The sequence below is a fragment of the Ursus arctos genome, unplaced genomic scaffold (assembly GCF_023065955.2).
Source record: "Ursus arctos isolate Adak ecotype North America unplaced genomic scaffold, UrsArc2.0 scaffold_10, whole genome shotgun sequence".
Taxonomy (NCBI): domain Eukaryota; kingdom Metazoa; phylum Chordata; class Mammalia; order Carnivora; family Ursidae; genus Ursus; species Ursus arctos.
Genome location: NW_026622764.1, coordinates 63,354,517 through 63,812,703, shown reverse-complemented (window position 1 = coordinate 63,812,703; position 458,187 = coordinate 63,354,517). Strand labels below are relative to the sequence as shown.

Below are 458,187 nucleotides of genomic sequence, written 5' to 3'. Positions count from 1 at the left end.
CACTCCAATCTCTGCCTCCGTCTTCACATGGATTTATTTCTTAAGTTTTTCTCTGTCTTCTTCTCTCTCTCTTATAAGGATGTTCTCTTTAGATTTGGGGGTTACCCTAATCTGGGATGATCTCATCTTGATCCTTGCCTTAATTATATCTGCAAAGACCCTTTTTCCAAATAAAGTCACATTTGGAGTTTCCATGTGGACATAAATTCTGGGAGGCAGAGGGGGGCATTATTCCACTCACTATAGGAACCTAGGCACTTCTATTTCTGACAGCTCCCCCTGATTGCTCCATGCAGTGTGGGCTAAGGAAACCATCACTTACCTTACTGAATTCTCAACAGCCTTGCCAGGGGGGGATTATTATCTCCTTTTTACCAAAGAGGAATCTGAAATTGAGGATTTAAGCAATTTGCCCAAGTTCTTGCAGCTGGTAAGTAAGTAGCAGATCTTGGCCTTGAACTCAGGTCTATGTGACTGTAAAGTCCCTACTCTTATGACTTACACTCGACCCTACCTCATGTCTTCTAGGTCTGTGGTTTCTTATTAACTATCCTGCTTAAAAGTCCTTTGTAAAAACGTCTCCTCAGGCACCTGGGTGGCTCAGTCAGTTAAGCATCTGCCTTTGACTTAGGTCATGATCCCAGGGTCCTGGGATCGAGTCCCACGTCAGGCTCCCTGCTCAGTGGGGGGTCTGCTTCTCCCTCTACCCCTCCCCCCTGTTTGTGATCTCTCTCTCTCTCTCTCTCAAATAAATAAATAAAATCTTAAAAAAAGGAAAAAAATGTGTCCTCAATTTCTAGTCTTTGAGTCAGTGACTTTATATCATTGTGCACTTTTCATATTTGGTCAGAATGATTAATTCTGTATAAGAAGCATTTTTACCTTTGTGTAAAGATGTTAACATTGTTGTAAAACAGGGCTAAGAAAAGGACTTGTTTTCTTTCTAAAGTTGAGGAGACCATGGGGAAAGGAGAGACTGAATTCAGTCATGCATTTGGCATTCCATTGTTTGAAAATCATCCTCAGATCTGGGAGTAACATTCCGATTTGTGTCCAGAGGTGGAAACAGCTCCTGGGACAGGGCTGTGAGGAAATGTTTGTGACACGGATCCAGTATTCTGAGGAAGTTGCTCAGGGTTACTCCACTGAAGGGAGCATTTGTTGATCCTTCCCTCCAAATGTGTGCTTAGTATTTAAGACACAGAGACTCACAGGACAACTAGGAAGGCAATTCCAGATAGTTCTAGTGTGGTAGGGTGACCTGGCAAAAAGCATTCAGCTGGGAGATGGGGTTACTCTGTTTCTTTTTTCACATACATGTGAGCATAAACATAGCTCTCTTCATCATTTCCTGTTATTTATTACCAGATTTTTATTTGCCAAAATAAGTAGAACCACCCAAGCTTTGCACAATGGCGCTGGGAGCCCCCACCACAATAGTGAGGGTTAGATGAGCCGGGCAAGGTCAGGTCAGGATTGTCTTTCCATCAGCCAGAAGCCTGCTGCCAGCTCTCTGCCTGAGGGCCAAGCGCAATGGCATTCCAATGTCCATTGTCTCTGGCCCCCACCCCAGGGCTGACCAGTGGGGCCCGGGTGTCACTGGCCTGGAGGAACAGAAGTCCCCTTACTCATATCAGCAGCCGCACTCAGCAGGACAAGGAACATCTGTCTCACTGTGACATTTCCAAGCCTGGGCTTGGTGTCTACACTTCAGCATTTGGCTTCAAATTTGGTGGAAGGGGCCTTGAAAGGATATGGATTCTGTGCCTCTGCCTTATCGGGATAGAAGGCCATGGGCTCATTGAATGCATGTGTGCTGCGATAAACACTAAGGCAAAAGCAAAGAAAACCAAACTAAAACCCAAGGGTAGACAAAACCCATTGTGTTGAGCTACCCCTTGGGGTAAATTGAAACTGCACGACTGTGCTACGCTGGGAAATATTCTTTCTGTAGTCTAAAATGTGGATTCTTGTTTGCTTTTTAAAAGACCATCTATTCTGATGAGCTGCATGTTCTGTGTCATGGACCAAAGGAACATTCTCGTCCCCCCAGCCCCAGTTCCTATGTTGGAACCCTAACTCCCAGTATGGCTGCATTTGGAGATGGGCTTCTAAGGAAGTAATCAGGTGACATAAAGTCATAGACTGGGGCCTGATCACATGGGATTAGTGCCCTTGTGAGAAGCGACACAGGCAGCTAGCACTCTCTTCTCCTCTCCCCTCTCCCCTACTCCAGGAGCACGCATAGAGAAAAGGCCCAGTGAGCCCACAACTGTCACCCAAGAAGAGAGCTCTCACCACACATGAACCTACTAGCAACTTGAATTTGGACTTTCCAGGAAGTCCAAGAATAACATTTTCCGAAAAATTAACTTATTTATTTTTATTTCGAGAAAATAAATTTCTGTTGTTAGCAACCCGGTCTGTGGTATTACCACAGGGACAAACACGGACAGGCAGGAGGGCTGGGCGCAGAGTGCCCTTACACTCTTGCTCAGTCCTGCGTCCTTCACCTGACTTGATCTCGGTTTTGTCATGGGTGACATAGCATTTGCGGGGCTGCTGATTATAACCCCCCAGTCAAGTGAGATGCTTGCAGGTGGGGACATTTTCTTGCTTGGGGATTGCACTCAGCAACCTGAATTCCTCTTCCTCTTCCTCTCCGTTCAGTGGGGAGGGAGATGTGGGTTTTGATTTGCCAGGTGAGTTCTGCTGAACATGGGCAGATGGAGTGTGCTCTCCAGCTCGCAGAACTTTATTTCTCTCTAGACTCACATGTAAATTAGGGGCATAAAATGTTCTCTCTTGTCCTACCCAGATCTAAAACCACTTTTTCCTGGGTAGTAGTTCTTCCTACTCATCTCTGTAAGAGACATCATTTTCTAAGGGGGAAAAAAAAAATCTCCGAACCCAAAAACAAAACCAACCACATGAGAGTAGAGTTTTGCTGAAATGTTGAGGACGTGCAGTATACACAGGTGTGTGGGTGTGAATCCACCACTCAGCATGAACACTGCTGTGCTGGCTACTAGGGACACAGAGACAAGGAAGATGGTCCCTACTTTCAGGGGTTTAGAATACGCTAGAATACATTCCAATGATTGGTCTCCCTTTTTATTTTGAGCTTAAAAAAAGAAAGAATGAACTATAGCGATGTTTTGTTCTACCTTTCCTTCCCTCATTGATAAGGCATGTCTCAACTTTAAGCCTCTTGAAAATAACAGCAACAAATGAACAAATGCCGAGTGTGTTTTCGCAGAGCTAAGTGCCCGGCTCCCACTCTAAGTGCAGACGTTGTTCACCTGGACTAAGTTAACACACATTCGTATATGAACATATCACACGCACATCACGCACACGGCGAGGGCTCCCGACCGCGATCAAACTCAGTGAAACCTAGCTGCCATTCCGGGGCTGGAGAGGGGTGGTGTTTGTACAACACTGTGAATGGACTAAATGCCACCGAACTGTACACTTTAAGGTAGTTAATTTTGTGTGATGTCAATGTCACTTCAATTTAAAAAAAACAGCAACAGCGAATTGCCACTTGGGCCCTCAGCTGGGCTAAGACGACTGAAACACCTGAGAGTCAAGACTGCACGTTACCACCAGAAAGGAAGAAGGAACTCACAAGGTCAAGGCTCGAAGGCAGCCGTGTATCAGCGCGGGAGGGCCTCTTGTCCAGGGCGAGCAGAGGCGGGAGGAGCTTGCGTCCACACCGGTCGGGTCTGCGAACAGCGTCAGCTGGAGCCGGTTCCCCGCCAGTGTGGCCGGCACCTGACCATGCAGCCCGCAGCGTCTGATGGGGCAGAGCGGGCTTTCTGATCGCTCCCGCCTCGCTCAGAGTTACTCTTAACGTTTCCCGCACAACAGCGCATTTCTCTCTCGTCTCATCACTGCTTTTGCCCGACCTGCACCTTTTTATAGGTGTGAAATGCCTGACGAGGTGCAAGGTAATATTGCTCTTCTCAGATCGTTGGTACGATTTGCCCTTTGGCCTTCTGAAACTGCCTTGACTTTAAGGGTAATGCTCTATTTTCACGCATACCGACCGGCCTCCTTCTTCCTCTTGGATTCCTTCGGCTGGGGGCTTAGGCCTTGGCAATTTAATCACCGAACCTCATTGGCCTAGTGTCTGTGGCCTGAGTAACACCATCATTTCCTCTCACGGCATGATGTGTATTTTCTGGCCAACCGTTCTGCGTCTTCTCTTCTATACGATTGTGGAGGACAATGGAACTAACATGTCTTCAAGCTCTTGTTTCTTTTCTTTAAGGGAATGTTTAGGCTTTCTTCTTAGCTCCCTGAACTGCTCGTTTCTTTCTGGTTCAACAGCACTTCCTTGCCCGTGCTCACAAGATGAGCCTTTTCTCCTGTCTTGACCTTCTCCTTAGCATTCACACTCTGATGTTTTGTGTGTTGCTGTGTCCCCAGCCCGCCCCGCACCAGGGTGTTCTGTGACTCTCAGGGGATCCAAGTGCATTTCGGTTTGTGGCTGCCCTTCAGTGATTCATACCCTGATGTTGTCACTTACAGGCCTTTTAATTCTGGGCTCATTTCTTAATAGCTATTTACACAGTTGTGAGAATTCGGTAAGGTTATGCCTGGGCAGGCAGAGAAAATACATCTGGGAGATAGTAGGTGTTCCCATAAATGTTTGTTGGGTTTAGAGTAAAATTATTTTTATCTCATGAAGTATTTTCTCTGATCTGAATCTCTGAATTGAAAAATGCACATGAGTGCAAGACAACAGTCACTCATTGTGGTGGGAACACAAACTGGTACTTTTCTGCAGAGAAATGTTACCATGTATACCAAACATATTAAAAGTAAGTAAACTCTCCCCACCAGCAATTCCAAGTTGAGAAATTTATACTGAGAAAATGGTTGATCTGCACAAAGATTTTGCTGTGAGGATATTCACTGAAGCCTTGTTTGTATTCATAAAATATTAGAAACACCTAAATGTTTATCAATAAGGGGTAATCATAAATAATCATGATATATCCATATGAGGAATAATGCAATCATTTAAAAATATGTTATAAAAGAATACTGAATGACAAGCATGATTATGACAACATTTTAATTGAGAAAAGAAGGTTAAAATGCACTTGGATATTTAATAGACAAAAATTAATCTTGACTGGGATGCCTGGGTGGCTCAGTTGATTAAGCGTCTGCCTTTGGCTCAGGTCATGTTCCCAGGGTCCAGGGATGGAGTCTCCTTGCTCAGTGTGGAGTCTGCTTTTCCCTCTGCCTGCTGCTCCCTCTGCTTGTGCTTTCTCTCTCTCTCTCTCTCTCTGACAAATAAATAAAATCCTTAAAAAAATTAATCTTGACTATTTAAAAAATATGAAGTCCTAATGTCCATCCATTTGCCAAATATGCTTTACCTATAGCCACTACCGCGGCGAATGGCAACCCCCTCCTTCCAATTGCTTGGGACAAAATTTGGAGTCATCCTTGATCACGCACCTTGCCTCCCCCACTACCCCCAATCACCTTTCCCACTTCTATATTTTCCCCATAGACTTATGACTTTCTAATTGGCATTTTTCATTGATTTATGATGTATTATGATTTCTATAAACATTTCTGATACTGAGATACAGCTGACAATCACTTCCAACTAACTGGTAGCTTTTCTCTTTTATTTTTTAATTTTCTTGAGTAATCTCTACACCCTATGTGGGGCTCAAACTCATGACCCCGAGATCAAGAGTCACATGCTCCATTTACTGAGCCAGCCCAGTGCCCCACTTTTCTCTTTTAGAGTCGTGCATAGGATGCTGGTGCATGTTACAATTGACGTGTGATGGATTGTTTGCAGACATGGTTGTGATTATTTCCTTCTTTGTATCCCCCCCCCACCTTTTAGTTTGTGGTTCCTCTATTTCCCTACTTGCCTACGATGGTAGCTTCCTTTGATAGATACACTGTGGCAGGAGTGAGGGGCCAGTTCTGAGCCTGGTCCTCAAGAAGCCTTATGTATGTCTGATCTCTCTCGGAATTCCGCTTCTGCCACATGAACAACCCCAAGCTAGCCTGCTGGATGATGACGGATGAATGGCCCAGGTGCCTCTACTGTCCCAGTCGGCAGGCAGAAAATGCTGAAAGCAGAGCTGGCCAGCTCCTAGGGAGCTGATTTGTGGATTAGAGAAGTCCTCTCAGAAGAAATCACAGCAACCACACAGCTGAGCTCAGACAAAACCAACCCACAGAATAATGACTTAAATAATGTGTTTTGCTTTGATGTCTTTTATTAGGCAATAATAACTGATACCAATGGTGTCTGAAATTCAATGAGATACACAAATAATTTTCTTACTATGTTTATAGTATACTTCCCTCCAAGTAAAACATAAGCTTCAAGAGGGAGAGATTTTTGTCTCTTGTTTTACTGATGTGTGCATCCCTTTCACCTAGAAGACTCAATAAATATTAGTTAAATGTCTCAAATATATGTAAATATGGGATAACCTTATTTTTTTTAAAAGATCGGAAGCATACAGGCTGACGTCTTTATAGTACTTATCTCCCAGTGGTAGAATTACAGATTCTTTTCCCCTTTCTTTTTGTTTACCCGTAATGTTGAATTGTCAACAATGAACAAGCATTTCTTTTGTCAAAAAACCACTTGGGTGCTTGAACCTTGCAACAAGAGAACTCTAACTATCAAGCCGCTATGCTTAGGGAGCTATACCTACCCACTGCCACACTGTGGGCTCGAGTATTTTTATGTTTGTGGCATCTGGGAGTTCTAGGGTTAATGACACAATTATTTTAACTGCTGAGAGGAAAGCACCAACTCTGAACCACGTCCTACTTGAGGGCATGGGTCAGTGGAAATTGTTGTTACCCAAAAACTTTTCCTGATCTCCTATTTCAGTTCCACATATGCTAAAATTTAGTTCACACCTCTCCGTGGTGTTAGCTGATCCCTCCACTTCTTATTTGCAGCTATTAGCACATCAAAATGGTGTCCGTTGGTTGGAGAATCAAGATCTTGCCTGTATTTACTTTTCTTGTACTCAGGGTTAGCGTGTCTTTCTCGATCATCCTTTCTGCATAACCATTAAAAACCAGATTTAGACTAACGAGATAAACAACCCTCAGGTTCCTGTGCCTACACACCGGTGAACATTCATCAATAGTGTCTATAGAATGTTCACCGGTGTGTAGACACATGAATTGTTCTTTCTTTAGGTGTTTTTAATGTAAAAGCTAGAGTACGTTTTCTTACTTGAAGTAGAGTTGACACCAGCGTTAAATTCCTTTCAGGTGTGCGGCATAGTGATTCGACAAGGCTGTCCATGCTGCTGTGCTCACCACAAGTGGAGCTCCCATCTGTCACCAGACAAGCTGTTACAATACCACTGGCTATATTTTCTATGCCGTGAGTTATTCATTCCATAGCCGGAATCCTGTATCTACCTCTCCCCTTCACCCATTTTGTCCAACCTCCCACCCTCCCCCAGCAACCATCAATTTACTTTCTGTATTTATGGGTCTGTTTCTGCTTTCTGTTTGTTTGTTTGTTCATTCATTTGTTTGGGGTTTTTTTAGATTCTACATATAAGTGAAATCATATGATAATTGTCTTTGTCTGTCTGACTTATTTCACTTAGGGGCTACAAGACTTTTTAACATCTGAGAGCTTTGTCTCCTTCACGGACAGTCCAATTGCTTATTAAGACATTCTTCTTCCTTCCATCCCTCCATCCTTTTGCCCCCAAACATTTGGTAAGCACCTTGTCTTTTTAGGTGCAGTGCTAAGAGTTACAGAGAAAAACGTGGGTGAGACAAGGTGGGAGAACTGGCTTTCCAATAAGCTGAGACAGGCATGCCAACACATACCTGCCCTGTAGCAGGGTGCGTTTTAATGGTAAATAGTGTGAAATCATCCAGTGGTGTGCAAAGCACAAACGACCCAGTTTACTTACTGGGGGTGAGGGTGGGAGTGGTGGACCAAGACTTCACCAAATGGAAATGCACTAGTGGGTCTTGCAGGATGACTAGAACTTGACTGGGTGGAGGATGGGGTGTTGGGGGAAGGGAGGGGCACAGGCATCAGATGGGGCAAGAGAGAGAGAGAACAGGGACATAGAAAGTCTTAATTTTGAAAAATAACAGAATATAATGGTTTTAGCTGAGTGCAGTGGCATTTCCATTGTCCATTGTCGCTGGCCCCTCCTGGGGCTGACCAGTGGGGCCCCAGTGTCACGGAGCTGGAGCAATAGTTGTGCAGAAGTTCCTTCACTCACATCGGCAGCGGCCCGAGGAAGCTCAGTCTCACTTCGCATCTTGTAGAAGTCGCCCTGTTAGAGTGTGCAATTCAGGAGTTCTTAGTGTATTCCTAGAGTGGGGCAACTTTTACCACGGTATCATTTTAGAAGGTCTTCACCATTTCCAAAAGAAACCCCATCCCTGCTAGCAGTCACTCCCTACTACCAGCTCCCCCTCATCCCTGGATTTGCCTATTCTGGATATTTCATATGAATTGACTCATACAATATGGAGCCTTCGGTAAGCAGCTTTTTTCGTTCGACATCATGTTTTCAAGGCTCATTCGCGTTGTAGCGAAAATCAGTACTTCATCCCCCATTACGGCAGAATACTACTGATTGTATGGATAGACCATATTTTGTTTCTCTGTTCATCAATCACATTGGAAATCTGTCCACTCTCTGGCTATTATGAATAATGCTGCTGTGAATATTTGTGTATAGGTTTTTGTGTGAACGTATGTTTTCAATTCTCCTGGGCATACACGTAGGAAGATAGTTGCTAGGTTCTGTAGTAACTCTATCTTCCACATTTTGAGGAACTGCCAAACTATTTTTCAAAGTGGATGCTCCATTTTCAAATCCCACAGGCAATGTATAAGGGGTTTAATCTCTTCATATCCTCTCCAACACTTGTTAGTGTCTGCCTTCTTTATTTCAGCCATCCCACTGGGTGTGAAGTGGCATCTCATTGATACTTTGATTTGCATTGCCCTAAGGAGTAATGATATTGAGACTCCCTGGGCTTTTACAGTCCTTTCCTTTCTCTCAATGTATCCGCCTGCTTAGCTCTTTAATACATACATGCTTCGCTGGATTTTAAAAAAGATAACACAATTAACTCATTCCCTTTTAGCCACATTTTTTTTTTTTAATCTCTGGCTTTCTAGTCTCAGCCACAGCTCTCTGAAGAGTCAGGTGTATTCGTCTGGCTTTATTTCCTTATCCCATACTCACCCCTCCACGGGCCACCATTTGCACAACTCCGGAATACAAGGAGATCGGTGCTCTGTAGGGTGGTACAAGGGTGGTGGCCCTGCTCCCCACTCCCCACCCCCTTTGCAATCTGGCTTCTAGGATCCATCACTTTTTGGAAACTGCACTTCCCTGTAAGGCACAGCTTCTCAGGTGTGGCTGAAACCAAATGGAGGAATATAGGTTTTCTCTGGAGAAGGGGAATTTCACACTCTTGCCCTCAGAAGTTCTCATGTGCTGCACAGAATGAGTCCCTGCTTATACTTACAAATGTGGCCCTTTCCCTCCCGTGACCCCATCACCAGACAAGGGGCATGGCGGGCTCCCTCTGCTCTCCCGAGACACGGCGAGCGTTCCCAGCAGGCATGCTAGTGTCAGCCAAACCAACAGGAAGAAAGAAAGTCAATATCGAGGGCAACTGGCAGATTGTTAAAGCTGGGCCTCGAGTGGGAGAAAGATAATGGTCTGGCGATTTCACATGTAAACATTTTTAAGATGCCAATAGCCAGCAGGCAGCCTTTCACATCAGATCTCTGGGAAGAGCCTCAGCACAGGGGGAAGGCAGGCAGGGAGACGGGAACTCTCCCCTGGCCGGAGATACAGTCACTTGCCGTGAGCAGAGGCGCGACTCCTTGTCCACGAGCCGGATGGTGCCTTTCTGCTCTGCGGCAAGGCTCTTGAGGCTGGCTACGCAGATCCGAAGTTACTGCCGCCGCCTCCCGCGCTTGTGGCAAACGATGAAGGGGAAGACAGCGTAGGAGAGGAAACAGAGCTCGAGGGGGCCGGCCCGGCCAGGACCTGGGTCCCATGTTCCCGCAGATATGAGGACTGACACTGCGGGAGAGCGCGGGTCGTCTCTGTGGGGGATACTTTAGATCGCGAAGCTGTCTTAACGATCTAGCAGGAAGCGTACTGCACTGCAGGATGTGGACTCTACGGTGTTTCATCACCATGCCCCCCTCCATGCACACACACAGCATGCACACACACTGCACACACGTACACATGCCACACCCGCACGCACACATGGATACACACATGCCACATGCACACGCGTGTGTGCACACATATAAACCACACACATGCAGAGGTACACACACTATACACACACATATATACACCACATGTACCACGCACATATACACACACCACGCACATCTGCACACACACATACATACCACACACGTGCAATCATATACATATATATACCACATTTACCACACACGTATACATACATAGACACCACACACGCAGATACATATATGTATATCCTGCATGCCACACGCATATACACACAACACATACACATGCACACATACACACACGCCACATACATGTGCAATCATATACATATATACCACATACCACACACGTATACATACATAGACACCATACACGCAGATACATATATGTATACCCTGCATGCCACACGCATATACACACACCACATACACACATATATACACGCCACACACATATGTAATCACATACATATATATACCACATTTACCACACACGTATACATACATAGACACCACACACACAGATACATATATGTATATCCTGCATGCCACACACATATACACACAACACATACACATGCACACATACACACACGCCACATACATGTGCAATCATATACATATATACCACATATACCACACACGTATACATACATAGACACCATACACGCAGATACATATATGTATACCCTGCATGCCACACGCATATACACACACCACATACACACATATATACACGCCACACACATATGTAATCACATACATATATATATACCACATTTACCACACACGTATACATACATAGACACCACACACACAGATACATATATGTATACCTCACATACCACATGCATTTATACATACCACATACACATGCACACACACGTACATATATACCACACACATATACACCCATATATGTATTTACACCACCTACCCCACACACGTACATACACACCACACACTCATGTGCATTCCCATATATATACATTACATACCCACACACATACACGCATACAGGCATACATGGACACCACACACATATGCACGCATACACACATACACCCCATACACCTCCCCCCACACACATACACAGTGCGAGAAGAACTAGTTCACGGCACCGCCGGGAGCTCTAGCAACGGCACCCGCGCCCCTGGGGCCGCCGAGCGGGGAAAGGAGCTTGCTCACCCGCAGCAGCTCAGAGTCGCAGTGGTGCGGTTCTGAGTTCTAAAGCGGGATTCTGGTGCAACAGACTTCAGAGTGGGAAAGCTCACGTGGGGTTCGTGATGAGTGGCTGCATTTGGGACATTTCTCAGGACATATTCTTGCCCCGCAGGGCAGGAAACAGCAAACAGCCTACCCACCAGCTGTGCGACTACCTGGAAATGGTACCTGTTTCTCTAATCGGGGCACACGGCCTCTCTCGTGGAAGCTAACCTTCTTAGAAATGATTCCCAAGTCTCCAGACTGTCAGAGGCACGGTGGAGCCAAGGCCAGAGTTGCCCAGAGGCCAGCCTGGATTTAGGACCACATTAAGGAGAAGCGAAACCGTGTGCATTTATGGGAGGGGAACCACACGGATTTCGGCGGCAGATGGGCCCCTGGGGAGGAGAGCAGGCTGAAGCCCGGGACTGAGCAGGTGGAAGCCATGTATCGGGGTTTATGTGGCTGGTTTTGCTCAAACAATGACTAGGGAGCCAGGCGCTGGGAGAGGGCCAAGCCTGTGGCAGGCGGGAGGCCTCGCTTGGCCCCACGAAGCCTGGCCTTCCTCCTATCCATGAAAGCAAGCCTTGCGGACAGGCTGGGGCTAGAGCTGAGGAGGATAATTCTGAGCGTGCCTCATAGGAGTGAGCCCTTCGCCCAAGGGCATCCTCTGCTCCCGTAAGCACCGTCGTTGCCCGCTGGGCTCCGGTTAGAGCGGGTCCCAGAGGCTCTGCTCAGCTGATGCTGAAGGGATCCGAGGCTCAGCAGCAAACATCCTCCGGCAGCTCCGGCACCCGGGCCACGGACCTTGACTTTCTCCACTTTTACGAATGCAACTCTGGGCGTTCTAGAGACTCGGGCCGCCTCCGTGACATCTGCCTCCTTCCTGTTCTCCACCGTGGTGTGTTTTCATCAGGTATTTCAGCGCAAGCATGTTGAGAGAGGGCGGGTCCGTGGTGAGAAGCAGCAGTATGAAGGCGCGCATAACCTGTCAACCTTTTTGCAGAAAAGCACACCCAGGTATGGACAAGTCAGGAGAAGCCACAAACCCGTGAGGAAGGAGAAGTTCCTTGAGCAAGTCAGGGGATACAAGTGTGCAAATGAGTCTCCCCTCCCCACCCGAGCAGGAAATTTCGGTTTTCCAATTTAAGAAGCCAGTGTGACCCGTTAACCCTTCTCTACAAGGAAAGCAGAAACAAGAGAAACTATCGATGAAGCAAAAATGGTTTACTCGGCAGGAGAGCAGAGGATTTGGAAAATGTTATTTAAAAACGGAAAATCCACAATGGTGAGAACAATGGGGACCATGTCGAGAGAGGAAATTGAAAACGTCTGGGCTGTTTGGGGCCCTGATTTACCTGTTGAAAATGAAAGAGTATTTCACATTCTGAGCAACGTGCCAGCAGTGACAAGTTCACTACTTAATCAGAAAAATCCAGCAAATTAATGGGTAATTCTGATGGAACAACGAAACCTCTCTTGGGTGGAACGTTAATTATCACCCTGCTGTAGGGAGAGGTGACAATGTGGATTTGTCCAAGGAGAAGGAGAGAGAGTGCTATTTTCAGGGTCAGTGAATTTCTCTTTTCTCTCTCTTTTTTCTTTTTCTTCAGAAGTGAGGAACATAGGAGAAAAAATGATTTTTGCCTGTGAGCAGTGTGCTGAGAAACTGTGTGAGGTGGAAAGTCTACTCTTTACAGGAAAGGATTCATGTGTGACCAGCTCTTCTGGTGCCCTCTGCTATGGCTGTGAGGGGGGGATTAGGATCCATATTATTTATGAAAGTGTCCTTAACGCCCCCTTGAGAGCCGTCTGCCCTGTCCTACTTCTTCCTTAGCCAAGTCCTGGGGACCCGCATCTGGAGAGGTTTCATTTTTCAGTTTACCTACCACGCACAATGAGGAGACGTGCCAGTCCCCATACCTGTCCTCTGACGTAACAGCTGCAGGTCCGGAGACCTAGATCCCTGGGCTGTCCCCCGGCGTCACTGGGCAGACTCTGGGCCTCTGTCTTACCAATGCTGAGCTCCTCTGTGTTGTCTTAGTGTGTTCACAGGGCTTGGAGTATCTCCCAAGTATCTTCCGAGGAGTCATGGCTGACTCCTACGTACGCTTCAGGCCCTCACTCGGGGGCATCCTCTCCAGGAAGCCTCCCCTGAATCCACCCATCAAGATGAACTGAAAAGTGTTCCCAGAGCATCCCAAGCTTTTCTCTGTCACAGCCCTGATCATTCTGGATGATACCTCTCTGTTTATTATTTCCTAACAGGACGTCGCACGTGGCAGAAACAGTAGTGAGGTGTTGTACCTTGTGATTTAGGGTCCGACAGAGGGGTTGACCTGACAGGAACTTGCCGGAGATGGGAGATGACCTGTCCTCCATGGCAGATGGGGGAGGGGGTCCCTCAGGCTGAAATTTCCATTAGTAATGGAGGTTCAGGGAATGCTCTTCCAGGTGGGGAGGAATGGGTCCTCCAAGGGGATCTTGAAAGTCAAGGAGAGAATGGACAGCGCAGGATGGGAATTAGAACATTCCTGGGAAATGCCCCACCTCCTGCTTCCTACAGAAATGCAGCGATGGTGCCATTGATGAAATCTTACTATTATTCACCCTGTCACAGGGGACCGTTCACTTGGCTAAAGAATGTGGAAGAGACAAAAGCCGTGTTGTATCCACAGCAAGGTATGTTCTCTGAGTCCCACAGAGCACCCCCGAGACTGGTTTTGAGGAGCATGCTGTGAGCCATTAATACTTTTTTTTCCTCTTAGCCTCTCCAGATAAAACACCAGATCGTAAGACTGAGGCACCTTTGATCTCAGCAGCCTTCACATCCTCCTTCCTTCCCTCCCTGGTTCCCTCTCTTCTCCTTCCCCCTCCCCTTCCTTTTTGCCCTCCTTCTAAGGGTGACATATGAATCGTTGTAATAGGAGGGTCACGAATGTATTTGCATGTGACTGACGGTTGGCTTGCAGACAGCCGCAGCCTACACCTGCTGAGAGGGCCAGTCGCGGGCCGGTAGGGAGGCTGCGGCCCTGACAAACTGGTGTCCCGCCATCTGTGAGTGATAAATCAGTCTCCCCAACCCGGGGACATCCAAAGTAGAAGATTTCTCACTAGATCGGAGAGTTTGAAGAACAGGAACTGTGATTTACACGTCTTAGCCCCCACAACATATCACTCGCAGTCGGTCCTCGGCAATGCTTGTTGAATAAATGGCCACAGCTCAGCATTAGCGTCGGACGGGGTTTAAAATCACATGCTAATTACAGATGGCAGAGAGGACTCTGGGAGGCCTTCTACCTCAGAGGCCAGGAGCAGAGCCAAGAGTTCCACGGGGTGTGTGCACCACCGAACGGGCAGATGGCAAACATACATCTTCAAGTGAGAAAATCCACGTTGCCATGAGCACAAGGTCTCGCTGGACGTGGGTGGGTGCATCCGTCTACGTTATCCGACCTCTGGACCTGGAGCTCAGAATGAATGGCCACCCTTCCAGCTAGAGAGATTTCCTCGCCTTGAAAGTCTTGTGATCTGTAGTGAAAATACAAATGGACAGCAGAGCTTCCCTTTTCTTTACTAAGCTTAAACGAAGTGCCTTCCGTGTCCTTGGCACTTACTCAAGACACATTTGAATGAATGATTTGGATGTGCAGGCAAGCTGGCAGGGACATCTGTCACAGCGCTGATGGCCAGCGTGGACTTGGCTGGTCCAGCTGGCTGGGCGGGGTTCCTCGTCTTCCCTCCGTGCTCCTCCTGGAGCTGGGGGAATGGGCTACCTTCTAGATACAGCAAAGCTTTTCTTCTGTGTCAGGAGAGGTTAGGAGACATGTCCCAGGAGGCTTCTTCCCTGTTTCTTGTTACCCCTTTATTTTTTTATTTTTTTTATAATAATATTTTTTTATTATATTATGTTAGTCACCATACAGTACATCCCTGGTTTTTGATGTAAAGTTCGAGGATTCATTAGTTGCGTATAACACCCAGTGCACCATGCAATACGTGCCCTCCTTACTACCCATCACCGGTCTATCCCATTCCCCCACCCCCTCCCCTCTGAAGCCCTCAGTTTGTTTCTCAGAGTCCATAGTCTCTCATGCTTCATTCCCCGTTCTGATTACCCCCCTTTCTTTATCCCTTTCTTCTCCTACCGATCTTCCTAGTTCTTATGTTCCATAGATGAGAGAAATCATATGATAATTGTCTTTCTCTGCTTGACTTATTTCACTTAGCATTATCTCCTCCAGTGCCGTCCATGTTGCAGCAAATGTTGCGAACTCGTTCTTTCTGATAGCTGAGTAATATTCCATTGTATATATGGACCACATCTTCTTAATCCAGTCATCTATTGAAGGGCATCTCGGCTCCTTCCACGATTTAGCTATTGTGGACATTGCTGCTATGAACATTGGGGTGCATATGGCCCGTCTCTTCACTACGTCTGTATCTTTGGGGTAGATACCCAGTAGTGCAATGGCTGGATCATAGGGTACCTTGTTACCCCTTTATCTCCATTCGCATGAATGTCCTTATCTGAACAGAAGCCCCGCCTCCCCAACTACCAACCCCTTGTGGTGTCGTGGGAGGCCTCTCTTTCCCAGTTTCCTCCTGTGGCAGTTTTATCCCCTTTAGTCCCAGTGCTGCTGCTGTTTGAGGCTTCCGCACCGGGGGCGCATTTTCCTGATAGGTTTTCGGCGGGGCGAGCCTTGTAAAACAAGATACCGGTCCTGAGGAAGCGATCGCTTTAGCTGTCCTTTCACCGCAGTGTCCAAAGAGCCCAGAAGGGAGCCAGCGATGCCTCCGCAGAGGAGCAAAGGGGAAAACAGTAGCCACGTCACCTCGGCAGCCTAGGGACAGCACGGAAGGTGACTGCTAAGGGTACAAGCGCTCGGAGATGTCCGGGCGCCGTCTCAGGACACCGGGGAACGTGCAGGCCCTGTTGCCCGCCGACTTTTCAATCTCCTAGCATTGAAAACCCAACACAGGAGAGAACTTGATTCCATTGTACGGCTTTGCAATTTTCTCGAAGGTCAATATTGCACATGGAATGCCTAATGGGGAATTGCTATCAAAATGGCAGCTAATTACAGGTTAGTGGATAAAACAACACTCTTCTCTGGAGAGCTCGTGCACATAGGTTGAAGGATAAAAGAGGGCTGACTGGTATTTGATTTCTTTGTGTTTATCCAAGTCACTGGCCCAGGCAGGAAGGTAATATATGAAAAGGGACATTTTTGAAATAGTTGTTTTTGAATTATGCCCATGAAATATACACTCTGCTGTGGGGGACATGTGGGAAAGCTACACTCTGACCGCATGACTAATTTTTAAAGCCTTGCATAGAGAGAATTCCCCCCAAGAACACAGCTGGGTTATTCCTTTGTGGACTGAATGTGTCAATTATGAATTGAACTAAAATGAAATTTTATTCCGTTGCGGCAAAGGGAACCGAGAAGTGGACGCTGCAGCTAGGGTATTACATAGTAGTTCATACACCAAGTACTATTATTTTATTAACTTTAAGAACATGTTTTACATAAAAACAGGCAACATGAAAAAAGCTCAGTTGATAAATAAACATAATATATCACAGATGATTCATTCCACATTAACCTACATTTATTAGCTTAAACTGAGAGATTAGGGGAAGAATTGGATCTCATTCCAGCTTTAATCGTGGATACAAATCATTTGAAAGTTATTTCATTAAGATTCTGAAAATCAAAGATTAACCTATGCCATCTGATCCATGCAGCCATTGACAAATTCAGTATTTTCAAAGGAAACATTGAATTTTTTTTTCTTGCACCAAATTGAAACCTTTCAGAAACTTGTTTAAACACATCAAGTACCTAGCCCACCTTTTTAGTATGCATGAGCAAAATACTATTTAATTTCACACTCAACTAATCCTTTAATAATTTTCTTTCAGCCAGAATGAAAAAGGCTATTATTAATTTCCTAATAAAATTAAAAAAAATAGTTATCGAGGATATGACTCTAACCTTGGACCAGTTTCAATTTCTTTTTATTTTTTCTGAGCATACATCGAAGATTAATGTCAATGGCAAGTGAGAAATTGTCCCTAGAGAACTATTCAAGGTCTTTTTCTTACCACATTCGATTGGACTGGAATGAATTGACATTATAGCATCTTTATCATCACTTTTTAAATCCTACTTTCTCTTAATACCGACAGTGAAGGCTTTTAGAACTATTATTTACTTTAAATTAATAAAGTATATCACAGACAAAAATATACAATTTTACATTAAAGCAACATTAAGGGTCTCATTTGAGTTGACCAAGAAAGAGTGTTGAGGAAATTTACAAGTATGGTTTAATTATAGAGATCGCTCTTCCTTTAGGGAAAAAGAATCAAACTAGGTTTCTCACTTGTCTCCAAGGGCAAGATACTGCAAACCTCATGATCAAAACACCTGCCAGTTAGAAGCTCGATCCCTGAAAAATGATCACGGCAGCTTGGGTGTTGAAACCCATCAGCAACAACAAAACCCAAGGGGGAAAAACCCCACCCTAACCAGAAGCATTCTAAGCCTCCACATTGAACTTCCTGTTTCCCACCAGTTTACGACCCTTAATGTTACTGGATGGATGGTTGCATATTCGAGATGATTAAAAAATAAAAGACTGGCTTAAAAGCACCCCCTCCTCAAGTATGTAATTACATACAAATTAAAGATTCCTTCTGACAGTCCTAGGAACCCCATTTGTTACTGTTTTATGAATAAGCACCATTGAGCCAATTTTAAAGCACATTTGCAGCAATCAAATGTTTAGCGTCTTCAAGTTTTGTTGATTTATTTGCCTTTAAACATAAAAAAAGTGTAAAGTGTGTTAATTTATGCTCTTATCACATCTGAATCGACAAAATGTTAGTTTTGGAAGTGCTTTTAATCACTATTTTTCCCAACAGACAAGAATGGCTTCCTGAAATCTGATGATTAAATAAAGAAATCCGCATCTCCGAAAGAAACGTTTATCTGACCCTCTATCACTACATGCAAAGTAAGGGTCGGTCTGAGAGGATTTTTCCCCAACTCCTAGTGGAAATGGCAGACAACACGCAGGAAAGGCTAACCTTTGAACTGACCAACTTCAAGTTTCTTAAAGATCTTTGGACAAAAATAAAATAAAATAAAAATCATGTAGCAGTTTTAAAAATTAACGATTTACACATTATAGAAAAGATACGTTATCTACAGTATATGCCAGGTGACTCAGTCATGTTTTTTCAAACCCACATCTGAACGGATCATTACACTGTAACTACCACCTTGGGTCTTGGTGCTTTCCACAGTTGCGCAATTACAGTGAAGAAGGGGACATACCAAACTTGTTGTGGCTGCCGCCCTTTTCTTGGGAGAATTGGGCAGAAAAGGAAGTGAACCTTCACCCTCTTTGGTACAGGCCCTATATAGCGAACTTCAGCCCGGGGCACCTTTTTATGGTCAAATTAAAAACCTTTGAAAACAGAAGTTTATCATAGAAATGCTGACAGGTCCTCACCCTGAGAAGGGCTAGCAGGCAACGCAATAACATCAGGGAAGCTGTCCCTCAAGCACGATCACGCTTCAGAGCGAGGTACAGGGTTGTCTAATGGGCGCCGTCGGCCAGCAAACAACTGTGATTTAATGTGCGCGAGCCTTGGTCATACGGTAGCTCGTGACCCTCTAAGCTAAACCAATTTTTCTTTTCTTTTCTTTCCTTTTTTTTTTTTTTCCAACTGAAATATGCCTCAAAGGGTAAAGGATTGCAATTTTAGCCTTCATTCATGGATATACTGCTTTCTTTCAACAATATCTGACGGGCCTGTTAACCGCCACCCATGGGGGTGCTGAGCATTGCAGGAAGGGCTCACTGAATACAAAACACCAAGTGTTTTCAGCAGTTTATTTGTATTTTGTTTTCTCTGCTTATTTTAGTGTGCACCACGTGTAAGTTAGATGAGGGCTACGGTAAAAACATTTTCAATGACTGAAATCTTACTCTTCCTTCTAATGATGTGGAGCAAATCACATATTCGTTGATTATGACGAAGAAAATGATTTCTGCTACAATGTCGAGAAAAAAATGTGTTCATCAATAGGAACAGTTCTCATCCACAGAGGTGATTTCCACGATGCAAGTCATGAAGGAGTTCTCCTTTAGTCTACTACCCAGCTGAAAGGATGCATCTAAAAATTCCCTTGAAAATACCATCTGGTTGGTCATGTATCGACAAAGGAAAGACGGTCCCCATCACCAGGCCACCACCGTAAGAGCTATATTAAATACTTAGAAAAAAAAAATATGGAAACACTGTGGCAATGATGAAAGCGATAATTACAGAGGTACACTGCCATCATGGTACATATTTATTCTATGATAAAGTGAAATAAAAAATAAGATCAATTTGGTTATAGAAATTCCTTAAAGAACACCACCACTTAATAATTTCAAACTTGAACTATCCCAAGAATGCTGTGAAAAAAATTAGAAAGCACTGGCTAAAAGCAAAGCCGTCTGGATACACCAATGTAATCAGCATGCCTTGTGCTTGTCTGTTAACCCTCTGAGTACATCTCTGACATTCAGAATCTCGATAGCTTAATGCTGAAGATTGCATTCCATCTGATTACTCAATATTTCTACTTGACAGGTCACATTCCATTGTTTATTCGGCATAGATCACTCAAATTCTACAGCGATGTGCTGGGATCCCGATGCTAAATGGGCCCTGCATTCCTCCAAGCTGCTGGGAAACACTCCCCAGCTTTACGGGTCCACGGCCCCCCTAGACTAGGATGGAAAAAGGCCTGAGCCATGCACTGGAAGTTCTGTACATAGATGCTGTGGCAATGTATGTAATGCCCACAGGAAAGACAGTAATTCGGAGAAAGAAACGAAAGTGACAGTCTACTGCAGGTAGGTCTCTGCCCATAGGATTCTTCCTATTCACCCACTGAAAGTTGAGGCCAAGCTATAAAGCTACTCCTTAGTCGTAGAACAGTGCTTTGCTTTATTGTTCTAGAGAAAGCAGTAATTTCTGACCGGTTCAAGGTATTTTACTAATATGGAATCTACCTACACACCAACACCCTTCCTGGTGTTCCGCCCTCCCCCTCCCCCCAAAAAACCCAACTGATTTGTGCTACTTTGTGATGTGTGCTATCATTTCAGAACTCTCTAAAAGCGGGGGAAACTCTCAATAAATGATGTACTGCGTACACGTCAGGACAACGCAGACCAAAGAGAGAAACCAAAAGGCAGAAGAGCAAAAAAACTGGGGAAACTATTGCAAAAGCCACGAGATGTTGGGATTTTTAAAATGTGTATTAATATAGACCATAGTTTATGAGTTGAAGAGTGAAAAGCAGAGACTGAAGACCAACATGTTTTCGAAAATAAAGAACTGACTATACAAATTTCAAGACTTTCAGGTACTGAAGTATATTCAAAACAGAGACAGTAAGTGCTGTTCAGCCATCCCGTTGCAAATTTCACAAGACATCACTCACTGGTTGTCTCCTGGGTCAGAGAGCTGAGCAAACCTTAGCAGGACATTTGAGTGGGACCCCTGCCTCCAAGATGCCATGGCCAGCCTCTTCTCTAAGCACTGCAGTGACACACTGGAGGCCACAGACCCCCGTTCTGAAATGGGACACATTCCATAAGAAATCCACTGGGGATACAGGGCAAGGCAGAAAGGTTTGGAAACAGGAATGGAAACACAGGTCTCAGACAGGACTTGGCCCAAAGGGAGAAAAACAACATGTCTCTCTGGACAGCTAAAGACAGTGGGAATGGACGTTTTATTCTCAGGGGTATCTTCTAGGTCTTCCATCCTGTTCCTCCTGGGAGACTGTACATAGGTAACCTAAAGGTGCACATGGAATTCTCTTACCAATGGTTTATTTTCTTAAAACCCATTTTTAGAACATTCTGGAGTGTGCCTTCCCTTGTGCTTTCTCCTCGGCCACCTTGCAAAGCACTTGCCTCTAGTCCCCTGTGCCCCAGCACTCCTCTGTATGGATTGCATACTCTATGTGGATTTCACGCTGAAGCCTGCAGTGCTCGAAAAGCAGGTGAGAAAAAGAACAGGATCTTGTTTCCTCTTTCTGTTGGAAATCCCAGCCCTAGAGAGCACCTGGCAATTTATTGCTCTTTTCTACCAGTTGTTTTGTTTTGTTTCCTATAGATGACTCATACTGAGCAGGCAGGCCCTCACTCACCACGCCCACGGCAAGGGATGGTGACTTCTGAGGGTCTGCGCTGGCACAAGCAGCAGCTGACGTAGAAGCAGCATTTCTGGGGCGTCGTCAGCCCATCTTCTCGTGGAGGCGATGTGGGGGAGGGGGCGCGCCAGCTCTGTCCTGGGTCAGGCTGTTTGCCACAGACCCAATCGCCTCCACTCGGGATGCAGGACTCATGGCAGCTGACAGTCACACCTCTAGTGAAAAAAGTCCCTTTCAAAATGGGATTGTGAAGAAGAAAGAGAGGTCTTATGTCTACGTTATAAGCCTGCTATTTTCTAAACCCACCAAAAAATGACAAGCAAGATAGCGTTCTAGATGTCCTTCTTGTCTGGACATCGCAGCATCTAATAACATCCCTTGGTCTGCAGCAAAATCAAGAAACATGTGTGTTTACATCCAAAGGCCTGAGAAATTCCCCAGGGGTTCTCCATAAACTCCCATGCACTCAGAGGGTTAACGCGCTATATTACAATACTGCAGATCCTAGTTTGACTGATGAACACATTCATTGCTTCTATGTTTAAAAAAGTTGCAAATTAGCCTTAACCCTTTGAGGACCCTATTAGCAGCAAGTTGCCATCTTCGCAAACAACATGTGGTCATCGCATTCGGCAAAGAGAAATCGCTACAAGGATACCAGAAAACACACTTTCTGTTCTGCCATTCAAGCATTGAGTGCTAGATAGATCAGATGAAACTGTTTTACAGAAATTTGGAAAAAAATCTCAGAGTCTCAAAGGGTTAAGCTAGGACTTCGAGTAAAAGGGTCTTATTAAAAGGGCGAGTTTGGGGAGCGAACAGTCTCGGATGAGCTTGGGGAGTAGTCTTCCGATTCCGAGTTGAGTTCAGGTGGAGCTGGCTGGGCCTTGTACCGGCTCCTCACATCCTGGTTGCGTCTTCGTCGGAAAACCTGCCTCTCCTTATCAAGAGCGGTGGTCTAGCAGGGGCATAAAATGAGAAAGAGGACAATTAGGCTGAAGGAAATGGCGAAAGAAACACTTTCGGGAACTTTCTGAGGTCCGAAAAATATGCTGGCCAACTTAACTGTCCATAATGGCTCGCTCGTGTGGACAACAGTCACCACCGTCGGGGAGTTCCCTGCTCCCTCCCAACGCGGCTCTTAAGAGCACCTGGTGGGGACATCAGGAGGCACAGGCAGGATGGATGATGTGGTGGGTGCGACCTCTCCCCAGCCCTCCCCAGCCTTCCCCAAGCTCCACATCTATTCCCCTTGCTTGCTCCCAGGCGAGCTAGAGAGCCCCTGGTAAATGGGAGCCCCAGGCCCGTGTGTCTGACACGTGAGGACGCCAGGCGTGCCTCATTCATCAACATTCAGCTCCAGGCGGCTGTATATTAAAGATGAAAGGCGATGACGTTGTCAGACATGGAAACAGAGCCACAAGCTCCTCCCGTTATTTTAGCACCTCCTCATTCGAAATTATCTTATTATCTGTTGATGAGGGAGTGTGGCTGAATCTCTGGGAAGGACTGGTTTAACTTGAATGAAACCAGTGCCCTGAAACTGAAAACTGCTTTGACTGCAATTAAACCAAATGGAAACCCTCCCCTGGATTTCACTTTACAAAGTTCATTTGCATGGTAGTATGTGGTAATTTATGAAACAGAGATTCCATTTTGTAGGTATTCCAACTCTGGGTCTCTCTGCCTCATTCTCCTGATGAAACCTCAGATGATCTCCAGGGTGTGCTACCCAGCCGAGGTTCTGGAAGCTATTATGACATCAGAATTGGGAACGGCATGACTTCATTACAGATTTAATGGGTGTGGGGAGGAACGGGGTCATTACAGAGAAACCTTACACAGAGAGAAGAGTAGGTACAAAGCCTGAAGAAAAATATAGAACACATATAAAAGTTGAAGGCGTCCTTGTTTGAAAGTCTCTCTTTAAAAGGATGTAGCCTGGAGGTTATTCTGCTTTTAAGAGATTACTTTTCCTCTGTAGGGATATATACCGCCATTTTTCCTCTTGAAAATTTACTGTTAGCTTCTTCAAAGAACAGAGATAAATTTATAGCCAGCCTGGTTCCGAGAACAAAGTGAAAACTAAGCCCCTCATACAATTGCCAGCAGCAATTGTATTGAGTGACAGCATTAGAGCAATCTCAGATCTAAAAGAGGGCAATCAAAGTTCCAAAATGAAGTAATAAAGAGAAAGAGAGTGCCAGTGTGTAGGACCAGTACGGTAAATGGCTTTGTTAGGCTGAACTGCTCTGCTTTAAAAACCATCCACAGACTGGGGAACTGTGTTACAAATCAATGAGGAAGATAAACTTTAATAATTCGCTTCTCGTTTCACTAGATTGTTAATACAATGATTCAATAACTGGTTCGTTGAAATGTCTACCTTCGATGATTCTACTCGCAGAATTTTTTAAGGACGCACACACACATACATATATAGTTCTTGGTCGTCTACCCTCTGATTTTATGATATTTTCAGCATCATAAACCCAAATTCCTAACTTTATTTAAAACATTGTAAAGTTACGATACATGGTATTTTGCTTTCAAAGCAAACTGAAAATGTTCTGTTTGTATAGAGTTGAATGTTTGTAAAAAAACAGATGTCTATTTAGTCTGACTTACATAAAAACCATTCTGTAGTTAATCCGAGAGTAATATAAACTCTCCTCTTGGTCATAAAAAATATTTCTATTTCTACCTTCTTGAGAAAGAAAATGTCATTGGCATCGGACTAAATACTGAGTGGTGGACCAAGGCTTTCTGGTGGGGGGAAGAAAAGCACACCCAGAGTGTAGTCAGGAATTGTGACTCTGCTCTGTCCAAAGCTGGCTGTGGGAACTATTTACTCAGTTCTCAGTTAAATAAGGAACAGGAATCATCCCCTTCTGCTGTCCTAGAGTTGCTGCAGGTAAAAATGGATGTGCAAATGCTTTTTAAATGGCTGAGAGGCTCAGAAATGGAAGGTGTTTGTGGTTGGTTGGTTGGTTGTTTTTCATTCCCAACTGGATGTAAGAGCCGGTTTTAAAGTTAAGTAACTGCAGGTCAGAGGAAAACATGCAAAACAAAGCTCACATCAGAACTTAGAGCACCCTCCCTCCCTCCTTCCTCTCGTTGGCACCTTCTCCCTATTTACTGTGTCTCCCCATCATCTACTCAATTACTGCAAGTCATGCTCTTGGCTGCAGCCACTGAAATGGGCCACTTCTCCCTAAATGCTGCAAACACTTTGTGCAGGGGCTGGTGGCACTCAATGCTGAGCCCACGCTTGGATGGTTCCAGTCCCCTGAGTTTCACTTTCATTTCTCCAGGTCCTTGTAAGGGCGGCCACATTCTCTCCCTTACTCGTCCTTCTGCCCGGACAACACTTGCCCTGACCCCTATGACCGGTCAGGTCTCACCACTCCTGCCACATTCTCTAGTTAGCAGCTTTCTAAATGTTCGCCGCCTCAGTGGGTGAACCCTGGTGCTCCAGGGCTCCCCTGCTCTCAGTCATGCCACTAACCAGTAACTTCAGAGCACTTGGTTTGGGAAATAGATCATGTCATGATCACATGTCATGGAATAAGGGTGTGAAGGTTGTTTCTGTTGGATTTAGAGACTCATAGAATTGTAAGAGAATTTATAAAGCATTCTTTGTCCAATGCTCTGCCTTTACAAGCAGGGAAACTGAGGCCCAGGCACGTGGAGAGCCTTGCCTGAATCGCATTGCTAACCAGGAAGAGAACTCAATTCTCCACCTGCAGAAGGCCTGAGAAATTTTTTTCCCCATTTACTCTGAAGTCTACTGAAACAGAATAAAATGGAGCCAGCCTATGCCAATAGCTCTCCCCTTTGCTGCAGTCCAGAGCGAGCTGGGGAGAAGACACTGACCATGGGCAGCGTCAAATGCCCAAAGAGCAGGGCTTTCTCGTGCCGATGGCCTGAGAACCCCTCTCTTTCAGGGACAGCAAGCCAGGGTCCACTGCATGTACAACCCATTCTGGGTCTGTTAACTCCAAGGGAGGCCTAAGTCTGATGACAGGCAGTTTCCTACCCACCTATGTCCCCCTAATATTCGCAAAAGCTACACAACTAATGATTGGGGCTCCCAACCAACTTTCTCTCAAAGACACTCCAGAGGGGGTCCCTGTCTATAGGACTCTCTTCCCTGGGTTCCTGCTCACTCTGCTTCAGCTCCATGACTGTGGCTCATTTTAAGAATGTCCTCCTTCTCTATGTTCCATGAAACCGAGTATTGCTATCCCTGTGCACCCTGCCTACACCACAATGGCCCCTAATTCACTGTCTTCTCTGCCACATGGTAGACTCTTGGGAGGGCAAGATCAAGTCTTGGGCATCCCCTCTGTGTTCTCCATAGTTCACAGCACACAATGGATACTCTGCAAACACTGCAGCTTTTGAAATATGGGCAAGTACCGCAGAGGTCACATTATTTCCCTCCTGAGCACCCGCCCCCCCAGTCCATCCTGCACACAGCTGACAGGTCAATTATCCCCAGGTCCAATTTATTTACAATTCCTCATAAAGCCCAACTCCTTGTCCTAACATTCACAATGTGCCTACAGGAATAACTTCCAGTGTCTCGTTCCTGTAATTATTCAACATGACCTGCAGACTTATTCTCCATTGGCAGACACTTGATTTTCTCACACAGCATCCATTTACCCTGCTTACAGTTCACCACACCTCAGTTTCCCTTTGGACATGCCCTGTTCCTGTACTGTGTGGTTCCAGTGAAGTTGACCGTATGCTCATCTTTGAGAGAGGGGCAAGGATGGGATGGGCTTGTGACCCAGGAGCAGCATGAGTGTACTGCGTTCCCCAATACCCGCGACTGGTTCGGGATGGGCATCCAACCCAGTTAATAGGACACAAGGAGATTTTCACTGGGCCTTCGCTTTTATAATGAATCCCCATTTTAGAAGGATGGCAGGCTTGGAGTTGCTTCCCACGTCCTGATACCATGGAAAGCTCCAGACTAAAGCCAACATAGGGAGGCAGAGTGGAGAGATGGAAAGAAACCAGGCCCTGACTGAGTGCTGAATCCATCCATCCATGAAGCCAGACTCAACCTTGGAACCTTCCAGATAAGATGAAATAATAAATTTCCTTTTTGCCTTAGCCAGTGTGGTTTGTGTGTCTGTTGCCTACAATCAAAAAAGTCCTAACTGATGTGTCTCTGAGTACACTTCAATCCCTCTCACCCTACATCTTGGTTCAAGGTGCTCACCTATCTGAAATTACTTCTCTTCCTTCCCGTCCACTCAAATTTATCCATGTTCCAAGATTTGATCAAATTCAATTCCTGCATCACACTTTCTCTTTCTAAATTCCTTAGGCAAGTATTGTCTTGACCAAACTTTTGGCACTTTTTGCACATTTGCCTCCTATTTAACTTTCTGTGCATATGTCCTGAATACCGTGCAAGCTCCTCGATGGTAGAATCTGAAACTTCTTTGCATTTTCCAGAATGCCTAGCAGACTGTGGCACACATATTAGAGACATATTAAATATTTCTTAATTAATACAGGATTAAACTATTTCAGATGTACTTTCTCAATAACAACAAAAAAAAAACCCCAGAAACCAAAGCAACTGTATAATACAAAAAAAAGTAAGAACTTAAAGGTATCACAAGTCAATATTTAAGGATATGAAGTATGTGACCAAATGGTTACATCACATAAAGTTAATATTCTCTTATACTCATCTATTTATCTATTCAACAACCATTTATTGTGAAATTCTCAGCACACTAAGCACTGTCATATGCATTATTTTTAGAACTTTAACTGTGGTTATAAAATGAACTTGCCTCTAAAGTGTATGTACAGTTCCAATTTTACACTTGAATTCTGTAGTCCCCATTTGTCGTTCAGGACAGATGAATTCAGCAAGGAAATAGAACAATGCGCTAGTCCATAATTTTAAAAAGGTATTGCTATAAAAAATATATATAATCCAACTGAAAATTTATCCCCCCTCTCAAAAAAAGCATTCCAGCATCATTTTTCCTCTGAAGTGCTGTATTACAAATTTAAATTCGGGGCCCTTTCAACCATTTCTGAAAGTCTGCTTTCCTCTTTATCAATTACCAAAATTCCCAGTATCAAGAAAATAGGGTCTTTTCTTCCTACTGCCTATCTCTTAAGGGAAGGTTGTCCTCAGGTAGAGCCACCATGTTCCATGAAAACTGAAGACTTCCTAACAGATTAATTATTCTATTAGTTATTTTGCTCACGGTCTGTAGGTTTGTTAGAACCAACATGAATGGACTTGCAATCGAATTCCCAAGTGTTTCCTCAGTAAGTTATCACTTCGTTAAGAACTCGCAAGAGAATCTGGAGTCTGCATTAGCACATTTTGGTGCTAATGACCACAGGTTAGCGGTGAGCGAGCAATCTCTTGAGATTCTGGAGTTGACCAGTAGTAACCAAATATGAAGCTCTAATCTAGTTACTTAAAATAAGTACCCAACAATGACGGTTATCCTCTGTACTGAGTTACAGCTAAATAATATGGGGGATCCTGGTAAACGGGACCAATAGTTGACCAAATGAAATGATAAGGAGAAACTGATATAAACCTGTCCTACGCAGAAGAAACTGTATATCCCTACCTCAGACTGTAAGCCCTTGGTTCTCACAGGGTCCTTAGGAGCTGCGAGCTCAAGTGTGAAAACCGAGGAAGGGTAAAATAGCGCCAGTTACTCCGGCAACTCAGGTGGCTGCACGCGCTGCAGCTGGAAATCTTAGAGAAATTAACCTCCGCCAGGTTTTGGTGCCTGCCGTGATTGCAGGCACGCACGAATGGAAGACACCCCCTCGCCCAACACGGAGGAAATACATTCCAACAATACAGACATCTAATGAATTCGGTCAGTGGCCTCTTGTATGACAATGAAACAATACTGTCCTCCACAGAGCACTCAGATATTTTAAATCTTTATCTCTGACTTTACGTTTGGAAATCAGCATAACTATGGAGGACATATCCATCTAGCATATCTATGCGATGTTGAAGGGAAAACAGAGCATGCGGGAGGAAAGTCAGGAAGGAATCAAGAGTATGAACTAGAACATTAGCTTTGTTTCTGCCAGTCGGCCTCACCCACATGTCTGCGATGTTTGTCTTGCTCTGGCTTAATCCCCTTGGAAGCAGCAGTAGGGTAAGTCAGGAGAACTAGCTTTTTGTCCTAGCTCGGCTGCTTATGTGTCCTCGGACATGTTTCTTAAGCACATTGAGCCCCAGTTCCCTGGTCCACAGACAGAAGGGGAGGTACAGTGCCTGATCCCTAGGGAAACCTTCACCCACGAAACACTATGAATATGCTTAATATCACCATCAATCTACACTAATGGGTTATGTTTTTCTCTTAGCAAACAATAGGCCTTGCAGTCTACGGATCAAAAATAATCCTGTTCTGCAATATACGTGCAGGGCTTGCAAGAGATGCTCCTCATTTAAGTTGTGAGGCAACGTTTCCTGTCCTGGCAGTAATTATTGCATTTACGTAACTGCATTTTTCAGAGGCGAACGTTGACTGCTTTTCCGTGTTTGCTTTTCTAAATTTATTGCTAGCCATCACAAGTAGTCTTCATTTCATTAATAAAAGAACATTATTGTGCATTTTGCCTTTTAGCCCATCCATTATTCATACCACCAAGGAGACTGAACCGAGGATGCAGCTGTTGGGGCATTAATCTCGGGAACCCTTCCCCTTGCGCGCCCTCACTCTGTAGGGACTGAGTTACGATTTGCTTGCCACTCTCGAAATGTTTTGCCTGCTAGTAAAATTAAACTGGCAAATCGATTGAGATATCCACCCTCCTCATTTTATTTGGCTTACTGTCATGCCTGCTACGATGCTGTTTTGTTTCGCTTTAATATCCTTTTGGGGTTGTGCCAGGAACTGCGCCGTATCTGGGTGTATGACATGGTATTTCCCTGAAGTGAAGACTGTTAAAATGGCAAAAGGATGTCTTGTGGAATGAAACCTAGTAGACTTTGAAGCTACTTTCTAGGTGTGACTCTCTTAAATGTTATTCCTTACTTCCCAGGACAGAACTGGCCCCAGGCTTCTCCACCATCTTCTTAAACACAGGCTCCTCTGCTGCTCTGTTCTTAATGGAATCCCAAATTGTCCCTGCTCTCTACAATGGGTTTCTGATGGCCTTCCACCAGAGGGGTAAAATTATAGCCACTTGCTGAGCTCAGGCTTCTAGAGGAAAAAATTCATGTGCTTCCTCTGCCCTACAGACCCTGATTTTCTCATAATAGAAGCTAAACTGAGCCGCCATCTTGGTTTTCCTTCAACATCCTAGTAAACTAAAGGACAAGAACAGCCATAAATAATCTGATGAAAATCTGTGAAAATTCAGAATTTACTAAGCAGGTAAGTTATGGGCAATTCCTTTTTTACAAAAACAACTTTTTAGCTTTACTGAAAGACTTATCTCAGGTTGCTGTAAATTGAATGCTATCCTAGAACACCTTACATGTAATTTGATCGTCCAAACTTTAATTTACTCCAAATCCTTCAAAAACACGTTTATCCTCAAAATTAAGGTTCCTCTATATTAATGGTCCTCTGATTACACAGTTCAATCATTTATTCATTAATTTAACAAAATTTATTGAGGGCCTCTTATGTGCCAGGCATTCCAGTAAATGGTAGAGATATAGAGTTTAACAAGCCCACCAGATGGTACCTTTTAATTTAGAAACATTTTCCCCCTAGAATAGGAATCGAAAAACTTCTTCTGGGAAGGTCAAGTAGTTAATATTTTAGCCTTTGCAGGCCGTACAATTCTTTGACCCAACTACTCAACTCTGTCTGTCACTGTCTGGCAAAAACAGCCATAAGCAATTTATAAATGAATGAGTGCAGCTGCGTCCCATTAAGGTTTCTTCACAAAAATAGGCAGTGGGCTAGACTTGGCCCATTGACTGTAGTTTGCCAATCTCTGCCCTATAGGATAACATTTAAAACTTACACTCCACTAGGATTTTTGGCACTAGACTACCTTAAGTGAAGTTTCTTACCACAAATACTCATGAATCCTATAAGTTACTTAGCAGTTCTTCCCAATCAGAGCATCAGAAAAGTTCATGTTCAACTTTAATCACAAATGCTTTGACCTGCAGCAAGATCCGCCTTCTCAGGAAAATCTGTCTGCTATGCTATTCCACTGTTTTCTCGTGGAAGTGAGGGAGACCCTGTGAGGGAAGCCATCTTTTCTGAGCTCCTCCTTTGGGCTGGGGCCTGTGAAGGCACTTTGGCACAGGCAGCTCATTTACTCCTCACCACAGATTTGGGAAGTTGGTAATACTCTTCTTATGTGTATAGATGGGGAAATGGAGAATCAGAGAGAAGCATGTAACTTGCCTAAGGTCACACGGCGGGAAGTACCACCGGCTGGATCCCCAACCCGGGCTTCCCGACAGCAAAGTTACCAACTCTCCACACGCTTGCTGCCAATCCTGAGCCAAAGTCATTTCATCTCACTTTTCAAGACTTTCTGGTTTCTAAAAGAGTCATGTGGCTGACATGGATTCGAGAATCGTCTGACTTCAGCAGATCGACATTTGCACTCTTTCTGAATAGAATAAGAGTGTGTCGATACTTAAGTTCTTCATGACTATCCTTTCCTACGTGCTCACACCTAATAAAATCTATGGCATATCAGCGACCATCACTGGGGAACGTTTAGAGTCAAAGTATGGCAGGAATAAATACGTAGACAATTGTAGATTTTTTTTTTAATTCAAAAAGAGGGAAAGAGATCCCTAAGCAAGGTCGAAAATAAATAGGATACCACCAAATTTTTGATCAATACCGAATCACTGAGGATGTCAGGAGTAGTATAAAATCTCACTTCAGTTTACAGGCAATCAGTAAGTCTTGGAATGCCATGGCCACTTCTCATTTCAATAACAAGAACATTCTATTTCTAAAAGACAGAGAGATACGCTTGGCATCCTCTCTTAAGGGGCCTCTGAAAAGAAAAAGAAAATCTCCAACAGTGAGCAACCTGTTTGACTTGGGGAAATAACACAGACATCTCGCTCTTTCCGTGCTTCTCTCTGTACCATTCGTGGAACTACAGTGCAAGGCATTGCCCATCTTTTGAGCCTCTTGGCTTCTCTTTTTCACCTCAAGGCTGCAAACCCAAACCACCTACTTGCCTGATCCTTTTGTCTGTAATCACAGTTTGGGTGGGTTTTCGAAGTTTAAATCTCTGTCTTCTCTACGCGTTAAACTGTCTCTTACAGAGGGAGTCTCGGGGCTGGCGTGGATGGGGTGGTTAATCCCTTGCTGGGACAGAGGCATCTGCTCATCCTTCTGGCAGTGCTCTGACACTCATCGGGGAGCGCCTTCTCAACGGCAGAGCAAGGCCAAGGCGACGTGCAGTGAAACAACCCGCCACGCCTGCAACTTGCCGTGGGCGCTTGGCTGCCGCCTGAGCCTGGCCTAGGAGCCCTCCTGACACCGCGCTGGGGTTCCTCCCTGGCTTTCGTGGGAACTCTTCTTTCAACCCCGCACCAAGCAAGATGCATTTAACTGACCCCATTCCTTTTAACAGGCGAGCATGACAGCATTTAATAGCCTTGCAAAGACGGCACGCGGCTGCTACCGCTCTGCCTCATTACTCACTGTTTCAGGACGGTGCTTGAATCCAATATGCACATTTTAGTCACGTCATGCCTGGGAACTCAACCACCCTTTTGTCCTAGCTCACCTCTGCCTTTTATCTGATTTAGCATTTTTAGCTTCTGCCTTGTTTTGATATTTGTTTTATTTAATTGGGTTACCCCGTTCTGGCCGTTGCAGAACACGCAGGATTCTTCTCCATGTGCTGCTGGCCATAGCACCTGCCGCAGTGACAGCTTCACTTGAGAGAGGCAAAGAATATGTGTGACCACATCCCCTTTGGATGAGGACACATCTTCAGGACGGTGGGGGGCGGGTGCGGGAAATGTAATGAGATGTAAATGTTTTCCAGCGGCTTGCAGTAAGGCCATGAAGGAGTGGAATGGCCCGGGCAGCTCATTCCTGGGGAGGTGTCCCCTCTGGACTCAAGGTGACAGGAGCAAGATCTCCGGGAAAAATGGGCCAAGCAGGGTGCTGCTCCCTGGACTACAGCTTGGAAGCAGCTCTCTGTGAAGAGGCAAGAGAACGAAGGAGAAAGGAGAAAATGGACCCCCACCATTTCTCCAGCATCACCAAAAAAGCCTATCAAGAGGGACATGACAATTCTGGGCACCCCGAAGAGATGTTTTTTTCAGACTATGCCCTGATGCGAGCTGCTTTACAAAAGGCAACCCGACTCCCAAGTGTTCTGCTCAGAGGAGTGAAAACACCCATGAGCACTTGTAAACACAACAGTCGGGAGCGGGGATGTTTGCCTGTAATGATTGTTTATGTCGGAAGTTGGCTGCTACCGCAGTTAGACAAATGCTCCCACTTCCGTGGAGATAAAAGGCAAGCATTTGCAATCAGTGAGGAGAGTGTGTTCGTTCTGAGGCTAAACGGCATTATAAAACTTCCTAATTAAGCATATATGCCGATGAGTTTTTAGCATCATTTCTCCAATTTAACTTTACATACTGGGTGTGCTGTTTACTACAGCATTAACTATAAACATTGTTGTTACTGCCCCCAGCTGGAAAACAGAGCAGTTTATGTGTGGAAGAAAAAAGAGATTATCTCCCATCTGCTCCTGCCCATTGTTCAGGGATGTGTCATTTTGTCTGCTGATGGGAACCATCACTAGGATTTTAGTCAAATGGCCTTTTTATACTTGGCTACATTTATTAATTATTGTGTTTACTTTGCATTTTGCTCCCACCCTTACTCCCACAAATTTAGCAACGTAATTTTCTAGAGTTTTCTTTTTGAAGTCAGATGAATGTGGATGTGCCATTTTTGTTAAACATGCACAACTGTAACTAGACATATTTGATTTCCTATTTTTCATTGTAGATCAGCTTTACTCATATGTATTTGGCTACTCTGCCTGAGGTTAGGAGGCATACAATTTAAAAAAAAAGGGTAGACCATGGTGTGATTCGATTTATATAAAGTACAAAACCAGGCAAAGCTAATTAATGTGGAGAGAGTCCCGGTCAGTGTTTACCCTTGGGGCTATGTGAGCCTCCTGGAAGGCCCCTGAGGTGTGTGTGTGTGTGGGGGGGATCTCGGGAGGGGCTAGAAATGTTCTCCGCCAGAGCTGGGTCCTGCTTACAGGGGCGTGTTCCATTTGTGAGAATTCACTGAGACGTGCATTCGTGATATCTGCACCCTTCTGAATGCAGATTATCTTTCAGTAAAAAATAAAAGACGGATGGACCATTTTCTACATTAAAACGTCAAAAAGAAGAGTCTGCATAAAGGTAAATCATGATTAACCCCCCAAAAAAGGTTAAAAATAAAACAAAGTTCTTGCTATACCTATCGAGTTATTTTCCTGAAGTAAATAAAAGGGTTGTGTTGCAACTCCTGCGTGCCCATCGGTCTGGAAGATACAAACAGGCTTCTGCGTAAAACTGATGGTAAAACATTTCTTTTAAGTTTAGGTGTTTTCTTGCTTTAAACACACTTGGAAATTATCATGATTTTAGTATATTGGATAGTTTGTCAAAGTGTGCCTGTGACCACTTCCTTACCTCCTTTATTTTGAGTGTAGAAATAAAAATTAGGATTAATTATTTGGGGGTTAAAATTGTATATTATATATACATATGTGTGTGTGTATACACACACACACACACGTATAAACACACATATACATTTCTCTTTGTGTAAAATGTAGTAGTCTAATCCATGAGAAAACATCAGGTGGCCAGTACATTACTGCAGATAGGTTCCATCATTTGGGGGAAACAAATACAAAACCATTGGAATTTTCCTTAGCAAACACAAAGATGTGGAGCTTTACCAGGAGATCATTTCAGAAACATTAAGATGGAGGAGAGAAGTTCCCTGGGACTCCTCAGAGTAAATTTTTCAAATCAGCAAAACCCATCCTGCCTGTGGATAACTTAAAGAGACACAAACAATGCCCCTTGATGGAAATGCCAGGGCAGTTGACTAGAATAGAAAATGATTGGATGGAATTCTTAACCCAGTTAAAAAAAAAAAATCGATACCTCCCATACACAGTCCCTTTTGCTTCTGCAGATAAGCCAGCTAAGTAGTCTGACAGTTACCAAATATTGAAAAATAAATTCATGCAATAGCTAGTACATAAAGGGATTTCCAGGGGGAGAGAGGTAACAGTAAAACGAAAACAAAACGAAACAAAAAGGTGGAGAGTTCGAAAACACAAGCTTACCAACACACACAATGCATTCTATAGCTCATTGTACTTCGAGGAGCTTCTACTGCTAACGTGTAAATGCATTGTTTCATCCATCTAGTAAGGTCAAGGTTGGGCTTGATGACTTTAAAATGACAGTATATACTTCTATAGAACGTACACTAAGGCACTATTGTTCTTCCATTTGTTACAGGACAGAAGAGCACCGGAAATCATTGTTTTAATTAGCAACATCAGGAAAAGGCTTTGGCATTAAGGCTAAATATACTGTCCTTTTAACTGTAAGGAAAATTGATACTGAGCATGTGCAATGGAAAGAAAGCTGGCAAATGTCAGTGTGAATAATGGGTGAAAAAAAGGAATGAGGGGGTGTGGCATCTCAATCAAGATTAAAATGAAACTGATAAAGCAGCATATGGACTGGATAACAAATCAAAAGCATGTTTATCCACTGAAGGAACTGGTTAATGGAGACTGCCAGCACGTTGCCATGGAAACACTGACTGTTGAGCTGCACCATCTCATACCTTATCCAATACATTCCTGGTTGTTGGTAGTAGTCCAAAGACCCTGATCTCTTGATGGTAAACCCGTGGTCCAGCTGAGCAGAGAGAAATGGGGGCAACTCAGTGGATCGACATTGTGCTAGAGAGTTACGACTCCAGACCAAGCTGTTCTTCATTGGCTACATACTGAGAGATAGTCACGATGCCTCTTCTGCAGGGTGACTAGCTAAGATCCTAAATCTGCACATTGAAAATAAAAAGGCAAGAAAAGACACTAATCCCTCATGAATATCTCGGAGGCCAATTTGTTAGACTAGATCTAATTTGTCAGACAAGGTTTCGAATGCACATTTAATAACGTCCTCTCAATTTCAAAAGATATAAACACCTCTTCATATGCCATAGAACGGAAAATGCGTTACAATTAAATAAAGCGCTGAAATCCGTTTTAGCCACCTAAGAGAAAGCAGATTGGACTCCCTCCTCCCCATCTTACCCCATCAGGCTTAAATTTGAGGGCTTCATACATATGAAATAAAAGATGAAAAGAGCCCTCACAAGTCACAGCAGTTTGGATTTCTTTCTTTAAGAGTTAATCTTCAAAAGCAGAGCTACTCTTAAAGGTGAATCTTAATTACATTTCTGAACTAAAAAGATATAATATAAAACAGTCAGTAAGTTTTCGCTCTGAAAATATAGAAAAGAAAAGGAAAAAGACTTTTCACTGTATATTAAAAATGCATATGTACACTTAAGTGCTTACGGTTAACAAAAGGGTATAATAAATAGAAGACAGGGTAAGTCCTCAAAGTTGTTCATCCTGGAATAAGACATCAGCCTTTGGCTACCTCGGAAGGAAAGATTCAGTCCCCAAACTGGAAAACAGTTATCATGCTGTATGCCCACTCCCCCATTCCGCCCATGAGAGGAGGCAACCTGCACGCTTTTCTTTAGAGAGACGCTCATGAGTGCTTTCAAGTGTGGTACCGGTGCCCTGCTGACAGTTTCTACTTCGGAATTCACAAAGGCATTGCAAAAACATGCTGGGGCACCAGGCATTCAAACTAAAAACTGCTTGGAGGGTTTGGGGTTCTGATTATAAACTAGGCTATCCCAGTGTTCACAGAACAGCAATGTGAGATTTTAATCCTAAAAAAAAAAAAATTGCATTTCGTTTCATTTAGAAAAAAAAGAAATCCAAGTCCCCTTGCGGTTAGGGAGTCATGAAGTCCCGCGCTTCTGTTTCAGTTCACGGACTTGGCTACTTAGTAACTAGTCCTCTGTTGCCATCTACAGGCCAAGTGTCCCATAACAGGACACACGGGAATGCGCCAGGGCCACGGGCTCTCCGTGTACAACTCAGCTTCCCAGCATCACAATTATTTGCACACTGATTAGTATGGATTTGTTCAATTAGATGGAAATGCTCCATTTGCATGAGCAAAATGCAAAAGAAGAACTTTAAAGCATTAGGAAAATTATCGGTTAAAATAATAAACAGAATTAAATGAGAAAAAATAAATTGGAACTGACATCTTAGTCATCGGTTCTTCATCAAGCTGAGCAAATCTAATAATGCCTCCTCCCTCCCTCAGCTCCCAAGAAGTCCACCGTTAAAATGTCATCTCTAATTCCATTTCATGTCTATAAATTGCATTTTAATAACCTTTTGTTTCCCTTTCTCCGTTCTGTTTTGTGTGTGTGAGGGGGCGCGCGCGTGTGTGTTTTAATTCCCAACTACTGGGAAAGGTAGTAAAGGGACAAAGGAGTCTTTCTGAGAGGCAGAGTGTTGCAGTTATGAGGACGGCAATGGGTTTCCATAATCACGTTGCCTGACCTCAATGTCAGAACAGCCTTTCTCCTTTTAGAAGGGCCGGAGGATCCCGGCGAGCCTCCAGCTGGTAATTACTCTCCTGGCCAACTTGAGGACCTCTTGCAACCTTACTATAAAGTTATCATTTGTCCTTTCTTTGGTCTTAATGATGGAGGGGGTGGAAAGCAGAGAAGAAAAAAATGACAACAGGAACAAAAAACACTGAGGTTCGGAACCATGAGCGCTTGCTAAACTACGCTCACGTCATAAATTACATCTGTGACTAGATCCTGTCTGGTATGACAGCATGCTCGCTCTTTTCCCTTTGTCACTCTAGGAAAGAAAAAGTGCCCCGATTCCTTTATAAGCATTGCTGACCTCCGGTGAGGAGTTACATTTCTAACTAAGGAAGGAGAAGTGCCAGTTAAAGACTAATGATTTAATTGTTGATTTCCTGAAAATACAAGCTGATGGACACAACATTCTAAATAGAATTTTTCATTTTAAAGGGTGTATATAATTTCCAAACGATCAGTTCCGTAGAGGCAGGTTAAAGTAAAATACATTATTTTATAGCCTCTGGGGAGAGCATACATGCCTGTGGGGAAAAAATTGTGTCTGAATGAAATTTATGCTGCAATCAGTTTTTTTTTCTATATCTATCAATAAGAGCCATTACAAAATTATATTAATTATAGGAATTTTTCATGTAGGTGAATTAATAATTTTATTGCATTATTAAATTGCCAAATGGTGATGACAGAGAGCACCATTTATGAAAGATATTCCTCCTATCTACCGCTTATATTCTGCCTCACAGCAGAATATCATTCTTTTGCAGATAAACCTTAGTTTGAATTGGAATACAGTTGACTCTTGAACAATGAGAGGGTTAGGGATGCTGACCCCCAGCACAGTCGGAAATCCATGTATGAATTTTGGCTCCCCCCAAACTTAACTACTATGCCTACTGCTAACCAGAGGAAGCCTACTGATAACATAAACAGTCAATTAACACATATTTTGGGTATGTATTACATACTGTATAAATAAAGTAAGCTGGAGAAAAGAACATGTCATTCATAAATCATAAGAGAAAATACACTTACAGTCCTGCATTTATTTATTTTAAAAAATCCATGTCTACGTGGACCTGTGCAGTTCAAACCCGTGTTGTTCAAGGGTCAACTGTATTATTTAATGCCAGGGCTCCTTTCTCTTGTGATGGTCCCCTGAGACTTAGTCTTTGCCCTATAAGAATGGGAAAACTGCTGTGGAGTATAAATTGACTTATCCAATGCTATTCTGAAAGTTAATCACGAAGGCAGCCAAACTGGCCAACTTCTGATCCCCACCCCTCCCTGCCGCTGGTGACCTCTCCCAGGTTCTAATGGAGGGTGTGGACATCTATGAGAGAAAAGCATTCTGGAGAGGGCGCATGGCAGGCCAGATTCTCCCGAAACGACCCCTGAAATGTACAGTCGTGCTCTCTTTCATGCTTGAAATACTAGCGATTCTAATTAACATGTGAATCGGGCTTTAGAGTGGACAAGGCACTTTTCCAGATATTTCTCCAAATAGTTAATTATTTTGAGTCTGAGTTAAGTTGATAATGTTTTTTACATTTGTAGTGAATAAAGAAGCTTCAATAAGCACACAACTAAGGCGTAACTCGGCCCTACACCGTCCATTTTACAATTTAGGAGTATATTGCTAGTTTGTACAGTTTCCATGGAAACATGTTAGTGATGAACCGAGAAACTGATATGGAATGGCGTTCAAAATGGTCCAATCACGATCGTTAAGGGGAACAAAATCCGTAGACCTCGATCTTCAAATACTAGTTGGAGTTTTTTTGACACCTACTTAGATAAAGTTTTAATAAACTCAGATGGATTCGGTTTCAGAACTTATCCCGGTTTGATTCAAGCAGGATTTCTCCTCAAATCTGTGTTGTCTATCCATTGGAAAATTGCCCTGAAGTTCCTGTCCTTAGTCATTATAAGACTTCCAGAATACTGTGAACAAACCATTATTGAGCAACCAAGGCAAACTTAACTGAAGACTAATTAAAATAAAAGACCAAGAAAAACGAAAACAAAAACAAAATGACGAAGGTGGAAAAGCCCCCTTTCTAGCAGCTGTGAAGCCCTCAGCGGGAGCAGGAAAGCAGTCCTTTTCATGGACAAGCGTGCTGGCAGTCCATTCCAAAAGAAAACTGTGGAATCGAACGTTTTGGAATAGACTTGTATCTTGAATGAATGATGAAAACAGAGTATAGAAGGTCTGGTTTAGTTGAGAATCGCCATGAGATTGTTACTTCCCCCAATTACTGACTGAACATTAGCTGATAACAAAGAACACTGACATCTAACAGACATGAAGGACGATGTACTTCTACACTGATTTTCCTTAGAACAAACTAGAGAGGGGGCAAGAAGAACCACCTGCAATTGTAAACCCTCGGCAGCACTGAGGAGCATCCAAAAGAGTCTGCGTTCGACTTAACGCCGTGAGTGGGCTCATGAGCCAGTTACTCACTCGGAACTCACTGTGGAAGGGGTTCAATCCAAAAACATGGAATGCAAACAGTACAAGAAAGTGTATGCATACATTTGTGCCACCTGCAAATTCTGGAAGCTCCTATCAAATACTTAGTAACCCAGATCTGGGATGGATCGTATCGAATATGTCACTTATTTATCTTTAGTTTATCGGGAGCTCTAGTACAACGGAAAAAGAAAAAGAGAAAGGGAATACAGCACCCGAAGAAGTGGTAAAACATTCAGCATTGCTCAGGAGCATAAGGTACTGTTTCGTAGCGAATACGCTTTTTAAAAATTCGACACTGCAGTGTCTGAGTTTTTTGTTGAGAAAAGGAAAACAGCTCCAGTGATTTCATATGGAATATGCTGTTAACATTTACATACTCTGAAAAAAAGGGAAATTATTAAAAACTCAAGTAATCTGGGACTTGAATATGTTTACTCTAGAATATGACACCAGGAAGTATGAGGTTTCGTTATTTCTCTGCCCAATTTAATCTTTGCCTAGAGCTGCTATCAAATTGCATATAGTATATGTCTGCATGTATAGAACAGGAAAAAAAATTCTTTGTGCAGCCACATCAATAAAATGGTAAATGGTAAAAGACTTTCAACTTTAGAAACAGAAATTTCTAAGGAGCAAGACACCATTATTTCTTCGGGTGTTCAGAGCAGCTCAGTTTTACTGCGCAAGCCTTCTAAGCCTTCTGCTATGTCTTGGCTTTCATTTGGGGCTCGTACAAAGATCTATGGTGTTCCGCTCCCTCTCTGCCGTGTTGTCTCTCTCAGCTTCCCTCTCCCTCCAGGTTCTGGCAAAAGGACACTAGGAACTCTTTTTCTCAGAGCCCCAAAGTTTGCATTGGCACAGAGTCCACTGTGGGGGAGGTTTTCTGCTTTAAAAAAATAAATCATGAAATTAATATACACAGCAAGACACCCTGGAGGTGTTGGATAATGATGTGACTCCTAGGGAAATGTTCAGCAAAAACACATCATATATATAAGCCCCCAACCTCCCCCAGTGCATTAAATGGTCGAGCTGTCTAAAGAAATGACCCATTCTGCTGTCTCTGGGTGGAATCTCCTGAGTAATGCCTGTCTCCTAGGTGGATTGCTTTTAAAAAGTTATAGGTGGATATTTCAGATGCTTACTGCTATGACAGAAACTCCAGCTGCTGTGCTGTTCGGCTTGGGGCCTGTGTTGAAATGCTTCTTTATCTTTCCAGCTACTGACAGCTGATGTTCATTTTCTGGGAGGCCGTCATCCTGGGGAAAAAAAAAAAGAAAGAAAGAAAGAAATAAAAAAAGGAGAAAAAGAAAACAAAAATGAGATAAACGGAAAATGTGGCCACGATCTTCCAGTAACAAGCGGGGATCTTAGAATTCCTAAAATTTCGGAAATCAAGTAACCCATGTCTTTTCAGTACACGTCGTTGTTGGAAGTAGGGCCCTGAAGTCTCGTTCATTTCTACATCCACTCCGAAATTAATTTGCTGCGTCATCTGACCCCCAGAGTTCTGTCCCTAAATGAAAAGTTGTTATTTCTGTTTTTGGTTTCTAATAAAATTGATTTCAGCCAGGGCTCTAAGGACATACACCAAAGGGCAAGCTAAATCTGAAAAACAAAAACAAAAAATCAATGTAAACATCTTCTTTTTTCCCCTGAATCAAGAGTTTTATCCTCTTAGCCCATCATTCAGACCTCAACACGAGGAAACTGACAGTCCTGGGCTCATGCAAGGGCCGGTAAATAAACTCAGGCCGGTTCCACAGCTCCTCAATCGACCATTCTATAATCCCAGACAACCTTCCAGGCAAAAAGTTCTTCCTTAAGTTTTCAATCCTCCTTGCTGCCTTCAAATCATCTGTTATTTTGACGTACTTTGCATTGAGGCTCATTTTAACGAAGGCTTCTGCTCTCCACTGGAGCTGTCTATGATGGAAGCTAGACAGATTGCTCCCCTTTGCTAAATACTGTTAGGATAACAATAACCAGAGCCGCAAGTATGTGCCACCGCTTACTAGCTCATGTCGAAAAGGCTGCCCAATCCTTGAAGACGGAGACTGTGTTCTGCTCATTACAGAGCCCTCGGGTCTCAGCATAGTGCTTTGGCACTATGCTAGATGTTTAAGACATATTTGTGGAATAAATGAATGAAGGGATAATAAAGTGTTTGTTACTATCTGTTAAAACCAAAATTCCTGGCAAGACTTCAATGCCATTCATCATTTTCCTGCTCTCTTTCTTTTCCATCATGTTGCATGTTATTTCTTGGCTCCACCCAGGAAAATAAATGGCTGCTTCCCTAGCATAACATGCTCGCGCTTCCAAGTAACCTAGTCTTCCCTTCTCTCAGGATTTGGCTATTCATGCATTCAGCCACTATGAAGGGCGTGTCTACAGGGGACCAGGCACTGCAGTTAGTTGTGGGGAAAGATGGTGAGCAAAAAGAGGCGTGGGCTTTGCTCTAATGGACCCTGTGGCCTCTCTTTTCCTTCAAAACATGGGCCCAAATCACCTGTTCCAAAACATTTTTCTACGAAGCATAATTCATTAAAATGATTCTTCTGTAAACTTCTAATGTTTTTTCATTATGTATATTTGTACTCTTTACACTCTTTTTGGTGTTTGGTGATTTCATATATATATATAACTTATATATGCAAAAGTATATAGAGAGTTCAGGGTTTTATATATATATATATATATATATATACACACATATATATATGATATATCATCAATTCTGAACTCTTGCCTTTTTGTATCACATCTCCCACATTTTCTGTGATCTTTAATATGAGCCCTTAGTTCACCACCCTGCTTGCAGTGGATACTCAATTTGTGTTACTCTTGGACTGATTTATTAATGGCTAGAAGAAGGAGCCATTATTATGCTTATTAAGTCACATCTGAAATCAAATCTGGAGGAAGGATGCTTTCCAGTGATTGCAGAGTGAATTCAAAAATTTTTTAAAAATCCGTATCATGAAAAGAGTCAGAAATAGAGTGAAGGTCAATGAGGGTAACAGTGGGATAATACTTGGGAGGGAACAGAAACAGGGACATACGAAGTACTTACCCTGTCCCAGGCTATGACAGGGAAGGCAGGGGGCGGGAGAAAAATGGTCTCTGCCCACCAGAACCTTGCGGGCTAACTGAGAGACAAAGTACGCACACATAATGTCAAATAATAAAGCAGATGGACAAGATACGAAAGAGCTGTCATATGGCATGGAGCCTCATGGCTTAGCAAGAAACACGGAAGGAGTTCAGAGGAGAGAGGACGTATTTTCAGTTGTGAATGGAGAGAACTTCACGAGGAATATGGGATCCAGCCTGGTCCTCAATGAGGAGGAGCAACTGACCCTTAGTGACGAGAGAACCGATGTTTTGGTGTACAGATGGGAGTAGGTGGGAAACCTCAAGGCCTGTTTGCCCAAGAATGAGTTAACCAGTTTATCTCTAGTTAAGAGTATGTGGGAGGATAATGATGGAGAAAGCTGAAAAAAAAAAAAAACAAAAAAACGAACAGGAAAAGACTGGCCTCAAAGGACTACCAGAAAGATCCAGAGATAGAAGCCTTAGTCTCCATTATGAATAAAAACAATGCTTTTTATTAAGAGCGGTGTACGGGTCGGGAGTGTGGAGGACTAACTGCTGTTCACTCACAAAGAATTAGAATTATGCAATCTAGAGCTTTAAACACAAGAGTGAAATGCTTTTTTAATGGTGGATGAAACAGCAGGCCTCTGGAATTTGGGGAGTATTTAAACATTTGACAAGGGATGAAATGATGTGCCTTTCCTGACAGTCTTCCAAGTATTAGTGTCATGTATCTGGCATAGTTTGGGGCTCTGCCTGAGGAAAAGGGGGCAGCCTGATACAGGGGTTCCCCGTTGGGCCTCACCCCCAAGATTATACTTGTATGTGGAATCATCTCTTAATAGAGTTCCAGGCTGGCTCAGGCAAAGTGATTTGTATGAGTTTTAGATTATCAACAAATGTGAAGAACATAATTGGAAAGTGAGTTGAAGGAAGGTTTTTCTCTTTAGGACAACACCACTTTGAGCATGTTTGCTGTCTAAGGATCGGAAGCTTCCGGAAAGGAAGAGATGGAAGACACGAGACAGGGTCCAATCAGAGTGAGGGGCAGAGATGCAAGGGAAAGGAAGCTGTTTGCCCTGGGGAGGTGCAGGTTTACCTGAGGCATGATGAAGTAAGGAGAGAAAGGGTGAGGCCCGAGTTTGAAGGTAGAGGGGAGCAAAGATAAAAGAGAAAGGCAGGGAGAGGAAGGTGACACAGATGTAAACTGCTATGTGGCCCTGGGCAAGTGATTTACACAGACCACATACGAGCCCCTTAGTCTCAGATTATCCTCTATGATGATATGCATTATTAGGACCATTCCGAAGATAAGCAGACTGAGGCTCAGCAAGGTTAAGTAATTTGCTCAAGGTCACACAGCTAGAAAGCGGTTGAGTCAGGACTGAACCAGGTCTGAAAGTATTCTTTCTTTCCGTAACACCACATTGCATCCATACTGAGCATTCATTAGCATGGCATTGGTTATAAAGGGGCTCCCTAAAAGTTAAATGGTAGGATTTGAGGAGTCCTCTTTCCCATGATGAAAGTAGCACGATGGTAAGGAGAAAGAAGGATTAAATGAGAGACTGGAAAAACCAGAGACAATCCGGACAGGCCTCAGTGGAGCCTGGGAAGCATTTGCATGGAGGGCAGTAAAAGGGATGCTGAGCACGTCAGGGGGCCCAGTGGAAGGCAGTTGACTTTTACGTCAAGGAGAGACTGGATGTCCACTAATCTGGGATGCGGCAATGTGACCTGCTCCCGCCCGGCTCTCAAATCCTCTGTGGAACCAGCAGCAGCAGAAGGCCTGGCTGACACAGGATGATATGAAGTTGCACTGGGTCACAGCGTGGTCCTGGGATCCACACAGACTGTTTGAACAGGCTCGGTGCAAACAGAGAGAGAACAAATAGGATTCCATAGGAGCAGCCCCTTCCTGACTTACTGAGGGCGATTCATCCCGGGCTGCACCACCATCTCCTCACTTCCCCACCAGGGGCGCCATCTTACCCAGAACTGTCCTTTACCTGGCCCCCTGCCAGTTCCTGAGCTAAGAGTTCGCTTTCTCACCACCCTCAGAATGGACTTTGTTATTATTTCCCAGCTCTGTCCTGGTTCTGATCTCCTGTCAAGACTCTTAGCAACTCTTTTAGATGTTGGGTCCTGAGGGTTCAGACCTCCAGCTTTAAATTCTAGTGAAGGTTTCGGCTTCCCTTGGGTTATTAGTTCATGTTGAAGCACTGAAAGTCCTGCAACAACCCTCACAAGTTGTCAGAGATGCTTCTGACTTCATAAATCTTAAAACGTTTCAGGGTTTTGTTTTGTTTTGTTTTTCCCCCAATGAAATAAGGTATCTCAGAGAAGGTAGACAGGGTGTGCGTGCCCGCACACGCATGCGCACACACAGGCGCACCTCACGGCATCTAGAAGTCTGCGGAGTTTCTGTATCAGTTTGGAAGGCTTTGAGCATAATTGGATTAAAAGACATAAACAACTGGTTTTGCAGGGATCTAATCTGTACCTGAGGCATACAGATTGATGATGGAGATTTAGCTAACTTACTGTCTTGCATCAATAAAATAAATAGGGCCGTTAAAAACATACATTTTTACGTATACATCTTTATCACCATTATTCTGAATAGATTGTGTGCCAAAAATGTGCTACGAATTTTCCAAACGTGACAAACCTGGCAGTACGTTACAAATAGTTACAGTATTATTACCATACGCTCTGGTATGTAGTTTCTGGGAGTAGTTTCTGAAGTTTGACACGGGCTGGTTGTGGTTTGAGGTTAGTGGTTTTTGATTTAGAAATTCCCATCCACCACTTGGCAGAGCATTGCAACTGACAAGAACAAAATTAGTTTGCAAAATGGAAAATGAACTCTCACAGCTGTCTGAAGGAGACCTAGCCTCCTGGTCTCCATTTCTCCAGCGGATGTCGGGGAGCAGCTGTGGGGAGGAGGTGTGGGGGCCTGGATGTGAAGTCACTCCATGGAGTGAATTCCCCTCTTTCCTCAGGGAAACCGTTCCAGGGGTCATGCTTGAGAAAACCCTCCTCCCTCATGGATTTTTGTTTTCGAGTCATGGGTCTGATCTGCAGTCAATTCGTTACCAGACTCTATTATTAATAATATCTGTGAATTTATGAGAAGTACAGCAGTCTTGAGAAGTTTACTACCAGAATATCCTGATTTCATTTTACATAATCTCTCAAGGACATTAGAATACTCTTCAATAGCAGCTCCATTTCGCATCGCAGGGTTTGGCCTCTTGACTCTTGCTAACTGTCTCCAGCTGTTTGGCGCCCAGGACCTTTGACTCTGTTCAGCTTGGGCCGCTGAATCCTCCGTGTCTACACCTCACACTGCACCGGGGGAGCAAATGTGAAGTAAATTAAGATCTAGCTCGGAGAAGGGAGAGGGTAAGATGCCCAAATGGAAAGTGGAATTCCATGTCATCGTTTCTAATTTATGAATAGCAATAGGTGGTTTTATTTATTATTACAGTATCAGTGGGGGTTCTCTTAATGTCTAACAAATTCTGCCAGCACAAGATGAATGCATATACATTTTTGTGTGGGGAGAGCTGCTTTTAGTTAGCGCGGGATACCTCGGTAGATTATTCCGGCTCTTATTTTTTTATTTTTTTCTTCTTCCTCTCTTTATTCTTTCCAAATATCTTGGCTTAGTAATATTTTATTTATTTATTTATTTATTTATTTATTTATTTATTTATTTATTTATACTATCTTTTTAAAAAGAGTTGATAGGTGAGATAAATGAAGTAAAATAAAATTTTAAGGCCAGGGAGGTGATAGGAAGTCTTGAATTGGCTAAATACCTACACTTGACTTATTTAAACCCATTCTTTCCACCAGGACAGAGGTTCTCAAACTTGGTTTCACAGTATAATCCCCTGGGAGCTCTTAAAATTCCTGATGCTGGCCCAGATGCCAGCGCAGACCAATTCATTCAGAATCTCTGGAGGCAAAATCCAGGCATCAGACCTGGTGCTAGAAACTCCACTAAGCTTTATGCTAGATACTTCTCTGAGGCTTGGTTTCCTCATCAGTAAAATCAGGAAAATAATTGGAGGTAAAACATAAACTCATAGAACTGTAGCATTGAGATGGACCTTTACCCTAGTATCGGGAGAATAACATGGGATAAAGTAGGTCAACACTTTGAAAATAAAAATGCAATAATAGTAAGACATCTGGAATATTACAATGGTGATAATTTAATCCTATTTACAAATAAGAATTTGGGGGGGGACATGTCAGTTACGTTTATGAACTTATCACTAACCTACATTTCTATCAATTAAGTGTCCTTTTGGGGAAAGTGACCCAACCTTCTCCCCAGTCCCTGGAATAATCAAGATGCATTAATGCCTATTTCAGTCTCCTCATGCCTAAATCCTGTAGTTCTCCACCAGATAAGCACTAAGGTAGATAAACTTCAGCCAGGACAATCCCTGTCGGTACTCTGTAGTCACAGTAAAGGGAACAGCTGTGATATTACAGAAGAAAACGGAGCGGATAATGCACACATTATCTCTGTGGAGCTGGGGGTACACCAATGGAATTTGGAGGGGGGAGGACGAGAAGGTTCTCCTTAATCAAATTTCTCATACACCAACATCCATCACAATTTACATTCCCCAAATATGTATCAAGTATCTACACAGTACTAGTGTTTAAAGACTGTCCTCTCAGACCCTTCAAATACATATTCCTTTCTCCATCCTCATAACAACTCAAGGGGCTGATTCTATTATCTTCAGCTCACAGACACAAGAAGAGGTTCAAAGAAGTGAAATGACTGTCCCAAGGTTACAACAGGAGGGTGAGCTGGTGCTCCTTCCGGAAGCTCACATTCCTCTCCTAGACACCTGGCTGCACATCGATGTTGCCTTTGCCCATCGGGTTTGCTAGAATAATCCACCAAGAGGCCTCGCTCATGATTCTTTCGATAACAGAGCAGAGGCCCAGAATGCCAAGGAGCACAGTGGGATTCCCACCCGGAGTGAATGAAAAAATAAGCCTAGATTAAGGTTAAAACAAGTGACTTTGGCTGACTAGATTTTCCGATTCTATTGCTCTACGCTCTGTTTCATAAGAGACTGCCTTTTCAATTCCAAGGGCACCAAGTGAAAAGGTCACTGTATAAGCAACAGAGAAAATTAGGACAAATGAGAGTACAGGAAATGCTTTCTGACGACTTCCTCAGGGCTCAGATAATTATTATTACCTCTTTCCCCCTGAGGTAGAGTTTTCTGCCGTGATCAGATATAATTTGATCACCAAATGCAAAATGTCTTGTTAAATGGACTTCCGTTTAAATGTCTAATTTATTTTTTTTTGATTTCTTGGTTGTTCATTTGTTGCACTTGGAGATCTCGACAAACACTAAATGCTGGTTGTGAAAGCTTATATATGGTTTTTCATTTACGTTTTTGGGACAAAAATCCCTTTTCTGATTTAGTTACTACATAAATACAATTTCAAAAGTTAAGCAATCATTTCATACATTTCGGGGTTTTTTAGGTTTTTTTTTTTTAAGTTTCTGCTAACATCAATATTTTTTTCCCTCAGAATCTAAGGTCTGTTAGAAGGATAGAAAGGGTACTTTTTAAAATCTCCTAGTTAATTCCTTAGATGTTATCCTTGCTTTTAGGAAATCTCAGAGGGAAAACTAAAATGACAGCAGAAGTCCACGTTTTAGAGGGAGTGGGGGAGCCTAATTATCAGCAAAGTGGGACCATGTGTAAAAATGTGTACAAAGCAGGTTGAGGAAGCAGAAGGTTACCACTGAGACATGTCCATGCTGCTTTAGGAAAAGGAGCAACCTCGTTTTTCAAAGGTAACAGCCAAAAGTCTTCCTAACTTTGTTTCTTTATCCCATGGAGTTGGGATCTATATGGATATAGGGTCATTTGGTTTGGAATCAGGGTAAGGCTGTTTCCAATTGCATTCTAGCCCCCTCGAATATATAGACAAATTTGCTCACATCCACAAAGTTACCTTACAGCAAATTTGCGTATCCGGGAGAGCCGCCCCTGCGGGCATCCCCTTCCCAGCCTCCTCCAGGCTGCAGCTCCGGCTCCTCCTTCTAGGACATCCTTTACAGCACCGCTCTACCCACCCAGAGGCTGGCTGGCGCCGCCGCCCCCCCTCCCCGGGTCTATGACTGTCTGGTTGTATCAGAACTTCCAGAGGGCGGGCCTGGCAGGCAGCGGCCCTCAGAGGAAAATGTATTTAAAAACCTAAAATGGCTATTTGCAGCCTATGAAATCTCTTTCCTCTATGGCTCTTTGTGAGCCTTCAAAGGCCACATTTCAAATTCTGATTTTCTGGCTTATTCTACGTGGTCATAGTCCCACTGTTTCTAGTGCTATCATGCAATTTGACAATTTGTTGATCATGGGCTTCTAATTAGCACATAGATCAATCAGAACCAACGGCTGCCACCAAGAAAGGCTGCAGCTGGCCCGTGCCTCTCCCCCCTGAACAGCTAAGGGAAAGGTGCCATGACCTAGATAAGTTTCTTCGAAGTTGTTGCTAACTTGTATGAACAATCATTATAACGATATGATGTACGCATGCATTCTTTTGCGACAGTCACGGTGCTGTCATGTATAACAAAGGATGGGTAGATAGATTGTGGTGCATAGGACTTTCAAGCAAATGGGCTTGGAGTGAGGAGACCTGGCTGCAAATTCTGGCTCAGTCATAAACTTTGCTACTGCAGGCAAGTCACTTACCGTAGCCTGTCTCCTCATCTGTAAAATGGGTACAAGAATACCCACTTTGCCTATCTCACTGGTTTATTATTAGGCTTACCCAAGATGCTTCCTAACTTTTCCCACTTCATAGGAAAGGAGAACTTTTGTTTAGCACCCTGGGGTAAAAGCAAAGGTTTTGAGGCTGGAGGTGATTACGTCTAGACTCTAGCTGCCCTGCCTGACTATGCCAAGGGCTGAGATGATTGATATCTTTATACACTTGTACACCAATTGGGAAGCTCTGCTCTATGAAAATACTTAAAACAAACCTTAGCCGTATATCTATACACACATTCACCATTCATAAATATTCTCCTGTTTTACATCTCTACACATAAAGTGCTAGAATAGAGCTACCCTACGACCCAGCAATCGCACTACTGGGTATTTACCCCATAGATAGAAATGTAGTGATCTGAAGGGGCACCTGCACCCCAATATTTATAACAGCAATGTCCACAATAGCCAAACTATGGAAAGAGCCCAGATGTCCATCGACAGATGAGTGGATAAAGAAGATGTGGTATATATACACAATGGAATATTACTCAGCCAAAAACGAAATCTTGCCATTTGCAACGATGTGGATGAAACTAGAGGGTATTATGCTGAGAGAAATAAGTCAATCAGAGAAAGACAACTATCACAGGATCTCACTGATACGTGGAATTTGAGAAACAAGGCAGAGGATCAAAGCGGAAGAGAGGAAAAAATAAAACAAGATGAAATCAGAGTGGGAGACAATCCATAAGAGACTCTTAATCTCAGGAAACAAAACTGAGGGTTGCGGGAGGGGAGGGGGGTGGAGGGATGGGGTGGCTGGGTGATGGACATCGGGGAGGGTATGTGTTGTGGTGAGCGCTGGGTGTTGTGTAAGACTGATGAATCAAAGACCTGTATCCCTGAAACAAATAATACATGATATGTTAATAATAATTTAAAAAAAAGAAAAAAAACCCAAAAATAAAATAAAGTGGTAGAACTCAGCCTATGGCCATCACGTAGCAGAGCATGAACCAGACCCCAAGCTCTTGTCCCCTCGGATGTAGTCTGTCTCAACACTGTGCTTTCAATCATACCTTACCCTTATAATTAGTGATTTGGGGGGAAAAATACTTGACTCATCGCTATGGTGGTAATTTAGAGAAGTGGGACATTTTGTTGCCTTCAACTCACAGCCAGACCACTCGAAGCAGTAGAAAGGTTGGCAAAACTTCTATCAATGCGCTAACCATGTTATTCTTGTTCTGTTTGTGCTCATGTCCATCTCTACATGCAAATGTCTGTCTTCTACTCTGGAGGGAAGAACATTAAACCAAGGTACAGAGCTTCTATGTGTCCATGAGGGTTATGGTAGTATCTAGATTATACAGTGGTTGGGAAGAACAGGATCGGTTCATGTATATGTGAGGTGCTTAAAAGAGTCCTGGGCGGACTTTGTAAGTGAAGCACTCCATGCATATTTATTACATAAGATTCAAAACAAACCTTGTCAATCTGTTGTAGAGAGATATAGGGACAAACTATAACAACTGTGCTCTGGAGAATTCTTTCATAAAGATGTATCATTAGACTCTAGTACTCAAATAGCAGCAGCAGCATCTGGGAGCTTTTAGAAATTCAGAGCCTCACATCTACGACATTAGAATCTGCATTTTAACAAGATCCCCAGGTGACTCGTGAGCGCATTCAAGATTGAGAAGTGCTGCAACTTCAAGGCTTATGTGGAGACCCTTGGGTCAATTGTATTTTTGGTGGGAATCATGCAAAAGCAGGACTGACTCAGAAAATCGGCTCTTATTGATGTATTCAGAATGTAGGTTGGGGCGGGGGCTGGCGACCACGTGCGTGCACCTCCCCAGTCAGAAGGCAGCCCCATGTGAATCGAATGAAAGGCTCTGTGCAAGGGAGCATGAGAGCACACGTCAGCACGGATGCATCAGAGGAGCAAGTCTGAGATCCCGTCACTGTTCCGGCATGTTTGCGGGGGAGGGACAAATCCGAACACGACACTTTACAAAGGAGGCGATATCATTAGGAAATCTGCAGTTTTAGAAAGAACGTTCGGAGTACGTGTAGGGAAAGGAGAAAGTCACTTACCTTCACCCAGGGGTGCTCCAGGACCTGCACAGCTGAAAATCGCTGATCAACATCGACCAACAGCATCATGGTGATGAGCTCCTGCGGAAGGGAACGTTTGAGTCCATTTGTCTCATTTTTATGGCAAAACTCTGAGCATTTTCATATGCGGAAGTTCTCTTTTAGTTTGGAAAAGCTCTAAATTTTAAATATATCAACTCAACTTATGCAGAGCCATCTAACACCTTTAGAAGTTAAAGGTGAATACCTAGAATTACAAATATATGGCTTATGGTTGAGAGAAAAAAAATGAAATGAAGATTAGAATACATTTCATTAAAGAGCATTTAGTAGAGAAGAAATTATACAAGTTAAAGAATTAATATTCCTTTGTCTAGAATTTCGCGCTTTAATGGCAGATTTCTAAGTTAGTTTAATATAGAAATCTGTTAACATCGCTTCAAAAATTTCCACATCAATCAATACCAATAAAATGGAACTATTAAGAGGCAAATGATTTAATGGTTCTGAAATTAATGAGACTTCCTCATGAGTTCAAAATGATCTGGGCCAGGAAAGCACAGCTTGGGTTTTAATGATGAGTCTGTCACACATTTTGTCCACTCGGATTAGAAGTTCCCATGTAACAAAATGGTTAGATATGTGTTATCCCATTCCTTACATTCATGGGGTCTGAGGGCCGTTCTGTGATGGGGATGATTTATTTCCACTGATGTAGAGATTCTACCTTAAAGTTCTCATTATGTTCTTTTCCTGCTTCAGGCTCCTTTGTGCAAGAAGGCCTTCATTCACTTTCCAACATGGGCCAGGACTTATTAAAGCAACTATTTGGTGTGACACCCTTTGCCAGGTGGCATGGGGGTGCGGGAGAAGGTCCTATCTGTCAATGACTTTGAGCTCTCTTGTTATGAGTGACAGCACTGAGAGGTAGATAGGGTCCTGAAGAGAATTGCTCATAGGCAAAAATACCTCTACCCCCACAGAAAAATTCAGGTTTTAAATTGAAATCGTACTCAGGACACAGAAAAAGGAAAGGCATATACACTGAATAATCAAAAGTCAATTATTTCTCAACATCAGTTTTTCAAAAATTTAAGTCAATGCTTGGAGACATAAGTTTAAGGAATCAGTTAAAAAGTTTTCTTTTTTATCTCAAGTTCTACCAGTGTCTCCATGTAACATTTTTATAGTTTTCTTGGAGGTTGATCTTATTCATTCATTTTAATACATGTTAAGCTCTAGTTATATACTGGTCACTACATAGGCACTGATGATACAGCAATAAACAAAATACACAAAAATCCTTGTCTTGATGAAATTTGTGTTCTAGTGGGGGAAAATTAGAAAACAAATGACATAAGTAAGATATATCCACCTATCTAGAAAGGTAGACAGACAGAGAAAGGTAGTTAGACGGTATACCAGAAGGACATGTGGGTGTAAGTGCTACAGAGAAAAATAAAGCAGATGAGGAAGATAAGGTGAGCTAGGTAGATTAAAGCTGCAATTGAAAACAGGGTGTCCTGGGAAAGCTTCCCTGAGAGGATGAAAGTGAGTCGAGACCCAAAAGAGGTAAAGTCATAAGCTATGCTGAAATCTAAGGTGGCCTAGTGTGGGTCTGGTGTAGAAGAGGCTATAGCAATGTAACTGGAGTGACAACAGGGAGCGATGAAGCCAGGGAAACAGAGACACTTGATAAGTTGGGATGGCTACAAACAGTTGACTTGACGACCATGAACTCTTGGAAAACCTGGTAATTATAACCACAATGGACAGAAATTGTATTTACAACATCATTAGGTCTCTTTGCACAAAATGAGTCAAAATCAATAATTGCATTAAGACACACAGACTCTCAGGAAAAGGAAAGGCACTGGAAACCCACCTTTGCAGAATCAGAAACGTTATCCCAGTATGGAGAGGGGAAGTCCACTTGCCCCATCAAAATCTGATCGAAAAGCACTTCCTGGTCATCACCGCTTCTGTTTAGATGAACCACAACAAGGAAAAAACACAGCACTAAAATGGCAACCCGGGATATGTCTCTTCACTTTTATGCATTTGAGCCCTTCCTTTCCCCATACGTGTTTAAAATGTGGGTTTTTAAGCCATTTAAAATGTCAGTATGGAACTGTTTTGGACAATTAGGAAAGAACGAGTCTTTAAATTATATGAGGAAGATTTATGAAAGGCATGTAAATGAGTATGTACAACACAGGAAAAATAACAGGCACTGAAAGTGAAGTTCTTATGTTCCTTTCCTGCTTCGGGCTCCTTGTGCAAGAAGGCAGAATGGATAACTCGGAGAACACAGAAATGCTTTGTCGGAGCTGAATAAAAGATGGCCGCCCTTACCCGCGGAAGGGAGGGAAGCCGCACAGCAGGATGTACGTGATTACACCAGCCGCCCAGATGTCCACCTTGAGGCCATATCTGCAAAAGTAAGCGACATTAGAGTTAGCAAAAGTCAGGCCAGGACAAATGACGGGCCATTGGCAAAATAGAGTACTCTACTATTCTAAACCAAAAACCAAACTAAACAAAATTAAAAAACCCAACAACAAACACTAAACTAAAACCCTCCAGCCAAACGGAATTCAAGGAAAAGATAATAAGAGAGAGAGAGAGAGAAAGACATATGAATAAAAATCGAAGTAAAACATGCCTAGGATCATATCCAAGTATCAGTAAGTGAGAGGTTTCATCAAAAAGGTTTATTGTAGTCATATCAATTTTAAGATAGGGATGGACCCTTGAAACTATCTAAGTCCCCCATATTAGAAAAAATAATTACATATAGGACATTTTCCAATTTGTAAAGCGCTGACCTACGTTATCTTATGCTGTTTTTCCAAACACTCTACATTACACAGGATATTATTGCCTGTTTTATAGAGGAGAAAACCGAGGATCAGAGGGGTAAATAGTTTTGCTCAAGATCACACAGTCAGTGGCAGCACAGCTGGGTTCCAACCAGGGTCTCCAGGAGCCCAACTCAATCCTCTTTCTCCTCCCCGGGCCCCTCCCTCCTGGCAGGCTGTCAGAGTACTCACGGTAGAAAACTAGAAACCGTAGCTATACCTGAGGCAGCATGCTCTGAGGGAAGTCAGGCAAGGTCACAGATGTGGGCTCCCAGCTCACTCAAATTTGGTGAATAAAAAAGGCTTCATTACCCCACATCCCACCTTAGGGATTTCCCGATTGGCATTCCCTTCTCATCTATTCTGTTCCTCTGCCTTTTTGGTCAATGGTCAAGCAGTAAAACTATCTCTGACGGCTCACAGGGGAGGATACAACTTAGACCCTTAGGTGTGGGTGGGTACCCCTCATTGAGGGGGAAAAGTAGGGCCGTCTCCCCTTGCTGCACCACCCTTCCCCAATCCTTTTGTATGAGGCTAGTGCTTCAGAACTTCGCCTATGATCCCGGTAAGATTCACACAGCCCTGAGTTCAAATGCTGACTCAACCACCATCTAGTCATGAGCTTCCATGATACCCAACCATCGCAGTGAGATCATTCATGTGCAAAATGGGATTCACACCATCTACTGGAGGAGTTAAGAACAAAATAAAGGAGCTTAAGGCCTGGCAGAGAGTAGGTCCTTAGTAAATGTTAGGCCACCCACCTTCTTCCCCCATTCTAGAGATTTTCGTTCATCTGATACTGCTGCACACAGAAACCAGAAAATTCCCAGTGGCTCTCTGATGCCTAAGGGTGTTTGTGCCGCACAGATAATCAATGGACCGCCAAGAGAGCCCAAATGAGACTGGGACGGGAGAATAAGGACAGCTGAGAGAAATACCCACAGGAGACTGTAATCATGGCACACAGCAGCGTCTGTTTCTTTTATCCAAAAGCGAGTTAATTACCATCGCTATATGTTTCTCTGTTAGTCCGAACATTTTTTACTCTGGGGTTAATAGCTGCTGTTCTACCTTTAACAAAGGCCACATGGAAGCCTTGAACAAGATTGCCGTAATTGGCAACTTGATTGGGGAAACAGAGAAAATGGCTCTCACTTTAAAGTTAAAAAAAAAAAAAAAAAGAGTTGAAAGAAATCTGATCGCTAAATCTGTCTGGATGGGACAGAGCTGTTTTCTCCTTTTCTTGAAGCAGACTAGCTCTTTGGCAATCACAACACTCCAATAAACCACGGGAAGCATTTACCCAGTTTCCGCGATGATTTCCGGAGCCACGTATGTCGGGGTGCCACAGACTGTGTACAGGGGGCCGTCTACAATGGTGGCCAGCCCAAAGTCACCCAGCTTCAGCGATTTGCTGCCATCTTGGTGTTCGTACACCTAAAGTAAAAGAAAAGAGTGAAATCACCTTACAACCAAAAGCTCGAAAGCTCTTTCTTGAAGGAACGAGGGGCACTGCCGTTTAAATTTAAGGCATTTATCATAAAGGGAAAAAACAGGCAATTATGCGACGATATACACACAAGAATATCTTTTTTTAAATTACTGCAGAATTGGAAACAGGGTGAACAGCCAGCATACGGAAATTCAATAATGAATGACAGAATGTTGATACAGTGGGATGCTACATGACCATTAACGTGGTGATGTGGGTTTCTGGCTATTGAAATAAATTATTTGGGAGAAGTAAGGACAGATTTCAGACTGGTTTGCATAAACTGAAAAAAATACGTGCAAAGAACAATGTCTGAAAGAACACAGTGTTAGTATGTCTGTCTCCGGGTGGTAGGATTATGGGAGATTTTCTTTTTCTTTGCTTATCTGTATTTAATGTTTTCTACAATTAAAACTGATTTGTGTAATATAATGAAATAGAGAAAGTCTCTAGTGCAGTACCTCCAATTTATGAAAATAATTACCTCTCTGTGAATATGTAAGAAGCTTTAAAAATACAGTTCTTTAGTAATTGAAAAAAAAATCTACACATATATTACAATAGTTTATTTTCAGTGGCCCACATTTCCAACAAAATCTATTTACATTTTTTTTATTAATAATTGAAAGGGATATTAACATTTCATTTCACCTGTGGCAATTTGGAAAGATTTATCAGGTGCAGAGTCAGCATTCCGTCCAGGTTTCCTTATTAAGGCAGTAAAAGTCTCTAGTCTTTCACCCAACAAATCAAGAAAAGGATGCATGTGACCATAGGCAAGTATTTATACCGCTTTAATTCCAGCCCATGATCAAACCGAACGGGTCTGCTCTTAGGAGTATCCCGAACAACTTCTACTGTTTCAAAGGAAAGATCAAAGGGCATTCAGCATTCTAATTCAGGGCCCTCCGTTGGAATCAATAAGATAAAGAAAACCACAGTAAAAAGCTAGTATTCCCAGCAAAGGCGGGAGATGCCTTGAGGAAATGGTGAAGTTTTCCATGCACATCAGAATAATGCCCCCAGCACGTTGAAGCCCGCGTGGTCTGTTGCGGCCCTGTGATCTTCTGTAGTTGAGACAGCAGTCTGAACCTCTTGCCCAGCAAGACACATCTCCACACATCAGGAGCGCCACTACCGCCCACACACCACGTCTCCCTTTCTTTGGAGAAGGCAGATTAACTTCTCATTTCCCCGTAGCCTAAAGTGCAGAAGTTGGACCAGCTAAGCGGCAGCACCAGCATCGGTCGTTTGGACCTGTTTTGGCAGAGCCGGGGAGTCCGATCTCCCCTTCTGGAGAGACTGTGTCTTTTCTGGGCAGAAAATATTTGTTTACATTTTCTCCACACTCAGAACATGGAGTCTTCCCCTTAAGGGCTTGACCACCATCTAGTTTGGGTCCTTGGGCAGGTGCCCAGAGGCTTGCGGGGTCACCTGGACGTAGGCTGTCAGGGCAAAGACCGCGGTGTGTCCCTCGTAGATGTGGCTTTGCCCGGTTGTCATCGAGGATGGACACTGACCTCCCTCCTTTAACAAAGCAGCTCTCCAGCCCATCAGCAGGAGCAAGTTTGAGTTGGGGACTCTGAGGCATTAGAGCTGCGAAACACAGTGTCATCCCAGCCTACACGTTCTCGGGCAAAAGAAATCCATAGTCTTAGCACCTCAGCCATTCCGGTCATTCAAGTGACAAGCAAATGTTTTTCATGAACAGAAAGCTGAGATGGAAACATCTAGAAGGTCATCTAGTTTACTACCCAGAGCAGAATTGTTTACTTCCTTAATTCCATTTTGTTAGCAAGAACCTTCCTAAAATGCAAAATAATCTCTGGCTTCGATGTTCTGTTAGGTCCATACATCCAGCGAGCGTGTTTTGGGAGGCTGCGCACATGTCAAATTACACAACTCCATTTACGCAGGAATTTTACGATTCTCCTCTAAACATACTGTCTGTAATCACCTAACTTGATTCAAAAGTTGGGCGAAAGGAGATGTTGGCAGATCCAGTCCTAGGTCACATTTTGGTTCTGAATATGACCACGTACTTCTCCTTCATGTAGCAAAGGTTTTCTTTTTGAGCGTCTAGGTTTAAATAGGAATCCCACCTCACATACAGCCATATGCCAGTTATATTTAATATACTGAACCATAAAGTTCAAAGTTTCAACTCCGAAGAGGAAAAAAACACCAAAAAAAATCTTACCTAAAACAAAGAAAATTAAGATTCCATAAAAGTAATCGTTCTTTTAAATAAACCAACAGCATTTAAATAAAACACACAGAATCCATCATTTTCATGTTCTTTTTATCTCTATCACTTCCACAATGTCCCCTTCCTCTGCTTTGAAAAAGCCTATAGCATTTTCATGAACATAAAGACGTTAACGTGACGCTTATGACAGACAATAAGAACGAGAGACAAAGGCCTAATCCATGTAATTGAAAACATTTCTAGACACAACTACATTAGCAATGCTTCGGCAAAATGTTTTTGCAGGTGAATAAATGTCCAGGCCTCTCGTTTGGAATTCTGTTTAACTTACTTACTGTCAGGCAGGGCAGGAAACAAGGTTGCTTTGGGTTTTTCTCTGTCAACACTTTGGGAGAAGAATACAGAAGAATATATTCCAGCGTTTCCTCTCCTCCAATGGGAGAGCACCTTTCCTAGGCTGTATAATGAGCCCACCTCACAACTGGGGTTCCCCATTAGCACTTGCTGCAACCCGAGCTGGGCTCACCCTTATCTCTTACCAAGCCACTTACAGAGGGGCCCGAGTGAGGCCATTTAAAAATGTAATGAAAACTCTGTTAAAATCACAGATTGCTAAATACATCTGTTTCAGACACACACGCGTGCGTGCGCGCGCGCGCACACACACACACACACACACTCACAAAACCAACTCCCCAAAGTATTTTCCCAAATGGCAGCTATAAATGTACTTTGAACTAAGTTTTTAATTAAAAGTTAGGAGTTGGAAAAGCCTCTAACAAATTCACATTTCCAATGTGGAGTCCTTGGCTTATACCGCTCCCTGAATCGATTCTGACTTTGTTGCTCTGCATGTCTCCTGGTCCTGACCATCTTCCAGGAGGGACATTAACAGGCTGCAAGCACAGGCCTGGGCAGCCCGATCCAGCAAGTGGGGTTCTGGTGTAAAAAAAAAAGAACTCTTTGCTGTAACTGTATTTTAAAGCCTCCATAAAACATGACCCACAAGTGAGGCGGGAGTACATTGATTGTCAATCAATGAGTATTCACAACATGAGATATGATTTAATGTTCATCCCAAGCCCTTTAAATACTATAGATGTTCCCCCACATTTTAAACACTGAGGGGCTATTAAAGAGACGGGGATTAGTGCAAATTACCAGTATGTAGTGCTTTCACTGTTTTAACTAAGCAATAAAACGGTGTAATTGTACAACACTAATTGAATGCAGCTACACATAATTGTGGGCTGCCATATGTATCCTATTATCATAAAGACTGTCAGTATTTTGTAAGCTACTCTTGTGCTCATTGCAGATGGCTACAGTCAGAGAAGTTGTTCTCTAGGGTTTATTATATGGCTATAAAGACATCCCATGATTTGACAGACTAAATGTGTTAAATGGCAACAATTATGAAAAAGGTTCCAATTAAAAGCTGAAGGCATGTCCCACCAAGAATAGATACAGGGAAAGGTCAGGTATTAGGTTTTTGGCACACTGGCATTTTACACAGGGTTGTTCCTTTTTTGAAGGAGAGTTTTCTTTTTGTTTCTTTTTCATTTATTTGGGGTTTGCAGTAGCTGGGACTTGCTGAACAGTAGATGTTTGGGCATAGGCCTGATTTCCTTTGGATTAGAAACTGAGACCATTTGGAAAAGTTATTTGAAAAAATAAAAGATTTAATATATAGTCATAAAATGCAGCTGGCGACCATAAAATAATATGAAAATTCACAGATAACCTGAGCCCAGGCAAGTGGTTTCTGAGATTCCCATAATAGAGAACTAAAAGCTGACTAACATAGCAGATGTGTTGGAACAAACATAATTCTCAATGTTGCTGTGAATTCAAGGATAACCCTGTTGAAATGCTGGCTAATGAATCATTAATAGCCACGGAAATATTTTTCACAGAGGAGCTCAATAGGTACTAAAAAATAATTTCACCAAATAGAACTGAACAAAAGTGGCATGAAATTGACAAAGCCATGAAAAAAAGTCGATTTACTTTTTCACAACTACGGTATCCCTTAAAAAAAGACACTGGTTTTCCTCTGGCCAGGGAATATGGCCTTTACAGTCCCTTCTAAGGAAAATGAATTAAATCTAAATCTTTAATCTTGAAGAAGTGAAGTAAAACAACATTAATGCAGAAAATTATTTCACAAAATGTACTTTAGGGTCCACAGGCTTTAAAATTAAACCTCCCGGGAAAAAAAAATTCTTAAAAAAACCAAACCCACTTTATACCTATGTGTAAAATCTTTGTGAAATCAAACATTAAATGAAATAAGAAGAGTCAACATTGTGTAGAAGTCAGAAGAGAGGTAACAATATCAGAAGCAGAAATAAAATAGCTTTCAGAGTATTACTCTAAAGATATCTGGGAAGATGACGGATGAGTGGGGACGCCAGGAAACCCAATTCTCATCCTCACTTTAAAATAGTCATGAAACTATCCGAAAGTTCGCTGCAGCTGCCGTGAGACCCAGGCAACAGGCACATTCTGGATTCTGGGAGCTATTGCACATACTAGCCATTTGCGAAGACTGTGGGAACTCAGTGTCATTGCCATTTTTAAAACTCGTGTTACATTTTTGTCACACAAGTAATACCCAACATGTCATTGTAGGAAAATTAGAAAAGACAGATAATTATGGAGGGAAAGGAATTAAGCTCACCCGTGATCTTGACACCTAGAAATAACCATCGTTAACATTTTGGGTTATGAACTTCCAGCCCTTTCTTTATCTCTCTCTCCTGCTTTACTTTTTCCACTGGACAATATACCCTGAGTGAATAAGCTTGTATCTCCATCACGATTTTCAGTGGCTACTGGATTTTCCATTGTATGGACGCACCGTAATAATAACCCCAACAACGACTACCGCTATTTACCGAGCACACAGGATATGTCAGGCATCGTGTTGAGGAGTTCACACTCGTAATCCTATTGGATCTTCACAACAACCTAGTAAGTCACCTTACTGTATTGTGCAGATGAGAAAATCGAGTCTCAGAGATGTTGCCCTGTTGTTCAACATTGCACAGCTGGTAAGTGGCAGAGACAGAACTTAACGCTTAAGTACGTCCAAGTCCAAGATTTTAACCACGATGTCCTCCTCCCCGCTCATCGTGCCATTATTTAACTAATTAGTGCCCTGGCATAAGTAGTTTTATATTTTTTCATACTAAAAAACACTGAGATGAACATCCTTCTATATGTATACAGCTCTGATTTTTTTCTCTTTAGGTTACATTTCCAGAAGTAGAATTATTTGGTCATAGGATACTCCTACTATTGAAGGTTTCAGTTCTTTATTACCAAAGTACCTCTCAGAAACCTTCTATGAACTCACTCTTACACCAAGACATAGGAGATGACTGGTAGTCTAATAACTTTTCCAAGACTATATGCTATTATTTATCAATCTTTGTTAGTCCAATAAGACCATGTGGACCATGTCATTTTAAATGAGATGAGTGATATTATTTCAGTCCTTAATGACAGAAGGGATGAGTAGCCCAGCAGACAGAGCCAGGCCAACCGAGGTAACACACTACACTTTCCTGTCTTCTCCCATGTGCAATCACAGGTCCTCGGAAGAGGGCCCTCGGCAAAGGTGCTGGTAAAGTAACTGGTATATTATTGTACTAAATAATGTTTTGGGAAAATGTTGTTTTTCTTCTATTTTTCCCTTAACTTTTATCCAAATTTGGAAAGCAGAGGTTTTTTTCCCTAAACACCTATAGAAAATGATCATTCAGTTTCTGCTTGGACATTTTCAATAACCATAAGCTATGTGTAATAAAAGCCATTTAACTTGCAAACAGGTGCAACTGTTAAAAAGTTTTTTCTTATATCACTTTGAATCTCACACCCGGGAATGTCTGCTCTTTGAGTTCAATACAGCACAGAAAAGGCTTCCCATCTTCCATCTGGCAGTGTTTCATACATTTGACCAGGGCCACCATGCTCCACTTTCTCCTTCTGCAGGCTAAACTCCAGGCCCCTGACGTGACGTGCTCACATTCCTCACCATAGGGGTAACTGGCATGAGCAAGGCAGAGAACCCTCTTGATGGCAGCACTCTTTCAGTGAAAGGAATCGAGGGGCACTTTTTAGCAGCCATATCCCACCGAGGCTCACACTGAACTTATGGCCAACTAATACCCTTTGACACGGTCTGGCCAACTTTCCCATTACTGCTTTTTTGCAAAGATCATTAAAACGACGACACCAAAACCACTTAGTCCGTTCGGATTTATGTTTCTCTCTTGTCAAATTTCCTCTTACTGATGTTGGACCCTCACAGAGCCAAAGACACTTTTGGATCTCAGTCTGTCACTTGCTATAATACATCTTCATTTCACATCACTAATAAGGCTGATTAGGGCAGGGCTAGGGACAGAGTCCTGAGAGGCCCCTGGCTCCCTTCTTCGGGGTCCCCCAACTGTTAATCAACACTCTGCTGGCTCAAGATCCTACGACAGTGGACTGACCACAGATCTACTCAACTGTGCTTTTGCTATGGCTTCTAGATGCAGTCTCTCTGTGGCACTTGCTTGTGTACCACTGCAGTTAGCTATCTTATCACAAAATGGGCTTATTTGGAGATTAAGGGTCATGGGATTAAGGCTGGAGGAAATCTGCCATCTCATGGGCTTGGGGATGGCTTGAACTGGAAACCAAGAGGAGCTGGAGCACATCATCACTAGGTCACACATGGTCATCACGTGGAGAGAACACGATGCCTTACTGCTATGTATAACCCGTTTAGTGAAAATGACAGTCACGTCCTAGGCGTGCCACTTTGATGGGCAGCCAGGAGCAGGAATAAACACCTGAAAGAAAGTTTAGAAAGTTTCTAAAAGAAAATTTCTGACTAAGACAGGCAGATTCTCTGAGAAACTGCTTTCTTCCAGAGAGTATCAGGGAGTTTAGAAAGAAAAAGTTTTTTGAGCATAAACTTTTATATTTCAAGAAAATCACTGTTTATTTCTGGGATCTAATAAAAACTAGTGATGCAAGTTATAGCTTTGCCAGTAAATAATTTTCCTAAGGAGGTGGCATCTGCATATACATTTTAAAAGACCCTCCCAGTTCCTTAGTAAAGAAACTCGGGCTGCTACAGAGAGTTTTTCCTGCCAAGGGTGCAAGCTTGCCATCTAGTGGTGACTCCTGCAAACTGAAGGCAGTTGATCCCAGTAGGACGGTTTTGGTGGTTTTGTTCTTTAAAAAGCAAAAAGTCTGTTTTAGCTATACACTATCATCACACACACACACACACACACACACACACACACACACACACACACACACTGGTCCTGTGCATAACGTACAGCTGGGGAAACACTGCACTTCCCCCACTCAGTGGCATTTAGACTGAGGCCCATGTGAGCCCACAGTGTAATGAATGAGTTGAAGGATAGCTTGGACCTGTCATGCTGGGTCTGTCCTCTAGTCTGTGAAGAAGTGTCACTCATTCACTCACTCTTTCATCTCATCCACCCTCTCATCCCACTGGTCACTCCTCCTTATTATCATTAAGCTCCAGGCCTGACGGAGCAAAAAGAACCATGTAAAGATCATTGGCCTGATTAACTTGTGACAACAAAAACAAAAGAAAACAAACAAGACAAAAACTTGGAAATGATACAATAATAAAATTATAGGGGGAATTTGTATTGGGTCAATTCCCAGTTTTCACCCCAAATGTGGCTGGAAACATCACTGTAAATCAAATCATGTTTTCTCATTAAGAGACCTTGACCTGACAAATACCTAGACTTAAATAGATCAATATAGATCCTTGAGGCCAAGCTACAACATTTTTGTATAGTTCTATAAGAATAAAAAATAAACAATAAAAAATTCTGGAAGTTCTATATATGATACCATATAAAATGAAATCTATAGCTGAATTAGACACTTAAAAATTATACTTTGCTAGTTATAACATTCAACATTTAACTGACAAAAATCTTGTTAGCAACCCAACAATTTAGGCTTTTTCATGGTCCCTTAATAAAACAGTAATGCAAAGTGTGTAGTGAGGCCTTTTTACTTATTTGGTAAGTTTATTTATTTGGTAGTAAGAAAATGGACTGGAAATCTTTACATGAAATTTATCATAGCATTTTTCAAAAACAGTCTCCAGCTCTACATTTTGTGAGGAGATGGCAAATCCATGCACGGCTCAATGGTAAAATTTTAAAAGCAATGTCAAAAAAGATGCAAGATGATTTTTACAATATACAATTTGCTGTGAAACAGTTTTATTTTTAGGAATAATTTAATTTTTATTACAAATAAAAGGGGAATAAAAAGGAAGGAAGCTAGTAGTTCCATGTTATCTCTTTATCTTCATAAAATCCCCATAAAGGAGGCTCAAAGGAGTTAAGAAACTTGTTCAAGGTCGTAAGAGCAGCCACTGGAAGAGTGAAGCACTTGGTATTGAACTTTGGTCCATCTGACTATAAATCCTTGGGATGTGAATGTGCTTCCCATGACGATTCTCTCTTATTTCCACATAAAGGTCAATAGAATGTGAAATTAACAGAAGTCTCAAGTTCAATTAGTGATGTGGTCCTAATTCTAGTCTACTTCTATTCTTCTACCTATTTTATGCTATAATAGATTTATCCCTGTAAAGTTCACCAACCCTTATTACTTCCCAAGAGTAAGAAATTACTATACTGGAGAAGCAGTATTACTTCAGTTCATATATATATTTTAAACCTATTACAAATGACTTCAATAGTGTATGTGTATTTCAGATTCTCACATTAGAAGAGAAAGGAAAAAAAGAGTGAACCTTTTTCTTCTTGGGTAATTTGAAAAGTAAAATATGGTAGAACGAGCACAATATTTTCAAAGTGTCCCACAATTTGTAATTTTAGAAAAAGTACCCTGCTAAGTAATCACGTATGGCATTTACAGAAATAGATAACGCTCTGGTGAGAAGCCAGTGGACGATGTCACGCAAAACCAAACTGCCAAGGTTGCGGGGGAGGGGGGGACGAAACTTTAATTTTCAATCACTGAATTTCGGGGTTTAGGGAAGTTTTGAAACAAAGGCCAATTGTGAGTCTGCTCCCACGAGACGCTCCTACATAATTCAGGACACAGGAATAATGAATGCAGACAAGAGAAAATTGCTTCAGGTTACGGCGGCAACTATGCAGAAGAGAATGTTCGGGCTACTGCGGAGATGTGGAATTTGAGGGGCAATTAAGTCAGAGCTCCATCGCTTGACCTCAGCTGCCTCCATTAGCCAGTAGCTGCAAGTTTACGAACATAATTACAGTGAACTAACAGCTTGCGTATTTATTTCTTGAATGCTGCCTATTTTTCCTACTTGAATGTCAACTCCATGAAGGCATCTGTCTCTCTCTGTTCCCTGGCACAACCTGGCACAGAGCCAGCACATAATAAATCCCCCTGATGCACAGCTTCGTGTTGTCTAGTGCTTAAAATCTTGGGCTCCGGAGGACAGAGCGAGGTTGAGATCTTAGCTCTTCCACATGTGGGTTATAATGGCTTTGCGCAGGTCTTTGAACTTCGAGGCGCTCAGTTTCCTTACCTGTGAAATGGGACAGTCATAGATCCTACCCCCCATGGCGTCTGTGAGGATCACATGAGATCAGGAGCGTAAAGCGCAGGGCAAGCGCGTCGGTGGGTCGCCATCTTAGACCTCATCAGCCCTTACTGTGCCCTAGGAGTTGGGCTGCTCAGCAGCTTCTAGACTTGGATGTTCAAATGGGTCATGTGGGGGAGCTTGTTTCAAGGAAGATCTGTACCCTGTCACCCGTCACCAGATTCTAATTTGCTAGGACTGCAGGGAGGCTCAGAAATTTGCATTTTTAACAGGCATCTGGGAGTAGTTCAGATGTAGGGAGTCTGTGGACCACCCTTGGAGAAACACTGCTTTTGAAAGAAAATCCTCAATTCCCGGATTTCTGAAGAGATGGACAAACTAACAGTAATATATAATGCGTGACTCTCGGGCCTGGGTAATGAAAGTAAAAGAAGAACTAGTGTCTTGGGGGGGGAGGGTGGAGAAAATGAGTAGATTTCATTAAAATGCCAGCCTGGATAGCCAGCAAAATTTATGTTACTCCCATATTCACCAGTGACAGCTCCTCATGCCCAGTCTCTGTCTCCTCAGTTCTTTCCAATACTGTCCCCTTCACAACTGGACTAAGAAAGGAGCCTCGTTTGTTTGCGTAAAGAACCCTCAGTGTTTCCCCCAGGGACACGGAGTTCATGAAAAGCAAAACAAATAGTCATAAAGGGGGACAGGGATGTCTCTGATTTTTAAAATCAGTCTTCATTATAATTATTTTTATGCTGAAGGGCTGGTGTCTTTAAAACTCATGCCTTATTGTCTTAGCTTTTAGATCATATTACTGAAAAGTAAATTTGGGAGACTAAGGGCTTCCTTTTACTCCCCCCCACACACCGAAGTAAAAACTTTTAACATTTAAGTGCTGTAGATAAATAAACATACATGTAAATACTCCTCATGACTATTTTGGTCTAGCCCAAGGTGTTAACCGCAGCCCTAGATTTCCCAAGCTCTAGTCCCCCAACCCTGTCTCAGGTTTTTCTTTGCTAATAATTAGTCAAGTACTCCTGATGGCACATTAACCCTTATCGATACGCTTCAAAGTTTCGTTTCCAGCTAGTTACTCAAGTCCAGCTGGAAACTAGCCTTTAAAGCATATTTCTTATCAAAAAAAAAAGAAAGAAAAGATAATAGGAAGGAAAAAAAAGAAAAGAAACATCGATAATTCACTCATGAGGGCTCGGAACTCAAGACGCCTGCAGTTCGCGCTGCTCTTACCAGGAGGTTCTCCGGCTTGATGTCCCGGTGGACGATGTTCAGGCTGTGCAGGTATTTGATGGCGCTGGCCAGGTTGTACAACATCCCACTGGCGTCTCGCTCCGTGTATTTGTTGGTTGAAGTAATGGCATCGAAGAGGTCTCCTCCCTGAGAAGACAACGGCAGGTGGAGCAGCAATTAGCGCACGGTCCAATGCGGCTGCCTGGAGAGGCGACTGACACACGCTCAAGGGGACGCAGAAGCACGCAGGATCTCCGGGCTCTTAGGGCTTCCCTGCCATTTCCCTCCTCCCAAAGGCCCAGAGACTTCATCTGGTGACTTGGCTCCCCGCTGTGAAAGCCAGGGGCATTTCCTCCATGGCTCCAAGGAGTGGGGTGGGGATTCCCTGCCACCGGACAGGCAGTCATCTGCACCGCCCCAGCCAGGGAGCAGAGGCAGAGCCAGGTCTCCAGGGCAGAGGTCTGGTGACCTCCGGGTGCCCTGGTGGCATGTGTGACATGCCTCATACCAACGGCCAGCAGAAGTTCAAAGTCATAACCCCAAACCTCCCAAAAGGAGGAACAGGTAATCCTGCAGACCACACCCTTAACAAAATGTGCGGCTGCCTTATGAAGTGTCCCCCCCACCCCCGCAACACACACACACTCAGTTCCCTTCATTCTCTAGATTGCGCTCTCTCGGAGTGGGTGTAGCGTTTTCTTTTTCAATAATGTGCTTCTTTGTAAGGAGCAGAGAAAAGGACCAGAAACTGTCATTCCAAAGATGAGAGAGAAAAGAGAGGAGGAGGGAGGAGGGTGGAGAAATTTCAAAGAAAGTTTTCTAGGACCATTATTCATCTGAACTTTTGTTTCCCTTGTTCCTTGCTAACTTATTGTTATTTGGAGAAACAGAACGATTTTAGGCTCCAATTTTAGTTCTCTTTGTTGGAAGCCCTTTCAGAAACTTGGGTCTGATTTACTCACAACGTTTGCATCATTCTTGCACACAAAGCACCAAATAGCTGAGCATGGGAGCCAACTGTGTTCGTCTGTTGCCTAACGTGGTGAGGGATTTCATTTTTGTTTCTTAAATAGCAGAAGCAAAATATAGGCCTCGGGGGCTGACGGTTTTCGAATCTCAGTAGCTGGCCTGTCCTCCGTTGCCCTGCACCACCTCCGCTCGGGAGGCTCCTCCCGCGGCCCGTTCAGCCTCGGCAGTTCCCAGCCTAAACCCCTACGTGAGCGTCAAAACGAACACTCTCGCAGCGTTCCGTGTCTCTCCGAGGCAGGGCTGCCGGAGGCGGGTTTACAGGTGGTTTCCGAGCCTCTCCAGGAGGCAGCATTTGCACTGTGGTCCACAAGAACTGCACGCCGCTGCAGTGGGACGGGGGTGCGGCTGTGGATGGTGACCCCGCGATGACGTCACAGTTGTCCTAGCTGTCTCGGTAGGCTCCAGACACCCCGTGACCTCGCGCCTTCTGCAGCGCCAACACGCAGTGAGCCAGTCCTACCCGGGAGGCGTGCCCCCCGCACAGCCCGTGGGCTCCCTCTGCTGGGTAGAAGGTTCTGTGGCGCTCTCCGCGGGCGCTTCTCACGGGGCCGCACAGCCTACACTGCTTCCGGCCTCTCGACTCACAGCATCCAGCGAACGGACCCTTACCTTTCCGTGTGGGATGGTGGCCTTTTCCTTCTCCCTCAAGAAGTGGGCGTTCCTTTCCCATGGCTCCTCACGTCCGGTGCCCCCCTTCATTCCAACCTGTCTCACTGCACCCCTGCCACTAGCTAGACCCATGAGTCGCCTTTATGCTCCAGGAAGGAGATTCTTCCCCCACCACGAAAACACGCCCAAATCACCCTGCGTTCCAAACCTGTCCTCCTGAGGGCCCCTTCCTGGAAGGTCCCTTCGAGTGCCTTTGTCTTTCTAGCTCCTGCTATCAGTCAGGGTCTGGTCACAGGGCCGCCTCCTCCACGAGGCCTGCGTTCCTCTGAACACATATGCAGAGTGTATGTGCACACATCTGCAGGCAGAAGTCTACAGGCCTGTTCCTACTAATTATGACATTTCACTCATGATTGCTGTTACTTCACTGCTTTCCAGAATACAGGCCTTGTTTATCCCACAGCTGCAGGCGCTCACTGGCACACCATCGGACTCCTGAGAAGCGTGGCCCTCGCTACATTTCTCAGGGGGAAATGTTATGGGAGCCTTTCAAGTCAAGCCTGGGGTTGGCCTTCACTTCTTGGGATGCCTCCAGACCTGGCCTCACAGCAGCTCTGGGGCAGCCTAAATTGAAGGGTATGATCTGGTAGTACAATGAAGGAGTCCCGATGCTGGACCTGCACACGCTTTCTGGTCTTGTTAGGCTCTCTTGGTCACCCAGAGGGAATTTGCAAAAGGCTGCTGAGTGAAGCGAGGACCTCCCAGTGGTAACTTAGCTATTGTCACCTAAGCACATGAGTGACAGACTAGGCTTTCCCACCACAATGTGTTCCGAATTCTAAGCCTTTGCCTCTTTCATTTCCCAGCTTTAAATTTAAGTTAGTCTTAACTCTTCAAAAATCAGCCAATAAAAGGGGGCTAATCAATTTTTAACAGCACACAGAAGGGCAACAGGAATGGTTTGAATTTGTTGCTCTCAAAATTAAAGTCATTGTAAAAATATTATCGTGGGTGCTAGAGAAAGTATATTTTACAATATTGGTAATTACCAAACTTTATTTGGCCACAGAGCACCCATATGAAAATCTTCCGAATAACTGAAATCAACCTTTCTTTGTCGAAATAACAGTTTTCTATTTTTATTGCCCTCGGCCTCAAACGTGACAATACCCTTGTGTCCTACACACAAACAAGTCCCACCCCTCCGAAAGAAAAAAATTCTAACACGAACTAGGACAAAGTAGGCTTCATCTGTAAATATAAATAACCACTACAAAAAAAAAAAAAAAAAAAAGCCCACAGATCTAAAGTCAAGCAACTCTGAATAATAAAAGCTTAAAGGACCTTCGAATGAACATTTTTCTATATAGTAACAGATTAGTTTATTACATGCTGTCTTTGTCTTAAATCTTTACAGAAGGAAATGCCACATTCCACAGTGCTGATTCCTGCCACCAGCTGGGGCGTGTGATTCCAAACATGGTTCCCGGAGCCCCAGGCTCTCACTGCCGGGCGCACACAGTTGATGCCGAGGGTGGTGTGACTAATTTACGACACTTTACAACTAAAGTAGAAATTAGTTACACCTTCAGTTAGACTAACATAATGGAAAAAAGGCTTAAGAGAAAATAGCACTGCATGAATCCTAAGGATTAAATTTGTAAAAACTTTTAGTTCCTGAAAATTTTAAATATGGCAGTAGAGGGAACAGGCAAGTCACCTTTCCCTTAGATTCAACCATTTATCAGCATACGGCCGCGTCTATATTCTATGCTCTAATAAAATACAGATGTAATTTTATGCGACAGGATGAGGTTGTGACGTCTACTGAAAGGCAGCAGAATATTTTCTAGTGCTATTTTCCTATTACATCTGTGACTAAAAGTTTAAAGCTTTTTTTTTTTTTTTTGATAAGAGTGGTTGATACCTTTGGATGTAGTTCACGAAAAAGTGCACAGTTTCTATAGCAATGATAACAACGATGATCGTATTGGTACCTAATACTTCTGTGTATTAGAAAGAAAGCACCTTAGTGGGGGCCCCTGGGTGGCTCAGTCAGTTAAGCGTCTGACTCTTGATTTTGGCTCGGATCATGATCTCGGGGCCATGAGATCGAGCCCCACATTGGGCACCGTGCTCAGCAGGGAATCTGCTTCTCTTCCTCTCCCTTTCTCTCTGCTCCTCCCCTCTCCTTAAAAAAAAAGTACATAGTGGGAGTCATCCCTCTTATCTTCACGGTAACACTCCTGGTAGGTACTATTATTCTTCTCATTTTACATTTGAGGAAACCGAGGTACAGAGAAGTACACCCAGGATCAGAAAGCTACATAGATCAAGGCTGGGACTTGATTTACTGCAGTATAAGTCTAGTGTTAATACTCTTAACCGTTACGCGACTACACAGAAATGACAGACTAAAATTGGTGGAAGGAAATGAAGGAGGCAGCTCTATCAGATAGGAACGTGTGATGCCTTATGTGGGTTTATTCTTTTTCCAAGATACACACCTTCACTAATTCCATGACAAGATACAGTTCCGTTGGCACATCCATCTCTTCGATCAGAAGAACAATATTGGGATGCTTCACTCTTCTTAAAATAGACACCTCGTTCTGGATCATATGCTCCTGTTCAAGGGAAAAGTCGCCTTTGTCAATATGCACATCAAAACATACGAGACGCTAACGCCAATGAGTGAAAGGATACTGAGGATCAAAGGAGAGACTGTTTTGGTAAAATATAATGAGTGTATCTTAGATTCTGATACTCAGATAGCCTAGAACTGCCAAAAGATGTTGAAGGTCCTCAGATGATGCTTGCAACCTATCAGGATAACTATAATCGCAGAGAGAAGAATGGAATGAAAATTAGATCACAAAAGTAAATGAAAGTAAACAAGCAAACAATGATAAGGAACAGAAATAACACACAATCATTCCAATTAACTTTTCTTCCAAGAACATTTATGAAGTTATATTCCAATAAATATATAACATTCTATTCCACCAAAATGCAACTCCGGGGGTGAACTTATGTTTATTTGGGAAATGATCTATGTGTTTCTACCTCCCCCACCCCCACAACACTGTATTTTCATAACAATAAGCCTTATACATACTTTGCCTCGACATTTGCTTTTCTTGATAATTTTCAGAGCGTACTCCCTAGCGGTTGACCTGCAAAGAGAAAGTTATTTGTAAAAAATAAACTTAATTTCAAATCTGTTGAGTCATTTTGTTAAGGATTAATTTCTTACCCCCTAGACCTTGTATCAAACTGGTGTAAATATTTTGTAAAAGACTTTTTCCTTTCTTCAAAGAAATATGTAGACTTATTTAAGGGGCTGACCAAGTGTAAAGACAACAACTATGCTAGCATAGAAACCTCTTGAGCTGTTTTTTTTTAAAGATTTTCGTTATTTATTTGTGAGAGAGAGAGGGTGCACAAGCAGGGGGAGTGGCAGAGAGAGAAGCAGACTCCCCGCTGAGCAAGGAGCCTGATAGGGACTCAATCCCAGGACCCTGGGATCATGACCTGAGCCAAAGGCAGACGCGGAACCGCCTGAGCCACCCAGGTGTCCCATCCTGAGCTGTTTAATGTTACCATACTTGTAATAAAGCCACCACTACTGGGGCGCCTGGGTGGCTCAGCCCATTAAGCGTTCTAACTCTAAAAAAAAAAAAAGAAAAAAAGAAATAAAGAAAAGCATTCTGATTCTTGATTTTGGCTCAGGTCATGATCTCAGGGTCCTGGGATGGAACCTCATGTCAGGCTCCGCTCAGTGGGGAGTCTGCTTCGGGATTCTCTCTCTCCTTCTCCCTCTGGCCCTCCCCACCGCACGCGCTCTCTCTCTCTCTCTCTCTCTCTCTCTCAAATAAATCAATCTTTAAAAAAACTCCAAAAAACAGGACTCTTGAGTTCTTGAGGACTGCTGCATACATGGCCCAGCCAACATTGCCCTTCCTCTGTGACGGGTGTGGGAGGGAGGATTTAGTCATACAGTTACCTTTAAATAGCTTCCTAACTTGTGTTAACATTTCTAAGATACTGTAGTGCCAAAAAGGACAGCTCGATTGTGGAAGGATGAATACTTAATAATCATAAGAAACCCGCTATTTTACAAGCATCTCCATTTCATTTCCAGTAGGAAACCAAAACAGCTTAGCTTTTTAGCCATCGATAAAAATCAACTTTAGGGATATGAATGAATACAGTGGGAGTGGGGTTAAGAACAAAAGTTTAAAACAGTGTTTTAAAATCTTCAGTATGGAGAATCAAAGGGGGGATTTCCTAGCTACGTGTTTAGAGCAAGAGTGATTTGCCCATAAATTAAGAGGCCAGATATTAGCAGTGTGTCTCAAAGGCATTTTAAACACCCTTCACGTCATTTGCTAAAACTGCTTCTCCCGCTAGACTTCCAGGCCCCTGCGTGGCTAAATGGGAGAGTGAAGTTAGGCACATGCAAGGGGATTCCTCCCAACATAGAAGGACCACAGGGTCCCTTTAAGTAGTGTCTTCTTAAGAGGCTTCTAAAGAGTTTGTTTGAAAATTTGAAAACCCTTAATCAAGAGGAAAACTAAACACTGAAGAATTTCTGGATTCTGCTTTTCACGAATCACTAAAAAACTAAAATAAAACAAATTTGAGATTCCAATCTGTAACCCCTTTCCTATCTGGTTTAAAACGTTTCATGTGATGACAGAGAAAACTTGGCTATTGGCCTGAGTGCTGTGACAAAAGTTAGTGATCCCAGGAGGGCCCAAGGAGCTGGGATAGAGGTGACACTCCAATCTGTGTCTCCACAAAGGGGACGGATGACGGGACAGTGTTGGTGAGAAGAGAGGAGATTTCTTCGATTTGTCATTCTCCATGTTGCCATTTGATCCTCTTGTTTCCCTGGAATAAGTAACATTGTGGGGCTCAAAGCAAAGGGCTGGTGTGGGATCGTGAAGACGGAGTCCCCCCGAGACCCAGAGGGGCAAGGAGCAGACTCTCCAAGGAGCAAGTGGGTGTGTTGGCTGCCAGGACCCCAGGCAAACTAGGTTGTGTCCTGAGCCTCTGGCTGAAGGGAAAATTCGAGCAAGCCTGGCTGCAGTGGCCTCAGGGCTTACTAGGAAAAGGGACTTCATGGGTTCTATACCCAGAACCTTACATAATAGGACTCAACACTCAGATTGACCCGTGTTTTATCTCAGACAGTGAGCCTTGTAGAAGACCACCAAAATTAATGCTGCAAGTTTTCTTTCTTGATTCCTTGAGGGCAGAACTATAAAGGCATAATATAATCCTTAATTACTGGAAGTATATGTTTATAGGAACGCAGCTGAGTCTGGAAAATAAGCCTGAGAACAGGTGTTAGTACTACATGTACACCATAAGAATAAGAATTGAACTTCCTGCTTTAAGTTGGTCAGTGGAAACACTTGGCAAGAAATAAAACCTTAAGCAAAACATTTGCCTTCCTGCATACCTTAATTCCGAGGATCGCTGTGCCCATGTAATTATTCAGCGAGAGGTTACGAGCTTGGTTCTTTGGTGGCTACAGAGGTGAGTAAAAGCCGGGCATTTTAGACACAGGTAAGCAAAACCTGGTCCTTGTCCCCATGGAGTCTACTGCTTGTTGTGGTGAGAACACTTAATACAGGGATTGATGGTGAAACTATAGGCCATTTGCTTGTTTGTTCCTGAAATGACATTCTTGACCTTGCACAGAATCTCGGAGCCTTGAATACCTGGCAAAGGCAGCAGCAGCAGGACAAATTTTGTTTGCTTTTTTCCCTCCTATATGGGAATTCAATTTGTAAGGTCCCCTTCCTATTAAGGTTGACCCAAGGTTAGAGGCTGAACTATTAAGAAAGAAATTCCCAAATCTTACAAATTTGAACTAAATCCAATTTATAATGTTTGTGCTAAAAAAAAAAAAAAAAAAAAAAGCAATGGTTTGGAGAAAGCTGTCTTGTTTAAACTTAGGGATTCTCAGCCCAGGGCCAACCTGCTCCCCACTCTCCTTCCTCTCCCTGGGATGGGGGCAGCAGAACACATCCATTGGGACGCTCTGGACTAACGTGCTTTTTGTTGATGCTGTTATGGGGGGTTTGCTAGGTTTTCAAGGTACTAAAAAAATCTATGTGGAAAAGGAAAAACAGCTTCCCAGGCATTGCCATTGGAGCATTTGATGAATTTCACGGCAATCCTTCCACACTGGGTTAGGTTCTCACGCAGAGGGACTCGTCCCTCTCTGTAGCCCGGGATGAGTCCAGGGTAGGCCTGAACTCGCAGGGGCTCCAAGCACTTGGCTGAGCTGTGGAGGTGCTGGAGGACCCCCTGGGCCCCAACAAAGGAGGGTTAGTAAACACCACCCTTTGTTTGCTACGTAATAATAATACAGCCCATTCCAGCCTCCTCCTAAGCGGGTAATTGTGCAGAGCAGAGAACTGAGGCATCCCAGACTGTCTCCTCAGACATCTCTGGAATAGAGTTTGATTTTGAATTTGAGCGCAAGCCGGGTGCCAGGGCATCCTCAGGAAGACAAGGAGGACGAGCCCTGCCAGCCAGTGGAGAAACAGCTCAGCTTTACCCTGACTCATCCTCCAAACAGCACATCGGAAGGAAATGCCTTCAAACTACAGGTACAAGGTTCTGGAGGTTCTTGAAAACTCTGAAGGCTTTCTAGGTAGATGCAACCCGGGTTTGTGGCCCTGAAGTCTCAGCCCGTTCGGATGTTCGGATGGGTTTGAGCCCATCTACACTCACTGCTCAAGCCAGCGGTTTCCTTGAGCAGTTCCTCGGGTTTATAGGGGAGGGAGGGAGAGAGGGAATCAGGAGCAGCTAGAATTTTAATACAGTTCTGCTGCATGCATTGCTAAAAAATGCAGTGCTGAAAAACTGTGCAGGTGGAGAGGAGGGCCAAGAGCCAGAGGAGACACTGTCACTGCTCCCGAGGGCGCCGCTGGTACCCTTGGCTTGTATGCTAATTAGTCCCTAAAAGCCAGGAAAGCAAAGAAGAAAGGCGCCTCACTGCGAACCCTCTACTCATGCTCTGACCCTTCGCTAGTGCTCTTCAGCCCTCTGAGTTTTCTTTGGGGCTCCAAGTAGTCTATAGAACAGCTTCGGAATAGAACAAGTCTCAGTTCACCCTCTTCCTTTACATGTCCAAGGGGCTCCTGAGGCCGCCGGAGAAATTGCTACTGGGGAACAGGCAGAAATCGAAATGGGCCCAGCGGCCATTACCAAAGAATATGCTAGGACGGGACCATGGAAGGAAAGGCCTACACAACCCTATTATTGCGTCCATTGTAGTAGGAAGACCTTCCCTGGGACGGCATCTTCTTAAGAGAGGAGGGACAGTCTTGCTCTTGTTAAGACATATGCATCCTTCGAAATATGGCACAATGTACCCGCAAGCAGCGTGTGCCATTCACGGCATGCTTAGCTCGCTTTTATTTTCTTGGACCTCTGGAAAATATTAAAAGAATGTTTCGTGATGCCTCCAGGGAGCGAGGACACATGCCATATGTCCTCATTCAGCAGGAGCGGAATACTAAAACTTTGTGGAGCGATCTGGTGTGTAGACTCGCAAAGTTCACACTGATGAAACCCAACATGGGAACTCATGCAAAATGAACACAGTCCAAACTGGAAAGAAAGACACGAATTCTGGATGGAGACATGAGACATTTCCATTGTGGGAAGAAGACCAGTGACTGTTGGACCTACGCCGCCCTCGTGATCCCTGTGCTAGCGAGGAGAAACAGCACGTGGCGGCCACGCCAGACTCCACAGTGACGCACACTGCAGATCGCCAGATACCCCACGTAGGAAGGGCATGGTGATCTGCTAAAAATGGGATTTTCTGCTACAGTGGAAAAAAAACTTAAGAAGAGTTGAATTTACTATCAGTAAAAGTCTAAATGAAATATAAAATTATATAAACACATACACACACATTTCCATCCATTGCCTTAAGAGTGGCTTTCCTGATTTAATTTCTGTCTTTTTTTTTTTTTTTGTACAGGGACAGATGCGGTGTGTGTGTGTGTGTGTGTGTGTGTGACTTTAGATCAACTAAGTTACATTCTCCTGAGAGGCTCTTTGTTGGAGGCAACAGAATGGTCAGAAGTGTGAGTTTTGGACCCAGGCCTTCCTAAGTACCAGCTGGGCCACCCTGGGCATCTAACTTCTTAAGGTGATCTTTGTCTGCTATAAATGGAGACGATACTGATATTATGGGCTCATTATGACAATTACGTGGACTATCCTAAGGGCCTCGTGTATAGTTGATGCTCAATAAACAGCAGCTGTTCCTGTTTGGGGAGGTGTGAGGCCTAGGAAAGTAAAGGAGAACTTTCTGCATTTGGCAATGAGGTCACAAATGGTCAAACTCTGGTGGCAGTGGGGTGACCGAGGGACAGAGAGGAGAAAGGGTGGCCTCACGGTAACTCCTAAGGGGTTTTTCACACTACTGTTGCCATGCCCGTCGCTCACAAAGACTGGCTGTTGTGGTGGCTTGCTGGCACTGGTGGGACTATCCTGGCCCAGCTACAATGCTGGAGGGAGCAGAGTTTGAGATTTACCGCCCGAGGGTATCTTCACGAAGGCTCTGAGACCTCAGTCAAGGAGGCATCTTCCTAAGAGTGGCAAAGGGGGCAGGGGTGCAAATCAGTGGACACCGGCCAAACTCAGGACCCTGGTGATGCCCGAGGCCCTGTCGGCTTCCAGCTCTAACGTGGCATAAATCTGTGCTTCCAAATCAAAGCTCTTGGAGAAGAACAAGTTCTGGATCTTGTGAGGCTAAAGCTTCTAGTCTGAGGCGTCCTCTCTGAGTGGTAGAGCAGAGCAAAGGAACATGATTCCCACACAGTGCCGACTGGGAGGCGCCCAGCCTCCCCGGGGGGCAGAGAAAAGTGGCAGGGGAGCCAGCAGTGAAATCTTCCTCGAGGAACGAAGTGGGTTCCCCCTGACTTTTCAGCGCTCTGCTCACCAGCTCTGAGCAGGAGCTGCTGGCCGACCAGGTCCCTGTCGAGCAAGAAGCTGCTCCAGAGAGCACTGGGCTGAGGGTTTGAGGCCACCTTAATCTGGGCTGTGACTTTATTAGTTGTCACTTCATCTAGTAGCCACCGGCCACTGTCCTTGATTAGGTATCAAGATCCCAGGGATAAACCTTTTGCTCCAAGCCTCTTGGCTTGGGCCCCCAAGAGTACCAAGCTCATTCATTTTAAAACACTTTAATGTATTAAACACCATTTTTGTTGGAATCAGTACCTACGCATTTTAAACTTTTCAAGGTTATTATATTTAATTTGAGGATAGTTGGTACGTTAGAATACACTGCATACAAGAATGTTCTGACCTCTACAAAATGTCTCAGAAGAGCGTCGAAAAAAACCGTTCAATATGGTTTTTTTTAACACAATAAAAGGGCTCACCTGAAAGATCTGGCAAAGTTTTGCTGAGTACATTAAAAAGGAAAAATCAAAGTCCCTAATTTATAGATTGTCTCAGGAATCACTACATTTTTCAAATCTGTTGTTAGACGGGCTTTTCTTTCTTTAAAATTTTTTTTTTCTTTTTACATCTGGAGTGGAGACGTTAACCTATTCCATATGTGCCACAGACGGCAAATAAAGACACGATCTTGGAAAACATAATGCCAAATGTTTCCTTTAAAGTGCGATGCAAATGATATCCTTCTCACCTTTCTACACATTCCTTGACAACAGCAAAATTTCCATCCCCTATTGTCCTTCCGACTTTATATCGTTCTGTTATTGTGGCTGGGATCTGGAAGCCTTCCTCCGACACTTCTGAAAGAATCATTAGTACATTTTTATTGGTAGACAAGGGAACGCAGATGTGGCACCAGAGAGACATTTAGGAGGATCATCTAATAGAAGGGAACTGATTCAGAATCGATATGGCACTTTCCGTACAGGGAGGCAAGCCCTCCCCTCCCCCCGCTGACACTGTATACACTCAACAGTTTTTACCAAGACGAATGATAAACTGAAAGGAAACGTAAGACGTATGGGGTCCACTTCCACCGATGGGAGGGCCACCGACACTTTCTGTGGCCGTGGGGACTCCAGGGAGGAAGTTTCACTCTTCGTGTTTCATGCCAATTTGATCCATAGTGTTTACGGAATACCCACTGTCTATAGACAAATGACATTCCTACGTATGGCTCAGGAGCAACAATGGAGCTTATAGGGGACTCTGGGCTGCTTGACATTGTACAAGCAGGAAGCATGCCTGCTGTTTGGACATTTAGCTTTACTGCATCCTGAAATGGAGATCTCCGTAAAATTCCCTACGAACTAAGCCCTGATGCCCCCCCCCCCCCCGTATCAATGAGCAGATTTTAGACAAATGTTCTCACCAGCAACCTGCATAACAGATGTCGAGTTAAAATTGCAATATTTATTATGTCTGTGAACAGAACAGTTTTGTAGTTTCAATTATGTTAGTGCCACTAACACAACACATTTTCCCCCTTAAAATGCATTTTGAAATATTTTACAAATGCCTAATAATGCTTTAAATATCTAAGGCCATAAAACTAAATAAGCCACACTTAGGTCACATAAATATACTGGATAACCTTTAACATCTTTGGGGTGTAAAAAGCCTTTTATAGCTGGGCTCTAAAATTTACATGCTTTAAAGTTATAAATCCTCACTCTGCCTCAGGCAACCTGAATACAAAATGTGATGGAAATCTAGTGTGCTTTCTAAATGTGCTCCCATTCTGACCTTTAATCATAAACTGAGACTAAACATTTCTTCTCAAAATAAAATTAAAACCTTAGGTGGTGCCTAGGCTTTCTTGGCGATTTCTGTGTTCTCCATTAGCCTGCAACGCTGGGGAACGACAAATGGAAATTCACAATTATCACACATCTGCTTTAGGACCCTTATGCTGTGATCACGCTTAAGCCGCACCACTCTGGAGTCTAGGGTGGATGGAATTTCTGGAAAGGGTTGTACAAGCGCAGGACATTTGCTGCTGCTACTTTTACCCTTGGCATCTGTGTGGCCTCTTTACCTCCTTATAGGTGACATTTTAGTCTTAACCCACTAGAAGCTATCACAGTGGTCTCCGGAATAAAGGGAGAGCTTCAGCCAATTAACACGCCCTCCCTAATCCCCACCATCTCACACCCGAAGAAGCCAATAATTTCGCCTCCGTTTGAAAGTCTTAGCTGGGGGATTTTTGTCTACTCCATGGGAATTAGAGGAGATCGTTGGAGAAGTTTCAAATCTACTGCAAAGCACCCGAATTTATAAAACATCTCTCAGATGACACAGTCTTAAGGCTCTTTACTACACGGATAATAAAAATAACCACGCTTGGCTGTCAGAAGCAAGGCTGACTCCAGAAGGGAAATGGAAGGAGGCACTTCATCCTTCCTTCCGCTGGGAGCATCACTGAGGCACTCATCTGGAGCACACGCTTGGGATTTTTTTGTTTTGTATTTTTTCCTATTGATAAAATGTATCCTTTAGGCTTTTGGCTAAGAAGGCTGTGCCGAAGTCTTAGCCAAGGACCATTTCGTTTCATTAGGTAAATACAACACAGCAGAACCAAAGGGACTTCTAGATGGCTGAATTTCATACTTCTGGAAATACAAAAAAAAAAAAAAATCTGATACTGCACGGTAGTCAGGAAATAATTCATGAGCAAATCACTTATCTCACTTGACATAATAAAAGGTACTTTTTTGCAAAATTAAATCCTATCACTTCAAACAAATAAAGGATGCTGATTCTGTAACAGTGGCTTGACCATATCAGTCTTATACTTTTCTAAATACTTTCTCATAATTGATTTGAGCCTGAAAATGACCCCCAGGGAGGAAACAGGTAAATATTACAATCTTATACAATTTTATAGAAGAGGAACTAAGAATTAGAGAGCTGAAGAGGCTTATCCAAAACAGACCAGTGAGGGGTGCCTGGTGGCTCAGTCGGTTAAGTATCCAACTCTTGATTTCAGCTCAGGTCATGATCTCAGGGTCCCGAGGTCGAACCCTGTGTCAGGCTCCATACTGGGGGTAGAACCTGCTTAAGATTCCCTCCCCCTTCTCCCCCTCAACACCACCCTCCCCCTCAAAAAAAATTTGAAAAAAAAAAACCAACAATATAAAACCAAAAACAAAACAATCCAGTGAGTAAGTGAAAAAGTCAATTCCAGAATCCAGGTCATTTGACCACCTCACAGAGAAATTCTAAAATGAACTAGTTTAAGATACAAAGAATATTTTTGCAATTGCCATCAAGCAATTCTTTTCGTAAAGCTGTATTTTCATATAGTGAGTTCACTTTCGTGAACGTACCTCTGTAGGGCTGTTAACAGTCAGTCAAGAGAGTAAGTTATCTTTAATGTACTGAAAATGAACAGAATTTGGAAAAAACAAAGGCAGCAATTACTTTCTTTTGTTTTCAAAGTAGGCAATAGCTGGCCTTCTCAGCCTCCTGATGCCCTCCAAGGATGTGACATATCTCCACATGAGGCTAATTCCCTCTTCCTGTTCCCAGAGAGTAGATATGATCCCCGGGGGAAACCATATGCAATCTTATTCCTACGAGCTGCTTTAGGTTTCTATGTCATAATGCTTGAGAAGTTACAGTTTCCTGAAGTAAATTTAGCCAAACCATCCCCTGTCCCCTGGAAGCCTTCTCCTCAGACACCACGTCCCAAGCTCACCACCTTCTCCAGGTCCATCGTTCTCATCCATTGAGCTGCAGACTTTGGTGGATGCGAGGGAAGTAGAGGAGCCTCCGTGCTGGGAGCTCTGGAAGGGAACAGAAACAGGGAATAAAGCCCTCGGTGAGAGCGCCCGTCTGCAGGGGCTATGCCCAGCCCAGAATCTTGGGGGGGTAACTGCACCCATCACCAGGGAGGGTTTGGTCTTAACCCTCCAAAGAGGAGGTTCTTAGTCTATTCAATTAGATTCCCTCTCTTTCCCGCCCTATTAACCAATACTAGATGGTTTAGCTGTCAGGGTAGTCATTCTAAATTTGGATGTTCCACGACTGTTTAGTCCTTCTTCTCAAAATCAGCATCCCTTAGCTCACTGTTTAGGTTTGTCAGATGTTAAGCACCTCACCTCACTTTTCCACAGTCTATCTGCAAACAGGCCTCAAATATGGTGCCACTCTGATCTCATCCCAAATTTTTTCTATTCTTACCACGGGAAAAAAAAAATTCTCTTCAGTTTGTTTTATGGACTATCCTAAAAGAAAAACATTAAGGCTTACCACATTCTTGGAGAAGGGTTAAAGAGTGGGTTAATTCCACTTGAGCTCAAGACATAAGCACTAAGCAGGTTACCAATATGTTAAATATTACAAAATAAGTCTGAGGCAAGGACAGGAATTAAAGCCTAAGCCTGGTGATTCCCTTGTATTTTTGGTGTGTTTTGACCCAAGACCAATGAGAGCAGACAGGATAAGGACTAGATGACAAAGTCCAGAGGATGAAACAATACCAAATATTTAGTACTGTGATTAGCTATGGGGCAGTACTTTAACAATGAACCTTTCCATCTCTGCTTCTATTCCTTGAGAACACAATTTGCATATTTCAATGCTATTTCTAAACAGTGAACACAGCTTGTCCTAAAAGATCTTCCTTCTGTTTCCCTGGGTTTATCCACTTGGTTGGCCTGATGGGAGCAGGAGGCGGTGAGGGGGCAGCATTGGCTCATGGTGCTGGCTGTCTGTGGAGCAGAGAGAAGGGAAAGAGCATCTGTAGTTGAATTAATAATGAAGAGGTGGCGAGAAGCAAAGTTGACCTAGTTTTCCTCTGCTTACCTGTTTCCCTTCAACCTCCTCCCCATTCCATCCAGCCTTAACTGTACACAACGTAGGAAGAGAAAGTTTTGTATAATTTCTTTACTCCCAACAGTCTCTTGCACAGAAAAAAGCAAATATTTTTAGTTTTCACCAAAAAGATGAATATCATTCGGAAAATGTTACTTAAATCATTGCAGGGCCATTTGAATCCACTGCCTGTCTTCCTGGGTGTGTCTAAGATACGTGTGTTGCATGAGTTCATCTAAGCTGACTGTGACATTGGGGTGAAAGTTAAATTCACAGCAGGGACGCATCTGCTTCCTTACAGGACATCCTACGAGTTTTGTGGTTACTCTAGTCCACCCCTGAATGCCACCCAGTTTGTGTGCTGTGTCCTTTATTTTCCCATATCGTAAGAATCCGCCACCAATCAGTCTGGTGACTTGAGTGGTTTTTTTCATCCTTTCTCACCCTGCCTCCCTTTGTGATGAGCACCACGCATTTACCCTCTCTCAGGCTAGAAAGAGGGATTCCAATTATGACCTTGAGACAGTTTTCTCTTGGAGTGACACTGACTATGCGGTCATAACCAACTCTGTCAAAGGTACTGTAAATGTAGGAGCTTCTAAGTCATGCTCTGCTGACTTTTATGAATGTCTGTTTGTGAAAACCTTGTGTTTGTAATATTGGAACACAAGGCTTAGACAAGGCAGATTGATGATGTCGATGTCTGGAGAAAATAAACATTAACATTACCACATTTGAGGGAAAGGTGTGTGTTTTCCAGAAAGTGAGATCTTTCATCCCCTGTGTGATTGCTTTTGCTGTAGACATAATATTGTTCCAAGCAGAAAAGCAGTAAGTAAATGTCTAAAATGTAGACCTTCTCTTCTTCTGGGCTTTCTGATCCTTGAATTTCTTCCAGCAGCATCACAAGTGGTGTTTAATAATGTAGACACATTGTGGTTTGGGGTGGCAGGTGCTGTCTTGTCATATGGTGTTTTAAATTTTAGAATACAGAGACACCCTCTTTCATCAAGCACTTGAATTGATAGACTAGTAGCGTGTTTCCTAGCAAAGATGTCCACAGTAAAGTACTCAATTCCAAAAGCTTGTTCTTTTAGTAAGAACATCAGATACTCAGACTAGAACTCTGACCCAAAGTATATGAAAACATCTTTTAAATTCTAATATTCAATCAACTTACTGGATATTATTCACTAAAGTGCCTTATCAACTAACAAATTGCATTTTCAACAATTTCAACAATTGCCGCCAAGCGTCTGGTGCCCTGAATGCTTGCCACAATACCAGCTGTGTTTTGTCTGCCTTATGGACAAAAACCCCTCAAGGTTTTTAGACTCTGGTTTAAAAAAAAAAAAAAAAGTAGAATTAACACAAGTTTGCTCATGGTTAGAATTGCTTATTTTCAACTTTAGGTTTGAAAATGTACCCCCGACTAATTTCAAATATCATGCGGACAGTTACAGACCATTTTAAGAGAAACAATTATTTCCTTACAAATAGAGAACACAGAGTGGGAAGTTGTCATTTTGTTTATTATGCTCAGATAGAGTAAAACAAATGTATTAGATTCCTAATGGTGTTATCTCTTCTTTTTCCCAAAGAGGTAAGAGAGTTTACATTATACACTTTCCCAAGACAATGATTATTCATGGATTCAAAGATTTCAGGGATTAGAGTAGACTTCAAATATTACCTTTCCACCTTACTTCCATCCGGAGGCCAAATTCCCACTACAGAAACCTCAGCCATTTAGTCAAATGGCCTCTGTCCGACCACCTCCACTACTGGACACATCATTTCCTGAGGCGGCCCCTTAATTGTTCATATGAGATAAAGAAAGTTTTTCCTTATGTTGAAATGATGTCCTACATTCTCCACGTATTGGTCTTAGTCTCACCTCTGGAGCTACCCAGTTCTCGTCTAATCCATTTTTCGTATGACAGTGCTGCAGGAATTTGAAATAGCTACTGGACCTCTTCAGTATCTTCTCTTTTTCAATTTGGACATTCCCAGTTTTTTCTTTTTTTTTTTTATTGTTCATCATATAATAGGGCTCCATGACCCTTTCACCATCCCGTGGATACACTTCAGTTCTCAATATCTCTTGTAATGCTAGGGCTCAAAAGAAATGTAATATCGTAGGTGTACCCTGACCGGCACGGAGCAGAGGACAGAGCTTCTCCTTTGTGAATGTAATACTAATGCACTTTAAGATCACATGGGCCTAGTGACAGATAGTACCGTAACTTTGGAGCCTAACACTGAGCTCATTGTTATGTCAGGTCTCCCTAGTTTGTATTTGGGAGTTTGGTGTTTTGGATCAAGTCTAAGACTTCCTATTTATTCATGTTAAATGTCATATTTATTACATTGATATCCTTGCAGACTGTTATTTTTTTCAATTCTGATTTTGTCATCTAACATTTTGTCCTCTCTCCCCGTTGAGGTGATCCAGTAATCAACATGGCTCTTTGTGTATGCTAGTTACTAATCCTAACTATACTCATTTAGATAGTGCTGGAACACTCTGATTACTGTCCATAAGTCTGATTGAAGGACTTGGAAAACAGTAAAGGGAAAATGTGTAAATTCTTGCTCTTTAAAAATTAACCCAAAGAAATTAATCAGCCTTTATTTATGACCAACAGAAGCTGCACAGCCCGCTTGTATTTTTTGCATGCTTACAAGTGAAATCGGTTTGCTTATTTGGTTTTTCTGAACAGATAAACCATTTTATAATATACACAATGATAAGATTTTGTGTTTGCTTCAGTTTGCTAATTCTAAGGCATCTGGGTGTGTATAGTACAGAACATAGAGTTATTTTAGAATTTAATGCAACTAGTTGCTCTAAGAGACATTGTGACATTTGAAATGTTATCACCTCTAAGCAGATTTAATGGGAACCAGGTGGGCAGGTTGCTGGCACCTGGATGCTTTTATGACACACCTTCATAAAAGTACTGCCCTAAGTAAGAACACATCCTAAGTGTAGCTATTTAGCTTGGGATCATATAACAGATGGAGAACGTACCACACTTTTTGAAGTAAGTGAGAAAGCTGACATAACAGCTCTAACCACATTTTACCAAGATGTATCTGGTGACTATGTAGTTAAAAACAGTTCATTTTAAATATAATGGTACTAGTTACCCCTGCCATTTGTATTAACGGTGTCACTCAACTGAGGACTACACTGACCCAAGTTTTCAAAAACATCCAATTAACCCAACTGATATACTCGAGGTAGACAAATCTCACCAGATAACTTAAGCTGTGACTGGGTAATCATATCGCTCCCACTTCACATTCTGCCCTGGCACACAATTATCACTTTGCTAATAGAGATTTGAAAAATTGTAAAAAAAAAAAAAAAAAAAGAACTTAAAAATCAAGTGGATCAACTGCAGAAAAGAAACACAACCAGTAAATATTTAACAGACTCAAACTACTGTCTCGGTGATCTTGACTTGAGGTCTACAGAATCTCTAAAGATGACCTCCTTAAATAAAAAAAATTAAATCATACTCTTGGTGCTGAAAGCTTGAAACCTGAGGATTCTGTGTGTGTAAAAAAAACCCCCAAACCACACATTCATTTGCTTTCCAAGTGTGTATAGAACAATCATAAGCTGGTGACATCAATCTGTAAGAACTAATAAGGTTCTATTATGTGAAATCAAGCGAAGGGAATTCCTTTTTCCAAATTCTTCTGTCTGCATTCTTCATAGCACGTTCAGCCCAAATAGACTTTGTGGTACAGGTAGTCATGTGCATAACAAGAATCAATATCGAAAAATGAACATTTGTCATAAAGATTTGGTCAAAGTTTTTAAAGGACCGGAGAACAGTTATTCATGAAATTGGTTTACTCAGAGGAGGGAAAAATGACAATGGGAATACTGGCATTAAATCGATGTTAGTGAAGCCACCCACTGGAGCCAAGATTTCAAAAATTAATGTATTTAGTTACAACTTTGTTTTGTCAGGCAGCCCTCTTGCGTCTTGAATCCAGTCTCTATACTCACTTAGGCCAAGATCTATAAATTCAAAATCTGAACCATTTGTCCTGAAAAGACTGTTGTGTCGGGCGGAGAGGGGGGCAGATAGGGACACAATGTCTCCTCTTAGGAGTTACTCTTTATGAAATCATAGTTTGGAAGGGGACCAGAAAGTCATCTAGTTTATCACCTCTTGATAAAATAATTCCCTCTATGATTTACTCCTCCAATGAGACTCCTAGTTTGTGATGAAGGGAACTCATGACTCTTCCAGGCACCTGCTATACTTTATTTTTAAACTCTATTATATTAAGAAAGCATAAACACAATTTGGAATTTTAAAAATTTGTAAACATTCCTTCCGATTGTACCATTCTTGCTTTGGGCACTGGTTACATTTAGGCTATCATGGAAATAATAAAGAGAACCAACTAAAGTAAACTGTAATTTTAAGGTTAAAATGAACCTACCAAAAATGTTAGGTTTGAAACTAGAATTTTGGACTTCTATAATAATTTTAATATGAACCATTTTTCTAACAAAGCCAGGAGAATTTTCTATATTCCCTTAAGCCACATTATGAATGAAATAAAGTATGGAGTTTTGTTCTAGATTGAAGTTGGGTAATTAAATATTTTATTATCATCACTATTTATTTTATTATATATTTATTTTATATATTTATTCAGTGGTTTTAAAATAACTTGTATACACACCCATGTATATGTATCTACATGATCATTCCCTCTACCTTACAATTAGATGACCTTAAGAAACATACCTTCAACCCCAGGAGACAGTTAGTATGTCTAAAAAATGCATGTCGATTTTTTTTTTCAATCAGTTGACCATTTGTCTGACAAATTCACCCTTAAGACAACCCTGAGAGGAAAAGCGTATTAATGATTTTAATATAAGCAGCTGAAACAGAATTCTTCATCAGATAGTCTTACTTTGTTGTATTGCCAGTATTTTATACTTTAGATGGCATGGGATGGCATTCGGCAGTATCTCAAGTATCAATTCGCTGACGCGGATTACATCACAAGCAGGTCATAACCCTCGTTACAAAAGCAACCGGAAGTAACCGTTAGCCCTCACAGTCATTTCAGTGTCCATGTCTACTTAGAAGTTTTCTGAAAGAAACTCACTGAACAACATAGGTGGTTTTTCCTGTTTATTACATAGTTATTCTAAGGTGGTAAGTGTCACAAAGTTAACTTTGAGGGAAATAACATGGTCCAGTGGGAAATACAAGCTATAACATTTTACAATGAAACCACAACACAAAGTGATGGAACTTTCAAAACTGGGTAGTTCACTGAAACATCTCATCATTTAGCTCTATAAAACTCTGCGGATGGCCTCAGTCGATGGATTTTTAAAATATAGTGTTGTTTAAAACATTTTAACACCAAACGCTCTTTTTAAGAGAATACATCCAAGCAACTCAAACTGTATGCAGAAAGCATGTCGACCTCTTTGTAAAAATTTCATCCAAATTTACAACATCCATAGTGTATTTGGAAGGAAAAAGTCCTTAAAACAAATAACTCAATTCCTTGCTTGTTGATGAATAGAAACGAAAAAATACACATCGCAAGAAAATTAACTTTCATAGGTCTTTGCCTGTGACCTTTCAGATGCCTACTCTCCTGGCTTCAAAACTTTTTTGTGGCCATATATAATACAAACAGCCATGTATTACATGCACCATGTATACTATCTTGGAATTTACCCATCATCCTTACTAAAATGAACCACATTTTAAAGACACTATATATCATGCACTCTTGAAAATTACAGCTAGGGCCTCAGATTTCCTATCTTTTCCACATGCGTTACAGGCACAAAATTACAAATATTTTTCAGCTGACAGTATAACAAACTGCATCAGGCGATTGGTATATTGAATTCAATATATCTCTAATTTTTACACTACACTCTTGTGGGGATATCGCAAACAAATACAGTTCTCACTCACATGCACAATTAAAGATGCTAGCAAGGCTAATGCAAATATGTATAAATGGGCAAATGTATGCATATAAATTCATTCAACTAACATTTTCAAGTGTGTATATATTTATGTAGATATATACACACATATAGCAAGTATAGGAAGGTTACTACTGAAAATATGTCAACAGTTAGAATAGTGTTTTGAAAGAACATACACAATTGCCTTACAGGTTATCTGGCCTTGTGACCAACTTACTTCAAATCAAACACAGTTTAGATTCTTTTATATTTATGTTTCAGTACAACACTCAACTACTCACAACCCTATAAATCGATATTTCATTTTTTAGTGAATATTGATTGACAATCGATATATGTCATCAATACATACATGTGAGAGAAAACATCAGTGATAGGATTCACCCATTTTGATACCTGAAGGTCAAGACATAATCATATAAACATCAATGTGTGCTTATATTTAATAATTAACACAATACTGGATTTGTTTGAATTTCACATTTTTTGTGTATCTGGATTCCAATTTTTTTGTTTGTTAAATCAGTACGTCTGTTTGGAGCCATTTTGCCTTTACTAGTTTAGCATACTGCTTTTGAACTTAAAAACGCCCCAACTAATACATCACATTTAACAATTTATGACATGAAGGTTTTACATACAATTCCACAAGAGCCAGTAACTCATAAGGCTGTGTCACAAACACCATATTTTACTGTTTACGGTCTATGAACATACACAAATACTTAACGTAAGCACACCCATATACACACTGAGCCCTGAAAATTTACATAGACATCCACACGCCTGTATAGATATATGGCCACATATGAAAAATTGAGCAGTCCAATAGCTCAAATATATGGGATTATTTTTCAAGAATATCTTTCTCTATTTTCATTAAGAAATAAGCTTCCAGGCTTCATTGTTTTTAAATGGGGAACGATAAAACAAAAACAAAAAGCGAGCCCAATCATGTATAGATTTGCAGTGGGTACAACGAAATAGCCCTGTTGGATAACATAGGGAACACGTATCATACATAAATGTTTTTAGAAAGTAATACTTGATTTTTTAATATTTAGATGAGCCAATATAAGAACACAGGGATGTGTACAGATGGGTGGACCTGAAATGTCTTAAAAGCTTCTGATGGTGTAGAACCATTGTGGATTTCCCCCCCGACTTGACTGATCAAGCAAGACAAAGAAGAATAAAGCACGAGGCTTTCGGAACCAGTCCTCTGAGTGCACACCGAGCTTCACACTTGATACGTCATTGGTTTGCATTTCTAAAATGCTGAAAGCAGGGAAATACTTATCCTATCTTTGTCTATGATGTCTAAGAAAAAAAAAAGTGAGTGCAAATGAAGAAGTATCAAACTTTTAACTAGAGCACAATGTCTTCATAGCACATTTAAGGTTTACTGTAAGGACAAAAATGCATGGTTTTTGCTGGACCTCTCTCCTGCTCTGTAGAACAATTTTAAAGTTTAGGGCCCAATTTTTTAAAAAGAATTCTGTACGTAACTAAATCTTAAGTGCCTATAAATCATCAATTTGATTCCACCAATGAACTGAAAACGTCTGGTTTGTTGCTAAGAGGTTTTTTTCTTTTCTTTTTTAATTTCTGTTTTAGTATAATGGAATTACACTCTGTATAGAAAGAGATCTCAAAGTCTATAAATGGTGTGTTGTTTCAATCTCCGAGGGACTTCAGTTTCAAAAAGTAAATGATATATATTGCCTCTGAACAGTCCTTTAATAAAAGTCATATGTTCAAAAGATTAAATGCTGTGCAACAGCATTTCCTTTGGAACTGCCTGAATGGAAAGCTGGCCATGATACCTATCGGCAATTAGTACAAGCACAGTTTCTTGTCGCTTGTACTAGCCATGGGCTTCGTATCAAAGCCATGGGCTTCGTATCAGTTGGCAATACCTGCCACTTCTCTAGAACAAATAGCATTTATTGGACCTTTCTAAGCGGTACTTGTCCCTAAGATTGACAGTGCAGGGAAGTGAACATTTTTGGAATTTATTTTTGTTCTGAACCATCTGACCCCACCAGATTTCAGTTCACTGTTCCACTGCTTTCTTTGCATTTTTGACAGTTCAGTCAAATACATACTAATCTTTTATGGACTCAACTGTATTAAGTAATGCATTTTACGAAGACATAACTAGAACAGACACCAGCATAGGCAACTGCACAGATGTTTACTGTTTCGGCTAAAACAAAGCAGTCTTTTGATCTCAGCAGGAGTCTCTGTTCGTGTCTATTGGAAACAGTTTTTAAACCTGAAGTCTGGAACAGGTATTATTATGAACTGTTCTTTCAAGATGGAATGATTCAGTTTGCGGTTCGAATAACCTGCCAGAGAAATGTCTTTTTCTCCAACAGACAGGATAATGAGGCACTAATTATTATAAGGCTAAGTTTTCAGATGCTGTTAGATTGCCTGGACTCTTTTCTTTCTTTCTTTCTTTCTTTTTTTTTTTTTTTTCTTCTTTTGGTTGAAATGTTTTATTCACTTGGAAAGTGAGATGGTAACATATGTAACAATAAACCAGATGGTAAAATTTGATAGTTGAGCAATTTATCAAGGAGATAAATTGATACCATTTAAAACAGTATATGACAACTGAATTTCTCTCCATCTTGAATCAAACATTTTGTTTTTAAATTGTTTTCAAGTAAAATTTGAAAAAAAAAAAACTCAAGGAAAGGCCTCCAAATGGCATCATACATTTTTAATTTATCACCTACTGAGATATGTCAAGCCTGTGGAATATCAAAACCATGCTTCACAAGTCTTAAATTGTTAGTGTTTGAACTAGTAAAACTAAATGACCACTAGGGTATGGCTTACATACAATAGACCATACACATTAAATTAATTTTTAACATTCAGATTTTAAAATAATTATTTTATGTTTAAGCAAAGCTGACTATGATTTTTAAAACAGAGGACGAGAAGAGCAGAATTAGTAGGTTAATGTTAAACAGTGGATTATAATCATAGACTTACTTGGTTTAACACAAAAGGAGTTTTGCATACGAAAATTTCTAAAACATCAGGACTTCTCTGAATGGAGATTTGGATATTGAGGGCCTGATTTACATAGCACCATTTAAGAGACTTTTGCTTTTAAATGGATTCTTCTTAGAAGAAATCCAGACACAATTTTTTTAGGTCTGTGTGTTTAAAAAAAAAAAAAAGTTTTCTAGTTTCAGCCTTTTCACATTTGAAAAATCACATATATGGTTGTAGGGAGGAGTTATGTAATTTATAGCAATACCACTGAACAAGTTCTTCATGTTGGTATGTCGTTTAAGCTATATTTATGCTGCTTCCAATGAAAAGGTAAGTTTAAGAAAATTTACTTGATGAAAAAAACAAGTTTCTAACGCCTAATGTTAGAGTCTTCATGAGATGTGTCCTTGACATGAGTGTTTTCCCTCAGATATATTAACCCACGAAATGGTAAGTAGCTTTGTCTACTATCCAGGAAGAAAAAAAAAATCGACTTGAGTATTTTTATTATTTTGCAATAGAAGTATCTTTAAAAAAATCAACAATCCAAATTTTCAAAAGAATATAACTTTAAGAAAAAAAAATGTCTGCTGGTGCCATTATAATTCACTTGACCAAAAGTATAGGAAAATTGTATCTATATGTCTACTTATGATTGAATGGAAACCCCATCTGCAGAAATTATGACCCTATATTGCTATATCATTAGGTTGTTCTTATACTCAAGGAAATTCATTTAAAGCCAGGCCTTGCAAAAAAAAAGACAAAAAAACAAAACAAAAAAAACAAAACCCAGAAATCGAGTTCCCCCAATCAAATCAATGTAGGAAATATACATATAAAAAAAAAACCTTCAAGGATTAACATCATGAATATAAAATGCCTGTATATTTACTTTTACATGGTCTGAGTTCATAATTTCAAGGTATGCAAAACTCTTTTGTGTATTTTGCTGTTAGACTTTTCTTAGGAAATGCGAAACACCTTCACCCAATCACAAACCATATACATTGCTCCATTGTCTCTTTTACACTGAGTCTCCTACTGAATCCAAATCATCCGAAGAGAGGGGGCGATACAGGTCCTGTAAGATGAAGGGCGGTATAGATTTGTTTACTTGGCTTTCTTGGGTGCCCTGTGGCTCTCTCAGGAGTGGAGCAAAAATGCATAAGCATCCCCGGTTTCAAAGGTCATCAGACCTTTTAGAGTCTCCAAATTTGGAGGAAAGGTAATAACTGAGAAACCATTTAAGCCGACATAAATGGTGCTTATTTTGCCTTATTGGCTTGAATTGCTTCGGAGCTATTGCCTTCTGTGTCCTGTTGAGTCTTATAACCCCTGAGGGCTGTCCATGCCAACTCCACTACTAGGTGTCAAGGCAATTCTTCCTTGAACATCTCCTTCCCATTGTGGGGGGAAGAGGAATGTGCTTACCTCACAAAATAATTTGTCAGGAACCCCAGAGGGCATTCAGCAAATTCTGGTCACAGAGCAGTAACCCAAGCATTGCGTTTGCATATCGCATTAACCCGATAAAAACTGTCTTTTTAAAATTTTATATTTGGAAGACAGAAAAAATGCAAGCTTCACCTCCCCTTCCCTTCCCAATGTTCTTCCGGTTCTCCAAGCCCTCACCAATCACCTCCCTTTTCCCTCCCTCCCCCCCCCCTTCTGCTAGGAGATCTCTCAGTTGGTAGCCAGGCAACCAGCTCAGATCTGCAGACGGTCTAGGATCCTGGCTTCTTTTCTATTTTGTACCACCCACTCCTCACATCATCTGACTGATCAGATAATCTACACAAGTCAGCCATGTGGGAGTATAATGGGGAGCTTCATTCAACCTACACACCACAACACGTTTCCTCCTGATGGACTAAGAAATAAGACCCAAAAAAGTTCATGGATGGAAAAGATCCTCTAAGATCTGCTTCTGTGACCAGTTAAATGCTTCTAGACAGCAATTTAAATAATAGTGTTTTGGAAAAATAGGGAGGTTGTTTGGTACATTGCCACCAATGCTTTTATGAAGAAAAATATCTGGTCTGCAGACTCTTATTGTATATGACTATTCTAAAATACCAAAAGCTGTAACATAAAAATATGATTTTAAAGGAAGGAAAAAAGCTGATTAAATCATCATAATTAACATAAATAAAAATATAGATTTTTCTTAATTGTGAAGAAAGTGGTGAAATGTCTTGCTATTCCTTTACAAATTAAAAAAAATATGTTCTCATTTTAAAAAAAAGAGGTAGGCAGTGTAAATGTGTGTGTGTGTGTGTGTGTGTGTGTGTTGGGGGGCACAGCCAACTCATTTTCCTGGCTATGTTGCTAGGCAACACAGAAGGAAAAATAGAACTAGCTACTGTTTTCCAATTTGCAATAAAAAGAGTTAATTTATTCTTTGAAGTCTCTTCTTTTAGCACTTGCCATCTTTCACTTATTTCAGTATTTCCTGCATAGGAGTATAGCCAACCATTTGAGAAGAACATTAACCAAATTTGAAACAGGATCAGTTTTTAGGGATATTCTAGGCCCATCTTAACCGGGAGGGGCTATTTGATGCAGTTGCCTCCACACCAAGATGAAAGCTTCTCTCGCTAAAGCAGCTGGGACTGTCTCTGCGCACTGACATGGTACATGGACAGAGGATGTTCATTTACGGGCTAAATTTAAAAGCCTGGAAACTGAACCATCTCTGAATTATCCAGGGCTCTGCTCACAACATGTGCTTAATAAATGTTTTCAGATGACGATAAACCCTTTGTCTCCCTGAAACAAATGCGATTATTTTCCCCTCTCAAGTAGATGCTTGCATTGGTAGTTTAAATGACACGGTGAAGAATCTACAAGAGAACCACCCCTGATAATCATTCCCCAAGTGCTGGCAATGGTAACTATAGAAGCCATTGGCCACACAGCTGCTAGTCACTGGATAGACACTTTCTGCCTCATTTGGACAAAATCATAGTGACGCCAAGAGTACAGAGGGCAGAAGAAGCAAACTCGAGCCTCCTTCTGCCAACCCAGGGACAGTTGGGCCAAGCACTTTATATCCCCACGACAGAGGTCTCGCCAATAAGCAAGCAGGGAGGGAAGCTCAGACCTATGGCAAGGACTCTCAGTCACCATGATTTAGTCTCAGCAACCGAGCATGAGCTTAATCCTGATTCTGAGTTTAATTTGCGCAAAGGATGGAGAGGGATTACTACGCCAGGTATACTAAAGCATATACTTCAAAAGAGAGAATATTCTCAGGAAGAGCACTATCTGTGCTACATATGGCTGACCCTATAGAAGGGGGCCTTGCTGGGTAACGTTTCCTAGAAAAGAATCACCCCCCTCCCCCTTCCTCTGCTCAAGGATAGACACTTAGGGGACTCCATGAATTCGGCAATTCTTTTAGTAGTTCACTAAGGATTCTTGTACTTCAAAACGCCAAATTAGACTGTGGCCAACAAGAAACCCACACTGAAAACACTCAGATGGAATGGAATTATTGGGTTTTCTATCTGGAAAGAGCCTCTTTCCCGCTTTGTTTTTCCAACTGAGACGCAGAGAGGAAAACAGACTTATCGAAGATAACACAGCCATTTAGTGGAGGAGCCGGTGCCCAGGCTCAGGCCTCACCAAATTGTCTGAACACTCTACACCCGATGCCAGGAGGCTCCGTGGAGAAAGACCACACACCCCGACACTTGGGGGGCCAGGCGCCGAAGGGACCCGGGCCCCCGCTTTTAGATGGCAGCATGTGGATACAACCTCGCAGGGGGTTCGAAGAGAAGAGCTTTCAACTTGGATGCAGTTTAAAGTTCGGGCACTTAGAAGTTTCATTTTAAAGCACATAATAAAAGAAACCAAACAAAGAATCCAGTCTCTGAGTTCAGAAGCCTCCAAGGAGCCCTTTCTTATTAAAATGTTCGGTGAGCACCATCATAAAACCTCCCAAGAGCACATATTCCTCTCCACCTCGCTTGTGAAATCAGGACAGTAAAAGGCCCTCCCTTCCCTCCTCTGCGCCTTTCTCTCCTCCCCTTCCCGTCCCTTTTATTCCTGCTGTGGTGTTACTGGAAAAGACAGACGGTACAGGTTGCGAGGGGATAAGAACAGTAGTTCTTCCCCACCCCTGAGCAAGGAGAAACTAACACTCTTTCCAGTAACTTTTTGACTTGGGTCTCCAAGCTCAGTCAACTTCTCTAGTATTACACAAAAAGCTAAAAAAAAAAAAAAAAAAAAAAAAAAAAAAAAAGTGCAAGTAATGATGAAAGAGAAGGCATTCAATGTAGGTTTCATTCACAAAAACACATGTCATCTGTACCCATTCTCTGTGCCAAGGACACTAAGCCGCTCCAGACCACCATTCTGTGCCAGAAAGCAATTCCCCACCATAGCCTCTGAAATGGCACTGTGTGTACCTTTCCTTCCTAAGGAAGGCTGATGGGCAGTGATGAGGTCTAATGAAACTCCTCACAACTAGGGAAGCTTACAAACCAGTGTCAATAAAGTCTTTTTGCCCCTTCAGGACAAAAAGAGGTGGGGTATTTAAAAGTCAGGCTGCAACTTTGATTCTTCTCAGAGCTAAGCTTCAGACGCATTGAGAGAAAACAAAAGCCCTGACTTCTAGCTAAGGGAAGCCACAGTCACAGTAAGTGGCCTGCCATGTCGCTGCCTGCCCTCACCTGGTTGTTACTTAGAGACAGGCAGTGCTCCTGGGAGCTGCACCTGTGTCATTCTGCACGGAAGCTCAGGCAGGTCTGAAACAAGGAGATCACTTAGTGCCTTACCCTCTGCTTCCGCAGGCTTCCCGGGCTGGTGGGTGATGGGCTTGGCGACTTGCCCGAGCGTGGAGTAGACAGCTGACTACCAGGGGTTCCATTAACTAGAAGCAACGAATCACAGAGAGAAAAAAACGGCTTGTTAAAAATTTTTCATGACAAATTGTCTTTTCCAAGAAACAAGCAATTATAGAGGGACATTTGCTAAAATTCCAGACACCTTTCTCTCTGTCGTCCTGAAAAACAGCTTCCGGGAATAATCTTCAGAAATTCACGGTTTTGCTAGTCTTATGCTAAATATGGCATCAGGCTACATTAAAATGCTTAAAAATGTACTTTGGACAACTTTCCTGATGAATTTATTCACAGTGCCTTGAACTGTGCCAATAGATTTTAGCCATGTGGTTAAGGTCCTGAGACATTTTCAATGGGATTCGTCCTTAATTCTGGAGTTTAGCTTCCCAGCACCACCCAGTAAGAGTAAATATTAGCACAGCTCACAAGTGATATTCCCAGTGCCTTGTTAGAAAAGACCCCTATCTTTTTACAGTTAAGAACTCACTTCTAGAAGCTCCTGTATCCACTTGTGCCCTAATATCCCTCCGGTCTAACTCTGAAGGACCTGCCTGCAACAGGACAAACTCATTGGCACAGACACCCAGAAACTCCTTACGGTCTGTCTTCCTTGCTACTGAAAATAAAAGCTGCTTTCTGATAGGTTTAAATCACTAGAATTCTCCCGGACTCTCAAGAGTTTTATACAACATTATCACTAAATGCAATCAACTCCACGGAACTCAAGTAAGCAATTTTTTTCTCTGAGTCGCATCACCTCTAGGAACTGATAACACACTCTGGAGACATGACTTTATAAAGATATAGAAAGGCTGCCACTCTATCACCCATAAACAGGACAACGTTTTCACATGTTTTATATCCACAGTCAGAGAAGGAGAATTAGCCACGAGATACACACACATTCTTGAGGGCGCACGAGAAACATTTTCCATGAAGGAGAGAGCAATAATGCATTGAACTTACCTTCTATGAGTTCTAACATGGACACAGTCTTAGTGTTTAACCTGGCAAGAGCAAGAGGCGGTATCCCTTCTCAGCACTGAGCCGAGCCCGGCGGAACTGGGAAACAGTTGGATTAGTTAGGGATGGCTAAGGCTGCTCCCAGAGCAGGCGGAATGAGATGCAGGATTCATCAGCAGATGCCTTCTCTGCGTAAGGCTGACGTCTTCCAAGCAGCAGTGGGAGGTGCGGGTTCTGTCTTAGGCTACATCAAAGGTGTCAATTAAGCCTCATGCCAAAGCAGAACCGCGGCAGCCCCCACCCCCGACACCTCTAACTCCCGGAAGCTGAGCCCTCTCGTACTTTGCTCTGAATCATAATGAAGTGCCTGGGGGGCAAGAGGCCCAATGACTCATCCAAAAATCAAAATGACAATAACTTCTAAAACCTGGTGACTACCTGGGTAATAAGTACACCCTCACAAAATTCAGTGCCTTGGTACAATGTTTATTGGGTTTTCACAAACACGGTTGGCACAAAAACTTAGTGCCCAAGGGAGTGGGAAGCTCCTTGTTTTGTCATCTTCTTTAAAGACCTTGCAAAAATGTCACATAACCCATGCTGCTCTAATGGGTCGTTTTGCCTTTGAAATGTATTTAGCGGCGCCTTTGAAACAACAACAAACTACAATGGGGGCAGCAGGTTAAAGTAGGAAGCACCGAGAGGGCTTTAATTTGCTTGCATTCTGCAGTCCTTTCTTTGTGGAAAGAACACGCTGCTCAGGCCTCTTCATACTGGACTTCCAGCCTTTGGCCTCTGTGGGGGCCGGGCTTGGACACAGGCAAGAACTGAGAACTGGGGGCAGAGGCAGAAGCTAGAACTAACCAGACGAGATCCCTCCGAGTTGACAAAGACAGGTTTTATGAAAGTCACATTTTCTTTGTCCACTTCCCCACTTTACATCTCTACATCACACCTAGGGGTTCCCAGACCGGGGGGGGGGGGCGGGGGAAGAGCAAATAGGGAAGCAGGCAGAGTATTAACATTTTTTACTTTTGATTCACTAATTTTATAAAGCTTATGGAAAAGGAAGAAAAAGAGAGAGTGGACTCCAGGATGACAGCCTTAGCCTTTTCCAAAAGCAAAACAAAAGTGCAATATGTTTGCATTTGGTAAGTACCCATTCTGTGTGCAGCTCAGTTTATCAAAAACTTCTTTTCTATGCATCAGTTAATGCACTTAATTTAGCCTTTTACACGTGTACTTATAAGCATATATGTATACAGTAGCTCATTTAACACAATAACTATGAGGCGGGCAGTGTTCTTTTACAGAAGAGGAAACTGAGGCATAAAATGATAAGCAAGGTGACCAGCAAACACGGGGACAGAGCCCCAAACCTAACCAAGCAACCCAGAATCTGCACTCTTCACCACTACATCCCCAAGGCGCCAGCCTGCTAGTCTGCAGGAAATCAGGTAACTAAGCTAGTAAATCACAATGAAGTATTTTGAGGAGGGAGGTTTCAAGTGTTGCCTCTGAAATCCTAACAGACTATGGGGTCAAAGTCACCCTACACCATACAGAGAGGGTAAGGAAACCCCACGGAAGTATTAGTAGGATTTTGCAGGTGAAAGAGGGCAAGGCACAACGAAGGAAAAGTGTTCCAAGGCCAGGGGACCACCTGTTTTGTGGCTGGGCCTGGGGTTGGGAGAAGTGTGGTGCATTGAAAAGACCTGAAGAAGCTGGCCTAGCAGGTAAATGGAGCTGGAGGGAAAGAACCTAAAACTGAAGGTGGAGGAGTTGGTAGGGGTCCCATAATGCAGGGCTTTAAAATTCCTATTAAAGAGTTTGATTTTTATCCAAAGGGCAATGACACGCTCTTGAATGATTTTAAGCAAGAGCTAGGCGATCAGGCTTGTATTTTTAAAAGCTCTCAAGAGCTCTTGCTTGTCAAGAATGGATTAGGGGAGAATGATAATGGGCTTGGGGATAGCCCGAGGAGAATGTCTAGGCAGGAGGGAGTATGGCACATTTAAGTGTCCTGTGGTCAGAGGGATGGTGTGGCTGGGTAGAGGGTGGTGCCGTTGGGGTAGACGTAAACGGAAACATTCAGGAGAGATTTTAGGGTTGAAAACTATAGGACGTAGTACCCGGCTGGTTGAAGAGGCTTGAGGCAAGGAGGGAGGGAATAAGTTTGGAAGGACACAGAGAATTTGGACATGTCAGACTAAAACAACTTAGGGACGCCTGGGGGGCTCAGTTGGTTTAGTGTCTGCCTTCAGCTCAAGTCATGATGCCAGGGTCCTGGGATCGAGTCCCGCATGGGTCTCCCTGCTCTGCAGGGAGCCTGCTTCTCCCTCTGCCTGCTGCTCCCCCTGCTTGTGCTCTTTCTCTCTCTCTCTCTCTCTCTGGGATCGAGTCCCGCATGGGTCTCCCTGCTCTGCAGGGAGCCTGCTTCTCCCTCTGCCTGCTGCTCCCCCTGCTTGTGCTCTTTCTCTCTCTCTCTCTCTCTCTGACAAATAAATAAATAAAATCTTAAAAAAAAAAAAGAGTGAAGCAACGTATGTGACACCAATTGTGCAGTGTAGGTTGGTATAACCTTTCCTGCTTTCGATGAAGTCATTTGCCCAAAGATGAACAGCTGGAAAGATCTCATGTATGTCTTTTCAAAAAACTGCACACTTTCCCCATGAGTGGACTGTCCTGACACGTCAGGACATGTCTAGAACTTTTGTCCCCCCATCTTCAGGGCTAAGGACCTCTGGGCTTCCCTCTCTATCACTGGGGCGCCTCTTTCATGTAAAACCCCTGGACTCAGGGCTTCTCTTCTGTTGCCGTCTCTCCAGAGAGACGGAGCTCAAGTGCCAAACAAGCCATTTACGATCAAACAGTTTTGGAACACAACGTGCTTCAAAGTTGGGAACGGCTTGTATTCTTAGGGTCAGAGTTTCTATTCAGACTCTTGCTCTTGGCCACCTAAAAAAGCATTAGCAACTCTTAAAACGGTTCTTGACATCCAGACAATACCGCACACCTTATTGTTGACTCACTGCTGGAATACATAATTTTCTTTCATAAGGCTGATGCATGTATTGAGTGCAGTTGTTTTTTATCCTGTACAACCCGAAGTCTCTGAATGCCAGTAGAGACGGCTTTGTCACCTATTTAGTAGAACTTGTTAAAATTCAAGTAACAAATGGCATTACTTTGCAGAATAAAGTATTCCTCTACTAAAGCATTCTGTATTTCCGGGGAGGGGGGATGTTCAACTCAGTATGGTTGTTTTTAAGTGGACAAGCAGGTCTAACAATTCCTTATTTCCATCTGGACGTCACTACATCTGCCTGACTGAAGTACTCATCAGATCCACTGCCTTGTAACGTTAGGGTTCCCTTTATTCAGATCTATCTGGGTTCGTTTTCCTTCATTCCTGCATCCCTTGCTCTTCTTGTTACCTCTGAATGAGAAGTGCTACTCTTGAGGCTGGATTATTCAGAGACCCCATGATTATCAGTCACGTCACTGGCCACCAAAGAGCTGTGCGCGAAGTCCGTGGAGCTGACTTTCCCCAAGCCCATCAGGGACACAACAGCATGAACTGGTCACGGGATGTTCCTCCTCAGGATCCAGCCTCACCTTTCCCTTTATCATTTCAGAGAGATGACCCCCCTCTATTTTACTCACTGAAGCCATAATCCAGGGCTCTGGAATCAATCAGTCAGCACACACAGTGCACACACCACACTTACTACGTGTCTGTCTCTGTTTATTGGCCCCTTTCTATTGGCCCCAAAACTTATAATTGAATATGAAAGTTACTAAAAAAACCCTCTAGAATTCGGAATATTTTACTAATTCATTGCTCCTTTTAAATGACTAGACACACGTGTGTATTAATTTAGTAATGCCTTTGTGAACTTAAAGGGTTTCTTCTCTTTACAGTTTCGTTCCTAAAAGTCTCAGACCACATGTGGAAGCTAAATGTTTAAATGTCTCAAACTGGTCCTGAAATCAGACCCATCTCCAAGCAAGATTATCTAACCACAAGGTAACTTTTTAGACATGAACATCCACCTTGTCCTTTCCCTAGCTCCCTTCTGCACACAGGTGGCTGGTGTATTTATGCTGCTGCATTGCAGCCTATGCGGTCCGGCTGTGGATTTAGGGGGCAGTGATTCAGGCGTGTTGTTGAGGAGATCTGACTGCTCGCCTTAGACATTCACTCATTCCCTGATCATGGAGGAGGCCATAGATACTCTAAACTTTCTTTTCCTAGCCTTGGTCCATTGTGGGCCACATTATTGCGAAGAAGAAGGAGAAAAAGAAGCAAAAAGCAGATGGAGTCAAAGGAGGCCAAGAGAAAACAGAAAACTATCTAATGGGCTGGGGGGTCAGGGGACTTGAGGAAAGATGCTTTTTCCTAATTCTATCTTCATAGATGCTCAACTCATAGTGAGGTGGATCTCTGAATTTCTCTGTTTATCTATATTTCCTTTTTTTTTTTTAGATTTATTTATTTTTTTGTGGGAGAAGGGCAGAGGGAGAGGGAGAGGGAGAGAGAGTCTCTTTTTATTTTTTTAAAAGATTTTATTTATTTTTTTTGATAGAGAGAGGCAGCGAGAGAGGGAACACAAGCAAGGGGAGTGTGAGAGGGAGAAGCAGGCTTCCCACCGAGCAGGGAGCCCGATGCAGGGCTCGATCCCAGAACGCTGGGATCATGACAAGAGCCAAAGGTAGACACTTAACGGCTGAGCCACCCAGGCGCCCCAGGGAGAGAGAGTCTTAGCAGAACTCGATCTCAGGGCTCAAGATCACAACCTGAGCTGAAACCAAGAGTCCCTCACTTAACTGACTGCACCACCCAAGTGCCCCTACATTTCCTTCTTAAACTGACACAATGGGTCCAATTCAAATGGACGGTCTACTGAGAATAATGGGAACTGGGGAGTCCACAGAAACTGTGGGGATACAAGAAGTGACTTGGCTCCATGAATTAATTCTTTAAATAAATATTAACAAAAAGACCCTTGAATACCAGGAAACCTAGGCAACCTGAACAGATCCTAGTATTTCTCAATTCACTCATCTAGTCAATTTACCTAGTGCTTACTTTAAACTTGGAAACACTAAAGAGTATAGAATGTGTAAAGAACTCCTGTTCTCAGAAACCTTACAACCTAGGAAGGTGATATGATATGTCACCTAGAGACCAGGAGCCAAATCAATTGTCATAGGATTGTAGGGGAGAGAAGACCCTAAACAGTGAGGTGATCAGGGGACGTTTCACAGAGGTCATCTGGGCCAACTGGGTATGTGCGTTTTTGACAGCTGAAGGGGCAGAAGAAGGCTCCTTGGACTCCGAAAGGTGCCAAGTGGACAAGCCCAAGGGGTATCTGGAAGCAATTTAAATTAGTTCACAGGATAAAGCGTAAGTCCAGAGGGAAAGTGGGAGATGCAGCTGGAAAGGAAGACTGTGGCCAAATCAAGATAGTTCTTCCTATGAGAATAAGGAGTTTGGACTTTTTTGGACAGACAAGAAGTCATGGCCACAAGTCTGACATCAGTATGCAGAGCAGATGTAAGGGGTAGAGGACAAAAGCAGGGATGAGGCCACCTAGCAAGCAGTTTCTGTAGCCTGTGAGAAATTGGAGCCCTAGAACAGCACTGCAAAGGGGGAGCCAGGAAGACTAGTGACAAGTGAATATAGAAGAGGAGGGGGGAAAAGGAGTCAAAGATGATTTCAGGGGAAAAGGGGGAACAATTTAATTCAACAATAAAATAGGGTCACCGGGAGACCTTTGATTTAAAATTATGAAAATGCGGGGCATCTGGATGGCTCAGTAGGTTGAGCGTCTGGGTTGTGATTTCGGCTCAGGTCATGATCTCAGGGTCATGGAACGGAGACCTGTGGCGGGCTTTGCGCTCAGTGGGGAGTCTGCTTCTGTCTCTCTTTCTCTCTCCCTCTGCCCCTCTCCCAGCTCACGTGCTCTCTCTCTAAAATAAATAAATGAATCTTTTAAAATTATGAAAATTATGTGTCAGCTGGGATCCCAGAACAGGCTGTGGTTATTTTGACGGAACTGGGTGTGTAAGGGCACCTTAGATCAGGGTGGGTGAGTGTCCCGGGACCAAAGAGCTCTCAGCTCCTCTGGTCCCCATGCAGATGCCTTGCCCCGCACCCTACTGGGTATTGCAGGACGGCCAGCCCTTACAGCTGAGCCCGGGAGTCAGCCTCAGTGCAGTTCTACCAGTGGTGTCCTCGCTGCCAAGTCCTATGACCTCCTCACTGTTCTCACGCTACTAGACTTCACATCAGACATTTCTGGCCTCTCCCTTCATCTCGAAACTTTCTGCCCTGTGACTTCTTCACTGCTCTGTCAAGCTTCTCCTGCCTCTTCTGATGTGCTCTTCTAACCGCAGACAGTCACCATGCTTCCGTGCCCACCCTTACTCTGCACACCTTTCATTGGGGCGGAGGGAGAGGCATCCTGCATTTCTAGTATTTAAATCACTGCTATATGCCAGGATCTCCCCAATACCTATCATTGGTTCAAATCTGACTTAAACACAGTTCCTTATTCCTAACTGCCTACTGATGTTTCCAAAGCAACTCACACTCCACACGTCTGAAATGTACTCACCTACCACTCCTCCTCCATGCTCAAAGCTGCTCCTCATCTCTGATTCCTCTCTCCTTTTCTGGCCTCATATCCTTTAAATTCCCGGTTCATTTCCTTTTCAAAGTCTACCCCATCCCCAACATTGCTGTTTAAATTCTACCCTGACAATTTCTTTCCAGGATGACTGCAGGGGCCTCATGGAGCCTTCCATGGCCCTTGGCCCCCTGTGTAGCCACCCTCTCTACCACTGCACTATTGTTTCTAAAATTCAAATAAAAATCAAATCATGGTCTTACCTTAAATTCTCATTCATCCCCTAATACCTACAACAAAAACACGCCTTCATGAGCCCGTGCAATGACCACAACCAGCGTGGGTACCACCATCTTCTCCAACCTCTTCCTCCAACCTATCATGTGTTTTTATTGGACAAACAACAGTTCCTTAAATATGCCCATGTACTTTCATGCTTTTGCGCCTTACCTCACATTGCTTCTTCAAGTGCCGATACCATGCTGGCAGGATCCTTCAACTTGTTAAGTCCTTGTCTCTTGGAAGTTCGTCCTGACCCCATGAATGAGATCTAACCCTTTCCTCCTCTGGGCTGTCATGGCACTTTCTACACTATTACAGTATGTGATATATAGATATAGATATAGATATAGATATAGATATAGATATAGATAGATATAGATAGATATGTGATAGATAGATAGATAGATAGATAGATAGATAGATAGATAGATATAGATAGATATACAGATATATGCTTATCTCCCAACTTGAAGACAAGAACTGTGGTTTAATCATCTTTGTGTCCTTGGGACCTAATACATGCCTGGAACACAGTGGATGTTCAGGAAATATGCATTTAATTAATACGGGGGCATTTCCAGTGAGGAGTTCATAAAGGCAGCTGATGTAGGGTGCTGCCTGCCCCCTACAGAGAGTGGGTCAAGATAATGGTTCAAAGCTTTGAAAAGTATCTTTGGAGACACTCGCCTACTGAGGGTGAGCGCTAACAGGAATTGATAAGTGCAGGGAAAGAGAAATGGGAGGAGGACTGAGTGTTATATGCAGGAGAAAATTCTAAAAACACAAGAGATGAAGCATGAACCCCCTTGATCTCCTTGGTGCATTTTGTTTTCAAGATTTCCCTCGGAACCCAAAAGCAGCAAAGATCCTCCATAGAATATATAAGGCTGAAATCTACATTATAGGAAAAGACTGAGCTAAAAAAAATAATAGCTAGCAATCTGCCTTTGAAGGTGTTTGATATAAATCAAAAAAAGTTGACATATTGGACTAAAAAGCTGATTAAAATTCTCTTTGCTTCCCCAACTTTGATTCCTGTCTTATCTGCATATGTTGCATAAAATATTTTTATATAACTGTAAAAAAGGAAAATTTGAATAGCATAAATAAGAAAACTGCAGGATTTCCAGAGTCACATACAAATGTGAAGTCTGGGGAAGACAGAATGGTGCTTCAGTCATGGTAGAAGGTCATTAACTAAGTCACCCAGCTTTTCCCTACGTCAAATGCTTACCCTTGCATCTCCAGCACCCAGCAATGCTGGTCAATGGTGCAATCTCAATGCATATTGGATGAATGAATGGTTGTTGCCAGGAGGGTTCCTACCTTAGACTATAAACTTGTAAAGGGCAAGAAAGTCCATCAGCTCGTGCTTGAGTTGATGGCACCCACTGGGGCTCCATTATGTTTGCCACTGGCTGCTACAGAGAGAGTTTAAATAGGTGCTATTTTACGATAAAAAGTTGACCATCTGTTTAAATGGGAATAAAAACTCTAAAGCAAACAAAAAACCCCAAAGTTCTTCTAAGTGTTCCATGAAGAGGTCAAAATTTTGAAATATGTAAGTTCTAAGGAGGACTGCAGTCATGAAAATTCAAGGTAGGTAAATGTGGTTTTCTTACACTTTGAATATTAAGAAAACAATATAAAGCAAAACTAAACATTATCCATTTTTACTGAAATTAAATTAGAACATAGTATACTTTTATTTTGGAGATATTTTGTTATAACTTCCTTGTGCAGATAAAGGAATTTGTTTAAAAGAATTTCACTTTCAAATTACACATTTTATGGGACGTCTGTGTTCCAAAGATAAACACACATGAATAAAGATTCAACCCATATTAAACACTCTTTATGATACTCTTATATATTCTTGTTTCTTTAAGAAGCAACTAAAACCCACTTTTCCCATTTTTAGTGATAACCACATTCAAAGTCTCGGCGCGCAATTGTCTGGTGGCTCATTATTCTTCGTGTGTGTTATTAAGACTCCTGGTTTCTCTATTTTTTCTAGTTCCAGTTACCTTTTCGGACTCACTCTGCTAAGGAGATTAACAATAATTCAACAGATATGTGAATTATGTTATCTACCAATTATTTACGGGGCTTGACCTGTGTGCTTCTTGAGAATAGAGTCTGTTTCTTTCATCTCCGCATTATTAGTGCCTAGCAAATGCCTGCCATCTAGCAGACCTGCACTTGGTATTTCTGAATGTGCAAATGAACACCTTACATTAATAAATCACCGCTAGCTTCTTTCAGTTCCAAGAAGAAGAATGAGTAAGGGACAAAGAGAAGATTTATAGAGGATTCTCATTTCTGTTCTACCACTGACTTACAAAGGAAAGTTTCTACCACTGACTATACATCATGAAGTGGGAGTGAATCATTTCACTTCCTGGAATGCTGGTCCTGGGACGAATACTTAGGCTTCTATTGCAAAGTGTTATGTTGTTGTAAATTGCAATGTTAAACTAGGTACTGCATTAGTGATTTCCTGGAGATGAAATCTCTCATAAACAGAGGTGAAGAAACAGATATCGAGGATGGGCCAGCCTGCCTTGTCTAGAGCATTGGCAGCCCCAAGTGCCAGCCCTGAGCTGCCACGATTAACTCTGTCACTCTGGGCCAAGCAGTTCCCCCAGCCCTCACTGCTTCCTCATGTCTAAAAACAAGCTATATTACTATATAACGAATAATACTATCATGTCTTGATTGTAGTTGGAAGATGGTTAGGAGATAAAAAAGATCAGAGACAGAAAAATCCTATGTAAACTCTGACGTCATTTAAATATAAGTTAACAGTATTATCATGAACAGCAGCATGGCATGAAAACTGAGCAAATCTTAACTTTATACTGTGCTCTAATCTCTGTATAACATAAGAAGATGAATACTGGAAGTGGAAATCATTTCAAACTTTGAGTTGATACTTTAGGGGGAGAAACAAAGATTCTTTAAGGTTAGAAAGTCAGGCTCATGATGGTAATTGGGGTTGGGGCAACGTCAGTGCTTAAGAGGTTTGAAAGTAAAATTATTCGCATTCTATCTAGTCTTTATGATTTCTGAAAAACAGTGAACAGGCCATTTTAAGAAAATGGTGATGCAATTAACGTAGAGATAATTCAGTGTTCTTTTCCACTGGGTTTAAGAACCATACTTGAGTGGAGCCGGCAGTCTTAAGCTAGCACAGTGGAGAGGACTGAGGCAGGCATTTCCCTGACACCTAGCAGCTGTGTTTGCCCCAGAAAAGAAATGGAAATACCACTGGACTTCCTAAACTCTAGGCCCAGGGAAAGAGAGTGGTCTTGGGAACATTGACATAATCCACAAATTTGTGACTGGGTACTGCTGCTCTGTAAACCCTCTCTAAATTAGAATCATCCAGAGGAAGGTGATAAGATGTGGTAGCAAGTCGGAATCAAGGGACGGTCATTGCATATAACACTATAAGCTGTTATACAACCAAGAAATGGTTGCATGGCGTACTTTCTTGATCAAAATGCAAAATGTTATATGCATAAAGGTCTCATGTTAAACAAAATGCGATCTGTGCCACTTAATTAATTTTGACCTAGAAGTTAAAAATACCTTGAGTGAAGTTTAATTTTAGAATGGATTCGGATTCCACTCTCTTAATGGAAACAATACTACCCGGCATGGCACACGTATCATGAATTCCAAGTTGGTGCTGGTCAAATCAATCAGATTTTAACTAGAGTTGAAAGGGCTCAGGGAAACAAAAGAGAAATGCTTGTTCGAAAAAATCTATTGATTTCGACGTTAATGCATTCTACCCACTTTAAACTTCTAAAAAGAATAGTTAAAATGTTGGCAGTGATGACTATAAATACATTCATTACATTTGCCTGTCTGCTTTTTAGAGTTTCTGAAACTACTTTTGGTAAATGATACATTCATCTATATTTATAAGATTATAATTAGATATATTAGATATATTGTATTTATAAGGTTTATATAATCTTCGAGATGCTGAGTAGTGATTATGTTACCAGTTAATTCTAAAGTGAAATAATTTCCTGTATTCATAATTATCTTTTTAAAATTAGATTCATGATTCTTTTTTGTAAACTCAAATTTTAGATCCGTTTTTGGAGTAAAACAGGTTTCTCACTATTTGCAAGGTTATTTCTGAGTAGCAAAAATTCTCTCTCCATGTTTTTCTCTTGTATTCCCTCATTCCACTTCAGCTGCTACAATCAGACAGAGAGCGTGAGGACGCTTATTTCGCATCTGTAGTAGAAAACGTAGCATCAGACTGTAGCCACTCCAGATCTCATGATTCCGTTCTGCGACACGTGCACAATAATCTGACTTTACCCCCTTCCTTGACTTATGAGGACAAAAGAAAAAAAGAAAAAAATATTTCTGCCCAAACCTAGGAGCACTTCACTGTCTGCCTACAGGTCTTAAAAATAAAACCTGTTAAATGAATACACAAACAAAGAAAAAGCAGAGCTAGGCCCATAAATACAGAGAACAGACTGATGGTTGTTAGAGGGAGGGAGTTGGGGGATGGGTAATACGGGTGAAGGGGAGTGGGAGATACGGGCTTCCGGTTATGGAAGGAATAAGTCACGGGGATAAAAGGCACAGCCTAGGGAATCTAGTCAATGGCATTATACCAGCTTGTCTGGTGACAGATGGGAGCTACACTTGTGGGGAGCACAGCAGAATGCACAGACTTGTCAAATCACTACGCCTTACACCTGAGACGGATGCAACATTGTGTGTCGACTCGACTTCGATTAAAAAAATAAAACTAAATCAACATTTTAAAAACTGTTAAAAACAATAACAACAAAAAGTCAACAGCTATAGCGCTTAAATAACGCATATTGACTCTGTTGAAATAGCTATACTGAAAAAGACATAAGACTTCGGCTAATCACCCGTTATTAGATGTTTCCCCCACTACACCAGGTATATGCTAAGAAAGAAGAGACAAAAGATTAAAAATTTGTCAGGTCAGACTCATTTTGGATTGTGGACTAATTTTGCTTTTTAACATTGTTGTTTTTAATAGTATTGCTAATGTTTCAGGTAATGTGGGGCTTCTTTCTCTTTTATAACTTTCCATGATTATACTAAATAGCCACGATTTTACAGGGAACAGGCAGGGTAGGCCCATGACCTCTTTCTTCCTTACTGCTCCATGGGAGTTCATTCGATAGCCCAGGTTTGCTCGGAGAAAATGAGCAATGTTCTTTGGTCCAGACTGAACATGCTCCAAAAAGCTCAGTTTTAAGCTGTTTGCTGGTTAATGAACAAGCTTCATCAACAAGGTTCATTTGGGGACCTCTACCAATGCGGTCTATGTGTGGGTGGTATCTCTCTTGAAGGGACTTCCCTCATATCTGTATCCAGGGAAGGGATAGTCTTCAGACAGAAATTCTCCCTGAAGGTTAGTCATTATAACCTGGGTGTACACGTCATGGTGTCTAGAGCTTAGGTTGCAAGGGTTAAGGATGGACACTGACACTCGGAAGCAAGCAGAGGCGTAAAAGGAAATCATCTGTCATGCCATGTATTCCACCGGATTATGCGGTCAAATGACTCCCTGTGTTTATTTCCCTTTTGTTATCTGTAATTCATGAGTTCTCAAACTTGGGTGAGCGTCGGAATCACCTGGAGGGCTTGTGGAAACCCAGACTGCCGGGACCTCGTTCCAGGGTTTCTGATTCAGTGGGTCTGCAGAAGGGCTTGTCGAGACTGTATTTCTAACACGTGCTCAGGTGATGGTGATACTGCGGGTCCAGGGAACCCCATTTGGGGAACCACTTCCTTAACTCACTGCTTCTCATCATATGGTGCAAAGACCATCTGATTAAAATCACCTAGAATACTTGGTAAAACATAGGTTTATGGCCTTAGTCAGAATCTGAGGGGTGGGGGTGGCAGTCAGAATGACAAACTTTATCGAGTTCCCAAGTGACATTCATGCACTCTAAACTTTGAGTCTCAATACCTTACCCGTTAGCAAAGTCTCATTTCAAGGTTCCATCCAATCTGGGGGCGTTGTGTCATTAAGGAAGGAGTTCTCAGCCCACCCTTAAATTAGGAGGAGCAAGCAAGCTGCATCTCAAGTGCCAACCATGATCTGAGACTCATTTCCTGACTGGTTATGATGTAGGGCGTGCTGTGAGAAGAGGGTAGGGGCCGCCCATGATGGCCACCCTTAGGGGGAGTGTCAAAGGAGCAGATCTTTGGAGACCTGTCTAGGGAACAGCTACAATCAGTAAAAGCCCAGGGAGAAGGTAACTCAGAGAACCGAGCAGAGCTGGGCACTCCAGCTATCCAGCTTCCTGAGAGCTCCTTTTTCCAAGACTCACTTAGAGGTTATGGCTTTATTTTTTATTAGGAAAAACAGATCATAGCACCTCTATTTTTAAGAATGGAGGTTATAACTTACACTGTAGTTTAACACCTGGTGAGGGATGCCAGAAGCAGGCCTTGGAGCCCCAGCTTAGAGATCTTTGCACATGCCTCTGGGCCCACACTGGAGAAAACAGGAAGGCCTCCGTGTAGGCCTCAAAGGTCTCTGTCTCTATTTGTAAGAGCTTCTCTGTCTTCATGAAATTAGGGACAATCACCTTGATGTATATATCATTTAATAATTCCCATTTAATAGGGAATGTTGTTATATATATCATTTAATAATTCCCATTTAAATATTTATAATATTTAATTTAATAAACAATTCCATTCAATAGTGAAATAGATCTTACTCCTGAAATCAAAAAGAAAAAACCAAACCAAACCAAACACACACATTCTAACTGACGCATGTCATTTTTAAGACCAAAGAAGGAAGACGCAGGGCTGAGATGGTCATCTTGTGAGTACACGTCCTGTTCTAGCACCAGCACTAGAGCCCCTGAGAGGCAGGACACAGACCCAGAGTCACTGCAGCTTTCCCTGCCCCGGGCTCTCACTCCCACTGCTTTTAGCTCCAGAGCCACGCTGGGGTCCAAAGAAAAATGGGTGTTATGCGGGGAAGTTCAGCAAAGACAAATTGGAAACTCCTCGTAAGCCGGTCCCAAGCAGAATAAACGCTTCAAGAGAGACCTCTGGAGTTAGGGACTCTTAGTCTGAAAAATGGATTTTTGTAGTAGAAATGAAGCAAGTCGGTGGTGTACTTCTATTTGCGGGCAAGTCTGGGTGTCCTGAGTCTTTGCTAAGTAAGTTTTCCCAAGCTCGGTGCTTTTTCTTAAAGCTAACATGCTAGACTCTGGCAAATCTGTTCCACCACTCCAACTTGTTCTAAAATTGCAAACCGGAATCTACTCTATCTTAAAAACCTCACGCTCTGGGCTTCACACACCCTCGGCTCATCACGCGTCAGAAACAAGACAGTTCCTTCATCTCTGTTGATGCTTTACCTGAGCTGGTCGAGGCAGGGGATTTGCTGCGCCTGGAAGGTCCTGGGCTCTTGGTGGTGCTCCTGCGGGATGAGGAAGCTATTTTGGTGTAAGAAGTGGACTTCACCACTCGACATTCTGGGGGAAAGAACAACAACAACAAGTCATTGTAGGACCGCGGCACAAACCATTCAAAATGCACAGTAGAACTGGAGACAGTCATGTATGGCCCCCCTCAGTCATATCTACTTCCCGCCAGCCCAGTGTTTATCTAGAACAAAAGAACCAAGAGAACAATGAGAAAAGGGCACAGTGGGCGTCTTAGACGTCGAGGTAAATAATACTCTAAGCCTCCTAGTTTACCTTGTTTACAATAATATTTTGGAGATATTGGGGGTAATAGCTTGGTAAAAGGGTGCTTTTGTTGGTTTCTCTCTACCCACCTCTTGTGTTATTTGTGTATATGTGTTTCTTTCAGGATAGATTTATTTTCCTGAAGAAAATGTTAGACAGAAGGTCAATCTCATAAACCAAGATATGTAGAGATGGAGGATTCCACCCAGCATTCCACCCAATTTACTGCTCTTGGGAATCCTTGAAGTGGTAGCAATGGTTTTTTACCATATGGGAGAAATGACAGTATTCACTCAAAAGAGGCAAACTCGGCGAAGAGATGACCTCACCCTGCTACAAGGACATTGTGTGAGTGTGCGCCATCACACAACCATGTTTATAGGACGGTTCTTGGCCTGAGAATGTAAAACAACTTCACTTTTATTAGATTTAAATCCTTGGTGTTCGTGTTCATGAAATTTAACACTAAACATCTTAAATTGCAAAGAGTCTTGTATTTCCTTCTAAGTGAGCTGCATTGACCAATTATGATGTTGTATAAATCTATCCATCATGTTCTGAAGAAACCACTTTTAATAATTAAAAAAAATATTTGTATGCTTGTAATGATAACCAATGTTTACCATGGGTAGAAAAGTATAGAGAATATTAAAAAAAAAAAACCACCTATCAAGTGATACTTTTTTTTGGGAGGGTGGTACACAAACTAGAATTTTCTAGAACTTTTTTCTTCTCATTTTCTATTTAAACAACTTTGGGACTATTCTGTATAGGTCAATCTGCTACCAGCTCTTTTCACACCCTGATATATTGGGAGCATTTTCACCCTATCTTTAATGGAACATTTTACTACATGGATGTACCATAATTCGCTTAACCAAATTCCTACTGTTGGATATTTAACTTGTGTTCAACATTTCACTATCATAAATAATTACACAAAAAACACCCTTTTAAATGACTGTGATTATTTCTTTAGGTTAGAGTTAGCCCCTGGCACTTGAAATTTAGTTTCTAGTTACTGGAAACCAGGGGGCACATTTTGGATGCTTAAAAAATTCTGCTGAGGGAAGTGGGATGGTGAGTCTAAAGAGAAGCACTTTTGAAAAGCTTTTGACCAACTGCCCTCCAGACAAGCCGACTCAAACTGTACTCTTGTCAGAGTATGAGAGTAGTCATTAGCCTAACCCCTCACCGAGGTTAAGTTCTATCTTCTCAAAAATCTTTAATCTTGGACTTCGTTGCCTTAATTCTGAATTGGTTTGATTACCAATGAAGTTGTATATTTTCCCCATATACTTGTTAGCCATTTGTATTCTTTTGCTATTACTTGCTCATGTCTTTTGGCCATTTGCAATTGGGATGTTCTTTTTTCTTATTGGTTTGTAAGAATGCACTCTGTATTAATGTTCTTTCACTTTGTCTATCACGTTATAAATATTTATCTGTGTAAGTAGTTGTTGAAGTATGTTAGCTTTAAATGTGGTATTCTTTTTGAGTATAGTAGTTTAAAATTGAAGTCTAATTGATCAGCTTTCCCCTTATGCATTTTTAATCATTTTATATGTCAATAACAAAGAAATCATAATAATTCCAGATCTAATGTTGATGCTTGACTTTGAAATTTTCTTCCCTACTCATGCAATTTCTAATTTTCTAAGCTCAAAACGTTTTTTTTCCTTTATATATTCTGAATGGCTTTATGCAAACATCTTTTTCTCTTTTTCCCAATCCAACAAAGTAGTTCATATTGTTTAGCAAGGAAGGAATGTAAGTATATAAAATATAAATTCTGCAAGCCTACAAATAAGAGATAATGGAAAGCCTCTCCTGGAGAGCCTTATGCATTGAACTGTGGGGGGGGGTGCAAAAAGAAGGATTTCAGTTAGAAAAAGAAGAGGAAAGAAATTCTACCTTGAGGTATTAGTAGTTGTGGTCTCATAGTCAAAAGCAGAGAGAAAATGATTCAGGGCATTACTGAGCGTGCTCAGGCTTCCCTGATAGTTACTTGGGCCACTGTTGGCTGCTCTAGCCTGGCCAGATGGTCCTGAAATATTCTATTTCTTAAAAAAAAAGGAGAGAAAAAGAGAGAGAGGGAGAGAGAGAAATCTATCCATATGGATATATCAACAAAAATTAAAAGACAGAAGTAAGCAAGACATATAACAGAATAACATCGAAGATATGACCAGAGCCGCAAAAACTGTTCTCATAGGGTGACAATGTTCACAGGTGTGTCTACAGAGGTTCTAATTCACAAAACAGATCTTTGTAACATGTCAAGAGGACATCCAATTAGCTCAAGGCTCCGTCCACACAACTGACACTGAACGCTGGAGCTTGTCCTAGCCTTGGATACCAGCCTGGCCTTTTGGAAATCTATTAGCAACCAAATGGGGTGGCTGCGATGTCGCTGGTCTGTGGGCTTGCTTCAGGTGTCCACCGTGTGCCAAGTGCTGGGCACAGCAGGCATGATAAAGAACACCCAAAGTATGGGACTCGAAACACTTGCCACCTGGTAGTGCAGTACGGAGTCTTTCAGCCAGCAGTCATTTTGAACAAAATCATCTTTGAAACTGAGGGTTCTCTTTTGCTAATTTTTATTTCATGGAACTGGTGCTTGAAAAACATTGGTTTGGGAAACCAACTGTTTCAAGTAATAATACATTGCTCATTGGAACTCAAAATCAGGACCACAATGAGGGCAGGGTGACCAGGACTTTCTGTCCCAGGTCATGAATGTTTAGAGGTCACTACATTTAAAATAATAATTCAAAGAGCACTGTATCTAGTGAGCAACAATGAAAAGTTAAAATAGAAAGCTACCAGATGGTGCACATTGGTAATAACACCCATCTGTGAGCCGCAACATGAATTAAAAAGTTGATTTCAGGGTTTGTCGCACGCTGTTTGCTCCAGGTGCCAGAATTGCTAGTTATGGCTCCAACTACCAACCAGGCTCGGGATCGGCATAATGGAACCAATCTTACCACACTCCGTTGACATTTTCCAGCTACCACAAAGAAACTAGGCATTTTAGTTAGGCAGCTCAGCCTTCACAGAGCCAACGTAGGCGTTTTGTTTGATTTTCGAAGCATTGAAAAGAGCTCGTGGGCTCATGCCATGCTTCAGAGCTTAACTAAGTTCAAGAGAAGCAAGAGCTCACCATATTATTAATCTATCAAAAGAAGTCATTTATTAGTCTGCCCCCCCCCCCCACCTCCTACTCCATTTGGTACTAACTAGTCCTGGCTTTGGAAAAAGCATGTAAAGTTCCTCCGTAAATATTGGACCAAATTGCTACTGATCCTGTTACCACTTGTTTGAACTCTTAACTATTCACTGACCTCATCCAACTTCTCATTTTACAGAGGAGGGAACTGGGTCTCAGGGAGGCTAAACGGCTTGTATCCGAACCCTAGTCTCAGACTGGGAGTGTCCTCACGACCCCAGGATCTGACGTTGCCTCTTCTGCAAGCTCTTTCACTGTGAATAAAGGCTGACAAATTTCTATCAGTGCCCATGGTTGGGGCAGACAGCCGAGTGATGGTGGATAGCGGGAAGCTTGGCAAACAACCAGTTTCCATTTCAATTAAAAATTGAAGATACTGAAGCTACAACTCTATCAAGATGCCCATTGCATCAGAAAACAAAACAAAACAGGGAACTCTCTTTCGGAAGTGGAGTTATAGTGAAGTAGTAGGTTGGGGGGGGGGGTCGTGGAGTCTGAAAGATAATTACAGATATTACAAATCTCGTACCTCTTGCCTTCAGAATAAGAGTGAAGCTTCATGAGTCATATAAGGAATTAGAATAATTCTGGAAGGCTAGGGTGGAATATAACAGAAAACAGAAACAAAACAATGACAGCAACTGCTTTTCTTCCTAGGGTCAAAATAAAACCAATTGAAGAAAATTGCAGCTCCAAGCCATAAATTAGAAAAAAAAAAAAATACAAAAGACTCCAACCATCTTTCCCATTAAAGTTTAGATTTTAAGTATTTTAGTTTAAATGGAAATGGTGTTTTGTAATGGAGAAAAATGCAGTGAAGAAGGACAAAAGCTTCATTACTTTAGAAAGAATGCCAAAATCTTTGTCAGCTTAAAACCACAACTTAGAAACATCATGAATAACATGATCTAAATGGCCAGTAAAACAGAAACCCTTATTTGTTCTCACAAAAGACATTTTCATAGCCTCTGGCAAGGAAGAAAACAGCACCCTCCATTTTCCCTCTCTTGTGGGGTCATTTGTTTTGGGGAGTAATCACTTCATTCTGATATTTTTGGCACCCTTGTATTATGAGGGATGCATTTCCTTTGGCAGTGGAGATAATGGGCAGCACAGATACTCCTTAAGAAAGACCATACTGGGGACGCCTGGGTGGCACAGTTGGTTAAGCGTCAGACTCTTGGTTTTAGCTCAGGTCGTGATCTCAGGGTCATGAGGTCCAGCCCTGCCTCGGGCTCCGTGCTCAGCAAGGAGTCTGCTTGAGATTCTCTCTCCCTCTCCCTCTGCCCCTCATGCTTGCTCGGGCTCTTTCTCTAAAATAAATAAATAAATCTTAAAAAAAAAAAAGAAAGAAAAGACGATATTGAAGGACTGTAGGTAAGCCACTTGAAGGAAACTTCGGGATAGGAATTTCTCTTGCTATTAAAGGTTGAAGCCTAGAAAATCAGATCAAACATATTAAATAGGTTTCTGGTGGCTGAACTTGTCACAGCAAGCCAGCCAGATTGAGTTAAATCCCTGCTTTGGAAAGTCCCTATAGTCACAGTTCTGTGAGAGGGAAAAGTATCATGCTCCATATGGTCTATACTAGTGTTTGCCTTACAGATGTCCTCAAGATTCAGTAAGATAGAAGTTAAAACATTTCCCACCTTCACCCTGGACCCCAATTTAAGAAACGAGCCTCCTGGAAGGGACAGATTTAGAAAGACAAGCCAGATGCAGATGTATAGGGAAGAGACCAGAAAAGGAATAAATCTTTGGCCATATTCCCAGTGGCATGAGAACCACCACTTATGCAGATTCTCCCCCCACTCGGAAACAGTTGGTAGGTAGGCTGTAGTGTTGTGGAAAGTGCTAAAGAAGAGAAATGGTGACAGAATGCCACCACAGGCACCAACACCTCACCTGAGCTCGCATAGCAAGGACATTCGTGTGTTCAAAGGGGCTCACTTGTGCCTTCTGGAGAATCTTGAAGAGCAGAGGGGAAGCTCCCATGTGTCTAGACAGCCTTAGTGACATGCTGCATGCCGGCTAGGGAATATTCTTTAAACAAGGTATGTTTTTACTCTTCTACTCTCTTGTCAAAACCAGCCAGAATAAAAGCCTTGTCAGGCAGAGGCCTCTCAACTGATACGTGCTCTAAATTCAGCTGTTCAGAACTGTTAAGGAGTTGGGCAAGTTCATCTGGAAGAATCCATCATGAGCAGTAGACGCTTTGTGCTCTCCTCCCCATCCTGATTACAAAGACAAGCTTCCTCTCAACTTGGCAAAGGCACAAAGCCTCCAAATGGAATAACATCCCTCTCTTTGGTTATATGCAAAAGACAGTCAGGAAGCACATTCAGTTCTAGAGACTTTTTATAAAAATGGCACAAGCTCAATGAGCGAGAGAGAACCTGGGATTCTGTCTCTAACGCTCCAACAAGTTGCTCTTACATGTTCACAGGCTTGGAGATGGAAGGAGCCCTCTGAGAATCCCAAGGTTATCAGTGGTTACCAAATCAACTCTCTCCTCAACTCATGAATATCCTCTCCTAGCTCTCGAAGTGGTTGTCCAGCTCTCTCTGGAGCACCTCTGGTGCCTGGGGGATTCGCCATGTCTGTCTCATGGTTTTGAAGCCTTCATCATCCTGCTCGTCAGCACAGGTGAACTGAACAGCGCATTCCTGGTTATCTCCAACAACGAAGGTTTACTTCTGTAGAAACAGGATTTTTGCACTTCACGGCAGCTTTATGGGACATCCAGATGCAGGCTCCTTGCAGGAAGGGTCAGTCTGCCTCTCCCCAGCAAGGACAGGAGCCCATTCTCTCATTTCTGTGCCACCTGGATTCTGAGTCAATCCTGACGCTACAGTGAAATTCCCATCCCTACTGGCTGTGGGGTTTGGAACCAGTGTTACTTCCCTCAGCTCCATATGCAGCATGTCTGGAATAAAAGCAGTCAAGATTGAAACACTCTAAAACATAGTTTTTAAAAAACAAAGTATGTAGCAGACTGAGCTGAAAGCGAAGGCATTGGTTGGAGTCGCTTAGCTGGAGAGTAAAGTCCCAGAAATTGAGATTTTTAAAGTACCTTCTAAAAATACTGCGACGCGTGTCTAAACCCAGCACCTAGACGAGCCCAGCACAACTTTTCAGAACACCCAACTAAGCTCTCCAGATGGCGTACACGTGTTCCCACAGCCGGGACGCTTGCTGTGAGACTGACACGAACCAGCCCTGGAAGCACTTGCTGGCTGAGGCTCCTTTACGTAACCCCTGCAGAAGGCTTGATGGTGCTGGGATCTTCTGCACGAACAACCCAAGGGCCAGCACTCAGAATGACTCTCTCCTCCAAATACTTTCCTTCTTCCTAATAGTCAAATAAGAGTGAACTCTCCCTACATAACAACCAAGAGTTATATGGGGGCCCTGGATGAGGGGGCAGTTCTAGGAGATTCGTCTGGTTACCCAGGTTCCTGCTATCTCATTTCTGTCACCCATGAGTGTTCTCATCCACATGGTCCCATCCAGCTTGTCGTGCAGTCTCTGAGGTTCGGCCCTGGGAAAAAGGAGAAAAAGAGGGAGACCCCCAGACGCTAGGCAAGAAAAGCTGCTCTGCGTCTTGTTCCACCAAGTCTTCATTTCCAGAAAGTGATTTTGTTCTTTCCTTTGTCTCTCATGCCAACTGTACTGCTTAGTGCTCCGTGTCTCTACATACTAGATGCCCCTAGCACCTCTTTATAGTTGTGATGACTGAAGATGTCTCCACGCATTGCCAAATGTCCACTGGGGTCATACTGCGCCTGGTTGAGAACCATTCCTGGGTCTCTTCATTAGACCATGTTTCCCATAGTCTTCCATCAATTCTTAAATTCTTCCTTGAGGGTGTTAATGAAGCCATCACTAACCACCGGCCTGGGTCCCTGAAACAATGCATACTGCACGTTCTTTCTATAGCTCTGGCCAACACAAATGGATAGTTTCAGGCTTCTACGCATCCACTATGGTGTAGCTGATACAACTGAAGTTCTTCCAACTGTCCGCTAAAATTGGATCAGCATCCATTGCTTTACCCATTTCTGAGAACATGGAGACATGGGGCTTTGAAACCTGGGGGTTTCTTATGTGACAGTTTGGCTAACGGAGGAGGTCACTGGGGCACGGGGTTGAGAAAAAAGCCCCCAGTCTGTGTTGTACAAATCCCAGTGTTGGAGAAGGGCCAGGAACATTGCCAATAATCAGCTGCTCTCCAAGTCATCATTTCCCTTCCAGGGACCACTTACACTTGCAATGAGACTTTTGGAACCCATCCCCAAGGAATGCTACCCGAGCCATTTTAGTTGAGTGCAACAGATATCTATTGTTACCGACTGAGACTGGGAAGGTGCAGCCCTATTCATTAAGCCAGGCAGAAATACCTCAAAACGACACAATCACATACCCTTTTGCTGATATGACGTCAGGATCTTGTCTTTCTGGAAGTCTAAAATATAAGTGTAGTTGGTAAGCTTCCTTTCCCCGTAAAAGCCTGACCTCATTGGCATGAAAACTTGTCCCTGAGGGCAGCCTTTTTTTTTTTTTCTGTGACAGTCCTCAGCTGTTTGCCCAAGATCTGCTGCCTCTTCATTAGCCCATGCAACCTGACCGACAATCTTCACCTTTTTAAAAGTAGAGCAGTTACCAAAATTGAGACATGCCCCTTGGCTGGCTTACAGCGTCTCATCAGAAACCCATGGGCCTTTGGTGGGAGGTTTGAACAAATCACAGATGCTGAGGGCCTTTCTCCCAATGTATTCCTGTTGATAGGTGCATCCACGTCGTCCCGCTCAAGAGGGATGCCTTCTCAGTCTTCGCTGATGTCTGACAGCACTGAGTGACCGAGTATACAAGCGGACAGTGGCTGGACTACAGTACAACAGCACTCTGACCCACTACTGGCAGCACGCTGCCCAGGAAGACAAAGCCTTCTCAATGCTAACCAGCCAGGAAGCCAGCCTGCTGTAAGTCAGACCAGCCACAAGCTGGGTTGCGTTACCTCGTAACGACCCAGGAAGCTAACCAGTAACTCCTACAACAGTCGGCCCCAAATGGCCAAGACTTGATTAATACCTGACAGCTTCCCCTAATTTTTGTCCCTGTTTCCAACTTAGAACCGAGAAAGCTAATATGCACCGCAGCCAATCACATAGCGAGCCCACCCACAGCTTCCCCACACCAACAGGCAGCCCACACCTGAAGCCTTCCCTCTTCGCCATTTATAAAGCTCTCCCACTCCTCTGCCTGCTTTCTGTCCCTACCAAAATGCAAATGATGGCGGCTGACTCCTTTGCTCTAGCAAACTCGCAATAAATAGCCCTAGCGGGATCTTGTTTGGTTGGTCTTTGTTTCTACAACACGCATGGCGTTCCCTCCTAGCATAAGATGAAGGAGCTGGCTTGAGTCAAGCAGCACGTTGTATGAAACGGGCTTACCTTCATCCATTAGAGTCATGAGAACCTCCACAAGGGAAAAAGGCTGACTGAAGAAACAGCAGATGAACGAGCAGCACAGTCTCACACTCCGGGCCTACACTGATGGGGTGGGTTCCCATGCGTGACAGTGCACATCATCTGAATTTCTATTTCTATTTCTCTTTTTTGCGAAGTGCGTGTGTTAATTTCCGAGGGCGGCTGTAACAAATTACCGCAAACGTGGTGCCTCCAAGTGACTGAAATTTATTCACCCGTGGTGTTAGAGACCAGAAGACCAAAATCAAGGTGTTGCAGGGCCGCCGTCCCTCCGAAGGCTCCAGGTAAGAATTCATTTCTTGCCTCATCCAGTTTCTGGTGGCTCCAAGCATTCCTTGACTCATGGCCTATCGCTGACCTCTCGGCTTCCAACTTCACACGAGCATCTGCTCTGCGTGCCTGTTTTACCCCCTTTTGCCTGGCTCATGTGAGGACATTCGTGTTAGGGCCCACCTGAATAATCCAAAGTAATCTCCTCATCTCCAGATCCTTAACCTAATTGTATCGGCAGAGACACTTTTTCCAAATAAGGTAACATTTCCGAGCTGAAATCTTTGGGTGGCCATTATTCAATCTGCTATATCACATGTGACACAACTTTAGGACAAGCCTTTCTTGAGAAGTTTTGTCAGGAAATCTGTTGTTATTCCCCTGCCAAAAACCTTTCCATGACTCCTTGTTGCTTTTTGAGAACATCCTTACATATTCTGTAAGACTCCTGTCTACCTCAGCCTGTCTCTTCTTTCCTTTGGACACATTATTTCAGTTTCTTACATGCCCTAAATATCCTCCTCCCTCTGGGCATTAAAACCTTAATTTCCCTGCACAAGAATCAAGTTGCCCCTCCTACCACCTCACCTGGCTAACCTCTGCTCATACTTCCTGCTCAGTTTAAATTCATTCATTTTGAAAATATTCGCCAAGTCTCTGCTGTTTAGGTGCCAGGATACAGTAGTCAGTCGGGAGGCAGAGCACCCACCCTCAAAATTTATCCTCTACTAGAGGAAATGGACCTTTAAAAACAAAAACAAGAAGTGCTGGTTTTAAAAACACTTTGCCAAGAATTGAAAGGATGATGTGATAGTGAATGACTGAGTGAGTGCTTTCTCTCTATTGGAGGTCAGAGAAGGTGTCTGGGAATAGAGGACATTGAAGGTGAGTTCTGAACGCAAGACAGAGACAGCCACATGTAGATTAGAGGAAAGAAAGGGAGGCAGGGGACAGATCGAGTCAGGATTGGGAAGACCAAGGGAAAGGTTTGGATTGTACATTATGCAAGATGGGGAGCTATAGAAGGGTTTTAGGCTAAGGCACTAATCTATGAGTCTGACAGGTCACCCTGGCTGCTGTGTGGAGGAAGGGTTTCAGAGGGGCTAATCTAGGTGAGAAAGGATGGTGGCCCAGGAACCATGGTGGAGGTAATGGAAATGGGCAGAAGAGAAGAACTTGGGGTATGATGTGAAGATCGAGTCCACAAAACTCAAGGATGGACCAGATGGCGTGTGGGTGGACAAGATAAACTCAGCCTACACCATCTTTGGCGGGTGTACTGCTGAGTCCTACTGGGGGGTCTGCACGTGCAGTGGCATCGTGTGTCAAAGGGCAGCAGTGAGTGAGAGCTTACCAAGGCCTATGGTCTTCAGCAGGATAAAGGACAGATTTTCCAGCTCTTTACAAATCCTTGTCCTTCCCTTGACCTACTCAATTGGAATCACTGGAAGCGAGACCCGGGGCATTAAAAAAATCCCCTGACGATCCCCATGGTGTGGGTCCATAGACCAGAAAGCTTTTGCTATTCTCTGGTATACAGATAAGAAAATTACCGAAGGAAATCCAGAGGCTCAGAGTTTGAAGTAATTGTGCAATGTGGCATTTGGAAAGAAGGATTAAACTAACAGAATGAGATGAATTAGCAAGACAAATCAGTCTTGAAAAAGCAACAAATATCTGTCCCACTTTAGATTTGGTCCCAACTCAAATGTTCAAAAACAATAAACTATCATCCTGAGACCTAGCTGAAAGCAGACTTTGGAAGGAGAATAAGAGTTCATATTTATTAGCAACCCATGACCAGCTGTTTTTCATTAGTTACAAAACAGAAAGGATCTGAAAGATAGATAAGAAATAAGAAACAGATAAATTACTCAAGAACTGAATACTAGAAAATGGGTATGAACTCCTCCTAGAGAAAAGGAAATAAAAGAAGCAAAAAAAAAAAAAAGAAAAAAAAGAAAAGAAAAAGCATAGAAGTATCAACTGAAATTACATTTGATAGCTCTCTCCTTGGGTAAGGCTCTTTCATGCCAGACTTTATCTCAGCCATGCAAAAACAAGGATAAATGTACATCTTTGGTCCAGTGGTCTAGCACACGTCCGAGTGGTTCAAGGTCAGGAGGTCTGGAAGGGGGCTCTCTGGAAAAGGTGAAGGTGTGGAGCTGGTGGGCAACACAAAGTAATGACAGTTGAGAAAGACAGGTGCGTCATTCACAAAGGATAAGGTGTTATTCTGAACTGTCCTGTGCCCCCTTAATGAGATTAGGACTAGTACAGTTTGGATGACAATGGGGTCTACTCTTCTCTCATTAAAACAAAGTCACAGGCTCTTTGCTGTCCAATAGTGTGGGCCATTTTGTTTAGGAAAGTTCTCTTGTACCGTGTGCTGATGTGGTCCATGTACCAGCGGCCTCAGCATCACCTGCGAGCTTGCAGAAGCTTAAGCTCTACCCCAGACCTACTGAATCAGAATATGCATTTTACTAATGTTCCCGGTGATTCGTATTCCCGTTAAAGCTAAAACTGTGGCGGAGCCCCCTTGAATCAGTGACTCTGATCTGAGGGAGCACGTGAAAAATGATGGGTTCCTGGGCCCAGGTCCCCAGAGATTCCAATCCCATAGGCCAGGCCTCTGGATCTTGAGCAAGCACCTTAGCTGATTGTGATTCTAACACGCAAGGTTAATTTAAGAAACAGGATCATAGATGGTAATACATGGGAGTTAGTAGCTCTAAAAATGATGAAATAAGAGATATAGCCCGACACCTTATTGAGAGAGCAATATTGAATGGTAGTGTTTCTTGACTTCCCTAATGATAACAATCACTTGAGGGTTATTGGTAAACATTCAACTTCCCAAATCCCTTCCCCAGATGTTTTGAAGCAATGGCTCTGGAAATTTGTATTTTTAATAGGTATCCTAGATGGTTTTTTATAACTAGAGAGGCTTAGAATTGCTTTACTAAAAGGCACACAGCTCAAGAAAAATATGTATGGTACAGATAAGAAGGGCACTGTGCAAGGCGGGCCTGTGCTATCCAGCTTATCACCTGGTCATTTAAAGCAGAAGGACCAAGTTCTTGGTGGGGGGAGGGGCTTATATACAAAGGAAGTTTCCAGAAAGTCACCTTCCTTCATCTAGATGTTCTGTGAAGTGGACATCCAGCCTGATTGGGAACAGAGATTGTCCACCAGAAAGGGGTACCTGCATTTGAAGAGAAATCATGGGAGCCTCATCCTGAGAAAGGACATCCAAACCTGGTTTCACATTGAGTGAATGAGATTTGGGAGTCATTGTTTTTGTGTCTGGTGGTAAAGACAAGACTTGAGAAGGTAATTCTCCAACCAAAATCATCTTTGAGCCTGCACTGTCATCTCAAGGAGGAAAAAATAAAAATTCAATAGGGAAGCCAAGGGGAAGAAAAACCCCTGACTGTAGGACTAGGGATAAATATTCCAACCCTGGTGTAGAAGAAAGTAATCAGACTGTCATGACAAATGACAAGCTGAACTTACACGGTTATAAAGGGACCGAAAGAGCTATTCTGGTACTCAAGATGAGTGATGCAAATCTACTTCTGAGCAAAGTCTCACCGGGATAGAATTTAATTTAGAGGTTTTGCCTTCAAGGAATAGGGACAATCACAGGGGTTGATAAAACTCAGCTACTTCAGGGAAGAAACAGGTAACACAAATGTGTACATTGGTCAGAGCACAAAAAAATCAGGAATTGAATTAGGCATACCCTACCTAAACCCTTCAAATTCATTTTTTAATATGTAATTCTGCTACTGGTTTGTGACTCCATAATCAAAATTAAAATAATCAGAGCCTTAGAATGCAAAAGTAATCATAAAGTAATGATTGTGTAGTCTGAAGAAATACAACTTTGCAAACATTTTCCATCATAAACAATTATTACGGAGATAGCATAAAGGTGTTCTGTACCTAAAATAATATACCACCTAAAGAAGGGAATTAAAATGGTAGCAGAAGTTCCCTAGACAGGGACACCTGGGTGGTTCAGTCAGTTAAGCGTCTGCCTTTGGCTCAGGTCATGATCTCAGGGTTCTGGGGTGGAGCCTGCTGCCGGCCTCCCCCTGACTGCCTGCTTGTGTTCTCTCTCCCGTCTGAAATAAATAAAAAATATAAAAAAAAAAAAAATAAAAGAAGTTCCCTAGACATATTATCTAAAGGCTGAATAGGTTCTTAGGAAAGCTTTCATTTCCTTCCAAGGAAATACATAAAAGTATGGCAGCCAATTATGTTTTTCTGCAACGGTTTAACTATTGTTCTAACTATGAGAAGGTTCTAGAATCAGTGACTCCTTGGCGTATTACGGAAGTGCCTATCCTGAAGAAAAAAAGATCTTAGTAAGAGTCCCACATTGGTACCACACAAGCGGTACTTCTTTTCTAAAAGTCTCTGAGGAGTGCCACCAGGGAGAGCCACTGGAAAAATTAAATTAAGTGCTGCATATAAATTAGTTTTCTGTGAATCAGTTACGCCTATGGGTTTCTAGGATACTCTTTGAAGATAGCGGCATGAAGAACCCAGGGAACAGGGATGAAATAAATTCTTTCCTTTTTAAAATAACTCAGTACATGAACCAGACAACACCCACGTTAGGAGCACTTTTCTAGTCTTAGTTTTCCTATTTCACTGCTCCAGGGAAAACAGCAAGTCAGTTTATTTCTTTTAAAGATTACATAGGATAAAAAAAATCTTGAAAACCCAAAGACAAAGTTTCACAGGTTTAATATAAGTCAGAGATAAATTTCCAGGTACTGTGCTTCCTAGGATCAATAATAAATTCTAAACTTCTCCCCCACCCCCACCCTTCAGCCCTACTACCATCTATGCTGAGAAAGCAACTGTGTTTTCACCTGGGAGGTGACTCCCCGAACATTACCTTGCAATACAATTGAAAGAAGAAATGTTTCTGAATTGCTTCTACTTTTGACAGAGTGAGAGTTCGCTTCGGTAGATAAATCCTGCTATTCTACAGTAGGCAATCTCTCTGGTGACACACTTGTCACACACAACTAATGATGTGACACGTTAAAGTCTTGGGGGAAAATCACAGATTGTCCAAGGGCTGTTCGAATGGACAAGGCAGGGAAGTGAACCCCTGAAAATGGCTGAACCAATGTGAAATGGGCATTCCTGGTGAATTCCCAAGCTATTGCCAGACCTGCACTTCTAGCAGCTCGAACGGGTCTTTGAATGTTGGATGTAACAGTTAAAGGAGTGTGCAAGCAGACAAGATATTTGCCATCATTGTTGTGACCGTTATGCTGATCGCTGGCATTTTGGCTCCATGATATGGGCTGCTCACAGATCACAAAGGATGCTATGTGTAGGGAAGAATAAGAAAATGGGAATTTGGGGAGAGTGGCCATTAATATCATCTTTAAAACAAAATTCCCGGTTTTTTATTCTGTGAAAACCTGAGGAAGACCATTATCTAGGAACTGACCTCACGAGCATAATTTAATCACTTACATCTTACAGCTAGGTTTTTGGTTAAAGACAGGGTTATATCAGATACAAACAGAAACCTCTGTGGGGAAGCATGCCCGTGCATATCTAGGGCATGTAAAGTTATGAATGACAAAGGTTTCCTGGACCAGACAAACTTCTAACCAATGTCTTCTTTCCAGATTCTTCCACAGTCATGCAACGTGAGAGGGACATTTTAAGGGTGAGTTAATTCTTACGGCTAATTCTCCATCTCCTACTCTGAAAACTTAAAATTTCCTTTCCTCACTTTTGCCAAAAAGTGTAATATTTATTATCATGTTTCTCGTGTTTCCTTGTTACTTGACTTTCTTTTTAATAAGAAGTATCCTCCCCATCAGCGGCCTAATAAAATCCTTGGTTGTATAGTTTATTTTTAAATACTCTCTTCATGAGCCATTTATCTATTTTCCCTTCTATTCCAAATGACAGACATTAAATTACATCTCTGGGTAGATGTGATTAATCTTCTGTTTCAAAGTGAAGAAAAGAAGAAAAAGGTTAGGAATATTTAAAGCCTCTTTTCTTTTTTTATTAGGAGAAAGCAGACTATGGGTTGAAAATTTGATTTATTTCCCTTAAACCTATTTGAAGATCACCTTTAAAACAAAGGGTCAAATGTGGCTTGAAATGAATTCCCTGTGCAGTACTTATGTAAGTCCCTGGGTTATAGTATTTCAAGGCTAATAAATATTGTACTCATAGGAAGACAGCCATCTGATAGGATGGTATATAGGATTTTGGAGGGATTGTGGTCTTTCAGTGGAAAGGGTCTGGTTAGAAGGGAGATAATACTGTTGACTTGCAGAGAAGCTGTCTGAAATCAGATGATAGTCTATTTGCTCTTGGCCCTCAGCCATCAAACAAATGAGTCATTACTGCAATGTTATCTCTGGTAGAGTAATTCACTGAATGACTTCAGTAGATAACTTCTTTTTGTGGCTAGACTTATCATCTTTAAATATTTACCCAATAAATGGAAATGTTGAGCTAAGGTAAACTTGTATTTTTATGGTAAATTTGGCCCTTTATTTCCAAAACAAAGAAAATGTGTCAAGCCATATTTAAAGACAATCAATTTCACGTAGAGAGGATTTTTTTTTCCCTTCTGAAAATACTAGCTGAAATGTATTTCAATAATTGCTAAAAACCTGTTCTCTTTAGAAAACAGAAAAGTCATCTCGTTCTCCTCAGTCTTCCTGGCACATCACATACCCGATAAAAATTAAAGAGACCTAAACATCATTTAGGCTAACAGCGACGATACCAAACATGATGGTCTCTTAGCAACCACACGATTCTACGTGAGGTCTACTGGGCCCTACTCAGGGAGGAAAGCATGTTCATACATGCCAAATATAAACAGTTAATGTGTAATTTTCCTCTTGTTCTTAGAAAATAATCTATCAAAATGTTTTAAATGGATTTATTGTTTTTAGAGAGATGATACATACCCATTATAAAAATCCAAACTACAAAAAAGTTAAAAGAAAGCAATAAATCTTCTCAAATTAGGAGTTAGGAGCTAAGGCATGCTGGGCCACACTAGAATTTTCCATGTCCTTCCTTGGCAACCACTTTTTAAAGTAGACTTGTTCTTCTTTCTTTGTTTGGATACGGCTGAAGATTTATTGATCTTTTTCATTTTTCTTTTAATTATTTAAATTACTTTTTGTTAATTTTGTTAGGAATATAGTAAGACATCTTGTGATTCTGGTTCATTTTGTCATCTTCTCCCCACTTCCCCAAAGATTTGGTGATACATGTTACTTTTTTAAGAAGGAATTTGGCTTTTGATTCTCAGAGTCATTGTTCAATCCTCATCTGTAACATTTTTATTTTTACAAACCTCTTCCCACCTTGATTACTGTTTTCTCCCAAATCTTTTTCTTTCTACTTATGAAGGGAAATTAAGAGAAAATGCACAAACAGGCTATCACAGCCATACAATTAATAAGGACACATTTATTTAAAATGTACTATAAAATAGTATTTCATGACATAGAATGTTTATAAGTGAAAAACGTGGATTATAAAACAAGAGTATAGTGTGCATGTGTATGCAAATAAATGTTTCAAAAGGATATTTCTGAACAGGTTTTAACAGTGTTTTTCCCCCCTAGGTCAAAGGATTACACTTTTTAAAAAAATATTTTTCTGATTTTCAATTTTCTGTAATATATGAGCATTGATTTTTAAATGTAAAAATGCTCTTAAATCTTACAAAAGTTAGATTTCTTAGAATGAATCCAAATGGTAAAAAGGCATAAAGTAAAAATGTCTCTCCCCCACTTCCCCTCTTAGTTCATTACCCAGAAGGTAATCACTGATAATTTCTTGGGAGTCTGTCATAAAATGTCAGTGCATATAAAAGCATGCACAAAGATCCATATGTGAACATATAAATTTATATGTGTTCTTTGTATTCAAATGGAATAGAATATATAATATTGGTATTTTGATTTTTTTCCCCCACCTAACAATACATATTGAGCAACTTTACATATTGGCCCATTTAGGGTGACTTAATTTTTATTAGTGACAATGTAGTATTACATTAAATGGATGTATCTTCATTTATTTAGCCAGACCTCTGTTAATAGCTTTTGCTTTTTTCTCTAGATTTTTGTGGTTATAGGCAAACTACAATAACTTTATACATAAACTTCTGTACACAAAATTTCTAGAGACATAGTTGCTGGATCAATGATCAAAGACAGATGTGCCTTTAAAATTTTTTATAAATTTGGGGCGCCTGGGTTGTTCAGTTATTAAGTGTCTGCCCTCGGCTCAGGTCATGATTCCAGGGTCCGGGGACAGAGCCCCACATGGGGCTCCCTGCTCAGCGGGGAGCCTGCTTCTCCTTCTCCAACTCCCCTGGGCTTGTGTTTCCTCTCTCGCTGTCTCTTTCTCTCTCAGATAAATAAATAAAATCTTTAAAAAAAAATTAGTGCTTGGCACTATCCACATTCTCATCAACTTTGTATGAGAATGTATTTCTTCTCGCTTTCACAACACGTTTTGCTACTACTTCTTGAATTGAAATTTTTTTCCCGTATATTTAGTCATTTGGACTTTCTCTTGTATGAACTGACTGTTCATATCCATCCATTTTTCTTTTTTTTAAAAGATTTTATTTATCCATTTGAGAGAGACAGCGCAAGCAGGCAGAGGGGCAGAAGGAGGAGAAGAAGACTCCCCGCTGAGCAGGGAGCCTGACGTGGGGCTTGACGTGGGGCTTGACCCCAGGACCCTGAGATCATGACCTGAGCCGAAGGCAGACGCTTAACCAACTGAGCCATCCAGGTGCTCCTCCATCCATTTTTCTATTTGTCCTTTTCTTTACTGATTGGCACATACTCTTTGTGTTACAAAATGTAGTCCCTTCTGAGACGCATGTTTTACACACAATATTTTTTGTCTCCTAACTTAAAATTTGTATAATGTTTTGCAATACAGAATTTTTTTTAAAGATTTTATTTATTTGAGAGAGAGAGAGAAAACACACGAGATGGGGGAGGGCCAGGGGAAGGGCAGGGGAAGTGATAGCAGGGATTGGAGAGGGAGAGGGAAGGGGTCTCAAGCAGATTCCACACTGAGCGTGGAGCCGACACAGGGTTCGAACCCACAACCCTGAGATCGTGACCTGAGCTGAAACCAAGAGTCAGACGCTCAACTGACTAAGCCATCCAGGTGCCCCTGCCATACAGAATTAATTGTTTTGCATTCTGATTGGCCAAACGGGTATTCTACAGGTTTTGGGAATTAATTATTATAAGAAACGTATTCAATATGATATTTAAACAAAAGTTCACAAAGTGTTTCCAAAGAATATTCTCATTAGATGGGTGATACAATAGGTTCTGGAAATGACCAATAGTGACCCAGGTAGATTACACAGTTCTGTCTCAAGGAAACAGTATAAAATGTTGACTTTTACAAAAATTTTAAAAAATCATAAAAATGTTTACAAAAAACCTCAACTGGATTATCTACATAATTTTCAAGTTACCATTTCTTGCTTTATCCCCAATTATAACAGTATTTTGTAAGACAAAATGACTATGTTATAAACCCAGGTTTATAAATATAGGCTTTTTCTCCTTCCATTTGAATAAAAATGAACTGAGGGACTGCTAATGGGTATGGGGTTTATTTCTGGGGTGATGAAAATCTTCTAAACTTGATCATGGTGATGGTTGCACAATGCTATGAATATACTAAAAACCAGTGAATTGAACACTTTAAGTAGGTGAGTTGTACGGTGTGTGAATTGTATCTCAATAAAGCTGCTCTAAAGAAATAAATTGTGGTGCGTTTTGAGTACAGCTGTGTGCCTAATAAATCACTGTCGTTTGTCACCACACTGCCCATAGCACCTTCTGGACCCACTAGGAAACAGCCTCGTTAGAAAGCAGCCTTCAGGGGGCTCGGCTTTGGAGACTCCCGTCTCTCTTCGTCTATCTTCATCTACCCTGTTTCCCTTTTCAGTTTCTCTTGATTGCGGTAAGGGGCAAGGCAGATGGAGGGGACTTTCTAACCTTCTCTTCCATGTTTTTGTTATTCTTCTGATTCCTGGGATTTTACCATTTTACCTCAATGTAGACGCTCTATGACCCTACAGTGTCGGTTTTAACAGAAGGTGAACAGCCTTGGAGGATTCAAGGACTCTTACCTTGGTTAGTACCAGCTGGGACGCATCAGAAGGGACTTTTATGTTCTAATGTGCCCTCATCTTACTGAAGGGAGTGTGACATAACACGTTACACAATCACTATTTCGTGGGGAATCTCACCTCTCATTTTAAATACCTGCACTGATTATTCAGTGGTAGACTTTTTTGCTTTTTATATATTTTTCATTAGGATCTTTCATTAAAATGCAATACAAAGAATAAAACTATAGGCATTATTACATTATTTCCAACAGCTTTCGATGACTCTTACCCTAATCATTATATTCTTAACCCCCAGAGTATGAGTCAAAATCAAGGTAAATTGCCTCTCTTTCTTTGCACAAATCTGAAGTGAGTCAGCGATGAGCAAAAATTTCTAAAACTAATTTAATTCAGTGGACTCATCCTTAATATACATAATTGGGCAACACTGTCAAGTTTTTGGGTCCCATTTACTAATATATTTGTGAGGCCTTATACTTAGGAAAATGTTAGCCAGATGTCTGTTAGTATCCAATGGAAAGTGATCCAACAATACTATTTTTATCAAGTATTCTGGAAGATCCCACAGAGTCCAGGATACAGTTTGTGGCCTCAAGGGACTCATTGTCCATGGAGAGCTTTAGTCTACCCTTACCACGTAAAGGTGCTTTCCTATGAGAAAGGGACAGTCAACTATCTCACTAACATGGGCAGCTTCCGCCTTGACCACCTCTCATTTCCCTGTTCCACACAAGTGACACTGTCCAGTAGCCCTTCCTGCTAAACATTTCAGGATCTTTATCTGTTTGTTTGGAGATTTAGGCATAAGGTGAGTAGCCATGGAGGATTCAAGGACATTTTTCTTGGCTGGAAAGGTAAATGGGAAGCCCCTGATACCTCAGAGGGAGACAGGCATAACTGAAACATGCTAAAACATGGTGGTGCCTGGACTCGGCTATGTGTATAACAACACACAAGCCCACATGGATTCCTTTTCAGCAGTATAAACGTGAAACTGTGCTTTCGGATGTAAAGTTGTGCCTGAGCACAAAGGAGAAGGTCAACGGTATTTGTTTAATAGACACTCAATGAATAAATGAGACTCAAAGCAAGGACATCTTGCTAGTTCCTCTCAAGGGGTCCAAACTACCAGGGGGCCACAGAAACTCCAGCAGATGAAGGGATGAGAGGTGAGGGGGGAAGGCAGCTCTTCCAGAAAGATATGAAATCGTCTCGCTGTTCATTCACAACCACCAATCCAAACTTATTAATTCATCCACTTGGTAAACATTTCTCAAGTGACAGACATGGTAGATATTTAAAAAAGAATAAAATTCTGTTTCTATCCTTAAAGAAGGGTGTATCCATTATAAACTTTGACAATGTCATTAATAGTTTCCATTCACTGAGCGCTTCCTATGTGCCAGGCACGACGCTAATTCCTTTACATACGTGATTTCATTCGACACTATGATGTAGTGTTGAATTAAGTATGACTTGGTTATATAGAGATGGAATTAAGGCTTTGCCTGGCAAAGGACCTGGGGCCTCACGGCCACACACATCTGAGCCAGCACTTGAGGTGCACTCTGATGGGAGAGCCCCAGAGTGTCCTGCACTGGAAAGGGCTCTCCTACCAGAGAGGGGAGGGGCTCCTCCAGCCTGGGAGCAAGGAGAGAAGAGAGCTAGTATGCACAGAGCACTGCCTCTGCCGGGCATTCTGATCTCTGAGCTGGGCCTAGAAGTAGAAGGAAGCTCTTCCTTAAGATAAAGAGGAAGCAGCACAAGGAAAGGGACAGAGGCACCAAAATGCACAGGAAAGTGGTGGAAAGTTCAAAGTGGCTGCACTGGAGAGTGCTCAGGGGTCCTGCTGCTGCATTCTAACTTTGTGATTCTTCCTGGACCCTAAGCTTGCCACTGACAACGGGCACTCAAGAGGAACACAGAGGACAAGGGAGACAAGATGGCCAAGAGCTCAGATTTCAGCAATGCTTCATCTCCAAACTCTATTAAACAAATGACCTTCATTTTCAAATATTTAGATGCTGCAAGGATGATTAACAGGAAGAGAAGCTCCAAACTGGAGCATGACTAAAAAGGCAGTCATGCGCAGGTATTCCTGAATGCGTATTTTTCTTACGGGAAAGAAAATGACTTCAGATGAAAATTCTTTGGGAGGAATTTTGAATATGTTTTTGATCATTCAGAATTAGCTTTAATATACGTTTATAAATATAACAATAGAAGAAATTATGGCTAGATGTTTCATGGTTTGTGGAGACAGATTTAGTTTTAGATCGGCCTCCCCCTTAAGTTATCACATGGACGTATTTTTCTAAGCTGTATCTATTTTAAAGTACAGCAGGTCCTCTATATAATCAAGGTACACACTACTCTTATTCCCATTTCCTTTGGGTAGGCTTTCCTCTTTAAGTGATATCAGACATGGTTAGTCACGTCTTCACATTTATAGCATGTGGTTTGCTATTTCTATGAATTATTTTATGTCAAGATTTTAGAGAGAAACATAAGAAATCATCTGTTTTATGAGAAAAGTAACTATTTTACAGTGGTCTTTATCACTTGATATCCATATAATACACCAAAAAAATCAGGGATTGCCGACATTGCATACACTTGAAAATAAACCCACTTTTAGCATAATATATATATACTTTTAGTGGAAGTAAAAGAGATCAATCTTACTGAGAAAAAAATGGACTATTACATCTGTTACTACCAACACACATTTTAAAAAAATTCTAGGGGCATCTGGGTGGCTCAGTCAGTTAAGCATCTGCCTGTGGCTCAGGTCATGACTCTGGGGTCCTGGGAAGGAACCCCATGTTGGGCTTCCTGTTCAGCGGGGGAGTCTACTTCTCCCTCTTCCTCTGCCCCTCCCCCCCCGCTTGTGCTCTCTCTCTCACTCTCAAATGAATAAATAAAAACTCTTTTAAAAAAATTATACAAATACCACGAAAACACTTAATTCCAAAGCACTACCAAGATTATAGATTACTGTCAGTGGCTGCTTGACCTTCTCATGAATTTTTTTTCCTAGTTCACAAAAACCTAAAGCTCTCTTAACAAAAGTGCTCTTTTTCTCCTCCATAACTTAATTAACCACACACATTCCATTACTTCCAAACATTCTTAGAAGAATACAGCTACAGTATACTACTCTGACATCATCATTCAGAAACACTTCAGAGATGAGATGTTAAACATATATATTCCCCCGAGGGAAAGAAATACTTTAAATATCTGCTTTGAAACAGGGTAGAAAATTGATGAAATCTTCTTCTAGAATACACGGGTCTCTGAGAGACTTTGGTTAAACTGTATGTGGCAACAATAAAGAAAAGTAAAAGTAAGTGAAATTTTAATATGCTATTAGAACTTAAAAAAACAAATGAAGATGATCTATTTTCTTTGAAAGCATATAGAAAACAGGGGCACCTGGATGGCTCAGTCGGTTAAGTGTCCGACTCTTGATTTTGGCTGAGGTCATGATCTGAGAGTCATGAGGTGGAGACCCGCATCTGGCTCTGAGCTCAGTGGGGACTCTGTTTGAATTACTCTTCCTCTCCCTCTCCCCACCCCCCACAACTCACATGCTCTCTCAATAAATAAATCTTAAAAAAGAAAAGAAAAGTATACAGAAAACAGCAAAATTCTTCTTATCAAGGAATGTAGTCAAACTCCACAGAGAAATTTTCTTCTATCTCTTATGAGTTTGACACCAGCATGCCAAGATAAAAAGGGTATGGTACTCAACTTAGGGGAACTTTTCAACTAGAAGGAAAGACAAATGCACACACAGATCATTTCCACATGAGGTGGTAAGAGTCAAGGACAAAAGACAGAGGTGTGTCTAGGAGCTCAGATGCTCGGAAGAGGGGCACAGTCCCTCTGGGTGTGGGTTGAAGGCTCAGAGAAGAAGTCCAGCTTGAGGTCAAATGTGAAGAATCTGTAGAGATAAACTAGGTGAAGCGAGGATAATGTATTCCTGGCTGTAGAACACAAAGTCAAGGGCAGGGAGGTTTAAGGGCGCGCAGAGTGAAGAACTAAAGCCATTCGTTACTGAGCCTTTCAGTAGAACAGTGGAATGAAGGAAGAGGGATGTGGAGAGGCAGGTAGAGGCCAGATGATGTAGGTTTCTGGGACCACTTACGGGAACACAGACTTTATCCTTAGAGGATGGGAAAAGAGTAGTAAGGAGGGTCCCTGATCTATTAAAGTACTGCCTTTTGAAGAATGAGAGTGACTTGATCAGGTTTGCAGTTTAGAGAGAACATCAGAGGCAATGTGAAGGAAAGTTGTGAAAAGTGCAAGGCTGGAAAGCAAGGAAACCAGCCAAGGTTCTGGCCCCAATGCCATGAAAAATGAGGACTGCCTTGACTCAGCCTTTGTAGAGGAATGGAGGGAGGGACCAAGTGTGAGTAAAACTAGCTGGACTGGATAGTAGGCGAGAAAAAGTCCATATGACTTTTCAGGAGCTCAGTGAATCCCAAAGGGATGAATGAACTGGTGTGTACGATGAATACTTTGACAATACTGCTGGGACTATGGCACGCAGAGTCACAAGAATGCACATTCTAGGAGAACTTTTTTTTTTTTCTATCAAAAGCTATTAAACCATAGGGGGAAAATGAGAAATAAACACATTTTAAAGTACTTTTATAATTAGTCAGTCGGGGATTTAATTGGTGGAGGACTAAGTCTTCCTCTCCCATGTAAGTGAAACAAAACTGAGAACAACAATGAACTTGATTCAGAAAACACTACAAAAAACATACACATCTGATAAAGGAGCATATAATTGATAAAACTGTATTTGACATGTAAGTACTTAGATGACTGGGTTAGTATATCTTAAACATTTTAATTTTTCTTAATTTTTGTTTATAATAACTACATTTCATTCAGAATTAAAAGAACATCTCCATGAGCAACAGGTGAGATAATTTTTTTAAAGATTATTTATTTATTTATTTGGGGGGGGGAGGGAGCTGAGGGAGGGGCACAGGAAGAGGGAGAGAGAATGCAAAAGTAGACTTCCCACTGAGTGTGGATGGAGCCCAACAGGGACACAGGGCTGATCCCAGGACTCTGAGATCATGACCTGAGCTGAAACCAAAGGTCGGCTACTCAACCAACTGAGCCGCCCCAAGATTATTAATATTGTAGAGGTCTTCAAATATATATGAAAACATTAAATGTCCTGGATCTAACATATATGATCCAAATAGCACAAGGCACCAAAGTGAGGCAGATATGCCTGGTAAGGTTAACCCTGTTTATTTAATTTGGTTTTCTTTGATTCCCTTCCATTATTGCTTCCAAAGATTACCTTTGAACTCACACTTAAAGTCTGGGGAAGCCTAAATAAGTTACAATTATAGGTACAAGATTATTTCCTGGAACTGCAAAATGCTTATAAATGTCTTATCCTAGGAAACTAGGCCACAATGGACAGTCTCTTCAATTGTCAGCTAAATCGTGGTCCCTGCCTAGTTTTCCAGGAAAAGCTTTGCAAAAGAAATGAAACATATTTCTCATTACCCCAAGTCCTTGAGAAGATATTTAATTAAGTCTTGCACGTGTAAATAGAAAGGTCTGAAAACTTGTTCTTACGAATGAGTGAGAGGACACAGTAGCAGTAAATATTTCCTATACTACCAAAATTTTGTTTGTGAATAATGAGAATCAAAATTGGCTGTAGTTTCACCATTTTAGCGTATTTGCAACAGCAGTGAAGAAAGTAATTTAACATAGTCTGGTTGGTTTAAAAGGAATTGTTAAGTACAATTTTAAAACTTCCTGTCCAGGTGAGAGAGGAAGACTGAAGGGATCCTACGAAGGACTGCTCTTCCTGCTGCCTCTATTCTTGCTAGGACCTGCACCCCCGCCTTCCCCATGTCTTATGGTACAGACAATGAATGTCCTCCTTGGAAAAGGCAAGGAGTTAATGATTCTTGGGAGTCTTCCAGCACAAAGATAACATATAAGAGTAACTGGGTGGGGTCGTCATATATATTTTCCAGACCAATGACTCACCAAGACCCTCGGCTCCAGGGCATAAGTGACTTAGGGAGGACACCAGGGCATTCATCTTTGTTCTAACCAGTTCCCGGATGCCTGAGAGGACACATACACCAGAACACCATTCTCAGTAAAAACCCTAGACCCCAAGCAAAAACAAGACTCCATCTCCTTTCCTTTTCTGAGTCTTCCAGACATCCTGTACCTGCACCTCTCTCTCTCTATTCAATAAACTCTGCTCTCACTTCCTCTCAGCTCACATTTGATTTCCATTCTGTGCAAAGCCAAGAACGCTCCTGGCTGGTCCTGTGGGACTCCCTCTGGATCCCTGGACCCAGCCTACATTACAAACATGAATAAATAAAATAAGCACAAGACAGTTCTTGGTTGGTACGTATGACCAATGGTGCCATTTTGTTTGTGTGCCACAGTCTGGTTACAGCTTTGAGTTTTTGTGCTTTTACAACATGATGTTTTACTTCCTTAAGTTATAGGCAGAAAATGATGCCCTGCTTCTGGGGAGACACACGTAAGCAATCACTGGCCCCGAGGTCTACCTCAGGTTCTAGTTCATGCCCTTTTTCCTCTCTCTTTTATGCCTTCTTTTTTCTTAAACAAAAATGATGAATTCATCCATATTATCAGAAATTATGATTAACAGGGGCGCCTGGGTGGCACAGCGGTTAAGCGTCTGCCTTCGGCTCAGGGCGTGATCCCAGCGTTATGGGATCGAGCCCCACATCAGGCTCCTCCGCTATGAGCCTGCTTCTTCCTCTCCCGCTCCCCCTGCCTGTGTTCCCTCTCTCGCTGGCTGTCTCTATCTCTGTCGAATAAATAAATAAAATCTTTAAAAAAAATTATGATTAACAGAGAAGTGACTAGTGTCATCTCCCAAACATTTCCTTATTCCTAACATTCCCAAGCCCCAGGATAATAATACAAGAGAGGAGCAGCTTGAACATGCTAGTCTTCCATGTAAGTATGTCTGAGTGAGAAAAAGAAGTGTGTGTGTGTGTGTGTGTGTGTGTGTGTGTAAGTGAAAGGAGACAATTAAAGTGCACAGAAAGTATACACAGTTCCACAGTTTCATATGAGGGAGAATGTCAACACTGACATTGATTACAGACACTGGAGACATAACTAAGCAAGCGGCGGGGGGGGGGGGGACTTACAAAAATGTAGTTTGGCCATGTGGAAGGAATACTAATTACAGTAATTTCTCTGAACTGCTTACCACATGCCTAATTGTCAGGCAACACTGTGATGAATATGTAAATCGTTAACTATATGTCGGCTTAACTTGTGCACATTTTAACTACAACACTGAACTCTGCTAACGTATAGTCAGTCTTCATAATTTAGCACCCCTCTAGTATGCTCATTGGCCCATAACTTAAAATCTTGGAAGCTTATAAGAAATGACAAGGTGAGGAAGGAATCAAATGAATATTTTAAGTAATAATTTTAGAAAAATGGCATCTATAAATAAGGACAAGAAGGAGATTATTGGTAAAAGATATGCTGGCTGTTTTATATCACAGGTTGTTTATATATGAAATAAACCTTACATGTATTGAGAGGGGAAAAATGGACACACTGGAGTACATATCTAGTAAGTTTTGTAATCCAATTCCTAAAGAACATTTAACAGTTTTTTTAAAAATATAAATGAAGAGACCATCAAAAATACCCTCACCTCTCTCTAAAACCATACCTATTCTATAATAAATAGTACTAAATACATTGACTAAATATCTTTTTTCTTCATGAATTAGAATACGACATTGTGGAAAAACATATCACAAAGATTGGAAGAAGAAATCACCAAATACCAGCAATGGAAAAATCTTGGTAACTTGAGTAATACAATATATGGCTAAAGAAATGTGGATGCAGGGAAAGTAAAAGTTGATTCCTTTAGCTTTAAGAAATTTTAGATTCAACTAAATAAACATTTTATAGAAATTATTCACCAAGTTTTCAGTATGAGCACCACATAGGCTGACCCTAATTTATAATACGGTTTGTCAATCTTGACACAGTGGGTAGTTTGGGCCAAATAATTCTTTATTGTGGGGGCTGCCCTGTGTATTGTAGGACGGTTAGCGGCATCCCTACCGTCTACCAGCAAATGCCAGGAGCATTCCCTCCCACCTCTAGTAATGACAAGCAAAAATGTCTCCGTATATTGCCCAATGTCCCCTAGGAGACAAAACTGTTCCTTGTTGAAAGCTACTGCTTTACAGAATGTGGGAAGATGTACACAAATAAAAAATTCTGTTAATATAGTCATAATTTAAATACACTAGTTGAATTCGCTATTTTAGACAAGAATAGGGAACTTTTTCTTTGATGAAAATTATCAAGCCACAGGAAAAAATTAAACTCAGCAAAAGGAAAAACTCAACAAAGCGTGTTTTTTTGTGTGTGTTTTTTTTTTTAGGGTAGGTGTTGAGAGAGTGAGAAAGAAACCAGAAGTTAGGAAATGTTCTCTCTTGCTTGTAAAATTAAGAACAGAGGACATAAAATTAATTCAGTAAACATAGCAGATTATAAAAATACACTCGAGTTCCATATTATACTTTAAATAGGCAGATGAAAACTGAAAGATAAAACAGAGAAGACATAAGTAGGAGAAGACAGAATAGATAAGATGGCGGAGGTGGGGTGGCGGTGGAGGTGGAAATGGGGCAGAACTTTAGAAGAGAGACCGGTGGATTGGTAGTTAAAAGTGGAGCTTCTCTTGGCTCCCCACGCTACTTTCTCTCAGCCTTCTCCTTTTAGACCCTGAGCCCAGCCCCTCAACCCAGGCTGCCAACATCCTTCTCCTCAGACTCCACCAGCTGCTCACTGTGTCCATGAAGGAGGATGTGTGGATAAGAGACGAGAAAACAAGGGAGAATCACTGCCAGGAAAGAAACAATGACTGCTACAGAAGGCTTGGGAATTGGGGGGTGGCATGATCAATGCCTCGCTTTATCATACAGAACACTTTTTTTTTTTTTTTTTTGAGGAAGTATTTGTGTGGAGAGTAGTGAGGAAGCTAACTGTTCAATAGAAAGGTAATGAGAGCCTAAGTTAGGGCGCCGGCAGAAGACATTGAAAACAACAGAACCATTGACATTTCGTATAATACTCTGGAGGGTAATAGCTGTTATTTGTTAATCGTTAATCTATGATCTCTATTTAACATAAGGAAACTAAATGACTTGTCATGATCACATGGTTGGTAAGTTTTGCCGCCCAGGTCTCCTTAATTCCAAAATCCAGGGCTTTATTCACTACATTAGTTGCGACAAACTTGTGGTGTATCTGCTGATCTATTTCTTTACCACTGCAAACAAACTGATTTTCTACCAAAAGCTTGGATATGGCCTCTGAATCCTTTTGAACAATATGGCTCCAGAGAGCTTCCCTGAACCAACTTCTCTATATCCTGCAGTTCACCAGGCTACCTGTCCAACAGGAAGGAGAGACGATACAGTAGAGAAGCTTTGCTGGCAAGACCATTATCACCTGATAGCTATGGGGATCGACTCAAAAGCCAAAAAAGGATGCACCTCAGGAATGACTAAAATGTTAAACCTGGTGACAAAGGGGACCATGGCACTATTACGAGAAGTAATGGAGCGGGTGTCTGTAATATCACATGTGATTTTGATGTATCCAATCCATAGTAAGGGAAAAACTGTCAATCACACCAAAGGAGTCTGTGGGAAAGGAGAAAAAGGCAGGGCCTCTGAGTGATCTCAGCTCCACAAAAAATGGAAATTGTGGATCCCAAAGGGATATGTCCAAAAGATACTGGCCGAACAATTTTTAGGAGAGACGAAATAAGGACTATCCAAAGTCTTGATTTTTTTAAAAAGATCTATTTATTTATTTGAGAGAGAGAGAGGGAGGGTGCACATGAGGGGGGGGTGGGGGGGGTGGGAGGGAGAGGGGGAAGGGGCAGTGGGAGAAGCAGAGAAAACCTCCAGCAGACTCCCCACTGAGCACAGAGCTGGAGGCAGGGTGATCCCACAACCCTGAGATCATGACCTGAATCAAAATCAAGAGCTGGTCGCCCAACCAACTGAGCCACCCAGGCACCCCTCTGAAGTCTTGATTTTAAAAACACTGCTGTGAATCATTTTGTAAGGTGAGAAAATTCTCTTACATTTTAAATAATCATGAAACAATAAAAATTTGAATTCCTCTGTACCACGTTCCATTTAAATGGGAGGAGGGGGGCAGTGAAAAGAAAATTTCTCTTTGGCACCTTATAATTCTCAATGAGAATTATAAACAATTCCTGTAAGACTCTGCAAACTAAATTAAGTATTAAACCTTAAATGCTTAATCACAAGATGTTTTTATGTGAAGTAAGTTTTGATGAGTTGCTTCTATCAGTCGTCCTTCAGCATAAGATTAAAAATGCAAGGCCTTCTACCAGCCCCATGATGTTACTTAACTTCATTATGTCACACACACTTGGCAAATCAAAGAGAATGCCATGGAAAATGTCTGGTTATAACTCAGAGGCAGGAATACTGCTTATGGAAACCTCAATACAACTTGTTGAAAAATTTTCTAACTTTAAAACAAATGTGTTTTCTATTATTTAGCATTTAATATGTTTCATCTTGGTCTTTTTTTTTTTTCTTTATCTTTAGCTTGTTTATTCCCATTTCATTGCCATCCACTTTATGAATGCTTTGGTCAAGTTACAAAATCAAGTTATAATGATCCTATGTGGCACCATATGGCTAATGCCAGACAAAGAGCTTTTAATATTTTCTAAGAAACAAGATATTGTAGTTAGTGCCATCAGAGCTACTTTCAATCTAAAAAATGTTGAAGGCTATACTCACACACAAATGTTTTAGAATGGAGACTGTCTACCCCCTCCAAAACCCAAGATTTGATACAAGGCCTAAGAAAATACCAACGATTGAAATATGGTCTTGGAACCAACTACTAAACCACAGACAATATAATTTCCATACAAAAGCATAAAATCACTAGTGATCCATTTGCCAAAAATAAAAACAACAAAACTCTCCTCCAGTTTATTGTTGAGCCTACCAATATCAATTCTTCTCTGTACTTTCATGAATTATACATATATAAAGAATATTTTGATCTGAAGAATTTTGCATATGGTTCGTTTCATTTCCAGTGAAGCAAAGATCAAACAGGGTCTTATATATTTACTGTTAGATATAAATCCAAGAAAGACTTCTCTTTTACATATATTTTTGAAAAGCTTAAAGCTGTGTGTCTACGTGCTGAGGGTACAAATAACATCACAGAGCTACGGATATTCTAAAACAAATACTATGGAAATAGCATTTCAAGCAGCTCAAAGCATCATGTGACATTTCCAGGAGTGAGGAAATGTCAGTAAGTAGGATTTCTAGTAGTGAACTCTTCTAAAGGGCCTGTTCAACAGGCGTCTCTATTGAACATTGCACTTGGGGGCTGCTCTAATAGGAGGGGGATGGGGAAGTGGCGGGATACTGGCTGGTGCGGGCTATGGTTTCAGCCTCTCTTCCACATTTACCTCCTTCCCTTCTGCATTTCAGAAAGAAAGGCTGGACCAAGAAGGACAGACACTTGGAGAGCCAGGAAGGCTGATCTGGGTTAGCAGGAACTGTGAAGACCCAGCTGACTTGGGGGATGCTGCATTTGTGACTTTCCAGATTGATCTGGACACCTCTGCTCAGGCGCTGACAGCCTCCACAGGACAGCAAGCCAGCCAATGCCCTCAGCAAAACTGCAAGCAGGCAAAGTTTGGTTTTTTGCCCTCTTCTTCTTTCTGAAATCTAATCATCTTTCCTAAAGTCCCTCACTCCCATCTCTGTAAGGCATTCTGTCATTTCCTTCACAGCACGAGTTACAATCTGAAATTCTCTTGTTCACTTAATTTGTTTCCTTTTCCAACAGATTGTAAATTCTGTGAGAGGCAGGAACCTCGTATGCGTTGTTCACCTCACACCTCTGGCACCTAGACGAATGCCTGGCACAGAGCAGCGTAGAGGTTGCTAAAAGATAAATGAGCCCCTTGCTTACTCCCCGCCTCGTCCTGGTCTGGTTGGGGAACTCACAGGTACAATGACTTCATGCTGCCCTTAGGCTAGTCAAAGTCTCCCCATCAGTCCTGGCCTCCAAGCCAGCCTCGGGTGGACAGACACTGCGCTTGCCGCATCAGTATCTGTGTTGTTTGGGCAGGATCAAGCTCCAGAGGCGGGCTTGATTAGCCAAAGCCAATCGCTGTTTTCTCCCTGCACGCTGTGGAGGTAGACATGTAAGATAATTTAGTGCGATCAGAGCGAAGCTCAGGGATTATGTTCAATAGCTGGGGAAAGAAGCTTCCCTCCTTCCCCTTCCTCCACAGGAGCTGGGAACATACAAGAGCCCTGGAAGCTCTTGGTGGCCATCTTACTCCCATGAGGTCAAAGATGGCACACACAGGACAACAAAGTCAAGAGCTCTTCAAAGAAATGAAGCCACAATGCTGAGACTTCATTAACCTCTGGCTCAAATCCACCCTGAGGGCCACTTCTGGATTTTCCATTTTGGTGAGCTCATTCATTCTCTTGCTTCTACACCTGTCAATGGTGAGATTACCTAGCTGATTCCTATATCCCAGTCAGAAGTCCCATTTCCCATTACAAATTCCAGCAAGGTATCATTCGACTAACTGAATAAAGCACAATGTAAATGAGGTTTAACTCTCCCAGGGACTACTTTTACCTAAAAATCGAAACAAATATACACAAATGTGTTTCACTGTTCTTCTCTTCTTTAACCACCATCATTGCTAGTTTCCAGGACCACTCCACTCACCCCAATGAGCTAATGGTCCAGAGAGGAGAACAGAATCAGCATTGCAACCACACAGCATGAATTCCTGTCTTCACCTTTGTAAGTGGATTCATGAAAGACAAAGTCCCTGGAGTGAAATTAGGAAGTAGATGTTTTCTAATTTTCACTTTATTAGTGGGTCAAATAACCCACTTTTAAAAAATCAAGGAATAACACAATTACAGCAAAGTCTTGCTCCATTTGTTGAATAAATATAAAAAATTGAATGCAAGTGATACATAAGAAATATATTTAAAGTGTTAAGAGATTTCTGAGGACAGAATGATTACTTCTGACCTGAAGGTTTGGAAAGACTTCACAGATGCTGCATTTGTGCTATATTTTGAAGGACAGAAAAGAGCCACAGGCAGAATTGAAGGAAAATAATGAAACCCTGAATTATACCTGGCAAACTGAGGTGGCCCTGTTGGAGACAAACACAGAACATGCGCTAGTTGGGTAGAGGAAACTATTGAGAAAGTCTAGAAATGTGGGTTGAGAGCAGAATGTGCAGGACTCCGAAGTCCTGGGAACTCATTGGAGGTTTTTTTTAGCAAGACGGTGACATAACCCGGTCTGGGTTGTAGGATAAGTTGATTGGGCAGTGGCCTGAAGAATGATCAAAGGGAGAAGTCACAGAAGCCTCAACTAGGGTGCACGGGGTGTTTTTGTGGACACCAAAGACTTCTGCCCCACACCCTGCCCCCTGCCCCTAGCAGGCTACAGCTCGGAGGAAACCAAGACCCAGGCTCAGGGTAGGTCAAACAGCCTTTTGTGAACTAGCACGAAACCTTTATCATCACCTTTAATGTTGTTTCTACAGAAAAACAAATTTTTAAAAAGTTTTAAAAGAATAGCCAAAAACAAAATTTTAGAGATTACCTGTTTACAGGTAGGAGTTACTGGATTTAATGATTAATATTATTATTTAAGTTATCTTTTGTTTAAAAATAACATTTCTGGGGCACCTGGGTGGCACATTGGTTAAGCATCTGCCTTCGGCTCAGGGCGTGATCCCGGCGTTGTGGGATCGAGCCCCACATCAGGCTCTTCCGCTATGAGCCTGCTTCCTCCTCTTCCACTCCCCCTGCTTGTGTTCCCTCTCTCGCTGGCTGTCTCTATCTCTGTCAAATAAATAAATAAAATCTTAAAAAAAAAAAAAAAGAATGTTGCCTTCTTTTAAAAAAAAATAAATAAAAATAACATTTCTAAGAAATGTTAAACATTAGATTTTTTCCTCTACATTCTAGGGCTGCTTTGAGATTGTAGTCTAGACATATTCACACCCTTAAAAGTGAGCTTTTGAGCTTAGAATCTTAAAATAGAACTGTGCTGACATTCTAATACAACTCAAGAAGGAATAATGGTTAGCATAAGCTTTGTTTCTCTTTTCCTGATGAGGTTTGAGTTAGTAGGAGATGGATAATACAGAACAGATAAATTATGGAAGGAAATAAAATGTGTTATAGGTATTAGTATGAAAGATCTAAGACACTTTGAATAAGGCATAGAAATTAGGAAATCTCAGCCAATACTATCTATCATTTCTCAGTAGAAGATAAGAAATTTCTTATCATCCAAACAGGACAGGCCATTTTATTATTCAAATCAGGCAGGAGAAAATGTTGGGTGAAGGACAAAGAAAATGAACATGGATTATGCTAATTCTAAACTAGGTTAGACAATAGGCTTCTCAATTTGCCTATTGCCACAATTTCTTGTGGTCCTATAATTTGTGGGGGCATGATGTAAGTAATCAACTCCTATTGTTGAGTTAGCAAAGAAAGGGCTTTTTTTTCCTTACAATTGTGTGCTGAGAGATACTTAGACGCACAGAACAAGGAACCCTAAAGCTTCTGCAGTAAAAAATGCATGATCTCTTCAAAGTACTAGGAAAAAGAAACCTGTTTACAGAAGTTTGCATATATAACTCAGCAAGCAGAGACCGGGGCACCTGAGTTGTCATGAGCACTCTTAATACAAATGTTCTATTGTGTCAGGACTAGACAGCACATTTTCAATATCATACAGTAGCGTCTATTTTATGCTGCAGGAAAGGAAAAGAGGTCAAGGGATGGACAACATGGCTGCCGGCGTCTCCTGGGTCTGACCGTGTGTAAGTAGCTGTCTTGCCAAGACTGGCCCCGTGGAGGGGGGCTGGATCATTTACTCATGAATGTCAGTGCTCCTAGTTGAACACCTACAACTTCTTGTTAAAAAGAAAACCATAGGCTCAAAATGGTGTCAATTAGCCCAAGTCACCAAACCGGGGCTTCATACCTAACCTAATAGCACTTCCAACCTCCCCCCCAGAAATGTTGTCTTAACTGTCAGTCAGGAATTTTCTGATTAGCTTTAGTGTGGTAATCCGACAGACAGACCCTCTCCGGGCCCCAAAAGAAGGGGAGGTAATCTGCAGGATAAGACCCTCTGCTCTTCCTCCTGAGGAAAAGTGACCTGGCCTGAAACAATCCTTTCTTTTCTTTTACTAATAACTCCTTGCCCACTCTCGTTCCCATAAAAACTTTCCATTTTGTATAATGCCTCAGAGCTCCCCTCTCCTTGCTAGATGGGATGATGCCCAATTTGTGAACTGATTAATAATCAGAACTTCAAGTTTACTCCGTTGCATTTTTTTAATACTCTATACTTCATCTCTCTCCAAAGAAGGGTTCGAAATGAATATTTGCACATGTAACTGAAGACGCAGTGGAAGCCACACCCCTCCCCCACCCTCCCCGCAGGTTAAAAGCATGAGCCCTGGAGCCAGGCAGGCCTGCTGGGAATCCTGGCTCTCCGCTGTGTGACCTCAAGCAACTTACCAGGCCTCTCTAAGATTTCCTCATCTGCAACGCCGGAAAATACCAACATGTAGCATTTGGGGTGGGTTTGATGAGCTCATGTGTATAATGAAGCAATGCCTGGCACACTATAAACCCTCAATTAACTCCAGCTATTAATTGTTATTTTTATTTTTTTTCCCTACAAAGGGAAAGGATGCCAAAGGCTTTATAGAAAGGCATCTGGCAGGGATTTTAAAATCCAGGGTGAGGAAGGAGCAGAGTAGTGACAGATTCAGAGGGCAAGGCGGCATTTTGGGTGAAGCGAGTCTGCTCCCTAACTTCAAGGAAGGGTGAAATGACATTCATAAACCACCCCAGACTTCATTACTCCTTAAAAGAAAACAAAATCTCCTCCGGGAATGAGGCTTAGCCACTCCCTCCAGAAACAAGCTTGCACCTACAGCTCCACAAGGAGAAGATTCCAGCCACCAGCGCCTTCCTCCCTGGGCTCCCACTGCTGCCCTGTCCCACCTGTCATTTTGCTTCCTCTACCTCGGTAAAAACACCCTCACCCATAGGCTTCTCCATTGTCTTCTCCGGATGCTGTTTTCAGAGTTCACAGCAGAGCTACTGACCCCAGTGCATGGTCCCAGCTCCTCTCACAGAGTTTGGTTTACTATGATGACAAAACTGGACAGGTGGTCTGCAACTTCCTTACCTGTGTGTAACCTACAAATGACACGCTATAGAAACCAGCAGTAATAAACGGAAAGGCACTAATCGCACAAGAGTGATAAAATCACTCTGCAGAGGTCGAGACATTGTTACATCTCTGAAAATCAATCTGCGATCTGCTCTTTACAGATGAATAAAAGAGCACAGAAGACAAAAGAATTTGGTAAAAACAAAGGTATCACTCAGTCTGAGTATACACAATGTTTTTACCCAGTCAGTAGTCAGATGAAAAGGAACTACTGATTTTGTGTCTAATAGAAATGGCAGAGTAGCCTCAAACCAATCTGAATATTTCTTTCCTTTTTTCCCTTCCATACTGGAAATAGGAAAGGTTGATAACCCTTTCCTTAAAACAGACCATTTCTTGAAGGACCTAATCCAGTTCCAATCCCTGAGATCGCTCTTGGACAGATCTGCAGAGAAAACTAGCACGGTGGGGGCCTTCTGGGGGGGCCACTGTGGCAGTATCCTCCTGGCACAGAAGGTGCAGTGAAGGCCCTAATGTGGCAATAAGCTGACCTCTGACCTCTAGGGAATAGGCCACAGATTGCTGATGGGGGCCCGGTGGGGGTAGGGGAGGTGGTGAAAAGAAGTGTATAGGTCACACAAAAACGCTATCTCTGTCCTTTGTGCTATTAATCACTTTTTTTTTTTAGAAATTAACAAAAGACACTGATTCATAATCTGCCAATAGGATGGAAGCACTGATGAAATTTTTCACATTTAACTTTTTGAAAAACCACCAGTGCTTTCAAATTTTAGAACACAGATCTACGGAGACTGCTAGGTTTTGTCGGCAGTGGCTCCCTTGCCTGAGATAAACTCCTGTATGGAAGAGAAAGGAAAGAGGCTCCACGCAATGGTCCCACCTCTCCAGGCCCTCAGGAGACCCCCACGGCAGATCTGCTCTTTGAGAGAAGACGGTGGGTATCTATGAGGTTCCCCGAGGGCCCAAGCATCAGACACGGGAGTATCAGACACGTGGGGTCACATCCTGCTGGTAGACTCTAGAATGGCCCTGCTGTTGCGCTATTTGTGCCGGAAGGAGGGGGCTGCGGGGTGGTCTCTGGGACTGGTTCCTCTGCCACACAGAAAATTAATTTCTCCATTTCAGCTGCCCTGTGTGTTCTGAAGTAGAGCTGCTACCCGGATACAGATCGGATCTGAGCGGTTTCTTGCATCGACGTTAGCCAGACGGGAAACGTCTTAGGGCCACACAGATCAACCATCTCAGAGTTCAGACCACCTTCACTAACAAGGGGGTCCAGTGACCTGACAGGGTAAACCAGTGTCTAGCCCCTGGAGAGGGCTGACAGTTTTATTGTCAGGAGAGCAGGATGGTATGACACAGCCATGGCATCTTCGGACAGACCCCTCGCCTTGCCAACCACGCTCCCACGTGAGCAAAGGAGGATCGTGGTTCCTGCCTCCAGGTGGCTGTGGGAATGCAATGAAATACATTTCTCTCGGTGTCTGTACCACAGTGAAACCTACTCCGTATGGACCCTTATTTCCTGAAGCCTCCTGGGTGTCTTGGCATCCTCGTCACAGTCCTCAGCGTGGATAGAGCTGGGCAACAGGGGTTTCTCAGGAAATGCTGGGCTGACTGTGCTGAGCTGGGAAGGTGTGTGACTTATACCAGGAAGTACTCGGGACCACGCAGGGAGATGTCAAAATGTCCTGACCACGGCCTTTACTAACGTCTGCCTAAAAGGCCTGGTGTTACGTCAGACTCAGCTGAAAAATATAACCCAAGTGGATCCCTAAAACATCCTCAAAGCAAGGTTTCCAGATATTTTCCCAGATACTTAGAGGGAAAAGAAGGAGAAGACTTTATATTCTTTCACCAAGGCCCATGTAAAAAGTATTGTCCTTATACAGTATTCATATGTTAAATTATTTCCCCTTGGGGCACCTGGGTGGCTCAGTCAGTGAAGCATCTGCCTTAGGCTCAGGTCCTGATTTCAGGGTCCTGGGATTGAGCCCCCCACCCCCAGCTCAGCAGGGAGTCTGCTTCTCTCCCCACCCCCATGCTCTTTCTCTCTCTCTCTCAAACAAATAAATTCTTTAAAAAAATTATTTCCCCTTGACATCACATCTGAATAAATACTCTTCGGATATCATGTCCAACCATGAATGCTCTAACACCTTATCACCTGGCACTGCCATTAACACCTTCATTTCATAAGAATTTTAAAATATTTTTTCATTTTTTTTCTTTTTCTTCCTAACCATCTTCTCAAAAAATTATTTTTAAGGGAGATACAGAGAAAAAGTTTATATGCATATCCCCTTGGCTATCATAGTTCTAATTTGCCCACTCAATCACTTTTTTTTTTTCTTATCTTAAAACTCTGGCAGCCCAGACTCTTCTCACAATGTGAAGCAAAAACAAGATAAATATAATTCTTGTTATAAATTGTTGCTAAGTGGTTTTACCCAGCAAAAACTGATACTGGGTGTGTGAGAATTTCAGAAACGTTGAAAAGTTAAATCTCATGTTTCTAGGAAAAAAAGGTTCCAGAAATATGGCACGATAGAAGAATCTGTTGGGTAGAAATCTGTAGCTTAGAACAACACTTGTGATTGGCAGGTGACCAGTGCATTCAGCGGATCATGGCACTGACCAGAGAAAGGAATTGATTTTCCTTTGATTCTAGCCTGGATTATTTTTATTCCAAGTTATGGTAATGTCAATTTAGAAAAGAAGAAGGGATTTTTACGGAAGAAAAAGATACGGTAGCAAAATGATTGTTAATGAAAATATTAACCTACTATTTTCTGAGGATGCCAAATTCAGAGTTGATTATGAATTATCTCATAAACAAACAACAAAAAAGACCACAGGAATTCTTTGAGGGCAAGGACCATATTTTTTTGTTGTTGCTGTTTTTTTTTTTTTTTTTTTTTTTTTTTAGAGAGAGAGAGAGAGCCAGCAGAGGGGTGGGGAGGGGCAGAGGGAGAGGGATAGAGAATCCTTAAGCAGGCTCCAGGCTCAGTACAGAGCCCAAAGCAGAACTTGGATCTCAGGATGACTTGAGCCAAAATCAAGAGTCAGACGCTTAGCCGACTGAGTCACCTAGGCACCCCTAATAGCTTATTCATTATTATATCCCCAGCATCCAGGTTAGTCCCTGGAAAATAGCAACATCTCATAATTTAATCAAATATAAATAGGAAAGCGATTCCTTGAAAGGCGAAGATAATTGGAGAGAGCCAGTGATTTTAGGAATTGTGTTATAAGGCACTAAGTAGCAAATAAATACTGAAAAGAAACATTTATGGTTGCATTATGCTCTGCAATCTCTACTAATTGCACCCAAAATTTCCCATAAGGAATCTAAATGTTCTATTCACCGAATGAGAAAACATAATAATAAGTTAAGCCTAAGTATAATAGTATCATATTAAGAATTTAAAGCAATTAATTCATTAATCCCTAGAACATATCACAACTTTGCAGACTGAAGAAAAGGAAAGATCTTTTTCTTTTTTCTTTTTTTAAAGTCACAGAAATGCAATAGCTCTAGGTCAACAATAAAAACTACGCTGAAGGAAATAAGAAGTGTTTTAAACAAAAAAGCAAGCAGATTGAGGGAATTTGATTTTAAGGATGAGAGTCAGGGGGTTATGGGTCAGTGCACTCCTTACTCAAATCTAAATTTCCAGCTCTGGGGGATGAGGTGCCTATAGGGGCTTTGGGTCCCAGTTGGTAAGTCAACTGACCACCTCAGGGAAGGCTACATCAAGCTTCCAGAACACCAAGAAGCAAAACCCTGAGAATCCCAAAGGCAAAAGGAAAAACAAAACATAAAGAACACACACCATAAATAACTTTTGCATTTGAAATCCAGCATCACGAAATCCAGGTACTCAGCTACCCAGAGCGGGACACGCAGTAGATATGAAGAGTGGATTATACCACTTGGAACTTCCAGAAACTACTGGTTCCTCCAGGCAGCTTCTTCCCTGCTCAAGCTCTTCCCTGCCTCCCACTGGCTAAGCTCATCTCCCCATCCCTGAGTCTTGGGAGTCCTTCCCTCTCTAAGGTGCCCAGCTTGCCTAAATTTAGCAAGGGGCATAGAGTAGATGCTCAATAAATTTTAGCTTCGTCATCAATCCCACCCTTCTCCTTTTTCCTTTTATCTCTTTCACCTCTTCTTCAGTTATGCTTTCCTCCTTCTCTCCCTCGACAACTCTCTAGTTGTCTTTCCTTAATAGGCCAAAGTCTAAAACTAAAACCAAATTTTGTGTGTGTATGAATGATGGTGCCTATCCATTCATCCCTACTTTTAGAAAAGTGATCCTTGGATTGCCTATAACTAAAACAGCTACTCTGCATATTGAGGCAGGGTTTTTGTTTGGTTTTCTTTGTTGTGGTTGTGGCCCTCAGATCACCCTGCTCCTGTGGTCAGTGGTGCTTCACAGGGGCCCTCATGCGAAAGCTTCCCAACAATCCTCACCTGCCTTTAAAACAGAATACCAGTGGGAATTCAAGAGGTAGAGGGCAAACCTGCCAGGAGGAGGAAAGGCAAAAGAGCAAGGAAGCCAAGCCTGGTGTGATGGTTTTCTCATTGTGTTTCAAATTAAGCACAAACTGAAAACAACAAGAAAATGAAAGCTTATAACCTGGAGACTTAATTTGAATCCCAACTGCATGACCCCCCACCCATATGTTTCGAGTGCCATGGCAACGTGGCATTTTTAAAGTAATTAGTTATCCTGAGAATATTTTCAGCAGAGATTAGCATAGCATTTCCTAGGGGGAGTCGCCAGTTGAGAGGTGTTCTCTGGATGGCTGGAGACTGCCCAACTGGCCTGACATACATTTCAGAATTTGAGGAGATTTCCAGAGGGTGAGGTAGTGTAGCCAGCTCATGGCCTGCCAGCTCACGCTCCTTAAAGCCAGACAGCCGAGAAAACAAACAGAGACCATGTCCAAATCCTGCCATGGATCTTTATTCTCTTCTCCAAACATTCTTACAGTCGAATGCTATGCTTATTCTTAACAGGCATACTAAAATGCAATAATTTCAAGTGACTAGCAAAAAGAACGAATCCATTCTACATCCTCATAGAACTCATATATGACATTTTAATTTTTCCTTCTAAAAATGCATTGAATAGATTTGTAATAAGTAGACTCTTTCCTCCAAATCAAGAAAATTTGCTCTATAAATTGCATCAAGGTTTATAATTAGAGGAGCATTTCATTGTTCTAGGTGGCGGCTGTAAGAGCTAATCCCTGGCAGACACATGGTCTATGAGATTCTACAGATTTCCACCTGAAATGCAGAAGAGTGAGGAAGTATATGGGGCAGATTCATCAAGCTCATGTGACAGAAGAGAGCATTCTTGTTGTTGTTTTTTGTTTAAATTTTATTTATTTATTTGAGAGAGAGAGAAAGAGGAAGAGGAGAAGGAGGAGGAGGAGCAGAGGGAGAGGGACAAGCAGACTCCACGCTGAGCACAGAGCCCAACATGGGGCTCAATCCCATGACCTAAGAACACGACCTGAACCAAAATCAAGAGTTGAACAGTTAAGCGATGAGCCACCCAGACGCCCTCAGAAGAGGGCATCCTAACATTAAATTGATAGATGAAACATGAAAAGTTAATTGACTTCCACTGTTGTATTTATACTCACTTGCAGTGGTGACTTCCCATAGACTGGACTCTTGCCGTACTTCAGGCAGAGTGGGATCATAAGACTAGCCTCAAATTTTATTTCTTTTGTTTTTGTTTTTTAGAGAGAGAGACAGAGAGAGAGAGAGAGAGTGGGAGGGAGCAGTGGGGAGGGGCAAAGGGAGGAGAGAGAGAATCTTAAGCAGGCTCCAAGCCCAGCATGGAGCCTGACATGGGGCTGGATCCCATGACCCTGAGATCATGACCTGAGCTGAAATCAAGAGCTGGACGCTTAACAGGTGCCCCAAGCCTCAATTTTAAAGGGCTTGGATTCCAACTCTATCACTTACTATCTGTGTTCCATCATTCGATTGGTTCAACAAACACTTGTTGGGCAATGACTGTGTGCGAGGCACGGGAATTAGAGGAGTGAATGAAATAGGTAGCAACTTTGAGCAAATTGCCTTGCCTTTCTGTGTCTATTATTGGCTGGGCAAAACGGGTTGACTAATGGCTGACCTTACCTACTTCGCAGGTAGTTGTAAGACTCAAATACATAAATTCATGAAAGCATTCTGAAAATGGTAAAGGTTGATGTCATGCAAGTTCTCCTCTTTAATTAGTTACCTTATAATTTGTCAAAAGAGCCAAAAAGAAAATTTTTCTCCCAAGAGTTTCAAAAACAAGTAAATAACTTCTGTTGCTGATTTAAGTTTTAAAAAAATGCCTTATTTTCACATTTAGAGCTAGTGGATTCACATTTAGAGCTTTGGGAATAATAAATATCCCTTCCTTCCATTCAGGAAGGCTTCTCTAGGCTTGTAGCATCTTAGACAGTGCCTGGGACCAGTTCTCTAGCTCCCTCAACAAGCCAAACAACTGAAATTCTAATTTCAAACTTTTTTCTTTTAAGCAAGGGAGCCTTTCTTCAAATCCTGCTTCAATCCCCAATGTTAAGACAGATGCTGGGGGGGGAGGGGCTGCTGTAGCTGCAGAGGAGGGCTCCTCTTCACTGCAGGCTCTGGGCTCTTCCTGGAACCCTAGGGATCGATCCCAGAATCAGTTTCAAAATCACTCTCCAACCCTAGCACGCACCCAGACTCCTCTCTTTTTCCTCTTCTTCCAGAAGACACTATAGTGTAGTAGTTAAGAGAGGTGGCTCTTGAGTTAGGCAGCCTAGTTTTGCATCTTGGTCCCACCAATGAATAGTTTACCTTCTCTAACCTTGCACTCCTCCTCTGTAAAATGGGGGTGATGATAGTACCACTCTCATAGGATGGTTCATCCACGTGCAATGCTCAGCACAGAGCCTGGCAGATAAAATGAACTCATTAATCACTAGCAATTGTTTTCCCCTTCAAACCTACCCATATGGCAGAGCCAGATTAATTTTTATAAATTACTGCATTCCATGTGTCATCTCCCTGTTTCAAACTTCGTAATGTTTTCTCTGCTATTATACACGGAATAAATGATTAACCCCTTATCCTTGTATGTCTGTGTCCATGTGTATAGCTATATATCAGTCTGTATCTATAACTATGTCCACATCTATATGTCTATCGACGCTCTCTTCCCTCATCTTTCACTCTGCAGACCTGCCTTCATATGTCCATGCCCTTTCTTATTTGGAGCATAACTATGCATAGAGCACTGTGAAAGGAGCTGGGCATGAGGTATATTACAACATCTGATTTGGATTTCCTAAGTAAATAACAAAGACAGAATACATAAAAGGAGAAAAATCGCAGGAATGTTGGGTAGAGTGTTCCAAAATGAAAGGAAGAACTAAAGCTTAAAGTAAATAGGTTGGGAGAGCTGGAAGGAGTATTCCTGAGGAGACTGAATTAGGAATTGGAAGGAATATGAGCAACGTCCAGGATACTGCATGGGATACACCACAGCCTGGCCCCAAACTCATTTCCTGCCACTTTTTCTCTTCCTCCCTCCATTCCAGCCATTCTGGATTTCTTTCCATTCCTCAATTCTGGTATTGAAACATGCTTTCTCTCCTGCTGAAAGCATTCAGTGTTACTCCCCACCCCCAGCCCCCCAGCACCATACCACACCCACACACTCACTGACTCATCCCCCTTGGTGGCCCGGCTGACACCTACTTCAGGTTTCAGCTTACCTTCCACATCCTCAGAGAAGCCTTTCCTAAACCCAGACCTTAGCTCCACACTGCATGGTCTCACAGCCCTTGTATTTCCTTTATCAGAGTACACACTGTTTCCACAGTTATTCATTTAAGGTCTGTCCCTCACACTAGACTTGAAGTTCCCTCAGGCAAAGACCAGGTCTGTTTTATGTAATATGGTAGCAGCACCTAGAACAGTGCCTGGCTCAAATGAGTGCTCAACGGATACTTGGTGAATGACTGAAGAGAGGAATAAAGATCACTTAAGTGGCTCCTGCAGTGACTCAGAGAATGAAAGAAGAATTTAAAGACATTTGAGAAGATACAGGGCAGGGGCTGGTGACTGTGGGAAGGAGCTGATGAAGCAGAGGGAAGGCCACATGACAGGGCAGGGATAAAGTTGCCACTTCTAGAACTGGGAGAAAATGGTATTCATGACAGCACCAGATTTCTGGACTAGAAACTGATTTTTGGAATTGAATATGTTGGGTCGGAGGTAGAAATGAATAGAGGAATATTGCGTCCAACACCCTGACTGTTTCATATGACCTCATTAATGAAGATGAATCCATCCACCAACAAAATTTATCAAGGCTAGAAACCCTGCTCTGCCCTGAAACACACAGCTGGAGGTTTTGTTTGTTTCTTCCAGTCATGAGCTGAGCTGAATCAAGCCTCACGTTCCAACTCTGTTTCTCTTAAGATCCGTATGAAAAAAGTGTCTGAAGAAAGGAGTCATATTTTCAAAAGTAAGTACTATGTACTGTAATTTCACAGCCTTGCACACATAAACGTTTCTTGGGGTGATGGCAGCGTGTTTTCGTATCTTCTGCCTGTCATCTTCCCCGCCCGTATCACACACAATCTCCTGGGGGAGAGGGACCATGTCCTCCAGCCCCTCTGCACAGCACCACACTCAGAGTTGAACATATAGCAGATTATCAATAAATACTCATCAGTTGGCTGTTAGACACAGAACAGAGCACTGACCCGAAGTCAGAACTGGGTTCCGAATCTATTTCTTCAGCTCTCCAATGTAACTAAAACCCTCCGTCTCTACTCGAGGAAATGTGAGGACCGTGGGAAATAACACACATAAAAGCACTTCCCCAGTTCTAAAGAACATAAAACTGCGTGCCTTCCATTGTTACTAATACAGAATGGAACTTTAACACTGGAAGAGAATGGAAGGAGATGGAAGGAAATTGACACTCGTGAGGCATTGATCCAGGTCAAGGACTATGCCAAATGCCTGGTGTGTGTTACCTTTTTTAATCCTCATAAAAATCCTATGAAGAAACGGGGTCTGAGCTGTTAGATACCTTCCCCATGTCACACAGCCTCAAGAGGCCCGCCCAAGTGACCTCAAAGCCCGTGGTCATCCTTGGGCACCTCATGGCTTGTCTCAGCGCACCAGCTGCTTCAGACCTGACGAAGCGGCTGCCTCGTGGACCGACACACAGGAGTGGAGCTCCAACACCAGTTTTCAGAAATGGAAAGCCCGGTCATCTCCCCTTTGTTCCTGAAAATGACGGGGGCTTCTACACTGGCTCCTCAAAGGAGTGGAGTAATTGCTATGAATCGGGGACTTAAGAGAAGTGAATAGGCTGATGGGCTGGTAAATTAACCCGTGAAAGTCTGGAAAAGACTGCAGGAAGGGAAGGCAGCTTAGAAGATCTCCCGAAGCTCTGCACTAAGATCAAAAAGAAATGTGAACAGGTGAGGACAGCCAGGAAGGACCTTAGACAACGGGTCAAGGGAAGTCACTGCGTGAAGTCACACTCTATTCTGGTTCAGAAAAGAAGCCAGACTCCTAACCCAGCTCCAGAGCCGAGTCCAAGACGCCCCCAGCCTGACTACTTCATGACCTTTCCCCTGAGCTGTTTAAAGGGCATGTGAGTCACCAGGAAGACAGCCAGGACCTGGTGGGCTGTCCTGGGCCTGAGAAACATTATGGAGGAGGAGACAATCGATTCTGTGGGTGTCGGGACGCTTACGAGAGAGCAGTGGGGGGCAGAGAGGCTAGAAGACAAATGATAAAGCTGGTGGCACTACACATAAAGGACAAGGGCTGGCTCAGCCCCTGATTCACCGGTGAGTCATCGTCTGCGAGCAGGAAGCACAGCCTTGGATTGTGTTCTGGAAAAGGACAGTGAGGTATATTTTAGGTCTCTGTGTTCTCTTCGATCATCAGAAGCAAAAAGAACAATAATTTAACAGAAGCTACACTTTTATATTAATTAAAAGGCACACAATCAATGTCTTGGCCAATTTTTAAATCCCTGAGAGCTAGAAGTGATCCCAGTAAGAGATGGTGTCAAGGCAAAGACAATGTGTTATGGGGTGGGGGCAGGCAGATCTGGGTTCATATTCCAGTCCTGCCATGTACTAACTGTGTTCTTGGGGAGGTTTTGTTTCTCCGACCCTCAAATTCCTCATTGCTATTCTTCTTGAGAAAACCAGAGATACCATAGATAGATGACCACATACTGCCTAGCCCAAACTCAGTCAGTAAAGGGCAACAGCTACGTCATTACTAGCAATGGGGGTAAGAACGGTGTTCCAATGCTACATATTTCTATATGTGGCAATTGCTGAATTACAAGGGCATCGATCTGGTAGACAGAAGTCTCCTATACCTATCCCAGAAGGGTGCCAGTTCTGTGAAGAACGCCCTCGAAAGGCAGAAGAGACCCCCAGGGGTCTACCAATCCTTCATGTTCCTAAAGGTTTGTTTGTCTAGGGTTCAACTCCTTGTAGATTAAGTAGCCAAGTGGTTACAGCTGGAGTGTTCTATCAGCCTACGCTCTGTCTACTGTGTTTGCTATTATAGTGGTCTGCTAAGAAGCAGAACTCTAGAGGCACCAAATGCAAGTTTACATAGCATTAATACTAATAAACATGTATTGAGTGTTCCTTTGACTTGGCACTCTTCTTTATATGGTCTATTTATTTAAGTCTCACAAAAAGCCTATTAGGTACAGACTACTGTTGGCCGTAACTTACAGAGGGGGAAACCAATGCACAGAGCTGTTGAGCTAGTACCGGTTGGAGCTGGGATTGAAACCAGTTAATCCAGAGCCCATGCACTTACCACTGTGCTTATCTACCACTAGCCTCTGACCTGGGGGGAAGCTTGTAGTATGAAGATACACACTCAAGTTTTTCTGTTTGTAAACTGACACTAGGGTTTTGCATCCATCCAATCCTAGTGGTAGTCAGGTAATGCTGATGTTAGAACATCACTTGAGCTGGTCCTGGGTTCAGTCCCTTTGAAGTCAAGTAGATTCAAGTAGGGAGACCTCCCCCACAGCCAACCCTGGTAGTCATCCTAGCAGTCATGCCAGTGCGTGGGCCACCTGCCACAGATAGTGAACAGATCACCACCCCATGGCCATCACTTCCGGAAAATTGATTCCCAAATCTCACCTCCTGGCTCCTTCAAGAAGCTGTATCACTTTAGTTTACAGAGGCATCACCAGGTGGCCAGGACACGGGAGCCCTTGTGTGGGGAGTGTCCACAGAGAAAAGGGCAGATACTGCCCCAGGGATGCTTATTCATCAGGATAGCACAGCCTCACTTGCATGTTACTTGGTCCAACACATTTCTCTTTATAATTACCACTAAGTCAAAAAAAGAGAAATGTTGATGGGATGGTCTTAGAAAATACTTAAAAATTAATATACTTGAAACATCAATTTCCTTCTCTTTTAAAGTAATTTCCTATTTCCCTTCGTCCTATCTTGTAGTTACTCTCAACCAGTAAGTACCCGCTTACTGAGCACCCATTTGTCTGTCCAGCAATTTACTCTTAGGACAGTGGGTGCCTGGGCTGTGTTACTGTTCGTGGGCTTGTAAGTAGACCAACAAGGGTGCAAACAATTACAATCCACTTTGAAGCATCAAGTGCCATAGTAACACAAGAGACAGCCATGAGTGCCATGTTGAGGTTGGGAAGGTTCCAGGAGATTCTTCAGAGGTGGTCACACTGCCCTGGCTCTTAAAGGATGACCAAGAATTCACCAGGTAGTGTGGGAGGGGGGAGCCAAGTGAACAGCAGGAACAAGCATACAGCGGCCACATGCAGAACAAGTGTCTGGTATGTCTGAGAAGTTGGGTGTAGAGGGGAGACTGGGGAAAGGGAGGTGAGGCACAAAGATAATAGTGTTGGGAACTGGGGAGCTAAAAGAGAGTATCAAATACTAGCCCCCTGGGGTACCTGATTGGCTCAGAAGAGCATGCGACTCTTAATCTCGGGGTTGTGAGTTCGAGTCCCACGTTGGGGAACTAAAAACAAACAAACAAATAAACAAACACAAAAACCAAAAAAACTTAAAAAAAATACTAGCCCCTCGCCTTCAAGAATATCACAATAAATTCAGGGCATCTTGACACGAGCACTCGTAAGACAATAAGAGAAAAAGAAAAAGCAGAACAAATGTAGATGTTAGACCAGCCCCTGTTCTAACAAAAGGAGAGAACAACGTGGGCCAGGACGGTGCAAGAGGGGTCATAAGGAGGTGGGTATTGCAGCCGTGTCGGGAATTACAGGCCCACACCCAGGCCCTGCACTCCACTTCAGCGTCACGAGTTGGCTGCCTCTGACTCCCGTCCCTTCCCAAGTATACCTCCCTATCCTTCCAACGTGTCCGGGGCTTTTCCCTTCAAAGCCCTTGGAGTCTGCCACTGCTCCTTCTAGTGCAGCGCTTCTGTGTTTATATGGACAAGCTGAAGAGTCTGATTAAAGTCTAGAGTTTCTGATGTGATGTAGAAGCAAAACCAGTTTTCTTTTTGTTTAAGGAGTGGCTGTCCCAGAGTAGCCAGCAGGTCACTACAAAAACTTTCCATCAGGAAAACACCACCTAGGTCAAGAGTTCTTGACCTGGATCCACAGATAAGTTTGGGGGATACATAACTTCTTGAAATGGAAGGTTTACAGGTGTGAATTGTGCGTGCGTGTGTGTATACCCGACATGAGACGTTTATTTTTCTAGGTTCGGGTCCATACCCCTCATTAAGTTCTCATGAAGGAGCATATTCCCCAGAAGACTAAACATCAACGATTTTATTGATCATGGGTTCAGCGAACTACAGCCTGCAAGCCCAATCCAGCCCACAGTCTATTCTTCTAAAATTTTCTTAGAATACAGCCACACTCACGTGTTTACGTGGCTGTTTTTCAAACCACAACAGTAGAGCCTAATAGCTGCAACAAAAAACATATGGTTTGTTAAGCCTCAAATATTTATGGTATGGCTTTTTACAGACAAAGATGCCGCCCCCCAATTTAGACAATATTTTTTAGAACCATCCACTACAATCGAGTGGTTGCTTGCTAATAATCCACCATCAAAAACTAAAAATGAGCAAAGAATTTTAGAATCAAAGTTTCCCTTGCCCTAATTGGCAACCTTATAGATTCGTTAATGTGCTAGAGGCTGGCCCTCCTTCCGTCCTTCTTGGAAGTCTGCTAGACAGAGGAGGGGCTAGGATTCTTTCAAAGTGTCCCTGCCACAGGCACCGTGGGCCCAGGTTCCTTTGCAAACTGCTAGAGAAGAGACAGTAAAGCAAGAGAATTCACATCACTCTAAATAATTCAAACAGAGTCCTGCTGCTGGCTTTCAAACCAAAGATGAGAAATTATATAATTAGCTGCAGCAGATTTAAAAGACTATATAAAATATGCTAATGCTCTCACCATGTTAAGGCAGAGCTGCAGAAATGATGCCATCTATTAACTAGGCTATAGGATCCGTCCAAAGAAACAGAAACATCCTAAGGGTATTGTAGAAATCATATCTCTCGGTTTGATAGAATACTTTTCCTGGGCTGCGAAATAGCCTAAGAAAAAGTTTAACTCCATTTTAAAATGTATTTTAAGTTGCACGTAGCCACGTTCAATGCATTTTTTGATTAAAATTATGTTAATTTTTTATCATTAAGTCAAAAATAATGTTTTGTGTGTTTTTGGCTGTTGATGTTGTTTGGATAGCTGTCATCACTCTGTTATAGTTGCTGGCAGATCAGTTTACGTGCATGGGCTTTAACTGTGTGTGGAGAACAAAGCAAGCAGATACCACAGCCAATGTGACTATACGTGACCCTCAAGCTACGCAGCCCTATTCTGTGCTAGTGTCTTCCACGCCGGAAACCTAAAGAATGGTATGCTTGACCTAAACTTGCAGGTTCTTTATGTAGCTCGGTATCGGGAGCTAGGAGAGAGAGCTGTACAATGTTAACAGTCTCTTAGCCAGAAGGGAAGGACTGTTTGCAAATCTAATCTTGATGTCAGGGAACCTCAAGAGTCCTATTCTATTCAAAAGTGCATCACCGCATGCTTAAAGTCTGAGCCTTCCTCTTTGGGTTGCTACACAGACCTCATACATTTTCTAATCCGATTTTATTAAGTGCTGCTGCCACCTGTGGAGGGCCTCTGTCCGTGAGTTAGTTGCTGGGGGGGAAATTTTTTATCGTAAATCGGCATCTCCCATATTCACTAACATAGTGTTCAGATAAATATTTTTAAATAGTTCAAATAAAGATCTAAAATCTGTTCCACTTTAACCAAGAGAAGAGGGTTTCTAAGCACCCAAATAATAATGATAATGCCACATCGTAATATTTGCCCATTACGTTACAGCTCTGCAATGAGATTTTCACCCACATCATCTCATTAAATCCTCGTGGCAACTCGTTCTGACTGTACTACTTTTGTCTCCATGTTTCCAGTGGAGGCTGACTCCGAGAGGGAGGTACTCTGTTCAGGATCACCCAGGTGATAAGGGCAGGACCCTCCTTCTCCAAGACTGGTGCTCTTTTGAAGATGTATTTTAGGTCGAGGTCGATGCACTGACGGACTAACTGAAGCAAGCCCACAAACGGAACAAACCCGAGACTGGACTTCAGCAACCTGGCTCCGAGCCTCGCTGAGCTCGAACACTGGCAAGCTGGTGGACTCAGGCCAGTCAACTTAATTCCCCTCCACTTCCTTACATAGGAAATGGAAGAACTGAACAACCCCCCCCCCCCCCGCCCCGAAGGTTCCTTCAACTCTAACCATGAGGAATTTTACTGAGCAAAAGTGACCCAGTTTCCAAATGATCTGTCTGAAGGGAATGTACAGAGCGTGAAATACAAAGCACACTCAACAAGAAGATGGAAAGGATTTTTGCATTATGCACATCTTTAGATGATTCATGGCACAGGTCCCTCTCAATTAGCACGTTTCACCAAGAGCAGACTGTCCACACAGTTATTAAAACATTTCTACGACTCTTATACAGAAATCAACCTTGGAGATGGAAGCGTCCCAGGAGAGGAGTCAGTCTGCCCTTCTGGGCTGAGAGCTAGTCATTTTGCCTGTCTCTGTTTGCAAAGATCCAAAGTCTTTGATAAGTTCATTGTTTTTGTTACTCTCTGCTTGTTTTCTCCTCATTATAAGTGGTTGGTATGGTTATCATTACATAATCAGCATGGATGTTTTCTGAGATCTTGACTCCGTGTTGTATAAGGAAATGTGTCTGGGATTGAGTCCTGAGTCAGGATCCCTGCTCAGTGGGGAATCTGCTTCTCCCTCTCCCTCTGCCCCTCCTACCGTGTATGCACTCTCAAATAAATAAATAAAATCTTTAAAAAAAAAATTTAAAAAAACGTGTCTGGTTTTTCCTGGGTTCCTGGGTTCCTGGGAGGGAGCTTCTAAACCCTTGGAATTTCCCAAGTGATAGGAATGTCCATATCATTCATGGCAGGTCCCTCAAAGCACATCTAAGTTTAAGCTAATGAAGATGACCCAAGATGGGGGTCATACCAAATGGTCATACCAAACTAACCATGTGATGGGGGGTGGGGTGCGCTTTGAGCCATGGCATAGCCACATGACCTCCTCCCAGTGGGAGAGCTGCAGACTGAGTTCAGTCATGTGGCCAGTGAGTCAATCAACCAGGCTTACGGTAATGAATCCCCCGTAAAGCCTGTACAAACTCAGTGGAGCTTCCTGGTTGGTGAACACATCAGTGTGCCAGGGGGGTGACGCGTCCTGATTCCTCAGGGAGAGAGCATGGAAGCTCTCCCTCTGGGACCCTTCCAGATCTCGCCCTGTATGTCTCTTCATTTGGCTGGTCCTTGTTACATCCTTCATAATGAAGCTATAATCACAACTACAGCATAGCGCTTTCCTGAGATCTGTGAGTTGCTCTACCACACTAATAAACCTGAGCGGACTGCGGGGGCCGCTGAATTTCTAGCCAGTTGGTCAGAAGTGTGGGTGGCCTGGGGAGCCCCGAACTGGCAGGTAGCATCTGAAATTAGGATGGTCTTGCTGGGGACCATGCCCTTCACCTGTGAAGTCTGTGCTAACTCTGGCTCGTTAGTGTCAGAATCCCAGTGCAGTCCTACAGACCGCCTGCAACCATAGAGCTCTAGCCAGCTGTACATCGGGCACATGCCCATTCAGGCTCCTTGCACTGTTAACCTTAGCCTGCAACACTCTTCCTCTGGGATCTTCATGGATGCTTCCATCACCTCCTTCAAGCCTTTGCTCAAATGCCACCTTCTAACTGAAGTCTTCTCCAACTACGTTACTTACAAGTCCACCCCACCCCCACCCTCCCACATCCCACCCCCCCCTACTCCCCTTCTTCCCTACTTCATTCTCCTTCCTCCCACTTAGCTTCTGACACACTATGTAATTTGCTTATGATTTTGCTTATTAAATATCTTCCCCTCCTAATAAGCTCCACGTGGGCAAGAATTTTCGTCTCTTTAGTTCACTGTTAAATGCCTCATGCTCAGAACAGTGCCTGGCACATGGTAGGTATTCACCAAATATTAGCCAAATTGGGTGGAATCTATACCTATATGCACACGTGTGTGCAGACACACACACACACACACCTACTATAAGTGATACGGTAAATTGAATTCATGTTAATTTTCGATTAACTCTGCTACTTAGTATATGAAGCTACCCTGATTTTCATATTTAGAAAACCCACTGCAATTGGGAAGATTTTTTATCTCACTTAAGGAAGAAGAAGGTATTCAATTTTCCATAGGTTTTAACAACTAATCATAGTGCAAACTCATCTTCTGACTTCTAATGGTATTCTTAGAGTAATTCTGTTGAAAGGCTATCAAGTATGAAATGAACACAGAAAAAGGGCTTAAGATACAAGTTACCTAAACCGACACAAAGGTTGAGAGGCAAGCCTGTAAAAGAAGAAATTTTGTGTTCTCCAGAGCTAATCGACTCAAAGGCTTTATAACCTCAGTTCTCAACAGTTGGGCAAGGAGCTCTGTGGTCATATCAGTGAGATGTCCCAGCTGCCATATCGGTGGGACGCCCCACAAGTGAGCAAAACGCACTCACGGAATCCGTTGGCCCTCGTGTATCTTAAGAGCCAAACTAAACGGCGAGCTTGAATTTGTCTTTGATTAGAGCGATGCCAGTTTTCACCCTGACCTCCTGACAATGGTTCGCCTTTACTTGCCCCTCTCCCCTGAGCTTACAGGTGTGGTATCTTTCAATTCCACGGCTGGCACTTCTGGACAAGGCTGCTGCTTTTCTTTGGCTTTGTTCTGATTATTTGATTAAGATTCATATGAATTTAGACAAATCCTTACTCAGATCGGTTTTAGGTCTCCAAGAAAAGTTGGACTCCTGAGTTCACAGTGATCTGCCTATGGAAACATGAAGATAAGTCACACTCGCGATCATTATTTTTACTAAAAGCTTTATCCATTTGTTTGTTTTCCAGAGCTGTCGTGAAAGAAAATCTAGCTTTAGGCAGCAGAGGGTCATACAACATCAGTATCTTATTATAGTCCAGCTACTCAGAACAGTTACAATAATGAAAATCTAGAGGGACAACCTGTATCTACACTCATATCGGTTATTACTCAGGTTACTAGATTTTAGAATTACCTTCACATCAAGTCCTTTTCCATAATAATGTTCACTTCATCTGCTTTCCCTAAGTAGATATTTAACTTTCCAGAACTTCTTTGTTTAAAGCCCAAGAATGCCTGACACACAGTGGGCGCTTCACATATGCTTGGTATGGGGAATTGAATTGGCAGATTTCAAACAGGCACAAAAACCTCGGTGCATAGGGCCCATGGACACACGTTAGGAGGAAAGTCCTATCTGTACCCTCCTGCGCTCGGAGGGCATGGGCAGGTCAGTGCAGGGGACAAAAGAACCTGTTGTCCTTTACGGGACTGCTACCTGCTGCAGGAAGAGAATGGCCCAGCCAAAGGAGGCCATTGGGCCTGAGGCTGCCTGCACTGCCGTCCCTGGGGACACAAAGAAAGGTTATTATAGCTTTTCATTTCTCTTCTTGCCTGAGAGCTTTCAGGCAGCTGTGCTACTGGTCCTTAGCTAGAGAGGTCCCTAGCAGCATAACTTCGTTGGGAAGAGCAAGGGCCTGGCAATCAGAGAGACCTTATTTCAACACTGTCCTCTGCTGTTATTTGTCTTCAGGCAGAATTTGGATGCTTAAGGCTTTTAAATGGCCAGAATTAATGACTAAAATTAATAAGGTGCTCTCTGGCATGAATACAATTAAAGTACCGGATGGAGGTGCAGCTGTGCATTTAAACAAGTAGAACCTGGCTTGACATGGCATCAGAAAGCCCCAGAGAGTTCAGCTGACCGCAAGGTAACCATGAGCCCACACTGCTTGGCTGGCGCTTACAGAAAGCATAATCACATTTCGGCTGCATTTGAACAAGTTTGATGCCTCTATTAAATAAGTTTGTATTCTCTATGCTATTGGAAGCCTTCAAGGAGTACTGCATTCAGTTCTGGGTTTATTTTGCGAAGGATATTGCTGACGGAAAAGCATCCAGAGAAAAGTAATCAGGAGAGTAGGGTGGTCTTAAGAGCAACAGTTGAAGGAACTTTCCTAAGAAATCTGGAAAAACCGGCTCTGGGGAAGTGTCGAGCCTCAGTCCTCTAGTGTCTGCAAGGTTGACAGGTGGAGTCGATCCCTTTGGCATCCACTGACTCAGCTAACATTTCTTGGGCTTTTACTAGATTCAAAGCGCTGTGATAGGTGCTGTGGGATACAGAGATCAGTGATACAGAGGACCAGCCCCAAGGCACTAACAATTAAGTAAGACGAAAGCAAAGAGTCTGGGATCTCCAGTTTTCATCCAAACCCTGTTACCCACTGGGTGTGTGACTTTAAGCAGTTTCTTAACTCATTGTAACTAGGCCTTCTTTATTTGTAAAGCAACACCATAGAGTTTTTCTGAGGATTAAATGGGATAAATATCTGTAAAAAGAATGAGAAATCAGTAATTGACAGAAACCAACAAGATGGGGGAAGGCAACTTCCCTGAACTGAATTTCAAAAGGCAAAAGGGAGTTTGCTGGGTGGTGATGGGGAAAAGGAAGAAGAGCATTCCAGGTGGGTGGGGCAGGATGAGCAGAGACGGAGATACTGAAAATAAATGGCTTTTGGGAGACCAGCAAATAATACTGCGGCTGGAGTGCAGAAGAGGAATAAAGCAATGAGAAGGCTGGAAAGATACAACAACGCTGAATTACTACTGTCCTAGAATGACATGCCAAAGAGTGTCTGGGCAGGGGATGGTTATTGAAGTGAATATAGGAGAATCAACCTGTGTACAAACGTGTGGGACAATTAAAGACTGAAGCCAGGAAAGCAAGTTAAAGCATCATTGTAAGAGTCTAAGCAAGAGATATGAGGAACTGACCTAAAATAATGGTGGTGGCATTGAAAGCAGGTGACAAAATACGGTATATGAGGAGTAAAGGTGAGGGGAAGTAAAAGACACCTCCATGTGTTTTAACGTTGGTGTTAAAGAGAACGCTGATGCCACGAACAGGAAACACAGAGGGAGGGATAAAATTGACTCAGAAGATGATGAGTTCAGTTGTGGGATATGCTGAATCCCAAGTGGCTGTGGAATAACCCATAAGGAAATTCACACTAGCAAGTTGGAAAGATGGTTCTGGAACCCAGGAGAGAAGGCAGAGTTAGAGATGGAGATTTGAGAGGAGGTGTACTTAGAGAGTAAGAGTGTATTGTCAAACATAAACTTGGGTTTGAACTCTGCCTTCAACACTAACTAGCTGTGTGGCCTTGGACAAATTATTTATCATCAAAGCTTTAATTTCCTTAATTGTAAAATTGGGAAAATTATACATACTTCAAAGACTTTGCTTATTGCATACCATCTGGTTGCCATTTGTCACCGTCACTGTCTACCATAACCATCATTGCTGAAACCATTAAGGTAGATGAACTTGGCTAGGAATTGAAAGTAATTAAGTAGAAAAAAAGGGTTGAGGAATGAATCTTCGGGAACAATTATTAAGGGATACATGGCAAAACAAATCTGAAAGGAGCTCAGGAGCAGTCAAGAAGAGAGGCAGAAGACCAGAACAGCAAAACCCCATGAAGGACAAGAGAGGATAATTTCAAGGAGGGAATCCTCAAAAGTGTCAAATGCCACAAAGAAGTTGGGGAGGACAAAGGAAAAAAGGGCATCGGATATAGCGATTTGAAGGTTATCCTTGTTTATGGAACTATTACCTATGTGGTAGGACTGGAAGGCAGTCACAAATGTCACAGGATTCAAAATGGAACTTTCGCCTAGACTGCAAGGAGATGTGTATCAGACATCAAAGTAAATTGCGAGGTAGATCACCTTCTAGAAATTTCAAAGTAGATATGAACAAATTACATGCCTAATTTTTCTTACCCATTTCAAAGGTATAAAAGGCATAACATTATCAAGGAAAGGGGATTTGTGAGAAGGACTTCTTCAAAGAGAGCTGTGCTATGAATTCCCTCATTCCAAAAGAGGGAGACACTTCTCTTCATCTCAGTTAGGGCTTCACTGGGAGATCTGAAGAGACTGGTCAGTGTCATCTGCAGATGGAGGGAAGTAACATACTGGTGGTTGAGTGTTTGGCTTTCACTGGAGAACCATTGGCAGCAGAGTAAAGGAGGCTTGGTTGCATCGGGTGGCCTGTTGTCAGGGGGAAAGAACAAGTGAATGTGTTGATGGATCTGAGGCTGTGAGTTGGCATGGAGCTAACTTAAATTCTTCCCAAGAGGATCATCTGAGGCCAACAGGGAGAGCTTTGGAAAACAAGGGCTAAGGCAGAAACACCCCAAACTGGAAGAATCTGAACTGACCACATCAAAGAAGAGTGGAATGTTCCCAGTGAGAGTCCCTGAAGAACCCATAAAAAAACCCATAAGAGAAGTTGGCTTAATATAACATCTGCGGGCCCAGACAGCCTGAAGCCATCTAACAACTGTGCTGTCATGTAAGAACTCCCCACCTCCCCTTTCTCATCACCCTGCTCTTCTCCACCCTTCTCTAGTCCGACCCTGAAAGGATCAAAAACAACAGGGAGGAGGTACGTGAAAAAGGGAACCCTACCTTTTTCCTTCAGAGAAGGGACTCACTACATTGGGCCCTGGGTGCGTATGGAAAAAGAATTCCAATCTTGAATGACTATTGCATGGGACTAGATATTTTCATTTCTGGATTGAGATGGTGATTTGTAGCTTGAAGAGTCCATAATACTTTTTACTATCTTAGGAGGGAAGAGAAAAGTCTTGAGATTTGTGCCTAAGCGTCATACAGTGGGAAAAGAAGAACTTCTACCACTGCATAACTTTAAAAACCTAGTGGAAAACAATTTTTTAAGGAAAAAAGACTCCCCATAATTCTCATGTTTTCAACGTACTATTTACTCAAAGGTATACAAAGTAAGTCAGGATGAGGACATGGGGACCTCAAGGAGAGTAATTTTGCTGCTCTTTCTTTTTCTTTCTTTTTTTAAATTTTTTTAAATTTTTTATTTTTTAAATATTTTATTTATCTATTTGACAGAGAGAGACAGCCAGCGAGAGAGGGAACACAGGCAGGGGGAGTGGGAGAGGACGAAGCAGGCTCCCAGTGGAGGAGCCTGATGTGGGGCTCGATCCCAGAACACCGGGATCATACCCTGAGCTGAAGGCAGACGCTTAACGACTGAGCCACCCAGGTGCCTCTTCTTTTTTTTTTTTTTTAAGCAATTTTGCCGTTTAAAGCTGTTTGGCAGAGAAAGGGCACTATGGTTTGGTAAGATGATAGAGATGACTGAAGGTCCTTTGAGAAAAGGAGAAATTTAGTCGTGGCTGCAGGCTGAGGAGAAAGAGACAGTGAAGATAGGGTAAAAGAACAAATTTCCAAGAAGAATAGGAAAGGAACACTGATAAGGCAAGGTCATAAAGAAGAGAGAAAACAAAATCAAGAACACTGCATTTGCCTTTAGAAAGAACGAGAGGTTCTTCTTCCTTTGAAACATGAGAGAAGGAGGGGGAAAGATACAGAGACATTTTGGTTTAGGAGGAAAGGCAAATAAAACAGTTTACAGGGAATGACTTTGATCATCCCGGTGGTCTATGACTCCAGCTCATCTTCTGCGAGTGAAGGCAGTGGGTGGTATTTATTCCCCCAAAAGGCAGAATCAGAACCTCTGTGTACAAGCTAGAGAGAGAGTCATTGGGGCCCCAAATAAGAAAGAACTTAAAAAAAAAAAAATCAGCAGTGTTGGACAATGGGATTGGCCTTCTTACATAGTTGTAGGCTGCAAGACAGAGGGTTCTAGCTGGGGAAGAACGAGCAGCTGTCGCAATGCCGTGTGGGGGATTTCTGCACTGGGCAAGGCGGTGGGCTGATGGCCTCCAAGACTCCTACCGTGCGGCAGTCGTTGCCAGCGTTATATGTGTAGGCTATTTCCGCGTCAACAGTTCAGGTGTCACTGTGACTGAGTACAATGAAAAGAAGCCTGTGCAGACCAGAAGAGAAAGTGTAAAGGAAAGACTGCGTGTGTTATACAACGTCTTGATTTCCTAAGTAGAAAATCATCTATTCGTAGCAAAGGAACTAGCTTGTGCTGGAGTTAGAGCTTGTCTCCGAAGTATAATACTCTATATGTCTCCGTAGCTTGGCAGCTATGAAATTTGGAAATATCACTATGTTCTGGGGAACTTTATATTTATGCATGAGCTGAAGTGTAGCTATGGTGGAGAAAGTCTCAGAACTGCTCTAGGTTTACCATTGCTAAGAGGTGAATGGGAACTTGATGACAAGAGCAAAGCACATTACCAATGTGCTCTCTGGAACTCAAGACAAACAAACAAAAACCTTAAAACCCTCTACTTCAAGCATCAGGCTGCATTCTATAAATCAACGAAGTCAAGATTATACCAGATTTTCTGCATGACTATGAAATGTCACAGAAACTTGGCAATTATTCAACAAGACAGCTATTGGGTTTTTTTTTTTAAATAAGAACTATACATTCCTAGAATTAACATTTATGGAAACAATAAAATATTCCAGCATGAAGTACTACGCATCTCAAAGAAATGTGCCCACAAATTCAATTTAAACTGGTCATATAATCTAATTAAAATTTAAATCTATAAAGAGAAGTCAGTCTGTTGTGACCCCATTAGTCATTTCCCACAATATTTCTCCAAAGGAATAAAATACACTACAGCAATGAGCAGCAAGTAATATTTTGAGTGAAAGTTCAGTACCAGAGATCCTTTGACATCTTTAGACATAAGCAATATTAAAAGTTGCACGATGGGTCCTATTTCATGTAAGTGTCAAGGGTGATAGTTATTTGTGCTTACCGTATTCCCTGGCACCTGCTAAGTTAGGTAAGCCTATTGAATAAATGAATCGATGCGTGCAAGAATGAAAGAATTTTGTTAGCAGTAGCTCAAAACCCACTGTGTGAGGAGGTCTGGTCTCTATCCAGACTCTGAGCATTTTCCTGCTGTTCACAACGACCTCGTGGTTTCCCCAGCATCACCAGCCCTGGGGCAGGGTGGTGGGCCATCAAAAATTCCTTTGACCCAAATCCATGTGGACATACAGGCTGGGACCCCTGAACGTTGTGCATTTGAAAAGTCTGACTGGTTCTAAATGTGGTTTGGTTTAATCTTCCAGAGATTCCCTCCAGAGAAGAGTGGATATTTTCAAAGGTCCCTCAATTCCCTCTTACCTCCACCACAGGACTAAAAGTTGAGAGTGGGAAGAAAGCAATAGATAATTGCTTTTTGGTTCTAAAGAGCACTCAAACCAACTCTTGGTGACATCTGCCTCCAATTAAGGCCTGCAAATGAACCTACGTGGCTGAGTCCAGCTGCAGTCCACTAGGAGGGATATTTCAGCTGAGGTGTCACTCACTAACATCATTCACTAAGTAATAAGGAACACAGTTTCGAACGTGCTTTGACATTTATTATCTCATTTGAGGTCCATTACGACCCAGAAAAAAAGGTGTTTCACAGAATAGGAAGCAGGCTCGGAGATACAAAGACCACACAACAAGTAGGACATGGAGCTTAACTCCACCTGCCTTCTAATCCTACTCCATACTGTTCCTACTCTTCTTGGTTCTAACCCCATTTTCTTACTACCCAGAGTTGGGAAAACCACTCAGGGATCATTGCTTGGTGAATGGTACCTAAAGCAACTCCTGTCTCATCTCATTCAGGATATGGGTCCTGGAATGTAGTCATGATAGAGCATTTCTAGAAATGTTTACCAAGTGGATTCTGGGCACCCAACACCAGGGGGTACATAAGAGAAGCCCAGGAAATGTTCCTACTAGAATCCCATACCCAGGAAGAACACTGCACTCCAGACAGGTGTGTCTGGTGCAGGGAGAAGCTGGACTGGCATTCCCCAGAAATAGGACGTTATGCACACACGTGCATGCACACACATGGACACACACTCACGGTATCCCACAAGTCTTCGTGCACTTTTAAACTCTCATAACTTCGAAAGTATGAATGCTACCAACTTACAAAAATCATGTGAAAGCCCAATTATTTAATTTTGTCTATTCTTCTGCACTATACTTACTAGACTTCTACAGTAGTTTTGTGAATTTTGAAGAACATTTTTCATTTTAACTTTTTTCTTCAGTCAACATTTGCCATGTTCAATCAGAGGGTCTGAAAGGTTTTATCACATATGACATGCCTACAGTCCAGACAGCAAATGAGCCGCATCTCACAAGAAGCCTGCAGTCAACTAAAATGTTCACATGTTCTATCGTTAAAACGACATTACTCCTGACTAAGCTGGTAAAACTGGCTTTCTTTTTAATATAAAAATACCTAAAGCACAACTTTTTGTTAATACCAATTCAATTTTATCTTCTTGGAAACAATCCATTCTGCTAAAAATCCTTGTGGATCCTTGTTTTCCTACCGGATAATTTCAGCCACACACCATCCGCATTCTCAAATGGGCATTTTTAGTCACACTCAACTCTACAGAATCCAAGGAAGAACCTTATTGGCATGACTCAGCGCAGAAACCGTCCCTCCCTTCAGGGACCTCACGGGCCAAGTCTAATAGCAATCTCCTCCAACACGATCTATACATCAGTACCTCTTGGACAGGACAGTTCTATCAATTAAAAACACAACCATCTATGTCCTTCAGACCATATATTTTATCTTATTCAAAGGATTTCAAGACAGGTTCTGTCAAATGCACTGCTCACCAATGCATTGCTCAAATTATCTCAGGGCATTGTTCTGACCCACCAGGTGAGTGACCCTACCTATGAAAGGCCAGAAGAGGGGCAGTCTTGTCACAGCTCTCTTGTCTATGGATTCTACTAATTAATCTATAGCTATAGCTGCACAAACTGAAAGACAGGTCAAAACAAACCAATAACAATGAGTTTACTTGTAACTCAAGTTCAAATAAAATCCAGACAACCTCAAACATCTTTTTATGGGTTGAGTTGTGTCCCACAAAAGATATACCAAACTCCTAACCCTGGTACCTGTGAATGTGACCTTATTTGGAAATCGGGTCTTTGCAGATGTAACCACATTAAAATAAAGTCATACTGGGTTAGGATGGACCTTAATCCAATAGCTGGTGTCCTTATAAGAAGAGGGAAATTTGGACACACAGAGAACAAGGCCTCATGAGGTTGGACACAGAGACTAGAGTAATAGGACAGTACTAGCCAAGGGATTGCCAACAACTACCAGGAACTAGGATTATAGCTTAGAAGGATTCTAAGAGCCTTAGAAGGATTCCCCAGAGCCTTTGGAGGAGCACAGATTTTCCTATACCTTCAGTTTGGACTTTTGGCCTCCAGAGCTGTTGGAGAATCGATTTCTGTTGTTGGAAGGCACCCAATTCCTGATGCTTAGTAATAGCAGCCTTTGGAAACTCATACAACATCTATGCAGAAATTTATAAGTTTGAAGTAATGCCTATTAACATCAGAATCAAGAGCACTCAGGAACTGGTAGAGAGAGAGAGAGAGAGAGAGAGAGATACTTAGATTACTGAGCAGGTGGCAAGCCCAGCAGGGGTGAGGTAAACGGGTGAATAAACTGGCCAAGCAAGTTCGGGGGTGTTGGTTTGAGGCTGGGGGGCAGACAGAAGGTGATATCCTGTGACAGGCTCATCACCAAGAAGTTAACTGCCCCCCTGGGTGTGAGGTGGGCATTTCTCAACGAAATCCTTTCACTTTTTAATGGCAACAAAAATCACAAATTCGCCAGTTTATCATCAATATATAAGCAAAACTATGTTAAGCTTCCTGTCTCCAATTTGGCATTTTCCTTGTCTATGCTTCATCGTTCTAAATGAGACAGCAGCCCATGCAGGGGAAGGAGCTGTTGGCCTGTCTGTCTCTATATATAGTGCTGTAGCCACCATTTTTCGAAGGTGCTAAGACTCCGCTGATTGATGACGATATTGCTAAAATGAGTTACATTTTAAGATGGAAAAAGGAAGGCTTTTTTTTTTTTTTTTTTTTGGTTTTTCTTTCCATGTGAAAATTTAGAGGAGGAAGGATGCTCCCTAACAGTTTCTAATATTGATCTGGCTCCAGTGGAGCCCATGAAATATAAGTCTATAATGGCAGAACTCCTCATTGGAGAGACCTTATGAGCGTCTCCTGGAGCTTTCCCAGCAGTCATTAAGGGGATGGATTATTGCTAATCCTGGGCACTTTGGGAGCTGGGCTAATTTTGAAAGATAAAATCAAAGTGCTGCATTGTGGCAGAAGGTCACTTCTTGATGGCATTAGATCAAGCACAGCCCTGCCTGAGTATTAATTCTGAAGATGTCTGTACCCCCCGCTGACACTCCTTTTAGGACGCTACTATGGAACAGGCCAAATGAAGCCTCAATGTGCAAATACCATTTAGCAAGTACAGATAAGCTGGGATAAATCATCTCAGAGCACTTAAAAAAAGATTCAAATTTTAATACATTAGCACTAGAACACGCCGTGCAGGCAACAGGGAAATTGCAGTTGTCAATGTGTGAATTTAGTCTCAGAGTAAGTTCATCCAAGGAAGTAAAATCTCAATTTAGATTCTTTTTCTACCCCTTCCCCCAATCCACGTGTTTCTCTCAGGATGGGGGAGGACACTGTTACTCAGCAAATGGATTTCACACCAAGAAACGGTTAGGGTATATTCGTCAGGGGTAAGAACGTGAAATTCTCACTTTCCCACTGAAATAGTTTGAAGTGGACTTTCCAAGTGCCAAACCATTCATGTGGGCAAGGTGTTCTGATGCATGTGTACGCACGTGCTCCATGGTGCACGCATGTAGACCTCAATCTGTCTGTCTGTCTGCCTGCATTCTTTTTAATGAGAAAGGATTCTCACGGGAAATCACAATGGATTTTTTGGTATTTTTTTCTGTTGTACTTTCCAGAAAGTCTGTCTGCCTGCTGTCGCCGGGGAATAGGACAGGCTGCCGTGTCTGGTGCGAGAGCACAGTGTAGGGAAGGGAAAGCCCAGCCCAGAGGCCTCACGTGGGGGCGGGGAGCGCTAGGTTGAGGAGAGGCCCCAAGTCTACCTGGAGGCTGGATCAGAGGCCTTGGCAGCACTGTATTCCAGCTGGAATCTGACAGGTTGTTTTCCATCAAAGCCACAAATGAAACTTCCATTTCAGAACGCATCTGTTCTTTCAGACTATTCTATCAGAAGTAGCTATTTTCTTTAAATTGAAAGTCAAGGTGGTATATTTTTCTCAAAACCGTGCTGTGGGTTCCCGCCTGACTCCTAACATTCTCTTGTTTGACACAACGGCAAGGCTGTTTCATCCTGTAGAAGGAAGGGGTGGGGTGGGGAGAGCCCTCACTGAGGGTTCCCTGTGCCTGGTGTATTTACATAAATCTTTGCCCCCAAAGGGTACATCAACCAGAGATAAAGGTGGAATGTACTTAGAGAAAACTTATTTAGAGAGAAAGAGATATCTTCCAGTTAGGTTCTATGAACCAAAATAACTTAAATCTCTTCAAATGACACCTCCATCATATTATCTGTCTATCTATCTAACATATTATATCATATACGTACCTTCATCTGGCATTTGAAGTTTTCACAACACAGGGGCAATAGCTCTTATTCCTATCCTTCCCCCCCACACTAAGTCATTTTTAAACGATGAAATAATTGTTTAAATGTAGATAGATGATATGCATATATATGTATTAATACAGACACTCTATGTAAACGTGCATCAGCAGTGGGAGAGTGGGACCCCTACATCACATCACTTATCCTATCCTGTCAGTGCTCAAGTATTTCCCATCCCCTTCGTCAAAAGCTCACTAATTTGTTTCTGCATGCATTTAAGCAGAAAATTCATTACCACTTCAAAAAGCATTTCCAACTATCTAGTGTCTGAATTGTCCATAAATATGTGACATTCCCCTAATTAAATCAGAAGTAATATGATTAAGGAGAGGTCTCTTCTGTCAGTGCAATAATCTTTCCTGTGATGCTGGTAAGATTCTAAAATGACTAATAGCATCAGAAAAAAATCTTTAAGTCACAACCTTTCATAATCATTTCCTGAGACATGTCTTTCCCTCTTCATCAACTGTCTCTTCTTCATCTGCTACAAACAATCACATTTCAATTTGAATCGAAGCACGCTACCCTCCTCCTTTTTGGTCCCTCACAGACGCTAATGACATACAAATTCTGTAGTAGTTAAAGGAAAGGAGCCGCCAGGCCAGTCTCCCTCCCAGTTAGGAACCAGGGGAGGCTAGTGAAAGCTCCACCTACAAACACACTCAATAATTTTATGATTACAAATCTCTCAACTACACATGTTGGCAAAAATAGAGAATTAAAAATGTAGAAACCTGCATCATGGTTTTCTATAAAACATCAATTTAGTTATTAAGTGGTTATAAATTAGCCATTGGTAATTTACTCTTCTGAATGATTTAACCTTTCCAATTATCATTTCATCTGTTTTCTATATAAAAAAAATCAAAGAAATTCGAGATATGGAAAAGACATGCTGGGTGAGGATCTGAAACTGATTTGGTAGCTTTGGGGTTGACATAATCTTGGCCTGGTGCGCTCATTTTGGAAAGCTGCCTCAAATTTCCCCTGGTTTTGAACTTTTTTTTTCCTTACCACTTTCATCTAGCAAGAAATCATCCTGGTAACGGAACTTCTCCGGTCCACATGCAATAAAAATGTCATCGTCACCAAAAAAGTCCTGAAGGCACATCACCTACAAGAGAAAAGCATGGCACTCAGCAAGGGGTCAGCAGAACAGTGATTACAACATTGCATCCCTGCAAGTAGACATCTGCATAAAGCCACTTCCCACGTCTAATGGAATCAACAGGACAGCTTCTCCAGAGGAATTTCAAAAGAAGGTTTCCAGCATCTGTTACTAGTAAGAAACATGTTACATTTCAGTTATGCAGGAAGACGGGATAAGGAAAATAGAACCAGTAACTGTCACGTTTATTACTTGACATATCAATAGGCTATGAGGTAAGAGCCCTCTACTTTCATAATAGAGTGGATGCAGGGACATGTGGGGAAAGAACACCCCTTTAATCATTTGAACGTAATATTCCTCGATAGCAATAAAAGCCAGCGTATGATTTTAGCAACAAACATAATATACTCACAGTGATCACTGTTTGGGGTAACTCCTGGAGGAAATGATCTGTATCATAATACAAATATAATGATCTCCTTTAGACCCATTCTACCTCTAGTTGAAACAGAAGTAGAAGGCCTCGTAAAAGGAGTAATAGAATAGGTATTTCTGAGATTCAGATACAGAGACCGGGTATGCCCACCACTCAAGTTATGGTAACCTTGAAAACTCCTGTGCTGCCTGGCTTCTTGAAGCTATGCAAAGGAAAGTTTTAAAACCACCTTTTGGTATTTATTCAACTTATTCTCCAATAAGAACTTTAAGAGAGCTAAATGTTGTTTTTCAAGTACATGTGTTCAAAAGGAATCATTCCCAGCACACTGCTCCCTGTCACTGGATATGTGCTGTAATATTTTGTTCACAATATGCATGACGCCAACAGAAGGCCCTGGGAACACTGCTGATTTCTATCTATTTTCAGTCTCCTTTGCTTGGAGCACATCATGAAGCAGCCAATTGAAGGCACCCACTCAGAGCTGTATGAAATAGACTTTTTAGCAGCATTTCCCCTTGGATATCTGAGGCCCACAGACAACCTCCCTCCCCTGAAGGGTTAGATCCTTCTGGCCTGGGTTTACTATCAGATCCTCCCTCATTTGTTTGCAGTCATCTGCAGGGCATCTCTGGGGTTCTGCTCTATCTCAATGCTTGGTGGCACTGTCCTGACACATCCAAGGTACTGTAAGACTTACAGTAGTAAGTTGGGAGAGCACAGCATTACTCAGAGGCCCCGGATACAATGATGTGTAGCCTTCAGATAGTTTTTCCAAATAAGCTCTCATTTCCAAATAATTGCTTGGCTGAAATTTTAAGAATGACATTTCTAGAACAGTTTGATAATGAACATTAAGTATAAGTGAGGTACATCTATGACACGTTTCTGAAAAGCTTGAAAATATAGGTGATTTAAGAGAGACATCCCAATGATCAAGGAAAATGGACTAAGGATCTTCAAGAGTGGTGTCAGAAGCTCCAGTCTTCTACTTGGGGTAAAAACAGGATCTTTGTGGGCTCCTGCATGGCTTAGTCGGTTAAGTGTCAGCCTTTGGCTTAGGTCATGATCCCACGGTCCTGGGACCGAGCCCCACATCAGGCTCCCTGCTCGGTGGGGACCCTGCTTCTCTCTCCCTTGCTCCCCCTGCTTATGCTCTCTCTCTCTAATAAATAAATAAAATCTTTAAAACAAAACAAAACAACAGAATTTGAACTCAGAACCCACTCCAATTCACTCCTCCCTTTCTGTCTGATTGCAACTGTGACCCTGTTCATCTTTATCTTCTCGACAAGCACCCCACCCCAGCCTTTGTGATCAGCGGTTGGTGTCATCCCAACCAACCCCGTACAGGCCATTTTCATCTTACTATATGCCAGTTAACATAGAGCATATGCACACAAAATGAATAAAACATGGTCTCTCCCTTAGGCAAAAATGTGAACAATTAACCTTAAAAGGCAGTATTTCTTAGAGTGTGAATGTTTAATATGTTTTGTGCAAAATAAATAAATAAATAAATAAATAAATAAATAAATAAATAAAATAAAGGGGGTGTTCTATGGTCAAGTAGATTTGGTAAATACTGAGTTCATCCAATATAAACAGGTGTCCTTATTTTGGTCCTTGCAAAACCCTTCATGGGCTCATGTACAACACAGCTCCAAAGAGGAGAGAGAAAATACAGTATTTCCCAACCTTATTTGATTCTGGAACTCTCTTCTTCATACAGCATCATATGAACTAATGCGTGACGGGGCTCCCTTTGGTTCTGCACTGATGGGCAGAGGTGAAAAGAACTCAGGAAACACACAATGGAAAGTAACGTTGCACGCTCTCCTGGGCAGCCATATTTCTCTAGCTGATAAACATTTATGGTGGGCCCGCTCTGGGGTACGCTGTGTGCCAAACATTATGATGACAAATCTCTAATAGATGAAAAATACTGTTTTCCAAAGGAAATTGTCCTTTCATTCCACATATTCCCATCACTCGTATTCTGGAATCAGATTGCCAAACACATCACATCCATCCATGTGTGCATGTTCTATGCCAGTGCTAAGCAGGCAGATAACTCGCATTAAAACTACAGCACACGATAAGCAGGTTGCCAGCTAACTCCCTTCCATCATATACCCATGACCGTTCTCTAAGGCCGACGCTCAAAGAACAGAACAGCCAATGATCCAGCTTGGACAGTTTAGGTTTAATTCTGTTGGCAAATGGGAAATGAAACATGATGAACTTTTGATGTTGTTTCCAACTCCAGGATTCCAAGAACATAAAAGGAATGCAGCGATTGTTAAAGAAAAGTAACTGTCATCGCCCAGCACAAAAAGACAGGGAAGAGTCATTTCAGTGCCAAGCAACATGTATTCATTTACCTCTCCATCTTCAGTGACTAAAATCAAAGAATTTGTTGAACTATTAGAAAGTGTAATGTCTTCTGTGCTCTCTGCTCTGGCATCATTTAGCCATTTCCCTGCTCACAACCTCCCACCACAGAAGGTACGTACGGTCAGTGGATCAAATTCAAAGTCATAAAACTGCTCCTTGTTAGAAGCCTTGATAAAAGGTTTGATAGAAAAGGAGGCTTAAACACAAGGTTATGATAAAGATGGATTTAGGATAATCTACGCATTTCAATTACCCATGCTTTCACTCTCTATCATTGATCTAGAGGTGGCTGTAATGTATTCCATCTAACAAAAAAAGAGTAACAGAAAAAGATGTATAACCCTCTTCTGTAGGCCAATATACTGTGAGGATTTTCCATTGGCATTACTGGACACTCTAATATCAAAGGATTATTAATGTTTTGCATAAATATCTGATTTTATATATCTATACAGTGTTATTCCTTTTTAAATTTGAGGCTTTCAAAATTCAGTGTGATCACCAGCTGAAAAAAACAAATTCCATTTATGGATTAACATCTCTCAGACCCAGGCCTTTTCCTGTCCTCCTTCTCTTTACTCCCATTACCACGTCAGGCCAGAGCTTATCCACCTACCTGTAGACCCTGGCATTTCCCTCTGGTGGATTTTCTCACTCTTACCTCCTTTCTCTCCCATCTATCCTGTTTAATTCTGCTAATCTATTGTTTCTTTGAAACTTCCAAATCTCTCTTCATGACTCAGAAAAACGTCAATGGCTTACCATCATCAAGTTAAAGTGCATCTTCTGAGTCTGGCATTCCATCTGGTTCCAATCTACTTTTCAAGTCTACGATATCATGCCATGTACCTGATACTTAATAAGCATTTACCGGATGGATGGATGGATGGATGGATGGATGGATGGAGGGATGGATGCATGGATGGAGGGATGGATGCATGGATGGATGGATGGACGCATGGATGGTTGGCTGGATGGTTGATGTATGGATGGATGGATGGATGGATGGATGCATGGATGCATGGATGGATGGAGGGATGCATGGATGGATGGATGCATGGATGGTTGGCTGGATGGTTGATGTATGGATGGATGATTGGATGTTTGGATGCACGCATGGATGGATGGATATAAGAACAAATGCAAGGATGACGGTCTAACCCAAAATTTATCTGCTTTACATATTCTTCTCAGAAAAGAGCTTCTTCTTTCCTCTTTGCATGAGTTTTGGTATGACATTTTTTTCCTATTTGGTACCCCCTCCTACCTAACTCTTTGCCTATTCAAATCTCTCTCATGACTCAAGGCTCAATTGAAGATTCAAGCCTTACCTTCTCTATCCACTTCAATCCAAAGTGATTGATACCTTCCCTAAGTCCCTAGTCATCATTCAATAACTGTTTATTACACACGTATTATTTACTAGCCACTGTGCTAGGACTTGAGAATACAACTGCCCTCGTTCTTCATCTCTTCTTTTCCCATACATATGTGTATGGACTTACACTCCAAGGAATTCCCAACACACCGTTGTGAATTAGTAATTCAGCAGAGAGTAAACTGCATTATCTACCAGTGGGCTATGTCATGGGCCTGGAGTCAGGTGGCTGAGTTGCAGTCTTTGCACCGTGACCACCTCTGACGTGGGCAAGTCGGGAAATCCCAGTCAGCTATCCTGAAACACATCCTATTTCTAACGATCCTACATTTAGTCAGAGCAGAGGTAGTGCCTCCTGTCGGGTGGGATTCTTCAGCCCCACACAGACATCTCTGCTCTGGCACAATTTCCCAAGAGCGTACCCTGTTATCAAAGCCCAGGTTCCAAATTAACCCAACTCTGCCACTTTGATGTTCATCTCTTTGCGCCTCATATCAAATATGTCCATCATCCTGGTTGCTTTAAAGATTAGATGAGTTAAAACTGTGAATCAAAAGATAATAAGTCCTCAATATATTCTAGTTATTTTTATTAGTCAAATGCATTTTACTTCCACATAAGTATAAGCCAAAAGTATACCTATTATTATAAACAGATAAAAAATAAAACATAGACTGTAGCTCCTGGGCAATATACCAACAGGCTTCTTTCCTAAGTGAATTTGGATAAAATACAGCATATAGGTGCCCCTTCTCATTTAGGAAATAGGAATTGTACTAGTATAATTATTTTGGTGAAAAGCATGCTTTGAACTAGCAGAGAAATGGTGCAAGGCTGGAAGAAGTTGCTAACAGGAAGCACGGATACAGTCCATGCTTTCCATCAGGCTTTCACTGAAACGGTGCTGTGCGTGTCAGTAACGAGTATGGTCACATGCTACCACAGGTCTGCTTCTATAAACCATGTCTGAATTCAGGACCCCTTGGGATCTGTCACAACTTTTAGTTTTGTGGCCTCCAGAAATTTGTATTCCTCTGAGAAAACCATCCCTGTCAAAATGTCCCTACACTAGAAAAGAAACTTTTTGTGTATTATATGTAGTTCATACAGGAGGTAATCAGTTTATGGCATATAATGCTTAATATTCTATCAATTAATTTGCAGTTCTTACCCAGTGCTTTGGTATGAAACTCTTTGATTATTATATGAAAACCCCAAATAAAGACATCCCATTTATTGTATCAGAGTTTATCTCCGATGGTGCTTAGCCTAATGCCACACCCACTGTGCCTCAAAAAACATGGGTAGTTATAATTGCCAGATGTGCTGGGAAAAGCCCTTTAAGGATCAGGATACCTGAGTTCTGAGCCTAGATTTGACATAAACATTGTATAAACATGAAACAGTTCCTTAAATTCTCTTGGTTATCAGTTTCTATGTGGGTTCTAATATGTTTTATCACAGTAATTTATATGATGAAGATGTAAAGAAAAGATGAAAATTCTTCTTGGTGTGATAAGATCAACAAGAAGAGCTCTATAGGGGCGCCTGGGTGGCTCAGTCGGTTAAGCGGCTGACTTTGGCTCAGGTCATGACCTCAGGGTCCTGGGATAGAGCCCCAACTTGGGCTCTGTGCTTAGTGGGGAGTCCGCTTCTCTTTCTCCCTCTCTCGCTGACCCTCCCCCTGCTCCTGCTTTCTCTCTCTCTTGCTCTCAAAAAAATAAAATATTTTTAAAAAAGAATAGTTCTATACATTATTGCATGTAATCCTCAATATACATTTTTGCATTAAACCCTCTCCGCTGTAAAGGAGACAGACTCTATTGACAATAGTTAGATGTTATTTGTATCCCAATTGTACAGATTTAAAAAACAACTTGGCCAGATTCAACTAAAGATGTGTAGAAATTTGAAACAATTCAAAAGCAGGCTCTTAACTACCAAGCTACAGGAAAACAAATCTATTCCAAGCATAGAAATATGTACCCTTACATTTGTGTATTATAAATTTCAGTTAATAAAAGCATTTTAATAATAGTTATCACATATTGTACATTAATCATGTCTAACAAAATTTTTAAAAAGGACGTTTGAATTATTTCTTTGATCCTAGGAAAACATATTCGGCTTTCTAACTCTTTTTATGTGAAAGCTGAATTTATATCTTTTCCATTAACTTGTCATTACGCACACTTGTCCCAGGAGACTGAGCTGCTTCCAGGGAGTAAAAAGCCACTACAGACAAATATGGACTTCCCCTCCTCGGAGCTTCCGGCTTGAGGTGCTGCGCAAGGACAGAGATTCAAACAAAGGCAATAAAGGCATCTGCTATTTACACATTTCCAAAGCAGGACTGTGGAATCCAGTCCCCCTCACAGGAATGAGGTCTCCATGGTGACGCTGACATCACGGAGCTGGGCGAGATTGTCAGCAGTCGCTATATTTTCTTTACAAGAGCGCCCTCTACCAACAAAATGGAATATCTCTGCAGCCACGGCCTCATTTTTTTGATGCCACACAAGTCATTGTGTCCCTATCAGGTGCCTCTCCTTGCTTGAAACACTAAAATATTTTACCATCACCTACCTAATGTATTTTAAGTGAAATCAGGATCACAGAAGTAAAGGCCAAGAAATTCAGTCCATTTATTGGTCACTGAGTACAGCATACCCTTTCTGTTTTAATTTTCTTTCTTTTTTAAATACTTATTTGTAATTTCTCCTTCTTCTTGATACCCGTTAAAGGGGACAGACTGAAAGGTTCAGGTTTAAGGAGATGCTCTTTACCAAAAAGAAATGCTTATACCTGTGTTTAAAAAAATCCAGTCACCTGTGCCTCTAAAGCACCAGAATCAATAACCTCCTTCTTTCTGCACAATTCATAATGTGACCATTATAATTAGCTTTCAGTTAAAACCTGGCACATGTGGGCCTCTCATCCTGCCAAAACCTAATTTTGATGAGGTTTGTCTTCCAATTTCATTCCATACTTGGCTTCTTTTCTCCATTCTTAGCACTGAGCTTTGCTATGCACATGATATTATAAATCAACCACTGTGAATTTTTCTGTTCTATTCTATAAACTTCTGATTTTAAAATATGTCTATAATTTGTTTTATTGCCAAATATCAGGAATGTGTTGTCATATTATTGTCATTAAAAATACATTCTCCACCGTTCCTTTACTTTATAACCTTTTCATTTCCTTGATGATAAGCTTATGCACATGATTATTTATTCTACAACCACTCCTCTAACAAGAAATTTCTGAGGAAGAAAAATCTCTTAAAGAAACTCTGGTTCTCGCCCAGAGAAAGATAAAGCCATTAAGGAACGAAATAAATTACTCAAATAATAATAAGAGAGAGAGGAAAATAAAGATCCTCAAGCTATTTTTCACAAGTTTGAAGCTCTAAGACTTTTTTTTTTTTTTTGCAAAAGCAAATAATACTGTTGAAATTCAGAAATGGCTAGTAGTTAACACTAAAATAATATGCTGATGCTTAAAAGGAAAAGGAAAATGTCCTCTTTTGAAATGAAAGTAATTTAATTTGCTGTGTTAATTTAAACACAACAACAACGATTATGAAATGGAAAGTCCATTCACTCCTTGCTCGTGTTCTCAGAGGCTGGTCTCCGTGAACATGCAGCTAGGTAGGGCAGCACGTTGAGGGACATACTCTGACAGAACAGGCTTTCCTTAGAGAAAAGGAGGCACTAAAACACTAGCTCATGGAAGGCATGTGTTGGGGTTCTTGGCGTGCAAGTAAAGTCAGGACACGTGCATTACAAAGGTTGGGCTTCAAACCCAGAAAAATAAACCCAACCCACCAAACCTGTGTCAGGCCAACACGCTCAGATATAGTTTCTCTGGATCAGGAGTTGAAAACATCGTTAAAGCAACCAGTTGCTATCTTGCAATTTTGTTAACCCTTACTCAACTTGCACGTGACCAGTGAATCACAGTGCTGTGAATGTCCCCTCTGATATTTTCCAAGGAGTCTGAGGCCAGCGCCAAGACCTACAACGTGCCAAGCCCTGAAGCCACTGGACTCACATCATTATGTCGATTCCTCACCAGGACCCTGTGGTGAAACCCGGTTTTTAAAAAGTTTTGCAAGAAAATTCACAATCCAAAGAATGGCTATCTGTTTGAGAGCTAAACACATAAAGATAACCGTTCTGTCTTTTCTGTTCTTCCACACTGGCTTGTCGCTTACGGTTGCAGGCAAAAAATGATATTCCCGAAGCTATGGAAGTATGTGTCTGCCAGGAACATTTGTAAATGTTGCTTGACACTGAAGTACGGAATCCGTTGCTTTAAATATTTCTATTTCTATTTCCAATCTACTTGCCTGGATATATGGTTTGACTTTAAAAGGGATTTTTTAAAATATGAGTCAAACTAGTCTTCTCAAGTAAATGATGTTTTCTAATGACCCTCCTGCAAAGCGAAAATCTCCGAAATGGCTGTTACTACCATCACCGTCACCTCCCCGAGTATCAGCACTGCCCCCTGACCAGCAACCCCATGGCCACCGTCACCATCACCACCTCCACGCTGGGAGCCCTCACAAAACTTCGCTAGTTTTGTTTTTTTTCTTTCCTTAAATAAGCTGAGGACAAAGCCTTTTGCCTCCTGGGTGTTCGGTATTGGTCAGGGTTCTATTCAGCAGACGTTTAACCACTTCTAATTGAGAATAACAATCCCAGGAGTATTTAGTACAAATGCAGCCTAAAATTACATTCTAAAGCTATTAAATGAAAAAAATTACTTTTTTTTTCTTTACTCAAACTCAAATGTAAGCTAATAAAAACATTTACATAGCATCAAAAATATTACTGGAGAAAAGTACGTCTTCCAAAAATATGCTTTAGAGTAAGTCGGCTTTTAAAATTGCCAATAAAAACATTCCCTGGAATTGTCTGAATAATAATACCATTTTTGTATAATTGTATTAAGATCCAGGCACAGCTAATAAAAGGCTGAGAGAGAGAGATGGCAATGGTAAGATAAAAAGTTTACGATCCAAACTGAAGGCTTGGTTTAAAATACTGTTTTTATAAATATATGCTGATAGGGGTTATACAACTGTGAATATATACTTAGAGATATTCCTTACTCGGTGGTCTTTTAGAAAATTACAGATGGTGACCAAAACACCGTAGGCCAATATTTCTCCTCTGTCTTCATCTTATACCACGTATATTAGAGTTTCCATAATTCTTTTTTTATCTAAACTTAGAGTTGAGTGAATAATACAGGGCTGGTTGCCATTTCCCCACAGTGCATGAGCTATAAGTGCAAAGCATAAAGACTTCAAATGCCTACAGAGGCCTGGAAGGTAACATAAACAGTGAAGTGGGCCAGGCATAATAAAACCCAGTGCAAATGGGGCGATAAATGGTAATTAACATAGGCAGACAATAGGAAATTGGTGGGGAATGTAATAAACTGGAAGCCTCCCTTCACCTAAATGGGGCAGCAACAGTTACTTGACACTTGTCATGCAGCAAAGCAAGCCCAGGGCTGCTAGACTGATTGGGTTTTTAAGAAAAAGTGAAATTGGATTTTTAATTGAAAGTCCCTGATTTTTAAAAGTTAGCAATAAATTCATTTTTTTTTATTAAAAAACGTGTGCACTCCAAATAAAACACACCTGTGTCCTTGATTCAACCCGTGGACAGGCAGTTTGCAATCTCTGGGGGAGAATTCCACACTAAGTGGCCATTAGCCATGGTTAATGTGCTCAAGGCTGGTCTCCATGGCTGTCCCAAGCAAGGCAACCAGGCTTCCCAATACACTTTAACTCTTATAATTCCCACAGGCAGGGTAGGACATAGTTAAGACCCAACATGTCTTGAAAATTAGAGCCTGTGAAAGACACAATACAACTTGTCTTGTATGTGTGTGCGTGCGAGCACACTGTGGGCATGTCCACATGCGCTTATGCGGATGTCCTGGGTAAAGGGTGGATTTGTCAGCTGAACTTGCTTTTTGTGTCCTTCTTCTCTCTTCAACCGTCTCCCTTCCCCCTTTCTGGGAGAGAAGAGGAGTGAAGTAGACAGGATGGCGAATCAGTAACATGAAATTTCAGACCACATGTTACCAGCTCAGTCAAGATGGAACCAAATTAACTCCCCGTAATAAAGAGCAGAAGCACATTTCACTCCTCTCTCCCACCCCTTGGGTCATCTCCCGGCTACAAGGTCTAATCGTGGTTTCAATAGCCACCAGCTTCATCTTAAAAATGAAAGAACTCTTGAAAGAAAGAAAGAAGAAAGAAAGAAAGAAAGAAAGAAAGAAAGAAAGAAAGAAAGAAAGAAAGAAAAGAAAATCAATCAATCAATCATAAGAAGTAGTTTTCTTTTTGATCACACCTGCTCTGCCCAATTGCGAAAAACAACATGGCTACTAAAAACTATTAGAAATGTTAGCTCTAGTTGGGAAAGGGGCAGAGTAAATAAAACTCAGCCGTCCAGCGAAACAGATTTGGGGCCTACGACATCAAAGTGAGAGGAAAAACTCAAGGCTTTTCACATATATTTCTAATGGTTAGTTTTTATCAGGTTTCTTTTTTTTTTTTTTTTAAAGATTTTATTTATTTATTTGACAGAGATAGAGACAGCCAGCGAGAGAGGGAACACACGCAGGGGGAGCGGGAGAGGAAGAAGCAGGCTCCCAGCAAAGGAGCCTGATGTGGGGCTCGATCCCAGATCGCTGGGATCACGCCCTGAGCCAAAGGCAGACGCTTACCGACTGTGCCACCCAAGTGCCCCTATTTATTAGGTTTCTCACAAGTCAAGAGTAAGTCGACATGATTCTTCCTTCCTTTCACAAGCTTGTCTAATATTGCTGGCCTTCTCTCCAAGTGTGATGATTAGCTCTGAAGATCCTTAACGGCATATGAAGGGTTAGGCCCATTTATACTAGCACAGGGAGATACTCTCAATGTTTGGATGAGAACATACTCATGTTTACACTTTCTAATGCTCTAATTCTCATTTAACAATGCCCCAATACAGAAGAGCATACAATAGTGGCTTTCATCGACTACAGTGGCCTTGAATAGCTTTGCATAGTAGCTTTGGAATCAGAGAACGTCAGGTTTAATTCTCAATTCCATTAATTACTAGCTGGGTGACTAGGGTCAATTACTCAACATTTGGAAGCCTCCTTTTCTTCACAGGGAGAATGAGGGTAATGTAGCCATCTCCCAGGAGGGCAGAAAGAATTCGCTGAGATAATGTACGGTCATGTGTCAGGCAGAGGAAGTGTTTAGTAAAAAGGCAAAAAACAGTACATAGGCCTTAAGTTAATGTCGCTGAAGCATAAACTTGCAAGATTCTACTCAGAAAAGTCAACGATCATGGAATAGAGGGCAGAATAAATCAGCACTTTCTCATTTGTCCTTCCTTGTACTGTGTTTCTGCTGAAAATTATTCCATCTAATGGCTGTCAGACTTTAGACAACCGTAAGACATTAGAATCGCAATCAACACTAACTAAAATATGTGAAAAGAACATTTTCTTTCCCTCTGTGTATTATCCATTTTTCTTTCATATGTGAAGAATACAATGCAATAGCTCTATTAATATAAGCTATCTCCTTACATCCTCTGAAAATCATATTCTTTTCAGGTGCCTGACAAGTAGATGACTGAACATTCCCTCCATGCTGAAACATTTGTCCATGCCAATCATAACTTCCTTGATGTTAAGGGAAATGAAATCTAAGCATGAACTGCCATGAAGAGCAGCCATTTACAGCTTTAAAACCATAAAAGAGGCATAACCGTTCAAGAGGAATCTCAACATTGAGGTCCTCTCCTTGTGTGTCATTTAGACAACTTCAAGGTTGAAATCTGCCCCTATTATGAGGTCTAGTCAGATATAAATAGGTTAAAATCACCATACACAATAGTTACTCTCATTAAATGTATTTAAACAAAACCATCATAATTTAATTTCTAAAGTAACTGAGCTGGAAACTTCTTTCTTCATTATTTGTAGTGTTATACTGCCCTGCAGTGTCCAAACATATGAACTGTTAACAATATGTTTTGAGCTTAAGAAATGTCTTTGTATGAACCTTTACAGGGAACGAAGTAGTTATTTTCTACAATATTTCAGTGAGGGGTGTTGCTATGGTTTAAACTGTGCCTCCCTCCTAAACTCATATGTTGAAATCCTAATTCCCAGTACCTCAAAATGTGACCTTATTTGGAAATTACGGTCATTGCAGATGTAATTAGTTAAGATGAGGTCATGCTGGAATGGGGTGGGCCTCTAATCTAATATGACTGTTGGCGTTATAAGAAGGGGACATTTGGAGACAGACATGCACGTAGGAAGAACACCATGTGATGATGAAGGCAGAGATCGGGGTGATGTTTCTAGAGGCCAAAGAATGCCAAAGATTGCTAGCAAACCACCAGAAACCAGGAGCGAGGCATGGAACACATTCTCCCTCACAGCCCTCAGAAAGAATCAATCCTGCTCGAACCTTGATTTCAGACTTCTAGCCTCCAGAACTGTGAGACAATAAATTTTGGTTGTTTAAGCCCCCCACTTCATGGTACTTTGTTACCATAGCCCTAGCAAAGCAATACAGGTGTATATCCTTCATGCACACAAAAATATAGAAAACGTCAACATTTCCCACAAAACACACTTGTCTCATTTTGACTAAAAGGATAAGAAGGAGGGTTCAAAACATAACATTATTGTTAAACTTTAACCTGAAGGTTTTTTTTAAGTAACATCAACTGTTAATGGCTCCATTTTTCTATTATTAAGTTCCAGAGAGTTTTAGAGACAAACTCTAGAGCCTAGAACACTTTATTAAAGTATTATAAATGTTGTACTAACCTGCAAGGCAAACACATGGTTCTTACTCCTTTTGCATTTGTGCCAGTTAGCTCTTAGGCCTCAAAGACCAATTCTTCATTGTATGAGAATTGTGCAGACCCTGGGTTATCTAGACTCTTCTGCTTTGTTCATTGTTAGCCAGTTGTTCTACATTATGTATGCAGGATAGAGTATTAAGGACAGGAAAGTCGTTATGGGACACCTCCTTGACTTCTAAGACAGAAGCAGGGAGAGAACAAGTCATGACAATTCCCCAAGAACAAGTGGGTAATGGACAAGACCCTGGACCGAGGTGAATCAGAACTGTATTGTCTTAATCCTGACTCTGAATCACTCTTGTGGGACCCTGATGTCTCTTGACTGCCGTTTTGTCTTCTCCAAAGAGGGATTATACTAAATGAGTGGCACCTATGCCTCTTTCAGCTCTTCCGATTCATATTTAGAAAGGACCACATGCAATAGGCAAACTGGGAAGGCAAATGTTTACTGCAGGCCTACTATGCCCAAGGTCCTAAAGATAAAATGCATGTTTATCACCAGGTTGAAGGGCCTCTATAGTTAGAATAGTGGGGAACAACGAAAATATCATTAATTTTACAATTTATTTGATGCTCTTACTGAATGTTTTGGTTGGGTAGGATACCAACAAGAAGCTTCGTTTTAGGCATGTTTTATGAACAGGAAGATTGTCATTGTAAGGAATTGATTTTATGCTGAGAAGTGGAAGGTTACTAAATTTTTGGCATATTCTAGTCAATGATAACCTTAAAACTTTGATGTTCCAAGTGTTTCTAGAACCATGAAACAGTTAAATTATCACTGCAGCATTATAACAACTTGGAAAAAACCTTTTTCTTTTTAAGATACGAAAATACTTCTAGAACTAGAAAATAGTTAAATTATGGCTACTGTTGTACAAAGTTAAACTTGGGGAAAACAGTCTTTTTTAAATTAAGAAATACTTTTTAGAATGCAGTAAAATCCTCTTGTATTAAATTATGAGGAGATAATTGGGAATTATTTCTGTAAAGAACTTCTGAAAACGAATTAAATTTAGAATATAAGGGGGTGTGTAAAATTACAGAACTAAAGACATTCAAAGGAATAATGCTGTGAAGTGCCAGGTTTTGAGAATTTAAAATATAGGGTTGTGAGGAAAAAAAAAAAAAAGAAACCACTTTCACTAACAATGAAACTATAAGAATTCCAGGAGCAAACATTTTGTAAAAGAGGAAATGAACATGCAAATTGTATGAGTGCATAATTTAAGAATTCATAGACAGTGCCAGGGTTTTAAAACTCTTCACATTCCTCTTCTATTTGGCTGGTTCACTTTGCTACCTAAATCTTTGCCTCCTTGAAGCCATTAAACTCAGCTAACCAAATTACACTGAGGCATGCGGCTGGAAATATTTATCTTCATATCATAAATTTAAATCTTCATTAATGACGTGCCAGAACATACTTTTTAATGTTTTTGCATCCAAGTTTTTCTACACATACAAAAATGTGAGCATCAAAAATAAACATTTTTATGACTTCCAAGGGGTTTGTAAACTGAAACTTGTGGGCCAAATCTGTCCCTGCTGCCTGTTTTTATAGAGTCCATGAGCTAAGAACGGTTTTTACATTTTAAAGTAATTGAAAAAAAATCAAAAGAAGAATAATGTTTGTGTCAGGTGAAATTCAGATTTTGGTGTTCACGAATAAAGTTTTATTGAAACACAGCCATGCTCATTTGTTTCCCTACAGTCTATGTCTGCTTTTGCGCTACAATGGCCACGTCGAGTAGCTACCTCAGAGACCATGTTGCTCAGAAAGCCTAAGATACCTTCTGTCTGACTCTTTCCAGAAAGAGTTTGCTGACCGCTAATGGAAGTCACATCTTAGGTTGCTTTGACATGAAACCAGCAGGTTCCCTTTATATCACATCACCAGGTCTTAAGTCACCAGTGCAGTTTGTTAATCATTCTAAACCTAGCAGTGTCCTCAACACACGGTAGGTATTTCATGAATGTGTCATTCATAATGCTAATAATTTATTTTAAGATTTTATTTATTTATTTGACATGGGGGGAGGGGAGAGAGCAAGCAGAAGCAGGGGGAGTGTCAGGCAGAAGGAGAAGCAGGCTCCCCACTGAGCAAGGAGCCCAACATGGGGCTCAATCCCAGGACCCTGGGATCATGACCCGAGCCAACGGCAGCCACTTAACCGACTGAGCCACCCAGATGACCACTAATATTTTTTAAGAACAAATGCACAGAACTGTCTTTCAGCGAGCATTATAGGAATATTCCTGTAGATGCCAATTCCTTGCTACTCTGCTCAGGCCAATGATCCAGGCTAGAAGAGCGCTGGCCATTCATATCCATACGACCAGTAGATCCAGCGCTGCCACTAATTCTTTGCTCTGACTCAAAGTTAATTGAATTAACACCAGCATCTGGAGCTTCTTTGTTGGGTACACACAGCCCTAATCCCATCGGATACCTGCTCATTTTTAGACAAATTTTAGTCATTTGGTTGTAAGTGATGTTTCCATGTTAATGTAGATAGATAGATATACATAGACAGATCTATAAGATAGATCTATCTATGTATAATCTTATGTAAGAAGATAGATCTGTATATATAATCTTATATTCATATATATCTATATACCTATCTCTCTATATATATCTATTTCTCTCTCTATATCTATCTCTCTATATATATCATAGTTTACCAGTTGCTGTGCAAAGCACAGAAAAAGAAAAAACTCCTATTTTTCTGGAACCTTAAAATTTCCTCCCATGAAGGAAAGTTCATTTGAGAGCAGCTCAGGACTAGTTCAAAAAACCATACTGTTCTCTTTTTCTGTAAGGACCCACCGGAAGCTACTGAGAATCAACCCACACTTAATTCCTGCTTCCAAGGCCCAGTCCACCTGCAGGGGGTGCATTACTTGTGGGAATGTAGAATGGTGCAGCCATGGTGGGAAACAGTATGGAGGTTCCCCCACATTTAAACATAGAATTACCGTATGATCAGCAATCCCACTTCTGGGTATCTACTCAAAAGAGGTGAAAGCGGAGAGTTGAAAAGATATTTGTACACTCATGGACACAGCCACTATTCACAATAGCCGAAAGGCAGAAGTAACCCAGGCATCCGTCAACAGAAGAACGAATGAACAAATGTGGTCTATCCATACAATGGAGTATAATCAGTCTTAAAAAGGAAAGACTGCTACAACATGGATGAGCTTGAAGACATTATGCTAGTGAAATATGCCAGTTACAAAATCATAAAGATTGTATGAGTCCACTTGTAAGAATAATTAGAACAGTCAAATTCCTAGAGCCAGAAAGTAGTATGGCAGGGGTTCCAGGGGGTGCTGGGCGGGGGGGAGTACACAGCTACTGTTTAATGGGTAGAGAATTTCAGTTGGAGAAGATGAAAAAGTTCTCGAGATGGGTGGTGGTGCTGATTACATAATTATGTGAAGAAGGTATTTAATGTCACTGAATTATACACTTAAAAATGGCTAAAATTATAAATTTTATGTTACATATATTTTACCAAAATAAGAAAAAAATTGGCCACCAAGAAAACATTAGTACACCCCCCTCCCCCCACACTGGACAAAACAGTGGTTAGGCCCAGCAAGCAATATATACATAAGGAAAAGTTTCGCTGACTTATTTGTGATTGAGAAAGGAAGAAGAGGAAGAGGAAGAGGAAGAAGAAGAAGAAGAAGAAGAAGAAGAAGAAGAAGAAGGAGAAAGGGAAAGAAAGAAAGAAAGAAAGAAAGAAAGAAAGAAAGAAAGAAAGAAAGAGAGAGATTGTGTTTGTTAAGATGGTATATGTAAAAAAGTGACTGACTTGTCCTGGTTTCCCAGGAGAGAAGACTGCTACTAGGTTTGGGAATTGAAAGTTCCATATCCCAAGAAACCCTCAAGTCCCGGGCTAACCAAAGTGGTTAGCCACCAGTGAGTGAATTTTAAAATAAACAGAATTAATAAGATGCTTTTAAGAACTGTTGGGCTTTCCTCCCCTGAAGGTGTGAAAGGAAGGAAAGGACGGAGCAGTGACTGAGTATCTGGTGTGATCAAGGGCACTGTGTGGTTTTACCTAATTCTACAGTTTTCCAACCCTGGTGTCAGCATCTCCGTCATTCAGAATGTGACCACCAAGGCTCAGAGGTGCTGAATCACAGGGGCGATCCATAGCAGAGCTGGAACCCAGGAGTGGAGGTGGGCGGGAGGAGAATGAGCAAAGTGTGGGAAGAGGGAAAGAAGGGAGGGGGGGCAATGTGGGAGAGGGACAAAGTGTATGCAGGGGAGCAGGGAGGAAGAGGGGGGCAGAGAGAAAACACGGAGTGTGATTCTTGTGACTAGTTCTCAGTGCCAGACCCCCTGATGCCAGCCCCTAACCCCACAGTTGTGTTCTGAGTGATTTCTCTGTGTCTTAATAAGCTCCAAGTTGCACGAGCTAACATGTGAGGGATCCTCTCCTGGCGCCTTATGATACTGGACAGTTAAGTGAACACAAGGCACGTGCTGATGGCCTTGAGCAGAGCTGCGGCCCTGCTGAACAACGGATCACACTTTCACGGGGGCATCAGGGTCACCCCAAAGCTCCTTAGAATCCAGGTCTGTGAATATACTATAAGAACTGATCCATGCTCTGGGGACAGGAAAGTAGTTCTCTAAGACAGAAGGACAGAGGCCCACAGAACCCTCCACATTTCCTGGACTGAGGGCTTGCAAAGCTTTGACACATGATCTGAAAGCATATTCTGTATAGGCTCTGCCAGCCCCTAGACACCCCTACCTCACCTCCAGTGCTGGCACCCCTCCCGTTGCCCTGCCCAGCCCATGTGATATTCTCGGGGCTTCCCTTAGGCCCCTCTCAGTCAGGAAGGGAGGGAGGAAAACTGACTGGGAGCATCTATCCTAAATGTGAATGTCCCTGTTCCCCTGTCCCTCCATCCCCTCCACTATCAGCACTTTTAGAAAAGGAAGCTTATTAAAGCTAAGCACAGATTGCACTGTGAAAGCTTCCCAGGCAACAAGGTGAAGTGAGGACAATTTGGAAGGAGGTGAGAAGACACTTCATGGCCCGGCGCTAATTCTGGTCGCCCTTGAGTCAACTCCAGATCGGCTCCCCAAGGCCATGAAACTGTACAGCTTCTTCCTGTCACAGATTCTCTAAAAATGTGTATCAGAGTTTTCTGTGGACTCCTAGATAATGTCAGTTTCCCGTGCACTGGGCTGCCAAGTCACCGTGGTGGGTGGGGCCCGGGAATCGGCTCATGGACCTGCTGGCTAAAGGACCCCCAGGCACAGGGCAGCACAATCACTGCCCCAGGTTTGAGCCTTGTTTTGTTTTGTTTCATTTCGTTTTGTTTTGTTTTGTTGCGTTTTGAACAAGGGCTCCAGAATGGAATGCCACTGGCCCTGGAGTAGGCTTGGGGACTTCTCCTCAGGGTTATGTATGAAGGGGGTCACTGAAGGCCAGCCAGGAGCTGTAGAAAGTTGGACATAAGCTTTGAACCTACTTTGAGACAGGTTCTTTCTGTTCTCACCCCTTCACCGCACTCACCATTCTCTCTCTTTCTCTCATAGACAATTTTTGTGCTACATTGTTTTGTTTCATGTTTCGTCACACTGTATGTCAGTTCTGCCATCAGGGGCCCATAAGAGGTAAGATTTAGAGTGCACAACCTAGAATCTGTAATCGACACTTTCATTTCAAAATCATGAAGACGTGTGCATAACAGTCTGAGCTGTCTTTTCAAGTGTGGTCGCTAAGAAACAGAACCAGAAGGCTGTGTCCCCACATGCTGCTTTGGAAGTTTGCTAAACCACACAACCTCTGGTCTTGGCCGGGGTGGGGGGAGCAGCTAAGTGGTAACTTGATCTACACCTCCCTACAGTTCTCTGAGAGATAACAGTCTTCTTACATTAAAATATGAGTCTGCAAAAGAAGGAAAACAGATGCTTACAGCTTCCACAGGTCTAAACGATATAACTAGACAGATCGAGCAAGTACCTAACCATATAAATATTGGATGATAATACAACATTGCTATAAGATATGGGCAAGAAAACTTCAAAGAGTGTAAAACCTTGACCTCAAAAGCAATTCCAGAACTGTAGTCAAAGCTGCATAGTATGTCCTAATAAGAAAATCATAAGACTTAGTTAAGATTTTGTGAACTTTAAAATAAATAAATAAATATATATATATATTGGAGAGAATGAAACATTTCTGTTGAAATCTCAAAAGCGAAAGCACACTTCCCCTTTTAAAGCACCAGGCAATAAATTTGATGAACATCTCCCACAGTTCCCGCCGAAGCGCCCCCACCACTGGGCTGGAAGGGGTCATCCTGAAAGGAAAGAAGTGGGGATACAGTTTGTCCTGTGGGGGGCTTGGGGCCCTGAGCCGTCTGCGAAAAGCGCCTTTGTTCACAGCTTCCCCTGGCAGATTTTCCCTTTGCTTTGCCTTTCCTAGACACCAGATGAGGCTGTTCCTATTTGCAATGACCATTGTCTACCGTATTTGGTAGAAAGTCAAATTCACAGTAGCAGCTTGCCATACTGAACATAAAGTGAGGGCATTCTATGATGGCCCACATGGCTGTCGACCTATTGGAATTTCTCTGAAACTCCATTATAATAGGGGACAGCTAAAATGCTTCTCTCACGCAGGTGGGCTGCAAGTGGGGGCAGTGCCACACCAAGTTTCCGATCCATAAATTAGTTTTCAGTAGAGAGTCGCAGTCTTCCGTACTAAGAGAAAACAAGAGCGAAATAAGAAAGGGGAAAAACACCACCTTACCCACATCAAGCACAGAGGACATCTCCACAAATAATGGCCGTTTCATGTACACTGCAGAAAAAGTTTTTCCAAACCCCCAACTTTCTCCCACCTACAGTCTTAATCAACCAGTCAGCCAACAAGAAACAAAACAGTCCTCACCAGTTCAAAACAAAGCAAACCCTCTAGTTTAAACTTCTGAGTCTAGAGTAAAATTCTGCAAGTTAACAGAAAGTAAGAGTGGGAATATCATCACACCAGGTAACAGGTGAGCAGTGCCTCAAGGAATTTTCACCTCTCCTACACCCATAAGGAGCATAGTGTTGGAACCAACATTCAGGACATATAATCTGAGTGTCCAAAGTCATGACTGTGTTGGCGGGGCCTGTGTAGTGGGTCGAATGGTGGCCCCCAAAAAGATACGTCCAAGTCCTAACCCTTAGTACTGTGCATGTGACACTTTTGAGACCCATTATGGATCTTGAGATGAGATCACTTCGAATTAACCGGGATTATCCACCCTAAGTCCAGGGACAGATGTTCTTACAAGAGACACAAGAGAAGACAGAGAGGAGAGGCCACAGGAAGACAGAGGCAGAGAGGGGCACGATGTGGCCACAAGCCAAGGAATGCCTGGAGTCAGCAGAAGCTGGAAGAGGCAAGAAGAATTCTCTTCTAGAGCCTTTGGAGAAAGTGCGGCCCTACTGACATCTTGATTTCAGACGTCTGGCCTCCAGATTTGTGAGAGAATGAATTTCCCTTGTTTGAAGCCAAGTCTGTGGTAATTGATGGCAGCAGCCCTGGATAATGAACACAGTCTGGGCACCAGAGCCCCCACATCTCCTCGTGGGGGTCCCTCTCAGCTGCAGAAGTGTCTGCCTCCACCCAACACACACTCACTTGGTTGTGATAGGAGGAAAATCTGTTGTGACACAGCTGTTTGACACCTGTCTCACCACCTACAGACCCCCTTTTCCTTTCCTTCAGGGGACCAAACCCCTCACTTTTGTCTTCTTTAAAACTGCTTAGCTTTCCTAGGTTTTGCTAGTCTTTCTGGCGAGTAAAAAAAAAAAATTTTACCCATGGTCCCCGCCAAAAATTAGTTGAGAGCAATATCAGATTAACATGACCCACATTCCCACATTTGAGACCATTTACTTTTCTTTAATGTGCGAACAAGCATCTAATGGTATTTGCATTTTTTGGAAAGGTAGGAATTTCCTAAACAATCCTGCTTCTAATATTTTGCCAAAGGATACAAACAGTTAATTTCGCGGGTATTTTGGCGAGGCGAGAACTGGCAGAGTAGGGAAGCAGGAGGGGTAGCCCCATTTCAGCGCCCCAAATGTCACTGACGGGCCTCAGGCTAAGTACAGGGCAGTGACAGAGCAGAGACGAGACTGGGCAGTATGGGAACCCTCTAGGCCACAGAAATGGAACTACGAGGAAACGGCCTCCAAGTCATGGAGAAACAATTCATATTCTCACTAAGGTAACATACCTGATCAAGAAAAGCAAATGCACCAGGAATACACTCAGTTCAGTGAAAAAAAAAGGGGGGGTTCAATCCAGCTGTTCAGCATCATGTAGCTCAGATGGCCGACGGAAGTGATGGGATTTCCACTCTTTCCACAGGTTGTTGCACTACGTCTGCAATGAGGCGGGCAGAGAATAATCAGCCGACTGCAGCGTAGCTGGAGAACTGACAGGGAGGAAAAGAAGCCAAAGGGGGTTCCCTGAACCCCAGATGGGAGCTCTCCCATTAGGAACAAAACACACACACACACACACAAACACACACACACACACACTCGCTGAATGACACGGCAGCGAAGCAGAGGCTCAGAGCTTGATGACAGTCCCATGAGAGGTGAAGAGACAGGAGGAGACGTGTGCTTTGATCAAGGGTTCATAATGAAGGCGCTCTCCCGGGGGCCCAGTGCTGGCTTCGGCAGCTGCTGACACGACGCAGGGATGAAACCGCATCCTTGCACCTTGTTTCCATCTGGCACCAGGACAGCGATCAAGGTACAAACTACTCCTATCTTCTAATAATAGTCTTACCTTTGACTTCCTTTCCATGTCTAGACTAAATCCTTCGAGTTCTTCATCACTGCACTCCCGGGAGCTTCTCCTTTTTCATCCACATCATTAAAATTCCCATCCACAGACTGCTGGCCACAGACTTGGACGCCGATCTCTTTCCCACTGCTCAAGCATTTCTACAGCCTTTGCCCTCCACGTGGCTCAGCACCAGCACACCTCTAGCCTGGTCCTGCCCACACCCTGGGCCACGTTCCTCTCCCCTTTCTTTCCCTTAGAACCTTTATGTGCTTCCCAAACATCTTTCAGCAAATTCTTCTCCCATGTAGATTCTCGATCATACAAATCCATCGACCCTTACACATGTGGTACTGACTGCCTACTAAGTGCTCCGCTTGTATCTTGGGTGAGCATGCGCACATGCGTGTGCGTGTGTGTGTGTGTGTGTGCATGCGTGCATGTGTTGACAGGGAGGGAATGAGGCACGGAAGGCAGGAGAGAGAGACAGAAAGGCCTTAGGCTCAGGGCTACACACATAGTGCTCAATAAATATTTCCTAATGAATTTACAAGCAAATTATTAGGATGGGGCCAGGTTATGTAGGTTCATGAAAGCCTGGGAGAGGCATCCTGCCTCTCTTAATATGGTGTGGGTTGCAGAGTCACTGTTGCCAAACACAAAGTGACCAGCAGCCTGTGGCATTCAGGGAGACGGCAGTGAGGGGGATGGGTAGGGCGCCACTGAAACAGATTTGGGAAGGAAGCAATGATGAATACTGATGTGAAGATGGAAATGAGAAGAAAGCTTCAAAAGATGGCCAGAGTGCAAAAACAAAAGAACTTTGTGGTTAATTAGGCATAAGGGACCACGTAAAGGGAGGCTGAGTGGTGGCTCAAGCACATGCTGTAAACTGATAACCTCCCACCTTCTGCTGTAGGTCTGACCCCTTCCCTTCTCTCTTCTGTCCAGCAAACATCACTAGTCATGGGACTCACAGTCCCCAAACTGAACAAATGCATGATTTTTCCCAGCACCCAGTGCCTGCTCTTCCCCATCTTTTGGTAATATCATTACTAACCCACTTGCCCGCCTTGGTTCCCAAAATATCCATGAAGAACACAGAAAAAGAAAGATGTGAAAGGGTTGAGGACAACCAAATGGGTGTGGGGGCAAGGGAGAAGAGATGCTAGGAGGAGAGATGGTCAAGCAAGATAAAAACACGACAGATCCTCTGGACTATGCAGGTGGGTCCAGTGGGACCCCATGAATATCCCTTCAGTGGAGTGACACGTGCACAGACCAGTGAGTTGAGGAGTAAATGGGAGAGGAAACTCTACTCACCCAGAGGAACCCAAGTTCACTTGCTTGCAGGGAAGACATCCGCTCATTCTCAGGACTCACCTAATCCCTCCGGACTCAAGGCTTTCTTCTTCTGGAAAGCTCTCCCCAACACCTCTGCCACTCCCCGAATGGACTGGATGTGCCCGGGCCTCCTACAGGGCTCATTGGGCTCTTCTCTACCAGGGCACAAACCTCACGATATTGTGATGATCTGTTTCCCTCTCTGTCTTGGGACTGCGAATAGGCGTCTTTGTGTCCCCACCACCTCGCCCAGTGCATGGCAAAAAGAAGGTGCTTCACAAATGAATAAATAAATGAGGAACAGAAGAAAATAAATGTAGAAACTTTCTTCAAAGACTTGGATAAGAAAAGGAAGAGAAACCTCAGCAGATAGAAGGAGGCAGTGCCAAGGAAGCATGTTTGTGAAAGGAGGAAACGTTCAAAGGCTAGAATGAAGGAGAAGCTGTCAAGAGGTTGAAGATACAAGGAAGAGGGAGCAATTGCTGGCCCAGGACCCAGAGGAGAGGGACCAAGGGTATTCGGGGGAGGAGCAAGCCTGGGGCAGGATGAGCCAAACCTCACTTTCTGAGACTATAAGGAAAGGAGGAAATGTATGTAAAGTTTTTGGGGGAGGGAGAATGAGGAACAGTCTGGAAGTTGAATGAGTTTTTTTCGTTGTTTTTTTTTTTTTTTTTTTAAGATTTTATTTTTTTATTTGGCAGAGAGAGAGAGAGAGAGGCAGGCAGAAGGAGAAGCAGGCTCCCTGCTGAGCAGAGAGCCTGACGTGGGGCTTGATCCCAGACCTTGGGATCATGACCTGACCCGAAGGCAGACGCTTAACCATCTGAGCCACCTAGGAACCCTGGAAGTTGAATAAGTTTATGTTCTGGCACCTCTGAATAAAATAAAACAAAAGGTCATATATCAAATAGCAAATTGAAACAGGAATAAGTATTTTAAAATAATAAGTAGAAAGAGAGATGAAAGTTTAGAACAATTATCCAGGAGAAAATATTTATTGAGCACATGGTATATACTAGGTATTATGGGCCAAGCTGTGTCTCCTGCCCCCACTTTGTATGTTGAAGTTCTAACTTCTTAGCACCTCAGAATGTCACTACACTTGGAGAGAGGGACTTATAGAGCCAGTTAAATTAAAATGAGGTCTTTAGGGTGGACCCTAATCCAATCTGACTTGTGTTCTTGTAAGAAGAGTAAATCAGGACAGACATACAGAGGGAAGACCATGTGAAGACAGAGACGACAGCCATCTCCTAGCCAAGAAGAGGGGTCTCAGAAGAAACCAACCCTGCCAACACCTTGATCTGGGACTTTGAGCCTCCAGAACCATGAGAATATAAATTCTCAGTCTCTGGTACTTCGTTCCAGCTGTGCAAGCTCACGATACACCAGGCATGGAGGTAAGGACTTTAGCGCATTTATCTAATTTAAATCAACAGCCCTGTGAGGCAGGTGTCATCCTCAGTCTGCAGTGAGGAAGTGAGGGAGAGGCTATGTAATGTCCCCAAGGACACAGAACCTGTGTATGATCCCATCAGTCTGACTCCAGGGGTCTCAATCCTTACTAAGTGCTTCATGCCCAAAGGCTGGTTCAGGGCATGTCTTGAGTCACCTTTGGTTGAAAACCACAGCTTTGAAAGGCCATCAGTCTCCACCATTAACTATTTCTCCAGCCAGAAACAGGAGCAGAGAAGCCAGATGAGGCTTATGGTGTGAACCGAGCAGGGGGCAAAGGTGTCAGGGATCAGGGTGAGTGGGGCAGGTACAGGAAAGAACACATACAACCATGGCGGAGAGCCAGAGATGACTGAGGAGACGAGGGCTCTGACCTACACGGGGCTGGAGACCCCACTGACTACGTCATCCAACTCATCTCAAACCCCCAGTGCTCCTTCCTACAATGTGGGGGGGAGGGGCACATAACTCCAGCCCGAGTTTCCCCAATAGATTAACCGGGACACTGTCTTGTCAGTGACACAGACAGGAGACAGCCTTCCAGGAAGTCCCTGCGGCACCCTATAGCATGAATTGTTTATCCAATTAAGCTAATCATTTCCCTAGGCCCCAAAAGGAGGAGACACAGAAAAGGTTCTTTTTGAAGCAGGGTAGGGGGTGGGTTTGGAGGCTGGAGTAGGAGACAGAGGAGCTGTCCTGACCAGCTCTGGTCAGTCCCAGGATGACAGGAGGGGCCCAGTGGGTAAGGAAGGACTGCACAGATATGTCAGGCAGGTGGGTGGTGGCAGTCGACAGAGCCCAAAGGAAGTTCTGGGATGTCTCTCCTACGTCAGCATTTTGCCAAGGCTGGCAGAGTGCTTACTTCCTCTCCCTCACAACCTCACAACACTTCTGTGCACTGTTATACATGAACCTTTAGCCACGAGCTTGAGGCAAAATTCTGTGAGTGGTAATAAGAAAGGCTGTCCCAGTACTTCAGCTTTTCTTAGGTTCTGAATGAGGCTTTGTTGGAAACTGCACTAAATGACTCTTTCAGTCAGTTGCAAAGAGCAGACCAATCATCAGTGCAATGCCCTAAAACAATGAACAAAGCTGGAGAAGGGTCCTTAGTAGAATCTGGATATTACTATTTAAAGAGTTGTGTCGGTAATATTCAAAAAAGTTCACTTGTGAAATTCACACTTTCTCCAGATATTTACAAAATGACAAATATAAGATGCTGTATTTCATAAATACGTACGAATTCAGATTATATTACTGTTCCAAATATAGAAACTACTTCATGCATGCCAAGAAACGGATGCAAAACCATGTTCTTTGTAACTTCCAGTTGATTCTGGTCCCCCTCAAAGTGTCCAAGGATATTGGACAAGTTTTCCCTCTGTACAACTTCTGTACCCCTTCACTGGGAGTTGGCAGGAGGGAAAGGTGTGTCAGCCACTCATAGCCCACCCCAAATAAGTTACCGGAGAGCAAGCAAAGGATTCGTGTGTATGAGGACCTCTTCCTGATAAACCATGGACACTTCGATGGAGGGGCACTGCAAAACACTGGTGACCTGAGCATACTGCTTGGGTGACCCCAATATTAAAATTGCTGATTAAAGTTTAGAAATGCATGCATTTAATACGGATCGCCACGTGTGTTCTGATGACCTACGTCTCTTTTATTCTCCAGGGCACCTTGAGTAACGAGAGAGAGGAAACCCCCATAAGGTTGGAACACAGTCGGAGACAGGTGTGGGCAGAGACGAGGTAAAAGAGGTTGAGAGGAACAAATGAGTGTGTTTAGAAGAGTCCGGTTCACCCAAACTGGTCCGTTCTTCAGTAACGGAAGCGATACTAAGCCCATGAGTACGGTTCCATGCTCAGCGACTAACTCCACGCCCAGATGTCATCCTAGGCACGTAGAAAAGATGGAGAGGAGTTCAACTCTCTTCCCCACAAGGAAGGTCAAGGAGGGAAGAAGGAATTTAGAAACAACCCTAGGAATAGGGCTAACCTACCCTACACCACAGGCCAACTGCACTGCCAACAATTCTGTGAGAGCTCAAGTGCCAGACCGTGTGCAGACTGGGGTAGATAATATGAAGCAGATAATACGAGATCTTAATGACTTGTTACTAATGATTCGTAATAAATTGGTGTCCATTTCAGACGTGTCACTGTATTGACATGATATAAATAATACAAGAAGAAAAACACCCACTTAAGAATGGATTTTCTGCTTCCTACGACTCAGCTTTCCCTTTCTCTTTAGTTAAGTCTGCACACACGACTTTCGTAATCAGTTTTCCATTTTTTAACCTTACTCCTTAAAACAGGATTATAATTAAGAAGGAAAAAATCAAAACGATACATAGCAAAATAATTTGCCATTTCACAATGCAATGTGATTTGAAAACTGTCAAAAGAACGATCGACAATGTATAACATATTTGTCCACATGGTGTCACTAGAACCCCAGGAAAGTCAAACATTCTCAGCCTGAGCGATTACATCAGACATCTATGCTGGGGGATTTTTTTTTTTTTCCTTTAAATGCCCCCATTCCATGCAAAATGATTACAAAGTGAGAATGACATGAATTAGAAGAATAACAAATTGTCTTCTAAAAGAGTTCGAAAGTCAGATTAACTCCCAACACTATGACCTATAATACCAGTAAGCGTAATAACCATCATTTATTGATCACAGGGCACGATACTAAAAGCTTAACGTGTATTGTCTTAACTAAGCCTTATAAGACTGTCTTCTTTGCATGGTAGTTAGACCTGTTTTTAAAATGAGGAATCCGAGCCCTCCAGAGTTTGGTAATGAACCAAACTGTCCCCAAAGCCCAATCTTTGCTAAGCAATGAGGCCACAAAGAGGGGAAAGCCGTGTCTCGGGACTGGAGGACTGGAGTCCAGCTGAGAGACAGGCTCACCCATGAAAAGGCAGCAGTCCAAGGGCTATAAACTAAGTGCCAAGAGGCTGTCCAATGACTATTAAAACCCAGATAATTCTTCTCATGATCTGGGAGACCTGAGGCTAATCAGTGAGGCTTCCTGGAAGTCAATGGATGCCAGGTGATCGTCGCAGGGAGTTCAGCACTAAGACACCCAAACAGAGAATATGCCAGTGGGTGAGGGGCAGAGAGCTGGTGAACAGCCAGCCAGCCCCTGCCCTTGCTTGACAGACGCATAACAGCCCATGCATAAGTGATATTGTTCCCAGAGTTATCCTGTCCTGGTAGATCCCTAAAGGCCCACCCATTTCTTGCTGCTTTCCACTCCCAGTGCCAAAGTACTGACTCAGAGCATTTGGGGCTGAAAGAGAATGGACTGAATTCCCGCCCCCCCCCCCCCCCCAAAGCTGCTGAGTTGGCTCCTCGGTCAAATGACGATGACTCACTGGGAACAAATGCTGGCGGTGAAAGGCCAATCATGGTCATTTACCTCATTCAAATCTTAACAGCTGGAGAGGCGCAAGTTTCTGCAACGTGTTACCCGGCAGTAGGGCTGAAAATGACCTTTGTCTCCACAGATGCAACCACATGTGGGCAGTGGGTTGCTCTTATGAGACGTGGAGGATTCTATGAGCAACTCTGGCAGCAAATCAGCTGGCTCCCAGCACACTGATTCTTTTGTCATGCTGGGTAAACCCTATCACAACCGAAAGTTCGCTGTTGGGAATATAATGAAATCTCATCTGCTTAGGACTAGAAGCAAAAACCTCTTCATGTATTTTTTTTTAACTCTTGCCAAAGACACGTAACATAAAATTTACCATCTTAACCTTTTGCAAGTGTACCGTTGGTCATGTTAAGTACTTTCACCCTGTTGTGCAACCATCATCACGATCCATCTCCAGAACTCTTCATCTTGCAAAACTGAAACCCTGTACCCATTAAACAAGAACTCCCCATTCTCCTCTGCCCTTGGTGACCTCCATTCTACTTTCTGTCTCCCAGAATTGGAATATACTAGATACTTCATGTAAGTGTGAAAAAAAGTATTTGTCTCTTCATGACTGGCTTATTTCACTTAACATAATGTTTACAAGGTTCATCCATATTGTATCTGTTAAAAAGAAACAAAAAACTCAAAATGGAGTCACTTGTGCTACAGGACATGTCACAAAACTAAGGCTTAATCCCTAACCTAATTGCAGTTTCAACCTTCCCTAGGAATGTAGTCTTAACTGGTCAGTCTGGAATTTTCCAGCAGGACCAAGGAGGTAATCTGGCACATAGACCCTCCCCATTCCCCAAAGGAAGATGATGTAATCCACTCTTTCCTTATTCTTTCTCTCTTCTGCCTGTAGAAGTCTTCTATTCTGTACAGCTCCCTGGAACTCTTTTCTACTTGCTGGATGGAATGCTGCCTGATTCATGAATCACTGAATAAAGCTAATTAAATCCTCAAATTTATTCAGGTAAATTTTTGTTATTTCACAGATTCGGTGGCCGTGGTGGGATTTGAAGCAAACTTGGGATGGCCTTTGAGGGCAACAAGAAACACAGGCATAGCATAGTACCTGCAAATGCCTTTTTGAGTTCTGTTTCTCTTGCTGTTTCTGAGGGCCATATGTAAGTTCCTCTTTGTTCTAAACTCTCTTTGTGTCAAGCTCCCAACCTGATTGACTTTCCAGTCAGCACCCATTTGTCTAGAATCACTCGTTCCACATTGGGAGCTGCTAGTAGTTTGGGCAACAGTTCTTCATTTGATTGGGAACTCCAGCCTTTGGATTCCATATTAGGAACTGCTGGCTGCGGTTCCTCATTTGTTTGAATCATTCCCCAGATTCCACACTGGGGACTGCTGGTGGCAGCTGATTCCATTTGTTTGGAATCAGTCTGCAGTCCCCATTGGTTGAGGTCTGCTGGTTCAACCCACTCTGCTGTCCCAGGTTCCATGTTGGGAATTTCTGGAAGTGAGCCCAGGGCCTTTCCTTGGCCGGGCCACTGTAACTGGTTACTGCTGGCGTGTTAAGGTGCATGCGTGTGTCTTGTTTTAAAGAGATACAGGTTAACTGCTAATGGGAATCCCAAAAGTAAAAAATTGGTGGGCACAGATTGAGCATTTAAAAGCTGTTGGGGGGAGCACCGAGGTGGTTCAGTCCGTTAAGTGTCTAACTCTTGATTTTGGCTCAGGTCATGATCTCAGGGATGTGAGATCAAGCCTAGCATAGCAGTCCACGCTCAGCGGGGAGTCTGCTTGAGATTCTCCCCTTCTCCTTCTACCCCTCCCCCCACTAGCACACTCGTGCTCTCTCTCTCTCAATCAAATAAATAAATAAATCTTAAAGAAAAAAATAAAAGCTGTTGGAACATTCACTACCTCACCCAAAGACTCCTATTAGTGTAAGTTGGTCACAGAATGGGTTAGATTGACACTAGGTCAACAGTCAACCTCATGAAAATTTCTGTGCGAGAAGGTACACTGTAAAACACTGTATACTCTCCAGCCCAGAAGCACGTCCCTCTTAGGTATTAGCTTGATTCCAAGAGAACCGAAAGCTTAGCTAAAAGAAATGGGATCCTTAAAATCTAGAGAGTTAATTGTACCACTTTCTGGTACACATGCTTATTTTATATCTAAGAAATATTGTCCTAGAAGCTATAAATATTTACAAATATGTAGATTGGGCTCCATTTGTGGCTAGGCATGGCTGGACAGAAATGTGAGTTGAGCTCTATTTGCTGCTAGGGTGTCACCCTGCTGCTAGTCGTTAGTAGAATGACAATGGCCATTAGCAGGAAGGTTCCAATTAGATAAGATCATTTAAGAAGTAAGCATTCCCAAATTAAACAAACAGAATGGGATACCTATTTTAATCCGTATGCAGAAGCTTCCAAAAGGCTTCAGAATTCCAAAAGAGCTTCATGACGTTGCAAAAACCTAATGATAAATTAAAGACATAACCTAAAACAAGAGACTGTAAGAGGGACACGACTCCTACTGCTCCCCTCTATCCCCCTTTATTCAAGAACTCATCCTACTAATCCTCTCTCTGAATTGCCATCACACGACCATAAATGAAAATTCACCAAGTTAAGGCCTCACAGACACCCATGCATCTACCTTCAAAGGAGGGCCCTCATATGGGCGCCTCCCAGAGTTGACGAAATTCCGAGGGATTTTCTGGTAAACTGCTATGCTATTCCCTTAAGCAGTTAAGGGAAGCTGAAATTAAAATTAGGGTCTGAAGGGGATCCTGGGAAGACTAACAGAGGCCAGTAATGGTTGAGAATTCTTACCAGGATCAGCTCTCCCAAACCTCTGTTCATAGTGCCCAGTTATGAGAGAAAAATAAAATTTCATGTTGTCCCTTCCTTTCCAAATCTAAAGCCACTGGTTACTGATCCTTTCTTTCCCAGGGACAGTTACTGCCTTCTTGCTTGTCCTGTTTCATGTTCTAAGAGCTTGGCTTGGCTTTCTGCTCGCCTGGAACATACAGTCAGTTCTTTCCCTTGGCTATCTTTGGGAGTGACTCTGGATTTTGGGGAGGTAATAACCTTTACACCCTCTTTGAGGATGCCTCTTGGGTCCATGGCGTTTTTTTAAGACTGCCAGAAATATTTACTGTGAGTTCTGGCTGAAACCTGACAAGATATCTGAAAGGATTTAATAATTCTATGATCAGAAATTTGGCCCAATTGGAAACTGATATTCAAAGCCTGATGGGAATGTTTTTTAGGCTGTCTAAGCCAAATATACCCAGAGGGAAAGAACAACCTTCTAAATAAAAGGGTTTATGGGTGGATCAACTTATGATGTCATTTACGTTGTAAACTAATTCTTTGAGGAATTAACTGTCCTCATCTTACAAATCTTTGCAAAACTAGAAATGCAGCTCTAGAGACAGTTCAAAGTTCACCTATTCCTTTCCACCAATCGCCAAAAGTCCCCTATTTATCTTAAAAAGGCTTTTAACTTGCATTCTTCCCTGTGCCTTTGAGATTGTAAGTGTTTAAGTATAAACTTCAGAGAGGCAATTCTTATTAGAAGAAAAACAAGAGGGAAAAGGTCATTTGGAATCTGGACTAATGGGAAATCTTAAGTGTAGGGAAGCTATAAGGTCTTTCTTTACATCTGTGTGTGTGTGTGTGGGTGGGTGTGTGTGTGTGTGTGTGTGTGTGTGTGTGTGTGTGTGTGTGTATAAGCATGTGGTATTTTCTACCTCTGGATGGTACTGTCAAAATTAATTTGTAAAAGAGCCCTTTTTAACTGGCTTAAAGAAAATCAAGCACTTATATAAATTAAGTATTCATAAAAATTCTCAAAAATAGGGGCGCCTGGGAGGCTCAGTCTGTTAAGTGTCTGCCTTTGCCTCAGGTCATGATCCTGGGGTCCTGGGATGGAGCCCTGCATCCGACTCCCTGCTCAGCCTGTTTCTCCCTCTCCTCCCCACTCGTGTTCTCTCTGGCTCTCTCTGGCTCTCTCTGACATAAACAAATAAATAAAATCTTCCCCCAAAAATGCTCAAAAATATCATAGAAACTAACCCAACCACTTTTCTGGTTCGCAGGATCTGGGATAGTCTTTGGCAAATATAAGTTAGTTTAAGTTTGGGTTCATTAAAGCAGGCCATGTCTTCAGAGTGACCAGCATTAAATATAATGCAGACATACAACTTTTCTTCTGCCGGGGTTTATCACTCAAATAAGCTCATGTTATCTCTGTTACAAAATTTGTCAGAAAAATAACTTAGGGTGCGCCTGGGTGGCTCAGTTGTTAAGCGGCTGCCTTCAGCTCAGGTCATGACCCCAGGGTCCTGGGATGGAGCTGAGCCCCCACATCTGCGGGGACCTCCCTGCTCAGCGGGAAGCCTGCTTCTCCCTCTCCCACTCCCCCTGCTTGTGTTCCCTCTCTCTGTCAAATACATAAACAAAATCTTTAAAAAAAAAAGAAAGAAAGAAAAATAGAATAATGGCTGATGTCTGATGTCTCATGAAGGTTTTGTGGGTCATCTAAACATAATTATTAAGGACAAGTAAATTAAATAGATGTAATAGAAGACATTTAGGTGAGCTTTTTAAAAAGTTTCCCCAAATATTTCTGGTAAACTGAACCCTTAAGGTTTTGATAAGTTAAATTAAATGATGGACAGTCATTACATATCTAGATCATTTCCAAAAAAGACAGAATACTAAAACATTAATTACTGAACATGGGTTTCCTTTTACAAGGAACTAAAGATATTTGTATCCATTAGTAAACATGTCCTGTGCCATACTGAAAAATTTACTATGAGAAAATCTACTCCTAAAAATTATAAAAAGTATTTTTACATCTGCCAAGCTACAGAACACTAATACAAAAGAGAGTTCATAATTCTTTATTTTCACTAAATATTAAGGGTTAAAATTCTAATACATACTTAAAGCTACTAGAAATAAAAAGGGGAACATGTCTGTATGCAAGGAATGAAGGATGTGTGTTTTTGGTTAAAGAAAGCATGAGGAATGGAGACGCATCTTGTTGAGAAAAAAGAAAGTTATAGATGATTTGTAGAAAATGAATCTTTGAAAAGGGATTTTCTCTCTGGTTAGGGCTGGCTAAGATTGGACTAAATTTAAATAAGTGAAGGAGTTTTAGTATCAAAACAATTTTTAATTTTTTAAGTAACTGTCATACTGTTTTCCATAACAGCTGCACCATATTATAACCCCCCCAACAGTGCACAAGGGCTCCACTTTCTCCACGTTCTCACCAATGCTCGTTATTTTCTATTGTTTCCTTTGATAGTAGCCATCCTAGTGGATGTAAGGTGGACCTTTTAAACCTCTTTTCAAGGTTGGGGCACCTGGGTGGCTTAGTCGATTAAACGGCCAACTCTTAATTTCAGCTCAGGCATGATCTCAGGGTTCTGGGATCGAGTCCTGCATCAGGCTCTACACTCAGTGAGGAGTCTCCTTGAGGAGTCTCTCTCCCCCTCTGCCCCTTCCCCCTGCTCTTCTCTCTCTCTCTCTAAAATAAATAAATAAATCTTTAAAAAAAATAAAATAAAATAAAACAAAAACCTCTTTCCAAGGTTGAAATTCTAGGCAAAAGCCCTGATTATAAAACATTGCAGTAGTACTTAATGGTTACAGAAATGTATCACACATTTAAGATTTAAATCACTGCCTCTGGATTCTATACACCACCTGAAAGGATGCTGGGCCGAATGGAGGAGTGTTAGGGTGGGTCCCAGCCCCCTATGAGCAGCTACCACGAGGGAAAGAAGGAACCAGGAATCTGACCGCCTACATGAGGACAACCAATTTAAGTGAATTCCTGACTAACGAAGTCAGAATTCATAAAGTTCCACTAATTTCTAAGCCTAGAATGGGCCCACAATGAAAGCACAATGTGGATATGAACAAGACTGAACAAAAATCACTATAAATGATTCAACACAAGTGAATGCTTTTTCATCAGTCTTCAAATTTGGAATACAATTTTTCAAAAATCTAAAACTGGAATGCTAAATCTGTACTTAGAGGGGGAGATACAACTGATTCAGGAGTGTTTGGTTTCTAAAGTCCATTTTTTAGGGTGTCTGGTTTCTTCATCTGTTTTCTCTCTCCAGCCTCCTGTAGGGTCCAGAAGTCTTTTAAAAAGTCGAGAGATACAGAGGACGACCCCCCCCTCCCCACCAAGAGCTTCTTTTCTAAGGTTGGTTGAGAGTTCATCTCCAGAAAGTACTTCTGCCAAGGAGCCAAGCCAAAGCCATGCTGGGCCTGGCTCCCACCTCTCAGTCCTTCCATTACCAAGCCCATAAGTGGAACCAAGTCCTGTCAGTGGAGATTCCTCAGCCTGAATCCTTCCATCAGGAAGTCAAGGATTTGTAAAGGAGAACTAGCAAACGCAGGAAACAGCAATGAACTGCAATCTGGAAACCGGGGTTTGACTTGACCTCCTTGACTGTGGGCAGAAACCTCAACCTCTTTGAGCCTCCGTATTCTCAACTGTAAAATGGCGGGGGGGTGTCCACATACCCCCAGTGGTGCAGATCTCAGCATTATGTGAAAACTTCTGGCACACAGCTAACTGCTTGTCAACAGATGCTCAAAAGTCAACCAGAGACTAGCTGAATAATCCCAGGAAGTTTCCTTTTGGCTGCTGACTCCTAGGCGGATGTCTGTCTTTTAGCTGAAGTCAAGGTTCACAAAACAAATGCTAATATAATGTAATTCTCTCTGGACATCCTTTCAAGTTCTGCGATTAACAGTCATACCCCATGTGAGATCTAGACGAAGCCATGACGTCATTCACTCAGACCAGGGTGAGACCGTTCTGGATGCTCTCCATCTTGGGGGCTGTTTTTTCCACAGTGTTGGGGTGGCGAAGTAATGGCTTCACATGTCCCCCCAATCCTGCAGTGGGTGAAAGAGCAGCTTTCCTCCTCTCCCTGTTGTGCAGTTGGGCTGGCAACAGCAAACCACCGACTCTGGAGTTCCAGAAACACAGACCCTCAAACCACCTGCACTGTCTGCCTCTGCTTGCTGAATTCGATTTTTCTCTTTTCCATCTTTATGTGGGATAATTCTGTCACTGTAACCCTTTCAAAGGAAGGGGAAAATGCTCTGCCCAAGAGAGAGATTCTCCATTTGCTTTCCCTTTTTTCATCTGTATTCACTTTCTTCTTTGATTTTCTAGAATTCCCCTGATCCAGGTATCACCTTTCTTCGCCTCCCCCTGGGGATGCTCGGTGAACAACTCCCCCACCTATCCCACTTTCCCAGCCCCTTCCTCCTTTGGCTCTCACACTTGACAGCACCCAAGCCTCCCCAACACACACACACACACACACACACACACACACACAGACAAGAAACCTCCCTGTGTGTCAGCACCCTGGTCCCAGCAGCGCCATCATAGAGCCTCTGCAGTGCCATCCATCACCATGGAAACGAGCACTTGCAGGCACTACAGACAGACACAGCCATTACTAGGCTAGTGCTTGTCAATCCACATGTGAGTGTGTGTGCTTAAAATAGAAGTTCTGCAAATAAAAACAGCAATTAGGGAAATCTGGAAATCTTTTCTGAATACAGATTCATTTAGCCCTGCTGCCAGCTGACTTCCCTTTCACATCGTCTTTCTCTACCGTTGTTCCTTAGCAGAGGTGTGGAAAGCCAATAAGCCAGTTCTCCCTGGAAACAATGCCCCTGCAAGGGGGATTGGCCATCCTTAGGGATTTTGAGGTTATGAGGATCAACAATAGCAGGTGTGGCACCCGCCGTCCCTTTAGAAAATCTGACACCGATCCCTGTTCTCTGCTTCAAAAAAAAATTAGGACACTTAAAATACAAAATGGGGAGAAGAGACAGTATTTAGGAAATGATAAGGGAAATGCAATCTGAAAGAAGCTAAAACATAAATACCAGGGAAGTAGAGGAGGCTGGGAAAGAAAGCTGACTGCAGGGTTTGTTTATTCTGCAATTAGCAAAGTGGTAAGTGACTAAAAGGTAATTGACAGCTCTCTAGGCACCAGTGAAGTGGTTACTGCAAGGAGAGGGCACAGCAGTCTTGGCCCCCCGGGGTCAGGGACTTGGTGGCCTGCAGGCCCAAGGTCAAGCTTCCTGTGATGGGCCACCCCAAGGCCACGCTGCCTAGTCAGGCTGTCCACTCTTCCCTTTCCAGAATCTTCCTCCCATCTGGCTATGGGGCAATTCCAACTATCAGAACATTAAGAGTTCATTCTAAAATGCATAGATGACCCCAAAATAATCTACTGCAATGGAAAAAAAATAGATATTTTATCAGAAATTCACATTCTCATCACAGAAGCATTAGTATTCATATTTATGCCTAGGTTTAAAGAGAAGTAAAAAAAAATCTGAAGAATCATAATCAGAGAGCTGGAGAAGATATCAAGAGTTCATAAGGTCTAGCTGTAGTCAGAAGATGGATAAAGTACATTATTCCCTCCTTACAAGAGGAGGCAAGCGAGGGCTAGGAAGTTGAGGATTTATTCCTGAACTCCGCTTAGCAAGTGACCCCTTCCCTCCTAAAATTTATTCCCATTACACCTTTTCACAGGAATGCATTTGGCTTTTGTTGCTATATCTCAGCCTGTATATAGACTTTTTAAAAAAAAATTTATTTATTTGAGAGAGAGGGAGAGGGAGAGGGAGAAGCAGACTCCACCCTGAACAGGCAGCCTGACACAGGGCTCAGTCCCAGGACCCTGAGATCATGGCCCGAGCTGAAGGCAGACACTTAACCAACTGACATACCGAGGCATAATTAATCACTTCTTTCACAAAAATGATTTTTTTTTTTAATAATTTGGCTGAGATTGGCTTCTTGGGATGGTTTCTTGTGTGGATCACTACTATCCTTCTCTAAGTAAATGACCAGGGGTGGGGGGCTGGAGAAATACAGACACCATTGGGACCCTTATGATCTTAATAGCAGACCAAGACCAAGATCCCTCCCTAAGCAACAGGTTGCATTTGTAAGTAGACCTACCTCTTGGTTTTTCAGAACACAAACTAGCCAGTAATGACATGTTCAATGTGTGCTGAGCACAAGACACGAGGTCAGAGAGGGGAGACCTACAGAGTAAAGGGAAACACGGTAGGAAGGCAAGTTCTGCTATCTCATGGAAGTCTGGGTAACCATTTTTAAAAAGTCATTTATGTTTGCACTAAGAATGTTTCATGTTTTTATGAAAGTTCCATTTGCCTGTGGTATTTTGTGTAGAAAAACCTTAAAAGTATTTGCCTTCCCTGTGCCCGCATTAATTGAGCAGAGAAAGATGGGGGGACTGGGCCAGGTTAGAGCCGGAGCCCGGCTCAGAACGAAATACTGATGGTGACTTCTCCACGGAGGCGGTGGCATGCATGCAGATGGCCAGCCAACAGCCTCTCCCACGGGCACGAAGACACAGATCTCAGGTGCCTGGACCCCTGGGAAGCTGGTCCACGCCCCACAGAAGGACGTGGACGGGTCACTGAGAGACCGGGGTCAAAGCATCACCATTCCTTCCTCCACAAAGTGAGTTCCTGCAGAATCTGTCTAGTTCAACTGCTTCCTGCACCAAACTGAGGTTCTTCCCCTGCCCCCTTTTCCAGGAAGGGGGGAGACCTATGCAGATTTTTTTTTTTTTTTTTAACTCCTAGCAGTCTGGTGCTAGACTCGGGCTAAACCCTTTTGCACACATTGTCTCATTTCCTCCTTCAGGGAACTTGAGGTGGATCACTGCCCCGTTTTTTCACACGCCAAATGGAAAAAACCGAGAGAAGACACACCATGAGTGATGAGGCCAAAAGTGGGGGGACTGAGACAGAATCTAAGTCTGTAAAACTTGGCTCTTTTCCCTCAGATTCTAGGTAACCCGATGCTATGGGCTCCAGAGGCCAAAAGTTCAGCATGCAGTGTCACTGTTCTAAGATATTACTCATGTCTGAACACTTCCAGATTTCTTAGCGCACAGTCTCCTCATTGTTTCCCACTTCTTTTCTCCTAGGGCCAACGAGCACCCCCACCCCGCGGGGTCCCTGGTCTCGGCCCGGCCCACTGCATGCAGTGCTAGTGATGGTAGGTTCACCTCCCACTGGATCGACTTCTGGGCCTTCCCTGCCTCTTCTTGTCACTTCTCTTTCTCCTGGCACTTCCGGGCTCAGCCAACCTCTGCCCTCCCTCCCTCCATCTCTCAGGGACCAGGGCATCGCCGTCCTCAGGGCTCTGCTCCCACAGCCTGCTCCACAGGCCGGCTGAGCCTCGGCATCGGACCAGCCCCCAGCGTGAGAGCAGCAGGCTGACATCGCGCCTGCAGCGGGGACAACGCAGCCAGGCCGCAGGCAATGCATGTCCTCTATGCATGAGGCCGGGGCCGGTTCTGTACCGGCGCTGTGCAGCCAGCTGCTCTCAGCATTCCTGCCACCCGTGCCAATCCTCCCCCCTGCATCCCAGGAGAGCCACCTGGAGGATGTCTGACACTCAGTCGCTCTGCCGCCCACCCAGATGCCAAGTCAAAGTGCTTGGGGAAAAAAAAGTATTAACTCATTTTTTGATTCACATCTTACAGCTTACTATTTCTTTTACCATTTATGAAAATCCAAAAGAACGGCCTGCCAATGGCTTTTTCTTTACGCATTCTGGTCTCAATCTGTGGTTTGTTAAGTCTGTTTTTCCACAGCTGACCCTGAGTTGCAGAAACTGGTTCCTCCTCGCTGTCTTCTGAAATACTAGCGTGTCTTGATAAATAGCAGTTTCCATGGAGATGACAAAGGAACATTACCCATTTTGCAGTGAGCTTCTGATTTTATCTTGAACCATTAGCTTTCACCACCGCTCATTCATTATGCATTTGCAGTAAGGAAATGGCTGCGGCCCAAAACATTTCAGGAGACCTGCATCAGCGTGGCCGCCCAGAACGACATGCACCGCAGGTCATCGGCAGCCCGTGGTCAGGAGGGAAGCCAAGTCCAGGATTTAAAAAGCCATCGGAAATGACACACCAGCCCTCCATTGCCTGTGGTCACACCCTCCACAATGCAAATCGAAACTTTCAACAAATGACAAATTAGGAACTTTACGCATGACCCCATCATTTACAGGATAATGGGGTAAGGTGCCCAACTCCATATTCGCAGTCTCCAATGCTGCTTGCATGTTCTTTTTCCCTGAGTCAACTCTCCACCCCCACTGACTCCCTTACAATTTATGTTTACTGGAAAAGTCTGTGAACTTAATTTTTGTGAAAGATACACATTTTGGAATTTCAAAACATGACCCTTACATTTTTCACCTTTGAAGAAAGTCTTCAATCTTGAAAAAATAACTGATATGGGGGGCGCCTGGGTGGCACAGAGGTTAAGCGTCTGCCTTCGGCTCAGGGCGTGATCCTAGCGCTATGGGATCAAGCCCCACATCAGGCTCTTCCGCTATGAGCCTGCTTCTTCCTCTCCCACTCCCCCTGCTTGTGTTCCCTCTCTCGATGGCTGTCTCTATCTCTGTCGAATGAATAAATAAATAAAATCTTAAAAAAAAAAAAAGAAAAAGAAAAAATAACTGATATGTGATAAACTAAGAGTGGATAGGTACCAGATATAATCATTGTACTTGAGAAGGGGAATGATGACATCATAAAATACCTTTTTTTTTAAAAGGAAGTAGACCTCTGGGGCAGCCAGTCTTAATTATGTGCTTTTATATATGTCTAATAAATATATGAAAATCGTATCTGAAGGCAGCACACTTGCGAAGACACCGTAATAAGCGCAGGAAATACATTCATGGTCTGAGGTCCAAGTTCCCAACAATGTCTCCCTTTTACAACCATGTTTTAATTGCCCCCAAAGATATAAAAATATGTTTAATATCAGAGTACAATCTGTATTAATACTAAATACCAAAATACACAATTTTAAAGACCTAACATTTGTGTGTAAGTAACATTTTCTAAGATGAAACTAAAAAATAATAGCATCTACTCATCACCTGTATTTTAAAACATTAAGCCCCACAAGCCACCACTCTTTCTATTTTGGACTAATCCTTTCCCATCCTGCCCTGGAGAGTACTAAAGTCTGCACGGCTTTTAAAGGCAGCCTAAGATTTTCCAGAGCTCAGCAGGCTTGTCAATAAATCAAAGCCAGGGACCATTTCTGAGTAATAAAGGGGTTTACACTTCAGCAACATATGTTAAAGTTCTGGAAGACAACAGAAAGAATTTGGCAACAGGTAGGAAAGGAAACGGGCCCCTTTTCCTTAGGAGAAAGAAGGCACCGTTGGCACCTGGCTAAGGTGGGAAAGTTGCCAGCATCCTGCAAAAAGCCCCCATATTTCCCAGGACTTGGGCATACGTCGAGTCCCACAGAGGGATGCTCTTCCATGCCCCCTTGAACATCAACTGCATTGGGCTCCCTCACCCCTGCTCTCCGCCCTGCCTGAAGGGCCTCTGGTAGTTCCTCTCTTTATTTTCTCCTGCAGGGCCCCCAGGTTCTGTCTCCAGCCCGGGCCCTTCCTGGCTATTCCGACCACATGTTTTTATCCTTCTCTGAGCTTATCATATATTCAGAGACAGTGGCTCTCAGTGTAATAGACACCTCTGCTCCCCCTGGTTCCTTGACACAGGTTCTGTAATGTCAAGCAAGCGTGAATTACTTAAGGCCGAGCTGGGACCCCTCTGGATTCCTCACAGCACCTGGGCAGAGCTGTCCGTGCTCACTGACCACTCCCGATTAAATCATGCATTTCGTTCCTAAGTTCATTTTGAACTCCAAGCGAGCCTTCGTATATTGTAGCTGCTGTTATTCTCATTTGCTGGTTTTTAAACTGATAACCAATGCTGGAAATTTTTTTTTAGGGAGATACTTCTGAATATTCCAACCAAGTTATTTCGAATTTGAAGGATTGTCTCATACAGAACATCTACAAAGTAGGCCTGGAGGAAAAAAAAAAAAAAACACTGACTGTGGAGAATGACATTTTTAAATTCCTGCAATGCGTCGTGACTGCTTCTGTTTTCCTCATGAGCTAGGCTCCTGAAGATGGGGAGGACATACCCTCTCCCTGGCAAATCTAGGTCTAGATTCGAGAACTTTTTGTGAGTTTGAAACTGCCTTCCCTGCTCTATAGCCTCATGTAACAAGCTACTCATCTATTTGGAAAGAACACTAAGATCTTAAACATGGCGTTGATAAAGCTTTTTAAATGCCTGGAAAGTGCCATATAAATCACCTAAAATGTCATACACACACACACACACACACACACACACACACACACACAGACCAATGACAAACTAAATGATATTTATAATCACGGAAATTATGTTTTGGAAGTTCACTGGCCTGTTTATATATTTTGGTCTAATTGTCACTCTGAGAAGTCCCAAGGCATCTGATAACAAATGGCCAAGTCCTTTCTGATCTGCAAGGAAATCACAGACAATAACTTGGTTCCCACACTCTACCTTTCTAGTTCACACTTGTTCCTCCTAAGAACCTCAACTGTTAACAGGTAGACAGTCAACATTCAATCCTGCTGCTGAGAAACTCAGAGCTGTCTGAATCCACTCTGGAGACAAATCAGTCCCTTTGATGTGGGAAAATGTGCGTGGCCCTGCTTTAGCAATCCAAAGCCTCGCACAGCTGATGAGTTCCTGACAGTACACCCAGGCTCAAGGTTCTAAAATGAATTGCGGTGCAACGTGCTGGCAGCACCAGGAAAAAGCCACCATTTCTGACTTCTCTTGCTTTAAGAGAAAATGCTCTTTTAGTCTAGATCAAAGAGGAATGAAAAGTGAGACCAGAAGGATATACAGACAGTGTTTGTATATTTCTTCTAACTTTCTACTGGAAACCTACAACAGACATCCCACTGTCATCCCAAAGCTTAAACTCCAAGACCGTTGGCCTTTCCGCCAACTTAAGTCTCCTTGCTGACTTTCCTTCTCTCCAGCACAATTGTTCCTGTCTCAAAACCTTAGCATCTTTCTTGCCCAGTATGAGCATAGGTCCAGTTTACCTGGGATGGTTCCGGTTTATGCCTGTCTCCTCAGCATCCTGACCAGTGTCCTGGAAAAAGTTCCAGGTTGGACAACAAACTATATGATCACTGTATGTTTTCTCTTTCCGCCACAAATCTTATTGATTTTTCCTTTGCAACACTTGGTCATCCACTCTTTCATTTCCAATCCCCATCCTTCCGAACTGCACTAATACGCCCTTGCATACGGTCTCCAACTTCTCATCAATTATATCCATTAATCTGCTGCTCTAAGCCCTCAACGTTTTCATATTATTTAATGGATGAAGTGCACACCCGGGCATTCCAGATCTTTCCCATTCTGGCCCTTAGGCTGTTTCTAATCACTTCCTTACGTAACGTGTGAGTCCAACAAAAGGGCCTGCTCAGCGTTCACCCGTCATGTGGATCGGCTGCCGTGATCCCACCGCCCAAGCTGCTCCTGCTCCACCTTATCTGAGACGGGTTCTCCTTTCAAGACCCAACTCGGATCTCAGTGCTCCTTTAGCTGCCTCTCTTGTCCCCCACCTTCGGTCCCCTCTCCTATATGACATTGCTGCAGCAAAGAATAACTCGGTTAGCGCTTAGCATAGCCCACCTTACACCCTTCTTGGTCTCCTCCGTGTCTCTATTCTGCCTCTCCAAGTAGACCTTAAGCTCAGCAAGCACGGGGACCTTATCATCTTCTCAACAGGCACCGAAGTCTGTTCGGCAGACAGGAGGCGACAGGAAAACCGGGAAAAGCCCAGGATCTAGCATGGTTGGTCTTAGATTTGTCACTTACCAACCGCGACACCTCAGGAAAAGGGCATAAGCTCTCGTCCCCAGAGTCCACATCTATCCAATGGGGATGGTGACGATGACCACGATACCCACTTTGCCTTCATTACCAGGTTGTGTGAGGAAGCAGGTAAAGTGACCCTGTTGTAAATTACAAAGTTCTCTACACGCGTGGAATGAATCCAGCATTTTTTTTTTTTTTTAAGATTTTATTTATTTATTCGACAGAGATAGAGACAGCCAGCGAGAGAGGGAACACAAGCAGGGGGAGTGGGAGAGGAAGAAGCAGGCTCATAGCAGAGGAGCCTGATGTGGGGCTCGATCCCATAACGCCGGGATCACGCCCTGAGCCGAAGGCAGACGCTTAACCGCTGTGCCACCCAGGCGCCCCTGAATCCAGCGTTTTTTGATAATGGTAATAATAATGATACCTAGCCAGAACCTCATCAGAAGTCCTATCACATGATGCTTCAGAGCGCTACCATTCGGGCTTGAGCTGACTGCCTCCCGGGCAAGTATCACAACACTTGAGTTCAATTGCTTTCTCTGAACACTCCCGAGAAAGGCGCTAGGAAATGTGTCAGTCTTAAGGTTACCATATCTCATTTCCCCTTTTCAATGCTGAAGTCTTTTAAGAGCTGACTGTGGGATATGAAAGGCAGGAAGAATGGGGGAAAGGGGCCAGCTCACTTGTCAGTTCTTCTAGCATTTCAGACTACTTTCAAGTTTTTTTCCCTCTCATCTGCTAAACATCCTTTTGAGATGTTGGAACCAGTACTATGAGCCCTTTGAAAAGAAGAAAGCGGGGTAAAAGTAGCATGCAGCTTCCAAAAAAAAAAAAAAAAAAACCCACAAAAACCCCTAAGCCATTTGGTGGGGATAGATTGAGGGCATGGTAATTTTGAAAGGAACCACACTTTACAATTTCAGCACCATGCTTGATTGAGGTATTCCATCTACATAGCTCTTCTGGAACATTCCATGTCACAGAAACCTGTGCATTGATATATGTTTGTGGCACAAGTCAAGCAAATTAATCAGATAAAATGCAAGCATGAAAGCAGGGAAGTGGTTCTTCTGAAGCTGATCTTCTTTCTGTAAGCTTCCCACACCATAGAATCCTCAATCACATTATGGCCCACAAGAAAAATCTTGAAAGAATAGTGCTCAGGTGACCTCAAGCCACATACTCTTAACTAATAAAACAACCTTGCATCAGCTTGCAGGAAAAAAAAAAAAAAACACGAAAACATTAGATACAGACTCTAAACTAATATAAGGTACCAATTTTGCAAGACAGTTTGCCCCTGGTAATTATACTAAAAATAAAAGAAGGCAGCCAACTGGTGAGTTGTCTGTTCCTTTAGAAAAGATATTTCATGTTCCTTCAAGCTTCATTATCAATGACTGGCTCAGATGAATGAGAGGCTTCCAGCAGCTTTTGCCCAAGACCAGGCTTGACAAATGTGGCATTATTTTGGCAGAGTTCAGGATCTGCTTCAGTCTTCAAATGTCTGGCACTGTCCATGAACTTCTGAACCTGACCTGCAGCTATTATGGGCTTTAAAATTTTCAAGCAATTGCATCATTAAGCAACCCGCATGTGATGGCATTACTATCTTATGCACTGCCCAAATACCACAACGCATTTAAAGCCAGTGACATAAATCAGCAAAGAAAAGCACAGAGGACGGAAGAAAGAAATGGCCCATCATTAAGATCCGTTCAAAAGCACACAGGTTGTAACTGTAGCACGATTTGAAAACGCAGATATGCTACAAGTTCAGAAAGGTTATAAAGAGCAATTTGTGGATTTCCATCAAATAACATATGCTCTGAGCAATTTTTTTCCAAGTATTTTTCAAACATAGCTTGGTAGTCAAAGGGTTTGTTCCTTCGCTTTTTAAGCCTCTGCTCCAATAGAATAAGATCAAGAAAATGGACAGAATTTCGGTGTTCAGTTAAAAGGGTTTTCTTTTTTTTTTTTTTAAAGATTTTATTTATTTATTTGACAGAGATAGAGACAGCCAGCTAGAGAGTGAACACAAGCAGGGGGAGTGGGAGAGGAAGAAGCAGGCTCATAGCGGAGGAGCCTGATGTGGGGCTCGATCCCAGAACACCGGGATCACGCCCTGAGCCGAAGGCAGACGCTTAACGACTGCGTCACCCAGGCGCCCCAAGGGTTTTCTTTTTTACATCAAATCATTGATATTTCCTGTTTTCCCAATATCACCTTGGGAAGATAAAAAAAAAAAAGTGCCTTCATCTAAAAGGATGAAATGAGGGAAATTACTTAATGTTTGAATGAACTAAGTTCATTTTATTAGTAAATCTAATGCTATACATTTTCTTTTTCTTTTAAGGAATCTCCTTTCATTTATTTTTTAAAGTCAACTGTTTTATTTTTTATTAAGTTTTTAATTTTAAATCCAGTATAGTTAACACAGAGTGTTCTATTAGTTTCAGGTGTACAATACAGTGATTCAACAATTCTATCCATCACTCAGTGCTCATCACAAGTGTACTAACGTTATACATTTTTAACAGCCTAGTTAATTCGGGACAATCTTTTTAATGAGACAAACACATCGAAATACACTGAAAGGAGTGAAAAGAATTCAGGGAATGAAGAGGAGGAAACTAATCTGGTGACTTTATTAACAAAATCAGAATGAGTAAGAACATTTTTGCTTTTATATAAATGTTCCTTTGTCTTCCTTTCTTTTTACTGAGACCAAGTCAAACACCGAGGAACAATCTGAAGGGCTCTTCCAGTTCATCAATGATTAACAGGAATTATCATTTGTAATAAAAATATCCCTTTTTCCTAAATCAGACAGAACAGACTGGCTTTTCTGACGAAATCCCAGGTGGGCAAATAACAGAAGAAGATGGCTTATTTTTAGTGGCAGGCTGTGACAGACAACCTGAAAGAACATAAATTACCCCAGGTATGAGATCATACATATTTTCCATAAATCTTTGTTTCCTCACTGGTATTATAAATGCAAACCTAGCAGAAATGTTTCAAACATTAGCAACCAGACTAAGACAGTTTGCCTAAAATATCTTCTAAATTAGACTTTTTCTTAAGGCCAACAGTGTTTTTGATCAACTTGAAATTTAAACGAAGTCATCCGCGCTCGAAGTAGGAGAAATAGAGGAAGACTTCTCTTCCTTGAAATTCAGTTGCGCCACTACTGCAAAGGCACCATGAGCAATGCCATCCGTTCCCACTTGTAATGGTTAATTTCACGTGTCCACTTGGCTGGGTGGTCACACACCACACAAACATGTGGTCACAACTCTTCTGGATGTTTCTGATGTTTCTGTGATGGAGGTTTTGGATAAGCTTAGCGTTTACATTGGCAACTCTGAGTAAAACAGATGGCCCTCTCTAGTGCAGGTGGGCCTTATCTAACCAGCTGAAGGCTTGAAGAGCAAGACTGACCTCCCCAAGCAGGAGAGAATTCTGCCCGCCTCAGCCTTGGACTTGAACGGCAGCAATGGCTCTGAGTCCCAAACCTGTTGGCCTATCCTGAAGATTCTGAACTTACCAGCCTCCATTAGCACGAGGGCCAATTCCTTAGAGTAAACCTCTTTCCCTCTCTATATACGTATCTTATTGGTTCTGTTTCTCCCTAATACACCACTTATCTGAAGGGTTATTATCCACTCTGTATCTCCTCTATACACATCTTGCTTTCTTCTATTTGAACAACGTAACTTTATTTTTGCACATTTAATCCTGAGAGGGAGCATTTAATCTCTGGGCCACAAACTTATCTAGTTATCCTTAGAGCTTTTTTTCTTTTTTTTCTTTTCTTTTCTTTTCTTTTCTTTTCTTTTCTTTTCTTTTCTCTTTTCTTTCCATTCTCTTTCTTTCTTCCTTCCTTTCTTCCTTTCTTCCTTCCTTCCTTCCTTTCTTTCTTTCTTTCTTTCTTTCTTTCTTTCTTTCTTTCTTTCTCTCTTTCTTTCTTTCTTTCACTGTGATTCCTGTGCTATGTATCCTGCATGTAGTTAAATTCTTTAAAACCCCTTAACCACTTCCCTGCATTTACACGAGAGAGAATAGTTTCCTTTCAGCTAGAAAAGGAGTTTAATGAAGCTGTGAATGAATAAAAGGTAGGATGGAAAAAGCCAATCAGTTTCCATAGTGACTTCTCTCTCCTGGGGTTACATCTCTGATCTGAAATTAATTCTAAGATCAGACTCATCCACATACAAACGCAAAGCCAATGATAACTGATCTCAGGATCCTCTCCGCGAAGTATGAACACATGTTGTCTCGATCAGCCTCCTCTTAAAGATGAGGGATATGAGATCTATTATTGATGAAGACAGGCCTTAATCCAGCCAAAACCTAGACAGATATGATTATTTATAATCTCGTCTCTTCTCTTCCATTTTAAGGGGTAAAAAAAAATCATGGTAGAGCAGAAGGTTGAAAACTTGATTTGGTTGCAAAGGACATTTTCACTTTCCTGACTTTTTCCAGTGTGAATGGAACAAACATGGCTCAAATTCAAGGGTTGATTTCACTCTGACAAAGCAAAACAGTTCAACAGCCAATTGCATGTTTATATCTATCCATAGTTTTTAATACCACTGGTCATGAGGTAGTGTTGGCCTGATTAGGTTTTCTGACTAGATTGAAAATGACTGGTGTGTGGTAAAAACATTCTTTCTAATACAAAAAGTTTCAAATAAGATTATTAGTCATGATGCTTGTAATGAAATAGTCCTTAAATCAGATGTCTTTTTAAAAAGCAAACAAAAAAGTAGGCTTCTCATAGATCAATTACTGTCAACTGCTCCATTATAAAGAAATACCTCAAGTAATCAAATGCATAGGTCTGAGCTGTTCTGGTTAGCTTGATGCAACAGTCTGAAGTCCAGCATTGTTGCTCCAAGCTTTATTACTGAAACCTTATCTAAAATACAATCAGTCTAGGGGTACCTGGGTGGCTCAATCAGTTAAGTGTTTGCCTTCGGCTCAGGTCATGAACCCAGGGTCCTGGGATTGAGCCCCACGTTGGGTTCCCTGCTCAGTGGGGAGTCTGCTTCTCCCTCTCCCTCTGTCTCTTTACCCTACCTCATGCTTGCTCACTCTCTCTTTCTCAAATAAGTAAAATATTAAAAAGAAAGAAACAAAGGAAAGAAGGAAGGAAGGGGAAAGGAAGGGAGAGAGAGAGAGAGAGAGAGGAAGGAAGGAAGGAGGGAAGGAAGGAAGGAACGAAGGAACGAAGGAAGGAAGGAAACAGATTGATTTGGGTGCCTGGGTGGCTCAGTCAGTTAATCATCCAACTCTTGATTTCGGCTCAGGTCATGATCTCAGGGTCTTGAGATCAACCCCGAGGTCAGCTCTACACTCAGCAAGTCTGCTTCAGATTCTCTCTTTCCCTCTTTCTCTGCCCCTCCCACCTGTTCTCTCCCTCTCCCTGAAACAAATAAATATATTTAAAAAAAAAAAAAAAGAAAAAAACCAAACTCTGAGTTCCTCTCTAACCATAGGCTTCCATATTTCTACCCACTCTCCTTCAGTCCTGCCCCCTGGTCCTTCATCCTTATCATGGTTTCATCATGGCTTCTGTCTGGACCCATGATTGGCCATTTTAATCATATTTTCCACAGCAACCAGAAAATTCCTCATCTACCTAACCTTTTTTCACAACCTCTGGCTCTAGGTAAATGCCATCACCTTGAATTTCTGGCTGGAAAAATTTACTGAAAGAAATCAAAATTGGATCTGGTCTCTTTCCTACCACACTGTGAACCTAATCGTGTCTCAGCTGGGCCCCCATGGTCTTCATTTCTGAATGACAACAAATTATTTTTCAGTAGCTGTATTAGAGTTCTCCAGAAGAGCAAAAGCAGTGCGTATAGGTATATGTGTATGTGTAGATATATCAGAGGAGATTTACTGTAGGAGTTGCCTCATGCGGTTACAGAGGCCGAGAAGTTCCACGATCTGCCACATGCAAGCTGGAGAATTAGGAAAGCTGGTGGTATGACTCAGTCTGAGTCCAAAGGCCTAAGAGTCAGGGGGCCACAGGTGTTAAGTCCTAATTCAGAATGCCCAAGAGCCAGGAGCTCCAATGTCTGAAGGCAGGGGAAGATGGACTCCCAGCTCAAGAAGAGAGAGAGAATTCACTCTTCCTTCACCTTTTTGTTCCATTCAGGGCCTTCACGGATTGGATGATGCCTGCCCTCATGGATGAAGGCAGATCTCTTCTAAGTCTACCAAATCAAATGCTAATCTCTTCCAGAAAGCAGTTATTTGGGCGTCTCTCAGGCCAGTCAAGTTGACCCATAAAAATAACTATGACAGCAGCTGTTACCTACCCACAAGAGGTAAGTCTGATGATTCCTCTTAATCTTCATAAATTTGCCTTCTCTCCTCCTGGAATTTCCTGGGGTTGTAACTTATCCTCTTCTCTCTTCTTCCTCCTTCTGATTTTGGAAAATGACATGTCCCTCACCTCCCTAAAGGGAAATCCTTAGTCCGTGCCTTAGATGTCCCTTTTTCTATTCACCAGGAGTCCTCTTTCTCTTTTCTCTCTCTTCTTCAGATGGTGAACTTGCCTACATCTCCTTTACCCTAAAGAAGAGCTCTACCCTCAACCTGCCCTATGCCTAAAGCTTCCCTCCATTGACCACCAAACCCTCAGGGCACACTGTCCATTCCTCTCATCTACCTTCCATCTCTCAACCTCGAAAATGCGGGCTTCCTTCTGCACTACTTTTCCTGCACCCTCATCAGCTAGAAGCCTTCCATCCAAGCAGCTAGTTGAATTGGGACTGAACCCAGTGTCCTAACACATGACAATTTAAAGTTCTCCCTGCTCCATTTGTCCCCAGCCATCCCTCTCCCAGGCTCCTGCTCCACATTCTTGGTTCCTTCAAGAGGCTGTCTGCTTTCTCCTGAAGCATTGTGTGACAAAGATTTTACTGAATATCTAGGGGTCAAGAAAAGGTCTTCCTCGATCTTTTCTGAGCAACCAAAAAAATTCTTCCCTCTCTCTTTATCCTTTGGATTACAATTTCCCTTCTTCCTACAGAAACTAGATTAGTACCATGCACATTATAGACATTAAATAAATAGCTACTAAAGTTAAGTGAACATAGGTAAGTGTATTTTTAGTATGTTGATTAAGTATCTTGTGGGGCTTATATCAAATTATGAACATTAAAAATAATGACAGAATAGTATCACCAAGGGTATAAAAAATCCAGTGGGCTCCATCATGATGAAGTAATTATACAGGGACGGGCTTCACTCCATAACTGCAAATACAGAATAGGGCTTCAGAGAGCATGTACTTAATGATTGTTGAATGAATGATATCTTATCAAGTTCACCTTATAAGAAAATCTCTCATAGGTTTTTTTTAAAAATCACTAATATTTTAATTAAATGTTCAGTGCACAAATTGAGAGATTATTCAGTTTTTATAGTTTTGCTTTAAAAGAAAAGCTGTCTATGACTTTTAGAATACACTGTGAAATATTTCCCAGATGAAATGAAAATTGCAGAAAGAGTTACTTTAAACGAAGTTGCAATTAGTAAAGATTTTGCTACTAAAGTGTCCTGAAAAGTTACTGCTTTCTGGGCAGTAAATCCAAAATATATGGTAACAAGGTAAGTACAAACTTTAATGGTGATAAAGGATTTTGATTTTCTGGTATGATTTTTAAATTCCCCCAAATAAACCTCTGCTACCAAGATTAGACTTGTTTGTGAACACTGCATTCACTCAGCATAACATAGAGCCTGGTCATGACGCTCCTGGGGTCAAGTCAGTGGTGGTATTGGTAGCCTCAACCTGTTTTCCTTCTCTTCTCTGTCTTTCTCCCCTCAAGAACATTTTGAAATAGAAATACACTGCCCTTTAATCTCAGGCTCTACACGAAAATGCCTTCCTTGCACCTGACTGAGCAAGGCCTTCCTCTCTGTCAGGGAGATGGAACATTTATCCTGCGGCCTTTGACTTTCATTCTTTCTGGCTTTGTTTTTCTTGTCATAAACAGAGAACCATTCTGAGGCTGGAATTTAAAAACAGTAGTATTAAAATAAACTAAATTCCTTTCTCCCTGTGAATGATACCTCATGTCCCAGTACCAAACTCTTCCTAAAGAAATTAGTAAAAGAAGGCCTCTTCGAAGGTCCTCTGGAATGATAATGATTCTTGGGGGTCCGGGCCTACAGTCACAGCTATTCCCAGACTGTTCCTTACAGAAGTGCTGACTTGTTTACAAAAGTAACAGCAATAATTGCTGAAATCTCCCAATCTACCCCCCAAATGTCTTAAGCTCCAGGGAGCAAAGCTTGTACACCTGGGACAGTGATGCTGGGAAGGGCAGCCAATTACTTGACGTGGCTGACAAAGGAAGGACACCAGGACATTGTTAGCCTCAAGTCAAGCAAGGTCTTTCCTCACTTCACTCCTAAGCTTGACTACACCCCCTCCATTCCAGGAGCCTAGCCTGTCCTGTTCCCTCAGTTCTTCCATTTAATCCTCAAGGCAAATCTCAAAGCCCACATAACCCCCTGCCCCAGTGCTGACTTCTTCCTCCTAAAGCCCTCACTGGACACTTGCGCTCTACCAGCATCTTCCTTTTTGCCTGGGATTCCCAGAGTTTCATGACTTGCGGACAGACAAAAGTCAGTGTCTTTGGTCCCAGCACAGACTCTGGAATGTCCCGTTGATGGCTGTCCCAGGGTGAGGATGAAGGAAGCCAGGCCTCTGGTCTGGCTTCATCTGACTGAGCCGTACGTTGGCGGCTACCAGACACTGCGGGGGCCAAGCTCGGGAACTGAAGGCTGTTGGATTCGTAAGAACTCTCATGTACAAAGCTGCACTAAGAGAAGGGTGCCATATGCTGATATCTGAAAAGAGCTCATTTTTAAATATCACTATTTAAATTAGCATTATATTCCATTTATATACATTCTATACCATTACTGGAACTACTGGAAGTAACCTAACTTCAAAGTCTTTACAAGGTCACTTGAGGGGCACCTGAGTGGCTCAGTGGCTTAAACGTCCGACTCTTGATTTCGGTTCAGGTCATAACCTCAGGGTCATGAGATCCGTGCTGAGCGTGGAGCCTGCTTAAGATTCTCTTTCTCCTTCTCCCCCTGCCCCTTCCCCTCTAAAATAAGTAAATAAAAATAAGAGGTGATTTGAAACACATTGAGAAATTTATAAATAAACTGACATTTATAAATAAAATAAAGCCATCTAAAAAAAATCACCTCATATTAACCATATTGTGTTTTTTATAGAAAAAGGCGCTTTTTTCCCTATAAAATATCTTTTTCCTCTCTATAAGTACAGAGATCATCCATTATTTGATTTGATATTGCCAGCACTTAGCACACAGATGACACTCAGTACATGTTAGTTGTCTGAATGAGCAAATGTGAAGTTTATTCACATAACTCATACTTTCAAAACAGTATGCTATACCTCCACACTGCTATACAAGTAAAGGTACATCAGTGATGCTTTAGTAGCAGGACAAAGCACAGTGCTGAAAGAAACACGGACAGCAGAAAATAGCGCTACTGTTTGAATGGACAAAGATTCTTATCAAAGCAAGACTTTAGTGGGAAGAACTGGGTGTAATAGGAATCAGGAGACTGAGTTTCAGTGCCTTCTTGGTTTAATGTGATCTTGTGCTGGTCATGTCACTTCCCTGGGCCTCAGTCTTCCCATCTGGTCCTCTCTGTCTCTAAGAGGACTGTAAGACTGTCTCACTCCTTCAGCATGGATCACTAATGCATTACTCGTTTGCAAAGAGACATCTCATTGACTTTGGGCTTTAAACGGAAAAGATGCGTGACACGGAGTATGCTGTGTTCTCTACAAATGCCAAAGTTACAAGAGACAGAAGAACTGTTTTGAGAAAACAGGATGAAAAAATGTAAGACTCATCACCCTGGAGAATCTCTCAACAAAGCCTTCCTTTTAGTTTGTTTTGATTTGCTGGGGTAAATTTTTTTTTTTTTCTTCGAAGATGAAAGGTCAGAACCCATGGTCTGGACCTTATCGAATCCCTCTTAATTAACTGGGAAAGAAAGCATGTCATTGTACAGATCAAGCTAATTGGAAGCTTTGCTTGGTTTCTTTTCAGTATTAGCTAGATGAAGCTTGGATGCACTCTTGCCCTTTTTTTGTGGTACAAAGAACTAGTTTAGCTTTGATTATCTACCTTATCCTTTTTTAGAAGTATGATGAGTTTGGAGAAAAAAAATCTCTTTAATGACAAAAGCTATACTCACAAGGCCAGATATAATGTGTGAAAAGAAATATCCAACTTTTATTCTTGGCAATGGACAATTCAAGGCTTAGTATAGGCAAGAACCAAAATACATAAGCGCAGGCTTTTTGGTCTTTTCAAAATTCATCTTTTTTTTTTAGCAAGTGAGATAACAAATATTTTCTCTCAACCACGTACAATATAGTTGATTAAATATGCTGACAACTTTTAAACTTTTAAAATAGTTTTGAATTTCAATTTGGTATCATCTAACTTAAGTCATAGGATTTCTTTAGTAAAACCCAGCAACAAATATTTGCTGGGGGGCGCCTGGGTGGCACAGCGGTTAAGCGTCTGCCTTCGGCTCAGGGCGTGATCCCAGCGTTATGGGATCGAGCCCCACATCAGGCTCCTCCTCTATGAGCCTGCTTCTTCCTCTCCCACTCCCCCTGCTTGTGTTCCCTCTCTCTCTGGCTGTCTCTATCTCTTCAAATAAATAAAAATAAAATCTTTAAAAAAAATATTTGCTGGAATAATATGTTCTAGAGAATAAAATGAGTTTGAAACACATTCCAAAATAATCCGTATAGCTAAGCTTATTTTTTTTAAGATTTTATTTATTTGAGAGAGACAGAGAGCACACGAGCAGGGAGAGGGACAGAGTGCCGAGCAAGGAGCCCACCCTGTACGGCTCAATTCCAGAACCCTGGGATCATGACCTGAGCTGAAAACAGATGCTTAACGGACTGAGTCACCCAGATGTCCTGAAGCTTATTCTTCAGTGAAGAAGCAACATATTCCTTGGAAGAGATGGAAAACTATTTTTTTTTAAGATTTGAAAAGTTATTGAAATGCTGATGCCACATTAAAATTTTTTTCCAATGAAGCATTTTCAGCAATAAACAAATAGGGAAAATTCAAGCATAGTTTTATGTTGGGGTGTACAGGAAAAATGGTACTGGCTGGAGGATTAGGAACGGCAAAATAAATATTGAGGCCAGTAGAAAAATGCCATATTTTGCCAAATACGCAAAAGTGCAAATGCGTGTGGTGCATGCATGCGTATGTTTGTGCGCATGTGTGTCTGTGCACACGAGTGTATGTGCATGCATGTGTTCCTCCAGGATTGTTGCTCCTTTCAACAACCCACCATCCTTGTGGCAACTAACTTCGTGATTTCATTGTCTATTGTTTTAAATCCTGTGGGAAATTAACTGAATGAATTCTAAATTCTCAAAGATCCACAGTACTTAAGACATCAGAAAAGGACCAATTCCAATTCTAAGAAAAGCTTTAGCTGTACCCTCAGAGGATGCAGACCCCTGCTTGACAGACGCCTGCTGTGGTCTCTGCCCCTCATACCCTTTCCCGGTCACCTTGTGACCAAAGCTGGTAGGTGTGGGGCAGGGAGGCCAGGCTGGCCAGCACTGGGTTCTCTTCTCAATTACCTGTCCATGTTTTCTAATCAATCTAAACTCATCTGATATTGGAGAAGCAGTTGCATAAACTATTGAATGAATATTCTGATGCCAAACTGATTCCAATAAATCTCATGTGACTTTGGGGACCATGAGCTCAATTTTCCAGGCTCTGAATGTTCCCAGAGTTAAACCTCAGAGACCAGAGAGCAGAAAATAACCTTGAAGACTTTGATTCTGCCACGGACAGCCATGAAGAAAAAACGTAGGATGAGGAAAAGCATAATGATAACTGCATTTCCCATTCTGTGTGTATGTGTGTGTGTATATTATACATATACATAAATATATGTAAATGTGCGTGTGTGTGTGTGTATATATATATACACACACACACACACACACACACACACACACATATATATATATATATATATACACTTGCCATTCCCCAAATTATTAAGGGTTAGGAGAAACATATTTTCCCACATTGCTGGAAAAATGTAAAGGTTAAAAATCTCTGTGAAAAGCGATTTTGTGGGGGCGCCTGGGTGGCACAGCAGTTGGGCGTCTGCCTTCGGCTCAGGGCGTGATCCCGGCGTTGTGGGATCGAGCCCCACATCAGGCTCCTCTGCTATGAGCCTGCTTCTTCCTCTCCCACTCCCCCTGCTTGTGTTCCCTCTCTCGCTGGCTGTCTCTATCTCTGTCAAATAAATAAATAAAATCTTTAAAAAAAAAAAAAAAAGAAAAGCGATTTTGTGATACATGAGAACCATAAACACCTGTCCAATATAACTTCTAATAATTTATCGGAAAGAACTATTTGAACATATACAAAATATTTACCTTGAGTCTAGAATTCATGGCAAGATTGCTTGGAAGAATGGAAAGGCCTGGAAATAAATTCAATAGGTAACAAATATGATATTGACAAACTAAGTCAAGTTAGATCCATATAAAAATCTAAAGCCTATACAAATAATGTTAAACGATATTGGCTGTTGGCATGAAAAACTGCACAATACATCAATATGTGAAAAAATTACAAAACGACATGCATGCTATGATTCCATTTTTAAAAAAGAGATGTGGATGCACCGAAAATTATGAAAGGATAAAATAGAGATTTTGTGTAAGTAGTTATGATCTTAAAAATGTAATTATCTGAGGGTGCTTGGGTGTCACAGTTGCTTGACCATCTAACTGTTGACTTCCACTCAGGTCATGACCTCAGGGTCCTGAGATCGAGCCCAGCTCCGTGTTCAGAGAGGAGTCTGCTTCTCTGCCCCTCTCTCCCTCTCCCTCTGCCCTCCCCTACTCAAGTGTGAGCACTCCTTATAAATAAATAAATAAATAGGGTCGCCTGGGTGGCTCAGTCGTTAAGCGTCTGCCTTCAGCTCAGGTCATGATCCCAGGGTCCTGGGATCGAGCCCTGCATGGGGCTCCCTGCTCAGTGGGAAGCCTGCTTCTCCCTCTCCCACTCCCACTCCCCCTGCTTGTGTTCCCTCTCTTGCTGTGTCTCTCTGTGTCAAATGAATAAAATCTTAAAAATAAATAAATAAATAAATAAATAAATAAAATCTTTTAAAAATGTAGTCATCTGCATTTTCTAATATTTCTAATTGTTTCTAATAATGAGCACATATTGCTTTGTAATTAAAAATTAAAGTCTGTAAGTGAAATAAGTTAGGGAAAGACAACTACCCTATGATTTCACTCATATGTGGAATTTAAGAAACAAAACACAGGAAAAAAGAGACAGAAAAACCAGTCCATTCTTAAAAAGAACACAGAATACGGTCAGAAATGAACACAACTGCTCATAACAGTAATAATAGCTATATTGACTGATTGACTGATTTTTAAGTAGGGTCCTTGCCCAGCGTGGAACCCAACACAGAGCTTGAACTCACGACGCTGAGATCAAGACTGAGCTGAGGCCAAGAGTCTGACACTCAACCAACTGAGCCACCCAGGTGCCCCAACAGCTACCATTTATTGTCTACTGTACACCAAGTGCTACATTTACTCCATCTAATTTAATGGTCACAACAACAACAACTCTGTTAAGTATTAATACCTTTACAGATGAAGAAAACCGTGGAACTGAAATATTGAAAACTAGCATAAAACAAATACAAAGAGACTGTTAAACCCAATGGAACTTCAGTGAAATACCACCATGTATGATTCTTCCTATAGAAAAACAGAATATAAATTTCAAAAGCTACTTTGATTTAGAGACTCTAAATTAGAGAACTATCATATGTGTCATAAAACCTAAACAAGAAGTTTGAATGGTAGCTGATTTTAATAAATTATAATTTAGAAGTGCTGGCGAAGAGTTAAGTATATGGAAGGGTAACAAATATTGTGACAAAGGAGATCTATCTTTTTTTTAATGATTTTTTTAAAGATTTTTTATTTATTTGAGAGAGAGAGAGAGAGAGAGCACAAGCACAAGCAGGGGTGGCTGCGGCACAGAGGGAGAAGCAGGCTCCCCCTGAGCAGGGAGCCCGATGCGGGGGTAGATCCCAGGACGCTGAGATCATGACCTGAGCTGAAGGCAGACGCTTAATGACTGAGCCACCCCGGCGCCCAAAGGACGTCTCTCTCGAGCGCCACACCTTACATCGCTTTGCCATCCTGACTTACAAGCACAGTTATCCTGAATGTAAAGAATAACAAATACAAATGTACTTGCCAAAAGAACTCACAAAAAGCCGTTATCACATATTAACCTTCCTATTGCAGAGACCAGGGCACGGTAACATAACGATGATCACACACATTAAAAATTCAGTGCTTAACCTTGCATCACAAGAAGCACATGTCAAACTATTAGCAACTTCTTTTTAAAGGTCAAAGCAGAAGCAATAGGAAAACACTAAAAAGACGGCAAGGTGCTTTTATAAGGATATCTGCTAACGTTTTGTTAAGAACCTTTTGAAAATGTTATAAAAGGACACAAGAAAATATGCTATTAGTGGCAAAAGCCGTAACTGGTAAAGCTAAGTTGCAGCAGAGAGTAGAAATGAATGACCCACAGCACTGCAGCGCACCTGTGAGGCTGGAGGAGAGAAAGAAGTTTGACGCAGAACCTTCTAGAGAAACCATGGGTAAAGAACAAGAAAGCTCAGCACCTGGATGGCTCAGTTGGTTAAGCAATTGCCTTCAACTCAGGTCATGATCCTGGAGTGCCAGGATGGAGTCCTGCATCGGCTCCCTGCTCAGCGGGGAGTCTGCTTCTCCCTCTGACCCTCCCCTGTCTCATGCTCCCTCTCTCTCTCTCTCTCAAATAAATAAACAGAATCTTAAAAAAAAAAAAAAAAAAAAAGCAAACCAGCAAGCAAGCAAGCCAAAGGCAAGCGCATCTTCCAGGGAGTGGTACCAAGGAGCAGGGAGTCCAGGAAAGGTGGGGAGTGGAGTGTGGAGTGTGGAGGGTGGAGGGTGGGGGGTAGGGGGTAGGGGGGTTGTAGACAGACACTCAGTTTAGAGAAATTCTATGGAAACCTCTGGTTTAAACTGGCAAACAGAACAAGGAAGGGCCACAAAAACCATATCTACATGTGAAACTTGATCAAATCAAGCAAGAAACATGATACACTATACCATGACATTACCAAATTTGTATATACGTTTACATTTATGTTTTAACAATTCATGGTTCCATAGTGAAAACGTGTTTGCCTGCTGTGCAAGAACTGCTTTGTAGCTTCTTAGGTTTTAGGACACTGGGGGGCAGGGCTCCCCAGGAGATGGCAAAGGAAAGGTCAGAACCCCCAAAGCAGTTGCTTCAGAGAAGAAATAGATTACTTGACTTTGTTTTCTGAGAAACTGACTTGCAACCTCTTCAGCAAAAGCCTTGTATCTGAAGTGACCGGGATCCAGGAGCAATTATGGAAGATGAAAGAGTAGAAATTTTGGAACCAGGGGACCCGGGTCTGGTGCATAAAGCTAGCTGACCCCAGTCAAGTAATTTAGAGTCTCTTAACTTAAGTTTCTCCATCTGTAAAGTGGAATAACAATAATAGGATGAGAATCAGATAAGATCGCATATATTCAAAAGACTATGTCTCAGTACCCTTTACATTGAAATATTTGTAAATATGGAAATATCTGATTTGCTGCTTCCTCTGCTTATATTCATAACGTTATTCTTTTCAACCTCCACGGCGATTTTTAGTTCACTTGATGAGAAGTTAACACAAAGAAATCAGGTTTCTACCACTCAGGGAGAGTAAACTTACCTAAGAGGAGAACGATGCCTGGCATCCAGTGAGGCTCATTTGTCAACTGGGTGGCATGTGTCAGCCTAGCAAAATCGTGGGCTGACTGCTCACCATTCCAGGTGCACCTCTAAGAAATTTCGAATTCCTGTATTTCAAGGACCTTTGTGAACAGACTCAAACACCTGAGATCATAAATATCAAATCCATGAATGCCAGGAGTGCTTCCTTGTTAATGAAGCTTGATGGAAATTGTTTTTTTTATTATTTCACAGGCAGAAGCTTCAGCCAGCAAATGCAATTTGAGTGTTTTAGAGTATTATGAGAGAGCTACACAGCTGTATTAACACACTTGAAGGTAGAATCATACGGCCTTGAATTTGCAAAATCTTTATCCAAGCACTGCATGTTCCCAGCAAAATCCCAGCCATATTCCTTTGGTGAATCCTCATAACGTCATGGGGTTGTGAGTAGAGATGGACATTGCATAATGAAAGGATCTAAATAGTCTTAAAGAAGCGTGGCAGGGGCGCCTGGGTGGCTCAGTTGGTTGAGCGTCTGACCCTTGATTTCAACTCAGGTCATGATCTCAGGGTCATGAGATCAAGCCCCATGTTGGGTTCTGCTCTGGGCATGGAGCCTTCTTGGGATTCTCTCTCTCCCTCTCCTCCTGCCTTCCCCCTCCACTTTCTCTCTCTCTCTCTCTCTCTAAGATAAATAAATCCTAAAAAAAAAAGAAAAAAAGGAAGAGTGGCAAACAAAGGCAGATGTCCTTCACAAAAGGAACTGGAATATATTCTGTATTGGAAGGGTATCGAATATATTCTACTCTCTAAAGCCAGGCTTCCTTTAAAATACTTTCCAAATCCATTCTACTCATGGGTAAAGAAACTCTTGAAGAAAGAAAGAGCAAAAGAAAAAAAAAAAAAACCACTGAAACATAACTATAAGCAATTACTACCTTCAAATAACTAATGAAACAGATTTGTTCTAAATAGCACGCACATCCAATCACTTCGGCATATGATAAAATACAATAAAATACCGAACTGTGTCATATTCATTGTATTTTTGTTTGTCTTTGACTTGCAAGAAGTTGGGAATAATTGTTTCGGGTGTCATTTGAAAACCCCGAATATCTATACAATGCAGGCAATCCTTCACAAGTAATTAGTAAAATCATTATTTTATGAAAATCCATGTATGTAGTTAGGATTCTTCTTATAAGCTAATATATTTCCAATTATACTTATTTGCAATTCTAATCATTTCCAATCACCTAACCACTAACAGGATACTATTTTTAACAGCAACCATCTCCCCAATATTTTATAGAGAGTTCAAGGTCAGAATGTTGGAAAGAATGAACAGCTTTGATTTTTGCCATATAAAAGACTTCTCATTTCCAATAGAGCGTGTTTTGCATTCTTCTTTAGAGCTGTATTTCAGAGAGCAACCATTTTGCTGCATTTATACTTGTAAATTAAGCTGATAAGCTGTTTACCTTATTTTGTCACACCTGAAATGCTTGTAAGCTAGGACTGTAAGCTAATAACCTGTGAATGACTAACGAATCTAACAGAGATAAAAGACCAATCCTGATTAACTGTTTTTACAAAAATTGATCTTGCAGGAGAAATGTTATCAAAGCATTTGCAATCTCTTGGAGTTGTTAGGGGTGGGGGGAGGAAAGCAGCCGGTAAGTCAGGTATAAAATGACCATAATTCTCAATCTTTTACTATCCTGCAAAAAAAAAAAAAAAATAGTCTTCTAGTAAGAATACGTATTACTGAGAAAAAAATAAAATTATTCAGTATAACAGCATGTTCATTTGTATTTTAAAAAGAAAACGGATGCTGAAATTTAAACCACAGACTCATCAGAATGATTCTTTCAAATAAAACTCAAAGGTTTTCAACCTTGCCCCATTTCAGTAACCACAGAACAATGTCCCACACACAGATCTGCGGGCAGCTTCTTGTTATCCCTCATATCTTAGCTCAAAAATCACTTCTCTCTACCAAGTTCTAATGTTCAATTAGTCTCTCTCCCATTCCCCTTCCACACACACACACACACACACAACACACACACACAATTTCTTTACTTGCTTGTGTCCGATCCATGGGCCAGTGATTGTTTGTTTCATCCACCAATATATTCTCAGCCCTTAGCATATAACAGATACTCAATATAGAGATTAATTATGCCAACGTCCTCCAAATCTCTTTAGCAATATGAAATGCCACCTCACATCTGCAGAGTGTTTGAAGCCTGTGTTTTCTAACGATTTCCTGTTTAGCTGGAGAGCTAATGACTCCCAATGTATGATTCCTTCTTTCCTGACAAGTCTCGGGGCTGTAGGAAGGAAGGAGGGATCATCCAAAATTATTTTACAATAAAATCCCAGTTAACTAGCACTTTACTAAATGAAACCCTCAAATCACACAGCTCCCCCCTCTCCAAAGTGGATTCCAGTGCCTGACACAGAGCTTTGGAAACAGGGCATTTAATATTTATTATATTAAGCTACCAATATGAACATAAGCTACTGGACTAGATAAACTTTAAGTATTTTCCAACCCAGAGCTTCTGTGATTTTATAATCTCAACATGCCCAACACCAAGACTGTCACAAATCTCTCTCTAATCCTGCTCCCCTTAAAGTTGCCCTTACTCTGTAAAAGGCTCAGCATTCACCCGTGAGCCAATGCTACCAATCTGGGGCTTACCTGGGATTTAGTCTTTACTCAGCCTCTCACAACTAATTGGTCCCAAAGTAGCTGACTTTGGGATTACCCTTTCCATCTTTCTCATGGTCTAGTTTAGGACTTCGTTGTATTTACTCAGATCAGAAATGAAAAATATCAGTTGGTTAGAAGACTGTCCCTCATTACCATATAAATTCAAGCACACTTGTGAAAATCTAAGTATAAATGGGTTTAGAAATCAGAATGTTTAGTTAATACGTTGACTACTTTTCATATATTTATCTGGGTAATATCTACATAGCAACCAGTATACTAGAGCATGGACAGTTTATTTCTTTCAGATGCCTTCCCAACAGATAGTAATAGAAACAACCAGATCAGTCATGAGAAAAATCCATATTTCATGTTTAATGGCTAAAACTACTGATCTGGTCAAACTACTGTTTCCTACATTTAATATAATTCAGCCTCATAGAAACCATCATGCAAACTGCTACATGCTTTTTTTTTTTTTTAAGATTTTATTTATTTATTTGACAGAGAGAGAGAGAGAGAGACAGCCAGTGAGAGAGGGAACACAAGCAGGGGGAGTGGGAGAGGAAGAAGCAGACCCCCAGCAGAGCAGGGAGCCTAATGCGGGACTCGATCCCAGGACCCTGGGATCACGCCCTGAGCCGAAGGCAGACACTTAACGTCTGAGCCACCCAGGCGCCCCGCTACATGCTTTTTCTGTAAAGCAGGTTGACAGGGGCACCTGGGGGCCTCAGCCAGTTAAGCATCTGCCCTTGGCTCAGGTCATGATCTCAGGGTCCTGGGATTGAGCCCCGCATCGGGCTCCCTACCCAGTGGGGAACCTGCTTCTCCGTCTCCCTCTGCCTCTCCTTCTCCCTCTGCCCCTTCCTCCAATCATTCTCCTCTCTCTCTCTCTCAAATAAGTAAAATCTGTAACACACACCAAAAAAGTTGACAAGTTGAACTTCTATATAATACACCAAAATGTAGTATATTTTACATTTGATTCAGCCATATTTTAATGTTAACCTGTATTCCTCTTCTGCTATCATGCTTCCCAGAGTCACATGAGTCAACCAGTCATGATCAAAAAATCAAAGGGTTATTATTAAAAGTAGCCCTACAGGGCCCAGTGATTCCACTCCCTCCTCTATAGAGCAGCCTTCCCAAGCCACTAATGAAACAAAGCAGATGCTGGCCAAATATAAGTCTAACCGTAGAAAAGAAAGGAATGGCCAATAACCACCTTCCTTTATCAGGACTCCCTCCTCCCTAGCATCCGTCTCACTGAAGGAGCCTGCCAGTGGAAGTGCGGAAGTGCGTGCACTGAAGAGGTGAATCCGTGAGTTTTGTCGTGCTTTCCCTTAATAACCTGAATACATTTTTACTACTCTCTAAACCTGAGCTATTCAATAGAAACATAACGTAAGCTACACAGGTGATTGAAAATTTTCTAGTAGCCTCATTAAAAAAGTAAAAATAAGCTGATGAAATCAATTTTGATCATATATTTCTATGCAACCAAATGAATCTTAAATTTATCATTATAACATGCAATCAACAGAAAAATTATTGAAATGTTTTATGTTCTTTTCTTATACTATTATATTGAAATCTTCTCTATCACATTCGTGTACGAAGCCTTTGACGTCTGGTCTACATATTGCTCTTACAGTGCATTTTGATTCAGACTAGGCACAGTTTAAGTGTTCAATAGCCACACATGACTAGTGGCTACACATCAGAGAAGGCGATTCTGAACAAAAACATCTGGCAAAGTGAGAAAGGTTGTTCTTTTGACCTTACAGAAAAAATACCAGCCACTGCATAGTCCATTAAGAAGGTTACTATTAAGGAGCTGGATAAAATAACACGTACCTGTGAAAGAAAGATAAATTCTTTTGGAAAGGTAATAAAAATTTCAGAATTAATTTAAAAAAAAAAAAAGGAAGAAGACAATTACCAGTTGCAATTTTTTAATTGTAATTTCAGTCTTTCCCAGCGGTCATAGTAATCTTTAATACAAAATTGGAGCTCTTGATATAAGAACTTAGCTCCAAACTGCAGGCTCTACAGGTGGAGTAATGATTTCCACAACCTTTCAGAAGGAAGTTATCATACCCTCAGGTAACTGAGACGAAACTCCAAGGCTATACATCGGAGAAGGAATGTCATGAACAAAATGTCATTTCAGACAAATGAAGATTGAATGTAACACAATCAGGAAAGTCCACAACCTTCGAAATTAAATAAAACCCAAGGCAGTAGATAGTTTGATATCCATTTTTCTGGAAAACCAGAATTCTCTTCTAACCAACACATCTACAAAAATGTGCCACTCAACAACTAATATTATAGTGATTATTCTGAGGTGTTAAATGGGCCAAATGTGATTTTAGAATCATTTAATTTAATTTAACTTAATTTAATTTAAGAATGTAATGATATTCACTGTCATTTTATGGTAGGTATTTAATTGTATTCTTAACCTCTGAAACTGGTCGTTGGTATTTATGGTAATGTTTCACTAACCACAGCAATGGATTACTAGAACTCCCTATTTCCTACCCCGCCAGGCACCACAATTTACTATTTACTCAGTTTTTTGTTTTCTATACAGATAGCGGCTGTATTTTATTTCTTATGCTTCACCACCTGAACATCCCCATCACACACTTACACATACACACACACACGTAAAAAATCTTTGTCATAAGAAAAGACTTTAAACACTGACCCTTCACTGACATCATCTCCCTGAGTTATGAGAGACATTAATAGCTAGGAGATTCAGTTCCCAGGTATGCTCAGTCAATGCTAGGATATTGACAACTTTTATTCTATTTGCCACTATAATGGAAGGGGATGGTTTATTTTTGGTCATTACTTTTGCCATTGCCAGGAAAACTTAATAATGTGTTCTGCCACTTGAAAGTTTTTAAATTCCATTTTTCAATGGAAGAATCTCGTGTATTTGACCAAGTACTCTAATACTTGGGGTGGTTCTTCCTTTCCAGTGATTTCTCTACACTACACAATCATGATTTTAAAATCACACCTAATTGTCACGTGTGTCCTATAGATTCAGTTCGCACATATCCCTACATAGAAATCACACTTTGTAGATAACCTTTCTACTGATCCTGTATTTTTTTTTCATTTAAATATAAATAAAAACTTCTCTTTTAAGGGAACAAATTTGATTTATGGCTAAAATGTATAATTTATTTTCTTGTGGAGTCTGTAACTTTAAGTTAATTAATAATTATTTTAAGCTTTCCTAAGAAATCAGTTTAAAATATTTTTCTATGGGGGCATCTAGATGGTTCAGTCAGTTGAGTGCCCAACTCTTGATTTGGGTCCAGGTCATGATCTCAGGGTGCTCGGATCAAGATCCATGACAGGGTCCACACTCAGAAGGGAGTCTGCTTCTCTCTCTCTATTTCTCTGTCCCTCTCCCTTTGCCCCTCCCACTGCTCACACTGTCTCTCTCTCCCTCTAAAATAAATAAATAAATTTAAAAAAAAATTTCTATGATTATTGATAAATTAATCATATTTTAATAATCTCAAATTGAATCTGTTAAAGGTTTGTTTATTTTTTACATGGTTGCTCAATCGAATAAATTTCACAAATCAAAATTTACACCTTCCTTTTACATACAACCAGATCTTTTCAATTTTTATTTCAAATATGCTAATTTACTACAGACATTTTTAAAGGCTGTATGTAAAAGTTTTCTCATGTGGAATTACTTATGGAAGAATATGATTTTTTAAAGGAAAAAAATTAGCTATCAGTATTGAACAATTTTTTCAAGTTTTATCCCTTTCCCACCCAAATGTTTCTTTCTTATTCATATTTAATTTACTCTCATATAAATTATAAGTGAACTTGTACAATCCTTTCCAAGTTCAGTTTAGTTCTTAGAATATTATTGATAGCATTTTCCATATGCCCTTGATTGAATGCATTTCCTTTCACTAAAAATGCAGATAGCACATATTCAAATGGGTATGTTCTAGAACATTATAATACCAATCGCTTGTTTCTGGATTTTAAATTTATTTTGAGGTATATGTAGTATCTTCTTATCTAATTGGCATGTAAATTTATTCTCACTTTACTTTTTCCTACGTGCTCCATGAAAAATGAGTTGCATGTTTCCATGATTAATGTCAAAGATACCTTCTGAATTAATTTCTGTCATTTTCTCCAAAATTTTAATTAAGCTGCTTCTTCACCTTCTCAGATCCTGCTCTTTTTGCTATCACAAGAACTGATGAGATGATTTCCATGATTAAAAACAAACCAGACCCATGGCAGTAAACAGAACACAATTTTCAAATATCTTGCCCACTGTCATCTTAAGCTTTGAAGCTTTCTATTGAAATATATCTTTTTCTAGTCTATAATGCTAGGCCTGAATAAGTGAAACTGATAGATTAACAGATAATTATCCTGGGTCTTATCAAAAGTATTAAGCCAACCTATTTCTTTGTTTCACTACTCAGTATATATCCATCACTAAAGTATGCATTTATGCATTTAACAAAAACACGTCTTTGCTCACATTGCATCTCTTTTTCATAGCTCTAAAGCACTCAGGCACCTGATAACAGTTCTCAAAATTCCAAACATGGTTAATGAAATTTCATGTAGAAATTGTGTCTATAGTACTCCAGAAATTTTCTTTTTCTACCTGTTTCTTCACATTCCTCTTATTCAGCGCCTCCTCTTTCTTAATAATATACAAGGGCAACTATGAAAAGAATTAATGTAAGAAGTACCTAGTTTGAAAAACCAGTGAAAGGCACATTGTAATCCTCAGCACCCAATATATGGCTTGTGGTATTATGCAATAAATGATTACTGAATAACTTACATAAAAGATGGCCACAAACTTTAGGTTGAGAGAATTGTGAGAAGAGGCATTGAGTCAAGTAAGTATACGGTGGGGAAGCACTTCTGGAATGACCCCTCCATAACAAAGAAAAACAATAACAAAAATGATCAAAATCAACTTTTCCCCAGAAGCCTGGAAATGAACCAAAGGCTTTGCAGGATTAAGGACCATTTGTTAGAGAAAATGGCTGACTCCCAGTAAGAACTGAGAGCATTTATGGCATTTTCCTTGCCCTATTTCCATCCAATTTTCCCCAGGTCAACTGAGAAGGTCCAGTCTGAAGAACAGAAAGGAAAAAGGAATGAAACAAAATGAACAGAGTCTCAGCGACCTGTGGGATATAGCAAGCATACCAATATACATAGCAGGAGCCTGAGAAAAAGAGGGAGATAGAAGCAGAAAGAATATTTGAAAAAATAATGGCTAAAAATTCCCAAAATTGATGAAAAGCTTTGATTTGCATACCTAAGAAGGTCAATGAACCCCAACTAGAATAAAATCAGGAAGTTCAACATCCAGACAGATCATAGTCAAATTGTCAGAACCCACACAAAGAGAGAATTGAAAGCAGCAAGAAAAAAGTGACTCATCATGTAACAGGGATCCTAAATAAGATTAACATCTCATCAGACAATGGAGACCAGAAGGCAGTGGGATGACATATTCAGAGTGTTGAAAAAAACTGTCAGCTAAGAATTCTATATCCGGCAAACAATCCTCCAAAAACAAAAAGAGATAAACAAAAACTGAGAGAATCTATCACTGGTAGCCACGCTTAAAAGGAATACTAAGGTTGTCCTTCAGGATGAAATGAAAGGACATAAGACATTAACTCATCCACCTGAAGAAATAAGGGGCACCAGCAAAGGTAAGTAAGTACATAGTTAGATATCAAAGGAGATAAATATAAAAGAGAGTTATAAATGTATTTTTGTTGTAACACTTTTCCTCTACCTGATTCAAAATATAACTGCATAAGCAATAATTTAAAAATGTTTTGATGAGGCTAATACGTATAAAGGTGTAATTTGTATGACAATAATAGCACAAAGGCAGCAAAAGGGAAAAGAGATATATCGAAGCAAAATTTCTGTATAGAATTCAAATTAAGCTGGCATTATACCAAACAAGATTATTTTAAGTTAAAATATGTGTATTTTGGGGGGTACCCGCTATAAAAATGACTAAAAATATAGTAAAGAAAACAATGAGGAAATCAAAATGATTTACTAGAAATTATGTATTTCACACAAAAGAAGGCAGTAATGGATTAATAGAACCAAAAAAAAAGACAATATACATATTTAAAAAGAGTAGACACAATACTACTTTATCAGTAATTATATTTAATGGAAATGTACAAAACACTCCAATCAAAAAGCAGAGATTGGAAGAATGATTAATAATAAAAAATGATCCAACTATATACTGTCTACAAGAAATACATTTTAAGGTCAAAAATATGAAAATGTTTGAATGTAGAAGAATAAGAAAAGATATAATATGCCAACAGTAACCAAAAGAGAGCTGGGGTGGCTATGCAAATATCAGAAAAAACAAACTTTACGAGAAAAGTTGTTCCTGGAGCCAAAGAAGGACATTTTATAATGATAAAAGAGTCAATCTACCAAGAAGATATACCAGTTATAAATATACATGCATCTACTCCCAGAGCCCCAAACTACATGAAGCAAACATGAACAGAATTGAAGGGAGAAATGGACAATTCAACAATAATCTTGGAGATTTCAATATTTCACATTCAATAATGGCTAGAACGAGGCAGAAAATAAAAAAGGAAATGGAAAACTTCGACACTATAAAAGTTAGACCTAATAGACATGTACCTAACAGTGCATTCCATCCAAGAAAAGCAGAATAAACATATATGGACATGGACTATTCCCTAGGATAGACCATATCTAGGCCATAAAACAAGCCTCAACAATTTTAAAAGGATTGAAATCATACAAAGTAGTTTCTCTGATCACATCAGAATTATATTTTAAAACCGATAAAGAAGGAAAATTACACATATGTGGAAATTAAATAATTCATTCCTAAATAACCAAAGAGTCAAAGATGAAATCACAAAGGAAATTAGAAAATAGTTCAAGATGAATGAAAATGATAACACAACACAAACCTATGGGATGGAGCTAAATCAGTACCTAGGGAAAAATCATAGCCATAAAACCTATATTTAAAAAGAAGAAAGATCTCAAATCAACGACCTAACCATCCACTTAAAGAAAATGGAAAAAAGAACAAAATAAACTCAAAGCAAAAAGGAAGCAATAATAAAAATCAGAGTGGATATAAATGAAATAGAGAATTTTCCAAAATGTAGAAAATCAATGAAACCAAGTTGACTCTTTGAAAAGATCAATATAATTGACAAACCTCTAGTTAGAGTTATCAAGAAAATAAGAAGCCTCAAATTTCTAAGTCATTACTTCCAGCCTCATAGAAATAAAAAGATTATAAGGGAATGCTAAAAACAGATATATGCCAATAAACTTGATGACATTACACAAATTCCTAGAAAACCAAACTACCAAATAATCAAAAATTCTGATTAGACCTATAATAAGAGAATTAACTAGTAATAAAAAAAAACTTCTCCGAAGGAAATCTCAGGACCACATGGATTCATTAGTGAGTTGTACCAAACATTTAGAGAGTTAACATCAATCCTTCGCAAACTCTTTAAAAAAATAAAAGAGGAGGGAACACTTCCCAACTCATTCTATGAGGCCAGCATTACCTTGATCACAAAGCAAGATATAGATATAGATAGATATAGATATAGATATCTCACAAGAAAACTACAAACTATAATCTCTTATGAATATAAATACAATAATGCCAACAAAATACTAGCAAACTGAATCCAGCAACATATATAAAGGACTGTATATCATGACCTGCAATTATGCTCAGGAATGCAAGATTGGTTTAACATCTTAGAATAAGGGAAAAACCACACCTGATCATTTCAATACATGTAGAAAAAAGCATTTGGCAGAATCTAACACCATTTCATAAAAATATGTTAAAGAGAAAAAGAAGACTAGAAGGGACTTTTAACAACCTAACAAAGGAGCATCCTGCAAAAAACCCCACTAAGAACATCAGGAAGGAAAGACTAAATAGCCTTCCCACTAAGATCAGGAGCACAACAAAGACGTCTGCTCTTGCCATTTCTATCTAGTTGTTTGACTGGAGGTTCCAGCTAGGCCAATTAGAACACAAAGAGATATGAAGGGCATCCAGAATGGAAAGGAAGAAATGAAACTATATTTGTAGATGACATGATTTTGTACATAGACAATCCTAAGTCAAAAATCAACTGTATTTCTTTAAACTAGCAATAAACAATCCAAAAATTAATTTAGGGAGACAATCCCATTCACAGTGACACCAAAAATAATTAATTAATTAATTAATTAATTAATTAAAAACCCAGAAAACAAAGAAGTGCAAATGTATACAATGAAAATTATACAACATAATTGAAAGAAATTAAGGAAGACCTAGATAAGTGGAAAGACATACTATATTCATGGATTTGAAGACTTACTATTGCTAAGATGGTAAGACTCCCTCAAACTGATTTACAGATGCAACACAATCCCCATAAACCTGCCTCTCTCTCTCTCTTTTTTTTTTTTTTTTTTTGCAGAAATTTCAAACAGATTCTAAAATTCTGTGGAAACACAAGGAACCTAGAATAGCCAAAACGATGTTGAAAAATGAGAATAAAATTTGAGACTCGGACTTCTAAATTTCAAAACTTACTATGAAGCTACAGCAATCAAGACGTAAGGAGAGACATACAGATCTATGGAATAGAATTGTGAGTCTGGAAATAAACGCATACATTAGTGGTCAATTGATTCTTTATAAGGGTCCCGAGACAATTCACTGGGGGAAAAGAATAATGTTCTCAACAAATGGTTCTGGGACAACTGGATATCCACATGCAAAAGAATTAAGGTACATTCCCAAGAGAATTTAAAATCCATGGCCATACAGAAACATGTACATGGACGGTCATGATAGCATAATTCCTAACAGACAAAAGGTAGAATCAATCTAAATGTCCAACAACTGATTAAGGGATAAACAAAATGAGGTGAATTTATTCAATAGAATACTATTTGGCCATAAAAAAATGAAGTACAGATATAGACTATAACATGAACGAACTGTGAAAATATTATGCTAAGTAAAAGAACCCAAAGATCACATACTACCTAGCTCCATTTATATGAAATGCCCAGAAGAGGCAAAAGTGGAAGGCATATTTGGGCAAACTATAGCATAGCTCATGCTAAAGATGATAAAGGGAGGGGTAGGGAAAGATAGGTGGGGATACGCTTTAAACACCATGATTAAAACTTTTGATACTGTTCTAAAGAAAAATTGAATTGTCTTTAAAAATCAAAAGTGACATGATTTAATCCATATTTTCAAAACAATCACTCTGGGAGTAACATGAAGGAGAATGAAGATAATTCTTACCATTTGAAAACCTAAATCAGAGATGATTAGGGCCTAAGCAGGGTGTTAGCAGTGCAGAGAGGGAAAGGAATGAATTTGGAAATGTAGGTTTCCTTTTGTAGATTCCCACCAATTCTGTTTGATTGGTAAATTTGTCTCAATTTAAGCACATTTAAATGAAACTATCATGTTACCTACACATCTGTTCATATTACATACATGATTACAAATAAAATATTAGATTGTGCTTGTGAACGAGGTATTTTGAGAATTCTCTGATGCTTTTGCCACTGGGCAGGAAATAACGTGCTGGTTCAGCATTATCCAAGTTAGAAATAACCTGACATTTGTCAGCTCTCTCTCTCTTTTTAAATATGCCTAGAGCCATAACTACTAGCCATGCAAAAAAAAAAAAAATATATATATATATATATCTTCAAATATGTCAAGAACTTTACATTAACAAAGACTTTCTATAACATAATGCAAAACAAATTATAACTCAGCCCACATCCAATTCCACAAATCTGAGACAAATGAGATTTCACTATATACAATGACATAACATATTTATTGGTTAAGAAAGCAAAAGTCTATGATCAATTCTTCATTAGCAGATCAATACTATACCTAAGATGTTAACTTTCAAAACTATGGATACATCTTAAAGGTGAATCATTGTACTTTGTACTACATAAAGATTTGTTTGAAATACATTTTATGATGAGTTTAAATGGAGTCAATTCTGCAAGAAATTTAAACCTTTTTTAATTGCTGCTTTAGGACTGTGGGGGACATCTGAATTCACATTTTATAATAGATTTGATTACTTTTGGCAAATATTTTTGCATTGCTTTGGGTGCATCTTTTCCTGACAACGAACTAGTTTCCTTGGAAACAAAACTACTCAAAATTCAATATGAGCAGGAAAATCCTTAGTTGACAGCTTCTTGGGCATTGTAACAAACTAGGATAATTCACTTGACTGTCAGATATAATACATTATCTTATAATGTATTAATATGATGATAGAGAAAATATATAAGCTTGCTTCATTAAACCAAAATAAGCTATATTTATATGAAAATTGAATCTACTTATTAATAAACTTTAAAAGGTATTAAAATTCTTTTACTTGTTTTCTAATTTTATACTTTCAAATACCAGCAAAAATAATAGGGTTACTATCAAAGTCTTCAAACTATTTTCCAACAGTGAGATTTTTCACTGCACCATCATTCTCTGTGATAACATTAAATGTAATGAGATTGGACATGTATTGCTAAAGCATGACCTCAGAAATATTACAGAGCCTTGGATGAGTGCATAAATTTGACAGCTTCAACATGTGCCCGTTGGGATGAATGTGTCAACTGCTGAGCCTCCAGAATAATTACTGCAGTTCTGGGGTCCATGTAGAGCAGGTGAGTTAAATATTTAAAGTCCCACAAATTTCTTTTCTTTTTAAAGATTTTATTTATTTATTTATTTGAGAGAGAGAGCATGTGTGTGCGCCTGAGCAGGGGGAGGAGCAGAAGGGGAGGGAGGGGGAAAGCACCTCAAGCCGACTCTGTGCTGAGTGCAAAGCCCCATGGGGCTCAATCTCCAAACCCTGAGATCATCACCTGAGCTGAAACCAAGAGTCCATGGTTAACCGACTGAGCCACCCAGGTGCCCTTAAAGTCCCACAAATTTCTATATGTGAAGAAAAATATTTCTTTACTTAATACATTGGCTGGGACAATCTGAGCCTCCCCCCCTTCCCCCCGATTCTGCTGCACTTCCCTATTCCCTCCGTGTGCCTTGCTTCCTCCTGCCTTCACACATGCTGTTCCCTTGGCTTGGGAAATGCTTGCCTTCTGTTCACCCAGTTGATGCCTACTCTTTCTTCAGTCCTCAGCTCAAGAATCCCCTCCCTGACCTCCCTGCACAGGTCACAACTCTCTACTGCACACAGACAGCACCAGGTTCGTAGCTTTCACAACATCACTAAGGGTGAGTTACGCATTTATTTGTGTGGCTATTTAACGCATGTTGGTGCCAGGGGCAGCAGAGTCTGGAGTGAAACTAAAGGAAGACCGATCAAATGAGAAAAGCAAAGACCATTTATCCTGGGCTTGCTATAGAAAAAATGTCAGCCATTGTCATTTGTGTTTTGGGAGAAACTCCAGCGCAGGCTGAAGAATGGGAAAGCTTCAGAGGGAAGCTTTTCTCTGATGAAAAGGTAGCTTTGGAATTCAACATTTCCTTTCAGAGAGGTACTTTCCCCTAAGTGTAAACAAGCTAAGATACTATTCCCCTAATGCGTAAGCACTATCCGGATTCCCTTTGTTTGAAAGAAACAGGAAACAGAAACAAAGTAAAAGACTTTGGGTCACTTAATAACTCTTAAATGTTTGAATAGGAACTCTTGAGAGTTTGAAAGAATGGTTCGGACAAGTACATTCTTTTGATCTGAATGAGATGCTAAACTTTTTTTTAAATCTAGTGATTGTTTAACTCTCTACTTCAGTCAATATTTGCAAGCTTTTGAATGGGCGACCCCTCCTTTGAATGCATCCCACTTTCAACCACCTATTACTCATTAAAGAGTTCCTGGGTCAAGGCCTTACTTCAGTGTAGTGCTAGCTGTGTCATCTTGAGCAAGTTACCTCACCTCTCTGAACCACATCTTTAGAACTGGGTTAATCATTTTGGGTCCCAGGTTATTGTAGAGATTACATAAAACTTAACAATTTGTGTAAGCACATGACAATGCCTGGCATGGAGGAGGCATTCAGACAATATTTCCCCAACATGAAAACAGAATGTCGCCATCACTAAACACATGAATGTCTAAAAATGTTATTTGAAATGCAAATTCTATTTAGCAATTCTTATTTTTCTGTTGTTTCCAATACACAATGTACATAAACTTAGAACTAAAATGTAGTGGCCCCAAATAGAGCTGGGGGTCTCCTAATAGCTCTCTCAAACCTACTCTTTTATGCTTTTCTTTTTGTTATGGTTGTGTCTCAAAATTAAGTTCTTTGAAATAGCTGGAATTCTGCCTATATCTCAAATAAAAGTAATATGCAGTTACTTGTTTAGTAGAGTCTAATGTTTAATATTAAAAGAACATTGAATTTACCTTGGCATAATGCTGAGAAAAAATTGAAGGTAGTAAACCAGTATTAGATATACATATTCATTCAACAAGTATTGCCTGGTTCAGGGCCAGACACCAGGGAATGCAATGGAAGGAGACAGAGAGACCCAGTGGGAAACGGAATATTTGAACAGACGTTGGCCAGAGCAAATATAAAAACAGAACTCTGACCCTGAGCCTGCAGCAGCCTGCCCCGGAGACCAACCCCTTATCTACAATAACCAGGCCAGGCAGCCGGCCTGCTATATACATCAGATTTAAAGGAAGTCAGACTGCTAGCCTTAGTAATAATTCTTTACACTTCTTTTCTCAGATTTTCTGCTTGCAGTAGAGTGCAGGTCCCTGGAAACTTCACCACCGAATCAGCTCACCCTATTCATTCATTAATGAGATCTCACCACCCCAATCTTATAATACCCTGATAGGACCTTATTATTTCAGACCTCTGTGTCTTTAGAGGTACTGTTCCCTTAGCACCTTGAAGAAAGAATATTACTCTGTGTTCTGCAAGTATAACTCAAAAGCCACAGGACTTATTTCTGAACAACTTACGAAGACAAACATGCTGTGATCTATACAAACAGTCCCCCCCACACACTTGCCCCAACACCACCACAATTGCTCAAACCTCATCTCTGGAGTTTTAGGCCTTCCTAGGCTGGGCTTATTTCCTCAAAACCCTAAAGAGTGGTAAGTCATCAGCCTTTAAATCTGGATTTGACTTTGGAAAATAGCCAAAATCAAATTAGCAAATAATATGTGTGATTAATCTGGATAATTCCATTTAGGCTAAAGGAATAAAAATACAGAAGAGTAATTGTCTTGGGAGGCTCAAGGATGGACTCCAATGTTGGCCACAAAAAAAGGAGGACCTTCAAAATTATTTTTGCTTTTCTATAACATGGTGGCAAGAAGCTTGAATTCTGCAGTGGTGATGGTTTCGAAAGAATCGGGGCTCACTTAGATAGATGTGTATATGTGTACGTTTATTATATATACGAATCACATGTATATAGAATATGTATTATATGTGTGGGTATACATACACATTCACACAAACACCATCATCATCATCAAACTTGTTTGGTGTTTTTTTTAAGATTTATTTCTTTATTAGAGAGAGAGAGAGACAGACAGAGTACAAACAGGGGGAGAGGCAGAGGGAGAGGGAGAAGCAGACTCCCTACTGAGCTGGGAGCCCTGGACTTCGGAGACTATGACCTGAGCTGAAGGCCGACACTTAAGCACCTGAGCCATGCAGGCACCCCTCAAATTTGTTTTTAAAAAATCAGACCCATGATTTTACTGCCACTAGACCCTAAATTATTTCCCAATAATAAATTTAATAATATAAGGAGGCTCCTTATTCTTACTAGGCACTTAAGAGCATCATTTGTTACTTTGCAAAAATGAATTTTGTCCCATGGTGTTATTTGTAGTGACATAAACAGATGATCATTTAATGGTAGGGGGCTGTTAACTGGGCAGCAGGAAGCTGCAACACATGCTCTTCTGGTTTCCCCCACAATCTTTTGTTGTTGTTGAAATCTGTGGCTGTTCGTCTCGCCCAGGGTAATGAACAGCTTTGCGTGTGGCTTCTGCACAGCCTGGCTGCTCTTCCTTTCCGAAAGAACCCTCCTGTCGGCTCCCTGCCGGGCCCACCTGTTAGACAGGTGGGGTTAGAGGCTGAGGATGAGGCTCAAGGGCAGCCCAGCAAGATAGGCAGAAGTAGAGGAGAACAAAAGGCAGGGGACAGTCTGTGGGGGCAGACCCCTTCTAAACCACCAATTCATCTTTCTTCCACTGCTCTGGGCGGCTCAGAACCCTACGGTGGGTTGTCAACTAGAAATTAGGCACCATGTTTCTAAATATCAGTTTTTAAGCCCAAGTATCTACTACCATTTTTTGTAGTTTAAAAAAAAAAGCAAATCTGAAAATTCCTACCATGACATTGAGTTGTGGCTCTTGTAACTGCTTTTGCAAGAAACCACCCTCCCCCCCATCAGTTGGGCAGTTCTGAGGGATGTAGGCCAAGCGGATTCCAACTTGGCCTCATCACGCTCCCTGGGAGAAACAGTCCCCTTTCCCAGTGTCCAGTGATCCCTTGATCCCTGCCAGGAAAGGAAAGCAGAAAAGGGGCTCCTCTCAATTCAGCCTCACTGAGGGACACCCTCTCAGCCAACACTCTCGATGTCTTATGCATTTTTGTCTCTACTTTCTACTTCCTTTTGTCACAAATGCAAGGTGTGAATTGGGGTGACTAAAAGTTCTTGGGAACAGAGAATTCTTTTCAACTCCTTAAGAATAATCCCTTGTAATAAAAACAAAAATGAAATGTCTCATTTTCCTAAGGCAGGAGCAGGGGCCCAGTAACAGGGGAGTGTGGATGGCTGAGAACTGAGTATTTCCCAGAAGCAACAGGACTGATGAACACAATACACTGTGTGCCAAACATACTCTGACTGAAGCAGGCAAACAGCAACTAAAGACTTTTTTCTTGGCCTGCACACTTGCTTTTGAAATATGAACCACTTAAAGACATTTATACAGGGTTTGTATTCAATCCAGAAGAAGCTTTATGAGTCTGAAATAATGTCCTACTAAAGTTTCACATTAAGTTAGATATGATGACCTCATTTTAATTTTGTTATTGCTCTTGTAATTTTGGCCATGTGGGGAGGAGCACTGGAAGAGAGTCAGAAGACCTTTCTAGCTTTCTGATTTTAAGTCACTTGTTGCCTCTCAGCCTTTCTAAAAACTTAATCTATAAAACAGTGATAATACCTGCTCTGTATTCTTCACAAGGAATTAGGAAGATTAAGATCACATAATACATGGGAGGCAGCCTGGTATGGTGCAAAGAATTTAAGCTTTAGAATTTAAACTGCTTAAACTTACTGTGGGTGTGACCCTAACTAAGCAAGTAACTTAACTTTCTGGGGTTGGAAAAGCGGGTAATAATACCTACCATATGGGATTGTTGTGAAGTTTTGTAAAGACAAAATAGATAAAGTGCCAGCTAGAGCCTGTTAGAGTTAGCAGTCAATAACTATTAGCTCTATTTTAAAATATAAAACTTCATCAAATATAAAGTATTTTGAACATTTCCTGAAAATAATATAAGTGTAATAAGTAAATGAGCAAGCCAGTCATCCTTTAAATCTATGTGACACATCATGGAAAAAAGCAGAGAGCCGGAAGGTGAAGGTACTGATCCAGGCATGTCCACTAGTGAACAAGATATTTTATGTTATTTTTTATATAACTTTAAAAAAAAAAGATTTATTTATTTATTTGACAGAGAGAGACAGCACAAGCAGGAGAAGCAGAGGGAGAGGGGAAATCAGGCTCCCTGCCTAGCAGGGAGCCCGATGCGGGGCTCAATCCCAGGACCCTGGGATCATGTGCTGAGCCGAAGGCAGACGCTTAACCGACTGAGCCACCCAGGCACCCCTGAACAAGATATTTTACAGCCAACTCAAAATGTTATCATTGAAGTCATGAGTATAAAAAATGTGAAACAAACTCCAGTCTAGAAAGAAGTATCACGTGTATTAATGCAACTATAAGAATGAACAAACAAATGGAAGACTTCTTGGGGGTATACCCTGAAAATGGAATTAACAATAATTAAATCAGAATTTTAAAGTTATTGCCTATCAACATTAGCATTTCGAGTTTGATTTAAAAATGAATAAGTCTTCTTTAGCTTTACTGAGGTACAACTGATATACAAAACATTACATACATTTAATGTACATGTCTTGATGAATTTGGACGTATGCATTCATCCATGATACCGTCACCACAACCAAGGTTCTAAACATATCCTCACAACAAAATAAACATGAATAACTCCTGTACAATATACTTTTCTTGTACTTTTGTTTTTATGTCTGAAATAACAAAAGTCATTTCTCCTAAATTTATCCAGTTTTCCTTGAGATGCTCTCCTGGAAGTGATGGTAAGTACAACTCTAATGTTAATACTAACTGCACATGTTCGAGCCTCGGTTTTGCATACTGTTTTAAATTGTAAAATTGGCCCAATGATCAATTCTAACCCTTAAATTTTGAAGGAGATAAATCCTGACATCAAGCATGCATACAAATGAGCAGGAAAATAAAATGAGTTTCAGGCAAATTTTATCTAGCCAAGTCCTCATCTCATTGGTATGCTGATACACTGGCCCTCTAGGGGGAAAAAACAAAAAAAGCTTTCTTTGCCAATTTCCAAGGTGTAAATTCTCCCACCTTGGCTGATTCCAAACTACTAAAAATTTAATGACCGGCTCACAGAATGTCTGTATATATAACGTGGGCCAGGGACAAGCACACCACTACCACTTGCCATTTAAAATAAAAGGTGTTGTTTAGGTGCAAGTGTAGGAAAATATGAAAATATCAGCCAGATGTCAAGGGGCACCACAAAACTCTGCCATTTCAAGCACTTCTGCCCACCAAGGTCAGCTGCTCTCCCTCTCTGCCTCTCTGCCTCTTTCCCCACCACGGTGTGACTCTAGCTCATTGTTTCCCCATCCACCAGCCCACCTTCACTTGATTCTCTTGGTGTCCATCTTTGGCTTTGTTTCCTCTCCCTGTCTACCTCTGTCTCTCTCTGGGTTTCTGTCCTTTTCTTCCTTTCCCAGTCTCTACTCACACTGCTCCCTTCACTTCTTTTCCATAACATCTATTACACAGTGTTTACAGAGTCACACTCTTGAGTATCTTTTCAGGTCTCTCCTGGCCTCCCAAGATTGAAATTTTAACTTAGAACAGAAACCTAAGTCTTATTACTTACATAACATATCTGGTGACTAGTTTCTTCTTAATTATCCTGTTCTGTCTCTCCCAGCATTTTTCATTAATAGGGCTACTAAGTCGTGTTGGGGGCTCCAGATAATTTAGAGCTTGAATCTGTTTATTTAAGATTCAGTCTGTGCTTTTATCATTTTGTTGCAAAAGGAAATCAGGTTGCTACTTACGCCACTGACTTTTTTTTTTTTTTTTTGCCACTGACTATTTTTATGTATCCTTTTAATTCCTAGAAAAGCAGTAGTTAGCTATGGTCAGCATGGATTTTAGGGCAATTTGAGTTACGTACTACATAAAAGTGATAAAGCAAGAATATGGATCACTTCTCTCTTCGGCTATATGCTGACACTTGTAAAGATAATAATATCCTCCAAATAGATAATGTTTCTATGAGTATAATGTGTTGTTTCTTGGAATTCTTGAATGGCAAACCTAATAATATCTTGATTTTCTACAAATTACTATAACCCCATCTGCTACAGATTTTAATAACAACGACTCCTTATATTTTTATGTTTTTGAGCCAAAAAGTGTGTGTGTGTGTGTGTGTGTGTGTGTGTGTGTGTGTGTAGAATTATAGTTCATTTACATGTTAAGCTATCGGATTTCATATATGTTAAACATTACATACTATATATACATAATTATAATTTTAATGAATAAGTTCATTTTGAATGTCATTTTGGTAAGGCTCCTTAGGGAGATAAAAAGGGAAAAAAAAAAAGTGTTATCCCTTCCCTTAAAGAACTTCCAGTGTTGCTGAGGAAATATAGCTTATATGCACAAACAACTCGAGAAATGAAATATACACTGAAAGTACAAAATTGTGTATCACAGATTAAGAATTTTAAGAGAGAGTGACCTATAGCCTGGGATGGCAGAGAAAGGAAGGTTTCATGGAGACGGAAAGCCTCTTGAAGGTAGTTGACCGGGCCATTAGTTTTTACTTAATGTAAGTCCAATAATTTACTGAATCTGAGAGAACGACAGAAAGGCCAGAGGCCATCAACTTTACGGAGCTTTCTCATCTTACGAAGGAGGAAGCCAAGTCCCAGAAAAGCTCAGTGGCTTGCCTAAGGTTATCTTGCTAAGCTGGGCCCTTAGGGACAGCGGTGACTCAGAGAGGTAGAGGTGGGCTCTGTGCACAGAGGAGCAAGAGCCAAGGTGGTGGACGATGTGCATGGGTCCACTCCTGTCCCCCTGAGGCTTGTGCCAGAGCCATGGGATGGTTGAGAGCCTGTTTGCTCAGTGGTTAAAGGAATAAGGGCTTCCTGGCACGAGGCAGAGAATCCCAAGATCTGAACATAGTGGCAAGAGCTCCAGAGTCTGGTTCTGATTGGGGTAGAGAAGTGAAAATACTGAGGGCCTCTGGGACAGAGCTTTCTTGTAAGTCAAGAACCAAAGGAGCACTGGCATTTCTTGGCACATTCCTTCTTTTAATCGAGCACATAATCTCGGAGGCTTTTGTGGTATGCGTTCTTCAGCAATGTATCCACAACTGATCTTTTAGAAGCCATGTACTTGGTGGCACTATTCAGGTAGGTCCTGGTGTGTTTTCCATAAATGCCAGCATATTGATGAAAATAGCCAACATTTACTGAATTTTTACTGGGTACCACGAGTAGCACAGGAGAAAGCTACCTCATTTAATACTAAAAACAACCCAGTGCGTTAGACACTATTTTTTCTCTCCACCCTGCAGATGAAGAAACTGAAGTATAGAGGAGTTAGGGAGATGGTGCCCAAGTCCACGTAGCTAGGAAGTGGCAGGTTTGAAACTTGAATGAAGTCTCTCTAACACCAGAGCCAACGATCTCTGTCACCCATTTTAGAAAGTAAACCTCTGTGGGCAGAATTCAAGTCTAAAATTTTACACCTCACATCCCACACTCTATGAAGAAAGAACATACTTACGTGACTTAGCAGTCATCATGAGTCAAGGTGCCTACGAAAGGAGAACCCTTTCAGATGGTAGGCTGGCTTTTTGGTCTTTGGTTCTAGCAAATGCAGTTTTTGACTTTAAAAGTGACTTTAAAAAAAGATACAAATATCTCACTTCAGGTAAGGAGTGACTAGGGAATGGATTTAGGAACACAGAGAATCTCAAAAACATTAAGGCTTTAAAAGAAAATTCCAGAAATAACTCTTGGCCAACCACGTATTTCTGAAGTGTGGAACTGCAATCCATTGCCAGGTCTTCTGAATAAAATCTGTGAAAATCAAAGGACATAATCTGGTAGGATTTCTTCTGCCATTAGAACGATACTGAGATGCAGACAATTCTGGTTGAAATGTTTCACTCTTCCAAAAAGCAGCAGCTGGCCTCTGGTATAAAAACAAATTGGTGAATAAAATTCACACTCTTCAAAATGTGCGAACACTGGTGATTTTTTTTCGGCACTGCTTTCTTCTAGAGCTAAACTAGGGAGGCAAACACGGTCTTTTAAAAATTCCTTTTAAATTTAAATTTCTGTCATTTTTCTTGGTAAAATGTTGTATTTACAGTGCGACACAGTCAAGGTTGGTATGCATGTGTGTACACACATGTGCACACACAGATACACTGCCCTTCTAGCTTCAAAACAAGCTACAAGCCCAAAAAATGATCTTTGACTCAGTTATATAAAGACCTAATTTTATCACAGAATTCTGAAGGTATGCCTGAGAGCCATTTATATATTGCTGCATAAAGTAAGTCTTTACTGGCAAAATGCTTCTGAACTCGGTGTCTAATAATGCATATATTATTGCCCTAAATTTAACATTGAGGTGGCTCTACGAAGTAACATTTATATAACACAAATAACTTTCCTTTTCTTTAAATTTATCAGATTATCAGCTAGACTCAGGCACCAAAGTTAATTTTATAAAACTCAATACTCTTCCACCCCTTGGCTCCGCAAAATGACAATACTTAAATTACTACATCTATCGTACTGAAAATATCTTCAGAAAAGTGAGTGTCTAGAAGGGATTTCCATCTACTGAAATCTATAGGATTTTTTTGGATGAGATTTCCCCCAATATTTTTTAACAGCTTTTTCTAGGTTTTTTTTTAAGTTTTTTTTTTTTTTTAATTCATTTGATTGGGAGGGGGCGCAGCATAGGGAGAGGGAGAGAGAGAATCCCAGGCAGACTCCTCACTGAGTGTAGAGCCTGACTCAGGGCTCGATCCCACAACCCTGAGATCATGACCTGAGCTGAAATCAAGAGTCGGCCCCTCAACCAACCGAGCCACCCAGGTGCCCTAACTTTTTCTAGTTTTAAATGAGAGAGAGTCTCGAATGTAAACTAAGCATGTATACTATTGTTTATTAGTTTGACTTTTGCTATGAACACCCAAACATCTACTTTTTCAAAAAATAAACTGGAGGGGTGCCTGGGTGGCTCAGTCGGTTGAGCATCTGCCTTGGGCTCAAGTCATGATCTCAAGGTCCTGGGATCATGCCCCACGTCGGGCTCCCTGCTCAGTGGGGAGTCTGCTTTTCCCTCTCCCTCTGCTGCTCTCCCCACTCAAGCTCTCTCTCTCTCTAAAATTACATTAGTACTGGTATCATGTCTTGCATTAGTATTACAATGAATGCACCAAACTTCTTTAAAGTGCAGAGTTTATTCAAATTCCCTTAGTTTTTACCTTTTCCACTTTTTCTTTTCTAAGCTCTCCATCACGATACCACATTATATTTAGTCATTATGTCTCTTTCAGGCTTCTCTTGGACAGGGCAGTTAATTAGACTTTCCTGCTTGCGATGACCTTGACAGTAGTGAGGAATACTAGCCAGATATTTGTGGACTATCCCTCGTTTGGGATTTGCCTGATGTTTTTCTTGTGTTTAGATTGGGGAATGGGTTTTGGGAGGAGGAAGACCACAACAGTTGAGTTCTTATCACATTATATTTAGAGTACATACTATCGACATGAAGTACCACTATTGTTGTTGACCTTGAGCACCTGGAGGAGGGAGTGTTTGTCAGGTTTCCCAACCATAACGTTACTCTTTTATTCTTCTTTCCATCCTGTCCTCTTTGAAAGGAAGTTACTACTTGCAGCCCACACTGAAGGACTGGGGAGTTATGCTCCATCTTCTTGAGGGCAGAATATCCACAGAAGTTTTCTAGAATCCTTTTGCACGGAAGATTTGTCTCTGCTCTGCCATTCATTTATTTATTCCTTCAGTCAATTACTTATATCAGTATGGATGCCTGGGTATTTACTTTATACATTTGGTTAAAATCCAATACTACTCTATTTAATGTATTGCTCAAATTGTTCCAATTTGGCCACTGGGAGCTCTTTCAGTTGGCTCCTGTGTTCCTCTGACATTGTGGATTTGTTTTTTTTTTTTAAAGCACTTCCTCACTTTCTGGCACTACAAGATGCTCCAAATTCATCTTGTGAATATTCTGTTCCAGTCCTAAAATCAGCCATTTCTCCAAGGAGCCCTGGTTCCTTTTATTGGACAATGGTATTAAAACCCAAGACTGGGTAGTAGATGTACTCATGGTTACTGGGGTGTTGTTGCTTCTAAACCTCCTTAACTGATAGATCAAGGAAATATATGTGTGTATACTCTCCCATGTAAATACACATATCTGTAAATATTTGCATATGTAATATCTGTATCTATATTAAGCTCAACGTGAGTCATACTGATGTCTCCAACTCTAATCCATAAGTCCCTGGGTCACTGTAGCCTTCTCCCCTTGCTTATCTGTAAAATTCCACTCCAGTAGGGAGAAACCAGGCTCTCACCATCTGCCATCCCTTTACTTAATTGTTTGATTCCACCATATATGTAAGGTCGTATCAAAATTCTTAACATGTACTGCGATAGGAAATAATTTTATCAACTACAGCACAGTGTTTTTGCACTATTTCTTTTGCCTTCAGTCTTACAGACTCCACTCATTCCTAAAGTCACTTGGGTCAGGACCTTTCCCCCACTTCCCGCAGAGAGGTTACTCCACGCATTTGTAATACACTTAGATTGTTTTGTCATATCCATTGTATTTTAAAAAGAAAAGGAAGGTAATTATATTAAGCTGTTTTATTTTATTCTAGATGCCAGAATATTTAAAATAGAATTATATTTTATTCTAGGTTCCCAGGTATTTTGAACACTATGTTTAATCTCTCCAGCCATTAAGTTCACACACACACGCACACCTATAACTAAACCCATTTTCTATAATAAATTTTATATAAATCTACATGTTGGAACATTTCACATTTTAGCTTCTAGTGAGATAAACTGTATCTTTAAGAAAAGAATTCCGCATTAGAAAGAACATAAGATTATAAACACATTCTCTCAGAGATGACTCCATCTATAAAAATTTTCATTATTTTCCTTCCTCTTCTTTTCTTACTTTTAAAAATAAGAGCAAGGGAAATGTTGCCTTGGCTACTCTGTTCCTTTCGTTGCTGGAACAAATTGAACTGAAGACCGGACAGCTAGGGGCTGTGAGCAAAGTGCAGAGCCAGAGCTTTGCTTCAGTGAGTGGCTCAGGTCTGCATCCCCAGAAGGGACGGTGACATACAAAATAAGCATGGGCCACACAGCCAGGACATCTGGCACTTTGTCCAGTTTTATATACGTACTGACGATAGTTATTTGTGTGACTGTGTCACAGGCTATTTCCAAACATATTCAAATTTTCCAAACACAAATGTTAAATTATGTCTGCCTACATATGTCTCACATAATAAAGTATGACTAAAATTACTTTCATGTTTCCTTTTTTTAAAATTGTAACCTGATTTAAAGAAAGGATATTTGCTTATTCACTTGGTTGAGAAACCAGTGGCCAGATCTGTAACCACCACCAACCACCTAGACTTAGAAAGTCACAATTACCCATCCTCAGGGAACAGTCTCTACCTCCCACTGAAGGTACTATCCATTGTTCTGTACACGCCCTTAGCTTTATCAAGAACTGATAAAGGTAGGGTGGCTCCCAATGTCTCTCTAAAACACTGAAGAGAGAGCATGTTCAAATAACAATACTGTGATCCGGGCTTACTAACCCACGTAAATGGCCACAAGTCCATAAAACAACCAATGTTAAGGACAACGCCACTAAGCCAGCCCCTTTCCAGTGAATTCCCTCATTAAAGAGGTCTCCAAGAGACATCTAATGGGACCACTAAATAAAAGTTGTGCCTCATGCATTCTGCATCTTGAAGAAGCAAAGGGGATCATAAGGAAACTCAAAGTCATTCATTTTAAATGAAGTCAAAGAAACTTTTTGTTTATTCTATTCTATCTTCATTAACTTTTTCTCCCAATGAGTTCTGGTGAGAAAACATCCAAATGCATTTAATGTGTTTAATATTCAATTATTGAGATTAGTTATGTACTTTCTTCCATAAAAACATATATTTGTTAACTCATATTAAATTTGTGGTCAATTTAAAATTCAGATGAAGAGGGGCACCTGGGCGGCTCAGTCAATTGAGCATCTAACCCTTGGTTTCATAACCCTCAGGTCATGATCTCCAGCGCTGCGTCAGGCCCTGTGCTCAGCACAGAGTCTACTTGGGATTCTGTCTCTCCTTCTGCTCCTCCTTCCCCCCTTCTCAAGTAGATAAACAAAATCTTTTTTAAAAATTCAAATGGAGGAACATAGCCATGCTTAATATTTAGGGTAGTTAAGTTTGTTTTACAACCCCTTTCACTATGGAGCAGTTGAAAGGTCAAAAGGAGAGTCCCAGGAAAATGGTAAAGGGAAAGATGGTTGTGCAGAAGGTCAAAGTTCAATGCAATAATGAATAGGAGAATGGAGGCCTCCAAGAAATGTTTCCAAAGAAATGTAGTTAGTGGAAACTCTGATGCATGTTAAGCATATGCAAATCATTTTATTAGTGTCTGACATATCTCAGAAGCGTGGAGATAGGTACACAGAAAACTAGGCAAATTTTTAAAAAATGAAGGATTAATAACTCCAAACAAGAAAAGGAAATTGTGTAAGAAATGAAACAGTGATAGTATACTACTTGACTCAGGAATAAAATGTAAAATCTGACCACTGACTTAATAAACATTTGTGAGGTGGATGCCTCGGCGGGAGGGAGGGAAATTAAGGAAAATATGATGAAAATAAATCCTCATTTATCAAAAAAGTAAAAAACAATGTCAAAATTTGCTAAATGAAGAAATAGCAGAATAAACACATTTTTAAAAGAATATGCAGGTAAATACCCAAAATAACTTAAAAAAAAAAGTCTATGGCACCAAATTTGTACAGATAAGTGAGATGAGCAAACCTTTGCTTTGCAATAAATCTTTTAGCACCATTTGATTTCTAAGTACATGTAACTATTACTTTGTTACACAAATAAAAATAAATATATCCCTTAATATAAAATGAAACTGGCTTCAGAGGCAGGAATAATATTCTCCTTCTTAAGTTGAATAGAAGTAGAGATCATCTTTTTTCAAAATCGTATTTTGGAAATTTTCAAACATACAGTAAAGTTGAAAAATTTTTACAGTGAACAACTATACACCCAACACCCAGATTCTGCCATTGGCATTTGGTCCTGCTTGTCTCATGAATACCTATCCATCTATTTATTGCTCTCTCTGTCCAAAATCCATCTTCTTTTTTGATGCATTTTAAAGTCAGTTGCAGACATCAGCCCACTTCCTCTAAGCACATCAGCATACATATATATATTTTAGAAAAAAAATTTTTAAAAATTTAAAAATTAAGCAAACTAATGAACAAAATAGAGATACAAGAATACAATAAAGTACCAATATCCTCAGTCAAAATCTGACTTTATATATTTCAGCTTTAAACTTTTTCCCATCTAATAAGTGTTTCTCGGAGTCAAATGCAGTGCTTAATAAAGGAGCCCAGTAAATGTATATTGAAGTAAACTGAAATTTCAACTCTCTGAGCACAGTTTAGTTAATTCATGGCCCAATTCTAGGCGAGATGACGAGCTTCCATTTTGCAGTGTGGCGTTTTTAAACAAAACTTAAGTTTATCATTAAATAATAAGATTCCTCAAGTGTTATCACAAAAACCTAAGTGTCGGTTCAGTGAAAGAACTTACCAGAACTGGCAGGAATGAATATTTACTTACTTTTCTAATATTTCCCTCCTTGCCTAGTAGCTTGCCATAGCAAACACACAATTTTTTGTGGCCTAACATTTAGTTAGAAACATGTGACTAATTTGAATGTCACAATGCAAACTGCTGAAGTAATTTTAATGGCACTTTAGGGTTCTCTAATCATTCAATAGTGTCTAAATTAATGCAAATTATAACATACACAGCCAAAGAGTGCCTGAACAGTGATAATTTTATGACTATGGCTTAACAGACAATGCTAAATCTAGCACATCTCTTAAAATACCTCCATGACTTTGTGGCATTGCCCAGATCCATAAATCACATCCTCTAAGAAGCCAAAGAATAAATCAGTAGTTTGAAATTTCATTAACCCTTTGCTCTGAAATGGCTTTGCCAGCATAGAGCACATGAGGGACAAGTGATGGCAAAGAAAATTAAGTGGGACATCCTACAAAGTGTCTGTATCAAATCTTTTAACAGAAATCCAAGACTCGCAGCTCTCAGGGGAGTGTGTGATGACCCCATTCCTTTCACGTTAATGATTTTTCATTTTCTATTCATAGTAATGCTTGACTTAAAATATAAAATAACTAACTTCAGGGAGAAGGACTGGGACTAATGAAATCAGACCAACAGAATGAAATTGAAACTTGAAACTCCAAACTCATAAACATGTCGTTAAAAGGCCAGCAGTGGTGGTATAGCGAGAATCAAGTTTACATGCAGAAAAATCAGCTCTCAGAATGAGAAGGCAAATGCATCTGCCTAGGGAGGGGGCTGCCAGACCCACAGGCATTTTGCATGGGCAGCTGCACTCCATGCCTCTCTGCACTCCATGCCTCTCTCACGCTTTTCCCTGGCTAAATATTCCGTGGTAGCTGAGCTAGAGCCAAGTGTTATATTCAGCACTGGATAGGGGCTAAAACTGGAAACCATGAACCAGGGAAGAAGCATTTATTGACAAAGTTCTTGAGAATATTTTACATTTTAGTCTAAGAAACAAACAACTAAAAAAAATTAAAACATACTTTTTATATTGCTTAGGGAATCAACAACTATTATATATCTTAATATATACTTGAAGACAATATTATTTTACTTTATGTGGGCTAATTAGATTTCCCTGTGCATGGTTATGGCATGTAGATTACATTTCGACTTCCGGACTCTGAATATTCCCCTGTGGATAAAGACTGTATATTCTCAGTCTTGTATTTCCCTCACAGTCATGAACTTCTGAGCCTATAAGAGCCATTGGACAGAGTGTTCCACTCAACTCAAAAATAAATTCCAGGGTACGTGTAGACTCTGTGCATACAGCTGTGTGTTCTTGGGAAAGTCAATTTATCTCTGTCTTTGTCTGTGTTGGCCAAGAGCCCTCACAGTGGTCAAGTTACAACTTTTATTATTCTTGAGCATTTATAAGCCAGGGGTCACAGTACCTGTGAGCAATCACTTCAAAGTTCTCAGAACTCCATTCTCTGTCTCCTTCTGCTGTGGAAATAGCCCTGGCTTTGTAAGTCTATTCAGCAGGGACATTGGGCTGGAAGTGGAGGGGGCTGGGAGCGGATTCACATATTACTTCCTACCCATAATTATTTACTCTCTCTTCTCCTCTTACCCCATTCTGTTTCTCCCCTCTCCCTTCAAACTCTATCTCATAGCTTCCATGCACTTTGCATCTTATCCTCCTCCACACCACTTTCCAAAGACAATAGTGAGCCCAAGAAAATGTAACAAAGCACATGCAGAAAAAGGAAGCCATTATGTCTGGACTGGCTGATGATAAGATGCTGGGCTGAAGAGACTGAATTATTTTAGACTGGTTTGTACTATACCTGACCACTTGGGGCAAGTGTGGCCTGCTTAAGAAACATGAGCATATTCTGATTATTTTCTAAGATTTCGCCGATCTGTGCCCAAACCCTAATGACCTGAAAGAGTAGATGCATATCTGAAAGCATCTAGGAAACTTTCAGGAGACATTTAATGCACTGTGAGAATCTGATAATTGCTAGATCCCTTCCATTAAAGTATTATTTTCTAAAATAAACTTTCCAATTCTTTGTCCATCCTACTTTCCAGGGCTCCACTCCCCTAACGCAGCTCCCTGGCTGTCCCATGTGGTCTAACAGAACTCTTGGCCAATTGCTATCTAAAAAATTAAATCAAAATTCACATTTTTCTACCTTCATCATCTACTGCCTTTGTATATTATTTTTCGTGTACCAAATTTCATCTCTTGAAAATTTTATCTTAGGTAAAGATGCTTTGAAAGATCTGCTAAATTATTCAGTTTTATAATTGAATTTTCTTTAGGATCATATTTGTGTTTTTTAAAAGTATTGTTCAAAAAAATGTGTAAGCTATTACCTTAAATAAATTGGTTATGGAAAGATAGCAAACGTGGCAATAATTGTAGAGTTGTCATGATGAAAATAAAGAACAAGCACTCTAACATACTATGCCTCATTTAAAAATCATTTAATAAAAATGGGAGTTAACTACCAGTGGAGGGCTGGCAAATGTTTAACAACTGGCTTTTCTGGTGGGGGTGGGTGGGTGGAGGGTCTTGATTTGTGGTCACTGCTGATCTCCGTGATGTAAATACTCCCACCATGAAATCTATGGCCAATTTCAAGCTACCAAATGTTTAACAACTAGTTCAGAAAATCCTTGAAATTTTAACAATCAGCTCTAGCAAGCCGGTACAAGCCACCTCTACTACATAATTGGTGTTTATTGTGTTTAAAGCATCGATGAACTTTCACTGTATCACGGAATAAAAATTTACCACATGTCTGGTGTCATCATTAGACTCTTTTAGCCCATTAGTAGTTGATTCTTTAATGGTAACTTTTTAAATAATTAAATCTGTGGAGTGAAGTAGGATTTCTTGGTCAACCTATATCTTCCTATACTAAAAAGCTACTTGAAAGCACACAAGTTAAATAAGCACATCATCGAATAGAAGTCGTCAACACAGGCATAGCATATGAATCTGATGTTCGCGTTGGGAAGTTAAATTCTTGGTGGACTTGAACAGCAACAATGATGGAGCAGAAATCAAATTTAACAGTGAGAATCAGGGAGAGTTTATTTTAATTTTAATACTCTTTCTAAAGCATTGAGTAATGACCAACCAATCTCAGAAAATCAAAATCATAATTTCGTTCTCAACATTTAAGAATCCCAATGCCAATTCCTTTATCTGCCATAAAATCTACACATTCAGACAGTCTTGACATCTGAGGATTAGACCCCTTTATTTCATTTGTCTTTTAAATGTGCTTTCCCTTTATATCCAAGGATTAAGTTAATCCCTTCCTCCATTATGCATGAGGTTTGAGTTTTCCTTCAAATTATGGGATTTGCACTGGTGCACACCATCTTGACCAGTGTCCCTTGTGATTAAACCAACTCAGTTCATTTCTACATTTACTGAGTGTCTTCTGCCTGTTAAAAACTGTATCAGGTTCAAGGATGATGGAGGACATAATCTGCTGTCTGGCGGTCTGGTGAACCAGGTAAATGCCAATGGTATCATATAAAAAACACAAAACCTTTAAGCTCCAGATTTTGCCTGTGAGCACTGTGACATTTCATGAGTCATCCACAGCAATGATACCTCAGTTAACTCGGGATGACGCTACAGAGGCAGAGACACATTTTACTCCGCCCCAAACACTACCTGTGTTTAATGAGAAAGCACCAGTTATTTCCTTTCATTTCATTTACTATAAAATAAATAAATAGATACTTCAGACATTTAGAAAATGGGGGGAAAGAATATCCTCTCCTTACACACTAATCCTTCTAGCTCATGTTTGCATAATCTTCAAGGATTCATTTTTTGCCTATTCGGTTATCAGGTCTCCAGAGAATCCTCGTCCTTCAACACATCAGAATGAAAAACACCAATGATTCTTCAATTGCCAATCCTCACCAATCACCCCACTTGAATAACTAACCTCAGATCACCTCACTGCTCAACCATACTCACCGCTTCAGGTAACAAAAGATTACTTCCATTTATGGACAAGTAAATGTCTTTTTCTTTAACAACACATATGTACATTTGTCTCACTTGACTTTTGCCAGTTTAGGTCATAAAAACCTCTGTTTAGTCTATTAATCTCCATCTCTAATCTCAAGTGCAGTCTTATTTGTTAATTATGACAACTTTTTGAAATTCACTGTTCTTTTCATTCTGCTCATTCATTCACCAAATCTCATCCAGCACATGTTTTTTTCCTCTGAAATTACTCTGATGTGAGCAGAAGAAACAGAGTTTGCTTTATAAAAGTGAAAAATCAAAGTAACGTTGAGAATGAATACTAAGGTACTGTTCACCTTCATCTTTCTTTAGACTAAAAGTACAATGACCCCTTTTTCTCAATAGCAGCTTTCTGAATTTCAATACTTTCCTTATTATAGTGATAGCCATCTAGAGAGCTATGTTTACAGATTAATTTTTTTAAAAGAACCTTAGAAGGGAATTAATCTGTTCAAAAAAAGACCCTATCTTACATAAGAGGAAAAGAACTTTAATGAAAGTTCCATTACCTCCACAGAATTAAAGGTTGTTGTTCTCAGGGAGCTTGAGTCTCCTAGGTGATTTAGAATACAATTCCACCTGCTATTCCATTCCTATCACCCTAAAGGTAACCAGTGCAATTGCTATTAATTTTGTAAATATCCTCCCACCACTTATAGCCTTTTAAGATGCTTCCTTTTATTGAATGTCTTTGTTTGATCTGACAACAGAACTATCCTCTTTGAAAGTCATTACTACTAGCAGAAAAAAAAAATCATCATCATCCTACAGAGAGTCAAGGACGAATTCATTTTAGAAGAGCAAAGTAGTGGGGACAACATTTGGCAAAGAAAGACAATATTTCTGGGTCACTCAACAAGTCCAGATAGCAAAAATAGAGCTTAAAAACTTGAGTTATCAATGATAGAGAAAGTGCCAACCTCAAAATGATTATTCATTCCTTCTATAAAAATCCAATGGACCCCAATTAAGACTCTAGGTCAGATACGAGGAATAAGAATTTAAATAGGACATGGTTTTCACTCTTAAGGGGCACACAGTTTCCTAGAAAGACAGACATGTAAACAAATACTGAAATAAAAGTAGATAAGTTTAAGAGATAGATTCAAAGCATTGTGGGATTTAAAAGACAAAAGAAATGAAGCCCCACCTGAAGGTTAGAAAGGCAGCTGTCCTCCTGGCTCACAATATGCTGCTCCAGATTCTTACGTGATGGATGGGTAAGTTATATGCACATACAAGTTACAGAATCTGAATATTGGAAGCGACTTCCTCGAAAGCCCCAGTCAAACCATACCCTACTCTCCAGACCCCATTCTGTACTTGAATCTGCTGTCAGCCTTCCTCTAAGTAGTCACCTAGCCTGAGTTCTGTGACCGACCATATTCAGGGACATTCAGGTGGCTCTGAGGCAGTCACTACCTTTGGAAAATTCCATTTGTTTTATATTCAGCTAAAACCTCTTTTCCCTTAGTTTCTACCAATTGACATCAATTATTTCCTCTAACTTCTGTTGAAGAGTGCATTCCAATTACCCAAGACACATGATTAGCTCAAAAAGAGTGTTATATTTTGGGCTACTTGGTCTCCTCACTTGCAGTGAAATACCATACACGTTTTTTGAGGGTCTACTATATTAAAAGGACTGTGTGAGGTACTAAGAAGTTACTCAAATAAGAGAAAGGCTTAGTCTTCAACAAATTCACAGTCTGATGGAGAATAAATATCTATAATGAGAGGCAGAAAAGAATCATCATCACAGAGAAGAATGAGTGAGACAGAATTAAGGTTCAGCAGACAGAGAGATCACATTCCACTTAGCAAACCTGGAAAAAGCCATGGAGAAAATGAAATACAAAATGAACTCAAAGAATCAACCAATAGTTATTTACCACCGACTATGTTTGGCAGGAGGGGGCGGCGGGGGGGGGCTGAGGTTGTAGCAGAATATCAAACATTCAAAATCTTTATTTTCAAGGAGCTTAGATTCTTGTTGGGAAAGACAGATCACAAACAAGGAAATGTATTTCACAGAACGATAACGGTAAAGAGGATCGTGTTGCTGGGCAGGGATCGGCTACTATTTTAAGTAAGAGAAGGGCCTCTCTGTTAAGGGGGACTTCAAGCACAGACCTTCAGGAAGCAAACAGACCTATGCAGATATTAGGGGAATAGATGGATCTTAAAGAGGAGACTAGGTTTCACCTGGAAGAACTTAGAAGGTTAAAGTATATACAGAGGCATAAAGCAAGGAGACCACATATAACAAAAAAAAAAGCAAAAAAGCATGTGCTGTGGTTTGGTGTAATATAGGAGAAATGTGAGAATCACGGAAGATAAGTATAGAAAGGGAGAAATGGGGAGCAATTCTCCTTGACATTTCTACCCATCTGTTTAGTCCTAAACTATCTTTCCAAAAATATGTATATAACGAAACAGTCTTGGAAGATATAGGTGATGTCTTATGGGGTAGAGGGCAGATTTGTTTCCCAATCAGCATATTAAATGTGTTTCTCTCTCTCTCTCTCTCTCTCTCTCTGGGGCAAGGGTTTGGTGGCATCCTTATTATAAGATTGGGGGTTTTTTTAATCTTGGGATTTCTCAGCAGTGACACAACGCCACTGCACACACAGCATTCATCTGGGCCACTCCACATCACCTCCATGGAACTGGTGGGGAAACTAATGAGAACATGAAGCTTATGTTGCCTGCCGTGATGGGAATAACAGAGTCCTTTGCCTCTGACTAAAGGAAGCTCATGTCTTCAGCCAGCCTCTGAGAAACTGCTGCAGGCTAACTTGTTAGCTTGTAAGTACGGTAAAATCTCAGAACCTCACAGCATAGCTGAGTCCTTATTATAGTGAAAGCTGAACACTGAGCTGAGGAACATTCATCCAACCTGGGAGAGGGCAAGGGGAGGTCAGTGATGGACTTTGAGCAGAACAATGTTTGGTAAGATTAAATTATCTGGGTGCATTGGGATCACCTAGAGGAGAAAATGATATGAGGACTGTGAAAGCTCATACCTTTTGGGTAATGCACTTTGATACATGATCTCAATTAATCCTTACAATAGACTGTATATTTATTCATTCATTCATTCCACATGTAATTATTGAGTATCTACTATATCCCAAGAATTCTTTAGGCATTGAGTTATAACCATGAACAAAATCATAGGCAAGATTCCTATGTCCGCAGAACTCACATATAGGGGTGAATATAGACAGACAACCAACCAACCAAAGAGTTAATAGAATGTCCAGTGGTCAAAAATGTTATAAAGCAAAATAAAGTAAGGCAAAGGGACAGATGATGGGGATGCTATTTTAGATAGGAGAGTCAGAGAAAACCTCTCAGAGGAGGTGAGCATGAGAAGAGACCTGAGAAAAAATGAGATAACTACTATTACTATGTCTATTTGAAAGCTGCAAACACTGAAGCTAGGGAAGGCTCTATCAAATACTTACTAATGAATAGTGGGGTGGGGATATGAAACTAGGAAGCTAGATTCAGCCCCAGCATTTCTACTGCCACACTATTCTCCCTGGTTTGGGGACCAGGTGAGAGGCTACTCATCCCTGTAAGAGTAATAGGGGCCAGAGCCATGGGAAATGCAGTAGGAATTATCAGAAGGGGCAGATATGAGAGATTTCACAATACTGGCCACTAGGGCTACTTGAAAGGCAAACACAGAGAAGAGGTTTGAAAGGAATGGAAGCCTTTGAGATTGAATGGCCAGGAGAACAACCATTACCAGATATAGGGGCTCAAGGAGGAGGTGCCGGGCTGAAGATGGGAAAATGGAGAAATAATGACTCAGTTTCTGACATAACAAGCTTGCTGCACTAGCAGAACAGGCTTTGAAATGTCACCTCAGATTTGAGGTATCACAGACTTTGTTTGTCTGCCCTCTACTGCTACTTTTATCATGTTCAAACTCTAGCTGTATCCCAGCCATGGGACCCTGTCAGAAAACCAGCAGGAGCAAATTAGCTGCCCCATGCCGGTTGTTCCTAACCAGCCTCCTCCTTTTCTTTCAACAAACTGAGGTATAAACTCAGTGTCTATTTTTAACTAGCATTTACATTTTTCTTTCCCTTTGGAACTGAATCATTATAAGGGGGAAAAACATAATTCTCAGCACTTCACAGGTTCCTAAAAACACCAACGTCCTAGTGTTTGATTTATCTCCTCTGCTTCTATTAGGTCTATAAATTCAGACACCACATGGTCACAAATCCATGTCACATGTTATCCCTTCATGACAGCTGTAGGACCATCTCACTTCATTCTAACTTCTGTAGAGTTTGCCAGATCACACTGGGGTTAAAGTTGGGTAAGAGTTATTTCATTTCTATTTTAAAACAGTTCTAGTTTATCACAGAATTTTAAAAACAGGGAATATCATAAATATAAGAAGGTATAAGCTTTATTAAATTAACTGTTGAATAGGTAATAAAGTTATATCATTCAAACATCAAAGTGCCCTCAAAAATATATAATACAAGTATGTATATATATATACTTACATACGTGTATGTATGTATGTTTATGTGTGTATATATTCTCCCTTTTTATATAAATGGCAGCATATTATTCAAACCTTGAGGATCAAAAGATACTACTTTAGAACCACTTCCAAGGATCACCCCTAAGTAGGTGTGTACATGTGAAATATGGTCAGTGTTTACAATTTTAATGTTGTTTTAAAATAGTTCTCTCTTATTATCTTTTATCACCATCACCACCATTATTATTACTCTGTAAACTACTATCAGTGGTGTGTTTGACAAATGAATATATCTTCGCTTGCAACATGAATCAGAACCATGGACAGCAACATAACTCTTCCCACCCTTTTTCCTTCACTTCAGAAAGATTTATTCTTTCACAGGAGTGACTTCACTCAATCTCCACTTCCCTTTAAAAACAAAACAAAACAAAAAGACCTGCATATATAGGTAAGGTTAAAGAAGTCCCAGAGGGCTGAAACCTAAATATTAGCAATTGCTTACTTAAATGTATGAATGCCATATACATTTATTTATGTATGTAAACCATGCACATTGGAAATGAACATGATTTAAGGCAGGCCTCAATTATTCAATGAGGTTGGTAAGTAAGGTGTAAAAATCCACTGTAAAGCCCCTGGTAAAGGGAAAACGAGCCACAACACTTTCTGCTTTAAAGAGATCTAAATCTTTGCTTAAGCCTTGCTTTATGCGAGGCACCCAAGAAAAGTTATTTGTACTTTTAGCCCATGCAGAGTTCAGATGAGGACTAGACTGAAATTATTCAATATTACTATATGGAACTATAATGAACTAAAGCCATGCTCTTTAGCCAGCATGGGTTTTCATTTGCAGAATAAAGCATGAGGGGAAAAAGGGATTTCAAAGCTCTGTATTCAGGCTGAGCTTATCTTTCTTCCTATAACCACTTGGCTTTGAGAAGCGTTTAGAGAGTCAGCCAGTCATGAATACCTGTCTGTTAAAAGTATAGCCTGTGATAAAGGTTATATAGAATGTGAAGATGCACAGCATGCCTCCTGCCCTCCAGATGTTTACAGATTGGGGGTGGGGGTAAAACAAGCTGCATATAAATAGTCACTTCATTTTGTCCTTGTACCTAGACCTATCCTAAGCAGTAGCAGTAAACACCAATAGAATAGGACAGTTCATAAGTGTTCTAGAAAGCCTTTGGAGGAGAGAGGAAACCTGTGGGCTGGCTGATGGTACTGAGAAACTTAGTGGCACAGACTGGATTTGAACTAGGTTTTTAAAGAAGAATAGAATTTATACAAGCACACATGGGGTAGGGACATCTTTGTGGAGGGCAATAAAGTCCAGGTCCCATTCAGTGGACAGAGCCAAACTCCTTGTAATACTGGCCACAAATGTCTGAGCTGGGACAGGGTTCTAGGAGCCCGAGTGACTGAGAAAGTAAACTTCTTGCAGAGTAACCAAGGGCAGGGCTGTGCGAGAAGCAAGAATGAGTTTTAGTAGGAGATAAAAGCTAGAGATCAGTGCCAAAGGCAGTGCCAGGACTTAGGGCTGAGAGAAGGATAAAATCAGAAGGCAAATTAAGAAATGTGAAGCTAGTATCTGAAATTAGTCTGGAGTGAGGCATGAATCGAGAAAGGGTGAAGCAATTGTAGACATAGGCTGAGAACAAGGTGAGGATGTTAGAAGTCCACGGGTATAAGAAACGACTAAAATGGGGTGACGGCAGTCAGGAGAAACTTAAGGAATATATAAAATTGGACCCATAGTTTGGTACGTGAGTGGTTATTTGGAGAAAAAGAAGAAGCAAGAATCATATCAAGGACTTGAGGCTTAGAAGAATGAAGGTCCCATTGATAGGGAAGGCCACTGAAAGAACTTGATTGAGCATTTGATTTTGCTTATGTTGAATCTGACCTCCAGGCCAACATTTAATTCATTCAATCATTGATACAGGGTTGGAACTCCCTAAATAGATCCAGTCTCCTTTATTTTTCTCCAGAACAGGTTATTAATGATTAGAAAATCTAATAGATTTCTCAATTAGCACCCAGGTAATAATGGTAATATCCGATTGATTCCATGATTTTTCTAAAAAATCTTCCATTCCCAAAACTCTGCCTACATAGGAAGACCACCCTGTAGGTTTAGAATTGTTGGAATGACCTCTTCAAATCCGATGGCAAATTATGTTTTGCAAAACCCATCATTAAAATCCATCAGTCATGGTGGTATGGCCATATAGTTCCATTTGCTGATAAGAAACCAAATAAAATTAGGGGTACTATGCCCCAGAATGATGCTATTGTATGCTTGGGGTCATTTGTACAGAAATATTCTTTAATTCAGATGAAGATGAAAACTGGGAACACTCTCTCCCTCTAATTCCCAATGGCACTGCTCCACTTTCTCATCCATTCTCCCTTCACACAGTAATACAAATACACACTTTATTGCTGCACAGAGAAATCTTAATGTTAGAAACTTGACATTTAAATAATACCTTTCTCTCAAAAAGCCAAAAGCAGTTTATCACAGTGGGCCTGGAAATAAAATCAAGGTCTTCATCCCTCCAGGAAACTGTTTTCTCCAGTAGACCCCAGTGGCCAGCTGCCAGCTTCAGGGGAAAAAAAAAATATAAACACAAAAGATAACCCTTCATCTTCATTTGTGGGATTTAACTCTAGAATATAAAGAACTTGAACAGAAGCAGGGAGGAAGAACTGAAGGTGAGTTCTGACAGGTTTACCAGCGTAATCCTTAACTCCACTCACCATAGGTGGTGGTTATATAGATGGACTGCAAGTAGTTGGAATAAGGGGGAAACTCTTGCTTCTGTTGTGCTAATCCAGGTATTCCCTGACTTTCAGAATACCTCAAAGCCTGAAAGAACTCCATATTAGTACATAAGGTTTTCTGTAATGAATAGGACTTAATTTTAAAATTGTATCTAAAGGTAGGATAGCAATATCCAATTCAAGTGAGGTATCTAATGTGTTTCTGGTAAATTCCAGTATTTTAAGAATAAAATGCCTATTAATCAATTTATTCAACCATTGATTAATTACTCTGTATCAGGTTACTCTGACATAGCCCCACGATTGCTTTTTAAAAACAAACTTCCCACTTTCAGTGGTACAGTGACCAGAAAGCATATTTTTTTCTGTTTTATCAGCCTTATATATCAGAGCAGTTAATCATTGAGCTCTCCTTGAGTATGCAAATATAGACTTCTGGATGTTCATCAAACACAGACACTCCATATTTTACTTGATAGAATGCCAATCAAAGAAATATGCAGCTGTGGCCATAGCTCAGACCACCAAGAATGCAGGCAGGAAAACATACAGAGTATTTACTTTGAGTCCAGCAAATACCAGGATACAATGACTGCAAGGACAGGCAGAAATGGTCCACAGGCTAGATGAGGAAGTAATCATTACATCAGTTGTGATGAATGCAACACCTGCTTAGAAATCAGGTGTAAAACCGTACAAAACCAAGAAAAAGCACGTGAGGATGGTCATGGTGGTGGCGTTGAGGGAGGGCATGTAAGGCAAGGAGGCTGGATAGAAGTCTTAAAACTGAGGTCAGCAGCATACAGAACGGCAAACTAGTTCCACCCTGACTTTCTTGAACTGAGAACTGAAATTTCTTCTCATCTATGGCCAGCTGCAAGATCCAATCTTAAATAAGTCCTAGCACATTAAAAAAAGAAGTACCCTGTTACACATGTCTTTTTGTTATAATAAGTAAAGAGGCATCTAAAGACAAATGCTTAGTCTCTTTTCTGAAATTAGATTAAATAGCTAGTTGTTCATACCACACACTCTGATGACTGAGAAAGCACTTGAACTATAATAAAAATATTTTAAAGTCCCACTTTCCACAAATTTCCAGTTGGATTCTTTTGTTTGTTCATTTGTGGTTTGTTGTTGTTGTTGTTGTTGTTAGCTACTGTCTCTCCATCTCTCCTCCCACCTAAAATGTGACTGACAAATAATCCTAGGAGGTATACCAGTCCACAGGACTCTTGATAAGAATAATATTATATCTGGAAGAACTGGCAGGGACAATTTCTAGTTTCAATGCCATAACACAGATAGAAGTGAAGGGACGATGTGTCAATGTTTGGGTCAATTTAGTGCTTGACAGGAAGCCCAAAACATCAATATTCCAAACAAACAAACATTTAATACAGTAACCTAGCATCTACTCAAAACTAAGTGGCAGCCAGAGATTTTTTTGGCACTAAATCATACCATAGTAAATTTCGAAGTCCCCCATCAATGTGTCATCTTTCATAAAATACCATTCAAATCACCACAATGCCTTGGAAACCCAAAAGTCCTATTTTTCAGACTTTTCATTTATTAAGCAGCCCTCTGAGAACTCTGTCTGAATTTGGAATGCTTCTGTCAGGTACAATTCTGTTCGAGTCCTGGTTGTGATTCGCACTTCAGTTGAGCTCCCTGTCATCTTAAAATGTCATTCTTGTCTGGAAACACCCCAGTTCTTTCAACCACATTTATTTATATGGTGGCTCTGATGTTTAAGAAACACTGTACTTAATTCTAAGAAGCCCAGGGGTTACAGAATTGTTTTTAAACTTCACTCATCAATGATCTATGTAGAAAGATTCAGACAACCCTAAATCATGCCCCCTTGCCCAAGCTTTCCTATGGCTACCTGGGTGTTGCCTGGCGTCCACTGGAATGTGAATACCCATACTGGGGTCAGGGACTTGCTGTCTTGTTTATTGCTCTACTGTCAATGTTGAGAATGGTACCCAATAAATCACTGCTAAATGACTCAATAAGTGGATCATCTCTGAACTCACAGAGGAAGAGACAGGGTTCACAGGCAAACACAAAGCCAGGAGAGAACAATACAGGGAAGCATGAGGAAGAGCCATCTGTGCTGGAATGAGAGGGGCCTGGGCACTGGGTCCTGACAGTTGGGAGTCTCAACTATTACTTAATATGTCCCTTTGAAAGTTAAACCTATTGGTTGATTGTTAAAATGGAAATAATAACACCTTGCAGCTGAGCTTCTGTGAGAATTAGACATAATTACATTAAGTGCCTGCCTGAAGCACAAAGACGACCAAATAATAGCTGTGAGGATGATGCTGTTGACAGTGATTAATGGCAAATGCACATTCTGGTGGCTCAGATTAAAAAGCAACAGAGAAGAGAACTGGCCACAGAAAGGAGTCCATGTGGAAACTTTTTTGAGACAAGCCTTGGTCTACCTTAAATAGAAGTTGAAGATACAAACCATCATTCAAATTTGACATTCCAATTTCATAATATGTTCACTCTGACATCTCCTAACATTAAAAACCAATAACCTTGACCCAATTGTTACCTACACACTTAATGAGTACATTTCCTCAGATGGCCACAAACAATGCAAGGTCTTCATTCATGCGTTTGTTTGCTGATGTCTGCATCTGATGTCCTTTGGTTGCCTGTCTGTAACAATGCTGCCAATAGCGCTGTAAGAACAGGGCCCATGTCTGTTTAATTTGACTTGCCTGGAGCCAATACAGCACTGTGTACATGTGGAAACAAAATGATTTTGATACTGATCGTGATTTCCATCATCTAAGCTAAGCTAAAAATTATTAACTTTTAACGGAAAGGTCCTCCAATGTCACCAGGATACTGCAAAGTACATTTAGATTGGACTCTTAGGTACCTTGGAAGGCTCTAGATGACACCTTCTCAAGCTGGAGGTTCAGTGCCCTCGGATGTCCCAGGGACATTACAAAGGGTAGGGGAAAAAAGGAAAAACCAAAGGGGATTCAGAATCGTCTTCCTTTCAAACGACTTCCCTGCCTCATGAGGGAGTTAGATCAGTTAGATTATGGCTTCAGTTAGGCTCTGGCCATTTTTGAAACATATGAAAGAAAAATTATGCATAGTTACTCTGCTTCCCAGAAATTTCAATGCCCTCAGACTCTTGTTTTTGGAGAAGGTGTGGCATAGGTCGCTTGGGAAAGGGGCAAGGAGGTCTAAGAAGAGTACAGGTGTGTCCGATATTTCAGAAGTTACCGTATTTGCCGAAGTGCCCACCTTGCCAGATGGGAGTTAGGGAAATGGTCAGTATAAGGGGATTCACTGATTTTCACCAGAAGAGGAAGGGCTGTCGGTACGCTTCTGAAAAAAATGTGGAAAGAGCTGAAGAGAACTGTTCTCTTACTGGACAATAATATCTAGTGTATTTTCAGAGTATCAGGTTAGGAATTCCACCTTTTTAACAGGCTTATGCATTAACATAGACCCAGTTCCTAGCACTCACCTTGGCACGTAAAATACAAGCAGTAAATCTTTATTGCATGAATAAGTGAAATGATTAGTGGATGTTGTTGCAAGAAATCCCCAGAAAAGGTTTCATAAATCCATTAAACAGATGATTACATTTTTAAAACATGACTTACAGGGTAGGTTTTGGCGCTTTGACAGCTATAATTAATCTGTAATAATCAAGTAAAATGAAAAGTAATAAAGGTATGCCAAACAGTTCTCACAAGGAAAGGAAAGGAACAGTTCTCACAAGGGAAGAGCCCTGCGTTATTTGATGAATACTGTTCATATATCACATTCCTGCTGTACCCAGACTGACTAAAGGCATTCATGGATTTAGCAAATAAGGTAAAATAATGCAGCTGCTCATCTGAAAACCTACAAAGCTTTAAGCATCATTGAGTATATTGCAGTCGAGCAAGTGGCCAGAGGCAAACACGTATAGCGAACTGTTTGTTCATCATAAATTTGCTCTTGCTCAATACTAATGCCGCTGAGCTGCAGAAAAGACAAAGGTCCACTGAACTTTAGTTTATAAGAAGGCAGAAAACAGCGAAGGAAAGAGGTAACGTCATCCTTACTCTGGACAAGAATAACAGGGTCTATTGTACAGAAAGAAAGAAAGAAAGAAAGAAAGAAAGAAAGAAAGAAAGAAAGAAAGAAAAAGAAACATGAAAATTCTGTGTAAAATCTTCATATTTATTGCATAATAACAGTACCTAACTCCAATCATGAGGATTTTATTTTCAAGTAAAACCAGGATTGCAACACCATTAATTTGAGTTCATTACCTTCCTTCAAAGATGATTAAATCAGGAAAGGCAATGGTCCTAATGATTCATCCACTTTCCTAAATAATGCTGGAAATGTTCACCAAACACTCTCCCATAAAAAATGTTGTCTGTGGAATTTCTGACCTTAGACAGATTATAAATATGTATTAGTTGAACAAAATATATAGGTCATGTTTCTCAGCTACCTGTGTCACGTAATGCCTAGGACTTCCCAGAGAAGATACCTAAGTTTAAACCCTAGCTCCAAAACTCACTCACTATGTGATCTTTGCTAAGTCACTTAACCGCTGTGTGCCTCAGTTTACTCATCCATACAATGGGGATAATAATAGCACCTATCTTAGGGTTCTTGTGATGATTAAAACAGCTATACATGTTAAATATGTGCTGGGCACAGAATAAGCATGCAATAAATGCTAGCTAGTTTTCATTCCTACAACTTGGAATTTGGATTGTCTTCCTATATAAGAGTGAAAAGAAAATACGAAAGGAAGAATGGTTTGGGAAGACAACCTTCCATGACTGATGTAGAGACTCAACCCCCCCACCTCCACCTCCGCCCAGCCTCTAAGAACCTATAGGATAAGACTTAAGATAATTAGGTAAAGACTCATCTAGATAGTATGACACTCTTAAAATTTTGCAAACTCTAAACTGCCAACAGTCAAATAACCATGGAAATTACATTGTAACACAGAAAAATACATACCGTTATATTATGGAAAAGGAATAGAGGATATACCAGATTGAATATATGGAAGGATATCTATGTACATTCTTAATAATTTATATATGACTATACCAAAATGCTAATAGCAATAGTAAAGGTCTGAGGTGTACAATTATGGCTGTTTTAAAATTTTTCCTCTTTTAGCAAATACTGTATTTGCACAGGAAAAAAAAAAAAAGACACTAAAGAAGTAAGTTCCAGATATTAGAATAACAACAACATCATCACTTCTAGTGTGAGTAGCAATTTGCAATTTTCCAAGGGTTACAATATACACGGGGTCATCTGCACCTCAAATAACCTCATGGTGTGTGTTGAACGCATAGCATTTCCATCAGACCAGGCATCCGAAGGTTAGAAAGGTCACGTCCTTTTCCACAATAATGCAGTGAGTAAGTAGGGGGGCCTGAGGTCAACCCAGGGCTTTCCCACCCAAGTTACAGGTCTTCCCATGAGGGCATTTTGGACCAGACTGGACCCAGAATACTAGAATCCACAGCTGTAGCTGCCTTGTCAATCATTGGGAACAACATTACTTCCCTGGACTGTAAAACGAGAGTAAATGGCACCACTTTCCCAAACACATCTTGTCACTTAAGAAACAAGATACTGTACTAGCCTTTGAACTAACCACTAGTACATTCCTTTCTGAATGAGCTCAGCATGGCTCAAATAAATCAGGCACCTACACTTTCTTCCATCATAAATTGGGAGGTCTGGAAAGAATCTGTGCTAATAACAGGTTTCTTTTTTTTTTTTTTTTCTTTCCTTTCCTTTTCTCTTCTTTCTCTTTCCTTCCTTCTTTCCTTCCTTCCATCCTTCTTTCCCTTCGTCCTTCTTCTTTCTTTTTCTTTCTTTCTTTCCTTCCTTCTTTCTTTCTTTCTCTCCCTCTCTCTCTTTCTCTCTTCTTCCTTCATATCCTTTTTCTTTCATCCCTTCTTTCCCTTTCTCTTCCCTTCTTTCTTCCCCCCTTCCTTCCACTCTTCCTTTCTTTTTGGCATAATTCAGCAAGTAAGGCTAATACCTTTGAAGAATGTGGGTCCTGGTACCATACAGCTCTACCTCCTACAGGGCAGCCAAAATGCCAGGGCTGTCTTTCCATTACATTTCCAATCTGCTTCTCTTAGGCTATCCCTTCTGCCCTAGGAGATGACAACATGAAACACTCCCTGCTACCTCATCCAAAACCACTCTACTAAATGAGAAGAGCTCCCCCCCCCAGCTCGCTCCCCAAAACCAGTTTTGTTCTTCAGTTGGAGGGGAGTGCTAGGCATACGCTTTAGTGAAAAACAAAAAGTTACTAGTCTGAACATTAGAGAGCACAGAAGAACTACGTGCATAAAAAGTGTTCATATTTTTAAAGTGTAGAAAGAAAAAGATAAGTATTCAGAAGAACATAATTAGAAAATATGACCAAACTGATGAACATTTAAAAAAATCCACAATACCAAATTTGGATTTCAGCATTTTATATTGTGATTTTTGAAAATTCATGGTATAAAAAAGCACAGCCAAATGTGCTAAGCCTATAAAAGCATACCGTTCCTATTATTTTGGCAACAGATGACCTGGTTAGTTTCATGCTGGGCAATAAAGAGGAATCTCTCTGTGTCTAGTTAAAATGCTTTTGACACTGTACATCAGTTTGGCTGCCTACACTGTCTTGGTCTCAGGTTATAAATAAGAGGCCATGTAAATCAATCTTAAATTCTTTAAACGAAGCCACAATAAAAAGAACTATTTGGTATTCAGTGAATATAAGCCTCTCTAAATAAATCTTCAACTCAGCTTTGAATGACTCCTATGTAAAACTCATATAATACAGTTTTTACAGGCCAAAAATCAAATCCTTAGATTTTTTTAAATTCTACTCTTAAGCTTTTTCTTTGTCTGAATCTTGGCAGAGCAGTCCTTTATACAAACTTTCATAATTCTTGTACAAAGAAATCTTCAATATTTAATAAATAGTTAACTCGATCAACAAAGAAAGCTTTAAAAAAAACTCCTCATGACAGGGCCTGAGACACAATAATTCAAATTAAATGTGTTCACTACAATAACCTTCTGGAGTGCTTCTTTAAAAGATGCAGGGAAAAAAATCCATTATTCATTTCACTAGTTTCAAAACAGGTTATTTCATATCCCCTTTCTAAGAGCATGAGCAATGGAGGCTATGAGGTACACGGTCTTTCAAAACACACTAACCTAGTTTGGGTGAACTAAAAACTTCAGGATTATGTGAAGATAAGCTAAGACAAAGGGAAAAAATAATAATAAAATGCATGTGACTAATTCCAAAGATAGCAATCAAATAAAAGTATAGCTTTCATCTGACTTACATCTAAAAATATATATCATTTTAGGGTAGTATAGTCAAATACAGCAGTCCGGTAAAATTTATAGATATAGTATCAATTTAGGGTAGTCTAAAGCACTTTCCAGTGTACATGATTTGCACATAACATCATAATAATTTCATCCTCTTACTCACATGAGATACTTAGCATTAATTTCCATTTGTTGGAAGAAACTGAGGTACTAGAAGAATTGAGCAATGATGGAGACGGAAACCAGGCACAAAGTTTTGTTGTAAAAGTAGGGTCCAGAAAACCATTCTTGGAAAATGTTATTTTGAACCATAATTAAAATGGAGGTAAAAGCTTCCAGGGATTTTGATTCTTTTAAAATACAATCCTCTTCCTGAACCCAAATGATATTAGATTGACTTCAAATTAAGCAAACTAACTCAGCCAACATGCAAGAGAAATAAAAACAAGAAATGAAGAAACCAAGAATGCTGTTCAAGACTCTTTCTTCCATGAGAACATGACTTTATTTGTTAAAATGTATTTTGGTTATCACCAAGTTATTAAGCCACGTGAAAGCCACAGAGCTTGCTCCTGAGGTGACACTGAGTCACTGAGAAAGTAACAGGAAATGACTCTTGCATGACCTCCACCAAGATGGCCTTACCTCCCCTTCCCACTTTCACTGGCACCACTGCTTTCTCTGTTCCCTTCCCCCGAAACACCCTTTCCCTTCCTCTCCACTCATCAACTTTGACCCCCCCTTCCAAGAAATAGGTCCAGCCTCTTGTCCCTCCACCATCCACCTGTTCCCACCATGATCTTGCATACACTCAAGCTGTGTCACAACTTCAATGCCTATGTTGATGTTGCTTGCGAATTATCTAGCTGTCTTCTTGTTTGATAGTCCCTCTCACTCTCAGAGTAGTGATCGTATTTAACTTGTTGTGTATGTTCTATAGTGACCTGCAAGATATACGATCGCAAAGGATTTAGACGCTAGAATCCGGTGTTATTCCTTTAAAACAAGTGCTGAGCAGCAGCAGCAACAATGAACTAGAAAGATCACCTGCGCTCCAACAGAACACTGCACTCAGCTAGTCAGCAAAGAGTTCTTGAGGACCAACTGTGTGCCTGGTGAAAAGAGAGTGAGTTTAGATGTAATTTCGACCCAACTGACTTGTGTTATTAAGAAAAAATTAAATCCTCGGGTCTCTAAGGAAGTCAGAACTTTACAATTTCCATTTGCTGCACGGGACCTGAAAAGGTGAAACACGAGTCTTTAGGTCACCAACTTCCCCAAGTGGCTTCAGTCCCAGCTCTGACCCAAAGACAATAATGTCATCCATCTCCCATTGAAACCAGTTTGCTTCTTCTTAAAATGGACGTAATGCTAACTCCAAAACTGATCTCATGAGGTGGTTCTGAGAATTACAGGCAACAAAGCCCAGAGAAGTGTTTTTGAAAAGATCTGAGTGCTACATAAACATGAACTTGTGGTAACAGCCCTACTATTAGCTGTTTCTACATTCCTGAAAGATGACCAAGAGGGGTCAAAAGTGATTTGAGTCACTTCAGTTTTCAATCAGAGAATTTGTATGAAATTGGGACAGATTTTTACCAAACAAGGCCACACAAACCTCTCTTTTTCTCATTAGGTTATTCTTAACTTGGAAGGTTTCTTAGATGATTGGCTGACCTCACTTCCCGTATCTTTGTTTTTTTACCAGCTGTTATGTATCATTTTTCTCCATCTTTCTAAAGAGACCTAAGGGACGTAGTGTTCTGGTAGAAACATAAAAGACAACCTCCTTGGCCCCAGGTAGGTTAGTCCACTTGAGCCAGTCCATATGGAAAATAAATTTTATATAATTGCATATATATGTAATAGGGTGCACATTTCTATTCTTCTCTTTTGTAGCATCTTTAACATTTCAGGATTTTTTACCAAAAATAATGTTAACATATTTTCTTACATTGTCATTGGATATCTTCATTCTCTTTGGAACCCAAACCTCCCCTGAAATTAAACACCTAAAACTGCGTGTGTTAAGATTCATTCTCTCTTAATATATAAATCTAATGTAAGAGGTCTAATACATTGAAAAGACAATCTCATTTTAAATAAGTGAAATTAATATTTGTTGGCACTTTATAACATACTACGTGCTTATAAACATAGCCTTTAATCCCCTAAGTATCATCATCATCATCATCAGACATAAGGAAACAAATTCAACAATGTGGAGTAACATGCACAGATGTGGGTGACGAAATGGGGTAGAAACCCAAGGATGATCAATTCCAAATCCTGTGTTCTTTCTACTTCCTTACGTTACTTCATGTCAAAATATAAATTAATAGCTTTAGTAACAACTAACTTTTCCTGGGAAGTTTATGCAGGTGTTACTGTGGGCCTAAGCCCTGTAATTGCATTATTTCATGTAAGTTCACAAAACTCTACAAGGTAAGAATTTCTGCCACCCCAATTTTACAGATGAGGAGGCTGAGGCTTAGAACAACTGAACAACTTTCCTGGCTCACGTGGCCAAGAGGGAGCAGAACAGAGACTCAAATCCCAGGCTGAATGACACAGGTGAATGGACTCAACCACTAGATTATACTGCTTTTTGGTTGTGGAGAATATTTACATTAATTAATCCACATACAACGTGGTAACTTGAATTTTATTGTAGAAACTGACAACTTGCAAATTGATACTCAAAAAATACTAGTAATTACGTATAATCGAGATAGACATAACAAAGACATTATTATCTAAATTAGTTTATGTAGACCAAATACTCAACCTTTACAGACTCAAATATCTGATTAAAGCCATCCATATTACCTAACTTCCTTCAATAGCTTCCCCCCGCCCCCATTCCTTCCAGAAAGAGTTGTCTTGGTTTGTTCCAATTTCTCCCCTCTCACTTCTTCCTAGACTCCCAACCTGCATCGGGCTTTGGCCCCACCTTTCCACCCACACTGGTCTTATCAAGATTGTCAATGACCCCTTGGTTATCATATTCCATCATCAGTTCTCAGGGCTTATCTTCCCTTAGCCATTGGTAGCACATGTCCAGGTGTCACAGGCCCTCTGGGTACTGCCTTCACTCAGCTTCTAGAATCTGCTGATTCCCTCTTCTAACTGGTCACCCCTCCTCAGTCCCGTATGTGGTGTCTTGTCTTTTCCTTGATCTGTTGTCTCTGAATCACTGAGAAGTTAAGGTTGTTCCTTGGAACTCTTCTCTCATGACTCTCATTTCCTTGGTGAGCTCTTCATGACTTTAAACATTATCTGTTAACTCTTCCTAATTTATATCTTCAGCCCACATCTCTTTCCTGAATTCCAGAACTTGAATCAACTGCCCTTTCACCATCTCTCCTTATAGGACTAGCAGAGGTCTTAAACTTAGCACATCTAGAGCTGAGTTTCTATCTTCTTCACAGCTCTACCCACAACATCTAGAAAATCACTCACACGTATTAGGCATGCAATAAAATGGTGGCACGGAATAAATAATACAGCCCAGTCAAATGAACACGAGTCTCAAAAGCAGAATAACAGTGAGATACTCTACAACTAGCAGCTCTACTGCTTTAAGAAGATTTGATCTGAGTCAGTTATAAAAACACAGTAATTATTTTGCTACCCTCACACATTCATGAAAAGTCAAGTTTTCTAGATAACTAGAAATTCTGTAAGACAATCACAAAAGTAATTATGTTCTGTTGTGGCATAATATGTACACGTACGATAGAATTTCTTTATTATCCATGCTCATCATTACATGAATTCTGGAATCTCCTGGCTTAAATAACATCCTCTAAAATGTTACTAGTACATCAAAGACAGCCTATGAGAAACAACTTATGGCACAGCGAAGATCTCCCACTGTGTGAGGGTGTCATTCTCAGACACACCTACTTACCCCTTCACACCACGAAGTAACTTGCCTTATCGAGGTGACTTATTTTCAAAGTTAGTAAGAATGTGATCAACTTAAAATGCTTTAATTGTTTCTCGCCTTGGGATTAGCATAGTTGGAGAAATACAGACGTACTCAAATTCATTCTTACATATACACCCATTAAAATTTATCCAAAAATCATGGTACATACCATCTCCATTTAAATTACATTTCAATAATTTCAAGTTAAGCAACAAATAATTTGATGAGAAAAGGAAGGGGAAAACAGATCTGCTATTACTTATGGCTACTACTTTTTTAAACAGCCTTATTAAGGTATAATTTACACTTGATAAAATTCACCCATTTGAAGTGTAAAGCTCAATAATTTTTAGTCATAAAATTCACCCCTTATAAGTGTACCATGATATTTAGTCTATATATATATATATATACACAGTGTGCAACCATTACCACAATCCAGTTTGAGAACACTTTTATCAGTCCAGAAAGATTCCTCATGTCAGTGAGCAGTCATCCTCTGCTCCCAACTCCAGCCCCAGGCAACAATTTATCTACTGTCTATCTGTATAGATTTGCCTCTTCTGGGAAACAGATACTATTTTTAAGGGCCTTGTATGGCCTAGATACCTAACATATATTTCACATATATTATCTCACTTAGTCCTACGGTAACCTACAATAAATATGAGATATTATTATTTGTCCAACACTACAGATGATGAACTTGAGGTTGAGAGGGTAACTAATGTGTCTAATGAGGAACAAAGGTCTCAGTTATTTGGGGCTACAACATAGTCTGCTTATATTTGAGGATCTCCAATAAATAATTAATATAATATGAGGAATTTACAGAATGCTATCAACCAAAACCAAGCAAGGAGGGTGAATGGTGCTCAGTCAGGGTTTAATTGCATCACCATCTGCCGTAAGCCAAATCAGCCCTCCAGCCTGACAGCTGAGGACAATGGCTCTGGCTGACTCACACCTGAGATATGGAAATGGAGCTTGCACTTGTCCTTGCCATCTATTTTAAAAATAAGGACCTTTCTACTTCTGACCTCAAAGACTCACACATCACTGACGTCCTAATGCAACATGCACCCATGAAATAGACAAGGACGTGGACCGTGACGGACAGATCTGCACTTGAATTACTATGCCTAAAATAGCTTATAAAATCATTGTCAAAAGTCTGTATGATCCAAGTTAAGACATGTTTTCTATAAGAACTACAATATCTGTTGTACACCAATGCAGAAAAAGGTCAGTTACAGTTTCTAGGTTATTTTTTTAATTGGGAAAGGGGTACATGCACTATAATTTATACCACTTCCAACTGGAATATTAGAAAATGTAGATTATACACAACCCAATATCAGTATCATACTCCCTCATTGATTTACAAAGATGACCGCTTGGCTTCCTTTCATGCGGGCCCAATGCTCAATTTAAGAAAAGACTGTACAACTTCTTTGATGTCTTATAACTGCAGCAATAGGTTTTCTTTTGTTGAATAAGTCATTGACATCAAGTGACTGATGAAACAGAGATGAGAGCTTAGATGCTCTGGAATACCACACAATTGTCAGTTCCCATAAGCACCTATACCTAAGGAAAACTGTCAGGCTAAGAAAGGTAAGGGAAATCCATCAGAATCCTTCAGGCTGAAAATCAAGATGGAGGTCCACTTGAAAAAGTACTAAGATTCCCACTGCCTGTCACTGCCAAGAATGAAGTCACTCGGTAGCAGACTCACAGCTCCTTATGCTTTGTGCAGCAAACGCTGCTCCTTAGCAACCCATGTCGACAATTGGGTTTCCACGGAAACCAGAAAGCTCAATTTATAAAACTAGGAAACAAAGCAACTATAAAGGCAATATTAGACACAGAAGGTAACTCTATTCTTATTATTGCTGCTGAATTCCTACCAGTGGAATGGCACAAATATTTTATTTTTAAATGTTTAAGGGGGGAAAATGAATTTTTCAAGTATATCACATTACCCCCATCCACTGCATCTTTCTGGAAAAGGGTGGCAAATACATTTTTAGAATTCAGATGAGGAATAGCATTAAAAAAATTGTGTCTTAAAAAAACAGATGGTTTTTGAAGGTAAAGAATATTTTTAGAATCATCTGTGAAATATAAATTCCAGGTCATGAAGGGAATTCTACAGACTTCATTCCTGTATAAAACAAGGAGATAGATATTGTCAGGTTTGTTTCCATTACTCTTTGTACACTATTACTAGGCTTTCTGAAAAACACATTTTCCTCACGTAGGGAGTAGTGTATGGGATCACAGAATGAGGGGAAATATGAGTGAGGATGAAACCAGTAAACTTCGGCATTATTTATAAGCTACATCTGACTATTCTGGGAAATCAAACATATGTCACATGCCACCAACTGCTTTATAACTTAGAGCTCCCAAACAATTTTATGAAGGCAAAGGAATGAACCATTTCTATGAAAAATTTCTCTCTATTGTCTGCCTCTTAAGACAGATCAGCACTTCTTTATTGCAAAGCCTTGAGTTATTTAACCTGTGAGCCTCAAATCCTCAGACATAAAATGTAGATGGAATTAAATGAGATTGTACGAATAATAGCTGAAGCACAGCGTAGGCATTTAATAAATGCTAGAGCTGTCTTACTGACCTCCTTTCAGTATATTTTGTATTTCTTACCCCTATCACACATTTTTTAATCCATAAGACTACTTTCTTTTTCTTAAGGAAATAGAATGAATAGAAATTGTTGCGTGGAAAAACAGTGTTTCACAAAGATAAAATTATGTTTTGAAATTTATGCAAAGAAATGCTGACTGACAGGGTGCCTGAGCGGATCAGTTGGTTAAGTATCTGCCTTGGGCTCAGGTCATGATCCCAGGGTCCTGGGATCGAGCCCCATGGCGGGCTCCCTGCTCAGTGGGGAGTTTGCTTCTCCCTTTCCCTCTGCCCCATTCTTGTCGCTCGTGCTCTCTCTCTCTCTCTCTCTCAAATAAATAAAGTCTTTAAAAAAAAATGCTGATTGACGTAGGGTTGCCAATTCAGTATGTTAGTAACGTAAAACATATCAGCTTTCTGTTGTCTCTTTGGAACAGGTAGAACTTACACTAGTATTTATGGACACATTCACAACTGTCACATACCTTATTTTCAAATATCATCTTCACTTCCCTAGTCTTCCTTATTGAATGGAACCAGTGCCTAAAAACTGCAGAAGGCTCAATTCTCAAAAACAATCTGAGAATTAATGCAAGTAGTCATTTGCTGGATTCCTGAAAAGCTCTGATTGCACTTGAGCTCTCCTTCCATCTCTGCTATTGTGTGCCAGATCTCATCATATAGTCCTGAGAAGTCTTCCTCCACATGTCTTAACAGAACAATTCTTCAAACCTGGTTCTCCCTGGCAGAATATAAAAGACCCCAGTTCTTGTATCGGTACTGAAATTACATTAATTCAATGATTTGCTGATCCCTTGTCATCTGCACTGCGCCATTCCAGATGTGAGGGAAACAGAAAGATGAAAGAAGAGTATAGGTTTAAATTCAGAAGGGACTTAGAGGCATCTAGTATGGTGCCCTGCCCCAATCGGTAAACTACCTCGTTCCACCCCTGTGGATTATTAGTCTGCTTCCCCAGCTACTGCACGTACACTTTCCTAATGATAGGAAATTCCTGATTCCAACAGCAGCTCCAATGGTTAGAAATTCACATTGCACTTGCCGCCCTATACTTCACCTGGGTAACACCTACTCATTAGTCCTCGCTCTGCCCTTTCAAGCAACATGCTCTAACTTGTCTCTATCTTCTACAAGATGCTGTCTCAGATGTCTGAAGGTGGCCATCCTGTCCAAGAAATAATAGACGGGGGCGCCTGGGTGGCTCAGTCAGTGAAGCGTCGACTCTTCATTTCGGCCCAGGTCACGATCCTCAGGGTCGTGAGACTGAGCCCTGCATGGGGCTCCACACTGGGTATGGAGCCTGCTTAAGATTCTCTCTCTCCCTCTTTCTGCTCCTCTCCCCTCCCTGTCTAGAAAAAAAAATTTTTTTTAAGAAAGAATGGACCAACACCTAGACTATAGTTCCTTTTCTCACATCTTCTGAAGAAATCTCAAACAAATCATTTAACCCTTCTAACCTTTATCTTTCTTGCCTATAAAACAGATAAAATAATCCTCCTGCTGAGGGCTACAGAGAAGGGGGAAAGAGAAAGAGGGGAAAGAGGAAAAGTAGAGAGAGGAGTAGAGAAAGTGGCACCATTTACTGAGCACTTGGTACCAGGACTTTTCCAAGTGCTAAGTACTTCTCAACTAGCCAGTGAGGTGCTCACTGTGTTCTGTACCATTTTACAAATGGATATACCTAGACGTGCCTAGAGTCACACTGCTATTAACTCTTAACCACTATGCTTTATGTCCTTTCTGTATCTCATGTTCTTTGCTCCCCAAATTGTAACATATTGAGTGCACATAATTATTTTCCAGACCAAACAATCCCAGTTCACCAACTACTTCCTATGTAATTTGGATTCAAGAATTTTCAGCAGTCTACTTCCCCCCACCCCCGCTCCCGATGCACACTGGCTTGCCAACATCCCCCTGGAAATGGGTCACTGAGACATTTCCATAACTGTGTACTAAGAGGGTATTAAATATCAACCACTCTGCTAGTGCTGAGAAAGCAGAGGCAAATAGTTCTTGTCCTCAGGCAGCTGAAAGTCTATTAGAGTAAAAAAGACATGTAAAAAGGAAGAAATATTTTTTAAAATGCTATATTAAAACCACAAAGAAGGTGTAATGGAAGAAAGTGGAAGGAGAACCAGATGTAGTCAGCATTGTGAACACAGACTCATCACTTGGAAGAATGCAGTGAGACAGTCAACGCCCTAGGGCCACACACTCTGCTGCATATGTCCCCTCTGGGTTTGCCTTAGCAAGTCATAATACATGGTTGGCCCATTCTGGTTAACAAAATCCATGTCATTTCCCCATAAATTAATGTCAAGCCATTGCCCTGACCAATACTTACATAACCGATATTGGGGACATAAATGGAGAGCTTGCAATGTCACAAACATTAATACGATTTTGTGTGACCCGTCATTTTCATGTGTCATAATCATCTAATTCTCTCACTAATCCATATCTTAGTAATATAAGTACTATGGACTGAATGTCTGTGCTTCCCCAAAATTCATATGTTGAAGCCCTAATTCCCACAGTGGTGGTATCTGGAGGTGGAGTCTTTGGGAGATCATTAGGTTTTGAGGAAATCATGAGGGTAAAGCTCCATGGTGGGATTAATACATTATAGGAAGAGAAAGAGACCCTGGAGCACCCTCTCTGCCATACAGCGAGAAGGTGGGCATTCACAGGACAACAAGAGGGCCTTCGCCAGACACCAAATCCGCCGGCTCCTTGATCTGGGATTTTCCAGCCTCTAGAACCGGGAGAAATAAATGTTTGTTGCTCCAGCCACCTAGTCGATGGTATTTTGGGACAGCAGTCCTAACTGACTAAGACAATAAGCCTACCAGTTACGTCTTCTTGAGCACACAGACCGAAGTGTGTTAAAAGCGTCGAAACAATGCTCACAGGGCCGAGGCTTGGTGTGCAGCTGAAGCCCCTCCACGTCGGCAATGATCTGCTCTGTGCTGTAGCCGGTTAGAGCCCTTAGAGGGTAGAAATCCTCCCACTAGCCTTTCATCTCAGTCACGAGAAAACCATGATATGTTATCAAACCATTATTAAAAGTGATCTACAAGTTTATACTGAAAAATTTTCAGGGTGTTTGGAGACACGAGCTTGTGTAAATGCAGTATCTGAGTACTAGAGTAAGACGGCTGGTAAACCACCACGAACCGCGAGCAAAGGGCTGATACAATTCAGGTGAGTTTGGTAGAGTTCCCAAATGGCCTTATTTTTATTTTAAGATTAATTGATTCATTGATTTGAGGAGAGAGCCTACGCGAGCATGAGCAGGGGAGGGGCAGAAAGAGAGGAAGAAGGAGAGAAGCAGACTCCCCACTGAGCACAGAGCTCAACATGGCGCTTGATCTCAAGACCCTGCGATCATGACCTGAGCCCAAATCAAGCGCAGGACGCTTAACCGATGGAGCCGCCAAGGCGCCCCCAAATGTCCTTACTTTATATAGACTTCAAATTCTCATATAAAACATTAATAAGGCTGTCCATTTATGCATACAAGAAAATCAGGCTTGAATTTGATGACCCTGCCATTTTCCTAGGTCCTCAGGAACCATCCCTCAATACATCGTGACTCATCACACTGCGGGAGGGCTGTTGGGAGATGAAACTGCAGGGCATGATGGACACTGATTCTGAGGAAAAAGGCACTCCTCTCAGGGAGAGAAAGTAAACAAAAAACAGGATACAGCATCCAGACACAGGACATTAAAGGGGGTGTGTGTCTTGCTGGAGCAGAGGAGCCCAGGTGCCCCATGGCTGGAGCTAAGGCCGCGTGTGGGTGGTCATGGAGATGCCGCCACCATTGCTCTGCGGGCTCACAACACGTCCCTGAAGGAGAAAAGGACCACGTGCAAAATGGAGGCTGCTGTGGCAGCTCAAGACTAAAATCACGGACCACAATAATGGAAATGCAAAGAAACATGTGCGTGAGGACTTCGAAAGGCTCAGGAGGTGAACAGGCAGGGTAAGTAGAGAAAAGGAGACAATTAAGACAATCCCAAGTTTTGAGGACAGGAGTACTCAGTAGCAACAAGACCAATAGGAATATTGTTTCCAAAAGCAAGGAAAATGAATCGCCATAATTTTAAATACCTTATTTCAAGCATGAAAAAAGGCTCCATCGAGAGCTGGACTTACACAAAAGGCAAGCAAGGACCATTAATGAGGGATGGGGGTGGGTGAAATGGGCCAAGGAGGTTGAAAGGTACAAACATCTAGTTATAAAAAAGAAGTCCCGGGAATGTAAAGTACAGCATGGTGACTACTGTCAACAATACTGTATTGTATATTTGAAAGATGCTAATGGAGTAAATATTAAAAGTTCTCATCACAAGAACAAAAATTGTAACAATGTGTGGCGATGGACGTTAACAAGACTTATTATGTGATCATTTCACAATATATACATTTATCAACTTATTATGCTGTACACCTAAAACTAATACAACGTTCTATCAATTACATCTCAATTTAAAAACACTACAGAAGCTTACTATTTAAAGGGAGATTAGTACGAATGCTCTTGTAAAATAAATAATCACTGATTTTCCTTATGACCACATCCTGGATTTCCAGATACTCAATCTATATAAAATAGGGCATAAGTTTAAGTAGCTTTGAAGAAAGGAGTCAGTTAAAACAGCACTTCTTCTTGGGTTCTGGAACTAAAAATAAGCCTACACTTATCAGTAGGATGGATGACTGTCTTAGCTTTTTCAGGTGTAAGATGCCCTTGGCAAGCTTTGACTTGCAATCCTGCTCCTTGGTGAATAAAATATCTTTCTTCATTTTGTGACTATCAATTCTTAATCATTTAAATGAATCATACAACTCTAGTAAGTTGCTTATCTGGTACTATTCCATGTCATCTGGTGCACATTTGTTAATGGACCTATCAACCAAAATTTCCATTCTACTCATTCAAAGGATATGGTCCAAAATTAGTTTAGTGAGATCTGGTATGAATAAAAAAGAGAAAGAGTGCATTAAAAGCTACTGATTTGCGATATTCCACATGAACATAATACAGTCATACCTTATCCAATGCTTGGGGAACTGGTAGCATTTGAGAATTCTGGATTTTTCAGATTTTAGAAAAAATAGAAGAGTACACCCATCCCCTCCCAGGGGTATCTCGGGCGGTTTCCCATGATCAGCATATTAATAAGTCTGCAGCGACATGTACATACATTCATATTGGATGCGAGAAACAAGACTATGAAATAGCCTCACATCTACTGGGGTCAAGTTTGCCAACAAACGAGTAATGACAACATTCCCCTTTCCACAGCTTTTGCGGATTGGGAACAGCAGAAAAGGGGTCACGGCCCTGTATTTAAGGTGACTGACAGTTTATGAAGAAGGAAGAAAGAAAAGGGAGACCAGGACTAACTAGCCTGTGGGGGATAATCCGTAGTAGGGTTGAGAGGCAGAAAAGAAAGCAAAAGATCAAAGGACAAGCATAAAAACCAAGAGAAGATGGCATAAATGAACATCAAAGCAGGAAGATCGAGAACAGAAACATCAATGTTAAAAATCAAAACATGGAAATTAGGAATGAAACAAGAAGCTTCTAGTCCATCTTGGATTCTCCTACTTAGGTCTAGGATATTATAAGGAAATCATCATTGAGGTCAATAGCATTTTGAATCTGATGTGTCAGTTTCCTTTAGTAGTCTAAAGTTCAATTATAGTTGACCCTTGAACAATGTGGGGGTTAGAGGCAATGACCCCACGCACAGCCAAAAAAACCTCCAAATAACTTTTGACTCCCCAAAAACTTAACTACAAATAGCCCATAGTCGACCAAAAGCCTTACTAATAACATAAACTGTCAATTAGCACACATTTCCTATGCTATATGTATCGTACTTTTCTTACAATAAAGTAAACTAGAGAAAAGAATATGTTACTAAGAAAAATCATAAGGAAGAGAAAACACACAGTGCTGTACTATATTTATCAATACTTTATGTTGCCTGTTTACAAGATGAATCATGTCAGTACCTACATCAATTGTCTTATATGATACAAAATGCTGTAGATGTTATACATATTACTAACATTAATCATCGAAAATGAAATGATAATATGAAAAAGAAATTCATATTTATTTACAGGTATAACAATTTGTGCACTGATAACAAAGAAGCAGGAATATGTTTGCTTTATGATAGCCTAGAGTAATCAATACGATTGTCTCACGGTAGCCTAGCCTATACACTAATGAATTGATTGTTATGAAATTTTTATGGCTTACAGTATTACAGTCAAATTCATAATACAGTTTTGGAAACATTGTTACTTTTTTTTTTCAAAAACCACTTACCTGGGAAGATAGGCTGATACCCAGCCTCTCCAATTAGGAGAGAGGTGTACTGTAAGGTAAGGTAGCAAAATTTTGAAACAGTATGAACGCTAACACATTATTAGCTTTATATTAAATATCACTAACCTTATACCTATGTAATGATGGGCTGTCCACTTCCCTACAAGTCTTGCACACAATGTTCTACATGATGAATAACTTAGGCGATGGTGATGATGACGATGGTGACGATGGTGACGATGATACGAAAATGTCTCATACAGGTTTTTGTCGTACAGTTACTAGATGTTCACACAAACACACTCACACACATCCACAACAGGTAAGTTTATTCACTGTACAGCATGATGACTATTATTCATTAAGGGGAAGTGGATCATCATAAAGGTCTTCATCCTTGTCATCCTCACGTTGAGTAGGCTGCGGAGAAGGAGGAAGAGGGGGAGCTAGTCTTGCTGTCTTGGGAGCAAGTGGAGGTAGAAGGGGAAGCAGGGGAGGCAGGCACACTCAATGTAACTTTATGGAAATGCGCCGTAATTTCTGTCTGACTTACTTGCTTTTTCATCTCTCTGAGAATGTTTGTACATGGCACCAATCCTTCTTCCGCTGTTTGCTTTAGTTTCAGTGCCCATATCATAGAAGGATCCATGTCACAAAAGAAGTTGAAAGCGGTCTTGACTAATCGGAGCCCTTCTGCCAGATTGCTCTAATGTCAATTTGTTTTCTGGCTCTGCTTCTTCTGTGTCTTCTTCCTCATCGTCTGGCACAGGTTCTGAAGCACTCATCTCCATCAAGTGGCCTTCTGTTCATTCCTCTGGTGTGATGTCTATTAGCATCTGAATTGCTACACGATCCATATCTTGAAACCCTTCAGCCCCCCAATCTTTTCTGCTATATCCACAATCTCTTCCATGACTTCCTTGATTGGCTCTGTCATAAACCCTGTGAAGGCATGCACAACATCTGGACATGGTTTTCTCCAGCGGGAATTAATATTGCTTCAGGCTCGATAGCACTCACAGCTTTTTCTGTAACAATGATGACATCTTCCATGGTGTAATCCTGGTAGACTTCCACAGTGTTCTCTCTGTTGGGGTTCTGTTTCACAATGTTGACAATCCTCTCCATAGAGCACAGTGTGTAATGAGCCTTAAAGGTCCTTATGACCCCCTGAGCTACAGGCTGAATTAGAGACACTGTGTTTGGAGGCAAGAAGACCACTTTGATGACACCTGCAGTGTTGAACTCATGGAGTTCTGTGTGGCCAGGGGCATTGCCCAATATCAAAAGAACTACAAAAGGCAGTTCCTTATTGGCACGGTGCTTCCTGACTTCAGGGACAAAGCATCAATGGAACCAATCCAGAAGAAGAGTTCCTGTTGTCCAGGCCCTCTTGCTGTACAACCGAAAGACTGGCAGCTGGTGTTTATCTTTTCCCTTCAAGGCTCAGGCATTAGCCAGCTTTATAAATAAGGGCAGTGCTGATCATAAACCTGACTGCATTGGCACACAACACTGGACCTAGCCTATCCTTTCCTGCCTCAAATCCTGGTGCTCGCTTCTCTTCCTTTAATAACTATCATTTGTGGTAATATTTTCCAGAATAGGGCACTTTCATTTGCATTAAAAACTGTTCAGGCAGACATCCTTTCTCCTCAGTGACTTCCTTAATGATATCTGGGAACTCTTCTGCTGCCTCGTGGTCTGCAGAGGCCTCTTCTCCTGTCATCTTGACATTTTTTAAGCCAAACTTCTGTCTGAATTACCAAACTGTCCTTTGGTAGCATTAGAGTCTTCAGCTTTAGATCTTTCACCTTCCTTCTGCTTTAAGTTCTCATATAATGACTTTACTTTGTCTCAAATCATATTAGAGTTTATTGATATGCCTTTCTTATACTAATGCTGCACCCACATAAAAGCTGCATTTTCAATACAAGATAAAAAGGCATTTCACGAAAAGTGCAAGGTTTTACAGCCAGCTGGCGTCGCCGCAGTGAGGACTCCACGAATTTCCTTTTCTTTTCTGACTACACTGGGTAGAGATTGTGAATACTGGCAAACATCCTACAAAGCATAGGGCAGCCCCCTACAACAAAGACTTAAACCTGGTCCAAAATGTCAGTAGTGCAGGGTTGAGAAACTCTGCTTTAAATTTAGAGACTTTTGATAGAAGCTTTGTATCACTCATACCACCAAATAAGTATTTCAGTGCATATAAAAATTTAGTGTAACATTAATTAAATGGTTAAAATGAAAGCAACTTTTAAGAGAAAAAAACAGAATTAAATAATTTTTAACATAATGAAAACAACACTCGATTTGACTCAATTATATTTTCCTTCAAATTAGTCCTTTTTTCCTAACACCTCATTAATATCATAAAGCCTTATGGAAATAATGTGAATTTTTAAGACACCATCATTACTTAGTGCTTTATTAAATAACTTTTTGGCCAGATTATAAAAAGATCAAATGAAGCAGAAAAAAATTCAAAGTCACATATTTTTAAAAAATTAAGTATGCTGAAATCTACTTAAGAAGACCACCAACAGTTCAAAAGTATACAAGGCTAATGGGCAGCTTTGAAATGCAAATTTTCCTAGTTCTAATTTAAAAGTCATATACAGAAAATGTGGCCTTAAAAAGTAGGTCCTCACTTCACAGAAATGGCCTTCTTGGCCAGTTTCATTGTTCTAGACTTCTAATGTATGTCTGGGTAGAAAGTACTGGGAACCACTGTCTCTAGTTCCTGTTCCCACCCCCACCACACAAGCACACAAAGGTCTTACAGTGAACAAAGGAGAGCATCAAGCCATCATTTGACTATGTTCTCACCTCTTCCAGGAAAAATAACACTCATTCAACATAAGCAGAAAGATTGTAGAAATTAAGCAGAGACTGACTTAGACAGGCATCCCTTAGAGAAAACTTGGTTTTCCTTTAACATTCCATTTGCTCCAGTCATCTGGGGTAAGGAACAACAATGCTATCAGATCAAAATGATTGGAAGAGAACTGGTGGCATCCTACCAGCCGCAGACACTGGATAAGCATTAACTAATGAGGTTGGAGAGGTCTGCAATCTGCCCTCTCTAGATAATCTTATCTCCAGCGTTGCTATTTTAGCAATTACTTAGACTTGTCATTTGTCACTTAAATTCTCTATAAAGTGCCTACAGACAAGCCGTTTTCCCCAGACTCCCTGCATCAAGAAGGCCTGACAGTGTCATCAAATGCCTCCTCTCCGAGAACATCAGCCAAACAGTTACAGTTCTTGGTTAGACTACCCTAAGAGAGCACAGTTTTCACACCTCACTGCAATGGAAACTGGCAGAAGCGCCAAAGTTACTAAAATATTTTCCTATGAAAAAGAGTCAAATCCATGCCCGACTAGATGAAAACCTGAGCCAGATGAACTCCGGCTACCCATCGAGCATTTTCTCTTCTGCACCCCTCACTTTGCTTCCTTGCTTCCATGTGGACAGAAGGGAATACAAGTAGATTGCCAGTTAGAAAAAGACAACAGTTGCCTCAGAAACCCAACTCTTAATGAGTCAGAGTTATAGGGAATGAGTTCTGACCACAAAAGCTATTTCTTTAAAAATCTTTTGAGCATAAGAATCTGAAATCTCGGTTGAATTCCCCAACCACCTGCCCAATGTTCAACAATGTATCCACACATTCCAAACTGATATTTAAAAGTCTTTATGGAAGGATAGTTTAAAGAGTGAACAATCCATTCTTCATTAGGCCATAAGGAAGCATCTTATTTAAGGAGGAAAAGGGTAGGTTATTGTAACAGACCAAGATGGTGGCCTCTAAATGGTTTCTGTCAGAGACTTTAAGTCCTAGGTCAGTGACCTCAAAGGGTGAGAGAATTGTCTAAAATATACTGAAAAATTCTAGTGTCTTTTCAACTGTCCCATGTGTTCAAGTCTCTGCAACTTTTCTGCAATCTTATGATTAAATACTCTGTTGGGCCTCTTGTCAGTTCAACTCCAATCCCCTAGTCTGATAGACCAGCCTACGGAACAAACAGAGAGGGATTCACTGTCCGTGATGATAAAGAAAATTTAGATGGCTGTAATAAAATGCCAATTAATGACCATGCGATAATCAAAACATAGGTGCTGTAAACTTTACAAATGCAACTCAACAGGATTGAACATGGAATAGAGTCTAAGAGTAGATTCTAAGAAACATAAAATCGTGTTATTCACATTCTAGCCAATCTGCAATATCACTACGTAACAAGTAGATGCTCCATGAAACTCCCCTAGGAACGGTATTTTCCCTTGCATTTCCTCATCCCTTTCTCTTCTAATTCAACAGATATTTATGTGCCATTCACTATGGTATTTAGTATCTGGGCTTCTTATCCCCGCCGTTGGTCTTCTAAAGTGGGGATGGGAAACTTGTTTCTTTAAGACACTCTGTATTCTATTAAGCCCAGGATTAAGGAGATATATTTGCTGTCTCCAAGTCAACAGGTTCTTTTCCTCCTGGATTTCTCTAAATTTCTTTGTTGGTATTTTTGTACCTAATTAAAATGTGCTAGAAAAGCACAGAGATAGGTCAAATTGAGACTCCCCTTTCTCAAACAACTGTTTTTATCAAAAGGAAAACTAAATTTATTTGTCTCTTGACATTAAAAATAGATTAAGGCAAACAGACACTTGGGATTAGACTATCACAAAGGAAAAGTCAAATGATGCCTGAGGCTTTCAAAAACTTATGCAGAAATGGTGGTAAACATTTATGAATGATTTTTCCCTGGCAGAATGAAAAGCGTGAGGAAAAAGGCTACATGCAAGAATCACCACATAGTAGCTGGGAACATCTCCTTCCACCTCCTTTATTCCCTGACAGTTCATGATTCTTGGATTTAGAAATTGGACTCCAAAAGACAACAGCTGGATGTTTGATTTTTCAAGCGATTGATATACGTCACTGGGCTCACAGGAATCAGACAGATCTTGCAGAAATCTTTAAAAAAATTCTTATGTATAGTCTGCTGAAAGAAGTGGTTAAAGAGAAGAGGCAAGAAGCCACCTGAGGTTCTGGAAGTCTTCTTAGAAGAATCGCTAAGCTGACAGCATAGAGGTGGGAGGAACTTACAAAGGCTGGGGATAAAAGCCCAGATCTGGAAATAGTTATTCTATTTCAAGATTTGTCCTGCAGAACTGTACTTTACAAGAAGTTAATTACACTTGTGAAAGCTACAATCATTCTGCCATTATCTATGTTCCCACTAAATCCCTATTAGAACAAGGGATCGGTGTGTCACATGAAGAAAAATGTAAAACAAGCAAGGTATAAAAACTGATGGGAAAGCAACAAGCCAATGTGAAACAGTCTTCACTACTATTGATTATACGGCATCTGGCTTAATTTTTTTTAAACTACTCCTAGGATAGATTTACATACACCACTTTCCCATTAAAAATTAAATCAAATTGCCATTCCAATCTTAAAAAAAGTTATGTGATTCTATAAGTCAAAATAAGCCTTTGAAGCCAAAACTACCCTACAAATATATACCACCTGTCAGGGAAAACAAATGTCTTATTATCACTTTATTGCCAAAGATAAATTATTAATAACTGACGTTTTCTTTAAGTATCCACTTTTAGGCAAACTTAGATACTATAAATATGACTCCCAAAACACTTTTGCTATCAATATTTTAAAATAATGATTTTTACCTCAAAATTATGTAAATGAAATGTACTGATTTTTCCCCCTTGGGAAAGTCTGAAACAAGAGCCTATGTGCTCTAAAAGTTGGTTTTGGAGATTTTGCCTTTTATCTTTATACTTAAAACACATGTATATTGTGAATAAATCAAATGATGCAAAACAAATGAACCCTTTATAGACTTCAGTCCCTCTGTCTTTCTCAGAGGGAACATCTCATTCACTTCTTGTGTTTTCTAAACCTTATTTCACATGAATATACTTCCTAGGGTTTTTTTTTTTTTTTTTACTATTTTTATTATGAAGGAAACCATACTGAACATATTCTGCAAATTGCTTTAGCAAAGGTAAAAATTACGAATGGTAAACAAAGGTTAGACACCAGCTCTGTAGCACCATCTCCAAAGAGGTAAAAGTCCATCTACGACGATCTGTCAAGCTTCCACCATAAAATTCCCATGACTGCTCCTGTCTGCTACCACTTACCCTCACACTGGCCATCAGAAATCAAGCCCCGAAATGCCTGCACACTGTTCTTTGTAACTGAGGGGACAACTACCAATATCCTTAATGTTATCAAGTGAAATGACAGTTGGGATACCCCAAGAAAGCTACCGTCTGCCATTAAGCACAGCAAGCTTGCTCGTTGCTAGCGAAGCCTTGGAAAGGGCAAACCGAGAGTGGGACAGGCCCAATGGGCATCTCACGGGCGCCTGGCACTAACTCCAGAAGCTGCCCCCTCATTCTTCCTTTGGATTCCTATTTTCTCCATGTTCTAGCAATGCTGGAAAGACAGGAACCCAAAAGAGAGTATTTCACTTGCACATTGTTTCTTTTCAGTTAGTTAACCCAGCAATAAAACACTTTTGTGAAGAAATACTCAAAGAAAAATCTCTACCCAAACAAATCTGTGGCACTCACTACAAGGCAGACACCTTTAATAAAAAATTCCTATTATCACTCTACGTAGGGAGAAAACACGCCTCCTTCACCAGCTACAACTAGATCCTCTTCCTGTGTGTTTCATTCCCCATTCAACTCAACAGCCAGGGTCACTGTTTAGCCATCCGACCTCACTGTTTGCCAGTAACGAGCATTATTTAATTAGTTCCTTCAACAAACCAAGTCAGTGTTGGGAGCTGTTTCTGTGACTTAAAACACTACCTGCGCTGGCCCTCTAGGGTTCACCTCTGGGGGCGCCTGGGTGGCTCAGTCGTTAAGCCTCTGCCTTTGGCTCAGGTCATGATCCCAGGGTCCTGGCATCGAGGCCCGCAGTGGGCTTGTTGCTCAGTGGGAAGCCTGCTTCTCCCTCTTCCACTCCCCCTGCTTGTGTTCCCTCTCTCGCTGTGTCTCTCCCTGTCAAATAAATAAAATCTTAAAAAAAAAAAAAAAACTAGAGTTCCCCTCTGTACAACCCAGGATCCTCTGGGTTCCAGAACACCTGAGGCATTGGGACAAAGCACAGGGGAGAGAGAATCAGTCCCCAGACAAGTCTGCATAAGAAGATTTCAATGCTTCACACTTCAGCTGGAAATAAACTGTTTTCTGGACAGCTTTTAAAACACTCTAAGTGATAGAGACTGCTCGCATATCTACCCAAATGGGATGCAAAGTGTGCAACAAAATAGGGCATTGATCTTCCAGCAAAGATGTTGCCACAAAGAAAATAAGCTCTTGTGAAGGCACCTGTGATTTCTTCACCTACGTTGCAATTAAGTGTTAGGTAATGGTGTGAGGTAGTAATTGGGTAATCGATTTCTGAGCATCTCCTACAGGAAAACATTGGTGGGCACTGAAACATGAAAAGACCCATCCGATGACTGTAAGAAATTTGCAGCCTAATGACAGATACAGATGTGTAAAGGTGTGACTGGAAGACAAGGCCATGTGGACTTGCTGGCGCCCAGGAGGAGCTCCGTGGATAGTGACACCTTAGTCCCACTGAGAAGCCTCCTGAAGTCTGACATTTGCTCCTCTCTTGTCCTGACTCTCTTCCAACAAGAGAAGGGCTTGGCTGGGGATAGGCAGGGTGAAGCGGATACTTAATATTAGCGCACCCATGTCCGGCTGTGGACACACCCTTCTCCCAGGACTCCAACAGGGCCGATGACAAAGCTCCCCTGAGAAAATAAGGAGAAGGCAATGAAGGTGGTTAGAGACCAGAGAGCAAGAGACACAACCTGTGGGTTTTTGCTTTTAGCAAAAATGGTAGGGTAGCCCTTGGGTAGGACCAGGATGCCCGTGCATCTAGGATGCTTTGGCTGGGTCTGAATGACAATTTTTCTTTTAAGATTTTATTCATTTATTTGAGAGAGAAAGAATGGGGGCAAGAGAGAGCGAGAGAGAGAGAGAGAGAGTACAAAAAGGGGGAAGGGGTAGAGGAAGAGGGAGAAGCAGACTCCCCACTGAGCAGGGAGCCCAACGTGGGACTCGATCCCAGGACCCTGGGATCATGACCTGAGCTGAAGGCAGATCCTTAACCGACTGAGCCACGCAGGGGCCTGACAATGGTTTTTTTTTTTTAATGTGATGCAGTAAAATGATAAAGTTAGGTGTTTCTTCAGAATTAAAGATTCAAATTCACCTTTGGAGACTGATTACTGACATGATAGAAAACACTTTAAGGGCCTGTGGCTCTGCAAAAGTAAAGCCAGTGTTCCATCCTAGAAGAGCGTTCAAGACTGGAAGGAGTGAGCAGCCCCACACAGTAACTAAAGGGTGTCGGGTGAGGCGCAGCTCTGCACACAGCATTTGTTTTCAGCGAAATTTCCTTCTTATTTGCAGGGGAGGGTCTGCAGGCAGGGGCCCGCATCCCGGGAGGAATGGGCAGACAGACGGACGGCATTCCTGCTTTCCTCTCCACGCCAGAGAGGAACTTGGCCCTGGACTTAGGGGCAGTCCCATGGAGGGTCCAGTTTGAAGGCTTTTCCCACACCTTTCATGCAGAAGCCTCTCCGAAAGCTTTGTTAAATACCATCATTTGGCTTTCGCTCTGCTGTGGGGAATGAAAGGGTGGGCTCTTTTCCACGCTGGGGAGGAAGTGGTGCGGGGCAGAGAACCACAATCTGGGGAAGCAGGTGGTAAGATGGTGAGCCGTGCCCTGCAGGAGAGCAGAGCAGCAGGGCGCACAGACGGCTGGCGGCTGCGGCGGGGAGAGAAGGCCAGGGGGCCTGCGCGAAGTGGGAGGGCTCCCAGGGGTACCTGGATATACTGAGGGAGTGGAATCTTAACACCAGCACTAGGAAAATATCTGTATCTCTCGACAAACCCAAATACTTCATTCTGTTGCTAATGAGCCCCATGACAACCACATTTCCATTTATGTCTTAGCTCATAAGAACTGGAGAACGCGAACTATTCTTAGCCCAGCTTTCCAGTGCAACCATTTCCTCAGCACATCATACGCCTTCTCACCTCTAATCTCTATTCCCATGTTCGTATGGATTTTACATTTTTCTGAACGCTTTTTCAAAAACATGAAAAACCAATAACCAATAAAAGAAATAAAATTTTAGTTTATATTTTTGAAAAACATTTCCAATTTACTTACCCTCATTGGTGCTATTTATATATGCAAATTTGAAAGGGAAAAGTCTAAAATCAGTTTAAATGACTTTGACCAGCATCATTAATATGAATTAGAGTAGATTTCATATATTCTTTTCTAATACTATCTTCAATAGGCCTGCTTTCTGGCCCACTTCAAATCACTCCTCCTCTCTGTAATCTCCTATTATTTATGAATAAATAGGGAAGCTCCTCCCTGCTTGACTGGAAAAGCCCACATTATAAATAGTTGGGTGACCCAGGAGAAACAGGCCCAATGGCCTGGGACCCATTGCTCTGGTGGCCCCGGATAGAAACACAGGCCTTTCCTCAGCATACGTGCTACAGTTGATACAACTTGAGCTACTACTGGAAACAGAATCTGTGCATGTTTCTTCCCTGTGCAACACTCTCCAATTATTCCACTCCCTCACGACCTTCTCCACAGGACAGTCTTCCAACGGGAGCGCCAGGCTGTCCGTTTGTGAAATGTTCCTTTTTGTTTCAAGTTTCCCATCACCCGCCTCTTTCCGCTGCAATTCTCTCTGGCAAAGGCACCTTCTTTTTCCTTTTCTTTTTTTTTTTTTTCTTTTTTTTTTTTTCCTCTCTGTACAAAGAAACCTACAACTGGCAGGGCTGGTCACTTACTTCTCTAAATTCCTCTTTGTTTCTGAGACACCGGCTCTTGCTTCACACCAATAACACCTATCAACCAATTTGATTTTTCTTCTCTCCAACAGTTAAGCTATGAAACAAGACAAAATCTTGTTTCGTCTGGTACCAGAGTGGCTCCCACAATAGCTAGTGGGAAAGGCTGAGGCCACTTTGATCTCCACTTACCAGCATGAAAGAACCAGAGCTTTCGGCTCTGCTGGCGACTAATCACGACTGCGGTCAGACTGGAGAGGATTAACAAATTCTAGTAATTCAGAGTGTGTTTTTTCAATTACCATAGTCCCCAAATGGGCCGCATGCTCTGTGGGAATGAACATCATATTGACAAGTTATTGCTATAAAAAAAAAAATGGAACGCACTTTATCTTGATAAACTGTCAGATGCCCTACAGCTGACATAACAGTTGTGGGTTTACTGATGTGGGAAGGAAAAGCATTCGGGCTTTATTGGTCTGGTGAAGGATAGAGACAAAAAGGAAAATACTTTATCTTTGGGTCTGGACATTCAGGGCTTTCTGGATGAAAATTCTCACAGCTGGAGAGGTTGGGCCTACCGTCTGACAGGGCGGCTCACTGTCTATGTGCAGAGATGTCTAAATGCACGAGAGGAGCTCGTCTTACGAGAGGAGTCCCCAGGAAAACCAGGGGCGGGGCATTTCAGGAAGAGGGATTGGGGCTGCACAGACCACTGGGGTTAGAAACGGTGAGCTTTTAGAGAGCTGGGATTTAGGGTATGCACGGAGAAATGGCAAGAAATGGGAGAAGGCGGCCCCCACCTTGAAGGAGGAGTCCTGTCTTACTCATCTTTGCACCCTCGATGCCTGGCGCATGATATCTTCTGATGTGACAGCTGCCTCATCGTCAACTTTGAATCCACGTTTGGCCATAAACATGGAAAATGCCAACCCAAACTTCAGAGAAACATCTTCTGTTTGCTTCTGTGTGTGTGTGTAAAGTTAATCTAGAAAAGTTCTCTCAGTCGCAACACGCCCCAGGTGCGCATATGTATAATACATGAAACGAGGTACATAAAGAAAACAGTCACCTCTCCTAGCGTGAAATGTCCCGTATGATGAAGCACTCTACATAGACACTAAGAAAGCTGTCGTGTCTTATTAACCGGACCCCCTTCCCATTCTCACCACTAGCTACCTATTCCCCTCCCCCGCACAGCTCTCACTTTCCACCTATTCCTCTATCTTCCTCTTTCCTGTACTTGCTACCAGCCCTCCCTAAACCCAATAGATCCGTCATCATTCCAGGCCAATTCCCTTGCTTCCCCACCCCAGGCCTTTACCATATGCTGTTCCTTTTGCCTAGAATGTCCGCTATCTGTGCTTCCTGCCAATGTTCTGCAGACTTTATTTTGTTTAATTGCTTGGCAGCATGTGATACTGTTGACTATACACAACTCCAAACCTGCTTCATTTTTCCCGCTGGAAGGCAAGAGTACGTAAGGGTTCTGGCTTTCAAATTCTTTCCTAGCTGTGTTACATTGAATGCGTTACAAACCCATCTAAAGCTCAGTTTCCTCAGCTGTAAAAGAGAAAAAATAGAACTTGCCTCACAAGATTAGTGTGAGATTTAATTTACTGATGGGTATGAAGCATGTAACACAGTCCCTAGCACACAGCAAATTGCTGACCCCCCGTCAGCAGTTCTCAGGCACATTCTATTATTTAACTTTCAATACCACCTGTCTCCGCCCTGCTGCCTAAGCAGAGCCTTCTTCATTTACCTGAGATGACTTTTCTTTCCTTTACCTTTTCTTCACTTCTCCCTCTCCTTGCCCACATCTAATCAGACCCGAAATTCTATAAATTCTACCTTCTAAACCTTCCATGAATACTGGTCAGGAGTCCAGGCCACACAAAATGGGCATGAACTGAGTAAAAGAGACCTTGACAATAAGACAAGTCAAGGGAAAAAGTGACTGTAGATAGGAAAGTACTGTTAACAGCCTTGATAATTAGGCCGTATTGACTAAGGGACAGTAACAGTGCTTCAGAACTATTCACACAATGGGTCATGAAGGGTTCTAGAAATTCTTTCTTCTATACCAAACCTTAAATATGTAATTGGTTCACGTTACTATTACTTGAAAACAGTGGACGTGGGAATGCCCACATAGCTGACTTTTAAAAAGTTGGCAAGGTACCTTATTTGGAAGAGATTGGCAAATTATTTAAGAAGTCTTCTGGAATAATAAAGTAGGCATATTTTTCCCTTAGGTTGACAGAAGTCACCATGTGTGTAAAACCAACACCTCATTTAGCAATACTAGGTCTTGGGATCCGTGAAAGGATATCTTGCTATCGCGAATCTTATAGTTGAGGTTCCCACGTTGGCTCCAAGCCACCGAGTTAACTTCCCATATATTGTAGTGTGCCTCCATGTTTTAAGTGAAAACGCTACTATAGGATTAGAGTACCACATGTTAAATGTAAATTCCTTTCATTTACCAAACTCTGATAAAATCAAAGTGACATCAAGGTTCAAGATATTCACCTGGCACATTAGCTTCCTGACATTCAGTCACCCTTCTATAATGTACCCATCCTTTATTTCCCAAGAATACCTTTCTAGAACTATTCGACTGCTTGAACACCCTAAAAAACTGTTAAATAATTTTGACATTTTTGAATGATGGTTATTTTAAATAAAATGTTTTAATGTAAATTAGAAATAACAAAGAATTTGGATAATGTTTATGAAATTTGAAGACAAAGTTTGTTCTTCCCAATCAACATTTGTTACATGTTTCCGAGTAGTTTTAATTTATAAGGCAAATACATAAATGATCACGAAAAAATGACTATTTATCTTATTTGGTATTAGAGTCAACTCTTTATTAAAATGTAGACCAATTAATATATCTGTTATAAAAAAAACCCAAAAACAAAAACCTGCCTTTGCGACCTGATTTACATTTTGCACCAAAAAATATCACCCTGTTTAGTAATAGTTAAAGTCAATAGTTTTAACCTCAGTAAGTAAACACTAAATTGGATAAAATTATCATTACATTTTCTCAAGTAGTAGAAATACCTTAACTTTACTATATAAAAAGTGGTATTATCATCGCTTTATATTCTACTCCTTATTAACTTCCTATACCTAACCAATGGTTCATTATGAATATAAATTTCACAATATATGGTTTAGAATAAAGCCAGTTTAAAGTTACATAATGGTCAAAACCATGCTATTCACTCATAGAGTCTCACTGAATCAGAGGCCAACTCAGAAACAGGTCCTCGGGGCTCTCACCTGATCTCCACTCACTGCTCTGCAAGGCTACTTGACACACCCTCAGCGGCTCTAAAATTTATTCCTTTTTAAGGATAAAGTTTTTAAGGGGCGCCTGGGTGGCTCAGTGGGTCAAGGGTCTGCCTTTGGTTCAGGTCATGATCTCAGGGTCCTGGGATGGAGCCCCACATCAGGCTCCCTACTCAGTGGGGAGTCTGCTTCTCCCACTCCCTCTGCCGCTTCCCCTGTTTGTGTGCGCTCTCTCTCTCTATGTCAAATAAATAAAATCTTTTTTTTAAAAAAAGTGTAAAGTTTCTAAGCAGCAAATATGCAGTTTTTTTAAGATACTAAAACAAACGCCATTACTGACACATTCATGGGCCCCCTAAGGACTTCCAGAACCATCAGCTGGGAAGCACTTAACCATTTTGAAAATGTGTTGTCCAGAACAAAATGATGAAGAGCCCTGGTGAGCATCTGTTGTAAAAGAAAGTTCAATTTAAAGCCAGAAATGTGATTTCCTAGAAGTGCAAGAACTAGATGAGAACAAAAATGAGATGATCTCACACAAACTAAAGGCTGGAAGGAAAGAAAAAATTAAGGTGTGAAGGAAAATGAAGAAGAAAAAACAAACTGGAAGGGCGTCTGTGTGGCTCAGTGGGTTAAGTGTTTGCCTTGGGCTCAGGTCATTATTCTGGATTCCTGGGATCGAGTCCCGCATCGGGCTCCACGCTTAGCCAGGAGTCTGCTTTTCCCTCTGCTTCTGCCTCTCCCCCCAACTTGTGTGCTCTCTCTCTCTCGCTCTCTCTCAAATAAATAAATAAATAAAATCTTTAAAAAAGAGAAAACAAAGTGGAGATGGTATGAAGAAGGACTCTCTGTTTGTGTCTTCCTTTGTACAGAAGCATGAGACTTTCTGTTTTAAATAAGAGGCAAGTGAAAGGAAACAAACCCTTGACCAACTGAATTCAATAATCCCTCCATGAATAGGAAATGTTTTGTCAAGAACCAGGAATTTCTCTGGGTAATCAAAGGCATGAAAGAATACAGATGGCACAATTTACCCTCTCATCTCTCTTTCTGGGCTCAATCTCCTAGTTGTATCAGAAAATCACTACTAAATGCAAGGAAATTAAAAGTGATTTAAAATAAGATTTGATTTATATCACTGGATCAGTAAATAACAAAGACATATAAACTCCCCCCAAAAGGATACAAGAATAAAAGACTGAACACTAATAAGCACATGATAGAAAAACTAACCGCTACCTCAACTGGGAAGTGCAACTCTCTTGGGGCTAGTATTCCCAGGTCATGGCATTCATGAGACTCTCAAAGGGGAATGTGACCCCCAAATTTAAGAGCCATTGTTGTAGATGAAACAAGAGAACCTCAGTTAAAGATAAAGGGTTTTATTTTGCTTTAAATCATTGGAATTAGTCCATTTTTTTCCATTTCTTATTGGTATTCTTTGTTGTCACCTTTAGCTAAAGGGAATTATAATAAAGACCATTCATCTCGGCAAGAGAGCTAGCCAAAAAATGGGGACCTTAAAAACTGTAAACGAGTTATAAAGAGTTTCTATACATGATTCCTTCCAATGTAGCTACCCAGCACAGTAAATCCTTTGGTTCCGTGGATGGGCAGATCACCAAGAAGGTAAGAAAGTGAAAAAACCCTGGATAGCAATCTGAACATCTCGAGCCCAGGGCCTTTGGATCTTGGCCAGGGACCAGCTTCTCTTCCCTACCCTGTGAGAAGCCTCACAGGGGAGACTAAGTCTTGTTTTGGGTTTAGAGATGGCCTTGAAAAGCAAGAAAAAGCATATAGGATATAAATACATGTATATAAATATTAAATATTATAATGAATATAACAGCCTCTCTGGACTCCAAAAGCCAGTGGCACCTGAACCCTGAATTACAAAGACATTCAATGACGGTGCAAGGAACAGAATCCCGCCCCCTCCCCCTCCCCCCAGGTGCAGCTTTACTGTATGGCTGCATATTGGAATTCACAATGAAGTCTCTCTCCTTGAGAAGAGAGAACTAGGTCATCAAAAAGCCCTCAAAGATCTTGAATAGTAAAGCCATGAAAGGATAAGTGGGAAAACCGCCATGAAGAGGGGAAGGCAGAGATTTACAAAATAATTGGATCTCACCCAGGAAACAGACAAAGCACATGGAAAGCATATTTTAACTATGAAAAGCAAAAAGATATACAGCTTAAAATATGTTAATATAATTTGAAATCTAATCAGCCTGTAAATGGTATTTTGGACTGTAGCGAAGTATCGCCAGACGGAGCGTGCAGAACGCGGGAGTGCAGAGCAGCCCTCGCCAGAGGACCCGTGGGGCCTGAGCGGACAGCAAGTATTACTCCATCCTGCCATGAACAGTCAGAGTTTTTCCTCTTAGCCGCCTAAGTTTGGAATTAATTCAGAAATGCCATATGTGCAAAGAGTGCAAAGATAATAAGTGGTTCACTGTGCTAAAACCGGCTGCATCATCTTCTCTGCTCTAAGTTACTTCTAAAACCTCGGTGAAACCCAGGCCTCTCCATACGGAGCTGCAGATGATGGAGATCACAGTAGAAGGTGAAAGCATCATGCACTTAGTAAATCCATATTGATACACAGGACTTCAAAGGTAAAAGAAAGAGTCTTTTCTATAAACGCATATTGAAAGGTAAGGTCAATACTTAAAAGCTGAGGCAATTTAAAAGCAGCTCCGTGGTTGCTGGGCTGGGGGTGGGAGTGAGGAATGGCTGCCAGTGGGCCCGTGAGGAACCTTTGTGGTGAAAGCATCCTAACACTGGGTTGTGGTGATGGCTTGCACTACTCTTGAAATTTCTTAAAAGCACTGAAAAGTGCGCTTACAACGGATAAATGCTATGGTATATAAGTTATACTCTAATAAAGCTATAAATATTTTTTAAAGTTGACATGTTTGGGGTGCCTGGGTGGCTCAGTTGGTTAGGCATCTGCCTTCAGCTCAGGTCATGATCTCAGGGTCCTGGGATCAAGCCCCATGTCAGGCTCCCTGCTCAGCAGGGAGTCTGCTTCTCCCTCTTCCTATGCCCCTCCCCCTGTTTCTCTCTTTCTGTGTCAAATAAATGAAATCCTTAAAGTTGACATGTTCAAAAATGCAACAATATTCCCGTTCTATAAAATAGTTATATTTCTTGGTGGTGAGTTACATTAAGAACATTCTTTTTCCATTGTTGGGAATAGAAATCTTTATGACAACTTAAAAAAAAAAAGATTCTTAGATGTTTTTAAAAATTACTGGAAATGGGTTAATTTTGTAACCAACAATCAAAATAGGAAGAAAAACTGAGAAGAAATTGAAGCAAGACATTTAAGACATTTCTCAACATTTACTACTCCTTTGGCAACCCACTCAAGCTTTCATATTGACAGATCACTAGAATTTGATAATTTCAGAAGGGAAGTATTTTTAAACTCCAATGGTAAAGTAGATAAAACAGCAATGAATCATGAGCACTCTTACCAAAAAAATATGGATGCATGTGAATTTTATATACTGAAAACATTTTCAAAACACCATATAAAGCCAGGTAGGGCACTGGGGTTATGAGTGTAGGTTGGCCTCAATCACGTACTAACCACATGGGTAGGCTTGTTACTTTACCCTCCCTGGTTCCTGCGCCTCTAAAATGGAGATAACAGTGGTGTCCATCACACAATTTTGTCGAAATGGAAAAAGGGAAATCTTTAGTGAGGGCCTGGCAAAAAGGAAGCATTCAAGAAATGCTAGCTGCTGTCCTGTTCTTGTTGATGCTATTATCCCTGGGTTGGGTTCGATGTACAGATGAATTTATTCTCTTTCCTACAAAGCCTCACACCCAGGGATGTCTCCGGTCCTGTACCTTACTGGAGGGCCAATTACTCAGCAATGCTCACGCCAACTATTTCCAACTGTTTTCAAAGAAAATATCTTCCAACTTTGGATTCATTACCCAATATGACAGTACTCATCTGCTGGCACAGAGCCAGTGCTCCACCCCAGAACGGGTCTGACACACTTTCTTCAGCTGCTGTTAAACCAAATGATAAGGCAGACAGGACAAAAGAAAGGTCAGATGAACAGAATCCATTTACATGGGGTCATTTAGAGAAAGGTCCTTCTAGATGAGAGGAGCACCAGAAAATTTCTATCTATATTATATTTCTATATTATATTTCTAATTAAATAATTTAAATACACAGGGTATGGCCTCATTTTTCTTTTTTAAAAAAAGTTATTTTAAAACTTACTGTTATTTTAAAGTTATTTTAAAACTTACTACTGTTGCTGATTCTCAAAACATATTACCATTTCCCCTAGTTCTTCCCCTTATCCTCTGGTGTCCCAAAATGTATGTATGTCCAGGTAAAAACTCCCAAGTCAAGTTCCCATACATTTTGACAATCTTGTAAAGTCTTGACAATAACTTCCATCTCATTTGACTGATAGAGGAGATAAATAGTGATTTTACAGATCTGACTGCCAGTCACACCTCTAGGAAAGTACAGGCTGGTAAAACTGAGGGCTAACACATTATTATTTATTTTCAAGGCTTCTAAAAATATGCCACAATCTCTGAGCACAGGAACTGATTTAAATGTAAAGTCATTTACTAGCATGCTGGCTCACAAAAGAAAGCTTGTAATATTATTTATAATCTGAATGTACTGGAAGTGTTATTAATTATAGTCTAAAATAGAATATATCCTTTAGTTATTTAAAATGCAAAGGTAACATTGCTTAAGAGTGGTTTTTGATGATCACATTTCCAAATAATACAAGGATATCCTCAAATAAAATTAACTATACCAATCATCTCCTGCCTACATGCACATACAAATATGAAAATGCAAGTTTCTCAAGCAGCGAATCCAGAGAGTCCTAAAAGGTCTCTATCTCTTATGACCCCATCATGAGAAATTCTTCCAAGTGTTCACACTACCCAGTGAAAGAAAACTGTGATATTCCCAACACCTGGCACAGCGTCCCTGCTCAACAGATGTCTACTGATCTCACCAATCTACAAGAATATGTGCATTCTTACTACTAGAAGGCACTTAAAACATCAAAGCACAACCATCTCAACAGAACCCACATGAAACTCTTGATCCAATTTTGCAAAATCAAAGATTGTCAATAATCTGTTCACCTAACACACTCTGCCACAGGTCTTCACTTCTTTGACCACTATTAACAATGGGCACCACGCATAAAACAATGTATGAGATTAGATTTCCTCCACCTGAGAGCATCACAGAGGCATCGGTACATGCCATAAGATCTTCTCTTTTCCTATAAGGTTAATAACTGTAGCCAACTGCAACAAGAATTTAATAAACAGTTGTGTTGTTTTTTTTAAGATTTTATTGAGAGAGAGAGAGAGTACGCACGTGCATACATGAAGCAGAAGGAGGGGCAGGAGAGCGGGAAAGAGAGAATCTCAAGCAGACTTCATGCTGACCACGGGCCCAACACGAGGCTCGATCTCACAACCCTGAGACCATGACCTGTGCCAAAATCAAGAGTCGGATGCTCAACTGACCGAGTCCCCCAGACACCCCTAAACAGATGTATTTTTCAAATACACGGTGGCCTAACCTACCAATTGGTCATGAAAGGTAGATAAAGGAGAAAAGGAATTTTTGCTACAGAAGAAAATAATGATGTTACCAAAAGATGAAATGGCTAACATGCCCATGCTATCCCTTTCACAGCACACCAATTCCAGAAGAGTCTTGAGAAATATGTAATTTTACTTTTCCCAGAGCCCCTGCATTAGCCAATGGCAAAAATCAACCTTCTATTGGTTCTGTATAGAGACTCCATTTATTTCTAGAGCTTATTTTTTTCCCCCAATTTGGACCCATAACCCCAGAGATAGAGTTGACCTTCCGATTCAAAGAAGTTCCTATTCACGCGGTCACCAGGCATTGTGTGGCTATTTGCAAAGCCGTATCTGCCTAAGTGGTTTGCAGTCATTGCCGGCCGAACTGAATTAAGTAGGGTACATCTCCTCATCTCCTCAGTCCCTTAACCACCCGGGCTGCATTATAAGAAAACCACTACAAATTTTCATTGCTAGGTCATTACTTCTCACCAGTTTACCCCAACCATTGTTGTTCTCAGCAGCGGAGTCTGTGATACATAAGACTCTTGGCCATTAAATCCCTAGGCATGCTAGAAAGAAATTATTTTTTCAAAATAATTTTTTCATTCCCTGTGCATATTAAAAATGTCCCCCATGTTCTTCGGGACATTGTCCATGTTGAGAATTTTCCCATGCATAGAAATTCTGCCTGACAACAGTTGGGAGATCTAAAATCAACTCTCAGGAAGAGTTTTAATGACTTCCAATCATCCCCATGGAAGAGATTCAGAAAAACCATGAGGAAAATATTAAATCTGTGCAGCCTATTGAGAAGAGCATACAGATAACTTCTAACAGCATGCATATGGACTCTGTGGCCACCATGTGCATTAATCTCTCATCAGGATCAGCATTTCCACAGTAATTGCTCAGCCTTCCCTGAATCTCTTAACTTTCATTTATTCTCCATAGAGGAAGTTATCCATCCCCCACACACCGGCAGCCCATTGAGGCTAGATTGCAGTGGGCACACATTTCATACTAATGGACTGGCAGCCTTCCAAAACATTGTGGACAGCCGTCATATCTTGCTAGTTGGTGTTAACATTCATGTTCAGAGTATGCAAATAAAACTGCTAAATCAGCTAAAATTAATGTCATTCCATCTACCAAGTAGCAGCCTGGATTTACTATCTTTAGGTCTTTGGATTAATGTTCCATTCGTACTGCTTAGTTGCCTAAGCACTGCTTCCTCATCTTTAAAGTGAACATGGATCACATAACGATCTTGTTAAAATGCACATTTTGATTCAGTAGGTCTAAGGTGGGGCCTGAGAGTCTGCATTTCTACAGACTGGTGGCATTATTGCCGCTGTCCTCAGACCACTCTTGGTAGCAAGGCTTTTAAGAACATGGTCGAAGGGTTTACCCGAGTGTACAGCAAGACTTTTTACAACTTGTTTCTGTTGTATAACTAGTTACCAGTTCCCATACTATTACTTTGAAAGCAGACACCAGTTCCTATGCTATTATACTGAAAATACATTAAATGTCTACTTTTTTTTAAGATAAGGTTTACCTTGAGTTATTTTCTTCCTAAGAGATTTTCTAAAAATAAAATATTGATTTTATCTTACTACCTGCCAAGGTAAGTTTAGTTTATGGTCTTCCAAGTAGAGAAAAAGAAAGAGAAGAACAATCTCTTGTAGAGGCCGTCCTGGCCCTAACGTTCCGTAATTCTACATACATAACAGACTCTGAGCCACAAGTTAAAATCAAGAATCATGTGCGGAATTTAGGAAACAAAACAAATGAACCAAGGGAGAGAAAGAAAAAAAGGAAGGAAGGGAGGAAGGGAGGAAGGGAGGAAGGGAGGAAGGGAGGGAGGGAGGAAGGAAGGGAGGGAGGGAGGGAGGAAGGAAGGAAGGAAGGAAGGAAGGAAGGAAGGGAGGAAGGAAGAAAGAAAGAAAGAAGAGAGAGAAAGGGAGAGAGGGAGGGAGGGAGAGAGGCAAACCAAGAAACAAATTCTTAACTATAGAGAGCAAACATGGCTACCAGAAGGTTATGGGTGGGGGGATGGGTGAAACAGGTGAGGGGGATTAAGGAGTGCACTTGCTGTGATGAGCACCAAGTGTTGTAAAGAAGTGTTGAATCACTATACTGTACACCTGACACTAATATTACACTGTGTGTTCACTAACTGGAATTTAAATAAAAACAAAAAAAAATGTCATCTAGTAAATATTAAGCATCTCACAAGGATAGTCAAGAATACGGAAGTCAATAAAGCATTGTCTTCTTTCCCTAGGATGTTTCTGTCTTACACAACTGCACAAATGGTTATAACACAAAACAGAAATGATTTGGCATAGAAAGAAAATTACTTTGTGTTTTTTTCCTCCGGGAAAGACTCATAAAGGATCGTGGTTATTGTGCTCCCGTTGCCCAATAAGCCTAAGTTATTTAGTATTTATGGAAAACTACTAGGCTTATTTGGAAAATGTCTATAGTTTTTTTCCAAGAGGTTTCTAGTCAGTGTGGATGAATTCTGAGATACTTTTAACCTCAATTAACTTATTATATTGAACAACATCTCAAGAGTCACTACTCCGTGTTTGCTTTTCAATCTGATTTTAGAACACTATTATTCTCAGCCATAAGTCAGCGCACAGATAGAAGTTCTGCAGTTTCCCCTAGAGGGGAAAGCATATTAGACAACTTGCCTTCCAAGGATCTTACACTGGGCAATAACAAAATTAGAGAGGAAATGGCTTAATAATTTCAAGACATTTCCTTACATGACTGTGCATAATATCACATGAAATTATAAACAAGAGATCAACTTACATAGAGTAGGATCAGAATTTTTTTTTAAAGCAAAGGAAATAAAGTCAATATATTAATGAGTGCCACCTCATCAATGAGACTGTGGGTCATTTTCTCTTAATATTTTCTCACTTACTTCAAAATTCTTTACAATGATCTACATTAATCCTATAATAGAAAAAGCCAATTAAAACATAAATCTCCCATCTGTCCCTTTGTTTCTATGGCATGTTGTTTACAACACAGTTCAGATTTAAAATTGGATATTTTAAGTTCCATTTAATTTCTGAAACTGCCTTCTTTCATATAATTTGGTTTCAAGGATTTAAACTAATCAGAAAAATCTGCTGTAACATATTGTCCTCGACCACCACAAATACCCTTGAACACTGTAGGTTTGCATCTCTGCAATAATTGGGCCAGATGCTATTCATGCAAATCTCTTCCTGGCCCGTCACCAATTTTTGAATCCATAGGACATATTGATTAGCTCTTCTCTGTATTCACTGGATGGCTGAGGCAATGTCAGGAAGATTTAGAGCAATTCTTCTGGCTCAGCCGGTGAAAATTTTCTAACAGAATATTGTTTTCCCACAGGATAAAAGTTTTTCCAATAGAGGAAATGCTCTAAAATTGGCAGATGAAATTTTTTTTTAATTATCCTGGCGTCTTTAATGAAGCAGGAGCCTGAGCTAGAAAACAAGCACCATGATGACGAGTGCCTTACAAGCCGTGGTTTCATGGCAGAAAGCACCACCGGGGCTGACAGCTACACACGACCGCCGCCTGCGGTGACCACGGAGTTCCTAAGTGGCCATGACCTGTACTTGACAGAACACAGGAAGCAATGCCCTGTGCCAAGTGCGTAGCGCATGGCCAACCACTCAATCATCCTTTCAGTCATTTACTGAACAAGCATTTACCAGGTTAGGCCTTCGAGATTCAGAGGCCAAGAAGACACCTTCCCTAGCCTCATCCTCTAAATTCTAAGGGGGAAGACGTGGCATGACGACAGTCAACAAGCCAGCATAATCAAGAATTGCAGGGGTATCTACAATGGACAGGAACAGAGCCCTCTCCCAAGGAGAGAGAGCTGTCAGTCAGTTCTACATGGGCAAGTCAGGAAATGTTTCGTAGACGAGGCCACCTTTGAACTGAATCTTGACAAATAAGAAGGTTCTTGCTTTCTGCAGAGCTATGGTGATGATTCAGTGAGATAAATATACATATAGCAACTAGCCCAGAGCCCCAGGCACACAGGTGTTCAACCAGTGATAGTAACATTCCTGTTACTATCACAATATTGGTATAACGGGTCACCGATAAGATAGCCTTAAGGAATAACAACTGAAGAAGCAAGTAAAGAAAATAATATCTAGGTTACATTCACAACTGACTGACAATAAATGGAACGATAAAAATAGAGTCATGAGTAGTTTTAGTTACAGTACAGGCAATGGAAACCATACAAGATGACCAAATCTACACCGAGAAAATTAAGCAACTATAAATGTCCTATACTTTTAAGAAAGCCTGGACTAGGAAAGCAGAAGGGAGGACTAATATTTATGGAGGACTTAGCATAGGTCAAGCCAGGGCCTTAATATACATATTGTCTTTTTAATATATTGTCTATTTATTTGGGGGGGGGGAGGAAGGGGCAGAGGGAGAGGAAAAGAATCTCCAGCAGACTCCCTGCTGGTTACAGAGCCCAACACGGGGCTCGATCACAGGACGCTGAGGTCATGACCTGAGCTGAAATCAAGAGACGGCTGCTTAACTAACTGAGCCACCCAGGCGCCTCTATGTATTTTCTTAATTAATTATCCCACCAATATTATGAGGTATTTATCATCATTGCCATTTTAAAGAGGAAACTGAAATTCAGAGAATGTTACTGACTTGCAAAAGGCCACAGAGCTAATGAGTAAAAAAAATCAGAATTTGATCTTATAAGCATTTTATCTCAAATTCCATGCTGTTCTCATTACACTATGAAGTATTTTCACATGAAAAGCCACATTTACAAAGGTAGATATGATTAGTCATTATTAAAAGATAATTTTATCTTTTTTTTTTTTAAGTAGACTCCATGCCCAGCGTAGAGCCCAACATGGGCCTGAACTCACAACTCCGAGATCAAGACCTGAGCTGAGATCAAGAGCCTGATGTTTAACTGACTGAGTCACCCAGGTGCCCCAAAAGATCATTTTAAATAGTTCGCTCCCTCAACACATTTAAAATATGATTTATTTTTCAAAAACAATTTACCCTGAGCTTTTCAGGTATAATAAATACTGATTATTCAGTACCTACCACAGTGCTGAGTTTTGTCATGTGGATTGTTTCATTTAATCCTCATGACAATTAATAAAGCAGTATTGGTATTATTCCCATTGTACAGATGAGAAAACTGAGTATCAGAGACTTAACTCTTTCCAATGGAAGAATAGATTCCACTGCGTCTAGGGGTAAAGGACAGACCACTAGGAGTCTGAAACTTGTCTATAAAAACTAGTGAACTCCCTCTACATTATGTTACTTCACATACCCATGCTTAAATTTTCAGCATACCTAAGCAAATTTCCTCATTACAAGTAGATTCGATATAAAGAATTTTTGAACTTAAACCATCAGTTAAGTGGGGAACTGAGTTAATTTTTCAGGTCAGAACAAGAAACTAGATCAAGGGAGATTTCTCCCACAGAAATCTGAGCGGAGGCCCAGCAGACTCTAAAGTCCAAGTTCTTTACATCATTCCAGCATGCTCCCTCAGGGCATGGGAGACTCACGGGCCAGATCAGGGCTCTTGGCCTTTGCAAAGCAGAAATCACCGTTAGGAGATGATCCCAAACCCAGAGTCCTGTGAAAGTGCTCAAAGCACCCTCAGCATACTAGAAAGAGGACTCGGAACACACCTTCAGTTCTAGAGTGGGACACAGGGGAACTCAGAATTCATTTTATAGCAAATCGGTATTCAATTTCCAGAAAACTGACTTGTGCTGAGACTAAGCCTTAAAATATACATCACCGCAGAAGCACATAATTAATTACATTATCAGAGTTGCTCAGACTGGAACAAAAGGACTTAACTCTTCTCTTTTTGGGGGAATTAATATCTATGAAAGGACAGGTGTAGCTTATAAATCCTGAATATCAACATAAAGTATGTAACCTAAAATAGCCCATTCTATACCAGACACTTTAATTCTCTAAGTGAAGTATCATAATTACTCTTAAGCCCCCTTTTCTTTGAAAACAGCTAAGACTTCCCATCAATTCAGAGCTCTCACAAATCATGAGGACGGTTTAACATGTGCTCTGAGCTTTGCAGGAAATTTTAATGTGACATTTTAAAATGTAAGCTAAATTATTTGTATCAACTGTGTTTTTATATCAATTGCAAACAAAACTAAAAGGTGTTACATTCACTTTCACAACATAGATAATATACCAAATCATATAGTTAAAAAAAAAAATCTGTCGACCAAGAACGAAGGCTTTAAATATGCTTGAAGAAGTTAATTAGAGCTGTCACAGAAGTTTTATGTAAAAAAAAAAAAAAAAAAAAAAAAAAAGGAAAAAAGCCACTATTACCAACAGCTACAGAAAATCTCATTTTCTAGTCCAACCAAATCCTGACACATTCTAAATTCCTTCCTTTCCACTTGAAAACGTCTGGCTTCCACATTTTCTATGGTCATTAATTGCTACAGCCAAGGTAGATACAGTAGCAACACGTACCACTTTGTTTTAACGTGTAGGGGGAAGAAACTTTCTGAGGTCTCTAAACTCAAGATTGAACCAAATCATTCTTACTTCAGATTAAAAACAGGTATTAAAAACCAAAACAGAAAGGGTCCCTGGGTGGCTCAGTTGGTTAAGTGGCTTCTCTTGGTTTGGGATCAGGTCATGATCTCAGGGTCCTGGGATCAAGCCCCACATTGGGCTCAGCAGGGAGTCTGCTTGAGCTTCTCTCCCTCTCCCTCTGTCCCTTCCCCAACTCCCGCACATGAGCGCAAGCTCTCTTGCTCTCTCTCAAATCAATACATCTTAAAAAAAAAAAAAAAAAAAGCCAAAAGGAAAAAATCAAAGACCATCTTGTGATATCTGATTGATAGATTCCTTTTGATCAGATTACCATTTCCTGAATTCCAATAAGCTCATCTACCACAATTGGTATACGGCTGCAATTATTATCACACATTTACAAGCATCTTTCGAGCTTTGTATTTATAATAAACAAGGGGATTCAATCATCAAAAGATACAGAGAAGACAATGTAGTGACTGATTAACCCACTGACAGCTACTGGGATTTCCTTTACACAGCAATATAGGCTGAATACTTGTGTCCCCCAAATCCATATAATGAGATCTAACCCCCAAGGGGATGGTGTTAAGAGGTGGGGCCTTTGGAAGGTGATTAGGACACGTGGGCAAAGCTCTCAAGTATGGGATTAGTACCCTTATAAAAGAGGCCCAAGAGCTCCTTAGCCCCTTCTGCCCTGTGAAGACACTGTAAAAGGCACTTCTTATGAACCAGGAAGTGGGTTCTCACCAGACCAAGTCTGCGGGTACCTTGATATTGGACTCCAGCCTCCAGAACTGTGAGGAATAAATTTTTGTTGTATTTAAGCCCCCCAGTCTGTGGTATTGTTACAGCCCCCCAGAGTACGGCAGCAGTGATGATGTCTGTTTTCACAGGTTAGCCCTCTAAATCAGTTTATGAGCACCTTTACCTCCGCTCAGTGATTCCTAGTGTGTTCTGTATTAGGAAGACAATAAGCTGTTTGCTCACTCTAGCACGCTGGCGGTGGCGGATTTTGCAAAGTGCATGACCTACGTGACATGTCTGTAAGATAAAAATATAACATCTTTGAGTGAGTTTCTCCTCTGCTACTATGTACGCTGCTATCTTGTACGGATCTACAATATCGAGGAGAAGATACCATGGGGATGTGCAGACCTTTCCTACTTAAAGAGCAACTAAGTATATCGCTGCTATGTTTCAGTGGGGAAAGGGAGGTCACTGGGAAGTGCCTTATCTGTGATTTTTACAGTATAAATTGCCTGCTTAAGCTCTAGCTATTCTAAGATTTGCTGTTGTTTTTATTTCTAAGCAAGGATTCAGTAATCACAGACTTAGAAGATTTAACAGCTCAAGACAGCCAGATTAGATGTTCCAAAAAAGGAGTCAGGAGATATACGAGTGTATCTTTTGGAGCAAATCTTGTACCTTTTTTTTTTTTTTTTAAGATTTTATTTATTTATTTGACAGAGAGAGAAAGAGCCAGCGAGAGAGGGAACACAGGTAGGTGGAGTGGGAGAGGAAGAAGCAGGCTCCCAGAGGAGGAGCCCGATGTGGGGCTCGATCCCAGGACCCCGGGATCACGCTGTGAGCCGAAGGCAGACGCTTAACAACTGAGCCACCCAGGTGCCCCCAAATCTCATACCTTTTGAGTTTATTTCAATCACTTAAAAAATAGTCATACCCTAAACGACCTCTGGGAGTAGCTGCTTGGCAGGGTGAGTGAATAACTCACCCAGTGCCTACACTGGGGCAAGAGGAAAAGATCCCCACACCTGGCAAAAGCTCCCTTTGGATATGGAGAAAAGGAACGTGATTATAACCTTCAGCTAGAAAATGCCCTTTCCTTCTTCGCGGGCCCTTAATCGAGGCCCAGATAAGTAATGCTCACTGAAATGAAGACAAAGCAAGCATTTCCTTGACTTCCCAGCCTTGCTGGCAAAAGTGCCTGATCACAGTGAGCAGAGGCCCCCTGAAAGGTGTGAGGAGGAGAAGGAGGAGGCGGCAGAGTTGCAGCAACCTTTGACTGAAGCTTCAACGGCCCTGAATAAAGAATGGAGTTGAAATGATTAGAAAAGGTCTGCTCCCCAGGAAGGTGCTTATGAGCCTCAACAGTCATCTGGGGAAATGCAGCTTCCTGCAAAGCGTTTTCTCCTCGGTGCCGTATTTCCAATATGTCGATTTCCTTATCTGGGCCTAAAAACCTCAACAACAACAAAAGCACCGTATATTGAACTCCTGGTTGGGGCTTCAAGCACACCCCAAGGCAACTGAGCAAGGGGGCCGAGTGGTAGGAGGAACAAGGGAGAATAGCAAGTGGCCTCCACCCTCCGTGCCCCTGTCTGGGCGGCTGATGTAACAGCAGGCACGTGCTCTCACTGTTCGCGGGTCACTGTTGCGTTATCCAAGCCCGGAGTCACGAGCTACACCCCACGATACATCCGCAAGCTGCGTGAAGGCAATCTGAAAAGTCACCCCTGCCTTACGCGTCGCTGGCTCTCTATTCGTTTACTCAACGCACTCAGCCTATTAATTTTTTAAGCAATTCTATTTCCTCAATACAAAAAAAAAAAAAAAAAATTAAAAATACCATTAAAAGCTTTACTGGCCATTGGATTTCCAATAGCGTTTCTGGAGTTGACATGAGAATTGTTACACGATTAAAACAAACAAAAAAGAGGTGAGACGAGTGATCTTAAGGGTACTGTCCTGTGACAGCATGTGGAGCCTGAGGCCACAGTGGGCAGGGTAGAATGGTGGCGGCATGGGGTGCCAGTGCCCCGTGGCAGAGCATCATGCCGCAGGAAGGGTTGGAGGAAAGCGGTTCACTCTCAGAGCTTACCAAGCTTGGTCTCTGCCAGGGCTGTCACAGCACTCTACTCTAACAACCCTCTCATGGGGGCATTTTCTCCTATGAGCAGAAATGCTTCTAAAGACTCCTGGGGTCCACGAGGAAGCATCTTTGTTCCTACTGGGAACGCAAGCAAAAAGTCTTTATGTTCTTTCCACTCTGTCTTCCAGTTCCTCTGCAGCTTTTCACCACTCCTGCTCTGAAGAGAACATGCCACAACAGAGGAAATGCCACAGCAGCAAATCGAATGCCACACACACACACACACACACACACACACACACAGATGAATAAAACCATCAGTAGAATGACTGCTGGGAAATAATACATAGCAGAAAACTTTCAGATGATATTCCTTGGACAAATTACTCACTGGAAAATTCTTTCTCAGTACATGTCCATCCCTTTAGTGTTTTAATATAATCTTCTGTGGTACAGTGGTAAAGAGCATAAGCTCTGGAGAGAGACAGGTTCAAATCCCAACTCTGCCATTTACACCTGTGTGGTCTTGGACATTTTTTTTTTTTAACAAGTCCTGTGCCTTGGATAGCAATTGAGCTCTTATGAGGATTAAACATGTTAATACATGCAAAACATTTAGAATAATACAAATAAAGCTATGATCATTGTTATTATAGTTCAAAATTGCTTTCACATGTATTATTATAATTGTCCCCACAAGCACTCTATGAAACAGAGGTGACCATCTTTTTTTTTTTTTTTTAAGATTTTATTTATTTATTTGACAGAGAGAGAGGCAGCCAGTGAGAGAAGGGACACAAGCAGGGGGAATGGGAGAGGAAGAGGCAGGCTCCCAGCGGAGGAGCCCGACGTGGGACTCGATCCCAGGACTCCGGGACCACGCCCTGGGCCGAAGGCAGATGCCCAATGCCTAAGCCACCCAGGCGCCCCCAGAGGTGACCATCTTATCTATGTTTTACTGATGAGAATGAGGTTCAGTGAAGTGATTTGCTAAACACATAAACAATCTGGCCAACCCAAGGTTTGAACTGTGGTCTTTTGACATTAAACCTTGGATTCTTTTCCATTACATTGTATTATTTACATGTATTATTACATGTAAACAACAGCAAAAACAGCTATTATAAAATACAGATGCTAGATTAAATTCCTGAAAAGAAGAAAACTCTTGAGAACGTCAGAGTACCTAATCTAGGAACTCATTCTTGGAATAAACAAATGATGAGCTGATGGCAGAATTGAGCGAACGAAGCTAAAGCTCATTTTTAGATTCAGTGTGTAGCAGTTTGGAACCCCCAGAATTCTGAAGTGAGGGGGGAGGAGGAAGATACATCAATTCGTATTCGTCGTTGTCAATTTTACTTTTTGTGAAAATAGGTAAGCTGTCATCTTGAGAAATTACAATATACAAAAAGGAAGAATTACAAGATGGTTCAGTGACTCCTTACAAAAGGAGCCACCGAAGGGCTCAAATGTTTATATGTGAGCCCTGCCGTCTTATGTTGCGAATTCACAAGGTAGCAATGGGCGTTTTGATCAATGACATTCAGGCTACACCCTCGCAGATCTAGAAGACTGAGAATTTCATCCCTCAGAATTCTTCCCCACACGACACTTAGAAGAGACAAGTTTTATGAGACAAGCAGAAGATTGGTGAATATAAATGAACAACTGGCAGATATTCCTTCTTTCCTAATGAATTTTGTAATTTAGAGCATTTGAATGGATCCCTAGGGGAGAAATTCTTTCATGACTAACACTCTTTCTAGTAATTGCATCTATTTCTAATTCATAAAATTTGAATGTGTGTTAGCCTTCAAGAACTTGTCTTCTATTTAATAAAGATTAACCTTTTATTTTTTTTTAAGATTAACTTTTTAATTTATGAATCTAGTTTTGATTTTTAATATGCACTCTACATACAAATTATCCCTCAAAATAATTTTTAAAAACCATGTGGACAGATGCAGATTAAAAACTAAATTTCAAGCAGATAGTACACTAAAAATTATCATCTAAAGCAAAAAGACGCATAAACTCTGAATGACCAGCAAATCACACTGTACACATACCAGTATATATCAGTGAGATATATATATATACTCAGCTCATTATCAGGATTCTGTCAAACCTTTACAAAACTCCACACAAGATTTCCCTTTAAGTTCACCTGAGCAACTCACATTTAATGTCCTCTCATCCAAGTCAACCAATGTCCATTCCGTAGCTAAAGAAACACCCCCCTTCAATGTTAATTCTGAAATTATGTTTTCAATACAAAATGCGTAATATTCTAGAAATATGCCTCTTAAAGCCGTTCAGACGGAAATATTTCATCCCTTCGATATGTACTTAAAAATCTATAAAATTTAAATAAATCTCACTAATGAACATTACTGAGACATAAAGTATTATTTAGGCCAAAGAGAGGAAATTAGATTTTTCTCTATTGGTCAGAGTTTACATCTCAGTCATGCTTAAGGCAACAAGACATGATTACATGAAAAAATTGAAAACAGATGGCAAAAAAGGACCTTTATGTTAAGCAATTAATAACTGAAAAAATAGAAATCTGTGAGTAATCATTTAAGCCTCAGAGATAGGTATTTTACTTTACTCCTACTTTAATCCTGTCTCCCTCTATCCTGGGTCTGGTTTGAGGCCAACGGCTGTGTGTTCGTTGACCAAATGACCCACTCCCTCAACTTCAGCGACATGGATGTTTCGGATTCCCTCCCCCACCCCACCCCCATGCCACATAGATCCCCTCACTCCCTGGTTCTCTCCTGTAAAGTCAAGGTCATAGCACGACCCCTGCCTTACCTGTTTCCCATCCAGGGTGTACAGGCGTTTCACCACGCCCGAGTCCAGCTTGATGGCGTCAGTGATGTCAGTGAGGACCTGCTCAAAGGAGTGGGCGGTCTTCTTGTTCAGCAGGATCCTGACAGCTTTCCGTGGCTTCACCCCACTTCGGATGATGGTGACCAGCTTAGGCCGAATGAAATCCTTATTCTCCCGCACCTCGGAAGGGCTCCCTTTGGCAGTGGCCAGCGAGGACACCGCCCGGGAAGCCGAGGTGGTCTTGACGTTCACAGACCAGTTGGGGTTCACGTTCTTGGTGTACTCCAGCTTCTTAAAGGGCTCTATTGAGCCGCACACATAGCTCTCCCCTAAGGAAGACAGAAATATCCTTAAATTCACACGAAGGTAAATTCATTTCGTTTTTCCTAGTCTTTGATGTTTCCTTTGCTACTAGAAGTGAGAGTGAGTTGTGACTTTTTAAACATTGGAAGCATGAATAACATTTAATGAAAAGAAAGGGTTCTTTTTACTTCTAATCTGGCTCTGTCAACAGTAGATTGATATCCTAGAGGAGGGAAATCATCATTCCTCCCTTTCTTCATTTTCCGACTGCTTTTTCTGACAGAAATACTGATATTGAATAGACCTCAGGAATAAAATTGAATTAAAAAAATAATGTGTGCTTTGGGATTTGGGGGTATTTGTATTTGCAGAAAACTTCAAAATCAGAGGTACCTACATTTAGTAATAATGTAAGTAACATAATTTGAAAACTTACAGTGGATCGGGAAACAGCTTCTTAAAATAGCTAGGTAATTCATTGAGGGTGGCTGGATGGTAGCCATAGTTGTGCTGAGCACAGCACGAGATACAGAGAAGTTGAATCACTATGTTGTACTCCTGAAAGCAATGTAACAGTGTGTGTCAACTACACTTAAATTTAAAAATCTAACAACAACAACAACAACAAAAAGCTATGCAATTTATAACTCTGATGGGAGTCCGTGTTGAACATTTTGTAAAGTCAAGTAAAATTCCCAAAGCAAGCAAAGTTATTGTCACCAGCTAGACCCCAAGACCTGACCTTTGCTGCTCACCTGCTTGGACCCACCAACCCCTGTCCCACATTTTTCCTTGAGCTCTTCTTTCCAGCTTATCTCTTAATCAGGCAAAAGCCCCAAGGGGCATAGCACCCTCTGAAGGAAACCCAAACTACCCCTCGAGCAATAGTGAGGAACTGGGGCCACCCAAACCACCCAGACCATTGGAGTTTTAATCACTAAATCAGGGCCCTGCAGATGGGGGTGTGTAACTGGTGTGACCAACCTTTACCTCACTGCAATGCTAAAAATCGCAGCCGAGGTGGAGACTTAACATGCAAACGAAACAATGATGTCTAAGGCAGCATGGTCTGTCAACTGCGCCTGCGCGCCCAATTCCCCGCATTTCTTGCCCTTAGACGCTTAAACTGGGCTCCCTTCCTGACTGGGCTCCTTTGAAACTCTCCCTGGCTGTTGTTCGGGGAGTCAGTCTGACACCTTCAGCTGCAGCTGTTGCCCCAATAAAGCCGTGAATGTGCTTTTAGACACTGGGTCCATCCTCGTTGCTGGGTCCAAGGACTCCACGTTGCCTTTCCTCCCATCTCCACGGGCCAAGCACAGTGATCCACATACTACGAAGCCAACTCATATTTGTTTACAGATAAAAGGTTTTGAGAATGGTTAACGTATAAACTGTAGCTTCAGAAACTGACTCTAAAATAAATGTGATGAATAAGGATCTAACGAATAACATGGTGACTATGGTTATAACACTGTGGTATAACTGAAATTTGCTGAGAGAGTAGAACTTAAATGTCCTCACAAAAAAAAAGAAAAAAAGATAAATATATGAGGTAATGAATGTGTTAATTAACTTGATGGGGGGATCTTTCACAATGTATACATATATCAAATCGTCATGAGGTACGCTTTAAATATCTTACAATTTTGTCAATTACACCCCAATAAAGCTGGGGTAAAAAAAGAAAAGAAATTAATTAATTAATTAAATTAGATTTTATTAAAAATGACTCCTTAACAGAGAACCGTTTAATGAAAATACTCTATTAAGTAAATGTGGCTCACACAAAAAAGAAGTTAACACATGAACCAAGTGATGATAAATCATAAGATGAATGATCCCATATATATATTTCATAAAGTTAGGTCAACGCATTTTGAAGTTAAAGATTTTATAATGGCTTTTTTGTGTGTTAGTCTTTGTAACAGGGAATAGTTAAAATGCTAAAAAGCTTTCATAATTGCAGGTAAAGTGACCTAGGACTAATCCTACACAGCCCATTTACTTTTATCTAAATCCTTGTCCTATTTTTAAATTAATTGTGCAAGCATCCAAGGCCACAGTATCCACATAAAAATAATTGAACCGGGGTTTCAAAAATAGAAAAGTGCAGTTATACATGTTATCAAACATTTACTCTTTAAGTGCTTTTAGAATACACTCTACTGTGTGTTTATACATCACGTCCCACTAGAAGTTGTACAAATACTAAATGTAGCAAACCCCCTTTCCATTCCCCTAGTGGATTATTACTGGTCCTAACTGTGCTTTTCTTAAGATATATATAGATATCAGAAACATATGCATGGAGGGGTCACAAGGACAGTGGTGCTTCTGAAGGCTTTGCGGAGAGACTGTGTGAATGTTCTGGTGAGAAATGGAAGTCTGAGCTCTGGCCTCTCCAAGCATGCGACCTCGGGCAAGTCCCTTAGCCTTCTCAGTGGTAGTCTATCCGTCCATCATATGAAGCCTATCCCAGTGGCTACTCATCTCAACTGGTTTTTGTGAAGATCAAATTATATAACAGAGGTCAGAGTGATCTCAAATACAAAACTGCTACACAAGTAAAAAAAACCCCTCTAAGGCTGCATTACCCGGATTGGGCAGTAAGCCTGAAAGGAAAACTAAAAAACAAAATTACTAGAAATCAGTGAGCGGGTCGTCCATTTTAAGGTGTTAACTGTTTCTAACTAGTTACCAGTAGGCATCACTTTGGGTCCATCTCAATATGAGGGTGCCCCAAATGGTCCTCGACAAGGCACACACAGCCCAAAACAGTGCAGGCAAACCCGTCTGTCAGAATTCTGTGCTAATTGGAGATAGGCAATTGTCTGATTATTTTTAAGTTTATATCCTAAGCTAATAATTAAAATCAAAACAAAGTGAATGGTTTACACTCCAACAACAACAAAAAAGCTTTTTAACTTTAAAAAATACATAATTAGAAAAGCGATGAATTTTAAAGTACTCACATTAACAATGTGGAGTCGGTTTGTTAAAAAAGAAAATAAATACCTTTTTTTATATCTTCTTAAAGAATACTGACAAAATTTTAAGGCATGACAACTTTGAGAAGCTAATGCTGATTTGGTTCAAGCAACAACAATGGGAAGAAACTCTTGTTAAATCTGTTCTATCACTTTGTGACCCCTCTGCCTGGTTTACCAGATTCAAAGATTGCAAAGGAATCTTGGGGACAGGTGTGAGACTCCAATATAGAATGATGTTGGGCTACAAGGAAAGTGACAGCACTTTCGGGAGAGGACAGAGCTGGCCACCAAAGCCAAGAACACACACCACTCAGTGCTGCCACTTAGAATCCACTACACTCTTCAGGAATTCAGTAAGACCAGATGGTTTCCTTATGCTAAAAAGCTTCCATTAAATTGTGCAAATATACTTACATTAAAGACTTATTTGACCCCACATTTTGACAACTTTTAATCATGATTCTGAACTTCTTCCCACCACTAAGGATACTGTCTTGTCTTAATTCAATTTAAAGTTGATTTATTTTCTGACTTTGTTAGAAAATAACTTTTCAATTAATGTGCTAATACCATCGACAACTGTAAATTAGCAAACGTAATTGTTCTCAATGGAAAGAATACATAGTCTTAATTTGGTCAAATAGCTCTGGTTATCCAGTGTTTAATCTCTCCCTAAATGGGGCCAAGACTTACGAGGTATGTTATATTCTTGATTAGAGAATCATCTAATCTTGATTAGAGGTTGCATTCAAGGTCTGACAGAGGTATGGATATTAAAGTCCATTGAAAAATAAAAAAATAAAGTAATTCTTATAATTACTGTAATAAACTTCTTATACACACTAAACCATCCCAAAGTTTTATGGTGTAATTTATATTGCAACAATAAAATAAAAGTTAATTTAGCAAAACCAAAGTATATTTGAGCAAAACGGTCTGATGTTCTGATTTATAATAAAAAATATATACTTGGTTTTTCAAACTATTTCTGGCACTGAGCTGCTTAAACCCTTGGAATTTCCTAAGCGATTAGAGCAATGAAGACATCTTGATATGCATAACACCTCCCTTTCAACCACACCTTAGTTTACTAAATGAGGAGGCTGGGAAAGCACCTAAGAATGAGGGCTGGATGCCAGGGGAACCATCCGTGTGCTGAGCGGGTAGAAGCTTTCATTTCAGTCCACCTCCCTGACTTTGGAGAGGGAAGAGGCACTAGTAGTTAAATCCAGTGATTTAATCAATCGTGCCTATGTAATGAAGCACCCATAAAAAACCAAAAGGACAGTGTTCAGAGAGCTTCTGCTTGGTAAACATACGAAGATTCAATGAGAGTGGTGAGCTCAGAGAACATGGAAGCTCCAAGCCCTTTCCCCAGTCCTTGCCCGATGCATCTCTTCCATCTGGCTGTTCTCAAATTATATACTTTTATAATAAACTGCTAATCCAGTAAGTAAAATGTTCCCCCGAGTTCTGTGAGCCACTCTAGCAAATTAATTGAACCAAAGGAGGGGGTCATGAGAACCTCTTATCTATTGGCCAATCCATCAGAAGCACGGTGACAACCTGGATTTGATTGGTGGATGTATGGGGACAACCCACACACGGGTTAGAACAGGTGACCAGCATTTTAGGACCCCAAATTTGCTTTGAAAGTTTGGGATCACTTACTATAGGTGAAGCTTAACAAGGATGGCAAGATGGAAAGATCATAGACGGTTTAAAAGAAATGGTGTAACAGTCTATTTAGACGTAGAGCTGGAAATTACCAAACATAATGACTTGCTGGTTGGTTATCATGCTGCTGGTTTTGTTCCACTTTATTCAAGCCAAAAATCTTTGTGTTAAGACTGATCCTCAAGTTGAAATTTAATATTCTGGGTGTCCAAGACACCCCCAACAAATAGCAAGAGCTGCCGAAGCAGCATCTGTCCGAATTGCCGTGGCACTTACAAATGCCAAAAAACTAATATTTGCTTTTAAGCAAAGATAAAGATAAAGAAAATGACAGAAGAAAAAAAAGTAAGGAAATAAAGCATGATATTATGTTTGGATCTGACCAATGCCTACAAAAATAACAGAATATGGTAATTTCTTCCCTGAAAGATCTAAGTATTTTGGGGATTTTGGAGAAATGGATGATTTCTGTGTAAGCATATTAGATTATTTTTGAGATACTGAAGGCTCCATGTATTATTTTGTTTTCAAAAAAATCATACATGCATTTGTAAATTTATTATATTGCTGTTATTCGAAGTATGGAAATAAACGTTCTCTAACAAAGCTTATTACTTAAAAATCTGCAAAGTTAATTCTACTTGGCCATCAACTCCATTATGAAATTAAAGGATTTCCACTTAAAAGAAATTATCTAAGTCACTACTGAAAACTTCCAGAAATGGGTTACCAGCTTCCTCATTGACCAGGCCTATGATGAATGAGCTAGGAAGGTATCCCTCCACAAGATCCCATATGTGGAGATTCTAGAAGTTTGCTGTATTTCCCCTTACTGCTGGAGATTTTTCATTGGCTCAGGGTAGGACTTGTAAATGTCATATGTAACGTCACTTGACCTCAGTCTGAAAATGACGTAATCTCTGGTTGTTACCTCCTCTAGGACTTCTTTAAGTTTCAAATGTGGCATATTCAAAAGTATCTTAGGTGAGAGATACCTATAAAAATTTCATTTTTCCAGAGAAAAAAGTTTCTCATTAAAAACTCTAGCAATTAAAATTTACTAGTGTGAATTATAGTAAAAACTGGGAAAGACTCAAATATATATTGAGACCTCTGAAAATAAACTGAGTAAAACTACATAAAGATATAATTTACAGAACAAAATATAAAGTTGCCTTCTGGATATTATATTTTATGAGCTTACCTCAAGTACACACAACGACATTTCATAATCTATCTAAAAGGCACTGCTTTAAGAAGAGGATTTTGATAGTGCTATTAAAGGCAAGAGAAAAGATTCCCCAAAGGTACTTTGGGTCATTCTTCCATACAAATCTTTCATAATATAATAGTACATAAAAAGAAGCTTCCAGAAAATAAAATTTGAATGTGTACGTCAGGCCTGTGGAAAATGTCAAGTTCTCAAAATCAAAGCAACAGAAAAATAACATAAAGAAAAAAACTGAGAGATCCAAAATTTTAAATTTAAAAGTGACATAACTGAAAAGTAGAGAAACTAAAACGAAAAGGGGAAAACAGACTGAGGGTCTACACAGAACAATGGGTTACTACAATGGGCAAAGCTTATTATAATTTACAAAAACACAGAGTACCAAAATATATGACAAAGGATAAAGACAAAATACATAGAAAATCGAAAACACTACTAGGGCCATTATAAATTGATAAGAATCTTTTTTGAAAGCAACAGGGCCAACTGTATTTGGAACCATGAAAATGTATATTTTCATTGCTAAAAATTTCTCTTAAGGACATAACAGAATAACAAAACTGCAAAAAAATTAAAAAAAAATTTTAAATTAAAAAAATAAAATAAAATAAACAACAAAACTGCAACAAGCAGATACAGCATTAGCCATGAAAACTAAAAATTAACTACAAACTCCTGAATCTTCAATAAGAAGTACAAAATCTGAATTTGCCACTCTGGGAAGTAAAAAGACTCCTAAGTGAAGAGCTTGTCTTCAAAAGAGCTTAGAAACCAAGATGTGTACATGAAAAGATTTCACCACAAGGCAGTAAACGATAATTGCTAAATAAGCAGTCCAGGCAACCCTAACTCAGGAGAGAGGGAAATCACTTCCCACTTCCCACGGAGCAATCAATAAAGAAGAAATGGAATTCATGCTGGCCTTGGAAGTGAGGGTAAGATTTTCCACTAACAGAAAAGAAAGAGGACAGCATTTCAGATAAAAATAAAACAGTAATATTCCCTACTACACAGTACAGTAAAGGGATAGTCTGTGAGATATTAGTAAGTCTTTCTCAAAAAATAAAATAAAAAATGGTTCCATTGACAAACAAGTTAGAATAAGACAGTGGTAGGGCCCAAGGTCAAAGTTTTTGTGCATGATCAGACCCAGGTTTCAGAAGGCTCGCACCGGCTTCAGTGTAAAGGGAGGGCTGAAGGCGGAACATGTGAAGAGAGAAGGTGAGAAAGCTACTGTAACAGACCAGGAGAGGAGACGGAGAATTGAACTCTACACATCTGCACGGAGGGCAGAGAGGAGTGGGTGCAATGAGGAGAACTTAGCAGATAGAATCAGTTGACTAGATGGTAGAATTGGCAACTGTCTGGATGTGGGAACGAAGGGAATCTGAGTCAAAATGACGAAAATGAAATGATGACATCAGAACTTCCATTTTGCTTGACTTCCTATATACCACCATAGGTCGGATATGAAGGGAACCAGGTTTGGATTTGACAGTAGGGAAAGATACTAATTCAGTTGTGCACATAATAAATTTGAAGTTCCTAGGAGGCAGCTAGTTGGAGATTTCCAGCAAGCAGCTAGAAACATAAACCTGGAGTTTGGAGGGCGATGCACATGGCAGCTGCAGAGATGGAACTGTAGAAAACAGTCCAGGAGGCCACGCCCAGCTGGACAAGAAGTCCAGGGCAACACCAGTCTCTGAGGAGTGCCCAGAGATGGAGGAGCCACTGAAGGCAATGAAGAGAAATCAGGTGCCTGGAGCCATGGAAACCAAAAGGTGGTGAGTGTGTGATTGGAAGAGACGCAGACATGAGTATCCAATGCTCCAGGGACAGCATCGAGAAGGATTCCTAAGAGATCACTGGCCTGGCCACTAAAAGGTCACGTGTGGCCCTATAATGGCCACTTCCATTGGGTAGTGATGCTGGCTTGCTTTCATTCATTCATCCATTCTTCCATCCATTCATTCTCTTTCCTTTTTCTTCCCATAATATTTATTGAGTACTTACAACTACCATGCTAGGCGGAAAGGACTCCAATGGTTCCCTGCCTTTGGTATAAAATAAATAAGTATATTACAGTGTCATGATGCTAGTCGTGATGAAGGAGTTGAAGTATGCTTGGAAGCTGAGCCGACTATAGATAGCATATACAGATATTTCTTATCACAGAAGACCTCTGGGTTTGAGAAGTCGGAAAGACCAAGGCAAGAATTTTTTAGATTGTGGGAGATTTGTGTATCTGTAGGCTGAGGGATGAGGACAGGGACGCCATTGGCAGAAGAGGTTATGTGAGTGTCTGCCATGAGGCAGATCCTGTTCTAACCCATGCTGTTTAACCTGTAATCCTCAACACAACCCTATGAGCTAAGTATTAAGACACCACTTATCTTAGGGCACAATGAGGCACAGAGAGATAGGCAGCTGGCCCCAGGTCACATGGCTAGCAAAGGTGGAGCCAGGATTCAAATGCAGGTAGTCTGACTCCAGAGCCATAACTTAACATTGACATTACGCACCCTCAGGAGAGCATCCTTGCAGGAGAGAAGGGAAGCCTGGAGATGGGAGAGTACAAGCAAAGAGCGTAGCCAAGCTCACTGCTAAGTGTATCAATGGGTAATAGGAGACATGAACAGAATGGGAGAGGCAGGAGCAGGGTCACGGAGAGAAATCCATTAAAGACCGTGGACTGTATTCTACATCTAAGTGGAAAGCCATTATGAGGCAACGGGATGGCACAAAGTGGTTTGTCTCTGGCCAGGTTTATAGGCAGGAAAACTTGTTTAAAGACTTCTGTCTGGGACACATGTGTGTCCTAAAGGATCTGACCTAAGAGAGGTTCTGGAATGGAAAAGCAGGGACAAATACAGATCCCATAAAGAAGAGAAAAACGAATTCTAAGAGAGAGACTAAGAAACTAAGATACGTATTTTCAGCTTACGAACATTTTGCAATAGTGCAGGGAAGAGATGACAATACTTAAGTGGTAGGAATATGAGGAGTTATTATATAATTTTTTAAAATGTTTTTGTATCTTTCAAATTTTCAACAATGCTCACTGTTTAAGAATGTAACTCCCCTGCAGTAAAAAATAGTAATGTTGCTAAAACACTGATGAGAACTTGAAAACTATAATACCGATGGTGGAGAGGACAAGTTGAAGAAATGTCTTAAGCAGGACCAGCAGAATTTGACAGCTTGGATTTGACAGGTGAAGAGAAAGAGAAGTCAAGGGGAATGTTAGGTTAGATGGTGACACCATTTAACCAGATCCGGAATATGAGAAGAGGAATGAATTCTGGGTGGTGGAAAAGAATGAGGTCACATTTATGCAGGTTGAGTTTGAAAGGACTGAGGAGTAGAGTATCAGTTAAGTATATCCAGGTGGTAGGAGTAAAGAACAAAGGTTTTATTATTATTTGGAAGAAATGGACCTTAAAAGAGTGGTTAAGGTAATAAGAGTTGATGACCTCACAGTAGATCCAAAGACAGGAAAGGTAGAGGATATCTATGTTTAAGGGTGAGACAAGTAAAGAGGGAGATCAAAATTCACCATTCAAACACCACCGCAACAATTGCTGTAGGCAAACCCCCCAGTAAATGCCAAAATTCATGGGCAAAATTTGAGGAGAAACAAGATATTCACATAGCCTCAAAGTTTCTCCCCCAAATATATATTCTTTGTAAAGGGGGAAAATAGTAACTTTAGAGTGAAGGTAACTGGTAGACAACACCTTCACCAGCTGATCGTGGCTAATCTCACCAGTAATAAGACACAGCAACATCCTGAACCCCGAAATGATGCACCAAAAGGAACACAGCATCATTTCTGTGGAATTCTTGCCACAAATACCTAACTTCCATCTCATCAGCAGCTACGTCCAAATTGAAGGACATTCTATGACTGATCAGCACCTTTCAAAATGGTCAAGTCATTAGAGACAAGGAAAGACTGAAGAACTGTCCCAGCTTGGCAGAGATGAAGAAGACATAACAACTGAATACAACAGGTGATTCTGGAACCCAAAATAAAAGGCCAGTAGGGGAAAAATTGGTGAAAGCTGAAAAAAGCCTATAGTTTACTAGCATTGTTCCAAAGGTAACTTTTATTTTTGATCATTGTGTCATGGTTGTGTATGAGGTCCCACTGTGGGAAGGGCATATGAGACTCCTTATCTTTACGACACTTCTAATAAGCCCACATTCGTTTCAAAATACAAACTTTTAAAAATGAGGATGTAGCCTAGAAAAAGGTTAAATTGAACCCCTAGCTCACACACTGTACTAATATGACATCCATTAGAATACTTTCTTAAATGAAAACATAAAAATACTAGAAGAAATTGAGGGAAACAACTTTTTAATCTCAGAGTAAAATCCAAGAAGCATGAAAATCATGCCATAAATTAAAAGGCTGACACATTTAATTTTTTCAATTTTTTTTCAATCTGTGTGGCAAAAAACATAACAAACAACATCGCTAGATAAAGGACAATCCAGGAAAAAAAACTTTGAATTAATATCCCAAAGGGCTAATATCTCTAAAAGAAAAAATCCTACAAGTCAGTAAAAAAAAAAAAGACCCCAACCTGGTAGGAAAATGGTCAAAAGCTATGAAGAAACAACACATAGAAAAAGAAACACAACTGCATTTTTAATCATTATGAAAATTAAAAGTATAAGTGGATACATGCTTTGCTTTTCCTAATAGGTTGGCAAGTAGGAAAACATCAGATAAGACATTGTCTTGGTGAGGGTGTAGGAAAACAGCCCGTCTCATATGTTACCGATGTGAGCATAAACCACTACCACGTCTATGAAGATCTGCAACAGCTCTTAAGAGTCTAATGCTTGTACCTCTCTATCCAGCAATATGACTTCTAGGAATTTGTCCTACAAAGATTCTCCTACATGGGTAGAAAACTTAAATCCAAGGATATTCACAGCAAGATTGTGTCTGATAACAAAGGATTGGTCACAACCTACCAATAAAAGCCCATCAGTAAAAGACTGGTTAAATAAAGCAGGGTACATTGATATAAAGAAATACTATGAAGTCAGTAAAAAGGACACAGTAGTTCCAGCTGTATGATACGGTGTATTGTTAGGCGCACAAAGCAAGGTGCAGAACTGTAAGCACACTGAGTCACCTTCTGGGCTAATGATATGTATACCCTTAACACGCGCAGGTGTCTCTGAGATGATACTCAAAACACAAACAAAACAACAACACAAGAAAACTAGTAAACTATTTGCTGGAGGGGAATTTTAGAGAGAGCACACTTTAGAGCCATTCCAGAATTCATTTAAAACTTTTACTACAACAGGGAGAGGCACAGAAGAAGCCAGTGAATTACAGAAAGAAATCGATGACACCACATCAAGGGGAAGAAAGATGGCCAGGAGAACTGGGTGACCGGAAGGAGTGGTTAGAGATCCCCTAACTGTGCAGTGAAGTGTGGGCTTGTTCCTGAGAGGTTAGCTCCGATGGGGACTTGGGAACAGCCCCAACACTCCAGCTCCGGAGTCAGTGTCCATGGTGAAGTGGGGCGTCAAGGCGCGTGAGAGCTAAGAAAGAAGGGGACTCCTTTCTAATACATACAGAACTGATGTACAAATTAACTTATTTATATCCAGGAGAAAACACACCTGAGTAGCATTTATGTTCATGCTTACAGGAAATGCCCTGGCCCTCTTATACCTACAGTCACACAAGATGTTAAAAGAATGCCTATTTAAGACAGCAAATAGAGTAATGGTTGCCAGGGGCTGGGGGTGGGGACGAAAAGGTGGAGCACAGAGGATTTTTAGGGCAGTAAAACTATTCTGGATGATACTACAATGGTGCACGCATGTCATCACACTGTTGTCAAAACCCACAGAACACACAACACCAAGAGTGAGCCCTAACGTAAACTCTGGACTTCCGGTGCTAATGATGTGTCAGTGTCGATGCCTCAGTTATAAGAAATGCACCGCTCTGATGACAATGGGAGAGGCTGGTCGTGTGTTGAGGGAAGGGGTAGATGGGAAATCTCTGTACCTTCTGCTCAATTTTGCTGTGAACCTAAAACTACACTTAAAATTTTAAGCCTATGTAAACGTGGGGGGGATGGATGGTTCACCCCCAACACATACGTCACCGATGCTTGAGCGTCTGGTAAAGACAAAAATCAATCTTTCTCCTAAGAGTTTAAAGGTTTTAAATGTTATTTCTTTATTTACCTTCACATTTACACACCTCCGGTGGAACATAAATAGTGCAAAATTGGGGAAAAAGAGGCAATATTGGGAAAATGAGGCCAAGTCTCAAGGTGAACCACTTGCAGAAATAGGACTGCAATTCCACTTTCCTTATTAATTATCTTGACTTTTTTAATGTATTAAGGCCATTTTGAAAGCAAACAATTAAAACTGCTATCCGTTGTCTGCTCTTACGTATGTGTGTGCATGTGTGTGTGGGTATACATACATGCATAAAGAGACACACCTTATTCATACACACACACACACAGACACACACACTCACTCATACATTTATGCTTGAGGCAAAGAGCCAGCTCTGTCAATGCGCTTAAACCAAATTTAGGCATAATAATCTGTGGATAATAATAATAAAACGGTGCAAGTGACCATGAGACTGTTATAAATAAAGAAACTCACATATGTCATTGCAATTCAGAATTTTGAGTCTGAGGTAAGTGAGAAAGAACAAACTTAAAAAAAAAAAAAACAATTACAAGTCAAATACACTTGTCACTGCATCCACTAAAAGGATTTAATTTAAAACTCAAACATCAGCATATTGGAAGGGGAAATGAGAAGCTAATAACATGCATTGACGTTTACATAAAATTAGTATGTAAAGTGAGAGATATGAACCTAATGATGGATATGAAGCAACCGTTTGCATTTTAACAGACTAAGCAAAAATGTAATTGACAAAGAGGCCAATCTAAATGGATTTCCAGCTACTTCAACACTAAGTGCAGCTGCATGCTGTCAGAATTATAGACGAGAAAAAAATCTGTCTAAACTGGATTTCTTTAAAAAAACACAGCCAATATGAGAACTTACACACTGTACTGAAGTTATCATTCAATCAGAAAAAAGTATTTTTTTTCCAAAAAAGTCATTTTTTTAACATCAGAATAGTCAATATGCAGTTGCTTCATATTGTTTGGAGAGAAAAGTATTTGGAGGTAAACGGAGCCGTAGCTGTCACTCCTGGAATTAAGTCAAGGTTAAAAACATTTATTTTCAAGAATAATTAATACACTAAAATTTCCTTTAAAGCCACTAAGAATACCCCCACTTGGTATCTTACGAGTGGCAGTTATGAGCTCAAGCTCTGGCACCAGCCTTCCTGGGTTCAAATCCTAACTCTACCATTTCTTGCTGTGTGACTTTGAGCAGGTCATTTAACCACACTGTGCCTCGCTTTTCTCGTCGTAGTGTAAGGATGGTCACAGTAGGGAGCTCCTAGGATCGCTGTGTGAATGAAATGTATTCATATATGCAAGACACATGCTCATGACTGTGAGCTGTCCTTACAATCCTCAGGACAGCAGTCTCTTAGAGCCGGCATTATTTGGTGTTAAAAAACCGATAAAGAAGACGGTGACAAGCATGCCATGGTGTTGCTGATCCTTGTATGTAAAGAACCGTTGTTTCCCACCCCTCACACCCTCTCCTGGGTGGACAGGAACCGTGGGAATATCTCTGGCCACTTCTCAGGGAAGGTACGTTCTGGGTGGGCAACTGATTGAAGTACACTGCCCGCCCCATAGATGCTGCGCGAGTGACTCTAGAAAGAGCGAGAAGCCAAGCCCGGCCGGCTCACAATGTGCTCGGGGATCTTGGCATATTTTGTCTCTACCACCATCAGTCCTCAAAGGGATGGTCTGGTGACCGATTATGCACCTGACTTTGCATTTCATCTTTATCCAGGTCCCTTAGAATAGCCCACCAAATGTTTTATTTATCCCTGTATTTTCCAAGGTCAGGAAAAGGGCAGAGCACAAAAATCAAAGCCGATGCAGAGAGATTTCATATTCATTCTTCCCCTTTAATTTACTGAAAGTGCCAACATCTGAATAGAAGGAAAAAGGCCAAGTCTACAGGCATCTTGGCAGGGTGACGAGTCATTGAAAAGAGATGTGAATTCCCACATAATAAATACACCAGAGCCAGGCTCTCCACACCCTCTCAAGTCCCGTCATACTGCGACCGGACTGGCATCCCCGCCAAGGGATAAAGAGAAGGAAAATGGGAGAAAGACACAAGACTCCCTCAGCCTTGAATCACGTACAAACTCCGGTTCCACAGGAGGACAAGAGGGCTGGCTTGTGTGTGGTCAGGGCCGAGGAACCCCAAACTCCACGGGACCCTGAAAGGGATGCTTCCTGCTACCTGCACGCGAGAGAAAGGACATGACGCGCATGGCCTTCCCCCAGGATCCAGGAAGACACCGGCCCGGGCAAATATATCCGGAGTAAATAGGAACTCAGGGTGAAGTCAAGCACTTCCCAAACTTGAAACTTCCTTTCCCATGCTCCTCTGTGCTGAGTGCTATTTCATCGTGACCCGAACACCTCAGACGTAGGAACTCCCGCTCTCCAAAGACGACCGGCCAACCTCATTTGCACCTTGGCATGAATTTAACCCATTATCTCTCTCCATGTCATTTGACTTTGCTTATGATTTCTAAGGTGATTAGCGGCTTTCTGTGCTGCTCAAACGGGGTTGGTACTGAAGCGAGTCTACCTACTCTCCTGGCCCAAGACTCCGGGTCTCACCCGAGGACTCACACAGGCCTCCTTCCACATGAAATGTCTAAAACAGATAATGACCGTGAACGTAAATTCGACTCTGAAAAACAACGCACTGAACTGAATAGATTAATGCCTTTTTATCTTCGAATACCACAGAAAGACAATAATCCTTTAAACTTAAAAGGAAGCACCATATTGGAAAGAAATGCCAGAAAACCTAATTTCTAGTCCAGTATCAACATGACCTCACCATGTAACCACAAACATGTCACTCGAAGTTTCTGGGCCTCAGTCTCTGGTGATAGAATTAATGGGTTTGATACCTATATAAGGTTCCTTTCCACTCAAAAATTTCACAATCCATTAGTTATTTTCAGTTCAAGTAATTTCAGACGTCATGACAGCAAAAGTTCATTTGCATCTAGAAATGAATATGAACACCGTGATTAAAGACATAAAAAGGGACTTTAAAAATGTAACAAGAGAATCACAAAAGGAACAGAGAATGCTGGAGAATTAAGACACTTTTTCCTTCAGTCCATTATTACAAAATGCCTGACCTAATACCATTAGTGGGTTTTTTTTTCTTTTTACACTGCAGTACAGCAGAGTGCACTCTTAAATGTGTAAACAACAGGGATCACAGCCTTGGGTTGGCTGCTACCTCTTACTAGAGCAATCAAGTGCAGGTGCCTAGAACAATGTGGACACATGAGAACACATCCTCTAGGGTTACTTGGGAGTGAGCTCACCTTCCACCAGTTGGTCCAGGCTGGAAATCTTCTTGAGCCCATCAATGGTGTAGATTGTTCTCACTCCCTGGGGCAAATTCACGTTATCCGACAGAGTTCGGGTCAAATCAGCCAGCAGGGCCTCAAAAGATCGGAAGCGGTCTGGGGAGATGGCATACACAATCCCTTTGAAGTATCTATCTCCATTTCGATAGAAACGAACTTTCTTGGCCTTCTTCTCAGAGCTGAGGGTCTGCAGCGTGCGGGTTCGGTAGAAGCTGCAGTGGGCGCTGTGCGTGGGGCTGGGCAGCCCGTTCACCCGCGACCCTCTGCTGTACCTCTGGGCCTTATCCCGCTCGTCGAAGTGTTCCAGCTCCATGTCTCTGCCGAAGGACATGATGGGGTTAAAGTGGAACCTAGGAGGCACAGAAGAAGAAGAAGAAAAAAAACAGAGACACATACTGATGTTATTTTAAGATCATGGTTTGAAAGGCTTAGCTCAAGAGCAGCTGGTGGAAATAGTGCTGTAATTGATGATATATTTAATATGAGTTATCAAGTTGGAAGAGAAGGAAGACCAGGAAGAAGTAGAAGAGGCAGCCCCTGTGGAAAGAGCTTATCAATCAACTCCAGTTTAGTGAGAATCAGCTCCTAGGTAGTGACCACCTACCCCTTTCAGGCTTTGGACAGCTCTTATTGCCAAGTCACAACAAACCTTTCAAAGTAGTGTTATCCCTATTTACAGATGAAGAAAACGAGGCACGGAAAAATGTCTCCTAAATTTCTCCAAGTCATACAATTGAGAAATGCTCGAACCAAGACCTCCCACCAAGGTTTGCTTGACTCCAAAGCCCAGACCTCCCTACAGCGAGCTCACTCTGGGGGCAGACAGAAGGTAAGCCATCTTATTACCATCAGGCTGATGAGACCAAGCGGTGGTGGGCCAGGAAACAAAAGGAGGGGGTCAGCATTTAACAGATTATAAACAGTTCACGAAGTTTTGTGCTCCCCCGGCCAGATGGAGAGCAAACTGAATCAATCCCCAGGTTCTACCAACTTAAGATTTTTCCAACATATTCACATATTCGATAGCAGCTTTTTTTAAAGTGATTTCACCATAACTCATTTGCTTACACTTCGTGCTTCGGATAAGTTGGGTTAAAAAAAGCAGAAAAAGGTTGCGGAGGAAGAGGAAAAAGAACAGAAGGGATGAAAGTTACTTTGGGGAGGGCTCTGCCTTTCCTTCCACTCTATTTTCGTGGTTGAGGGAATTGAGGCTAAGAGATGTTGATCAAGTACATTTCCCAAGGTTGATACAGGATCACGTTGGGATCAACGTCTTTAAAGCCTTGCGTCCTCAACTACACATAGGAATGCTAATCATACCTACCTCATAACTAATATTAAGTACGAATACATGAAGCACTTGGGAGAGTGTCTAGCATGTGATAAGTATTAATGTTTTTTATTAATGAAATCTGCTTTTCTGTGCTTAACTCAGTCACAGAAAGAACTAGTAGGAATAGAATCTCCCCCTTCTGGTGAGGAAAGCTCCTTGGGAGTCTGCCTGATTTTCATCTCATGACCTTCTGAAAGATATGCTTGCACTCCCATGGTCCCCATTTTTCTTTCTATGGAGCTCTGTCATCAGCAAGCTGCCTGTGGGATCAATTCATCCTTGCTAAGGGGTTAGGTGATCAAGGCTTGTGATGTTGACCCTTGCAGGGGATCTGGATTTTAACAGGTCAATCTAGAAAGCATTCAAAGGAAAGAAGTTTTGATGACAAACTTCCAGGCATGTTGGAATACAATATAAGGGAAATGGAAAATCTGGGGCAAGAATCTTGTAAGTGCTCTCCAAATCCCACCATAGATAATGCTGCCTAGCCTCCCTTTCCTTGACCCTCGGTAGACTAACCTCTGATCCCTTCAGAGTGGCTCAAAATTCATGTTTAAAAACACTGCTAGAGACTGTGTAGTCCTGAAATGAAGTGGAAAAAGCTAGTGTTCAGTGTGTTTATTGAATGTCTATGATGTGCTTGACACTATTATTCAGCAATCAATTGTATAAAATGCTAAAACTTCCCTTCTAAACCTCACAACAATCCAAAGACATTGGTAATATTATTAGGACGGAAGGCGAGTACGGGATAGAGCCAGGGTCCCAGAGTCATAATTGAGGGAGGTGGGATTTGAACCTAGCTTTACTCTGATGGACTCTGAAGCTGGCGCTCCCTCCTTTCTGCCCCATGCACTGTCTTAGAGGCCAGACCCCCTGAGACCCTCTCTAGACCCCTTCACCCATAAAAATAGGGGTTTTTAAAGCCTTCATTCTTACCGAGGCCTGTGAGGTTGGGGAGGCCACGTAACTGAGGAAGGCTTCCTCCACAGACAGAGGGGGCGGTGGCCACCAGGCCGCTAAAGTCTTCACCATTCAATTGCTGGGGGGGGGGTAGAGTGTGACTCAAACCTGGACTATTAGTTCAGTGTATTTTTTTCCTCCAAACATGAAAACTACCTCATGTCTCTTAATAACTCATGATAGCCTAAATTTGTATTTTCCAGAAAAAGCGATACCATACATAGATAGATATGAACCAGTTTCATTGACTGTGAAGTTGGATAACTTCAAAACAGTGATCCAGTTCTTCAGGCAGCTATTAACTGAGTAACAGAACCAATATTTTCCCCATGGTATCATTGCTCCCACTTCTTTTTATCTCCTCTTAAAATGAGCTCTTTTGTCTTTCAAAAGGGGTGTTTGGTCCTTCGGGGGAGGAGTAGTCATACCACCTCACTAAGCTCTTCAAACCTCGCTATTATAAAGGCGAGGGTGGCTTTTGAAGCTTCTGTTTTATTTTTAAAGGCAGTAATCAATCTTCCAACCCTAGGGGTTTCCTCCCAAATCTGTATGAACCAAGAGAAAACAAGCAGGACCATAGCAAAGGACGGCACAACTGTGTCACCAGAGAGCGCCGATGTGGTCTGAAGGGGCTTATATGGATTCACAATTTGCAAAAGCCAAACAATTTAGCAACTGTTGGAATTCCCTAGAGGAATCAGGCCTTTGAACCAAGAGTTCTACACCACATGAAAAAAAAAAAAGTCAATTTTAAAATAGACAAAAGTTGATTTTGTTTTATTTGTGTATGTCCTCACACTTGATCATATGTTCAACCAGGACAAGCACATCTCTGCCCTCCCTTCACTGAGCCTGCCCAAAAGTAAGAAATGATGTTGGTGACCAAGAAAAAACACACTCAAAGTGGAATCATTTTCAAGACTACAGCTACCACTAAATGAATGTCAAAAACCACACTACACACCCTAATGTTCCCATAATCATGTGCGACGTCAAACTAGGTGTTCCTTCTCTTGCCTTGGTTGGCTCAGCTCTTCAGTTGGCTTTGTCATATATTTGAACCATAAGCTCCTGGAGAAGATTCACTGGGCTTCCACAGGTTCTTGCTTTTCTGCACAAGAAACCGCTAAAGCACAGAGACACACGTTCATGGACCATCAGTGGCTAGGGGCCTGGGTACACACATGTGATGGTACCAAGAAGGTAACCACACGGCCGGAGCCACAGAGATCACAGACACTTGGGAGGGGAAGAAGGAGGCCTGGCTCTTATCAGAGATTTTCCTATAAACACTGCCATGCCAAGAAATCAGCATCCTCAATTGTCTTCTGTGGGATTTCTCACCATTTTGAGGAACCTCTGTGTTCATCCTTCTCTAGATAAGGATATGAGTTCCTGTTTCAGACATTTCTACACACACACACACACACACACACACACACACACACCAAGAAATAATTTGGCATAAAGATTACCACATTGAAACAGATGCTGGACTTGGAAGTCCCAAGGGATATTTTGCCAGTGGGATTAGGTTGCAGGTGGATGGGCAGGCGTGGAATAAGAGGCGCGCGCGCACACACACACACATACACACACCTTCCAAGGGCATGTACCACCTTGGACACGGATATCACAGGATGTGTGCCAATCTTTTATAATGTGCCTACACATAACCCCTCTTAAAATCCCTTCTGACCGCCTTCATGTGACATTTTATACTTAAAAGACTGTCCTACTTTCCTTTCCAGTGGAAAGGCGATATATTTAGGAACATTCATAAAGCGTATTCACGGAACACCCTGCAGTGTGGCCGCTAAACGCATGTGCACCATAATCTGGACACACACTCACAGGTGCGGAGAGAGGGAGCCGGTTTGAATGAAACCTTTCATTTGCTCCATCTCTTACAAGCATTGCCTTTCCAAATCCAGCAGCGATTCCGCGCAAACCTGGGTTTCAAAAGCAGTCTCTTTTGTGGGGCAATGCAGGGCTGTGCATGCGCTCCCACTAGGAGGAAAATGCCATTTCCTCTCCGCATGCTTTTAGCACTGCAGGTACTAATTTGTACATGAGGCAGCCTCGCTGTCCCTGAAGGAACTTGAGACCCTGCAAATGTACTTGCAACACCCACACCGCAGCCACCCACCACGCACAGATCGCCCCATCTTCAAGCACACCACCCTCCCGGGCACACGGGAAAGCACACACACAATAAGAGGCCTGGCCCGGCCACTCCTTGTAGGCGCAGACTTGGTCCTCGCTCCGCGGCCAGTTCTGACAATGACAAACACCTCGCCCAGCTCCTCCGCCCTGGCTCTCCATCTCCACTAACAACGTGGCGAAAAGCCTGGCGGGGAGGGTGGGGGGCGCGCGCCCTACTCCCCGTTTTAAGCCCGGTGGCACCAGACAAAAGAGGCAGGTGCCAGCAGCCCCGGAGCCTCCCGTACACACCGCCCCCGGCCGAGGCCAGTCTGGCCGCGGCAGGGCAGCGCCTTTCGAGGAACGGCGGGCGGGGTGGCGGCGGCGGCGGGCCGACGGGGGCGCCCACCGGCCCTCCACGCCCCGGGCTTCTTCGGCGCCCCGCGGCTGCGGGAGGAGCGGGCGCTACAAGCCCCCGGCGGGGGCCCCCGGCCGGCCCTGCCCGCAGCTCCCTTCCCCAGCCAAGGCAAACCACGCACCGGTCCGCGGAGAGACGCCGCCGGGGGTCTTTGTGGCCGCGCTCGGGGCCGCCTCCTGGTGCTGTCCTCACCGGGCTGGGCGCGGCCGGGGCTGCGGGGCTGCGGGGCGGCGGCGGGGCTGGGGCTGGGCGGCAGCAGCTGCGGGAGCGCGGGCGTCTCGGCTGCGGCCGCTAGTGCAGGGAAGTGCCTCTGCCGGCTCTCATTGAAATGCGGCGCTTTGCACAGCCTCACTCCAGCCTCTCTCCAGAGGAGGGCGGCGGCGGCGGGCGCGCTCCCTTTTCTTGTGGCTCACTCTCTCACACGCCCTCCCCGCTCCCTCCTTCTCCGCCTCCGCGTGCGCGCTCCGGCGCCCCCGCCCTTCTTGGCAGGGCGCACCCACCACGGCTGCGCCCGGGGTCCTCCTCCTCCCTGCGCCCTCTCCGACCGCAGCGACCTCCATGCAGCTGGCCTGCACAAACCCCCAAGCCTCCCCATTCCTCAGGACTGGATGTCCGGAGATAGGGCAAGATCGGGTGGGGGCCTGGGGACAGGGGAAGAGAACGCGGACGGGGCCAGGTCTGAGCCAGGAAAAGTGCGAGATGGGGGAGGGGGGTGAGAGGTGGCGCAACGGCGAGTCCTCCTCCTTCAGGGGAGACGAGGGAAACAGTTACTTCCTCCTCCCCTTGCACAACCCCCCCACCCCACACCCACCCACCCACCCACACACACTTTATGTGACTTCATGATTTAACACTTTTGCCAGGATTATGGAAGTCAGCGTAACGCACTCTCATCACTCTTGTCCAAGACGCATCCATGTAGTTCCTCCAGGGAGGACCAACCCCGGACCCTCCCAATCTACACACTCCAGTGTCACCCTCAGTCCCCTTATTGGGAAGGACCAGCTCTTTTCATAGACCCCACCAGTCATCTCCATTTGACCCCAGGACTTGAGTCACCCTTAAAATAGTGACCTCTGCTTAAAGCCGAATATGTTACAATAGGCGCTTGATAACTTAAAGGCCAGGTTTCACTACTGGAGATCTTATGGTTGCCAAGGCTGGCGGTCAGCGCTGGAAAGCCCCGTGAGCTCATCACAAGCCTTCCCTCCTGGGGCAGGAATGTTCTCAGAACCCAGGCTGTTACCACCAGTCTTTGCACAAAAGCCCAGGGACTGAGAGCAGGTCACTGACTTCCATTAAAACTTAGCCTGGTTCACTGGGCAGCCTAAATTTTGGTCCAGTTAATCTCCTTCAGTCACGTGGCTTGGGACATGTATTTGTCCCCATATGCATACTGATACAAAGACACATACGTATTTTTCCTCTCTTCCTGACCTCGAACCTTTTAGTGGAAAATCAAAATTTTATTTTTCTCTTGCCCACTGAACCCAGTTACATATTTTACTACTCATTATTAATAAGAGCTAATCTGAAATACTTTTGAGGATTATGTAAATACTATATAATCACCATTTGTTATAAAATGCCACTCAAATGGGATGCATGTTGCATATTCAACAAGTTGCTGCAATATTTATTTTTGAACTATTTAATAACCCAGGGATGAGAGTACGGGTACTCATCAGATTGACTAAATGCAAAGTACTGAGCCCACTCCTTCAAATTCTAATAGAAATGGTGGCCAAGGGGTAAGCCCAGAGAAAAGTAAGGAGCCAAGTGTATTTTCTTGAGAACAGAAATCAGAACTTCTATCTTTCAAGTGATAAATGCCAAGTAATTTCTGCCAGATGCTAAACCAAGAAATAAATTCCATCTCCTGACCCCTATGGATATTCTATCAGGGTCATTTCTTAAGCACTTTAAGTAATTCAACCATATCTTACCTCCTTCCTAGCTGACATACGTAGGACATGGTATGGTATGGTATGATTTGGTAAACACATAATGTGTTTAAAAAAACAAAAAACAAACAAAAAAACCACCTTTGAGTTTGACTCTCTCAGATTGCTCTCACTAGATGTAGTGGGACATCATTAACTCTTTCAGGGAACCAGGGGCACTGAGAATAGATGGGCACACTAAGTAGTCCCCACTGGCTCCGCACTGTGGTCACATCACTTCGTCAGATCAGCAGGCTGGTGCTAAGTGGCACCCAGTGACCGGGTGGAAGTAATTATGAAAGTCCATAAGCTAATGCTGTTTAAGCCCTGTGCCCCATTGCTGCTCCAGGTTGCCACAGCTCTGCACCCCGTAAGACTGATAGCGGTGTGGCCCCAGCTCTGTCAGTGACTCCTGTTAGCTGAGTACTTGCTTTTTGCTGTGCTGGGGCATCTATATATTTTCTTTATTTCACACTCATAACAACCATTCAAGGTAGGCATCATTATCCTTACCTTTACAGATGAAGGAATTTAGGCATGGGCAAGTTACATCATTTGCAAATAGTCAGGCAGCTAATAATAAATGTCAAGCCCAACTCCATTTTTAAAATCCCTATGTTTTAAAATTCAAGTCAGTTTTCCAATTGCTGTGGCCATATGCTTGGAAAGCAATACCAAATTCTAGCCTGAAGTGTACTCTCTTTTGGAAAATGCAGTCTTTTAATCAATGAATTTAATATTTCATAACAGAGAGAACAACTCTTTGCTGTTGTGAATACTGTTTCCTTTAGTGATAGGTATCATCAAATATATCTTTTCTGAGCTAAACTTTTCATGAGAATATCTGCAGGTCACCCTCTGACACAGGTTGGTGGACAATCTTAGTTACCCGTGTTTGCTTCCCTCCCCCCCCCAAAAGTAAGTTTTCAGGTACAAACCAAGGAAGAGAAAGAGAACTAAAGAAAAATAATTTTTAGTTGACCATGTAGCTCTTTTCAGGTACCTTTTACTGGCTTCTTCATAGAAAATAACCTCCATCACGTAGATTCAAAGAGAATAATAGAAAATGGAATATAAGCAGGAAGAGATGGACTTTCTGTTTTTCTCTATAGAAGGGGAATTTACTCTGTCTCATTCATAATCTCTCTGCAGTCCTCCTCTGGGGCCAAGGGCTTGAAGTGCTCTTGGGTTGGGGTACCCAAGCATATTTATCAACCACCACAATTGTGAGAAACAGCTTTATAGAATAGGGTCATCATATACTTTTCCTTGTATTTCGTCCTGTGTATGATAAAGGCGCTTTATGGCATTTCCCACATCTTTTCTTAATTCCCCCTAATTACAGAACACTTACTTCTTCTGCCTTCTACTGGAAAGCACTTACTCCTACTGATGAGGGACCGTGACAGCAACCTGTCCAATTTTTACCCCATGCATGAATTCCCTCTATAACAGGTGGTCTTTCAGCCTCCTCTCTGTTGCTTCTAATGGTGGCCCATGTGACAAAAATAAGGACAAATAAGATTATCCTCTAAGAACTATGGACTCTGAGAAACAAACTGAGGGCTTCAGAGGGGAGGGGGGTGGGGGAATGGGATAGGCTGGTGATGGGTAGTAAGGAGGGCACGTATTGCATGGTGCACTGGGTGTTATACGCAACTAATGAATCATCGAACTTTACATCAAAAACCAGGGATGTACTGTATGGTGAATAACATAATATAATAAAAATATTATTATAAAAAAAAGATTATCCTCTAAGAGTTAGGCTAGATCAGGGAATTCTAGACACAATGGACAAGATCTCTATAAATAATTATTTAACTGGCCATGTATCTCTAGGTTGGCACTCCAAATATGCCGAGGGGCCAAACTACACCAGGTTCTGGACAAGCACGAAGGAGGAAAGGACTCTCCCCCCTAGAGATGCCCTCCCTAAGCCAACAGAGAGCTTCCCAAAGCTCAGTTTGCACTTTCCTGTGTAATTCCTAAAGTGTCATTTCCTTTAGCAGAGGGGAGCTCGCTGCCCACTTCCCTGCTGGGCAGCTCCTCACATTAAAATGAGAGACACTTCCCTGGAATTTCCCTGGTGGCCCCAGGTCTTCTCTTTCCATCTATAAGAGAACAAATCCAGTGGTCCTGCCTTTTACTTGACAGCCCTATTATATTCTACCAAATTCTATTCTCCCTCAAGGTCTGCTTCTCAGAACTGGACATGGCCCCGCAAGGGTGGTCCAGCTGGGGAAGTTCCATGACTTCCATCCTTCTCCACACGCTGCTTCTATTAAAGGAGCCTAACATCAAGTCAGCATCTCAGACAGGCCACACTACTGACTCATGAAGTCCGTTAAAATCTCCATGCAGTTCACATGTTTTGCTCTTAAGGTCTCTTATCCTGTATTTGTTTAATCAGATGTGGGGCACCTAAGTCCAATGTTCTGTATTTTTCCTTATTAAATTGTCTGTTGTTATTTGATCTACCTTTCTAACCTGTTGAGTGAGATCCTTTGGACACATTATGTCACTTACTCCAGCTTTTTTTGTCAGTCTCATTAATGCTACACCAACATCCTCATCTCAGTTGTTGATAAAATCTTTCAACAGGAACACTGGCACAGCAGGCTCTGTCAGCTCAAGATGCCCAAGATCTCCCTCCAGGTTCACCACTGATGGCAAATGACTCTCTCAATGTACTTGGTAGTTACAGAGGTTAAATATGTTCTCTACAGCAAATAAATGTCTAGGGATCCAGTGATAGCTACAATTTGTGTTCTTAAATCTAGGATTATGTGCTTGACTTCCACACCATTTTTTCATTCATCCATTCATCCAATAAATAATTTTCCAGGGTCTCCAATGTGCCAGGCACTGTGCTAGGTGGCAGGAATGCAGTCATGAGGCAGAATTACAAGTATTTGCTGCCCATGACATTGACAGCCTGTAGGGAGACAGATGTGAAACACATACTTACACAAATAATTATTTAATTTCAAAATGGCTAAGTGCTGGGAAAGAAAAGAACAAAGAGCTTCAGTGGAAGTTTCCCCGAGGAAGTAACATTTAAGCAGAGACCTGAAGCTAACCAGGCAACAGAGTGGAAGAGTATGATTCCAAGCAGAAAAAAACAGCCCTGTGAAGACTAAGTGGGAAGTAGCTTGTTCTAGGAGCAAGAGGTGGGCGGAGTGGCTGCAGAAGGCTGGAGGGGGGTGGGCTGCAAAGGTGGGCAGGTGCCACCACTTCAAGGTCCAAGGTCCGTGAGCCATATTAAGGAATGTGGACCCTGTTCTAAGAGAAAAGGGAAACCACTGAAGGGCTGGAAGCAGAAAATGGGCCAGATCAGAGTTGCATGTTTAAAAGCTTCTCTTGCTTTCCTGGCTGCTATAGAGCATATTGGAGAAGCACAGGGGAATAAGAACAATTTCACTTTCAAGGTCTCACTTGGAGAGGGTGGCAGGGAAGAACAGTGGGTGGGAGTGAAACTTCCGGCTATGTATTTACTATGTTTCTCTTGTGATGTGAATCTGAGTTTATTAAGGTGTCTAAATACATGGTGTTTTTTAAGTCCATGGATTAACTACAGCACCTCCAAGTGAAAAACGTTTAAAAGGTATAGGTTGTTTTTGATACAGTCATGTCAGAAAAAAAATTTTTAAGTGTATATTTGTACATCCTTTCACTGCTCCAATGCATGGAGGAGTCCTCCCAACAAAAGGAAAATTTTACTTAACGATCCTAAAATTAACCTCTAAATAGTCACCTTTGTTAAAATATATTTGGATAGAATTTTATTATGCCACATTCTTCCAGAAGTTTCTTAAGTAGATGATACACTTTTTATATGCATTAATGCACACTTATATTAAAATATACCACTTTGCTGATTCTCATTCGCTGAGATCTCTTACTGATTCTGTGGGACACACATACTTAAGAAATAATGCTAGTTATGTAAGTACTCTGGAAATGTAGCAGAACTACAGAACCAGAAACACCTAGGACTTTTTAGACCTGGGCTCAGACAACAGTGATTGTCCTTATAGCAAATATGCATGTGGACTGAGTAACTTCATCCATAAAGTCAAAGAATCTTGGGCAACTTTTGAATGTATCTCAAGTTGTATTTTATTTTGTTTGGTTTTGTTTTATATTTGTGGAAATGGATTCTGAAAGATATCTTCCAAAGAGAAACTTATTAAATTTCTGCTGTTGATAATCTTCTAGGTGAAAAAACCCTAAGTTGTGTGTGTGTGTGTGTGTGTGTGTGTGTGTGTGTGTTTGTATTCCTCTTTTTCATGCATATGTACACATGCAAAAATATAGTCTTAAATAGGAAAAAAACGTGGTATGTTAGCATATATAACATATGTGACACTAAACACCACCCTACCCTTCTTGGTTCTAATAAAACCTGAGGTCAAATGATTGAATACATTGTCGTTGTTGTTGTTGTTAATCAGTAAGCATGATTCAAGTAACAAATACACAAAAGGGAAAGGAAGCAGAATTGGCTTTATCCTGAGCGCCCTGAGTTTCAGCATTCACAGTCTCTCAGGGCAGGAGGACTGGAAGCAAAGCCTAGAACACAATAGGAAACATTGAAAAGGAAACCCTATTCATAAAGCTGTGACCTAAAAGGGCTGCACTCTCAGCAAAAGAGTCCCTGTCTTAAAATTTGGTGTTAGGTAGAAAAGAAAAATACTCCCTAAGAATTTAGATACACAAGCTGGGACTCATGGAGGTTGGCTGCCTAAATTTCTACGGCCCTGGTCGCTTGAAATACCTTTAAGTACTCAACTCTGTTTAAATGGTCTCCAAGCACTTAGGAGAAGAAAACTAAATCCTCATTGAAGAAACCCATCTATAGTCTAGGCCTCAAAAAATTACTAATAAACTTCCAAAATAGGTAGGCTTATGGTTTTAAAAAAAATCATAAAATATATCAGTAAGGAAGGCATTGTAGGTGCTATGAGTTAGGAAAAAAAATAGCAGAAAATAGAATCAAAATTATTTCAGTTAGTGGTATTATCAAACATGGGATATAAAAATATAAATACTACATAATATGCTTAAAGAAATAAAAGGGAAGATACAAAGTGTAAACCAAGAGCAAGGGATGATGAAAAAGACTAAGTATCTTTGAAAAAATGTATCAAAAATAATTTGTAAAAATTAAAAATAAAATAACTGAAATTAAAATCTGAACAATGGCTTTATCAGCTGATTTGTGCAGCTGAGAAAAGATTTAGCAAACTAGAAATTCGATTCAAAGAATTAATCCATAATGTAACACGGAGAAATGAAGATATAGAAGATAGTAAATAATAATTAAGAGTCATAAATACTAATTTAGTAAAAATTTTAAAAAAATACATCTAGGTAGAGTTCCTGAAAGAGAGAGAGAGAGAGGGACTGGGACAGGGAATATTTGAAGAAGCTTCTTTCTTCACTGTAACAGTTTACGTTTATAGTTTATAACTAGAGTCTATAGTGAAACTGTAGAGCACAAAAACAGAGAAAACAGGACCAATTACATTGACCCTCCTTCTTCATGGATTCCCTATTTCCAAATTTATCTATGTACTAAAATTTATTTGTAACCTCAAAATCAATACTTGCAGCCCTTGCATGGTTATTCACAGACATGCTCAGAGTGGCAAAGTATTAGAGTTTCCCACCACATGTTCCCCACTGAGGTGCAGCTGGGAGGCCTCATCTCGTCTCAGCTCCGCAGCGCAAACTTTTGTCTTTCTCACAGTCTATTGAGTGTCTCATCTTCCCCATTTTTGTACTCTTTCTTTCTTTCTTTCTTTCTGGTGATTTTGCTGTTGAAAATGCCTCCCAAGCTTGGTGCTGAATACTATCTTACTGTTCCTAAGTGCGAGAAGGTTGTGATGGGCTTGACAAATAGATGTTAGATAAGCTTCCTTCAGTCATGGGTTATCACGCTGTTGGCTGTGAGTTCAATATTAATGAATCAACGATATGTATGAAATGCATATAAAACACGCTTATATTGTTGATGAAAATGTTGTGACCGGAAGCTCACAGGAACCTAACACTATATTCCCTCTAGGAACAGTAGTTCAGTATTTGCTAATTCAGTGTTTACAGCAACTTCATAGAACAAAACTATGGCAAATAATGATGGCCAACTTTGTCCAGAAGGGAATGAAATGGAAGCCAGAGAACAGAGGAATGACAACTGCAAGGCACCAAGACAAGATAATTATCAACTATAATTGCAAACCAAAGAAAATCATTCTCAAGAATAAGAGTGGTATAGGGATGCCTGGGTGGCTCAGTCAGTTAAGTGTCTGTCTTATGCTCAACTCATGATCTTGGGGTCCTGGGATAGAGTCCTATGTCGGGCTCCCTGCTCAGTTGGGTGCCTGCTTCTCTCTCTCCCTCTGCCCCTCCCTGTCCCTACTCCTGCTCTCTCTCTCAAATAAATAAACAAAACATATTTTTTAAAAAAAGAAATAAGAATGGTATAAAAATATTCTTCAGAGAAACTAAAACTGAAAATGTCTACCACCTATGAATCTCAGTTAAATTCTAAAAAAAATGCATTTCTAGAATAAAAGAATTCATTCACGTGGTAAAAGAAATGAACAGCAAAGAAAATGATAATACTAAGTGTGTAAAAATAATAATGTGGAGTTGCAAAAGAATGGACCTAGAATTCGATGTTTGGGACAGGTGGTTAAAATTTTAAATGTTTCGAAGGAGAACTAAAATGCTGATTAAATTTATGTATTAACAGGTTAAACTTCAATGCTTACATATCTAAAAGAATCACAAAAAAAATAGATTAGGATGTGTAATTTCCAAAATAATAATTATGTTATTAATTACTAACAGTCTTGCTCTAAAATAATTCTATTTTTTTTCTAATTAATGTAAAATAAGATATGGAAGGAGAATTTTTTAAAAAGGCATAGAACAGTAGGAAAGTATAAAATAATATGCTGGAATTAACCAGAATATGCCTGTAATGACAAAAATATAACTGCGCTGAAAACTCTGATTAGTAGGCCAAGTTGCTAGACTTGATTATTAAATCCAGGTACATATGTTGATAAGCGACACATCTAAACTATAATGACACAATAAAATTTTAAATATAAGGATAGAAAAATTATACCACACAAATACTAACAAAGTTGAGACAAGTATATTAAGGTAAAAGTTTCTGGTGATAAGGAGGTCTTACATAGTGATAAAAGATTTAATTGGCCAAGAACATACAACGGTCATGAGTAGGTATGCACAAAATAACATGACCTCAGTAATATAAGGAAAACATCGACAGCATTATAATAAGAAAATGGAAAAAATTTCAACAAGTTTTAAAGTATTGATATCAGACAGTCAATATATTCTCTGCTACAATGCAATTAAGAAGGAAATTAATTATTAAAGCGAAATAAATTTAAAAATCCATACATTTAAAAATTTTCAAACATACTTTTAATAATCATTGCTTAAGGAAGAAATTATAATGGATTTTGAAAAATTCTTTAGAAAACCAATGAACTAAGCATCTAATTTCAGAAGTTATAAAGAAAACAACAGAATAAAACCAACGTAAGTGTTTCTTTAAAAAATCAATACAAGAACTTCTGGTAGGAAAGTTCTAAGATGACTCTCAAGATTTCTGTCCTTGTACACATACCCAATCCAGTCCCGTTGGTGGGCATTACTTAATTGGGAGAAGCCTTTTAAAAAAGGATCTAGAGATCAGAGACAGAAGTCAAAGAGATTCAGAACTTCAGCAGGGATTCTCCTGCTGGTTTGGAACAGAGCACATAGCCATTCTGCGAACAGCCCATGGGAGCCACATGGCAAAGAACTGTGGTTGCTAGAAGCTGAGAATGGTCTCAGTCACCAGCTAGCAAGAAAATGGGGGACCACAGTCATGTAACCACAAATTCTGCTAAAACCAGTGAGCTTGGAAGAGAATCCCAGGCCTCAGATAAGAATCATAGCTCTAGCCAACACCTTGATTTCAGCCTGGGGGGCCCCTGAGCAGAGCATCCAGCTAACCCATGTCCAGACTTAGGATAATAAACGGGTATTGCTCAAGTTGCTAAGCTTGTGGTCATTTATCACAGAGCCACAGACAACTAATACAGAGCTGACTTAATGTTACAGAAAACAAAGATACAATACAGAGAATCACCAAAGACAAAAGTTGGTTCCTTAAAAATACTAATAAAATAGATCAACCTTTGGTAATATCAAGTAACAATAAAATAAAGAAGGTGAAAATTCATAGTAATAGGAATAAAAAATGGACATAACTTCAGATTTTGTAGGTATTTAAAAGATAATGAGAGGATATTAATACAACTTTATAACAGTACACTTTAAAGCTTAGACGAGATCAATTCTTAGAAAATATAATTTGCCAAATCTACAAAAAATAGAAAATTAGTGTTTTCATTTTTTGGGATAAATAGTATAGTAGAATTACTGGATCATACGGTATTTCTATTTTTTGAGAAACCTCTGTACTATTATCCACAGTGGTTGCACCAATTTACATTACCACCCACAGTGCGCAAGGGTTCTTTTTTTCTCCACATCCTTGTCTACACTTGTTATGTCTTATCCTTTTGATTCTAGACATTCTGACAGGTGTTAGGTGATATCTCACAGTGGTTTTGGTTTCCATTTCCCTGACGATGAGTGATGTTGAGCATCTCTTCATGCATCTGTTGGCCATCTATATGTCTTCTTTGGAAAAATTCAGGTCTTCCGCCTATTTTCTTAATTGTAGTTTGTTTTTTGGGTGTTGAGTTGTGTAACTTCTTTATGTATTTTGGATATTAACCCCTTATCGGATATATGATTTGCAATGTCTTTGTGACAACATAGATGGACCTAGATGGTATTATGCTAAGTGAAATAAATCAGACTGAGAAAGACAAATACCATATAATTTCACTCATATGTGGAATCTAAAATACAAATGAATAAACAAACAAACAAAAACCAAAATCAGATCTATAAATACAGAGAACAAACTGATGGTTGCCAGAGGGAAGGGTGGTAGGGAAATGAGCAAAAATGGGTGAAGGGGAGTAGGAGATACAGGCTTACAGTTATGGAAGGAATAAGTCACGGGAATAAAAGACACAGCATAGGGAATCTAGTCAATGATACTGTAATAGTGCTGTGTAGTGACAGATGGGAGTTAGACTTGTGGTGAGCATAGCATAATGTATAGAGATTTGAGTCACTATGTTGTACACCTGAAACTAATGTACTATCATGTGTTAACTATATTCAAATAAATTAAAAAAAAAAAAAAGAATATCTTCTGGGGTGCCTGGGTGGCTCAGTTGATTAAGCAGCTGCCTTTGGCTTAGGTGATGATCCCAGGGTCCTGGGATCGAGCCCCACTTCGGGCTCCCTTCTCAGCAGAGAGCCTGCTTCTCCCTCTCCCTCTGCCTGACACTCTGCCTACTTGTGCTCTCTCTCTCTCTCTCTGTCAAATAAATAAATAAAATCTTTAAAAAAAAAAAAGAGAGAGAGAGAGAGAATATCTTCTATTTCCACTTCATCTCCCAATTATGGAACATATCATATAAAAGTAAATGCCATGTTTCCCCTGCTTTTTTTCATACCAATACAATTGTGCACGTATTATCAGGAAGGCATAATTCACTAGAAGAGTGAACTATATTGGCTCCAAATCTATCTACTTATATGTTAAATTCTATATTTACAACAAGTACCAGAACACATCTTAGGAGTTCACCTTTTGAGTGTGAATTGTTGGTTTAAAAGAGTTTGAAATTAACAAAAACACTGAAATTTAGTGATAGAAGCAAGAGTTACTAAAAAAAAAATAGATCTAACCTTCTAAATGTATGGTATCATAACTTCAGATCAACATATTATATTACTATATTATATTACTGCATAACGAAGAAAAAGAAAATGGACATTTGCTGAGGGCGTACAGTATGGCTGCCACTTTGTATGTATTCTCTTGTTTAATCCTCACATCAACTGTCTGACGTCGGCTTTCAGCTCCATTTTTACGTAGGAAAATTATGTTCACTGACAGGTAAAGTAACTTTCCAAAAGTTCTCATAATTATAAGGTGGGAGAATAAAGATTTGTGGGCAAATTTGTCTCTAAAATTCAGAGCTCCTTCTACATACCATTAAGCCTGGAAATTGCCTAGAGGGCAAATGCATTTCAGGGAAGACAAATAAAAAGCAAGGAGGTGGGGAAAATAAAAAAGAAATGTACTGAAGGGTAGAGTAACATAACGTAACTCACAGTTGGAATGAAACTAATACAAGTAAACACATCAAGAGAATTTGTCCTACAATGATTATTATATTTGCAAAAAAAAATACCAAAGTCCAGAAATCGGGTTCTTTTTGATTTTCTTTTTTCCTAATGTTTGCTATTATTCAAATTACATGATTTATCACACTGGTCAAAAGTGGATCTAAGAATTCCAAATGCTAAAGTTGGAACTTATGCACAGGCTTTATACCATTCTACAATAAGCTACATAAACTGCAATACTCTGTCTGATTCTGGTGATTAGCAAAGTGGAGGTAGCTGGGAGACAGAAGAAATAGATAAAGAGGATTAAGAATACACTTACTGGGATGAGCACTGAGTAATAATGTATAGAACTGTTGAATCATTATATTGTACATCTTAAACTAATATAACACTATATGTTAATTATACTTAAATAAAAATCAAAAAAATAAGCCATTGAAAAACTGTGAAACCTAAAAATATAATACCTCTAGAAGAAAACATAGGAGAAATTTCTGTGACATTGGGACAGGCAAATCTTAGCTACAATGCCAAAAGCACAATCCATAAAAAAAAAAAAAGATAAAATATATTTTAACAAAATTAAAGATACTAAGAGAAATAGAACAAATTATTAAGATATTAAAATTAAAAGAATGAAAAGATGATGTCATTGATTTGAGAAAATATTTGCATATCATATCTCTTGAAGTCCTTCAAGATGAAGGACGTGAATGCAGAATATGTTAACAACCCTAAAAATTCAATAAGAGGATAAACAACCTAATTAAAAAGTGGGGAAAATATTTGAATGGACCAAAGGAGATATACTGATGGCAAATAAGGTCAACATCATTAGTTGTGAAGTAAATGTAAACCAAGCCAACAAGGTATCACTAAACATCCGTTAGAATGGCTAAAAGACGGGACTTAATAGCTGTTGACAAGAATGTAGAGAGATTCGGACTCATTTACTTCTGGGAGAAGGTAAAATGGCACAACCACCTCAGAAAACACTTGGGCCATTTCCTTAAAATGTGAACAAATACCCTATCATATGATCCAGCCATTCTGTTCCTAATTATTCAGGAGAAAAAAAAGTACATTTCCATAATAATAGTTGGTCAGGAATGTTTGTAGCAGCTTTATTTGTAATAGTGCCAAACTGGAAACAAGCCAAAAGTCCACCAGATAGTGAACGATCAATAATTGTAGTACATACGTACAGTAGAATAGTACTTAGCCAAAAAAATAAAGGAATGGAGGGGCACCCGGGTGGCTCAATCGTTAAGTGTCTGCCTTCGGCTCAGGTCATGATCCCAGGGTCCTGGGATGGAGTCAAGTCAGGCTCCCTGCTCAGCGAGAAGTCTACTTCTCCCTCTGCCTGCTGCTCCCCTACTTGTGCTCTCTCTCTCTGTCAAATAATAAATAAAATCTTTTTTAAAAAGGGGGAATGGAATACTGAAACATAATATACAGGTAAATCTCAAAATAATTATGCTGTGTAAAAAAAAGCCAGATTTAAAAAAAAGAGAAGAATTTCATACAAACTCTAAAAAATACAACTATTCCTTAGTCATATTAAGCAGATCGATGGTTGCGTTGAGATGGGGTGAGGGGCAGGAAGGAGGAATCATCAAGGGGCAGGAGAAAACGTGTGGGCCGTGGATATGTTTATTATTCTGATTGTGGCGATGGTTACACAGGTATAGACATTTGTCAAAGTTTATCAGATTGCGCACTTTAAATATGTACAATTATACTTCAATAAATAAATACGTGTTTATACTTATACAAAAGTTCAGCTAGACAATTTCTCCTCCTCCATGATCTATTGCTTCTCTTCCTATCACTCCACTGGGGATGAAAGCATCATGAGTCTCTACTTCTGGGAAGGGCCCATCAATTTTTGGAAATAGTTCATTGAGGTTTCTTTGTACCTTCAATTCTCTGATTCTCCCTCCCCTCCCCTCCCTTCCCTTCCCTTTTTCCTTTCCTTTTTCCTTCCCTTCCCTTTTTCCTTTCCTTTCCTTTTTTCCTTCCTTCCTTCCTTCCTTCCTTCCTTCCTTCCTTCCTTCCTTCTTTTTTGATAGCATATCCTCTGTTTCTTATTGTTAGGGTAGCATTGATGTTCTCTTGCAATTTTGTACATCCTATCCAAAAGCAATCTCCTATGTGGTAATTTTACTTTATCTGGGCTTTAACAATATCTAAGAAAAGCGTCTGCTTTCTCAGCTTGAGTCTAAATGGTCTTTAATCCCTCTTGAAGATTTTCTGTTGAAAATGTCTAATTCCAGATGGTAGAAATCCGTATAACTACTGCTACTGAATAAAGTGACAACTGTTTCAGGAATTTCTGCATATTTCCATATCCTAGCCCTGAATAAAGAACAGAGTCCTAAGACCACTGTAACTGGGAGATCAGAAAAGCCTTAGGAACTCATATTTGACACAGAAGTTTTACTAGAGACACAAGCCCCTGAGCCTCACCAGGCCCCAAACCAACTCTGGAAGCTCTAGAGTCAAGTGGAAATGCTAGGGATTATCAAAGGACCCAACCCCAGACTTGGGAGCTGCGTATATGGAACTGATTTCTGATGATCCAGAGGAGGTCCAGACAATGCTAATCCCTTCACGAACGGTTTGGGAAGGGTGACTTATAGGAAAGAATATCTAAGACAGATAAACGTGATTAAAAGGGGGAAGACACTTAAAGGGAAAACCAGACATTTGCACATTGCAGTCAAGTATCCCTCCCTAGACTAACGTTCCCTGGTTCCACACTACTCTCAGGATGGGGATGTAAATAATGACACACAACAGTCCTCTTCAAGTGTGGCCCTGGGCTGCTGAGGATTGGCTAGCTGTTACTGGTCCCCAACAGGACAGGACAGAGTAAGCAGTTAGGAACCTTTATCGTCATTTGCTATTGCCACAACATGCAAACATGCCATCAGTCATTCCTTTACCCAGTAATTTACTAAAGTATAGGTTGGCAACAGATTGGGAAATTTTTAAAAACTGGTTTTCACAACAAATAGCTTGAGAAGCACTGAGAGCTTTATGGTCTCTCTCCTACACTATCCTCAAACTTGAACTCTGTACTATAGCCATAATAATGCATATCCAGTTCCCCAACATGCCAAGCTTTTTCTTCTCTTCTCTTCTCTTCTCTTCTTCTCCTCTTCCTTCCTTTCTTTCTTCCTTTCTCTCTTTCTTTCTTTCTTTCTTTCTTTCTTTCTTTCTTTCTTTCTTTCTTTTCTTTCTTTCTTTCTTTTTTTCCTTCCTTCCTTCCTTCCTTCCTTCCTTCCTTCCTTCCTTCCTTCCTATCTTTTTCAGAGAGAGAGAGCACGCACACGCAGTGTTGGGGGGGGCAGAGGGAGAGGGTGAGAGAGAGAATCTTTAGCAGGCTCCACTCTCAGCACAGAGCCCCACATGGGTCTCAATCTCACGACCCTGAGATCATGACCTGAGCTGAAATCAAGAATCGGAGGCATAACAGACTGAGCCACCCAGGTGCCCCATGCCAAGGTTTCTCTTAACAGTAATTTGTTTTCTATGCTTAAAACTTTCTCATTCTCTTCACTTTCCTTTTATCTATTTTTCTTTTTTCCTTCCTTCCTTCTTCCCTTCCTTCTTCTCCTCTTTTTATTTTTTCTCTCTCCTGCCCGCCCTTCCTTCCTTCCTTTTTCCTCCCTTCCTTCCTTTCCTCCCTCCCTCCCTTTCCTTTTCTTTCTTCTGCCTACTCATTCTCAGGTTCTCATCCTGGACATTACTTCCACCAGGAACACTTTCTGACCCAAGTCGAGGCCGGGTACCCTCTGCTGTGCGCTCTACCCCATCACAATACCTACTAAATTATTTACTTGCCCTCTTGCAAACCTGCTTGCTGTCTTCCCTGCCAATATTTGTGAAGTCAAAAACGATGTTGCTGTGTTTTCTCAGCACTTCGTCCCCAGAGGGGTTAGTGACTATAACACAATATGTGGTCAATAAATGTCTCTTGAATAGTGAACGAATATATTTTCTCTTGCTATGTGTTAGTCCTCGTATCCTTGAAGTTTTACAGTATGTCCTGTTACTATTTTTTTTTCCAATCAGTTATGCATTTTCTCACTAAGAATCAATGCTACAGCAACTTGACTTGGCCACTAGTGTAGAGGGGGATAGGAGAACGAGCGGAAAAGGCCAGTTTCATCTTTCAGGAGGATGCAAGTACAGAAAAAGTAGTCAAAAATATAAAAAACCAAAATTCATATCTATAAATACTTAGGTACAGTGTATTTTAAATATAAACACTATTTGGCACTGGACTCTCTCTTTATAAAACTGAGAGAGGAAAAAGCACAAGAAGAAAACACAGTGGAGGCTAAAAATGTAATTTTTTTTCAAGTTTATTGAAGAGAAGCCCTTTGAGAAAAAGTTATAAAACTAAGGATCTTAAAATATTCTCCCCAAGCAAGAAACAAACTAACAAGAACATAGAAAAACTTGTCTCACTGTGTGTAAGCCTTCCAGCCTTAAAAATAGACAGGGAGGGCCACCTGGGTGTCTCAGTTGGTTAAGCGTCTGCCTTCGGCTCGGTCATGCTCCCAGGGTCCTGGTATCAAGTCCCCAAATAGGGCTCCCTGCTCAACGGGGAGCCTGCTTCTCTGCCTGCCTCTGCCTGCTTGTCCCCCCACCTCTGCCTGTTGGCCCCCTGCTTTCGCGCATTCTCTCTCTGCCAAACAAATAAATAAAATCTTAAAAAAAAAAATGTCGATGGGGAAGATAAAACAAATGTTTACAAAGCAAAAAGTACTGATGAAAGTAGTTCTGGAAGCAACGAGGAACGTCTCAGAGCCTCCCAGGGACCTCGGAAGCCCTCCCACCCCCCACTTCCTGGATGAGGGCATGGAGATACCACTGCTCTCTTTTAAGGCAGAAAATTTTCATTTCCTTCCCAAGCAATTTAATCTTTTCGATATTTGTAACAGCAAGTAACATTTGAAATATTTCCCTGATTTATTCTTTTATGCTGTTTCCTTTCCATAAAGTATTTAAGGCAGCTTAAAAAGATAAATAAAATATAATAAGATTACAAAAGGTGGAGCTGGAAATTATACAAGAAAAATAAAGGTGAGCATATAAAACAAGAGTAGAATGAGGCTGAAACAACAAAACTCATGACATATGCACTTGTTTCCAATTAAGATATAACGTATTGCCAAGCATTCCAAGTGTCACGCTTTTAAAATTAAAAACTAACACATTACTCAAAAGACATAAAATTTTTCTTAAAATAAAAGCTGGGCAGGAATTTATCCCACATGGCTCTATAATAAAGACCCTGGGGGCTAAAACATTCTAAATCTCCCAATAGATACAGCAATAAATCGCACAAGATATTTTTTTCCGGCATCTTTCGATACATTTGTGGTCCACGCAGCAAGGACACTTGTCTGAGCAGTTGTGCAGGGGACCAGCATAATGAGCGAGGTCTACGCAGTCCAGGGGCCTTTCTGGCTTAAAGCAGAGGTGCTTTAGCTATGCTCCTTGTAAACAGCATAGAGTTGGGTTTTGCTTAGGAGCCTACTTGACATCTTTTAATGGATGAGTTAAAACCCACTCACATTTATTGATATGAGTGATTTGTGTAGTCTTAATTCTGTCAAATCATTTTATGTGTATTATGTTACATTTACTTTGCTTTTATCTTTATTTGGTGTGTCTTCCTTGTTTCATTCGTTTTAGTGTTTAGGAAGATTTGCATTTTTGTTCTAGTGAGCGTTTTGTATTTTTATCATTTACAGTGCCATTAATCTTTTTGTTTTATTTAACCTCTTACAAGTTTGTCTGTCAGTTTAAAATGGTACCCTTCCAGGGCGCCTGGGTGGCACAGCGGTTAAGCGTCTGCCTTCGGCTCAGGGCGTGATTCCGGCGTTATGGGATCGAGCCCCACAACAGGCTCCTCCGCTATGAGACTGCTTCTTCCTCTCCCACTCCCCCTGCTTGTGTTCCCTCTCTCGCTGGCTGTCTCTATCTCTGTCGAATAAATAAATAAAATTCTTTAAAAATAATAAAATAAAATAAAATAAAATAAAATAAAATAAAATAAAATGGTACCCTTCCATACTCACCCATTACCGATGAGAGTCAGTCAACGATCTTATTTTTTCTTTTTTCTCTCATTTTTCAGTTATATTCACTCTACTTCGTCAAAACATATTGCCTTTACATATTATTCCTCCACTAATGTCCCCATCTTTGCTTTAATATTAGCTTTACACTTAAATATCTTCAATTATTACCATCTTTTGCCAAGTCCCCCCAGTTCTCTTTTGGTTGGATGCGTTCATCCTTAGTAGATTGCCCAGAAAGTGCTTGTGTGCACAGTATGCTTTGAGTTGTTGCATGTGCAAAACTGTTTTTGTTTTGATTTTTTAAATAGTCTTGGTACTTGGCAGGATAAAAAAAAAAGTCCTTGGCTCACATTTTATTTCCTTGAGTTTCTTGAACATGTTGCTTCACTATTTCTTTCCCTTGTGTATGGCTCTCAATAAATCTGATGCTAGCCTAATTTTCTTACTTTTATAGGTAATGTGGTCTTTTTGCCTGGAGGCCCTGAGGATTTTTCTTTATTTTACTAGGATTATGTATCATAGTTAATCTTTCCAGGTGCCTGCTCAGCCTTTGCACTAAGTTGACTTCATTAAGATTTCTATATTATATTTTTAAATATTAGTTCTGTTCCATTATTTTGTTAGGGACTCCATTATATATGTATCAGACCTTCTTTGTCTGTTGTTCACTTCTACCACTTTAACATTTTTTTACTTTTTTTTTTTAAAGATTTATTTATTTTAGAGAGAGCGAGCATGCACACGAGTGGGGGGAGGGTCAGAGAGAGTGAATCTCAAGCAGACTCCCTGCTGAGTGTGGAGCTCAACACAAGGTTTCATCCCACCCCATGAGATCATGACCTGACCCAAAACCAAGAGTTGGATGCTCAACTGACTGAGCAACTCAGGCACTCCTTTTTTACTTCTATTTATCTCATTTTCATTTTCTTTGTTGTTTTCTTGCCTAAATGTCTTCATTAGACTTCCATTCAACTCTACTCTCTTTTGGTCCCGAATGCTTTATTGGATTTCTTTCAGAACTTGACCATCTTTTATTGCATTTCTTTGCACTATTTGTTTTGTCCATTTTTGGTTTTAGTTTTGTAAGTTTTAATTGGGATTATTTTTAATATCTCAAAATGCTTATTAGAGACTATTTAGTTCAGTTTGGAATGTAGTGTTACAGTGTTCTACTGCTTCATTGTTAGTTTTTGGAGGAGAATTCTTACTAGCTGAAATGTTTAATTTTATTTTCTTTTTATAGTAGCTTCATGTTGATTTGATATTTTTCTAACTTTGAGCAATTTTTGGACAGAGTTACTAGTCCTCTGTCTGTAAAGTGAACTTTCTTTAATATTGATAGGAAGCGAGGTGTTGGTATGTCTTGTTTCTCTTATATTCATTATCTCATTCTTAGCCTAGCCAGGTACCTGACACTCACTCCCAATCTTCTACATGTGCCTGCTTGGACATGTTTTCTCTCTGGCAGGCTAATGGAAGTGTTGATCATGGCTAGTCCTCCAGAGGAGGTTTTAACATAATATGGCCTGATTTTGTTCCTAAGGTCCTAATCAATAAGCTGAGATCAGCAATATCATCAAGCTACCAGGTTATGCCTCAATTTCCAATAAGAGTCCAACAGCAGACTGGAGTTCATTGTGAAGCTGACTTTATAAAACAGGACTTTGGCTTTGTTAAATAATATTCAAACTGAGAAGGGAACTGAAGTCCAAAGATTAAGTAAGTATGTAGAGATCATACTTGAATGCAACAGCATTCAAATCTCAGATAATAAATTCTGATCCTGAATGAAGATTAAGCTTGTCTAATATCAATTACATATAGGACCTATTTAAAAGTCAATTTTACTTATTGTGAAATTTTTAAAAACTTAAGCAATTTCCCTTTGGTTTTTCCCTTTTGTAAAATTAAAGTGATGATACTTTTCATATAGTTGTTGTAAGCATTACAGGAGATAATGCATAGAGAGTACTTAACAGAATGCCTGGCACATGGGGGTTCGCTATTACTTATCATATTATTAACTATGTTTCCGGAGACTGTAGTTGAAAACAGGTTCTCTGATTTTCTTAGTTATAAAAGTAGCTTTTAGTTAGTGAGCCCACTGATGTACCAGACACTTGTGCTTTACATATACTATCCTATTCTTTATCTGTAATAACCTGTGAGGTAGATAGTAGCCCAGTTTTGCAAATGAGTAAAATGAGGTTTATAGGTTATGTCACTTGCCCTAGGTTACATGTCTACTTAGTGATAGCAGAACCAGGATTCATAACAAGATTTATTTGACTCCAAAGCCCATGAATCTGTCCTACCTCCTCTCAAGATCCTTTCACTCACTGCTTCCTCCTCTGATCCCTCTAGCACTTATATTCTGAACTATGCGGTGCCTTATGTTTTTATTTTGTCTTATTTGCAGCTTTCTGAGCTTTGTCTTGATTCCCCAACAGAACTATAGTGTGCCCTTTGAAGGGTATAAGTATACTTCTAAAGTTTTTAACCTCAATATATGTCTTCTCTTCCTTAGAATGGCACTTGACTCATGGCAAAGGCTTAGTAAATGCTTATCAAGTTGACAAAATCAAATTCCGTTTTGCTCAGGGAAGATATAGTTAATGACTTTCCAAAAACAGAAGAAAATCTAAATATAGGAAGCACCAGACTTATTTGGTTTTCTTAGACTTTTTTTTCAAACAAGTTTGAGTTATTTGAGCTTGAAGTTTATAGAACAAGGTAAGTACATGGATATGGGAAGAAAATGTCCAATTACTAAGAAAATATCTTTCCTATAAATCTCAACAAGGCCTAGACTAGTTTGAGACATGTGGCTCAATGACCATTCTCTCTGCACTGTTGGCCAAATTTACTCTCTAGAGTTTTCTTTTCAGAATTGCATCACACACTGCATCAACACCCACAAAATCACAAGATTCTGTGACCAAAGGGTCACATAAGTGCTACAGATTACTACCTCATAAATCATTAAATATGCAGAAATAGGGATATGTAGAAAACAGGGATTAACTGGTGAGTTGGTCAACAAGAGTTCATTCGACTAATAGGCATTGCGCTACTTGCCAAGGACACAAAGCCCAAAAGACGTAGTCCCTATTCTCAGGGAGATAGACACATCGACACGTGTGCTGCCAATTACAGATGCTGTGATTTAAAAAATGCACAGAGTACAGCGGGCATAAATGGAAGAATGGTTAAGTCTAGGTGAATTATAAAAGGTTTTGAAGAGGAGATTACACTGGAGTTACTTCTTGGAAGGAATTAGCATTGTAATGAGAAAGCATTGAGAGCCAGCACATGATTTTAATTCATGTCAGGTCTCCTAATCCACTGACTTCTACTAGCCTGGAGGTACAAGAGAACTGACTCATTCCACCTCTATACGTTCCAAATACTAGCTGTGCTCCAACCAGCATAACATCCTCTTCTCCCCCTATCTGTGCAATAGGTATTTTTCCCAAGGCTCTTTTGCTCCAATATCTCCTCTGGCCCTCAATATGTCTCACATGATAATCTCCTTAGGAATCAGACAATGATACTCCCTTTCTTCAAAAGACAATTTAGAGTCTGCCTGCTTGAGAAAGTAATCAAAATCTGCCCAGAAAGGAGGCAAGTGGTCTTCTGTGGATTGAACTGCAATGTCTACATGTAGACTGTAATGTGTCACAGTGGATGAGACCAGCCTTGAAGGGAAGACCTTTCTTCTTCATCTTCTCCACTCCCATCCCTGAGAACCTAACACATTACCTTAAAGTCTGATATGGAACTTTTGTCAGCACTCCACAAATGCAACTTGTATTGAATCAAATTAGTTGAAGAGATTTTCTTGTGTGTGCTTTAGTTTCTTCACACATAAAATTAAAATAATCTTGTCTCTTCTTTATCAGAGAACTACGGAGTAAGCTATTCTATCCCTTGACCCTAAAACAGTAACAGCCATGTACTAGGGCCTAAGTAAATATTTGCTGAATGACTGAGTGAAGAGGCTAAAATCTGAGACATCTGAGATGAGGAATTATATATGAACTCAAAAAAGTACTAGAGCTCTAATTAGAAATAGGATTTATAGTAATTATTTACTTTTAAAGAAACATTCCTACTGTTTTTAAGATTCTACATTAGTAACATTACTCAACAAGTAGGAACATTGAGACATAGAGCAATGGCTCCACCAGGATGAGAGGTGGTCCAGCAGAATATAGTTCTAGTCCTTGTCCACTGGGCACACGTCCCCCTTGACAAGGAAGGGCCAGGAGTTTGGGAGGAGTAAGCTCTATCGGACCAGTGAAAACAGCCATTTGCTGGATGTGTGCCCACTGCCCTTCAGAACAGGAAAGTCAAGTAGATTTTTTTAAATGCTGGTATACATAGAATTCATTTAGAAAAGTATAGATATACAAATAGCTGAACAATCTTGAAAAATAATAGGAAGTATTCTTATTCATTAGAAACTATTTCATAGTCAAATTATCATAAATAAAATAGCACATTTTTTTTGTGTCACAGGAGCCTTGATATGTGACAGGGATGGCACCAAAAACCAATGGGAGAAAGATGCACCCTTTAAAAAGTGGATTGAGGATATTGGTAAAGTGAAAGTAAAATTAGGTCCTTGCCTTCATATGATATACAGAAATAAATCCCAGATATACAAGGGAATTGAATATAAAAATGCACATTTTAAAACTATGTTTAGAAAGAAATGGGGTAATATATGAAAGGTCTTGAAATTGAGAGTGACTTAAGTCACAAAAAGCACAACTCATAAAAGAAAAGACCAGCATATTTTACTACATAAAAATACAACATTTTTCCCTACAGCAGATGACACGAGAGGCAAAGTTAAAAGGGCAAATGAATGAGCAGGAGGAAGTTTGCAGTGATATAGCATTTAAAGAATTAGAATATGAAAGGAATTATAAAAATAAGGCAAAACGAGTCAAACAAATATCAAAATTAGCAGGATATAATTCGGTAATTCTCAGAAAAAATCCAAATGGCTAATTAACATAGAAAGATACGCTCGGCCTCACTAGCAATAAGGACATTAACCTCAAATAACAATGTGATACCAGTTAGCTTTTATTATCAGACTGATTAAAAAAAAATTGACTGTATTCTAGCTAGTGTTGCCAAGAATGTATGGGAACAGAAACTCTCACATACAAGCAAGAGGGAAGAAAAATCACTACAGCTTATTTAGAGAACAACGTAGCAGTTATACCATATGTGGGGGATTGCAAAAATGGCTATGATCCATTGTTTCTCCCTTCGCAATGTGATTTTGCAGTTCCTCTCATCAAAAGGGAGTCTCTTTGCTCTCTTCTATCTAGGCTGGCTTTCCGTTCTGTTGCGTTTGCCGACAGAACGCAGCGAAAGAGACTTTGTAACCTGGGCCTCAAACAGAAGCACACCTTTCACTTTTTCTCTTGCTTCCTGTAACTGCCCTGAAAACAAGGCTGCTGAAGAAGTTAGGTGCACCAGAGACTAGCTGCCCCAGTTGAGATGATGCTAGAGCAGCCAGCCCCCAGCAACCTTTCAGCTAACCCCAGATGCGTGAGCACAAGTAGCTATAGTTTTCTATTCCAGAAGCAAATATTTCACGGTCAGAAATCTCATTTTCCTCAGAAGGGCCACTTGTGGACACAAAAGACATGCCCCATGACAGCACCTCCTAGAGGTCCCATCCTAATGCAGGACTGCATTTCCCCAAGAAGTCCCCTGAACAACCTTGACACACATACCAAATTATGAAGCCTTCTGGTTTATTGGCAAAAGGGTTTGGGCAAAAGCTGTTAGTTTCATTTACTCAACTGTTTTCTCAAAAGAATTACTTCAGGTCTGTTATTCCCATAAGAAAGGCCTTCCCTCAGAATGCCGGTTCTGAGGATTGATTCTTTCATGAGTTTCCTGGTAAATTTTTTATTGAATTTAAGAATCAATAGTCACCTTAAATAATCTCAGCTGCTAAGAAGCTAGTGCACTATATTTTTATGTATTTTCAAACGACTGAAAAAATATTTTCTAAACACTGAAATTAAGTGAGACAAATTTATATGCATTTATTTCCAAAAATAAACATTCTGAGGTGGATAACAAAAGGGGGTATATTAAAAGCCTAAAGGACCCACTTCTGAGGCCAAAAACATCCTCAGAGTCAATAATATTCTTATAATGAAGACAAAATCACCATCATAATGAAAAAAAGCAACCAGTATTTATGATATGTTAAAAACTATAATTAAGTCCTAAGCATATATGATCTCACTTAATATTTCAATAATTCTAAAATACAGATATTGTTATCTACTCTATCTCATTTATTTTATAGATGTTAAAGCTGGGGTAAAAAGAGTTTAAAGTCACTTATCCATGGTTACAAAATCAGTAAACAGTAAAGCCTGGCTTCAAACAGAAGTCTAACTCCAAAAAGTTATGCTCCTAATTACCACACTCTACTACATTAAAACAAAAAATAAATAAGCACAAACAAAAACCATTGTATAATGCTTTAAAGTCCAGGGGCACCTGGGCGGCTCAGTCAGTTAAGTATCTGCCTTCAGCTCAGGTCATGATTCCAGGGCCCTGAGACTGAGCCCCGCATCAGGCTCCTTGTTCAGCAGGGAGCCTGCTTCTCCCTCTCCCTCTCCTCTCTCTCAAATGAATAAAATATCTTTAAAAATAAAATAAAATAAATAAAGCCCACAGACTCCTTTGTCACACATTCTTTTATTTGATTCCTATAAAACTCTTATACTCCCATTATACAGATGAGCAGACTAAGGTTCAGACCAGCAAGTTGTCCCAGTCACAAAGTTTGTATGTAGAAGAGCTGGAATGGAAAGTCAAGTCTATGGGTCCCAAATTCCATGTCTCTTCTAGTAGGCCAAGTTGCCAGATGCTTGAGGGAACTTAAAACAGATGTTGTGGAATATGGTAAACTATGAGATGGATTATTCGCAGGGGTTGGAGTAACTGATGATGGAATCAGGGATGTTCCCTGAGGCTTGACTTAAATAAGCAGTTGTGTGAGCCACTCTGCAAGAAACACTTTGGAGGAGGCTTGAACTTCCTCCAATCTGATGGAGGAGGACAAGATCAAATTCTGGGGTTTCTGAAATTAATAAAATGAACAAATGCATAAAGAAGATGGAGACCATCCTAAGAGCAAATGGGGAAGGCAAAATATACTGAGACCCTAAGCACTCTTGCCCTGGGGCCTGGTATGAGTAAATACCAAGAAGCAGGGGATGGAGGCAGAGTAGCAGTAGGAACAAAGTACATGAGCCCTGAGAGCCCACCTGGGAAATGTTCAAGGTAACTAAATAGGACCAAGCCCCACAGTGACTATTAACTCTCCCCTTCTGTCCCAAGACCAAGTGACCTGGGAAACTCTAATGCAATATGAAAAACCAAGATAGTAAATGCCAAAGTACTCAATAAAATATTAGCAAACCAAATTCAATAGTAGATTAAAAGGATCATACACTGTGATCAAGTGGGATTTATTCCTGGGATGCAAGGATAGCTCAACATTCATAAATCAATCAAGGTGATACAACACATTAATAAAAGGAAAGATAAAAATCAGATAATTATCTCAACAGATGCAGAAAAAGCATTTGATAAAATTCAATATGAAAAAATGCATGATAAAAACTCTCAACAAGTTAAATATAGGTGGAAAATACCTTAACAAAATAAAGGCCATATATGACAAGCCCACAGCTAACATCACACTCAATGATGAAAAGCTGAAAGCTTTTCCTCTAAGATCAGGAAAAAGACAAGAATATTCACTCTTGCTACTTTTATTCAACATAGTACTGGAAGTCCTACCCAGAGCAATTGGGAAAAGGAAAAAAAAAAAAAAGAATAAACATCATCCAAATTGGAAAGGAAGAGGTAAAATTGTCTTTACTTGCAGATGACATGATACTATATATAGAAAACCTGAGGACTCTACCAAAAAACTGTTAGAACTAATAAAAGAAATTCAGTGAAGTTGCAGGATACAAAACCAATATCAAACATCAGTTGCATTTCCATACACTGATAATAAACTATTAGAGAAATTAAGAAAACAGTACCATTTACAATCTCATAAAGAAAAGAATAAAATACTTAGAAATAAGGAAGTGAAAGATTCATCTACTGAAAACTGTAGAACACTGATGAAAGAAATTGAAGAAAATAAATAAATGGTTATTCTGTGCTCATGGATTGAAAGAATTAATATCATTAAAGTGTCCATACTACTCAAAGTGAGCTACAGATTCAATTCAGTCCCTAACAAAATTTCAATGACATTTTTCACAGAGATAAGACAAGCAATCCTGAAATCTGTATGGAACCAGAAAAGACCCTGAACAGCCAAAACAATCTTGAAAAAGAACAAAGCTTGAGGCATCATACTTCCTGATCTCAAACTATATTACAAAGCTACAGTAATCGAAACAAGATGGTGCTCACGTAAAATAAATCCATGCATATAAGATTAATTAATTTTTTGGCAAAAGTGCCAAGAATATAAAATGAGGAAGGAATAGTCTTTTCAAATGATTTTGGGAAAACTGGGTATCTAGAGGCAAACAAATGAAACTGGATGCCTATCTTACCCAATAACAAAGTCAACTCAAAATGCATCAAAAACATGAACGTAAGACCTGAAATTGTAAAACTTCTAGAAGAAGTAGTGGTAACACAGGTAGTAAGCTCCTTGACATTGGTTTTGGTGAGGACTTCTTGGATTTGACACCTACAGCAAAGGCAACAAAAGGAAAAATCAACAAGTGGGACTACATCAAACTAAAAAGCTTCTGCATAGCAAAGGAAACCATCAACAAAATGAAAAGGCAACCTATGGAATATGAGAAAATATTTGGAAACTACATAACCAATAAGGGTTAATATCCAAAATACACAAACTCATATAATTCAATAGAAAAAAAGTAAGCAACCCAGTTTAAAATGGGCAAAGAACCTGAATAGACATTTTTCCAAAGAAGTCATACAAATGGCCAACAGGTACGTGAAAAGATGTTCAACATTGCTAATCATCAGGGAAATGCACAGCAAAACCACAGTGAACTATCACCTCACACCTGTTAGGATATTTGTTATCAAAAAGACAGAAGAGATAAATGTTGGCAGGAATGTGGAGAAAAGGGAACTCTTTTTTTTTTTTTTAAAGATTTTATTTATTTATTTGACAGAGAGAGAGACAGCCAGAGAGAGGGAACACAAGCAGGGGGAGTGGGAGAGGAAGAAGCAGGCTCCCAGTGGAGCAGGGAGCCCGATGTGGGGCTTGATCCCAGGACCCCAGGATCACGCCCTGAGCCGTAGGCAGATGCTTAAGGACTGAGCCACCCAGGCGCCCCAGAAAAGGGAACTCTTGTACACTGTTGGTGGGAATGTAAACTGGCATAGCCACTGTGGAAAAAAATGGAGGTTTCTCAAAAAATTAAAAAAAGATCTCCTATATAATTCATCCCATCTCTGGATATGTATTGATACAAAGGAAAAAAAACCATTATCTCAAAGAGATATCTATACTCCCATGTTCGTCGTAGCGTTATTCATGATAGCCAAGGTATGAAAACAAGTGTCTGTTGACAGATGAAGGGATGAAGAAAATGCGTGTATACACACACACAAACACACACACACACACACACTGGAATATTATTCAATCTCAAAAATGAAGGAAATCCTGTCAGTTGCAACAACATAAATGAAACTGGAGGGCATTATTCTAAGTGAAATAAGCCAGAAAAAGACAAATACTTCATAGTATCACTTATATGTGAAATCATAAAAAAAGTCAAGCTCATAGAAATAGAGAGTAGAATGGTGATTGCCAGGGGCTAGGGGGTGAGGGAAATGGAGGAAAGGCTGGTAAAAGGGCACAACTTTCAGCTGTGGGATTAATAAAGTTTGAGGATCTAGTAGTGGCTATAGTTGATTGCACTGTATTATATACCTGAAATTTGCTAAGAGAGTAGAAAAGTGTTCTCACGCACACACAAAAAGGTAAATATGTGAGGTGATAGATGTGTTAATTGGATTGTAGGAATCATTTCACACATTTATATCATTGTACACTTTAAATACATCACAATTTTACTTGTCAATTGTACCTCAAGGAAGCTAAGAAAAAAAAAATAAGAGAAAGAGAGAAAGAAAAAAAGAATGTAAAAATTTTTACCAAAATTGATACCTGGCAAATTGGTCAATTGTCCCTTATACTGACAAAAATATTGCCATATGGAAATAGCAGATGGAATTGCCACTGACCTCAGTGTGAGAAACTGCCTCCATTTTTGGAGTCTGATGAATGCTCAGGAAGCAACTGAAATGTAAACAACTTATTTAAATGCTTTATTTCACAATAGAGGAAGCTGAGGATTACTGGCCCTGGGGTGTTCAGGGTGTTAGTGGTAACCAGTATGGCTGCCTCCCCAAGCTGGCTATCATCAGCCACTACAGCCGTATTTCCTCATTATCTTCCTGGTGAGGGAAACAGAAAGAACTGAGAGAATGTCACTACAACTAGGGTGGCAGAGAAAGAAAGAACTCTTCCCTGAAAGGAGTGGTTTACTGAGCGATAACGATTTCCCCAGCCCCAGGGGTAGGAGTTGAACATATTACTTTAATAACCTTGGGTTTCTAGATGCAAAAGCCAACCACGAAGGAAATTTCCAGGCATTGGCTCACAGGCTGCATTATCAAGCTGGGTCATGCGCCTCCCACATGGACGATGGAGCTGATTACTAATCACTGGCCACCTAAGAGTGACAGCAGGCATGGGGGGCACTGGCCCCCAGCTGTCAGGCCCTAGGGCAGAGGTCACCATGGGGTCTCCCCAGAGCAGGAGGATGCTGCCAGGGGCAGCGGTACACCCTGGCCATCCTCCCCCAGCCCTGAGCGTGGAGCATTGCCAGGAGGCTGGTGCGGGATCAACAACCTGGCCGGTGGGAAGGTCCCCTAATGAGGGCATGCTGTGCTCTCCCCACCGGGCTCCCCAAATGGAAATCGCGCTGTGCCCTCCCTCCAACACCACCAGGGTCTCTTCAGGGCTCTTTCTCACTCAGAACTGGGTTCATCAGAGCCCACAACAGCTGCTCATCCCCCTTGAGATGCAAAAGGTCTGTGTGAACACAATAAGAGGATGGCTATTTCCATGCAGGAATCCACACCCAAGCATAATTGTCACCACGTGATTGAATTAGGTGAATACAAAATACCCAAAGCCTCATAAATAAATAGCTTTGGGAGTTTAAATTGTCAAAATGAGTTATGATTTTCCTGACTCCACATAACATTATAATACCCACCTATGTTTGGAAGAAGTGGGGAGAAAAAAGCCCTTCATAAATATCTTAGATTCCAAGTCATTAGGTCAATTAATTTGCTATTTTCCTTCTCAACAATACAATTTGCTTCATCTTGTGCTTCCCTCTGCTTTCCGTAATTAAGGGTCTCTGGAACTAAGGGTGGATAAAGTACAATCAGTGCCAATGTGCAAAACAACAGTTACAAAAATACATACCTGTGTTTAAAAATGGATTTAAATTCCTAAAGTCCCCAAATTACCATTCTTTAAAGAAGGAGTTTGTGATGGAAATGCAACAGTGTGTTGAGGATAATAAACAAAAAAATTGACCTTCACTAATCTCTGATACAGAAGCTTTCCATTTGAGGTCCTTAAAACACAACAGAACAAACAAAAAAAGGTCTAGAAATTTTACACAGTTCAACATTGCTAGTTTGCTCACAAGTATTGCCTGCCGAAGCAGGTGCCTAAGATCAAGGTGCCTGTAAAGGAGGGCAAGGCTGCTTTGGTAACGAAGGCTTTGAGCAATGACTTGAATGAAATGTTAGCCCAGCAAATTTCTGGAAGAAAATAATTTGTAGAAAGAACTGCAAGTGCAAAGTGCCTGAAGTAGGCTTACTCAAGGCACAATGGTGTGGCCACTGGGATTGGAGCAGAGTGAGTTGTCTGAGGGAACGATTGTATGAAATGATGTGAAAAAGGTTGCAAGGGTCAAGGTTACCCAGTGTCTCTCAGACCCAAGGCAAAGCCTTTGGCTTTCAGTGAATGAAGTGAGAGGCCACTGGAGGTTTGCAAAGGCATGACATCTGATTTAAATATTAAAAAGATCACTCTGGTTACTGTATGGGGGGGAAAAAAACACAAAAAAACAGATTGTAAGTGGAAAGGGGGGAAGACAAAAAACTGGTTAGGAGGCTGTGGCAATAGCCCAGGTGAGAGATACTAGTGGATTGGACGAGAACAGTTACAGAGGAAATGGTGTGAAGTGGTCAGGTTCTAGTGAGATTTTAAAACTTGAGCAGACAGCATTTGCTCATCAATCAGTTGGAGGGTCTGAGGGAAAGAGAGGAGTCAAGGATGACTCAAAGTTTTCTGGCTCATATACAAAGAGGGAGGAAGAGGGCTCGTTGGGGTAAAATAATCAGGAGTTCAGCTTCTGCTCTTCTTTAACCCACAGCCCTCTCTATGACTCGGTGTCTTTTCACACAGTATCTTAATTGGGCCCCAATCCTCTGGCCATCCTCTTTGATCTGATACAGCTCACTCTTCCAGGTCTCCCCCTTTTGTAATTATTCTGTGCCTTTCTCATATTCCCATTATGCAAGAAAGTTGGCCAAACATTATTTTCAAAAGTTGGTATCATACAAACATTGGGATTCTTCTTTTTTTATCTTGAACACCAGTCATTGAAATCACTGCTCCCATCTGAGCAACTAATTCCTGTTTTCTATGCAGGTTGTGATCGGCTAAAGAGAAAGGAAGAGTCCTTTAAGCCCCTTTTGGCAAGAAAATTTCTGTTCCTGCAGGAGGGTCAAGTTGAAAAGAAAAGCCACATAACACTTGCAGGGAAACCCTGATAAACACCCCCAGACTCTTCTCATCCTATCTCCTCATAGCCAGCTCCCTGCCGGTTTAAGCACACTGCATCCGGAAAGCACCGATCAGTGTGAGGTGTCAAAAGTAACTTATTACTAACAGTAAAGATAGACATGAAAATTGTTTTTTGAAAAGTGCCTTGGAGCTAGCTAAGGTGTGTTCCTGTATCTGTCACTCTCCCTTGCATTCTGGACAGGGAATAGGGTGGAATGACCACCTGCTGGTGTGCTGGGAATGTCATGGAATCTTGAGCGTCCCTGTGCACCGGAGCAGTCCTGTGAATGGCATCCCCTGTGTGAATCAGCAGAAAAAAGACTGAGGCTGCTGACTTAGCTACCTAACATCAGCCATGTGGAGGGACTCGAGAAGGAGACGACACGCTGTCTTTACAAAGCTTAAAAGTTGATTGGAGACTCCAGATGTAAAGAGAAAGACCAATTTACTGCTAGCGTTTCCTGTGTCCATGGTGCTGGGTTTATAGACCTGCCGTGACTTTCTCAGTGATCGCCGCCCTCTCTTACAAGCCCCCTCCCCCGCCTCATCTCACACGCGGGCTCCATCTGTGTCATTGATTGGTGCCTTCAGCAGGCCGAAGTCCCACCAAGCAGCCTGAGAAAGAAGCAGAGGCAGCTGCTTACCCAGTAGGATTTGGGGGGGGGGGGAGTATCTATGGACACAAAACTCATTTGCCCCCACCAGCCTCAGATGGGAACGAGAACATCGTCAACAACAACAATCATAGCAGCTAACACAGAATGAATGGTGACTGTGTGCCAGGCCCAATCTCTCACTGAATTTTCCCATGACCTGGAGAGTCAGGCTCTATTAAACGCTTCCTTTTCACAAATAAGGAGACTGGAGTGTGGAAGGGTAAGGCAACCTGTTGGGAGCCACCCACTCATAAATGATGGAGGTTGGTCCGACTCCAAAGCTCTTGCACTATTGGCTTCATGTCTAACCTGGCTTCAGAGTGTCATTTGATTTACCTTTTTTGGTCAGAAGATACAAAGGCATTGTCTTCAACTGCTTGGTAGATAAAATAAAGATTCTGAGCAGTTGATGTAGGGACAGCAATATTCAGGTTTTGAGTTACCCGAAGAAAACCATGGGGTGGGTGCCTGGGTGGCTTAGTCGGCTGAGTGTCCTGCTCATGGTGTTGGCTCAGGTCATGATCTCAGGTCGTGAGACTGAGCCCCGAGTCTGGCTCTGTGTTCAGTGGGGAGTCTGCTTGAGATTCTCTCCCTTTGCCCCTCCCTCGCTCTCCTCCCTCTCTCTCTCTCTCACCATTTCCTCTATATCCTAGCCCCTAGCAACCACTTTTTTACTATTTCTGTGAGTTTTCTTCTTTTTTTTAGATTTCACAGATAAGTAGTATCATGCAGTATTTGTCTTTTTTTGTCTGGCATATTTCACTTAGCATAATGCCCTCTAGGTTCATCCATATGGTTGCAAATAACAGGATTTCTTTCTTTTTTAAGACTAAATAATATTTTGGGCTGCCTGGGTGGCTCAGTCAGTTAAGTATCCAACTCTTGATTTCAGCTCAGGTCATGATCTCAGGGTTGTGGGATCGAGCCCTGTGTTGGGCTCCATGCTCAGCATGGAGTCGGCTTGTTTCTCTCCTCTGCTCCTCCCCTGTATTCTTGTTCTCTCTCTCTCTCTCAAATAAATAAATACAAACTTTAAAAAAAAAGACTAAATATTTTATATGTGTAAATATATTAAGGCGTATATAAATATATATTTATATACAAATATATAAAATAAATTTATCATATACATATCACATTTTCTTTATCCCTTCATCTGTCCATCAACACAGGCTGTTCCCATACCTTGGCTGTCATGAATGGCCACGATGAACATGGGAATACACATATCTCTTCAAGATAATGGTTTTGGACACATACCCAGCAACGGGATTGCTGAATTATATAGTTCTATTTTCAATTTTTTGAGGAACCGCCATACTGTTTCCCACAGAGGCTATGCCAGTTTACATTCCCACCAACACTGCATGAGGGTTCAGTTTTCTCCACATTCTTGCCAGCATTTGCTATCTTTTGTCCTTTGATAACAGGCATCCAAGCAGGTGTGAGGTGATAGCTCATTGTGGTTTTGATGTGCATTTCCTCTGTGATGAGCAATGTTGAGCATCTTTTCAGGTACCTGTTGACCATTTGTATGACTTCTTTGGAAAAATTCAGATTCTTTGCACGTTTTTAAATTGGGTTGTTTTTGGTTTCATTTTTTGCTATTGAGTTACATGAGCTCTTTGTGCTTTTTGGATATTAACCCCCTACTGGATTTGTGGCTTGCAAATATTTTCTCCCATTCCATAGGCTACCTTTTCATTTTGTTGGTTTCCTTTGCAGAAGCTTTTTAGTTTGATGTAGTCCCGCTTGTTGATTTTTGCTTTTTTGCCTTTGCTTTAGGTGTCAAATCCAAAACAGCACCTCCAACACCAACGTCAAGGAGTTTACCACCTATGTTTTCTTCTAGGAGTTTTATGGTTCCAGTCTTTAATCCATTTTAGTTGATTTTTCTGTATGGTTTAAATTGGGGTCTGTCATGTTCCCAGATATAAAATCCATCAAGTCCCAGCCCTATTCCCTGTCCAGAGTGCTATGAAAACCAACACAAAACCAAATATTTGAATCTGAATAAAAATGTTAAAATTTCCATTTCAAAAGCTGGGAACTCTCAGGACCTAGACAAAATGTGCAGTCATAGATGAAAACCCAACCACATGTAATCCTTGGTTTCAACCAAGTCATTTAAAAACACTTGTTACCAGGGCACCTGGGTGGTTCAGATGGTTAAGCAACTGCCTTCAGCTCAGGTCATGATCTCCAGGTCCTGGGATCAAGCCCCACATCAAACCCCACGTTGGCCTCCCAACTCAGAGTGGAGCCTGCTTCTCCCTCTCCTTCTGCCCCATCTCCTGGTTGTGTTCTCTCTTTCTCTCTCTCTCTCAAATGAATAAATAAAAATCTTCAAAAAATAAAAAATAAAAATAAAACACTTTTTACCAAGAAAACAAATCTTTGGTTTTTTTCTTTGCCACAAGTGCTAAGAATAACAAGAATAAATGCAAACAGTGATGCAAAATGCTGGATAGCGTGCTACTGTATCTCCAATATGTATGTCCAGGCAATCTATAGATTTAATAGTGTTTATCAATCAGTTTTTGATGAGCATTACCATCCTGTCCTTTCCCCTTGGAGCTCAAATCAGTTTGATTTTCTGGCCTTGAGTATGTTTTTTTTTGTGTTTGATGTAGTATTAATTACTTTTAAGACACAAATTTTCAAAATACTGAAGCTTCTATTTATTCTCAGCCATAAATGATCCTATTTTAATTTTTAAAATTACAGTTGTTTCCAAAGGCTATTTTTGTTGTGAAGGTGTTAATTATTTTCTGGGCCTAAACTGTGATAGCTGGCCTAATTATTGCAGTCCAACACTGAGCTTGGTTTATTATTGCTTTGTTTAGCTCCACTGAGGGACTGACCTAAAATGCCTCTTCTTTTTAAAGCTGGAGAATAATGTGATCGGATTGTTGCAACAGTTTCCTAAGCAATCTCTCTGCTTTCATTTTCGTCCTCACTCTCCAGCTCAATCTATTCTCAAGGTAGCAGCTGAATGAGATTTTTAGTGCAAAAATCATATCTTGTTGCTCCTCTGTTAAAACCTTCCAAGGGCTTCATTTCACTCAGAAAAGAAATCCTCAGGCCCTACTAAGCCCTATGTGATCTAGCCCCTGATACACACCACAGCTTGAATAAATCTCACAAATATAATAATGGGCAAGCAAAAATACACACAAAGAAATACATATTACTTCAAATAAATACGTATTATTCCAAAGCAATTTTTCAGAACAAGCAAAATGATGTGTTAAAAGTAATGATAGTTATTTGGGCGGGAGGAGGGAGTGTATAGTAAGTAGAAGAAGGAATAAGTTTTCTGGGGTGTAGAACCAAACCTAGGTTTGGTTCACTGTATGTTCACTTTGTGATAATTCATTGAGTTGTATACCCACTATTTGTGCACCTTCCAGAAGCTTAATTAAACTTCAGTAAAAATGCTTACAGAAAGAGAATGAGGTGATGAAGAAGGTAAGCATAAAACAATTGTCTCAAGGAGTTTTACTCCTAAGGAGACTAGAGAAATGGAGTGGTAACTGGAAGGCAGTGAGTATGGGTGGAGAGTGGAGTGTGGAGAAGGAAGAAGAGTCAGAAGATTTCTATTTGTTTGTTTGCTTTTTAAGTAGGATCCCTGACCTATGTGGGGCTTGAACTCATGTCCCTAAGATCAAGAGTTGCAGGTTCTACCAACTAAGACAGCCAGGTGCCCTTTGGGTTTTTTTAATAGGAGATATTAAAGCATGTTTATTGTGCTATGCGATCTACTCTGTAGAAAGGGACTATCCAGTGTTCAAGAGGTGCAGGGGACAATTGCTAGAGGAATGTCCTTGAGTAGTCAAGAAGGGCTGAGACCCAGGATGGGGATACAAGGGGAGGCCTAGAAAGGAGTGTGGTACAAAGGATTTTGCTGATGACTGGATTCCGGAAGTGTTTGGGTTCAAGGTGGCGTGAGAGATTGGGTCCAAATAAGAAATGTCAAGAGCTATAATGGTGGGAGAGTAACATGAGAACCTTAGGACTTTTGATGGAGACTAAATTCAACAGGCATGGGATGACTTAGTACCCGTGGCCTGTTAGGGGCAATTGTTTCTAATTATTGGCTCTTTGGGGATTGGTTTCACTTGTAGTGCTAGGGCAGATTGTGTTGTGATTGGAGGGAAAAAGGCAAGCTGTCTTTATGGCCCTTATGTCACCTTTGAAGAAGAAGGTCTTGAACTTATAATGAATTCCTAGGAATGGGATTGTGGAATTTAAAGTATGTACCTTTAAAATCTTGACCAACACTGCTAAAAAGATGATGAAAATTTAAACTCCTGTCTACATGATAGTTTTTCCCCACTCCCTTGTCAATACTGAGTTAAAGTTTATAACTTTTCCAAATATAGTAGTGGGAAAACAGCTCATTTTTATTTATCAATGATTATCATAAACATCTATTCATACATTTGTTTTTCTTATGCTTCTTTATGAAAATGTTATTAACTTTGCCCATTTTTCTTTCTGGTTGCTTGTCTTTTCCTTATTGATTTAAAGAGCTCTTTACATACTAGAGAAACAAGCCATTTGCCAGTTACATTAATTGAAAATATGGTGCGTGTGTATGTGTTTAATCACATGGGTCTGGGTTTCATTACCATTCTTTAAAAGAAGTCATCACTTCAAGTTTATAAAAACATACATCTGTTTTCTTTAATAACTGTTTTGGTTTTGATTTTTAATTCCTAACTCTTTAATATATCAGGAATTAATTATGTTGAATGAGGTAGGAGTGCAGGTTTACTGCTTCTATCTTTTCTCCCAAATAGCTAGCAGAGATCCCATCACTGTTTCTGAAATAATCTACTTTCCCTTAACATACTTGAAATGCTAACTTTATCCTCCCGTTTAAAACTACTGACCATTCAACTCAAGAGGAGGGCTCATCTGGATCCAGTCACACTCTATCAACCTAAGGACTTATCCTTCTTTCTCAGCACATTGAGTACTTGGCACTTATTTCATATTCCTGAACTCTGTATCTGGGGTTACATTAATCTGGGTCTCTTACTGTGTTTCTGTGTCTTTAGTTTCCTACTAATTGGTATTGACTGGAAATAAACAATTGATCAGCAAATAGAATCCCCTTCCTACATCTGCTATAAAATAGAAACTTATTACCTTATAAAGTCTAACTCCCTGGAAATGGTTGCTCTCTGAAAATACTGGCACTTCCTTAAAGTACTCACACAATCTCTCTCACTTTCTTGTGCTCTTTCTCTCTCTGTACACATATTCTGTTCGAGTACAATCTCTCCTAGTGATAAGATCGAAGCTACTTAGTTAAATGGCCATTAGAAAGAATTCTATCAAAATTATTAAAATAAAACATATGCTTTAAGTATTTGTTTTCTGGAATGTTCATATTCCAGAATATGATTCTCAACTGCCAACAGTATTGGATAAATGAGGCTCTGCTGTAGTTACTGGTGTATATGTTCTCTCAATAACCTTGTATGATCACTTTCTCACAAATGAGAAAGAACACTCCCAAGGTTATACCAATAAGATCCCCCACGCCATACCCACAATGCTGAGTAGCCCATTCTCTAACCACTATGTCTGATCTTACCCCCCACCTTATCCTTACATCTCAGTGCTCTATCTAGTGCTGTGATGCCAATGATGTTTTTTATCCATACAGGACAAAGACCTCAATCCACTCATCCTCTTTACAGTGCCCTCCCACCCTCCTTACCTAGGCAACATTCCCTGGTTCTTTTTTTCCCCCCTAAATACTTAAAACAAAAATTCAGGGGGCATCTGTATGGGTCAGTAGGTTGCGCATGCAACTCTTGATTTTGGCTCAGGTCATGATCTCAAGGTCGTGAGATCGAGCCACCTGTGGGGCTCCACGCTGGACATGGAGCCTAATTAGGATTCTCTCTCTCTCTCCCTCTGCCCCCACAACCCCCACCATCTCACAAACATGCATGTGCACGCGCTCTCTCTCTATATATACACATATATATGTATATATATATTTTTTTTTTTTGAGTACAGTTGACATACAATGTTAAGTTAGTTTCAGGTGTACAACAGATTTTTTTGATAGGTTTATACATTATGTTGTGCTTCCCAGTTCTTCATTATCGTGCCTCTCTTGTATACTCCATTGACTCTCTAGACCCTATCTTCTCTGTTGAAAGTGCTTAGTGAGACCCCAATTAAATCTCTGCCTATTGAACACCATCCTCCAGACAGCTGAATCTGCCTGGAGAAAAAACACACAAACACGTGCCAACCGGTCTCACTTTAGTTCATGACCACATGCTTCAAATGAGGGCTCGTGCTGCACAGCAACCCTATGTTGCCATAGTTTATTCACGCTCCCATTCTCCTAGAAAGCTATGTCAAACATCCTCCTCTCTTCTTCAGCCTTTCAAAACTCTCACCATCGCATCTATCCTCTCTCCTGCACCTAGGCCCATGTATGCTGCCTTCCCTCCTACCACCACCTGCTCGTCTCCACAATCCTCTGGCTTACTCAAAGAAGTTGCACCAGCATTACCTTACCTCTCTGCATTATAAATATGTCCCTCTTCACAGGCTAATTTCTATCAGCATACAGACATGCAGAAATTTCTCCTCTTCTAGCCACACATACCTCCTAGCAACTGTCCCATTTCCCAATCCTCCTTCATGGCAAAACTCCATCTAGAGCTGTCTATTCTTGATGCCTCTACATCTTCTCCCATTCTCTCAAGAACCCCTCCCATCAGACTTGTATCTTCACTAGGCCATCCAAACCATTATTCTTAGTAACTACGTTTCAGTGCTCACAGTCAAAGCACCATCATCAGTTGCCTGGATTACTGAGTGTTCTAACTACAGCCCTCCACTTCGGCTCTGGGTCCCCAGTCTATGCTCTGCCCAGCCATCACACTGCCCATTTCAAAATGTACTTCAGATCACGTGCCTCCCTGCTCTTAGACTGGCTTCCATCTGTTAAGAAACCAGGCCTTTAAGGATCTACATCATGTTGGTCCCCATTCTCTCCTCAACTCCACTCGACCCTCACTGTCCTCAGTGCTCCTCCTCAAATACACCCACCCCAGAGCCTTTGTAGTCCTTGTGCCGCTTACCTGGAATGCTCTCTTCCCAGATCACTAAAACAGCTTGCTATCTGACTTTACTCAAGTTTCTTCCAAATGCCAACTTTTCAACCTCCCTCCCCCGACCTGCTATCTAAAATAGCATCCCAACTGTCCCTGTCCCCACTTTCACTCTTCCTTAATGTATTTATCACAGCTCATGACTAGCTGACATGGCATTTTATATTTATTTATTTCAGGTATTCTCCCTTAGAAATTAAGCTCCTTGAAGTTAAGGAGTTTGCTAATACAGTGCCTGTTATGTGGAGGGTTCCCAATAAGTATTTCTTGGCTGAATATATCACACAGATATATTTTCATAACCATGTAAAGATATAATTATGTTGTTTACTGTAATAGTTTATAAAAAATTTAAAAATGAAGAAAAAATAGATCTTTGTCATTGGGAAACTAACTAAATATATTTTGAGATATTCTTAAAATAGAACACGAAGTCAGCTATTTAAAAGAATGAAGTCTTGACATACCGGTATGGAAAATGTCCATAAACAGTTTAAGTGGGGAAAAACATGAATGCAGAACAATATATGATTCTAATTTTGTAAGAAATCTAAATGTCTCTCCACATGCTAATTCATATGTTTTTGTGTGTATAAAAGAAAATCTAGAAGGAAACATACCAATCTGTTAAGAGTGGTTACCTCCAGAGAGAGCAAGATTTCAGGGGAAGAAAGAGATTTTTACTCTATGTTATACAGTTTTATTTCAAGTTTATAAACCCATGTTACTTTTAGAAAACAAATGAAAATCTTCGAAAAGATCAAAAAGGTACCAATGATAAGTGTTGGTTGATGGTGTCTGTGGGTCTAAATAAGAAAGGCAAGAAAGCAGAAATTATGCAGGGAAACGACCAGTGGGGTGCTGCATGCTTTCAGCAAAGAAGGGACAGAGAGCAAAGACTGTGCAAAAAGCAGTAAGAAAGTATAATGAGCAGTTTATTTATTGACCCCCTACTCTGGGAAAGGCGCTATCCTCAACGGCATGTTGTGTGCATTTTCTCTAACCCTCAGAACAAACTTGCAAGTTCGGTATTAGCTCTACAGATGAGAAAAATGAGGCTCAGAGAAACTGAGTACTCATGAGCCCTGAATAAAGACCAGAAGCAATGGAGTTGGGGTTCAAATGTGCCGTGCTGCCTCTCACATAAATGAGCCCCTAAAGCTGGCATATGAGGGTGGAAGAGAATCCCTCGACCTGGAGATTAACAAACCAGGAGTAGGCTCCTTAGCAACCCTAGCATCATGTGGAGAATTCAAACTGCTTATCCCTCCCTGCTACAAAAAGGCTTCGGCCTGACTCTGGTGGGAGGTGTGGGGTGGAGTGGCGGGCGATGGGGAAGAGGGTCTCAAGTATAAGTGTTCTGCTCTTCTGGCTAGTCACAGAGGAAGGAAGGAAACTTCTGAGAGAGACCCTCACTGTTTAGGGTCCTACAAAACTGGAAGAGTCACATGAAATGCTACTGAGAACTGTGATTCTTCTTCCTCCTGTGTAGACGGTGTCCTGGTGAGCAGAGAGGCTTCGGGAAAGGAAGCAAAAATTCTCTTGCAGCAAAATAACAGCAACTACTACGTAGGGAAGGTCTACTGCATACCAGGAACTTTACAACCATTATCTTCAGTCCTCAGAACCTGATCAACTAAGTGAATACTGTCACTTCCATTTTTACATAAGTACAAAATTAGCTCAAATTTACGCCGCTAAAAAGTGGTGGACCTAGGCTTCGATCAAGCTGCTCTGACCTCTAACCTCATGCTTTCTCCAAGACACTCAGCCACTCTAGGAAGCTTAGGGGCCCCTGGGTAAGGCAGTCACCCAGAGCTGCACAGAGCAAGAGCATCAGGCATTGACGATGAAGAGGTGAGGGCCGGGAAATGTAACAGAGCAAGTCACATTAAGGACACACTGTGGGAAGCCTGGACTGGCCACAGAAGGAGCACAGTCACCCATGGCTTTGCCCTGCCTTTAAGGGGTAGCAGAATATCCATGTGTAGACAGTGAAAAATAATTTTCAGCTGGAAGCCTGCTGTGACTCGCTTGGCTTTGCCAATGGGACCTGATTAGTATTCTTGAGCTTCCATTAGCATTTGAAGGAAATACCCAAATGACACAAAGCCAATTCTAGTGGCTGAGATTTAACATTTTAACTCAATTTCTCTAATACAGTTAACCTGGTTAGGTACCCTCTTTTTGCGAACTATTTTGAGCCTCAACGAGCAAACCATTCATACACGCACCTTCAAGTTCATCTCCCCAAACAAGGCCAGAGGACGAGCCTCCTTGTAGAGTGAATTTACAACATTTGCTGCAGAGCGGGGAACTGGGAGTATTTTTCCCAGCCTTAGCTGGACCAGAGCCAAGGTTGTAAGTACAAATCCTTCAACATGATCTCCCTGTATCTGCCCCTTGGGCTGACACAATCCCACCCCAAGAGCAGCATTTTATTGCATCCATTGTTGTAAGTTTTTCATTTCAGGGAGAATTGATAGTGATACTAAGTACAAACACATTCTCTGCCAGTCAGGTTCTGTGGCGAGGTTTTTAAAAAGGAGCTGAAAGTCTTGTGGCCAGAAATAATATTTACATTGAAACTCAGCTCTTGCTGCAGAGGGCGAGGGCAATGATGGTCAGGAAAGGAATTCCCTTCCCCATATGCAATTCTTCTCACATGACTCAAGAAAGCAAAGGAGTATTTTGAGCCCAGAGCAAATCCTGCAATCATTTCTCAGTTACTTAAGATTAAGATTAATTTTTTAAAAAGGCTTTTTTAGGGGCACCTTAGTGGCTCAGTTGTTAACTGCCTGCCTTAGGCTCAGGGCGTGATCCCAGGGTCCTGAGATTGAGCCCCGCATCGAGCCCTGCATCGGGCTCCCTGCTCTGCTGGGAGCCTGCTTATTCCTCTCCCACTCCCCCTGCTTGTCAGACTGGCTGTCTCTCTCTGTCAAATAAATAAAATCTCTTTTTTAAAAAAAAGGCTTTTTAAATGCCAAGATAATATGTTCATATTCAAATTTTCCAAACACCATTTTTTTAAACCATGATTTTTTAAAAAAAAATTTTATTTATCTATTTGACAGAGAGATAGAGAGACAGCTAGCGAGAGAGGGAACACAAGCAGGGGGAGTGGGAGAGGAAGAAGCAGGCTCCCAGCCGAGGGGCCTGATGCGGGGCTCAATCCCAGAATGCTGGGATCACGCCCTGAGCCGAAGGCAGACACTTAAGGACTAAGCCACCCAGGCGCCCCACCATTGTTTACTTCTAAAGAAAAATAACTTAATTGATATCTCCCCTCTTACCCCTTCCTTTGTCTCTATGGAAAGCTTAGAGGCATTTTTGTCCAGGTCTGGACTCACTACCTTATAAAAGAATTGAGCTTTCTTTTACACTGGAAAAAAGTCTGGAGTGTCTTTTCAGCAAGATACTTAAAACCATTATTTTACCCATTAGATGTCATAAAAGGGTAGGTCTACAGCGTTCCATGAGGAGATAAAACCAATACTTCAATCACATTGGCTTTCTTTTTTGATTCCACTAAATAAAATCAAAAAGCATTTTTACAAACCTAATTACTAATAGGGAAGTGAATCCCATGGGATTTTCACCCCTTAATGCTTTATAAACAACAGGTTTAAGAGTATTCGAATACTGCAATATGAGAAAAGCAGTATGAGACCAAAGCAGTAGGGGGTGGGGGGAAATCAATGTTTATTCTCGTTTCTGGGCACCTATCCTGACATACGCAAGGCTATAGGAAAGATTTTCTCCTTTCCAGTAGTTTCTAGTTCAAAAGTGAGATCAGCTTCAGGTCTATGGGGGAAAAGAACAAGCAAGGACTTTTCAGAGTGCTTGCGGTACTGAGATCTGTTGTTGGGGTTTAAAAGTGGCATGGGGTCTCCTAGGGCCTAAGCCCTAGAATTTTTAAAGATATTGGCTATTATTTTGAGAGACACAAGAAAACAGCCTGAGTGAGACAGGATGAAAGGAGAAAGAATTCAGTGTTTGAGAAAACACACTCCTCCCAACACAGTCACATTAGCCTTAAGACTACTTGGGGAAGAAAGAAGTGGAAAAGAATATCTGTTTGCAGGGACTTCTTAGGATATACAGTGTAGCAGACTTTTCAGAACAAGTTTATCGTGCATTTTTGAAGTCCGTTTCCCTGAAGTTTCTCCCAGGAGGGCTCAAACCCACCTAGCTTATAATCTGACTTCTAGAAATCTTTGCTTCCAGCAAAATACGAAAAATCTTTTTTCTGGAGTTTGCTGAATAAAATTCCACAGCATACACGATACTAAGTAATGTGATCATGTGTGTGTCTTCCTGTTCTTTTGTTTTCAGAAAGGACATTATTCTGGGATGTAAAAAGAGCCTTGAAAAATACAGAGATAAGAGGTTTTGCTGTCTTCCGTGGGATTGTCATATTTCCATGGTGATGAAAGAAGCTCTTGATACCGGATTAACCAAGGTGATCCGTGGGCTTCCTGCTTCCTTATTCCACGTAACAGGCAGACTGGCAGAAGGGAAAGGGGAAAACCAACAGTGTGCTCAGGAATTGCACAGAAACTTGACAGATTCTGGCCTCAAGATTTTGTTATATGTCAATGCCGAGTATTCAAAAATGTTTTCCTTCGTTCATTATTTTGCAAAAGTGGCGTTCTGCTTTTAACAATGCCTTTAGAGTAATTTCATAAAACGTGAAAGATTTAATAAAAATGAGAAAGAACCTGCCTTCATGCAGGCAATTTCTATCAATATGAACCAAAGGGAGCAAAACCCTACCTTACTTATTTTTTGGTTTTCACTCTTCTTAGTTATACTTACTCAAAACTCTCTGGGTCTGCTCTCGAACCTTTGAGTTTTCCCACAACTATACTCTGGGCATGAAATGTTCTTACCTAATTATCTTTCTGACTCACCAAAGCAGTTTCTGAAACTCACCTCCTCAGCAAAACCTTTCTCAATCAACTAGTGTGGAAGTAATTATTCTCAGTGCTGACCTGTCTAGTTTAGGAGAGCCACGCTCCTTGTGCTTCACCTCTTGACATCAGCCCTTAACATGCACGTGATTAGCAGGTTATAAATCTAGCAGTGGCTCCCACACCTGGCTGCCTATCACAATCATTCTATGCAGGGTACTAGGCCCCATTCTAGAAATATGGAATCAGAATTTCTGGGATAGCAGTCCCAATATATATAGTTTTCACAAATCTACAAGTGCTTATGATGCACTGCCAGGTCTGGAAGTCAGTGATGTATGGTTTTACTGTCTATTCTGTTTATGTGTTCTCTATGAGGATCTGCATCCATTTATGTGCATTGGGGTTTTGTTTTTGTTTTTTGGTTTTGTTTTCTTTTTCTTTTTTTTTTAGATTGAGACAGAGAGAAAGAGAGGATGTGCATGAGTAGGGGCGGGGGGAGTAGAGGGAGAGACAGAGAGATTCCCAGCAGGCTCCACATCCAGCACAGGGCCCAACACAGGGCTCGATCTCATCACCCTGAGATCATGACCTGAGCTGAAATCAAAAGTTGGACACTTAACCAACTGAGCCACCCGGGCACCCCATGTGCATTGGGTTTTTAAGTAGGATAATCAGATAACCACAACACATCTGGCCATGTTAAAATGAGGATTCCTGAGTATTAGCCCAGCCAAGTCTGCCAATGTGACCCTGTGGGGTATGGCCTGGGGATCCGCATTTTAACATGCTGTGCTCCTTCCCCAAAGTGATTTCGCTATATGGGAGTCACACCAGAATACCTACACAGACCAGGCAAGTCACTTCAACGAATGAGGCAAGCTAGGTGGGAAATGACTAGAGTAAAACTGATGCCCCCAAAAGAGGGGGTAGGCACTACCTACCTGAGCGGTTTGTTGCTATTTTGTCACACTCGAAATAGATCCAGTATTGCCCAAGTTTTGAGTTTTTCAGAACTTACAGATTCAGAGAAACTTCCCACAATTCAGAAAACAACCAGCAAATAAACATAGCTGCCACTGGCAAGTTGTGCCCTCTGCCTTTGAGGGTTTTGCCAGAGCATCCTGAATCTCTGGTAACTTACGATATCATGAAACACTGTGGGCCTGCCCAACGATGAATTATAATAGAATTGCAGGGTTAGAAGGCCCTTATGAGTCATCCAGGCCAATCCCTCCATTTAATGTTTGAATCCCCAACTTTAACATTCTCCCTACCCCAGGTTGATGACTCCCCAGACCATGTCATCTCTCATCTAGATCTCCCACCTGTGCCACACAAATCTGAACACCTCCTGGCTACCTCATTAGGATATCCTACACACAGCATGTCCGCACTTAAAACTGTCATCCTCCAGCACCAGACCTCCAAATGCTCTTTTCCTGTGTTCCCTCAGTGGCCATCAGTACTACCTGTCCAGCTACCAAAGCCAGAAACCTAGGTGTTAGCCTTACTTCTTCACAACCCCCACACTGGATCATCTATCAAGTCTTGCTAAGTCTGCCCCCTTAACATTAACCAGATTTGTCTACTTCTCTTCATCCCCACTGCCAATGACTTATTTCTGGCCATCTCTTGCCTGAATTACTAAACAGCCAATTGGTTTTAGACCCCTTCAATTCATTCTGCCTTCTATTCGCTGAAGCCAGAGCAGTGATTCTAAAATAAAAAACTGCTTATGTCAATATCATGACAGCAGGGAGCACCATGATAAGTCCCAGCAAGGCAGTATCGCATGGCCCTTGGCTATCTCTTTGTTTCATTCTTTCTCCACCCCACACTTGAACTCCATGAACAGCCCTGTGGAATTTCCTTTACTCCTCCATTTGTGCTATGCAATCCTTTCCTTGGTACTTTTGCAAATGCAGTTCTCACTGCCTGAAAACTCATCTCCCTCACTGGTCCCCACATCTCTGCCATCTGGCTTAGCTATGCCTCCTGGTTCTTAAAATCTCAGCTTAATCATTATCACCACAATTATCACAACCAGGTATTGAATGTTTTGTATGTGCCAGGGCACTGTTTTAGGGGCTTTTATACATATCTCATTTAACCTTCTCAACAACATTAGGAGGCAAGTACTTATGAGACGAGGATATCTTAGATGTTAACTATCTTCAAAAGCCTCCCATGAGTCCCCTAACTGGATGTGTGATGCTTATAGGTACCTAGTAGTACCTTATATTTTCCCCTGTCACAACACTCACCAAACTCCACCATAATTCTGTTTTACCTGTCTCTCCCAGTAGACTCCAAGCTTCTGGATATAGAAGGTGAAAAAGACTATGCCTCATGTATAGTTGTGTTCCCAGCATTTAAGACAATGCCTCCCAAATAAATAGTCGCTGAACAAATTAATAAATGACTGAATAATTCTTGAGTTATTCAACATTTGAGAGTTCTCCTTTAAACATACAACGGTTCTGTTTATAAACATTACCAATTACTGTCATTTCTGCAATGCTGGGAGACCATCTAACTCTTATATTAGAAAAGAGGGGTAAGGAAATAGGTGTAAACAGACTGCTAAACTATTAATGAACACTATAGTGATGGCTAAACATCAACTTTCATTCTCCCATCTGTCTTTACTTCAAATGCCTTCCTAAGGGCTTGACTATGTCTCTTCCTTTCGTTTCTCGTAGTCATCACTCAAGTTCAGACCCTTCTACCTTTTGGCTCCACATCCAAGCCCCTGTGCACCCTTCCATCCATCCAGCAAGATGGCTGACACTAAGGATATAGAAGTGAGTAAGACTAAGTCCTTCTCCTTGAGAAAAAGTCTAATAACTTCTCTGGGCCACAGAAAGGGCTCAATAAATGTTCGTTTCTGCCCTTCCTCCTTGTTTAAACAGGGACAGTGTCTGCTATATCACCAGTGTGAAATCTGCAAGCTGTCACTTTTTCTAGGCAACTCCTTGCACCTTTTTCATTATAAAAGTAACACTGCAACTGTCTCATGACCAGCCAAGTTGATTCTACAAAGGAAAATCCTGCTCAACTAACTCTTCCTCCTTGGCTGAGAGTTGAACTTACTTGGAAGAGCATAATTTAGAAACAAATTTAGACACCTGCATGAAGCTCAGGATCATGGGAAGCAGCAATGGAAAAAACAGAGCTTTAACAATGGATCTAGTAGCCTTGCTCTTCATGCTGAAAGGAAAGGGGGTCTGAGAGCAGCAAGGAGCCAGGATGTATGGCTTGAACTCTTCAGGTCTCCTGTTGAGTTCCCAGCCACAGACTGTCTCTCATGATCCACACGTGTACCTAGGGAAATCCCAATGCAAAGTAAAAGTCCCAGTAACAATGAGACCAGTCGTGAACACAGGAAGTAGTCTCGAGTGCCCAAAATACCTCAACAGGTTCTCATACAATGTCAAAGCAATCACTCCTAAAACCAAGTGAGTCGAGCACACATTCATAATAATAAGCATAGAATCTTAGTTGGAAACTTTTAGTTCCTTTATAAAGTGTGTCAAACATCTACAGGTTCCATCATCATGGCATCCTCAAAGAAAAGTTATACAATTTAACATAAAAATTAGGCTATGCCTAAAGTAATTTTTAAACTTTTCGAAAATCGCACTTACTTTTCAAACTAAAATTAAATTCTCTACATTGTACTACTAAAAGAGGGAACACATATTTATTAAACAAAACAAAAACAGATCTTTGGATCAAAACTGAATATTTTCTTTAACAATAAAACTTATAGTATGCATAAGAACATTTCAGTGAAATATAAAACAAATATTTTTCTCCCCTTATATTCAGCAGTCTTTTCTAATATCAGTAGGGAGGAGGAGATGAAAAACAGAGAAAGATCTGTTAGGCTGTAACTGACGATCCGGAAAGGAGAATCAACCTATTCGCTCTCACTTCACTCATGGAATTACGAGATACAAAAACCAACACATCAATTTATTCATTAGGAGTCAAGTGAGGAGGTAAACACCTCTCTCAAACTAAGATATCTTAGTTTGGATGGTGAATAACGAAGGAAGCTCTCTGAAATGTCAAATCTAGACAGGTACCACCTAGAAATGAGTGACAGTAATTCACAGGGATACTAAAAAAAAGAATCAGGTTGCAACATCTATACTCAGTGATGCCGGAGTATCAAAGTACTCCCTAATCTTATCATTTTATCAAGTGGATCATAAATTGTGGAATCTTTTTTGAGGGGAAAAAAAAAAGTCTAGATCACCAGGCCATTTGTTCTTGTAGTGCTCTGGCTGGGGAGATCCAAGCATATGTGAAGATCAGTGAAAGTGGGTGGCTAGCACTTTTGCTATCTGTCTGCAGAAGCTTTTAGCACATTTATCAGAAGCCTTACAGTGCAAACTCTTTTGATATTAGGTCTCTGGGTGTAGCTTTCAAGATCATTCTTTGTTCCATTCTTCCTGGATTGTCAAACTGTACCCAACAGGTGGTCTAGAGTGTGCATTTCAAACATGTGCTATTAATATGCCCAAAACTGTTGCTGCAAAGGGGAAAGAAAGCCACATTAATTGATTCTTGGCCTGTTCTTACTCATAATGTCACAAATATAGTTTCTATGTCTTAAAGCAATATGAAATGATTTATAAAACCATGTGGAATCTTCAGGTGAATAAACCCATTAAAATATGTATTATTTATTGTTATTAAAAGTAATTATTCTCTTACAACAATTCTCCAACAAAAACTACACACAGAAGTATAGGTCAACAATAAAAAAAAAAATGTTACAATCTCTTTTTCATTTACCCTGGTTTTCCTATTTGTACAATGATGATCGTTAGCAACAGTATTATATCTGTAGATAATTCATATTTCAAAATTTCTTTGTAATTATTTTTAAAGTATTTTTCTGATAAACATTTTTTGGGAAGGTCACTATTATTCCTATTTTATAGATGTTATATGGGAAATAATAATAGCACCTACCTCAAAGAATTATTTCAGGGATTCATTAGTTCATACACATTAAGTACACAGAGTATTTGGCACATTACTTATTGAGTGCTCAAAACGTGTTAGCTATTATTAATACACAAAAGTATTAGCAACTATATTAAGGTTATCAGAAGTCCATCTAAAACAGGCCAGGCTGGTTTGGGTCTTTTTCTAGAACGGGACAGTTCTTCCAAAAAATAAAGATACCACCATTTATAACTAACTAGAATGTAAATAAAAACTTGAAACATTAAAAAAAAAAAAGATACCACTGTTTATATATACTGATCCATCTGCCTAGAATGCTATTGCCCTCCTCACTCCCAACTCCCGACCACTCTACTGGGCTAATTCTTATTCTTCAGATCTCAGCTTTGATAGTATTTCTTCCAGTATTTCTTCGAGATTATACTGTATATACTAGGGTGTGCCTCCTACGTGCCCCAGCGCGGATCACAATTACTAGCTTCGATGTCTCTTTCCCTCTGACACTCAGGCAGGGATCACATCTATTTATACACTTCATTCTTGGTGCTTAGCACAATGCTAGAACAGAGGGGATGTTCCAAAAATATCCGTGATACGAGGACATCTGGGATCTGAAATCAGCCCAGTGCTGCCAGCCGAAGAGATAGATAAAGCAGCAGGCAGTTAGAGCACAGGTGTGGGTGAGGCTGGTGAAATGGGATGTGGCATCCTAGAAGCAGAGGGGCGAAAGGGAGGGACTCTAGAGGAAATCAGGTCCCATCTGGACACTTCAGGTCATACCAGCAGGGCCCCATCCAGATTCACTGATCCTGGATATCTAGATACCAGTCCTGCAGCATGGGGAATGAGAGCCTGGGTTAAGTGCACCTGGTCCCAGCCTAAGAGACTTCTGACCAGAGTATGAACGACACAGTGCAAGCCAGGGGCCCCTGACGGCTGGAACAAAAGAATCCAATCTGAGCTAAGACCCCAGCAGACTTACCAGACAGTTGGGATGCGTTGTGCACGTCTGGCCCAGCACAGAATTGCAGTGCTGAGGAAGAAACTTTGAGACTTTGGGCACAGCTGCTGGAAAATGAACTGAAATGTTCTGATTTGTTATGGCAGCTGCATCATAGGAAGGGATGACTTTAGAATAGTATCTGACAGCATGGAAGGAATTAAGGGAGAGAGCTTTGCTGGGAATTCGAGTTTTATACATCTCACCAACTGCATTCTCTGAAGTGGAGCTGGACTGACCTTTAATAAAAAAGAAAACAAATACCCATCAGTATTCACAACTCTGTAACTTGGAATTACTGTATTTGAAATAAATTGTCTTCTATTTCATTTCCTCATGTTACAAACTTATACTATTCTTACACGCCAATGCTGATGGAAAAACACAGTTAACTTTTTAGTTGTGGCAGTTAGCGCGATACACATACCATAAATCAGTAACAGTGTGTCATCGGAAGACAGATTTTACAGGAACACCAGATCTCTGTGCCTGTGTGTGTGTGCGGCTTTCATCATAATCAAGATAGTGACCGTCCCTATGGTCCCTACGAAGCAAGGAAGAACGTCCAAAAGTAGAACTCTATTCACTCACAAGTAAAGTTTGGTCGATTTTCTACCAATGAAGTGGGTTGTATAATTATATATCTATATTCTGCACAGTAACTAGAAGGCAGAAAAAAATTTTAATATATTATGAATGTTACCAATGTAATCTGAAGTAACACTGTGAATACCTCTTTATTTTCTATTGGACATTAGTAATAATGAAAGTAAAGAAATTTTATGTCCATTTTACATACAAATGTACCCAGAATATTTGTGAAGAATCATTTCAGCAAATATGTACAGAGATTTATGGAAAGGTCAGGTAAAGGTGACCTAATAAAATCTAAACACTGAGCTGGCTCAGCGCTTCTGTGTTACCAGTCAGACGTGAAGAGACACCTGGTGACCTCAGGTAGTCATTTCATTTATCCAGCCTTCCAATTTACTGACCTAGGAAGTGACGTTGGAAGACTTTAGTGATTTCAACGGTTCCAGTGCTCTTTCAAAAACAATTTGGCAACCTGCATTATGCGCTATATAGGTGCTCACATTCCCGAACTCATTCACCACACACTTCCAGGTATGTAGCCCAAGGAAAAGTCCAAAATAAAGAAAAATCTATTTATGGGGAAATACTTTCTTTCATCATATATATATAGAATCACTCTCCCCACCAAACTACAAACACTAAATGTAGCAATTGGAGGATGGCTAAGAAGATTCTTCTAGAAATTATTTGATAAACCACTAAAACCATTAAAATGGTGGTAAGGGCTGAACAAGAAAAAATTAAAGTATATACGACACAATGTTAAGTAAAAGAAGAAGGCAACAAACTTGGGTGCCCAATATAAGTACTACTGTAGAAAAATATACATAGAAAAAGACTTGAAGGAAATACATTAAAAATGAACAGTGATTATCTTAGCTGGACTACTGAAGGACTAATATTGCTTTCCAAATGGAAAACTGTATATAAATAAAATTAAAATGGGGGGTCAGACTCAGTGACCTTCAAGGTCTTCCCCAGGCTAAACATGGCATAAAGTCTAGGATCCTAGCATCTGTGTCTTCCCAGGAGCAGCTGCTTTATGTGATGAAAACCAAGAGATGCTGGGGCACAGAGAGGCCAGAACTTACCACCAGGAAAACAGTGTTTCAGAGTTTCTGCAGAATATGAACAGTGAGAGTGCAGAAGTAAGCACTGTATGTTCCCGAAGTAACTTTGACAGGCATATGGCCCGATCTCTTTCTGATTTAATCTGAGCTGCTTTAGTCACTCTGGGTGATACTCAGCCACAACTACTTGAAGTAGATTAACCATGGCTCATGGCTACCCTTTTTTCGCTTCTCCTCCCTTCTGCCCCAAGTCAGGAGAAAAGACTAAATTGACTAATAAAGCACCCTGAAGCTTATTTGACTTTAGAACAAGGAGAGCTGTGTTCTATCTTTGGCCTCTTTCTCTTTTGACTTTGCTCACTGTCCCTAGTAACATCATTTGTTCCTGCGGCGTTTACTACGTCCGCATATTATGCACAGTGTCTCTACTACAGCATTTAAAGTACTGTAGGAGTCATATTTTGTTTTGTGACCCTCTCTGCTACTAATTTGCGAGCCCCGTAAGAACAAGAATGCGTCTTGTTTGTCCTTGTGCCCCCATCTTTCAAGCAGGGACGTTAAAGCTGAGAACTAAGGGATGAACGGGCAGTTCCCCAGGTAGAGTACGGAAAGGACATTCCCAGCACAGCGAAGGTGCTGACGTAAGCGAGTGGAGTCCCTTCGAGTAAGTCAGCACAAGAGTGACCTCAGACTCAGGGCACTGAAGAGACAGGTCAGCATCCAACATGATGATTAGGAGCTCCGTGCCTTACTGGTTTCTCAGTGAAGAGGAACCTTCAGGAACAGAAAAGTCACAAACCGGTAACTGTGCTCTTTTACTCTGGCTCTGCTTTTTTCCATCTTCAGATTTGTACCAGTACATGGGCACGCCTGGACTTTATAACACAAACAACAAAAATGCCTCACAGTGGGTATGTTTTTTCACAAGGAATAGTCACATAGTGAAGGTTTCTCGAGTACCAACTACATGATGGTGAGTGCTCCAGGTACTAGAAATACAACAATGAACAAAAGAGGGGAAGAAAATTCCCTATCTTCATGGAGTTGATATTTTAGTGGGAGAAGACAGGCCATAAGAACATATACAAATAAAGAATATTAGAAGGAAATAAGTCTATGAAAAAATACAGTAGAGAAAGTGGATAAGAAGTCCCATGTATTATGTGATGCTGGAAAGGAGCATGCAGTTTTAATTGAGTGGTTGAGACTCACTGAGAAGGTGACATTTAAGCAAGTTAAGCAAAGATGTGAAGGAGGTAAAAGGTTAATATGTTATATTATTAAATGCTATTTTATTTTATATATATTATATATTAATATATAATATGTATCAATTATATAGTTATATATAATTATCTATAATTAATATATTAATATATACTACATATAATATGTTAATATATATTAATGTTGAATTATTAAATATTAAATGCTCAGTACATAATTAGTACTCAATTAATTTGAGTACTTCCCTTTCCTTTAGATTCTATTCATGTAATAAAGTCACCAATGTGCTTATCATCTATAAGATGAGCTTTCTACTGGACATCACATGCAAGAGAATGAAACTGGACATCACATGCAAGAGAATGAAACTGGACATCACATGCAAGAGAATGAAACTATCTTACACCATACACAAAAATTAACTCACAATACATTAAAGACTTTAACATAAAACCTGAAACCATAAAACTCCTAGAAGAAAACAGGGGGTAAGCTCCTTGACATTGTTTTTGGAGATGATTTTTGGATTTGATACCAAAAGCAGAGGCAACAAAAGCAAAAATAAACAAGTGGGGATATAATATCAAAGCAAAAAGCTTCTGCACAGCAAACGAAACTATCAACCAAATGAAAAGGAAACCTATGGAATGGGAGAAAATATTTGCAAATCATATAACTGATAAGGCGTTAATATCCAAAATATATAAAGAACTCCTATATAAACTCCTTTGCTATAAGCCAATAGCAAAGAAACAAACTAATTTAAACATGGACAGAGGATCTAAATAGGCATTTTTCCAAAGAAGACATACCAATGGCCAATGGGCACATGAAAAGATGTTGAACATCATTAATCATCAGGGAAATGTAAATCAAAACCACAAGATATTACCTCATATTCATTAGAATGGCTATTATCAAAAAAACAAGAAATGGTAAGTGTTGGCAAGGATATGTACTTGTGTCCTGTTGGTGGGAATGTAAACTGATCCAGCCACTATTGGAAACAGAATGGAGGTTCCTCAAAAAAATTAAAATAATGCTACTATATGATCCAACAATCCTATCTCTGAGTATTTATGCAAAGAAAATGAAAATATTAACTCAAAAAGATATAGGCACCTCTATGTTCATTGCAGCATTAATGACAAGAGCCAAGAACTGCCTAAGTCTCCACTGACAGATAAATGGATAAAGAAAATGTGATATAGATATATAAATACACACACACTGAAATATCATCCAGCCATAAAACAGAATGAAATCTTGCCATTTATAACAATATAGATGGACCCTGAGGCCATCATGCTTTGTGAAGTAAGAAAAAGAAAGACAAATACTGTATGATCTCATTAATATACAGAATCTCAAAAAGCAAACAAACATATAAAAATGGAGCTCATAGATATAGAGAACAGACCAGTGGTTTCCAGAGGTGGGAGTTGGGGCAGGTGGATGAAATGGGTATAAAAGGTATAAACCTTCCAGTTACAAAATCGAAAAGTCATGGGTATATAGTGTCCAGCATGGTGATATAATTGATAATACTATACTGCATATTTAAAAGTTTCTAAGAGACTAGATCTTTAAACTTCTCATCACAAGAAAAAATACTGTAATCGCGTTGACACATGCTAAGCGGACGTATTGTGGTGATCATTTCACAATGTGTACACGTAAATCATGTTGTACACCTGAAGCTGATATAATGTATGTCAGTTATTCCTCACTAAAAAGAAGATAAGCTTTCTGGGAACGACGGCCAATTTTAAACCCAATTTCTGAGATAACACCATTTAAATGCCTGTGGCCATCTTGTGTACTTCAAGCAGGTAATACCAAAAGGGCTCAAGGTGTAATCTTCTAGCTACACTCCTTTCCCTGGCAATGGCGGTAAATGCACAGAAGTGCGAGGGTGCCCAGGACGCCACGTACGCCAAGCATACTACGACCACACAGGCTGTCAGGTGGAGCTCACCTCTCACAGCTTCGTCCAAGGAGCCCCCCGAGGCAGGAACAGAGTACACATTCAAGCACTTATTAGCCAGGAATCGGATCCCTCTCACAGGCGAATAAGTGCTTGTCAACACACCATTTTCCCTTAAAAGGACAGAAAAAAAAAACACCTTACACAATTCTCAAGGAAGAGTGCGTGCACACTGCTGAGTTCAATTGTTCTCCTATCATTCAAGTTCTAAATAACACAGACAGAGCCTAAACTATGGATAATTTAGGCATAAGAACAAATGGCTGAACAGGATTCGTGATGATTGTTTAGGATGTGGAGGAATGATTTGTTTTATAGGTTTTCTTTGTTTATATATTCTAATACATTTAAATAAGAAAGCGTTCATTTGGCATGCCACATTTTGTACTAGCAAATTCTTTAAAATCTCCCAACTGAAATAGGGCTGGACTACTCCAGGGCCCATGACCTCCTGGGACAGAGGAATGCTAGAATGCATCCTGCCTCTGTCGGTCTGCCAGTCACGACCATCACTACTGATAAAGCTGTATTTTAAGATCTTCAGAATTAACAAGAGAAGAAATAAGAGTGACTCAAATGATGAAAGGATCATGGGTCTGAGAATATTACATATTTTATCACTGTGACTAAATGACACACATTGGCAATGGGAAAAGTTCAAATTTTTTGTTTTTGTTTTTGTTTTTTGAGAGACAGTGTGTAGGCACCATAGGGGGCGGGGTGGGGGAGGAAGGGCGGAGGGAGAGGGAGAGAATCTTAAGCAGGCTCCATGCCCAGCATGGAGCCCCACACAGGGCTTGATCTCACAACCCTGATATCATGACCTGAGCTGAAATCAAGAGTTGGATGCTTAACTGACTGTGCGACCCAGGCACCCCAAGTTCATCGATTCTTAAAAATACTTGAGTTTTCATTATGGGTGGGTTCGGTGCTGTTTATACAATACTTCTAGCATTAGCATCAGAGGAAACTAACAAGCCAACTTCCAATTCACAAGAGCCCTCATCGTACCTTTGTGCCATGATCGTGCCTGGGAGGGATAGCTGGATGGACATCTGCTGTTTCTTACAAAACCTCCTATTGCTCTGAAGTACTTCCGTAATCTGAGAGAGAGAATGGTTTATTTAGATACAGATATTTTTTCTTTTACACAAACACACATGCATTTCCAATTAAAAAGAATAAAACTGTGGCTTTAAAGCACTGTGCATGAGGATAAAATTCAAGGGCATGGAGTCAAATACCTGGCCCATAATGGCTGGAGGGATTTTCTCCCGAATGTACTTCACATAATCAACTGTTGCCTCAAGAATCGAAGCCGAGTCATTCTTTCTTCCCTTTATATATGGTAACAGAATACGCAGCTGCTCACAGCAATACTTGATTCGTTCTCTGAGCAGAGAATTGTGAATAAGGAATAATTAGTCTCACTTTCTTCCTTGTACACAAGGACAAGCACTCCTTCCTCCTGGGTTTGCTTACAGAGGAGCTGCCTCCCTCCCCATGGAGTTTGTTTCCCAGAAAGGCCGTGTCCCCATAAGCCAGCAGTCTCCTTAGCCCCTGGAACCACAGCTTCCTGGGGCGTCTGCTCACACTGCTGCCGAGTACAGTGTCTGTATGATGGTAGCCGCAGTTCACTTGCCCCAGGCCTGCTGCAGTGTGCAGAATGACCCTGCCTATGGAAACTGTCCTCAGAGTGGGGAGTGGCATGCTCTGCATAAGTGCTTTGCCATTCACACTAGAAGCCTAGCAGACAAAGAATCATCAGGAGATACTCAAGTCACTGTAACCTGGACCACATTTCCAACAACAGATCAATTAGCATCTTGTAATTACATGTGCTTTACATGTAATTCCGTGTTCTGAGCCAAAGAAAAATCAGAAAGCTGCTTTCGTCACATGAGGTAGGTATGAATGGAACAAATAAACCAATACACAAGTGAGAATGTCATTCAGGCTCGTGTCAGCCTGATAACCTAAGTCTTTCCTAGTTCTGAAGGGAAATGCATTGGAAATGTAAATCTAAGCCTTTGATGTAAGCCTTTGGTACCTTCATTTATGCATGTGTTCATTTAACCAACATTATTGAACACCTGATTTGTGTTCCTGGACGTATGCAGGGTCAAATGGTGGCTCTGTCAATTACCAGCAGGAATCTTTGCAAGTCACTAAGCCTTTCTGAACCTCAAAACGGAAAAAAAAAAAAAAAATCCAATTTGGAGCACATGGGTAGCTCAATCAGTTAAGCATCCAGCTCTTGATTTCATCTGGGGTCATGCTCTGCGGGGAGTCTGCTAGGGGTTCTCTCTCTCCCTGTTCCTCTTCCATTTGCATGTGCACACACACTCTCTCTCTCTCTAAAAAAAAATAAATCTTAAAGAAAATTCAATTTGATAGATAGCCTGTGAATAACTCAAATATTCTAGGTCAGTGGTGTTTTAATTGGACTTTGAGCAGCTCTGCGGGTTCTATAGAGGTGTCTCAGGGACTACTCTAGAAAAAATGTCAACAATTTGACAATGTGTATGAAGAGCTTCAAAACTTTTCATACCCTTTGACGTGGTACTTGCACTTACAAGGACCTAAAACACAGAACAAACTTTTTGCAAAATGATATCCATTATAGCAGTATATCAGTAAGATATAAAACACAATCTACACACACAAAATAGATGGATACTTAAGTAAGCTCTAGTATACTAACTCAGTAGAATACTATCTGGCAGTGGAAATGAAAAGCTATACATCTTATTAGGGAAAAACAGAATATTTTATAGAAGTATAAAATATAAGGCAGTATATAAAATATGATCATAGACATTAAATAAAGTAAAAATAAAGCATAGAAAAAGACTTGAAAGTGAAACCATCAAGTAATAATTATTTCTGGATGGTTGGGTTATGGAAACTATTATTTCTTCCTTTTATTTTTTATATTTCCTAAATATTTTGCTAGGTACAAGTCACTTTTATACTAAAAAATCATATTAGAAATTTTTCCCAACATTCATTAGGAAAATGTTCAAACACACAGAAAGACTGAAGAATCTTAATTCTTAAAAGTTGGAAGAAAGAATTTGTGCAGAGAACATGTGTATACTGCACCTACCTAGAATCTACAATGAACATTCATGGTCTTTGCTCTGTCATTTATAAATCATCCCACTGGCCATACATCAATCCATTGTATTATACTGAAGCATTTCAAAGTAAGGTGTAAATTTAAGGTACTAAACTCTTAAACAGATCATTAGGTAGAATTATTTTATTTTCAAATAAAAGTTACATAAAATACACAAATCTTAAGGGTACCATTCTATGAGTTTTGACAAATGCACAAAACTATGTAACAAAAACCCTAATTAACATTGTTACAACTCCAGAAAGTTCCTTATGTTCCTTCCCAATCTTATCTTTCAAAAGGGGCAACAACATTTCTGATATTTTTCCATCCCACATTAGTCTCACTTCTCTTTGAACTTCATATAAATCAAAACTTACAGCACATGCCATTTTATGTAAGATTTCTTTCACGAAGCACAATATTTTTGAGATTTGTCCATGTGGCTGTTTAGTGTCAGGGGTTTGTTTCTTTTTACTGAGTAACAGTATTCCATAGTATAAATATGCCACAGCTTATCTATACATTCTCTTACTGATAAACACTTCAGCTGTTTCCAGTTGTGGGTCGTTATGGATAAAAGTGCTAGATCATTCTGTACGTCTTTTTGTGAATGCATGTTTTTTTATTTCTCTGGGAACATATCTAGGAATAGAATTAATGGGTTAATTTTATAAATTTATAAGAAACTGGCAGAACTTTTCCCAAAATAGTACAATTGCACACTCCTACCATCAGTGTATGAGGGTTCCTGTTGTTCCAAAACCTTGACAACATTTAATATTGTCAGTAGTTTTAATTTTAGCATTTTGGATTTTCTGAAGGATACACAGTAGTACCTCGTGCTTTAATTTGCATTTCCATGACGAAAAATTAGGTTGAGCACTTTTTTTGGTGCTTATTGTGCACTTGCAGATCTTCCTTTGTGAAGTGTCTGTTCAAGTATTTTATTTCCATTTTAACTGGATTGCAGGGCTTTTTGGTATTGAGCTTTAGGAGTTCTGTACTATGTGTAATACCAGAATTTTGTCAGCATATTTGTTTTGCAAATATTTTCTCCCAGTCTATGGTTTGCCTATTTATTTTCTTTAGTGGTGTATTTTGATAGCAAAAGTTTTAAGTTTTGATGAGTCTAATTCATCTACTCTTGCTTTTATGGTTATTGCTTTCTGTGTCTAAGGAACAGCTGCCCACCCTCAGCTTGTGAAGACGTTTCCTATGCTTTTTTCTAGAACTGTTCTGTCCAACACAGTCCATCAGACTGGTCTACACAGACATCTATAGCCATTAGTCTATATAAACTAGTTAAAAATTAAATTTAAAATTAACTTCCTCTTACAATAGACACATTTCCAATACTCAACAACTACATATGACTAGCAGCTACTTTATTGTACAACGACTTAGATATAGGAAATTCTTAACATTGCAGAAAGTTCTATTAAACAGTGCTATTTTAGAAGTGTTATAGTTTTAGCTTTATGGTATAGATTGGTCTATGCTCCATCTTGAATTAATTTTTATATGGTATGAGTAAGGGGTGAAGGTTCATTGTTTCTCCATTTGGATATCCAGATATTCCAACCATTTATAGAAAAGACTTTTATTTCCCAGTAAGTTTGCTCTGGTGATTTACTGAAAATCAAATTAACACAAATGTGTGGATCCAGTATTGGGGTATTATGTTCTACTGATCTATTTGTTATTATGATAGTAACATACTGATTACTGTAGCTGTATATTAAGTTTTGAAGTCAGATATTTTCTTCCAATTTTGTTGTACTTTTTCAAGACTGCTTTATTCTAAGTCCTTTTATATTCTAGGTCTTTTTTATTTTTTAATCAGATTATCAATTTTTACCAAAGAAATCCCTACTGGAATTACCGTTTATATTCAAATAAAGTTATATTTCAGTTTGGTGAGAACTAACATTTTTAACAATAATGATTCTTTCAATTTGTAGTTATGGTATAATGCATGATTTAGATTTTCCTTAGTTTCTCACAGCAATATTTTGAGTGATCAATGTATAAATCCTATGTGTCTTTTGCATGTTTTTCCATAAGCATTATAAGGCTTTTTTACTCTGTTGCAAATGTAATTATTTTTAATTTTAATTTTCTTTTTAAAAAAGATTTTATTTATTTGAGAGAGAGAGAAAGAATGCAAGTGGAGGGAGGAGCGGCGGGGTGGGGGGGAAGCTTAAGCAGACTTTCTGCTGAGCAGGGAGCCCAAGGCAGGACTCAATCTCATGACCCTGAGATCACGACTTGAGTCAAAACCAAGAGTCAGACACTTAACCAGCTGAGCCATTCAGGAACCCCTAATTTTCATTTCTGTATTGTTGGTTGGTTATATATAAAATACAATTAATTTTTGTACATTAATCTTCTATCCAGCAACCTTGCTATATTAATTTTTTGGTTCTAGAGGTTGTTTTGTAGGTGTCTTAGGACTTTATAAACATGCCATCTATAAATAAGAAAGTTTTGCTTCTTCCTTTCTAATCAGTATATTTCTTTTTCTTACCTAATTGCAATGGCTAGGACAGTTTAGTCAATAATGAATAGAAGCGGTAGGATGGACACTCTTACTTTTTCCAGATCTTTCTAAAGAACAATGTCAGATTTTCATCATTAAGTACAATACTAGCTATAGGTTTTCATAGATGCCCTTTAACAGATTGAGGAAGTTCTCTTCCATGTATGATTTGCTGAAAGGTTTTTTTGTTTGTTTATTTTAATCTTGAAAGAGTATTGAATGTAGTCAAATAATTTTTCAGAATCTGTTAATCATATGGTTTTTCTCCTTTATTCCGTTTAATGCGAATTACATTGATTGATGTTTTAAATGTTGCACTAGCTTTGCTTTTCTAGAATATACCTTGTATGGTCATGATGTATTACATCTTCACACATATATATTACTTGATTTGATTTGCTAAAATTATGTTAAGTATTTTTATGTCCCCATTCATGAGGGATATATTGGTCTGTAATTTTGTATTTTTTAATAATGTCTTAAGTTTAGGGTTTGCTGGCTTCACGAAATGGGTTAGGAAATATTCCCTCCTCTCCCACTTCCTAAAAGAATTTAAAGTTGGTATTCTTTAAATGTTTGACAGAATTCATCAGTAAAACCATCTAAGATTAATGTTTTCTCTTTGGTAAGGTTTTTAATAACAAGTTCAATTTATTTTTTATATAGAACTATTCAGATTTTCTGCTTCATCTGATCTCAGTGTTGGTAAATTGTGTTTTGCAAAAATTTGTCCGTTTTAAGTTGCTGAGCCTACTGGCATAAAATTCTTCAAAATATATCCTTTTTATATTTAAATATTAATAGGATATATAGTGATAATTCCTCTTTCATTCAAGATATTGGTAAAATGCTTTCAGTCTCTTTGCTCACCTGCCTGTTTTCCCCATTTTTCTATTTACTTTGGCTTTAAATTTACTTTTTCTAGCTCCTTAAAATAGACTCCTAGGTCATTGATTTTTAGACCTTTTGCCTTTCCCAATATAAGCATTTAAAGCTATAGTGTTTTCCATAGCTTTCCTTTAGCTGCATCTCGCACATTTTGAAATATTCTTTTCTCACCATCATTCAGTTTGCAATATTTTCTAATTTTTCTTGTGATATTTTTCTTTTACCCATGGACTATGTAGAAGTATGTTTTTAGACTTGCAAATATTTGAGGTTTTCCTTTACATCTAATTCTTACTGATTTTTAATTTAACTTCATTGTGGTCAGAGAACATATTCCTGAATTCAACTCTTTTAAATGTATCAAAACATATTATAACCTCCAGCATACAATTTATCTAAGTGAATGTACCATGTGCCTTTGAAAAGAATGTGTATCCTGCTGCAGTTGCTGTACACAATGTTCTATAAATACCTACTAGATCAAGGTGGTTAAGAGTTCACATCTTCTGTATCTTACTGATTTTTGGTGTCTAGTTTGGTATCAGTTGCTGAGAGAGGGATGTAAAATCTCCAACAATGTTTACTGATATTTGTATCTTTAATTCTGTGAACTATTGTTTCAATTACATAATCACATACTATTTGTGACTGCTATATCATTCTGATAAGTTGATTCTTTCATCATTATGAAAAGTTTTCCTTTACCTCAAGTGATACTGGTTGTCTTGAAGTCTACTTTATTTGGTATTAACGTAACAAGTCTGGTCTTCTTATACATATGTTTCACAGTATATATTTTTCTATTTATTTACCCTACTGTGTCTATGTTTATAGTGGACAACAGATAGATGGATCTTTTTTTTTTTGTTTGTTTTTATCCATCCTGACAATCTGTGCTATAAGTTGGGTATAGGTGGATAATGGTCTACTGTTTTATGATTTTTTCCCCTGTGTTTCCTCAGCTTTTTTGTTCTTCTATTCTTCCTTTCTTGTCTTCTTTTTGAATAATTTTTAAAATTCAATTTTAATTTGCTTATTGGCTTCAAAGCTATACCTTCTGCATATCTCTTTGTTGGTCTAGGGTTGTTCTAGGGATTACAATGTATAACTTTTCATAGTCTGTTTAGAGTTAAAATTTTATGACATCACATAAAATACATAAATGCTACAATCACGTAAGTACCTTTGCCCCACTCATCCTTCATGCTATAGTTGTCATATGTACTACATCTATGTATATAGTTGATCCCTGAACAACATGGGTTTGAACTGCATAGGTCCATTTATACACAGATTTTTTTCAGTAAATACGGTATAGTAAACCTTAAATGTATTTTATCTTCCTTATGATTTTATTAATAATATTTTCTTTTATTTAGCTTACTTTATTGTGAGAATACAGTGTATAATGTACATATATATATAATACAAACTATGTGTTAATCAACTGTTTCTGTTATTGGTAAGGCTTCTGGTCACCAGTAGGCTATTAGTAGCTAAGTTTTGGGGGGAGTCAAAAGTTATACACAAATTTTTGACTGCATGGGTATTGGTGCCCCTAACTCATGTGCTGTTTAAGAGTCAACTTTATTACCAGCCCCACAATATAATGCCATAACTTGTAACAGTCTGAAGCATTTTATAGAAGTATAGAGGGAAAATATCTGTTTTCTAATATTTATCCACGTGTTTGTCATTTCTGATTCTATTCAGCCCTTCCTAAAGATCCAAGTTTCCATTTGTTATCATTTCCATTTAGCCTAAAGAATATCCTTTAGCTCTCTTACCCTGCAGGTCTGCTGATGTCAAAATCTCCTACTTATCTTTTATGTGAAAGTAACTTATTTCATTATTTACTGTTAGGAAATAATACCCGATGGAAATATGATTTACACAAAGAAGCGGTGGGTATCAGAAGTATGGTAGCATACATAAAAAGCTAATTTATTTCCAATTTATTAATATGTTAAAAGCCAAAAGTAGTCCTCTGACAGATCTGGAGCAGTTATGTCTGCTGCTGAGGTTTCTACTACAGATGAAAGAACAAAGTGTTCTCATACTTTCTACCTGTCTGACTGTGGCAGCCAAGATTGAATGGGAGAACACAGAGGGAAAAAAACATGGAAATACAGAAAAAAACACAAAGAGAATTTTTGCAACTCAGAAAAAACCTTGTAAACAGTGAAGATATTGTTTTACTAAAAACAAAAACAAAAAAAACCCTAAAATTTGAGCTGAAAGAAAAAACAATAGTTATAGGTTAAAATGACTGAAAATTATTTACCACTTCTTCAATAAAGGTGTAGGGTCTATTTCCCCTCTCCTTGAATCTCTGCTGGCCTGTGCCTGCTTTAACCAAAAGACATCCAGAGAAGTAACTACAACAGTTCTAGGACTAGCATTTAAGAAGGCATAGCTTCAACACTGGTCTCATTAAACCCTAAGCCATCAGGGAAGACGTCTGTCTAGCTTGCTGGAGAGACCATGTGGAGAGGTGTTGGGACTACAGGGAAAGAGAGCAACCCATCTGAGCACAATGTCTCAACCATCCCCCACCAAGAGACTATCTGTGTGGATGAAGCTGGCTAGGCCTCTAGACAGGCCATTTGTCAGCTGAACACCATGGGGGTAATCACAGTAAACACCATGTGGAGAAGAATCACAGAATCAAGTTCTACTCAAATTGATAATCCATAAAATTGTAAGATATGATGAATAGGCTATTGTTTTTAGCTACCAAGTTTTAGGGTAATTTGTTACATAGTAAAAGATAAATGGAAGATTAGCTTACAATTTAAAACAAAAATAATAAAAATGTGGGATTGATAACATATGTAAAAGTAAAATATGTGACAACAATAACAAAAATTGAAGGTACGTGGAAATATACTATGTATATTAAGTGTCATAATGTCAAATCAAGGTAGACTATGGTAAGTTAAGGATGCATACTATAACCCTAGAGCAACAACTAAAAATAATAATTTTAGCTCAAAAGCCAACAGAGGAGATAAAAAGGAAGGCAAAACACACTTGATTAATTCAAAAGAAGGCAAGCAATGAGGGGGAAAAAGGAAAAGAAAACAGAACTAGTGAAAACAAATAGAAAAATCATGGACCTAAGGTCAAACTTAACAGTAATTATATTATATGTAAATCAAATAAACATTCCAATTGAACAGCAGTGTTTGTCCGAATGGGCAAATTAAAAAGGAAAATAAGATTCAACTACATGCTCTTTACAAGAGATACTCTAAATATAAAGACATATTAAGGTTATAAAACACCTTGCTTTCATAAGAAAGCTTTAGGAATATCAAAGTGGATTTTAAGATGAAGTATTAACATAGATAATTAGAGCTTTTCACCTCCTAAGGATAAATGGTCAATTCACTAAGAAGACAGGCAACTGGGGGACCTGGGTGGCTCAGGATTAAGCTTCTGGACTTCAGCTTAGGTCATGATCTCAGGGTTTTGGGATTGAGCCCCCCCATCTGGCTCCCTGCTCAGTGGGGAGTCTGCTTCTCCTTCTCCCTCCTGCCCATCCCCCAACTTATGCTCCTTCTCTCTCTCTCTCTCTCTCTTTCAAATAAATAAATAAAATCTCAAAAAAAAAAAAAAAGAAGACAGGCAACTAACAATTTCAAAATACATGAAGAAAAAACTGACAGGAATGAAGTAAAAAATAGAGCAATCTACAGTCATCACCGAAGATTTTAACTCTCAGAAAAATCAATAAGGATACAGAATATATATGAAAAACACTACTAACCAATTCTACCTTATTATATTTAGAACACTATACCCCCAAACAGCAAAATACACATTCTGTTCAAGTACACATGGAATACTCATAAAGGGTGACCATACTTTGGGCCATAAACAAAGCTCAGAAAATATCAAAGGATAGAAACCTGACAGAATATTCTCAGATGATAATGTAACTAAATTATAAATCAATTACCTAGAAAATCTCCAAACATTTGGAAATTAAGTTACACACTTCTGAATAACCAGCGGTCAAAGGAAAAATTACAAGGGCTACGAGAAAAATATTGTGAACTAAAGGATAGTGAAAATCTAATATGTCAAAATTTATGAGATGCAGCTAAAGCACTGATAAGAAAAAAACTTTTATAAATGGAAATTTATAGTTTTAAACACTTTTATTAGAAAAGAAAAAAAGATGGGCACCCAGGTGATTCAGTTGGTTAAATAAATTTAATTCTAAATGCTAGTTATGAAAATTTTGGATATATGAATTAAAAAATTGCTTACAACAATATTTATCATACATATTCTTTTATATGTATGTTTTATGAAATTTTTTTTCAGTTAGTTAAGCGACTGACTCTTGATTTTGGCTCAGGTTATGATCTCAGGGTTTTCAGCTCTGTGCTCAGCAGGGTGTCTGCCTAAGGATTCTCTCTTTCCCTCTCCCTCTGCCTCTCCCCGCCCCCCCTTTCTCTAAAATAAATAAATCTTTAAAAAGAAAGAAGAAAAGTTTAAAATCAATTATTTAAGTTTCTACCTAGGAAAATAGAAAAAAGAGCAAAGTATAGGGAAAGAAAAGGAAATGATGGTGGAATCAAATATAAAATGGGCAAATAATATAGAAAATCAATGAATAAAAATTTGGTTCACTGAAAAAAATCAGTAAAACTGGTAAACCCCCGTCAGATTGATCAAGAAAAAAAAAGAATGAAAACATAAAGTATCAATGTCAGAAATGAAAGAAGGAATATCATCAGAGACCTGCAGACACTAAAAAGACTATAAGAGTGTATTATGAACAAAAAGTCATTCAAGAAATTTAACACCTTAGGTTAAATGGACAAATTTCTTGAAAGACATAAATTAAACCAACTGAGAGGAAAAACAGAAAATCTAGTCCTGTAATCATTAAAGAAATTGAATTTTTAATTAAAACTTCCCACAGAGAAAATTCCAAGCCTAGATAACTTTACATTTGAATTCTATAAAACATATCAATCTTACACAACTCTTTCAGAAAACAGAAGAGGAAAGAAAGAAGACTTTCTATTTCATTTATGAGGTCAGCATTTCCCTGATACCAAAATCCAATAAAGGCATAAGAAAAATTAGAGACCAATAACCTTCATGAACACAGATACAAAAATTGTTAATGAAATATCAGCAAACCAAGTCTAGCAATATGTAAGAGAATACTTCAAGACAGAGTATAAGCATTTTAAAATAATCAATGTAACCAGTACATTAACAGAAAAGAAGAGAACATCTGTATTCAAGATAATAAATACCAAAAACACACTGACAAAATTTTACATCCATTCATGATGAAAACTTGAAATAGGAATAGAACACTTTTTTAAGCTGATAAAAGGCATGTATAAAAACAGAGCCTACATCATAAGTAATGGTAAAAGACTTAACACTTCCCCTGTAAGATTGTAAACAAGGCAAGGATGCTACTTTTAGCACTTCTAATTTAAAAAAAAAACAAACTGGTGAATCTAACCAGGGTACTAAGGCAGGAAACAGAAATAAAAGCCACAAAGATTGGGGGAAAAAGATGTCTTTAGTCACAGATGACATAATTGTGTATGTGAGAAATCCACAAAAAAATAACTAGAAGCGATGAATAGGTAAAGCTAGGTCAGGGGATGGTAGGTCAACATACAAAGTAAATTTAATTCTAGATGCTAGTTATGAAAATTTTGGATATGTGAATAAAAATTTGCTCACAAAATTTTTTTTAAACCTGACAAAACATTCAGAAATAAATTTAATAAACTACAAAATACTGTTGAAATAAAGGCCTTTAAAAAATGGAGAGATGGACTGCCAGAATCAATACTGTTCAACATCAATTATCCCCCAAACTGATCTACTGATTCAACACAATCCTAATCAATATCTTAGCAGGATTTTTTAAAGGAAGAAATTGACAAGCTTATTTCAAAATTCGAAGGACCTTTAATACCCAAAGCAACTTGAAAATGAAGAACAAAGTTGGAGGACTTTATCTGATTTTGAGAATAGTAAAGCTACATTATTCACTACATGTAATACTGGCGGAGAAGATAGATAAGTAGATCAGTGGAACAGGGAATCTAGAAATACACTGATAATTATATGGTAATTGAATTTTATGAAAGTACCAAAGCAATTCTCTAAAGAATGGAAAGGTTTTTCAATAAAAATTTGAAAATCTCCATCTGAAAAAAAAAAAAAAACCAAACCCAATCTCAACACTTCATCCCATGCATAAAAATGAATTTAAGATAATCATAAAAGCTAAAACTATAAAACATCTTGTAGACAACATAGGGACGTGTAATTGCGACTTGTAGCTGCAACATTAGCAATGATTGCTAATACAGGACAGAGGAAGTATGATACATATTTTTAAATACCGATAAATTGGACTTCATCAAAGATTTTTAAAAGCTTCTGTTCATCAAAAGATGTAAGAGTTCACAAAAATGAACAGTTATCCGCAGGCTAGAAGAAAATATTTCAAGACATAAATTTGACAAAGGATTTGAATCCAGAATATTAAAGAGCTCCTCCAACTCAATAATAAAAACACAAGTAAACAAAAGGTTTTTTCCAAGGGACAAAAGATTTGAACAGACTTCACAAAAAAAGATACACAAATGGCCAAAAGCACACGAAAAGCTGCTCGACCTCATTAATCATCAGGAAAACACAAATTTTGAATCACAGATCACACTGCACAACCACAAGAATGACTAAAACGGAAAAGACTAACAATACCAAATGTTGATGAGGATATGGAGCAATGAGCCCCCTCATCTATTGCTGGTGGGAGTGCAAAATGGTGCTACTATTTTAGATTTCTGCTTGGAAGTCTCCTAAAAAAGAGAAACTTACGCCAATCCTGTGGTACACCACTCTGTTTCTGAGGGAAATGGAAATCTAAGTTCACGAAACATATATAAAATAATTTTTATTCTTTTATATCCTTTTAAAAATATATTTATATATTATATTATATATTAAAGAATATATTATATTCTTTTATATCTTTTATATAAAGATATAATTAAAATAAATTATATAAAGATATAATTAAAATTAAAAAAATATATTCTTTTATATCTTTTATATAAAGAATATATTATATTCTTTTATATCCACAGTAGCTTTCTTCTTTTTCTTTTTTTTTTTTAAGTAAGCTCAGGACCCTGAGATCAAGAGTCGCATGCTCTATGACTAAGCCAGCCAGGCTCCCCCATGGTAGCTTTATTCTTAATAGATAAAACCCGAAGAATGAATAACCAAAGTGTGGTATATTTACACAATGGAATGTTCCTCAACCGTAAAAAAGAACGAACCGCTAAAACACACAACAACGTTAATGAATCTTAAAACATTTGCTGGGTGAAAAGAAGCCAGACCTAACTGCACATGTTGATGGTTCCATTTATACAAAGTTCTAGAACAAGGAAAACAAATCTATACTGATAGAAGTCAGAATAGTAGCTGCCTCTAGGGGATGGGAGAGGATAGACCAGGAAAGAGCATGAGGTAACTTAAAATGCAGGTTTTATTATTATTCAGGTATGGGGAGGCCAACAGATCAGGAGATGGTTGCCATTAAAACGACAGTTTGTTACTCACAGTTCCCAAGAGGAGGGAGCCGCTTCACACCACACAGGGCCACATGGGAAAGCACCAGGGGCAGTTAGGAGGCAGAAGGGAGTCAGATGAAAACAAGGGCAGGAGCCTTTACTGCAGTTTCTGAGAGAAGGAACAGGCAAGGTAGATAAGCGGGCTTAGGATAGGCTACTTTGAATAATTTCAGCAGGCTCTGGGACGGAGGGGCTGTCCCAAGTTGTGTGGTAGCACTTCACCCTGAGGTGATAAGGGCAGGGGAATATTGGCTGGAGCATAAGAGCCAGATAGAGGGGGTGGGCATGGGGTGGTCTCTGGATGGGTCAGTTTGCACATACGCAAGTCATGCTCACTGGCAAGTCATTTACGATCTCCAGAATCTGGAGATGGGCAGTCTCCCCATGGTCAGTAAGTTCCCCGATGTGGAAACATCAGAATAAAAAGCCATGCTTAATACACAAGGGAACATTTAATATAATGGAAATGTTGTGGTGTAGATGGGTGTATCCATTTGTCTGCCTCGTGACCAACCCTGGTGCTTCCCTATGTAGCCCTGAATGGCATGATAATACCTCCTCTTGGGAACAGCGGGTAACAAACCACCTTTTTAAAATTCATCAAACCATACACCGAAACACATGCAACTTACCTCTCACAGACACTAATTTAATCTGCTATCAATTAAGTGTAACTCTTTATCCTAAATTCTCGAATATTCCTGAGACTATAGAGTGTATTAGCAAACATTATGGATCTAGCCTTGTTCATTGCTTCTCAAATCTTTCTGGCTCTCACATCAAGATTAGGAACTTGAGGTTAGGACAGGGCAGGAAAATATAATACCTGTATCCTTAAGTGATAGTGGAGCAAATAGATTAAGTAAAGTTTCATCCTTTGAGTGGGACTCAACTCAAAGTGATCTCCTATGAGCAGAATTTCTTTCAAGTCTTATGTATTAACTAAAAATATGTATATATCAACACATGGTCTGAGAGAAGATATTTGCAATATGGATTTTGGCAAAAGGCTAGTATATCCAGAATATATAATGAATTTCCAAAAATCAACAAGAAAAAAACCCCCAGAAAAACCCAGGAGAAAGATAGACAAAAAAAAATGAACACTTCACCAAAGAGATTTAAAAAACATACACTGAAGATTTCATTGTAGGTTAACTTCATTGCATCTCCTTGTATGTTAATTATACCATGATTTTTTTTTTTTTTTTAACTAAGAGAAAACAGAAGAAAAGAATGAGGGAGGACATGTTTAGTGAAACTTTGAAGGATATTATTGTTGGCTCAAAGATGTAGGATAACAGGCTCCAGAGACTCCATACATTCTTGTCTTTTTCTTTTTCCTTTGTATATGGAACAGCAATAGACAACGACAGGTCAAAGGGCATGTTTTGTCTTATCACAGTAGCCAGTAGCCAGCTTGGTTATGATCCAATCCAAGTGAGTCGGGAAAAGAACCAATCTGGTTTCATTCTCCCCTATTTAAGAGTGATTCTGAGCGGCCATAAGGGATCTGAGGACAAAGATCTCATCCAAACTAAGTCCTTGGGTCTCGCCTCTGCACAAATGTGTCTCAAGCAAACAAGAACTCACAAAGGGAAGCCTTTTGGCCAGACAGGATTTGGGACCTCTGAGAACTCCCTGTTCTACTTTCCTTGAATTTCTAAGACTTGCTCTGTCCTGGAAAAGCCTTCGTTTGTGAGATACTATCACTTTCACATCTCTCCAAGGGAGTAGACATCCCCAAAATTATTAAACCGCTATCATTTCAGATTCACAGAGACACAAACAAAATGGTGTACTCTGAAAAGTACACCTTAACAAGATAAAAACATTTTTAATGTATTTAAAACACGTATGACAAAAGGGATTTCACCAAGAATATTAGAATGAGGTAGCCAATTTTTATTAATCTGTTTTGATAAAGAAAACAGACTTGTTTTAAAAAGAACTTTCCAAATGTGAATATTCAAAACCATCAGCCAGGACCATTATCTCAACATTAGTCAACATTGTGTTACAAAAGGATCAAGACAAGACAAAAGCATGTATAAAGCAGCTGACTGGGAGGAGAAGAAGGAAGGGAAACAGACTAGAAGCATCCATTTTATGATTCACAGGCATCATTATAAGGGTTAAGAGGAGAAAAGGCAAAAAAATAATTAGGGATGGGTTCTGTTATCTCTCAAGCAAATCTCTAAAGGGGAAGATGGGGCACCCTGGTTATAGCTTTTCTTTTTGGGAAACAAAGATTTATAGTTCTTTAAATAATGCCACAGGGGTACACACCCTCCAAAGCATCTTTTTAGTTGGTACACGAGTGGTCCTCAGATTTTAGCTTTCATCAACCATTAAAATGTAAAAAAATACAAACAACACAGAAGTTTGGAGGACCAATAAAAGATTTCCAACATTAGATCTCAACATGAAAAATAAGAGAGGTAGCATCTCCCAATGTCCTTTCATTGTAACCAATTAGAAATATTATAATTTTAACACCAAATAAAATATGGAAAATAAAATCTTAGATTATAAATTGCATTTTATATATATATATATATATATGCAATTTATATGTATATAAATTGCAAAATATAAACACACTCATTGCACTGTATTTTTCTCGGTAAGTGCCGATCAGTGAAATCTATGGGCTAGCACTAGCCAGCAGACACAACCTAAGTCTTCATTCGGCCAAAGCAGCAAACATGTGAGTGAAGGTCTTTCGGACAAAACTAGCCCATCCAACAGCCCATCTCACCAAGCCCAAAACCCATCTATCTTTCAACTGATCTTCAGCAGATAATGGAGGCCATCTTGCAGAAATTACTCAACTTCCTCCTCCTTTCTGACCCCCATGAAAAGATTCATCTTTATCCACATTTAGCTTGAGCTTCTCTCCATTTTAGTAGAAGAGGTGTTCTCCCACCTGGTTCTAGATTCTATAAGCTTCTATCTACTTAGGGATACCAAGTCCATCACCAACCCCCTCTCCAGCTGTAGGGGATTAATATTATTTGACATTCCTCCCACTGAGAGGTTGGGGTTCTATGTATCCTTCCTTTAGATCAGGAAAGTTCTGTGACTGCTGTGACCAACAGCATATGGGAGAAATAGCACTGCGCCAGTTTCTGGTCCCAGGCCTTAAGACAATGGCAGCTTCTTCTCCCTGTCTCTTGGAACAGTGAAGCCCTGAGCTGCCATGTAAGACGACTGACAACCCTGAGACTACCATGCTGAAGAAGCTTCAATTGATAGCCCCAGCTGAGCTTAGCCTTCCAGCCATCCCTGCAAAGGCTCCAGACATAATGTCTTGGACTGTCCTGACTAGATCATCCACTAGCTGCATACTACCAAGTGACACCAGTTGATATCATGTAGGCAAAATAAATGCCCACTGAGCCCTGCTCAAATTGTTAATCCATAAAACCATGTATCAAGCCAACAAATTTTGGCTTCATTTTTTATACCACGGATATGCCATTTTTTACAACATAGGTAATCAGAACATGAGTTTCTTTAAGCCCTCTATCTCTCTTCCAGCTATTTTCTTTTGGAATTTAAATATAAACATATTCAAGTCTGGCCCAATCTTATCAAAATTTCTCATTTTACTCTAGCTCTCCTTTTACATATCACACACCCCTCATTTTCTCTTTCCTTTCATTTATGTTCCCACCTTTCGTGTTCCATCTTTCCACAATGGTGCTTCTTCCCTAACCATGCCAATGAAATTATTTTTGCCAAGACCAATGATGTTTAGGTTTTGCCAAATACAAATAGTTAATTATTAGTTCTCCCCTTACATGTTCTCTGTGTCATGTGATACTCTTCAACACTTACTCCTTTAGGAAACTCTTCTTCCTGGTCCCCTCAATTCCAATCCCTCTTGGTTTTCGGATCTTTCTTTTCCCCAATTTCTTCTCTGCTTCCCATACTTTGCATAGATTTTCCCCAAGGTTCTCTTTTTTCCACTTTTCTCTTCTCTACATGCTTTGCAAAGTCATCATATCCACCAAGTAGACACTGTATCCTGAGAGTTCTAAGTCCATATTTCTAGCCTAGATCTTTCTCTAGAACCTAAGGGCCAACTCCTGAATGGACACGTGTAAACCTGGAGGTGTTCACACCCAACAGGAGCAAAAACCATCTCCCACTGCCAGCCTGCCATTCTACTGGACTTCCCAGTTGGTGGACGCAACATCTACTTGCAAGTTACACTTGACTCCTCCTGCATCCATGCTTACATTGAATCTACCCACTTAGTGTATCTGGAACTGGTTTATTCTTCCTTATCCCGTTTCTAAAACCATAGTTAGGATTCATTACTTCTTTTGACAGATTCCACAGGCTTCCACATTCAACTCACTTTCTAACATCCTGCTGGAGTGTTCGCTCTAGGTATAAATCTTATCACATCACTCCTTTGCAAAAATCCTTCAGTGCCTCCCCACCAGTTTCAGATTCAAATTCCTTAACATGATGTGCACAAACCGTACCTACTACTTCTCATCTCTTGCCTCTTCCCACTTGTGCCATTATAGCCAAGTACATGGACACACTTGCAGGTTCATAAATTCACAGAACTTTCTTATACTGCCAGCGTCTGTACCTCTATTCCTGCCACATGAAACATCCTCCCCTGACTTTTAAACCAAATTAAGAGTCACTTTGCATTTGAAGCTCAATTTAGCTATCATTTCCTCAAGACAGCCTTCCTGCTCCCTCGTTCTGTCTTAGGTAACTTTCCCAGTGTGCTTACTATGTGCTGTTCTCTATCACGACATTTATGAAAACATAATTTTCTATGTAATAGCCTATTTGGAAGTCTGTTTGAGCACTAGACTAAGATCTTGAAGGCAAGGATTAATTTTGTTTTATCTGGTGCTCTAGTCATATTTTGGCACATATCAGCTACTCACAGATATTTGCTGAATGAATAAAGGAATGAATGAGCAAGTGGCATGTATTTAGTTGCCAGATTTACTAGTTTCACAGAGACTTTTAACAGTACTACCAAAAATTATGAAATTCATGAAAGTAATTTCTTCCTTGAAAGGAATAATACTAAAAACAGACTGTACCATAATTCACCTTCTCAGCTTTTCCTTGCTTGAATGAAGAAGAGAAATCTTTTTGCTCTTCTCAAAATCTGGCAATGGAGACTTTAATTCAAGCCCAATGTCATTTCTTAGAGCTTCAGAGCTAGAAACAAGAGAAAATCATGTCACAGATTTAAGAGGAAAATTGTCAGGCAATATTAAACAATAAGTACCAATACGCTAATCAAAGGTGCTTCTCTAAGTCCCTTGCTTTATGCAAAGGCGCAGAAAATACCACAGCACTTTACCTTACATATTTGGTGCAGAATATTTTATTTCAGAGACTCTAAAGAATTTATGATCAAGATCATCATAAATCCAATGACTAATCAAAATTCTAAAATATAGAGGTAAAGAGTAACAAAGACAAACAGGATTAAAATATTCTAACCTCATTGATTATGACTACCCCAAATTATACGACTGTCTTGAAAGGTATATTACGGGAAAACAACACAAAGGGTTAAAGGGCCACAGTACACTACTCCAACTTGATCCGCAGAGGTCAGATTCCTTCCATTTAGATATCTTCTGGTTCTACCATTTTTCTAAAACTTCTCCAAGCATTTTGATTAATGTTTTAAAAAAATATTTCCCTAAGAAACTTATAAACTAATACTATCTCCTTTATCCCAAGGGACATAACCTGATTTGAAAATTTACTTTTATCTGTAGTGGTAGAATTCTGAGGAAAAATAAAGATTCAAGACCAGGAGGGTTCAAAAAGAAGTTACAAGTAATACAAGAAAATCACAAAGCCTTCCAAAACGCTTTCCAACCTCATATCCCAGATAAGGTATAATACAATAAATGTCTTTCAGGTTAAAATGTTAAATAAGATCAAGAAACCTGTTGATATCTCTGCACTATTTAAGTGAGCACATCTTTGGTTTACCCACACTTATTGGTTGCCAAGTCTTTTCCTTATTCAAAATAGTAGCTGGTCACATTTCTACAAATAGTTGATGGTCACATTCTACAAATTCCGGAAGTGACTGACTCAAACTTCTCACCATCATCACCATGTCCTCAGCAGCTATGTTCATTCCTTGTAGCCCTATGCGCTATTTAAAACCTCCTTGGAAATCAGCGTAAAGCGAATGAAAGAAATTCACAAAAATTGAATTTTTATAAGCAGATAATGCTAGCACTAGAAAGGTCTGACCCCAGTTCAACCACCTATCCGACACAGATTTGAGTCCCAGTTCTAATATCTCAGGCTGGGAGAGGTGGGGACAGAGACGGAGAGACATTTTTAAGTGTTGTTTTCAATAATCGGGGGGATAGATTCATGAGTTCAAAAAAGATATCAGAGAGAAGCTTAGTGGTAGGTGGGTAACATCTGAGGCTGCTCTTGTCTGTTTAAATACTGGGGTTGGATGTAAAAGTTTTGTTTGAAGAAGATTCCACTGTTTCTAAAAAGTTTGAATACCACTGCTATTATTCAACTTTGATTAATGATAACCCAGACTTCTAACACTTCCAGTGCTGAGGAACTTAGGACCTTGCAATTCACCCTGGTCCCCTGTGGTCAACTCTGATTGTTAGGAAGTATTTCCTTGTATTGAAGTGAATACCTCTGCAGTATGTACCCACAGTCCCAACTCAGGACTCTGAAATACAGAAAAAGTCCCATCCCTCTTCTATAACATAACCTTTTCCTTTTGCATCACCCCTAGCACTTGAACTAGTGTTCCACAATCAATAAGTTCTCTAGAAGTTATACCGTAAAAATTGTTATTATGAAAAAGTGAAAAAAAAAACTAACCAAGCAAATAGATCAGCAGAAAAATATCCCAATTGTTCACTGAAGGACTTCTGCAAGGGCAATCCTGGTTCTTCAGGCTTCACAGAATATTCATTCTTAACTGAAAGTTTTAAAGGGGGGACTATTTTAATTCTAAAATCACTGGTAGGGATGCTGTTGATTGTACATACAAGCCCTCATCAAAAAGCACTTGCCACTTTTTATTCAACAGATTTTACAAAGCAGTATTTTTTAAATTGAAAGCAATTTATAGATTTTAGTCTGTAAAGCACAAAACCACCCAGGTTAGAACACAAAATGAAAATATACATTCTGTTCACTCCAGGACATCCTCTTCCAACCAGATTCTAGTAACTTAGAGATAGGTGTGCTTAAAACACATTCGGCTGAGTTTATGTATTAAGTTTTTATTTATGGTAAATGTCAGAGAAAGAAAATATGTATGAGTCTACAGTAAACAGCTGTATTGTCAAAATACGACATCTGATGTTTTTTCTTTTTCTTTTTCTTTTCTTTTCTGCAGCTGCTCATCCTCAGAGCAAAGATGAGATGACCAGAAGCAGACGTGGTTATGACCAGTAGGGAGGGTGCTGGACAGGTGGTGATGAGCAGCTGCTCTATTTCCACTGAGAGCCAAATAAGAGGTTGCAGAGAGGATCTGGGTCACCAGCTAGCCATTTCCAGGAAGAACTCTGAGGTTGCAGTGGCTGGCAGCCATTGGAATGTTACAGAACAGACTCACTAATCTTCCCTGAATGTTAAAAAAAAAAAAACAAAGAACACCCAAAACCATGAAAAGGAACGGTGTACTGAGTCCTACATCATCTGGAATAAGAGTTTATACAGGATAATCCTGAAAGTGTTTTTTCAGGCCCATTTTAAGAAGAACATCATCTTAATTTTAAAAAATTCCTAGCTAGTATCCCAGGCCTAGGAAAACCATATATAGTCATTGATCAACAATGATTCCAGGAGAATTTAATTTCAGAAATTGGAGTCTGTCCTTTTATAAGCCAAATTAAAGTGAATTTAATTAGCTTAAGTGCTTAGATGCTGGTGATACACATAATACAATGTAGGTGAAGAGTTTAGAAATGGGAGGTCTAATTGAAGCATTGACACTAATTATCTGTATCTAAAAATCTAAAACAGAAAGGATAACCACCCTATTAACTTAAAGAAGTAAACTAACTTATGAGCAAGTGTTTTGCAAAGCAGACAGTGTGATACACTCCAAGGTCAGTGGCCCTGGCCTTTAGACACTCATACAATGACGTGATTAACTCTATTTTAAAGAATAAGAAATGATGGTAGCAACTAGGGCACTAAAAAGAAAAACCTCGTGCCTGCCAGAGCACTGTGTTTGTCCTTGGGCAACACATTTTCAACTTTGGAAGATGTAAATGTATTCTTCACAGGTAGGGAACGTATATTTTCTTTTATTTTATTTACACGTCTTCCCTTTAGACTACGATTAATAGGGATTACATGTGCTTTACAGTACACAACATAGTAATCCTTAGCAAATAAAAGGCGGAAGTGGAAAACCAACTTAAAAATGTATAAGTATAGTTTTTGTAGAATTTAATTAGAACTTTTAAAACCTTTGGATATTTGGTTTTCACTCACCAGTATTTGAGAAATAGGTTTTCCAGTATTTTACGACAATACTCATTTTCTCGATGGTCAGGGGTTCACTTAAAGTAATGTCAGCTCCATACCCTGAAACACAACCTAAGAGTTTTTGTTTTAAATAACGGCCTTATGATTTCTATTTGGAGAAAAAACAAATAACAGGTCCAACAGGCACGTACCTTTCAACTTTTCAGGGGTGATAAAAACAAGCAGCAACTGTGTATGTTTCTTCTTGCTGAATCTGAGAGAAAGAAAGGGTTACAATGAAGCACAATCATCATTTAAAAAATTGGGATTCAATATTTTGCCTTATTAGATTGCCTTAGAGTGATTTTCTTTATTCCTGAGAACTTAAAATGGAGGCATTAATACGGAAATTTAGTAAAAGTAGTATTTCAGATTAGCGATATTTAAAAAGCTGGACCGTTTTTATTAGTGCTTAAAAAAAAAAAAAAGAGCCTAAATCATATCCAGATTCTTGACCTAACCACCAGTTTACAAGAAATTTAAGGAAAAGAGAAATATTTTAAAGAATGCTGTGGGGGTGAAATCAGCAAAATCCAGAATGTGAAAAATTCTGTAAGACAAATGACCCTTTTTAGAAATAGATAAAAATAAAGAGTAAAACACAAAGAAATTAAAACAGAGGAAAGGGAAAATTGAATCTTGATTTGTATAAACTAACAGTTTAAAAAAATCATAAGATGGGGTGCCTGGCTGGCTGGCTGAGAAGAGTATGCGACTCTTGATCTGGGGGTCGCGAGTTCAAATCCCACATTGGGTGTAGAGATTACTTAAATAAATAAAAGTTTTAAAAAATGAAAAAATAAAAAATAAAAATTAAAAAATCATAAGATAAGCAGAAAAATTTGAACACTGGATATTTGATAATTTAAAGAACTGTAATTAATTTTCAGGTGTAATATTGTTATTGTAGTTATTTTTTTAGAATATCTTCTAGAGGTATTATTAAAGTACTTATGGATGAAAGAAGACGATATCTTAGATTTGCATTAAAATAATTCACCACTGAGCAGGGGTGGGAAGTTAGGAGCAGGCAGAGATGAAACCACATTAGTCATGTTTTTAGAACTGTTAAAGCTGTATTATGGGTAAAGGCAAGTTCATTATACTATTTTCTCTACTTTTATATGCTTGAAGTCGAAAAAAAATAAAGAAATGTGGCATTACAATAAACTACACTGAGAAGTTTAGTAAGTTGGAATTTCTGATAATTTAAAGGGTACTGAGGATTGGCATTAGCTAGAAAGAAATTCTTTTCCAAGGAGACTATTACTGTGAACCAGACTTTAAAGAGAACAGCTCAGCTCTTAAGAAAAATATAACTATTCTCTCATACTCAAAGCATCATTTATTATACTAGTATGTGGTTATGCATGGTTATTATTTATTCCTTAAGACAGGACCTGGAAGGACCCTCACTAAATAACACTGTTAGGTTATCTTACATATGCATTGAAAGTGAAGACACTACTCTATGCTCCAAATTACATTACAGTTGCTCCTTGAACAGGGGTTTGAATTATGTGGGTCCACCTACATGTGGATTTTTTTTGATAAATATAATATAGTACAGTAGTAAGTGTATTTTCTTTTCCTTATGATTTTAATAACATTTTCTTTTCTCTAGCTTACTTTATTCTAAGAATACAGTATATAATACATGTAACATCCAAAATATGTGTTCAACAATTGTTCCAAATTATCAGTAAGTCTTCAGGTCAACAGCAAGCTATTAGTAGTTCAGTTTTTGGAGACAGTCAAAAGTTATATGTGGATGAGAACCACATTTGAATTGAGATAGACTGAATAAAGCAGACTGGCATTCCTAAAGTGGGTGGGTTTCATCTAATTAATTGAAGGCCTAAATAGAACAGAAAGTCTGAGTAAGAAGGAACTCTTCCAGCCTGACTCCTGAGCTGAGACATTGGCCTTTTCCAGCCATCAGACTCAGACTGAAATATCGGCTCTTCTTGGATCTTGAGCCTACCAGCTTTACAAATGAAATTTATACCATCAGCTTTCCTGGTTCTCAGACCTTTGCATTCAGCCTGACTACACATTGGCTCTTCTGGGTCTCTGGCTTGCCAACTACAGATCTTGGCTTCCATAATGGCATGAGCCACTTCCTTAAAATAAACCAACTTCTCTCCTTCTCTATCTCTAGGTAGATGGATAGATGATAGTTGGATAGATAGATCGCCATCCTATTGGTTCTGCTTCTCGAGAATCCTGATTAACATAGCCACACTGTGTTTATCCATTCATCTGTCAAGGGACATTTGGGTTGCTTCTACCTCTTGGCTATTGTGAAGAGTGCTGCTGTGAACATGATGTGAAAATATTTCAGAAACATCCTTACAGATACACCCAGAGGAATGTTTGGCCAAATGTCTGAGTACCCATGGCCCAATTAAGTTGACACATAAAAACTAACCATCACAGTGTTATATGCATACAGTGGAATATATTATTCAGTCTTTAAAAAGAAGGAAAAGATATTAAATGCTACAATATGGATGAACCTTTAAGACATTATGTTAAGTGAAATAAGCCAGGCACAAAAAAATAAATACTATATGATTCCACTTATATGAGGTATCTAAAGTAGTCAAATTCATAGAAACAGAAAGTAAAATGTTGGTTATCAGGAGATGCGGAGAGGGGTAAAGGGAAAGTTGTTCAACAGGAATAGAATTTCTGATTTGCAAGATGAAAAAGTTCTGGAGATATACTTCACAACAATGTGAATACATTTAACACTACTGAACTGAACACTAAAAAATGGACAAGATGGTAACATTTGTGCTATGTGATTTTATCATGCACAAAAAAATACCCTCTGCAAAAAAGTTATACATGGATTTTCCACTGTGCAGGGGATTGGTACCCCTATCCCTCATGTTGTTTAAAGGTCAACTGTATACATAATTTATATATCTGAGTCATATATAGTGAGAACCCACCATGTGCCAAACTCTGTGCTAGGCTCTAGGGGAAACCATGGACAGACAGGGAAACAAGGTCTCTGCTCTCATGGAGTTAACAGTTTCTTGAGGGGGTCAGACGTTGAACAAATCACTGTAGATAATTAAGTAGCCAAATATGTACCTGGTGTTGTGAAGGAAAGTCGTAGGGGCCAGCAGAAGTACATACCTGGGAACAACCCTATTCTGCGGCCTCAGGCTTCCAGGCAGAAATGCCTCTGGGGCTGACTAGGAGTTAGCCTAGCCAAACTTTTGGAATAAAAAAATATTTTGCTGATTCACAGAGTAAATTATAAGCTAAAATACTCTAGAATTAGAGAATTTTAAATAAAACAGATTCTTCGCTTTTAGAAATATTCTGTGTCTACTTCTTTATTTTACAAATTGATGTTACTGGCACAAAAGTAGGTTAGATTTGGATAGTGAATTTATATGCCCTCCTGATGACTTTCAAATGTCAAGCTTTACATCAGACAGAGCTGGAATTCCAGGATTTTTGTCATTAGCACAGAATCAATTACCAACCCAAACACTTCCCCTGCCAGTGAAACCCTAATTGTGATGCTGTACAGGAGCTCCACTAATCAATAGAATTCCCAGAATCCAACACACTGGTCTGGAGCTCAGCTGCTCATTCACATTCTCTACAGATCGATAAGCTAAGAGTTTCCAGGATCACCAAAAAAACGTCCTCTTCCTAATGAATGAATGTTCCTTAAAACTAAGCAACACAAAAATAAAGCCAAAATCTCTTTCATCCACCCCAATTAATAGCACTTCTTCCATATACCAAAATCAAATCGCAAGTTCTGAGACCTTATGAGTACCTTCTCAGTTGAAATCTCTTGGGTTTTAAAAATTTGCAATTCATTGGGGGACAGCTCATTTCTCCTCATGTTTCACACAATACACCATTTAAATGTCGAGATGTTCTTGAGACCATACTCTACATACAAGATTAGATGTTGATATTCTAGTGTCCCTTCTTATGCCTGTCTCTGGTATTCTCTGGAACTAGAGTAACAAGCTCAAAGGGCAGCAGTACAGATCCCCCATCGTGCCCCTATCCCCAGGTCTGGTTCCTGGTAGCTGAAAAAAAAAAAAAAAAGATCATATAAAGTGTCTTGAGCTGAGTTGTACACTCAGCTGACTAAAGAACCTCATGAAAGCTCTGGCCTCTGAAATCTATCATCTAATAAGAGGACCAGTGGGGTCTTATAAGTCCCTGTGAAGCCAGGAGAAATTTCTTAACTCATTTCCTTTAGACTCACAAGGACTTCAAGGGACAAAAGCCAGTGTCACTTTTGGGTGGTAGCCTTCTTGAGTACAGTTATCCCTTATGCCATCTGCGGGCCACATGCAGCCAAACTAACCTGGCTGGCCAATTTGGGACTTGTAACAAATAATGTTCTTTGCTAATGACTTAATTAAAACGACCATTTTTAATGAGAAAATTGAGAGCTTTACTTAGTGAAAACACTAAGTTCACTTGCTCCTAATAGGGCACCTGTGATAAAATACACTTGAGTTCTGAGAGTTTATTCTTCTGGTCAATAGTGACCATTATGCTATTCTTCAGAAGAGCTCCTGCTGTGAACCTCCTAAGTCAGGGTCACCACATTTACACTCAACCAACAATTTATAGAACAATGATTTTAGTAAAACTATTTCGACATCTTGTTGTTCTTCTGTTTATCATCAAGCATTCAGGGGGCTAGGTCACGCCAACTGGCTAATAAGATTTACCGAGTTGCACCGTCAAGTCAAAGATGTTTTGGAATTGGGGACACAAAAGGACAGCTTGTTAGGTAGATCCCTGTGGCTCACGGGATTAGGTTTTCTTAGTGAATTAATAAGTTAACTGACCAGACAATTGAAACTACATGGGAACAATAAAATCAGATCCAAACTCGATTTGTAGCCAGAGCAGATGGAGGCACATTCTGCGTTCCTTTGCTACCGCTGAACTACTTGGAGCTCACAAGGATCACAGAATTCTAAGAACTGCAGAGACATTTCACGTAATGGAAGATCCCAATTTCAGACAGGAGCCATACATCGTTGATGAGTTTAAAACACATTTTAATTTTCCATACCTGGCTTTGGAAGATAAAGTATCAGGATATGTCTGAATTATCACGTATCTGCTCTTTGAGTGTGGTTCAATTTTGGAAGTCTGAAGCCAAGCATATGAACCCTAAGACTTTCTTAAAATATTTTATCAATGGGTAGTATTTGAGTTCATCCTGCTCAATAAAAATGTATTCATAAAATGAAATCAAATTGGGGAATACTATTAAGAACATAATTCTGTATTGAGATGTGCCATAATTCTTTTTTTTAAGATTTTATTTATTTATTTGAGAGAGAGAGAGCACAAGAGAGAGCACAAGTAGGGGGAGGGGCAGAGAGCGAGAGAGAAGCAGGCTCCCTGCCAAGCAAGGACCCAACACAGGACTCCATCCCAGGATGATGGGATCATGACCTGAGCTGAAGGCAGATGCTTAACCAACTGAGTCACCCAGGCACGCCTAAGATGTGCCATTCTTGAGAATGTCAGTCTGTAAAGTGCCAATGTTTTTATGAATGATTAAAATTGATCACTGATTAGCTCCAAGCTAAAAACGTAGTTCTTATATAAGCATAAATTTAAAAATATTTTTAAATAGTCTGCTTATATTTTGTTCTAAAATAGACCTAACATTATAACTAACAGGCTATATACTTCATTCTTACCTTCAATAGAAATGCATATGTATTATAGATACATAGATTTGTGATTATGGGCTCTAAAACTGCAAATAAATGGGGACATTTCTACTCTGTATTAGGCTCTTCATTAACTGGTAAAACGTATAAAGTACCCAGAGAGAGAAAAGTAAGATAAATAGTCTTATACTTTGCAGAACTCATCCAGATTTTGAGATATTACAAAGCAACAAGGATATTAGAGGGAAAAGTCTAAAATACAGCAAAAGAAAAGCTAAACAAGACATTTCATTTTGGTTTAGACATTAAATGTCAGCTCAAACTCAAAAGATACAGTGCTTTAGGAACGATGAAGTTTTAAATGCCTCACAAATGGGGCAGTAAGTTTATAGGACTCATTACTCTAAGAAAAACCATAGGTTCAAAAATATAAAAAAAAAAAAAATAAACATATATAAACCCACAAGTGTTTAAATAATTCATAAGTCAAAAACTCGTAACAGTTCTGAGGGCAAGAAAGGGAATTCCAGAGACCTCTTACGTCTCTGAGGCCAGCGCCACAAAAGGCACAGATTCTGCAAAGAAAACTATCCCTTTTTTAGGGAGGAAGACAAAAGCTAGAACACGCTGCCCTGAATGGCGTTTCTCCCACACGTCCTCACAGTCGCTCGCTCACACCCACAGCCAGGTACTGAATACTTGCTAGTCGTTGAGTCCTCTACTGGGTATTGGGAACAACAGAACAAGAGACGAGATAAGCACATCCAGATGTTTTCAAATGATCCTCTTTTTCTTTTCAAACAAATGTGTTTTTTTTTTTTTTTAGCAAAAGAGAACTACCACATGCATTTCTGTATAACTAGTACCTTCATCTACCTTCTGTTGCCTGAGGAGAAGTCTTCAGCTGTGTTATTCAGAGCAAAGAAAGCACCAGTGGGGAGAACCCACACAGGGGTATCAGACAGGGCGTTCTCTCCTCTAACCTCCGAGCTTTGAATAATTGCAACTAGACGTAAAACTGGTTCTTAAGTAGAACTTTAATCTTATCCTGTTCAAAATGTAGCTTCAATGCTGAGCAAATACAAAGCCTTGACTACATTCAGAGGGACCTGGAGAGGCTCCTACTCTTGGAATGAAGAAAGAGATCAGCCACCCTCATCTGCCCAGTGTTCTTCCAAAATGATACGTATGTTTAGCTTATACGAAGTGTGGCATACGTTGAATCCGAGGTGTGAAAGAAGGGGCTTCAACGCAGGAGCCAAGGAATTACAGAGTTTTACAAAGAACATGAAGAGAAAAGAGTTTTTTAGTCTGAGTATTGTAAAAATAAGTCATGTGGCCTTAGGCAAATCACTTCACCCTTCGTTGTTTGTCATGGAGGGATGACAAAACCCTGCTCCACCTCCCTCAGAACACTGATGTAAACATGCTGAAATACTATAATAATTGCGTTATTATGATGAGGTCCCATCCAGGGGAACTCTATTTATAGGAGTTGATTTTTAAAGGTATGTAATAAAATAGGCATATCTTCAAAAGCAAGACAGTTCACCTCATATCTTGGAAATGAAATCCACTTTGAGGAGTTTACCTGGTTTGTCTAGAGTTCATATTCCCAGCAGGAAGCCAAAAGAGGTGCAGAAGATCACCAGTTCTAAGAAACCGCAGCAGCTGCATCTGTCTCTCTTTTTAACAAGGAACTCATCAGTTTGGCTTCTTCCCATTTCAACTTTTCTTGTCCTTAACATAATACGCTTGCTCCTTTCTATTCAGGGATAACACTATTGTCTCTGAACATTCTCCTTTAGACATGAAAGGCCCGTCCTGTCATTATTACACGTACTTATATATTCCAATATTATCTGCAATCATACTTTCGCTATCAAATCTGCTCGTAGAAAGGGAACAAATTTGTTTTGCCCTAACCTTGCTTAAAAAGTCGCCTGGGTGGCTCGGTTGGTTGAGCATCCGACTCTTGATTTCGGCTCAGGTCATGATCTCAGGGTTGTGGGATCAGCCCCCACGTCGGGCTCCAGGCTGAGTGTGGAGCCTGCTTAAGATTCCTTTCCCTCCGCCCCTCCCCACCTCTTTCAATCTCTCTCTCTCTCTCTCTCATCAATCAATCAATCAATCAATCAATCAATCAATCTCAGATGGCTCAAAATCCTATGTAGTCAGGCAAAAAAGCACCTAACTCTCCCACCACCAGACTCCAGGTCTCTAGAGTGGAATGAGTCATACAGAAGCAGAATGTCTATGGAGCTACAAGATGAAACAAAAATATTGGAGTTGATATCGATCTGGACTTGGCGGATCCAGAGAGTCTCAGGGCTCGTCCACATTAGGACATCTTTGAAAAAGGTAATTTTAGTCCATTGCTAACATGACATGGAGCTAAGAGTGCTCACCTGCTTCAGTATCTGCCATCACAATTAATGAACTCTGAAAAGATGTGCCATTTTAAATGACATAGTTATTAAAAAGGAGTACCTATGGGATTAAAGTACTATACACCAAATAAACTTCTATGACCAATTAATTCTCACATTCTCACCCACATCAATTACTTTTTAAATGAAAATGATAATTCTTATAATAGCATGTCAAACTGGCAATAAAAACAACAATATGTATACCTCTTCTGCCCATGAAAATATCTCTCATTTTAAAAATTAAAGCATAAATAGTACCATCTTTTAAGGTTTTTTTTTTTTTTTTATAGAAATGGGTTTCAATAAAAACTATTATAAAGGTACAAAGTCAAGGTATTTGAACTTCACCTAATTAATTTCATAGCTCCCAGCTCCTCGGCTGTTGGTAAAGAAGTCATCTTCAGGAAAACCATATCAAATGGGAGGTCCTTGAGAAGCGCGGCTGCCTGCCCCACATCCCTGATGGTTACGGTGACTTCTGCAATACTTGAAAAGCATTTCTTTGCAATATCTGCCAGGTACTGAACAGTGATATCTCCAACTAACAACAGGTCTATTTTTGCCTGAAAGAGAAGGAAAAAAGCAGAAGCACCACACAATTAATATCTGAGCACAGAGAAGATGTCATGTACCATAGGAACAATTAATAAAGGTGACAAATAACACAATGACTGATCTACAAGTAGACTGAAGAGTCAACTAGAAGCACTTCAGGGACGGGAACTAATAATTTCTTGTCTTCAGTACCTAGGGTGGTGAATGGATCTGAAGGTCATGCTATTTTTAAAAGTTTTGCCTACAAATGCTTTTCTACTGTGGTTTTCCCCCCGTTTCTTTCTCGTTCTAGGAACAACAGGTAGGATTCTCAAGGCCCAGTTTCCCAATCACTCATCCTGCTGAAAAATCTGTTTACTAGTGAGAAGAACAAACTGGTGGCTCTCCCAAACCATTTATTTTGATGAAACACACATTCCAGAGAACAGAGTAAGATCCAAATTCCTAAATTCCAAGAGACACTCATAGTCTTTTCTTTAAATGGAATATACATGCTATTCAAAACCCAAAATTTTGGAGCCAGAAAAGCAACTTTCTTTCCTTTTGGGTTATTTTCAAGTGCATTCAGTTAGGAAAAATGTAATTTCCCTCTTCACCTTTTATTTTCCTATGTTTTATTCTTTATAGCTATTGAACACAATCCACTAAAACTGTCAAAGAATAGGGATGCTCGAATTAATGCGAACAGTCAGCAGACAGTTGGAAATGGCAGGCCGCAGACAGGTCCACGTGAGAAAACAGATTTGGAAGCTGAGCAGAGTTGAAGCCTAAAGAAGTGGGTGAAAGAGTTGGAAATACCTATGAAGAGAAAGGCAGCTTGCAAAGACACAAACCCTGCGGGGCAGGATGCTAATGAGGCTGTCCGGCTATGGGGCTTCCTCTCCCCTTCAGCCTGGTTTCTCAGGGGTTGCTGGAAGGAACATATGAGATGCAGGAAACTAGTCAAGTTCAAAGTAAGCAAAACTTCGGCACTCCTCCTTTCTATCTGCCTTCTAATTTTCTTCTTTTGTTAAAAAAAAAAGAAAAAGAGGTGAGTCTTCATTTATCCATTTAATCCCCCCTCAGAAGCAATCACTGTCAACAGTTTGGTCTATATCCTTCCAGATGATTTCTACATCAACACACACACACACACACACACACACACACACACACACACACAACTTTCATAAAGGGGGTATTATACCCTTAAAAGTGAGTTGCTTTTCTCGCTATAGTTCAAGATTTCCTCAGGTCTTTTTAAATGTTACCTTCATATGGATTCTGCACATGTCCTCATGCTTATTCCTAGATATTTCAAAGTTCTGGAGTCATTGTAAAGGGGATAGCTTTTCTCACTATATTTTCTAATTGATACAACTAATACAGAGAGTGCTACTCATTTCTGCATGAAGAATTTGCTTCAAGAATTTTATGGTACTCTCTCCTTAGTTCCAATATGTTTTAATTGATTCTCCTGAATTTTCTAGATATATAATCATATTGTCTTCAAAAGTGACATTTTGGGGGGGGGGGAACACCTGGGTGGCTCAGGTGGTGAAGCATCAGATGCTTGATTTTGGCTCAGGTCATGACCTCAGGGTCATGAGATCAAGCCCCATGACAGGCTCCAAGATGGGCAAGGAGCCTGCTTGAGATTCCCTCTCTCCCTCTCTCTCTGCTCCTCCCTGACTCTCCACTTGTGAGTAGGAATGCACGCACTCTTTCTCCAAAAAAAAAAAAAAGAGAGAGAGAGAGAGATACTTCTGTCCCTATATTCAGAATTTATGCTTTTTATTCATTGATCTTAAAGCACTGGCTAGAACATCCAAAACAATGTTGAATAGCAGGAGTGACACTGGGCATTCTTGTCTTGTTCCTGAGTTTAGTGGGAATGATTCACATGTTTTTGCCACTAAATATGATACAGAAAGTTTCTGGTCCATACCCTCTACCAAGAAGTTTCTTTCTATTTGGAAGCTAAGAATTTTAAATCAGAAATAGATGCTAAAATTTACCAAATGCTTTTTTAGTATCAACATGATCATACTTCTTTCTCCTTTATTCTATACTCTATTAGGTAGTGAATTACTTTAATAGATTTCCTAACGTCAAGCCATAATTGCCTTGCTGGGATAAATCTATAATGTGTAGACTAAATTCATTCATATTATTTTAGATTTCTCCATCTATGTTCATAAGTAAAACTGGATACAATTTTGTTTTATTGTATTGTCTTATCTGGTTTGGGTATCTCAGGATTATGCCAGCTTTGAAGAATGAAACAGAAAGTTTCAATATTGTTCTGTGGTCTTGAATATTTTATAAAACAGAATTATCTGCTTCTTGAAATTTAGATAAACATGTCTGCAGAATCTGGGCCTGAAGCCATTTACAGAGATGGATTTTAGAGTACCTTTTACAGTTCTTTAATGATTACCAGTAAATTTAGATTTTCTACCTTAAGTGAATTTTGTTCATATATATATATATTTTTAATCCATTTTACCTCTTTTTAAATGTATATAATGTTTACTACGTGCATTGTTATTCTTGCTTTCCAACTGGAGATTAATATATAATTAAATTTTATCTTTTTTTTTTTTGGTGATGCTTTATCAGAGACTATAGACCGTGTGGCCCAACATAATAGCCACACGTGGTTATTTAAATTTATGTTAACTAAAGCTTGAAATTCCCTTCAGCTGCACTAGCCTCATTTCAAGCGCTCAATATCCACATATGGCAAGTGGCGCCGTATCAGACAACATAATTACAGAACATCATCATCACTGCAGAAAGTGCGTTTGGGCGGCACAGCCCCCAAGGGGCACTCTGCTGTACCCACAGCTTTTGATATGTATTGTGTCTATGTTCATTCATTGCTAGTTCGTGATTTCACTTTATACTTCCATTTTAACCTCAGAGTTACATTCAACGCCTATATGAAATGTTTTTATTTTTCAACAGTATGGTGTTTTTGGTTTTGAATTTTTTTTAGCTATTAACTGGTTGGTCATTTATTTCAGTGCATTGTCAACAGTGAATGTATCCTACATGACTTCTTCTTAGAATGTGTTGGTGTTTTCTTTGTGGTGTTAATACATAGTCAGTTTTTGTTAATGTTCCACGGATACTTGAAAATAATGCGTATTTTCTGCTGGGCATATATTCTCTATTTTTTAGACAGAACTTACTGTTTTCTTTCTTACTTTAGGTCTACTTGATCTTTCAGTCTAGGAGATGTGGTAAAATCTTTCCTAATCATAGTTTGTGAATTTATCAATTTCTCCAACTACAGACGCTGTATCTAATTTTGGGTTAGGTATATAGAGGTTCATGATAATTATACATATTCACATAAAAACATAATTATAATATTTCATATATATTACATAATAACCTACAATGCTTATATAGCATATTTTAAATATATAGATCATACATTGATAGTTTTATGGACAGAAAACTATATATTTGAAATCTACTTCTTTGTCCTTTTTAACGCTTTTCACTTGAAAATTTTTTTCTGGTATACGGTAATTCTTCATATCTCTTTATTTTGAGCCTTTTTATATCATTTTGATTTGGTGTGAATTTGGTAAATAGCATATATCTGAATTTTTAGATTTCTTTTCACAACCTGTGATTTTAGCTTTTAACATAGGAATTTAATTAATTACATTAATGGCATTAAGTAATGTGCATTAATGTCATGTAATAATATTAATTGTGAAACATTTATAACTTAATGTGAAATGGTCTTATTCCCTTCATTGGTTATTTCACGTTTCCCATCAACAGTAATTTTGTTTCTTTTTTCCCATGCCTTCTGTTAGGCCAATTGGATTTTCCTTTTTCCCTCCTGCTGCTCCTATAAGACTTCGGGAGTTAAGCCCCTTACTTCTATTACTTAATAGTGGCATTAGGGCCCACAATTCAGTACTAGTTTTACCTGGTACTTCCAAGGTCAAAAATCCCTTGCCTCTGAACCTTGAAACTGTTGGTCTATTTTCTCCTAGCATCCAGTTGTGGATAAAAAGAATAAGCTGCTTTGTTTTCCTTCCTGTGCTTTTCTGTTTGTGCTGTGGGTGCTGATATTTCTCTAGGATGTGTCTGCGTACGGATCTTGTTCATCCTACTCGGCACTCAGTGGATCTTCGGCTCTGTACGTTTCCTTCTATTCCCAATCCCCTCTGTCTTCACCCCTCCTTGGCAATCTTCCACTAGATGTGGGACACCCACAATTGATCCTACATGTCTCTCCTTTTCTCAAAGAAAGTCCCTTAACTTTATTTTTCATATCACCAGCTCAGTCTTTAGTCCTCCCAAAGATTTTTATAATTTCAGTTCATTTAACGTGAATTGATCACTTCTAAGATTTTTCTTTTTTGGTATTTCCTCATAACCTGCTATTTTTAGGATGTGACACCCTGAGAATACAAATTAGAATTTTAGAAGTTTTTTCTATCCTCTTAATGACCTGTCTCTGGAATAGTTGTGTCTAGTGTCTGCATTTGTGTCTAGTTCTGTTAATGTCTGGTGATCCTTGGTTATCCAAACATAAATACGAATCAAGGACGAAGTCGACATGTACAAGTAGTCTCCCCAGTGGCTGCTTCTTTGAAGGAACGACTGTGGGTTTGGTGTGAGTGGGTAACACAGTGGAAACAAGGCTGAAGACCAGAGAGGCTGGGGCCAGCTCAATGTCAAAATAATAATAATGGAAAGCATTACTCTGAAAGCCAAGTACTTTAGTTTATTTCCCTCCTGGGCAGAGCTGCTGTTCCTTTTTTCCTCCTAGTCAATTTTAAAGGTCAGGAAATTACCAACACCAGGAACCCTGGTCCCACATACTGTTCATTCTCTTCAGGATGAAGTAGGGGTTAGCTGGGAGAATCCAGGGGCCCACCTGGGCCAGGTGCTCTGCATACAGCTAATTCATCACCAGGTGAGCACGCTCTGGTCAACTTTCACTGGTTTCTTCTAACATTCAGCCTGGGCTACCCCTACAATTGTTTTCCCTTTGCCTTTCTTCTTTAGACCTTTTAAGCTGTGGTTTTTGTACTTTTCTTTTAGTGGCAATTTAATCATATCTGCTTTCTAAATTTCAAGTTTTCCTGTGGATTTTTTTTTTTTTTTTAATGTTCAGAAAGAAGCTGCTTTGTTCAAACCAAGATTCCATGAAGGGCTATATATTGCATGTGGTTAGGTCACACTTGGACTTCTAATTTGGAATACTTGCTGCCTGTGCCCCCAACACACACACTTTTTTTTTCCCCCCATGATCTCTCCTTGGTGAAGGTATCAGCACATGTTTAAGTATGTCCTACTCTGGGGTCTGGGTTGGACCAGGAGGTGACTTGTGTGCTCCATTCACCATCAGCGGCCAATCTCATTCACCTGCCCCACCCGGTTTTAAACAGGTAAGAATTCAAACTCCGTAGCGTAGCCTTTTAATGGCTTAATCATGTCACCAGCCTTATTTCCTTCCATCTCCCTCAAATGCCCTATGTTCTAAGAAGGCAGCATAACACTTTGGAATCTCTGCAGTACAGAGTATCAGGACCCTTCTAGAGTGTTTCCTTTTCATTTTATAAACATCCCTTATCTCTAATAGCACTTTAGGAGCAATGTGAGACTCAAAGTTACTGTGATGCTTTTGAGTCCAGAGTGTTTATCTCCACTGCAGCACAGGACCACTTCTATACCAATATATTCCTTTGTGAACCAAATGCCAAGAATTGTAATGGTCATTAACAAGTGGTCTTAAAAGAAGTGGTTATAGTTTTGCTTTTTAATTAACATGGTTAACTGAAGCAACCTATGAATGTCCAAAACTAACCTATCTACTACAGACAAGGCGACTATTTACCTTCCGAACTGAGATACTTTTGAGAATGAAATTGGGTGCTATTAATAATTGCACTAAAATAATACATATAAACCAAGGTGTCCTGGGCTATGAATAACTTGTAAAACTTTCTACTACCGAGATTTATTTTCTCTTTCCTTTAAAACATCCTGCCACTTTGCCTCTGCTTAAATATGATTGCTATCTATTTATTCTCTCCACAGATGTGTATTGAGCCCCTACTGCGTGGCAGATGCTTTGTTGGGAATACAAAGTGAAAAACAGACAAGGTCCCTGCCTTCATAGGGCTGACCTTCTAGTAATCCTTTTTTCTGCTGCTAAGTATAGCTTTCAGTCTTTGGAACACAGGAAGACTCATGTATAAGCCTTGGTTCTACCAAAGCTACTATGGATTCTTTCTTAACAGCTGGATGCAGTGGGAAGACGGCAAAGGCCTTCGAGGCACACAGACCAGGTGCTGTTGTCCAGTCCAGCCACTTACTATTGGCTCTGAGTAAGACCCTTGTGATCCTCGTCTGGAAGGTGATAATACTTAAATCCCAAGACTGTTACCATGTTAGTACAATGCCCTGTACTTGGTAGTTATTGCCATGTATTCTCAATACCAAGCCTGCGCACAGAAAACATTTAGTCAATTTCATGGGGAAGGGAGAAAGTGGATTAGAGGGGGAATATGTGTCTCCATCAAGCGATGAAAACAGCCCAAATCAAATGGCTCTTTGCATTACATTGAGCCATAGAGAAGGGGAAACAGAGGAGGAAAGCCTTAAATAACAGAAATCAGCTGCTAACTTGAACCCTTTCCTACTAGGGTTGATGCTTCTGACTGCAGTATTCCCATCAGAGGCTCAGTGCTTAACTTCCCCAGAATCTCTCAGCTACTGCGGCGAGAAGTCAAGAGCAAGCTCTGAAGAGCAGAACATGGGTACTGGGGGGAAATTTGAGAGGAAAGATCTAGAAAGGGATAAGGTCGTGCAGCACCACTAACAGGCCGTTTTGCATAGGAGTCTACAGTTCTTGCAATGATGCAAGGCACTTGCCAGGGGAGCATGAAATAAAGCAGCCCTGGAAAGAACTGCCTTGCTCTCCTGCCAAAGGCTTCCTTCCCTGCCCTACAAAATCGGTGCCATAGCACACGTGGAATGTTAACAATCAGACAAATTAGAACACTGCCCTAGTCCACTATCCCAAGGTAACTTGAATTAACTGAATAGCTTCTAATCAACTTAAATCTGAATATTCATTCAGTTAAAAATATCTTGTTGGCAGTGTAATATGAACACAGGTGATGAGAAGAATCCGCGGATAGGAATTATAAAAGGAAAACGAACAAAACTTTCTAGTATGTTGTTTCTGCTTTTAGTACATCCAAGATTTTCTTCACCTGTGAGCATCACAACCTGAACCGATGGTGAGACCTCATTAGGTGGGAAATGTTTTTCTATTTGAATTGCTTACTGTACCTTTTATGGCTTTTTTTTTCTTAAACAAAAGCAATACATATTCATTGGGAAAGACTGGACTTTTTTTTTTTAAAAAGCCTAAAGAGGAAATAAAAAGCATTTGTAATTCCACCACTCGGGGATAAACACTACTAACACCTTGGTGTAGATCTTTGAGGTGTGGGCAGTTTTTATATTTCGACATCATCATCACCACTGGTGTTTATCCACTCAGTTTGATTTCTAAATCACAGCACCACGCAGGGCACGCCAGTCTCTACAATGCTTAAAACACTGGATTTCCATTTGCAATCTGCAGCAGGCTAAACCCTTAATTAGTAACAGCAGGTGCTGAAGTGCTTAAAGCAAATCACTCCTACATTTTAGTGAGTTGTTATTTATGTCACTCTTATCACCAGGAGCAGTGCTGACAATCAGCAGCAGCTGCGTGGGCTGATGCTCTCACAGGGCAATTGTTGGCCTCTGGTTTCCCCAGGAGTCAAGGGATTTAAACAGCTCTATCTGGAGAAACTGAGCAAGCTGCTCTTCAAATGCAAACAAAAGGTTCAGTGGGGGCTTCAGACTTTCCTAAGGATAGGAAGCCTTGATTATTTAAGTACTACTAGATAATCAGATATTTTATTGACTTCCATCTTGTGCAGCTTTGCCTAATCCTGCACCACCAAATACTATTTTCACTTTGAGTTTAAATAGGAGCATCCATTTTGAAATAACTAAGAAAACCTATTAAACTGGTCCACTTCAAAGTGGTAATTTCAGAAAGCTTGTGCTTAAGGAGTGAGGACATTGAAGTACGCGGAACATTCTAAGGGCTCGCAAAACTTCAGGCAGCCCAAAGGTTTGCCTCTCCTACTTCTCTATCAAGATCCATGAAATAAGAAAGCCAAGCTTGCCTCGCTGTCTGGGGTGGGCAAGGCTTTATGCTCTCTTTCTAGAGGGCTAATCTTTTTTTTTTTTTTTTTTTAATCTAAAACAGTCGTGGAAGTGATTTTATGCTTCTGCTAAGGGGAAGATAAATCAGGTGCTTTCAAAAGAGGCCAGTGGGCTTTCTGAGTTCCCCGGAGGGTGGGAGGACGTGTGAACAGCGCAGATGCCTTTTCCCGCCAACGGCTTTGGTTTCCAGGCACAACTGCCGGTTTGGGTATAAGCCTGAGGAAGGACATGCAAGGACTTTTTGGACCCCATGCCCGTAAGCAAACTGAAAAAAGCATGCCAAGCTGTGCAGAGACAAGCATGCTGAAAATAAACTTTCCTGTATTCGAAGTAAAACCAGTGTTGTCGTCACGCACATTCTGTCTGGATACCTACTAAACTCTGCTCCCGGGTAAACCTCGGAGGGGTTGGCTTGAAAACTCGAGTTTGGCAAGCGTCAAGAGCCAGAGAAGCACGTCTGTGTGATAAAACGGCGCAGTCCGCCCTCCGGCTCTGGCCTCCCGCCCGGGTGACTCCGCCTGGTCCCCCGCCTCGGGCACCGCCTCGTGCCCCTGGAAGTGGCCCTCCTCGAAGCCGTGCTCCTCGGCGTCCCCGAAATGAGAGATGCCTGTGCGGGCCAAGGGGGGCCACCGGGCCCAGCGCCTGCCACGGTTATAAACGCAGCTGCCTCCCCTTCCTCCTCCTCCTCCGCCTCTTACCTGGCCAGAGATTTGACCGCGCTCTGGGGGGGTAATTGAGGCCGCCATGGCCCGTTGCCCACGTGCCGGGTCCTGGGGCAGCCTCACTGCAGGAGGAGCTCGGCGGAGCCGCCGCGTCCCGGCAGCCCGCTCGGCCTCACTGATGGCTCGTGGTCCGCAGCTGTGGGCGCGCACGGCCGCCCCCACCCCCCACCCCCGCCCGGCTTAAAGTGGCCCTGCTGCCCCGGCACCTGGGGGAGCTACAGGCTGCTGGGAGGGGCCCTGTGGGACCTGGGCCGGGGGAGGGGCTGCGGGAGACTCCGGGGTGTGGGGGGGCTGCCCAGGGTGTCCTTGGTAGACCCTGTCACTGACACGCTGCCCACCCACAGTTCCAGTCCCCGTACGCGGGGAGGTCACAGCTCCAGGCTTTAGTAGAACTGCAACTCTCGCCTGGAGAAAGCGGAAGCACCGCCTCGCCTCAGGCTGGAGTATCTCATGGGAAATTTCAAGTTTGAATATCAGGGATTAGCCAACGTGTTTTGTTTTGTTTTGTTTTTTCTTTTTTTCTTTTTCCTAGACAAATATATGTAGAGGCTAGAGAAGGCGAGTGCTGTTAGGACGCTTTCTTTCCAAATCACTAAGAAATTAAATTTTTTAGAAGTATTTCATTTTGTCTGGCGACCCAACATGGTCCCCATATTCTCAACTGAGAAAGACAATCCAAAAAGTCTTCTGGTAGCTGCTGCTATGTAACTCACTTTGTTCAGCCTTGGCTAGAGGTTTGATTGGGTGCCAGGACCTGTACGGGAATGCTTTCTCTTGCAGGTCCTTACCACTGCCCACGGGTGGGGGGGGGGGGCGTGAGAATGAGGCAGAGGATGGATGGTATCTGATGGTTTGTCACTACGCATTTCCCTAGACTTTTTTTTTTTTTAAGATTTTATTTATTTATTTGACAGAGGTAGAGACAGCCAGTGAGAGAGAGAACACAAGCAGGGGGAGTGGGACCAGTGAGAGAGAGAACACAAGCAGGGGGAGTGGGACAGGAAGAAGCAGGCTCCCAGCAGAGGAGCCTGATGTGGGGCTCGATCCCAGAACCCAGGATCACGCCCTGAGCGGAAGGCAGACGCTTAACGACTGAGCCACCCAGGCGCCCCTTCCCTAGACTCTTGATCTCACCTGGACATGTAATACAAAAGTGCTCTCCTTGAATCACCAGTGCCTGCTGTCTCTGGGCAAGGCTTTGGCTTTCTGAGCAGGTGGTGTTGTGTTCTGAAGCCTGATTTTTGACCATGAGAACACGCAAAAATATTATTGTGGTTCTCTGATTTTGTTGGGCAGAAAAAGTGCAGATGTTTCTGATGGAATCATTCTGCAATATTTTTGTACACATTTTAATAGTTATGAATTTTGGCTCTTTATTGCTTTTCCAGTTAATCAGGAAACTGAGTATGTAGATAAATATCTCTGAGGCAGCTTGTTTGCTCACCAATACTGGACAAAAGTGAAGTCCTGCCCAAGCACGGGGTGGGGTATGAACTGAGGCAGCTTTGAGCATTTCCCCCTTGTATGGTAAGCAGGGCATTGCTCCAGGGCTCTAGATGAGCAAATCTGATTCGAATGTTGACAAAGACATTGCTGGAATTGACACAGATCCATTGTTTTTAAATTTGAGGGGACAATGCCCCCAAGCCTATGTGAGAGGAAGTAATCATTTCTGTGTTGGAAGAAGCAAGAAAAAAGAAATCTCTCCAGTATCCAAAATATAAGATTACAAGCTTCATAAGAATCAACTAAGATATTTTAATAGTTTACAATCTCCTAAAAGGACAAAGCAAGCTTACTTTATAAATAAGCAGGCATCTACTATAAAACAACTGGGGGTGATTTTGCCCCCCAAGGAACATTTGCCAATGTCTGGAGACATTTTTTGGTTGTCACAACTGGCATTTAGTGGGTGGAGGTCAGGGATGCTACTAAACATGCCACAATACATAGGACAGCCTCCTATACCAGAGAACTTTCTGGCCCCAGATGCCCTGAGTGCTGAGATTGAGAAACTCTACTATAAACCTTCTAAGTTATAGAATGCAAATCATTTAATTTTTTGTCACCTTTAACATTCATGAATCATACATATATTACTGGGCAGAAAAATGGGCAGATGGATGCTCTCTGTGGTTCCCCAAAATAAAAATATGCTATTTGTATTCTTGATGGAAAACTGAATATGATGAATTATAAAATTGGACAAGAATAATTCAACACAGAGAAATATATTTTAAAACTTGCACTCAAAGGGCACCTGGGTGCCTCAGTCAGTTGAGTGTCCAACTCTTGGTTTCAGCTCAGGTCATGATCTCAGAGTCGTGGATTCAAGCCTGTGTGGGCTCTGGCCTCAATGTGGAGTCTCCTTGAGATTCTCTTCCTCTCCCTCTGCCCCTCCCCACTGCTTGCACTCTCTCTCTCTCTCTCTCTCTCTCTCTCAGATAAATAAAAATAAAACTTGCACTCAAAATTAAGTTGCTTCTTAAAATATAATTTTCTGGTCATTTAAGATTATTAGCATTCATAGTATATGCTTGACATTATTTTCCCTTCCAATTGTGTATTTTTCACAATATGCTTACAACCCTGCATAGGTTTGTAAGTACTACAGCATAATGGTCTGTTCAAATGAGCTCTTGTAAAGAACCTATGCTTAAAATGTTTGGAATTTTTCCATCCAGCTATTTTACAGGAACTAATATATGTAAAGCTATGTCCAGTATTATTGCTTACCTGGCTTGTTCTCAGAAACACAGAAATTTAGAACTGCATGACACCCTAGGGATTACCTAATTGCCCTTCCCTTTCAAAGATGCTGAGGCCCAAACAATGTTCTCGTAAGTAGGACTATAACCACAGAAGTGGTTATAAGCCAGAGAAGTAACTAACTGCAATCATTTTACTAATAATTTTTACATTTAATAATGTACTGAACTCATTTTTCTTTCTTTCTTTCTTTCTTTTTTTTTTTTTTTTTTTGGTGTCGAAACCTGGGGGAGAATAAATACTTACACTTTTAAACACCATGCTTACACTATCTTTGGAATATTAAATCCAGGAGTCTACCCTAACTTTACTAACCATTAAGTTCTATTGCAGAATTATAAACAAGGATATTTTCATAATGTTAACTGAGGAAGGTGATTTTTGCTTCCACTTATGCCAACTTCCCCCTCTCCTTTCAGACAATCCATTATAGAATAGCCAGAATAATCTTTTAAAATATAAATTGAAACATTAGCTCCCTTCCTCAAAATCATCCCCTCAGAGAAAAATCCCAATTCTTTTCCATGTCCAACAAGACTTTATATCATCTGACTCTAACCTCTCCAATCTTATCTCTTGCCATTCTTACGACCTTTCAAGACCTCTAGTCACACTGCCTTCTGAGAATATCAGGTAAGTGCAAAGCACTTTGTCTTTGTTCTTCCTTCTGCTTAGAATGTTCTTACCGTTTCCCCCCCCCCCCCAGATTGCTCCATTTCATTTAAATTGTTATGAAGTCACCTCCTCAAGCACTCCCTATCAGAATCTAACCCTTTACTTTTCTTTATATCACTTTTCTATGTTATACAGCATAGGAATTTGTTCTTATCTTTCTCCCTGCTGCCATCACCTTAGCCTGGCTCATAGCCAGCACTTATTTGAATAGATGACTTAAAATTCCTTCAGTAGCTGACTGGTATATGTGGACTTGGGTTTGGGTCTTTCTGGCTATCTGTGATCTGTCTTCTATTTCATAATGCCACTCATTTTGTAGTGGAAAGAAAAAGACAAGGTTTGGAGGAAAGGAAAAAATATTGTTTGCACCAAAACGAGAAGCTTGGTATGTCAAAGTTGGAACTAGTATAAACTGTGTTGGTTGTGGCACAGGAAAGGTGAAAGATCAGTTTTAATCCCGTCCCTTCCATATTTAAAAGTGTGCAAGGACTCCTATGTTTATCAAATTAAATTCTCATTCCTCACTGTGGCATTAGGGCCTCTCCTGCTTGCCTGCCTCCTTCCTGCTCTGGCTCAGGTCTCCTAACCTGTAGGTCCGGTTCTGACATCCGCCTGCCCTGAGCATTCTCCTTTGCCCTGGCTCGGGGTCTCTCCCACAGTACCCTCTCTCTTTCTCCTTCTCTGAGTAACCTAGGAAGACAACAGGAAAATTCTCACAGAATTCCTAATTCCATCTTATACCTCCGCTCAACCATTAGAATCGTGTTTCAGTAGAGTGTCAAGGCAGAGGCTGATTCACTAGACTTCATATCCTCGTATCTAGCATATAGAGGGCGATCAATACATACATGTTTTCCCTGATGAGTTAGGAACCATCGCCAGCAGGCAGTGATAAAGGTCAGAAAATGGCAACTTCCAGTGATGTCCTGCAATCAACTGCAATAAGAGTGACAGTTTTCTCGTCATCCAATACACCAATTTGTCTTCAAAAACAGGAGTCCGTTTTTCTGAATTAGAATGAGGCAAAAGCCTCATTTTAACCACAAGTCTTTGCTAGGAAATGTGGAGCTATCCCAAAGTGACACTGGAGCTCTGGGGGAGGCGGCTCTGCCACACAAGGTTCAGAGAGAGGCTGGCCACATCGATGAACTGGGAGGGCATCCTCCCAGGGCAACACCACTCACAGCCATTAGAAGCAGCCCCCCCTGGGATGACGGATTAGGGCTCCCCTACCTGAGCAGATCACATAGTTCAAAAATAACTGGTTTTTCTTTGGTCACAATGACCACCAACTTGAAGTCATGAGGAATTTCTATAACACAAGTCAGACCGTCTTACAGGAGAGAAGTTTCTTGTATGTGAAGGTGGGGGATAAAGTGAAGGAGAAAAAAACGTAGTTCGCACTTTCCTTGTGAATACTTTGATGTATACTAAGGATTTAAAATTCAGGAGTAATTTTTATTTTTTATTATGGAAAATTTCGTACATATCCAAGAGTACATAGATTACAGATGTAGGATATAAAGTACCTAAATGTGTATATACCTATGACCCCACCTAAAAGATACTACCAACAATTTTGAAATCTTTTATGTACTTCTCCCATTCCCCTTCTCTTTTCTCTTTCCCAAGGTATAAAGATTACTTACTTACTGATTGATTTTTTTTTAGCTACTAAAACCTAAATGGATTATGCTCTGAGAGAGAAATAAACCTTTGTGTGAAGCCTCTGAAGTCTGGAATTGTTTCTTATAGTCATAATACAGAATAACTTGGATTTAGGTGCTGCATTAACAAAATACTAAAATAAAGCAAGTGGTGCGGCATTAACTTAGCAGATCTGTAGTGGGAGGCCGGGCCGTGTGTTTTCCTGGACATCCCTGTAACACAGAGCAGACCAAGTGCTTGCCAAACCTGTAGCTCAAGGAAAAGATGTTCACAAAAACCTACTACTAACAATTTGTGATGCATGTTACTGACTGCCTTTGACAGGGCGGAAGAAAAGAGCTTAGGATATGACTAGCCAGTTCGTAAGGAGAAATAAAGAGAGTCTGAGGGAGAATCTAGAAATCTGGGGCATCAAAGGGCATTCAAGGGTTGGAAAGGCCAATACCTTTAGACCCCAAAAAGCAAGAGATAAGACAGAGAAGGGTTTTGAGAAACAGGAGGCCACTACGACAGCCTTGTGGCAAAGATCAGATTATGGGTGTTAGGGGCACCTGGGTGGCTCAGTCGTTAAGTGTCTGCCTTCGGCTCAGGTCACAATCCCAGGGTCCTGGGATGGAGCCCCGCATCAGGCTCCCTGCTCCGCTGGGAGCCTGCTTCTTCCTCTCCCACTTCCCCTGCTTGTGTTCCCTCTCTTGTTCTCACTGTCTCTGTCAAATAAATAAATAAAATCTTAAAAAAAAAAGATTATGGGTATTAAATTTACACTCTAACCTATTAGCTGCAAGGTAGCTGCCATTAGGTAGAAAGAGGTAAGAGGCCAAAGAAACAAATCATGCTCTGAAATTATCATTATTATACACAGAATTGGCCACTATTTTGATGGAGTTATTTTACTCAAGAAACCATAAACTTTGACTAAAAGCTTTTGACTATTTGAACTGTGAAGCCATGTCAGGATACTTACGTTTGTTCAAACAGAAAATGAACTCTAAAAGCTGTGCATCCCCAAAAGAGGGCCTAACTTCCAACACCCACTTCAAATATGAGCAGGAGGACTGAAAAGGAAGAAACTCCCAGGGAGTGGTGCCAGAGGCCACCAAGAAAAATGGGTAAGAATATTCATCCCTGGAAGCAAAACCAGAGTCTGATCAAGGAACCTACCGCATATTCCTAGGGAAGAGAGCTCTTACCATATCTGCCTAACGGGATTCCATAAATGCTATGGACCAGTGACACTATGCAGTCTTCGCTTCCTGAGTAAAACTGAGTATGGGTATCCTTCCCCTCTCAGGCATTGTTTGGTGCATTCCACCAATGCTTGGGCACAATCTGTATTTGGCTATCAGTCTGTACAGCATTTGTACTAGCCTTAAAAGAACAATATCCTTGAGAGTCACTGATGGAAAAGCAAGAGATTCTGGTTAGTAAAAAAAAAAAAAAAAAGATTTAAATTCTAGTTATGTTCAGCAAACTGGAAAACACAGAGTTAGAACCAATTTTAAAATATCAGTTGAGGGGCACCTGGGTGGCTCAGTCAGTTAAGCGTCCAACTCTTGATTTTGGCTCAGGTCATGATCTCAAGGTCGTGAGATCCAGCCCCACGTCAGGCTCTACACTCAGCATGGAGTCTGCTTGAGATTCTCTCTCTCCCTCTTCTTCTGCCCCTCCCCCTCCTCAAAAAAAAAATCAATTGATATTCTAGAATTTGACTCAATGATGCAGGCAGGCCAGGAGCCATCACTATCAATGAATAGCTGAATTTATCTCTATGTAGTTTCAAAGAACAGTATCGTTTTCTACTGAAAAGAAAAAAAGCCAAATACTTGTAAGCCTTACTAAAAATATTGTTTGGTACTATATTAGCGAGCATCAGCTAACTGTTTCAACAAATAAAACCCACACCTCAGGGACAACACACGCACAAGCACATTCACTCATTCACAAAAGGATTTACTTTTCACATACACCACAATCAAATGAGGGTGAGCAAGGCGAGATCAGTGGATCTGCCAGATGCAATAATTCAGGCCTGCGAGCTTCTTCCATCTGTGGCTCTACCAACCCCTAGAGCCTTGGCATTTACTTCTCGACCCTAGACGTCCACCCAACAAACAAAATGTTCAAAGAACACAATGAAGAATGATCACCTGGGAGGTTTTGACGGGCCAGTCACAGAAACGACATGAATCATGTATGCCTAGATTATGTTGGCCTAAAGTCAGTCACAAGGCCACACCTAGCTGCACACAACGCTTCACAACTGTATTTCTAAATATGGCAGCATACACATTACTCACTACTAAACGGTGTTTTTCACAAATAAATCACTAAAAAAAGTAGTGTATGCACCAGACACTGGTAGACATTGTGTTTCACACATGGAAAATGTGGCCTAGTTCTGTCCCATTAGAAAAAAGTTAAGTCCGGTAAGCACCACAGTCTATCAATTTGATCACCAAATATCTTTTTGTTCCTTTCTTTCCAGAATACACTTACCTGCCCACCAAGAAAGACAGGACAAAGCCCTGTCTAGTCATTTTATCCAGTGTAAGTTTCAGTGATTAAGGTGAGGAAAATTTATTTAGGTGATAACATAAAAAAATGTTATAGACTAGGGTGCCTGGGTGACTCAGTCAGTTAAGTGTCTGCCTTCAGCTCAAGTCATGATCCCCGGGTCTTGGGATCGAGCCCCTGCAGTAGGCTCCCTGCTCAGCGGAGAGCCTGCTTCTCCCTCTCCTACTCCCCCTGCTTGTGCTCTCTCTATGTCAAATAAATAAATAAGATCTTTTTAAAAAATTCTTTTAGAGCAATGTCCCCATATTTCTCATTTAACTCTAGTCTTGGCAGGTTATCATTATAAGTGTTACTCTCAAACTAGGGTTCCTATTCTCAAGGCCTTGATCCTTGGGTTGTTAGTTCATATTTTGCTATGTCATTCTTATATTTCATACACTACAAGTCTTTTTAATTTCTTATGTGCTTAATCATCCTTATAGATACCTTATGTTTAGATCTACCTTTTTATTCCAAATATTTACTGAGTGTCAAAAATATGCATGTCCCTGAGCTAAGTTCTGATGGAGATACAAAGATGTGTAAGTCATGGCCCTACCCACACCCTGCCCTTCCCCGACTCAAAACCTGCACTAGAAGCTAACTCGCTTGTAAAAGAAAAGACATGGAAAGCATACAACAAAAGAAACCTATTATTTAGGATAGAAGGTGGTTAGAGCCACAAAAGTGGCGTAAGCAAGGGAGTGAATCATAGGAGTTCAGTTACTAAAGAGGTCAATTCTAGTTAGGAAGATTAAAGGATTCTCCATGTCCATTAGCAGTTAAGTATTATTAACTGACTCTCAACCCCCTAGTATGAAGTTTTTACCACCTTTTTCTCCTTTGTCTAGCTATCTGGCTATAATAAAGGCTTAACTAAGTTGTAGCAATGAGAAGAAAAAGGAAAGGACAGAAATGAAGGAAACTATTCTCCTTGAAATCTCCTAAATCCTAGAGTGGTTATTTCATTGACCTCTTCCCACTATTTACTTATTCTTGGCCTCAATTCCTTTACTTCATACAGACAAATTACTCTAGTGCTGGCAGCTACTTTCGAGACTTCACTATTTATACACTGGCAAGTCAATACACGTTTCCCAGACACCTTATGATATTCTGTAATTTCTATTACTTGTTTTAATGACATTAAGATATCATAATTATTGCAATAGAAAGGCTTATACCCCTCTTCTGTGCCACACACGTGTAAGTGTACCTTTGAAATAAATTATTTCTATCTTCATTCTACTAAGTAAAAACTTGACAGGAAGTTAAACAAGCTTTCCTAAGTTAGACAGTGTATTAGAGTATGTTGTTCCCTTCTACTCCACAGGTCTCCTCCTCTCCCTTCTCCCTTTCGTTAGATCATCATTTGGAGTCTAACTCACATTCCTCTGTAGAGTTGGACAGCAAATTTGTAGAATAGAAACACGTCTTTTGGCAACAGTAGACATAAAGTCCCCTTTTTGTAAGCTTCTCCTACAGATATGTTTAAATAGTTAAAATCAATGATTTTGTATGACTTTGTACCATTGTGTTAACATTCTAACATTAAGTCATCCCATGATATTATAAACTCTGTTTTGCAAGCATTTATTTAAGTTAAGCAAAATGTGTAAGTACCTGTCATATACTAGGTTCTAAGCTAGCTGGTGACAAATGATGAATAAGATTGTTCACTCAAGTGCTAGAGATAAAGGACATTGAAGTGCTTCAAATGCAGGAAATACATGAGGTGAAATAATCTGAATATAAGATAGAAAGTGCTGATTGCTGCATAATAACCATGTGGATGATTCACAATCCACTTATGCATATAATTGTACATTGAGGAAGCCTCCATTTTTTGGTATTATAAATGCTGATAGAACAATTGTCCTGTGTTTTCTGTATGTAACGATTTTTCATTAGAACAGATTATTAGAAATACAATTATTATAATGTATGAACATTAAAACTATTCAAGAATATAATCACATTATTTTCCAAAAGAATTATATTAATTTATATAATCTATATAACATACATTACTAGAACTTTTTAACTTCAGATGTATTAGCATTGAAAATTATCTTTTTGAAAACCACTGCTTATTATAGATGAAAAATTATATCTATTTTTGGTTTATATTTAACAAATGGCCATTAATAATATTACAGCTGATTTTGTTAGTTGTGGCTACTGGTAAAGCAATAATATTTTTGAAAGTCCATACTTACACCTTACATGATACAGTCATATTTTAGGAAGTGATTTTTTTTTTTAAGATTTTATTTATTTATTTAACAGAGATGGAGACAGCCAGTGAAAGGGAACACAAACAGGGGGAGTGGGAGAGGAAGAAGCAGGCTCATAGCAGAGGAGCCTGATGTGGGGCTCGAACCCAGAACGCTGGGATCACGCCCTGAGCCGAAGGCAGACGCTTAACCGCTGTGCCACCCAGGCGCCCCGGAAGTGATTTTTGTCTCTAGTTTCCTTATCTGATAAATGAGCAGGGAATCACAGAAGGGATATTGGCAGTCATTGAATCCAACTTCTACCCACTGCTGGAATCCTTTCTATGATATCCCTGACAGAGGGTATCTTAGCCTTGAACACTTCCAATAATAATAAACTCACCATTGGGTGGTTCTTCAGATAATAAGACGTTCCCTGTAATTGAGGTAATATCTATGAAATTGCTTTGATAAAATTAAAAGGATGTTCTGTAAATTCAAATTTTGGGGGGGTTAAAACTTCAATAATTTTCTTTCTTTTTTTTATTTAATAATATTTTTTAATATATTATGTTAGTCACCATACAGTACATCCCTAGTTTTTGATGTAAACTTCCATGATTCATTACTTGCGGATAACACCCAGTGCACCATGCAATATGTGGCCTCCTTAATACCCATCACCAGCCTATCCCATTCCCCCACCCCCCTCCCCTCTGAAGCTCTCAGTTTGTTTCCCAGAGTCCATAGTCTCTCATGGTTTATTCCCCCTTCTGTTTATCCCCCCCCTTCTTCTTCCCTTTCTTCTCCTATTGATCTTCCTACTTCTTATGTTCCATAAATGAGTGAAACCATATGATAATTGTCTTTCAATGCTTGACTTATTTCGCTTAGCATTATCTGCTCCAGTCCCGTCCATGTTGCAGCAAATGTTGAGAAATTGTTCTTTTTGATGGCTGAGTAATATTCTATTATATATATATGGACCACATCTTCTTAATCCAGTCATCTGTTGAAGGGCATCTCGGCTCCTTCCATGATTTAGCTATTGTGGACAATGCTGCTATGAACATTGGGGTGCACATGGCCCTTCTCTTCACTATGTCTGTATCTTTGGGGTAAATACCCAGTAGTGCAATTGCTGGATCATACAGCTTTATGACAATAAATTAAACAACCTGGAAGAAATGGATGCCTTCCTGGAAACCTATAAACTGACAAGACTGAAACAGGAAGAAATTGATTATTTAAACAGACCGATTAATTATGAAGAGATTGAAGCAGTGATCAAAAACCTCCCAAAAAACAAGAGTCCAGGGCCTGACAGATTCCCTGGGGAATTCTACCAAACATTCAAAGAAGAAATAATACCTCTTCTCCTGAAGCTGTTTCAAAAAATAGAAACAGAAGGAAAACTACCAAACTCATTCTATGAGGCCAGTATTACCTTGATCCCCAAACCAGGCAAAGACCCCATCAAAAAGGAGAATTACAGACCGATATCCCTCATGAATATGGATTCCAAAATTCTCAACAAGATCCTAGCTAATAGGATCCAACAGTATACTAAAAGCATTATCCATCATGACCAAGTGGGATTCATCCCTGGGATGCAAGGGGGGTTCAACATTCGCAAATCAATTAGTGTGATAGATCATATCAACAAGTCAAGAACCATATGATCCTCTCAATTGATGCAGAAAAAGCATTTGACAAAATACAGCATCCTTTCCTGATTAAAATACTTCAGAGAGTAGGGAGAGAGGGTACATTCCTCAATTTCATAAAAACCATCTATGAAAAGCCTATAGCAAATATCATTCTCAATGGGGAAAAGCTGGAAGCTTTTCCCTTAAGATCAGGAACATGACAAGGATGCCCACTCTCGCCACTATTATTCAACATAGTACTAGAAGTCCTTGCCACAGCAATCAGACAATAAAAAGGGATAAAAGATATCCAAATAGGCAAAGAAGAAGTCAAACTGTCTCTCTTTGCAGATGACATGATACTCTATATGGAAAACCCAAAAGACTCCACCCCCAAACTACTAGAAGTTATAGAGCAATTCAGTAATGTGGCGGGATACAAAATCAATGCTTAGAAATCAGTTGCATTTCTATACACGAACAATGAGACTGAAGAAAGAGAAATTAGGGAATCCATTCCATTTACAATAGCACCAAAAATCATACATTATCTCGGAATTAACCAGAGATGTAAAGGATCTATATTCTAGAAATTACAAATCACTCTTGAAAGACATTGAAGAAGACACAAAAAGATGGAAAAATATTCCATGCTCATGGATCCGAAGAATTAACATAGTTAAAATGTCTATGCTACCCAGAGCAATCTACACTTTCAATGCTATCCCGATCAAAATACCAATGACATTTTTCAAAGAACTGGAACAAACAGCCCTTAAATGTGTGTGGAACCAGAAAAGGCCCCGAATCTCCAAGGAACTGTTGAAAAGGAAAAACAAAGCTGGGGGCATCACGTTGCCGGATTTCAAGCTATACTACAAAATTTTTCTAATTCATAGATCAGAGTAATCTACTACTTGTTTTTAAAATAGTGCCCAACTGTCATGATATGATATTACATTTAAGTAATACTTTATTATTTCAAAGATACTTTTTCATACTTCAATCATGTTTAGTGATTTTAACAAGAGTTTCAGTATTCTGGTATACTCTGCACTTTTTATTATTTACTTATTTAAAAAATATTTTATTCATTTATTTATTTGAGGGGCAGAGGGGGAGGGAGAGGGACAAGCAGACTTTGTGCTCAGTAAGGAGCCCAAGATGGGGCTAGAGCTCAAGACCCTGAGATCATGACCTAAGCCGAAATCAAGAGTCTGCTGCTCAACCAGCTGAGCCACCCAGGTGCCCCACTCTGTGCTTTTTAAATACCAAAACCCTAGCATCGTTGTTGTCATAATTCTGTTATTCTGGTGTTTTTTGTTTTTTTAATCTAAATTAGGGACGCCTGTGTGGCCCAGTCGGTTAAGTGTCTGCCTTTAGCTCAGGTCATGATCCCAGGGTGCTGGGATTGAGTGCTTCTCCCTCTGCCTGCCACTCCCCCTGCCTGTGCCTGTGCACACGCTCTCTTTCTCTCTGATAAATAAATAAAATCTTTAAGAATATATATAAATCAAAAAAAATCTAAATTGTTTATATCTTGAAATAAATATCTATAACTCAGCCACTCAATTTATGAAAAAAAGACACGTAATAGGTGGCCTATAAGTCTAGACAGGTCCTTATTTATTGTGCATATAGCAAAAAAGAAACCAAAGAGTGTTATTGATAAGCTTCTGTTACAAGGATAGTTTTCAGCCCAAAATAAAGAATCTCTTGGCCAGTAGAATACAAATATCATGGTACTAAAATTGAAATAGGTAACTCTGCTTTGGAATATCTAGCTGCACATGATAAAATTAATGAAGATGATGAAACTAGAAATAATTTCTTTGAAGCAAAACTACATAGCACTTTTTAAATTAAAAAAATCTAGCCTTAGTCAAAAATCAAAAGGTGTTTTATAAATATCTCCACAAGGTTATCAAGCAGGAGATGAAATTATTCAAAAGAAGTCAAGGAAATATTGGGAAGTAGCCCTTAATCCTCATGATTTTTCTGACTAGTGTCGTATTTGAAAGTTTCTTAGTTGGAAAATTATGCTCAAAATTATGCTCTTCATCTGACTATAGTACCAAATGATGATGCATCCTAATCTTTAAGATCACATCTTCTGAGGAAGATCAAATAATATTTCGTTAAAATTTATCTGCTAATTTATTAAAATATTACCAAGTTTAACATTTTTTATAACAGCTTTATTGAGGTACAAATTATATAACATGCACTACTCATTTAAAGTGCTCCATGTTTTTTAGTATACCCACAGAGTTGTCCAACCATCACCACAATTAATTTTAGAACATTTTCATCACACTCCAAAAAGAACCCTTGTACCCATTAACAGTCATTTCCCATTGCCCACCCTTCCCCCAGCCCCACCAGCCTTTGGCAAGTCTTACTAACCTACTTTTTGTCTGTATGGATTTGCTTATTCTGGACTTTTCATATAAATGGAATTATACAATATAGGATCTCTTGTGACTGGCTTCTTTCATTTAGAATAATATTTTCAAGGTCCATCCAGGTGGTAGCATATGGCAGTACTTCATTCTTTCTTATCGCTGAGTAATATTTCCCATTGTTTGGATAGACCACCTTTTGTTTGTCCATATATTGGTTGATGGACATTTGGGTTGTTTCAACTTTTTAGCTATTATAAATAATGGTGCTATAAACATTTTATACACACTTTTATGTAGACATAGGTTTTCATTGCTCTGGGGTATATACCTAGGAGTGGAATTGCTGGGTCGTGTGGTAACTTTGTTTCAAAGTGGCTGTGCCATTTTACATTCCCTCCAGCAGTACATGAGGGCTCCAATTGCTCTACATCCTCGTTTTCACTCACCATCATCTGCCTTTTTTATAGCAACATTTGTTTTTATAAATGATACTGATATTTTGTAATATATTTACACATTAAAATTTTGAAATATATTAAGTATTGTTTACTGATATTTTGCTTTATGAATTCTAAACTCTTTAAAATAAACACTGATATTAATACATATTTCACTATTGAAGTTAAAAAGCTCAAGCTGTCATTTTTACACTGGTTGTTTCTATAAATAATTGCATTTTCTTATAAAACTTCACATGATACATTATCCTTAAAGCTCAGAATTCAGTAAAACTTTTTCTCTACTTGTAACTTCCTTCTACACAAAAATGAGAGCTGGATAATTCATTCCTTCTTTGTGCTAATTGCTAGAAAGCTTAAAAGCTAGAGCTTTTCTTAGTTGGCAATTCTTACAAAACATTAACTTTTATCTGTTATCTTATGATCATTGTTTTTATACCTCTACATTTAGTAAAAGCTAACACAATCCTTTTTAGAAATAGGGTATAAAAAAGTAAGTAAATATGTAGTAAGTATCCTTGATCTGCACAGAAATTTATTCCCAATTCTATAAATGATTAAAGTAAGGCAATGCAGAGTGACTTACTCAAAGTTAGAAGCTTAGAAGTGGCAAGGCTGGTATTAGAACTTAGATCTTAGAGAATTCCCCATATCAGTTCTTTATGCTACCCCATCCCTCTGTTTAAGACAGGCCTTTTCTTCTTATACCGTTGGTGGGAATGCAAGCTGGCACAGCCACTCTGAAAAACAATATGGAGGTTCCTCAAGACATTAAGAATAGAGCTACCCTATGACCCAACACTTGCAATACTAGGCATTTACCCCAAAGATACATGTAGTGAAAAGAAGGGGCACATGCACCCCAATGTTC

General features: G+C 40.7%; 3 protein-coding genes across 7 annotated transcripts; 1 reads left to right on the top strand and 2 right to left on the bottom strand.

The window, feature by feature from the left end:
• Window positions 1-16,954: 16,954 nt before the first annotated feature.
• Window positions 16,955-348,106, bottom strand: DCLK1 (doublecortin like kinase 1). 3 transcript variants are annotated; one of them, XM_026493126.4, is made up of 17 exons: window positions 347,791-348,106; window positions 342,769-343,163; window positions 327,021-327,367; window positions 177,085-177,184; window positions 111,924-112,040; window positions 96,572-96,666; window positions 81,654-81,741; window positions 78,645-78,753; window positions 72,069-72,126; window positions 71,458-71,577; window positions 67,313-67,459; window positions 56,064-56,197; window positions 54,252-54,329; window positions 53,782-53,878; window positions 51,897-51,977; window positions 41,070-41,183; window positions 16,955-22,681 (listed from the first exon to the last, which is right to left on the bottom strand). In XM_026493126.4, the coding sequence occupies exons 2-17, from the start codon at window positions 343,142-343,144 to the stop codon at window positions 22,517-22,519; spliced, it is 2,226 nt and encodes a 741-aa protein (XP_026348911.1). In that variant the 5' UTR covers window positions 343,145-343,163; window positions 347,791-348,106; the 3' UTR covers window positions 16,955-22,516. The 3 variants fall into 3 exon arrangements, with proteins under 3 accessions (XP_026348911.1, XP_026348912.1, XP_026348917.1); XM_026493127.4 differs by having other exon boundaries at window positions 81,657-81,741; XM_026493132.4 differs by lacking the exons at window positions 16,955-22,681; window positions 41,070-41,183; window positions 51,897-51,977; ... (6 more) ...; window positions 78,645-78,753; window positions 81,654-81,741 and adding an exon at window positions 87,936-92,871 and having other exon boundaries at window positions 347,791-348,087.
• On the top strand, window positions 201,128-217,186 carry LOC130543144 (uncharacterized). Of its 3 annotated transcripts, XR_008958241.1 has the most exons (4): window positions 201,128-206,348; window positions 211,491-212,186; window positions 214,741-214,906; window positions 215,379-217,186. XR_008958241.1 is itself a non-coding variant. In XM_057309216.1 (3 exons), exons 1-3 carry the CDS (start codon window positions 214,749-214,751, stop codon window positions 216,093-216,095), a joined length of 756 nt encoding a protein of 251 aa, XP_057165199.1. In that variant the 5' UTR covers window positions 211,115-214,748; the 3' UTR covers window positions 216,096-216,865. The 3 variants fall into 3 exon arrangements, 1 of the variants encoding a protein (XP_057165199.1); XR_008958238.1 differs by having other exon boundaries at window positions 211,491-214,906; XM_057309216.1 differs by lacking the exon at window positions 201,128-206,348 and having other exon boundaries at window positions 211,115-214,906; window positions 215,379-215,449; window positions 215,569-216,865.
• A 47,391-nt stretch (window positions 348,107-395,497) lies between the features above and the next one.
• On the bottom strand, window positions 395,498-435,222 carry SOHLH2 (spermatogenesis and oogenesis specific basic helix-loop-helix 2). The gene is made up of 11 exons (XM_057306787.1): window positions 435,202-435,222; window positions 433,745-433,959; window positions 425,427-425,488; window positions 425,242-425,346; window positions 423,613-423,712; window positions 421,837-421,947; window positions 403,796-403,943; window positions 403,563-403,654; window positions 402,543-402,664; window positions 397,656-397,912; window positions 395,498-396,230 (listed from the first exon to the last, which is right to left on the bottom strand). Exons 1-11 carry the CDS (start codon window positions 435,220-435,222, stop codon window positions 396,210-396,212), a joined length of 1,254 nt encoding a protein of 417 aa, XP_057162770.1. The 3' UTR covers window positions 395,498-396,209.
• Window positions 435,223-458,187: the final 22,965 nt, after the last annotated feature.

Excerpts from the sequence above, each read along its gene's own strand:
- LOC130543144 (XM_057309216.1), top strand. The coding sequence starts at position 214,749 with ATGCATGCAGATGGCCAGCCAACAGCCTCTCCCACGGGCACGAAGACA. Across the intron at positions 214,907-215,378 it reads ACCATTCCTTCCTCCACAAA|GGCCAACGAGCACCCCCACC; the intron begins GTGAGTTCCTGC and ends CTTTTCTCCTAG. Across the intron at positions 215,450-215,568 it reads TGCATGCAGTGCTAGTGATG|GGACCAGGGCATCGCCGTCC; the intron begins GTAGGTTCACCT and ends TCCATCTCTCAG.
- DCLK1 (XM_026493126.4), bottom strand. The coding sequence starts at position 343,144 with ATGTCCTTCGGCAGAGACATGGAGCTGGAACACTTCGACGAGCGGGAT. Across the intron at positions 71,578-72,068 it reads AAAGCAAATGTCGAGGCAAA|GAGCATATGATCCAGAACGA; the intron begins GTATGTATAAGG and ends TCCCTTGAACAG. Across the intron at positions 53,879-54,251 it reads GGCTTCCCTCCCTTCCGCGG|AAGCGGTGATGACCAGGAAG; the intron begins GTAAGGGCGGCC and ends TCATCTAAACAG.
- SOHLH2 (XM_057306787.1), bottom strand. The coding sequence starts at position 435,222 with ATGTGCAGAATCCATATGAAG. Across the intron at positions 402,665-403,562 it reads GGCACGATCATGGCACAAAG|GGAAAATGGTGTGTTGACAA; the intron begins GTACGATGAGGG and ends TGTCCTTTTAAG. Across the intron at positions 396,231-397,655 it reads CAACGCATCCCAACTGTCTG|CAACAGTTTTGGGCATATTA; the intron begins GTAAGTCTGCTG and ends TCCCCTTTGCAG.